General features: G+C 39.1%; 6 protein-coding genes and 3 long non-coding RNA genes across 28 annotated transcripts; 6 read left to right on the top strand and 3 right to left on the bottom strand.

Annotated features, from left to right (window-relative positions):
* The first annotated feature begins 13,999 nt into the window (after positions 1–13,999).
* LOC128084559 (uncharacterized) lies at positions 14,000–61,238 on the top strand. 5 transcript variants are annotated; one of them, XR_008208592.1, is made up of 9 exons: positions 14,000–14,134; positions 16,572–16,652; positions 20,732–20,970; positions 21,317–21,581; positions 22,797–22,944; positions 25,971–26,129; positions 31,365–31,496; positions 49,273–52,715; positions 57,289–58,298. It is a non-coding gene; the product is annotated as an uncharacterized LOC128084559 (long non-coding RNA). The 5 variants fall into 5 exon arrangements; XR_008208593.1 differs by lacking the exons at positions 49,273–52,715; positions 57,289–58,298 and adding an exon at positions 58,308–61,238; XR_008208591.1 differs by lacking the exon at positions 57,289–58,298 and having other exon boundaries at positions 21,517–21,581; positions 49,273–55,536.
* A 6,237-nt stretch (positions 61,239–67,475) lies between these two features.
* Positions 67,476–72,222, top strand: LOC128084573 (uncharacterized). Its single transcript, XR_008208609.1, has 2 exons — positions 67,476–68,436; positions 70,409–72,222. It is a non-coding gene; the product is annotated as an uncharacterized LOC128084573 (long non-coding RNA).
* A 101,003-nt stretch (positions 72,223–173,225) lies between these two features.
* PDE3A (phosphodiesterase 3A) lies at positions 173,226–415,960 on the top strand. 2 transcript variants are annotated; one of them, XM_052690758.1, is made up of 16 exons: positions 173,226–173,357; positions 324,363–324,413; positions 374,045–374,305; positions 376,559–376,713; positions 379,379–379,494; positions 381,778–381,997; positions 384,443–384,528; positions 384,997–385,166; positions 386,378–386,515; positions 391,513–391,624; positions 395,409–395,522; positions 397,334–397,533; positions 399,688–399,891; positions 403,376–403,531; positions 404,869–405,109; positions 407,756–415,960. In XM_052690758.1, the coding sequence occupies exons 1-16, from the start codon at positions 173,277–173,279 to the stop codon at positions 408,001–408,003; spliced, it is 2,553 nt and encodes an 850-aa protein (XP_052546718.1). In that variant the 5' UTR covers positions 173,226–173,276; the 3' UTR covers positions 408,004–415,960. The 2 variants fall into 2 exon arrangements, with proteins under 2 accessions (XP_052546718.1, XP_052546719.1); XM_052690759.1 differs by lacking the exons at positions 173,226–173,357; positions 324,363–324,413 and adding an exon at positions 329,522–329,826.
* On the bottom strand, positions 302,074–315,392 carry LOC128084572 (uncharacterized). Its single transcript, XR_008208608.1, has 3 exons — positions 315,331–315,392; positions 308,237–308,293; positions 302,074–302,639 (listed from the first exon to the last, which is right to left on the bottom strand). It is a non-coding gene; the product is annotated as an uncharacterized LOC128084572 (long non-coding RNA).
* A 10,034-nt stretch (positions 415,961–425,994) lies between the features above and the next one.
* Positions 425,995–448,305, top strand: LOC128084571 (solute carrier organic anion transporter family member 1C1-like). 2 transcript variants are annotated; one of them, XM_052690765.1, is made up of 14 exons: positions 425,995–426,123; positions 428,715–428,856; positions 429,570–429,702; positions 430,340–430,461; positions 431,501–431,647; positions 432,741–432,839; positions 433,638–433,883; positions 434,714–434,878; positions 438,413–438,608; positions 440,116–440,281; positions 440,768–440,952; positions 444,966–445,030; positions 446,129–446,246; positions 447,266–448,305. In XM_052690765.1, the coding sequence occupies exons 1-14, from the start codon at positions 425,995–425,997 to the stop codon at positions 447,486–447,488; spliced, it is 2,136 nt and encodes a 711-aa protein (XP_052546725.1). In that variant the 3' UTR covers positions 447,489–448,305. The 2 variants fall into 2 exon arrangements, with proteins under 2 accessions (XP_052546725.1, XP_052546727.1); XM_052690767.1 differs by lacking the exon at positions 431,501–431,647.
* A 7,199-nt stretch (positions 448,306–455,504) lies between these two features.
* On the top strand, positions 455,505–475,576 carry LOC128084569 (solute carrier organic anion transporter family member 1C1-like). The gene is made up of 15 exons (XM_052690760.1): positions 455,505–455,643; positions 458,977–459,131; positions 461,349–461,490; positions 461,577–461,709; positions 464,497–464,612; positions 465,439–465,585; positions 465,702–465,800; positions 466,363–466,608; positions 467,417–467,581; positions 468,135–468,330; positions 469,268–469,430; positions 470,379–470,563; positions 471,708–471,772; positions 473,653–473,770; positions 474,327–475,576. Exons 2-15 carry the CDS (start codon positions 459,000–459,002, stop codon positions 474,541–474,543), a joined length of 2,124 nt encoding a protein of 707 aa, XP_052546720.1. The 5' UTR covers positions 455,505–455,643; positions 458,977–458,999; the 3' UTR covers positions 474,544–475,576.
* A 7,269-nt stretch (positions 475,577–482,845) lies between these two features.
* Positions 482,846–505,073, bottom strand: LOC128084570 (solute carrier organic anion transporter family member 1C1-like). Of its 4 annotated transcripts, XM_052690762.1 has the most exons (16): positions 504,917–505,072; positions 504,179–504,285; positions 501,553–501,698; positions 500,328–500,469; positions 500,083–500,215; positions 498,764–498,894; positions 498,345–498,491; positions 494,272–494,370; positions 493,233–493,472; positions 491,287–491,451; positions 490,684–490,879; positions 488,079–488,244; positions 486,987–487,168; positions 485,556–485,620; positions 484,502–484,619; positions 482,846–483,687 (listed from the first exon to the last, which is right to left on the bottom strand). In XM_052690762.1, exons 3-16 carry the CDS (start codon positions 501,661–501,663, stop codon positions 483,465–483,467), a joined length of 2,118 nt encoding a protein of 705 aa, XP_052546722.1. In that variant the 5' UTR covers positions 501,664–501,698; positions 504,179–504,285; positions 504,917–505,072; the 3' UTR covers positions 482,846–483,464. The 4 variants fall into 4 exon arrangements, with proteins under 4 accessions (XP_052546722.1, XP_052546721.1, XP_052546723.1 ...); XM_052690761.1 differs by lacking the exon at positions 504,179–504,285 and having other exon boundaries at positions 504,917–505,071; XM_052690763.1 differs by lacking the exons at positions 504,179–504,285; positions 504,917–505,072 and adding an exon at positions 502,958–503,086.
* Positions 505,074–518,163: 13,090 nt separating this feature from the next.
* Positions 518,164–569,995, bottom strand: SLCO1A2 (solute carrier organic anion transporter family member 1A2). 5 transcript variants are annotated; one of them, XM_052690786.1, is made up of 18 exons: positions 569,854–569,995; positions 554,539–554,597; positions 552,034–552,078; positions 546,216–546,336; positions 535,638–535,744; positions 534,359–534,500; positions 532,300–532,432; positions 530,806–530,912; positions 528,390–528,536; positions 528,005–528,103; positions 527,287–527,517; positions 524,944–525,108; positions 522,875–523,070; positions 522,019–522,184; positions 521,104–521,288; positions 520,518–520,582; positions 519,327–519,444; positions 518,164–518,448 (listed from the first exon to the last, which is right to left on the bottom strand). In XM_052690786.1, the coding sequence occupies exons 5-18, from the start codon at positions 535,695–535,697 to the stop codon at positions 518,301–518,303; spliced, it is 1,962 nt and encodes a 653-aa protein (XP_052546746.1). In that variant the 5' UTR covers positions 535,698–535,744; positions 546,216–546,336; positions 552,034–552,078; positions 554,539–554,597; positions 569,854–569,995; the 3' UTR covers positions 518,164–518,300. The 5 variants fall into 5 exon arrangements, with proteins under 5 accessions (XP_052546746.1, XP_052546745.1, XP_052546744.1 ...); XM_052690785.1 differs by lacking the exon at positions 554,539–554,597; XM_052690784.1 differs by lacking the exons at positions 546,216–546,336; positions 552,034–552,078; positions 554,539–554,597; positions 569,854–569,995 and adding an exon at positions 540,823–540,925.
* IAPP (islet amyloid polypeptide) lies at positions 541,578–557,234 on the top strand. 7 transcript variants are annotated; one of them, XM_052690796.1, is made up of 8 exons: positions 541,578–541,705; positions 542,011–542,122; positions 542,640–542,698; positions 543,972–544,050; positions 551,628–551,723; positions 553,917–554,013; positions 554,154–554,288; positions 556,746–557,234. In XM_052690796.1, the coding sequence occupies exons 6-8, from the start codon at positions 553,934–553,936 to the stop codon at positions 556,936–556,938; spliced, it is 408 nt and encodes a 135-aa protein (XP_052546756.1). In that variant the 5' UTR covers positions 541,578–541,705; positions 542,011–542,122; positions 542,640–542,698; positions 543,972–544,050; positions 551,628–551,723; positions 553,917–553,933; the 3' UTR covers positions 556,939–557,234. The 7 variants fall into 7 exon arrangements, 5 of the variants coding, with proteins under 5 accessions (XP_052546756.1, XP_052546755.1, XP_052546757.1 ...); XM_052690795.1 differs by having other exon boundaries at positions 542,540–542,698; XM_052690797.1 differs by having other exon boundaries at positions 542,540–542,698; positions 551,592–551,723.
* Positions 569,996–576,716: the final 6,721 nt, after the last annotated feature.

Here is a 576,716-nt window from a genome sequence, read left to right as displayed (position 1 = left end):
TAGGTGAACTGACTGTGATAAAAATACGCAGTAATTCCACCAATGACAAAGATTACCTTCACAACAGATATTTAAAATATTAAATGAGGATTTGATTGTTATTGAGCACAGAAGTTGTTAGGCACTGGGAACACTACAATCTTCTCTATGCGTGTGACCCAGAATGCATTTCAGTAAATACTGCTTTAGCTCTTCTAGTAGTTGTATCAGTTGGACTGCATGCCAAACATCAGAGAGCCATTAGGTGCAATAGAAGCAGAGAGCAAAGTGAAGCAGCTTATACTACTCTGCACTATCAGCATTAGCTGTGCTTTAAGAAAAGGATTGCTTTGGATCTGATTTATTTTGGTTCCCTGTAGTGAAAGTCCTCAGCAGCCACATGGGAAGAAGCTGTCTGAAGTACTTATCTGTTCCAGGCTATGTGTGTATGGTAGGAGCTGGAGTGCATTTGGTATGTATCTGGAGTGAAGTGTCCATCCCAGCTTCCTCCTAAAGGAATTCAGTCCATGTGAAGCAAAACTGTTCTGTGAATTGAGCTAATGCACAGTGGAGATGACTGGAGAATTTACTCCAGAACTGCACCCATGCTCTGAAACAAAGGTGTTGTGCTACCCTATCCTTTGACAGAGTTCCCATTGGTAACTCTGTAATGGAGAAGCTTTGTCTTCACAAACTGGATAGAAATAGGAATAAAAAAAAAAAAGGCATTTTTCTTTGTTGCTATTTTAATTCCAGGTAACATTGCAAAGCATTTGAAAAACATTTAGTTTTGTTGACCCAAATGCCTGATAGCTGAGTCCTATCTAACAGTGACCACAAATAAGTCAAGTTTTCCCAGAGAAATCCTATAATTGAGATGCACTAGAAAGAAAATCTTATGCAATTAACCTCAATTGTACATTCATATGCAAATACCATCACAAGAGAAGCTGTCTAATTGTGAAGACTGTGTATGTATTCAAATGTTTGCTATATTTTTTTTGAACACAAATGGCCATAAATGCAAATAACTCTTTTAATTGACATAAGTGCTACAATTTCTTTTGTCTGTTTAACATTATATCCCTATTTCATTTCACGTTCAAATAATTAGGACTTATTTTTCTTGATGAGAGTAAAACCCAGCTTTTCAGAAATATCATACTCCTACTACGTCATTGAGTGTTGTAGTTTACAGAAGGTTTTGCTACTACCCAATGGTGAGGGGAAGAAAAATTAAAAGAGACTCACGGAGTGTTTCTAACATTTTTACACCTAAGAATGGACTGGCATGTATCAGTTCTGAGACCTAACCTGGAGGAGAAAAAAAAAAAAAAAATCATTAAAACAGATGTATACTTTTTGTTTACTGACTTTTCAATTGTTTTCCCAAACCCTAGATATACCTGTAATACTTAACCCCCACAAATATGCATTTCAGACAGATCGTAAAATATTTTTATGTATATAAATTTTTAAACTCACTTCAGTCATGATTCACTGCTTTACAAAGAAAAATCTGAAATGCTTTGGTTTTAAATTTTACAGAAGCACCTTTTTGGTGTTCACTGAACAGTTTTAAATACTGAGCACACTACTGCACAATACTGCAGAAAATTAAACAGTAAACTAGTTTATGTCTCTTTTGGAACTTCAAGCAACATAAAATGTAACCGTTTGTATATCTTTAGATCTAAGCTCTGCTCTGTGCTTCCAAAAGATACTTTTAACAGACTTCCTCATATGTGCTAAATATGTATGTAGGCAATATGTAGTATAAAGGTTCATAAAGAACAGACGGGATAAGTGTGGTGTGATGTGGGATAGGAAAACATCTAGGCTCCTATCTGCCCCACTGAGTCTGACAGTGCAGCTCCAAGTGTTCTGGCAGCGAGTGTTTAGAAGGAAGATGGCAGGGAATGTTGACTTGCTGAATGGAAACCTTGACAAAATGTCTGGTCTCCTCATTTCCCTGATAGTCGCAGAGATTGCATGAAGAAAACTAGACAGGAGCAAAGGCATTCTTTTCCCTGCCTTTCGAGGGCCCTGAGAAATAGAAAAGATGTCATCCCAAGCTAATTCTATAAACATTGCTATCAGAAAAGACGTTTTAAACTATCATAAAAAGACCCATTGTGCAACTGGAGTCTTGGAACAGGACTGGGTTATAGCTCAACCGTTGTTAAAGGTTAATGTTCCTATCATTGCATTCCTTTTTCTAGTTCCCATAACCAGGCTGTAATGATAGATAAATATATGAGCTATTTCTTTGTGTTGGCAAAATCACAATTCAGAAAGACATAGTTTCCTAAGTTATTTTTAAACTAATATGCTGGTTTATAGCTAGATGAACAAAACCATCTTTTTTTTGTTTTGTTTTAAGAGAAAGGGAGAAAGATTTTCTATGTTATGCTGTTCTTGCAGAGGCATTTTTGTTTATCAAAACAGAGTAACAGCTTTCTGAAGTCAATGCATGAACTGAAAAGAAAGCTAATTAAAACAATAACATTAATTTGATGTTACCAAATGCTAACCAATCTGGTACTTTCCATAATTATTTTTACTATTGTAACATAATTCAAATGTCTTTGTCATTGTTTAGCATTATGTTCCTGCAAGTGTTGAGTGCTGATTCCAGGGCAGGAATTCTATTTACTATTTGCTGACTGGGCAACAAAGTCTGTGTGTCCCTCTTCCTAGCTCTGTCAATTTTTATGCAAAGAGCAAAGTAATGCCTCCTACACTTTCATGAGATTCTGTGCTGCTTGCTTAATGTGTTGAGAGCATTTTTATGAAAGAAATGCTCTAATGACATTACAACTGTTAGGCAACTCGGCATATGGAGTCCTAAAAGTTTTCTTGTGATACATTAGCAGAGGAGTACCTACTTAGCTCAGTCTGTTTTTCAAAGGAAAAAATAAAAACAAAAAAAAAAAAGAAAAAAAAAAGGCAAAAAAAAAAAAAAAAAGGCTTCACCATCTCATCAGGTTTAGAGAAGCTCCTGTGTTTTCAGACTGTTCACCTGACACAGCACACACAGCATTACTAGTCTGCTCAGACACCTGTAAGATTGCCACAGTGCTTCTGGGCTGGCATGTACTAGTGATGTAGCTTGTATGTTGTTTACTTTGCATTTTGTGGGTGATTTTTCTGGTGAGTCCTAAACACAGCATAGCCATGCTGTGCTCAGTGCTTTTTATTTTCACATGTCATATTGTTGTTACTGCTACAGGTTTACCGGTTCAATCTGAGAAGAGGCAGGCCAGCTGCAGCTGCCTCCTATCTGTGGAATCCAGTCTACTGGAACTATATGTTTCTGAACTCAAGTTTACTCCAAATAAGTTTTTTCCTTATTTCCTTAAAGCAAAGCATTCCATTAACTCTTTTTCTGTCTTGTGGTAGAATTGAAGAGAGGAAAATAATTTCATCTTTAATAATCTCCAGGAAGATTCCTGTGCGTAAGGTAAGACAGATGAGTCTCTCTGGTAGCATGGCTCTGTGGCAGTGGTGTAGTTAACAGTAACGAACAAAGCCACTGGGTAGATGGCTCTTGTTCACTGCAGAGATTCAGTGTATCAGTTTCTTCTTTAGTCTGTGTATTAAGTTATTCTTAAGCAAGAGATAGAAGTGATCCATGCTGAGGAAATTTTTATTGAAAGATTATGCCAAAACCCCTTATTTCAGTTTTCTACAGGAGAAGAAATAACAGAAGTCCCTCTGTAGTTTTCATATCTGAATGGTTTAGCTGTCCATCCTGTTCAGCTAACTTCCATAGCTTGTTTCAAAAATTAGGACTCTCTTTCGAAAAAATCAACCATAAACACTCTTTGCCTCTATTCAACCTCCCCTTTCCCCAGCAAAACAAAACAAAACAAAAAACAAAAAACAAAAACAAACAAACAAACAAACAAAAAAAAAACAGGAAGAACAAATAGCCACAAAAATAAAAAACCCACAACAAAACAATCCCTTCAAAAGAAATAGAAGAGAGAAACAAATGTGTGTCTTAACACTTCAGCTGAGAACAAATACTCTCGATGCATCTCTGTGATCTGTTCTTCAGTCATTTTTCTAAAGTTATTAACTTTGGGATCTAATAATCACTCTAAAATTATGGACATTGACTACCTGGTTCCTCTTAAAGTCATATTGAATGCAAAGAACCAATTGATAATACTGCATGTTCACTATTTATGCAGAGGAGCACATAGTGCTGTCTGCAAGCTCAATGTGGGTACAAATGAAATCTGTTAACTGTGAAGTAGCAACTTCAGTATGTTTTTCAAGTTATGTTCTTTTCTCTACAGAATGCTCATAAACTTTCACACAATTCTTTATTTAATGCCTACGAGAAATACCATAGCAAAAATCTATGGTATTTAAGGAGGAGGTTATGTGAGAGAGAAAGTGGTGGTGGTAACTTCAGTAAATATGTTTTGACAGATATAGAGACACACAACTGTAGTATTATTTCCATATATTTTGTTTTTCTCTCAGTGATTTGTTAGGAATTAGACTTTCACATTTTATACCCAATTGCAAGATTTACATTATCAAAATAAATATCTGGTAGTATTCTTTCATCTTCTAATGAACCAGATATCACTAAAGGCTAAAAAAAAGCATATATCATATCTGCTCAAGTGGAAAAACATAGGGTGAGGAAACCTCCACTTTTAAAGTACTTCAGTTGCTAGCTCTTACGTGGAAAAATCATATTAGTTCTGTTTTTCTCATCAGACATCATTGACTTAGCTCTTTCCAAAGCCTAGAAAAAAAAACATCACACCTTAGTGTCTGGTTTGCCTTCAGCATGATGCTGAAATTAATATGGTTTCAGATGTTCGTTTGAATAGAATTTCTTCAAAACTTAAGCAACAAAGCAAATTTTTAAGCTGTCAAATAGGTTTATAGATTTGTGTTATGGTAAAAGGCAGACTATAATTCAGCTACTTACATGAATGTTATACATGTACGTAATACATATATATATATATATAATGTATATATATTATATATACATATTATTACATACATATTAAATACAATATAATTTAATATTTTAATTACATGTAATTTATATTGCATCATGTTACCTTGAAATCATTTTAAATTATCTGAATTATCTTAACTGTTTGCTTATGTAAGTCTGTCTCCAGAAGAGCACAGCTGTGATGTTCTGTGGTAGGACAAGTAATACAGATACAAGAAAATATATGTTCACCTGTAAAGATTAGATTCAGAAACATTGAAAAAGTGATAATCCACTGTCATATGAGTCTTTAATTTCTTGGCCAGGCTTTTATGGCAATGCCTAAAATTTTTCTTTCTTGTACTTTTCTAAAAATCTCTACTTTAAGGCATGCCGTGCTCTTATTTGACATCTGTGTACTGGAAAACTGTGACAGCTCAGTCATGTCTAGGTCATTCTGACTTTTGGTTTTTGCCTGGCTGCTCAGACAAGAAAAATGGCCAGTGTGGGTAAAAAGAAAAGACTGTCACATGCAGGCAGCTCTGTGACACATGGAATTCTACAGATTTGAGTATGTGCTCAGAGCTCTATCTTTATAGAATTAGAAGAATCTGGAAACTCAGTGGAGCCTGAAAAAGAGCAAGATTAGAGTTGACCCTCATTGGAAAGAGGTTGCAGCACTACAGAAGGGGTAAATAGTTTTTCCTGGGTCTTAACTGGGAGTTTCAGTTTGATGCTGCAATGCAGTTATTAAGAATGTTGCTCTGCAAGCTGAAAGAGAAAGGCAGTGCACAGAAAAAGGATGATACCCTTTCTTTTCTCTCCACTCTCTCCCGTTTCAACCTTTCCAGTCAAATAACCTCCTATGGAAAGATGAAAATATTACTTAGAACTTGTCTCATATTTTAAGAAGGATTGCTGAATTTCCCTTCTGCTTTTCTCTGGCTTCCTATTTAACCTTTAATGTCATTGTTTGTCTCTTTGACAGAAGGAGAGAGAGCTAGAGATGAAGATAGACTGCTTTACATCACAATACATAGGCAAGCAACTATCTTGGTTAGTAGGTGAAGAAATTTGTAGAGCCATTAGGAGAAAGACCAGGATGAACTACTTGGTCAATAAAAGGTGTCTCTGTAGATGGTGCAGGTCTCAGTTGTGTCATGAGTGCTTTTTGTTACAAAAGTTCTGTCAGGCAGGTAACAGTACTTTTTTAGAAATGGGCCACACAGATGACTGATTTAAAAAAAAAAAAAAAAAAAAGCCTAAAGAAACTGTCTCTTCTGCCTAAAATTGGTTCACTCAACAAGAAATGACAGTTCCAAAGTGCATGGGCTTAGTATCATGCTAGCAGTCTTTAGGTGTTCGCACTACAGTGCATCACTTTCATCCCTGTATGATGCCAATGAATGTCAGGTCCCATGGTCTTGTAAATTGCAGTGACTCATGTTGAGGCATACATAATTATTTATGGTTGTGCTTTTTTGGTGCTGGTATTGCTTTGGCTTTTCAACTTTAAGAAATGAGAATGAAGGCTAGAAGTAGAATGTTGTCCTCTTGCTACTTCAGAAAGTATTTGTAGCTTTCAAAATAAATTACTGTTTTTTTCTTTTTCTTTTTCTTTTTTTTTTTTTTTTTTTTTTTTTTAAGGAGGGAGACAGTCCTCCTGAGATGCAATCTTAAGCAAAGTACAAGAAGTTCCCAAAGGATACTGAACATGAACAAAAACATTTCCAGCATTCTTATAATAATGCAGTGTTTACTTTGTCAATTAATGATTCATTACCCAAAACAGCTTGTGCATTACAAATGACTCTGTACTGTATTTATGAAGCTGCAAACTGTTAAAGGCAAAGATGGTTTCACTTTTCTTGCTATTATTTGTTTGTCTGAACACCAGAAAAGGAAGTTGTAGAGAGTGTGTAGTGTGCTGTATACTTATTTACTTAGTTTTCTAGTGCTTTGGCTCTTGAAAAAGATTCTTGTCCTGTAAAGTTTATCATCTTAGGAACTATCAGATCAAAATTACCAGTATTTTCCTTTACAAAGTGCTAATAAGAATGTAGGCAAGTCATTTGCTCTGATGTACCCGTGGTCTGTAATGCTCAGCATGGAGTTGGTCATCTGAGTTCAGGGGTATCAGACAGAGGCTAAGATGTGACTACTAGTCCTTTTTCTTCAGTTCTAGAGATCCCTAAACCTGTCTCTGCTGCCATGGGTGAGCAGATCTTTCTGATGGGTCTGAGCAAGGAGACCTGGGCCACAAATACTATCCGTTTCTCTTTCACGCTTTTAAGAAGGCATCTTGCCCCATTATGTGCTGAGAATAAAAAGATAATGTGATCCCTTTATTACTGTGTGCCTAGAAACTAAAGGTACAAAGGCAATTGGTTTCCAAGACCCATTATAAGTCGGTTGTATAATTATTACAAGACAGGAAAGAGACTGGACCAAGTGCTTATTTGGTGTAAATCAGTCCAACTTGTCACTGACTTTAATGGAATTGGTTGATTTATATCTGTTGAGAATCTGACCTATCTCACACAGAGATGGAAAATGTAATGCAGTTAGCTTTAGTGGGAGTTGTACTCCCCTGTCCAAGGCACAGTGTAATCACATGTATAATATAACTGAGTTCCTGCAGCTGTGGGAGATCCATCTCAGATTTCCTCTATAATTTTAATAGAAGAAATTTTCAATCACAGAGCATTTTTATTTCATTTTATTTTATTGCCATTAAGACATCTGATCTTGGTTAAACATATGGTTGTAACATTATTTGACTTTTTGTAAAATTAATTATACTCCTTATACCCCTGATGGCTTCCACATCAATAAATTACACTATAAATGCATATAGGTGAAAGCTGGAATCTTCTAACGTTAGTCTAAAATATCAAGTTTAATGGCTTTATTTTGCACGTAGTGGTTATAGAATTTGATCAAAGCCCAAAACGGAGATGGTCTCTCTTCTTCAAAAGGCCATTCTAAACAGGCATTGCTATTGCTAGTGCCAACAGGTTCAAGTTTTTACTTGCTATTTTATTTTTAGGACAGCTTGTTTGGTATTCAGGCTCAATTCCACAGAATGATTTATTCAAAAAGCTTTGCATGTCCACCTCTTCCAAAAGACTCAAAGTTGCATAGACTCTCAAAGGTGCAGAAGAACTTCTTTATGGTAAAGGTGATGGGGCACTGGAAGAGGTTACTCAGAGAGGTTGTGGAGTCTCCTTCTATGGAGGTACTCAAGACCTGCCTGGATGCCTACCGGTGACCTATTGTAGGAAACCCACTTTAGCAAAGGGATTAAAGGGATTAGACTCGATGATTGCTTGTGGGCCTTTCTAATCCCTGTGATTCTGTGACTCCATCTCTAATATCCAAAAGGTGAGTCAGGTCTTGTGGGTGAAATGTAGAGCAGCCAGTGCATTCATACCAACAGGTAAGAAAGATGTAGGGCAGCAAGTATCTCACACCTAAAGAGGAGAGGTAGATGCTGTGATTTTAACCCATCAAGCAGCTGAACACCGCACAGCCTTTTGTTTTCTCCCCTGTAACAAAGGGGAGAGTGTGAGGAAAAGATAGAGCTCATTAGGTTTACTAAGACATGAAAGGAAGAGAAACAACAGTAATGATATTATGTATGTATACAGAGGAAGTGATACACAAAGTAACTGCTCAACACCTGCCAACTGATTGCGCGGCAATTTCCCAAACACCAGGAGCTGCTTCTGGCCAACTCTCCTCATTTTTCAGTTGTTTTTGTTTTGTTTCGTTTTCCATACGCTGTCATACAGTATGGAATATCCCTTTGATCAGGTTAGGTCAGCTACTCTACTTCTATTCTCTCCCAGCTCCTTGTCTGCCTAGAGCTCCCTTGCTGGAAGGACAGCTGAAAAATTGAAACCCTCTTGGCTCTGTACAGCACTGCTCAGCAACTAGAACATCAGTGTGTCATCAACATTGTTTTTCTCCCAAAGCCAAAACGTAGTGTCCTACCAGACACTGTAAAGAAAATCAACTCTTTCTGGGTTTAGACAGGACAGTAGAACTTAAACATTTTGTTCATGATCTCTACACTATACATTTCTCCACCTGGGATTCACGTAATGTGGCTTACATATGAGTTGTGAGAGGAAAGGGCATTGAATTCCCTTTTGGAAGTTAAGATTGCTGTAAGAATAAGCTTGCCATTTCTGTGCTGTGAAACACTTGTTAAGTAATGGTGTCACTAACATAGAGTCGAAGTAGTGACAATAGTTGTGTCCAATAGTGTCCACAAATAATCAACTTTTTTTCAGCATTGTATTTTGTTCTTGGTTTTTATCAGCTTTTTATGGGCCTTACATATCTTGTACGTTGCTAGCTAACTAGGGTGATATAAATCTTGAAGCTGTGAGAACCCAAAAGATCCTTGTAAGCAATTATGCAATAACTATACTAAAATAAAACAAACTGGGGCCAAAGTCTAGACATTTGCCTTTCAGTTATGTGATTCTTATCTCTGTTGTTCTCTTTCTACATGGAGATTGTAAAGCCTTCCTGTAGAAGTACTGGTTAAACACAGTACAGTTTAAACTGGTATCGTTTTTCCTCACCGAGTTAAATAAGAATGTAAAGCATTATTTCCTACGTTATTTTCTTTGACCCGTCTGTGTATTTCACTAGTATCTTCTCATAGCTCCAAAGAACCTGGGGATTGGATCCAATATCTTTTAGGAAATACTAAGATAATAGCATTTGTCAGCTAAATAAGTGATATTCAGCTGTACTATGAAAACAGAACAGTGATACTGTTTGGCTATTTAGGATGCAAGTGAAATTTCAGGGTAGTACAGGCAAGTCTATTTTCTCCTGTTGGTGCTGCATCTTTTGATAGGGATTGCTCTCAAGATTTCCAGTGACTTCCGGACCTTTCACCAGTGTTCAGCTTCTGAATGTAGAATTGCTGTTATCTTTCCAGAAAGGACATATGAAGAATTGGATGGAGAACACAGTACACAAAATTTAGAGCTGCTTCTGAAGTGCTTCTTCTGAGTATTGTGGGTGCCTTTGTAGCCAGTAACCTCTTTTTTTTCTTTGAACTCTTCCCTCAAACTATGACTCACTGATTTGAATTAAAGGCTCTGTCTAAATTAAGACATAATTTGATTAAATAAAGCACACCTACAACTACAAAAAACACTGCTTGAGATGTGGTCTTAACTAAAGTTAGAAGTATACTGTGGCCCTAGACCATGTTCTATTTGCTTATGTTAGCAGTCCCACAAAAGCCACTGGGTGTCCTCACATGAGTGAGGATAGCAGAATTTCAACTCTTCTTCAGATTCTGAAGAATTCAGATTCTCAAAAGGGATTCATTGTGAACGACTTTGAATGTTGTAGATGAGTGTCTATGCTCAGAGCATATAGTGGAGAAATACTCAAACATTTTGGAGAAAATAAAATCAAGAAGCCAAAAACAGTTGTATGAAGTTGGTACTGATTGCAAGTCTGATGGGATCCGGTTGTCTATTTTTCCAAAATATTTCTGTTAGTTTTCACAGTCTTTTGACTTACGAGGAACACTTGTGGAAGATTAATTTTCTGACAATGGGAACTAGGCAACTTCAGAATACAGTTGATCTACTTTCTCCTTAATATCAGACAAATAGAATAGTGGAAGAGCCCAATGCTCACATCTTTCTTTCCCAATTCCACTTGCCTTAGGATCTTAGGTAATAAGTTAAAGAGGTACTAATAAGAAAGGTTAAAGACATTAATGTCACAGTATTATAACCACATACTTTGATAACTTTCTTGTTTATTTTATTTTGAAAGTGTATTTATGAGGTACATTATTTTTATTTAATGGTTCCTCCTTTTGAAAGATTTGGGTAACATTTAATTTTCAGTATTGACTGCAAATTTTTTCCTGCTGAATAAGTATTTATGTTTTTAGTACTTGAGGTAGTTTTTTTTAAAGCTACTGCAGCTTTGTCTGCTTGAGCTGCAGACAATTTGCTTGATCTCTTCTGTTTTTAAAGGAGGATTGGGAAACAATTTTTAAAAGCAAATATTTTTATATGTAATAAGGTAAGAGAATGGCAGGAGAACTGCTCAGAACACCTAACGTGTTTGCTTAGAGAGGAATAATTAATAGGTGATGGGTAAAGTTAAACAATATTTTGAGGCAAAAGGAAATGCATAAAACATGATGGAGATATTAACTGTTTATATGTAAAATGGGATGCCGTGTTTCTCGTGAGTTCTTATGAACTGACAAGTTCAATAAAAGCATATTTTCACTCTTTCTAAAAATTCGACTGTTATGAGGACAGAAGAACTTTGAACGTCTAGAGCAAAATGCTGTATGTTTTTGTACAGTTGTGTTCAGTTTACTACTTTATCAGTTCCCTCTGACCATGACCACTTGTCACAAGCAGGTAGTCAAGGCTTAGGAATAAATGATTTGCTGTCATCTCAGATGTGGTTTTGAGGTTGTTTTCTACCTTGTCTCTGCATCAAAGTTTTACAGTCCTGTGTCTCTCTCCAGTCTCCAGTCCGTTGCTTTTCCTCATAATTGTTTCTTGAACTGCTTGAGATATTTGACAGAAGATCTCATTCTACCAACACAATTTATAAGAATCTCAGAGGGAAAAAGACAGACATACTGACTTTATTGGTTGAAATTTTTGAATAGTGTAGTGAAAATGTTATTTCTTCTTGAGTGATTCTTTTTTTATGCTTTAATTTAGGTAAGGAATGAGGTTATCACCTTCTTCTCCAGAATATTTCTCTTACCGCTGTGTCTCCTTCCTTGAAATCACTCAACTACTGTGTTTATAAGAACAATTAATCTCCCACAAGACTTTCTTTTGGATTTTGTGAAAAATACAATTATTGTTTATGGGGTTACTCTGACAAAACTATGAGAATGTGCTTTATTACAAGAGGGATGTGGTTCTGCTTCTCTTATAAGGTAATTCAAAATGTTAGAGCCAGTGAGAGTCTCTTCAGGGATTTTTATTCAGTGAAGTTTGAATGTAAGCTGAGTTCTCTCTCGTATCCACTTAGGTGTGTGGGTAAAGAAGAAAAATTGAGTGCCAGCCCAAATATTCAAAGCACCTTTTGATATAACCTCAAGAGAGAAAAATAATATTTGAAGCTTTTAACTATTGTAATTTAATAACCCACGACTGCTAAGATTGGCACTTGACTAAGATTGGCAGCTTGCATCCACACTGATTCTGGCGGATGAGGGACTTGGAAGATTAAACACTAAAAATTTTTCTTTGAAGTCCACAGTGTCAGTGCTATGCTTGGATACAAAATTTGTTTTAAATTTCATACCAGCCCTCCAGAATCTGGCCTTGTTAGCGTCTGAGGCTTTGGGTTCAGGCTTACTGCTAGCGAGTGCATGCTTTGCCTGTATGAACCCCAAAACGTTCTGCAATTAAATAACTTTGGCTATTCCTGTACTCTAACATCTTCCTCACTCCAATCCTGGTCTTAAAAGTGGAGAAGTAGCATATATTTCAGACTCGCTAGAAAATAACTTTTGACATATGATAGTTGAAGTTCAAGATCACCCATCTCATCCCACTGTATATTTATATCCCTCTTGAATTCCAGCACATTTTGTTTTGACATTTTTCTCAAGAGTTACCAGGACAAATATGAGTAGTTTTAATCTACTCCAAAACTCTGATGCAAAATGAAAGACACCAAAGATTTAAATGATATAAATAGCTATGCAGTTGTGCTTAACCCTATAATGACAGTAGAGCTCAGTTAGTTTTAAAACGAAGCTTTCCTCTTCCGTATCTGTTCAATCCGTGAATTCAAACTATGAAGCATAAAGTCTTGAATGTACAAGATACCCTTTCAAGGTGTTATTTTAGAACTTAAGAGGCATGTGACAAAGGATTTGGGGCCATTTATGCTAGGCTACTCTCATGTGGAAGCTCTGCTAGCAGAGTAAGTGCATTTGTGGAACAGTCCCTTCCCTCTCCTCCCTATGGCAGACTCTGCTGAGGATCCCACCTCACTCAGCTCTACTAAGACTTAAAACTGAAATCTGTTGCTTTCAGTTTAGACTGGGGAAGGCCAGCAGATATCTTCTCCCCAAGCTTCTTCATAAGTGAAAACAAAAATTTTCTTCATGCTACTGTCCAGTGCTCTTGACCTTCCTCTTGCGTGGTGATAGCGAAGATTAGAAAAAAAAATGTTTTTTTTTTTCTTCTCAGCATCTTTTTTGCTTAGTTGTTCTATTCCCCCCAAGTTGAATCAGGGAAGAGGAAATAGCTGAACAGCATTTCTCTTGACAGTACTTAGGGAATGCCTGCAGCCCTATTTCTTCAGGACATAGGCTGTGCTGGGGAAAGCAGCTGTCTCTTCACATTCATTCATTCAAACTCGTCTGAGCTTACTTTGCAATAGGGTAAACAATAAAATAACATGATTACTTAATCTTTTGGAGCAACCCACCTATGTTTCGTCTGTTTGTCAATGAACCTGTAAAAAAATTATCTCAGAAAGGAAAATCCCAAGGCTACCAGAATCTGCAGGAAGTGGTCAGAGTCTCAAAGTTTGCAGAACGGACAGTTAGGAATGGCTTTTCCTAGCACCTGATACTAGGGTGTTTCTGTTCAACTTCTCCATCAACTAGCTGCATGGTATGTCATTGTCTCAGCAACTTCTTGGATAGCACCATATGAAAGAGAGGCATAATACAAATTGGAAGGGAAGAATGCTGCTGTTCAGAAGGATGTAGATGAGCTGGAATTATGGGCCAGCACAGAACGCCTGAAACTCAACAAACAAAAATGCTGTGTGTTGAATAGTAAGAACACATGCAACAGCACAGGCTAGAAAGTGGCTGGAAAACACCCTTGCTGAAAAGCGTCTGGTTGTTCGCTTGGACACAAATATGAAACTCTTTTATAGTGGGTCTGGTCAAGCACTGGAACAGGCTGCCCGGGGAGGCTGCAGAATCTCTATCTTTGGATATATTTAAAACCTGACTCCAAATGAATAAACTACTACTCTACTACAAAATACTCTAGGTAGCCCTGTTTTAAGCTGAACCAGATGATGCCTGGAGACTCCAGAATCCGCTATTCTGTGATTTTGTGTCAGCAAGAAACCACTGCTGCAATGAAAACTAACTGAGCTGCATTTGTGAGATCTAACAGCAAGTCAAAGGTATGTGATTACACCACTCTGCTTAGATCTAGTGGCACAGCCTCTAAGGCATCATATTCAACGTAGGGATCCTCAAGTGTTAAATATGATTGCTTTTTTTTTTTTTTTTTAATCATCTTGCAATTAGAAGGGTTTGTGTGTGTGTGTATAGCTATTTTTTAAAGATGCTTGGATCTATTGTGATGTTTGCTGGTCAAGTTGTGCTTCATGCATAACTTTGTTCACTTATCTCTGTCTTCTGGTGTTACTGTTGTACACTCCATGAGAATTTGCAGCCAAACTAAAATTAAAAAGCCAATGATTTGTCAATATTATGCTTTTTTTCCCTGTTTCTACGGAGATGTAGGATAAAATATCATTCTAAATTGAAAAATCCCTTCATTTTAGGACAGATTACAGAAGGGAGAACTCTTCCAGAAGGCCTTGTTGTTGTTATTTCTAATTTCTACTTGAGTGAATGGGATCTCCAGTCAAAGTAATGTTCATATTATCCTAGGCATTAGTTTAATACTTTGAAGTAGTTATTGTCAAGTTCATTTATATTTAAAAGAGACAATGAAAATGGATGAAGGGGAAGAAATTTTTATCCACTCTTTTACAGGGAACTTGAACTTTGCTTTAGCTAAGATTGCTAACAAATGAAAATTTTAGTGAATTAAAGGAACTACAGTCCCAGTTATAGATGTAGTAGGTGTAGTGCTAGAGATGAGATGGATAACAATAAAATGAGCTGTCCAGAATATTACTGAGACCAAAATCACATGATATAAATGCACCATCCTTTCCATCTTCTCTACTATTCATTGCTAATACCTCAGCAAGGGATTTCAGTGCTGCTCATCAAGCCTTTTGTAGTAACTGAAGATGAATTCTGGTCTTTGGAAACCTAATTTGTTCAGTGTTTTTATGAAAATGGTCAGAAGGCGTTTTTAAGAAAAAATACAGTTAAGAGCATCAGTTAAGCTCTTATTCGCTTTGCCTGATTGATTATAACCACATCTCCATATACTAACTGTCTGCTTAATTGCTATCTCCAAAGCTGAATATTGATTCTGATTTCAGTTAAGAGAGGCTACCTTCCACAGAACACCCATGTTGAAAACATATAACAGATACTGTTTTGTTTCAAAACAAATTCATTATTCGTATTTCAATTTGATTATAGGTATTTATAATTTATTCTAATTCTGTTCTGATGATTTCAATGGGGTGCTCTTCACTGTTATCTCTGACCCATTTCCGATAGTGCATTAAGCTATGTGATTAACATCTGTCACATATTGTTTGTTCTCTCATCTTCTCCCTAGGGATATAAGTGTGTGCAGTGAAGTGTCCTGTTAATTTGTTATTTTAAATATGCATGTTGCTATGTATTTATTAGTGAAGAAAAAGCCAGGGAAATGGGCCTTACATTTGGACCATAAAATAAGCAGTCTTCTAATGCATCTTTTCCTCATCCCTTATGTAAAATAATATTGCAAGTAAAATTAATGTAGAGATTTCATTTTATGAGAGTGATGTAATATCATGTTATTTTACAAGTTCTGTGTTCTGTTTTACTACATTAGTTCTCACAGAAATGCATGCCTACTCACCAGTGAATTATCCTGAATCTAACATACCTTTTGGATTGTATGTTATAATTTATCTGCAGTAGCAATACTGAGGATACCAGAAGCACTTATATATACGGAAGTGTCTGACAGTATTTCAAACCCTAGAAGAATTAGGAATGCAAGTGAAAAACAGGCCTCTGTTACGAAGTGATGGGCAAAGTTTAGCAGCAATTTCAATTTTTATCTTGCTTTTTCTCATCTGGTAGTTTCTGAAGTTTTTCCTCTTTGCTTTGTCTTTTTTTTCCTTACTTATTTTCTGTCTGGTTTATTTCTGGTCAGCTTCGCCTATACAAAAAGCTAGGAGTTAAAAGTTATTAGATTTAAAAATGTAAAAGGTTGATTTTGTTTTTATTGGGCTGTTTCAGACTGAAGTGTTAGAAACAGCTGGAAGGCTAATCAGTAACTTTCTGAGAAATACTAATTAATGAAAATCCAGTGGTCTGGAATGCTTTCAGAAATAGAGGCTCATTCCTTGTCAGATTTCTGTATCTGTGGCATGTTTGCTTTGTTATCCAAAGATGGCTTTCTAAATGGAAAATTATGAAAGAGAATGCTCAATAATAGAAAATGAGAATATTATAAATATGAACACTGGCTTTTTTAAGCTGAGTGTCTGAACTTCAGTTAACTTTAATAGGGCCAATGTTTCATTCTAAAGATGTTTGTTAATGTTTTTTAAGCCAGAGTACAAGTGTAAAGCAATATTATGAAGTCCAGTGTAAAGCAATATTATTATCAGTGATTTTTAAAGTGGAGCATGATAATAATTCCTATGTATTTTATGAAACTGAAAAATTTTTCTCTTTTTGCACTCTCACCAGACTTCTGAAGTGGGTCTGATTTTCTCCGTCACATTGTCAACTCTGCGAAGCAGTGATGATTGTAAATGTTGCACATCAGATGTGAGTACTGCTCTTCTTCAATCTTCATTGAATGGCCTAATGTAATTTTTCATCTTGTTCAGTTTTTCTTTAAAATATCCCACAAACTACAAAAATATCAATTACTTGCAGAGTCAGTTAACTTTACAGTTCCCTTGTGTTTCATTTCCCAGTCTAAATAGGCCCTCTGACCCACTGTTGAGGGCAAGGACAAGCTAACAAGGACAGCTAAGATTATAACAAGACAGGAGAGACTATCTGTCCCTGAAAATCAATTGCATTGTTTACCAAGCTAGGCTGAGATGCTGTCATTCATTAAGCTCCTGTAATAAGGTAAGTTTGATTGACTGTATCCTAGGGGAGAGTGACAAAAAATTAGCCATTCTGTCAGAAATAAAGCCAAAACTGAGAAAAACTTTCAAGATTAAAAAGAAAAATCACCTTCTGATGCTAAACAGAAAATTTGTCAAAACTTCAAGAGCGTATCTGAATTAATCATAGAATCACAAATTGGCCTGGATTGAAAAGGATCCTAAAGATCATCCAGTTTCAACCCCCCTGCTATGTGCAGGGTCACCAACCACCAGACCAGGCTGCCCAGAGCCACATCCAGCCTGGCCTTGAATGCCTCCAGGGCTGGGGCATCCACAGCCTCCTTGGGCAACCTGTTCCACTGCGTCACCACCCTCTCTGTGAAAAACTTCCTCCTAATATCTAACCAAACCTCCCATCTTAGTGTAAAACCATTTTCCCTTGTCCTATCACCACCTACCCTCGTAAACAGCCATTCCCCTTCTTGTTCACATGCTCCCTTCAAGTATTGGAAGGCCACAATGAGATCTCCTTGGAGCCTTCTTTTCTCCAAGCTAAACAATCCCAGTTCCCTCAACCTTTCTTCATAGGAGAAGTGCTCCAGCGCCCTGATCATCTTAGTGGCCCTCCTCTGGACCCACTCCACGAGCTCCACATCCTTCCTGTACTGGGGGCCCCAGGCCTGGATGCAGTACTGCAGATGGGGCCTCACAAGAGTAGAGGGGGACAATCACCTTCCTATCCCTGCTGGCCACCCCTTTTTTAATGCAGCCCAGGATATAGTTATGCTGCCTCGTGTCCAGCTTCTTCTTGTAACCAGGACCCCCGTGTCCTTTTCAGCAGGGCTGCTCTCAAGGAGATCTTCCCCCAGTTTGTATAAATACCTGGGATTGCCCTGACCTGAATGTAGCACCTTGCACTTGGCCTTACTGAACCTCATTAGGTTCACTTTTCCAGCCAGTCTAGGTCCCTCTGGATGGCTTCCCTTCTCTCCAGTGTATTGACTGCACCACTCAGCTTGGTGTCATGTGCAAACTTGCTGAGGGTGCACTTGATTCCATTCTCTGTGTCATTAATAAAGATGCTGAAGAGCACTGGTCCTAAGACCAACCGCTGGGGGGACACCACTCTTGACTGGCCTCCACCCTGACTCAGAACACTTGATCACAACACTTCAGCTGCAACCAGCCAACCAATTCTTTAATCCATCGAACAGTCCATCTTTCAAATCTTTACCTCTCCAAATTAGAGAGAAGGATGTAGTGAGGGACCATGTCAAAGGCTTTGCAGAAGTCCAGGTAGATTATATTTGTTGCCCTTCCCCTGTCCACCAATACCGTCACCACATCACAGGGGGCCACCAAATTAGTCAGGCAACTTTTACCAGTGGTGAAACCATGCTGGCTGTCTTGAATCACTTCTCTGCCTTATATGTGCCTTAACATAACTTCTAAGAGGATCTGGTCCATGATCTTCCCAGGCATAGCAGTCTCTTCCATAATCTCTCTTCCATACCAGACATTGAGAGAAGAGACTAGAAACAAAGATCTATGTTGTGCCATTGGCTCTCTTCACTGTGTGCCTAAGACTTAGCCACATGTTCTGAATCGTCTCATACTCTCTAAGGGAGGAATATGTTAGGCAAAGAGTCTTTTGCTTGCAGGAACCTAATACCATAAAAACCTGGGATACCCCCCAAAAATCATGAGTGCTGAACCTTCAGCATTTGTGCTAGGTACTTAAACATAGGAATTTTGTGACTGCAGACAATACTGAGTACAAGATACTGAAGATGTCGTTACTTCCTATTGAACATTATCATAGGGGTAATTTCCTACGTTGTTAATTATGCCTACTGTCAAATTAGAATTTGACAGTGTTGATTATAATTGTTTGTGTTTTGCTGTATTTAGAAATTCTTAATTTTGTGTTGTTTAAATCATAGTTCTGGAGAAGCAGTTTACAAGGATTCTTCACGGTGAAGAACTGGCAGCTGTAATTGTATAATGAATTAATTGAAGCAGGTTAGGCAATTAAGGAATTCTATTTATAGCCAGGGCACATTTCTTCTTATATGTTTCTTTATGTGCAAGAGAAAGAAAAAACAGTCTGTGCTCTCACAGAAAATGAGTGGTTTGCATAAAGATAAGTTTGAAAGGCAGTGTTGAGATCTACATCAGACACAGGTCAGAATTTGAGTTTGGTGCACAAGTCAGGTACAGGACTCAGCTTCTGATTAATGAGATTCAAAGGATTTGATAAACTTCTTGATGAGAATTCACATCAAAATTGTAATGCTGTCCCTTCTGCTCATTTTCTTGGAACAGTCCTCACCTGTAGCAATACAGATCAGCTGCTGCTTTGTGAAAGTTTGATCTCTGATCTCCATCTTGGGAAAGTGACAAACTGTCCCATAAAGATTTTGGCTTAGCTGAACCTCTCTGGAAGAGGTGCCTCTACAATGTTTGCTTAGGATCCAGGGCCAAAACCATGAATGTGGTTTATGATTCAATGGCTGGAGTCTGAATAATGTGGAGGAATTTGTATCTGGAGTTCTGGTTTTGCCCTGTTAAAATGACTTTCTTAGTTTCATCTCTTTGTATGGATGGGGTGTCTGAGCAGTGTAATTTACAGTGAATCAAATATATATATATATATACATATATATAACCCAGCCTGGGGCAAATAATGTAGTATTTTTTTTGTCCTGAAACTGCTACCTACTTCTTGGCCCCTGTCTCGTTGTAGGAAAATAAGGTCCATGTTTCCTGGGAGGAGAGAATAATATCACTAACTAACCATTGCCATTTTTTTTTTTACCAGATGAAGATGAATGTGAACAAAAATAACGTTGTTATGTGTCATACCCAATTTCTTTTAATTATGGTTCTAAATGATACTAAGGATCTTCGCTTGGATTGCTCTTGATATTGGAGAATATGCTTCCTTGCTGAGTCATTTCTAAGTGTTGGTGCTTTCATTTAAAGGTGAAAATAACTTGTCCTGTTGTGGAAGCAAATTCTTTGTTTCGTAGTGAAAAAGAAGTTATTTCAATTTTGGAAGACTTTTTAAGAACTGAGATTCTAATAAGGCTTGAAAATTGTTCATTTCTAACTCAATTTTCCTTTAGTAATAAATTAGCATTAGTTAGCATAGGCTTATTTAAGTTCTCCAGTTTATTAAGTTAAGCATGGTGAGCATTATGTTTAATTGTCAGCATTTCAGATAAGATCTGTTTTTATCTTCTTCCTATTTCCAAAATGGCATGAAAATAATCGCTCCTATTCCTCTGAAAACTCTAATATTAATAACAACAACAGTAGTAGTAATATTATGGTAGCATTTCAGGACCAATCAAGGGCAGTTCTGCTGTGGTGTCTTCTGTCCTAAATATCTTATTGTTAAAGAGAATGGGAGGCAATCTGGGAAGTTATTTCCTCAATGTAATCTCCCATTTTGCTAAACTTTTATGAAGCAGGCTTGAATTTTGGTTCTAGACCTTCATCTACCAAGTGGCTTTGGTCTCTAGCCTGTGTGGCCTTGTGTCACCAATTTCTACATCAGCTGGGTTTCTGGTCTGTTTTTGGTGAGGAACCACAAACCCAGGGTCATTAACGTTTGACACAAAGTAGCGTTTTACTCTTCCAGAAATACTTTTTTTTTTTTTTTTTCCTTTTCTTTTTTTGTACTTTGTCTTTTTCTTTTTTTTTTCTTTTTTCTTTCTTTCTTTCTTTCTTTTTTTTCTTTTTCTCAGAGCAATTAACTGTTTTTATTGTTTTCCACTGCAGAACGATATGCATGAAATAGAATTACTGTTGTTCCTGCGAGACACTCAGCTAACTTGCAAACTTGATAAAGGAGTCAAAGGCTTAGGAAGACATCACTGAGAATAAGAGAGCACCATTGACCTGCAGTCTGGATGGGCTTCCTGGGAAGGCAGCATTATGCCCCACAAGAGATTCTGTACTCCATTTTACAAAGATCTCATCTGGAATTTTCCACCCCTTACAGCAGTCAAATTATAACAGTAAGACTCTCTACCTTGTGATTTCTGTCACGTTACTGCTAAGACAGGCTCATTTACTGTTGCCTGCTTGCACTCAGTGCTGGGTTTCCAGGTTATGCCAAGTGTGAATGAGCTCTAGAAATAGGAAGCCACTGCCATGACTATACCTGGTAGGTTTTCAGAGGCTAGATCAACTCTGGAGGTCCCCTCACGCTTATACAGTTTTAGAAAGGGCTATTGATGGTGCCTCTGAACCAAAATTCAAATAAAGATCTCAGATGTTTCCAGAGTTGCTCTAATTGCTACAACAACACCTTTGTTTTGTAGAAGTCACTAATCATTAAAATGTCTTACTGCCTGTTGGCAGGGGAGATGCTTAGAGAGCGATTGGCCTGCATATGAAGACCTTCAAATGTATCAGGCAATTGCAGTCCAGGTCTGCACTCATCCACTACAATGAACAGAGGATGCTGCTGACTATTAGCTATGCATTTTATTGAGATTGTGCTACTGTTCTCAGCCATTTGTTCAGAGATGGATTTGAAGCACCTTTTCCTTCCTGTTCAGGAATGATGACATCAACTGAACAAAATACAAACTGATTAAGTGACTTTTAAGGATGTATTTCAAAGGTAAGCCAACGATTCAATCGTACTGCTGTGTATGCAGTGACAGAGTTGCTTGTATACAGTAATTGAATGCTACACAAAGTGCTTATGATCACACATTTTTTTGAGCCAGAAAAATATATTATAAATGCCAATGTGTAGTGATGACTGCCATTGCATATGCCAGATTGTGCTTTTCCACCTGCAGCTGAATTTTCAGTGCTGGAATTCCTCCCGTGCCTTTTCAAGCCAACCATGTCATGAAAATGTCTGCCAAGGATCTATCTAGATGTTGGCATGAATCCTTGGCTGGGTGGGGAGGAAGAGGTTGGCCAACAGAGTAATTGGAGTTGAAATAATTTTAAATTCAGCAATGTGATTTGTTATGAAGAAAAGCTTCTTCTTGTAGATATGTTGGAATGTTCTTGTTCCTACAGGAAATCAACATCTTATTTGGATTTTTAGCTACATTATTTGAAGCAAATTCAGATTGCACTAAAAAATGTTGACAAGAAGTTGCATATGATGATATGAAATTACTATCACTATGGTCACAATTGAATGTGTCAGTCACCAATAACCATAGAGTTTCCATAGGATAAATTTAAGATTCAAATTCCTGGCCTCTTCTTCTGTAAAAAGAGAGTTTCTTGTCCTATACAAAATAGCATGAACTGATTTTTATTCTCATCACAAACATTCATTTAAACAGTCTCTGCTGGCTTTTTGCAGATCACAGTTACTGAATACATTTTATTTGACATCAGAATTGCCTGCAGTTATAGTAAGTTCAAGGACTTTCCCAAAAGCAACCTGATTTGAACTGTTATGATGTCACTGCCTATCTTTTCCAGGGAAACAGTCAGAACAAATGGATCACTTAGAGGTGAATCATAGAATCATCTAGTTTGGAAAAGATATTTAAGATTATCAAGTTCAAACGCCCACATAATGCATCAAGTCCTTCATTTTCCTAAGTGCCACGTCCACATGTCTCTTAAATACCTCCAGGATGGCAACTGCAACACCTGGGCAGCCTGTTCCAATGCCTAGCCACTCTTCCTATGAATGATTTCTTGCTGATATCCAATCTAAACCTCCTGTAGTGCAACCTGAGGTAACTGTCTCACATCCAACTTAAGACTAGTAAAGCAAACAGGCTTCTATGTGAAAATCATGAAACAGATAAAAACTAGCTGTGAATTCATCTCTGTCATTTTATGTCATTTGTATTTGCAGAGCAGAAAAGTCTGTAATTGCAAAAATCGGTGATGCTGGACCAAATTAAGTTCCTTTATTCCTTGACTTCCAAATTGTCAAGCAATATGTAGGAAAATCACACCAAAAAAAGAGGAAACATCGGTGGTTGATTAAATCATCTGTAGAGGTAAGTCATTTCACATATGGACAAAAGGAGATAATAAAACTAGTGTCACTTTTGATGTCCTTTTTGTGCACACCAGTGTTTTATTTTGATGCACAAAAAATTTGTGAACTATTTCAGTTTTGCCTCTCTCTACTGCTACAGCAGCAACCTGGGAGATACATGAGGGCATCTTCATGGTTGGTTTTTTTTTTTTTTTTTTTCATTTATCTCACGTTAGTGATATTCCAAAGGTCATTTTCTCTTGCTGTTGACTGCTTCAATTTGTGTCATTTTTCTCAAGCACAATAGGGAAAGAGAAAACTTACAAGAAACAGAGTTATGGTATGAAAACACTCTGATAACTCAGTTATAATATCAACTGAAAGAGAAATGTATGCATAAACAAATCTGGAACAAGAAAGATAAGGCAGGGCAGTCAGAAGGCAGGGTAGTCAGAATCTAGGTGACAAGGAGGTGTGAATAGCATGTAATGTAAGACTAAGATGGCAAGACTATTATTTCTTGCTGTTTAGGTCCCAACTGAAAAAAAAAATAGGTTACACTCGCCTTCTAGGATTTAATTGCTTATATAGGGATGTTATTTGCTGAGACTCCCATAAGGAATAGATGTGGTGGGATCACAGGTGTGATGGATGTGACTGTTTCCTCTCAGGGGCAGAATGTTTCTACTCAAAATTGCTGGAAACTCTTTACAGGTGCTTCTCCATTCACCTTCTTTTCTTTGTTTGCTCAACCTACTCAAGCCCCAAGGTTCTTTTGTCAGTGTTTGGGGGAGAGAAGGGAAGAACTGGATTACTTCGGTGGCCTAGGCTAATGACAAGAGAATTTGTTGTTTCTGAAACTTCTCTGTCTATTGTCAGTGACCCCATACTGACTTCTTACTAAGTGTTAGCTTCTGTTCCTAGCATGAACTAAACTTCCTCCTCTGATCTTAGCTTCGTAAATTAGTTTTGACATAGAATATTTAAAGTATAAACTTTCTATAAAATGTTAAAGCAAAATGGTCTCTTCTTTTTGACATATTAACAAAACCAGGCAAAACTATTGAATGCTGTGCAGCTGTATCTAAGCTGAAGAACATGAACTCTTACAACAAGCTTCACCATATAAATGTAATAAAAATTTCTGTAAGAGTTTATTGATGTTTCCCATTATGACATGGTGCATACGGTTTGGTTCATTTAATAAAGTTTTATATAAAAAGAAAATGACCTATAATTCTGCCATTAACTGCCAATAATTAATATTGGCTCTATACAAGGAAAGTCCTCTTAGTTTCACTCTTGATAATTCAAACCCAGGAATCAGCAATTTATCTTTATTGCATCAGTTCACCTTAATCAAAACCACAATGCAACTACTTAAAATTATTTCTAGTTAAATTATGTTCTTTTTAAGAGGGATATTTTATATTGGTAATTTCTTGTGATGGGGGGAAAAAAAATAGTAATTTTGGTCCTATGTAGGAAACAGCATGCAGACAACAAATCTCTTAATCCTTTTTTTTCATTTGACTAAACTCTAATTCTGAAATATTTTGAAAATTAATACATGATTTGTTCATCTTAGTAATGCCATGCTGGAAGTCTCTTTTATGTATCCTTGCCATAACAAGCCTGTGTGTCTTCAGAAAATACTAGAAAATCCCTGTTGACTTTGCAAACATGAGCCAAGTTGGTAACTTTTTTTTTTCCTTCTGGCTATAAGATACTTGTTCACTTATTTAAAGACTTTAGAATTTGGAGTAGATGAAAGCAAGAGAGGAAAAATAAAGCCAGAAAGTTCACCAAGAAAGAAGCCCCCTGAAATCTTTTAGACTTTATAGGAGCAAATGAAAATAGATTTAGCTTTTTACCATTTTTCCTTTCAAAATGCATGATGCAAAGTTTCCTTCAATGAAGGATATTTATAACACCTTCTTGTCTGCCTACAGTAACTCATGTATGTTACAAATAAAATCTTACCTATGGTGGGTAAGACATGAAAAATCATAAACCAAAGAAAAAAAATAAAAATTTCTAAATATTGGTAAGTCAATGTGTGCTACAAATGGGTTTTGTATTAAAAAGATTCAAAATATGTGTGTGCATTTTTGCCGCTGTCTCACTGGAGGTGATAAGAGGTGTATATGTTCAGAAACACCATTTGAATGCCAAGCCTGCCATCCATCTGATGTATTACTAAAGGTTGGCCATATATCCTTGCTGAAGCCCAGAAGTAGTTTTTGGCATGCCCTGAAGTCCTTATCCAGTGATCCGTCAGACTGACTGGAACATGCTATATATCCACTCTGGTCCTCTCTTCTTTTCCTAAGAATAAAGGTTTTGAGAAGTATTTGGTATGTGCCTGGATTTTATCACAATATGGAGCAATAAGTTTGAATTTATTTATTTTTTTAAAACACTCCTAGAAATGAAGAGGAGTTGCAGATTGACTTTGATAAGATAAATGAATTCTTCTACTGGTATTTAATATATTCCAGTACTGGAAAATAGCCCTAAACAATGAGCCCTAAGAGATTCAGTTTCATTCAGTCAGTCCAGTGCTGACAGCTACAAACCAGTGATTAAAGGAGGTTACATAAGAAAACAATTTTGTGGCACTGTCCTATTTTGTGAGTAGTATAAGAGGGAAAAATCTGGTGTCAACCTTATCTCACACACCTTCTCCTTATAGTTCAGATACTGCCTTTAGATATTAAGTTTTAAAAGCACAGGGTCTTAAAAAAAAAAAGAAAAAAAAAAAAGGAAAGAGATCTAAAATGTCTAATGACTCAAAGGATGCATCTTGCCTTCAGTTGTCTCTTTTCAATTTGTCTAAATAATTTTCTAAAACCTCCAAAACCTCCATAGATGGGAATTCTCTAAATATGCTACTTTATAATTTTTCCCTTTTTTTTTTTCCACCCGTTCAAATTCATCAGTCTTAACCATGAAGAAAAATGTTATTCTCCTCCTTTTCACAACTTTTTCTAAAACAGAAGATTTCTGTTGTGTGCTCTCTCTTTATTTTTTTTTATACTGTAGGTAAAACAGCCCGATTTTCTTCAGCCTACTCTCAAATGCTATAATTTCTTCATGTATATTTAAATTTGCTGCTCTGTCCAGATCCTTTTCACTTGGATGACCTCTTTCTTGAGCTGTGACCCCCAGCATTCACAGCTCCAGCTGGACCAGAATATCTTGGTAAGATTGTCTTTGTGCCTTTGCTCTGATTGCACATGCTGTCGTATTGCACGTCTTTCCCACAGCAGCTCCATGGTGTGCAACAGAGAAGCCAAGGACAGCTGCCTTTTTGTCTTCTCTTCAGAACCCAGCCAGTGTTTTCTCTCTATCTGGTTCATTTTTAAGCACAAGGTTAAAGACACACAGTTTTTCGTGTGAAACAGTCATGTTTTCCCAGCCCTTTATTTCTCCCTCACTATGTAGTTATGATGATGATGTACATCTTCTGTATCTTTGTTCAGCTGAGAATGGGAACTGTTTTTTTTTTTTAAATTCTCATGCGAATTTCTTTTAAAGCCTGCCACTGAATAATGCCTGTGCATTCTAGTAGTCAGATAGATGTTCAGCTGATTTGTCTGAGAGCTGGTATTGCAAAGCACTGTGTCTTGGCAAGAAATCTCTGCTGGAAGATGTTAATATACACCATGTTCTGGATTCTGATGATAGAGAGACTACTCTGAATGAAAGAGAGACCATATTGTCATAGTAGTGTAGGATATTACCTGAATTTAATCTACAAAATTACATCTTGTACCATCTTGTAACATCTACAAAATCAGAACTTAGTTTTCAGAGTTAGCACTGGAGGCTCCAGTGACTACCCTTAGATTAGGTGCCTAAAATTAAACATTGTGATGTTTTCCCACTGTGCTCCAACAGTTTTGTGTATGCAATTTATTCAGGTTTAGCTGCCGAGGAGCTAAAAGTGTCCAGTCTTTCAGAGATATGTAAGCTTTCAGAAGCTTGGTTTTGTTTGCGTGCACTGAATTCTGTCCTGCATTTTGTATGTCTAAAAGCACTTTGAGCTGTTTTTTTTTTTAACCTCATTTAACATCCTTTAAATCAATGACTTTCAGTGAGAATGGGAGGATAATGCAGCAGTAAGTTATTTATGGTCAGAGAAGTGAGAAGAAAGTGGGAAATGAAAAAAAGAAGTAGTAAGACTGTAATCATTTCTTCTGTTTTGGATCCTGGCACTGAAGTTCAGCATACAGACTAAGCTGTGCCATTTACGTGCTGTTGATAGAAAATTGAAAGAAAATGTTATTATTGTATTTTTTTTTTTTTTAGTTGAGAGCATATGAACAAAAAGAGAAGTTTGACTGTTGTTTTATGCTGGAAAAATGCTGTGGCATGCAAAGAGTGCTATGTAAGATCCTAAATAATTGCTTGTCTTATAACTGCAATTACTCCGTCAAATAGCAGTTGAATTTTGGTATTTATTATTTCCCTGGATAGTGGAATATAAAAAAAGAGTTCCTGGAACTGAAATAGGCTTCCATTTTCATCAGAAGCTTTAAAAAATACCGTGGGTTGTTGGTTTTTTTTTCTGAACGTACTAAAAGTAATAAAAACCTGCTTGTCTTGTGCTGAACAAGGTAGTCTGAGCAATCCCATCTCTATACACTATCCATGTTTTTAGAATTCTTTTTTTTTTTTTAAATGGAATTAATCCTAGCAGGTATTGGATTCCAAAAGACAAATCAAAATCTTAAATGAGCAGAAAAAAAAAATAGAAGAACACTGATATAATGAATGTTTAGGAAAATTCTGTTTAGAGAGATCTTTTGCTATGAAAATTATGTCTTGATTCAAATTTTCTAAAAATTTATACATGTTTCTCAAAGTATCCCTGAGGTAATAGTTGAATAGATCAGTTCTGAAGGTCTGCAGCCATTTTTCCACTCTCTTGTTAGTAGGCTTTGGATTTATGAGGTTTTATGTCTATATGAACAGTGTGAGGTGTGAAAGTTCAAAGATAGAAGCAGCCAAACATCCACTCATTCTTTCCAACCTGGAAAATTGACCTCTAATACAGAAGTCTTACAGGATTTAGTTTTGACTAGTTATTCCAAAGACCTGATTTTTTTTTTATTTTTTTTTTCCTCTGGAAATTCTGAAACAAATATTTGCCCTGTATTTCCAGTCTGTTACATCCCTCAAGACAGTCATTGGCTTTCATGCAATGAATCTAGGGTATTTCAGAAGAATAAACTAAGAGTAGGAATGCAACATCAACATAGTAGGTTGTAATCAACCACTGAGATTTGTGATACAGGTTTTTGATGTTTCTTAGCCCAGAAAAAAAGTACCATGCAATTTGTGTATTTATATTTCTACTTAAATGTCTTTTATGTACTGAATTTGTAATCTCCTAAGTTCCTTTCTCTCTTCCTTTCAAGAAAAAATGTTTGGCAGTTGGGATCGAAAAAGTTTCAGACACGCTGTGTGAACATCTGGGAAAACTGACAATAAAATGTTGAGTTCAGCAGTCAAGTAGTTGGCCGAGTCCTTTGTACTGCAGTTGCTGAGTTATCTCTGTCCTTGGAGACCAATATCAAGTGAGCCTTTTCCAAAGATAAGTGGTAGAAGTATCATCATGGAAGCATTTGTTAAATATTTCTGCCACTTTATGGAGTTCAGTGAGTGGTTGGAAGAGGTTCAGAACAAACACTGTAACCAGAGACTATCTGTTTTGTGTTATGGCCAGATACATTTCTGTCCCCAGACTTAATGTGGAGGTGGCACTGAGCACACACACTGTTGATCCTCAGCTGTTTTCCATGTGTTCCCTGATTTTTCTGTTTGGGATATACATTGCATGAATCTTTCCCTAGTTGCTTCAGAATTCTGCAGTTATGCTAGGCAACAAAATGATCAGATAATAAGGCCAAAGTCTTATTCCTTGCACTAAACGTATGCCAAACATGCCATTGTTAGATTATTGCATGCCCTGGCCTCATGCAGATGAGATGCCTGGTATGCTGTGCAATAGAACACCTTACAGGGAGTATCTCACTGTTCCTGCCATTTCGGACATGCTGTGCAGGCAGCCCTATGATTTTAGGAGTCCATGTCTGTTTCAGACTGTGTTTCATAGCCATACCGTATGTTCAGGCCTTAAACTACAGGATCCCAGGTCAACCTAGCCTTTCTTTTCTACTGACTGCACTATTGCACTTTTACTTTTTCATCAGCATCCAGGGCTTGATGAGGGCTTAAATCTTTCTTAGTTCTTCCCTCACTAAAAAAGGAGGATATTTTAGAAACTTCCATTGGGTATGCATTGAACAGTTGTCAAGCATAGCTTTTCAGACAGTAATACTTATCTCTGAAGACCTTGTCTACTTACGTGTCTGAAAGAAATATATCAATGGAAGCACTCTATGATTGATTATTTTAACCAATATTGAAATTTCATGAAAGTGTACTACATTAAAAAATGCAAAGAGTTTGTGCTGAAAGTACTGCCTTCTGTTTATTTCCATGGAAACTTCATCAGATACGAAGAGCACAATAACAGTATTTGATAGTGTTGGATAATCTATTTGATAGAGCAAATTCTCAGCTACAGACCAGCAGTTTGTAACATAGTCACCATGATTAGCTACACATTTTTACCAGCGTTTCTTTTTTTTTATGCCTCTCACTTAACCAGGTTATTTTACATTGATTTCAACAGGCAAATAGTTTAGAGCAGAATATATGAAAAGTTTTCCTTATTACAAGGAGCTAACCTGCTTTGTTATCATGACTTGATTGTTTTCCCCAATAGCTTATGGGGGTATTTCTTACAAGATCTTTTACAAGAGCTAAAGTCCGTTCAAACCTTCAGTCTGAATTCTGCTACTTTTAGTTTGTGTTTGGCTCTTACAGCTTTGTGAAATTAACCTCCACCAATATTGTTGGATACCATAAAAATTGCCAGTATTCTTTCTTACTTCAGAAATCAATCGAAATTTTCTTCCTTGCTGAAAATTATGGTCTCTGAGGGCTTGAGGCCTTCTTGACTTGCTTGTCTGAGTGTGTTGTACTACTAAAACCAAGTAAACAGACAAAAAGTGTGAAAGCGTATGCTGACATGTTACCTGCAAACACTTGACTCTTTCATGTGGTGTTGCTTCTGTTCTTCACTCATCACATGTAGAGACCTGAAACCCTTTAAATGTCCCCAGAAGGCTCCTTTAAAGAAAAAATACTTTTAATAGCATGCTTTTGCAATGCAGTTAGATAGTTACAAGCAAAGCTTGAAAATATTACCAAACTTAGCAATTAAATTATGTTTTTGTAAGGTCTTTGTAGTGGTTTCCATAAAATATGATAAAAGTAAAGGTACAAGGAGTAAAACTTCAACTTTTTATTTTTTTGCTAAATGTAGTTATGATAAACTGTATAGCTATTCTGAGGCAGACACCTGGAGTGCTGCAGGTACTGTGTTAAGCAGAGTGAAAATATAAAGAAAAAATTAAGTAAGGGCATGAAGGAACTCTAAATGTTCACACTGTGCTATTAGCTTGAACAGCTAAATCAGGATATTTCAGAGATATAGAAAACAACAGATATTTATTAATATATTTTATAAAAGTAGTAGTAGTCTCATTGACATGGAAATGAATCTTTACAGAGCTTAGTCATGAAGGGTACCATTCCAAGAACTGTATTTTGTATGATGAATAGAGCACCAGCTTGCACTGAGTACACACCTACTCCTTATTTCACAAGTACTGTTAATGATCCAGTATGTTTGGAATTGTATCACCTGTCGCAGCATCCATATATGCTTATTCTCAGAAAACTGTCAACTGCTTAGTAATTTGGATTTTAAAAATACAAAATCATCTACCAAAGCTTCCCAAAACCTGACCTGATTGATTTTTAAGTGCATGAACTCCTGTAAAACTTACAACTGGACTCATGCTTCACTGTTTCTCTGTCCCCTGTTAAGAAATGAGCTTTCCTGCCTCTCTTTATATGAATACCTGCTGCAAGCTTCTGCAAGTGTACCCAGAGGCCTGACAGATCCAGGTGCAATGAGGGAGAGAGACAGTTTATAGGTTGCTGTGCTAGAGAAAAAGCTTACACTTGTGTTTCTCTGTGCATAACAGCAAAGCTCCAGATCAGATGTGGCCGCACATACCTATGCATTTAAGTTAACAGCAGTGCTGAAGCCAACTGAGTCATTATATACCTCTGCTAGAAGACTGGGTACCATTTGAATATTTTGTTTGATAATTTTATTTCAAGTGTGTGGGTTTTTTTGCTTTTGAAAAAAATCCTCAATTTAGTCCTGTAGAGTACTCTTAGCAATATACTTGGCTCTCTGCAAGCAGAAAATCGAACCATCTTGCTAAAGCCTCTGTGCTTTAGAGCTTCTTGTTCGAGTTCTGTCTGAACTTTTTCTTTATAATTTTCCAGACTTCACACTAAGAAGTCCCCCAGCTGAGTTATGCCTCTTCGTCACGGAATTCACACCCCACCCCCTCCACTGACGCAAACTTCAGAGAGCAGCTCCATGGAGGATAACCTAAGTGCTGCCTGCAGAGCTAAGTATGCTGTCCTTGCTTGTTATTGTAGCATTGATATACATATCTTCTTTCCTCATTTGTTATATCCTAATGTCATTAGGACAAGCCTGCAGCAATTTTAAATGCTGGCTGCACAACCTCTTTGACGTCATTACAGAAAGGTCTCGACTGCAGACCCTGCATATACTGTCTGTGATATAGTGTATAAAAATCCATGTCAGTGCTGGCTCTCAGGGAGCACTGGAAATGATTCAACTGTCTGGAATGGGCAGATGGCTGCTATCAAAGTTTTATTATCACCATCATTATTATTACAGTGGTTTGTGACACATGCTGAACTTTAAGACTGGTGTAAAAGCTTAAGTATTTGAGCAACACTTTCTGAAATTCAAACCCTTCAAATCCTTTCCAATCTAACTCCAAAAAGCAGGAGTACATTTCAAGCTAATTAGACATATTGCTTGGTTCCACTTCCAAATTTCAGAGTAATTATCTCAAAATTCTTGTTCTCATGTAAACGCAAATGTTCACTATTTTTAATTGCCTTGATTTATTGCAGAACTTAAATTCAGTACATGTTGAATGTTCAGCAGGGTGGAAAGAAAATTTGAGTTTGTTTAAGGAAGCACATGGATAGGATTGTGTACCACGGCTTCTGTTTAGAAAAGCTTATCATTAACCTAGGCTAACAGGAATTGTTTGCTGGAAGCATCCCCTAAAACTAACCTTACTGAGGAGTATAGAATTAATTGATATGGATTTCTTCAACTTGCAACACGAATAGATTTAGTTGGATGCTGTAAGAATGACGTTTTGTTTTCAGTTCTGTATCTGCTATCTCTGCTGCTTTGTGTGTTTGAGTATTTCAGTTCTCACAGGGTTTTCTTCTGACATATCGGTAGACGGCTGAAGGTTTTTCTCGGTCATCCAGAGAATGGCTCAGACTGTGTTGTGTTGGCTGTCTGTCTCTGCTTTGTGCTTGTCTTTCATACAGCCTCCATGGCTCGCCAGCATGAGGTATAGATGAACTACCGCTGCCTATGGCATTGCCTTTTGTGATTCCTTTTTGTGGTTATATTTAGCCCTGAATGCTATGGTATTGACTTTGGATTCTCTGTTCTGGCCAAGTTTTTTGTTTAAGTTGTTGTCTTTTTAGTTTTACTGTAACTGGGCTGTCAGCAGGGGTCCTCTCAGCACAGTAATGACTCATGAACATATTTCCATTTCCAGGAGGGCGTATTGTGGTTGGCCAGCACTGCTAGGCAGACATCTTATCCTTCTTGTTCTGCCTTTACCATCAACATCCACGTTACAATTTCTCAGGCTGGGCATCACTTTGAGCTTTCATTTCTTCCCAAATCTTTGAAATCAGCTATCAGGTACTGTGGACTACTTTTTCAGTATGGCCTGTTAGATATGCAGCCAAAAAGTGTTTTTATTTTCTTAATCTCACTTCTTTTCTATATGTCCTGAAAGTGGGCTGGTAAATTCTTGTAATGACAGCACTTTGGGAAGTGAAAGCAAAGAATTGGACCTAATTCTTCTTCAAAAGTATTATTTTTCTGTGGCTGTAGCATTCTCCTGCTCTCAGACATCAAGACATTTGCCCAGCTTCTACTAGGTATTTAAAACAGGGCCAAGTTTTTTTTCACCAACTAAGACTGAATTTATTCTGATTTAAGTAACAAAATTTTGCATCCAGATAAGTTCACAGTAATTACAATAATTGCATGAATCACAGAATAGGTGAGGTTGGCTGAGGAGGCACCTCTGGAGGTCATTCGGGCCAACCGACTCAAGCAGGGTCACCCAGAGCTGGCTGCCCAGGAACACATCCAGATTGCAAAGACACAATGTACAGTTTTCGCTAACTTACAGATACTCCCCACAATCCAAGGAAATTACACTTGAGCAGCTTGTAGGATTTTTATTGAAAGTCAAAGATAACTTGAATTCAAAAGTAGCTGGTGAGAAGCATGACAGCAAATATTTGGAAAGGTCAGTAGATTTCTGGGATGACACAATCTTAGGCAGTGGAATAGGAGAAAAGGGATTGATAACACTAATGCTGTATGATAGTGCCAGAGCAAATAGTCCCTTTTTGCAGATCTTTTACTCAATTTTATTTTTTACTATTGGATGTGGAGAATATGTTTAGTTTTTTCAGTTGTTTTGTTTTCCACTGAGACCAGAGCCTGATGGTTTCTGTTGTTCCTTTAAAGTACATGCACAATATTTAATGGAGTGGCCTTCCAGCTTATCACATGCATCGTGTTTCTCAGTGACTTTTTTTGATTTAGAATGAAAATTCCTAAGAGAATCAGTTCCCCTATGCTATACTTGTGGAAAAAAAAACCCTGCAAATAAAAGTCTGCTTTTAAAATAGGGTGGAGGGAAAAAGAAGGTAACTGTATTACCTGACTGATCAGAGCTGCTTTAGTCTGCGTTCAGTAAATTCACTTAAGAATGATATTTTTCTTCCCTAAAGCAGTGTTTCCCAGCTATTGATTGCTGTCACTGACAGAAGCTGTGGTTGGTAATGGATCTAGAGGCCAGCCAGCTTCCAGTGACGCAGTTTCTAGGAACATGGACAGTACCAATCTGAGCTCCAAAAATCAATCACACAGAAATGGTTTATAGTTTGTAACTGTCAGAAATAGTAGCAGCAGTGCGGCATTACAGGACATTGCCCTGTGTCTGTAGACAAAGTGTGTTTTCTGGAAGAGCAGGATCTTTCTCTTTGCAGTTTTTTGGGTACCTCACCTGTTACCAGAGAGAGCAGTGCTGCTTAAGAATTCATGGGAGGAAGGACTAGTGATTGCCATGCATGTCTGTTTTCCCTCTATCATAAATGGCTGGGTAGTTATTTCTCTTCTTACCTGGCAAAACTGGCTGTGTAACGCTCAGTGGTGCCAGCACTCATCTCCTTCTGTTCCTCGGGGAAACCTACTGTATCTCAGCCTTGCTCTTTCCCTTTTTTTGTCTACAAAGCCTGATTTTTTATTGAAGGTCACAAGCACCACAAATCTCAAAACAGGAAGGAAAAAAATATGTTACTCACTTTTCCAGATGCTGTTGCTCTCATAGTATCATTAAATGTTGCTTATCACACTGCATTTAAGTGGAATGGAATCTCTTGAGAGATTTAAAATAACTTTATCACCAAATGAAGGCAAGCTTAGTGAGCCTGTCTGTGCTGTTTTCAGTTAGAATCTCTGGCAGCTGAGCAGTCTGTCCAGGGAGTTGTGTCTGTATCTCCTGAAGTTTGTCTTAAACTCTACACCCATTTAATAGCAGGTAATGAACAGGTTTTGCTGACATTCTTCATATACATTCTCTTATCTTTCTCCAATAATTAACATAACAGATAGAAGAACAGAGAGGTAGAATGGTACATGCAGACTAATTTACTCAGTGCTTGGATTTCATTGAATGGCTTATAAAAAGATGTGTACGCTCTCTTCCATCCCCTTACCTGAGATATTCAGTCCACCCTCCTCAGATCCCTACCATGACAGCTTGCTTTTATGGTTGTGAGAGCATAAGCTGTTTGCCCAGTCTCAGATGTGCATCTGACCCTGATTTCAGAGGTAAAAAGAAGCTGAAAGGAGATGTGCAGCCAAAATCAGTTAATGATGAGATGGAATTATGTAGGAAAAATTGACTTTAAAAGGATAAATGAAGTCATGTGAATTGTGTGATGTTGCAGTCAGTTTGCTACCCACATCCAAGCTAGTTCATTAAACCTGCCTATTTCTGGGACAATCAACTTTTGAATAATAGAGGGCTTTCAGTGCCCTCTGAGCTTGATCTTATGATCAAGACCACAGACATCTACTAATTGAGCAATAAGAAGGGTGATCTGGGGGTCCTTTCCATGCATATGATGTTACCTACTGGGAGATCACATCACTGCACTCTAGGGCTACATCTGGTATGCAGCTGAGTCCTGAAGCAGGCTGGCAATGTCCATCTTGGCAATTCCTTCTGCTATTTCCCTTGTAACTGGGATTTGGATTGCCAACATTGTGCTGCTTTTGGTCATGGCAAAGCCGTGCTTAGACTGCTCGTGGGCAGCATCTGGTTTGGCAGCAGATGCTACCCCTCACAGAATAAAGATGTCCCAGTAAGAGGTTGGAATGGAATCCTGGGCACGCCTGATCTGGTACGTGGCAAACCTGCCCACACAGCAGGGGAGTGTAAGCTTAATGATTTTTAATATCCCTTGCAACCTAAGCCATTCTATGATTCTAAGTGGAGAAAAGAATGAGGAGAGAATTTTTTTCTGCAGGGGTAATGTCTCACTCAGGCACATTAGTGTATCACCCAACCATATCCAACAAGTAGTACCGCTGTTCGAGGCTCCCGAATTCCAGCCCTCAGGCAGCAGCCTGCTTTGTGATCTCTCATTCATCTCCAAAGACAAGTGTAGTGGGCTGGAACCAGGACAGACATTTCAGATTAATCAGACTGTGAGCCTAGAGTTTACATGGTCTGGGGTGTGTTCTTGAAATAGGATTGGCCCAGACCAAGGAGAAGTAAAGCGCAGTTTGTATGTTTTGATGTAAGATTAGAGTCAGAGAAATGTGAACAAAAACAGACCAAGATTTTTAAATATGTTTGTACTTTCATTTTGTATAGAAATCTTGACGGAGTGTTTTTTTTCTGAGTGCCTTAAAATGCATTGGCAGTTGATCTACTTTCTTCTCAGGTTTACCTACCTATATTTTCTGTAGATCTGGAGAACATGTCAGCTGTAGACAAGAAACAATGCACTAGCTTCATAAAATTTACAATATGATCTCTTAGTTTGGCTAGTGGTTGCGTTCGAAAAGGTATCACAGCCAGGACACGGAGTCAGCTGCAAGAGATAAGAGGCCTGCTCGAAAAATAATGCCTCCTATTTTATTATGTTGGCTCTCAGTGACAGAATCAGGTGTTGGTAGTATGGCAGTAGAGATTGAATCTTCCCACCAGTGTTCCATTACATTTTGTTGCTGTTTGACAGATGGCAGCAGAGGTAGAATGATGTCTGATATGGAAGTGCGTATGAAGCAAAGGCAAGTCATTGAATTCCTCTGTGTGGAAAAAAAAGACACCCATTAACATTCATTGACACTTGCTGAACATTTCTGGATATCAAACAATGAATGTTGGCACAGTGAGGCTGTGGGTGGTACATTTCAGAAGTGGCAACAGTGGCTTAACTCTGCTAGTACAGATTTTTACAAGTGCAGAATGCAGGCTTTTGTTCATCACTGGTAAAAAGGTATAATTCCTGGTGGTGACTGCATGGAAAATTTTTTTTGTAGCTGAGAATTTGGTCTGTGGACTGGTATTGTTGTGCTCTTTGTAGCTGCTGTAGTTTCCATGGAAATAAATAGGAGGCATTATTTATGGAGTGATCTAGATAATATTCTCAGGTTTGCTCACATAAAGAAATCCATTCCTTTCTAAACTATGAAAGTGTCTGTGCACAGGTTTAGTAGAGCAGAATTAGCTATAGGGTAAGTGAGGTGGTGTTTTGAGAGAGGGAATAAGAAGGAAGGAAACAGTGAGGTGCTTTGGAAGACAGAAAATGCTGGTTTTGTTTAACAAAATTATAAATGTTTGAGTTGGAGTCAGTATGCATAAGTATCTAATTTCACAGATATTTAATGTCACATATATCAGGCATTCATAGATATTTAATAAACATCATTTTTGTACATGCTAATAACATGCCACAGTATACTTCTGAAAACCACAGAAAGAGAACATTAATGGGATTTTAACTTACTTGACTTTCTGGGACTTCACTGCAAGAACTCCAAAAGCTAAAAGATGACCTGGTGTTTGAAGAAGATAAATGGGACCTTGATTGTATGGATATTAATTTTCATTGAGATATTTGGCTGCAGCATCCACAGAGAACATTCTCATTAGCTATTGCTCAGTTAAATTTAATATTTTGGAAAAAAAAAGGCAAAGGTGACTGAAATACAGTGTTTAGATGCAGCTAGATTTTTGGCCATCTTGGGTTCCTGGTCCTCTGTATTCTTTGCACAATAATTTGGCCAGAACAAACTATTATATATGTGAGAAGAAAATGTGCTACATCATTGTGATCTAAAGCACATGTCTCAGCCACTTCATCTTTCCTCAGAATTTAGCCAGTGGCAACACTTGTGAGTCCATTCAGCACAGGGCTTTGTTACACATGTATGCTGGCCTATTCATTAAAATTTAGAAGTTATAAAGCATTAAATTTGCCCACTACAAGGATTTTTTTTGTATGGATTGTCCAGACAGGCTCATAAAAGTCCCCCAGTGCTTTATATTCTAGATTCAACTCTACAACAATAAAGCTCCTTGAAATTACGTATATATGGAACTAAGCTAAACACCACAATGTAAAGAAAACTGTCAAAGCACCACACAGTGTTCTTAAATGGCCAACTTAATCACTCTCTGTAAGCTTAGTATCTGTACACTGGCTGAATTGAGCAGTTCTTATATTTCACAGCCAGAGTTCCAGTAAAATTGGAGCATGATACACAAATACTTTCCTCTCCATTGAAGATTTTACTCATAGTCTCAAAATAAATCTTTTCTAGAAATACTTTTTGTGAAGAAAGCTAATATGAGTAAGTGTAGGTTGTACAATAGACTGCCACTAATCCTTTTAGCTAATCCATCTATTTATCATCCTTACCTGAGAAGAAGCGTTTTTTCTTCACCTTTCATGAAAGTTTCAGTTAGATTTGCACGTTCTACAAAATACTTATGTGTGTAACACAGCAAATATGTGCAATCCTGCTGATGCAATGACCAGTGTGAAGGAACTTTCAGACCCCATGGCAAAGCATCAGCTGTGACAGCCACAGAGTCAGTCTGCAGGTAGGTGCAGGCCAGGTAAACCATTGCTTTTCAGATTTTACGCTTTTAGAAATGATTCACAGAGTATTTACTGGAACAAAGCTAATGATCTTGTCTAAATAATTATGACAAGAACAGATGATATGATTTTCCTATCTGAAATGACAATAGTAAAAAGTAGGTATATGACTGAGTCCTGAATTATGGTTTGGGGGTTGTTTTCTTTTTGTTCATTTGTTTATTTGTTTTTTTAAATTGTTTCACTTAAATCCTCAACCATTATCTTATAGGTATATTTATAAATGCTTATAAACACACATGCATACACATTAGCTTCTACATGCACACTAAAATTGTACCTTCTAAAGAGGAATTCCTTTACTAACTTGAGATTTTGTAGCAATCCCTGTAAACTGAAAAATGCAGCAATGATGAGTAACCACTGGATTTCCATGTGATTTTCATTTTAACGTTTAAATGGAATTTATATTAAAAGTTCCTTACATTTTCACTTTTACATTTCCTGTGTCCCATTCAGCATCATCCTTGTTGAAACGATGGTGATCTCTGGCAGAGAAGCAAGTAGGAAGCTGGGAATCATGACTTCTGATGCTGTTCCAATGCCAAATGTAGCAGAATGTGTTGAAGTTACTTTGAGGGTGTCCATAGCTGCATTGACAAAAACACAACTCTGTAGTTATCTGCTTGCAAAAATAGGTAAAAATCTGTTGCTCTACTAAGGGGAGTCCTAAATGGGGCATTAGGTTGATTGTCAAGTGATACTATTCTATTTTAGTTAGGCATGTTGACGGAGAAAAGGCCCTTCATTTTTATTGCTACATGAAACTGGAGGTTAGACAAACTTAAAATTTCACCTAGCAGTATGCTTTTTTCTAAATGATTTGAACAAAACTGTAGACTATGTATGGAGATAAAGCAAAAAAAATCTTTTTTCTGTCCCTCTTCACCTCCTGATGAAGTTGCTGCATTTTGCAAACAGCAGGGCATTCTGCAGGCAAATAGATTGTGCTGCACAACTGGTTGTGCAAATATAAAATATTAGGAAAGCCTGGTCCCTGTATTTTCCTCCCACGCTGCAGCCAGAGAAGATGGCAAAGAAAAGGTTTCTCCCGGATTTTTCACCTTGTGAAAATCTGAAGCCTTTCCATTCTCATAAGTCTGATTTCTTGTAAGTCTGAATGTTCGTTCTTCCACACTGCCATTCTCTGTTCTCCTGTTTACCCTGCTTTATTGCTGCCAGCTTAGGCCTTTGATGTGACTGGATCTTTGACTGACCTTCTTCATACCTTTTCTTGCTGCATATAGCTCTGTCAGATCTGAAGTGGTTTATGGATTTTACCTGTTTACATAGCTGTGATGTGAAGATTACTCCATGATATTTCCCAAAGCATCTAGAGTGAATGCAGGAATTCAGTGCCTCTTTCACAACTCCTTATAATTGTTATAGTTTGGAAGAAAATAGGTGGCTTTTTTTTTTTTTTTTTTTCTTTTTTTTCTTTTTTTTCCCATGAAGGCTATCTGGGGAAGTCTTACTTTCCCACAGTAAATATTGAAGTTTCTTTCATTTTTGACCAGTCAGACAGCTTAGTGACAGGGCACTGGTTTCTGGTATGTGTAGTAAATTCAGTCTGAAACTCTTACTCAGTCCATCACATTGTTACTAGAGGCATAAACTTATACAATATATATCTGTTTCAAATAAGTTGCATGGTTATGCTCTTGCCTTGATTTTCTGCAGCATCTGGGATCCATCAAATTATTATACATCTGGTTAGATATAAAATACATTCCTGTGCTCACTGACTGTATTTTCTGTTTCTGTGAAATACTGGTGTTTTACTGTCTCTTTGTTTAAAACGAAGAATGAGCAAAATTTTAATACCTTCTATTTGGACTATATATATAGCTTAGTTTTGTAACTTACTTCACGATAACCAAATTCTCGTAACAGAGAAAATTAAGTGACATTTTACGCTCTGATTTGTTATGAGAAACATCAGATAGTGTAGCACCACATAGGTATAAGTAGATAAGCAAATACAAATTAATATTATTTTGTTTATTTGTTACTAGTAAGAAATTGCATTTATGCTCAGAGGTCCAGCATCACTACTTTTAATGATGTGGTTCAGTGGCAGTTTCTGTGAATGTTTATAAAATGGAAGGAGCTAATTGGAGAGAAGAGTTCATCTCAAAAGCTCTCTGAAACAGAGATGACAATCAGGCCATAGGAATATGTGCTTCCTAGCTGAGCCTGCCGTCAGACTGTAAGCAATACATCAACACTAGTACTGCCAGCTTCCATGACCTCAGTATTTAATGATGTTTTTCTTACAGTCCTGACATTATTTCAATCCCATAATTTTTTGAAGCCGTGCTCATAATTTTGGAATAGTTGAGGTTAGCAAAATGAATGTTCACCATGGGTACTGACTACAGAAGGTGTATGAAGTTCAAATTGTTTTGCAAATGCAAGAAAGGCTTTCTTGCTGTCTTCCTTGTATTGCAGTATGTACGGACAGTCTTACCTACAGCAATTCAGGTGTTTCAGTCAGAGGGATAAGAACATGTCTCTGACTACAATGTTAAATATTGTATGTGTCTTTGCAATTATGGCACAGTGTTGGCTCTTTCATTTCTGGTGAGAAAGTTAGGAATCTTCCAATGATTCTGAGCTTCATGAAACAATGCTGGCCTTCTGGAATCATGAACTATCAGGATAGTAACATTGTTTCAGACCAGCATGCTAAGAGAGCTTATGCAGCTTTGTGATAAGAGATTCATTGGCCACGTAAAGAATATGTGGTTTAGGAGAGTATTAGATGAGGATGGCAAGGAAAATCTCAACTCTTAAATGCAGTTTGCTGTGGAATCACGTGTCATTCGTGCAGTGAAGTGTTTGTTGACAAGTGTGACATAAAGAAATTTAGAAGGAAAAAGAAACCACATTTTCTTAAAGCATTTTAGATCACTTTGTGGTCTAACCACATGCTCAAAAACTTCCTGAGCTGGAAACAGTCTCCAGATGACCTACAAGCTATAATACTTACCAAAACAAAAAGTTCTCTACCACAAAAGCATTCCAACGGTTCTATTCTGGTAGAAGACATTTTCTCATCATACGCTTTATTATTGAAAAAGCTCTGTTTCCTTGTCATCTTTTCTCCTTCTGCATAAAACATAAATTTGTTGTAGCTTAAGCTATATTTTGGCTAATAGGATAACTTTGTATGCACAGCAATCTATTGGGGTGCACAGTAAAGCTTTTTGGTAACTTGCCAAATTATCTCCAACATCAGCCATGCACAACTGTTTTTCTTGGCATTTATTTCAATCACATTTAAACTGCATAATGCACACTTCTAATCTCTTTTGTAGAAATAGCAGTTTCACTGGAAAACTTTACTCCACTGGGTATTTGGGGAATAACTGACCGCCATGTCCAACGGTACAATTTGACAATTTAATTTATTGATGATTTCAGTAGGACTTTGAGCTGGAGAATTTATCATTCAATATAATGTAGTACTCTACTTTAGGATTGATAATCTAGATCTCTGCACAGCTGATCTGTCCTGCTGAAAAAATCTGGCTCTGCGCTGCCAAGACTGCGTTGTCAGTGATACTGGAAAGACCTGATTTAAGACAAGTTTGGAATTGTTCACACGAACTATTCACGTCCTTCATTACATGGTAATTGTGGTGATTTAACATCCCATGACCTGCTATGTACTACCATCATGCATTCACTCGCCCTCCAGAGAAAGGCAGAGGGAGAAACTACTATGAAAAAAAGCTTATGAGTTGAGAAAAAGGAGCATTTTAATGACAGAAGGAGAAGCAAAAGGAGTTAAATATAAACATTCTCTACTTCCTAAGTAATATTAATCTACTTCTTGGGAAGCAAGGCCTCAATACACACATTAGTTTCTCAGGAAGACCAGTGCTTCCCTAACAAGTCCCCCTCTCTTCCCTACCAGCTTTTATTGCAAAGCATGATGTCATATAATATGGGATCTCCATTGGGTCGGTTCAGGTCAGCTATCCTGGCTGTGTTTCCACCTCTTGCCCATCACCAGCCTACTGGCCTTGTTTAGGAGGACTCAGAGAACTCTTGCTGCTATGACAGCATTGCTTAGCAATACCTGAAACACTGATGTGGTATCACTTCTGTTCTAGCTACAAGTGCAAAGTACAGCACTGCTGTGCAGTAAGATTACTCCATCCCAACCAGATCCAGTACATTAATATATTCTTATTGAGTTAAATGATCATTGAAATCCAAGCTAATATTCTTCCTGTGGTTCTTTCCATCTTACCCTTAGGTTCAAAGGAACCTAAATGGAATACATGATATATTTGTATAGACCTGTATAATACTGAAGCAGGAGTTATAATACTAAGATCAGAGTTCAAGGCTTCTTAACTAAATATTTAAAAATTATTCCTTGTTTATAAGTACATTTGTGCAATCGTCTATAAGCTTGCATAGATACGTCTTCAAGAACTGTGGGCACAGTTGCTAAAGAACTATGAACACTTACTACTTCTTTACTGCTAAGCAGTTGATGTACTTGACTCTGCTTATCTGAGAAAATAAATCAAGGACATCCTTCAGTCCAGGTCCCCTCAATCGTGAGTTAGTAACTGTTTTGCTTTGTTTTTTCACCATCAGGAATCAGCCTTGTGTGTTCAGTCAGAAAGTATCTCCTCTAGACAGAGGTCTTTACTTACCTAAATTTCATATGTGGCTTCACTTCTGCTCCTTTTTGTTTGTTTTCAAAATCTGGAGGTAGATTTCATGAAGTGCATTTGGCACTTCAAAATCTTGCAATTCCGCAAGAGAAATTAGGCACTATAAATATAGGATTCTTTTAGTGTCTTTTTAGATTCTTAGCAGCAAAATGAGGATGCTTCTTAAAGTTTATTTCCTTTTCAAGCAACACATGCGTTTAAAATGTTACTTTACAAAAAATCTGACTATGGGAAATATAATAATCACAGTTCTATAACGTGTTTCAAGTTTCATTGATCTCTATAACACATCTGACCAGCTGTGCTGCTGCACCCACTAAAGCTGGTAACATCTCAGGAGAGAACATGCTTTCAGTACATGCTTACTATGCCTGTGATGTGAGATCCTGTCTTCCATTTCCAGCCTCCCTGTGTTTCAGTTCTGTTGCACGTAACAGTTCTGTGATTCTGCTGATGTCTTTTCTTGAACTTTGTGGTGTGTATTTTTAATACACTTTGTTATACCTAAATGCAGTAGAGGTCTCTCCGGGTTTAGAAGTGAGTATATGGCTAACTGTTCTCTCCAATGAACTAAGATGATTAACTACCACTTGATGTGTAAAGACAAATCACTGTAGCCAATTCCTGATACTTTATGTTGCATAATGCATCAGCCTAAATATTCAGTTCCACCAAACATAGTGAATGATCACATCCACTTTTTTTTTTTTTTTTTTTTTTTGGTCAATGAAAACATATTAAATGAATTAGAGGCTACATTTTAAAACTTGATCTTTTTGCAGTATTATTTCACCAGGCATTTTTTCTGCTATTTGTGAATGAACGAGACAAGTATATTGACAACACAGTTTGACAGAAAGGTGTTAGTAAGAATTTCTGCACTGATTATTCTGACTGATTCAGTCCTGCAAGTTCACATTTTCTACCCAGATATCTATAGAAAGCATTATGGTCTGTTGCTTTCTTCTCATCGCAGAACATTGATGAAATTGGAATGTGTATGTCACTCTATGTAGCTACTGTTCAGAATAGCAAAGTTGCTCAAAAATTCTGCATGTGATCCAGCACTTTGGGGTTGTTGATATTACCTAATTAATGATCTATTGCAGACAGGTATGACCTTTGAATAATGACTGGTTGCATTCCAAACGTTTTATATTGGGAAACTATTGTGCCCTTGTGTCAACTTTTTCTGGCTTTAACAAACCTGAACCCATGGTTCAGGTGTAGTATCTATTTCCTTTGTGAACTGGTGGGCAGTACATTTGGTTTTATATTGCCTTGTATAAATCAAATCAATGTAAAATGAATTACATCCCTGAATGGTGTTCCCTTCTCTCATTGTGACTCGTGTTTCCTGTGGCCTGAATTTTTATAGTATGTGAAGTGTAAAGCTGATATGCAACATACATACAGCTGGTTTCAGTATCATGAAAAAGAGAGCTTATGGAGCAATGGATACTGAGTTTGCACTCCTTAATCTAAGTGACTCAGTAACTTATTATGGACAGTTTCCTTTCATATGCTTGACTCTTTGACACATTGTTCATTTTCATACCAAGGAATTTCCAATTAAAATTTTGTCTTCTTTGCAAATTTTCTGCAGTGTGGTCAAGTGTGGTTTTTATTTATTTATTTATTTTTGGTTATGCATGTTATTTAACAGGAAAAGTATTCCTCTCCTTGCTTTGTCATCAATTTCAAAAGAGATAAGATTCCACCACAGACTTGGGACTTCTCAAATATAACACACCTTTGAGTTCACAGAAGGTCAAATACACTTCTGTGCAGGGGGTTAGCACAAATCTTATCATTGTGAAAGCACCTCATAAATCTTGAACGTAGGATTTTTCTTTTTATGGAGATCATTTTTGCCTAACTCAGGTGCATTTTGTAGTGAATGGGAATGTGAGTGTTTGGAGAGGCCTTTAAATGTCGACTGTGGTTAAGAAGCTGATTACAGTGCAGATATGGACATTGCAATGCGGTCTTTGTTATCAGTGATCACAGTGTTGATTTCTTCCTGAAATTAAAAACATGAAATTTGACCTACTGGATTAAATTCCAGATGATCCTGTGTCTCTATTCTGGTTTTGCCTAACCAGGGGTGAGTCACTTCAACTTTTTTAAGTAAGGAGAACGTAAAATATAGGATATTTCCTTTGTGCCTCGTATAGCAGCAGATGTTAATTAATGTGTCTGCAACTTCACAAAGTATATACAATACACAAAAGCATAGCTCCTCATGTAGCTTTTTTCCCCAGGGCACAGAAATTCGTGTCTACTTTAGACAAATTTTATTTTCTCCATGACAGATTTGTTGATATTTAATGACTGGAATTCAAGCTGTGTTTATGGATTACAACTGGTTGCAATCTGTAAGACTTGTTCATCCCTAACTATGCAAATTTAATTCTGATCCTATGTTTCAGAGAAACTGCTTGTTGAAGCAAGATTTGGAATTTGTTTTCCATTAATATTTAAGCTTGAGCTTAAAATTTTCACTAACAAAATTCAGATACATAATTATACCTTGAAGATTAATATGGAAAGATGAGTAAGCTGGTTGGAAAAATTTAAAAAACCTTGAAAACTCAAGCAAGTATTTACAGCGAGTATTTATGCACTTCTTACCTGGATCTAGCAGAAAATTTAGAAGATAAATGTATTGTCATGTATTTCACTCTTTCCTTTTATCTGTTTTGTTGTAGCTCTAAGTTTTTTATTTGCTTGTTCACTTTTTTGTTTGTTCATTTGTGATTTTCTTGGAGACTGGATTTATTTACTTTCAAGCTACTACTGAGTCACAATATTTTTAAGGTTGGAAAAAACCTCATGAGATCTCCTCCTGCCCAAGGATGGTTAGCTAGAGCTGGTTGCCCAGGACTATGCACAGGCAAGTTTTTAGTATTTCCAAACGCAGAGACTCCACAGACATTCTGGACAGCATAATCCAGTGTTTGATCACCTTCCCAGTAAAATGTGTATTTTTTATTAAGTTGGAATTTTATATATTTGAATTTGTGCCTTCTGTCTCTTGTCCTGACACTGGGCACTTCTGAGAAGTAGTCCGGCTTAATCTTCATTCCTTTCCATCATGTCGTTATATACATTGATTAAGATCCCACCAAACCTTTCTTTCCTCCAGGCTGAGTGATTTCAGCTTCTCCTTATATGAGAGGTATTCTAATTCCTTAGTCATCTTTATGGATCTTTGCTGAGCCATTAAGTCCCCGTGTCTCGTGTACCAGAGAGCCCAGCACTGGACATAGTATTCTAGATTGGTAGAGATGAAGAACTTTCTTCAACCTGCTGGCCTATGGCAGCCTAGGATGCTGTTGGCTTTCTCTTTTGCAAGGGCATATTGTTGCCTCATGGTCAACTTGTTGTCCACCAGGACCCTGAGGTCCTTCTCTGTAGTTATTTTGCAGTCAGCTCTGCATATAGTGTTCCCTGAAGGTTTTTCCTCCCCAGGTGCAGGACTTGACATTTCCCTTTGTTGAATGTAGTGAGATTCCTGTAGGCCTCTTTTCTAGACTTTCCAGGTCCATCTGAATGGCCACACAACCCTATCATACTCATATCAACACATATCAGCTACTTCTCCCTGTTTTATATAAACTGGATACTCACAGAAGGTATCCTCTGTCCCATTGTCTAGGTCATTCAAGAAGATGTTAAACAATACAGACACAATATTGACACCTGGAGTATGCTGCTAATGACATGCCTCCGACTGCAACTTTCTGTGGCTGTGTAACAGAGCTCTGGGCTTGGATGTTTAGCCAGTTTTCAATCCAACTCACTGTCATCAGTTTGTCTCTGGCTATGTTGTGTGGGAGAAAGCTTTACTAAATTCAAGGTAAAAGCTATTCATTGCTGTCCAGTTATCCATCAAGCTACTTACCTTATTGCAGTAGTCTATCAGGCTGGTGAGGGATGATTTCTCCTTTGCAAACGCTGGTAGCTTTCATGTACTTTAACTGTGGGTAAGCCTTTCTTGAACCAGAAATAAATCTGTTAGACTCAAAGTAGAGCAGCATGCAGCCATTATTACTGAGCCTTTTGATTTAATCTAATGCGACATTATTTATTTGTTTCCATTTGAGTGATACTGAAAGATACTGAGCATCCTAAATTCCTCCTGCAGTCTCTTGGCGTCAGTATTCTCACTGTCATTTTCCAGGATCAACCTCTTCAGTGTTGCTTATGTATAAACTTGAGAAATGAATCTTGAAGATATGACATACATTTTGTTTGTTATTTTAGGCCACTTTTACTTGATCTGATCTTCAAGGTCAGTGTTCTGTTCTATTTTTTAGGATAAACAAATCTGTATCCTTCTTTGACCAGGACATCACATCCTAAAAATATGTATGACAGAGCTGCAGTTTACATTATATTTCTGTAGTCAGTTGGTTTTTATAGCCAATAAGAAAGAAGCATAGCATTGTTCCCTGCCTGGATTTATGGCCATGCCTTCATTATTTCTATAATTCTTTATTGCAGCAACTCCTGGGAAAGTTTATATTTGACTAAGGTAGATGTGCTAAGCTGTGATAACATCAAATATGAAAAAGCTGTAATGTTAGGTTGCTCCAAAATTAGTGCCTCCTATTTATTTCCATGGATACTCCAACAGAGAGTACAGCAATTATACTAGTTGATAGATTAGCTACAAAACATGATTTTTCAATATAGTCATCACCATTAGCTATGCCTTTTTGCCAGCAATGAACAAAAGCCTGCATGCTGTGCTTGTAAAAATTTGCACCAGTGGAGAAGAGCCACTGTTACTGCTGTTACTGCTGAAATGCACCACCCATTTCTTCACTGTGCTCACATTCACTGTTTGGTCTCCACAGATATTTAGCAAGCACCAATGAATGTCAGTGGGTACCATTTTTTTCCGCTTGGAGGAATTCAGTGACACACCTTTGATTCATCCCTGCTTCCATATCAGATATTAATTTATCAGACTGCCCCTCTGCTGCCATCTGTCACATGGCAACAATATGCAACGGGATGTTGGTGGGAAGGTTCGGCTTCTTTTGCCATACCACCAACATCCATCTCTGACCTTGTGGACCAACACAATAAAATAGGAGGCATTACTTTTGGAGCATCCCTGGTACAATTAGAAGACTGTACAAGCTGTTTTTTTTTTTTTTTTTCTCCACAATATGTGTTTGCTGTTTACCAAGGCCCTTCACACTTAAGAATATTGCTAGGCCATTTTAAAATTTCTATGTAATGTTTTCTGAATGTATCTATGGCTAGTGACAACTCTTCTATGTAATCATGTGTCGTAAGTGTCTATAGGCAATTTACACGTTTCAATGCATTTATAGTCCAGTTTTTGTTTGTATTTTTGTTGTTGTTTCGTTCTTTTAATCTTCTCTCACTTCTCAGTTACTTTATTATGACTTCTTGTAGGTTTTCTTACTGTACTTCACATGGACTGATTTATTTAAATATTTTATTTTGTTGAAAATATATTAAAATTAGCACATTATTTTAATTTTTACTTATTTCTCTATTAGAAACTGATCCCTTTTGTTGTTATTATTTTATTAGCAGCAGCATTTTACCCAGACTTTTATGCGGGTTTGTGTGTATGTGTGTTCTGACTTCTGAGAAAGAAGAGATAGGAAAAAATCTCTGTATTTACAAAGAGTTTCATCCTGCGTCTGTAATCTGTTCTTCCTCACTTCTCTTGGATATTTAAAAGATATTCTGGATATGTTAACAGAAGGTCATTTCCATGGGAGACTGCTGGGAAGAGCTGGCAAACTAAATAAAAGGAGAAAGAGCGTAAGAAATGTTAATGTCACCATTTTACTGATGGGGTTATGATAAACACACTGAAGTCACAGATTAACCCTGACGCAGAGCCAGCAACTGAACCCTGCAGCACAGACTCTGGCTTTAGAAAAGTCATAGCATCTTTTTATAAGGAGTTTTGTCACGAGTGGCAGTGAGTCAGAGGTAGTAAAAACTAAACGACTTGCTGTTGATTTCTTTATAATGGCTTATATCTTACACCCATAGCAGCAATACTGGAAATACACTTATAACAACCGTATTGAGTAAAGTTGTCTCAGCCATCATCTATTTCATTATTAGGAATGCTGCGTGTTATAACACTCCTTTTTTCCCCACAGTATTCTTGGTAATGGTCTGACAAAGGTAATTAATGAAATGCTGTTTCCAACTTCAAATTGTAAGTAAGTTTACCCTTCTGCTTCTGAAAGCTATCCTTGTAGTGAAGCAATGAGGACTTCCGTCTATTATTTGTAAACTGTCGAAGGCTGAATAATCTATTGCATTATAAGCAGCACTCTCACACACAGATATTCACATACACTGCAAAAGAATTTGTGCTTTGTCTGGAGTAAAATGAAGTCCCAAAGGTAATTTCTGTACAGTGTGGGAAACCGTGTCTCCTGCAGGAAATTTATAGCTGTGATTGTTTCAGAGAAATGAAAACTGTAGCATCAAATGTTTTTAACAAAAATATTTGATTGTTTCATGTTTTACATCTGACTCATGCACTGCAAATTTAAAGAAGTTATAAATCCTGGACAAAGTTTTAGGTCACTTCGTAGGAACTAGTTTGACTAACTTCATTATATTGTTTCTGTCACATTATAAAGTGATTTACTGAATACACGTTTAATTTGCGCTCATTGTGGTCTACATTAAACATAACAGGGTTTATACTAAGGTTCATAAAAACCCATTTGGGAACAACATTAGAAGATAATTAAAAATAATCATTTATTTCAGTTTATAACTGAGAATAGTTGTGCAGAAATAACAGGTTATTGGTCTTAAGAAGGGCTCTTTTTCCACCTTATTTAAATGTAACTGAGTCCTGTAAGAGTGATGACCAATCAGATGAAAGCCTGTCCCTATGTATCCTGAGGCATTTGTTCAGGTCTTGCCCAGGAGTGATGTGGGCAGCCATTTCCAATGGCCCTGCTGTGGTTGGACAGGATGTATGGAGATGGTCAGTCATGGCAACCATTGAACAGTCCCTTACATGCTGTTTGCTATAGCAACTGACATCAGCGTGCTGATGAGTTTTCTCATCTGTTATGATTAATTTACTGTACAGCTAAGGATTTGTATGAAGGAGGGGGAAATGAAAATTTTTAGACTTTCTGCTCTTTTAATGCTTGGCTTTATAAAATAAATTTTGAAAATAAAAAAGTATATGTATCAAAACAGAATATGATAACTATTTTTTTGTTTGTTTTCATGAAAGAGCAGGAAGCTACTTTCCTAATCTGACACTACTCTGGAAAAAAATTACAAGTAAATTGTTTTGCTATGTCTTTTCCTCCATGCATCCCTCACACACTTTTTGGGAGCTGGGACAAAATCCACTCTCTCATACTTGCTGCCCTTCCTCTTTCCAGCTGCCCTGTTTCTCTGACAACGTATTTTTGAGTGCGCTGTTTCCCTTTTGTTTTAGCTTCTGTGTCGGTGGAATGAGCATAAAAACGGCTTGCCTTTTCCACAACAGCTGTCAGCCAAAGCTTATACATCAAATACACATTAAGTTCAGTACATGCTAATGTCGAATAAGGACAGGGCAGTAATTATTATTTATGTGGATTAGTTGATTATAGCAATAATCAAAGTGAAAGATGAAATTTGCCTCTTTGGACTTGAGCAGATTTGAGAGGCTGTGGTAGTCTTGTCCTCTGACTTTCTACTGAGATGAATTTTATCCCTAAATACAAAAGTATTCCGAAAGTAACACTGAATGTATCTTCTAATATATAAGAAAAGCACTACATTCCAACTTTCACTTAAATTATTCACCCGTTTTTCCTCAAGTTTTTTTAATGTGACTTAAATACAAAGAACTCAGACTTTTACCATCTTGGAACTGCCTTGTAAGGGATGCCAGGAGTCAGAGAGAAGCACCAAATTGTTGCTTCAAAGCTATCATTCGCTCTCTGGGTTTTGGACCAGGCAAAAGGCTAGTGAACTTATTTTAACTCCATACTTAAAGCAATTCCTTCCAGTATCCTTTTTTTTTTTTTCCCTCCTTAAATCTCTTAGCGTAATCTGAGTATTCTGCTAAGACGCAGAGCTGTTCTTGTTCGTTTTTTTTTAAGAATGTTGAGGAAAAATGGGAAGGATAGATGGATGATGCAGACACAGCTAGCTATATGCCTACAAAATATCTACCTACCAGCTATATCTCCTCTCTTGCCTAGTTACACTAATAATTTAAAGATAAACATCAGACATTTTTCAGCAACCCCCACACTGAAACAATTGCATGTTTCATAGTTTCCTAAAGCCTTCATGAAAGTCAGCAGATTTATGGTTTAAAGAAAAACACGCTATCACATTCAACAGCTTGCAAAAATAAACTTCCTCCCAAATTTGACGTTCCCTGATTGTGGTGCAATTTTTTTTTAAAGGGCAGTTACAGCTTAAGACTTCTGTAATTGTTTAGTTGAAAGTTGCTTGCTGTTTCTGTGAAGTGTTCACACTGCTTGTCCATGTACTTCTGTTTGCTCCTGCAGTCCACTAGCGCTATGCTTGCTCATAGCACTAAATGCAACTCATTGCTAGTACATCATACAAAAGCTGATCTTAATAAAGAAAACATAATCTTCAACCCCTGAAAACATATGTATTCGTGTAGAAATTACTTTTATTCTCTAGAAGCTCATCAGGTTTTTTGGGATGGACTACACTTCTGGAGCTCCGTTCTAACCTCAGAAGATCACAGTTCTTCTCACACCGCCTTCATGTTCATGAGCAGTTTTGGAAATGGGGGTGATTTTTTTTATCTTCAGGTTCTCAATCCAGTCTCCCAGGTGCGATTATCTCCAGAACACTCATTTTCCACCTGATACCTGAACGTGGCACAAGGAAAACAGTGGTAGATCTAACTCAATATCTGGTTAAAGATCATGCATAAAATGAAATGAGTCTTCAATGTTTTCTGACTCTTCCTGATTAAAGAGTTGTTTTCACTTCTTTGCATAATATATTTGCATAATATTTGTTTGTCTAATGCATCCATTTGCCAGTTATGGTCCCAATATTTCCTGTACCTACAGGAACTACCACTTCTATCAAAACGTGTTTGACCTTACTTTTATGGACTTGGATCAAAATGACAGTGTAAGGAACAATACATTCAGTCACTCAGCAAAGCCCATAGAATCCTGCATACTGCTTGGAAATGCAACCCCGGTAAAATCAGGGAATTAGGAGATGTCTCAGAAAATATATCTGGACTCCATTTCACTTATTTTCTGATGTACTATTAAAAACTTGGTTATGTCATAAATGTATTTGTTGAAATGATTTATACGTCTGGTGGAAAGTGGCACTTCATCAGGATTACAGTTCTTTTTTGTTTTGTGTTTTTTCTTTTTCCTGATATATTCTAGATTCACTAAAATATTCATCAAGAGAGATTCTATGACTCTGAGGCAGAACTTAATGGGACTAGGACTGGGGTTGATTGTTGAGGATACCTGTTCAGAGGCCAAAATGTTCGTATAAAGTGTTATTATTTGCAATCATATTCCTGGCCTGATCCAGCAGGAATTATATAAACACCAGTACGGTATGTGGCCACTAATTATACAAGATATGCTCCAGTAGTAATGCCTCCTATTTTCTGATATTGGCTGTGGTGTCAGGCAGATGTTGGTGGTATGGCAGTAGAGCTTGAACCTTCCTGCCAATGTTCCATTCCATTCTCTTGCTTTGTGATGTTTGGCAGCGGAGGAGCAGTCTGACAGAATGTTGTCTGACACAGAAGTGCATATGAAGTAAAGGTGTGTCACTGAATTCCTCCATGTGGAAACAATGGCACCCATTGACATTCATTGATGCTTGCTGAATGTTTTTGGAGACCAAACACTGAATGTGAGTACAGTGAGGTGGTGGGTGGTGTGACAGAAGAGGCAACAGTGACAGTGGTTCACCTCTGCTGGTACATATTTTTCCAAGTGCAGCATGCAAGCTCTTGTTCATGGCTGACAAAAATGCATATCTAACGGTGATGAATATATTGAAAAATTGGGTTTTGTAGCTGAGAGTTTGCTCTATCAAATAGTATTATATTATTGTAGTTTCCATGGAAATAAATATGAACCGTCACTTTTGGAGCAACCTGTGTAATTTAACTGGAAATTTAAAACCTGTGTGTAACAAAGAGAAGATTAATGTAACAGAAGAGCTTTCAAATAAGAGTAGCAAAATCCTAATTTGATAAAGCCCAAATCCTAATTTAGTTAAAACAGAATTTGATCTGCTTATGAAAGGGATTATGTATGTGGTTGCCTGTAATTACCAAAGGAAAATGGAATACCTCAGCAGGCCCATTCCATTCTCATATTTTTAAAATGCCTTCTATAATTTTGTATTCATTTTGATACCAAATGGGGATGGTTTTTGAGCTTAAGATATGATGAAAAAATTAAACTGTTCCTTTCTTAACTCTTTTGTATAAAAACAGCTGTAAATTCAATCTTTGTAAAAGTTTGAGTGATTGGTCAGGTTGCCCAAATGGCAATTAAGTTTTGTGCATTCTTCTTCATTTGTATTCTTAGTTATGCTTGTATTTCTCAAAGTTCATCTTCTCTACAGGGAAGAAGAAGTGACAAAGGGCTGATGTGAGAATCAGAAATTATCAACAAAGGAAAATGCTTACAATTTCCTAGTATATATTCCTACTATATTTCATTAGTATAAAATTTCTCCATCTTCTCTTATCTGCCTGCTCATTCCAAAACTGAAAGACCTGCAAAATATTTTTTTAAAAGGAATTCACTGTATTTTCAGCAGGAAAATTTGTGAAAACATGATTGTAAGATCTTACAGTAACTTTCTCTTCCTTTGAAATGACAGAGATAATTAAGAACGTATTTATGTACTGTGTAACTTTATAACTGAGTTCACTAACGGTTATCTGTGAAAAGACTATGGAACACTTGGTCCCAGTTACCATAATTGTCATAACCAGGATAGAACTGATTAAAATTAAATTGCAGGTCCATCGGCTGTAGGCTTCTAAGAAAACATCAATTCTTTTGAATTTAGAAGGAGTATTAGAAAGACAGATAGCTTGTTCTAAATTTTCAAAAATCAAAATTCTCCTGAGCAAAAAATGTGTAAGAGTGTAAGAACTAGGTAGCCTATAGTGATATATTATGTATTATATGGAGTCCTTGTTTTCAAACCAACACAGGAAAACACGAAGATTTATGATTAATTAATCTAAAACAGTTACAGGTACATCTTATCTGACAAGTGGTTTGTCATTCGTAGTCTGTAAAACTAAACAGTTTTAGCATCTGAAATGCTAGAAGAATGACACTGTTATCTGATAAGATGTACTAACAAACAATCATAAAAATAGGTATTGGATAAGGTGAATTGAGGTCTTTAACAAAATGAATTTACTATTAGTAGACTTTCATTCTTCCTGTCACCTTTGAAAATACAGTGACATTTTTCTCTCAGGATATAAAAGAGTCCATTCCTTTTTATGTGATTTATGGGAGGTGGAAGGTCAGTTTTAGTAGTGTGTCCCAGATGTATCACTTTTAGTTGACAAAAAAAAACAAAACACAAAAAAAACCAAGATTACACTAAGTCTTAATTTAACTTATTTATGCCCATAAAATATCTGACATCGTAAGTACAGCCCTGTTAATCAATCTTCCCTTCTTCACAATGCTTTTAGCTGGCTTAAATCCTGTAGCAAAGCCGTGATCTGGTTACTGCTAAACCTTGGAAATTTGAATTTGATTGTAATTTTTCTAAACCTTGTAATTTCTCTTCTGCAAGTCTAAAATTCAAAGGATAACAACTAAATTCACAGATTCTAATTTTGGCCATCCAAATGTTAGGCCTCGGTCTAAGATCATTCTGAATGCTTCCAACTTTGTTAAGATTCCAGAGAAAGAAACAAACTGTTAGAGGGTAATTTGCCCAAATTATTTTAAAGATGAATTCTAGGGATGGAATTAGTTTCTTCTTCTTTCTCTATTATTCACACAAGGAACTTCTGATTAGTTCATAGGGTCGTAGATACTCCTGCTCCTCCCAAATATGTGCTACTTCTAGTTGAATTCCATGTGAGACCTTCTAGTACTGCAGGGCTAGCACAGTAACAACAGTCTGGATGTCTGTCTGAAAAGTCTGGCTCTGGAAAACATGTGAGGAGACTGAGTACCTCTGAATGTTGCTTTTTTCTCATCATTTTTTTTTAAATTACAGCCTAGTTTTGGTTTCTCAGGTTATTTTTTTGTGTCTTTTAGGAGAAGCATAATCACTATACACAGAATTACAGGTGTCTCAGAAGACTTCTCTACTGTTTCTAACATCGAAAAGGACATTGGCAGAGCCTGTCTGTCATGGTTGTTGCTTTGTGTGTCCTGCTAAGATCTCTATGAAGTCCTAGACGTAAACTGGTGATTTTGAGAATGCTCATGTTTCCCTAAGGCACTAACCTTCATCAGACAATTTTAGGCTTTAATCAAATATGAGGTGCCTATTTTGATAGCACTTGAAACATATTTCATTTTTGATTTCCAATACTTTGATCTTCTGTAGAAAAGGTGGGAAGGGGTATGTGAATGGAGAGTTATCCCTAAATGGAAAAAGTTGTTTACATTATCAGTCACTTAAGTGGAAGTGGTAGTACTCAGCATGGGGAAATTAAAAAGACACTAAGACTACATGCTAACATGTTATACATGGTCATATTGGTTAGAAAAAAGACAGAAAGATTTCCCAAATTTTTTTTCTGTATCTGTTTGTTTTAACTTTTTTTGTTGTTAAATTTTGCAGAACCCTTAATTTGGATGTGAGGAAATGGATGTGTTTAAGAGAAAGGGCCACTAAGAGAGGCCCTTTATCAGGGCACCATGTCTGGGGTTTGAGGGCCTGAGCTCAATTTTCACTTCTGATAGTGCTTTCTTGACTCAGAGTGAACAGTTTACTTTTTCTTGGGCTGCTTCTGCAGTTAGAAAATTAGACTACTCCTGAACAGGATTGTAGGAAGACTACATTATTCTTTGTGGGGTGCTCATGCATGGCACTATGTGACTGCAAAATACAGGTTTATCAAGATCCGAATGACAAAAAGGAGCTTCAGTTTTTCGGTCTATTACTTTTCCTTGCATGGCAGAATGGATACTGGTTACATGAAGATTTGAACAATATAAAGCAAAATAGGAAGGAAAAGAAGAAAAATTCTGTTGAGAGAACTTTTCTGAGATCTGATTCCTCCTGCAAATAAAATTAATCATGGAATGTGGTAACATTAATTTCCTTGTAAAATAACTGAGCCAGTTTTTAATTGTCTGCTTACAAAGATTTGCATTGAACTAGAACTGATCTTAGTATCATTTTCCTTTCAAGGAAATATGCTGTACAAATTTTCTTGACTGAATGCCCGCTTCATTTTGTATTTTTGGTCATATGCTAGCATCTGGTATGTTCAGTTAAATAATCTGTAGATATTACTGTCCCCTGGAATAAAAGATCTGGACTTCAGAGCAAAACATATTCCTTCTTCTGATATAAACCCTGTACTTTTTAAAAAGCATACATTTAAAAAAAAAAAATAAAAAAAGCCTGCAAAACATATGTACTTTGAGTACATACCATTGCTATAGTGTAGGAAAACAGCCACCATTTTTGTGCTAAATTTTAACTGTAGCAATAGAGTAACTGTTAAACTGAGAGGCAGACAATGTAAATCCAGAAGCAAGTAATATGTATATTTCTACCATCTGGGCTTTTGCTCTTTCCAATATTTGTTTGCTAGTTCATTCCCCTATCTATAATCTAGAGGTTTATGGCAAAGTAAACCTATTAATCCTAACAACCATATTTTCATTTGGAAGCTGGACCAACTGTCAATAAACGTTGAAAGAGCTGCTCAGTCTTCAGAGGACATGTGTTAAAGGAGAGGATTCATGCATTACACAATTGCTGGAGAAAAAAATCTTTATTGAGCTTATTTGTGGCTGTTATTGCTCATGAACCTTGCCGGCCTTCCCTCATATTGAGAGGCTGAAGACTTAAAATGCCATCTCTGAGGATTTTTCTGTGTGTGTCTTACTTTAGACCTGTATTTCAGCATGGTCTTCATCTTTTATATTATTCAGAAGTTTTTTTAGGTTTAGGTCTATGACCCATCCAATGGTGAGGAGTCATTTCAAACTTGACAAAAGTTGGTTGATGTCAGTGAATATGCAAGTACTCAACTGCAGTCTTTCTACTGAATTCTGTGTATTTTGCCTTACTTCACTGGGGTGAAACTGCGTCTGTGAGTAACATAAACATATCTTTCCCCACAGTTTTTAGTTCAATTCCTGAGACTACTTATGTGACAACATAGTAATCAATATGTGAAAATCTGCAATGAATGTTGTCATTACCATCACATAGTCCACTATTTCAATTTATGCTTTCACTTTATGGTACTTTATGATCAGGAAGTAACAGAGTAGCAGTTTTATTTTGGGAGTATACTGCTTACTTGTGTTTGAACAGCCTACATTTTTACAATATTTATGCACAAATGGAATGTGTGATATGTAGCTGAAAATGAAAAGGCATATCTAAATTTTAAGCAGTGTTTGTGCAGAAAGAAGTCCTGTGATTTTGCAAAAAAATGTGTAAAATTTAAGGCATTAGAATTACTAAGGTAACTTTGAAATGCCACACTACGCTACATTAAGCTATGTTACATTGCGTTGTGTTGTGTTGTGTGATGTGATGTGATGTGATGTGATGTGATGTGATGTTATGTTATGTTATGTTATGTTATGTTATGTTATGTTATGTTATGTTATGTTATGTTATGTTAGTGGTCTGATTTTCAAAAATTCTCATTCCTTTGGATGCAATAAGATAATCGTAGAGTTTAAGTATCTTGGCAAATTAATGTTTTGGATTAGAAGGTCATGGATTTTATGTTCTATCGATGTGTAGGATTTCTAGGTGCCAGGCACTACTCTTACATGAAAGTTGATTCTCGGTGGTGGTAGTAATACAAGTACTCATCTACATCTAAACTTCTTTTTCAAAATGCATATTGGCTAATGTTTATAAACATGACAAAAAAAATTTAACATGGAACGTCACCCATAGTATTAATGTTATCTCACATGAGGCTTGCCTTGTATTTTCACAGGTGATTTCAGAATGATCTCCTGGACATATTATCCTGCTTCTCAGGCTCTCCAAGTCGTTGTCATTAAGCTGACTCCTGTGATTCTTTTATCCTGTATGCCAACTTTGTAGTCAAGGTAACTGCACTATGCAGCAGCATTCCCAAGCTTGCTTTCAAGTAGGTGTTTTACACAAGAATACTGTGTCATGCACACCAATGTCAGTGGCACAAATTTTCAGTAGCAGTTGGACAACTGCACTCTTCCCCAGCTCACTAGCACACAGACTGCACTGACACTTCATGGACGACATGTAGACCTGCCTGTCAGAGCCTGCCATCTGAGGAGTAAGAGAACAGCATCCAGTAATAATATTCTGTGATGTTCAACAGCACTTCCATCTGTGGTTATAAACAATTTACAGCAAAACAGAAAAGTACCTACTGTTCTCAACTTTTTTTTTTTTTTTCCTTGCAACCTCATGCTTCTTTAATCTTCTTAGGATTTTTCTCAGTTTGTTTTTCAGGAGTTTATTTGATTTATGGTTTTATTAATTTTCCAAGAACTTTTGCTAGTAGCATGATTTGCCTGTGTTTTTCCAACAGGAAATGAGATCAAGACTGGTGCGTGATGCCAATTTTCAAAATTTTATTAACAGCAGAGAAATGTTTCTTGGAGAAGAGTTGGGTTTTGCCACCTGTGTTCTCAGTCCTGAAGATAGTTTTCTCTGAGTACTTGAGCAAATCGCTTCACAACACTCCACCTCAGTTTCCTTCTTTTTATAAATGGGGATAATAATACTTGACCCAGCCTAGAAAAACAGTTGAAAACACAAATGGGAGTGATAGCTGTTATATCTGAGCCAAATCTTGGAGCCCTGTTGAGGTTTTCACAAAGTAGCTTTTGATGTCCTATTCATCATTCTCCAAATTTTAGGGAAAAAAAAGCAAACATCTAATTGAATTTGATGGAATCCTTCACTTCTTCACTTGGATAGCATCTAAATTGTCAGCCAGAGTTTGCTTATGTGTATGCTGAACAAAAACTCTAACGCCTTTATTGCTGAAGTCTCTAAAAGAGTAAGTCACTTTTCACTACAATCTGAGAGAATGTCCCCTCTGTCATCTACTGGATTCAATGTGTTGGATTGGGTGTTCAAGAAGAAAAAAGGCAACCAAAACCCAAACTGAAATACCGCATTACTCAATGGAAATTTACTTCCAACTGTTTTCAGTGTTTTTAGGGTTACCCTTGTTACAGAACAGCAGTTGCTTCTTCCAGTTGGCTCTAACACAGTACAAAATGTCTCCTTGCACAAGCCTAATGCTAGCAAAAATCATATTTCTTTACTAAAACATTCTAGCTCTAATGTGATTCATTTTTTACTCATAGCATATGATTACCTCTTTTAGAATGAATATCAGTCTCTTGATAGAGGTAAAATACTGGAGTCATGTCCTGTTTCCTGGAATTTTTGTCTGATAGCTGTTCGAAGTTCTGGCCCTAAGCCATCCAAGTAGTGAATTTAGAGCAGATGCTGAGAGTGTTCTAACTCTCAGTCTTTTAGAAGTAATGTTTAAGAAAATTGAACAGTCTAATTAATCTTAAAAAGAGTATTCAACTCATACTTTTTCTTCCTAACACCACTAGCAAAAGGAAAAATAACAATTCCACTTCTAGTCTTTCCTTCAACCACTTCAGGGTGATCAGAGAGCTTTTCTTGTCTCTGAAGAATTGACTCACTATGATACTTTTTAGAATGGGTTATTTTGATTGCACTTTCTGCAGATAAAACTTTCTTCTCTAACGTGTATATTTGAATTCTCAGTTTATTATGTTCCTGTTGCTGTTCTTAGTGGACCTCTAATGTTTACAGAGTGAAAAGAAGAGGGAACTTGTTTTTAGTCCCATATTTGTGTCATATGACGCTGTAACAAGGAAGACTGATCTGGGTGTGAAAGCTGTGCATGGAAGGTCTAGATAACATGCTGATACTGTATCCACTGGGAGGATACAGTGAGAAAATCCTTGGAACTCAATATAGACAAGGTCACTGTTTTAATGGCAGTATGTGGAAATTCACGTTTAGCTCCAGAGAGAGCTCTTCTATAAGTTTTGGAGAAAACCCTGCAGGTAGTAATATTTTCCTATATACCAATAGATCCCAAAATACCTTATAAAAGCATCCATCTATAGGAAAACAAATAAGCCTCTGTTTGGTAGCAATATAATCCCCGTAGATAACCAGTGCAGAGAAAACAGATAAAATAATTTTTTGTTTCTCCACTTTTTTTTATTCTTAGTAAAACAAACTGCATTACCAGTGTGACACAGACATGATCATGGTTGTCAAAATTTCTTCAGTAGTTCTATTAAAACAACCGAAGCTAAGCAGGCAACATCAGGTTTGTCAGTCTGGATTGTACACAACCAAGTAACCATGGAGTTGAACAGTGTAACAGAGAAATTACTTGAGTCCTTTTTTTACGTAACTGATTTTTAGGGAGCTACACCATCATAAAATTGAATAGCATATGTAAATTATGAGGTATGGAATTAAAAATTTTGGATCTAAGTAGCTTGTATTTTAAGGGCTACCTTAACCATTAAGTTGGAAAGAACGTTCTTAAAGAAAAAAAATTAAAGTTAAGTCTGACTAATGTTTCATAGGAAGCGGAGACTGTGCCATTGGTTTTTTAATATGGAACAAAACCTATTAAGCACCTCATGATGTGAAGGCAATTCCAAATTCTATGAACAGAATTTTCTTGATTTACTGGCAATACATTCTTTAATGTTACAACAAGTGGCCACCAGGATGGTTTGGAGCCAAAACAATGTTCAAGTAGTCCCACCCTTGTAATTTTCTAGCCTGGTTTTGGATTCAGTCACTTAGAATTCCACGTCTAGTGAAAAAAAAAAAAAAAAAAAAAAAAAAAAAAAAAGGACAATAACCATTTCTTCTTCATAGTTCAACAGTGTTGTCTTTCTGAAAAACAAGCTCATGTCATACAGTGATACTTTAAAGAGAAATGGCCAACATAATCATTATCATCTTTTTAATCTGAATCATATCTCTTTTTAATAATCCACTAAAAAACAGTTCGTGCATATTCATTTTGATCTCCATGACGCACGCAAGACAGGGCAGAGTTGACCAGCTGCAGTTAACCTACTGCTAACCTCAGCCTACAGATTGTTCCATGCTCCGAGCAGATGTTTCTCCTTTATGTTAATGGAACTCTTGTAGACCGTATCCCTTTCCAAGAGAAAACACCAGCACAGTTGGAAGCTGGGAGGACTCATCTCAATACCAGAAACAAGGTGCCAGCAGCATCAGCAGCAGTTTATTAATAAAAATTCATGAAAAGAAGGGCATTTTCATTTTGTTTAAAACAAAACAAAACATTTTTTCTTAGCTCTTTTTTTTTTTTTTTTTTTTTTTTTCTGTGCAAGGCTTTATTAGAAGTAGCATTGCTTTTTCCTGTAGCAATTTACATCTGGGTGAGAAGAGAGGTAGGGAATCTCTAGCAGTTATTTGTATGGTTTCTGTATGCTGATCACAGAATGGGAGAGTAATCTGCATATATGTAAATATTTGCTATTAAGATTCATGTATCATATATGATAATTGATATGCGTTAGCTATGTTCTAGTCTAAAATAAGGTAAATTATGTTATACATCAAGAGTATAGATTAAATGTGATTTGAATCTTATATCAGACACAGCTCTATTAATGTGTATATATTTATATTTGTTTATGTCACTGTTAGAAAAGAATAGTGCTTATTAAATCTTCTCTAGAGGATAAATGACAGTGAACAGACATAGGACTCTTCAGTAGACTTTGAGCATTGTTTCTAGTTCCTGGAAATATTGTCTCTTTTCTTGGGATTTGTACACCTGCTTTTGCCCGGTCAATGGTACAGAAAGTTATTTATAAAATGGTAATTAACACCACTGTTTTTGCGTCTCATGTAAATGTGACCTGAACCCCATAGAGACAAGTTTCACATAAAGGATATAAGAGAGAGAAAATTGGGGAACAGCTTGACTGCCCACATTGCTGTTTTCTAGAAGCAGTGGCAGAGAATTGAAGCTTGCTATAGCTATTGGATAAAATGTTATAAAATAATGCAAAGCCTTTGGAACAGAAATCTCTTTCTTTCTCTCTGTCACTCCCTCTCCTAGTTTAGTCCAAAGAACAACCTTACTCTTACAGTTTGTATATTTCTCTCTGGAAAATAATTAAGTAAGTAAGTAAGTAAATAGACAAATAGATAGATAGATAGATAGATAGATAGATAGATAGATAGATAGATAGATAGATAGATAAATAAATGGAGATACTAAGAATTTCCTCTAATGTCAGGAAGACAAGAGTGAGGACAAGTAAGATGTCAGTATCAGAATACTGCTTGCTGAAGTATCTAGGGAAGGTAAAGCACCTATGAAAAGCAAAGAACAAAATGGGAGCCACTGTTCCTTTCAGCCATGTAGAGTAGAAATACTTGTTGCTCATTTTCTCTTGCCATGCTTTCTTTCATGTTGGATTATGGGGATGGAAGAGGCTGTCAGCTTTCCTCACCTCTCAGATGTTGAGTTATTCTTAGCAATGAGGGCTAACCTGTGATTACCAGCATCATTTGTAAGCTGCTTTTCCTCGGTGATACCTCTGCTATTTATGCTGAGGGGAGGAGTAAGAAAATAAGTAGCTTCCATTATAGTCCAATTGAAAGAGAATGGCAAACAACACTGTCTCTCACATTTCATGGGCTGTGCAAAAGCACTGGCTTTTAATAACATCTTCTAAAGATTATTTTTGTAGTCTATTTGCCATTATCCATATCAGTTCATGCTCTTTGTGAATTTTAGATAACATTGCTGTGTTTCCTTTTACTGTAAAGTTGCCAATAGTAAGAGTCAATCTGGGCTCCCTGTGCAGATACCTTCATAAGCTGTTTATTAAACAGTTACTCATTATTATAGATTGTACATTCAACTTTTACACTGGAGGTCTCTGTAGCTACACTAACAGGTTGTCTTTCCTTGTGTTTCTTCAAGGTAAATTCAGAACTGGTATTTACATCCTGAGAAATCTGTGCAGAAGTGAAAGGGAAGAGCTCAGGCAAAGATCAGCATACTTTCAGACTGATTCTAGGAGTCTGTGCAAAGGCAAAATCTGAAACTCCCTAAACCTTAAGCTTGCTTTGTTTTGGGACTTAACATTGTCTTTCCTTTCCAAGTAGGCAGCCCATGTGAGTTGTAATCAGATACAAAAGTCTTGTGTTTGGTGTATGAGCCTCCAGCCAATTTCCTCATAGAATCCATAAAGATCCGTTGAATGTTCTACTATTCAGAGCAGCACTGTATGCATCAGTAATACTGCTGAAGAATATGATAGGTCATGAGGCACAATCTGAATTAAAAAAAAAAAAAAAAAGCTAATAAAAAACGCTCAAGAAACTCTCTATTCCCATCTAAATACTTGACTGAAATGAATATAAATGTGTCTGGATTACTAATGACTAGTAATTAAAAATGTAGGGAGAAGAAATAAAGAGCTTTCAAGCTCTACACAGTTTAAGTGCTTTCTGTACCTGCATAAAGTGGTTCCTGATTATGCAGGATGTAAACTATCACAGTTTCTCTCGCATGCCTAATAGTAAATGCAAGAAGTGTATGCAGCAAAGACAGAAAACACCTGTTCTCAGAAGGCAGGCTTCTATGAACCATCTTGATGGTTCGTCCTTTCACTAAAGACTTCCCAGTAATGTGGATCCAGGTCTTGGTATTGGATAAGTACAGCCTTCTAGAATTTCAGGGGATTAAGAAATGTATCATTATGTATTTTTTTTAATATAGACTTAATACTCAATATGAATATGATGTCCAAATCATAGTCATGAAATGCCAGGCATGTTGACAACAAATCATATGGCAATTTGTTTTTAATTTCTAATATGTCTTAAAAATATTTAGGGTGCTGTAGTATAGACTTTGATTTGCTTTACAAGACATCCTGTCTTTACCAAAAGAAAAACAATTGTTGGTACAGAAATTTTTCCTAAGAAAGGCTTCCAAGAAATGAAACAAAGAAGGAAAAAACAACTTGTTCCAGAATCTGTGCTGAGAAAGGCTCACAGGGAGTTGCTTCAGAGAGAATACCCAAGAAGCTACTTATCTCTTTTTAGGACTGTGGAAGTCCGATAGCATACTTCTGTTTAATAAAATAGACAGGAGAACCATTTGAAGCATTCTAGGTCATGGCTTCCTAATCAGGACACTGTGAAGGCAGAGGAAGGGCCTATGGTGGGCAGTCTCCTGCTGCAGGTCTGGGCAGCCCTGATTAGGCAGCACTGTATTTATAAGCATTAATAAGATTCTCCCCCCCCCTTCCCCCCCCCTTGTCTTCTCTGTGCTGAAGAGTCCCAGGTCTCTTATCCTTTCCTCATATGAGCAATGCTTCATGTGCAGACATAAGGGAGATGCTCGACCCTGTGCTGCCATGGCTGCGCCAGGAGCTGCGAGCCGTCTTTGGGGCACAGTGGTGGGAGGCAATGGCGGCGGAGAGCCTCATCCTGAACGCCCTGTGTCACATCGGGCTGGACGGCGAGGCCCTGATCCAGCTGCTGCGGCCTGCCCTGGGGGACCGAGCGCAGACGCTCATCCGGGGCCTTGTGGACGCCATTGTGAGCCGGTGGGGCGAGGAGGCCCACAGGCAGCGGGGCCTCCAGGGCTTCCACGTGTCCGGAGGGCAGGAGGAGGGCCCTGCGGCCAGGGGGCAGGAGGACAGCGCCATGGCCGCCTCTGGCCCCGCAGCCTCCCCACCTGGGATCCTGACATCAAGGCCTAGACCCATCTGCAGCAATGAAAATGCCAACAGAGAGGAGCAGCCCAGCACACCTGAGGCTGTCCTCTGTGGGGATCCCAGTCACAGCCCTGCTGCGCACATCCGCACAGAATGGGAGGAGCCCCGTGAGGAGACGGCGCAGGCGGCAGCATCAGGCCCTTCTGCCCAGGGCAGCAGCCCCTCCACTCCTGGCCACTCGCCTGCGAGGGCCCAGCAGCCCCATAAGAGGAGGGCTGGCAGTGACCTGGACCCACAGCAGCCCTGCAAGAAGCCGGCCCCAGGCAAGCACTAGCAGGGATTGCACTTATCTTCAGTAGATAGATAGATGGATAAATAAAGAAATACTACACAGTATTTCAAAATTGTATGTCTTTGAATGGACCTCTGGAGATCATCTATTCCTATTCCCCTCCTCAAACAGGTCTCCTCAAATAGGTTGCACAGGAAAGTAGCCAGTAAGGTTTTGTGTATGTCCAGAGAAGGAGACTCCACAACATACCTGGGCAGCCTGTTCCAGTGTTAATGTAACCCTCAAAGTGAAGAAATTTTTGCTCATGTTCAGATGGAATTTCCTATGTTTCTCTCTGTTTCCATTGTTCCTTGTTTTATCATGGGCATCACTGAAAAGAATCTGACCCCATCGCTTGACCTGTGCTGTTTAGATTCTTAGAAGGCTTGATCCCCTTTCAGTCTTCTCTTTAGGCTGAACAGTCCCATGTCTCTCTGCTTTTCCTCATAAGTGAGGCCCCTAATAATCAGCTTTGTGACCTTCTGCTGGACTCTCTCCAGAAGTTCTCTTTTTTTATTGAACTGAAGAGCCCAGAAATGAACACAGTACACCAGATGTACTGATGCCTCACTTATGCGGAGTAGAAGGGGAGGATCACTTCTCTCGACCTGCTGGCCACATGTTTTTTAATGTACCCCAGGATGCAATTGGCCTTCTTGGCCATATGGGCACACTGCTGGCTCATGGCCAACCTCTTGTCCCCCAGGACACCCAGATGCTTCTCTGCTGAGCTCCTTTCCACCAAGTCAGCTCCTAACCTGCTCTAATGTGTGTGGTCATTCTTTCCCTTGTGCAGGACCAATGTGAATTACCAGTGGCATTTTCAGTCAACAGTATTAATAAATTTTAAATAACACAAAGACCTAGGATAAAATATGTTGCCATGTTGCATGATTGTGATTTAATTGAACTTCTCTGAATGTGAATACTTTAAAAAGCAGAAGGAGTTGAGATATGCTCTAATTTTTTTATTTTATTTTATTTTATTTTATTTATTTATTTTATTTTTTTTTGTGATAATGGAAATATGGAAGGGTATTCAATATATGTGGATTTCAGGACAGAGTTCACATTTACTCACTTAGGAACCACTCCTGTTTCCTTCATCTCTTCAGCAGATAAAGCTGCTATCTAAATCAATAGCTGCTAAGTTTAAGATATTTCCTATCATAGTTCTGGAACAAAAACAATCATTTGTTTCAAATTGGAGCCATTCCCAGTTCTTAGCTGTAAAACAAATATATATGTACACATGGCACAAAGGTACATGCTAAGAGTCAATAATGCAGTCTAGAGGTATAACATGAAAGCCCTGGAATGTTTAACCTATATTTAACCTATCTATTATGAATGAATTTTAACATCCACAAAAATTAATAATTTCTCTAGAAAATAGTGTTTGTTCACTGGGCAATTAAAAAATGAATTTGTAACAAATGTAACAAAGAAAAGCTTGACTTCTAAGGCATTTGGAAGGTTTATACTTTCATGAATACTTATACTACTTTATGTTCTTATTTTCACAGTAATTGAATTCAGTGCTACAGCTGGGATTTTAAAAGAGGCAGTCAGGTGCAGTTTCAGTCGAGTCTGCATCAGTAACCTCTGCTTCTATTTTGCTCTTTATTTGAGTTGTCCTGGGTCTGAGTTAGATTTCACTTTCTTATTTTTTTTTCCTAAAAAAACTCCCAGAAAAGTTTTGAAGATGTTGCAAGCTGCATTATATCATCAGAAATTATTATCATAGTTTTCCTCCTACTTTGCCTTTATGCTTTAATTCTGGAGGACCACTAGCTCTACAACCACCATGGCCTGTTATGGAAGTCCGAACTTTAACTTGTCAGAGTACCACCTTAGAAGATCTTCGATCTCTGCTTGCCACAGTCCATTCTTCAGAGGCTGTGAGCTTCCACCTTGCTCTTCACTGATTCCTATAGTCATTCTCTGGATCCATAAAGTAAATATACTTTTTCAAACAGGGGTCGATAGCATGTAACTGCCATGCTAGATGAAATCAATAACTCCACCTCTACCTTTTCCCTTTTTTATTCCTGCATATTCACAGAGGTCTTTTTTTTTTTTTTTTTTTTTTTTTACAAATTGTTGTGCCTTGCAGAGATGTCCAGTTATCAAAGCTTCAAGTACGTTTTGCTTTTTTTTTATCCTATCTATTCCACTTTGAAAGGCTGTTTCAAATTCTTTTCAACATTTAATACTGAATAATTTATAGCTTACATTTACTTTTAGTGAGTATATACTCACATTTCAAATTGTCCTATAGCTTATGTAGTCCTTAATAGCAAAGTACTTACATATGTATCCCTTAAAATCATTTTTGCTAACCTGAACAATTTTCTAATTTTCTTTTAAATAGACTGTTTCCTTGCTCCTTCTGCAGGACTAGATCCAAACTTGCTACAGTTTCAATTAATATTTACTAAAAATGAATAACTATAGTTGGGAATTTATCTACTAAATTCCAGCTTTCCTTCATTCAGTCTTTCCCCAGTATTGTTCCCAGCCATATATGTGTCAAGGACAGTCTTTTTACTGACCTATTCTTGATCTGATTAGCTTTCAAATTTACATCCTAATGTCCAGCATATGAGGGTTTGTTTTTTTTTTTTTGGTTGGTTGACTAGTTGTTATTTTTGTTGTTGTTGTTTTGTTTTTTTCCCCTCTCTTCAGTTTCAGACTTTGACTTCAGCCTTTTGCCTTTTTTTTTTTCCTCTCTACTTAAACCAAGCTTAATTCAGCAACAGAATGAGGACCAGAAAAGCAGTTGCAAAAAATCCAGAGCATACAGGTGAGGTGAATAAAGCTTGGTCTATCAACAGCATTTCATTGGTGTGCCCCCAGATGGAAAACATGTACTGGAGTCCTTAGGAAGCTGCTTTGCAAAAAACTTAAAGGCTTGTGTGGATTGCAAATTTTTGGTGAATGAATGAAAGAGCTACGTAAAGAGCTATTGTCTTCAAGCATAAGAATATTTTTTTTCTTGGAAAAATGTAAGCTTCTAAAAAGGGTAGGTAATCTCTTTTTTTTTTTTTTTTAATTGAAGTGTATTGGATGAAATCTTACATTTTCATTTAGCTACAGCAACAACAAAAATCAATCTGAGGGGAAAAAAAAAAGGCAAAAACCTGGAAGCTTTTAGCTGAACCAGTTAGTTTGGAAATGTTGTATGTAATGGTAAATATTGTTCACTAGACTTTACCAATGTAGATATTACCTGTCTCATTTATAATAAGAGTTTTGGTGTAGAGTGTGGTTATATATCTTATTTAAGAGGAATTCCTTAAAATTTTAATATGTAATTTTCTTATATTTGTATGCTGAAGGAATACAGTGAAACTTGTTGGTAGCTATGAAAATATGCAAGATCTCAACATGTCTTTATAACAAACTATTTCTATAGGTCCTATCAGATACCAGATTTTGATACAGCTGTTAAAGTATAATGGAGCAGGAGGGATGAATCATGTTGAAACAAAAGTAATAATGAAAAATAATGTTAGCTTTCATTCTTAGGTCCATCATAGTCTTCCTCTAAATAAGGAGAGTAATTTAGCCTTCTGCTTCCACTGACTTTATCTTTAAAAACTTTTCTGTGTATAATCCTTTCTCCCCAACTCCTGCCCTACAGGCTAGACTGTACTTTAAATGGGGCTGTAGTAACTTGTATGCTTGCTGGTCCTACTGTTTTTCTCTGAAGTCTTGGTAAATTTTTTTTATATACTACTGACAGCTGTTTTTTTGATGTTTCTTTCAGTTCTGTATGAAAGGGCTTGGCTTCAATTCCTTTTGATTTAATCTGCTGGTTTTTGGGTGTGTTTTGTTTTTTGGTTTTTTTTTTTGTTTTTTTTTTTTTGTTTTTTTGTTTTTTTGTTTTTTTTTATATATATATATAAACAAGAATTATTGTTGGGAAACCACAAGAGTGATACCATATTGATCCTGGACTCCTTCACTAGCCAAACTGTAGTAGAGTATGGTTTGTGTTTGCAGAGTGACAGTGACTGGTATTAGTTTGTTCTTTGCACAAAGACAATAGGCAGATATTTTGGTAGTTCTCTATAGCTTCTGTGAAACTTCAAGCTGAGTTGACATAATAGTGTTTATTAATGTGACTCTGTGGCATACGTTCCTGGAATACTGTGTATTGCTGTTCCCATAAATACATGTGTGTTACTCATTGTGAGGTGTGCTTTTCTGTTTAATGTGCCAGGAACTAATTTAATTAGTGTCAGGAACTAATAGGAGGGCTTTGTCCTGCTATTTCATCAGTCTTTAAAATAAGGGTTGTTCAATATATATTAAATCATTTAGCCCAATAGATTCAAACAGATCCCACAAGTATCAGCAATCACAAGAAACATTGTTCTGTGCTTCTTGTTTAAGGATATGTAAGTTAATGTAGCTCAACCAGAATGTTGTTAATCTGTAAGTATTTAGTGAAATATCTCTGATAAACAATTCCTTCAAAGTAATCTATAGAAAAATACCTCCAGAGATCTGGAGTAAATTTATAAACCAGAAATAAGAAGGAAGGATGCTGGATGACTTTTTTTTTCATTTTCATTTTGGCTTGTTAAGTCTGTACACTTGAACATTTTCTATTCTATTTGAGCACTTCCTTTATTGATGAAGCTTCCTTTGGGCAGCAATGGCATATCAGGGATACAGAATTCATAGCTTGTCGAAACAGAGCTATTTTTACTGAGCCACCGCATCATAGAACTAGAGTGGGTTTAAAAAAAAAAAAAAAAGCATTCTCATACAGATGCTATGCAATTATCATCCCTACTGCCTAAGTAATTTAGACTTCTCCACCTTGAAAGTGTTTTGGAGGGGATAGCCATGATGTCAGTGTTGGTATTAAATGAGGTCTTGGGTAGTTTACCATCTTTTTCAACCGAGTGGACCTAGTTGGAGACAAGCTCAGAAGAATATGGGATGATTTTTTTTTTTTTTTCTCAGAAAATTGAGAGCAGACTTGTGGAATTTCTTCAGAAAGGATGTGGCTCTGGGAAATTTGTGCACCAAGGGGAGCCTGCATATGTATTCAGAACACTTCAATCACATCAGGTTCAGAAAATAAGTTGAGCTGCAGCTGTCAGATGGAAGGATACTTAGTAGTAGTAGTACTGTATAAACTTTTCTTCCTCACCCCCTCTTTATAACTGCTGTGGATTGTGGATTGTTTTTTGGTCTTTTTTTTTAATTATTATTATTAAATTTGCTGTTCATTGGGAAACATATTTTGTCTTGGATTAATATTTGCACTAGTTGAATGGTCTCTTCCTGGGCATATGCCTAAAACTTCTATGTAAAGATGTTCTGTACTAGCGTGTGGAAGAACTGCTTTACAGTAAGGATGATGGAGCTCTGAAACAGATTGTCCAAGGAGACTGTGGAGTCTTCTTCTATGGAAATATTCAAGACCTGTCTGAACACCTACACATGCAACCTATTGTAGGGAACCTGCTTTAGCGGGGAAGTTGGACTTGATCTCTTGAGGTCTCTCCCTACCCTTGTGATTCTGTGTGATTATGGCATCCAATTACTCAGTTAAGATGAACCAAAGAAGTATAGTATTTCTTATGGATATTCAATTTTTGCTTTCAACATCTTTGCTTTCCCTGTATGCATGTTATGATTGGTATCTACTTTAATAGTTCATCTTATGGTACTGAAACACATTTTTTTCCATCTACTAATTTGTGCATAGTGAAATATCTGAACCTTATATGAATAAGTGTCTTTAACAATGACTGCTATAAGTCTGCTATAATCACATCAGTAGGCTTTCTATTGTCTTCAGATGCTTCATAAGCTCTTTGGCTAAGAGTAGTTTATTGAATGTATTTTGGATATGCTCTTCTTTTAATACAGAGTATCTGATGTACGCTTCTATTCCATGGATAATACTCCATAGTGTTTTTTGGTATTGGGTGGTGTTGATTTTTGTTTATTTCATCCTTCCTTTAATTTCCTACTCAAATTCTTGTTCAAGGCACTATGTTTGTGACCAAACTGAAGAGCTGCTTGTTCTTTATCTTATTCCTTCCAGAAGTGATAATCTTTTGAGAAGATGCAATCTTAAAAACAAACAAAAAAACCCAAACCTGTTGAACTCACATAGCAAAATCCTCAAAGCAATGTGCAATTAGCAGTTACATTAATGTAATCTTAAATTACATAGGTGAATGTTGATAAGACATTTATTTTCCGTACTGTTTACTTCTATTTAAAATACTCCTAATGAAAGATACTGCCTAATTTCCAGCCTTCATTAATCACTCTTAGTTCTAGGGCAGCAGAAATAAGTTTTTTGCCCATTTCTAGTGCAGCAGTGAAAGCAAACAAGGTTACCATTTTACCATACCATTCATTTCAGGACTATGCCCATAGGAAATCCAAATACTCTCTAACTTAGATTTTTGGGCATCATTCACTCGAAATAACAGAGCTAGGTTTAAAATGTGGGTCAGTGCTTGCACAACGTAGGAATGCGCTGCTAGCACCTGTAGTATCCAGTGCCAGACTATAGTCCTGAGATGGCATTTATTTCCATGTGGTTATGATCTTTTAGTATTGTTCTTCCTCCTTTTTGTCATAAATGGGAGTGAAAAAGATAAATCTGCTGTCTACATATGTTTAGAAACACTTATGGATGCCTCAGCAAACTAAATACTGTAGGAATTCAAGTTATTATACTATCAGTGAATATAATAATACACTATAACATGCTCCTTTTGAAAGATTATGGTCCAGACTAGTGGGAAGAATAATTCAAAAATCTCTTTTTTCTTTTATCCAAGCACATTTTGAATTTTATGATGAAATTTATGCATGAATGACTGCACTCTATAGAAGGGTAAATGCTACCATTTCTTAGCATTAATGTGGTATAAGCTTATATGGCTCTCTTTAGTTCTTCCACAATCTGGAAGCAAATAGTCACAATTTTTATGTCATTTTACAACTTCTACTGCTTAAGTATATCAAGAAACATGAATTTACAAATTAATTAATCAATTTAGCCAAAATAATTCTCGTAATTGAGGCTATTTCTATAGTTCTAGCCACTTCACTTATGAATACTTCTGCAGCAAGAAATTTGGGCCAGAATTACCACAAACTGAGTTTCCAGAATTCATATGAAACATTAAAGATAATTATCCTTGTTAAAATAAAATCTTTTCTAAAATATGTTGTATAATGTATTCAGAAGAGGAAATATTGTTTGTGCCTCACCTAGTCAGTTAATATTAATGTGCTCCATCTAACACAGTGTTCTGTACAATGGTGTATGAAGGATTTTTCACACTTGCTTTCCAAATAATTATGTTTCAAGAATCGGTTTCTATTTGCACTGGTGACAAAATAAAATCATAGTTTTTTTCAGCTGCTGTATAGTTTTTCTTTTCTCCCCTTTATTACTGCCTACCAGAAGTTGGCTCCCACTATATAAAAGGAGAACTTTAGACCATTCATAGCTTATCTTACTTGCAATAAGCCAGCAGATGAGGTTCCTCCTTGACCCTGCAGCTGATCGTGAAACTGTCAGGAGAGAGTTATGCACTTTAAGAAGGCATAAATCACATAGTTAATCATAATTAAACCTGCGGAAGCTAAGAATCAGTTAAAGGCACAAAACCTTTCTAGCAGGCATTGCAGCTGCTTTTTTTTTTTTTTTTTTTAAATCCATCATTTGGAACAAGATAAGCACCCAGGGAAAAACAAATACCTTTTGCTTAAATGCACAAGACTTCCAAGATAGAGGTGGTTACCTGAAATTCCAGCTCCAAATAATTCAATTTGCTTTATTCAAAACATAAATGATAGATGAGGATAGGTGAGGCATTGAGTATTTATTTATTTGCTGTTGAAATCATAATTGTAATGTTGCCTGTCTTACAAGTATTTTCTGTACTTGTAAAAATCACTGAGAATGAATGTGCTAATGGAAACCAGCACAGACCTGGACTTAGAGGGAATGGACTTAGAGTGCAAGATTCAAACCTGAGCCTTCATTTTGCAACTGAAAGTGTAAAATTTCCTGCACTCAGATATTTGAGTACAATATTAAAATATTGGTTAAGAGATTTTCCTGTGCCTTTTACCTCAGGGACTTGGAGCAAGTGGAGCAAGTGCAGTATTGCTCTATTCAAACAAAACTGCTGAAAGTAGGACTTGGCATAAAAACAATATACTTCTTTATTGAAGGGGAAGAGGGGAAAATGTTCCATACTGGGATAAAACCAAGCCCGTTACCTTTATGGTTCTTAAAAAGTGGCAGTAAAGAGAAAGGAGGGAAGAGGAAAATCAAGATATCAAGAATAAAGACTTGAATCTGAATCTTCCTTGTTCAGGATGAGTGTCAAGGTCCACTGTATTATTGGCTTCTCTGGCATATTTTTTTCTATAAACTTTTTGAAGTAATTTCATTTTCTTTAAAGAAACATTCACTGAAGAAGGTGGTTTAATATCTCATTGAACCCAGTGTCCGTAGTAAATGGACATTCTGTGACAACAGGACTGTGGGACCATTTCACATCAAGGCCCAGTGGGTTTTAGCTGCTTCCAAGGATGGAAATGCTGCACAAAAGAGAACAGCCCCAGAGTACCCAACAATAAGGCCAGGAAACTGATATGGAAGTCACCTTAATGCCAGTGTAAGTACTGATAAGGGACAAGGGGAAGGGAAACGTGAAACTCCCTTGTGTTATGGAAGTAGTATGAAGGGACATGGTTTAGTGGGGAAATATTGATGGTAGGTGGATGGTTGAACTGGATGACCATGGAGGTCTGTTTCAACCTTGGTGATTCTATAAGTGCCCTAAGTACTGAATTTTTCTGTTACTTTGCTTCTCTATGTCTGATATTCTGTCTCTATGGTTTTAACTGGAAATTACACTTTTCCTCATGAAATTTGCTTTATGCCTGGTACTGTTTCATGAAAAGTTTTGCTCTTTTATGAGTCAACAGTTTCCGACAAAAGTAAACCCAGTCATTAGCAACCCCTCAACCAAACTGCTTTTGGCGTACTGCATCGCAGAGCTTCTGTACAAAAAGGGAATGCATACTGCTGTGCGCTACTCAAGCATTTAATACTAGACCAGGCTGCCCAGGGCCCCATCCAATCTGGCCTTGAACACCTCCAGGGATGGGGCATCCACAGCCTCTCTGGGCAGCCTGTTCCAGCACCTCACCACTCTCTTTGTAAAGAACTTACAGATCAGAGTCAGATTAGATGAACACATTGCTGCTTTCTGTAGGCTCTATTTAATAGTTTCTTTGACTCCTTTCAAAATATGGAACATGGCACTGTTTAAGGACTCTGTCTGGAACACCTCCTTGTCTTTTCCCTTTTTCTTTTGTGTATATTTTCAGCTAACTCTTTCTAGAAACAATCTGGGATAAGAACGTGTGTAGCAAAGATCTACTATGCCAGGAGAGTATCCTCATCTACAAGAGGAGTGAATTCATTGTATATTTAACTCCTCTGAGAAAAAGATGTAGACAAGTGTTGGGAATTGAAAAGTTGTTAGTTAGATATTGCTAAAGTGCTGTGCATTTGAACAAACAAAAACTACCACCAACAAACCCCTCCGACTGACATTTAATAAGAACTTTATCTTTCCATAGAGATTTTGCTTGGGGAAAAATAAACTCTTTCATTTTAGAGGATGATTTAAAAAACTTACAGAAAAGTGGGTCTTCTTACTGATGGCCTCCAGCATCTGCTGATGTCCAGCAGATGGTGCTGAGGAAAGCTGATTTGCTTATGTACAGAAGCAATAATGGATGTTGTTATTGGATATACTTCTCCCCATTGTTCAATGCACTTTACAGTGCCACTGCTGCATGTGTGCTGAGTGACATGAAGGAGTGTTACTCAGCAGTCACTTGAGATGGAAAAAATGATAGTTCTATTCTCGAACGAGGTATTGTAACCCTCCTCAGGATGTGTTATGTTGCACTTCTCATTTAGCACACAGCCATAGAGTACTTAGTCTATTGTAAAACTGCAAAGCCAGCAGTATAGCAATAGACAGTTTGTGAAATGCCTCCTGTGCCCTGATAAACTGTGGCTGAACTTGAGTAGTGCACTGCTATCCCAAACCTCATGGTTTTGCCTTCTAGAAATTTACCAAAAATCTTTGATTTCACTGAGAATCATTTTGTTAGCTAGCTGGTAGAGCTGACTAAATTAAAGAATCTGAAAGCACTTGTGACAGCAAAAGATAGTTGAAATCACCAAGACAACTGAATTGTATTTGCAGTGGAATATAAACATTATGAAATGATTAAATTCACAGGCTATTTTGATTCTCTTGTTTGTGTCGTACCGTTTAAAATACTGAGGGCAACAATTCTGGAAGCCTCTTTAGCTTAAAATGTTGTCTAGAGCTATCAAGTCTTCTGTAGATGTAAATTGTATGAAGACTTTGACATGAACCAAAGCAGAGACAAAGTAGCTGCAGGCCTAGTTCTGTAGGTGCTGATACAATGTACTTGGTGGAAAGGTTCTAAATGACATCCATATATTAGAATAGTAGCTCTGATATTTGTACCATAGACATTATTGGTCTAATACTTAAGTTTTCTAGATATCTGAGCAGAGTGACTACGTAAGTCCTTTTACATTTTGAGAAAAGACAAACTAGAGCAGAATTGGAGCTATGGAGGAAGGAACAGAGGTTGCAGAAACAAAGTGAGAGGCACATAGTATGGGTCTCATGGGAAAAGCAGTGAGTGAGTGAGATCTTGGACTTCAGGAAGCAAGATGCTGCTATGAAGCAACCCAAGGAGAAAGTATAATAGGAGGTGGCTCCTGCAGCTAGCATGAACATTTGTTTTTTTTTCTCCCCATTTGGAGACCATTCAGCAGGACTTACCTGCCTGTTCTTTGCTTAGATGGGAAAAGTAAAGGGTGGGTGTCCTGTGATCAGCATCTAAGGGAAAGGCTGTCTGATGATTTGTAGTTAAGACTTGTAAATCTGTGTTAATTTCCCTGTTTTATGTAAACTTCCTGTGAAAACAAGGAAAACAGCCTCCTTGATCCTTGTTCCTTATCAAACTTACTAAATGCTCTTCATTATTTCAGCAAAGACTTAAGTTGAAGAGGAGAGGTTCTCTTCCATCAGTTGTGAGGTATATGTAAACTCGAAAGAGAATATGTTTTTCACAGTGGAGAACAGATACTGCTGGAGATAGAAGAAATATCTTTTAAAATGTAAATGAAATTAGGAAAGTCTGCAAAAAAAAAAAAATCTGATTTTTAAAGACAACAGATTTTTATTTTTTTTTAAATCCAAGTGAAGTCAAATCAATCAAAGTCGTTTCTTTATGTATTGTTTTTTTTACTGGCTTGATATTAATTACTTACTGCAGACTCAGCAGCCATTATATTTATTTGTTTTGTTATGACTCTAAATTATAACATCACATCTTGCATTGTTTTGACTTTGGAAAAAGAAATATTGGACAGCTGTATTCTGTAACTTGCAGAATGAAATGCGGCACCTATATCCTTATTTGAATAATTAGAATGTTTAGTACCCTTATTATGGGCTCAGTAAACTCAAATATCAATGCACACTATGCAGTGAAATTCAGTGAGAAGATTCTGGACTAGTGCTGTCTACAAGTCTTTTGCTGTACCACATGGGAAACCAGACTGGTGTCCTGCAAGTATGGCCAAAGTAGTGCAGTGGATATCTGTAATAGCAAGTTCTACCTTATAAGTAACCACATGCCTGCATGTTTGATCTGGTTTGGGTGTGTGTGTGTCTTTCTGCAGGAATAAATACACGCACACAAGGAAACATCACAAAGGAAGATTAATACTGTGATCAGATTTGCTGCAGACTGGGAAGTAGAGGGTGTAGAGGGAGAGGGCCCCACCTGTAATGTGCGCTGTAGGATAGGATCCTGCACACTGCCATTGGAAATGCATTGCCCAGAGCCCTGCCTTGCCTGGAGAGATGTAGCAGGCATTTCTCCCACAGTGCAAACTTACTATTTTATCTGGAAAGAATCCATGGCTGAACTAGAAAGCCCTCATCCTAACTCCATGGTCAGACCCGTTCTTTGTACCCACTGCTCACTTTTGGTTAAGTGACTGGCAATCAAAGAGCATATGTTCTTACCCATTAACTGCCTTTTCTAAAACACTGTATTCAGCAGTGTTTAACTGTATGTGCACCTAGTTTCTTGTATGGCCAAAAAGTGACTTCGGTATTTAGAGAAATGGAAGAAGAGCCCTCTGAATATTTCAAACCAAAACGATAAAATAACTTGATATATTTTTCTAGCACAGTCACGTGGTATCAAAAATGTTCTGTGGAGAAATTATTTTAGGCTATAAAATATTCTGTTTGTTTTTTCTGTCTACTGAGATAACAGCAGAATGTTTTGTCTACGCATATCCAGTCTTCATTAGCTGCTGGAAGATGTAAAACTGATTCAAACTTCTTGGAACTTCAGCCCAAAACAGGAATAATTTATAATGGTTTAGATTAGAAGTTTCTGAGAAAGGAACTTACTTTAATAACTGTTTTAGTTCATTGTTAGCTTAAAAATTTTTTAAGGGTTTAGGGTTTTTAAAATAGACTTCATATTAGTTGTTGTGAGTGATTGTGTTTCTTTGTTTTGTTTTTGTTTCCATCTATGTCTCTAGACCTTCCTTCATGGATGAACCATTGTTACAGTAAATTAATCCTGTTGCTCATCCTTGTTTTGATAAGATCTCGGTGCCAAGAGTATGATCTTTTTTGAAGAGGCCCTATAAGCAGAATAAAATAGTCAATGGCTGAAGATTTCAGTTTCAAGTGTGCTATGAGCAGTGAATTATAGCAAACAAACAAAATAAGTATTGCATAGACACAGCAGGTTTTTGTTTGGTTTATTTAAATAGATTAAATTTGAAGTAGATGTTGCTCAATAAAAGTGGAAGGAGGTTATTTGATTAGGAAAACAATGAGAAGACTCGAGAAGCACTGAAGTGAGCCCTGCAGGGAAGAAGAGAAAGAGAATTAAAGGAATAGTACATGTAGTTTGCTAAAGGAAAGTAGTTTGGAAAAGGAAAGCCCTGGAAACTTCCTATCTGATTGCTGAAGAATAGGTGTTTTCCATAGTGTTTGATACTTGGTTCCCATGCCTCTTTAATTCCTTTTTTTCATATTAAAATTAAATGTATCTTTTCATACTGATAATGTTTCAGTTAGTCACAGTTAGTGCCTATATTACTACACACATGAGTATCTGGAGAAGATGACTGTTTCCATATACTGTTTTTAGAGAGATTGTCAAGTGAAAATTTTAACCTAGAGTCTGGTCTCCCACATTGCTGCTTTTTAATGAAGTTGAGCCTGTACCATCTGCTAGCCATACAAATCGCTTGGAGAACTTTCATGTTGCTATTCATGTAATAGCTGATGTGTACTTTATGAATTGTGTTTCTTCATTGATTCCAATGAAGACAAGAGTTTTGTTGTTTTTCTGCAGTCACGGCATCATCACTATTAAAAAAAAAAAAAAAAAAGATGAAAAATAATTCAGTGCATTTCCTGTCATAAAACTGAAAGTCTGCACCTTAAAATGTAACAAAAAGACGTTAAAAACTGCCCACAAACAAGTAACAACTGCACTGTTTCCGAAAGTGGTTTATCAGATTAAGACAGCTGACTGGCCTTCCTAATGTTTATGCTTCAAACTTTTTCTGGTCTGTGGTTTGTTTAGTGGGATGCTTTTGTGTCACTGGCTGAAGCACTGGACCTGTAACTATGAGAAACATGGGGTGTTTTATGTTTTATTTTTTATTTTAATTTTCTTTTATTCTGAACAGAGAGCAAAGAAAATATAGCTTCATTTTTACTCTACTTTTAACATAAAAACTCCATGAGAGCTGAGAACATCAGATTCATACAGTTCACAGCAGTGTTATTGAATCCTCCCTTACCTCTGAAAGACATTGAATATCTTCCTGATCTATAGAACAGAGGGTCCATTTCCACTGCAGGGATCTGGTGTCTTCAGCTATTGTTTAGCTACTCCTACAATGCTGTAAAAATGAATTTGTGTTTGTAGAAGGCTCTGAGATGATCAAGAGAAAAGCACTTAATAAGTACAAGGTATAATTATTAGCCAATGTTTAACAAGGTTTTATGATTAGCCTATGCCGCCTCTGTAAATAGTGTGTAACTTAGAGTTAACATAGAGTGGAGAACCACGCTCCCTGCTTCACTGTGTGTTACTCTTTACACTGAAACTCATCTTTTTTATCTTCAGACTGTGGCTGCTCAGACTAGAATTCACAAATGAGGCTGCTTTGTTGATAAAAACATTGTTTATTTAAATCTTAAAAATAGGCAGGAAAGAGCCACTTGATTTCAACAGCTGCTTTTACAAGGGTGTCTTGGCAAGCAGTAGTTGCTTATTCAACCATCACTGCAGAATTAACTCATTGAGGTAAAATTCAAAAATTTATTTAAGGTACTGTGAAGAAAATGTGTATTTAAAAGCAAATCATGGAATCATAAAATTTAAGGGGGGTGAAGGGACCTTGAGAGATAATTGAGTTCCCTACAATGGCTTATGCAAAAAAGGCATCCAGATGGGTCTTGAATATCTCCAGAGAAGGAGATTCTCTAGGCAGCCTGCTCCAGTGCTCTGTCAACCTTACCATAAATAAGTTCTTCTGCATGTTTGTCTGGAACTTCCTATGTTCAAGTTTTAGGCCATTGTCCTGTAACCACACGCCACTGAGAAAAGCCTGACTACACCCATTTGCCTCCACCTCCGTTAGGTATTTATAAATATTTATCAGAACTCCCCTCAGCTTTCTTTTCCCCAGGTTGAACAGATGGAGATTACTCAGCCTTTCCTCATAAGGGAATTCTCTAAGTTTGACATATTCCTACAGTATGTTCTAGAAAAATCTCATTCCATCTTCAACTAGCAATTCTCTGATTTCTGAGCAGTTCTGTGGTTTTGCAGTATTGAAGTGCCCAATTGTTTTGATTGCCATTGGTATTTTCACCATCTCAGCAACAGACTAGAAGGTGTACAAAAAAAATTTCAGACCTGACAGTGATCACATTAGAAATATGCTAATTGATGAATTCTTGTCCAAATTACCATGCCAGTATTCCTCAGTGCCCCAGGTATCACTGTGGATGCAATTCATACACTTTGCTGTTTAATGGAGGCATTTAAGGTAGCAAATTTGAACAAGTAGAGTTACACTTGGCAAGGGGGCAAGTGTCATGATCACACATGTGCATCTATCTCTCCACTCCATCTCATGTTGTGAGTTGTTGGTCACTATTTATTCAAGATCTGTGCAATAGTTTTGATAGGAATAAAAAATCTTTTGTACCCTATTGCTCCCTGTCAGCATCAGCACTCAGCAGCTTTTGGGTTCCAGCTCGTTTGGAGTTTCTCTTTAGGTTATTTAAGCTGTTTTGTACCCTAGTATTTGAGGAGGAAAAAACATTTCTCTTTTAATTCAGGTGGGCAGTAATTAATGATAACAAAAAAATGTTTACGAATATATATATAGTAACACCTTATAGTATCCAAGAGAACTTTTTAGGTTTCAGTGTTTCATAGTACTTTCCATCTCTAGCATGCATCTTCATTTTTTTACCTGAAACCTGTCCAGATTTCCATTGAGAAGATATAGCAGCTTCTAATGCCTTTTTTTCTTTAATACATTTAAGTAATCCCAATGTACTAAAGAGAAGGGATGGGGTAAGGGGAGCAAACTAACAAAACTTAAGACCTTGTCACAGCTTATTGAAAAGTAGAAGGTGTATTCCAATGACGGTCATCTCAGGGACTGTCAAAGAAGCAGGATGTCCACCAGCATGTTCTGCCCAGGGCAGCTATAAACAGAGCCAATCCCCTCCCTAGTGCCAGCTAGATGCTAGATTTGCAAGCATGGCATTTACAGACCAGCTCGGTTCAAACAGATTCTGAGCAAGGCAGTAGGTGAGAAAAACAAACAAGTGATCTTTAGATCACAGGGGATGAAGAAAATCACAATGAACTCAATATAGGAACAGAGTCTTTGTGGCTTAAATAAATATGACTCCTGTGTCTGGTCCCATCTTCCCTAAAAAGTGAGCAATCTTCAGTGAATATTTCTCAAAGGCTCTATTTCAATTTCTGTTTAGTTGGTCATGGATAAAGGAAAATTTTTCATTCAGTCAAGGACCCATTAACGTATATGTTGAGCTCTGAGAAGCCACTTCTAATACACTGATTATTAAGAAGCATGTTCAGTGTGCTTCCTTTCCCCAGTTTCCCTTAAAATGTACAGCTAGCTTGGTGCTTTGTCTTTCTCCAAGAGTGAAATCAACATTAGCAGGTAATACTCACTAAAAAGCATTTGCAGCACTTGGCAAAGACTTGTGAGTCCCCAGTCACATGTATATTTTTGAGCTTCTAGTTGTTGGGATTATTTGTATCAAATCAAACTTCCAGCACTGTATGCTCTAAAATAACATTTCTCATTTCTTTTTTCTTTCTTTTTTCTCTCTTTTTGTTTCTCCATTTCTCATTTTCATTTCTGTCTTAATTTCTCTCTCCTCTTTTCTCTCCCTTTCCCTTTCTTTCTTCTTTTCTCTCTTCTTTTCTCTCTTTTTTTTTTTTTGTGTGTGTGTGTGTGTGTGTGTGTGTGTGTGTGTGTGTGTATACACAGATTTCAGTGGCCACTGTAAATACTTATTTGCAAGAAGACTGTACCCACTGTTACGAGGTCACAGTCCAAAGGAGAGAAAATTGAGAGCGGGAAATATGGCAAATATATGGGAAGCTCAAAGTAAGATCAGAACAGCAGAGATTCAATAAACAGCACTTCCAGAACAGCAAACACATGCCTATTACTGCACCTCTCCACAGCATCTTCAGAAGAGAAAGCTTAAGGCAGTCTTGAAATCTATCAGCTGTGTTGGAACACCCTTTAAAGCATTAAAAACATTTCACTATAGAAAACAATATTATCTTTTTCTTCTCAGGCTGGTAGGTTGTGATGTTCTGTCATGTGTTTATTGGTTATGATACCTCACTCTTGCTCATATATTTGCTTTTGGTGAAACCAGTACTGCTTTACGGCCTTTAGATGGGCATCATTTGATTGACATTATGCAGATTAAATATATTATATATATTAAAGAGTCAAAACTTAGCTTGCTTTTACTTAGGTTTGTCTTTGTTGGACTGCTATAAGTTGTTATCCGCAGATAATATAGAGAGATACACAGATAGACATCTGCTAAATAAATTAAAATTGTCTTGTACGAAGCTTAAGGTTAGCTTCTGCATTAGACCTAAGTACCATCAGTAGAGGTCTATTAACATCTCAAAAACAGCAATAGCCTGTGTGCCATGGAAATGGGAGAGACGCACTTGTGGATGCTGTACTGCTGGGAGGGTCAGGGAGCTGTCAACAGGTAGACTTTTACTAAGATTTTATCACATATTAGAAATTAACCTGAATTTTTGTGAGGGCATTAATCTATGTCTGTGAACAAATACATGAATGGATTTCATATCATAAACCACAGAGCTGCAATTTTTTGCTTCTGTTGTAGTAACTTCAAAATCATTTAGACTTCAGGAAACCATTCTGACTTTGCACGTCAGCACCAGTATCTATGAGCTGTTGCCATTTAGGGGTCTGTTACCATCGCCTGTTGTTTGGTTGTGTTTGTGAGGATGCTTTAGTTACTTTCTCTTCTGAGCTGTAAGAAATTCTTCGGTTTCCCATTAGAAAGCTGAATCTGTTAAGTGACTAGGAGCTTTTGCTTTCATTGTACTGAAGTTGCCCCTGCAACCACAGTCACTTAATGTAATAGAGGAGTTGTCGTGGAATTACCTGGTGCACAGTTTGTGCAGTCTGTGTACAACATGTTCGTGCAGTCTCCAGCAGAAGCTAATAATTCATGGTCCCAAGGCATGCAACATACTTTGGTGAATTTATTGGCTTTAGCATCTTCTAAAATTTTCTTGTGATACCAGAAAACTAAGTCTCATCTCTTCTCTGTTAGGAACAAGAGCTAGTTGGGTCTTTCCATATTTTTCTGTGTAAATTCCTCTGTGCCTTTAGAGATTTGGAGTGGCTGCTTATATCCATGATGAGCAGCATATTGGTGAGTAGTCTGTGATTAAAACCTGCTGCATGTTTTAAGAAGCACAAAGACAATATTGATAAAGGACCTTGAATGCAATTTTAATTGCAAAACAAGGCCAGTTACTGTAGATTGCCTTTGATCTGCCAGGAGGTTTTGTTTTAGGGATGTGTGTGTTCATAGGAATGGAAATACAAGCAGGCCAGCAGATGAGGAGCTGTGCTTGAGTATTTCCTTGAGGTTTTTTTGTAGTAGTTCATTTTCATTTTTTTCCCCTTCAGTTAAGGAACCTTATTTTCTCTATTTCAGGTCTCTTCTCAAGTTTAGATGTGTGCACAGGGATTAAAAAATTTATCACTGATCCAGGTCTTCTTCGAGAAATGTGTTAAGAAAGTTTGTGAGTGGCTGTTGTCCGAATGATTATTAGAACCACTTATACCAAGGGGCAGGAAAGTGTGGAATTGATCAATAGTTACGTGTCTTCCCAAGAAGTCATTTATTAAGTGATAGGGATTGTTAGGCTAAGCAAAAGAAAGTTCTTGTACAGGTTCTTTATAAAGATAATGGTAATGTAAATCTTGAGAATGTCTGTTGACGTCCAACAGTGACAGCACAATGTATTTCATATAGCCCTATATTCAGTTTACAGTAGCAGACGCCTTTGGGCAAACAGTCTCTCTTAAATTGTTTAAATATAAAAATTAAATTGTTAAATATAAGATGTTGGATTAACCAAGCTACCTTTTGTTAATTAAGCAAAGGCTTGCTATGTAGTCATGTAGTGTTAACTAGTACAAAAGCTTGTGGAAAAAAATAAACACAGTAACTAAGCTATTGCTCAGATTGTCAGAGCTCCCACCTAGACAAATCCTCAAAAAAATAATAGAAAATCATGCCAATAGTACGATCCTTAGTTTTGTTATTTGCTTCAAAACCCTACACAGTGGGTGCAAACTTTTTAGTATGTGTCAAAGTAGTTTGTTAAAATAACTATCACTGTTCACAGGCTTAGTTGAAGGATGTGATATGACTTTACTAATATGAGCATGTGACAAATAAAATAGCAACATCTGCCATTTATGTTCAGCATATTCAAACTAGGCTTCCCACCCTGTTGACATGTGCCACCTCATCCAGTGCCACAAATGGTATCAGTGCCTGCTGTCTTTTCTCACTCTAGCCCTTTGTACAATTGTCAGTCTAAGTAGCTTGCAGACACAGGCTGGTTTATGGGATTTGAGAAGAGGCTAGGGACTGGCTTTTCATTTTCTTAGGAACAAAAATCTCCCTTGTGGAAAGGCCCGCCTGCCAAGGCTTAGGTTCTGCAGTGCAAACTCCTGCTGCTTGGCTCCGGGTACGCATGCTTACAGACCTCTGAGCAGCCAAGACCTAAATGCTCCGTTGTAAAGAGTATGTTTACTTTCTACAAACTGAAGACAAGGCTCTTGAAAACCTGATTTTAATAAAAGTTAAAGGTTAGCTAGATATTTAAAGGGGTGCGAGAATGGTTTACTTTATCCTACCTTTAAATGTTAAAGTTAGTTGGTAGAGCAAAGACAGTGCAGAAATTAATGGAGTGTATACATAAAATGGCAATACTGTCAGAGCCATTTTTTTCCAAGCATTGTGAATACTGCTGACGTAAAATGAAAGTTGTTTTTTTTTTTAATTGCTGTACTCTTATGAGTACAAACGTTTTGGAAAGTCAAAGTAGTAGTTCAGGACTCTCTTTGGAGAACCTATAAAAAGAAAAGATACAGATTATGTCATTTTCATATTTGTAAATTATTTTGATTGTTTTAACTCAGAGTTGAAGGTTATTGAATCAGGTGCTTTCATGCAAAACTGTGTGCCTGTACTCTACTTTTGAGGATCTATTTTTTCTTGCTGTATTTTGTCGAACTGTATTCTTACCTAATAAGTGGTTTGAGAGAAATTTTAAAAATAAATCAAATTGACATTTGGATTTAATTACAAATTTCAAAGATAGGAACACAGTTCATATAACATTTCTGAATGAGGTCCATCTAACTAGTACACAATGAAAACAAAATTTATGAAATTTACATTCTCTGAGGAGCTCAGGTATGTTTTTGAGAATTTACATATTGATGTTGAGGGATGCCAAAACATTGATTTTTTTTGAAATCAACAGGAAATTCCTATTTCTCTGCAGAAATAAACCTGTGGCATCCAAACAAATCACTTGGTTTGGGGAGTAAATGCAAATAAGCCTTCCTATACCATTTAATGGAGGATTTTGTGAAAGAAGGAGAATTAGTTATAGCAGTTGAATTTTAAGTCATTACGGCTATACAACTTGTCTCTTGCCAGAGGGACTTTACCATGTCATTTGAAACTGACTCTGATAATGAAATTATATAGATTAGTTATCACATGACAGTGTAACATTTTTAACATCCATGCACTTTAGGTTTTTGACAGGTGTATTTCTCATTCAATACATAGAGCTAGTCCTATGGTTATCAAGCCTTTGCCCAGGATGTGTCTCATAAACACTCTGTAATAGAGCATGTTCTTAATGCACAAAATTCTTAATTCATGAAGTACATAGTTCTTGCAAGCCAGTCAGTTAAAGCATTATTTTGCCTTACTGCAGATGTTTCTGCCAGTCTATAAGGTATCTTTGTACCTTCAGTTTTATTCTTCTCTGTGAAGACCTGCCACTTCCTTTATATGAAGTTGTAGGTTCTAGGCACTCTCTTTTACATTAAACATTGTGCTAGACTCAATAAGCCTTCTCTTCAAGAATATCAGGGTGGTTTATAGAAAAGATTGGAGAGATACATGTGCCATACCTACAGAAATGTAGTGAGAAATGGGAGCCTTCAAATATTATAGTCTCCAGAGTGCCTCTAATGGCATATTGAATGTAATCCAGTGTTTTGCAGAACTCTGAAGCATGCTTTGTCTTCCTACTGTCACTATTTTCCATATTTATTTATTGGATTGTATTCACTACCATTCAAATGTCAGTCTACAACTGACATAATGTTTTATCTAGAAAATAATATTTTGGTCTTCTTCTGCCTTCCATGCATGAAGTTCATTCGTCATAAAGATTTAAAAACTAATATTCATTAGATTTTCCGCTATACTAGATCAAAAAAATGAATGGTTGTTAGAGTCTTCAGAAAATATTATCCCACAGTCTATAAGTCATTTTAAATACAGAGATTCAGCAAGATCTTGGTTTATACTGGGTTATAAGATGTATACAGAGATTCATAAGCATTTTCTTCATATTATTAATTTTTCATGTGCAGAATTTATTCATTACTAATACTGAATGACTGTTACATAATTCCTGCTTTGTGCAGGAATTCAGGACCATTGCAGAGCAATTAAGTTGCTTTAAATTTCAGCAGAGCAGTAACAGGAAGTTAATTCAGTAAATTGAGAGAAGCTGTTGAATCCCTTGAGGGAAAAAAAGGCCTTGAAAAGAGATCTTGACAGAGGAGAGGGCCGGGAAATCACCAACCACAATGAAGTTTAACAAGAGAGAGTGCCAGATCCTATACCTGAGATGGACCAACCCTAGACATACGTATGAAGGGGATGAGAAGCAGGAGAGCAGACCCATGGAAAGAGATCTGAGTGTTCTGTCTGACAGCAAGTTGAATTTTAGTCAGAACTGCACCCTGACAGCCAAAAAGACCAATCACGCCCTGGGGTGCAACAGGCCAAGAGCTGCCACTGGGCAAGGGAAGGGGTTGTCTTGCTCTGCTCTGAACTGTGTCACCTTGAGCACCCTATGCATGTTTGGGACCATAATATAAGAAGGGCATAAAGCTGTAAGAGATTGTCCAGGTGAAGTCTATGAAGATAGTGTCTAGAGGGGAAGATGTGTGAAAAGTGGCTGAGGTCCCTTGGTTTGCTCAGCTCATACAAGCGAAGGCTGTGGCGATGCTTCATGGCATTCTACAGCTCCTCACAGGGGAGCAGAGGAGTAGGCACTGACAGCCAAAGGAACCTGAGGGAACAGCATGGAGCTACGTCAGGGGAGTGTCATCTTGGTTTTAGGAAAAGGTTCCACACCAGAGGGCAGTGGGCATGGCACCAAGTGCCAGAGTTCAAGGAGTGTTTGGACAATACTCTCAGACATGAGGTTTGAATTTTGGGTGATCCTGTGTGGAGTGAGAAATTGGATTCTGTTATCCTTGCGTGTCCCTTTCCAAATCAGTATCTGTTATGATTCTGTATGCGTGCATGCCTTCTAGCTGATATGTTAAAGATACCTTTCAATGATTCTACAGTTTGCCATCTTTACAACTTAAAAAAGTTAGTGCTTTCTTTATATTACTTTGATTCTACTTTTGCCAGTATACTACTTCAGTACATAAGGAATTCAATTGCTAGATTTAAAAGAAGAGATTTCTTGTTAGCTTTATAAAATTTAAGCTCACAACTCCAGGCATTCATGGATTTTTCTGCCTTCCAGCAGAGGAATTGCACTGATTCTAGGGGAGTTTTTATAGACTTACACTGGTATGAGTGAGGGAAAACAAACCAAAAAAAAAAAAAAACCCCCAAAAAACAGCTTGGGAGTTCTACCAATAAGAATTGAAAATTCCCTATTATTTGAAATCAAAATTCTATGTACTTGTCTGCTATGTGGAAATAGTTATCAATGTTAAGAGAAGATAAGGAAGCAGGAGAGTGCAGCCAAATACCAGTGTACTTTGTACACTAGTGATAAAGGAAATAGCCTCTTGACCAAACCAAAAGCATGATAGTTGCCTGCCTTTGTGCTCTAAGAGTGCTACACCCATCAACATCTCTGGCAAGAAGCAGTAAGTCTAAAACAAATAAACTTTAGGGGCAGTTTCCTACCTTGGCTGTTATAATATAAAAATCACAAGTATATAGTTAAAGTACTTGCAAGTTAACAAAGTAAAATAGGAACAGTGACATAATGGGTCCGATCTTGTGTTAAGACATATTTAAATAGGCTTTGTCTTCAATAGAGGTACAGAATCTGGTCTATATTTGGAGAATCACATTGAGAAAATACACTCAGTTGCTAGATGGTGATACATAGAAGGCAGTGTGGCCAATAGACCTGCTGAATCAGTACCTCTACATCAGTGTACACAGTAGAGGAAACAAAAAGGAGGAGATGAAAACTGTGGTGCAATGAGGAAACTATGATCTAATTGCTATCACAGAAACGTGACGGGAGAATTACACAACTGGAATACTAAGACTGGGGGCTACAAGCTTTTAGAAAGGGTAGGCAAGGCAGGAGGGGTGGAGCAGTTGCCTTCTATGCTAAGAAGTGGTTATAATGTGAAGAGCTCTCTCTGAGAAACAGTCATGAACAGATTGAAAACTTGTGGGTTATAATTAGGGACCAGACCAGTGAAGGACATCTGGTGGTCAAGATCTACTACAGGCTGCCTGATTGAGGGAAAGCTGTTGATGAGATCTTTTGCTCTTGCTTCAAGAGGTGTTGTGCTTGCAGGCTCTCCTCCTGGAATCAGGGATTTGAAATCGGGCATTTCAACCACTCAGATAACTCCCAGGAAAAGACACAGCAAGCTGCAAGGAGACTCCTGGAGCCCATTGAGGATAACTTCCTGATCCAGATACTGAGTAAATCAACCAGAAGTGAAGCAGTACTGGACCTGGTGCTCTCCAATTCAGAGGATCATTAAAGAGATTGAGATTGGAGGCAGTCTGGAATGTATGTCATAGCTGAGTTCACGATCATAAGGAATATGAGCATGGCCAAGAGCAGAGTCAGGACTCTGACAGTCAGGAGAGTGGACTAGAGGCTGTTTAAAGAATTATTGAATGGGATCCCCTGGAAAACTGTCCTTAGGGATCAGAACAAAGCTGGCAGCTCTTTCAGGATGCCTTCCTGAGAGCACACTCCTGAGAGCACACTCCATTCCCCAGCATAAGAAATCAAGTAGAGGAGGCAGGAAACAGGCATGGTTGAGCATAGACCATCTGAGGGAGAAGAAAATGTACAGGCAGTAGAACCAGGGGTGTGTGCTCTGGGAAAGATACAGGGATGCCACCTAGAAATGCAGAGGTGGAATCAAGATAGAAAGCTTGGAACTGAATTTGGTGAGGGATGTGAAAAATAACAAGAAGGGATTCTGCAGGTAAGTTGTTCAGAAGAAACACAGAAAGAAGAGAGTAACAACTCTGATAAATGAGGAGAGAACAGGCTGTAATAGAGATAGAGTAGGCTGAACTGACTTCACTGGTAGATGAGCTACTCCTACCTCTCATGTCTGTGAACATTTAGGCGGGGGTCAGAGGAATGAATTCCCTCCCACTGTAAGAAAAGAGAAAATATGAGGCCATCTCATGAGACTGAATGTGTACAAGTCTATGGCACCACATGATATGCATCCCAGGGTCCTGAACAAACTGACTGATGCAGTTGCTGAGCTGCTTTCTGCCATATTTGAAAAGTTGTGACTGTCAGCTGAAATCCCGGTGACTGGATAAAGGGAAGCATCACTCCCATTTTTAAAAGAAGGACCAAGGAAGGCAGGGGAATTACAAACCAGTGAGCCTCAAAACTCAAAACTTTATGTCCAAGTGAAGGCTGGTCACAAGTGGTGTCCCCTGGAGCCCCTAACACAAGAAAGACATGGAACTGTCGGAGAGGCCACATGGATACTTAGAGGTCTAGAGAACCTTTCTTATGAAGAAAGATTGAGGGTGCTGGACTTGTTTAACTGGGAGGAGAGAAGGCTCTAGGGAGACTTCATTGTGGCCTTGCATTACTTAGAAGTAATATATTTATTTAATATATTAATATATTATATTATATAATTAATATATATTAAATTATATATTTAATAGGCTTTATAATTATAAAGCTTATAAACAGAGAGAGACCGACTTTTTACAGTTCACTTTTTAGAGTTACTTTTTACAGTTTTTCCCACTGTTTTGTTTCACTCAGCATTATTCTAAGGACTTCATATGCAAAGACAGGAGTTGATTGTTAGCTGAATCAAATACACATTATTAGTCATGTTGAGATGATACTAATATTTATAATTGAAATTATATGCAGTTCATATACAAAGAAACTCTGCAGCTCTTCTTTTTTTGGTGTTTTTTTGTGATCTGCCTATTGCCCCCACCATCCTAAGTTTAAAAGCTTCAGACTCGTAAGGACAGGGGCTTGATATATGATCAGTATGCTGTGTCTTTGTGCTGGGGTCTTTGATACATCATTACAATAACAAGCATTATGTCACACAAATGTACAGTGCTAAATAGATGGATGATGCAAGAAAGCAGGTTAATAGTCACAAGGTTATTAGATAATTTCTATTGCAACCAACAAGAAAAGATTTAGGCAAACTAAGTCCAGACAAAGTCAAAGCCTGAGGTGCCCTGGGGTCTGGACTGTTTGTGTGATGCCAAGTCTGCTGCGTGTAACAGCCAAGACCAACACCTTGTATCTATGGGTGTACAAGGCTTTGGGTGTTTTAAGTAGCTCAGCTGCCACAACTTTCCAAGTGTTTCTCTTTGTGGTTCTTGAGTCCAGCCTAGCTGTCAACAGCGGTGGTACCTACGATGCGTTCTAGGACATGGGGCCTTGAACTCAATGGAAGAATCTGTCACCAATGTGCCCAGGCTCTGTTCTTCTCCTTGCTCCAGTAAACATTTGTAACTTTTCCTTCCACTTGAGGGTATGCTGCCTGCTGGAACTGATTTAAGACCAAAGGATCAAAAACCCTTTTCTTTGTATTTTCATGCAGGACGTCTGACACTCTGATAGGAGATCATTTTAGAGTAACAAAATAAGACCATACCAGTATAGTGCAGTAGGCTCTGTGCATTCAGGCATAGTTGCAGGGAGAGATGAAGATAAAAAGGATAACCGGTGAAATAAAATATCATCTTTCCTTCCTAAAAAATGTGAAAGTACTTATTTTTCTTCCTTTTTCACCCTCCTCCTGGTGTTATTATTTCTTAAGCCTTAGGTGTTACTTTACTGTACTGCTTTATTAGCTATTACTTGCTTCCTCCTATGACAGCAGACTTCACTATTGCAGCTATCAAAGTTGCCACTACTTTGTGGTTTAAGCCTCTTAAGGAAAAACCCTATATAAGAAGGTACCCATTTAAAATTAGTCCATGTTTTCAGCATCTGAAATAATGGATCAATCTGATTTCCATTTGGATACAGCTAGTTTTTCTCTCTAAGGAAGTGGTTATTATTTAATAAATCATAAGCCTACCAAAAGAAAGGTCCCTCAGAAAAGACAGGGTATGTTAATAGAAATGTGTATGTGGTGCTATGTTCACTTAGCTCATCTGCTGCACTCATGTGCATGTTCTGATCCAGAAATAAGGCAGTAGTATTAGAGTGTTGCTATGCTTAGTTTGCCAGACAAATTGTGCCTTCTGTAGTAAAAGCTATTTTTTGCCGTGCTGCAATGGTTGTTTTTTTTTTGTTTGTTTGTTTTTTGTTTTTGTTTTAAATATTTTATTTTATTTTTATGTTATTTATTTTAATGTATTAAAATAGACTTCAGTTATCGTAATGTTTAAAGCCCAGACAGAAGAAGTATACCAACTTGGTTTATTCCAACTGTTTTTCCCAGCCTGCTGCAGAATTACGCAGCCACTTTTGACATGGGTTATAAGTACTATAAATATAAATGAAATAAGTCTCTTTATGAAATAATTTTTATCAGGCAACTGAGAAAGGTACTGTTTTGAGGTAACAGGCAACTAGCGCAGAGACAGTTATGTCAGGGAGTGGAGAATAAATATCTGGTGCTATGATTCAACTGAAAAAGATGGCTATGCTGAGATATTTCACTGTAAAACACCATGTAAGTGACTGACATGGTAACTTATGTTTTGATAATACAGCTTGAAGATAAAACATTCAATTCATACATTGGTATTACACACTCTTCACCTCAGTTCTTTAGAATTTTTCTGTAGCTTAAGGTGATGGCATGTGGCAGGTGATGAGGAACTAAGCTGCATTAGAAAGACTTTTTGAATAGGAACAGTCATTTGCTTTTCAGACTACCTTGGTGTGTTATAAATAGTAAGAATAGATTGTTAGATACACTCAGTAGGAAAGAGTGGAGGCAGGACAGGGAAGTAATAACTTATATGAGATATCAATCATATTTCCATCAGCAGAAAATAACTCATGATTCATAAAAGCCTTCTTTATACTAGAATACATTGTTTAGAATTTTGTTTAAAAATTAAACAGAATATCTAACTTCTCAGCAGCTGCAACTTCCTGGCCTGATTTCCAATGGACATTCCATAAATAAAACATATACTTCAGAGCACAAATTCTCTTCAGAAGAACCTATAGGCAGCTTTAGAAAAATATTGTTTTTCAGCACAGTCTTATTAATTTGCCAGCTGAACTATGCTTTTGCAGGGAAAGTGATGAGTAGGAAGTGTGTTTTGAGCTGACAAGTCAGAGTGAAGCACCTTGCAAAAACAAATGAGCAAAAGAATCCCTGCAAAATCCAAAGCAGAATTTATGCCAAGATTACTGTTCTGAACAGCAGTGTATGGCAGCACAGTGCGATTTCATTCAATCCACTGTCAGTTAGTAATCCTTCAAATAAAGGTATGCATTTCACAGTAAACCCTTCTGCATAGCTTTCAAAGCCTTGCATGTTAGCAAGAAAATATGTTGTGCACAATTCAATATTATCTGTGGAAAAAAAAAAGAAAAAAAATGCTAGATGATAATCCCCCCATAATTTTTTTTGCATACAAGGCTATTTGCACATACTTCTACCAGTCTCTTTTCTACTGCCTCTTCTGAGATGCCATACAACTCCATATTGCAGAGAGTATCACAGATGGCTGTAGGCAGCAGCCCTTGGGTAGACACAGGGGAAGGGGAAAGTACTCTGAGAAAAGGTTTTCCCACCTTGTGTCAGGAGAGAGGGTTCACAGTATCTGAAAAGCTGCCTTGGAGCCAACAGAGACAGAAGGTGGACACACCACGCATTGCTTGCTGGCACCCTGTTTTAATCAACTGTACCTGTAAATATGTATTCTATCATTGGCGTGTTTTAATTTCATGTACTTTGCTAGGTGTACCTCCTAACTTTTAGAACAGATGTATCTGCACTATTTAACAGGCCAGGTGTGATTCTGTGGCCAAGTGGTACAACACAATGTCTTGTGTCTGTGAGCTTAAACTCATGTCCTTCCTCATGCTTTTGGCTCTTTCAAGTGAGGTGGCTGCATCCAGGCTTCAAACCATGGGCGGTGCCTCATATAAGCTATCCCCTGAGCCAGGACCAAGCACTGACTGGGGAGAGCATGCCTTCAGATGCATGCCAGGGAACATGCTAAGAGCAAGATGGTACAGATGACTGTGGCCCAGCACTCAGTCTGTGTCCTGGCTTGGTTGTTTTTACTGGAATAGGCAGAGCACATAGCCAAAGAGGTCAGGATGAGAACACAGTGCTTGAATGTTTTAGCACACCAGGGACATTTGCCCTGCTGGCCTTGGCAATGTTTTCTCATGCACTGCTTCTGTGCATGTGCTCATTCTATTCCCCTTCTCTCTCTGCCCTGCCTGCTCCCTACCTTTTCATGCATGTCTAAGAGAGATGAGCTGTGCACAAAGTCTGTGAGTTTACTTGGTCCTCATCCTGTCCTCTAATGATTGGAAACATTTATTGAATTTAAATCTGTGCAGCCATGTGAAGGCCAGGCACATCTGGTTTGGGAGTTCCAGTCACAGACTTGGAATGAGGGACTGCGACTCTACCATCTTTTAAAAAATAACGTTCCCAAGAATGTACAGGACTACTCCCTGCTGCCCTGCCAAGGAGCCTGCAATAGTGTGTGTACTCCTCTGAACTTCTGAAGAAATCACAGTTTAATTTTGACTTGGTTTGCTTCCAAGGTAATGGAGTTTTAACTCAGGCCACCCTGTGTTACACACAAGTGACTTTCTTTTGATGGATAGTATATGCTGGTGGGATACAAATACAAGCTATAGGCAAAAGTAGAAAACCTTCTTAAAGTGGAATTATAATTATTACGAGTAATAATATCAAAATGAACTATTTTCTCTTGTGGCAGCAGTGTGGGCAGTAATAACCATCATAGAAAAGACAGTGGTAGAAATTGTGATTTTACTGTATGTTGACAAAGGTGGAAGTTGATTTCTCTCTTAATAGAAGTTTCTTGGTTTTATGTAGGTGAGTTCATAACTGAATAACATTCCTCCAGTGATCTATGAGTTTGCACCCTTCGTCCAACAAGGTGAGAGCTCCTGATGTCTGAAATGTTTTCCCAAGTTCTACAAAGGATCTTAAATTACTGAACAGTTTGAAAACTTTCCCAACACTGTATTTATCTGTCTGTGCCTGGAAACCTGATGGAGTGGTAAAAATATTGTCATGATGTCTTAGGCCAGACTTTGAAGGCTGATAATGTAGATTGATTTAAGCCAGAAATCCTTTTGGCACAGGCATTCAAATCAGGAGTGTCATTTTGAGGAAATGTCATTAATGGGTGCGTGCCATTGGGAGTTATTTAGTCTCTTTTATACTATGTAGAGAAATTAGACAAAAAGAGATTGCCTTCTTAAAGGAACACCGCTAATGAGTTGACTTCAGAAATAAAAATCCAAAACAGTGGTCTGAGAAGCTAGAGAACATAGGCAGTTGTAAAACTGTGCAAGGGGAAGCCATGCAGCTTCAGAAACTCCAGTGTCAGAGAACTAATTCTACTCAAGTTGAAATCAATGACAAACTCTCAAATCACTTTGAACCAAGAACAGGTTCAAAATCAGGATATCAGAAAAATCTTTTTATTTGCATTTTTAAGCCTTCTTATGTATGTTTTTGTTATTTATTACTTATTTATTACATTTATTATTTTACTCATTCAAAAGCCTATTGCCTCCATTTTAAGAGGGATTTTTTTTTCCAGAATCAGAGTTGCATTACATTCCTCAATTGCAATTCATTTCCAATAAGTCACTATATGTTCCGCATTAATCATTAACAATTCCAGATTGTAAACCAGATAATAGATTTATTCTCATTTTCTATTAGTGTGAAACTAAGATTGTAAGGTCAACATTTGGTGGTGGACACACTTTGTGTCTTTGACTTTGTTCTGTGGTGAAATTAGCTGTCAGTATAACCCAGAAAAGGCAACTCTTTCCTGAAGGCACTTATGTTTGAACAATTGTAGTTCAAACATTCAGTACAACAAAATATAGAATCTATTCATCACCAAAAAGGAAAAAAAAAAAAAAAAAAAAAGTGAAAATTTAGTAAGGAAATATTCCCTGACTAGAAATTCACCAGAAAGCAAGTGACCACAAAAAATAAAGGTACATAAGAAAAACTTTTTTAAAAAATTGCAAATTGTCATTAATTCCTTCATGATGAGTTATGATGCCAGAATCAGGACTTAACTGTGGACATGCATGAGCATCTACAGTCTTGAGAAGTATTGGAGGCTGGAACCTTGAGTGACAAGCTCACAGGTTCTCTACCTTAGTCATGGGCAGATTTGCAGGACCTGCTGTTTCCTGGTATTGCAGCGGAGAGATGCAAGTCTCTCACCACTTTGTTACTGTAATATCAGGTCAGCAGGATATTATTGAGACTACTGCCTTATTCACATACAGAAGTGGTGAAGAGTTTATGTATAGGAAAGCTGGAACAGAAGGGCTACAAGTGACAAATGGAGTCCTTTTTACTTGCTTTGTCATTATCTATGAGAATGCTACCAAAGACTACCTTCAATATACAAACACAGAAAAGCTCTGTTATTCTAATCCTAGTTAATGACTGAAGCTTTATTTTAAGTGTTTACAGTAAGCTTTGTTTGGATTCTCAATGTATAAACAAGCTATATTTTTTATATAAGGCTTATGCACATAAGACAACACAGAACCTGACTCACTGTCTCTGTGTAGGAGAAATGCAGCTTATTCTATTATGAAAATTACTTTATTGTTTTGTTTGCTTGCTTTAAGTGGAATAAAATAGAGTCCACAACCAGAAATGCGTTTGTAGATTCATTAATAGGAAGAGCAACATGGAGCATAGCTTTTGATCCAGGGTACGAGTACAGCATGTCTAGCTATCAGGTTCTAGATGTCTTAACAACTTGGAGCAATTGGCTGCCTATGTGGGTAATGTAACACATTTCCTACCTAATTCCTCCATCACTTAAATGTTTGTTGATAATGAGGAAAACTTTAAGTCATTTTGAAAACAGATTTTAGTGCAGCTTGACTCACACAGCTCTTACTTCAAGTTCTCTACAATGCTCAATATGTAAAAGATTGATTGTCAAATACTGGGAACATGTAACAGAGCTTTTTAAAGAAGTAAGAACTAGATGTTAGCTTAAAATTAATTCAGTACACTTAATTCCATCTCCCAAGGCATAACTAGAGAGATGGAAAAGGAATGGTAACATGAAAAGTAATTAAAATTTCTTTGCCAGAAAAATTTATTGCCAAAGAAAGTGACCTTTTCTTTGATGGAAATCATTTGGTAGGGAGGTTGAAAGTAGCAAGGTGGATCCACATGGTCTCACATTTGTATCCTACAGCTGTAGTTTAGATCTGCATCTAAACTTGGAGCCAGCAAGCATGTACTGCACTCAGAAGGCTTCAGCAGAAGGACAGACTTGAACATACAGCAGTTATGACTTATGTCCATATTTGCATCAATAAAAATATGTGTCTTTCTTACTGACTATTGATTAATCTAGATAAGAAAAAGTGCAACAATATATCTGAGTAGGAACAAATAACTGTTTTCTTCTAAAAGAAAAAAAGCATGCCTGTAAGTAAAACTTTTTTTTTTTCTTTTTTCCAGAAAGCAGATATTTTTATTTTGTATATATCTCAGCAGAGTATGTTCAGTTGGGTTCAGCTCTTTCATATGTTGGCAGTGCAGATTTCTGGCCTGCAGTCTGTTCATGTCTACTTGGTTGTATTTAAGGACCCTTGTAAGCCTTATAAATTAGGCTGCAAAGGCACTCTCCAAACCAATATATTTGGGTTTTTTTTGTGGAATAAGTAAGCTGGCACTTTAGGTGATTAGGAATACTTGACGTGTTGAATAGATCAGTTCATGGAATGTCAGCTAAAACCTCCCCAAAGTGATTCACTATCTCTTCACCTTCTATTAAGCCAGGCTAAAAAAGAACAAACAAAACCAGCCACAATATTCTGACAACTACCGTCTTTTATTTAGGGAAGGTTGTTGTTAATTTATAGTTCACTGTCCTTTCAGTTTCCACTGTGATTTTCTCATATTCATAGTTTTCAAATATGCGAGTAGTTTTACTATTTTGGTGGTAAGTTGTGGATAATCTATCATACATACTATTTTTAGTGTGATTTGTATATAAAGATAGGTTTATGGCAACATATGGACATGCATGAGAATTATGGTTATCTTTGAAGTCCAAGAGGAGTGCTTTTCTCATGACCCATTAAGGATTTCGGATTTCAGATAACTTCACCTTTTGTGTACAAAAATTTCAATATTCAGGGTTTTTGGCATTTGGAGGTAATTGTGTGGTGACTAAAAGGCTGCTTCCACTATTTGCATTAGGCATTAGCTGGTAAGTTTGAGATTGAGATTTGAGATACAAGATTCATTTCAACCCTGGCAGCTGTCATCAGCTTACCTTCTTTATAAAAGTGATTGAAGTGTTTTTGAATTCATATGAAAAATAATGAATATGTATGTATTAAAAAGATAATATAATTCTGTAGTCTTACATATTCATTAACTACAAAAGATACATGTTAAGGGTCTCAAAAAATTATAGTATTGTAAGGAACATTTATGCAGAGCAGGAACAGAGGGTTAAAATTTCCAATTTTACATGTGTTGTAAAACTCAACAAGACAATTTCTGTTGTGAGACCTAAATACAAATTTATCATTGAGTATTAAAAACATGATGGTGGTTCTTTGGTTAGCCACCAATTTCCTTTCTCATGCTCTCAGTCTCAGATTACTTAACTATCATCTGGCATTCTCAGACATGCTAACTAATTGCCCTGTAGTAGACAAATAAAGAGCACATTTTACAAGTAAAGTGTGGGATGTACTAACAAATGTCAATTTATTCGTTGCCTGGATACAGCTTTTATTTGTGATTAGGGTTATTTAATTAACTTCTTAATTGTTAGTACAGAGAATTGAAGCATACAGTCCAAAGTCTAGTCAATGGAAAAACTCAATAGACTGCAATTGACTGGCTCAGACATCTACTGCTACAGTCATCAATAGTACTGTAGTTGCAACATAAAAAGCGAAAGTTAAAAAGGGCTTAGGTGATGTTGGACCAGCCCATATGGTGAAGGAGAACATCACAGGGCATACTGGATTAATGGAAATCCATTTAAAGAGGGTACTGTTCTATGTGTTTAGATAAAAGGAAAAAGTGTAGAACAGCCACTCAAGTGAACACTGGTAAGCTGCCTAATGAGCAAAGTGCGAAGTACAAAGGAAAAGAGAACTGTATGTTGTAGCAAGTAGTGATTGATCTCTGCCTGCTTTATAACGGTCCTACTCATCTGTTTTGGGGATGGAAGTTGCAGGAAAATCACAGTTTAGTATTGGCATACACTGCTCAACATTCAGCTAACAGAAGAAAGTATAAAGTATGTGTAGGTAACATTGAAAAGTGATTCATTGCTCCCTCTTTATGCACTTGTAGAAACACAGAGTAGCCATACCTTCATGTGTGCATTGCCAGGCAAATTTACTTAATTTACCCAGGGAAGATGGGTGGAAATTAGATGAAAGGATCCAACCTTCATTGACAACCTGGAGCTGAGTGTGATCCAACGAGTTATGATACTCAGAACTGCTAGATGGTAAATTTCCCACTGTGTTACTCTAACCGTGTGGAAAGGGGAGAGATGGCAATGAGCATTTGACTGATGGCATGATGCCTGCTTTGTAGGTGTGTGTGCTCAACCCTGTGGGAGTAGAAACTTTCTTCGCATTTTGTTGGGAAAGTTTTACAGATAGGTGTGCACAAACCAATTAAACAAGAATAACCAACCCACACCTTTTCCAGCTATTAGATTAGCTATTGATGCACCTCTATACATAGGCCAAACACAATCTTTTTCTCTTTATTTTCACACTAAATCCTTTCTGATTTGTTGCAAAAGTGGAGGTTGACTCCTCTGCATGCTGCTGTGATGGACTTGATTCACATACTAACAGAATTAAGGTGTTTCTTGTACCGTAGCTTAATAACAAAAAATCTTCAGGATGTTTATTTGAGTGTTATTTACCAGACTTTGTTTATAAGAATACTCAAACCATCTAATCCTTGTATTTTTTGAGATTACGTGCAGCTGAAATATGAAAGAACGGTCTTTCAGACAGATTTTCTTATGTTCAGCATGATTTGCCCTAAATAAACTTTTACAGACTTATGGTAGCTACATAACAGTCCATCAGTCCTTCAGAAAAGTTGATACAAGTTTTATAATCTTTTTCTTCTTTCCACAAATGATTTCTCGGAAGCCAGGAGTTTCTCAATAGAATCTCTTGCCTCATTATTTCCTTGCTGGTTCTTTGTTTTCTATTCCAAGGGTCTGGAATGCTGCAATATTCTTCATTTACTTTTTGAGGAAGAAATGGCTGGCTGTCACATAAAAGATTCAGTATCTTGTTCCAAAAATTCATTGTATTTAATATTTTAACACACCACTATTTCACCTAAACCAATATAGCTAGTGTTTTTATAACAGTGATGGTATGAAGATTGAAGGGAAAGTAAGGTGTGTAGGGATATATTGCCTCCATTCTACAGCTTGCTTCTCTTAAAAAGAAATATGTAAAGAAAAGAAAATTGCTTCACAGTGCTGCTTTGTGCAGTCTTCCCAGAGTGACTGGAAGAATATAGTTTTAATAAAATATTCTAGGAGAATGCCCAACAATTCCTGAAAGCCAATTCCTGTCAAAAGCTTGTTTCCTTACCTTTGCCCTTCTGAGCTTATTGGAATAATGAGTAACTTTTCAATTGTGTGAGTGGCAACTAGCACGTTCTAAACAGCAACATCAGAATGAAGGGTGCAGTACCCAAACCCAGAGGCCAGCATGTCCGAAAAACAGGTTGGCATGGGAAAGGCCTAAACCCCCTTTCTGTCATCCAGCACCTCAAATACAGCACTCAGATTGCTAGCCTGTAACAGGCATCTTGTTCTAACACCTACAGACATGCAGACATGATACTCGGTAACATGCTCTAAAATACCAAGACAAGACCAGAACAACTAACGTTCATCATCATAACATAAAGTAAAACATAAAGTACCTAAATCCAGTGTGGTTTTAGAGCCACTATATCCATAGCTCTTTGCTGCAGAAATGCTCACTTCCTTTGTCACAGACTGACATTAAGGAAGAGGTGCTAAGATCTTCCTCCAGCACTAGGAAGAAAGTTTATAATATGAAAGTGCCCCACAAAAGTAGCTTTCCACACCGCTTTTCCTCTTTGTACTCAGAATTCCAAATTTAGTATTTTAAGCAGAATAATGCTGTAACTCAAAAAAAAAAAAAACCCAAAACTCTAATATTAAATATATAAATATAAATAAATAAATAAATATTTTTTCACCCCCTTCGCCTTCACAAAAAAGATCTCTGGAAATATCAGACAGAAAATACTGTGCTCATTTCAAGCTGCAAACTAGACAAACTCTTTGCTTTTTATTTTGGTTAGCAGCTTGGACTCCCTTTCTCCATAACTAACCTGAACAAATATTATGCCTTAGATGACTTCAGGGAAACAAATTCCAAAACAAGCAAAGGAGCAATAGACAACAAATAGTTTTATCATGGAAAATGTAAGTAGTTAATTATTCTTCTAAGAAAGATAGATCATCATTTGCAGGCTTTTTCTTTTTTTCTTCCAGTATACAGAAGTAAAGTTTATACAGATTTTTAAGTTGGGAAGAAAAAAAAGCATACACAGTAGTTTTGAACTAGCTTCAGCCCTACTGTGCTGTGTACATAGTGTAATAATATCCTTAGCAAAACAAGGAATCGTTTATACAACCCCATGCTGCATAGGAACCCTGTAAATACTGAAATTTTACATAATGTAAAAGTGTCACGCTTTATAGAGGGTATTACATACTTTTGCTACCAGGAATGAAGTTTTGTGGTTAGTAAAAATATTAATCTATAGACCTGTTGCTGGTGTTGAGCAATACCGAATTTTAGAATACTTGTTCAAGTTCAGCCTCTTGTGTATCTGCTGCTTAGCAAAAAACAGAGTCAGGTCAGCACTTCCATGTGTGCTGACCCTTTCCAGTCCTTTGTGAGGATCCCCCAGTATAGACAAAGCAAGCACCTGCTGATTTCTTGCTTCCTTTAAAAGGGAAAGAAAGGAAGATAAAAGACCTCATCATCTCTCCATAAAAGCTCTTAAAATCTGATTTAAATCTGTATGATGTGAACAGCTTCCCTGGCAACCTCAAGGCACAGCTCATGCAGTCTCTGAGGGAGGTTTGAGAAGTGTCTCTCCTGGATTCCTGGGAGAACTGCAGTTCACCTACACTAACTGCAACTTTTACACAGTGATCCAGCCTGGCACTGGATAAGATTAAGAGGTTTTTTTTGAATGATGACTGCTTACAAGTCTTTGTGTTACTTACAATGTTTTGAGCACTTCCCTAGGGAACACCAGTCTTGTTGAGGGCAGCAGTGGGGGCCGGGGGGGGGGAAGAGCTCTGTGAGGACAAAAACGTGGTGTGCCAATTAGACCTGGTGATCACGGCAAGGCTGAGCTATCCAGGTACAAGAAGGCTCAGAGGTCATTTAGTTAAGCTGGTGTGTTGCTGTATAGGCCAGAATACATGTTAGTCCCCAGGATTGCATTAACATTGCTGCCACTCTTCGGTACAGTGACTGGACACCAGCAGGTGTAAATGGTGGAGCAAATGTATAACTGACACTGGCAAGGGCAATCAACTTGTAGGAGAGGGAAATTTAAATTTAATAACTGTTAAGTTAATGAATAGTAGAGAGAGACACAGACGTTCAGCACCTCTGAAAATCCTAGTACTTATGTATTTTACTATGGATCTAGATGCTTCATTCTAGCCTTCCTGCCCTGCTTATGAAACCTCTGTTTCTCACCTGGATATCTCCAGTGTTTTTCCTGAGAATATCTTTCTGTTTATCTTCTGTGATAACTGTTTGCCTGATATTTATCCCAAAACAACTCTGTTACTGCAGTGGAAGAAGAGAACATCGCTGCTCCCAGGGGAGAGTTCTCTTCCCACGATTACCACAAGATGCTTCTGCTCAAAATAAGTCTCTTTTAATTTGACACAGCCTTGCACTGCATTTTCTTACCTAACATCTTGGCTAATACTGTTCTGTGTTCCCCTTCCTGTACTGATCTGCATCCTGTAAATTTTTGTGATTTTGAAATCTTTTTCATTCTGATCCCGGGTGAATTCACATAGAGTGTGAACACGAAAAAACATTGTACAGCCTCAATATAACCTGTTGCAAAGTGAGCATGGTCTGTTTGTTCCATTGTGTTTTATATTCACATATTTATATTTGTGTGTAAAAATCCAGAGTTTTAACACAAAACCAAACAAGACCAGCCTGATTCAACTTGCTTTTTTTTGAGCTATTTTTTGGAGGATTTTTTTTGCCCCTCCCTCAGGAAGAAAATGTTTGACGAACCCAGCCTGTAAGAAACATAGGGCACTTTCATGCAGTGTATTAGGAATAGAATACAGAAATAATAATGTTTTTTTCCCCATCCATTAAATGTTTGGAACTCAGAGAGGCAGCTAGCTGCTTTTCCCACGCTGCTGCCTTAGTAAACATAAATAAGGAGAAGTTCTGGGCTTTAGGTTTGATCCTAAAGTGTGCTGCTATCTTCTTAGATACATCAAGTACCATCCCATTCCCACTAAGCCAGATAGGGAGATCTTCATCATTTGGTGGTATCTCATTTCAAGACACTGAGTGCTTACACCCATGTTTGATAACCCATATCTATGAGGAAATTTCTTGTGGTTGATGTGACCTTTGTTTCTACTCTTATTCACAGTGCTGATGTGTTCCTTTAAGATGACTGTAATCCACGACAGAAGGCTCTTTTCCCTTGGTACGTTTCTGTGCCATGGAGCTACTAAGCCTGCTTACAGACATGGCTACATGGGGCTGATCAGGGAGGTACCAGAAGGGGAAAGGAGCCCGAGGATCATTTAGAGACACTACATGATGTCCAAGCATTGCAGGTGTTGGAAGAGAACTTCCTGAAAATTGCAGCAAACTGCACTGTATTTGCTGAAAATCAAGGACGCAAAAATAAATAAATAAATAAATAAATAAATAAATAAATAAATAAATAAATAAATCTGGAAGAATTCTGTCTGCTAGGAAACAGGATTTTATCTCCCCTTACTTAGCAACCCCATGTTTAGAAGTTGCCTATAATAGCTTTCATCTTTGGAAAATACGACTTTCTCTTTTTCTTTTCTTTTTCCTTTTTCTTTTTCTTTTTCTTTTTCTTTTTCTTTTTCTTTTTCTTTTTCTTTTTCTTTTTCTTTTTCTTTTCCTTTTTCTTTTTCTTCTTCTTCTTCTTTTTCTTTTTCTTCTTCTTTTTCTTTTTCTTTTCCTTTTTCTTCTTCTTTTTCTTTTTCTTTTTCTTCTTCTTTTTCTTTGCTGTTTGCATCCAGTATCTATGTTATAGGTAAGCACAAGGTGGATATAATTGTAATTTGTTTTTTGATAATTTCTCTATTTAAAATGATCCTGAAAAAGCTGTCTGCTCATACAACAGAGAACCACTTAAAGCCATGCTAAGTTGTTGAAGTGACAGATATTTTGAAGTGCAATGTCCTGCACATGCACCAAATTATATCCTTTATCAGTGCTGATTTGTATTCTTCCACACAGAAAACTGTACATTTTTCCTTTGCATACCTAAGATACCAAAGACAATATGATACTGAAAAAAAATTGATTTTTTTTGTATTGTTCTTTTTGTTTTTCTTTAAATGGTACCTCCTTTATGTGAATGTTTTTAGAATTACATCAGGACAAGCTCCAAAGCAATTGCAACTCCATTGTGTTTCCTAACTCTTAAGTGTTTGACTTTGCACTCTCAATGTTATTTAATGTCAATTCTGAATGTAATACACATCCCGCTGAAAGTCTGAGTGCTTGTTGAGTAGCTGCCACACACAGGTTCCAGTCCAGCAAGTGAACGAGGACTTTTTTTCAGTGCTTCAAACTCCTTTATTTGTTCCCAAGGTGATGTGGCTGGCTCACAAGCTGATTGCCTTTGTCTCTGCATTCTTGCCAGGTGAGGTTAGAAGCAAGCTGTAGCTTGCATTTTGTCCAAAGGAGAGAGACCATTTTTTTGTTGTGAATCATGAAATACTTTGGCTTTTGTTACCTGTGGAGCCAGGTTAAAAACCCAAATGGTGCTGCATTTTGCCCTAGTAAGCAGCTGACTCAATTTGAGGGTTTTCTATCATCTCTCTTGTACCAGTACTGTGGCTTTAGCATCCTCAGAGCTGGAAATATTGATTTCTACACACTGATTAGTCTGCACTTGTTCACTTCTAGTTTCTTGTACTGCTCATATGCATTTTCTGTTTTTGAAAGCTGAGACATTTGTACATGAGTCATCCAAGGCCAGGCTGGGTGGAACTCCAAGCAAGATGGCCAAGCTGTAGATTCCCCTGTTCGTTGCAGGGGAGTTGGACTAGATGACCTTTAAGGGTCCCTTCCAACCCATATAATTATGTGATTCTGTGACTCCTCAATTATTTGAGGAAGTTTGGTGTGATAGATGGAGTCAGTCCTAGCCAAAGAGAAGGCCTCCATGAGATGCCCCTGTTGTGATGGAGCTTTTAGGGGGACTGCACCGTCCCCTTGGGAAGAGGAGGAGAAAAATGCCCCAACAGATTGCAATGTTATATGAAGGGTGTGAAGGGGAAAAGACTCGACACTTTAGAGTTCAGTTGGGGTTTGGAAGGACAGATGTGCCTGGGCTCTGTGATACATTCCCCAGACTAATGAGTGACAAACTGATGATTCCTTGCTTCCCACAAACTACTGGCAGTGCCTGCTTGATGCAACCAGAAGACTGTTGGCCATCTCTGTTACAATGCCCTACTGTCCATGCTCAGCTGAACAGAGCTCAATGGCCTTTAAGGTCACTTTCAACCTTAAGATGTGCTGTGATTATATGATTGCCCACCACTGCCCCAGAACCATTCCTCAGAACTACTGCCCAGGCAGGCCAGTCCCTGTCTGGGTGCAGGCAGGGGCTCTGCCTTCCCTGAACAGGTCATTGTGTTTAACCCTGCAGGATGGCACAGACTTTTTATCGGCCCTTTCTGTCAGCATGTGTGGGTTGTCCTTGATGGCAGCTGCTGTCCTCAAATAAAAGCTCTGCTTGTCTAGATAAATGACATCCAATGCAATCTCCTCAGCCACAAATCCTTCCATTTTATTATCGAAAGCCAAATACATTGGCCAGCTGTCATTTACTCTTGGTAAATCTATACTGATGGTTTACAGTTACTTTCTTTCATCTCTCCAGAAGTGAATTCTGCTTAAAGGGCTTACTCCAAGGTTTTTCTAGGGACTGAAGTGAAGCTGGCCAGGCTGAAGTTCCTCCAATTGTTCTTTTGGGCATTTTTTTTAGATGGACATAAAGTCTGCTTTCCACTAGGCATCAGGTCCTCCCCTGATCTTCATGACTTTTCAAAGATAATAAAGAGTAGCCTCACTATAACATTGGCCAGCTTCCCTCAGCATGCTTAGATGCAGCCCCTCTGGTCTCACAGGCCAGTATGATCTGAGTTCTCACAGTCCCTGACTCAGTTTGCACCCACTGCTTGTATTTCCTTTCTGTCTCATACTGCACTCTAGAGACCAGGAAGACCTCGTTGGTATAGACTGGATCAAAGAAGGTACACCTTACCTGCCCACTGTCACTGAGTCACCTACTACTTTCAGCAATAACCCACGTGCCTTTGATTTTGGCAACTACATTCCCCAGAGTTTTCACAAAGAAAGCCCAGGCTTTCTGACCTAGACCATCCCTACAAATGCAGCTGTTGATGTCTCAAGATCTTTATATTCAGAATATTTTTCAGTACTTTATTTTGGAACCTCAACAATTCTTTTAACTTTTGTTCATGTGTGCAATCACACAGTAATGTTCTTAAGTGATTTAAAGTGATTTCAGAGACTTGGATGTAAAAGTAATGGAAATGTTTATAATGAAAATATGTTCTTACAGTGCATCTATTTCAGAGCCACAATCCGAATTTTTCCCATGCAAAAACTATTTGTTGCTTTCTAGAAAGAAGTTAGCACTATTTGTTTTAGTGTCTGCATTCAAATGATACAAAATATAGAATTTTTTAAAAAATATGTATTTTTAGAATTATTTTTAAGAAAAGATGTAGAGTTCTCCTTTATGCACTTCCTGCAACACGTGTTATGTCCTGTCTCCCCATCCAGTCATACAATACTTAGACTGATAAAACATTATTCCATTTAATGTCTTTGCTCCTCCTATGTACCCAGTATTATCTTATTACTATGTATGTGGGCACCTGATCCAAATTTTTCCCAACTAATTTGGTTTATTTAAAATTTTAAATTATTGCTCTTCTACCTTTATTTAATGGTCAAAGAATGCAGCCAAAATGAACAGACCACTTCACTTATAGAAAAACTGGTACACTTTGATATAAGCTGTAGAAACTTTTATCACCTAATTTTCTTAAAATTAGTTTCAGATTTTGATTTTCTTTAAAGCTGTTAGGCTGAAAATCATCCTGACTTTTCATAGATTGTCATGTTTTTGAGCGAGCACATCTTCCAAAACATATAAATTCACATTTAGTGACAGAAAAGAGCCATATTTTAGTATTGGTCACTCTCTTGACCTGACCTCTTCTTTTGGCATGCAGCTCTCTTCTTAGAGTTGAGAGCAAATTTGCAATGGGAATCCACGAGTTCAAGTTCTGATCATCCATTCAACTGAAAGGAGAGCTTGCTGTCTGTGAGCCATGCTGCACACTGTGGGAACTCAGCTTTCAGCACTTTGAAGGCTAGAGAACTGCTGTGGCAGCAAAGGGCAGATCAGCGCTGACAGGGCTGTATGGTCCTTCCTTTCCTCTTTATGTTCTTCTGGTTACCTCCCTCTGTTCCCTTTGGTGAAGGAAGAATCACAAAATCACAGAACCATATGGGTTGGAAGGGACCTCTGGAGATCATCGACTCCAACCCCTTGCTAGAGATGACCTGAAGCCCAACTCAGAGGGTCATTCAAGCATATGGAATGTTGCCTGCAAAATTCAGCATAGTGTAAGCTACCAAGATAAATTCTTTAATCTGTATACTTTCAGCCAGCATCATCTTATTCTCTGTATCTGTAGTGGGCAACTTGACTCAGACCTATTCATTAATGGAGAACGGAGGTGGCACCACAGAACTTACCGAAAGTTCTAAAAACAAAGTTATATGGTACCCATCTTTATTACAGTGCTGTAAATGAGCATATGAGGCTGAAGACAAATGAATCAAGCTTCCTGTGTAAGCAAAACTTTCTGACAGAGTCAGCAGTAGTCTTATCTCCTCCCTAATTAAAGAGACATTATCTTAGTAAACGTTTCTTGTCAGATAGGTTCAGTTTATAACGTTAGTCCACTAGTATCAAAGTGCTTCAATGTTCACTTGAGCTCATTGATGAGGAAGAATATTAGGGAATGAAACATGCAGCCAAACTTGTATGTGCTGAAGGTACCTTAATCTTAGTTTTATTTGATTATCAGCAATCAACAGTCAATAATGTGTTATGTGTATTTCAAATCCAAATGTCTGAATTGGTATGTTTTTCATTCTCATGGTCTCTGATTTTATTTCGTTTAACAGACATGATTCTCAGACTCCAACAGTACAACTTGCAACCATTTATTTTGGGGATGGGGAATCAGACTAACTATTCCTAACAGTGTGAGAAAGTTACTACTAAGAAATTTGCTTGGGGATTAGAAATACACTGTGGTTTCATACAGAGACCTGCTGCTGGATATGGTCAGCATTAACTTGGAGGCAGCATTAATCCCCAGTGAAGTACAGAGTATTGTTACCTTAAGGTTAGCCTTCTGGTTTTATAATTAATTTAAAAATGAATCCCTGCATATTTGCTTTCCAAGGAAGAACAGTGTTTGTCAGAAGGCTCTGTTTGTTTCATAGAAGATTTTGCTGCACTTCACTTATCTCTCTTTCCCTCATTTGAGTCAAGGAGGACACTGAATCAGCCTTTGGAGCAAGCTAACAGCCTGTGGTGATTTAATTCTGTATTCAAGGATTTGTATGTATTTTCTCCCATCTGATACCTGTAGGGCACTGTTTTCATTCAGTGTATTAATGAAAAAGGTCTCTCCATTTTAGTGTAACAATTTTTGTGTCCTTCTGTTGTTTTGGTCTTAAACAAATGTACTTTTACAAGCCTGAATTTTAAAACCAAGGTGCTTATATCTTTACATCAAAGAGAATTCTTTAAACAAATGCTTCCTGCATTTATTATGACTTAGAAGTTAAAAACAAAACAAAACAAAACAAACAAACAAACAGAAAAAAACTAGGTAAAATTACTGCCAGCAAAATAATCCAGCTTTAACAAAAGTTTTCTCTAATGGTTGTAGTGATTACAGCCAGGTATATGCCTGGACTTGCAATTTTCAGACATACGTTTCAGCTACACTGTCACTTGAGATCTCTAGGTTTCAGATTTTTGTTTAGGATGATACAGCTCACCATGTATTTTTTTCATGGTGATTGGACCAAATAAATATGAGGTCAAAGCATTTTGTTACCATCTCAAGATGCTGGTAAATAGCAACAGAAAATGATATAGAACAGATGGATGTTCTCATTTGTTTGGCAGGTGAGTAATTTTCTGCAAAGGGAAGGCTTCCAGCTCTGCTCTGTGGCAGGGCCTCATAGCATAATGTAAAGTGTAGAATATTGATATCTTTATCTGCTATCTACTTAGCTTACTGGGAAACAAACCACAGCAAAAAGAAAAAAAAATAAAATAGGAGGGAATCATCAGTTCACACTCAAGATAAGGAGGGGATCACCTACAGAGGGAAAGAAGACAGACAAATATCAGAAGATATCAGACTTTCTGAGCTGCTTTGTGATAGACTGTTACTAGTAGTATTTCCAATGAGAGATTTGATTATAGTTAGTTGAATTATTAATTTGTTAAATTAGTACTATTTTAAGACAATAACGTCTCAAAGAAAAACACATCTTGATTGAGGGTGGAGGTAAGAATTCTTATAAGTCTGCTCTTTTTTTCGAACTGCATTTTTATAGTAAGTTCTCTCTGGCTTTACGTTCTCATTTCAAATCTCATGGAGTAAAAACAACTCTGCCTGTGGGCTTTTTACACGGGACTTGTTACCAAAGTGATTAAACACAGGGCACTGCAGTTCAGTTCCTGCCTGTTAAAGTTTAATCCTCAGCCACTTTGTTGTTCTCTTACGTGCTTTGGACTACCGATGCCATAAAGCTACATGGCATCTGTTAAAATTAAATTGTAACAGACTGATATAATATGTCTGAAACACCATGCAGAGTTAAGACCTATAGCTCGTTAACGTGGATAATTACTACCTTGGAGAAGTCAAAATGTCTGTGTGCACAGCACCAGCCCTGGCTCAGTCACAGGCCTGCAGAGACCGTGGACAGGCTGAGCTGCTCCACAGGACACACTTGGAAACTGCTGTACTCTTGTGACAGCTTCAGCATTCTTGCGTATTCTGCCTGTTGTTAGAACAAACAAGATAACCCAAACTCTGCAAATCTGGGACTAATCTGAAATATGAAAGATCTGTGGGGTCCAAAACCTCAAAAATAGAATTCAGGTTCAGAACCGAGCTCTTAAATCAAGATGTATTACAAAGATCTCTGGATGGGTAGATGTGTACTTATATACAAAAAGATATGCTGAAAATAAATATCCAATGAAGATTACGTTAGTAGATACTGGACTACATTGGTAGTCAGAACATTAAAATGTCATTCCAGAAAATACTAAATCAAGCAAAATACGATGGCATCTTTGCTGTTTTAACAGAAGTAAGGATATTGAACAAGGTATACAAGGTACTGGACAGTATTAACCACAGTGAACTAAATGCTCAGAATGCAGGAGGTTCTGCTTAGAAAAATATTGCTTCCTCTTGTGCTGAAAGGCCTGTTTGTTTCAGGACTTGAGAATACCACTTAGTTTCCTGTTTTTAGAGCCTGAACATATTGGAAAGAAAGCCCTGCCTTTCAGAATGCTCCAAGAAAAAAATCGAATGCTAATGATTTTTGTTTTTCCTGCTTAGCAGGATTTAACATGAAAACCTAATTTACTGAGACTTTACTGATCTTCATCTCAAAATGTCAACTCCCAGGACTGTGTCACACAGTGATGTGCCCAGTGGCAATGATGCCAGCAGTGAACAAATATCATGTCCAGGCAGCATGAATGTTTGCTTTGCTTTGATTTCCAAAACTTGGTCAAGAATAGCCCATCTATATACATGTGCCAAATCTACTGGAGAGTGACAGGATCCCTGATCTGACTAGTTTTGTAGTCCAGTAATTTTGTAAGGTTATTTTTATTTTTTTACTTTTATTTTGCTCCAGCAAACTACAACAGCACTAACAAAATCATACCATTTGAGCGGCAAAGAAATTACCAAGAGCTTGATACTTAAAAGAAGTACCACTGTGAGTTGTTTGTTTGCTAATGTTTGTAACACTGTAAACAGTTCCTTTTGAAGGTATATCCAAGTATCCAAGTCCTTTGGAGAATGAAACAGCACACATTGCTGAAAACGTGTGTAGGGTCTCCTGTTTCCCTTTTTGGTCTTAAAAAGAGCTTTGAATTTCAGTCTTGCCTCAAAGGATTAAAAAAGAACAGTGTTGTAACTCTTAGAAAGAGATAAAAGATGAGTGGTATTAATCTTACAAAAAAATTTTTGGAATAAGGTCTAGATCGAAATGCGTTGAGATTTTTTCTAGAGCTGACCCTTCCAAACCAAAATGAAAGACTTCAAAGAAAATTGGAGGTGAGGACTGCCCATTGGGATGGATTTTTATATTCTGTTGTTTGTTTCATGCAATAAAGCATGATTACTTAAGTTAGAATCGATTTTATAGAGTTATTAGGTATACTGGGAAGAAAGTAATGATGTGAACGCCAAGACAGTGGGACTGAATATGGGAAACGGCACAGTTTGAAGTTCAGACATAGAAGAAAGTGAAATGATGCACCCCAATATGCCATGCAGAACTATCCTAAGGACATCAGGCTTTTAAAAACAACAACAAGCTCTGTAAGTGGTGTGACTTTATAAAAAGTCTGTTTTTTTGAGGTAGTTTAGTGGAGAAAAAAGGAGTACTACAAGTTTGGTACAACTACCAATCATGTTGATTTTCTTTGCACAGCCTATTGGTGTTATCATCTACACACCAAAAAAAAAAAAAAAATTATATATATATATATATATATACTAAACTAAGCAGCTTAAAAAATTGAAAATGAGGTGGCAAGACTGCCTTGAAAGGGCACACACAATAATTCTGCTATGCCCTATCACTTTTATGAGCCTTGTGCATATTAAGAAATCCAAATAAAACACAGGCATTTACATAGTAGAACAGTTAAGAATAAGGAAGAGCTGCTGATTTAATCTAGTATTTTGGGTACAGGCTCAAGATACTACCATCCTAACAATACACACATATGACCTAGAAAATACAATTTTTGTTTTCAGCCAGCTTTGGGAAAAATAAAGTAGAATTCCTAAAGCAAAGGACAGAAACTGGTGCTGCCAGAAGTAATGAAGAATATTAACAGTGAGTTTTTAATGCTTCAGCTCACTTTGAGAGAGGATCTTGCTGTGCTTTTTTTTTTTTTCTTTGAGAGCACACCCCAATATTGTTATTAGCAGAAAGGTAGAGCTTCATTTCTAAGAGAAGTAGAGACTCTACTAGTCTTAGTAATCTTTAATCTTTATTACTTGCATAGTCTGAGAAATACAAATCAGATTGCAAACAAACTGACTTGTTTCTGCTTAAGGAAAGATGCCTTTCATACAGCATTTATTAGGAACTATGGATTTTTGAAGGCTTTTTTAGGAAAATTTACAATAGCCTATTGCTCTTGATAAAAATGTGTTTATGTAAAATGTGTTTAGGTAGAATCTAATTTTAAAGACATTAGCTTTACACATTAACTGTATGTATCGTGCAACTATATAAATTACATGGCCAGCATTTGCAATATATTCAAGTGCAGACTGGGGAAAATAAATACTATCTGAAATAACCCCAAAATCCCTAAGTGTCTTTTGCTTATAGATAAGTCTCCCTATCCCTTCCTACAGTAGAGATACTGCTGTAAAACTTACATAATTATAATCCAAATTCTAACTGGAAGAAGCCAAAAAAGGGTTAACATTAGATGAGACCTTGAGCCATGAAGTAAACAGGAATGAATATGCCTGTGTTGTAGGGAACATCTTAGTTGTATTTGTGAAACCCAAATAGGAACCTGCTGAAGACAGTAACTCATTTCCAGCAACTCTCTTACACTTTTCATCAAAGCATGTGGCTAAAGCCTAGTTGCAAGCTGCATCATGAGAGTAATTTATAATCTCTATGCAGTGTTCATCAGAATATAAATAATATAAATATATGAGAGATAAAACATGCAAACAGAAATATAATACGCATAGACAACTAAGGAGCCTGTTCTGCTTGAAAGTTAAGCATCTTTACATAGAGATATTATAAATCAAGAAATTTCAGACAGCAAGAAATTATAATGAAATATATGAAATGATTATAAACGTTAGCATTTCTTTCACAAATCTAAGGAGCAGCTAATTTTTTTTATGCAGATGTAACTTCAGCATTTAATTGTAACAGATGAAGAAATTGGGCCAGCTGATTATTCCAGCTGTTTGGGCTGAGAAGTGCTATATGGAAAGGAATTACATTGATTAGAAGAGATGAAAATAAGATACTTATTATTTGATGTGTTTTCTGGGGCAAAGTGATTTTGCCTTCTCTTTCACTTACAATTCTTTAATGCCTTATTCTTTTCAGAAAGATACCAGAAGTCATTTGGATATTTTTTTAAAGTTAATTTTGAGTACTCAGCAGTGCTTAGTACAAGATTGACTAAGATGGCTGCAATTAAATTGTGATCTGATTCAAGCAAGAGCTTGAAGCTGTGGGTCCACAGGTGCTCACCGTCTGATATCAACAGAAAAGGAAAAACTTATTATATCGATCAATGGCTGTTTCTTCATTCTTCTCTTGGGCAACAACTCTTTTTTTTTCCTTTTTTTTTTTTTTTTTTTTCCCTTTTATTTATTTATTTATTTATTTATTTATTTTTAATTTTTATTTTACTTTATTTTATTTTCCTCCCTTCTCCTTCCCGGGAGCCACAGGTACAGCTGCTGCTCATGAAATGGTTGTGGGAGATTGACATTAAAGTCAGATATTACTGTTTAAGCTCATGAGCAAGTTTCAGTTGAGTTACTTGGACTTTTAAGCTCAGATAGTCTGGATGGCAGTCCAGGTGCCACACAGATGGTGAGTTTGATCTTTTAATATATCCTCTTAAAATCCTGATGGTATTAGTAGAGCTATTTGTGTTATCTTTTAGCCCAAGAGTGCTAATGATTTCTCTTTCAGGACTGGAATAAAGTAGCTAGCTTGAAGCTTTTTTATGTGTACATCTTTCATATCTATATCTTCAAGATATATTTTCAAGAAGGTTTTATTAATTATTATTATTTTTTTTTTAAATCAAGATGTGTGCTATAATCAGGTTCTTTGAAGAAGGTTCATTTTGTCTTCCCTTGCATTTATGTGCTAGGATATCCAAAAAGCTGGTCAGAATGCTAGTGAACAGTAAATAGTTGATGAATTCACTCATACATGAAAGATATCTAACTTTCTTTCTCACAGTTGTTTACATTCTAGTCTCTTGCGGGCACTGAAAATCAGAGCAAAATTCATTTTTGCTTCTCTGATCAGGAGCACTTTCAGGCATGCTTGGGAGTTCTGTAGCTTGGGAATTCAACTTTTGCAGCTCTCTTTGTGTGACAATGATTGAACAGTAGCCAGGGCATCTTTATTTTGTTTGAATTTGGCTGTAGTTGATATGAGGTCTTTACTTTTGGCTGCCAGATCCCCACTCCTAAATCATATCTCTCTCTGAGAATCTAGCTATTCCAGGCTTTTTATTTTATTGGGATGATATCTTAAATATATTTGGAAGCAGATGGATAGTTATTAGCTGAAGTCTTTCCTGATCTTTATACCATTAGATTTGCAAACTTAGATTTTTGGTTGTCTCTGAGATGTTGATTTTATTCTGAAAGTTCCCATGTAATTTGACAGTTGCCTAACCTTCTGCATACCAGTTTAGGATAGAAATACTAAAGCTGGAATTTCTTTGATGTAAGGGAGCCTATGAGCATCTGTGAACTTCGGAAAATTCCTTCTCGTGTTTTTTTCACTCAAGATTTTGTCAGCAATATTTGAGGGGGATATTTGTTGCTGAGGGTTTAAGGGAATATCAAATGTGCCCATATATCAGAATAAATGCGTGTTTCTATTTTCTTGAATCTGGTGAACAGAAATTGGTAACGGTGAATGAAAATGCACTAGTGATACTATGCTTTCAAGTACTTTTTGGAGCACAGCTTTAAAACTGGAACTCTGCTTAACACTCAGCTATGCAGCTATTTCTTCTGCATTACTAGGCATAGTAAATATATCTATCAGAAAGTATAGGAATAGGTGCCTGTGATTTTAGTAGTACAATATGCAGGATCCCATGGGTTGGCTTCGCTTTTCAAAGAGCAGCACTGCCACTTTCCACATAAGGTCTTCACATTACAAAGTGCTGGTTGGAAAAGTCTGACTGGAACAGTTTTTGAAGCACACAGCTCTAGCTTGGGTGCTTTTTTTTTTTTTTTTTTTTTTGCTTTTTTTTTTTTTCATCCCTTTTTTTGTTTCTTTTTTTATTATTTCTGTTTCCTACTTCAAAAACACAATTCTAAATGATGCCAGAATTTCCTTTTCTGTTATTTAAAAAATAGTAATGAACTTTTTGCTGTTAATTAAAATGAGTGAGCAGATATGATCTAAGATGGAAACCCTTGAACTTCTGAGTCAAGAACTGCGTCTGATTTAAAGTTTCCCGTTGGTCTCCACCTAGGAAATGAGATGATAAAGATCCCTAAATGTAACTATTACACCCAGGCTTTGTAGATGACTGGATCTGACTCTGACTTACACAGAAATGTACATACAAAGCCTATTAAATATGAAGACCTACAACTGGATCTCCATGAAATCAGTTGCATGCTGAAAACCCTTATGTCAATGGGGTTTAACTGTCAGCTTTGATGGTGAAATGGAGGTCAACATTTTTTCTTAAAGTCTTATGTAAATGCACTTTCAGAAACCTCACTGTGTTTTGGAGCGGGGTCCTATTTTACTTTGCAACTGGAGTGGAATTATTTCAGGAGGACATCTATTCTGGTTTTTGGCTTAACTCAAGAGGCCACAGGCTCATCTCAATGGCATTTCTCTGTACGTCTGTAAAACAGTAACTCCCAAATATCAAACCTGCTTGCTTTCAGAACTTTAAGGGAAAGTCTTTGATAGCCAGAACCTCATTGATTTTGCAGAAAAGCAGTAATAGAAAATGGGAGACACATGGAGCTTCTGCTCTTTCTCAAATACAGACACAATTTTGGTCTCATTAAATCAAAGACTTGGTTAATGGCCCCAGCATAACAGAATAGAAGTGCTGCTTCTTGTAGCAGTTAATCAGAATAATGTTTTAAACTAGCTTCTAGGAAAGTGTCAATGATGACAGATGGTGGAGAAAATGGGGGATGCTGCTAAGCACATAGATAGTCTGGTGAGAGTTAGAATGTCCTTCCTAAAAATGAGAGCCAACAACTCAAATGCCCGAAGTGAAAGAAGGAGTGGATAGGAATGTACAGACCCAAGAGAAGAGATTGACGTTAGATAGAGTAAAAATGGGCAGTGCAAAAGGTAGTTTCTTGTCATTTTGAAACAGAATAGTTTGGGTATTCAGCTTCCAGGCAGGAAGTAATGTTGGGACAAGTTCAAGGCAGTAAGGAAGCTGTAATGTGTGGAGCATGTCAGAGATCTGCAGCAAGAGGAGGTTCTGTAAGGTACACTTGAACCCTGCTGTGCCAGTGTGGGGGGGGAGGGGGGGAAACTCGCTTCTTTAGAATGGGTCAATGCAAGGAAATGGGGAGAAATTCTTTATCTTCACTGAAGCAGTAGAAGAGACAGTGATGTGAAAGAGAGAACGGCTGGGAGTGACGAAGGAGGATTTGTAGCAAAACTGATTAGGACTGTGAAGGAGAGACTCGGAAGGAAAGCAAGAAACTTCTATGGCATGCTTTGAGCTCATCTTACAGAAGCTGCAGAGTTTGTGACCCTCGCGTTAACTTCATTTCACAATGTTCCCTGCATGCTTTGTGTGACTTCCAAGTAACACATGACATCAGCAGTCTTAATAAAAACCACCTGCTTGGTACATTTTATATTAAACTCTGCTAAAATCTACAGTGCTATCAGGAACAGAGTACAATTAGTTTTCTCTAAATTTGCTGAGTATTGTTAAATGGGTTCTTTCCTTAAGGAGAAGAATGTAAACTTATATGCTTTACATCTAGATATTTGAAAATCATCACTTGGCTGTACAATCTTTTACACTGATAAATATTTCTGTTCACATTAACTCCTGATCCTCCTCTTGAACCTAGTCTCCTTCTAGCCATCTACAGTATAGGGTGGGTGTCAATGGACATCGATCTAGGGGGAGAGATCCAGTTCAACATATTCCAGAAGGCCTTTTTAAACTTCAGGTTGCCTGGAATCTTTCAAATCAGACACAAAGCTATGTTTATACATCCCTCAACGCGAGGAAGAAGCTGCTGTGGGCCAGAGGTAATTAAAATCAGCAGTTAAACTAACTGCTTCAAGAAAAGTTTGAGAAATTATTGCTTAGCTCTCTGCTAAGCAGATCCAAGGCATCTGAAGTTGTGATTTTACTGTTAAATACCTGTTAAATATTAGCTTAGTAATATAAGAAGTATCACTCTTTTCCCTGCTTTATTTTGACAAGCTTGTTCTTAATTTTCTTTAGTTGTCACAAAGTTCTGAGGAGAAAATAGGTGAACTCTTTCGCAGAAGCCCGTATTTTTTGAGGAGTCGGAGTTTCCTTTAAGAGCCACAGACATAAGTCAGAGCTCCTTTTAGTGTCTCCCCTGCTCTCCATTTTAATCTATTATTAACAAGCGAAGAGAGCTTCCCTCAAGGTAGTTTCAGTGTTTTCAGTTGAGCTGTTTGCAGGAAGTTTCTTAACTACTTCTTGCTTTATCACAAAAGATTCATGCACAAGGCTGGCTTCTGAAAACTTATTTTAGGACAGGGAAGGGAGTCATGACCCTGAGGTTTTACTGTTTATATCAGCAGAATGTCGTTGGCGTCTAGCTAGGAAACGAAAGGCCACTGGGCTCTGCTGGTTCTATTGCTAATTTTCCAGAGCGCATTTTTCCAAACTTAGTAGAAAAAGATTTGCCTGAAGGGACGCATAAATATGGGGATGTGAAAAACTTCTTAACATAAAAGTTCTGACTTTCAAGAGACAAACATGAAAGAAGTGTCTTCCTCAAAGACCGGTGGTGCATAGATGGCCTGAGGCTGGCCTCTGTGCTCTTCCCAGCAAGGAAGCCTTGAAGACTGTGCTAGAACTCAAGGCTTCGAGGAATGAATGCCCTATGCCATCCAGTGCTGCCAGCAAAAGCTGAAGACATGTCACACTGCCTTTGTGGTCATTGTAGGAGCCAAGCTTAAAACGTGGGGCTCAGTCTGGAAGTAAAAATGGTTGAGGTGCTGCTTCCACAGACTCCCTTGAATATTACCTGCAGTGAGGAAACAGGGAGCATGTCTTTCTCCTTGAGTGGGGATTTCTGCTTCAAGTGTTTTGGAAAGAAAAGGAATAAACAAATGTCATTTGCACTTGTTAGGTTGTAATCACTACTATCCTTCTTTGCTGCCATCTTACAAGTTTGAGTGTTTCTCAGGCTCTTTTGAGGCAGACCACGAAGGCGATTCCTCTAACCTAAAAGCTGTTAAAGTAGTTAAATCTGGGTGAAAAATGAAAATATATTAGTCAAAGGAAAAAAACCTGCAGATTTGCTGACAGCAATCACAGTTTCTAATGCTTCCTGAACTTCAAACTTCATATAAGCATAAGTAAAAATTATTAGTAACCAAATAAAATGTGTAATTTTGCCCATCTAAGTCCAAATTCATAAAGAGAAGTTATCTAGAAGTTTCATAAACTATTTGAACATTCAGGTCTAGACTTATACATATGCAATTCATATGTGTAGCACAGAAATATCTTCACTTCTCCAATTTCCAGTAGTTCTGGAGGAAAGGTTTTTATCCAGTTGAAAACAGCATCTTCCTCTGCAAAAAGTTTGCTCATGGTAAGAGCAGCTGTGTCTCTTCTGATGAGTAAAAGGAATGTTACTTGCCCGTGTATTAAGAAATCTCTCAAGTTGAAGCCTGACTTTCCTCCCTTCCTGTTCAAATAGTGGCTTTTTTCCTTTTTATTTCTTCCGTGTTTCCAAGTCATTCTGGTGTGCATCCTTCTTTTTGAGATTTCTAAGTTATGACTGAGAGTAATGGATCCTCCTTGGGGGGGTGGGGGGGAACCAAATGTGAAACCTTCAATCAAAACAAATGTCATGTATATCACAGCAAATCCTGAAAACTAGTAACAGTGGGGGAGGGAAGGGGAAAGAGATCAGAAGTTATGCAAAAATGCATGGATGGAAAAGTTAGCTTGAGGGCTATTAAAAGTTTTCTGACTTCTGTTGTGTGTGATATCTACTAGCATAGGGTTAAGAGAGAAGAAGGGGCAGCATATGCATATCATAGCAGTTGGGGCTGTGCTGTTAATGGACCCCTCTGGTTTTCTGCTTTTAGAACTCCAAAGGTGAGGTGGGGAAGCAAATTAATTAGCATAATGACATATACTATATGTAAAATAGTCACTTAAGCATGCTTTTTTTTAAAGAAAGGGATAGTAGCTACTGAAATTACTCATAAATCTTGTAGTGATGGTATGTGTTCTGGAAATAAATCTGCTAGGGAAAGAGGTCTTCTATTTCCAGTGTACTTTAGTCAATACAACTATTTGTGCTGTTTTCCCTGCACTTTTTCGTAACAGGTTTTTGCATAAAGACATTAAAAAAAAACAAAACAAAAAAAAAAAGAGAGAGAGAGGAAAGACAACTGTCCACATAAAATCTTGCCCAAGACAATAGACTCTGAGTTTGTAAACACATGCTTACGTGCTTGTGAAATTATTAAGACAGAGTTTTTTGGGTTGAGAAGAAGTCTGCAATCAAGTAAAAACAATCACAGTAGTAACAAGAGAAAACAGAAAAATATTGTCAGCATAATTATTTTGGAATTCTCACTTCTCTGCCCAGTGCTGCTTCTATGTAACACCCATTATCACAGGATAGGTATGCATGGTTCAACATAACTCAAATACACAAGTATTGTAAGTCTGGAAAACATTTAATATTTTTACTTAGTATACTATTCAAATGAACTCAACCACACACAGTGAATTTTGCAATCCAGAATCACTAAAAAATGGATATCAATAAAATCACTTCCTGGCATTATCAAAATGGCTGTTCCTAAAGGGATCACAGATGTGATTATATATTTAACTTAGTTCCATCGCCCTAGAAAGGCACATAAAATATGTTGCATTTTCAGTGACTTAGCATTGTTCCTTTCATTAATTAATCTTGTAAGCAGCATCATAAAACTGGTGATGAAGATAGCATGTGTAAATAAATCTGAGAGGAGCTGGCACTTTGGACAGCTTTTATATGTTAGTGTTCATTTAAGTTGTTAAACCTGCTGGTTCTTCATTGCCATTCCATATTCTCCCCTCTTCTCACCTTGGAGCACAATTCCCAATTCCTGACCGCCCATGGGAAGGAGGCGGTTGATGTCGTTCCTGTGGCCAGATGGTCTGACTGCAAACTCCACTACCTCAGCCTTAGCAGTCTTGGAGGAAAAGCCCAGTCCCAAGAAGCCTCAGGGCTGTCCCTGTGCGGCCAGGGAGGACACACAGTGCTCTAGACTTTTTCACATTAGAGACCTGAGGCTTCACAGAATGCATTTGAGTTTTAGTGAAACGGTGGCTTCTCCTCTATTGCTGATATATTAGCATAAAGGAATTAACTCCAGTGACATGCATGCTAAATGCAAGGCCAGAACACCATGATGCCCCCTAACACTCACACAAGATTATATCGCTAAGCTGAATTTTGAGTACATCTCCTGTTTTGGACTGTCATGGCATCACAGACTGAGATTCTGGCTTAGGCAGGTTTTGTTTTGCCATTGTCCTTAATGTTCCTTGTGTATGTATGGCAAGAAACAAAAGGAAGCATGGGAACTTCTTTTAATTGAATTAGAAACATTGGTGGAAAAAGAGAAGTAGAAGCAGACCACAGAACAGCAGTGGGGAAACTTACTATTCTTGTCCGTGCCATTTGATCTTGTTTTCCTTATCTGTACTGAATTATACCTTTAGCTTGTGTACTTCATCTCTCTTTCACTGTCATCAGCTTTGCTCTGTTGCTGTTAGTTTGCAGAGAGTTAAGGTCTGACTCGCTTTTTTTCTCATCTCTGAATTTAGAAAAGGATTTTCCTTATTTAAACTTCACTTAAGAGTGTTGGTATGAAGATGTTTTGGAAACAGTGGCTTCTGACAAACCTTGTTTAGCCTACTGCAGAATTAATTATGTTTATAAAGGAACTTTGCAAATTTTAATTATGGTATTTCTACAAAATTGTTGAAATAAAGTGCTAATTGTGTGCATTTATGTACTTTTCATAAAGGAAAGAATTCTTACGGCCTAACTACAAAACTTAACATTTGTTTAGAGTGTACGTATATATATATGTATTTATATATATATATATATATGCACCATAAAATTTCTGCAATCCAAATCTATATTTGACGAATGTACAGTATGTGTTTTCTAGGCTGTTCACATTGATGGCAGTGTGTGACAGAAGCACAGATTCACTTAAGTTGTAAATGAAATCCATCCTTAAAAATATAGGTGAAAAAGTAGTGTTAGATTTTAATTCCTGTTGCATGACTCACTTCATTTTCACTTGTCTCTTTACCCTTGATTGAACAAACTGATATTTTTAAATGCAAATTTAATCAGAGGCATCAAATACAATACACAATGTTAAAATTACATCCAGGAAAACATCTGGGACTATAGAATGGAAATTATTCCTGCAGAAAAATTAGTTTCTATACTTTACTAGACTAATTGCATAAACAAAGTAATATTGAAGTTCCTCTGAAGTTTATATAACAGGTCAACTCCTGACATTTCCCAGATTGCAAAACAATGCATTGATCTTGAATAGACTTGTGAGCTTGAATAAGTTCAGGGCTGACTCCACCAGACTTTTTCCTCTGTAGTTTGTTGAGAGTGTTCAGATGAGATCAGAACAACTACTTCCATGTGCAAAATCATCCGGTATTAGGTTTCGGGGCTAAAGCTTTAGCCTTGTGAATTTTATTTTTGTGGATAGATCTATTATTTAAAACAACAACAACAACAACAAAAAACTATAGCTTAGAAAGGAACAATCTCTTGAAATGAGTTTAATATTATTATTTCTTTAACAAAGAATATAATACCCTGATGTATCTGAAGCAGTGTTATCTTCCTATAAAATATATAAATGGCATAAGGTTTATAAAATATATATATTTTCTTGAAACCAAACTCCAAGACATTGTTTTCTTTTCAAGTCTCCTCCATATGGAAGATATGCCACAGATGATGATGGTGCAAAAAATCAGGATCAGTTCAAAATTCTGTTCAGTTGACTAGCTAATTTCAAATATTCAAAAATTGCCTTTTTCACAATCTTTTTCTATATCGTAGTTGTTTTCTATTTGTTTTTCAAATGCTTAATAAATAGATACTGGATAACTTTCAATCAATCAGTGGCATAATGAATATAATATAATATAATTTTCTTTCTTACTATGCTTGGAATTTGATCAGTTACATTTATATGCGAGAACTGAAACAATGTGTAAACAGAAAGCATCAGAAATCTCCTATTTCCCACTAAACCATGTCCCGCAGTACAACAGCAAAACATTTATTGAACACCTCCAGGGATGGTGACTCCACCACCTCCCTGGGCAGCTTATTCTGGTACTTGACTACAGTCTTGTAGAATTGTTTCCTAGCATTCAATCTGAATCTTTCCTGCTGCAACTTGAGATCATTTCCTCTAGTCCTATTACACTGGAGAAGTGGCCAATGCTCACCTCATCACAACCTCCGTTCAAGTAGATATACAGAGTGATGAAGTCACCCCTGCACCTCCTTCTCCAGGCTGAATATTATCCTAGCTCCCTCAGTCATTATTTATAAGGCCCATGTTCCAGACCCCTCACCAGCTCTGTTGCCCTTTGAACATGCTCTGGGGCCTCAATGTCCTTCTTGCAGAGAGGGGCCCAAAAGAAGGGCAGTGCTAATTACAGAGGGATGATCTGTTCCCTGCTACTGCTGGCAGCACTATTTCTGTTACAAACCAGGATACCATTGGCCTTCTTGGCCACCTGGGCTCACAGCTGGTTTGTGTTCAGCTGAACATTGAGCAATATCCCCCATTTCCTTTACACAGTCTTCCAGCCACTCTGCCCCAAGCCTGTAGCCTTGCCTGGGGTTGTTGTGGCCAAAGTGCAGAACCCAGCACTTTTGGTCTTGTCAAACTTCATCGTTAGCCTCAGCACAGCTATTCAGCCTGTCCAGATCCCTCTGTAGGGCCTTTCTACTCTCAGGCAGATCAACACTTTCTGCCAGCTTGGTTTAATCTGCAAACTTGCTGAGGGTACACTCAGTGCCCTCATCCAGGTCATCAATAAAGATACTGAATAGGGCCAGCCCCAGTACCAGCCCCTGGGGAACACTACTCATGACCGGTCATCAGCAGGATTTAACTCCATTCACTACCACTCTCTGGGCCCAGCTATCCAGCCAGTTCTTCACCCAGCAACGAGTGTACCTGTCCAAGACATGGGCTGCAGCCTTTCCAGGCGAATACGCAGAAGACAGTGTTGAAGGCTTTGCTGTAGTCTAGGCATCACCTTTTACACTGCATTCTCTGAGACGTCTTGCTCTGTCTTGAGTTGGAAGATGTATTTTGAAACAGATTAGTCCTTCATTTAATTTGATATAGCCATATTCAAACCTACTGCGTTCAGCTCTGATCGAACAGAGAGTAGCATCTTAGAAGTTACTTGCTACTTTAGCCCAATTTGTTTTGTGCTGAAGAACAGACAGAAAAATCCAAGGTTTTGTCTTCCACCAGGTGTGGCATACTCTAGCCCTTTTTTTCTTTTTTCTTAAATTCAGACATGAATGAAAGTCTTCTGTGAGTATTTCAGTGTCCAAAAGCTAAAAAGCATTTGAAATCCAGAGGTTTGAAAAACTTGTAAACAAATTCCTTCTGCTGTTGCTCTTATCTGCCACAAAGACTGAGGGCTGATATTTTGCCTGCCTTCCCTTTTTGAAAACTACATTCTTCATGTATAAGGATGGAAGAAAATGAGCCTGCATGAATAAATCGAGCAGATGTGTCACTTTCTATTGTGCAGATAGAATAAGTAGCTAAGTTTTATGCAAGTACTATCGAATTACGAACAGCACAATGCCAAAATACTCTTGCAGGAGCTGGCGGGCTCCCTTTGTAAGCTCAGCAGCTGTAAACCTGACTTTCTTTATGTGCTGACTACATGCTGAACAGTTTGAGCTCTGTCTTTAGGTTATGAATGTCTTTTGACTTTTGAGGTATTTATTTAGGTTGAGAGAAGCTGTTGTTTTCACTGTAAGAAGAGAGTATCATCAGATTTTTTTTTTTTTAATCATTATTTTTGTATCAGTTTGCATTTATTCTTCTGTTTTGTAGAGGATTTTTTCGTAGTGGAGGTTTGCTTTTAAAATAAGAATTCAGAAACCATCTACATGTCTAGTTCAGAGAGAGATGAACAATGAAAACTGGATTCATTCGTGTCTGGTTAAGGACCTGGTTAAAATTCTGGCTTTCTCTAGTAGTAGAGAATGTATTCTATTACTCACTTTCTTGGATTAGATATAACAAATCTGTCAAAGCAAAAATACAAGTTATTTCCTTCTTGCATTTGTAACAGAGCCTGTTCTGAAGGTTATACTGAATTTGTGCCTTGTAAAACTTTCTTGATGGAATTACAGCATTTAAGGCAATAGAAAAGCCTAAAGTCCAATCTGTTTCTGGAAATGTAAGTACCTTATTGCATTTTCTTTTTGTGGTAGTTTAGGTGTAACAATTTTAGGGTACAGGGGAAAAAAAAAATGTGCATTGGCTAATTCTATTCTGTCTTTCCAATAGCCTGCAGTTAAACACAGTCATTTCCTTTTATTCAAGCCTAATTTCTCGCTCTAAAATTTGTATGAAACATTACACAGCTGCTTTTGTAAGATCCAGAGGTGGATATATTCACAACACAGGTGAAGCAGTTCCTGTGAACACTCTGTGCTCTAGAAGTGTTTTTGTGATGAAACTGAACATCCTTTGGGGGAAGATGCAAACATCCTTCAGTCAGTTGTGCCTTCCCTGTCTAAAAAATGAGCTTCAAAACAAGTAGAAAGGCTCATCTTAAAATACCGGTAATTACTTTGAGAATTTTATTACCAGAACTATACAAGTTCAGAGCTTTACTGCTGTATGCTGTGCACTACTAAAATGGGAGGAGCTGACTGTGGGCCTCGTTAAAAGTATCAGTGTAGACTCAGATATTTTGGAGTCATCTATAATAAATGTAAGTAGGTTGTGTACAATTGGGAATATGCATTCTCTGCAAGTCTGTGCCTGTTATTATTGTGTGACCTAGCTTTAGCTCTGCATAGTCAATTAAAAGAACAGCTAAGTCAAGTGAAAGAGGCTATATGTATGCATGTAGAAATTGCCCATTCCTTCATTGTAGCTTTCAAAATAGTAGTGGTGACTGAGGTTTTAAAAAAACACTTTATTAATCCTGAAAATGAGCCTTCATAAAGCAATTCCCTGACTGTATGCTCCTGTCTACAGTTTTAATTCAGCATCTTTGCTGTATATATTAGAAAACTATTTTTAACAATGTTCCTATATTGACAGGATCCCTGCTTCATTTGGTGTACAAGATGGATAGTGCTTGTTTAGTAATCCTGTGTTAACCACCACTAGTAAAACATTATCTGAAGAGAGAATTTATTTTTATTCTTGCTTTTTGGTAGTGCCCAGCAATGACTGTTTCAGTGATGCTTAGGCTTTCTTTTATTTTCACCCCAGGCCTGTGATGTAAGGGGTCGATATTATTACCTTTTTATATAACAAAAAAATGAAGTCCAGTCAGAATCAATTTGAAACTACACAATATTTTTTAATGCCTAATATGGGAAGCCAATACTTTCCCAACATAAGTTACAACCAGGATTTCTGTGGAATTGTAAGTTCAGCATTTGTAAAATCAAGGCACAGTATTAATAGCTACTGCTAAAATCATATATTTTTAATGTTTACTCAGTCTTTCACAGGAGCAGAATCAAAATTCAGTTATCTGGTCAGCTTTCATCTGTTGCAAGATCTTGCTTTTCCTTCCTCTATAACTCTTAATTTTAATACCAAACCAAGAAACAATGCTCCGAATTTATGAATATTTTCATAAGCTCCAGGGATTCTTATTTTCAAATCCAAGCTGACACATCTCCCCTCCACCTTTTCTTCTAGCACCCAACAACTGCATTTTTTGCCCATCCAAAACTCAGCAATATTTCATTTCATTAAGCAGGGACTGTTTCCACAGCACAAACAGTTCAGTGCTTCGGAAGCAAGTTATATTCTGCTCATTCTGTGGCACTCTGTCTGACAAATAAAGCAAAACTGAGGGATTATTGAAACACCAGGAATTCTTTCTCCTTCATGGTCTCCCCAGCTAGTCCCACTGTCTTTCCTCTCCTTTGTCTGTCCTTGTCCAATCCTCTAGTTATCTGCATCAAACTCTCTTCTCTGTGTTGCATTTGGTAAGATTGCTTGCAGAGCTGGAAGGTGGGGGAACAAAGAGCATAGAGGACATGCAGATGCCTGCCCTTCACTAGCTGGTAATACTGGTCACATGTTCAATACTGACATCTCTGGGGTATTTTCACTACCTAATTGAAGAAAATTCCACTGAATACCACGTGTGCAATGTGGTTTTTCAAGTGATTGTAACATGTTTGAGTTGGACCATGATTCAAGGGGATGAAATGTTGTGCCTTCTGGCATCGGACCACCAAGTTAAGTTCAATTATTCAAAATTTGATTAATGCTTTGAAGTATTTAAATGATCTGAGGAATGAGAACTTAATTCTTTTAACAGAACAGGAGGAGATAGGGCTCAAGTGACAACAGATATTTCCCTGACTTTGTGCTTAGGATTGACCAAACCATTTTGGCTGAAAATTTCCACATGAAATCGGCCTAAGGCATACACTCAACATGGGTAATATAAGTACCAGAGGCTTCACTGCATTACAGCTTTCTTGGACTTCAAACAAACTCATATAAATTGAAAGTATTATGCAATCTTATTAGCAGACTGTTACCAGCCTGTTCACAACAAACCAGGTAGCATAACTGAAATTCCTAGATATGCTCTGATTGAGTTTCCTGTGATTTACTGCTGGCCTCCTTGTATTTCATTAAAAGAAGGGAGAAAGAAGGCCAGGCTTTCTTTTTTTAAGCTTAATCTGATTTTCTGTGATTTTTCCCCAAAACACAATGAATCACGTATTGCAAAAAACAATTTTTTTGTTGTACTTGGTTTTTTCTTCCACCTCTATACACCGTCCCTTTCTTTTAAATGATGATCTCTATAAACTTGACATTGGCAAATACGAAAGAATCAGAGACAGATTTCTCCTAAAACAACTTCATTTTGATTGTCTGGGAAAATGGCCCTGGTGGCTGCTGCAAATAATTCTGTAAAATAATCTACAGATTTAATAATCTGCAACCATCCATGTCTACTGCTTCTGTCAACAGGTATAGATAGAATTCCCAAATAAAGCATCCGTTAAATAATATCTGTCTTCTAAAACAAATTTATGACTTAAACAAAATAGGCCACATCCACAGATAATAAAAACAAAGTGAAAAACTGAAGTCATGGTCTAGCCAGCAGTAATGGGAACTGTTTTCATCTTGATATTACCAGCATATTGTTCCAAACGGCACTGACTTGATCTCTTGGATGTGTATGTAGCATGGTACTCATAGAGTATTCACTTTATATCAGCTGTGTACTTGTCCTACAGATTAATGAAGATATAGTTTATCTGAACTAAAACAATAAAATGAAAACTTGGTGCAAATTCTCCTTCAGACAAACTTAATTAAACAGCATAGAACTCTTCATATTAAAATTTGGGGTATCCAGCCTGGGTTAAACACTCACAAAGATAGGTTTCCCTCCAGCAAAAGCAAATTATGAAGCAAATCCCATAGCATATGGAGATAAAAAAGGCTGCCATGACTCCCATTCTACTCTGAAGCTATCAGAAAGTATAGCTTCAATCCTGAACGTAGTAGGCTGTTGATCTGTCTCAGCTGCTGCATTTTGTTTTCTTGTTTTCTAATGTTCCCACGAGATATCACAGTATTTCCTTTTTCTTCATTCTATGTTTATTATAGATACTATGGAATTTTCCTTGAACACACCTGCTGTAAGAAAAGCATTCAAGGCAACTTTGTGAAACTTGGATGTAGCCATTTTTCAATTAATTACTTATGTTAATAGGCACTGAGCTTTCTAAGTTCATTTTCGGGAACCTGTCCTGTTTTTTCATTAAGCCATCTCTGAAAATTAAGAGATATGAACCAAGTTTCAAGCCCTGTCACCGATCTGATGTGAGACTTTGAGCCAAGCATCTTTCATCTCAGTTCCCTCACTTGTAAATTGTGGATAACAGCTTTTTTTTATACAGCTGTATTAAAGCACCTGGAAGTCTAGTTGCAAAGCAATATATTTGTGATAAAATGTTCCTTACATCCCTTAAAGAAGCACATGTTCCAAAGATTAATGGCTTATAAACATTTCTGAAATCTCTGCAAGGTACTGTTTGGAATACTGAGAATCTATTATTAATAGATACTTATTCTGGGCTTTTTTAATACAAGCCATATTTTGCTGTGAGCTTTGCTGATGTCTCCCATGTGTTAGAACAGTTGGGGCATGTCTGCTTTTCACAGTTATGTCCTGAAGTCCCTTTCTTATGAAAAACTACTGTCAAAAAAAGAATTACGTTTACAACACATATTGATAACATTTTGTAAAATCACTTCCTCCTAGGTCACGAATGATTTCAGGGATTCATTTAAATACAAGATGTATAATTCCATCTCCAGTGTTGCAACTGTCATCCAAAATCTGAGAGGAAAACTCTCTAGCTCCAATGCAGTGTTAGAAAGCAGCATTTCTTTATTCCTCACAATACATACCAGGTGACTTGACAAAACAAGCGAGCTTTCTGAGCTCAGGTTCTACATTTAAACAGTTAGAACATACATATGCAGTATGCTGGCATACATATTCGTTCTTATCCAATAACTCATTAATATATGCTAATATCCCTCTGTGCATGTGCTGTTTCATCTAGGGTGGTGGTATGATCACTTACTATATCCCCATTTTCCCATCATCAACTTCATCATAGAGACTTTTGGCTGACCTCTAGTTGTTTTTCTCCAATTTGGCAAACTTCCATTGCTTGTTAGGCCATAATGAACAATTTCCAAAACAATATATGTGAAATCTGAGGAAAACGTCCTTGCACCTGGTGGATGCGAAAGATAAAAGTAGTCTATTATGACTCCAGTGCTACTTCTGAAACAGAATCTTTGAGGAAAACAATGCTGTTCACACACCAAACAAAGTTGAAATGGAAAGTTTTAGAACTAGTACTCTATTCTTTTTGCTAAACCAATATATTGGTCCTTAAACTAATATACTGATCCCTACTGCTGAACAAACCAGACTAAATCACAACTCCTCCCATAATAATTGACTCATTATTCTTTTTAAGCTTCTTGGTCTACTTCTAGGGTGCCAACCACCCACTATTTCCAAGAAAAGCAGGTGGGGCTGTGCATGCTTGCTACCCCTCTGAGCTTAGCATAAAAGTTTGCCATGGATTAATTAGAAATAGCCATGGATTAATTAGAAATTGCAATAGCAAATATGCTGAGTTGATCTATGTGTTTTGTTCTATTTTAATTGTGTATTGAACCATTTTATGACAGTCCATTTAATGTAGACTTTTATTTGAAATAGCTGCACCACCAATTATTGTCTGTACAATAGAATAGAATATCAGTGATTACATTTTATTCTGTTCCCGAGTTTTCTGAATTGACATAATCGGATGCGATCTAATATATTAGGAGTGAATTGAGTCCTTCCTCATTTTTGGCTTTTTATGGGTAAATTCCTGAAGAAGGGAAGAAATTCTTTATGTTAAGATGTTTCCTTACATCCCACCCTGTGTGGAGTATCGCGAGAGACAAGCTGCAAATTAGTGCTCATATTAGGTTCCGTCGTAATGCGTAGCAAGCTGTTTTCCTGCCAGACAATTTGGTTTACCAAGACTTAGTACTATTTCACATCCAGAGAAGCTTCTGACTTGATCCCCTCCAGAACTGGAGCCTGCATTGCGAAGTTGAGCTCCAGAGTTGAAATTTTACTTTCCATGGAATCCAAGCATATACTATGCTTTGTGTGTAGGTGTTAATCTATGAATATAGCTGTAAATCTTGGTTCTTAGGTCAAGACAGTATGACCCAGGAGGTGGTGGAGTCACCATCCCTGGAAGCATTCAAGAAGGATGGAGATGTGAGGGACGTGGTTAGTAGTGATGGTGGTGATGGATTGATGGTTGGACTAGATAATCTTAGTGGTCTTTTCCAACCTTAATTCTATGACTCTATGCAATACCTTCTTATTTTGTTTGAACCTAGTCTGAGTTTTTCAGCTTTCTAGCAGCAGATTAAATCAGCCCTGTTCTGCATAGATTTATTTTTCATACCTCTGATACATACTCTGCATATATGACTGTTGCTGAGCTATATTGCCATAAAAGCTTGAGAAACCATGAGATGAGTTAGTTGAACTCATCACTGTTTCTTTCTAGGTAACAGTGACACACATGGTGGTTCAAAGATTTTTACTGCCTATATTAGAAATTAAAACATTTTCCAGTTTGTATATAATTAGATGTAATCCTATTTGCAGTCACAATTTGAGAGTGAAGTTAAAATAATGGAAAATGAATTATGTGAGGGGAGATAAGACACTCTATTCTTTCAAAAGAAACAGTAGGAAATATATAGAAATTTCAGTACTAAAGGGTCAGTGGTTATTTGATGATAGAGCTAGCAAAAATATTGTTAAAAGTTGTGGGCTTTTATTTTTAGTTGCTTAATAGACTTTGATACTTCTAATATTTTTCCCATAATTTCTGTGCAGAGAGTATTACGATCTCAAAGGTAGAATTACTGGGAACTCACATGGAGCCATCCACAAACTGAATCTGAGAGACAGCAAAAAGTTTATGAAAATGATAATCTCAAGTTTCTCAATCTTCTGCTATTTAGCGCTAGTCATATTGAACAGTCTGGTGTCCTTGCAACTGAACTGTAGGGTCATATCTCGGATCTGTGTCCAATCTCATGGATTCATGTAACTCTGTAACCAAGGAACAAACCTGCTGTTCACTTGTAATTTTAGCAGATCCACTCACGTTAACAGACGGAGATCTTGACTCTGCACTCTGGTTCTGTTCCTCCATTGATTTTAGGGAACTCACGGAAGGTTATTTGAAAAATTAGAATCAGTTGAAAGAAGTGTTAAAACTCCTGAATTCCCACTCTTTCTCAACATTGGCCTAATTCATTTCCAAAGTGCAGAGCATCACCATTCCTTGTGACAAGGAGTGGTGTCACTATTACTTTTAAGGCTTTGTAGGTTTTTTAGCAGAGTTGCACTCCTGGATGGTATGTGTTAACGAAGGAGCCTCCCTTTATCTGAGTCTGTGGGAGCTTCACTAGCATCTTGTCTGCTGAAGATGCTGCTGTTTACTCCTGCCAACTCTTCCCATAGGTATTGTTTGATTGCATTTCTGTGTCAGGGTGATGAGTACCTGTGAACTGTGCTCTGGCTGATGTCAGGTGGTTTTATGTGCCTTTCAGGAGAAAGACATATTTTGGTGCTGGTGGTAAATGTTAGCAGTTTACTACTAAATTTGTTTTTTTCTTGTTATTATATTCTACAGTGTTGGTTAGATGAAGGGTTAAATTTAGCAGTCCCTTCCCATAAACTAGGACAAACCATTTTGATATCAATGTGTTTCAATGTCATTAGTGCAAGATTTGGATCCTGTACTCTCGCTCAACAGTCAAAAGGCTGAAGTCCACCTGAAGACTCATGTTATCACCAGAAATGCAAATAAAAGAGATGGGAGTTGAGAGGCTGAAAGAAGGATGACAGGTCAGCATCTTGGGCACTCCCAACTGATGGCATGAGGAAATCATGGAGGGCACTTTCAGGCACTGAATCTAGCTGTATCATCGTTAATGCAGTAAACTAGTGAGTTAAACTAGTCACTCTCCACAGCGTGTGAGATCAGAGCAGTGTGAAGTCTTCCCAGGTGACTTCATGTGGCCCATGCTGGTGAGGACAGATAAGGCATCCTATATTTGAACCCAAGAAACTTTCTTGTAAGTCCTACACCTTTTTCCCATGGAGTAGTTACACTGACTGCAGCCCCAAAACCTGTGAGTTGAGCATCAATGAGCATTCAGTATCATTGTTCCACTGTACTTCATTTTGAAGAGTGCTAAAAGTACTAAAAATAAAATACTGTAGGTGCAAGTAATTAATTAATGAAACTTCATCTTCATAATAGGCATCATATAGTTCTTTATTGTTTGAATTCTCAAAGAAGTGGCTTTGAAACCAGTAGACCTGAATTTTACTGAACATGCACAGATGTATTTGGAAAAAATCCATTTAAATGACAAGACACTACAACTCTACACTTACTTAGAACAGCTTGATTGTTACAGGAAAGCACAGAGCTGTGCAATAAAATTAACACTAATAGAAGTCAGTTCCTCAGAAAGTGTTATGAAATCTGAAAGGAAGTTTTAAAGTGATTTTTTTTTTTTTAAAGGAAGTGTTGAACTTCTCATTCCTGTGCCTTTTTATTTGTACATTTCACCTCAGTGAGAGTAGCAGCTGAGAAAGTGCAGCTGAAGCCCAAAGGATTAATGAAAGGGAGGAAGAGGCAATTCTCTCTTCTGTTTGAGTACATTGGTGTCTTTCTTTAGAGCTAGTGATGAATGTGAAAGCTATAAAGACTAAGTGAGAAACTAAGAAGCTGGGACTTGAGAGAAAGAGCTACTTCCCAAAAGGACAGTAAAATGAGGAATGCTCTGTCAGTGAAGCTGCTGTGAGCAAAGTAGAAGTGAGTTTTAAAAAATCATCTTTTTAAGAAGACAGAAAAAGCAGGGCCCAGTTTGTAAAAGCAGGACAGTGGACTTAAAATTGGGAAAAAGAAAAGAAATAAAAGTAAACCAGGGGCTACATCCTGCCCATAAATTTCATATGTCCTTTCATCCATTTTTGAAGTGCTTTTAGCTCCAGTAAAACAATGGTCCAAAGGACTGAAGACTTTTCCATGTTAGTGGAAACTTCACTGACTTTAAAAGAAATTCAGTATGAAATTCTAACTAAGTGACTCATAGTATTTGGTCATTTCATTCGACCCCAAGAGGAAGGAAAACCTCCAAGTCTTCTCATCATCTTCTTTTTAGACCCTTAAAATCGATAGGAATTTTGCTACTTACCTAGCTCTACAAAAAATAGTATCATGCTTCAATGTGCAATCTGAAACTCAGTTTATACATTCACTCATATGAAGAAAATGCCCTGGCAGCAGTGCTGCTCTTCTAGTTCCCAGATGCTTGTTGCTTTCCTACTAGCTGCAAAAAAATGGAGCTGAGTGAAAAACTTGGTTAGCAGAGACTGTCAGATAGCTGAAGAAACCACAGTGACAAAAAGAGGGTTGCAGACCCAGTCAGGCCTAAGACATGCAGCAATGGTTCTCCCTCAGCTTAAGAACATGGGAGAATTTTTCCTCCTATCAGCACTCCTCCCCTGAGCGAGGACTGCAACCAGCCCCATGAGTGGTAGTGCTCACTCCTGGTTAACAGATATGCATGAATTTTAATGGCAGGGTGCCCCCAATGCCCTCAGTATGTTGGTCCACATAAGCGACAACTGATGAGACTTCTCTACAGCCCTGCATGGCAGGAGTCCGAGGCAGTGGCCTAGGTAATGGTTTACGGTGGAATCTGTTGGTGTTCTGTTTTGTTTTGTTGGGTTTTTTTTGCTTTTTTTTTTTAACCTAAAACACTACATGAGGAGAAGATAAAAAGAAAAGAAATAGGAGAACCAAATTAGGTTAATTCCCAACCTTTTTCAGCAACAGTTTCAATGAGACTAGTAGTGTTAACTAGCCTCTTCGTGCATACAGGCATGTTACTTTTCCCATTTACTCTTTAAGAATGAGAATTTAAGTTGATTTTGCTGAGATATGGACTCCCAGTTCCAGGAAAGAGTCTTAATGTTCTCCTAGCCCAAAGGTTAAGGCTTTAATCCTTTCCCTGGAGCTAAAACAAGCCAACGATAAAACTTTCCCACTACTTACAGAACGTAATTGTTTTCAGAATATTTTGAAAAGAATAAAAGCTACAGTTAAAAGTTTCCATTCAGTTCTCTTCCCTATTGGCTTGGGTGCTGCCATTGTTCTGATTTTTGCAAGTACGAAAAAGATTCTGTAAAAGCATCTTATGTCATGGCAGTAAAGGATTCCTTTTACACACAGCTGGGGGGAAACACTGCCCTTCTCCTTTTCTCTGGCATGATGATAGTACTTATTGCATCTGGAGTCACTGCCAATTCTTCATCAAGATCCATACAGGGCAGATAAGTGCCCTATCTACCTACAAAGGACAAAGAGTACATGAATGTGTATACATCAAAGCTTCTCTTGGGTTTCATTTGTCAGTTACTGAAAACGAGATTTATAAGGACAACTTAAGTTATAAAAGAAATGACTCTCTGCTTAGATGGTGTCTAAATATTGTTCCAAGTGTCTCTGGATTACAGTTTTATGTAATAATTTTTCTTTCTTGTTGCTCTGCTCAGATTTTGCTGTTTGTTCTTTTTTCTTTGTTTGTTTGTATTTTTATATCTCAGTGCTAAGGATACCAAGCAAGTTCTTGATTTGCTTAGCTGAATCAAAATCAAGGATGGCTTGGCCATATTCCTTTTAGGACCCCATTATGATAATGTCTCTGGCCTTCTTACACAGCTAAATTACTTTGTGGTTTGAGTGGTGAAGAAAGAGTCCTGATGTGCTTGCACTGTCAAACTTTTCAACACTATACTGTACATTTCTCCTAAGACCAGTTTTGGAAAGAAAAATCCCTGTTGCCATGTGGCTAGACTTTAGGCAACTCTTCACAAGAGCAGGCTTCGTAAAAGAGCTGGAACTGCCTTTTCTGTCTTCAAGAAGAGTTGAACAGAGTCTTACAGTGTGATTTTAGTGAAATGTTTAATGTAACTATACAGCTGTTAGTTGTTTATGCAAGGAGATAGAACAATGTACTGCAATTGAACTTAGCATGAGCAAAACTGAGCTGAAATACATCCACAAAATGCAAAAGAAAGGCCTCTTCTCTCAATGCCATAAGAGTATGAGCCATAAGTTCAAACTTTAGAATTTTTATTCATAATTTAGCTTGTGGATTATCTGGTTTTAGTACTGAAATCAATGTACTTGTAAAAATCTTACAGCCTAATTTATCTGCTGGTTACATTAACAAACTTTTAAGTAGCGGACCTGAACTTCAAAAGCCATTGTAATAGCTTCAAGTAAAAGAAAAACTGTGAGGCTACACCATTTAGTCAAGTCTTCAGTGTGTGGGATTTCTAATTCATCTTTGAACCCATGTGCTCCTGGGCCTGAGAGGAAGTAACTCTACTGTGAAGATGCAGAGTATCAAGGCTCTCACATTCTCAGATATAGGCTTGGTCATTTAGAAGGTAATAGCAGTAGATGCATGTTTAATTAAGAGTTTCCAAATTCCAAAGCTTCATGTATCAAAGCCCAAAGTGTGTTTTAGCAAAAGGTGCTCTCATTGAGAGCCAAAATTTTAATTGCATTTACTCCATGTATCCATCTTAGCTTTTTCTGAACTTATTGATCAATCAAGATAGAGTTTAATTATAAACAGAAAAGAAAAAAAAAAAGAAGGGAAAAAAAACTTAGAGAATGGGTTGGGTAGTATTCTGCAGATCTAACAGAAAATTTAGACCTTAATTTCTCTCAGATTTCAGTGAGCAGCTTTGCTGGCTGTGAAACTGACTTAGAAACAGCCCTGAATCTTTATGTAAAAGTGTCTTTTGGGAATACTTAACTGTTTTTTCAAAGAAGTGCTTAAATACTGTGCGGTTTACACACAATAATGGAAAATAGGAGTATCTGACAGTATAAAAAAATATCTGTAGCTGTGTCGGTCCAAGAGTGTGAACTGCCAACTTCAGACAGTACACGATAACACGATATCTTTTATTGAACCAAGAATTATTCATGTAATCTTTATATAATAATGCATTCAGCAGATGAACTTCTGAGTCCTCAAGCTCAAATGTTCTAAAATATTCATATTACTTTAAGGACTACCACAAAGTCTACCTTGTCTTCTTGTCTACACATGTTCAAAATGATGGATTAGTGGCTATTTTGGGTGCATTTTTACTGCAGTGCTATTTTAATTCTCATTTAAGTTGCGCAACTGTTTTTAACATTATAAATATGTAGCCATTATGTGCCAAACGGAACTACGATGCACTTTCTCTTTGCTCTAGTCACACTTCTGAAGGCTGTGTTATTTAGACAGAGAGTGCTGTACAAATGTATTCTTGGTTTACTTTTGTTTAATGAATTATATTTTGGTCAACCAGATAAAAGAATTTCAAGAAAAGAACACAGGTATTTTTTTTCCAACACTAGAAAATAGCGTAAGCCTCTACAATGTGATTGTTATTGAAAGTGTCATATCTGCAGAGACATACTTCAGTTAACTTTGTGTAGAAGAAAGGTTGTGTAAGCAATCTCTGCAATTTTATCAATCAGTACATGATTGATAACATTTGCAAATGCCTAACCTTTAATTGCAAGCTTTATATTTCTTGTATCAGCAGTTGTTATCACAGAATCACAGAATGGCCAGGGTTGGACGGGACTTCAAGGATCATGAATCTCCAGCCCCTCTGCCGCATGCAGGGCCACCAACCTCCCTATTTAATACTAGACCAGGCTGCCCAGGGCCCCATCCAACCTGGTCTTGAACACCTCCAGGGACGGGGCATCCACAGCCTCTCTGGGCAGCCTGTTCCAGCACCTCACCACTCTTTCTGTAAAGAACTTCCCCCTGACATCCAACCTAAACCTTCTCTCCCTCAACTTAAAACTACTTATACATATACATCATATAGTATTATACATCTATAGAGATGTATAATAATAGATCTAGCCTGCAAAGCTTACTGTGACTGTACATGACCTGCAAGTCTGTTCCACATGGAGTAGAAACTTGGGGCATGAGAAAATGAAAAGGGCAGGAGTAAAGTAACTATGGCAGAAGGGAATTCTCAGTTAGTACCATGATGCTTTTACATGACAGTATTCCCAGAGACCAGACCTTTAAGGGCAGCCAGATGTTTATACGCAGCTACAGACCTGGTCTTTCATCCTTGAGTAGTCTCAGTGAAGTAAGAGGGCAGTATTGCCTTCTGAATACAAATGGAGTAAAAATAGCAGTTCTCTCTCTGAGAAAATACTGAAGTTATCTCCCTGAGGACCAGCAGATGTGTGTGACATGCAGATCAGTGCTTAATGTGGAAAGTAGAGAGTTTTCACAAAGGATGCAAACTGATCTCCACTGTGCTAATGGAATTATCAGGAGCAGAAGTACCACTTCAGTTTTTCTTAAGGTTTCACGGGGGGAAAAGTTTAGAACTGCTGCCAGGCCTTCCTTGGAGCCCTCTTAGATGGGGTCTGTCCAAGAGAGGAACTGCACCAGAGCATCTCCCCCACCAAGCCTGATCACTTTGTGGGCTGTGGTATATGGCTCTGGGCCTTCTTGGAAGAGTGAGTCTTGCAAGGAACTTTTGTCACTTCATGATCACAAAAGACATAACAGTTCTGCTAAGTGGATGATACAAGGCTGCAAGAATCACAGAGATCTTTATAAGGTACTTTGCTTTTTCATCTGAGATTCTCAGAGTACTCATAAATCTGAAGTTTATAGTGATAGTTCTTAAAAACTGTTTTCCTGCTGAAGGAGAAGACAAAATTATGCAGTTTGAGTATTTATTATCTTTGCTACCAAAAGGAGGTTAGGGAGAGTCAGGCAATCTGCAGTTATATCTTTTTTTTTTTTTTTTTACTCTGATTTCAGTGCGAACTCTGCTCCCAGTATCCTTGTGCATCTAGGACTCAAACACACTGTATGCTGCTTTGCTCTTTGATAATGGGTTTAGAGTCACAGAATCATTTGAGTTGAGAGGGACCATTAAAGGTCGTCTTGTCTAATTCCCCTGCAATGAGCAGGGACACCTACAGATCCATCAGGTTGCTCAGAGCCCTGCCCAGCCTGACTTCAAATACCTCCAGGGACAGAGATCCACTGCTTCTCTGGGCAATCTGTGCCAGTGCCTTACCATCCTTGTTGTAAAAACATTTTTCTTATATTCAATCTAAATCTCCCCTTTTAGTTTGAAACCGTTTCCTCTTGTCCTATCAAAACCGATCCTGCGAAGGAGAGTGTCCCCTTCTTTCTTAAAGCCCCCCTTTAGATGGGGGAAGGAAACTTCTGAATTATTTCTTCTGTTGTAAAATTGAACAGCAGTGATACGTACCTCTATAGCGATGTTTTCTGGTAAATTCTGCAAGTAGTGATTAACCTTTGGCACTCTTGGGATGTGCTTCAAAAAATTATCGTGATCAGTTACAGGCGCTGCCACCTATGATGTGGGCTTGTTAATGACTGCAGGAGAACTAGAAGTTAAAACTCTGCCAAACTCCAAATGAAGCTGAGATAAAGCATGGTGTAAGGAGTAAGTGGGATATCAGCTATCAGATTCAGCGTTCCTGCTCGTCACAGGGAAGTAAGAGCTTAACTGTTGAGCAAGAAGCCAAATTTGGGAGGTACAAGGAAAAACAACAGCTGCCACAAAGCTGCTGGTTTTGTGGTTGTGATCTATACTGCTCACTTCTGGGCTTTGGATGAAGAACCCATGGTGCACCCCTATGTCTGTGCGAAGGGAGCAGACATTGCAGCTAGATATCAGTTTGGCAGCCTGGATGCGTGCAGCTTCTGTGAGACTGGAGAAGGGAGTTTGCCTGGAAAAGCAGCTACTTCTACCTACATTTATTCTGGCTCCTCTCAGTTATCCATTCCTAGACAAATTCTTTTAAACACGGTGCCAAAATGGCAAGGTGCTGGTCAGTTTTTGCAAGCTGCCTGAATGACTCACCACATTTCTTAGATTACTGACTAAATATTACAAAAAAAAAAAAAAAAAAAAAAAAAAAGAAAGAAAAAAGCCTAGTGAGATTGAAAGCATTTGGCATGTCTCTGTTGTCACTTTTGTGAATCATAATAGCTCATTTATGGCATCCTTCTGCCTGTGGAAGAATTCTTTGGTAGTAGCTGTCAAGATAGATGTATGGCTAAATACAAGAAGGTGTCACAGCAGTTAGGCTGACTGTGCTGAGGAGACTGTGCTGCTGCACACGCTTTCCAGGTGATGGTGTTGTGGTAAATGGGGCAGAAAAGGAAGAAAGTACAGGAGCTGAGGTGTGCAGCAATGCTGGAGTTTGCAGCTAGGGCTGTGGGGGCTCCCCTCACATAGGAGAATCCCAGAAGATACAAGTGTGTGGCGGATCCACTCCAGGAGGAAGCTTCAATGGAAGGAGTTGAGGGCAATAGCATCTGTTGACGCACTTGACACTGGAGCACCCAGTGTACCACACCGTGGTTCCAGAGCAACAACCACTCGTGAACATGAGGAATTCAGTTTCTAGTCTTTGTGGGAAAACCCCATTGTTTCAGTGGAACCCAAGTAGCACTGTGAAGGAGTTTGTGAGGCCTGTCCTCAGGCTGATCAGCAGAAAAGCTGGGTAACACTCTTGCTTAAATGCAAGACCTTTAGGAGAAGAATATTTTTAGGGTGAAAGGCATCCCAGCGTTCGCCTACTACAGATCTGGTCCAGCATGTCTTTGCTGTGGATGTTATAACATTTTGATGAGTTAGGCCTTTGAAACATGAGGCGGAACTCATAATAGAGGTGGCTTAGGTTAAATTGGAGGGATTTGGGTTGGTGAACAAAGTTCTGTGAATACAGAAATGAAAAGGCTGGCCTTGAGCCCTTTCATGTATATATGTGCAGCAGAGGGCACTAGTATGTTGGTTTGTATCTGGTCACACACTGTCTAAAATGGGATTCACCAATAATATAGTGAGGGCTAAAAGCTAATTAATAGTAACAGCATACTATTAGAATATATATTGTTCTTCAGGGAAGCACATATTACTGGTAAGTGAATAATTGGTTGTCATCTCAGGTGTGCAACATTCTTTTGAACTTTGGTCTGAATTTTTAAATTAAGCTCCACTGAGAAATTGAGATTTCAGTGAACAGGTATGAACACTTCAGTTAGCTTCCATACTGAAATGGCTGGTTAGCTCTCAGCAGAGCAGTTGTTGTGAGTACAATTTAATTACAACAGCTGAGGGAAAAATTCTACTAGGAATAATATGATTTTAGTATAGGCCTAGAGAGCAGATCTAAAGGGCAAAAGGCTATTCAATTCTTCCAGTATGTATGCAAAATTTGGTAGTTATCAGGGATAAAGGATACAACTCATGGATGTGAAGTCATACCTTACTTGAAACACTTGTAATAAGGCATCTTGATAGGAGTTTCCTAAGCAGTCAGGTTGTTTGGAAAGCATGTCAAGGTGTTGGCTGGCTAAGAGAATTGTAAATATGAGACAAAGCCATGAAGAATCTGATAATGGTTAGGAGTTTTCATTCAGCAGTCCTTTGGTAGCTGGACTTACCACTGTTTCATGATGGCTCTGTGTCTGTGAAATAGGTTTGCTAACCTGTTCTGCTGCAAATAAACCCAGGTTTCAACAATTCTTTAATAAAAAAACACTCCTACAAAGAAACCAGAGAGCAAATAAGCTAATCAAAGACCAGTTCATTATAAGCGTCTGCAAAGTCAGCATTCAGAAAGAATTCAAGCAGCATTCTCATAAACAGATCTTTTTTTATCCAGAACTGCAGTATAGCTTGCTGATCTAGAATGGGAAATCTCTGTCCCTGGCTATTGGCTATTACTATGAAAAGGACAATAAACTATTTGGAGGGGGGAAAAACAGCAACAAAAACAAACAACAACAACAAAAAAAACCGTGCCAAGCTGGCATCTTTCTCATGAATTAAAGGTAGCTTAGTAAAACTGGGAAATGAAGAAGTTTAGAAATTGGTAAATTAATATGTAAAGAAATTAGAAAGTGGACATCCCCAAGTGTGGATTTTTCCCAGCTCTCATTGTTTTTCTGCTCTTATGTTTATTGAAAATTCCAGTACCTTAATTCATCCTCTTAAATCTGTTCAAGACATTTAAGACAATTTAATGCCCACAGAACTGTGTTTTTGGCAGAAGTTGGTGGTGGAATCCAGTATTATTGAATTTACATAATGTTATAACATCTTAGAGTCCTTTCTTCTCCCACTTGTGACAACTTTTTGTGATGTGCATGGATACTAGCTTAAATTCTGTGAGGAGAAGTCATTGTTTCAATGAGCAATGATTAAGTCCTTAGTTTCAACATTCACAACTCTACACATCAAAGTGATAGATTTGAATTCCCTGTATCATACATGTGTCCTCACATGTATGTTCTCTTTCTCCTCATAGTGGTCATCAAAATGAACTCTCGTAATTTAGAGAGAAAGATGAATGATGAAAACTTCTTAGACGAGAAATCAGAAAAAGTTCATGTTACAAGCAAGGCCAAACTGATCCTTAGCTTTGGTCAAATCCTTGGAATTCAGTAGATCACACAACTGATATAATTTCAGAAAAAAAGCTCACTGTAAACATGGGTAAAAAAGAATATAGTTTTGCCATACATTATATCAAATTCAACATAACAGCTTTGTCCTATGTCTGCATGGAAAGTGTCATCACAAATAGCAGTTCAGACACTTTACAGCTGAATAGCATTGAGATACTAGTCTGTTTCTCAGGCAGGTGTGGGAGAAGAGACTTAGACATTTCCTGGTGTGAGGGAGTGGAAAGGAGGAATGTGTTTGTGTAAAAACAGACGGAATGATGACAGGTCTGCATTACCCAGCTGAAAGGTCATTTGGGGCCACTCTTTCTGGGCATTCTTAAAAAAAAAAAAAAAAAAAAGATTTTAAAATCCACTTTGTTAATATGTTTTAAAAAAGGTTATTTTTTTTAAAGAAAGCTGAGCTTTAGGAGTCCAGAATTAAAGGAATAGAGAATGGAGTACTGAGGAGAAGTTATAGAAATGTTCAGTCCTGTTTTTAAGTTCATGCTGGCTTTGTCAGCACTTCTCTTTTTTTTGTAGCAGTTACTGGTAATTTCAGTCATTTATTTAATTAGTCTTTGATACGTGCATAGTTTGGAATAGAAAAACACTCGTGATTGTTTAATTATGTTTGTAGTTAAACTGTGATCAGCCAATAATTTTTTTTCCTATCTAGGCCCTGCTCACTTGTCTTTACTATGTTAGTTACAAAAGTTTCCCCGTCATAAATATGAACAAAACTCCAATAGACACTGTAGTAAATGTTGCACTGTGTCAGTCAAGGTCTTGGTACATAAACTTGTGAGGCAGAGGTGGTTTGAGAAAGGAAGCAGTGCAGTAATTCTGGCACACTCTTTGTTTCTATGACTGACTAGAATGACCACAAGGAAGTTATTTATCCTTTCCTGCACCAGTAAAAGCCAAGTTTACATGTATTTATGCTTTTACCTGTCCTCAGCTTAATTAAGCTTCACAAATTTCACTCAACAGCTTTGATCGGTTTATTCAAACGCAAGGCATGACTGAAGAAAAATCCACTCTTAGTATTTACAAGAGCTGAGATGAATGCTGAGAGATCAAAAAAGGAGAAGTAGAGAAGGAACACTACCCAACATCCTGGAAAATAATGTTCTGCACGTGCACATTCTCTGTCTGCTTTATCATTCCTACTTTCCCCCAAGGAAAGAAAACTAAGATGTAATGTCAAAAAGTAGGATATTTGGCCAATTTTAGAGAAAGAAAGCAAAATGCTGAAAAGTAGGACAATTCTACGAAAGTAGGACATCTTGTTGCACATTAAGTACCTTTGGCTTATGCATATTGTATCACACTTACTTTGCACACACAGTTACTTCCAGTGACATCAAAGTGGAGCTTCCCACATGAGCTGAAGAAGGTTTATCCCACACAATAAAACTGTAGTACCATGTGAAAATCAAACAGGATCAGAATACATACTCATCCTGAAAGGAATCTGCATAATAGCTCTTAATGGTTGAGCTAATGTGAAAAAGAAAAATTTGACTGACACTTAGTTTAGAGATGAAATTAGAGGAGAAAAACAAAGTAGTTCAGTGAAGCTGAAGCAGATTATACAGATCAACACTCTAGATCTGAGCAGCTAAATATATGATCAGAATATCATATATTTAGCTGTGCAAAACCTATGAATTTTATGTGCACTTAAGTTTAGCATAAAAGTGAGATCATTCCAGTGTGAAAGGGTGAAAAAGATAGAGGATGATGGAAAAAAAAGAGCAAAAGAATTTCACCCTTCTCATTACTTCTTCATCATTATTGCATTAACATAGCCATGTCCAATGTGCAGCCCAGCCCAGCTCATACCGCAGCTGCCCCCTGCCCTGTTGCCATCATGGTGGCTCTGCCCCACTGATCGGCCCAGCCCCTCAGCACCAACTAAACATTGGTGCTCTATTAACCCTGGGCTGAGATCAGGGTACAGGGTGCAGTGCGGTGACAGCTCGAGTGATTGCAAAGAAGTTTATGGATTTTTGTATGTTGACTAAACACAATCCTGTGAACAGCAAAAAATATGCAGCTGCACTTTCCATTTTGATACAGGAACTTGAGAATAAATTTTAAGATTGCCAAAAAAAAAATCATACCATTTTTGGTTCATTTGCAACTTCATTTTCTATTAGCATAAATACATTACTTGCAAATTCTCAAATGGACTGTTTGGAGTTGCAATCAAAAATCTGATCATGTCTTTTTATAGACCAGACTTTTATAAGCCCTGTCTTACCAGAGAGAAATAGCCCTCACTTCACAGCCATGCCTTATTCATGTCACTGCTTTTTGACAATACGTTCATCTATGAACGACTATTTTGAAGGGTGAAGAGTAAAAGTTCATTAGAAATCTCTGACAAGCATCCTGAGAGCTCACTAAGAATTGCAATCATTGCCATTGATTGAGGGCGATGTGTTAGTTTCACAAAAACATGGTCATGTATCCCACTAGTTTTATGGTTCTTTTTCTGCAGGCAACATGCATTTGGGTTGGATGCCAGACTTCTGATAGATATTTCTAACTCCAAGACCTGACTCATTACATTGCCTTGCCTTGGTTGTGACTGTTAATGTGGACCTGCCTTTGTTGTCACCCTTGCTTGTGGGACTTCATGCGCTGAGAGGGGTACTGATAGCTCTTGGCTCCCTTTTCATCATTACCTGAGATAGCCCCACTCATGCAGCTTTGTGGTGCGTAGGATTTTATACAAGGATCACCTCATCTACGCTGTCAAAAAATATCCAAGAAATACCTAAAAAAAATACCCACAACAGGTTGCACAGCGAAGTGCTCAGTTTTGTTTGAGTACAGCCAAAATAATTTTTTCAAATGGCAGGAAGAAAGAACCAGTTCTCCTCTACAAGATTATCTATAGATACAGTTTTAAAGAGGAAATCTACCTTATTCTGTGTCCAAAACAAATAAAAGCATTCAAGGCACAAGAACTATGCCCTTTCTTAATTTGAAGTTTAGAAATTTAACAAAATATCCAAACGAGTCAAGAAAAGTGGTGGCTGGGAACAAAGGTCAGAGGAAGGAAGTGGAAGAGAGTATCTTCTAAAATGCCATTTACACTGATGAAGCCAGAAATTAGGTACCCCTTAAAGCATTTAATAGATGGGAAGAAAAATGTGAGCGCTCAAATGAAACTATGTCTGATCCGCAAAGGATCTAGTTTTACTTCAAGTTAAAAAGACAATGCCTCAAACTTCAGAACTAGCAAGGCTCTAGGCTAATGAAAGGGTTTGCCTCAGGGAAAGGTGATATCAGTTGAATGACAAAAACTGAAATCTTTAATATCACCTTATCCTGTCAAGGAATGAAGGTTGATCTCTGTTGACAAGGAGACATGAATAATATTGCTCGCTAGCTGAAAATGCCAGTGTACAAATGCTTCCTAAGACACTGAAAGGTGAAATAATGCCTTTTTACAATCTCTGTTATGGTAAGTGAAACTAACAGGAAAATGGGGACAGACCATGACAATTGATGCTGATTACTAAGAGATGCCATATCAAATTCAGGATTTCCAGGTACTGCATTCAAGCTATCTTCATCTGTTCCCCTTCCCGTCTCCTCAGTCCAAAAATAAATGAATAAAAATTGAGTAATGATTTAACTTAAGCCCACTTATATTATCTTCCAGGTATGTAAACTATTAGTAACTGAGACATGTATGAAACTCAGTATAACTGTTACTGTAGGGATCTGTTGAATACATGGGTAACACTTTTCTGGGATGAAATGTTGTACTTTCAACGAATAGTGAATGCAAACCCAAATATTTTCCAAGTCTAATCGTTCATTATAGCTCTTCATTGACTCAATTTTTAATGACCATTTTAAAATAAGCTTAACAGTAGAAGATTGATCTTAATAAATGCCATCATTAATATAATGCTGCTGAACCCTCAAAACATCTATTTTGCATACTTTTTACTATGTATCACTGCAATAATGCAGCTGTTTTAGTAGCCTGTTAAATCAGCAATAAATGAAGGGAAATAGACTGCCTACATGCTGAACTGCTGCATTAAAGAGGGAAGTCGTTGAGGACCCAAAGAGAACTGCAGTTTGTATTAAAGCCAGTTAATGGGCAAAGTACGTTTACAAGCTCAACTGGAGGTATGACCAAAAACTCCTAATGTAACAAAAAGTGATGGGTAGATGAATTTGCTGCCATTAGCCTGCATGTAGGTCACATCAGAGCTTTATGGACCACCCCACTGCAGCAGAGGCTAACTGCCTCCTGCTAACTCTGCCTGCTGAAAGCAGAGAAGTAAGAAAAACAGTTGGTAGCATTTTGCCAAGTGTATAATGCTCAGTTTCTCCCTGTTATATGAAGAATCTCTGAGTTTTTACTAATCTCAAGCCAGAGAGACTATTTTCTTTGTGCTTTTTCTTCCTAAGGTTTGTAGTAGAATATGTGAACTCTCAACTGACTTGGATGAAATTTGAGGAGCAAAATTTCTTTTCTTTTGGCTTGTTATTTTATTTTGGCTTTTTTGTTTGTCTGAGATCTTCATCTTGCAATGTTAATATTGCACTGCTGTTCAATACAACTAGAACGGTAAAGGCAGCTGTAGAGATGCTACTTGGAAAACAGGCACAGTGCTTTGTAACATGGGACTGAGTAGCCCCCTAGAACTTCTAGCTGAGTAGATCAAATTTTACTCTTAGAAAAGGATTGGGAGAGCTTAGGAAAGGTGATATTTTTTTATGTAAACTACTATCTAGTTTTTCTCTTTTTAAATGTTATCACAGGCTTCTGAGTGTAAGTGGGAGTGTGGGAGACTCTATGGTAAAGAGGAAAACATCTGTAAACTGTAGGATTAATCTTCAAATTTTTGAGGAAATAGGATCAACCCTTTATTCTCCTTCTTACCAGTTCTGTCTGGGAAGGCTAATGGAATCTAATGGGGAGGCCTCAAGGGATTATCCAACTCAATGAGAAAGATTTGCAGGTCCAAATACTGTAATGTCCTCCAAAAATCAAAGTTAGCATAAATGTAATGTTTATCCAAATGTTATGGTTTCTGAGACACAGGAACTGCTTCACTTAAAGATAAGGCTTCCAACAGCTCAGATAATGTGCTTTTGTAATTTTCGAAGGGCCACAGAAACTGAAAGTTCTTTTAGTACTTTTCTCAGAATAAAATTACAGTAGAGGAAATAGCTGGGGTTTCTTATAGGCACATGACTGTTACTTGTAAGTCCTGTAAAAGGGTTTTAATTCTGAAACTTCTCATTTAAAATAGAACTAAAATTAAAAAAAACCAAAAACAATCACATTGAATATGCCAATACAAATTCTTCTGCAAATGAAAGATGATTCACTGTTTTTTTTTTTTATTTAAACAAATTCATTCTAATCCTTATCCTGTTACATTTAAGTTGATCTACTCACAGTATCTTTTGCAAATTAATTTTTCTTCTTTTCCAACATGAATGTATTCATTATGACTTCGTTAATTAATCATTAATTCAATTATCCAGCTACAAGTATTTAGCAAGAAATAATAAGACTCATTTCTTAATCTGTGCAACTACATCAGTGCTCTGTGAGTACACAAATACATTGAAATGGTCTTTGATTTGTAAATAAATGTTTACCTAAAGTAAGGCATGCTCTTTCTTACCAGTGAAAATCTCTTAGTCTCCAAATTATGCACAATATAAAATTAATATAAATACAACATCTGAACAGCTGAACCTGATGTAGCATGTTACTAATGATACACACCTCCAAGTGACTTCATAGATATGAGCAGTAGATTTACTGGAGTGAGCAGAAATACACACTTACAGTGGTTAATGGAGTGAAGAAATTAAAGAACCATGGATTAGAGCTCTTGTGAAATTTTGGGCTGCAGTTACCAAAATGCTCATAGAAGTGGGTACATTTCTGCTAGCTGAAGAGAAGTTCAGGTAATCTAAATAAAGAAATTTTTAGGCTGACATTTCAGACTTTGAATTAAAAAAAATCCTCCACCCGAGGACTTTTTTTAGTTTTAAAGTCTACAGAACTTATTTTAATTTCTCCTCGTTTGTTTTCCCTTCTTACCTTTGTATGATAAAGATTTAGGGGTAATATATATATTATATACATATATATATATATGTTTTATATATTATTATACATATATATATGTATGTATAATTCAAACTGGTGAATAAACAACTTTTAGCTGTGATTTCAGCAATTCCATTATCTTAACAGAGTCTTAACAGACTTTTTTTTTTATTAGATAATTCAGCCATACTTTCTCTAAACATTAACCCTAATGACTGTGTTTGAAACCATCATCTGCACCCTGACTGAGAAGTCACTCAAGCCCTAAAGGGATGCAATCATTTATCAGTAACCTCAGGAAATCCTTTTCAGCAAGTGTTTCCCACAGCTATTATCTTTGTCCAGAGATTGTGCAACGTACATATCAAATTTACTGCAACTTTGCTTTCCCTGTTACGATGCACAGTCCCTCTGTAAGCTGTCAGCTTTTTCATAGTTTTAAGTATGTCCATCTACCTTGCAGTTTCCCTCTTCTCTGATTTGGGTCTTACAGGGACTCCTTTCTGCAGATCATAGGAAAGGTCTAAAAAATGCATATGTCTAAAAAAAAAAAAGCCAACTGCCAAATATGCAGCTTGTAAACAAGTGACAAAACATATTGAATTTTCCCAGCATAAGGGAGAGGTACCCAGTGCAGCAAAGGAAGTTCATTTTACAGAAAAAGGTGGGATCTGTTGATAGAAAGTACGCTGTAAGTGCCATCAAACATTCCTTGTTCCTTTTTCCTCCCGGTTTTCTTTTTGCATATGAACTGCCTATTCAGGATTTTACATTCAAAAAAAATATGTTTGCACTTGTACCCAGGAAGACAAGCAAATAAGCAGAGAAAATTTTGCCTTAATAAGTGAATGTTCCTATTCAAAATTCCATGGCTTAGATGAATGGATAAGTGACAGCAGTGATGAGTAAACAGTGCCTCGAACTGCCAAAATGCAGCATTAGAAAGTATAAACAAAGCCGTACTGAAAACAGATGGATTCATTTTAGGGTTTATCCCTTTTCAGTCAAGAGATGCTAATGAGGCAACTTCCCTCTGTACCCTGACCCTGACACACTGTGCGCTAACACCAGTGAGGAGCTGGACTGGTGTTGGCTCTGAGTGCCAGCACACAGCTGCCTTTCCACAGGAGTAACTAGCTACTAGAAAAATGACAGAAAACACAGGTTTTTTCCTGCTGAAAAATGATAGGAGTGAATTGCAACAGGCAACAGAGATATGTAGTTCCAGTAATTAGTTATTTGTGAGTATTCATACTGGATTCATTGCCAAAAGCTAAAACATGGGGATTTGTTTGCTGGGAGTAAAAGGAGGAGGGTTTCTGACATGAAGAGAAAGCTGGTGGGATCTCACAGGCATTGAAACTCTCTATCAAGTCATTGCCTCTTTACGTTGCTGATAGCCAAAACTCCATGAATATGTAGGGCAGGTGCTGCCTCTACAGCAATTGGCAGAGAGATGATATTATGACATTTTCTTAAGGAAATGATCCTTTCAGCTGCTTGTCTTAGAATCCAAGTAGTAAAGTTTGTTTGAAAAATGCAGGTTGTAGAAGTCTTGGTCTCCAACTCATTAAACCAAATCTTAAATATGATAAAGCCATGCTTGAAGTAGAACTCCAGATTTGACAGTGATGTGAATTTGGAAAGCTCTAGTCCAAATACTCTAAGTATAATTAATTACCTGTGTGGACAAAAAGACACTTTTCAACCATATTTTTCTTCCATACACTGCAAAAATCTCTTGTTGCCTTTGATCCTTCTCTGGGAGACTTGTGTGTGAGCTGGGTATAATTACAGCCTTCACAGCCAGCAGTGGTGGGATCTGTGCCGGGACACACCTGCAAGCTGGAATGTGTCTCACCTGTTGAAATAAGTGTTTTATAGCTATGTGAAGGTAAAATAAATATATAACTGTAGAAAGTAGTGTCATTTTAAAGAGAAACCAAGAGAACTTCCGTGAAGTACAGGCAGCAGGTAAATCAAAATGTAAACCAGAAGTATTTGCACAAGCAAAGCATGATGCTCCCTTCTCTCTCTTCCACTTTTCGTATGCAACAGCTCACCTTCAATACAGTTATCTTACAAGGGTAATGGTAATGCAAAACATCTGTATATACATACATATACTTGCAGTACATTTTCTGATGCTTTTCATGTTATTGCTAAATGCAGAATTGACCCCAGTTTGTTGAATGCACTGGAACAAGCATCATAAAAACTTTTTCTATGACTAGATACATTTGCTGAAAGGAATTGAATTACATAATAATGTTGCTGCCTTATGCTGTCATTTCTTAGGTTGTCGTAATCTAGTTTATTGGACCAAGTTCCTGGATGTTTTCTCCTACTATTCTAGATCATTCCTTATCCAAACATGATCATGTTACTAATGTAATTTTCCTTGTCCTACTGAAGGGGAAAAGATGTTTCTGTTTGTTCAATTCATGGAGATTTTGAAACCAGAATCATATCACAATCCTATTTCCTATCTTTCCCTAACCTTAATTCACTTTTATGTAATCATTTGGAGAATGCCATCATGCTTGCACTTTCTTACCAAGGAGACTCTGTGTTTAGATATATTTTGTTTGTTGACCAAAGTAGGGGCTTCATGAAACTGCAGTAGAGCTATGTACCATATTCATCATCACATCTAGGAAGCTTACCTGATTGTTGTTGTAATTTTGTAGAAGTACATGGCACAGTGGGTTTTCATCAGGAAGAATATGCTAATAGTGATATAAAGCAAGCAATTACTAAGTTTCTTGGGGATAGTCCAACCACAGGGAATATTCCTAATTTGAAAAAGCTTTAACTGCCAGTATATTTTTTCTTCTTAAACCTTTCTAACTTTGGATATGAAGTGCAATAATACATTCTATTCCCTGTCGTTCTCGTTCAGGGAACATGCCTAATCTTGGAATTACTGGTATTTGTACATCATTTCAGTGGTAAATTACAGTTGGGATATGCTAACCCCAAAGTGTGAGTAAAAAATCTTTCTGAATTATTGGAAGCTGCTTGGCACTTCACAATTGATTTAGAGCAATTAGCTTAGTTCTCTTGCTCTTTTGATAGCTTGTGTAAAATTAGTGTTGATTTCTCAGCACTAGATTGATAGACAGCTCTTCTGTTGAGAAAACATTTTGGTGAAAATTACATTTCAACTAACCCTTATTTTATGTTAATCACCTTCCCTTTTTGACAACTTCCTCACGTTCTTCTCCCCACCCCTCTCACTCCCTGCAGTATAAGCAGAGAAATGATGGAAACATTAAACTTTCCCATGCAGAAGATGTTAATGTCTTACCAGCTCAAAAATAATTTAAATTTCAAAACTATTTCAACTGTTTTGATAAAAGATGATAAATGATATAAATATATTTATGACTAGAATTTATGGTCTCGTTTTAGATATCTTCTGCTCTGTTCTCTATTTCATTCTGCAACTACTGAAACAGGGACTTACCACAAAAAAAAAAAAAAAGGTGTAACTCCAAATCAAAGTTTATCTCTGTCGCTGGAAAAGTCAGATCTTTAGCTAGAGAAGGACTAACCTTTTAGACAGTATTCTAATGTTTTAATATTTACATACAGCAGGAATTTGACCTTTGACTGACACATTTCATATTGTTTTATTTGTCTAATGACAAGTATTGAAGACATGATTTCATATCTCTATGCTTCTCACTCAGTCCAGGCTGAAACAGCTGAACTGTGGTGTAAATAAATGAAACTTTCATTGGGTTCATTAAGAATATCACATGCTTAACTGAGACACCCTAATGAAATTCTGGAAAGCTTTTCCAAACTGCCTTCCTCCTTATCTTGATTTTGGAAGTTTGGAAGGCTTGTAAAACTTAGCAACAAATGATGTTTTCTAAATGCAATCTGCTATCTGGAGGATAACGTCCTGGAGAGAGAAAAACTAGGAGCTATTTTTAGTAGAATATCCTTATTCTGTCTTTATTCGTAAAGAAATATCAAAGCCATACATCAACAAAAAGATCTCTCTGGAATCCATAGGATATATACCTATAATGTGTTAGGAAAATCCCTTACTGCCTTGTGGAGTTCTTATGAATGCTAAGCATGGGAAAAAAAAATAATTAAAATGTTCTTTCTTAATCTGAATAATGAGCCTCAGAACGATCTTTTAGAACCTCACACTAATTAAGATTCAACTTACATTTTGCCTTAGAAACACTAAAGGAACTAGTGAAAGAACTTAGAATGCAATTGAAGTGGCAGAACTTGATAACTTAGCAGAATAGTTCTGCCTCAGTATAGAAAAAAAAAAGCAAGTGTCCTAATGTCTTCAGCTTCTTGAAGCAGTGATAAAATTCAAAGTCTATTCATATCCTTCAAATACTAGGAAACTTCCAAGAAATTTATGCTTATCAGTAAATCAAACAAATGGCACCAGCCTGTGTCCTTAACAATAAATGATAGAGCCAAACCTGCTCATACTGGAGTCATAAATTCATTACCTAATTCAACTTAACAAAGCTATTTTTCTAAATAAGAAATATGGGTAATGCAAGCCATCTGCATTTTGTTTGTTTGTTTGTTTTTTAAATCTAAATCCTTGCCACTCCATTTTTACTGAGGGCTCAGTTTATGTTTAATAAAACCGTAGCTGCAATGAGCATCCATATACCATCTAAAATGGCATATGCATATACATGTACGTATGTATATACATATATGTGTGTATAGGTATGTAATTTTTTTTCTGCTAAATACTGCCACATTTGCAGTTTAGTAAGCAGGAAATCCAGAAAGATCACCACTTTCTGATGTCAAAAGAAGGTAGACATCACTTTACATGCCGAGGGCTATGTCTTGAACTTTTTTTAATGGAGAATTCCCATGTCACCACTACAAGAACTGCAGGTTTGATGCTGGCTTGTAGTGATGACATTAAATCTCAACAGTGGTAATGATGCAATTCAGAAGACTGCCACCTTCAGCCTTATATTTGTTCAATAGGTCCTGATATACTTGCATACAGTGTTCTTTCTGTTCCTGTCTGAGCATTTGTGGGACCCACACGGCACAAACTGCAATATTCTAACTTTGCCAACATCATTTTCTAACACACTGAAGCCAATACGCAGCTTTGTGTAGAGTCCCCTGGTCATAATCCCCAGATTAATGTGGAAGAGCTGATCTAGACACTCTTTATTTTGAGGTGTGATAGTTGTGCATGGCAATCCAGAATGGGATTTGTCTTTCACGTCACTGTCATCACTGCTGAAGTGCACCACCCACCACCTCACTGTGCTCATATCCACTCTTTGCTCTTCATAAATGTTCAGTAAGTGTTGGTAAATATTAATGAGTGCCATTTTTTCCACATGGAGGAATGCAGTGACATGCCTTTGCTCACATGCACTTGCATATCAGACTGCATTCTGTCTCACTGCCCCTCTGCTGCCATCTGTCACTTGGCAACACAATGTAACAGAATATTGATGGGAAAGTTCAACCTGTACTCTCATCCCACCAACATCTACCTCTGACATCAGGGGCCAATGTAATAAAATGGGAGGCATTACTTCAAGAGCAGCCCTTATATTTCTGATGTTATTGCCCAGTGAATATAATAGGAAGTAGAAATAATAGAAAGATAATAGGAAGGAATGATTGTAAATATAGTTAGGTTATACATGATCTTGTGCTGCAATCTGATGAACTGCCTGATGAAAGCATGATGTAGAACTTTTTGTGTTTAGTAACTCTTATCCTAATGGATACATCTGCTTTGAATAAGACAATTTTTCCTCCATGTCGAACATTTTCAGAATCATAATTCTTTGCTTAGGGAAAAAAAAAAAAACAAAAAAAAAAAAACCTTTGAACAACAGATGAATATTCTTTTTCTTTCTTTAGTAAGATAAAAATTATAAGTAAACTGATGATGAAATTATCTTTTGGGGATTTATGCTCCAAATTTTATGCTTAGGAACCTTTTTATGACAAGTACAGGGGAAACTGATGCTTTTATTGTGGTATAATTATATTATCTAAACATTGGTCTGTAAGAGAGCAAACAATTTCATATCTTCAGCAATGTTGAATGCTCCTCTGCAGACATAGCCAAAATTAACTGCAACCGCATATGTAGGACGCAGCAACATCTTATTTTCCTTTCATATTATCACTCTCTAGCATCATAAGGAGACTCAAAAACATTTCCTAATTTCCTGTGATGAGAGACTTGTTTTTATATCCTGAATGGATTTTCATATCTTTGGAAGAAAATCTTTCTTGTGTACATACACATTCTTCATGTGATCAAAGTGAGGTAAGAAGATATTTTCAGATCCTTCCGAGTATTTAATGAAGATGTTACAAGTCAAAAAACAGAAGGGGTCTATTCCATCACCCTTCTCCATCTTGATCCGTATTTCAGTTTACAAGTGGACTCATTTTCTAAACTCTTTTGGATAGTCTCTCTCGTTTTGAAGTGGTTAAGCACAACTGTGTTAATGTTGGCATTAAACACATGACTGCATCAATTATTTTTTTTTAATTTTGAAAAGCAACTTTCACTCTGACAGTAAGTTCCAGTTCGGTGGCTTATTCAGGATCAAGTCTTCTGCCAGACAAGACAGGGCTTGTAACTTTAAGGTTTCTATTAATGTGTTTTTTCTGTGTGTGTGTTGTGTTGCTAGTTTTATTTTCTTTTCTCTCTCTCCCTTTAAAAAAAGAAAAAAAATACTCTTCCTATTTCATAGAGACAATTCAATATTTTATGAAAAGAATGCTGCTTCAGAACTCCATTCCACCATCTTCATTTTCACAGTGTTTTCTCTTCTGTTGTAGCATCTGGAAGAAAATAAAGACAGCTACTATAAAGCCACTATAATAGCTTTAAGTGTTTAATTCTCTAAACTAGGACACATCAGAAGCATATCCCCATCATTCTACTGCACCACAAGAATACTAAGATTTTCTTCATTTTTTTCCTACTTTTTCACTTCCCATGACTTCACGTTAAAATGAAAACTGTTGTTAATCCCAGACAAGACAACGAAATAATTTTAACTAGGAGAATCAAGCCTTTCAGAAAAAGAAACAAAGTTACAGAAGGGAAGACAAAGGAACCCTGAGAAGTCCTGTACTTTCTGTCCCAGTATTGACATCAGCTGTGGAGGTAATGTTAGGTCTCCATCAAGCACTCACTGAGGTAGGACCCATTCTGTCTCTTGTAATTAGAAGCATTTGAAATATATATTTTTTTCCTTTTATAATAGCAATTATAATCCATTACCTTTATTTTTCCAAAGTTATTGCTCTGAAGAAATGAGTGAAGGCATTAGCCTATTTTCTGTGGAAGAAGAAAGCCTTGGTAACCAGGATGGAAGGAATCTGTCTTTGAAAATACTTAATCTCTATGAATGCTTAAAATTGCATGTAGGAGTTCATCGCAAATGGAGGCAACGGAATCTTTCTCATGAAAGATAATGAGGCTTAGTCACCAACATGGCAAAATGCATCTTAGACATCTGCACATATTCTTGGCTGAATCCTGTGCTGTAAGTTAGTAGTGACATGGTCTGTTACTGCCCCTAGAGCCCCTCTTGACGTTGGCATAAAATCTAGCCTTGATTTTGGGCTCTGTATGGTGAGAGCAGCTTGCCATAACTCCCAAGTTCACTGTCATTACAGTTTTATCTGATATCATCTATTAGCTAAAATGTCATCTTCAGGTCGGGAGAAAAGAGGGAAATATTGATCTGACTTCCAAAATTGATCCTAGCCTTTTGATAACTTCTGTTAACTGAGCCAAATGCAGCATTCTGGGCTTTTTCCATGGTTAATAGGGAGAGAGAGATTCCCCAGAGGGAAATTCAAAGTAAGAGTCCAATTTAGTCACTAAACTGCTGGACAAGGAACACATCTCCCCTCCCTGAGATTGTTGAAGGGATCACAGGAGGTTAACCTCACTGGGATAAAGTTGTCTTTTGTGAATATCTCATCACATGGCATCACTGAGATGCAATCTCACTATTTGTGACATACAAAACATCAAAGCCACATAAAGCTCAACACACCATCATCTTTGGTTCCTTTCTCTGACTGCATTTGTGTAACAACAGGCATGTACATTAACATGCTGTGTCTGTGTTTTATGAATGTCCCAAATCTGGGTTTAACAATATTTTCTCAGGCACTGAGAAAGTCTGGGAATTTCAACTTGGCACACATTTGGAGCCAAAAATATAGAGCAGCAAATGGGCATATGAAGGACCTGGCCAAAATTCATTGTCGTTATCCCAAATGTCATTCTGAATGTTCTCAGAGACTTTCAGGCTCCTGATAGACTTGATCATGCCAGTATATCTGAACCTAATGTGCTGGACCTGTCAGAAGCAAGTCCCAGTCAGCATATTAATTCATAAGCTTTATAAATATGATTATTTAAAAGACTTTTGTCTTTGTGTTGTGGATTTTTGTAATCTAAACTTAGAACTAACATCTACAGCAGTATCAGTCCTAGCCTGTGTTCCATTACAAACACCTGTGAGTAAGCATAGGAATGCCAATAACTACTAGTGTTACTGGAGAGATATTATAATTACCATCATGTTTACTAACTGGGAAGCAGCACGTTATTTCTCAGTGCTCTATCAAAGTCTCTTTCATTGTCCTACAAGGTAATACAACGATATCCAGAGTGTGACAGCATGCTAACATTTTGTTTACTCAAATCCTACGTTGCACTAACTGGCCTCCTGTCCACAATAATTTTTTCAAAGTTTTCCTTTTTCCATCACACAAAATAGAGGTAATGGTCACATGATAATAGATATCTAATTCAGCTTGCTAAACCGTATCTACCGTGACTTACTATTAACTACCATATAGTGATCAATCATTGCTGGATGTTTCCTGTTTTGCAGGTAACTGTTCTCTCACTTTAGAAACTGAAATGCCTTTTTTTTCCCCCCCTTTTTTCAGTTGTGTTTACATCAGCGTCAGCTGTGGAATGAAACTTATGTGGTTTAAGATTTCATGATGAAATTGAAATGACTTGAATGATTCGACAGTTTGTCTTAAAACATCTCAGATAGACTTGGGCAATTTCTTCATTATGATCAGACCCAGTTGCTAGCTAAAGTACAGTATGAAGAACACCTCAATTCACAGTTTTGTTTGGCTTTAGGCTTAAATCCAGTGCACAGTGAGGAAGGGCTGAAGTCTCCACTCCAGAGATTCACTCACTTCTTTTTTTTACCTGAAGAATATTGGAGTATAGTAATATTTAGCAAAACCACTGAAAATGCTCCTTTCTTTCTACGTGAGATCCCATTCTAAGTAATAAGTTATCTCATCATTATTGTGGTATTGCATTGTTAAAATATTCAGTTCAAATATGAATGGCATTGCAATAAGTCCTCTACAAAGAATGCGTGATAAACACCTCAGTTGAATGCACCTGAATACAGAGAAAAAAGGGAAAGGGGGGAAGTAAAATGTTTAAGTCCAGTTCTAATATAGTCCTATATATTCCTTATGGAATCAGACTCTGTTGAGCAAAGAGCAATTTAAATCTGTTTGATTCAATGTGTAAATTAGACTTCATTTCAAAATAAATTGTGTCTAACTTTTTCTTTTACTCAAACAAAAGCGATATGATTTCTTTTCTTCTTAAATAATAGATAAAACATGACTTTTTCCATAATATATTTCATTTTTCAATTTATAAAGAGATGCACTGGATGAAAAATTCCACAGACTCTTGCAATGACGATATTCTTGTGCCATGCATGACCAGCAATCTAAAAAGAATGAAAGCATAAGAAGTTCTTTGTTTTCTTTCCAGAATCTGTTTATTTTTTCAGACTGAACTTTTATTCGTAAAATCTGTCAGACAAAAGAAAAATCTCTGTTTGAGGTTTTTAGATGTAAAGGTTCTTGACAAATTTTATTCTTATATTTTAGCTAATAAAAAGATTCATTATAAGGTAGGGGAAAATAAATGCCTAGCTGAAAGCTTGAGCTCAAAGTATGTTATTAAATGCATTGCGGGTGAACTTTTCCTGCCTAAGTAAAAACAAAGAAACAAACAAAACCAACATTTTCTGGTCGGCATTTCAGATCCCTGGAATAGATCAATAGACAGTACTTGGGTACTTGGGCTTGGTGCTGAAGCTTAAGAGCTAAGAAAATGCCTCTTGACTGGCATATCTTCATCCACTTGCATTATGGTTGTGAAAAAGAGAGAAAATTCATGGAGAAATGGGCCCTGTGGTCCCAGTGTGGATCTTATGTTTCACTTTTGCTCAGCGTTGTCTCATTGTTTGAAATATACATGCCTAAATTTTCTTTCTATTGTGGCATGGTTTTGAAAGTGTGCATAAACAGTGGAACAGACTGCATTTCACCCAGAATTCACTTACAGTAGCTACTTTGAATGGGATTTATACAGCAGTGATAACTTAACCTTACAGTGCCCTTCATCTTCCACGTGATGGCTACTGAACATTGGTGAGCAAAACAATGTCTTACGTGGTGATTTTTATTCTGAGCTGTATTTATGAAAAAGGAATTGTTCTTTGACTTTAATTCTTTCATTTCAGTCTCCTGTTACTGTACCTTTTCCTTGGGAGAATGACATATTTCAAATTCATCTCTTTTGTCTTTCTGCAACTTGAATTACCTGATATGGTAATCGATTTCTGTTTTCTCTAGTTCTTCTCTGCACAGTTCCAAAATCCATTCAAGCTCCCCCCTTCCAGTTATCAAGAATCTCATAAGAGGAGATGTCACAGAAATTTTAGACATGTTTGAAATAGTCAAAGTTGATTAAAACATTTTGTGAAACTTGGAAAATCTGATAAGGTTCTGAGTTTGTAACAGTCCAGGTTCTGGTTCACTTTCCCCAGTGTATTACATTCAGAAGCTTCCACATAGAATAGCAATATTTTGAGCAGTGTAAGAAACTCCTACAGTTGCTCCTGGCATTTTTCATTCAGTTTGGTTACCTATCTGCAGTCTACAAAGAAAAACTTCTTGCAGTGCATTAGATGTAAGCACCAGTCCAGCAGCTCAGCGCCTCTCCTGCTGGCTGAGGAAAGACTGCTGCTGCCTGACTGTTGTCCCTGTGATTGGTTGTGCCTCAACAAGCTGCTGCACATGGACTGCAGTCACAGCTTAAATCCAACTCCTGTGCTCAGTCACCATACATGAACTTCATCTAGACAACTAAGCTGCTCCAAGCACAGGCACCAGGCAAGAGCTAAAATGTGTTTCATCTTCTAATAAACTGTTCACAATATTTGTCACTTAGAAAAGGAAAATTGTTCAAATTCTCCAAAATTAACTTGGAACATGAATGTTCATTTAGCCAGCAATGAGCTGAAAGGTGGAAGGAACTTCTAGACTATGTGTGTCACTGGAAAAATGATCAAACTAAATTGTGGCAGTTAATTATGGCTTACTGAAATCTTCTATAGAGGTGACAAAGTTAAGCTAATCTATGCATTTTTCAACTGTTAAAGAAAGGACAGACTGTCCCTCAAATTTGCTGCAAAAATGGTTCCTCAAGCACTGCTAATTAAATGTGATTCTGAGGGAAAAGACTTTTGTCCATGGTGCACATCTCTGTTGTTCCCTTCTTTTAAAGAAGCATTATCTTAATTTACCCTTCAGTCTTTTTTTCACCCTTAATCTTGAAGCAAATAAATGCCCTTTGCTGATGTTTTCCATTTTCCTGAAACTTAATTTTGCTCTTCTTGCATTTAAAAACAAGAACAACAACAACAAATACTAAACAGACTTCTCCAAAAAGTCTAGCCCACCACAGTTGCTAACAATAGTATTGATAGATACCCAGTAGCAGTTTTGGTTAAAACAAGCCTGTAAACCATATAATCAGTGTGTTTTATGGATTGCATTTATCACTGACATTTTCCCCTTCCTTCAGTTGCAGGGTCCTGTCCCCTTCAGCTGCCTTCTGGACATCGCTGCCTCTCTGGTAGAACAGCAGAACAGATGTTAACTACTGCTGCTGCTCTCTGTAAATAGCTCACTTTCTGTAGTGGCTCATCCACCTTCTGGCTGACCAGAAAAGCAATCTGATAACGGTTATAATGCCATCCTCAAAGCCATCCTTCAAATGTGTGGAGTGGGAGAAGTGAAGGGTATGCAACAGACAGGTGGTGTGGAGACCCTGGATGCAGCTGCTGCAGCAAGTGTCCCACAGGCAAGGACCAGAGGTTGCCTGTCATTGGGATGTGGGGGTCTTCCTTCATCCCAAGGATATAGAATTACATGTCACAGGACTTGCACTGTGATTGCTTGGTAACAGTAGATCAGAAAATATTGTGTGCCTTTCACATTGAAGTGAAAACATGTGAGTCCTGTCACAAAGCATTCTGACCACATGCCAGCATCATAGAAGCCTCATTCTGGTGCCTGTCATTGCTGCATCATCTGGGCATTTTCATTCATTCTAAGCATTTGTTATTTTAATCTTAAAATGCCCCTTTGCAATTCAGTTGAGATATTTCTGTTTTCAATAATACATTTTCCATAATGCTTTCCTTCCTCCTTCAGACCTCTCTGAAATCAAGCACTGCAGTCCACTGACATGTTGACAGTTTTACATGAATTAATGAAAAAGGAGTTGGAAGTGACTGACAAAGATTTGTTTATTATTATTAAACTGACTGTGAATCTCAGTTGCTCTACTGAAAAGAAAATTAAGAAAAGGAGGAATTGAAAAAAAGTATCAATCCACAACGTATGATTAAGAATATATTCTATTCTTCAATTTATAATGAATAATTTTTAGAATTAAGGCTGCTGCCTGGAGGCAGAAATCCTTGTTCTGAATTGTACTCATAACTGCTTAATGGTATGGCTAATATGCTGAGAGGAAGTGAAAATGGATATTTCAACACTGAGAAAAATACTAGCTCAAAGTTGGGCCTTTAATGGAGAAAGGAAAATATGAATCATCTTGGTAACAAACAAGAAGATACAAGATGAAAAGGTACTTGCTGGATAATTTCTTATCTACTTTTATTCAGGTAAAAAGCTGAAATACAGAAGTCTAAGAATCACATTAGTGACACCTCATCTTTTTGGAGCAACGCTCTGTGGAATGTGTTAGCTTCTTACCGTATCCCATCAGGCTTATGCTCTCATCATCTGCACACACTCCTGTTTCACACCCATGTTTCCTTTAACACTTCAGCCTTCCCCATCCCCTCAGTGTTTGGCTTTGCCTGATCTGTAGTAACAGCAAAGCCTGGTACTCACCAGGACTGGACTCATGGCGCAGGCCAGCTCAAACAAGGCTGCTTCCTCTTTCTGTTTTCCTGCCCAGAGAGGCCAGCCAACCAAAGATGAAATTCCTCCATTCCTGGAACATCTGGCTGAGCCTCTCAATGCTCATAATTATCCTCCCACTCCCAGCTCTCTGCAGGTGCAGGGAAGTGTAGTGAAGGTTCTTTGGGAGCACAGCTTTACAGTGGGTAAGTTCACCTATAAATCTCAAGTAAATGCATGCCATATGATTTAATATACATTTTTGGTTTTATAATTTTTGCTGACAGAGGATCTCACTGATAAAATGCCAGGTGGAATAATATCAGTTAAGAAACTTAAGGCAAAACTTCCAAACTTTCAGTGAGTGCAGAACTGTGTATTGCCATCAAAATCCACATCTCAACATCATATGCTGCCTTATCACTAATGCCTTTACCATCTGCCTACCCTCATTCACTTCTTATCCCTTCTCTCAACACAGGCTCTCATTTCTCAGCTGCTTTTTAGTCTTCACTCACTGCTCCTCCATCAGTCAGCCACTTGCTGCACTCATCTCACACAGAAACCCCAGGAAAACCTTCCCGTGCATTCCCTAGCAGGGGATGCTCTTGTAGTCCAAATGTGAATGTTGCCAGAGCCACAATCTGTTCCTTGTTTAGCTCAGCACAGTGCACCTAAGCAGATGGTGAGTAATGGCATGCAATGCCTACTTATCTTTTGTGCTTTCCTCCATATGGTTCCTGTATTAGGGCTGGAAACAAACTGAAGGAGGTAGTATGAATAGGAAATGAATTCCATTAAGCTCCACAAAGTTGCTGTTAAAAATTGCTGTGTTTTTCTACTGACACAAGAGTGGCTGAGTCATTTCAGACCTGAGATGTGAATATGCAGCTCCCCTGATGTTCATAGGTTTGCAACTACCTGTATCACATAAAAATGTTACGGTATGGTGCATCAGCTTGCAAGCCACTTGAGCACACTCTTCAGTTTCTCATTTTCTCATTAAAATAATCTCAAAGTAAGCATAAGATCTTGCTGCATTAATATATATTTAAATGTTCTGACATGATGCAGGACTACACAGTCCTAGAAATGGATAATGTTGCTTGCTCCTTTTGGTGATGGTGGTAGATAATATTTAAAGACATGAAACAACCTGATATTAAAAGAGAATGTGTTTAGATCATCTTAGATTTAGCTATATATTAGGGGGCTGCTTAAAAATGTCAAAATTTTAGGATTTAGAATAGCATTCTCAAAAGAAGCCTGTAAAGGTTTATGAGTATAGCTGTCACTACAAGCTGCAGCATTCAGTGAAACAACTTCCTAAATACCTAAAGGCCAGAATTACTTTACAGCTATTCTTGGTGTATTAATTTCTCAGTCACTTGGTGCCAAATCCCCAAGAGAGAGCTACAACACGAGAGATGCACAACATACAGCAAGAACGTACCATCCAGCAGCAGCCCTGCAAATAGAGACAAGGGAGAAGCAAATCTTGGGCTCTTGTCCCATCTCCAGGGTTCATGGTTTTTGCACTCAAAAATGGTTCATGGATTTTGCACTGAAAAATGATAGGATAAATGACAAAGAAGAGGAGAGGAGAGGAGAGGAGAGGAGAGGAGAGGAGAGGAGAGGAGAGGAGAGGAGAGGAGAGGAGAGGAGAGGAGAGGAGAGGAGAGGAGAGGAGAGGAGAGGAGAGGAGAGGAGAGGAGAGGAGAGGAGAGGAGAGGAGAGGAGAGGAGAGGAGAGGAGAGGAGAGGAGAGGAGAGGAGAGGAGAGGAGAGGAGAGGAGAGGAGAGGAGAGGAGAGGAGAGGAAAGGAGAGGAGAGGAGAGGAGAGGTAATCAAATCTGGGAGTGGAAACAAGATGCTCTCCTTCCAGGAAGAAGGAAGAGAGGGCCTGGGTTTACTTTGCTTTCCTGATCCCAGGTGTCTCATGTACCTTCACATACTCCACTGTAACCACCAGCCTGTAGGAAAACATGTGAAGCAGCCCAAACCTGAAATAAGGCCAATTTATAAGAAATAAATAAGGATTCTTCAGTTCCAAAAGGCAGCATGGCTCACCTATGTAACACTGGCATGTATACTACAAGGACTGCTCCAAAAGTAATGCCTCCCTTTTTATTTTGTTTTCAAACAATCACAGAAACAGACATCAGTAGTACGGTAGTAGAGATTGAACCTTTCCACAAATATTCCATTACATTTTGTTGCTTTACAAAGGGTGGCAGCAGAGGGGCAGTTTGACAAAATGACATCTGCCATGGAACTGTGTACGAAGTAAGGCTGTGTCACTGAATTCCTCTGTGTGGAAAAGTCATACTCACTGACATTCATTGATGCTTGCTGAATGTTTCTGGAGATCAAACAGTGGATGTGAGCACAGTGAGGCAATGGGTGGTGTGTTTTAGCAGTAGTGTCAGCAACGTGAAAGTCATGTTCCTATGGCCATGCCCAGCTGTCACACTGTGAAGCAAAGAGTGTCTCTATCAGCTCATCCACACGGGAATCAGCTAACCGTGGTGATTATGCAGAAAAATAAGTTTTGTAGCTAAGAAACTGCTTTATCAAACACTGTTACTGTGCTCTTTGTATCTGTTGCAGTTTCCGTAGAAATAAATAGGAGGCATTACTTTCAGAGCAGCCGATGTACATATCATTGGAAAATTTCATTGCCTCAAACTTTGATGTGTTGCTAGAAGTTGTTTTCCAAATCCAGAGAAAACAAAACAAGAGTAATTCTCCTCAATGGCTCCACGCTGCCCTGCAACACATACAGTTCCTGAGCAGCAGATGGTTCCTAGGGGCATCTTGGTTGCATGATAAGTGCTGGTGCTATGAATTGTTGCAGTGGGTTATGAAATAATCTCAACTCCTGTTTGGGGCATCTGGCAACCCATGCTTTTCAGGGTGATATTATTTCCTTGATGATAGAACCGCATGGCTAATCCAATCTGACCTTGTAATGGACCGGTGGGATTCCTAATGAACCATCATCAGCTCCTCCTGAGAGCTTCCACTTCCCTCAGCCTACCTGCATTAGTAGCATTTGTGTGTGTAAGTGCCCTCCAGCCATATGAAGATTTCAGTGAGCAGCTCACAGAAGCAAAGAAGGTAGCATCCACAAAAAGTGGAGATACTAGGAATATAGACACTTGGCTGCCTGTCCTTGCTTTGCTGGTTGGCTTATGTATTTAAAATACATTTTTTTCTTATATTTAACATCTACATTAGAAATCTTATAAAAACCAGCCACTGGAGCAGGGGCTGAAATCTAGGTGTCTCTGGCCCTCGATGAATGTTCCTGCCATGAGGGATGCAGCTCCTCAGGTGATACAGGCAGAGGAACATGATTGTGGAGCCTGTCAGACTCAAATTAGACTTGGGGAATTCAGCTCTGCTGTCACTGAAAGACTCCTAGACGTACCCAGAAACATCAGGCACTTGGTTTAATGCTGAAAGCAGAGGACTTATTGGTAGCTGAAAAATATTTGAATGCAGACACCTTAAGATCAACAACGTATTTTTAAAATCTTACTAAATACTTATTTGCACCTTTAGGTATCTAAGTAACTTCAACAGTTTGATATCAGGTCAATTTAAATACTTGTGCTTCTTGCATGTTATTTTAAGATTTTTCCCTTAACAATTTTTTTTTTCCACTCTATAAGTGGTTTCCTAATGTGACTCGGAGGGAGACTGTCATTAGAAAGTCATTAATGAGCCTGTAACTTTGATTGTGTTCATTACATGTCAAGTAAGAATTATTTCAATGAAATAAATTACTTTTTTTTTTTTTTCCTAATCAGTAGGACAGGAATTCATGCTCAGCATCCCTTTACTCTGAGAATTTTGATCCTTTTGTTTGAAATATGTTAGCAGGAATTGTTACTTTCAGCCTATAATTCTGTTTCTCAGCTATTAAAACAGAAATGCATTTTGTTTGTCTTACCAGGAAAAGGCACTTTGAAAATATCTGTCCTATTTCCTAGGCTGCCTCACTAAGGGGTTGCGTGCACACTTATAAATTACAAAAAAAGAAGAAAAAAGAAGAAAACATAGAACTCTAGTGTACATAAATGATTATTTAAAAAGAATCATTTTCTGCTAGCATTTTTGGCAGCATGCGCTCTGAGACACGCGATAGTATGGAAGTAGCCCAAAGACACTGTTGCATGTTAGTAAATACCACATGAGTTTTCAGGGTCATCACCCAGGACTGTCACAAAACAGGTTATGTCAGAGGCAAGCAGAGCATCAGCTTTGAAATTCCTGTTTGATTAACTGGTGACCTTCTTGAGCCTTCTGCAGAATATTTTTAAGCATTAGAAAGAAAATAGATGATGAGAAAGTCCAAGAAAATACTCTGTCTTTATAGGTGCAGTAGCTGGATCCTACAGTGAAATGAAAACCTATGGGAAGTAGGGCCCCATCCTGCAAATATTCCTATATTCACTGAATTTTGTTTCTTCCAACCCCCAGGGGACAGGGACAGCACTCCAGCCCCTTCACACTGAGGCAGAGCTTTTCTGATGGACTCGAGTCTGCATTTGCATGCCTCGCTTTCTCATAGTTCAGCTTTGTTTCATGACTTGTTTGTACAACAAAGGTAAGCATAACATAGGCCTTGCTCTAGAGAAGGGTGTTTCTATAGTATTGCTTATATATGTATGAATAAGCAGAGTATATTAATTTTCTGTAGACTAGCTTCATGTTCAGTATTGCAGTAAAAACTTATGTAGAATGTGAACTCTCAGATGTGACAAAATAGTATCACCCTTTGAAGACTAGTTTCACTTCATGGGAAACATAGAACACACTGTATTTTTAAAAGCTGTTAAATTATGTGTCAGTTGTACACATCCTTTGACTATCCTGCAGCTAAAACTAGATGGAAGGTTGCACTTAAAATAAGGAAAAATAAAATTTCACCGTCAACCTTGTAAACAGCTCCATGGTGTCAGGACGCACTACCTTCACCTGGAATCCACCTGAGCACAGTAATCCATATATCATGGAATCATAGAACAGTTTGGGTTGTTAGGGACTTTTAGTGTCACCTGGTTCCAATCCCCTGCTATAGGCAGGGACACCTCCCTCTAGACCAGGCTGCTCAAAGCCCCATCCAGCCTGGCCTTCCAGGGAAGGGGCATTCACAGCCTCTCTGGACAACTTGCTCCAGTGTATCACCACATTCACAGTAAGGAATATCATCCCAATATCTAGTCTAAATCTAACTTCTTCCAATTTAAAACTATTTCCCTTCATCCTGTCACTACACGCCCTTATAAAAAGTCCCTCCCCAGTGCATATATGTGTATTGATAAAAGATATACCCACAAAAAAGATGCTATTTTAAAGTTATAAAAGCAGGATTCAGCAACACCCTTTCTTTCTCAAATCAGAATATTACTCTTTTATTGTAACAAGACCACTGTAGTATGCCAGTGGAAATTTTCATGAATTACTATATTTGATGAAGGTCCTCTTCATCAAATGGATCCTCAATGTAGGACTTCAATTTTGTTCAATGCATACCGCAATCATCCCATTATGAATAAAAGATTCTTGAAAATGTGAATGCAATGAAGCTAATGCAGTGCTGGTGTTGTAAGTATGCCTGCACTTAACCTCAAAATAGCATTATTTACTGCTTTCCTGCTGAAAAGTTGGATAAAAGTCGATGTAACTCATACATCAACTACATTTCAGTGTCACTTTGACTATAAAATCACTGAGTCAGTGAGACAACTCACATAAAAAAAATCTCTTTCTAGGTGGTTAGGGTTACATGACAAATCTATCATTTTCAAAACTTTAAATTGGATTTCATGTGATATTTGTTGTAAACTGCCAGTGAAGTCAGAAAAACATCTGTTTTAAAAAAAAACAAACATCCTTTTATGTTCTCCAATAGACAGGCAACCACAAATGTCATGCAATCTACTGGTCTTCATGTAACCTCTCCAGAATTTAGATGACCTAGAGGTGATGTGAATCCTTTGGTAAAGTTTTAAAATGTTTTGGAAAATATTTGTATAATTATTTGAGTTCCTAAGAGAGAAAAGTGTCACTACTGTCCAAACTGTTACTGATATTAATTGAAGTGCATTTCACAAGTAAGGGAAATTCAACTACATTTGTTAAAGTAATATTCACAAAGAAGAGATATAAAAATGTAGATAGAACCATCCACATACGCTGTGCAAAGTCAAAAGAATGTAAGAAAAAATTAATTATAATGAAAAAAGAAGTGATAAAAATGATGAAAATGTATGAATACGAATATTGAAGTACAGACCAAGAGTGACACACACAAAGCTGGGTGAATAAGACACGGAGACAGTCTCTATTTCTCTTTCCTCACATAGTACTCTCCAAGATGATGCAGTGTGGATTTGTTTCTCTCCACAGTTCCCCCGGTAGTGTCTCCCATCACCTCAGCTTAAACACAGCACTTCTGCATGATCTGGGACTTTCCTTTTGTTTTATTTCCTTTGGGAGGACAGCCTGTGCAACCTGCTAAGGGATATGTATGTGCTTATTGTGGTTTCCCAGACCAGCTGCAGGCCACTGACTATAACCGCAAACCAGCAGTGGTATGAGATGAGACCCTAGGGAAGTGTAGACAAACCAAACAAGTGGTGGCTACCCAATCCTGGACAGACAGGAGGGGCATGTAGCTGTGGGCTAAGCAGTCCTGTTATGAAATCTTTCCTGCCTTCCTTAAGAACTGGCCAGGGAAGACATTTCCCTAATTTAGATAGAGAACTGTGTTCTGCACAGACATTTCATGAAAAAGTCCCTTGGGTAGGTTAGATAAGAGTACAACCTGCTGGACATGGTAATGAATGAAAGGCATTTCAACTTCTCCACTCATCTGATATTTAACTTGGCAAAAAAGATGGGTTGCTTTGTCAAGAAATGACAACAGAGCCCATGACTATTAAGGAAGGAGTGATGCTGAGATGGACAATTACGACTTGGGGAAGCGTTGGCTGCCCCAAACCCGCTGAGATCTCTTTGTTGTCCAGCTGGAATTGCTTTTGTTTTGTTTTGTTTTTCATCAAGTTAATGTATTTTGACTTTCTTATGTAATTGGGCATTTGCCTTTCTTCTCCTCCAGACCTTCCAGTGATAGTAACCACGAAGCTTCACGGTTTCATCTTGTTTAAAGTCTAAGGGAAACCTCTACCATTATTAAGAGAGATGGTTCTTCGGGTAGAAAATGGAAATGTTTTGCCAGGTTTGTACCATAAAATAATATAATGCAAGTGGCAGTTTCTCTAGTGGATGGTGATATTGCTCCAGCACACTTACACAATGGGGTATCACTAATGCCTCCATTTGGTGGATTAATTGCTTTGATTCTTAACTCTGTGATGTCTTCTGTTAGGTTGCTGACTGTTTTTTTGTTTATTTTATGCCAGAATAGACGCTTCCAAGAAAACCTTCCTGAATATACTTTATTTATGGCAGTAAATTCTATCAGTGGTACCTCTTCACTATCTGGGAAATACTTGCACAAAGCTGAGGGGTGTGAGACAGATGGATCATTGCATCTTCTGAACAGAATCATAACCAAGGGACATAATATTTATTTCTATTTACTTTTTAATATACCAGAGCTTCACCTCTGGACTCTCATTCTTTTTAATACAACAGGAAAATGACATCTAAATACATTGCTCTGATAACCTAATGATATGAAAACATTTCTGTTTTCTTCGGGTTATTGTAAGATTTCTTTTCATTATAAGGAGCCTGACTTCACAAGTGCTGAAAAGCCCACATCCCCAGGACTTCAGTGAAGTCTTGAGCTGTTCACTTTCTTCAGGGGCACAGACAGCCTTCCCAGAAGGTCTCTTCACCAGAGAAGGAAGATAGGATTTTCAGTTGCCTGTAACTATTTGTTCAAGGTATTGCTTGAGATGTTCTTACCCGTCAATAGCCACCTGGTAGAATAATATCATGAATAATGAACTACAACCAACAACTTTTGCGTTTTTTGGTCAGTGCATGAGAAGTCTCCAAAACAGGAAGTGTTACTTGTCTTCTGTGGAACCCGGCTTCTGCTTGGCTCATCACCTACAGCCTTAAATGACTGCTGCCTTTTTGTTGAAGACCTTTAGAAACAGTATGTGCAAAACACCTGTAGATAGTCAGGAGATGAATAAGAGACAATTACTTCATTTAATTCAGGAAAGTCAAAAAGCATTTGCAGTCATTACTCACATGGTACAGAGCTCAATATTCAGCATCTTGGTACTGTGGACAAGTGAACTGATACAAGTTTGAGTGTGCTTTGAGGAAATCTAGAGGTTATTATTTTTAAGTAATAATAATAGTAATAATAAAAATCTCCCTGATGTGGAAATTGAGACATCAAGAAAAAAACAATCCACATATTTGAGATCAGTAAGCCTCAGCAAATGCCTTGAGGCTGTTTGGTGCCTATCATACGAGGCTGGAAAGGTGCTGTCGATGGCAAAGTTTGCCAGCTTCAGGCAAACTCAGCTGGTGGTGGTCCTGATCCTCAGTGAAGCCCACCACTCCACACAGTTTGCCAACATCAGGGATCCAGACAGCAAAGCTCAGCTAGATATTTCAGTCACAACAACTGGGATTGCAGCAAGGGTTTTTCTCTTGCTGGTAGGGTCCACCACTATATGTGCTATTCCAAAGCTGTTCCATTAAATTAACCTAGAATGTGTCCAGCTAAAAAAAAAAAAAAATAAAAAAAAAAATGGTGCAAAAGTAACAAAGGGGAGGTAAATTAAGATTTCAGTGAATGACAAAGGTTTGATCTATTTGAACTGCAGCTGTTGGCATGTGTTGTCATCCACTGGTGAGGCTGCACCTCCTGTACTATGTTCAGTTTTGGGCCTCTCACTACAAGAAAGACATTGAAGCCTTGGAGTGTGTCCAGAGAAGGGCAATGAAGCTGTGAAGGGTCTGCAGCACAAGCCTTTTGGGGAGAAGCTGAGGGAGCAGCGTGGAGAAGGGGAGCTCAGGGGTGACATTATTGCTTTCTACAGCTCCTGGAAAGGAGGTCGTAGTGAGGTGGTGGTGTTCATCTACTCCTCTCAGGTAATGGTGATAAGAAGAGAGGTAATGGCTTTACGTTGTTCCAGGGGAAGTTCAGGTTAGATGTTAGGAAAAATTTCTTCTCAGAAGTAGTAAAGCCTGGGAACAGGCTGTGCAGAGAGGTGATGGAGTCACTGTCCCTGAAGGTGTTCAAGAAATGTGGTGATGCAGTGCTGAGGGCCATGGTTTTGTGGGCAGTACTGGTGGTAAGTGGACGACTGGACTTGATGATTTTAAAGGTCTTTTACAACCTTAGCAGTTCAATGATTCTATCCAGTACTGCAATACGTTTGTGCTGTTTCGATGCACCCAGACTTAAAAGGCATCTGTTGGGCACCAAATATTGGGAAGCCATTAGGAGTCACATGCTCACTGCTCTAGGGACCCTGCTTCTGCCTCTGTGAAGTTGGCGTATTGTGCAGACGGAAACCAGCCCTGTTTCTCGAGGTGTATCTGGCAAGCTGCTGATTGCTCTCTCACCCGCGCAAGCTGTGACCCTTTCCAGCTGTTCTTAATCTGGTCCCTTAACCTTTAATAAAAAAACACCCCACAAACATAACACACCAGCTTTCCGTTCCTCAGAGCCAAACTTTGCTAACAACATCTAGGTTGTTTTCAAACCTGGCTTCAAACATAAAAGTGACTAATAAATCTATATCCCATAATAGGCTGGAAGGCCATTATTTAAAAACATGCTCGGTTTTTACGACCCATTTCTAGTGAAAATCCCAACTGCACCTCTCTGATGCTCCCCTTCTGCTGCTTACATCCCAGATGATGGGCACGATAGCCAGAGAGACGCACCGGTAAATAAGTGAAGGCTATAAACCTGTCTCAGTTTAGTGATTTGTGTACGTATGAGGGGGAAGAGAGCAAGGAAATTCAGTTTTCTAATCTGCTCATTTCCTGGCTCTTAGTGCTCTGTAACTTCCCAGCTGCCGGTTCCGTTCTTCCGCGGTTGATGTCAGTGCATGCTGCTCCGTGCCCTGCAGTGGGACCGTGCCGCTGGGGGGCTGCGGGTTGCCCCTGCCCTACGGCAGCACGCTGGGGCACCCGGGGGCGGGCACAGCGCGGAGCCGGAGAGCCCGGGGCGCTGGAAGGAGCGTCGCCCGCTGGGATCCAGCTTCGGGCTTCCCATTAGAACAGCACCACAAATAGCAATCAATCATCATTCAAGAGCATCCATCTTCCTGACTTTTTTACGGCCTTGTAATTGCCCCCTCCCTGACAGGAGGATTTATGCCCGGCCCGGTACGGGGAGCTCCGCTGCCCGCCTGGTACCGCCGGCTCCTGCGGGGGAACGTGGAGCGGCCGCAGCCGCAACCCCCCTCTTCCTCCCCCCCGCCGCCTTCTGCCGAACTGTCGTCTCCAGCAGCTCCCCGCGCTGTTCTCTCTGTTGCTCCAATAGGGCTGGGGCTTGCTGCCGGGCTCTCAGCTGCCTCCGGTCCCGGGACGAGGAGCGGGCCTAACTCCCATCACCTGAATTTTCCGTGTAAAAGTCACGGACCGTCCCCGTTCGAAAGGGAAACGCTTTCCCTCTCTCTTCCTCTTTCCCTTTCCCCGCTTCCTAAGCAGGCTGCCTCCCGGTCCGTCCCGCGGCTCCCGCTCCCCCAGCAGCATTCCCCGAGCCCCGGCCCCGTGCCCTTTTCTGGCCGAAGTTCGGCTGTTTGTCCCCCCCCGCGGGGCACGGCCGGGCCCCTCCGGCGGGCAGCGCCCGGGGGGAGGTGATGGCCTAGAAACCGCGCGGCGCTCAGCGGCGGTGCGGCTGTGCCGCTCCCCTCTCTCGCTGCCCGCGGCTCTCCCTCTCCTCCCGCGGCGGTCGCGGAGCAGCGGGGGAGCCCCGTGCCCCCCATGCGCGGCGCGGGGGCTCTCAGGCGGCCGGAGGGCGTCCAGCGAGGAACGCCGGCGCTGGGGGCGGCCCCGACCCGCCGCATCCCCTGCTCTCGGCGCTGACCGGGCCGGAGAAGCCCCTCCGGCGACGGGTCCGTCGGGGCCGCGGCCATCGGCGGCGGCGAGGCATCCTCCGGCGGTCGCCGCCGGACGGCACCGGGGCGTTGGGGCGGCCCCGGGCTCGCTCCGGCCGCCGCCGGCGCTGGCGGCGCGGCCGGCGCGGGGGGAGCTGGCGGCCGAGGGCGGCGCGGGACCGCGGGGCCGGGGCTGGGGCTGGCTGACCCCCGGCGCCGTGCCCCTGGGGCTGGCGGGCGCCTTCCTGGGCGCGGGCCGCTACCTGCTGCGAGGCGGCGCGCGGCCGCGGACGGCGGCGCTGCTGCTGGCCGCCTGCTGCGGGGGGGAGGCGGTGGCGCGGACGGCGCTGGCGGCGGGGGAGGACCGGCGGCGCTCCCTGGCCGCCGCGGGGGTGGTGCTGAGCTGCCTGGCCGCCGCGACATGGCTGGTGCTGAGGCTGCGGCAGGGCGTCCTCATGCTCGCCGTCACTAGCGCGGCCAGGACCACGTCCCTCGTCGCCTTGGAGAGGGTCCCGGCGTCCTGGCGGCCCTACCTGGCCTACCTGCTGGGGCTGCTGGGCGTCCTGCTGGCCGGCTACGCCGAGCGGCTCTGGCCCCCGCGGCGGGCCGCCCCGCTGGCGGAGCCTCCCGCCGCCCCCCCGGCCGCGGACGAAGCCCCGGCGCTCAGGCGGCGGCGGCGGTCCAGCTCCATGATCTCCGCCGAGATGTCGGGCGGCGGCGGCGGCAAGAGCCACCGGCGGACCTCGCTGCCTTGCATCCCCCGCGAGCAGGTAAGGCGCGGCGAGCGGCGGTGGGGAGGGCGGCGGGGAGTGGAGCGCGGCTGCTGCCCCGAGGGGACGGGCGCGCGGCGACGGGAGCCGCGGGACGGAGCTGCGGGCGGACCCCGGCCGCTCTGCCCCGGGCGCCGGGGACGGAACTCGAAGCCGTTCTCGTCTCACAGCCCGGAGCGGGGTTTACTCCTCGGGAGAGCGGTGGAAAGTTGAGGCGGATGTTACGGTACCGCACCGCCATGCCCCCCGGAGTCTCGGCCGTCCCGCTGAACCGGCCCGGAGCCGGCGGGGTGCATGCGGGGCGCGGTGAGAGCGGCCCCTGATCGGGGCACGGATCGCCTCCCCTGCGAGCGGCCCGCCGTGCTTCGCTGCACTTTGCCTCCTCGGGGCTGTGCCTGACGCCGTCCTTCGGCTCGGCGTGCGAACCGACATGGGGTACTGCCGTTCATCTCAACTTTGCTGCCTTTAAGTGGCCGTGATTCGCACGGAGCGGGAAAAACTTTCTCGCCGGTCACAAAGCCTTATAAATGCGCACCTGAAAAAACGGGAGAAGAAACACACGGACATCTTTACCGCACGGCTGCAGAGAGCCCTGCACGCGGGCAGAATTGCCCGCCCGTAGCGCGTCCTTTTTTCTGTACGGCTGTACAGAACCCCTTTTCTGTACGAACCCCAACAGAGCCGTCCCTGGCCGGGCGTGCAGCCCTGCGTGGTGGTGCTGGGGGAAACCCGGGTAAAACTTTCTTTTCCAGTCGGTTTTGCAAAGGACTCTGTGAGCAGCGCTCACCTGGAGCTATTGCCCCACACCGAAGGTTTCACTCGGTCATTTAGCGGATGATCACCGCGGTGTTTTCTCCATAATGTCACCGAACCAAACGGTGCGGATGGGTGGTTTGTTTCTGGACGTGGTTTGGTTGCATCCCTCTGTGGTCGGTTCTGACATTTGCTAGCAGAGGGCCTGACAGCCTGATACACCTGAGGCTTATTTTACAACCAATGCTCTTATTGATTTAGTGTTTCTGTTTAGATGAACCAAATATTGACCACGGCGTCCCAGCAAATATGGTGTGAAAAAATAGAAGTTGGACTTAGTTCTTACTCTGTTTTCATACAAACCAGGAGAGAAAGGGATGGGAATGATTGGTAAATGCAATATGTAAGGCAAGGAATTAAAACTGCTTCTCCTCGATGAAGCTCAGCTTTTCTGGTGGCTTTTTACAGCAAGCACTTGTAATGTTTTAAACACATTTCCATCCACTCTCACACTTTTCCAGCTCATCTGTTTAAGTGTAACCATTTGGAGATGGGGCTCCCTGGTTGTGGCCGCATCATTCTCTCCCTGACAGAGGCACTGACGCCATGGAGGGCTGCCGTGGACCTGAGGTGGTATCATGCCCTTCTTGTGTCTCCCTGTAGGGCAGTGCCAGGTGTGACCCCATGCCAAACTGGGCTGCTGGGTGCTGGTGCTGGTCCTGCCCACTGCAGGATTTTGGCAAATTTCGCTTTCTTTTGTTCTCGCTCAGTATTAATCAATAGCGAGATCTGGTGTCGCCTGCGTCACTGCATGGTTTGAAATGGATCACTACTTCCACATCGAGGGCAAGTTTTTCTCTTGCCTTTAAGCATGTTGTGGCTGTACATGAATGGACTTCCTCAATAAGTGTGGCAGCACGGAGGAACAGAGACCCCGGATCCTGGGGAAGTGCTGCAGGCAGTGGGGCTCTCCCACCTCCCAGCAAACAGAGCCTGTGTTTGTAGCCAAACATCATCTCCCTGTGGACTTACAGAAACCATAGGTAAATGTTTCTTTTTTGGACAGCTTTTAAATATAACTTGTTAAAAATAGAGAGGAGGGCTTTACAAGCAGGAGCAGGCTTGCTCTCACCCCTGGCATTAGAAACCTGGGCCCAAAGGCACTTGGTGGTGTGTCCAAAAGCCACCACCCATCTCTATCAGGAAATGGATCTGTGTCATTGCACTGAAATGTCTCCTCACAGCTGCTGGGTAACAGTAGGAGAGGTTTTAGACGTGCTTCCCATCGCCTCCCATGTATGCTTTCCCATTGCTGAGCACTTAAACTTTTATTTTCCTTCCCTCCCTGTTTGCTTCTGTGAATAGAAGAGTCTGCAAAAGTTGGAGCTTTCTCCAACTGAATTGAGTTTTGTTTGGTCACACATATCCCAGTGAAATTCTGTTTTTTTCCCCACTAGAACAAAAATTTGGATTTCTTTGGCCTTGTGACACAAAGGGCCATACCAGGAGTTACAAAGTGACATCACGAAGAGGTGCATTAATATGGTTAAAATTAAGAGCACATAAGCTGTGTTTAAGCCACTCATAGGAATAGCTGCAAATGCATGTGTCACTGTATATTACCCAGTCTGCTGAAACCTCTCATCTGAATCGCTTGTCAGTTCCAAAAGGAGCTTAGAAAGTTTAGTTAAGGAAATCACCACCGCTACCGACGTGCACGCACACACTCAGATAGAACCTTCTTTAAGCTCTTAGCAAGCTCTGATGTAATTCTGGTTGGAGTCTCATTTTGATGCCTTCTTTCCCTCCACTTCATCCCATTCCCTGGATGAAAGGTTCCGTGCTGCCATGTGTATGTTTCCCATTTCCAGCCCACTCCTGCCCGCAGCTGAGCACTGCTCCGGTGGTTCTGCCAGCACGGCTGAGGATGTGCAGCTCCTGCAGAGCTCAACTGAGCTCACCCAGCTCAGAGCAGGGAGAAAGTGTGAATGGGTGAGAATGAGACAGACAATGAATGAATGAATGAATGAGCAATTATTTTTTTTCCCCCCCTGCAAATGCATAAGCAGCTTTCGGTGTTTCTTCTTCAGGTTTCTGCAGATGTTTTTACAGAGTGGTCTGCGTTTTGATGTTTTCAACCTTGTATGTCCACTGTATTCTGGAGTGCTGGTGCCACCTGCCCTGCTTTCAACCAGCAGCAGTGGGAGCCTGGCGTTGTCCCTCTTGGTGACAGTGGAGGTGGCCCTGCCTGTCCTCATGGAAAGGCTCCATGAGCCGTGAGCTCCCTATCACGTGTCTGGGGGACGGTGCTGTGACAGAGATAGTCAGAAATGGTGCTCCAGCAATAAGATCAGAGGAGTGGATGAGAAATAGATTTGTTGTATTTATTTTATTTTATTTTATCTTGAAGGAGAAATTCAGCCTTTATCTGTTTTTCCCATTGTTTGGCAGTGAGAGCTCGGTCAGTGCAAGGAACGCAACACTTTCCCCCTCCCCTCTTTCCCGGCTCTTTGATATACCCTTCTTTTATAACCAATGGTTAGTGCTGCATATCTTGCCTGTTGACATGGGGGTAGGTAGGTCTGCATGCACACAGAGATTTTAAGCACCGAAGAATTAAAAACAGATAAATGTAGACACTTCCTAATGCACATCTCCTATTAGACACGGGGTGCATTAACCTCCTTCTTCTAATACGTGTTACTGAGCTGTAATTCCTCTGATAAGATTTACCAGTGGTACCATTGGGGCCACCAGAAGCTGCCTAACACTGCATAGCTGTCACCTGGTGACTGCTGCAACCCATCTGGGTGTGAGCTCTATGAATCACGCTGTGATTCCAGATGTTTCATACATATATATACTATATATATATATATATTTTTTTTTTTTTTGCATGATTTCATTTAGGGAAACCCATCTATGTGTTTTTTGTTTGTTTGTTTGTTTTTTTCACTCTTTCAGCCTCACAAAAAAATTAAAAAACCTGCTGAATGAACTCTGACGGTAGACAAAAATAGAGTCTGACCTGATCGGATAAATCCAGAAATGGATTGGCCAAAAAAAAGTGAAGTCCAGCAGTGACTTTCAGCTCTTTCTGTACGGTGTGAAAACGCGGAGCTGTGGGACTGACTGAAAGCCATTCTGTGTGCGCCGGCTGTCGTGTTAATTAAATAAACAGCCCAACAGTGACCTGTGTGTGCATGAGAGGTGCTCTGCGGAGCTTCCCAGGGCTGGAGGGGAAAGCAGTACTTTTTGAGAAAGGAGAGTGCTGCTGCAATGAAAGCGTTGGGTGAAGGGCTGTGATTTGTATAGGTAATGTTGGTAGAGATGTGCGACTTATAGTGGATGAGGGAATAAAGGTGAAGGCCCAGAGAACAAAGTGAGAGTTGTTCTTTGGGTACTTTTTCCTTCTTCGTTGGTTCTGCAGAAGCTCCTGGACAGATCCTTTCCTCAGAGTCCCTTCTCAGCAGTGAGCACTTCAGCTTTGGATCCGTTTTCAGATTTTGGGTTGTTTGTGTTTTTGTGAGTCCTGCTTTGAGTGCAGCAGGAGCATCGGCATCGGGATCGGCAGGGATCTGTGACAGAGAGGGGAAAAGGTACAGCAAGCGGGAGGAGAAAAACTCCGCATCTGCCCGAATGGGGGGACATGTCGGTGTTCTCTTCTCTGAGCTGAATCCGGGAGACGAAATGACACGGGTCGAAGATGGGCCTCTCTCTCCAGCTGCCCTCCCATCGCACGGCTCAGCGCGGGCCGGGCCGTAGCCGCACCGCTCCCCTAGGGGGCACGCGAGGCCCTGCGCGGCGCAGGCAGCGCCAAAATCTGTCCGTGGTACTTAACGGGATGGCTTGTCCTTCTTTCCCCCCCCCCTCCTTTTGTTTTTTCTTCCCTCCATCCCCCCATCTTTTCCCCCCACGTATCCACGTGATTATAACTGCTTTTCGATTTATTTTTCTTTTTCTTTTTTTTTTTTTTTTTTTTTTAATTTTCTTTCTCCTTTTTTTGGAAGTCTTTGAAACTTTTAGGCTTTTGGAAGTTGTCTTACAAGCCATGTGAGTAACTGGAAACCCCGGTGCAGAAAGGCTGCGAAGAATCTGCAAAAAACAGAAATCACCACTGCTTTATGCATCTCTCTATTCTTTGTCTGTACAGATATTTATTAACAAATAAAATGGAAAACACTGTGCTAAGAGATGCTGATGGAACAGCGTTATCACTCCGGTCTTTTCTCACTGCTGCATGCCCCGTGGTCCTGGTGCCACCCTACAGTGCTGCCAAACAGATGGGGAAATAGAGCCTGCAGGAAGGATATTGGTTGTGTGAGTTTGGCTGTGAAACTGCATTGTTGCTTCTGAAACCCACCTGGAAAAAGACTTTGTGTCAGATGGCAGCACTGAGCACTGGGAAACTGTGTGTGTGTCTTAACAACCTATCTATTTATAGTTATCTATATACACATAGACAAATACATTTATGTATATATATATATATATATAAAAGTCTCTATATTTAAGTGCAGTAACTAAATAAAATGGTTAACCTTTGGTTAACTATTAGATGGTTAAGAATTTGTTCTTTTCTGAGGATCAATTCACTTACAGCTGTTGGATTTCTGTTGTTTTCTTCTTTTGGTTTAACTAAACCTGTGTATTGGAATAACCTCCAGTTTCCCTCGTGTAAAAGTGTCAAAATTGTAGGAAAATGATGTAACAATTTTAAAACTGAATGTCATTTATTCTGGGTGGCATCCTTCTAGCTGCTGTTTGTTCACAAGCTTGCTTGTGAAATGAAATCCATATGGAAAGGTGTGAGTGTTTGAATGCCAAAGGTTAACCATGTTTTGAGTTCCTGCACTTACGGGTTCCAGCAGGACAGCTGCACCTGTGGCACCAGCAAGAACCAGAACTTACTTCACCCCGAAGAACAGACACTTCTGCTTGTCTCTTGCACTTGCTTTTGGTATAGTTTTAAATAAACCAAGGGATGTTTGTGATCCATGTTGTGGAGAACAGGAAGAACATTGGTGTATATTGTAACCTATGTTATATGCAAGTAGAGATTTTCAGCAAAAATACAAATCTCAAATTGACCTTAAAATGCAGCAGCAGTGATCTCTCTGGGATGGCAGTCTGCAGAGAGACCCTCAGGAGCATTGTGTTTGTGTATCTGACCAGCAGGGAAAGAAGGAACATGTGAAGGGTGAGGTAGCAGCTGAGAAGCTGCATCTGAGCATTGTTTTTTCTACTTCTAATCCAGATAGACTGGCCCAAGCTTTGCATAGCCTGAAGAATAAAACAATATCTCATCTGTTTTTGTCTATTAAATGTCACTTCAGATATCAGCTAGAAAGGTGTAAATCTCTGCAGAAGGGCAGATCCAAAAGGGCTGCACAATCACATCTTTTATGTTATCCCTCCGTTACTGCAGAGCTTCTAGAACTTTTAGTAGGAGAATTTTGTTTTTTCTTATCATAGCCTGGTAGAGCCATTTCTGTGTTGGGGATACTGAAATCCTTGCCCTGACACTCATCAGGTGAGCAGCAGAAAGTGGTAGATGTTGGTGAAGTTCTAAGATGCATTTCTCTTTAGTTTTACTGGCAATGTTAACAACAGGTGGCTATTGAAAATGCATGATTGTTGTATTTTGCACTGATAAGAAATTTCATTGTGTTTAGGTGGATTTATAATTGTAAGATGACAAATTGGATGTTTCAATCTGCAAATGTGGTTGCAACAATGTGGAGCTGTAGCTCTGTGTCTCTCTCATGTGAGACAGTGAGCACTTTTAACTCCTAATGGAGACTTGGAGACTTCAGGAATATTTTAAATTTTGGATTATGGAAGGTACGTTTTGCTAAAAATGCTTTATATTTATTTTCCCTTTGTAGTATCTACTGGTAATACCCTCCCTGCCTCCACTAACTTCAGTGGAAATTGAGGGGTGCCCTGTCCTAGCAGAATAGCAGGTTATCCTTTCAGTTGCATCATCAGTGAGGGTGATGATGTGTTTCCAAACAGAGAGCTGCAGATAGGTTTTTGTTTTTTGGTTTTTGTTTTTTTTTTGTAAATATCTACTCATTTTGTCTTCTTAAATAGTGAAATTCAAAGTGACTGTTGGTTGTGCTTCTTGGATTGTCACCTGAGATCTTGTGGTCTGTTTTTGTAAGTGTGTGCACGGCCATGCGTATTTATAAATCATACCTTTATATGTACATATTCATGTGCAGGTGTGTGTATATATATGGAATCACAGAAACATAGAATCATTAAGGTTGGAAAAGACCTCTAAGATTATCTAGTCTCACCAACAACCTACCAATACCATGCCCACTAGTCTAGTTTCTCAGTGCCACATCCACGCTTGTTGTGGATAAACCTTCAGGGGCAGTGACTGCACCACCTGCTTCAGCAGCCAGTTCTAATGTATCACCACTCTTTCTGAGAAGAAATCCTTTCCTAAAATCCAGCCTGAATGTCCCCTGGCACAACATGAGGCCATTCTGTCTCATGCTATTGCTGTTACCTGGGAGAAGAGGCTGATCCCCAGCTCACTGCAACCTTCTTTCAGGTAGTTGTAGAGAGCAATTAAATCTCCCCTGAGTCTCCTCCTCTTCTCCAGACTGAACAATTCCAGTTCCTTCAGCCTCTCCTCGTAAGACTTGTGCTGCAGACCCTTCCCCCACTTCTCAGAATAGTACATATTCAAATTAGAAATGGGATGGTCATGGGGTCATTTTGGTCATTTTTTCTCCTGGTGTTTCCCAAGAGCAGTTGTTATGGTATCATAGAGGGATGGGACCGTTTGTTTGTCTTTGAGAGTACAATCTTGTAGATTGAGTTACATATGACACCATTCTTCAGAGATATTTAACAGTGAGTTCTGATTTCATAGGCAGGCATGTTTTTCAATACCTCACCCTGTGTAATCACTGCCTGACTTTCGATAGTTTTAATGTTGGTCTTTTTTTTCCCCCAACTTGCTAAATTTTTCCTTTTTTGCTGTTAAGCACTTTAGTGGTGCACTTCGATAAGTGCATGTATACTTACGTGCTCTAAGTGCATACATTCCAATATGACAGCTGAACTTGGTGCTGCAGCTCAGTTGTAGAGGCGCCTGGCACTAGGTGCTTGCTTTATATGGTGCCTTTGGTACCTAGCCTGGCGTACCGCTAATTTTGGCCGTGACGTGGGACTGAGAGCTGGCTAGACGTGAGCAGCTGATAAGCTGTGTGTGCTGCCAGAGCCAGCGATGTTCTCATGGGCATAAATGGGAGCTTGTTCAGCATGGAGCTCTGCCTGGTCAGAAGTGCGATAAGAGCAGTTGAAATAAATAGGAGACTTAAATTTTTGCAGATAAGAATGATGATCTTCAGCTGGCAAAACTTGTTCTGTTCTGTATAATGAATATATTACTGCTGCAGCATAACTAGTTTAAAACAGCTGTCAACCGATTAGCATTCGTTATTTATTAAGACAACTCTGAAAAATGAGTGGCAGAAATGCCACCTCTGTAGACTTTATTCCCAGAGATTCACTGTGTTTCTGTCGACTTGTAAATTCTTTAGGAGGTGAAACGTGGCAATGTAATTCTTACTCCATTACTGGCTTTTATTTTAAGCTTAATTCATATGCATGGTTCATTCTTAAATGCAGTCCTAATTGTCTACTGATTTCATAAAAAGCTCAAATGAACAAACAATTTTTTATTGGAGGATTTGTTGCTGTGTTTCCCATGTGTCTGTGAGGAGCTGAGTGGTGAAGAGGACTCAGCTCAGGAATTAGATAGGGGATGAGGGTGGAAGAGGAACCTTACTCTTCCCAGTGAAAATTCTCTGCTGTGATATGCAGAGCTTTCTTGTTTGCATAACACCCAGGAGTAGGCAGGTGTAGAACTAGGGCTATGCAGCTAGATTGCTTTGTTTTGGATAGTGCTGGCTGTGTCCAGGCCTTGCTGCAGACTGCCCTGAGAAACCGCTCAGTGGCAAATTGAAATATTGTCTGTGTCGCACTGATATTGAAAACTGCCTCCTGGGTTGCAGAAAACAACATGGTCATTCTTACTGAGCTTGCAGTCTTTGTGTCGAGCAGTGTAATAAAGGAGCATGTGATAATAGTGCAACAATTTGATGGGTCGGGGTGCCAGCACTTCAGCACATAGTCAAGCTTAAATTCCACTTGAGGATCCAAGCCTGTTGTTTCCTCTTGGCAAGGCACCTTTGGAGTCAGAGCCAGCTAATAGGAAATACTCAGCACTGGGGCTTAGCTGAAATTTAGGACATCCGAACCGAGCTTTCTGAGTACGTGTGATGTGGTGAGAGAGAGATGGCAAAAACAAAGTTTTTCAAGTGAAGTGGTAAAGAAAGATTGTTAATCTCCTTCCCTTAAATCTATCCAATATTTATTTCACATTTCTTTTCTCATGTGCCTGCTGAATCAATCTAGTCCCAAAACGTGGGATGTTCTTCTTATGGTTAGATGGAAGGGACAGATTTGGGGACAGAACTGACCATGAGGCAGATTCATTGTTTTTTTGTTCCAGTGTTTTAGCTCTCATCATCCTTGAATCTAGATTTTTCTTTTCCTTTAGTATTTTTTTTTTAATAGAAAAGAGAGAATATCCCTAAGATTAACCTTAAAATGTCCTGACTTGAGGCTGTGATCTGCGGTTTGAGCAGGCTTTCAGGAAAGTCAGAATTTGAAATTCTATATTCGTGCCTGGATGAGCTGTCTTGTTTAGATCTTTAGAATTTATTATTCTTTTGGGGATCGCAGTAAAACTCTGATCAGAAGTGATAAAATTCTTGGACGTGAATTAGTGCTGCTCCTTAACGGAAAGGAGCCTGCAACTTCAAATGTGCATATTTGTTTCATGTTCTGATTTGTTTCTATATATTGTCTGTTCGTAATATAATTATGAGGAACACTGATTTTAAAAAAAATAAAACAAACACTGAAGTCAGTGTATTATAAAATTTACTGATATGCACTTAAAACAGAAGTGGAAAAAAAAAAAAACAAAACCCAACACCCTGAATCCTCAGCTATTGGGAACTGTGTCAAGCCAGCTTCCTGTATAACCATGCCATTTACTTCTCAGAATTTGACTTAGGGGCTTATAAGTCTTTTATTTGGGTAGGAGTTTTAGAACTGAGATAAAATAATTAATCAGATCATTTCAAACATTCACAATAGCAGGGTAAGGAGGAGAGAACTTCAGTCAGAAACTTAATAGTGCAGAAATTTTATTTCTTGTGGTCTGAGTGTACTGTAATCTGAAATGGTGCATCAGGGTTTGTAAGCGTAATTGTGTCGTATGCTGTCCTTGGAATGAATTTGCAGTTTCAGATGTCTTTAAACAAAATTTGGCATATCCAAACTCTTAGGTGTATGAATTTTTTCAAGTGGTTGTTTAGTAAAAAATAACTGTAGGAGAAATCCCACGGCATCGATACCCACATGCTCTGAGTTAACAGCTTGCTTAGTGCCACTCTTCTGAGATGGTGATGAGTGTTGCGTTTTAAGCTAGGAATAGTTGCCATTGATGGGCTGAGTGCTCCTTCCTTATTCTCTGTCTTCTAGTCCAGGAAATCTGAATCCTATTCCCCTACATCAAAGACAGGACAAAGAAGTGAAGGGTGGGTTTTGGACACTCAGTTCTCCTTCTGTGTGTAATGAAGCTTAGTTAGACTTGCTTCAGAGTGTGACTGCTGCCCACAAAACATTACCATCTTGCCTGGTGATAGCTTTTCCTTAGCTCATCTCACTGCTTTCCTTTCAACAAGATTCTAGAGCGTCTAATTTTTTTTTATTTGTTTGTTTGCTGAGCCAGAGAAATCCGTCTTTGAGTCTGAATGTAAGGAGGTGATTATCTCTGATTTCAAGGGGCAAGTTATCTTGCTGTAAGAAATGCAAAGGCTTGAATGCAAGCATTCTTTGGTGCCTTGTAGGAAACTTTCATACAATGATGACAGATATGCTCTGGTTATAATATTTGATGTGAGTGTGAAGAGTTTATAAATACATAGAAGAAAAAAAAAAAAAAGCACTTTCAGAAAGCCACAGGTATAATTTCCAAGTACTATGGGATGTCTGACTTAATGTATATTCATTTGAGAAAGATGTTTGAAAGTTTCCCATTTGCTAGCACCAAATCAAGAAATGTATTCAGTTGATTACCACTCTTATTTCACCTCTCCTCATCTTTAAGGAATCTCTTGATTTTAACACTGCACTTTTTTAGTCCTTTCCATACACAGTAGTGGCCTTTCACCTTTTTGGGACTGTTTGTTCTGAGTGATGGCTGAAGCGATAGCACGGCTCCTGTGACATCAGAAACATTTTTGTTGGCAGTTGTTCCTGATGAAAGACTCTATAATCTGACAGTGGTGAAGATGACTAAGTAGAGACAGATTTATGTGGAAATCTTATTAATACCCATAAAAGACAGAATGAAGGCATAAGAAATTTGGCTCCAAAAGACCAACCAAAAAACGCTCTGTTCTTAGAAGCATTTGGCACAGCTCCATCATGCCTTTTGTGGGAACTGGTTCTTTGTCTGGCCTAATCTTGATGCATTTTTTTCCTCCTTTTAAAGATTACTGAAAACTTCCACTTTTCCCTAACTTTCTCACAGTAGAATAAAATTAATTTTCACTTTGGTAACGCACAAATCAGTTAAATATTTCAAAGACAATGAAAAACAGATGTATTTTTTTGTTTCTCAGCAAAGATTTAACGGTAGCCTTGCTGTGAGATCTTCCACCAAATGTCCCAAGATGTTGTATGTTGCTCTCATAATTAAGGCAATTTACAAGGGAGTAATATTGTTCAGCTACAGAATGTGATGGCTGGCAAGAAACTGCATCGTGGATGGGAAATCATAATTCATTTCTTTGGTGTTTGGATCTGAGCTTACGCTGACTCTTCAAGAGCTGAGAACAGAATCTGAATTTCATAGTGGAGGTTCATCTGTTCATAGTGGGTCTTGTGGTTACAAACCTTAGAGTAGGTAGTTCCAGTTTTGTCACTTTGGGACTCAGCTGAGCATTGTGTGTTTATTCCATCCTGTGTATGTACTCATTTTAACCAGTCTATAGCTCTGGGACCCTCACCGCCTCCCCTGCCACTGGTACCAAGATTTCCAAGAAAAGTGGCACACAGCACGCTTATTTCACGTTTGCTCTTGACAGTGCAAGTCCCTCTATGCCCTGCTGGAAAGAAATTCTCATTCAGCCTTTAATTCATTCAGCCTGCTGTGTGGTGAATGTTGAAATGCGTGTGCAGTAAAAGGAGAGCCAACCCAATGCCTGCAGTCAGCTGAAAGTTTCCTCCCAGTGGTTTTGATACTGGCCTGTGAATGCCTGTGATGCTTGGTGCATGCTGAGCTACGTGGGCTTGTCCTATGTAGCTGCAGTGGGGTTTCTACTTAAAATATTAATCTCAATTTTTACTATAATACATAGTACATTCAGGCAAAAATCTGTTATAAACAAAATAGCTGAATGTGTTCTTTGCATGTGGGTAGAGATTTTCATTGTGGAAATGGTTTCTAAATTCTGAACAATATTTCTTCCCAATTCTTGTTCCATATGTAATTGAAACAATTCCTGGTTTCCTTTAAATTATTTCTTTAATGAGCTAGGCCTATAATTAGTCAAGACATTTTGTTTTAGATCTTTAAGTGATCCATGTGCCAGTGAGCATCTTGTGCTTCTTCCATATGTGTATTGTTTTTCCCAGTGAGAACAGTATGCCAAACTCTCTCCTGATGTGAGGACATACTGATTTGAAATAGGAAGCAAAAAAGTATCTTTCAGGGCTGGCTTATGAGCAAGATCTTACTCTGTCTTTACTATTACATCTTAAATGCATATAGATTTTAGTTCTCTTAGCATTTACCATGATGTTATAACCCTTTCAGAGGAAAAAAAGCAATAGCAAAAGTAATAAGAAAACAGGAAGGAATCCCTGTCTGGATGAGAAAATAATTTGTATTTTATAAAAATCTTCTCCATGAGTTGTTGCTTATGGACCTGGAGAGACAGCTCCCATGGACTATTATTTGGCCTTTTTCCCTCATCTGCTGACAGTATGAGGTGTACATCTTTGCCCCACCATAGGTGAGACTGATATCTGCAGATGTCGGAGGTTCGTATCCAAAGTCCCAGGGCTGTGCTCCCATGATGGCAGCACTTCAGGATCCTAAGAGGGCATAGTTCTTCTTCATTAACTGCTGGTAAAAATTCCGAAATGTCATCACCACCTGTCTTCTACTTCTGTTTTTGCTTTTTTTGTGTCACGTTGGAGAGGAGCAATGCTACAGGAAAACACATTTTGTCAGGCCAGGTTTTAAGTTGTTTTGTCAGATGCTCCCAAATAAAGCTGCCAGTATTGAAATCTGTTACTCCTTTGATGTTTAATATCAAATGTTGAATTGATGCTCCCCTCTGCCGATTTTATGTAGCATTTTTACTGTTCTCCTCATCTTTAGGAATCCCTACATACTTATGGCCTTATCTTGTGTTCAACTGCTGAACTTGTTGAGCAGTAAGAATGAACCTGTGGATAGACACATCTCATGTGAGATTTCATATTAAACATGGCTGTGGAAAAGCTATAGAAGTTAGAGTTCTTGTTGGCCCAGATGCAGGGGTGAGAGGTGTGGCACTGAAGTTGTGAGCTCTGTTTTAATATTGAGCTGCTCCAAGTTGAAGGGTTGCATTGCTTTTCTTTAGGTTTCAGGGAAGCTGAACTCTTCTTGATTGAGCTGTATCTTGTTAGCCATCGTTGAGGCAATCAAAATACCACAGTAAGTGAGCTGAAGAATCAGTGCCATATTCTTCATTTGTCACATCTAACCTTACATCCTTCAAATGCATGACTTGCTTGAGACTGGTTAGCTTCATGCTCAGCAAAATGAGCCAGTAGAGGAATTTGAATCAAACTTATTTTGAAGGGAAACATGTTTCTCTCTCTCCCCTTGCCTGCCACAGAGGCCAAACACATCACATTCAGTGTCCGCTGGAAGTCCAGAGTTCCCCCTGAATTCTTCTCGTACTTGACAGCTCCTCCCTAGTTTGTATATACAAACAACATTCTTTGAGGGGACTGGAAAGGGAGGACGTGGCTATAAACAAAACCCAGATCTTTTCTCATATGTCAGAAGATACCAGAAAAGAATAGTGTGCTCTGCATCTGCTGGTAGCTGACTTCTTTTTCATCCTGCTTATTTTGTAACAAAGGAGGATTGATTTGGATGTTGGGAAAGCCTTTCTAGCAGTAATGGTAGTGAAGTACTTCAACAAGGGAAATTTCATATGCATACATGAGAGGCACTTTTAAAATAGACTTTTGGATATTCTTCCACGCGGATCTGTATGCTTGTTTTTTCTTGGGCCAATGTTCCCAGAAAATAAACAGAGAATTTCTTGCCTCTGCTGCTTTACCCTTCCTTGATTCGGGAGCTGCTATGCTATTTGGTTTGCATTATCAAGTTGTGATTGGTGGCAGAGTTTTGTTTACTTTTCTTTTTTCTTTCCTTTCAATGGGAGCTTTGGGTCCCAGGTAGGCTTCTCACTGCTCTTTGTTTTGGCCGAGCTACAGGTTGATTTATGAAGCTTGCTTGTTAGCTCAGTGCCTCTGTGGCTGGCAGCAGAGCGCTGTGCGGTGTGAGTGAGATGGAGTGGCTGGGAGCTGGGTAAGAGACGGAAATCTGAAGGACGTGACAAAGCAACAAGGGCCAGGCCTTTCTGTCCCCGCTTACGTCAGCTAGGAGAGCTGTAGTTTGGGGAGAGCTTTCATGCGAGGAAAGGCCTGGGGATGTGTTCAGATCAAGTACGGCATGTTCGAGGTGTGACACCCCTCCACCGCACCCAGCAGTTCTTGCATGGTTGCTTTTTTATATGCTTGTCACTCTATATTGATTTGTTTCTTTTTTCTCTCTCTTTTATCTTTTTTTCTTTTTTCTTTCTCCCTCTCTATCTTTGTTTCTCCTCTCCTCTCCTCTCCTCTCCTCTCCTCTCCTCTCCTCTCCTCTCCTCTCCTCTCCTCTCCTCTCCTCTCCTCTCCTCTCCTCTCCTCTCCTCTCCTCTCCTCTCCTCTCCTCTCCTCTCCTCTCCTCTCCTCTCCTCTCCTCTCCTCTCCTCTCCTCTCCTCTCCTCTCCTCTCCTCTCCTCTCCTCTCCTCTCCTCTCCTCTTCCCCTCCCTCTCTCTCTTCCTTCCTTTTTTCCTGATATAATAATTCCCAGAGGATACCTCTGAATCCTTTGACAGTCATTAGGAATACGTCAGGTGCCCTCAGGTATCTTTCTGAACAAGGAGTCACGTTTTCAAAACTTACCTGCCTTGTTAAGAACTAAGTACATGTACTATGACCTGTAGTAAAAGCCCTTTATAAAATTTGTGTTAAATCCTCTTAAAGAACTCTCTAGTGAACACTGCTTCTCACAGAAATAAAGCAGCTGCTTTGACTGTGAGAAGGTTTTTTTAAAAAATGTCTCAGATGAAGAAGAGTTTCTCAGCTGGATGAATGTCAGTAGGCTGGGGCGGTATAGTGCAGAGCTGGAGCATTCCACCTTCCATAGAAGTCTGGGAAGCACAATAAATTAGGATCTGAGGACTGAGCTGTGTATTCAGTGGGGAGGTGACAGCCTTGGGGAAGATAAGATGTGACAAGAACTAAGATTTTCATGATTCTCCTTTAAATCAAAGGAAGAAAAGAGTGTGGTGTGTTTTGAACTGGAAAGATAAACCTCTTCCTTCCTTCTCATGCTAGGTTCCAGAATTGAAGAATGGCATTTGGAAAGCGATGCTGACCACACTGGTGGCTTAAAATACCTGATTAAAATTATTTCTAGAGACTTCTGTAGCTTTGAAAATGCAAAACTATATAGCTCTACATTATATTTAAGTTCCTTCATATGTCTTACCCTCCTTTCCCTTTACTGGGAAAGAAGAATTAATTAAAAAAAGTGAAACAACCTCCCTTGCAAAAAACAAACCACCAATAAAATAAACAGGGAATATTGCATAGGATGATGCTTCTGTCATTCTGGTGCTTCCAGAGACTGCAGTGGTTAGACGGCTGTTAATTGAATTTCGCCCTTGATATTTGTGTCTCTCTCCCTGTGCATGGCGTTCTGTGGACTCGGGCATCCTGGGCTCAGAACAGGAATGGGAGGGTTGTGCTGTGGTCTCAGCAGTACAAGTGCAAATGATACAGTTCAGGACCAGGGCTATGTTACGTAGAGAACATGTTTGCAAAGTGGAAGTGTTTATATATAGAATAAGTATATATACCTATTTTTAATTGATGCGTGGGTACCTGCAGACCTATTAATAGATGAAAATAAGGAGAAGGGAGAGAGGAAATAAAGCACCACAGCTGTGATTTATAAAGATTGATGTGAAAGCAAATTTACTCTGGTAATCAGAGGAAATTCTTTGTAAAGCATGTACAAGAAAGGTATTTTAACCCACCTCAATGATTTCCTGCCTGGCTGCATCCAAAGAAAATCAGACAGACTTCCCTCCCGCCCTCCTCAAGGTTCACTTCCAAGTAACTATTTCTCTTGTGCCCCCATTTCTGTTGAGATGGGGTTTTATTGTTTTTTTGTTTGCTTTTGACATTTTTCCTTTTCTTTTGTCGGATTTTTCTTACCTGGTCTTTTAACACAGTGTGTCAAACTGCAAAATATTCATTGTTTTGGTTCAGCATTTAACTGTGAAATGTTCCAGGCACCATATATAACTGGAGAAATGGAGGGAGGAGACTTGAGCAAGTTCACCTGGAAAACACAGGGTGCAACGAGGGTTTGAAGCTAGCTTGTGGGGCATCCCAGGCCCATGTAATACAAGGTCAGCTGCCTGAGGGCTGCACTCTGGTTAACACCCTGCTATTCCCTAAATTTCTCTTGTGTTTAATTATCTTTGTATTTGCTATTAAAGAGGATGTTTCTAACTTCAGTTAAGAAGATTCCTGTTTCAATTGTCTGTCAAAAATGAGGATTAAGAAAATACACATCAGGGACTTTATTAGGTAAAAAATGGGGAAAAAAGTGAAAGAAAAAAAAAGGAATAAAAAGAAAGGAAAAAAAGGGGGAAAGTATTTCAGAAGTGGATGCTCTATTTTCTACTGCCCAGAGAAGTTTCCCTATTTTTTTTTTGTAATCTTGTTTTGTTTGTTTATTTTTTTTTGGCAACAAGGCTTTGTATACCTTATCCTAATAAACTTTTGTCAGTGTGCATTGCAAGCCACAAATATTTCCATCTATTTGCGGGGAATAATATTAATAATTTGAAGAGTAACTGGAAATGAAAATGAATCTTGTTAATATAATCCATGACCTGACTTGATTTAACAAACAAGCAAACAAGAAAACCCCACAGTTGCCCTTAAAAACCTATTGAGATGCTGTTTCTGCATGGAGCTGTAGGTATTGTAGCGGGACAATGCAAGATGGGAAAGCATTTGCAAGAAACATAACCTGGAGGTTCTCTATCCTGTAACTGAACACAAACATTTGAAAGGAATGATAGATGAGCACTAAGCCAAAGATGTCATGCTGGGGCTTTTCATATTTTTCTCCAGTGATCATCTTAACATTTAATGAGGAGACTGATGTTTTCAAATGCCAGCTCATATTGTAAATGTAGCGTAAAAGACTGACTTGGGGGGAGAGGGGAAAGAATGAGGGCCATTGCTTGTGCAGTATTGAAGTGGCTCCAGCATTTAAAGGAATCAGAGGTCTTTGAGGGGGTCTGTGGTTAAGGGGCATTTTCTGCTGCATCACAGCTGAGATGGCCTCATGGGGAGTTCTCTGGGTTCTTCCCTGGTGATTAAAACCACACTGCTAGGGGGCGTGGTGATGTTGGGCCCCCAACCCTTTTTACCCTGGATAGAGCAGACCCTGTATATGCTGCATGTTGTGTGGCTGTTGGTCTGTCTGTCTTGCTGTGTGGGCAGAATCTAGCAAAAATACTATGAAAGCAGTCTTTTTGGAGCACACTGGTTACTGAGACTGCGTGAAAGGAGGACAGGGAGGGAAAAGAACTCAGTCATTTGCCTGTGTAGGAGCGGGAGTCAGCATGAAGGTAACGGAAATTCCTCTTGATGTGGGAACAGGTCAGGAAATTACAGTCAGAGATGGAATAGCTTTGGAGAACGGCATCAGTAGGGCGCTTTTATCCAGCATTCTGCATGGTTTGGGGATTAAACTTCAGCTTGGGAATCAGATTTGACATCAGTTCTTGTCTGTTGCTCAACTGCTTTGGGCAGCTTATGTTGTCACAGTCAAGTATCTGTGACTTCCTTTATAAATGGAATTACTGTGTCATTTTCCACATCCTTTGCTTTATTAATTTAGATCTTAAGTCAAAGCCCTGGTGCAAGAGTCTTTCTGGGGAGGGGCTGACAAGGGATGTGCATATAATGATAACTGACACACACGGGTCCCTGGTGTCGGAAGGAATTTGTAATTGCTGGAAATTACGTAGGAGAATACCTCAGGAGAGGGGCCATTGCTTTGCAGAACTTTAATGAGATAAAAAGGGGGAAGGGATTCAGTCCAGACACTGTGCAGTCTTAAGAGCTCCCTGGGTCTTCCCAGCCTGAATCGTTATCATTGTATGAGGCAGCAAAGTGTTAGCCGGTGGGCCAGCTTCTGCAGGACAAAGCACAGGGATGTCTAACAGAGCTGCTGCCCTGCATGGTGCCCTGGGGAAACTTGGAAAGCCTAGCTTGTGCCAGCATCGCCTGGTAGAATTAAATCCATTCCTGATGATGTACTGGGTGCTGGAGTGAAGCAATCAACCCCAAACTACTTATGCTTCTGAAATAAATAGGGAAACTTCTACAAAGCCACCAGCTCGAGTCCTGACTCTTCTGTCCTCTCGCACTCAAATATGAGTAACCATGAGGCAAAGCAACTTCTGACAGACATGCTTGCTGGGTGGCAGGGAGCTTACCTCACTGCAGGCAGCAGCCTTCCTGAAGGCTCTGTGGTGAGATACCCCTCTCGTTTTTGTTGTTTCTGTCACATTGTGGCTCAGACTTTCTCTGCATGTTGTTCAGTAGCAGCAAAACCACCATTTCCAGACTTCATTATCCTAGGGAGGTGTGTTAGAACAGTTTGGAGGGTCTGAAAGCCTGGCAGCAACCTTGCAGTTGACAGCCTTGAAGTGCCCTATCACTTATCACATCTCATCAGATCAGGTACATAATTTTGTTCTCTGATCAGTGGCTGAGGCTGATGCTGCTGATGTGCCTGCATTCTCCTTCCTAAAGGAAATGCTTGTGAGATTGCTTAGTTTGCTGGTGCTGCTGTTGTTCTTGGGGCTCTTCTGTGCAGCTTATATCCTTGTTTCCTGAGCCAATGGTGGTGTGATTGCTCTCAAGGGCTGCTGGCTGCTGTATGGCGATAGCAGGGCTCCGCACACAAGCACTGAACTGTTGCTCAGCTGCTCAGAGGTAACACCTAGTTCAGTCACCTCAGTTAACTTTGAAGCATAAGGTAAATTTCATGAAATTAATGGCCTCGTACTCAAAACATTGCATACAAAGAAGTATTTTATATTCCAGGTGTTTTAAATTGCCTCCTTATTTATAAAAAGGGATTCCTAATCAAAGTAACTATGAATAGCTTTTTGACCAAAAACTGAAATTCATCTGGAATGTTTGTTTTGGGGAAAATGCTAGTAAAACTTTATTCTGCTTGATACAAATGTTTTATTTCATGAACACTTTGTAAGAACATTACTTAATTTACAAAGTTGAAGTGTAGGAAAAAGACAAGGAGATACCTAGGAGGGGCTATGGCGGGGAAAGCAGCTTGTCTGCATAGAGGGGAGTAGTTCCAGCTAGCAGGAGAGCTGTGCCATTAGTACAGGTGGGAGATGTGTACCTAACAAGCATGCAAACGGCCTCACTTGGCAACTGTGTGGCCATGCTGAGGCCCATGGTGACTTTCGTTCAAGATAAAAGTTCATGCCATCAAGCTACAATAAAATCCTATCTTAGTGAAGATAAAAGGAAGGCTGTATGTTTTTCTCATGACATCAGCAATGAAAAGAGGGTGATGAGTTTGGTGAATGGAAGCGTTTTTTAAGTGCTCTAGGTCTGCGTTTTAAACTTGCGACAGCTAGATACCAACTACCTCCAAAGAGCCTCAGCTTGGCTGGCATCCTTCACAGTGAGAAGCAGTGGAGGAGGGAGATCAGCATCCTCAACCACCTCACCTAAAAGTGGGAAGGGATGAGTAGCAGTAGGAGTAGAAGAGGGGTTTTATTTTCCAAGGAAGGCTGTTCTATCTGTCAGCCTTACAATTCTGTAAGTTGCTAATGAATGTATCGTTTGACCTGTCATTAAATCTGCTGTCTCTCATAGTGAAGTGCAGGGTGCCATGGGCAGTATCCCCCATGATGGGCTTGTTGCAGAAATATTAAGTCATGGCCTGAACCTGTGATTGAACATCTGTTGGGAAGGCAGGGCCAACCCAAAGGAGCTCAGATGAATGCAATGTACCCGAGTGACCAGAATGGGTGGAGTCGGGATCCACCCCTTCACAGACCTCATTTAAGGGTTGGCAGTGGAGACAAGAGTATCTTATTGGGGATTCTTGTATATTTGAAGCCTTCCAAAGGTAAGTAGTTTTTTTTCCTTTGTTTCTATATCCACATCTGCTGCATTTGGGCTTGTCCTTATTTGCTGTAGCCAAAGACTTATCTACCCTGCTTTACTACTATATTTTCCATTGCGTTATAGCTTTACAGGCTGGAGCCCCATCGTCTCCAGAGCTGGAGAGAGAAGGTCTGGATAGGTTGTAGTAAAGCCATTGATGTAATAACGATCAAATGTCTATTTTTATTTATTTATTTATTTATTTTTTCACCTTACTGATAAACACTGTTAGCTTAAGTGTTTTAGCAGGTGTGATGTGCTGTATGTCTTCCTCTCATATTAAATGTCAGCTTTTGGTTTATTTTTTCTGTGCACTCAGCCACCAAAAGGATAATACACGCAGAGATGAAGCTTTCTCAGTTCTTCACTATAATATGATTTATGTGGTTTTATGTTTTTTACTTTGTGCAGTGGTATGGAATTGGAGTGCAAGGAACCAACAAAATGATTGCAATAACTTATGTAGGAATTTGCTCTGAAATGAAGCACACCTCTGTTGTCTCTTAAGGTTTATTCAGCCTGCTCCTCTTCAAACCTTATTTTTGCTATTCTTTCAGTTTATGCTAGGTGCTGTGCTTCCTTTCCAAGCAGTCAAACAGAAGCATTTTGGAACCTTTAACATTCACATGTAGACTAAAATTTTCATGAATTCTTGAAGCCCAAGCAATTTGCTGCACTTCTTAACCTCCCTGCCTATTAGCAGCTCTTTTGTATGATGAATTTCTAAGGTTTTGTAGTAATTGGCTGGAATCACTTTGCTCAAAGAGCAAGTGATAGGTAGTGCATTGGTACAGCAAATTGGGCAGTACTTAACTCAGTTGGTTTGAGATGCAAAAATTGAACAGCTCCCTTTTTTTATCTGCTGGAGAAGGCAAGACACTGCCAACTGCTCCTTTAACTCCCATCACAGATTCATTATCGTTGCACTCTCTATCTTATACTTAAATTTTAAACAGAAGAAATGACTTACTAATTTAAAAGGGGACTTGTGTAATTTCAGTGTCTGCAACTTCTAAAAGACAGTCTCAACTACTAACGTGCCAAATACGTCAAACTGTAATCACACTGGACCAATTGCTACAACAAAATGGGAAGAGCCTTGAGAAATGAAAGTAATTACTGGCACGCTTGCTGACAATGAGAGAGCATTTGAATTTTTAAAATTGAAAGTGGAAAAAAAGGAAGAAAAGAAAAAGAGATAATTTTAAGACTAGGCATTGCAGGATGGCCAGACAGAGGGCATAGTGCGCATTTGAAAAGGAGCAGCAGACGTGACTGCTGACAAATGAAGCAGCATCAGAAGGGTTCTCAGGGCAGCAGGTTGTTTCTAGGAACTAAGATACAATGGTTACGCATATAAAAAAATCTCCAAGTAGCTCACACACCCAGTTGTATATTTGTTTCATCTCTTTAGCATGGTTGGAATAAAAGTGCAGATACGTATATTGCTTCCTTGAACAATGCAAACTCTTAACTTCTGCTGCTTGATGTTGTAATCTGGGTGTTCTGTTTGGGGTGTGTGTGTGTACCTGGGGGTGTTTCTTTAAACGTGGTGTTGTAAAAGGAATACCACATACTTGGAATCTGTTAGCAGGGAGTGTTACTGTGCATGACAGTGATTTATTGTATAATTAGGTTGTTGTTTCACTAGAAGGAAAAAAGAACTGGCCTTGATCAAATTAACTGTTTTGTCAAACTTCTGTAGGGACTGGGGTGCATTGAAAGGAGTGTGATCAGCTGGTCAAGGAAGGTGAGCCTCCCGTTCTACTCTGCCCATTGAGGCCACATGTGGAGTACTGTGTCCAGGTCTGGGCTCTCCTGTTCAAAAAAGACAGGGATCTCCTAGAGAGAGTCCAACTGAGGATGACAAAGGTGATTGAGGGCCTGGAGCATCTCCACTCTGAGGAAAGGCTGAGAGACCTGGAACAGTTCAGCCTGGAGAAAAGAAGGCTGAGAGAAGATTTCATCGCTGCTTATAAATATCTGAAACGTGAGAGTCATGTCAGTGAGTGGGCAACAGCAGAACAAGGGGCACAGGAACAGGTTGCCTAGAGAGGTTGTGGGATCCCCTTCTCTGGATATGTTAAAGACCTGCCTGGATGCCTTCCTGTGCAACCTTCTGTAGGGATCTGCTTTAGCAGGGAGTTGGATTCCATGATCTTTAGGAGTCCCTTTCAACCCCTACAATTCTGCAAATGCAGATTCCACCTCTCTGTCTGAGAATTGATTTTCCTAATGGCAGTCTGGGTGGCTGAGCCCTGCGTGATCTGGTAGCATTCACACCTTGTGTCTATGATTCTACTCAGACTGGAGGGACTGGGCTGGTCCACTGCACCCAGCATGCGTCTCAGCCATGCACAGTAGCTCAGGAGTTTGTGGTGTACACAGTATTACTCAGCATTGCTTTCTCCTTTGTGTGTTTGAAGAACAAGAGGAAAGATGATTCAGTTGTCAAGGTCTCCATCCCAAGGAAACACTGGCAGGGGTCCTGTCAGAATTTAGATTGCTAATACAGAAAAAAATGTTTTGGCAATGTGTTTTTTTTTTTGTTGTTGTTTGTTTGTTTGTTTTTTTCTTCCAGTCTCAAAAACTTCTACAATAAAATCTGTCGTTTCCTTTTTTTCAACATGAAAAAAAATGATGTTTCCTTGGTTGGCCATTGTTCATCCCTCCCTTCATGCTCATCTTTGCTTTTTTTCCTCCAGGTGCAGAGGCTTCTGCAAAACGGAAAGAACTGGAGGGGGGGAAAAAAATAAAGAAAAACATTTGTAAAATCAAGAACTTTGTGGGATTGGGTTAATACCAACTCCCTTTTGTGCCCTGCAGAAGGCTTAGTGTTGCTTTGTTGTCATCCCTCATATGACAGCCTGGAGGTCTGTAGTGTGGTTGTGTGTGATAAGATAAGATGGCAGGCACAGTGGCATAATTAACACTGTAGGAAAGTGTTGGATTTGTTTCATGTACTAGTGTTGTATTTCCGGCATATTGTATGCATTTTCCTCTTATTGTGGTCTGACAGTGCACCCTGAGCTCAAAACAATTTTTTTCATCCTGAAAACCCTCTCAAGTCTAATCTGACTGTGGGACTTCTAGGCCTCTACAAGTTTAGGGTTGCTTCACAGCTGGAAAAAGTTACTTTTTCCATTAAAACAGGCATTAACTGGCTTTAAGGGGCTTAAGATTTCTTTATTTTAAGAAACCTCCTCAGTAATAAGAAAAGCTTAAATTGTGAGGATCTGCTAATCAAAACTAAGATGCCTTGTTTTATGATGTTTCTGTAGCGTTGTGTGTAATGAAAAATTGTCTTTGTTAACAGAAGTAGGATGTGTGTCTTGATTCATGATTCTCAATGAAAAAAGTTCTGAATTAAATGTATATGTGTAAGTTTGTTGAATCATTTGAGTTTCATTTATTGATTGCATGTTTAAAGTTTGATTGCAACATCAAATTGCTTGAAGGGATTATGTGTGCAGGATTTTTTTCTGCCTTCCCTGTCTAAGCTTTCTGGAAGCTATGCAGACACTGGTGCAAAATTCATCCTCTAGTCTTCAGGTTCATTCTTTCTTACAAGATTTGCTGTGCACAACTCCTTCATATGGTGTCTCAAACATCTATTACACAGTGGTGTCTGGACTGCAAGCTGATTTTGATCTTTGGGGAAACACAGTTGGGGTGCTTTGACTTTGTGCATGAAGCAGAAGGTACATGTGCTGCTCTGATTACTGGATGTTAATTGTTCATTTATTGAAGAGTTTTTCTCCTTATGAGAAAACTTGCTCAGATTCTTGCAGCATGTACATCTATATTTTATACTTATGTGTAGTGATATTCTACTGCATATATGTGCATCCTGATGTAAGACTCTTGCTTACTTGGGAGCTTTGGTACTTGGGTGCTGTCTTGTTCTCTTGTGCTTTGGTTTGATTACAAATTCCACCATTAATTCTTTGTATGTTGACAGTTGATCAAGGACTTTGAGGGACTCAATGCACTGGATCCTTAGCATGAACAATATTATAGTAAGAGGATGATTTGTCTGATGGGAAATGCAGAATAGTGAGCCCTGAACAACTTGAGCTACTTTAGGTTGTTCTATTGGGTTGTTATCCCTGTAGAAATTTCTTGACTGTTAAGAATTTGATGAAAGCATTGACTGGGAATCGTATGTATTCATTTCTTGTTACTTCCTGAAAGGAAGTTTGCAGATCCTTACACTGATGCATTCAGCTGGTTGGATTTTGAAACAGGTTGGTGGTTTGTCTGTTTTAACAAGAGGCAAATTTCATTATGTCGCTGGAAGATGTTAGTATGTAGGCGTACTCAAGTGAGAGGAGGATATGTGGGTTCCTTTTAGTTTTGAATCTTAGAGGTGTGTGCCTATAATTAAGAATAGGATAATTTTGTATTTTATTTCACTTATTTCTTTCTTCTGATGAAGAACTATTCAGATCAAGAGTCGGCATACCTCTTTGTTGTTCATGATGTTACAGTGATATTTCACCTTGTACCTGGCAGTGTGTACATGTGTGTTTAGGAGATGTACCTTAATCTGATTTTTTTGGTTTTTTTTTTTTTTTTTTTTTTATAGTATAAATAAACAGAGATGTAACAGGCCAAAGTTGAACTTCCTAATGTGATCATTACCTCTGGTCTCTAACCTACAGATATGTGCACTTCTGGTACAGGTAGCTGCTGGAACCATGGCTCATTGATTGGTGGGAGGTGATTTTACCCCTTTCTTGCCCATGGTAATGTCAATGGTGGTGACCTGGGGGGCTGCAGTGACTGCTGGTGACAGCCTCTGCTGGTGATATCCTTGCTGGTATGATTCTTTCCCTTTTTGATAAAAGCAGTGTAAGCCTTCCTGCTTGACAGAAGCTTTAGATCATTAAGTTCGTTTAGTTTTAACTTCATTGGCGTGTTCAACTTCTTCCTTCTCCAAGGTCAGATGAGTTGTTTTCCATATGATTTTTCTCATAAACCCTCCCTGTTTGCGATACTGCTCATTTTCATTGTCTTGAGGTGACATAGACTTTGATATCTTGTTTCATGTAGTATAGAGTATGTTTTCAGTAAAAAACTTGAAGCATTTATTTCTAGTTCTAACTTTGTAACGTGGGGCTCTCACTTTCTGCAAGATGTTTCTTGAGAAAGATTAAAAAGCCAGTGAAAATAGAAACTTTGTTCTTGGTCCTGAGAACTGAGTTGATTACAGCTGCTAGAGCTGCATGTGTTGGGCCAGCTCCTTTAGAGAGACAAATGTATTGTAAATGTTAACGATGTTTATGTCCCCAGTGAACTTGTATTTGCAATTCTTTTTTCTTTTTTTCAGGTTGCTTTTAAATGTGCTTTTCACAGAGGCTTGGCTTACTGGAGATTAGTGTTGGCTATGGCCATGGTGATAGTTAGATACTTTGAGGAACTGTCTCAGAAGTTTGTAAGCAGAAGGAAAAGAATCTCTACTTTCAGTGCAAGAAGTTTTCAAAGATCTCTGCTTGTAAATTGACACGTGATTGTTGTCTTTGACATCTGTGAGCTCTCAGACTTAGTTCCAGGCATCTCGAGTCCTTTGGGGTCAACCTGCTTTATGAGGTGTGTGTGTGTGGTTTTTTTTTTTTTTTTTTTTTTTTTTTTTTATGAGTGTCTCTCACCTTTGTGCTTCTACAGATTGCCCCATGTGGAGAAAAGTTCTTGGTGAGAGTCAGACCTGCTGTAGTGGTCTTGTTTCTTTGATGTCAGCAGTGCTGTAGGTCCTTACCTCAGCTCTGAGTTGCTGTTGTTTAGTAGTACACTTCTAAAACACTTAGTCCTACTGTTTATGTATATCTATTAGCTTTGCTCTGTGAAAGATCTTGCTCTCTCTGTTGTAGTCAGAGTTGTTGAATGTACTTTGAATCTTTTGACAAATATGAAGAATAACAGTAGAACAGCTTTTTGGTACTGAGATCTGCTGCTTATTGTATCTTTTTTATCTAGCTGAAAGGCTTACTGCAAGCTCCTAGAGAGGTGATACAATGTGCTATTGATTGTCTAGGTGGCTTACTAAAGATTTATATTGCTGCTACCAGTACTATTTAGAAACTTGCTTCTACTGGCTTAGTATTTAGTATTAAACTTCCTCGTGGAGCTTACATATTTCTGTTCAGCAAATGTACTAGCTGGGCACTTTTACAGCCTTACCCAAATTACTGTCTTTAGAACAGTTTCCCCTGTGCATATGGTAGCTGATCTGATGTGAATTGCTGTGCTAGGGAGGAATAGCATCCCTAAAACTAAAAGTAATAAGTTCATGTCTTTTTCCTTTTCCATCTCTTTTTTTAATGTCCCGCTTGTATATGATGAGTCACAATTTCATTGAGAACGAGACCACTGTGGTACTGAAATGGTAGTGACAGAAAGACTTCAATAGCAAAAAAAAAAACAAACAAAAAAACAAAAAAAAACCAAAAAAACAACAAAAAAAAAACAACAAAAAAAAAAAAACAAGCAGGTCTCCAGTTATATTTCTGCTAGCGTTCTGCTAGCATTTATTTTTTCACTATCTTATGTACTTTACTGGAAGTCACCAACTCTCTATGTGGGTTTGTTTCGTTTTTTTTTTTTTCCTGAAAACTTCTAAATACATTAGATAAGAAATTTAAATATATCTCCTAAATGCAGGAATGTGGCCACAGGGTTAGCCATAGTAGCTAGTGCCAACTCATCAAAGGAAAAGTTTTAGAATGCTTAATAGGCAAGAGTTTAGATGAATTGACCCATAGAAATCCTCTTGAGTTTATTATTTTGGATGTTACTAAGCATTACGTTTTATAGAATGTATCTGTGACTAACTTTTGATTTGGGCAAGATTTGCTAAGTCAACCAGAAAGAACTAAATTCAGTTCAGAATAATAACTTATCTTTAACAAGGCTGCAATGGAATGACAAAATAGGATGGATGTTACCATAGGGAGACTTGGTAACTGTTTGCCTTTGAAAGTACGTAGTTTCAATGGAAGCTGGTATTATGGTGGGAATGGGAAAATAATGCATCCTAACATCTTTTGAAGGCTTATATGTTGGGTAAATAAGTGGGTCTCGTTGAAAAATGGCTGTTATGCTAGGTTGAATGAGGTCTTCAGCTTTCAAAAATGAAGAGGAATTTCAAAATATTGAGCTTTTAGGTATCTGTGCAGCAGTCCTGAAATTTATCTCTGCCCATACGTGAGAACTGAGCACATGAAACTTACAACACATTATTGCTGGACCTAGTGTACTTGCCACATGTAGCATGGATTGCAGAAGTTCCTAGAAACCTACTGGAAACTTATTTGTCTCATCCTCCTTATTGATGTCTTCCGTGTTCCATCTTCTCTGAGAGCTGTCTTGGCTGATCAGCCATGCCCATGACCTGCTGTTGATGAATTGATATTTTAAATGAGCTTCCTACAGGAAGGAAGGGCAGACAGTTGCTTCTGCAAGAATATTCCAGACTTGCTGTTCAACTTCACACCTCACATTTCATGCAGCAGTGCATCCCAGCTGACTTCTTTGTCAGCTATGGTATTTTGTTTTCCCTGCAGTGGTATAGGAGCTTCTGGTAAAGATGAAAAGTTACATGACTGAAGAGAAAAGGCACTCAGGTTTCCCGCATCTCCTGTATCTGATTTCTTTGCCAGTAGCTGTCATGTGAGACATCAATACACTGCACCCAGTCCTGCCCAGTTGCACCTGTGCTGGATGTACTCCATCTTGCTGAAGGAAATAATATATATTTTTTTATCCCTTCCCTGAGGGCAGAAGTCCTTTTGTGGTCCATTTAATTACTGCAGGTTACTGTGATTAAAATTTCCACTATAACAACAGGTGCCAGGAGTTGCAGAGTACTTTCTTCTGAAGCTTGACTCTGTGCTTACAGATCTCACTGGCACATTTGGGTTGGTCAGGAAGTGGTGTTTGTGGGTTGGTTTTTTTTTTTTTTTTTTTTTTTTTTTTTTTTTCCCCCCCCCACTCCATTCTAACCAGCATAATTCTGTCAACAGAAGCCCAGGTGCACTTATTCCAAATGTGGAAGTCCTTTTAGTGCTGTTGCTAATCCTCCCGCAGAATCTTCTGCCAAAGTAAGCTCCACCTTGGCTAGACAATGCCATTTACTGGTATAGCAAAAGTAATCCATCTGGTCTTTTCCATGATCCCGAAGTAGTCATGACAGCACTTTGCTAGTCTGCAGATGAGAGCTCTGACCTGCACCAGGGAGACTTTGTAAGCTGGAGCCATAACTTGAACAATCTTTCCCCTTTGCAACTGGGTGAAATGTCATTAAAAGGGCTGTAAAATTCCCCATAACTGACCTCAGGGAGATTGTGCAAACTGTGTCACAGCTTCTTAAAATTTACTTTGCATTTCCCTCACCCAGAGAAAGTCAAGAATAGGAGACCAGTCTGCTAAGATGATTATATGCAAGAGAAGTTTTGTCCCACAGAGCTATGCCAGTTCCACGGTGTTGGCAGGATATATTAGCTTCTGTTGAACTTATTGTTGGGGGCTTGCTCTTATCGGTTCCTGAGCTAGCTAGTCACGTCTAGACGGTGGTGTAACAATATACTGTAAATCAAGCTTGAGATCATTTCAGCCTTGCACAGGAAACCTTCTCCCCAGTGTTCTGCACAGTGCAAACATCCATTGGTGTAACTAGAACCAGGCTGCGCTCCAGCAGGCTGCAATAAGCCATGGCTTCAGCATCTGCAGTGTTTCAGTGTACCGCTGACTGGAAGGAAGTTAAATGTTTTTATTTTCACATCAACTAGATACAATATTCTTTATTCTTCTTTACTGCAACTCTGCATTTTACAGATCTGCTTTTAAAAGAGGAAGGGATTGAAGGGACTTCAGAACTTCTATCCTCTTCTGAAGTATTGGCATCACTCCATTCTCCAGTATAATGTCGCAGCATGCCCCTAGCTTGCAGAGGGATTGGATCTGCAGCAGGCAACCTGAGCCTGCACTGGCACTGCCATTTCTTGGTCATAACTTTATGCACAATGTGGGGCACAGGGCCCCTCTCCCTTCTGTGCTGCATCTCTTCCCAATCTGGCATTCAAGACCAAGCTGCTGATTACTGCCAAGAGTCTTGAAAATATTTGGCAACAGAATTCAGTTTTCTTACATTTATCTGTAAACTGCTGCTTCTTTAGTATCAAATTAAAAAATAGCCCGAAGTTCTGTAGTTCTGTGAACTGTAGTTGATCCTTAAAGCAGGCTTTTTTTTTTTTTTTTTTTTTTTGGTTTTGTTTTTCTCCTTAATTTGAACTTCATTATTGCAGGCTCTAGGAGTACATTGTGGGTTGAAAGAGGAGAAAGCTTTAAACGCTCGTTATCTAGTTAATGAAATAATCAGTGATTGGGATCATATACAAAGCAATTTCATAATTATTACAAAGCCCCAGTGTTTTTCCTTTCTATTTGAGTTGAAAATGCAAACGTATAATCCTTCTCTATGGGGAAAAAAATGAAAAAAAAATGGAGAGTTCTCTATTCCAATGCATCCTTTTTCACATGTTTTGAAATCTGATAAGGATCAGGCTCTGTATAGTAGCAATAAACAACTGCAGATCATACAGCCATATGTATGTGTGTGTTGACTTTGTTTACTCTTCCATTCTCTCTTTGATCTTATCGTGGCTTCTGGTGAGAAAAGTCATCAGCTCATATAGAAGCATGGTACTTGTTGGTGCCCCACTGTGTGCTACTCTGGCAAGAGATCTGCAGTGTCCTTGTGGGCAACCGGTTTCCAGAAACCAGATTTCCAGAAATCAAAATAGTGATGGCCAACTAAGCCATTTTCAACTCCCAACCAGCTCTTGTCCAGTACAGCTCTTCCTTACACAGTATTCTTGTTCTGCTGGTTTTATCTGGCTTTTGGTTGTTGTTTTTTTTTTTTTTGGTCTTTTTAAAAGTCTGAAAGATTGAGGAAGACGAACTTTTTTCTGAACAGAGCAAGGGTTTTGATTAGGTGTAGGACCCCTTCTTCCCTCTGATGGAAATCCCAGGTGGAATTTTCAAATTTCCTGTAACCTTGTTCTCAGGAAACTCTTCAGATACCGAACCACAAGCTCCTACACACACGCCTTCCTTTTCTTATGTCTCCATCATACCAGCATGCTATTTCCTGTGCTACTTTAACACTGCCATTGGTTCCCCTCTTTCCTTCCTCTTTTTAGGGTTCTCTGTGCCGCATGGGTTCCTGGATGGAACCTTGCAGGGATAATAACATGTCAGCTTTAGTCTGTCTTGTGGCAAGTGCTGACAATCACATCAAAATCCAGCAACTTGGCCATGTTCCAGTATTTGTACATGTGCTTGCAAAGTGCAACTCTGTGTGTGTGTGTGTGCATTCTAAATTTTTATTCCATTTTCCTGGAAATAAATTATAATCAACTTTCCAAGTAAAAATGTGTACATTTTTATAATTTCCCCCCTCTTTTCTATGCCAAGTGTATCTTGGCTCTACCCAGAGACCTGATTAAAAATGTTAAAACACACTTAACCAGCATGCAATGGCTACATTTATAGCATCTGACTTGAATGTTTGTTTCATAGTCTGGGTTGTAACAATCTGATTCTCAGACTGCCATTGACGTCAGTTTAATAGGAAAATTCAAATACAACCTTTATTAGATTTTCACTATTAAGTTAACAATAAAAACTTTCTACAGATGCCTTACATAGACGAGGCTGTTAACAGAAATATTACATTAATGAAAATCAGGCCTCCAGAAAGCAGGAGACTGGCTTATTTTTTAAAAAAAATAATTTTACTTGCCATATTTTAGTTGACTAAAGTATTTTCTTTTTAATAATGCTAGTGGTTTAGATGTTAAGTATTGTTGAAGAGGCAATTTGTGGCCATTTACGGTCCTGTTGTAAATCTCCCAGCTTTTCCAGAGCAGGAGAACCCTTCCAAAAATTCTTCATTTAATTGATGTAATTGTTTGCAACCTAAGATTTTTTTCCCTCTCGGTTTCAGTCATGTGCCTGTTTTTATCAGTTGTTTCTTAACCTACTCAGCCATACTGTTCACTGTTAAAAGTAAAGCGCTGATACAATCTGAAAAGCTCTCTCTGGAGGTAACAGCTCAGGTCAAGACATCGTGTGTCAGGCTTTGCACTACTTGCAAGTAAAGTAGTCTCTGCCTTGAGGGCTGTGCAATGTATTGCAAGCAGATGGTGAGGAAGAGAAAATTACCTTACGTTCTGTCCTCTTAGAGGTAGATATGATGGGGATATGTAGATATGATGGAGAGATGTAGTTGACTTGTTTGTACTTAAATCAGAAAATCCAGGCATGGACTTATCAGAAGAGTCAAAGAGTATTTTGGCTCCTATGTTAGTGTTAATTAGTGCTTCTGTGACACATGATGTGATAAACCTTTTCTTGCAGTCTAATAACGTATTTTGCTCATCATTAAAAAAAATAAAAATAAAAAATAGCCATGGAAACGTCTAGGAGGCTATTCAGTTTATTATCTTCCATTGTGGCAGGACTAATTTTACCTAAAACACTGAGAACTGATGGTTGGAGTGACACTCAGGGAAGCTGAGGAACCTAGCCTAGGGCTTCAGTATTCCTTCTCCACCAAGGCTCTATTAATGGCCAGCTGTAATCTTTCTGCATGTAAAGTTCCAGTGGGCATGCAGGGCTGCTTGCTTTATCTTTTTAATGTTTAAGAAGCTTCTTGCCATGTCTCTTCACGGTCTTGTCATTCTTTAATAGGTACTTAAGACTTTCAGTTTTCTAGACTTATGCAATCAGTTCCTAGTCTGCAAACTCTCTTCTATGTTGCTTGCTGGACAGTTCTGTGTAAGCGTAGGTAATTTTCATGCTTTTTGGCATGAAATACTGATGTACTGATGATGCCTTGACTGCATTTCACAGCAGCAAAGAATGATAAGTGAGCAGGGTTTCTGTGATCTATAGTTATGTGGATAGTCTGCACCATCTGACTTTTGTACCGCAATTAGGGTGTGGGGAGGAAAACAGCTTTCTCATTATTTATGTGGTCTCTGACAATGTGGTAAATCTTACTCAAAGATTAATCCTCATAGAAGGCCTGAAGGGTTTGGCTTAGACTTGAGGAATTTGACTAGAAATTCCCAAGCCATATTTTAATAGCTTTGCAGTTCTGTTGATGCTCAAAGAAAATCAGTTATACCATTTTACTAAGTTGCACTTTTTTGACGGAGAGTACCTAGTTAAAATCAGATGACTTTGTTTTGATAATAAAGGGTGCATGCAATGCTTAACATTTGTGTGTAGTCTGAAGAGGTATTGCTTAAATGGGCACCTGCTCTTTGAAAAAATGAATCTGCCCAGACTTTCAGTTACCTCAGTTTTTGTTGAATCTTGCATGTGGATGGAAGCACAAGCAATGACTAGGTCTGGACACGTCATGCAAAAGAGACAAGGAGCTATTTCTGTCTTTTCTCTTAAATCTTTCAAAGAAAAATGGGGAGGGAGAATGGAGAAAGAAGTAGAGATGAACAAAGAAAGGTGGGAAAAAAAAAAATGAACAGGGAAGAAGCATGGAAGAAGAGAAGGAGCTTAGCTAGTGGCTATGCATATGTTGTCACTTTAGTTCTCCCTTTATAGATAAATAATGACAACTTTCCTCTTACAAATGTATTTGCCCACTGTGGAAGAAATAATGTCAGTGTGGATTGAGCTGTTCTTGTGAAATGGAGGTGTATTTGTAGGAAGCATTTTTTACACATACTGCATCTATATGAAGTTTGTTATGATTTGGTTGTTTGAATAGAAGAATTTTACCTCTAAGAGTAGTGTAAAAGGTCCACGTATTTTTTTCTCTTATCCTTATACGTGTATCCTTATGCATGGTCCTAATCCTACGTATCAACCTGCTACCAGAATGGATGGAATATGAGCATTAACATCATGTATTGAGTTGCAATGGCTGGTGTCGCATGTTGAAATCTGAGTTGCTTCTTTCTCTGTATCCCAGTGAAAGAATTAACTGATGTCTCTTCCTCTTGTGGAGAACAGCACACGTTCATCAGACATCCACTCACAATGGATCCCCGGGACTCATTTTCCTACAGCTTCAAGTGGAGTTAATGAGGCCTTCATGCACGTGCTCTTCTCCATGGTGAGGTGCTGTACTGTGTGCAGTTTTACATCCTTGGGGCACCCTAAACTATTAGAGAGCACTTGAAGGAAGGCTATGAAGATGGGGGAGGATCCAGAGGCAAGGTGTGTGAGGAGCAGGTGAATTGCCTTGGTTTGCTCTGGCCAGAGCAGAGGAGCTGAGGGCAGGCCTGATGGTGGCTGCAGCTCCTCATAGGGAGCGGAGGGGCAGCGCTGAGCTCTGCTGTGTGACAGCGACAGGGCCGAGGGAACGGCATGGAGCTGTCAGGGAGGGCAGCTGGGGGTCAGGGACAGGGGCTGCAGCACAGGGCGCTGGGCATGGCGTTGAAGTTCCAGAGTTGCACTACTGTGCTTGAGGGCTTTGTAGTAATTTAGTAGTTAATGCTATGCAAATAGGTATGAAAGGTGCCATTAAGGGCTTTGTCGTGAACTTCTGACACGTGATAAGAACAAATGAAGGGTGCCTTCTATCTGTCCTCCCACCACCCATCTGAGAGCTTGGGATTTCATGAGGTGTTCTGGATGACTGTAGACTTGAATAAACACAGTTATTTTGCTCATCTGCCACTAATATGACAATGTTCCATTGAAATGTTTGACAGTCTCAAGTAACTGACAGTTAATTCACATATGCAGTGTTTATCTCCATGGTATGCTGTGTGACAGCTTGGAAGTGACACCGATGTGCAGCGTGAATCTCTCTGTTTCCTCAGCGAGCTGCCGGGGAAGCCTGCAACATTTTGAAAACACTCCCCAGTTCTTGAATGTGAACAGAGGCTCTCTATTCTCAGCCATGTTATGCAGCTTTGTGTTTTATTACTCTTTTTAATCCTCATTGAGGGCAGCATGTGAAAAAGCATCAGGATGGGGAGGACAAGGGTTTTATATATTTGGATAAGTTGAAACAAATGCTTTTAATTTTGGTCATGTTAGTTTAGTGGTTGTCTTGCAAAAGTTCACAAGTTCACGCTTTTTTTTTCTTTTTAATTTGAAAGGTGTAACAGCACTGGTTAATGTGTCTTGTGGGTAAATACCATAGGTTTTTCTATGTAACGCTGTCAGCGCATGTGAGTAGTCATTATCTTGTTCATTTGTATCCCGTTGGCAGGTTGCTGTGTAACTGCAAGGATCACTCTGAACCCAGAACACCATAGAACCTGATTTTAAGCCTTTATTAAGAATGTAAAATCATGTAGGCTGAATTTTCTGTTCACCTCTTTTGCTTATGTAGCTAAGTAGTCAAATTTTCGTTTGTGCTTTATTTGACTAGGGATGAGCTTTTATCTCAGGCAGGTAACGCATGTGTTGCACAGGCATCTCAAGGATAAACTGGCTAAAAAATTTCTGGAGAGGCTCTGAATACTTGTTTTGAAAGTGATTAATTTGCTGTACAACGCACAAATATCAAAAGGCAGATAGTCGTTGATAGTAGGTGGGAAAAATTACAATCATCTGTTTATTATAGTATACTTAAAAATCATCAAGAAGAAACCTTTCACTTGTTTACTACTTACAGTAAATTGTAGACTGATCTATTTTCAAGTCAGAGTGGCTGTCTAATTTTCAGAGGTAAGCATGGTGTTTTGCATTATAAAGTTAGTGACAGGCTGTAATACATCAGAATCTCTTTCCTTTTACAAAGTTCTTCAAATTTTTGGCAAATTGACTGTTCATTTGTCAGTGTCACTTTCATCTTCAAAACAGATAGTGAACAACTCCATCTACTTTTAGTGAACAACTCCATCTACTTTTACTCACTTTTGCTTAGAGAAATAGAAGAAAAAGTATGGTTTTCATCTCTATTATAGTTTTCTGCATCTACAAGGTGTGAATTTTTTACAGTCAAAGGAACTTGTTAAAGCTGATGCCATAGCCATGGTAAGATTTTCTTCTATAGTGACATTTAGGTAGGCTGAAGAATGTAGTCTTCTTAGCAAGCTAGATGTCTAAATTGAGTGTGGTTTTGGATTTAACTTTGTGTTTGGCATAATAGGACTCTTGACTCTTTAATATCTGAGTTATTCCAGCCTTAACAACAAGCACAAAAAAAGAACAATCCTAAGAAATGTTGCAGCTACTTAAACTGAAAATTCACTTCTCTCCTATTAGCAACTGAGATTTATTTTTATGCTTAACTAGTTGGATCCTTTGTTTGTGAGAATTGGCATCCTGCTGCGGTGTGGTATGTGTCCAGTAGTGAATGTGAACCTACATTGTAATGTCACAGCAGAGACGGCAGCGTGATTTATGACAGCACTGGGCGACTGTTGAGCTTTGAGAAGCTCAGGCAACCCACAGAGGTTGAGGGACAACTGACCTTGGGTTTCTACAGAAGTGAAACTTGGGTTCAGCCCCACGGTGTGGGATTGTGTCACAGTCTGGTTCTGTGCTGAGCCACCCCTGTGGTCCTGTGCTGTGCTGCTCCTCCCACATATCGAGGATTGGATAATTCAGCTGTGAAGGTTCCCTGGCTGCAGAGCACTGGTGACACAAGCCACCTCCAAGCAGTCTGTAAGGGCAGCTGCCATGGCATGCCCCTGAGCAATGATGGGCTGCTGAGCTGAGACTGGGCATGAGGATGTGCATGAGGATGTTCCTGTGCAGGAGAAAATTCTCATCTGCCCTCAGACACTGCAGCAGAGCCTTGGATGGTGCAAGGACCTATGCTGTCTACTCAGATAGGGGAGCAAGGCCAGGCACATAGACAAAAGCTAATAGGTGTGAACTGACGCTATTTGGAAAGTCTAAGTAACAAAACCTATAGCGCTCAGAATATCTGGAAAAACAGAGGCTCTTTGCCTGGGTAATCACAGTTGGATGGTAAAACAACACCTACGTAGCATGTCAGAGATTATTCTGCTTCATACCCTGATTTTCAGGACTGTAAAATACTGGTGGTAATTCCTAGGTGGTCTCTCGTGTGTGGTGATGTCAGCCACTTGGAGAATTAGTTTTGCTAAGCTTGCAGCTGCTGACTCATCTGTTTAAAGAAGTTGATTCTTAATTTTCAGTGATAATAATATTTTTCCCCTAGTACAATGGTTGAGGAGAAAGAACTGGTTACGAGGTTTAGCAGAGGCTACCACAGTACAGGCTTTCCTTGAAGTCATTTAGCATACTGCATATTTTAGTGGCTGTAATATACAGAAGGCTTTAGTTTCGTGGTTCTTGGCACTGGTCCAGTGAAAGTGCTGTGAAAGTACAATTCAGCAGAAGCCCTTCTTGAATATTTATTTATTTTTAGTATACAGCAGTTCTGCATGTGGTACCCTGCATCCTCATGAGAAGAGTCCTAGCAGTGGTGCCTTGGCACTAACAAATGCCTTGATGTCACTGCTTGTTTTTTTTTTCTTTTCACTTTTTTTTTTTTTTTTTTTTTTAATTAAATTGAGTAACAAAATAAAGGCACCCTCTGCTTTCCTGCTCTTAAAATCCAGTTTGCTCCTCTTCTCTGCTCCTCCCAACACCCCCTTGGGAACAAGAAGAAATGGTGTCTCTGGCAAAGAAGTAGGTAGGATTTGGTTGGTAAGTGGAACTGATTTAATTAAATCTCCTTTTCAGCTTCATAATGGATTCATTCAAGAACGCAAAGGAGTAGGAATGTGGCTTCTGATTCTTTTTTTCCCTTCTCTTTCCCTTCTCTCTCCCTCTGGTCAATTGGAGTAAAATGTCTTTCTAAATGAAATGCTTTTTTGGTGCAATTTTTTCTTGACATTTTGAAGAATGGACTGTGTTAAATTTTTTACTTTTTGTCTAATTTTGATTTATCTGCTTTTGCCCCTTTCCCTGAGAATATTAAAGAGACATTATTGTGTGCATAACAGTTACTCTAAGTGCATGCCAGTAAAACAGCACAGAATACAGATCTATTTAACACCACCTGAAATCGCACAAGAATTGAGCAACACGAACTTATTACCACAGAAATCTGTTTCCCATCCTAATTACCTCATGGTCTCGTATTGTTAGATTTACTCTGCCAGTGCACTTTGGTTTTGTTATCTTGGCAATTGTTGATGATACTAGCGTTACTCAGAAAACTTGGATTTGAAGTTTTGTTGAAATGCTTTTTCTTTTTGGAGCCAAAGTCTTTTGCAAGACTCATCAGTTTTGATACTGTCTTCTGGGGGGAAGTGTGTTTGAGAGAGTTTTGAAAAAAAATCTAGAGAGAACGTATGTGCTCATGGGTGTGCAGACGTGTAAAGTGTGGTAGGCAGCTAAGGGACTGGCTTGAGATGTGGAAGACTTGGTTCAGCTTCCTGGTCTGTGTGGTACAGAGGGATGTGGGATGGAAAACTACTCTCTGACCTTTGAATTGGGTGGAGTGAAAACTCAATCAGCGGTTTCTTACCGCCAGGAGATTGCTCTGACTAATGGCTTGCTTTCTTGAACTGGAAAGCATGGGTTTTTCATTTTCAGAATGAAATTGTTACACCACAATCATCTGTAAATGTTGGGCAGAAAACCTGGTTTTGCAAGATGGAATGACTTGGAGCAACAAATCTGAAGGTAGTAAACACAGGAGTAAGAATTACCTGTGTCTTAGTGTGTGTGTATGCAGGCGTATATCTTTAGCACTGTATAAATTCTATAAGCAACCATCTATCTGCTTTCCATATCAGAAGGAATATAACTTCACTCTGACTGAGCTGATGAACCCTGGCTCAAAAGTTCACCTCTGCTGTTATGGCTATTTGAACTAACTGTAACTGAACTAACATTGCATCAAGATCAAGTCTTTGATATTAAAAGGCCGTGCTTGTGTACATACATCCATCTTCAGAGATCGAAAGTGTGTTCCAGTATGCTTCCATGCTTGCCAAAAAAAGATAATTTCCCACTTAATTTGCTGCTATTTTGCTTGTTTATTGTTGCCTTGAGAGAGAGCTTTGCTGCCTATGAATTGTTCTGAGTTCAGTGGAAAATTCTACTCTCTAATTTAATGTAGTTTGAACTGAGCAACCCTATGGTTCATCAATGCACTGTACCTCATCGGTTTTTTATGTATTTGATCTGTTGAACATCTTTTACTTGCCTTCATGTCTCCATGCAGGAATGGATAGGTCAGCAGATTATACACATACATGAAGTCCAATATATGTACTAAAAAGGGATGAGAAGTCCAGAACAAAGTAGAACAACCTGTTCTCTCTTCTAGAATTGAGCAATGATTTACTCCGTGTATGCCACTTATATAATAGTCTGTTCTCTAATTCACATAACTGCTTCCAAGAGGTAAATTTGTTGCATGTAAGTAGATGTCTGATGCGGGAAGTTGAATGTTGACGTTGCAAGAATCCTGCCTCCTGTATCATCATTCTTGTGTAAACCCAGTGACAGCATCAGGTTGTTTAGTTTTCTTAGAACTGCTGTAGATTGCTGATCTTTTTTTTCCTCCTGCTAGTAAGTCAACGTATGTCCCTTTTGTACAATACAGGGCCTTTCTTTCCTTGGGAAATAGCTCTCTCAATGTAACCAGAGTCTTCATAAATGCTGTAGAACAGCTATGCTCAACACAACACAACAAAGACTTTGTTTACTTTGACATTATTTATTCATTATTGATTTGTTTCCTATTTTTTTCCCAGTCTCCCAAAGTAATGGTGGCATGTTTTTGTTTTCTTTTTTTTCTTTCTGAAACTCCTTTGATGGGTATTTCAGTCTTCTCTGTGCAGCCTGGCATTCAGGAGATTCATGATTCCTTTAAAGCTGAAATACCTATGGGGGTAGCATGAGGGGCTTGGGTGCCATAAAATGCATCACCAGGAAAAGGTCTATGTAAAAGCTGTTTAATAAATGTTCTGATACAAGAGATTGCCAGATGAAACAATTCCTTCCTTCCATAGTTGATCTGAAAAATCACTGCCCTGAAGTGGATGCTCAGTCCATTCTGGATCACTGTTCCAGCTGTGGTCAGCTGGAAAGCTGATGATGCCCCAGAGAAAGGACAGGAATACTGTATGCACATGTAAATATGGCTAGATCTGCTTGGAAGCAGCTATAGCAACTGGGTCAGTCCACTTCAGCCAATTAGACTGCCTGAGGTTGCAACATAATGGTGAGATTGCAGTGAACCAGTCCACTCTCTTTTATAATATTTAACCTATTTAACTGCCACAGTGATTTAACTGAATTTTAGTAAACGTTCCCATTGCCATTCCGTAGCTGTAGTGTACTTTACTCAGCAAGCATCATTAAAAGGTATTTTTTAATTAACTGTACGTAATCTATGTTCCAGTAATGGGAGTTTAACTGATAAATTAATTTGTCCAAGCTGTGCTTATGCATAGCTTAATACAATATTGTGCACATAAACACATGCTCTCTTCCTTGTGCTCTCATTGTTTTCTCTTTCTCTCTATCATCTCTATTAGCAGTCAGCTTGTTATGCTTACTGGACTTAAATTCTCTAACTTGAGTCTCCTGAAGCTGGAAATTTTTTAGAAAATATGTTGATTGTATTTTCACAATGAAAATGTAAACGTGCTAGAGCTGTGCAAAGTACGTGTTAATTCTCTCATAACAACGAGGAAGAAAATGAGATCTGTTTTACTCTTCTAGTGCAGGCGCTGCTACTAACTGTATTGCTAGCATGCTGCATATTGCATGTAATGTCACCTTGTGCTATGAAGTAAAGAGTGTTGCATAATTAAGCTGCTATTGCAGTTTGAGAATGCACATTCAAAACCAAAAAAACCCCCATGAATTAAGCAATGAAACTTAAACGTGGTCGGGAAATAGCTTGAAATCCCATTAAAAAGTAATGAAGCAACTTTTAAAGCAATATTTTTTTTTTCTTGAAGTTAATGGTGTTGGTATTGCAGGTAAGGCATTCTAGTGAATTCCAGTTGAGATGCCTGTAAAGAGTGAAGTAGCTTAATTCAGGCATTTGTTTGTCATTGGCATTGATTGGATGGTAGCTACAGATCAGCTTTGGCCCCATTCCATTGTTTTAAGGCTGTGTAGACATTTTGTTACCCTTTTAATATTTTATCTAAAAAATCTTGTGATAGATCCATATGTCTGTCCACCTTGCCTCCTGTACTGTGGACTAAATTAACTCCTGAAAAAGCTTTGCATCTCCTTATATGCACAGAAGAGAAATTACTTTGGACACACTGAATGGATAATCATCTTCAGTAAAGCTACGGAAGTCATGACCCATCATCCATTGCTTTTACTAAGAATAATTTGATTATAAATTCTGAAATAAATTCTGTTGGAGATAAAGCATTGAAAAAACAAACACCCCATCCCCCAAAAGAGGAGTTAACAGCTAGGAGATGAGCATAAAATAATTTTTTAAATGGAAAGTTTTAATCTTCTCTTCTGGTTCCTGAGCCTTTAAAGGGACTTTCAAACCATGTTTTCAAGCTTTAAAAAAATATTTATTTCTTTCCCCACAGGCATGAGAACTTGAGATATCTTAAAATAAACAAAGCAAAAATCCTGCAACTGAGACCCTTGGATTTTCATTGAGTCTCATGATTCCAGCAGCTGGAGCTTTAGGAAAAAATACAAAGCTTTTATTAAAAGTCACCCCACCCAAATGGGTTAAATGTCTGGGCTTCTGTGAGATTACACATTGAAATTAAATGCAAGATACAGTAATGGGAGCAAGGCCATGAGCTGAGTTCCCATTACACATGTTTATTCAGACGGACAAAAAATTGAATTAAGGGAGTGCAAAGGAAGTGGGCAACATGAGGATGTGTGAAGTTTGGGGAATTTCTTCCTCTGGTTGTTAGCATTCCCTTCTTTATCCTTCAAGTCTATGCTTTTGCCTTGACATTGTGCCTCTGATTTATAATGTTGCATTTGTCCTTCCTTGTGTTTGTTGCAATTGAAAAGTGCAAGGATTCCCAAAGCTTCTAAGCATGTAGGATCCTTGTTATCTACAGCTATTCTGTCTTCTGCAAACAAAGCTTTATCTTAAGATCTTCTGGGGATTTGAGGAAAGGGCCATGATATGATGGCAGGTATGCCAAAGGGTTTGAAGAAGTTGCTGTGTGCTGTGTGGTTGATGCAGCAAAAGAACTGCTGCTTGCTTCAGTGATACTGGTTCCCTTGTTTGCTTTCTGAGGCAAGTATTTGGTTTGTGTTGTCTTCTTTAAGTTTTGGGATATATCAGAAGCAGCTGGAGAACTGGTTCCAAAATGCCTTGTGAGGAGCTGTCCTATAGGCACACTGCAGCTGTATTTCTATTCATCTCAAAACCCACAACTCTCTTCCCTTCTCCAAGTTCCCAGGATGGACACAAGCCACTCTGCAGCACAAATTCCTGGTTTCAGATCTGCTGGCCAATGTTCAGGCTGCCCTGGGACAGCTCAGCTCTCCCGAACATGGTCTGGAATAGGTGTAAGCACCTTATACATAGTACGCCTTTCAATAAGAAGTAGTTGTTAGGCTTGTTACCATAGGCAAAAAAAAGAGAAAAAAAAAAAAAAGTCCTGTTTAACTGCAGAAGATTTAATTGCCAAGACACAGAACAAACCTGTTTTCATACACAGTGTAGCATTTCTCCCTCTTTTGCTGGAGTGAATGATTGCTGTGCAGTCAGATTCTGCACCTGGACTGTGCGAGATTGATCTGTGTCAACAAACTCAGTTACTGGAGCTGTATGATGCAGTTGGTATGGCTGATAGCCATGTAGCTTGTCAGAGCAGATGCCAACTAACTCCATGGTCCTTCTTTTCCTTTCAGTCAGGAATTCAATAAAGGACCTGTTTTGTATACTGGATGTGAGTTGCTTGCTTTTCAAAGATCTTCCTAAAATCTGGGAGGATTTGCAATGAATGCTTAGCACATCAAAAAATCCAACCCTACCAAGAAGTGCTTTGTTGTTCCTATGTTGATGCTGTTGCTCTGGGAAGAAAAATGCTGTAATTTGCTAATTAGGCAGTTTGTTCTTCTGCGTGTTCCTTGCAGTTTTGCTTTTTGCTGATGTGTGTGACAGATACCTCCCAGGTCTTTCCATCCTCCTGTAAGCAGACCAACTTCTTAGTCTGTGGAAGGTAACCTTATACATTAAGATTTATTTTTGTGGGAGAAGAATGTTGCATTGCTTTCAGTGTTTTTTTTTTTTTTTTTTTTTTTTTTTTAGAAGTATTGGTTTAGCATGGAAAAAGGAAAAGATTTAGTGTTTTGTAGTTCTAGAATTGCTCCATGTTAAGCTTCTCTAAAGGGATATCTCTTTAAATGGGTATTTCTGCCTATTCATGACTTTTGTACTTTTTAATTAAATAACTAAGAAGAGACTATATGTTGCTATTTGAAAATATGACATGACTAAACTTGCTGTCAGTTTCCCACAGTTTGCAACATGTGCGAGAACTGCAAGTGAATCAGAGTGCAGGCTGATAAGCACACTATGTTAACCCTTTCTGATGCTCTGGGATTGGGAAATAAAGTACTTAGGTCACAGCAATGCTTAGGCGTTGAACTGGTTGTCAACCCAGTTAGTCCAGAAGCAGATGGCTGAAGTGGAAACTGCAGCCAGTGTATGTAGTAGAGTGCTGTGTGATGTGGGTAGTTCATTAGCACCTGCACTCCAGACTGTAGTTCATGGGGCCCTTAATGCACTTGTTAAGAATAACTGAAAGCTTATTAGCCATTTATATAGGAGAGAAGAATAAGGGAACAGCAAAGAGGCTGACTTGGGAAAGTGAACTCTGGGCTTAAGTAGAATGTGCTTGAGATTGGGCTTAGTGGTGGGAGAGGGCAGGCAGCCTGTGATTAAAACCTGGCCCGACAGCCCTGCAGCTCCTTCCCCCACTCCTGGGGCTGGTCCTGTTGCTCTGCCTGTCTTGCTGGCCCTCTCACTTCCCGTGTTTCAAAGTCCTGCCAGGAATAGTGCATTTTATATGATGCCAAATGTATAAATTCCTCAGACCACTTGGTCTGGGAGGAATGTACTAATGGTGTGGCTGACTGAGTTTTAATCTGGGATGTTTTTAATTTTCAGACCATGTTAACTTATTTTAATCTGAAAATTACAAGATTTGTTTCAGTTCTCCAATTTATTGCTTCTTTTAATACTACTTACTTGCTTTTTCTTTGCTTTTTTTGAAAACAATTAACTCTTTCCAGTCCTCAGACTTCTGTTCTCTGCCCTTGATAACTGGTAAAGGAGCTGCATAATGCAGTAGACTAAGTCTTCCTTGGAGATGTCAAAATCAGTGTATGTATTCTGGTTGTTTTCGGTCATGTATGATGTTTATTCCAGCAGTTGTTTATTGAAAATCCAACTAGGGCTCCAGATTGTTAGCACCTATTCAGAAATGTTTAGTTTTGTGTAGAACTCATGTTGTTTAATGTTTTACAGCCATTCTTACTAGAAAGAGGTAAACTGCAAGCTGAGGGAGTGCCTGAGCACCCTGTGGTATTTTTGTTCTTCATTGACATAAGATCTAGTTTTGGAAATTTCCTGTCTGTTCAAGAATTTTTTTTACAATAGTGTCAGACATCACCTATTGTTGTGGCAGTATCTGCTTTTAGCATGAAGCAAGTGACTTTACTGACTGACACCAGTGTCTCCAGGCAAGAAACTAGGACTGAAGTCATTGGAGGTAATCTGTGGGCCTACCCTCTAAGCCCTCAGCAAAGAATTTTTATTTCTGGAAAAGATATTGAACACATGGAAGTTCTGTTCCCTCATCTTATGTAGTTCTTTGCCCGAGTTAACTCATTTCTTATAAACATATTTGCTTTTTTAATTATGGTTTATTCCCCGTAGCAGGACTGTGACTGAACTGTGATGCTGTTAGCAGATCTGTGACGCGATTATACCAGTCAAGAAGGAACAGTCAATTAGATAGCACATTTATTAAAATGCTGCAAATCTGGACCCCTGGACTGTGTCACTCAAAAGCACGCTGAGTGTCCCTGCTGTTCCAGAAGCTGCAGAAGTATTGTCCTGAACTTAGAACTGCTCACTGAACCTCAGGGTAGTCTATGGCAATACAGGTAGAAATTAGCTTAGAAAAAGGAGCATTGGTAAACTTATTGCTTTTTCAGGAGGTGGTGCCAGCACACCCAGTCAGTAACTGGAATGTGGACACACATCTAAAGTGGTATGAATCAAGGAGCTTCACAGTAGTGGGAAGAATAAATCTTTGGTTCCTGTGTGTCATTTTGATTTTTGTTCTGTCTCATTTCTATTACAGATGTATTTGATGAGGTCTTTTTTCTTTTTCTTTCTTTTCTAATTTTTTTTTTTTTTTTTGAGTAGGATTTTTTTCCAGCTCTTGCTGTAGTCTTAACTCTGTTTAAATTCTTTCTTAGAAACTAGAAGATCTTTTGCTGTTTTTAGCCCTCACAGACTGCTGACTAGTTGTTGATGTAGAGACTGCCTGCTGGGTGCCAGTACAGGCTTCATATTGGCTGTTGGGGAGAGACAAGCTCTGCTTTGTTCTGTGCTTTTTCAAACTTTACCACCAATATGGTGGGCAGATGGCAGAAACACGAGCGCTGTGTAAATGAAACCCCAGGGCTGGGAGCAGGCTGAGAGGCGATGGACTGAGAGGACTGGCTTGCTAGCAGGCACAGAATGCAAGTCATCCCTGGGTGTACAGAAAAGGACTGTGTGTGTCATTTTTTTTTCCTAAAAGTTTCTGGGAGTGAGTGATTGTGACAGAAACTGACCAAATCAGTCACAGATCTGTTGAATGTAATGAGAAGCAGGATTACCACTGTGCCTCCAGTTGTGCTGGACAAGGTGGAGGAGGAAAGATGACATTTAAATTGCTTTGTTCTCTGCTCATGTATTCTGTTCTTGTAATGATGGTTTTGGTGAGGCGCTGCAATAGGTAAGCAAAACAATGTTGCTTGTGCTTTTGTCCTGCAGAAATTGCATGTTTACAATACATGAAGGAGTCTGTACAGCACATTGTGACCTGCGTGCTAGGTAATTATGGAAATGCTTCCATGGCACCTGTTTAATTGCACTTCTGTGCTGACAGTGTTCTGTGGATGGGCGAATTCGTGCTAGTCTTGGTCAGGTGGCAGTTCAACAGGAGATACACAATACTGGCAGTAGGGCAGGACAGCCATGACCTTTAGGAAAAAAGCCCTTCAGCTCTATCATCAGCTAGCTTACGGTTGTCCTTCCAAATTGTATGGGGGCAGGGATAGGCTTTCTTGACATTTTCTGCACTGAGGAAGTCTAAGATGAGTAGTCCATCTCCATTATACATAAACATTGGAATAATGGTGGCTTGAAGGAGTATGTGAGTTACTGCTTTTTTTTTTTTTTTTTTTTTTTTTTTCCCCCCCAAAGGCATCAGCCCACCCCTTTGCCTCTGGAGACTGGAAGCATTTGTGTCTCAATAACTAGCTCAAGTAAAGCTGAGAATAAACTTACTGCGTTCTCACTATCGCTCATGAAAATCAGCACTGCTCAACTGGTAATAAAGTCTGAGAGCAATACCAGTCTTAGACACTTGCATGCTGGTAAGGCTTCATATGGCAGAGCTGCTTGGTGAACCCCTTACAAACTGACCTCCACCCTTCTAAAACTGTAGGTGAGAGTAAAAGGGTTTTAGACCAGGACCCTAAATTGCTGATGGTCAACTTGCAATATGCTGTCCTCAAATAAATTCCCCATCATCCAGAAGCTGGATAATTTGATTGAAAATTTACTGATCGGTGCTGTATAGATTGACTAGGAAGTGTTTTTTCTGGCTCTTCGGTTTTAGCTGTCTAAACAAAAAAGCTGCAACTGGAACAAGGTCATGGGATTAACAGAGCCTGAGTCCATTACTTTCTTTTTTGCACAGTTGTCTTAGTTCTTTATTTTTCTCCCTACCTGCATTAGATCAAGGTGAAATCCAAGTGGAAAAGGTATTATTGTAATTTATTATCTACTTGAAGACAAACATGGAATAATCCTATCCCACCTTTTCCTCTGGCTCATAAAAAATTAAAAAAAAAAAAATTGAAAAAAGAAAAACATTGGGTCAAGTTAGCAGGATTGTTTTACCTCTCCTATTGTGTGTGCTCCTGTGCATGGAACTTCATGTTGTATTACAGTAATTAACACTGCAAAAGAAAGTGTTCAGAAGCCTTGTTTTGAGTAAATGTTTAACTTTTGATAAATGCTGTATTGTTCTTGTGAGACAGCAGTACAAACATGTCACCATTTGGTGCCTTTCCAGCATGCACACCTTGTTCCTATGTGATGCTTTTGCTAAACTTGAATGAAATCAAGGTACATTAAGTACTTATCTGAAAGACAGAAATGGAATCCAGCCAATGCTCTTCAGAGTTGGGTTCATCTTGGTGTGAGACTTCTGTTGCCTGCAGCGGAATGAACTTGTCCTGCTACAGATCTCTGGCTGGTTGTCCCATTCATCTGGATGTGGTCCCAATGGTCTGTCTCTCGTCCATAATCCAATGATGAGCAGAAATAGCATTGCACTGTTTTCTCTGCTGGCCAGATAAGACTAATAAGTGGAGTGTCTAGGTGGTGCTACTTGTTGAAGTATTGCTTTAGTAGACAAATGCCAAGATGGGCTGTTTTGAATTGTGAGCCTGCCTTGAAGGTGTGGGGAAGGATGTCTGATCGAAGAGATCAGTAGAACTCAGTTTTGGAGAGTAGGCACGGAAAGTCAGGATTCTGGTATTTCAGAAAATAGAAGAGTGGCTCCTCTAAAACTGATTTAAATATCATCCAAGTGAAAAACAAAAGACAGGCTATATGCATGTTTACCAGGAGGAGAAAAATTAACCGCCAAACATCTTGACTTTTGGAAAGTTACAGTGCTATCTTCCATGTCAGTCAAAATTTCCCATGACAAATTTAATTAGAAGAAGCTAGCAACCATGAATTCAAAAGTACGTTCTAGACCTGGCAGCAGATGTGTGAGAATTGCTCTGATACAGATGTTTCTGCCACTGTCTTTCCCTCTCCTTTCCCTTTCTGCTGTCTGACTCTTTCTTCCTAATTTCTGGAAGGAGATTTGGAAACAAAGTATGTTCATGGGCACAAGTCATAGAAACCACTCGGAGCAAATAACTTGACCATGAGGCACAAAAATGAGTACTCAGAAAAATGTACAGTTCTCTGCTTTAAGCCCATGTTTGTTAAAAACAAAATGGAAAAAGCGGTATTTCTGCCTGACCATTAAGCAGTAACATGTGCCATGGCAGAATTCAGTCCTCTCCAAAGGAGGGCTGGACTTGCTGACATTAAAGATGAAAGCCCTCAGCATATTCACCTATACAGAATAAGTAATGTGGAAGAATTAGTTTTGAAAATCCTAGCAACTTACCTTAGCAACTTGTTTTCGTGTTTCTTTAAGTCAGTGAAATAAGGCTTCAGAGGTGACTTTTGGAAAGGTAATGCATGCGGTTGTTCGTTTTTTTTTTTTTTTTTTTTTTTTTTTTTTTTTTTTGTGAAATGCAAATTTCATCTGCATTGGAACATGTTTAAACAGGGCTACAGAATTGTCTAGAAGGGATTTATCTTTCTTGAAGAGATTGAATCAGGCAAAATCTTTCATACTTAACATTTTTTTCTGGGAATCTGATGAATAACCTGTGTTCGTAACACAAACCTTACACTTTTATAGAACCCTAAAAGCAACTAGAACAGAGTGCTTTTTAAGGATATTCTTATTTTAGCCTTTTTGTGTTTGCTTTTATTTCCATGTGAAAGCAAGACAGTGTAAGCTTTTTTAACATGTATATGATCACAGATCACAGTGTAATGAAAAATTTCTCATGCTCTATGTTGTTATTGAGTCAGTTGGTAGAGGTTGGATGGGGGAGTGGATTTATCTAGCTGTTGCATCACCAGCACGTGGCTTCTGCAGATGTATCTCACCCTTCAGTACAGTCTGAATGTGTTTTGCATCTGAGTTTGCCTAGTGATAGTGATTTGTTGATGGCTTGAGTTACTGCAGGCTTTCTTCCTAATAAATCAGTGCTGTTTCTGATCCAAAATGATAGTCCTCTCTTTTTTACTGTGTTACTCAGTTTGTTATTCTGTATGAAAACATACTTTTTATAACTGTTTTGATTAAATGAGAATCCTGCAGAGCTTAAAGAAAAAGCCTTCACTCAGCCTTATCCACACTCTCTTTTTCTCTGATATTAGTATATTTCAGAATCACGAGATGCCTAAAGCTGGAAGGGACCTCTGTTCATCTGCTCCAAGCCCTGCTGTAGTAGGAACACTCAGAGCAAGGTGCCCAAGACCACATCCTGGCAGCTTTTGAAGATCTCCACAGAGGAGATTCCACAGCCCCTCTGGGCAAACTATATAAGTGTTCTGTCACCTGCACAGCACAGATGTGCTGCCTGATGTTCTGAGGGAACCTCTTTTCCTCACTAAAAATAGCTTGGCTCCATCTTCTTTTCAACCTCCTTTATTAGTTGCTTCATCCATTCCAGAGGAGAGAGATGGAGAAGAAGCAATGATATTTATGCTGTCTTTTGGGGAATGTGCAAGTGATGAATCTCATATAGATAATTCTATTTCTCAAAATTGCCTTTACTCTGTTTTGAAAATGTTGTTTTTCTTTTTTTACTGTACTTCACTGTCACTGAAGTTATATACTGTTCTCATGTATAGCTGGTATATGGTTTGGGGCAAGCAGGACTGGGCCTTTAATAATTTTTCTATCTGAAAGAACAGCAGTGAAACAGAGCTACAGCTTTGCATACGTGGTTTCTGCAATTAAGGGCTGCAGCTGTTCTACTTTTTTTTTGTTTCTGTGACGCAAATCAAAGTGCAGCAATGGTATTGCCTGAAGGGAGAGAGAAAGCTACTTGCTTGCTTCCTCGTGCTGATAGCTAAGCAGTGATGACAAGAAACTGGGGCAAAGGAAAGTTTAAAAGCAGAATTTGAATATTATAAATGACTGAAGATACACAGGTGCCTCTTCTTCAGTGCAAAGGGAAATAAAGCTGTGTGAATGTCGAAAGAAATAATGAGTTACCAAAAGAAAAATATGTAGGACTGTAAATCTTCTCTTGCTTAGAGGAATTTTGACACGTACAGTAGTTGGATTCTATGTATTTTCAAATAGGTTACAGTTAACCCCATTTAAAATATGATTAATTTTTACATACACACTTTTTTTACACACCTTAAGAAACTAATTTTTTAACTCTCTTATTTGAATCCTTTTTTTTCCATGTGTGTTCAGTATTATCCTTAATTATTTAACCCTGATGAGTAACCCCATCTTTTTATTTCTTGCATAGGTCTTAAAATGCTCACCACAGAAGGAAATTGTAAAGAAACAGAGGCAAGTGCTGTGTGAAAAAGCAGAGCTCTGGAGGCAGGGGAGTAACTTGTCTCAGGTCATACAACAATCAGAGGGTAGAGTTGAGATGACCTGAATTGCAATCAATTTACTGCTTTCTCTGCAAGCTTCTAGGGTGATTTGTGTGGTCATTTCGAGTTCTTCCATATTTGCTTGAGCTGTCTAAACCAAATTTCCTATATGTTTTTTTTAAAGATAAATTTGGCAGCTGTTATATGGGACTCACTAGGAAGAAGCTAGAAATTCATTGGGGCATGAAAGATGCCTGAACAGTGAGTGGGAAGTTCTTCCAGGTTAGCTAATGAAGCTAGCAAAGTGAACTTTTATTATCTTATTTTGTGGTCAGTTTGAGGGAGCTTGTTAAAGGGATAACAAACAACATGTATCAGATACCATATCTCATTACAAACTCTCAGATTTATAATCTAAACCAAGACTCCATGAGCAAACAAAGTGTTTCTCTGTTGTGAATCACAATGAACATTCAGCCATACATATACATAATCTCAGGTCAATAAAAGAAGAATCAGTTGTTGCAGATGTAATTTAAAATGAACCATATCATGGGAAGTGTTGGGCAAGCTGATGGCTTGTAGCCTGCTTGTGAATCTACTCTACTCCACTACATTTGCCTGAGAGGGAAGTACTGAGTTAAGTCAAGATTTCTTTCAGCGGTGCTTGCATCAACAAACCCACACACTGTAATAGGAAACAAATCCACATGTATTCCAAGACTGAGATTGAAGACTATTTTATTTTAGATCCAGCTTTATTTTGTTAGTCAAGGCAAAACTAGATTGTAGGATTGAACAATTATCATCAATTTAACTAGTTTACAGGACATGACTTAAAATAAGGAAATTGTTTTAATATGTGTTTATACGCTTGCTACTAACGGTGTCATTGATAATAAAGAAGTTTGTTGACTCCTTTGTTGGGAGCTGGATTTTTGTTATCTTGACTGGAGTCCAGGAGAGTAAGGGTGCTTTGTAATGGTACTTTTAGAGCAAGATCCAAGAAGTCCTTGGGAGCTTTTCAGGCATCTGCATCTTATTGGGTAGCCCACAAATGACCTAGATATATTTATGCTTAATTCCTAAAGCATCTTTTATCTATGGGATCAATAGGATTCTCTGTCTGTAAATGTGTTTAAGTTATGGCTCAATTGTATGTGCCTTTAACATATTTTCACAGATCTTGCCTTTTAACGTAATTTTCATGTTCAGATGTAGTTCAGAGTGAGAACATTTCTTTATACTAGATCCAGTTGTACCTAAAGTAGCAAGCAAAATTAGGATTAGGGTTGAAATATTTTTAGGATTTCTCCCTTATCATAGAAACACAGAATGCCAGGGTTGAAAGGGACCTCAAGGATCACGAATCTCCAACCCCCCTGCCACATGCAGGGCCACCAACCTCCATGTTTAATACTAGACCAGGCTGCCCAGGGCCCCATTCAACCTGCCCTTGAACACCTCCAGGGACAGGGCATCCACAACCTCTCTGGGCAGCCTGTTCCAGCACCTCACCACTCTCTTGGTAAAGAATTTCCCCCTGACATCCAAGCTAAATCTTCCCTCCCTTAATTTAAAACCATTTCCCCTTGTCCTGCAGTTATCAACCCTTTCAAAGAGTTGATTCTCCTCCTCTTTGTAGGCTCCCTTTAGGCACCAAAAGTCTTCAATTATGTCACCCTGCAGCCTTTTTTTCTCCAGGCTAAACAAGCCCAGCTCCTTCAGCCTGTCTTTGTGGAGAGGTGCTCCAGCCCCTGATGATCTTCGTGGCTCTCCTCTGGATCCTCTCCAACATCTGTCTTTCTTGTACTGGGGGCTCCACACTTGGACGCAGTATTCCAGCTGGGGCCTCACAAGAGCAGAGTAGAGGGGGACAATCACTTCCCTGTCCCTGCTGGTCACCCCTCTTTTGATGGAGCCCTGGATACCATTTGCTTTCAAAGCTGCAAGAGCACACTGCTGGCTCATGTTAAGTTTTTCATCCATTAAGACCGCAGGTCCTTCTCTGCAGGGCTGCTCTCAAGGGCCGTTCTTTCCAGTCTGTATAGATGCCTGTGATTCCTCCAGTCCAAGTGCAAAACCTTGCAAACTGTGTTGAACCTCATTAGGTTCACCCAGGCCCACCTTTCAAGCCTGTTGAGGTCCCTTTTGTGAAAGGAAGTTGGAGCTCTACGATATGTTTGCTGTTTATTAACTCTATTTTCTAATCTTTGTTTCCTATAAAATCTGCTTATAGGCAGTAAGGTAATGAGGACTCATTAATCTTCTATTGGCAAATCAATAGCAAGCCCGATAATTCTTGCTGTTAATAGCAACTTCAATATTAAAACTTAATTAAAAATTTAAGCTAATCAGTATGGCAGTGCTTCATCAAAAAATCAAACAAACAAACAAAAAAAACCAACTAAACAACATGGGGATACATGCATCGTTAACCTGATTTCAATAAAATTTAAAACTTTTCCTGCTGTTTATAGTTATAGTAATGGAGTGCTAAAGACTTTCTACTGAGTCTAACCTGATTCTCCTTCTTTATTTCTGCTTCTAATCACCCTTGAACTGGATTCATCTCAGCCACAACTTAGCATTTAGCACCAAAAGACCTTGCTGCTATTTGTAGGATTTTACAAGGCTTTGATACTCATTTATCAGAGGGCAAACTTACTGCTTGTGGTTGTTTTTTTTTTTTCTGCAGTCGTCATTGTTAAGTGCAACTGAAGGTGGTAATCTGAAAGGACATGTGCTTTCCTTTTTTCTTTCTTTTTTTTTTTTTTTTTTTTTTTTGTGAAGATTGAGTTGTTGCTGTGTCATTCACAATCCTGCTTTCCTCTGGTAGTAATGTCCATGTGCAGCTTTTAACTTATCTCCGTGGTACTCTGGACTACATCTACACAAAGAATAGACTGCTATCAGAATCTGTAACACCTCGTCTTGTGGGAGATGTCCTTATCTACGTAATTATTTATTTACAACTGATTTCAGTGTGTGTGGAGTGCTGCTGAAGTGCAGGGTAGTGGTTTCTAGCTGTGCAGGCACCATGACCAACAGCTCTTGGCTAGGCTGTGGCACGTTCACCCTCTGGTAAGGCGATCTATTGCAAATTAGCAGGACTTGGTAAAGCTATTGAGTCCAGCTCAGTAAAATTAGTGGATTAAAGTCATTCAAAACCTTGAGTAATAATTAGTTAAGGGATGAAATCAGGTCTGCTAAAGTAGAAAATGTAAGCAACTTCATTAGTTGTCTCGCCAAAGGCATTTCAAGTCCTCCCACTTCATATTCAACTTTCTGTGCTAAATAAAACCATCTCTTTTTTTTTTTTAATGTTCAAAGAATCAATACTTTTTTTTTTTTTTCCCCATAGCCAGTTTTGTAACAATATTTAGGGTAGATGTCCTAATTCTGCAATCTTACATAAATACATTCTGATCTTGTCAGCAATTTAGCCCCTTTGTAGAGAAAAGACCTTGTTTCTAAATAACTTAGTTTCAAATACTTCTCCAAAGCCTCTTTCTGTGCATGAGGAAAGCCTTGAACACATCAAAATTTGTTCACTGGTTGTGAAAATGTCTGATCTACATTCAGGATATAACAGTAGTTTGGTCCGCTGGGTCACTTACTAGGGAAGGTGAGGTATTAGATTTGCAGAGGAAATGCTCTCACACTTGCAGTTCACACTTGCTCTAAACAGATATGAAAATGCATTTTAATTTTATTTTCTGAGACTCTGTGATTTTAAATGCATAATGAAATCTGTGCTAATTTTATGTGGTTTAAAATAAATTCTAGTAGCCTACTGAAGTGAAAAGTTTCATTACTGTTTTCCCCCTTTGTCTTACTTTCTCCTCCTCTCACAGGTTCTGTACTCTGAAGAAAGGATGCTTGTAGAAAACAAGTAGAGTGAACAAGTACAATAAAGTTTTTTGTAACTTCCAAAGCAGAGAAAGTTGCTGGCCTGCAACATCTCTGAAATTTGTATTAATTAGACTGTCAAATGTAGGAATGATTATCATTAATGTTGCGTTTTGGCGGTGGAATTGTGGTCAGATACAGCTTTATGATATGGCAATTAGGCAACTGTGTTGAGCGCAGTTGAATAACATAAGCTGCTTTTAGGATCCCCTCCTCTAGCAAAGATGACAATTGGAAAGAAAACACTACACAAAATGTTTTGGCAGCCTTTCAGTTAACTAGTAGGTATTTCCTTCCAGTCTTATTTCAGCTCTGCCAGTAGTCTCTGAGGAGACCTTGCTTAAGGCATCCCAGTTATCCATGTTTGTGCCCCTGTAATCTTGCATTCAGAAAAAAAGGTACTGATGACCGGATTCAACTTTTATGGAATGCCATGAGAATCACTTTCAGGTTTATAGATTTGATACTGAAATAAAAGCTCGATGGGGGAGAGAAGGTGAATGCCTCTCAGATCCAGCTTCTCATACAGAGATCTGGGAAAGAACAGGAAAGAATAGCTGAGTCCTCTTCTAAGTTGTTCAAAAACGCCAGTGTTTCTATTCTCTTCATCTGCTGTAGTCTGGCATGGTGAGCAGGGAAGTACTGGCCATAACCACATCCATACTTCAGTCTGCAAGAACCTTTTATTTAGGTGTTTTTTTTTCCCTTGAGGTTTGTGATAACTGAGCATAGTGTACATCCTACATACTCTGAAAAGTGTTACTTATGTTGTGCTGGTATATTTTCCACATCAGGGGTGGCTGTGCCTGCTAATTGTAATAGGGATGGAGACAGTCTTTGCACCTTGCAGCAAAAGCATTTTTAGTCCTGGCTGTGATCTCCTCTGTTTGGAAACTCAGCAGTTGTATTAGTCAGTACAAGTGATTTTTTGTGTGCTTGGATTTTGGGCATTTGCATATTTTTTTTTTTCCAAATTCAAGCCTTCAAATACTAAGAATTTTATCAGGATCGGACTAATAGCAATGTGAAGGATGTGAATGCTGAAATGTTCTGTTTTCTAAATCTGTTTGTGTATCTTTTCAAAATAACTTTGCTTTGCATTTCTCTGTTTTTATATGAACTGCAGTTAAACTTGTTTTTCCATTACTTTCAGTGTTTGGTATTTAACTTTCCAATTTTTTTTTTTTTTGTCTGTTTGCCTGCTTCTTCCTCTTGGATACACTCATGGGCAGGAACTTAGGGTTCAACTGCATTCTTTTTACCTAACTTACAATGTTAAAATGCTGTCACGGGAGCAATCAGGTTTCTTTTCCTTTTTTGCTCTTTGACAATTTAAAATGTTGGCTGAAATGCTGAGAATCCTATCAATCACAGTGACTTCGTAGATTTGTGATGGAGTAGTCTGTGCATACTTACCTGACTAAATGAGACCAATTTTCAGAGTGACTGGAAAGGAAAGGTTAAAAACAGGCAGGAATCAGAGTTATTTGCAATTATAAATATATTACATCTACCATAAATGCTAGGCATGTGAGAGAAGGTGTTTCAATTGAATTTTTTCTTTTCCTACTAACGACAGCCATCAATAATCAATCATCAAATTCCTAATAACGACAGACAATCAATAAAGATTGATCTAAGGGGATTTTTGAAATATTTTGATTCTGTTCTCTGTTCATGTTAGTGTAGTTCTTTCTCATTTTCACAAACAAATATGAAAAATATCTGCCTGTATTCAGAAGGTTCTCTATTTGCTTTGCTTTGTCTCTGGTAACTTTAGAAGACCTTCACCAATGGTTCCAGAGACGCAGGCACACAACTGTCACATGCACAAGGGGCCTTAGCTAGGACCATGTTTAACTTCTGTTGCCTTTGGTGAAAGATATTTTGAAGAACAGATGCAGAGAGCTTCTGATAAGGTTCCACATCTCTGTAGATGGAAAGGTTATTTGCATGTTTTGGTGAGCATAACATCTTCAGCTTTCACCATCTGATCTTCTTTTCTTTCTCTGTTGTTTGATTTCTCTTTTCTCCTGTCAGTCATTATCAGTAGCATGGGAAACTTTTAGGTTTAGGGGCAATGCCAAAGGCATGTTTTATGTTGTTTTGCACTGGACATGCACCATCTTCCTGTGCCAGCCGTGGCACTGCTATGTATGTGTCTGAAAGGAAATTAATCTTGTAAAGGTGTAGTTTAAGGTAAACAAGAAATAGAAGAACGGTCATTTGAGTGGCCGTCTTATGAGGCATCCTAGGATATTAGTGCAAGATTTTCATGCCTCTTAAGTGCAACAGCCAGAACACTTATCTTTGATTGCGTTATTCATGTACACAAAACAAGAAAGGCAGGGAAAGGGAGAATGATGCACAAGGTGTGATCTAAAGTATATCATTTTTGCCACATGTGTTGATTTTAAATTTATGCATAGAGCAGCATGTGGCTTACTTGGAGTTCCGTGTAATTATCAAATGAGCCTTGCACGGGAGCAGACAACAGTAATCAGAGAGTCAATTACTTACTAGTTCCTCTGCTTGCATTTGCATCTCTTTTTCTGTGCCATGTTACAAGAAGTTTCTGAGAGGATTCTCGGAATATAAGAAATAAAATGAGGAGTGAGAACTTTGGCTTTCATTGTCATTGCATCCAATGAAGTTCTTTTAAATGTTTGGTCTCAAAGTTAAGTTTGTGGGCAGGAAGAGGAGGTGAGCATGAAGAATTGCTGGTGATTCCCACCTCAGGAGAAAATTGGCATGCAACAAAGCACTTGGGATGGAAAGAGCTCAGGAGTACTTGGCAGTTATTGACTCGCCTTTTTGTTGTGACATACTGCCCTCCTCTCCCCCCCCCCCCCCCCCCCCCCCCCCCCCCCCCCCGATAGTTAGCAGGAGTGACAGTACACATGGCTTTTGTAACACGGTGATAAATTGGTGGACAGTTGGACCATGATGGCTTCAAGAGTTACATGTTCGCCATCAGTGCCCCAAGGCCATTTATGTTCTGTGTCAGTGGGGTGCATCTGAATACCATATGTCACGAAGACTGATGTCCTCGCTCTTCCTTCTAATGGGTACGGCAGGCACTGCACGCTTGGAAATTTCCATGCCTGCCTCCGAGATAAACAGGGCCAGCTAATTGTGTGTGTTATTAAACACCAGAGCTCCTCACTTGTAAGGTGGATGCTGGCAATTAAAGAGAACCATCAAAGGGCTGCACAACAAAAATCTATTTTTCTGAGAAGGGGTTTGGGGCTAACAAGTGAGGAGGCTCTTATCCAGACTGCTTGCTGCTTCACTATTAGACTGAAGAATAGGTGAAGGACAGGAGTTGAAATGCCTTAATTTTAAGAACTTTACTTACTCAGTTACAGAGGTCAGCCCAAGAAAGCAGTGAAAAGAATGGAATTTTTCTCCCAACTGGAACTGAAAAACTCAGGTTTTAAAAGCGTACAGTCAGCTAATACAGTGTGCAAAGTCCTTTCTTGGCAAGAAGTCAGACTGCAGTGTGTATACTTTAATGACCAGGGAATCCTGGTGCAGTATGTGTATGAGTAAGCAAAGTATTACAGAGCAAGGCTGTTGGGTGAACACTTTGTAGCACACATTGGGTGGAGTCAATTACAGGGGTATGCTCCCGATGTAACGAATTTTTGGAATGAATTTATCTCTGAGCTGACAAAGTCAAGTGCTGCTACCTGCGTTTTTGCAGGCTTTCCCCCTCTTCCACTCATTTTTATTGTGGTGGATTTAATGGAGTTCAAGGTAAACAGAGCAGTTTGTTGCTTTATTTCAGGAGCTGATTGCCTGTGGCTGTTGGTGGAATGGCTAGTGTTGTAAAGCAAAAGAAAAAGGCAGCAATGCAAAGAATAAAACATACAGATTACAGACACATTTATTCTATCTTTTTGTGAGATTCAGGGAAAGGCTGACCATATGGTAACTGCTATGACTATGGCTCTGTTCCTCGATATGTTCAGAAGTGCCAAAATGACTGCAGCATAGATGAGAGTTTCATCCATTGACATTCATCCTTTCATTGAAATGTATTGCTTAAAAAAGGATGGGGGATGGTTGAATTTATGGAGCAGAGAATGATTGGTATTTGTTCTTTAAACAGAAAAGCTAAAATCTGGGAGGGCAGGACAGTGTCCGTGCAAATGGAAAGAACAGAAACCAGCTGGAAAAAGAGGTGGTCGTTTCCAAACCAGGTCAAATGTACAAAGGCTCATATTACATGGTCTTACGTATTTGCTTGTCTGTGCTAAATGATTCAGGATTTTTAGGGTATACTTAGCATGTGAGACAAAGTTTCCCATGTTGTGTACCTGTACTTGTCAAATGCTTGAGCAAATAGCAAAGAATGAGTAGAGAAGACCAAAAACGCATATGCACTGGAGAAGGTAGAATCAAAACCTTAACAGGTCAGGAATCTCTGAATGCTGTTATAAATTTGTTAGAAAGCTGTTTTTCTATAACAGTGCTCTCCCGGAGATGTAAATTCACTGTTTAGAAAACTTAACTTTCGGAACATCCCACCAGTATACTATGGTATGGTAGAATTTGAGTTAATTTCTTCCACTGCCCCTTATGTTGTTTTAAAAGAGAAATATTTTATTACATAGTGACTGTTTCACTACCACCCATTTATGATTTGTATTGTTTCTCTTATTTTCTTATTCTTCAAAGCTCTTTCTAGCTTTAAAGGAGCTTCTTCAGACCAAGCATTATAGGTCTTTATCTCACATTATGGCTGCTGAATAAAAAAAATTAGGGTTGATCTGGTCTGTAAATCAGTGCTGTAATTGAGAGTTGGACAAAAGTTCATTTTCTATACATTTGTTTTAAACATTAGGATGCTGCAGCTGAGCTATGGAACAAGATGCTACAATCTACAGCATATTCCTGGTGTTTTGGTTTTGTTTTGTTTTGTTTTCTCCCATGTAGTGATGGGTGATTTTGCATTTCTAGTCTGTATTTATTAGTCTCCAGATCGATTTTTGGGAGCTGAAGACAAGCTGTCCTTCCTGGTTTGGCAAGTAGAAGTGGATAGGAAAGGTAAGAATGTGGCAACAAAAGGCTAACCAGCTTCTGGAAGCTTAATGGTATAGGCCCAAAGTGGGGCATTTACAGCTTTAGGTGAAACAAAAATCTATTTTAATGGTAGGTTATAGTTGTGCTTTCCCTCTCATGCATGATCTTGCAGTTTAGTCACTAGTCCTCTGGGGCTGAGTGGTATGTTCTGGAGTGAAGAATTTACAGTCTATTGGCAGGCTTATGGCCACCATTTTATTCTCTAGAGCCTGTGGTAAGATTTCAGTCCTGTTCAGTTTTGCTCTTGGGTGTGTATGGAAACGTGTGGCTGGCCAAGCTCAGTCAGCCCTCAGCCCAGTGACCTTCCCTGGAGAGATGTGAGGAGCAGAGGGTGTGACGTGCCAGGGCTGATGGCAGATCAAAGAATCGTTGAATCACAGAATGGCTGGGGTAGTAAGGTATCCTAAAGACCATGCACTTCCAACCTCCTGCAATGGACAGGGTTGCCATCCACTAGGTCAGGCTGCCCAGGGCTCCATAAGACCTGGCCTGATTGCTGAGGAACCACATTTCTACAGTGTGTAATGGATTTGTGTGTTTATGCTGGAGCATTGATGTGGGATGCTGATGCTGAACGTGGAATGAAGCCCACTAGCACACTAAGTTCCCTTCTAGGGAGTGTGTCAGCTTCCATCAAATTTATAAAATTTCTCCCAGTTTAAGCCAGAAGGCTGGGGATCATATGTTTCCAGACTGTAATCTTCCAGTTCATCTAAACACTTCATACCTGGTAGTGCTTCAGGTTGAAAATATTATTGTCTGAAATAATGTGATGCCTGATTTGAATTATTTTTGAGTGAGCGTTGGTTTTGTTTCCTTGATTCATTCTAATCTTGCTTCCTGAGATAAATGGATTTTTGTGTAATAGGTGCACTGATTAATCCATGGTACACATCTGCTAACAGATGCCTTTGCAAGTCAGGCTAATTTGTTGAGTAAGTAGCAAATTTCTGATTACAATCTCCTTTCTCTGGCACAGGGTAGTGATTGTATTTGAATGATATGGATAAAGGTGGGTTAAGTGGATCTCCTTGTTTCTTTTTAACAGAGCTATAGATGGAGGAAAAAACTTGACTTTCTTGTTAAACCCTGCTTATTCTCTATGACATCTAGCAGTCCTACTGAAGGAGAGCTTATTACAAGATACAGTCAGTCAGGTACTTGTATTTTCTCATTCTCAACCTGAAAAAGTTGAAAGATCTATAATATTCTTTGTACTTTCTTATGGGCTTATTTGGAAATTTTTCCATTGTACTTCTATTTTTTTCTCCTTTTTCCCATAATAAAATTTGAATTTGGAAATGCATGTAAACTTGAAGAAGCAGACTTAATGATCGTCTCATCTGGCTTTCTAAAATAGTGCAAGGCACTGAGTCAGTTCTTGCCACTAATAAGTTGCGTCATTTTGCCAGGATCACAGTGTTCCAGTCTTAAAGCAAATAGTTCTAGCAGTGAAAAACCAGTTGTTACCATATATATGCATACACGTGGAGATACATGCACACAATACAATGTCTTCCTATGCAAAGATGATGGTTAATCTTGTTATTTGGGAGTAATGAATTAAAAAGCACCAGCTCGTTCCACTTTACTCCGGTCTTCACTTTCAGTGAGGGAGGAGATCTAAAACAAAGAAATTTTGAACATGGTGTTCTTAAAGATGATTTTAAGCATAAATGAGGAAAAATGTAGAGCCATTCTATGAAAAAAAGCACAGGACTCACCAGAGTAATTTCTTATTGTGATTTTATTTCCAGCATGTTAATATATCATCTTTTAGATCCAATTTTGAAGTGATTTTTGTCCTACTTCTGAGTTCTGTTGCAATACTGTAAGGTAAATTCTGCAGCAAGCCACATGTGTTCCCCCTCCTGGTTCTGCGCAGATGTTCACTGTGCTGAACATTTGATATGTTGATTTTGCAGACTTTATCAAATGGGAATGAAAAGCACCATTTTAACCCTGATTATTTTATGTCTGTTTGTCTTCTTATGCTTTGCCAGCAAACCTGGTCGGTTTTGCCATCAAGATTTCGTCAGGCTAAGTAAATAGCCATGTTTTAATGGCCCCACTGGTAGAAGCCTCCCTTCAGATGGGAAAAGCAGGCTGCAAGGAGAAGCCAGCAGCATGTGACATGGACAGCCAGTACAGCTGTGCAGGGACTCACGGCCGGAGGGGTTCGGTTGCTGAGAGAAGCCTGGAGGGGCTGGGGAGCTGGGGCTGAGGCAGGGGCAGGCCTTGGCTCTCATTTACTCCTGATAAGTGTGCTGAGCACCTGGCAGGGCAGTGCGAGTGCTGGCACTCTGAATTCCCCCTGTGAAGAGTCAGGTTCAGGGCTTCAGGAGCCTGGATCTTCTTTCACTGAGGTAGCCAGATCCCAGGGCTTCTGTGGCTTTGTTTCCCAAGTCTTTGGCAATGCTGACCTCCCCGCCTTATGTTTCTGCTTTTTGCCCCAGGCTTAACAGAGAAGTCTGCACAGAAGGGACCGCCAAATGAATCTTGAGATAATTGCTAAAAGCAAATGAAGGGTTGTTTTTTTGTTTGCTGTTTCAAATCATCTTAACAACTGCTGGGCTGTTGTTATTAATAAATTAGCAGGAAAATCTCCAATAGCTGTTCTCATTGTAACGGTGTTGAGAGGCAAATGTTAAGAAATTAAAGGAGAGGTTGTAGAGGGGCATTGGTGGTGGCTCTGGAGTGCAGGAGCTGCGCTGGAAGGCAGGGGCTGGCATTTGTCTGGTTACTGTAACCCTGTACAGTTGAGAGTTCTAGCCTTCATGCTTAGAAGTTCTGTAGCTGCCTTTGGTTGTACTTTACACATATGAAGGCTTTTTAAAAAATAAATAAATAAATAAGGAGAAGAAAGATAAAAAGGCAGCTGACCTGTATAGCAAGAGCACTGCAGGGAGGTCAGTGACCTGCTTCTTTCAGCAATTAGCTTAACTATCAGAGTTCAAAGGAGGGTAAGGAGGTAATCAATAGGAACATTCAGTATCAAAGAAAAGAGAACCTTCAAAGGCGGCTCCGAAAGTAATGCCTCCTATTTTATTATGTTGGCCATGACATTGGATACATATGTTGGCAGTAGAGGTTGAACTTTCCCACCAATACTCCATTATATTTTGTTGCAGAGGGGCAATGTGACAAAAGGCCATCTGACACAGAAGTGTGTATGAAGCAAACGTGTGTCATTGATGAATTCCTCCATGCAGAAAAAGTGGCTCCCATTGACATTCATTTGCACTCGCTGAATGTTTATGAAGACCAAACAGTGGATGTGAGCAAAGTGAAAGTTGGATTGCATGGGCAACATTTTTCTAGCAATGACATTGTCGTAGCAGCTATAAAACAGTGAGTCACCTTCATTAGTGCAGATTTTACAAGTGCAGCATGCATGCTCGCTGGCAAAAATGCACAGATAATGGTGATGACTGCTGCAAAATAGTGTTTTGTAGGTGAGAATTTGCTCTATCAAATAGTGTTATTGTGCTCTTTGTATCTGTCATGGTTTTCATGGAAATAAATAGGAGGCATTATTTTTGGAGCAACCTACATAAAGATCTTTCTACCTCCTTAGTAATAAAAAAATACTGAGGAATGGACATAAAAACATCTTGATTTGGAGAGAGATTTGCTGTGAGGTAGATCTCCATGGCCACTCAGTTGGTTGACAGCTGGTAAAGGATCAGTATGGGCACCAGGGTAGCAGTGATTTTCTTACTGAGGTGTCACAGTGGCAGAAGGACAGCAGTGGCTGTGCCACCAAGGTTTCCCTGTGGCTGGCAGGCAGCTATGGCAGCGTCACATACATGTCAGTGTGACCAGGTCAACAATGTTTGTGTCACTTTAGTTTCACAGTAGGGAAAAGTGTGTCACATATCGGATTAGAGAGCAGTAGGTCCTGTGTCACCATGATGGTCACCTTAGCCCATATGCTTATGCAATTTGCACCAAAAAAAATCCGTATTTTTTCTAGCCTGACACGGATTATCTTCACTTATTATCTGTGCATGGAAAAACAATTTAATGGTACATTTCTCCACTGTGATGTCTTGAACAGCTGAGCTGCCTGGATCAACAACTAATTGCCCTGCTTTTGCATCAAGGTAAGAAGTCCAAAGACAGTGACCTCTGAGAAATGGGGCTTGCACAGTTACTTGGGGTCAGTGGAGGCCAAGGCCATACAGACATGATTGCTCCTATGGGTGGCAGGATGATGCTCTTCCAGAAGATATTTGATCTGCTGCAGCGTGACTGGTCTTGTGCTCTGATGCTCTGTGTAAAAGCCTTATAAAAGCCTTCAATGGTAACAGGATTTTAAGGAGAGTAAGAAAATCTGTCATAGTTAAGACTACTGAAATAGCAAAGCCTTGACAAGATAGATTCAGGTTAGAAATGAAATTTTGCATGGTTGTTTGATCAGACTCATTTTTCAGCTTCCTTAGTTGGCAAAATTGGACAGCATAACTCAGTACAAACAGGAGAAGTTTTGATAGAAAAGAAACACAGCTCCACTTTCCCAAGCAGGTATGTTATGGATTATTGTGATATTTACTTCAGGTGATGGCATTCCATAGTTACAAAGAAACAGTCTTTGTGTAGATTGTATATATTTGTTAATATATACTTGTTATGCTTGGGTACATTTGTTTAACTTTTCCTAAGCTATTTTCTTTTTAAACTTCCTTTTAAACTGAAGATATTTTGTCACTATAACTTTCCAGTAGGCATTGAGAGTTTTGGGCAAAATAGCAAACATATATAGCAAATTTCAAACAGATTTTTGTAGTAGGAGAGTGACAGTGATTCCACAAAGAAAATAGAGCTTAAAGAATCCTGCTTTCCATGATGGAATAAAATGGAAAGTTATAGTATTTATGCTGAATTATTTATATGGATTTGTATGGTTCAGAAAGAGATACAACTTCTGGGTAATTTCTGTGATATCTTGCTAGTGATTATTGATGGTTGCCTTCTTTGTATGGAAAATAAATTAACTCATGATAAAAGATCATGAAGTAATTTTATAGCTCTTTTTTTTTTTACAGTTGGGCAAGAGTGTTTGTATAAATCATGGTTTCTGCTGTATGTGCTAAGTGCTTTTGAGCCTATCGATCAGTTTGAGCCAAACTGATCAGGCAATAGAAGTGAATGGAATTCATTTGCTACCAGTTCTGTGGGGAAAATGGTGTCCGGGCAAAGGAGAGAGAAAAAGACACATTCCCTCCCTCTCACAATTGAAGGGAGAAGCAGAAAATGACCTCAGCTTGAGTATTACATGAGATCATCCGTGCAGGGCAGAGATGTTTAAGTCTCTTGTCACTGGGCTTTGCAGCATGTGCACCAACAGATACGAGAAATTGCAGACAGATTTCCATAGCAAAGGACACTCAGCATTAGGGAAAACTACTTGCTCACAGTGCAAGGGTATGGTGGGAGGTCATGATTCTGAGGCAGAACAGTGTTCAGAAGTAGCAGTGTTGTGCAGAAACCCATCTGGCTGTTGCTGAGTTAGCAGGAAGTACTCATGGTGTTATCGTTAGAGTGGATTTACACACTTGACCCAAAATTATCTGTTTTCAAAGAGCAGCCTTTCAGTGTGGCAGAGTACAGGAAGTTATTTATTGTACAGCTGTTTTAAATTGAAACTTTGAGGATAATAGGACAATTCTCCATCTCCTCCCATCCCCCTCAAGTTGTCATGCAAGAGCACATTTTCCGTGACTCCATTCTTGTTTGAACATCAGGATATTGCATAAGCCTCTCTTGGGGAAAAGAGAATATGTAGAAGCAGAAAATGACCCACCAGGGCTATGAAGTGCAGCTTCATATATAGTGTCAATAATGAAGAACACTGGGGGGTGGGGGGTAAATAGTGTGGTCATTTGAATGTTTTAATTAGTGGAGGCGGCAGCATTCAGTTCCAGGTTCTCACGCTGCTTTCTGCATAACCGTGGGTATATCTCCTAGCCTCTCTGCTCTTTGCTCCTGCTTTTAAATAGAGCTTTCCTTTTCCCTCATGGTTAAATGTCATGGGCTGGGGGAAGACAAGACAAGAAAGTGCAGTGCAAGTTTGTTTGCTGTTGTTTTCATTTTATTTCTCTTTACCTGTAAAAATTTAGGTGAAGAAGTTGGTAAGGAAAAGAAAAAATCAATAGACAGGCTGAGCTGTTAGACAACTTGTGCAAATTACACAGTGTACTTCAGAGAAGTAGCTTTGGTGACAATATCATATGACAAGTTTCATCCTAGACAAGAGAAGTTTAATACTCAGTACATTTTACATAACTGATGCTGAGGGCAAGCATTCCTCGGTCACCCTGCATCCCTGTCAAAATAATCTGGAGTTCTCAGTGTAGCACAGTCTCAGGTAATGCTGTTCTTTGCTGTGTGATCTTTGGTTCAGTGCTGCAGTTGAAGTCAGTGGCTTTGCTCATTTCACTGACAAGTAAAATAAATGTCTTTGGGCTCTTGTGAATCAGAAATTATACTTTTGAATTATTTTACCAACTGCTTATGCATAATTTCCCCTTCTCTGCCTGAAATGTCATCATCTCTGAATTGGATGAAGCAATTCTTCAGTAGCCTGTAGTAGTGAAGGTGCATGGGGAAGGAAGAGCAGGCTCTGGTCTCTCATCATAGTGTCACCAGACTAGTGCAGAAGGTGTGCAAACGATCGTATGCTTTTCATGCAGGTGTGAACATTTGCTGTATCCTTAAGAAAGAAAATGGCACCTCTGCTACATGCTCTCAAAAGCAGAACTGGCCACTCACACATCTTGCCTGTTTGTAGATCTTTGGGAGGGAGCTGCAGCAATATCCTCCTATTGGAAGCAGAAAGGTGGTGGTGAAGGTGAACTGAGTGACGTTTAGTTTGGTCTTTTCTGGCAGAAACCAAATTATTTGGGTAACACGAAGTCTCGGTTTTCTCTCCTATCCTTTGTCTCTTTTATTCTGGAGTGCACTATAGAAGCCTGGTCCGTGGAGCAAAAGAAGAGAGCACATTGCATCCTTTATAACCCTCAAAATAGAAAAGTGTGAGGAGAAGTGACAAACAGGGAAACGATTACACTCAAAGGGCTCATTTCTTTTCAAGTGCAAATGAATGGGATCTGTTACCCAATAAGCCCTGGCCACCTGCACAGCGCTTAAAAGGCATATTTGCACCATTGTGAAGATCAGCACAGATAGTGAAGTATCAACAGACCCTTCATTGATTTTGTGTCTAGTTTCAGGAGGGAAAACAGACCTTTTAAAAGATGATGTCTGTTTGAGATATTATCATATTGTTGAAGAATGTCAACTGTCAAATTGAGGGAAGATTGTCTCTTCTTTTGAAAGGTATCTCTCCTTAAGAACCAGGAGCTATAGCTCGACTACATGGTGCAGAAAAGGGAGCAGCCTGAGAGAATCTAGTATTTATAAATCATTTACCTGAGATAAAACGTTGATAAGCATTGTGGAGAAATCACCTCATTGTTTTATTATTCTAGTTAATGTGAGCTGGCACTCTGTGTTTATTGCCCCTGCAATCAGAGTTTATGGAAGTTCCTCAAAGGGATGCCCTTGAATCTGATACTTAGTGATTGCTCCCTCTGCTGGTATAACAGCCTTTAACTGGAGCAATTTAGTTTCTTGCATAAATATTTGTATACAACCAACATGTATCAGGCTTCAAATTGCTGCAAAACAACAGTTTTAAAAGACGAAATAGGCTAATGTAACATCTTTGTACTCAGGAGAGGAATTTGAAAAACACAGGATAGGAACTATTCTGAGGGTATTTTAAATAAATATGCTTATTAACATGCACAATGCCTGCAGAAGTTTGTTTTTTAAAATCTTTAAGTACAAGACTTGGGTTAATGCTTTTTTTTTTTTTTTTTCTAAAGTGAAAGGGAAGATCTTGTCTTGTAGTTGAGATTCCAGCAGATGAGTATTTTTCAGAGAACCTCAGCTACCATGAGACTTTCTGTAGAATTGAGATCAGCGAACATTGAAGAAAATAAGGAATTTGCAGCCTGATTTCAGATTGTCTTTTGGGATTACCAAGGATTTGCAAACCTCCATTTTGTTGGAATGGTGATTTTTGAGAGGAGTGCATCAGATCTTCATGACAGCTAACAGTACTAAATGGAAGGTGCCTGAAATCAGACAGCAGCAGATTAGGAAACTGGGGGTTTTGAAACAAATTGCTTCCTGTTTTCATAAATGAAACCTAAAAATCTGATGTAAGTTAAAGGTCTTCTGATGTGAAACAACCACAAAATAAGTGTAAGCGCTTGCCTCTCTGTCTTTTGGCAGTGTCAGTTTTTGCAGGTGTTGAGCCTATGGCATACCCAGAGGAGGGCACACTATAGCATGTGCATGATGTGCTTCTGGAAAGTATGGCATGTTGCTCTGGAAGAGTTTCTATCACTGTCTACTTCAACGATGCTTATTTTGGTATACTGTAGTTCCATCCATGCTTGCAGGACATACATTTTGTTCTGAATTTTCATATTGCCAATAGAGAATTATAGCAGCTTCTTTGCCTACTTCTTATATACTTGCTGAAGTCTTAAAGCTTTGTATTAAGGCAAGGATCAAAATTCTTCTGCTCAAGAAGTGTGGGTTTTGGGTCTGACTTCAAACCTGTCAGACAGCATGAGACTAGCCACAGAGTCTTAAGCTTTTATGTATTGTCGCACTTGGTTCTTCTTTTCTCCCATCCTCCTGCTATTATTTTTTTTTCCTAACTATTTTAAGAAGCAAAATGTGCTTAAAGCTATTTTGTTTAAATTTAGATCTTTTTGAGGCAAAGTAATGTGAAAGCAACATTCTTTTTGTCTGTTTTGATCGTAAGTTTTTATGGGGTACAACGCTTCATGTGTTCCAAGCACGTGGTGTACACCTTGTACGCTAATGAGAATCATTAACTTGAAATCACTGTAAAAAAGGTTATCTTCAACAGAGATAGGTGAGGAGTCAGAAGGATGGAAACACTGCAAAGGAACATTGTAAGTAGATCATTGATAATCTTTTTTATGGGCACGATTGAGTAAAAACTGAATACTTTGGCCTTGAACCAGAAGAGCTCTGTAACTATGAGTGTAAAGCTCAAAAGTATAGAAATGAAGACTGCAGTGATTTCGGTAAGGTTTTCTTTCCTTGCTTAAATTTGAGCAACTCCTTAAGTGTTTTGTGGACTGTGTGGCCCTCTTGGGTAGATCTTGGGGAAGGAAAGCATGGGAAACTGCAAACCTTCTTAGCTCTGTTTGCCTGACATTTGGTTGTCCTCTGTTTGGCATATCCTAAATGGACTTCTTGCTTTGTCCCCATGTCCCCACTTGAATAAATCTGTCCTAAAAGTGGTGAAACAGTTTGGTTTTTGCAGACAGAAATTCATTCCTGGTCATGCTTCACTGGAGTTCCACAAAGGGTGAAGTCGTGCCAGATGTTTTCTAGCATGTCCTTCTCATAGGTCAGATGATCTTCCTGTGTGCTCAGTTAGTACCAAAGTTATTCATTCCCAGATGCTTTCCTAATAGCAACCTTGTCATTTGTGACCTCATACCTACCTATATTTGTGTTCTCAGCCTAAAACATGAAAGACTGAAAATTTAGATTTTACTTATAATTCTTCCTTGGAAAAAAAAAATGCCATAAAATGTACAGGCTGGCTCATTGAAAAGAAATAACTTAGATTTCCAAGGTTAACTTTTCCGTTGGTTGTTATAATAGCGTATTTTTTGTATTATTGTGCATGTAAATAAATAAAAATTAACATTTTTAAATGTTAAACATTCTAGGAATAAATGGACTCAAAAGTATCCGGAGGATGTAAAATGTAATAGAAGACAAAGAAACAAATACAGCAGTCTACAGTGTAAAACTTCATTTCTTTTTTCATAATTTTATTATTTGTTCAGTAATGGAAATATGATGTGGGTTAGTTTCCCAGAAAAATCTCCAATTTCCTCATAGACATTCTGTGATGTAACTCAGATTTGTCACAAACTGACCCATTTTCATGATGCTGTTTAAGTGTAGCCCTAAGTTTCTTCTTTGTTAAAGAAGTTATTGCAAAACTGCAAAAGATTAAAAAAATGAAAACAAAAATGTCCTTAGCTTGTATAGTTGTTGGTGGCTTAGTGACAGCATCCTAACTCCAAGCTGTAGTTTTTTAAGAGGAGAGGCACTCAGTGAAGAAGGGGGGAGAAGACTGAATCACTTAGGGAATAACTAGTAATTTTTCTGAGACTCCTCTTCAGTAACCATTGATGTTTTCCATGGCCATGAGTTGGCATTCCTAGGTCTGACTGTACCAAGCATTTTTCAGCAGAACACAACACGGTGTGGCGCAGTGCTGGCAGCCTCTAGCCTAGGTTCTGCTGGCATCTGAGGCAAACTGACTTTCCACTGAAAAATGTGGGCAAACCAAAGGTATGATAAAATACATGAAGAACAGATTTTGTAGGTTTTGGAATCTTACGAAATTGGGCGTGTAACTCTTTTGATCAGTCTTGTCTTGGATTGTAGGGAATCAGTGTTGGTTTATAACTGGACTTAAGGTTACAGTCAAGACGTGTTAAGATGTTGGACTTAATTTCTTCCTGAGGTTCCATCCCACTAGCATCTTGCTCTTATCCTATAAGCTATTAACTATTTGTATTTGAAACTACAGAAATTTTGTAATCACTAAGGTCTTTTGGAGGCTATTGAAAAAGGCAAATAGTGGTATTTACTGGCATTTCCATTGAGGTGAAACATTTAAAAGTTGCGTGTATTCTCTCTTAGTACCCTGATTCTGCAAGAAATACTGGTCTGTGTGATTGGTTAGTTTTGTTTCAGTAGGCTTGTGGAGGATTTCTGAAGAGTTTAGACCTACTCACTAGTTGGTGGCAACTTCAGCTGTACACCAATGGAACGTGTTCCTCATACTTAAAGGATAATACAGAGGAAATGTGTTTCAGGCCTACGTCAGAAAACTTGCCTGTGAAAACCAGTGCAGCTTCTCATTGTATTGCAAGTTGGGAATCCTCTAGAAAAGATATTTTGAGAGTTTATCTTCTAGACATCTTGCTGATCTGGTGAACGTGAGGAAGGAAATGTAGACTAAAAGCAGATAGTTTCAGTCTGTTCTGAAAACAACTGAAATGGAAATCACGGTTTTGTTTTTTCCATGACTAAAATACGTACTCTCAGGGCTGTCGTATAAGCATGTGATATGAGACAGCCTGTAAGCTATATCCGCTGGTTCCAGAGGCTCAAGAAGTCAGAACTGGTAATTAATTTTGCATGTGCTTTCTTTTTTTTTTTTTTTTTTTTTTTTTTGGATAACAGCACTGTAATGGCTCCCTTAGCTCTTTGTACATTGGTTAAATGTGTTTGAGTAGATCCCTCACATCTTTTGTACTTGCCAGTGATCTTGCAGAACATTATGAAAATGGGAGAGGCTATTGAGTGAATTAAGGCTTAAATGAATAGCAGAATTAGGAGGGAAATTCTTGTCATGACAGTTACTTCTTACAGATGGACACAGTGATATCAAGCAATAAAATTTGGAGGTTTTTCCTCTACTCAGTGCTGATGCTGTTTGTTAAGTAGAGAGTGTAAGGAAAGGTAACACGAAAAGCGCCTAGTGGGTTACACTGGGATCTGAGGACACTGAAGCTATCTTTCTTTGTGATTTCCTGTCAGTGATGAATTTTCCTCATATCATCCTGCCTTTCCTCCTTGCACTTTACTAATCTGTATCAAAATAAAATCAGAGGCATGAAATCTGCTCTGTTTCCTGTAAACTCTGAAAGCCATTCCACAATCTGTCCAGGCATTTCTTTGGTCTGACACATCTCACCTGTTCTAGTGTTTCTGGCTCACGTGCACATCTCAGTATGCAGCCAAAGGAGAGGAAAGAAAATGCAAGTTCACTGAAGAAAAACTGGGAAAAGAAGAACTGTATTTCAAAATATCTGATGAGATTACTAGAAACAGTTGAGTTAAAGTTTTAAATGGGCTTGATAGCAGTGTTGTAAACCACAGACTGGAGGTATCGCAGAATCACAGAATGGCCAGGGTTGGAAGGGTCATGAATCTTCAACCCCCCTGCCACATGCAGGGCCACCAACCTCCCCATTAAATACTAGACCAGGCTGCCCAGGGCCCCATCCAACCTGGCCTTGAACACCTCCAGGGACGGGGCATCCACAGCCTCTCTGGGCAGCCTGTTCCAGCACCTCACCACTCTCTTGGTAAAGAATTTCTCCCTGACATCCAAGCTAAATCTCCCCTCCCTCAACTTAAAACCATTTCCCCTTGTCCTGCAGTTATCAACCCTTTCAAAGAGTTGATTCCTCTCCTCTTTGTAGGCTTCCTTTAGATACTGAAAGGCTGCAATGAGATCACCCCGCAGCCGCCTTTTCTCCAGGCTAAACAAGCCCAGCTCCCTCAGCCTGTCTTTGTAGAAGAGGTGCTCCAGTCCCCTGATCATCCTAGTGGCCCTCCTCTGGACCCTCTTAAAAATCTGTCTTTTTTGTACTGGGGGCTCCACACTTGGACACAGTACTCCAGCTGGGGCCTCACAAGAGCAGAGTAGAGGGGGACAATCACCTCCCTGTCCCTGCTGGCCACCCCTCTTTTGATGGTACTGTTGCTTCATGTGAGACAGATGGTGACTGGCAAACTGAATGCCTAAGAGAACAAACTGGCCAATACTATGCAATTTGATCAATATTTGGTCATTTATTTTTTGCATCATAAGGATGCTTCATGATTTATTTTTGAATTTTTTTATGTAAACAAAAAATCTTACAGTGTATAAAGTAAAGCATCATTACACTGGGCTCATTCTTTCTCTGCCTGTAGGTATAAATAGAATGATGACGTCTTACTCTCTGAGTTCTGTGCATCATTCAAGCAGTACGTCTGCTTTCCAAGTCATAAAGTTTCCCCCACACGTGCTTTTTTGTTGAGCACTGTGACTGCTCAAGAACACAGAATTCTTTGCAGCTGAAAGTAGTACCTTACTGCGGGATGGCAGCAGGGTACAAAATAATGAAAATAGTAATTTGATTCAGAATTGTAAGATTCCTCACTTCAGCTTCCTTTTAGAGGTGACTCACAGATGATGTTGGATTTGAGGGGATGTGTAATTTTATTTTTCCTGTGGTTGTTCTTATAAGTTTTACTGAAGGGTGTGGTAGCTATTACACAGGAGCAAACACTATGTCCTGGTGGTGGTTTCACTCTGATGGGCAACTGAATTCCACCAGCACACTTTCTTATTTGTCCTCCTCAAAGGGAAAGGGGGAGAAAATACATTAGAGAAGGTCTGAGTAGTTAGATAAGAATAGGGAGATCAATCGCCAGTTACCGTCACAGGCAAAACAGACTCAGTGCAGGGAAAGTAATTTACTGCCTATTACTAACAGACTACAGTAGTGAGAAAGTCAAAAGTAAACTAAAAGCACCTTCCTTGAAATAAACCCTATCCTACCACTTCCTCCCCAAGAGGAGTAAGGGAATGAAGAATGGGAGCAGCGGTCACTTCACAACGCTTCATCTCTGCTGCTCCTTCATGGTCTCTGCCCCGCCATGGGCCCTTCCCACAGGTAGGAGCTCTGGCCCAGGGCTGTTCCTGCTGGGGTACCCATGGGCTGTGGCTCCTTCAGGCCCCATTCTCTGCTGCATGGCAGTCTCCTCCGTGGCTCTGCGTGCTGCCCATGGGCTGCAGGGGCACAGCCTGTTGTGCTGCCCTGGGCTGCAGGGAGCTGCTGCTCAGCGCCTCGAGCACCTCCTGCCCTCCTTGGTCCTTGAAAGGCTGCTTCTTTCAGTTTCTTACTCCCCTCTCCCAGCTGCTGTTGCACAGTTGTTCCTTAGCTCTGCTCTTCCAGAGCATGCCTGGTGAGGCTCGTGGCTTGGCTACGGCAGTGCCAAGTCTTTGTTGGAGCAGCTGAAGCTGGCTGTGGTCTGATATGGGGCAGTGCTGGGTGCTGCTCACAGAGTCCTCCCTTGCAGTCTCCTGCTACCAAAACATTGCCTCAGAAACCATATAGAACGATAAAGTTGTCTTCGAAATGAATTTTCTTGAGGAAATCATAGTACTAACTGTCATACGGTCTGAAGAGAGATGTTCTTCTAGAATTCCAGTCCAGTTGATGAGATTTTGGAGGCTGAGAACTAGGCCTGCTGATGAGTAAGAGTTGAATCATGCTGGGTTTCCCCTTAGATCAAAGAAACAGGTCTGTGGCTTCCTGGCCCTTCCAGTGCTCTGTACCCAGCAGAAATGATTGAATTTCTAGTAAAGTCTCTTGACATTTCTCTGAGATGTTAAATCACTCTGAGAAACCTTTTTTTTTGAGTACTTTGTAATAAGGTTGTTTCAGTATGAATGCTTTTTGTTTTATCTCACACTGAGATCTGTTTCTTCATAGGGCAAGGGTTTGGACTGGATGACCTCTGGAGGTCTTTTCTGAACAAAATTATTCAGTGACGTTTTTGAATAGACAAACTGCTGATGTCCAAACAAGTGGGAGCTCTGTTTACCATAAGTACGTGCAGGGCATATCGATGCAAAAGCCTGTGCTCCAAGACTAAAAGCTGAAAATCTTATTTAATCATGCAATTCACATCTTTAATGAAGGCAAATGAGTTCATTTTAATGAGTGAGACAGAGCCAGCTGGAGGCTGGGCTGTTCTGCTGCATCTGCCGAAAGGAGATTGAGGTAGTGGTGGGATTTCAAAGACATCAGTTTTAAATAGCAAGTGTTGCATTGGATATGTGTGGTGCCACTTTAACATGTGATCTAGACAATACTTTTCAGCACAGAATATTTTCCTTTGCCACAGCATACTTGAAAGGTCATTTACAATTTAGTAAGTACTTTCAGACTTGAAATTGAAAAAGGAGGTTACTAGATTCCTTTACTTTCCTGAAGAAGTCATTTTTACTTACTAGCTATCAGCATTTTTTATAGCTGAACTTCTTTCCCATGCTAGCTGGGAGGGAAAGTAATTTAATTGTTGTTTCTAAACATATACTTGAGAAAAATGTAGCCAGAGAGATCAAAAATCAATTGATGTTTTGTTATGTGCTTATTAGGCAGTATCATCTTCCCGCTCTCCCCTTCATTTGTCAGTTGAAAACTTCTTTTGGTGAACTGAAAAAGTTGTGTGTGTCTCATTTCCTTTTTAGCACAAAATCAATGTGACAATACATTAGCCTAAATAAGTGGGCAGCTGTTCTAAAGCAAGGTCTTGGCACACAAATATTGTAATGACGTACAAAGACTAATATATGTACACCTAGAGAAATGTCTGTGTAATTCTTTTCCCCAGGGCTTAGAGGAAAAAAAATCTAATTGTTATCATGGTCGCTGTTTGTAATGATAGTGTTTACCAAAATTTTCCATACAGCACTTCCTGTAGCTTGTTTCTATAACATCCTCTCTACCTTTTCACTTCTGTGAAGGTTTTGCCCCTAAAGAGATCCAATACAAAGAATTTAGTATCTGCTTTTTTTTGCTAATAACTGTCAAATCAATAACAGGTTGTCTGTTTTAGTGACATAGGATCATAATATGAGTGCACGCTTTATTCTTAAGAGGAAACCATTGTGGTAATTTACTGGCAAATACTTAACTCTAAGGCAATCGGCAAAGTACTCTTAGGATTTCTGCTAACCCAAAGGAAACCACAACCCAGTCTGTCTTGTGTAGTTCCTGTGATTTTTCTCATACCAACAGCTGATGCTTTTTTTTTTCCCCCTTCCTGTGACGTTACAGATAATTTACTTGGACAGCTTCCTGCTTGCAAATCAAGCATTCTTATTGGTTTCTGTCAGAAGCTACTTTCTGCAGATACTTTTTGTATTGGCACATCTGATGCTTGGATTTTTTCATCTTCCTCAATAAGTATACAGATGTAATTGTTCCTTTTTTACTGTATTTTTTACAGTAAACTTGAATGCTAGTGGCATTTTCAGCAGTTTAGAAGCTGCAGCTTCCATTTTTTATAGATCTCATCTCTGCAGGTTGTTTTTTTTTTTTTCTTTTAAATATATACCAACACAAGCTTTTTAATACAAAGCTTCTGAGGCTTTGTGCTACAGTGGTATGATGCTGTCATGTTTAAACCAGACATCCTATTACAGAGCCAATGTGGATGACTGAACCTTATTACCTAATATGAGAAGTTTTCCAGATGGTTTTGATGGACTGGGCAATTTGCACATTAAGTGAGAATTTGAACTGCGTTTTAGAGAGTTTGTGTCTGCAGCCAATTCTAGCTCTGGGTAACAGATGAGCCATGCATTTTCTTGATGGAGTTCCTCTATGTCAGCTGGAGTTGAAACACCAGGGAGATTCAATCACTTCTATGAAAATAAAAGCAAAACAAACAAACAACAAGAACAAAAAAAACCAAGCCAACTAACCATACGAACAGAAACAAAAAAATTAGAAATGCTTGTGGTGTTTTGTTCTTCCTCTTGAGTGCCAACAAAAGGGTAGCAGTGTTCAGTTTGGGAACTTAGTATATGTCCTGGGCTATCCACAGAAATCTCCATCTAGAAAAACCCTTGTCAGGAATACACAAGTGCTTTGGCTTTAGTTGAGTGGCAGTCCCACTTCTGGGCCTTACTGTTTTTCTTTTTAAGTGTACAGGAAGGATGGATTATCTAACTGTTTTTATTCACCCATGCTGAATTTCAGTGCAGGCAAAAATCCCATCTCTGCCTCCTTTGGAAGTGCTTTGGCTGTCCATTTTCTTTTCTCTCCCAGAAGAGGGATTTTTCTGCTTACAAACTGGATTTCACAATCACAGAATCCATTTTCCAGATGTTTTGAGTGTAGTCTTTCCTAATGTGTTGAATGCACTAACAAAAAAAGTGATGCAGTTTGAAGAGCACATTATAAAGAAAGTCACCTGAACCAATCTATAAATTATTAAGTCTGCATTGTTTGTCTTGTGAAAAGAACTTTATTTATTACTTAATCACAATTTTAATTTTTCAATGAGTGGAAAAGTTGCATGACTTCCTCTTGTTTTGGAGAGTGAAAATAATTTTAAAGCTGCATGGATTATTAGATAAAATGTCGCAATGGAGGGAAGCAGAGTTTGCTTTGTAGCTGATACTGTGTTTATCTAGAAATGTGAGGCTTTGTTCAGAGCAAAACAGAGAAATTTTGTTGTTTTTTTTTTTTTTTTTTGCAGATGAAGATTATTATTACATGCTGCCTTATTCCCTCACTATTTTATAGTGTCTTTTTGTCATTGTTATTTATTCATTGCCCAATCACAGTAGTCTTCTTAAACTCAAGTGGCTCCATTTTATATGAACACTGCTGTTAAATCATGGAATCTAGATCCTTAAAGATTATCTAGTCCAACTCCCCACAGATCAGTTGCATAGTAAGCTATTAGGACTGATCCTGATGAAAACTGATATTTTGATTTTTTTTTTTCTTCAAGTGGTTTAATCTTTGTCACCAACTTAAAAATAATAGTATTTGTATAGTCACAAGACAGCACATGTATTAATTTGGGTGCATTTTATCATTACAGTGGGTTCACCAAACTCTGTTCATACACAGACAACATAAAGGTGCTCACTGATTTTTCATTACACCTCTTCACTTTTATGGCTTGCTCCTCCCTTGTTTTTTATGCAACTCCTTGAAGTTGATATGAATTAAACTTTCTTTCAAGGAGGTATTTTAACCTATAACATCTTCACAGTTGAGTTTTCATTGTGTCCCTACAAAGAGTTTTGCATGGGCAGATTGTAAGGGAGTGCTGCTAGTTTGCAGTGACGGGACGAGAAAGAGGGCTGTGAGTCCCTTAAATTTTGTTTGTTTGTTTGTTTGTTTGTTTGTTTAATTGTTGGTTTTTTTTTTTCTTCCAAGAGACAAACAGAGAATCAGGTACAGCTAGTGTGGCTTCATGAGGGGCAGGCCCTGCTTGACCAAAGTCATCCCCTTCTATGACCACTTAGTGAATAAGGGAAAGGCAGTGGATGTAGTCTACTTAGACTTAAACCCTTAAACTCTGTCTCCCACATTACTCTCCTGGAGAAGCTGGCAGCCCGGGGCTTGGGCAAGTATACTCTTTGCTGAATAAAGAACTGGCTGGAAGGCTGGGCCCAGAGAGTGGTGGTGAATGGAATGAAACCCACTGATGATTGGTCAATAGTGGGCCTGAGGGATAGCTACTAGGGCTGGATCTATTTAACGTCTTTCTTGATGAGCTATGTGAGGGAATTGAGTCTATCCTCAGTAAGTTTACAGATGACACCAAGTTGGGAGGATGGGTTGATCTGCCTGAGAGTAGGAAGATTCTAGAGAAGGATCTGGATAGGCTGGATTAATGGGCTGAGGCCAACAGGATGAGTTTCCAGAAGACCAAGTGCTGGGTCCTGTGGTTCTTCCAGGTAACTAGTCATGAGAGGTAATGGCCTTAAGTTGCACCATGTGTGTTTCAGGCTTGATATTAGGAAAAACTTGTCAGAAGGAGTGATAAGGCATTGGAACAGGCTGCCCAGAGAGGAGTTAAAGTTACCATCCTTGGAGGTTTTCATCAAAGGAGTAGATGTGGCACTTAGTGACATGGTTTTGTGGGCATGGTGACAGTGGGTTGACATGCTCTCTGTTTCTCTAACTGAAGGCCATGAGCATTTGGAGGACTTTTATAAACAGAAGTTTTATTGCCTGTAGCTTTCATGTTTTAAATTTAGGGAGTTCCATTTTTATTTCTGCCTATTATTTTCTATTTCTTTTGGCTGAAATCCTCTTTCGGTGACTGAAATGGGGAAAAAAAAAAAGAAAAACTTCATACTACTGGTACTGTCTATTGAAATAGTATCCCATAAAGGCTTATGTTTAGATTTTCATGCCTACTGCTTCTTCCCATCATACTCAGTAAGTATGATTCTTTTAATTTTTCATGAACCTGAAATTTCAGGCTGTTAGGGGTAAAAGTGTTGTTCTATGGAGAGCTTGAGATCAAAGTAACAACACTAGGAGGACACCACGAACAGTATGAGAATGCAAGTTTAGAACCTCTGGTCTTGTATCCTGCTGAATAAAACCTAATACCCCTTTTTTCCATTTCACTATTTTATATATCCCTTGTAATCATGGTATTTTATAGGGGATTTGCAAAGGCTTAGTCTTGGAAACTTCTGAAGTAATCTAGGCAGTCAAGAAATACAGTAAGTGCATGTGAGTGTGATTTAATTTATGCAAGAATGATGCATTTTGTCCCCCTATTTACTGTCCTAATGAGAGAACTTGAGCGCTGATGTATTTGAGACTGATTTGTTATGTCATCAGTCATTTATTGCAGTGGCTCAGTGGTTGCAAGAAACTGCTTTGTTTCTTTCTATTTTGGCAAGACCTAACGAGCCATCTGGATGTCACTACTGTATTTAGAAGTGGTTGGCCAATGGAAGATGAACTTTACTGGTCCAGTTTGCTCATAATACAAAGAATTTATAGTTTAGTATAAGAGGTGGGAAAGTAGTCCTGCTGCAGCCAATGTGACCCTTCCCAGAGAGCACTGACTTCAGCAGGGCTCCTGGGGACAGCTATGCTCTCCCAGGCAGCAATCTGATGAGAAGGAGACCTTTGCCAAACCAAAAGGGTAAGTGGAAGCAGCTGTGGAGCCTTGTCTTATCAGCCACTTCTGCCAGTCTCTCAACTCTTGGGAGGCTTCCACTACAGCATCAGAATAGTAGGACTATATTTCTCCAGGAATATAAACCCATATTTGTTTCTTTAGGTGGTTCTTCTCCTGAAAAAGCCATCTTACTGGAAGGAAATGGTTTTTAAAATAGGGTAGGGCTCAGAATCTTTGCCTCTCAACTTGTGCTGTGTGCTCTTCCCTTTCCAGCTGGGCAGATTCTGTCTGCTTTTCCAGATAGGATCTACTAATGATGATGCCTTCATCTGAAATCTCTCTCACTACTGAGATACTGAAATATATACCAGATGAAGTTGTATTTTGGGGGGAGGGGAAAGGCAGATACAAAACAGTGTAGTTCCGAGGCTCTCTTTTTCATGGAATCACAGAATAGCTTGAATTGAAAGGGACCTAAAGGGTCATCAGGTTTCAACCCTGCTGATGCAGTCAGGGTTGCCAGCTCCTAGATCAGGCTTGTCCAGGGCCCCATCCAACCTGGCCTTGAATCCTTCCAGGGATTCCTCAGCATCTTTGGGCAACCTGTAACAGCACCTCACTGCCCTATCCATGAAAAACATACGCCAACATGTAATGTAAATATTCCCTCCTTTAGGTTAAAGCCATTCCCCCTTGTCCTATCACTATCTGCCCATGTAAAGGGTTGATTTCCTTCGTGTTTATAATCTCCCTTTAAATATTGGAAGGCTGCAATGAGATCTCCCTGCAGCCTTCTCTTCTTCAGAACAAGCCCAGCTCCTTTAGCCTGTTCTCATAGTGCTCCAGCCCTCTGATCATCTTTGTGATCCTCTCCAAAACCTCAACATCTTTCTTGTGTTGGGGACCTGAGACCTGAACACAGTACGTTGGAACCCTACTGGCCACACCTCTTCTGATGCAGTCCAGGACACCATTGGCCTTCAGGGCTGCAAGTGCATGCTGCTGGCCTACATTAAGTTTTTCATCCTAAGTACTTCTCAGTATGGGTACTCTCAAGAAGTTGTTCTTCCAGTCTGTATACATAAATGGATTTACTCCCAAACCAAAAGCAAAATCTTGCACTGCTTTGTTGTACCTCATTAGGTTCACAAGGGCCCACTTTTCAAGTTTATTAGGATTCCTTTGGATGGCATCCCTTACTTCTGCTGTATCAATTGCACCACTCAGTTTTGTATCATCAGCAAAGTTGCTGAACATGCACTCAATCCCATCACCTGTATCACTGATAAAGATGCTAAAGAGTACCAATACCAAGACAGATCTCTGCCATCAGTCCGTCATAGAAAGCCACTAGATTGGTTAGGCATGAACTTCCCTGAAGCCATGCTAGTAGTCTTGGATCACCTGCTTGTCCGTTGCATGCCTTAACATATCTTCCAGGAGGATCTGTTCTATGATCTTCCCAGGCACAGAGCTGAGACTCACTGGCCTATAGTTCCCTTGTTCCTTCTTCCTCCCTTTCTTCTGAGTGGGAATGATTCCCTTTTTCCAGTCCCCGGGGACTTCACCTAACAGCCATGACTTTTCAAGTATGATGGAGAGCAGCTCAGCAATCACCTCAGCCAGCAACTTTAGGCCCCTTAGATTTAGGCCCTCAGACTTAGGCCTAATAGACTTGTTCACACTCAGTCTCGTGAGACAGTCTCGAATTTGCTCTGCCCTTGCATGGGGGCAGACCTCCTGCAGTTCCCTAGTTCCAAGGGGTTCAGAGATGTGAGAAATCCTGGTTGCCAGTGAAAACTGAGGCATTGTGTACCTCAACCTTCTCCATATCTGCTGTAGCCAGTTCTCCCTTCTCATTTATCAGAGGAGGTATTCTTTCTGTGGCCTGTCTCTTCTGACTCATGTACCTATAGAACCCGTTTTTGTTTTTAACATCCCTTGCCAAGTTCAGTTCCATCTGTGCCTTGGCTTTTCTAATCCCATCTCTGCATGTCTGAACTGCATCCCTATATTCTTCCCAGGTGACAATGCCTGTACATTTCCTTCTTTTTCCTCATTTTGACCAGCATATCCTTGCCAAGCCATGTTGGTTTCCTGCCTTCTCTGCTTGCTTTCTTATCATAAGGGGTGGAGAGCTCTTGGCGCTCTCAGAAAGGCATCCTTACAGAGTAGCCAGCTTTGCTCTACTCCTTTAAGTCTAAGGACAGCTTCCAAGGAGATCCTGTCTATCAATTCCTTAAAGAGCCTGAAGTTAGCTCTCCTGAAGTTCAGAGCCCTGACTCCACTTTTGCATTCCTTAGTGGAGCAACTCTGTTTTCTGCATTTGGAAAAAGCTTTAACTGTGATGCGGTCACCTAGTTTGATTCTAGTTGCTTTGACTAACTTAATGGAAGTGAAATAAGAGGTATTTTTGTTATTGATGAAGGAAGAAAAAGACTTTCTTCTACCCTTATCCATATTATCTAGCTTTTTTTCCAACATTTTGCTCCAGTGAGTAACATGGAAACGTCAAAGTTTGAAGTCCATTAATGAGGTGTTCATTGCATGTCAGTATTGCATGCTGTCTTCAAGATATTACATTTTCAAGTGTGTAATCTTTATCTGACTTCTGTTCTAACATAAACTTGATGAGAGGATATTGTATTAAGGAAAAACAATAAAAAGATATCAGTAAATGTTTATAAAGTTAGCGAATGCAATGTATGGCATTTTTAGCTCAAAAATAAAAGGAATAGTTTGTCTTCAGCAACTTGGGCCAAATATGGAGAAAGTTCCTGCTTCTTAATTTCAATATTTTAATAATTTAAAACCAGATCCATACATTCAGATTCGTTACTAAATTTTCTTAGTTGCAAGGAGATTTGCTTTCTACTATGCTCTGCAGCATGCAGCTAAAAGAAAAATAAAACCTCCTCCCTTTTTACAGCAGCTAAATGTTCACATCTGCTTGGACAGTAGCTTATGGCAGAGACATCTGAGGAAACTGTCTGCCTGCAAGACCCTCAGGAAAGTAATGGCCAGTCAGTATTACACAGAGAAAAATGTCTGGAGTTCTTTTCTTCCAGACAAGTGGCGAAGCAAGAATTGGTAACTTCATGGTAAGAAAGAAAGAGATAATAGATTCTAGAATGAATATTCTTCAGAGTATTAATGTTATCACCTTTTCAAAGCTACTAATTGCGTGATGCCGTGTTAGTGTTACGTACAGCAGGAGACCTAGCAAGTGTGGCTAGAAACTGCTACAGACATTTACAGTAGGCTGTTGGGAGATGCTGTCAGCTGCATTAACAGGTGCTAAATAGACCCTACCTGTAACTTCATGGATTTCTGAAATTATATTAATTCTGTTCTCTTTCTTTATATACAAAAATAAAGGTAGAATTTTATTTAGTCATGGGAAGTAAAATTGAATGTTTGAAGTAAGTTCTGGTTTGCTTGGAAGAGGGAGCTACCATAATCTGACTCCTTGCCTGCATTTGTATTTTACTCAGGATATTTAGTGTAGTAGCAACAATAAAACCAACAGAAGTGCACAGTAAAACAAATCTAAGCTTATTTTGGCTTGGAGTTGACTAGACATTTAGTGCAATGAATTTTTTATCTGACTCTGTCAGCTTTAAGTTTACCAGTGAACAAGAGTCTGTAATTGTTTTAAGCTGAGACTCGATGGGTGTGTTTGTTTAAAAGAAATACTCAAAATTCTGATATGCTAAGTAGAGTTTTGTTCTTTGTGATTATTATAACAAAAAGGACAAGAAATGCAGGTTTATGCTTGAACCTGTTCTCTCTCACTATATATATAGTGGGCTCTGCATTACTAAATATTCTGTGCTCACTTTGTATATTCTGCTTTTTTTTTTTCTGCTCTAAGGAATGGAACATTCATCCCACACGGCATCAAAAAGTGATTTATGCTCTAGTACATTATTGTGTGGAAATCAAATTAGGAAAATATTTGGATAAGTTGTGGGGTTTTCAGACAGATCCAGATCTGTATGCAGTAAGTGGCACGCTCATGTCTGTAGGTCATGTGTCCTAAAATCAGTGTTATTGAGAAAACAATGTCACTAGTATACTCTTACATTCTTTTGGGCATGTAAGAGCATTTTTAAAGAATTATCTAATAGAGTAGATTCCAAAAATACGCTTTTGATGAAAGTAAGAGTTGACATGTTGTTTCATCTTGTGGCCTACAAGTTTGGTTAAAATATAGCTTCTTGAGGGTCTAAAATGCTGTACTTTATGTCTGTACTATAAGCAATAGGACTTCTGAACCAGTACCTGATAGCTGAATAAACCTGTAATATTTCACCATAGGGAAAATGTGTATTTAAAAATCTGTCATTGTATATGAGTAGAAGAGTCCTTGGAGAAATTAACTCAACAAGATTTTTTTGAAAATAGTATTCTAAAGTTGTTCCTGTTTGTTCACATTTTGGCAGCAGTTTTAGTCTTAGGGCAAGCATTTAAAAGAAATAATTTTCATTCTAGTAAGCAATAAATGAGTTATTTCATGTGAGCTTTATCACTGGGTTCTTCAATAAAGTAAGTATAGTGGCTCTTTCAGTGCAGATTCTTGAATGCTCTGTTAATATATGCATATGTGTACAATATAGGTGGAATATCTGTGCCACTTCTGTAAAATACAGGCATATGTAACTGTCACTGTATTTCTTGTAGTTAAAGCCCCTTAAGAGACATAAACCATGAATTGGTATACATAAAGACAAAGCTAAGAGTTAAATTGAAAGAAGGATATATACAAGTTTAGATTATCTATTTAATGTTTTCTTCTATAATGACAGTCAGGGTTTGGTAACAGCACTGTGTTACAAATCTCTTCTTTTGTTTTTGACATTATCGTCCTTGTTACCCTGTTACCATTACTGACTGTTTAATTTGTTCATGTATATGTGTTTTTGTAATATGTGGTTCCTCAGAACAATACATAAACCTCATTGACCTCGAGGAGAATAGTTTTCCGAGGCATCATAGGTGGTGCTTGCTGTGTGATCTTTTTCTGTTTTTTGTGCTCTTGCTCACTGGGATTGCAGGAAGGCTGCACAGAGCCGTTTGATATCATAATGCTGCTGCTTGCACACTACAACTTTCTCACAGAAAAAAGTAGTTGAAGCAATGCTCTGTCTTCAAATGTTAAATGCTGCACTTTTCTGACAGTTTGTCTTCTCAGGCTATAGGCTCTGAATGAGAAGTGCAAGTGCAGTTTGATGAATGCTTTTCTTAGCTTGAATGAAGAGAATCCAGCACATCCCCAATGGCATATGTTGTCAAGGCAGTTTCTGTGACATCTGTGCTTTGCAAATTACGCTGGGGCCAACTGAGGTAACATCTTTTATATGACCCAGCATACAAGGCTGAGTCTTCAGCAATCCCGGCTTACCCATCCATTTTCCTGATACAGCAAATTGAAGATTTACAATCTTAAAGCCCACCAGTTGTTGGGCTCCACTTGTCTGCACCTGATGAGTCGTACCATCTTTCCAGTTCCAAGAGTTACATTCATTTCTAAACTTAATTTTTCATGCCTGTCTAATTGCTGACTACTCAGCCTTCTGTAATCTGTAGAAAACAGCTTTTCCTCAGCGCTGACCCTTTCTGTTCTTCCTGACAGTGCTTATTTTTGCAGTGGTTCCTTGGCATCAGGCTTTTGGTTGTGGCCTTAAAGCCAGAAACTGGCACTGCGGTGCAGAGCTGTGCAAAAGGAGCCGGGGTAGTTTCCTTGGGGCTGGGAAGTCGTGGGAGGGAATGGCTGTACCTCCACAGATCTGCCTTCCTCTCTCTCTGACAACCACATCAGACTATCTCTTTTTTTTTCTTTTTTTTTTTTTTTAATAAAGAAAAAGCTTTAGCATCCTCCTAGTTGCAAGAGACCTTTGGCACAGGAGACTGATTTTAATTTGTGGTTTTATGCTGGTTCTGACTGGGGTGCTCTTTGTGGCTATGTGGTTATAGCAGTCAAGTTTCAATTTGTTCTGTTGGCAAATGCTTCAGGCATAGCATAAATTTTGTGTGTCTGTGAATAGAAGCATTTTATTTTCCTCTAATTCTTAAACCTTTGGGAAGATATTTCATATCTCTAAACTTCAGTGTTTCCAGTGTGCACTCTGTGTATTGATTCCTTTTATCTTTTTGATTGCCCTAAATAATATTTTTGCATGCTTAGCACCACTTAGCAATGATAAACATTTTTGAGTTTTGTTTTAGTCTCCATTTGTTCTTAAAGAAGTCACAAAGTCTTTCAAACCCTGAGGTGGGAAAGGGTGATTATCAAACAAAATATGAAATTATAAAGATATCCATGAGGTAAAATCTGTTCATGTTAATTAGGAAAGCATTTCAGCATATACTACTTATTCCATTCCTTTTGTATCCACACTGTAAATCGGAAGAGGTAGTTTAGACAGTATCTACCATAATGTTTTCCTTTGTTCTTAAGTAAAAAACAAAACAAAACAAAAAAACCCAGGAATTTGCCGCGTCTCCGTTTGTTAGAAAGTAATGAATGTTTTCAACCTTCGTGACTTGGACACTCCCAGGTTCCCATTCTGTAAATTCTTCTACTCTCATATGCTGTGTGTTGCTCCTCTGAGTTAGGATTTAATTGCACTATTTGGGGGTATGTGTGTGCTGGCTGCTGCAGGAACAGAAAAAGGACATCCCTGTGTGCATCTCTGCAAGTTCACCGCAGCTATGTTCAGTATAGAGAATCACAAAAGGATTTTTTGTCTGCTAAATGTTGTAATGCTGTGTGCTATCGTGCTACTGGATAACCCCACCTCTAGCAAAATGGCTGGAGCAAGTGGTGGCATTTAAAAAATATCTATAGGCTGTGGATTTATTTGAGGATTTATCAGAGTTGATATTGTGTAGCTTTTTGCAGATTTTGCAAACCATATTTTGCAGGATTGGGGGAAGATTGTGAAATTGTCCAGAAAGGATATGCTTTAAATAAACAGTGCAATAGACTTGAGTTATATGCATTAATTGAAATACATAACTGATGGAAAAGACCTCAGCATTGTGTAATAGCAATGATAAGTTGCATTCCAAGATCCCAAGGCGTGTTATGGTCATTAATTAACTAGGAACAATAACTTCCTTTGATGACAAGTATTTTTTCCCCCTAATGAGGCACAAAGGATTAGATGCCTATCTAAAAGCAAAACATACTGTTCTTAAAAGATATTTTCAAAAGTGCCTGTTTTTTTTTACTCTATCCTTATTCATTTTCATTTACAGGTGTACTTCATTTTCTTGTTTCCACATTTACTTAAATGTATCCTTTCTTAAGTGTAGTTTTTCACTGCATTGTTGATAGGAGAAGAGTAAACAAGGCAGAAAAATTTTCTTTTAATAAAATAATATAAATATAATATAATGCATAATAAATATAATATATAATAAAACAAAAATTCAGTGAAATGTTTCAATGAAGAATTGGGAGCAGACACTTGCAAGTAGTGAATTTTCATTAGAATCTTATTTTTCTCTTCCCATAAAAATAGTTGCAAATATTTTTTTTATCCTTACTAGAGTTTAGCTTCTTTTAGTCTAAAGGAAGGATATCAACTGAAGTGGAAGAAGATGGTGTAATGTAAAACAAACAAACAAAACCCCACCAACCAACTACGTTTTTCTTGGTAAGGGAAGAAACAGATAACATTCTTTCTCACTGTATGACCGTTATACTCACTTTTGTCCCCTGGGGGCCTCAGGCTTATGCGTTCTTTCTATGCAACTTAAAGTTGAGCTAAGCAGACAAAATGTTGTCTATCGGCTGTAGGTGTTCAGCCATCAGGATAATGCAGATTGGTCTCACAAACAGGAAGAGGTCAGCAAAATGCCACAAGAAGGAAACCCACTGAAGTTTCTCATTCCCCCCTCTCTAAAGAGGACAGATGGTTCTTGTGATTTACATATTTTTAATAGCCCTTCATGGGATGTTAAAGGAATGCTGCAGCTGAAGAAAGCCACTGACTGCAGTAACGCCATGAATCAATATGCCAGACTGGTTCCTTCTCTTTGCAGGAAAGAAAAAATAATGCAATCAGTAAGTTGTTCTGGTTTAGGCTGGATAAAACAACGGCTGCTCTTGGGGCTTGTAAAGTTTGGAAGCCTCTTTAATATGGCCTGCTTAAAAATCTGTTTTCTCAAATCATGTCCAAATACTCTCTGTGAGCTCTCGGTCCCACCCTTTAGTCCAGTGCTGAGCCCTGCACCGTTATGCAATGCTTCTTGTGAAAACTGCCCACATGCCGTTCCTAGCAGACATCAACCTGTATGTCAGAAGGCCAGGGCAATGTTGCTTTTTACGTCATTGCGGCTGTTTGTGAACTAAACCCTCTGAAAATTGCCTATTCTGTGGGGGATTCCTATGAAGGGGTCTTTTCACTGCTTTTGGCTAGTTTTTGTTTTCCGTCAGAACTTGACTGATTGAGAATTGGACTTATGAAAACTGGCAATTGTAATGTGTTGGCCTTAAAAAGGGACTTCTTTGCTGATGCCAACTGACTTGTTCCTCAGAGCCTGTCCCCACCTTCTCTGCTTGTAGCAACAGAAGGGGAAGGTTGTTCCTGGTAATTAATCGATGGAGTGGACTGATGACTGACCTTACAAAGCTGAGTGGGTGGAAATGCTGTTCACACAAAAGCAGCCAGCCAAGATAGATGCTACAGCAATGTTGCTGTGCTATTTTGGATACCTGAACTGTATTTTTAAGAGCAGTCACTCATATCTCTTGAGACAGACTCATCTGTGAGCAACATCTACTTTACGTTAGCAATAAATCTTAGGAAACACTTCTCAATGTGTTTTTCCATCTCTACCTTTGCTTTCCACATCTCAGATCTTTCCTGTTTCTTGTGCTGGGTGGCTACTCTATTTGCTGATTATAAATGGCCCTCCTTTGTATCTCTACTTACAGAGGAAAAACAAGTGACGTACTAAACTCATTGAGTGATCCATCTCATGTCATATTGCTGTTAAACTAACAGAGAAACTGAATTTGGAACGTCTAGTTACTAACTATTGATGTAGATAGTTAACATAACAAAAACAAAGACCAAAATACTCCTACTCCATAAAAGCAAACAAGATTCAGCTGTTTTCTGTCAACCAGAAATATACAAGGGCTGCTCTGAAAGTAATACCTCTGGTTTTATTCTTTTGGTCCTTGACATCAAAGGCAGATGTTGGTGGTATGGCATTAGAGGTTGAACCTTCCTGCCACTATTCAATTACATTTTGTTGCCATGAAACCGATGGCAGCAGAGGGGCAGTCTGACAAAATGGAGTCTGACATGGAAGTACATTTGAAGCAAAGGTTTGTCATTAGTTCCTCCCAGTGGAATAAATGGTATCCACTGGCATTTATCAATGCTTGCGGAACATTTCTGGAGAGCAAACAGTGGATGTGAGCAGAGTGAGACGTTGGGTGGTACATTTCAGTATGATGGCATTGTGAAAGACAAACCATGTTCTGGATGGCCACACAGATTTTTATGAGCACAGCATGCAGACTTTTTATCATCGCTGGAAAAAATGCGTAGCTTATGATGGTGACTGTCCTGAAAAGTAGTGTTTTGTAGCTGAGAATCTGTCAAACAGTATTATTGTGCTCTTTGTATACATTGTAGTTTCCATGGAAACAAATAGGGGATGTTACTTTCAGAATCTCCTACATACTTGACTGCAACTTTGAGAGGAAGCCTAGTCTGGGCCAGAGCCGAGGTGAAGGAGGTGGTGATCTTATAAGCTTTTATAGGAATCATATTGTGTGGTCAGCCCCTTTGAAAGCTGTCTGTAGTGAAGCAGGTAATTTATCTAGGTCTTAGACATCCCTGTTCAACAGGGAACTGACTTGGTAAATGATCCCTTCCGCAGAGAAGTAATACTGTCTCCTCAGTGAATTTGGTAAATCAAATTTAAAAGATAGACTCCTCGTTTTTAGACTCTTCAGCATCTTTAAGTAGAAATATACTGTAAGGTAGTTGAGAAAGTTATGTTTATTGCTGTATATCAAAGTCAATTTGCTTTATGAACTTGAGAAGCTTTTTAATTAAAATTATTTTCTGTATCTTCTGGTCTAATGCTGCTTTCAACAGTATTTGTATGTTATTTTTCAAGACACTAGATTGTCCAGATTAAAGTATTTAAATTATGTTTGTGGAGAAATCAGTAACAGTACAGTTCTATTAACAATTTAGACATTTTTGCTGTGAGTACCTCTCCTTTCCTCACAGCATGTTGCCAATTGCACTTCAGTGATTATTCTGACGCATAGCATAGTATCACAGAATGATTTGGGCTGTAAGAGGTCTCAGGGGTCCCTGATCCAAGCTGTACAAAGCAGGGCCAGCTCTGAGCTCAGACCACGCTGCTCAAGGCCTTATCCTGTTGGGTCCTGTGAGTTGGTAAAGACAGAGACTGCACAGCCTTTCTGGGCTGCCTTCCCCACCTCCTGACTGCCCCACATTAAGAAATTATTTTTCACATACAATTTGAACCTCTCTGTTTTCCATTTGTGTCTGTTGTCTCTTGACAACCATGAAGAGGCTGGCTTCATTTCTTGGATGCCCTCCTTGGATGCAGCCTAAAGCCACGTTATCCCCAGCCTGGACCACAGCCTGCTGTGGCCCTCTGCTGAGCTTGTGATGATTTGTCCACAACATTCTTGTACCTGGGGCCAAAAAATGGACGTGGCATTCCAGGTATAGTCTAAGAAGTTCTGAGCAGAGGTGACAATCCCTCGCTTTCCGCAGTTTACTGGCCATGCCCCTGTTGATGCAGCCAGGAGGCTGTTGGCCATCTATCTCTGTTGCAGGGCCATGCTGACCGTGCCCAGCTGCCCACAGAGCAGGGTAAAGGGTGGTAATTATAGAGAAACAAGACAAGTCATCTAACCAAAAGGCAAAAGCCATCATGAAGGCAATGTATATAAGACGTGTGTGAGAAGATTTAAAATAGGCTTTCTCTTCCATTTTTCCCAGCATTATTTTAGTTAAACATGCGGACTTTGATTTTTAAAGTAATGCTAATTTTAGGCTTTTAAATATTTACTAGGAATGGAAGTGATACAGTCTTTAATTTCAAATATTAAAGGATTATCGCTTGGACTTCTCACTTTAAATTGTTCTTGTAAATTCACGGAGTTTTAATAATTATCTTCCTGTTTGATTTTTTTTGAGTTCTTGACAACGGGGATCACAAGACCTTAGAAAAAAAGAGTAGGTGAACTTAAATGAAGGGCCATTGTGTCATGAGAGTCAGAATCCCAGAGGCTGAACATTTGGCTGTTCTTGCTGGTGGGAACTTCAGATCACAGACTCAGGAAAAACTGTTCGGAATCAGCATGTGTCTCCTCTGTTGCTGGGGTTCCCTCTCCTCTACTTGCCCCTTGCTTCCCCATCGCCTAAGTCCTGTGCCTAAACTAAAATTCAAGTTCAGCGAGTTTGGGTCTCAATTCTTGACTCCTGCATTGTAGGTGTAAATATGAAATAAATCTATAAATCACTATTCTTCATTTTTTCAGATGAATATTGTAATTGATTGGGCTTCTTTGAATGCTACAGAAGTGATTGTTTTGATGTTTTCCAATAATTGCAGTGAAATCTCTATAGAACTGTGGCATTTAAATTGATCTATATGTAACTTGTATTTTCTTACAATTTTTTTTTTTTTAATTGACTAGTGAAAATATTTGATTTTTTTTTAAGACTTCAGATATTTGTATGATTGGTGATAAGGTAAAGACAGCTGTAAGACAATACTATTCTGGTTACGTGTTGTGTGCATTGGTTGCAGCTCAAATTATTATGCTGATGTAGGAAATCAGACATATGTTGAAGAAGTAAGAAGTGAAATTGAAGAAGAAGTCCATAACAATTTTGTGATGCAGTGGAGCAGTGGTGCAAAAGTGTCTTTACTAGTCTGAAAGAGTAAGAGTTGTTCTATCAAATAATGGATGAACTTTTTTACTCTTTATTCTCTTGTCTTTTGCACAAGTTGATTTATCATGTGTATTTGTATATACGCTTTTAGGGCAGCAAAGTTTTTCCTTTCTTCTGCACTCAGAGGAATGAAAACATTTTGAAGGATACTTTAAACAGTATTTTTGTTCCTAGACTTATTCCATCATATCCTTATTCAATCATTTAAGGGCATCATTCCACTCTGAAATGACCATAATCTTACTGCAGTGTCTTTGTACCTTCATCACTTTGCTCATGTTTCAGAACGCCTGTTAATTTGTTTTTCCATTACATGGAAAAATAGTTGTTATAAGATGCACCTACCCTCCTCCCACAGCCACACACACACAGACACACACACACTTCTGTAATGTGTGGCATTTTGCTCAAGACTCAAAGTGCCATAACAGGTTACAACTAATGATGTGTTATTCCTGTTGTGCTTGCTAAAGAATCACAGAACGACTTAAATTGGAAGGGACCTTAGTGATCATCTAGTTCCAATCCCTTGCTGTGGACAGGGTTGGCACCCACTGGATCAGACTGCCCCAAGCCCGATCCACCCTGGCCTTGAATTCTTCCAGGGATGGGGCATCCACAGCTTCTCTGGGATCCTGTGCCAGTGCCCTACCACTGATAAACCGTTTCTCTTAGAAAAGTTAACAGAAATAATGATTTCAAAGTCAGCAAATTCATGTAGAAAATCAAAAGCACTTAAAAGAAAGACTTGAGCAATCAAGGACTTTTGTGTTTGCTTGATTACCTTTGGCAAAATTTTAAGTACTTATAAAGCAGAAGTGTAATTGAAGATGATGTCCAAGAAGCCCAACTGTTAGTTTCATCTCAGAAACAGATATTTCTCCTCTGCCCCATTATTAATCAAGCAACCCACAATCCAGAGGCTGCAGGGGCGCACGTGTCTTGAGTTTTAATGTCAGACTTTTACCAGTGCTGAAACCTATACTGTTCAAACTGTTTGTTGTTTAGTCAAGAGCATGGGGAAGATCTGAACTTCAGAGTGGTCTTGTTGCTTCCTCACCTCCTATGTAGGCAAACTGCTAGAGCCATTTTATTGCTATCTGAGCTTTGCATTGTGTACCCATGTGTAATTCGGGTGCTGAATGTATTCTGTGACAGATGCTGAGCAAGCAAATTAGCTTTCTATTGAAAGCTTGATTATACATGTTCAGAGGCACGCTAAAATTTGTGGGTGTGCAGTTCCATGTCACAGTTCAGACTGGTCACCATCTTGTAACACCAGTGGAAAAAAGCACTGTAAGCAGACTTTAGATAGTGTGATGTTAACCCTTTGTTTTGATCAGTAGTTGGTAATGCTGTTTGAATGCTTGAAACATGTACTACTGAATGCTGTGCCTCACTAACAATTAATTTACTTTTGAGTAGTAGTGATGCTAGTGATATATCTATTCGTCAACATGCTGAAAATATTAATTTTTTAAGTAAGTAGCAAAATACTTTAACAAGCTTCTCTGTGGCTTATTTTTCTAGTATATTTTTCCTCTTGTTCCTGATTTCAAGGGGGGAAGGGAAGACTTCAAGGCTGTACTTGACTTCAGGAACAAAAGTGCATCTTGTACAGTTGTGTGCTACTCCCAGATTGCAATATATGTGTTCATCTGATCTCTGTCTACTTGACTTAATTGAAACAGTGGAATGTTTGTTCAGTAGATAAGAACATTTCAGGGAGTTATTTAAATTAGTAAGTACTCTGTTTACTGTCGTTAGATGTCCTTCCCCTATTCATTCTCCTCTATTCCTTGCAATGTGTAGTAGTGAGTGATATATAACTGTAAAATAATGACAGTTAGGTCACAGGTGGTGGAAGGCAAAAGCCTTAAATGAATGCTGAACCTCCTCGCCATTCATTTGGAAGCTTCAGTGTGCGGGTTTTTGTTTTGTTTTAAAGAAAGTGCTTTCTAATTAAAAATACTGTTTGTTTTACTTTTTTTGTTGTTTTATTTTACATGCAGTTTTCATTCTGTTCCCATTTTCAATCAGAGGAGGTGGTTGTATATCCTGCTGCCTATTTTTCCTCGTTCCCTTGCGGCAGTGCTGCAGATGTCTAGACCAGCAGGTGGTGGTCATGCTGAGGTGCCATAGCAAATGCCAAGCGTAGGGCAGCTGTGCCAAGGATTCTTCTAGTCACCTGGTTTGCCAGGCACAGTTCTGCTTCTCATCGATTTTGGGATAACATTCATGTCTTTAAATACCAGCACTAAGAGAAATTTTCAATCTTTTTTTTTTTCTCTGAGAATAGAACTTCTTTGCATGCCACTCCCTTGTACAGTTTTCCAGTGATTTAGATTGTATTTAAACCTAAAGCATAATTAGGCTACTTGGTGCTCTCGTTCCCATTGAACTGGTGTTATTTGCCTGTCCTTCTGAATTGTTATTCTCCTTCAAAGAGTTTAAAGACTTTGGCTTTAGGAAGGTTCTGGCTCCTCTTTCTTTCGTCAGTAATTTTGGATCCTGTGACAAACAAAACAATTTCTTCAGAAAGGAAATTCATGTAAGCCGGAATGATACAAGCAGTTCCCCTCTCACCAGCTGTGTATCTGCTTTATTGAGTTAGCTTCAGTTCTCCAGGCTATCATGAGAATCTTTGCTTAAGCTTTTGGCTTCAGGATGTTTGTAGGCTCTTGTAAGATCAAGGTCTCTGCGGCATGCTTGTGCTGCAGGGCACAAATGGTTTGTTGAGGTGTCTGTTGTGGCACTGACTGAGAGAATTCGTTTCACTTTATTTCAGCCATCATGAAGTTGTAGCTTGTCTAAAAACACCTTTCAGTTTACTGGGAGCAATTGGGGCAGACTCAGTAATGCAAAAATATTTAATCAGGTCATTCACTTTTCAGAGTATATCTGACTTTCAGTATGTTTTTTCCATCCTGTTTGTATGAAGAGTTCAGTAAAGGTTTGTATTTTTCCATTTCTCAGATTTAACACCACAGCTATGAAATTTGTGGGTTTTTTTGAAGATGAGTGGCTTGATTTTTTTATTTTTTATTTTTTTTTACCTGTCCCTATAAGGGATCCAACTGTTCAACTTCAGTGAAAGCAAAGCATCATTTAATGTCTCCTGATCACTACCTGAATATCAAGTGCAAAGGCAAAAATGATGCATCACTTTATTTCATGCTTTTAGTTGTTCTTTTAATTTTATTAATTAATTTTGATAAGAAGAAAGCTCAGACCAGGAGGGCTTTCTGCATGCCCTAAGTAATCTTTTGTGGCAAAATGTTAATAAGCTTCTGGAAATCTCTGCTGCTTACATAACATGGAGAACCTGGTGATCAAATATGTAAGACTTCTAACATTCATTTCACACCTAGTGTCTTGAAATGAAATGGAGAACACAATTCATTGGCAGGAGTTGTATGAATTCAAAGTTAATTCATGACAGTCCGCCATTCTCGCTAAGGTAGCTTGCCTAAAACAGTTCATAATTGGAAGATTTCTGGAAGGCTCATTTTTGTTAGTCTGTACCTTGCTGCCTATTGAAAAGCATCTTTGTCCCTTAAGATTTAAGAGGATCTGGATGAAGGGTGTTCTGTTTTATTTTTTTTTTTCTTCTGTTTTTGTAAACAAATGGAGCCAAGTGGTTGAAAATGGTTAATAAGCTGTCCATGTAGAACTATCTCCCCAAAATTTCACTGTGCTTTGTTGTATATATGAAAAACTGGGTGCAAATAGTGTTCATCATATGCTTCCCTATGGATGTTATCCATAAAAATCCCTGTGGGATTTCTTCATTTAGCAACACATAGGGCAACAAGAAGGTACATTGGGGAAAATGCACGGTGGTGTATTTTTGGAGGAATGGTATGTGCTATTTACACAAACCTGATTATGAAGAGTATAATTCAGGCTATTACCTTCTGATTTGCTTAACTGAACAACTTCAGCATTATTTCTACATCTCAGCATATTTAACTAAAAGATACCTTACTCTGTTTCCATTATGCATTTCCTGAAAGTGCAAAGAATTATCATTGCTTTTTAGAAAATATGTGGTCTGGGTCTGGCTTTGCTGTGCAGTGCTAAAATCAAAGAGTGATAGAATCCGTAGAGTTGGAAGAGACCTTTAGAGGCCATCTAGTCCAACTCTCCTGCAGTGAAAAGGGACACCTACAGCTAGATCCGGTTGTTCAGAGCCCAGTCCAGCCTGACTTTGAATGTCTCCAGGGATGGGGTATCCACTATGTCTCTGGGTGACCTGTTGCAATGCTTCACCACCCTCAGTGTAAAAGAATTCTTACTAATATCCAACCTAAATCTACCCTCTTTAAGTTTAAAAACATTTCCCCTTGTCCTGACACCACAGACCCTGCTAATGGGTTTGTCTCCTCCTTTCCTGTAGCTCCCCTTCAGATACTGAAAGAATGAATTGCTGTACTTCTCATGAAATTGATATCAGTGAAAGGTGATACCAGGTAAATCTGTATATGAATGGGAGGGGTGCAAAACTTTCTCCTTTGCTTCAGACTTGATTTCAAAATAGCAGCTGACTGTTGCTTGAAGGTAGGTGCTCTTCACTGCACATTTAGTCTTCAAAAATCTGTCTCCATTTGAATGGCCAACCAGGTTTGGTGAATGAGCTATAAATATGGATGGCACATGTTTATGGTGGCAGCCATATTGTTTGCTAATCTGAGCAAGAAGCAGGATGGCCTTGTATCAGATTATTCTGTGACCATCAAAAAAGTCTTCTGTACTAAGTACACAAAGGAGATTGCTCATATTTAAACAATGCCTTCATCTAGGGAAGATTTCTAAGGGTATGTTTGGGGAATTATATGCAGGGCCCAAGTGGATAACAAGCACTGAACGGTGAAGATCAATGCAAAAGATTTTGTGTCTGGTAAGTGCTTTCAGCTGGCTCATTTTTCAGCTTTTCCTTATTCTGAATGTTGCATGCACTCATGCTTTCATCCCTGTATTTCTCCTGCTCAGTCATTTCTGTCATTTCTGTGTACAGCTGTATATGCTGGATAATACCACATTGTTTCCAGTGGCTTTATTTTCATTGAGGTTTTTCTTTTTTCTTGGTATGAATTGTGTTTCAAAACTACTTGACAAGGCTGTATAATACCCTTCATGAAGCTGAATAATCGGAGAGGGAGAGTACGGGGGAGGAGAGCTATACAGGTGTAGGTATACAGCAAAATTATTTCAGATAGCAGGAGCTGCAGAGGAGTTGGCTTATGTAGCAGAAGCACTGAGGTTATCCGGAGAGCAGGGAAAGAGAGCCAGCTTGAGATGAGTGCAAATTTGTAGCAGGGGGAATAGGAAGAGAGCAGATCTACGAAGTATGTTGGATGAAGTCCATAGGGAGCTTTACAAACCAAGAACGATATTACTTATGCCGGGTCAGATTTCTTTCCACGCAGATGTTGTGTTAGCTCTTGCATTGTCATTATCTTGGATCTCTTTAGTGTGACTAATATTGCACAAATTTCAGATCTTATTTTCGTCTCTGTGCATGCTCAAATGCAAGGAGTAAAACTTGAAAAGCTTCCTTTATTGCTTGTCCTTCCACTACTCCAAAGTAAAACCCTGAAACATGAAACCTACTTTCTCTACTAGATTTTAAAAGAACAAGTAGGGGTAAACATACTCTTGTTTACAAAATAGAACTAACTTGTGGGCTTTGCAGTGCAGAATACAGATCTGTAAATGAATTGCTCCTTATGTTCTGCTGTATGATCAGAATAAGAAAAGTCATTTTTGAGCTTCCTTACTGCTTATCTGTGATAGCTGCCTTAGCTCCGCTGTGACTTAAAGGAAGTCTAGCTGGAAGAAGCTGAGAACCTGAGTAGATAAGTTCTTTAGTAATGCCTCAGAAATGCTTTCTCTGTAAAGAAACTCTATTCGTTTCAGTTTCCTTTAAAAAACTCACTCTGGTTCATTTTGTTTTATGTTCCCATTCCTGTGTTTTTGTGACGTCCTTTTTTCTCCTAGCAACAGCTTATTTGAGAAGCAGTTTTTGATGCTGTATAGTATTCAGACAATGTGTATCCAGTGCCATGATCAAATCTGGCTTAGTGTAACTAGCTGGAGTTGCAGGCATATGTTAATGACCATAAGGAATTGAACTAAAGCCTTGAGCTCTGGGCGTAGAGTCTTTCCAGAAGAGCAAGGATCTGTCAACAGAATTGTAGCCCATATGTAATTCCTACATATCTGTGAGCGGGGAAATGCCAATACTTATTAGACCATGCATTAAATATCATCGACCAGATGTTCTGAGAGCTTTTCATTCATAGTGCTGTTAGCAATGAATGAGATTTTATGCTCCCATTCTACGTTTTTAAGTGAAGTGTAATGACATGTTTGAAAAGGAGAAATAGTGTAAGGTATGTCTTGCTGCCATTCATGTTCCAAGACAGGTTTTGTTCTGTGGTATCTAAAGTTAATTATGCTCAAAATAAATATTGAACGATACAGTCTCAATCTGCATGGAATATGAAATTGCACAGTTAAGTATATTTGGTTCTTAATAAAATATATATCTCTCATTGCAGAGAGAATTTTTCAGAAAAAAAACAAACAAACAGCTGCTGTGATCTAGCCTTATCATTTCCTTGGGTGTTATATTTGTTCTTAGCTTTCCTTCATATGTATGTGTTTAAATCCATGTTGCTTTTAAAGACTTCAGAAGGCTTCAGGGAAAATCAGATGTGATAATCTGTATCCTATTTTGAAAACTTCTATTAGCCTACTCCTGTTCTCAATATTCTTCTTGTTTTACACTAAGGTGAATTACATGCTGGAGTTTCTTATGTGTCTCTACTACTTGTATGAGAGTTCTATTTGTCTAGTTTAATGCATATGCACAGTGCACATTCAGCAACTTGTATAAAGTAATCCCAACTGAGATTCCTGTTTAAGGTCATATAGGAGGACTTTGTTTTTCCATCAGGTCATGTGCAGATTACACAAGTGCACTGACAAAAGCCCAGGTGCATGCATCTAAGACTTCAGTCTGTTTGTACCTTTGAACTCAATGGTATACAAATAAATTAATCACATGATGTGTGAGCTTCCTGGTCTCTCTCAACTATGGTGGTCTGAGCCTAATGTAACAATGTTTAGGTGGTGTGTTTGTTTGTTTGTTTTCTTTCTTCAAGTGCAAACCTTTGAATTGGAAAGGAATGCAGAACAGCATTCTTGAGAATGACATCCAAACTTCCAGTCTTGTTGGAGGTCTGTAGCTAGTGCTGTTCCCCTTTCATCGGTACTTTGCTCCGATGAAGGGATAGAGTGCACCCTCAGCAAATTTGCTGGTAATACAAGCTGGGAGGAATGGCTGACGCACTAGAAGGGGAGCTGAGCAGAGAGAACCTGATGAGATTCAGCAAGGGTAAAGGTACTGTTCTGTACCTGGGGAGGAATAACCACGTGCATCAGTGCAGGTTAGGGACTGATATGATGGAAAGGAGCTCTGAAGAGAAGGACCTGGGTGTTCTGCTGGATAATAGGTTGGCCGTGAGCCAGAAGTGTGCCCTTGTGGCCAAGAAGGCCAGTGGTATCCTGGGGTGCCTTAAAAAGAGCATGGCCAGGAGGAGAGGTGATCCTTCACTTCTGCTCTGCCGATGAGGCCATCTCGTATACTGTGTTCAGTTCTGGGCTGATTAAATAATGAAAGGACAATACAAGGAAATATAGAAATATCGAAGTTAAAAAACTTATAGAACCTTACTTATTAAAATAATTTGCCACTTGTGTTATGTTAAATTACCAGAGATTAATAAAAAAGATGCTAACCAAAATGATGTAAAGAGCTTGGTTTTCAGGACAAGCTGCTCTTGGGGTTAATTTGAAATGTTGTTGTTTTTTGGCCTAAGGTGATTTCTGCTCCTCTGTCTTTTTTTTTTTAATTTTAACTCAGTCACCAAGCCAGAGAATTTGATTACTCATTTTGCTTTGCTTTCAGGCTCTTAACATGCTTATGCTAACCATATAACTGGGCACTTCAGAATGCTAAGCAGATTAATTGATCATTAAAAATATCCCGTTCCACTAATAAATTACATATAACCTAGAACTCTGCAGTAATGTACTGTTTCCTGAGACCATGTTTCATGTGAAGTTGAATGAACAATAGGAGGTGAGAGAAAATACACTAAATGCAGAAAGAAGGGAGGAATCATGAGGACAGGATTGCAGACTGTCAAATAACCATCTGGATTGTTTTGCTTTCACTACCCAGTCATCTTAAAATCTTAGTTCTGGGAAGGACATATGGTGTGATTTGTTCCAATTCTTCCCTATCATGGTCAAGCATGTTATGCATTCCTCTTCATAAAACAAACAAGTTTCTAATTCTTGACTTACTGCAAAAGTGTGGAACTCTGTAGGAATTGTAAGTGTTCTTAGTTGGTTGAAGCTTTCCTTTAAAATTCAAATTTACTTAATAATAATTTTGATCTGATTAATCCTTTTCATCTGTATATAGTTATTTCTTCAGTGGGAGGCTGTGTGTTAAATTTCACTAATTTGTTCTATGACAAAGGAAATTACTATAGCTTTGTCTGTTTGTTATTATTTCAGAATAATTGCCCTTTTTCTTTTGTTCTTTTCTTTTTTTAAAACTGTTTTATGTTCGTTCCTTTGCAAATTCAATGGAAAGAATTTCTCAAGGCAAGGGGAAAACATGTCAAATATCAGGAGTAATGGAGTATGCATTCTCAGATTATGGCACTGATGGTCCCGAAAGTGACTAACAGCCTTTTGCTTTTATTTTGGTAAAACCATTCAAAAGTCAGCCCTGCTGTAAAATCACACCAAAAAATGGAAGTTGACCAGGTTGTCCTTGAAATGCAAGAACGTGCTGGTCTGGATTTCGACAGCTTGCCTCTCCCTCTTGACTCTCCAGCTGAGCCCCTGGCAGCCTCTTGCAGGAGGAGTGACCCGGTGCCAGACTTAGGAGTCCCCAGAGTGTCAAAGCCTTGAAGATTGAATTTAAACAACAACAAACCAAGTAAATGTACCAAATAGAGATTGAAAATCTTCCCTGAGAGTTTTCAAATGGCTCACATACTGGTCCACGGGAGCCGTTGGTGCAATTTAGTTGAAACTGGAGATTTTGAACTTTAGAGGATTGCTACCACTGCCTGTAAAGCGTGTGTGTTGGATAAAGTGGGCTGATGATAATGCTGCATGGCCTTTGTATGCTGCCAAAGACAACTAAACTTGATGTGGAGATGTGGGGCTGTAGTTCAGAAACAGATTTATTGTTAAATATGGCCTGTTAATAAGGAAGAATGTTTTCCTACAGTCCACAGACAAAGATGACAAAATATCACATATAGCATGCCAACGATTATAGTGGTTTATGTCTGTTCTCTGGCTCAGAGTTAAATGACACTGAATGTAACATGCATTTTGCTGATTACTTGTTAGGAACTTTACTCTGCTAATTTTTAGGTTCCTCCTAGATCCCTCTTCAAGGCAAAGATTGATTTGTAGTACTTGTCTTCAGAAGGAATTTCATTTTTGTTCAACAATGCTGAACTGTAGTTCATTCCTCAAAACCCTATTGAAGTTCACTTTTTTTTTTTTTTTTTCCCCAGTAAAATTGCTAGTTAATCTAATGTAAAATTGCTATGTTGCGTGCTAGCTTTTGTGCTAGGACAAATCACAGCCCTTTATATAGATTGAAGTTAGTGATTAAATAAGCAGTTGTTCTGCTATCCGTCTATCTCCATTCTCAATATTTTGGTTTTCAATTATGGGGTTTTGTTTTGGCTGAACTGGGAATTTGCAAAAGGTAGCAAATGCATTCGATCTTGATCTGTGTGTTTGAAGGTGGTCTCTAAGGGAATAGAGAAGTAGATCATCCATGATCCAAGGATGAAAAACTTGACAGTCCTAGAGATAGCTCAATTTATAGGCTTACCTTTCTCTCCATCTCTCTCTGTCTCTCATATTTAGTTATTTTTTTAAATTGCCTGCTCTGCATCAGATCTTTCAATTTAAGATGTGTGTATCACCTGTGATATCTGTTTCTCTAGCAGTGTGGATAAGATCACCTCTGAAAGTTGGTAACAATGTTTTGGTAGAAACTCAGTGTTCAATACCTCTTGTGATACCTTAGCTTCTTGTGTGAAGAATCCTTCTATAAGTCAACCAGCTCCTGTGGTCGCATGTCTGACTTAGAGCCACATGTTTTCAAAAATGAGGGAAAGAAAAAAGAGGAGACCCATTTTTGAGGTCTGTGGCCTGAACTTTGGAAATATTTGAACTGAGCCCAATAATGTGAGCCTCAAGCCTGCAGCCAGTGCTTTCTTCCATGAATTTAATGCAGGAAAATATATAACCATTATTTTATGTGCTGCCTGTGCAGTTTTGATATAGCTGTTTATAATGGAAAGTAAGTTGTTCGCTTCACCCGAGTCCAGGAGGGGCTGTATGTAATGTTGAATTTGCGTGCATCTTCTGGCTTATTTATTAGTGGATCTTCCCAAGTTAGCAACTGCTGCTCTGGTGTGTAAACGCAGTAGTCCATTTCACAAAGTAATGATGTGTGCCTACATACTAGAGAACAGAACTGAGCTCAGACTTGGCATCAAGCCCTGATTTTTGTCACTTGTGTTGTGTTTTTTTCCCCTTCATCTCCGTTCTGTCTTCCAGACACTTCATCCAGTGGTGCTTCTGGGTTCCCCTGTTTTGGAACTACTGGATCACCTGGTTTTTGTTGGCTTAAGCGCAATCTTTTCGTAGTTCCAAGTAAACACTGAGACAATTTCTGCTCTGGCTTTTGTTGTTCCTGAGAGGTGTGTGGGGGGGAGGATTGTAAAACAGAAAATGGATTGTTTTTACTGATGTTCTCTAGAACTCTTAATAATTTCTAGGCTTTAATTTGGGTCCAAATGTGAGCACATCTTGTATTTATTTTTTGGCTAGCGGGGCAAAGTGTGTGTTTGGAAAAGGACTCAGATTACACAGAGGCTGCTTGGACCGCTGGCTTCAGCAGATGGAATTACTTAGCAGATACTCACCCCTCCTCTGTGTTCCTCCTTAAAAGGTTTTTGCATACTAATGGCCAGCATTTAGATAGCGATGTTTTAAATCTCCTGTGTACAGCTGAGAAATAATACAGCAGATATGATAATCTGTGTAGTCTTTCTCCACCCTTCTACAGTGATGTTGATTATAAAACCAAAACGCTATTCATTGATAAAATCTTTTGCGAGCAGGGGTCAGTTGTCCATTTCCTGAGCCGTGCATAAATCTACTGAGAATACTGTTTTTCTCAGGAACAATTCTTCCTTTCTGTAATCTCTGTTCTATTTTCCATATGCTGTCCCTGGATTATGTCCAGGAAAAAAAATGGGGGAGAGGGAAAAACCCCAAACACTAGAAAAGCCCCCAATCAAACCAAACCCACCCAAACTTACCCCAGATTCAGTTCTTTCTAGCATTGGTTCTCAAGCTCCTATATATCTTTATATGGGGTGACTGCCAAGCACTTTTCAAACACTCTGTTCCAGTTTCTTCTTGATGTAAGCAGTCTCAGACTTGAAGCTGCTTTGGAGTCCATTTACTTGATCAAGGATAACTGAGTTTGGACTTCACTATTTTATTTATTTATTTATTTATTTTGTGATCTACAACTCAGCATGGAAATACGTATTTTAGCTATTTAGTGAAGTTTTGCAAATAAATGCAAATTTACTTATTCACTTCTATCGCTTACAAGGTTTATTTGAATTAAATTTCATTACAAGAAAATAAATAGTACTTCTGTCTGATACTTCATCGTCTTACGATAGCAAAACACTCAAAAACTCTCAGATTCCCAAGCTTTTGTTAGAATTGCTGTACTTGAAAGTGACTTGCTGGGAAATGGTGGAGCGTGGCTGGAATCTTAGTCTAATTATATGCAAAGCTGGCATTCTGATTGCTCCACTGCCAGCAGGATAGTCAGCCCGGAATCTGAGAAAGAGAAGTGCTAGGGAGATAAGTCATGTTTAGAGGAATGGGAGGACTTGAGAAACAGGATATGACACAGAGGCCATGGGAAAAAGTAAAAACTCCCCACTTGCCACAATCCCAGATGCTGATGCTGAAGTTTCTCTTTCAGACCAAAGGGATGTGGGTCTTGGTGGGGTGGGTGCAGTGAGGAGGCTGTGTGGATAGGCGTGGGGTGGCTACGAGGAGCAGCTGGCATTTGGGATCCTTCAATGATGCATCACATGTATGCTGTCAGTATATGGTCTGTACTTAGTATGTGAGAAATGGTATTGGAATACAAATCTGTATTCTTGTTTGGCAAAAGCAGCTGCTTGTAGATGCTGGGACAGTCACAAAAATGAGTAATTTTATGCTCAGGGAAGATTTGGGCCTGGAACAAAACGCTGGGGATCTAAGGAGGAGCCCTTACTGTTGCTAATAAATATCCACTTAGGCAGATTTGTCACTCAAGTTTCTGAAAGTTTTGTGGCTCGATGAAAAGAACATTCTTTTATTTCTTGAGCAGCTGTTCTCCTAAATGGGTGCAGCTGTACCAGAGGGTCCATTGACACCAATTGCTTACTGATTTGTGTGTGCTGGTTGCAGGGGGTAAGTGCAGTCGATCCAAGCAGAGCATTTTTTACTGGGAATAGAGAGAAATCTTAGAAAATCGAGGGCTGAGGTTTGTTACATTGGAGCAGGGACAACTGCAGTGGATCTGGGACATTACTGTGAAAGCTTTTGAGGGATATGGAAGTTGGTTACAATTTGCAGTTAACTGAAACACAGATTTGCTGGAGCTATCTCTGTTTATTCCAGTGAGGGCACGACCTGCTACATGCAACATGCAAGTAATTTGAAAGATTTCCTATGGCAAGAACAACATCGTACATACGTAATGATGGTGTTTGTTTTTTTTTTGTTAGAAGTATGTGAAAACAGGAGCTGCTAATTTTCAGGCAATTCAGAGCTGATTTTTTTCCTTATTCTCACTCCAAAGGGTTTTTGGGAAAGTGGAATGGAATGCTTTGGTATTGTTAAATGGAAGTCAGCGTGCATGTCTGTTTTGGAGACTCTTTTTTTCCCCTCCCTAACAATCCCATTCTAAACAGTGAACTTCCTAAATTCACACCATTGGGAAAAAGAAGGTTTTAATCTTGGCTCTGCTGATGATTTGCTGAATAACCTTGGAAAATGCATTCTATCCTTCTTTTGAAGGGATAAATAATTTAATTGCCCACAAAATATATTATAATCTTAAGGAAAGTATTTCAGTGCGTTGTTGTTGTTCCCCTAGACCTCTTTTGGAAAGTTGTGCTATTGGTATTAGTATTGCTATTTTGATGTTTATTTTTTAGTAGGTGTGCCATTCACCTTTAGATTTAACCTACTTAATTCCTGTTTGTTGTAAAATACATGAAATGTCTTTGTGCTGCACTAGAACTTTGCAAGCCAGTTGATTAATATAAGTTATAAATTCAGTCCCAGTGTAACCTACTGAAATCAACTGGAACTGCCTTTACGTCTCAGAGGACATAGTTCATACCACTGTGGTTCTACACTGTGGGTAGAATCCAGATGAGTCTGTTTTCCTTTCAACGGTTAGCGCTTCACTTATCTAAAATTCCCAGGAATTACGTGTTTGTTGATTTAAATTCTGCCAAGGCTTATAAATTGCTGGGAATTTTGAGGTGTGCACAAAGAGAATCCACATCAAAGAAAGGTGAACGTCACTGCAAATTCACAACACTTCTTTGATAAATTTTGATAAACATTTGATGCTTTTGTGACCAACAGTGTGTTCATGGACATGCCTAACAAGCAGTACTGTTTTGTGGTATCTCATGCTTTAAAGAGTGAAGTGCAACATTTATTTGGAAGGCAGAGTTTTTCAATTAATATGCTATGCCTATTGAGAGAATAATGTGCTCTTTTAAGAACACTTTCATGAACATCCCAGTATGTTTTGGGTTGTTGCTGTTTACATTGGTTCCAGTTTTCTAACATGTAAACTGGGATGATACCTACTTTTGAATAACATATAGTGAGTGTATGCTAAAGAAAATGAGTAATACTTAGTGGCATTGATAAATATGAATGAATACAACATATTCTTCCAAAGGTACTGCAATGTTGAGATCCATACCAAAATCTATAGACAATTCATATAAATACTTCAGTAGTGAATTGAGATGATACTTTCTGCTTTTGGAAAATTGTTGTAGAAAACACAGTGCTGTACACTATTATTTTGTTGTTTCTGTATTTTATTGTTTGGATACTTGTTGGATACTTGTTTGGATACTTGTTTGGATACTAGGGACCATTTGAATTCAGTGTGTATCTAATTATTTTGGGCAGGGAGGAAGTTTGATAGACATGCAATTTTTCCATAAATTCATGGAATGGTGTGTAACTTAATAAATGCCCATTTTAAGGGAAATGTGTTTGTTTCATCATTGTAAAATCAATAGATTATTCCTGTTAAATTGAATCCTATGACTCTTATCAACCTTCTAGTTCATTTCCTATATACATTAGCCATAACTACCACAGTTTTGGGTCTCACCATATGCAAGAGCTTTTGCACTTAACCCTTTTTGCTGTCCTAAGAAATAATTGGAACGGATGTCCTCCTTCAGCTGCTTTCCTTATCTACTTACTCCTTTTTTCCTTTCTGTTATTATAAATCATCTATTACAATATTTACAGTTTTTCTGTTTGGCCCTGCGTCTGTTCTTCTGGATATTTATCCTTGTGCCAGAATTTCACCCCAAACTTTGAATAATTATTTTGAGTCCCAATAGGTGTTATTTAGAGATGACTCTGTCTGAAGCCAATGTAAGCAGTTTTAAATGTTTTTTTCTTTTTTTTTCCTTCTCTTTGCTTTGTGTTGAACAAGTGGGCCTGGTGCCTTGGCAATCCTATACAGTATATATACTTATATATATATATATTTAAGTAACTGTCAGTGGATCTAAAATATATATATATATATATATAAAAAATATAATAATATATATGACAGTGGATCTATATCTATATCTATAATACATATATGAGAGTGGATCTATATATATATATATATAAAAATATATAATATATATACAATATATATAATATATATATATTTTAAATCCACTGACAGTTACTTATTTGTGGGTGATAGCCTCCTCATTTTAGTTGGGCAGCAGCTTCCGCACTCAAACTTCATGTATGGCTGTGTTACACAGGTAAATCCACGTAAAAGCAGAACAAGTTCAGTTTATTGCATGAGTCTGCCTTTCTGTATAAGCACAGCAGTGTCTGGCATTTAGGTGCTGCATTCATTCCTGCTCTTTATTGTAGGAATGGGTGTCACATGGTTGCTTTTGTTCTTGGCTCTGTTTCAATGAAGTAGTGCCCAGGAGGGTTTGTTGTCGCAGAAGGAAGCAAGGAAGGCTCCAGGCTCTGGGGTAGGCTGCCCCCATGCTTGCTGTCCCGTCTGCAGCTGGGATAGTGTAGTAAATGTCAAATACATTACATAACAAAAACAAAAAAAAAACAACAACAAAAAAAGACCCCTAAGACTGCTAAGAAAAGAAAATGACTTATAACTCAATTCTGTAAACCCGTAATAACTTCAGTGCCTCACAACTGTTTTAATTCACCCATCTTGACTATAAATCATTTTAGCCACTGGTCAACTTGAAGTTTGTAGAAACTAACTGAATTGTGGGTTAGGGAATAGCTGTGATGTGAGGAGGTTTTCAGCATCCTGCTTTTTGAAATGTGGAATATTCATAAATTTTCAGTTGTTAGATCACCAAGCAGACTTGTGTCATAAACGCTGCTATCATTTTAGCAATATTTGAGGCAGAAAGCTAAATTGAAAGCTTTTAATTTAGAGGAGAAAAGAACAGGATCCTATGGGCAGCACCACTGTGCTAGCTATACGTGGGCTTAAAAAACCCTACAATAGCGCAGCCCTCACTCAACCTCTTCAATAGCTTCTATCATCATATATCTGTTTATTTCTAATGGCTCTTTAAAATGACAGCTTCATAAACTGGAGTATCCAAAACAAAGGCCATGAAGTTTACTTTGGCCACCTCAAGTAAATTTTCCAAATCTAAACATCAGCAGTGCTTTTCATAAATCAGTCCAATGACGTCATCTTTCCAATTAGTGAGCTCTTATTTGTGTTCTGGCCTAAAAAGCTATTTTACCAGTTAATGTTTTAAGGTTTTGTAGTAGTCCAGACTTCTCACCAGTTCCAAGTAATGTGCTTGAAGTGGGAACACATTTATCAATAATTGCCACTTTTAAAGTGCAGATAGCAGACAGTGATTAATTTTCATCCCTCTTTATTGCCTACTAGGAACAACAAGCATTGTCTGCAGACTTTGAAATTGTTCATAATATGTTTTTCACTTTTTGTTGTTTAGGATGCAGGCGTCTATAATTGAATAAGTATTAGCTGTTCTTCTGGGAGAATGAAAAGAACAAAAATATACTGAGGAGGCTGTGTTTCTGGGAAAGGTAAAATGAGGTGGAGGTAGAGCTGGAAGTGAACTACCTGCCAGCCTAGGTGTGCTTGTGTTTTATTTCCCACAACATGATGAACTCTGGAAAAGGGCTGCTTCAAATCATTCCACCTCTGCCTCCCTTTCCTACGTGTGAGATGTGGGGATCAAAAATCCCTGCTGACAGGGAAGCTACCTGTAGTGCTGGGAAAAATGGCTCATTTACAGTCTGTCTTTTTCTGTAGGTGAAAATACTTCCTCTGCATGACATGGAAGCAAGAAATGGGTTTACTCTGATAAGGTTTTAGCAAAATCCACCAACTGCCAAGAAACAGTCAAGCCAAGCAACAGTGTTCTTTCTTTTAATCGCGTCTTCCTCTCCCTGTGTGGAAATAACAATAAGGGCTGACATGAGTTGAAAAAAGCCAGGAAATTTAGAGCTGAAGCTTAACTCCTATCCTTAGCTCACCCTAACAACACATCTAGGCATTGCAACACAGATGCTATGTAAGGTCACACACTGGCAGTCCTGAAGTGTCAACTGTGAATGAATTCCTCTCAAGAGGAACCAAGAATTATTTTAAACACACAAACTATTCCATACGTGTATGTATGATGTACAGTTTTGTTTATGCTAATGAAGGGACTTGCACCAGTGAGTGCTTACATGCTTGGCTTGAAATACACAGATGCTCAAAATCCAGATCTTTGAGTCACTTTCCATCACTGTTCTTTGAAAGAACCAGTGCTTGGGTTCCATGATACTATTTCTATTCTTAAGCTTTCTACATGCAGTGGTCTTTCACTGGACTTTTCACTTCACATAGGGAAGACATGCTACTTCTCATTGTTGTGAGAATTGTGAGCTAGACAGTCCTTTTTCCATTACTTTTTTTCCCTCAACTTTTTTCTGAGACAAGTTAGAAGTCACACAGCCATTGGCTTGCAGCAGAGGCTAAAGATGCAGCATCAGAGGATGTTGAAGTCTGAATGTAATTCTAAGGTAGGCAATGCCGTAAAATACCTGCACAAAAACACGGTCAGCTATACAAGTGAGATACTTTCTTTATTCTCTGCCTATTCTAATGGTATGCTTTTTGTTTCCTGCTTGCCATTAACATGTGGACTTTGCTATAAAGGCTGAGCTATGAATTAATGGCAGAGTTGTTTGAAAATAGGGAAACTTTCTCTTAATGCTCTGTAAGAAATCTTCGGAGTCCTAGGGAACACGCTTAGCAAACTGATGAACTGGCCATCTTCTCCTTGGTATACATTCAACCAAGTGAGCAGGTAATTGGAGGCGGGGCTGGGCATTATATCCAATACTGAAACTGTTGAGTAGAGTGGGGTGAAACCTTCTTCCAGTGTAAACCAAAACAAATTCTGATAGACTTGAGACAGAAAGAGGGCCATACTTGAGCTGGAGATGTGTAGTCAGTGACTAGAATTCAAGTTCTTGTTGAGATAGCCATGCAGTGTCTCTCTGCAATAAGATTTTTTGCCTTACCTTGTAAATCATAGAATCATGGAATCATAGAATGGTTTGGGCTGGAAGGGGCCTCAAGGATCATCAAGCTCCAACCCCCTTGCTGTAGGCAGGGCCGCTGACCTCCATATCTGTTACTAAAATAGGCTGCTCAGGGCCCCATCCAACCTGGCCTTGAACACCTCCAGGCATCCACAACCTCTTTGGGCAGCCTGTTCCATAGGCAGATAGTGTTGTGTTTTCATTTATGACTAAATGGGCTTAGTGAGGTTTGATGTTTTTTTGTTTGTTGTTGTTTTTACTGTGGGCCAAAACGTTGGGTTTTTTTTTCATAACTTTTGCAGTCAGTTGGATGAGTTCCTTTTTCTGGAGCATAAGATAGGTGGATATCAGTGGGAGTTCCAGGATCGTTTTAAGGGGGCTGTTTTGGCTAGTTTGTCAACATTCCTTGTAGAGATACTGGAGAATACAAAATGAACCTTATTTGGATGCATTTCCAAATAATGGGTGTCCAGATGATGTGAAATGTTCCTGAGATGTCTCACAGACTTGGTGCGCTGAACATGAATTCACTGAATGTGGTTTTCATTGGAGGACTATGCTGCGTCTCTCCTGTGAACAGTGTTTTAGTTAGGTGTTGCATGAGACAATTTCCAATTTGCTAAAATAAAAGATTCTGTCACTTATTCATGTTTCATTTCAGGGATCTTTTCTGTTTGCTACTTTATGGGATGGTTTTTCCTGAGATATGCTGTTTTGGAAATATTAGTTTGGTGATTTTCATCATTAAAGAGGATCTCAATTTCTTGCACCTTACCTAAGATTACTAGGCTGCAGAGGTGTTACAGTCATCTTGAGAGAAGATCAGATGAGTGGAGCACTTGCTGACAGCCTAGTAGGAGCCAATCATTGTCCGGAGCACAAGACTAAGTAATTTCTGAAGTGTGTTAAATCCAGAAAGCTGAATCTGCATGTTTCTTTGAGTGGCTGAAACACTGGATTCATGCATTATCTGGTAGCTATAGTAGATAGCAGGTTTATCAACTACACTGTTGAGGATTCTGTCTGACGATGCCCTTATCTCCTACTGTTGCAGGGCAAGTGCATTTTTTCACCCCTTAAGCAGTGGCTTCTCACATGTCTAAAGCAGAAACCTTCTCCTCTCACTGTGATCACTTGAGCATGCCAAGATCAGCACGTGGTGGGAGCAGAATTTGGATATTTCAGGTTTGCAGTGTGCAAGTAGAAAGAGGGAGCAAATGGAAGCTGTAGCTCTGGGACTAGCATTAAACATGTTCTAAGGGGTATTTTTACAAGTTACATCAAAACCCTGAAAAGAATACAAAAAGTAATTTGAGCTCGGAAAGGTGATAAGATAGAACTTGTGTGGAGTCTGCTACCAGAGTCCAGGATGAAAGTGAGTAAATTGGCCTACATATAGGTGAGACAAGATAGCCTGGAATAACTGCTTTCCAGCAAAATGGGACAAAGATTGCTTTTCAGCGTTGAAAAGCAGAAGTAGTGACAAATGCATGAACATGTAGAATTTTTGTTGTTGCTGAGGGGATATTACTGACATGGCCAGTGCTGATTTCCCAGCCTCATTGAGAATGCAGTGGTGGTAGATATATCTGCATGTGCCACCTTCTGTAGGATTTCCTTGAGCTGTAGATCATGAAGGGAGTCACTTCTGGCACCCCTAACAGTTGTGTGTGGGTGAAACCTTGAAGAAGGGGAGTTTATTACAAACTATGGGACTGATACTAAACCCAGAACGCACATGACCGCAGCACAGAAAGGTGCTCTGATGTCTGAATCATGAATCCAGGAGCAGGAATCTGCAACTGCACATGTCCTGGAAGTAGCAAAAGAATTGACTTATAGAGATAGAAATTGATGACTAGCACTATGTTGTAATAAGTTGATATTCAGCAACCACCACAGAGAGGGGAAGATAAATTAAGTAGAATGAAATAATGTATGGTTAACTCCTAGCTAAAAGTTTATAGCATAGCTCTCAGTAGCAGGCTGTATGTTCAGGGAACAGATTATGTCACCAATCTGTTTTATACATTTAATTAAACACAGTTATGAGGTTTTTGGTTTTGGTTTTTTTGTTTGTTTGTTTGTTTGTTTTTTGCAAGAAAGTAATCTGAGTGAATCTAATCATACAGTTTTTGATAAAACTATAATTTCTGGAATGTGCTTTGAGGTGAGCTTTCTGGAAATGTATTTTGTTTCCAAAAGCTAAGACATTTTTTAAAAAATGTTTTCCAGAAGCTGAAAGACTTAAACCTTATTGTCAATTCCAAGCACAGTAATCTGCCTTGAGCTACATATAATGGGTTGAGCAGTTCCTAGAGACTGTAATTCTGATTAATTCAGAATAATTGCATAAATCTGACTTCAAGAATGCAACTTTTTGACAGTTACAAAAGAAACTGCATTTCTGAGCATTCTGTGGTATCATGAGCAGATTTGCTCTATGTCAGCACTGCATTCTTGCTTCTCTGCAGCATAACTGGGAGAATTGTGGGTAGCAGTACATGTGACCATGTGGGTAAGAGTAGCCAGTAGGTCTGAGGGAGCTTAATATTCCTACCAGCTTTCTTGGGAGCCTGTGACCAGTGGTAAATTAGAGTGTCTTCTTAGTGCAGAGTTTTCTTGTTGAAGATCAGCATCTGGAAAAAAAAGTCTGAAAGCAGAAGGTTTTATCTAGACATATATCCTATTTGAAGCTCATTCTTCTTCTGTGAGTTTATGTGAAAACTTTGCCAGAAGAGAGTTCATGCATCCAGTGAGATAAAAGGCAGCTTGCCAGCAACCGCTTTCCCCCCTCCATCTTTTAGCTTTGTACTTCCTCTGAAATCCTTTTCAGGTGCACTTTCCCTCACCTGTGCTGCTTAAAGCTATTTGGACCATGCATGGAGAATTTAGGCACTTCATAGAGGTGCGCTGTGACAGGGCAGGAAGGAACTGGGCTGTCTTATCTGGGGTTTTGTCTTACCACAGTGCATGCGGATGTGAAAGGACTGAGTGTGAGGAAAGTTTTAAGGAGGTGATTAACTCCTGAACTGCTAATGTTTGATATAAATTAAAAAATATATATTATAAAACAACAACAAAAGAATACAGGAAAGAAATCTGCAAGGGCTTAAGGGGATAGGATTGTTCTCCTGCAAATGAAAACATGTTCTATTTATGGTTTGTACTCTGGGCAGGCTTTAGTAAAGTTTGCGTTAGAAAATGTCTAAGTTCACTGGAGTGCAGGAAAAAAGCTGCTTCTCCGACTGCTGAGAAACCAAAGTGGCAGTCTGTTATTTCAGGGTATGTTCTGTTGTGAAGGGGAAGTACTGAGAGTGTGAATAGCTAATAATGTCAGAACACTATGTGATTGTCTAAAGTGTTTGCACTCTTTTTGATAAAGTTGCTATGTCAGTGTCCTTTATAATATATAACGTACTGCACCGTTGCTGTTAATTTTTCTGTTCTTTGGATTAGGTTGTTTAACCTTTTTAATTTGCCTGCTGCTGATGGCAAGAATCATCAGTATGGTACTCTGTGTAACTGGGAAGCTCGCAGAGCTCAGGGAATGCTTTGCTCAGCTCTTGAAAGGAATGGATTGCAGTTGTTGAGCTTTTGGACCCAGGAGTTCTCAAATGAGTTCCCAGTGGCAAATCTGTCAAATACTAAGGAAATAGAAAATAGGTCTGAGCAGGTGCAGAAGCAAAGTGTGAGAGAAAATGAAAAAGAAATAGAACCATTTCTGTGAGTAAAAACCAGGAAATATGCTATACTCTGTGAATTGCCATTGAGAAAGTAGAAAGCTGAAGAATGAATGATTTTTAATGTATAATGAAAGTTTAGTTGAATTTTGAGCTGTAGCACAGCAGTATTGTCTTGGCCAAGCTTTTGTCACATAGACATGCAAGTGAAAGAAAAGATGATTAAAGCTCTTAGGAACTCAAAACTGATCTATAACTTTTTTTGTCTTGTGGACATCAACCACGGAAGCACAAAACCTCCTTATGTCTTCATTTTACACTTTGGAGTAATTTTATTCTTTCTGTTCAACTTTTTGAGATCACAGTGTGTGGTAATGTGATTTCTAACTTAAATAACAGTTTCTGCTGAACTATGAAATTTGCAGGTGTTCTATTTATTCTCAGCAGTTGTCCAGATAATACCCTCCAATTTCTGCTTCTTAAAGTAATGCTGAGTAAGAGAATCTGCCTCTCCCTTTCCTACACTTCCCTTGCAGCAACCATTTGTGAAAGTGGTCATTAGCACCAAAGAACAGCCACTGCTGGCTCCTGTATTTAATTGTAGTAGTAGTACTGATAAGCTTGAAGTGCAGTTGGTCCTGCTTGTCAGAAATTTATTCTGTTAGATGACCATCAGCTGTTGGTGACAAAGACTGAAGATTTTGTCTCCTCCTTCCCGTAATGATAAAAGTCAGTATTTTTTTTAATTGCAGAGTTACTATTTTATTCTCTAGAAGCTTTGTTTTGTTTCATACTATTTGTTTATTTTTTCTGTTAGTGACCTTTCTCCATTCAGGAAAGCTGCATGTGTCTTTGGACAGCTAATGATTTATTTAGGCTGGAAGCTATAGGGAACTTTATTAAATGCAGTGATGGGGATTTCTGAAATTGCTCTGATGAAGGATTCATGTATGTGGTAGGGCTTCATCTTGCTCTTTAGGTAGTTTTAAGTTTGTATTTCTAAAGCATTCACAGTAATCTATTTACACACAATTTGGAAGTCTATCAGATCTCTAAAATTATCCTGCTAAATTATTGCAGCTAACTTTTAATGCAGGTCATAATTAGCTACTTGTTCCAGTGGGGAATTAAAATCAAGCTGTTAGGCTGTACATCTTTGTCAAAGAACAAAAAGCTGTGGCTAATTATTCTGGCGGTGTGGGACTGCTGTCTGACTCATGATGCAGGAAGGAGACCATTTGAAATACAATCTCTTAGGAACGTAGCTGTGTATTGCATCCATGTTGTGAGCTTAACAGGAAATGATGATGCCTTCCTGGCATGGAGTTACTGGCTAAGTGTCTTTGAGATCACAGACACTGCTTTGATACCTGTGTGGTAATTTAAATTTGCATTCAGTTTCTTGAAAGCTGTGATGTCATACAGTGTAGTACACACTAGACCATATGGGAAGAACAGCCATTAATGATATACTGGGAACAGTGTGAACATGGATAATTCAGAAGCTTCAATCTTCCCAACTTAAATTTGCCTTATCAGACGCAGAACATTGCAGCGAAATCTCAGAGGCATTGTATCAGCCAATTCCAAACTACTGCAGTTATCAAATTATGTGTTTGGCTTGTAATCCTATTGACTATATAGGCAGTACTCATCATTGCTGTAGAGAGTACAACAAGAGCATCAGCATTACAATGAGCTTAGCCTGTGTGCCTGAATTATCTTCTGGCATGTCCTTCTCTCATTGCCTTACTCATTTATAGCCTCTTGATTTCATTTCTCCACTGCACAGTCTGTAGCACTTACTTAGCAATTCATTTGTAACTTCAAAATAATTGTTATAATAGGTAAATGGCACACACTGATCTTGCTAAAGCATCATTTTTTCTCATGAAGAGAAGGAAAGGAAATCAACCAAAATTCTCAGATGAACTCTGACTTGGTGGATCAAATATAAGTGCATCTTTTAGCATTAAAGGAGGAAGAAAAGAGAAAATGAGGGGGAAAAAAGAGCCTCCTTACATATGAGCTTATTAATATAATGAGAAGAGGTTCTATAGAAGAAATCCTGGATGACTATAAGCAATATTGCCCTGGGCAGGCATCTGACCTACTAAGTAATTTGATCAGAACATAAATATTGAAGTTCTAATTTGGCTCAATGAGAACAAGCGGACCATAGGGTTACATCCTTGTACGTCAGTTACATACTTGTTTTAAGATCCTGTGTATAGGAGAAACTTTGCCCAAAGTCTTTATGGGATAGCTAAAGAAGAAAAGAACACAGAATCTACAATGGTGAATGTATGCTGTCAGAAGGGTCTAATGTCAGACCCATTCACAACACAGCTCTGTTTACCTAGGTGCACGAGGAGGCACCGAGTAGTGGAAGCGGCTTTTATTTTAGGAGTTGGAGGGCACAGCGAAAACTTCATCAAATATGGATGCAATCAATAGGAGTGAAAGGTTGAGTATATCCAGAATATGATATGAATGAAAATGACAGACAGCAAAGGAAAAAAATGGAGTTTTTATGTGTGCATTTATATATGCACGTGTACAGTACATGGAAGCTAAGTCAAGCATATGCAGGGAAATGTACAAAACTAGAACAGCTAAGCCAAAAAGTAAGATAAATCTAGTCAGATACAGCCAAAATAACAAGGAGTGATGATAAGGAGTGTTCAGAGGGAGACTAAAGAGTCAATCCAGTTCTTCATGGAATAGCAGAGCTCTTGATAGACCATCAAGATTTACAAAATTTACTCTAGCTCTCTAGTGACTGTCTTTATGGAAAAGGTCAGTTGTATGGAAGATAGTTGATACAATTCATGTGATGAGTGCAGAGATGACAGCACTATGTGAGGAAGGCTAGAGAGCATTCAGATGTTTTGGGGTAAACTGGTATGCAGGATCCTGGCATGCCAGGATATGCTGGTGGCCATTTTTGTGAACACAGAAGATACAGACTGGTCGATTAGTTTTAGAATCTGTATTTGAAGTAGATGAGTAGGAAGTTTTAGATACAGTTTGTAAAAATACAGTGAAACAAAGTAGTCCAATGACATTACAGCACCTAGGATGGGGAAAAAAATCACCTGATGCTGGTGTTCAGAATTTTCAGTTTATATTATATGCTTCAAGGAATGTTCGTTAACTTTGAAGAGTGCATGCAGCTAAGGGAGGCTGTCACTGCCTTGCAGACCAGATTTCAAAATTTATCTGGGCAGGTTGCACTTGCAACTGTGGCAAATGCAGTACAATCCAGTTTGATAAGTGCAGATTACTGTAGCTAGGCAATAGTAATGAGGACAGGGAACAATTTGCTCAGAGCAGCTATTTAGAAAAAAATCTGATTTTGTTGTGGATCACAGCCCATACTTGGAAAAATAATGTTATGTGGTTGTGAAAAAGGTTAGTGCTATAATGAATACCTAAGCCAAACTGTTGTGTCAGCAAGACAAATCACATAACCTTTCTGCTTTGCTCTGAACTTATTTGGCTTCAGAGGGCCCATGTCTAATTTTGGGCCTCACGCTCCAGGAAAGATATAAACCCAAGTCCAGAGGCGAGTACTTAAAATGACTGGAGATAAAGAAAACATGAGCTCTGAAGAAAGATTGACAGAATTTGAGCTGAGTCAAAAAAAGCTGGAGGAGTAACATGAGTCTTTAAAAGGTTCCCACAAAGAGGAAACATTCATTTATTGCATAAATTAAGAGAATAGGATTACTTGCACTAGCAGTGTTACCAGTGCTGTCAAACAAAGAGAACTGAGTGTCTGTCAGGAATGTCACCACCATAAGTGATCCTGATTCAAGGTGGGATGTATGACCTCAGGTAACTTAGAGGCTCCTGCCATTCGTCATTAGATTCAGCGATGACCATGCGCTGACCCCAGCACAGTAGCATGACTTTTGACAATCAAGACCACCGAATGTGATTCCAGATGATAGTTTGTAACTGACTCTTGCACTTTTCAAATCATAAACCGATGTTAAATTTTGTTAGAGAAACACACGGAGCAGAAAAGGATGGTTGAGAGAAGAGTGATGTCAGCCTTGTGCTCGAAATGAACCTCTACTTCTGCAAGGGCTGGCAGTTTATCACTTACTTCAGTCCCTTTCAATAATTATGCGCATATATGTGTTGATGACCAATCTCTAAAATTCTTTATACTCTGAATTTTTTTTCTCTAGATCAAAGCTAATTTGAGAAGAATACACTTATACATATGCAACTTATCAAATTCATAAGAGTTCTTTATTTTGTCTTTGATTGCATCCATGTGAATGATTTGTAGTTTAACTCTTTTGAAGTTTCCTTTTGGATGAAGTCTGCCCATAATTTTTCCTTTAAGAATTATCCAGATGAATGTTCTCCCTCTTAATTAGAGCTTGATGTAGGAAACTGTTTCTGCAGTGAAGTTAAAAATTGTAAAGAGATATGCAAGCTGTTAACAAAAAAAAAAAAACAAACAAACACAACAATAATAACAAAGCAACACAGGTTTTAGAAGGAGCGGTTCGGTTTGAGGTAGAAATGGAGAAATATAATGTAGAAATTTACTGGGAAGTAAAGCTGTAACTAAAATTTCTGCTAAAACATTACTACTTCCCAAAGTTCTATTTGTTTATTTATGTATTGGGGCAGCTTATTTACTACTTCATGTTATCTCAGTGACCATTAGCTCGAATGCACATTCATTTAACTAAAATTCTGAAACTGATGCAAAAGTGAATAATTTTATTGAGTCTAGGAGCTATAGATATATGCTTAAAATGATTGCTTATTGTCTTACATTTAAAGATGTGAATTATTTATGATTTGTTATTAAATTTCTCATAGAAAGCAATTATTAAACTGTTGCTACAATACATATTGATATATATATATATATATATATAGCTTTAATTTTAAATGTCTTTCTGTTATTAGGGTAGAAGACATAATTACTGTCCTGCTGTACTTATCATTTGAAATGATGGGTTTGGATTTTTTTGTTTGCTTGCTTTTTTAAACTGTTTTTAAAGAGCATCAGATGTGAGATTTTTAGTGGCATATATGTGTGCCATGAGTGTCGTCTTCGTCCTTGTTAAGGAAAGTACCACAAGACACTGAGGCATAAGGTTGTCATCTGCTTTACTTCCAAGCTCAGCAGAGCAAGCAAGCAAATGTTTCTGCATTTCTGCTGCTTTTAGGGCTTGTTAGTTGAGATGTTTAATACTGTATTCATTACCACATTCGCTTTACCAACAGATAGCAGAAAGGAAATGGCTCTTTGCTTTGAAATCCAACATGTAATAAATTGGCTGGAGCAAATGATGACCAGCACTCCGCTACCAGTTAGAAACCACACTGTTCAGTTTCTTAACAATTCTGTCAACTGCTAAATTAGTATTTTTCTCATGAGGATATCACGATGCATAGGTTAATTGGAACTGCGTGAGGCACTCCTGTGTGCTCACAGCATCACCTGCTACTTCTGTCTTTTATAATGTGAAGCGGAACAATAGTGTTCTTTAACATTTCCAGCAGAAAATTACCAGTCTCCTGCAGCTGTTCCATATCATGCCTAACCATCGTGTGCCTCCTTACTGTGAAAATGTGGATGTTGGAGCAGGTTTGTACAGCTGTGTGCCCTATCATGTGCCTGTTTAATAGAGAGCAACTTTAGGAAGTGTCATAGATTGGGCTCATGTCTGCTCTGTCCTCTGCACATTTGCTTGAGTCAGGACTTTGAGCAGAGCCAGGGCAAGTGCACAATGGGTGTTAGTGGTCTGGAGACTTCCTTGCCTGGAGAACTAGGTTTGAATGAGCCGGTGTGTACAGACAGTGAAGTGCCGTGCAGGAATACAGCTGTGGTCTTGGAAAGCAGCATGGTTGTGCCCTGAGCAGCCGCTAATTAGGTTGGACAGTGTGCCACAATGACGTGGCCAGGCGGCTTCCTGCACCTGGGCTGGCTGCTGGAGCCTTGCACAATGTTGTAATTATGCAGTGCAGACTTACCTAACTTGTTTTGCAGGAGCCCCGAAAAGTTACTGGTCTGGTAATGATTCTGGCTTCTAGTGATGTGGAAGAGATTTGACCTGATACCTGTGATCTGGCAAGTCCTACATCCTATTTCCAGAGATTTTGCATTCTTTAATGTATAGCATAATAGTTATTATGGATTGCTGTGATTACTAAAGACAGCGTCTGAGCCTTTTATTGAAAGGAACAAACCTTTGGAGACTTGCAGGATTTAATGTTCTCGACCAGCTTGGTGTCTCAGGGTAGCTGTTTCTTCTGCATTTGTAATAACTGGCAGATCTTCTTATTAAATTCAATATGAAAAAAAACATATTTCCATTGAAATGAATACCTCAGGAATGAATTCCATTTTGGTGGGAAACGCTCCAATCTGTCTCTGCTGTTATTTTGTTCGGCATAGGAATCCTTCCATATATTTTACTGTACTTGTTTTTGCACTTATTTGCAGTTCTCTCTTACAGAGCCATATATAGGTATGTGTGCTTTTCTGTTCCCAAGCCTCTGCTAGTCAGTATGTGCTTGTCGGTGAACATGCACACACAAACTGAGCTCTTTAAAGTGCATTAAAATCAGTAAAATTTGGATTGACTATTCTATTTAAGCTCTTCATTTTCTTTGTGATGTAATACAGCTTATTCATCCAACTAATCTTCGATACCCCCAGTTCATTGGCACCACAGGCAAGTTGTTAAAACATCACCCAGTCACATTAAAAAAAAAAAACCACTCATTTTTCCAGCTTATCTTTTTCCTTTAAAGGCTAGATTTCTAGAAAAGTTGGTTTCTTTATTGGCCTTATTTCATTTAGAAAAAATTTTCTACTGGCAAAAATTTCATTACTGGAAATGAATGGTACTGCAAGTCTTAATCACTACCTGTCAGACGCATCTATTTGTCATTGCATTGCTAAATATCTACAGCAGCCCCAGCAGTTATGGGACAATCCTTACCTTGTCATGTACAAGCCATATGCTGTTCAAAACAACAGATTTAACAACCAGTATATACAGTAACTACATAGTTCATGCTTTCAGAAACTATCAGAAGGAAAGAATAGCAGTGGTCTATGTAACATCCTATAAAAAGTCTCACTGCTATCAACTTCCTTTCTTCGAGTCTTTGGCATCTATGTTTAGCTGGCTGGTAAAGTTAGCCTGGCAAAGTGAATTCTCATCTATAGGTACTGAAGAAGACATGCATGTACCTGGTATGCTCTGCTTACTGTTTGTAGCAAAGAAATACTAGAAACTTGGCCCAATCTTGAGATGAGTGTAAGGGTAAAAGTGTAGCTGGTTGGTGTTAAAGGTGAACATAGCTCTGGTTGTGTTTAAATGGAGAAGGAGGCTTGAAAAGGGTCTTATAGTTTTTTTTATTTTTACAAAAGACATATGCTCCTTTGGTTGCCAGCACATGTCCATAATTATTCAGCTCCAGCTATGCTTAGATACCGTGTTGTGATTATAAAGACTAGAGTTACAGGTAAAAAAAGATTAATTCTTCCCTAAGTTATTGATTGGAAGTATGCCTAAACAACGTGTCGTCTCCTAGTAACTGGAAGATCTGACTCCCTCTTCTCAGATCCTAATCTGGCTTCAGTTATTCACTGCTCTGACCTTTCAGTTGCTCTGAAACTGAACCTTCAGTAGTTCACATGATTAGAGTACATCTCAACACTATGCAATGGATAGAAGTGTGAGATTTTTTATCCTCCTTACCTTGGCTTTCAAAAGAGCACTGAATCGTAGTTTTGCTCATAATATCCAATATGGTAATTGATTTGGGTTTGAAGTACTTAAAATGCTTTAATCTGACCTGGAGGTGACTGCTGGCCTGTTGAATTTGTGAAAAAGGTACTGCGGATCTGTGCTGAGAGCAAATTCCTCTTGTCAGTTAGACTGACATTACAATAAATTTCCTAGTGACCGTGTCAGTGATCATCTCTCTGCTTTGCTTGAAGTGGGATCAGTAATGCATTGAGATATATATTGGAATACATGTGATACATTTGAAAGGCGAAAGTCTGTAACAGAATGGTGTGAGTACCACTGTAGTGTCACACACTGTATTTAAAAGCTACAGTGGCATCACTGTCTTTCATCCTTCCTCAGACAGAGGCATTCTCTATTATTATCAAAAGTAAAAAAAATAAGGACCTTATCTTCTTCTCTTTAACCTTATTAGTTCATGGGGTGGTTTATATATTAAAGGGCATATATTAATGTATTCATATACATATATATATATATATTCATACATAAAAAGGCAGTTAAAAAAATTTTAACTGCCTTTCTAAGGGAATACATTTAAGTATTCTTGGCAGAACCTCAAAAGATTTTTGGCATTCTGGCAGGAAGGACTCAGACAATCAAGATAGTGTTGTACTGTACCTGTTGTAAGACAGGCATTCTTTGGGAGGATGTTGAAGCCTTGCACTCATATTCTCTGTGCATTACAAAAAATTACTTGCTTTAGTGCTATGAAGGTGAAATGGCTCTATATAGGAAGAAACAGCTGGGAGGAAGGTAAATGTAGCAGTGATGCCGGTAGGTTGAACACTTGCTTGCTTTCTTGATTATAATTACATTTACCTTTCAAATATTTCCTCCAGGTTCATTCTATGACAAGACCAAAACTGTGATTGACTGCAGAGCTGGGGGTTGTGTGCTGGGAATCAGACATTCTGTTTGATGAAAAGTTGCTGTGTCTTTCTAGTTTTGTTGCATACTGGGCATAGGAGGGAAAGAGAAGTGTTTCAGGGTGCTAGTTGTCTTCTGTTTTGTAGCACTAAGAACTCTTTAATTTAAAAGGATAGATTTTCATAGGACTCTGGCATTAATCCAGTATCTGTTGAACAGCTGTCAGCCTTATGGCTACATGTTTTTTCACAGTTTTTGTTGTTGCATAGATGACATTGTTACACCTAATGCTGACACTTTGTTGTTGTTGTTGTTGTTGTTGTTGCTGTCATTTTGTATTTTAGAAAATCCTGTGACAGTTGTCACAAATACGGTATCAGTCATTTCTGATGCACTCAGTCAAAGTGCTCTGCTATTGGCGGTAGGCAGAATAGCGTTAATTATAGGACATTAATAAGGACAAAAGTAGCAACTTACCCTTTTCAGCAGTCCATTAGCACTCTTGACTGATTAGCTCAAAAAGCACCAAGGGCTCCAGAGAAATCAGTCAGCAGTGAGTCAAGCCAAACCTTGAGTCAGCAGCGCACCACCCAGCTGTGGAAGCTCACCAGGAATCCATTGCCCTTACAAGAGCATAGCTGGCCGGCTGATGGAAGGGATCCTTCCCTCTGGGGCTCCTAAGGCTGCCCTCAGTGTGCTGCAAGAGATCTCATTAAGCAGGAGCAGGTCACCACTAAGACTGTGAGGAAATGTTTAGGAGATGGCTGAGTTCTTTTTGCTCTCTTCAGGTTTCCTAAAAGGGGATTATGGGGAAGGTGGAACCAGGTTTTTCTCAGAGATGTATATTACAATTTATAGAGTTAGCTGTTAGAGCAAGAGAAAATAAGATAGGTAGAGTTTTTCTCATTGTGGGTAGTTCTTTCCTTCCAGAACAAGTGCCACATTTACCTTGGAGATGGAAAGTTTACCTGGACCAACAATCTGAGTAATCTGACATTGATAATCTAGTGCTTTGAGCTGGCACATGGAATAGAAAACCTCCAGAGGACTGTTTCAAGCTATATTTCTCATTATTTGATAAATTACATATTTAAGTGGGTTCTCTGTCAATGATTAATAACTTTGTAGTTAATCCAAACTGAGATTTAACCATAATGTTTTAATTATACTTCTTTCTTCAACAACTCTGAGATTTCTAAGCTTTATGGCTTCATCTCTGGATTAGTAGAGCAAGGTTTCTCTTAGCATTCATAGGACTACTTGCTGCACTTGCTGGAAATGAGATTACGCAGGGTTAAATTGTGTGGGTTTGTGCTTTGGACTGTAGGCTGTGACCATATGTTGCACTGTTTGCTACTTTGGGAGTGCATGTCCTCACCAGGAGCTGTGGCAGTGATGTACCAGCTTCTTTTCGGCGTAGAATCCCCAAATTTGTGCCTAGCATTGTGGGCCTTCATGACCACATGGTTTTTGCAGTGGTGGTAGTGGAAGTTCTGGAAGTCCAGTACAGCAATTAAATGAGCTCTGTGTTTTTGTTTTTGCAGTAATGAAGGTGATAAAACACTTGAGACAAATGTATTGAATTTTGTAGGTTCTGTGATACCAGAAAGACTCGCTCACTTTTTTCCTAACTCTTTGTATTTCAGGTGCCATTCACCCAAGCTCTTTTCTATCTCATGGATCCCTCATGTTCCTTCTGACAAAAAAAAAAAAAAAAGGTTATTTAAAAAAAAAAAAAAGTACTAGAATTACTAATTTGCTGGGTATTTTTCCTTGTTACTTGTTTCCAACTTGTTTCCCTAGCAAGTAGGATTCAAAAGTAATGTGTGAGTGACCTAGTAAAAGCAAAGAGATTTTCTTGCTTGAAAGAAAGACAACATTGTCATGAATTTATTCTCTTTTAGGAGATTGGGAGCCTTACCACTCCCAAGTTTTCCTTTTCACGTTTCTCTCAGGGATTTCAGGTTTTTTTTTACCCCTGACATTTCTTGAAGTGAATGTTGAGTTTTTGTTTTTACTGTCATTAGGCTGACCTACCTAAAGGAAAAGTTCAGACCCTTCCAAGGAGAAGATCAAAGAGGTCAATTATAAATGAAAGGTAGGGGAAGGAGGGATATTTTCCTGCCTTGCTTCATCGTTTTCACTGATGGAGTCTGCAGAAGCAGAACAGTCTGGTGTTTGTAATGTTTGCGGATGGCTCTGTGTTTTCTGAGCTCATTATGGAAAAGAGCCAAATAGAGAGCTGGAGAAGTTAACAGGCTGCCCACGTGTTTAGAATGGGCTGGGGAAACTGCTCCAGGTTCCTATTTCCCTATCCCTGCCCACAAAAAAAAAAAAAAAAAAAAAAAAAAAAAAAAAAAAAAGGAATGGAGGAGATTTCTTTTATGAAAGTGGAAAAAAAAAAAAAAAGAAATAAAAAATTGACAATTTTAAGAAAGAGAGATGGGAAGAATCTATTTTTCTCCCTCCTCTTTGGGGGACTGATTCTAGAACCAGAAAGAGTATTTGAATAAGAAAATGCCATGTTTGGGTTTTCAAACACTTGAATTTCAACTGTGCTGTTGGCCTCAGAAACTTGTAAGGAAGTCCAAAAGAAACAGTCTTCCTCTCCAAAGAGGTTTAGCTTGCATCATGTGTGCTCCTTTGCTTGTAGAGTCATGTTTAGTGATGTAATGAATAAAAATGTGGAAGTGGTATTTTTCAAATCTCACTCTCTTCCAACTTCAGCCATGGACAAACAAAATGAAGGACTGTTTATAGCCCATATTTGTCACTGTATAGATGAAAGCTAAAAACACTTGGCCTTATCTTGGTTTGTTTCATAAACTCTTGATAGATTCTTCCCTTCCACCCTCCCCTGAAACCAGAGGGAAGAAAAATGTTGACTTTGGAAAGTATGATCTTTCCTGACAGGAGAGGCACTGATGTGTGGTTGACTTCTTTGGATTCCTTTCTGTTTTTCCTTTTTTTTTTAAATTTTGTTTTATCCCTCCAGCAGAAAGCAATTAATTGGGAAAAATCTAAAACAATCTTTAGAAAGTGACTGCAATGGCTGCTCTGTAGTACATACCTACTGACTGAAGGCTGTGCGTCGGTTCGTGATGCAGGAAAGCAAAATGCTATATATCTTCAGCTTGAAAAGGTTTTGCTACCCTTAAATTTTTGTGTTTCTCCAGAGAATTAATAATTATTTGAAGTCAAGACCTTTTGTGTCTTTTACACAGTCTTGTCAAAGAAATAATTCTGGGTGGCCTCTGTTGAGCAAGTTAGCAGATTTTTCACATAATAGAATTTACTTATGTTAAAGTGTGCAAGCTGACCTTGGCAAACCAGATGTAGCTTGTGATACCACTATGCTCATGGCAGTAATCAAAAGATATTGCTTAAATACTTTCTTCTATTTCAAGCTTTCCAAAGCGTAGTAGAAAGCTTAAGCTTTAAATAATGCTGTAGCAAAACATGATGTATTTTTTTCTTGTTCCACTTCTTTGCTTCTTGCTAGAATTTTGCCCTGTCCATGTGGTTGTATGCAGAAGAGGGAGAGACAGGTGCAATTTCTGCCCTATCTCTTCACTGCCTTTTCTCATCTTTTAGGAAGAGACATGGGGCCATCTACCCTCACTTCAGCCATGAGAAGGGAGCTTGGAGGCAACAGCATTTCAGCTTTGCCAATCATTCCTCAGCTCCTTGTCTCAGAAGTGAACATTCCTCCCCCTGAACAGGTTCACTTTTCTGTACGGGAGCCTTTATGCGTATGAAAGGGGAAAGCAATGACGTTTTAGCCTTTATAAGCCCCCCTTAATTGGACATTTCTGATGACATGGTGACCATACAGGTGATTGTTACTGTAACAGCTGTGTTCAAGAGGGATGCCACCATGCTGTCACTGCACATGATGGGCTCATACTAGCAACAGCGGTGTAGCTGGGTCTCTTTGCTGAGGAAGAGATTTGGTCCAAGGTACTCATGATTCTATATTTACCGCCAGGTGTGAGACAGTAAAATTATTTGGCATTTAATTTAAATATTTTGTTTGGAAGAGAGAAGTATTAGGGATTATTTATTTATTTATTTATTTATTTAAAGGGAAAAAAGCTTAGATTTGTGGATAGAATTTAAATTTTCAGGCAGAAGTAAGACTTAAGTAAGTAAGAAGTAATACAGACTTATTTGCTGTAAAAAAATAGTAATTACCTCAATTCTGTGAGTGAGGGGGAGAAAGTCACTTCTCTGAAGGCATGAAAAGCAAATTGAATTTTAAACCTTCCTTGTTTTTACAGTCTACATGTATTCAGCTAATTAATGTAATGCAACCTGGACAAAGAAATATTCATTTCCTCTGTGTTTCTCCTGATCTGAGCGCAAACATCAACATCCTCCATTAAATCAGAGATCTGATAAAGAAGTAGTCTAAAATGCAACTGCCCATTCACTCATAGCCAGGCTCTGTTATAACATGGTTTCTCACTTTTCTTTCCTCTAAAGAAATAAATTATGTAGAAGTACCTATAACTGAACAACAGTCCTCTGAGAGAGCATTCTTGAAAGCTCGAGTTAACAAGCTATTAGGCTAAAGGACAAGGTTCTGGAAAAATAGACTGTTAAGAAAACAAATTAATGAAGACATACATTTAGAAACTATGAGAAGTGTTTAACTTTTTTTCTTTTTTTTTTCTTAAAGACAGCATAAAGTTTCATAAGCTTATGAATGGGTGGTTTCTTCCTTCAGTTGGACACTGATGTTTCCACTGAATCAGGTGGAATCGTAGAATCACCAAATCACCAAAGTTGGAAAAGACCTCTAAGATCATCCAATCCAACCATCCACCTATCACCAATATTTCCCACTAAATCACGTCCCTCAGTACAACATCTAACATTTCTTGAAAATGTCCATGGTTGGTGACTCCACCAGCTCCCTGGGAAGCCCATTCCAAACACAACAAAACACAAACCTGAGGCTAAAATCTTTTTTTACTGTATTATACCAAGCTACCACTTCTGGGCCTGTTCACGTTGAATAATTTCACTTGTTCCTGCTTTTAAATATTTGCAAAAGTTGAAGCAGAAGCAGAAAGGTGTCACTTTTCTGACTGTATACCTCATAAAATTCATCTGAAAAACATTTTAAAAGAATTTATTGAGCTTTCAGAAATAAGGAGAAGGTTAGAATTGTGACAGCTTGTATGCACTTAACTAACCCACACTGCACTACCCCTACATTTTCACCTTATGTCCAGAGCCTTTAAACAATATGTGTCTCCTATATATACCTGCATATTTATTTTGCTACAGCTTTCTTGATCCAGTCATTGCACAGAAACCTGTGTTGGGTGTAAATTTGTGTTCTCTACTGAGGGAAGCAGCGTTTCCTTGGATCGTATTTTTGAGACTGTCAGTATGTGTTTAGAGAATGAGTCAAGAGATTGCAGAAGGAAAAATTCAGGGTTAAGATAGGTGAATGATGCCCTAGAGTGCTGACTTTTTGTGCCGTACTAAGCAATTTGTTTAAAATCCAGATTCTTACAAGTGAGTTCCTGTTTTTATGACTGCCTGACTCCTTATTTTATTTACTGAATGCTTCCAGAGATCAATGGGAACTGTTTTGAATGTGGAAAGTGTTATATAACACCAGAAATTCTCAGAAATAAGCGTCAGATTTTTCATACTGTACCTTTCAAATCAGTAGATGTATTTGACCTGACACTCTTTGTCTTAGCCTTCTTCCTTAAGGAAGTCTTATTCAAACAAATATTGCCAAAGCTCACAGATACTGTGGTTATGAATACTGAAAAAGAAAATAGGAGAATTTCCATAGCTTGGAATTAAGACACCTTAGTGCTGTACACACTAAGAAAATAGAACTGCTCATTCAGAAGCATTTGATCATTTGTAGGCAGCACACAGAATGGTGCTGAATGAGAAATGACTGTAGTGAGGTGCTTTGTGGTCACCTAATTAACCTGTATGCCATACAGTAGAAGAAAGAGTGACGTAGAATTACACTTTTCTGTTAGAAATGTCCCTGTGGATTTTCTTTTTTTTTTTTTTTTTTTTTTTTCAGATTTTTTTTTTTCATTCCTGAATTTTCCATGATTCACGCCATAGGAGCTGGAAATGAGCATGCACTCTGTCATGTGGATGCTCCTCCCAGTTCTCACAGCTCATGACAATTCCTACTTGTCTCTTCTCTGGGTCAGATTTCTACTATTGGTTCATTATCCTGGCCTGTTCTCAGTGTTAAGTAGTTCACCAGTGGCAGATGTTGTTGAAGACCTTGGTCTACACGTCCCTTACTCCATCCTGTTATCCACATTATGCTGACTCCATATTTGTTTCACTCCATTGGTTCCTATCATGACCTGGCTAAATCTGCCCCTCTCTAAGTACCATCATGTTTCCCCAAACTTGTACATGCCCCAAACCTTTGATACTGAACATTTCTTTCCAGGACCGCTTCCTCACTCGTCTAGATCCCCATATCTGTTTTGTTTTGCAGTGGGTACAACCTGACTCTAGATTTGGGATACTCAGGCTTTTATTCTGGCAGTGACGCTCAGTTTTCCCAGAAGAAGATGGGAAATGAAAGACTCTTTGCCCTGCACTTCCTTATTTTATCAGGGAGAAATTGCTGTTTAGTCATCTTCTCAAAAGTACTTAAAAATCCACGAAGGAGAAATTCAGCAGTCTGTAAGCACTAAGCACCACTGTTAATGAAAAAAAGGAAATAAAACCAAAGTGAAGTTAGTGGTTGTAGTCCATAGCAAATGCTCAGGTAGTTTTCCACAAAGGCACAGGGAGGCTTTCAAGCCATTCTAGTGCTGGGCATTACTGCAGAAATCTAGCAGCATTTTTCTTCGAAGCATTGGCCCTGAAGAACAAACATCACTGGCTTCGGGGAAGTCAAGTCAGCTTCAACGTGATGTCTCCTAACATTTGTTTTCCTTGCTGGATAATTAAGTACTGCGTGTTCTGAGCTGCCCGAACCTGTGTACGCGGCCATCTGCGCCTGCTGCCATATGCTTCCCTCAGCTTGCCGCAGCCAGAAACTGTAAGTGCCTTTTCCAATGGGTGAGACGTAGCAAGGGATTATCTATCCTAACACCAAGACAGTATTTCTCTGGAGGAGCAGCAGGGGTGAAGGAAGAGGTCTGTTGGTTTTCATGCTTGCCACTTACTGCATTTGAGGGTAATCCTTCTGCAGAGTGGCTGCCTCAGATACTGCATGCAAAAGACCTTGTCGCACAGTGCTGCATATGCAGGGAGATGGGTTGTGTTGTTGTTTTTTTTTCTCCTTACTGATGTATCTTCTATTTTAAATTTAACAATTTCCTTTCTGCAGAGTAGCAGCAATGTTCTTTGACACCCAGCTCTGTAGCTTTGCTTGATAGCATAACAGCAGTTCTTCAGAAAACTGGTTTTTTTGGGTTTTTTTTTTTTCCCCCTAATCCTGTGCCTGTGAGCAGAAGTTGAGAGTTACAAGAGGTCATACTCAGGTTTCCCTGCATCTTTATTTTTAGCTTCATAGATCATTTATGAGCAAACTTTGAAGATGTGTGCAACCAGTCAGTAGCATGCATCCAGAATTTCTCGTGGTTATCATTATCCCTGTATACGTATGTGTGCTTAGATACATAAATATATTATGCAGACTCCATGAAGAATCCCTTCAAAAGCATTGCTAGGCAATTTTTACCGTAAGAGTTAAAGATTTGAAGATTAGAGTCCCATGCACAGTTCCCATGGGCCTATTTTTAGTTTCTCTTATGGGAAGAATGGCAAAAAATAGACCACAACTGTGACTTCAGATTTAGTGCGCACAATGTTTATAGGTTAGCTGACAGGAGCGTATGCATGTGTATATGCCACAGGACTTTAGTACTGCATTTCCTGTACATTCATTAACTGGACTCTGAGTAGAGCTACTGTACTTTGAGTGCTCACAACAGTAATTTTAACATGCTGCTGTACAATATATCACAGCTCTGAAATGATATTTGCAGCCTTGGTTACTGACCTGAAAGATTCATGTTTCTCCACCAAGAGGTTTCTTGAGTTCAGCAGTGTATTTCTGGATTTGTCCACAATGCTTTGCTCCTCTACTGTTCTCCCTTTTTACAGAAGGTGGGGATGGGGAGAGGATGCACATGGGTTTGTTGCATTTATAGCCTTCAAGTGCTCTACTATGCTACTGGTGCTGCATAAATTTAAGCATAGGAGGTGATACGAAATGCCTTTTCATTCTCTCTCGCTTCTATGGTTGCAGTTTTCACCTTCAGCTGCCTATGCTGATTTTCTAAATTTTGTTTGTTCCAATGGGTCATGCTCAGGCTGGAAGGCAATCATTATTCCAAAGTGTTAACTGCAGTGCTTATGTGGCTGTATGACTCTAAGAGTTCATGCACTGTGTTCTGATGCTCTTTTTCAAGCCATGGCTGCAGGGATCACACGAGAGGCAGGGACGTAGAAACTGCTGTCTCTTCTCTGGAAAAAAAAAAAAAAAAATTATTTAAGCATTAAGAGTTTTATCAGACCAACTTCTGCAGTAATTAACCTTTCCATGGAAATACTTGCCTAGTGTTTTTCAACTAACTTTCAATTGTAGTTGTTTCTCTACAAAATAAAATTATTTGCCTGTTGACTTAGCATCTGAGAAGAAAAAAAAATGAAAAAAGGTGAGCATCTGTGCAAGGTTCCCCATCCTGTGGACTTCATGCTTTTGTGTGATTTTATAACTTACGAAAAGAAGTGATAATGCTGAAGTTAAAAATATTACTATCCTGTAAGTTGGAAAGAGAAAGCAAAAGCCACAGCTTAAAAAATTGGAGCAAGTACTGAAAATATTTCATGAATGCTCCATGCCCTTTCAATTTTACACCTACAGAGTATTTGCACTTAAAAACAGAAGCTTGAAGAGTTCCCATCTGGAAATAAACAATTAAAAGATCCAACCCTTTGTTGTTCATCACTCAGAATCATAGAATTGCTCAGGTAGGAGAAGACCTTATAGATAATCAAGCCCAACCACAACCTAACCATACTATCCTAACTCTAACAATCCTCCACTAAATCATGTCCCTGAGTACCACATCCAAACCATTTTTAAACACACCCAGGAATGGTGACTCAACCACCTCCCTGGGAAGCCTATTCCAGAGCTTAACAACCCTTTCTGTAAAGAAGCTTTTTCTGATATTCAACCTAAACCTCCCTTGGTGCAACTGAGGCCATTTCCCCTTGTCCAGTCGCCAGTGAGAAGAGACCAACCCCACTCTCACTGTAAGCACCTCTCAGATGTTAGAAGAGAGCAATAAGATCTCCCCTCAGCCTCCTTTTCCCCATACTGAACAGCCTGAGTTCCTTTATTCTCTCCTTGTAGTGCACATTCTTCAAGCCCTTCACAAGCCCTTGTTGCCCTCCTTTGGAAAGGGCAACTTACTGGGAGACCAAACTAAACACTTCACTGCCTACAGTATGCAAGTTCATTGGCATGGCTTTTCATCCATTGTGCTGGAAATGATCGTTCAAACCTCGATTCACTGGCCATAAAGGAGCAAACTATTCGAACAACTCAAAAAGCAAATTTCTGCCTTGCCCTCATTTTTCTGCTCCTCTTTGTCATTCTCTATTTATGGAAGAGGGTTGAAGGAGGAAAGGCAAATACATCTCTACTTCTGAAACTTTACTTGGATGGAAGAGATGTTGGATACTGTGGCCGCAGATCCTGCACCTATTTAAAATTTAAATTTAAAATTTTATTTCTCTTCTCTGTGACTGCAGTACCCCAACAGCACTGAAAACTGACACAGTGCCTACACATGTAAAAGTAAAACAAATACACGAGGTAGAGCAAGTTTGCAGTGATAGATCATGAGGGTGGGATGGCTGTATTCCTTTAAAAAAAAAAAAAAAAAAAAGGATGTCATCTGATGTGTTTGCCTTCCATTCCTATCTGAGAGCAGAAGGCCCAGCAGGGAGGCCTGTCGTCTCAGCCCCACTCCCTGTGGTCTCCCTCACCGCTTCTCCTCAGCCACCACTTCCCAGCCTCCAGCCTCCTGTTGGGGTGGTGACGTCAGGCCTCGTAGCAGCAACCCTGTGGCGAAGCTGTAAAGCATTATGCAGGGCGAATAAGAACTCTCTTATGAGGTTCTGCAGCTGGCCGGTTGCAGGCGCATAGCAGCGGGAATGTTTTGAAAGAAAGGCACTGCCTGACAAAGAACCCAGTCTCCTGATAAAGGTTTATACTGGCACTTCCCCGTGTTTATAATACCATATGCCAGGGGCATGGCCTCTTTTTTCATCATATTGTTGTTTAACCTAATGAGCTTGTAGGTCACGGAGTCTGAGAAGCAGAAACTTGATATCGATATTATTTTTTCCTTACATTTCTCAGGCTGGAGTTATGCTATTATAGCTGTGTTTCATATATAAAGTGAAGACAGTTTGTCAGGACCAATCAATTCTGTAAAGAAAGAAAATTTTACTTTTGAGAACTTTCTCAAAATTGACTAAATATCCCCTGCTTTTTTTTCTTCTTCTTTTTTTTTTTTTGGTGTAGATATTCAAGATTGTTGCTTGCTTTTTCCTATGTTAGTTTATCATTACAGGATAGTATAAGCATAGTTGTTTTCAAGGAGGATTTGGATGTTTTTAAAACCTCTTTCCCTTGCAACCTAACCTTAATAAGTTTTTCCTAGATCTAGGTATTAAGCCTTGCATGATTGCGCTGTTCTTCTGTCAGTTACTTTGATAACTGGCACTTCAAATGCCCATATTTGAACTTTGTAGTCATTTAGAGTGATTGCTCAGTGAAATCTACAGTTCTGTCGATAGCTAGAAAGGCTTTGGGTCTGATGTGACCCAAATTTTCAGGACAGTAGCCCCTGAGTTCTCCAAACTGGGATACTGGCCCTCAGAAGCTGCATAAAACCAGGACACTTCCTTCATCCCGGAAGAACTTGCAGTTAAACTGAGTTTGGGCTTGAGGAAAGATTTATTGTGAACTGTTTCAACACTACCCTCAGCCCCAAATAATATGCATGGCATGAGGGTGCATCCCTCCATTCGCTTATTCTGAAAGTTGCATTTATGGCTTTTTGCAACCGTTGGTGTTAGAGCATCTCTTCGATTGCTGGAGGCTGAACTGTGGGTACAGCGCAGGCTGTGTCCTCCTAGGGCTGTACAAATTCTCCAGCAGTACCTAGTAGTCAACCTGGCATGACTTTTTAGCAGTCATGAGTTTGTTGGACAATGCACTGGCAAGAAAAAAAAAACCAAAGCACTCCTAGCTAGGACATAGGCTATACAAAACAAACAAAACCAAAAATAAGCAGAAGCAAAAGCTAGAAAGAAGCTTGGACTCTTATTTTTGCTTTCCTTACTGGCTCTTCAAGGTACAGTTTATCTCTTGTCCTATACCACCTCCGTGTCTCAAGACTCTGCAGTTATTTCTACAGCTGACTGTAAAGTACACACAAAATACTTGTGTTCTGAAAAACCTTGGCAGTAAAATATTTGTTTTAATCATTGTATTTTTGTTTCCTTTGCTTTATCTGCTGTGTGGTAAAAACAACCTGCACAGTGAGAGTAGACTTTGCAGTTTTCAGTTTGCATTAAAAAGGTATCTTTGTTTCCTTGTGCTTGCAAATGAAATTGCTGAGCTATTGTGGACTATTATTTCAAATCCTTCTGCATTGCAAGTGACTTGCAGATTGCTTTTCATCTCCTTTCTCTTGGAAGGGGTGGGTGGGATCCCTTACATGAGCAATGGAGAGCCCAGAGCAAAAGGCAGAACAGCAGGGTGTTTGAGCATTGGCTGTTCTCACACCCCATCAGGCAGGCAACTGTGCACCGCTGAATCACTCTGTAATTGTTTTGTAGAGTTTTTCTCAACAGAGCCATTTTTATCTATTTGAGTGAGCTTTCAAGCCTCTTTCTGTCACATGGGTGGGACAGGCTTTTTTTACCAGTCTCAGCCAAGATCTGACAAAAAATCAGAGATTAACTGCAACCTGATACAGGTGGGTCTTTGCTCGCAAGTGAAGCTGCTGCTTGCTCTTCTTCCCACTGAGACCTGGGGACAACCGTAAGAGATTGGTGAAGAAGAATGAAGCACCTAAAACTGCCCATTTAATCTCTATCTCTTGCTAGCTTGCTTAAGTATGTATCCCATGGTAGTAGGGTAGCCTTTAAAGAACAAAATAAAAACGAGAAAGCACTTTTTTATTAATTTGAGCAGTTAGGTGTATGAGGCAGGCAAATTATGAACTCTGAGCCCTCTCCATTCTCATCCTTCCTTTGTTTCTTCGGGGTAGATTTGAAGGGATGGTCATGGCCCTTTCTGGTTACTGAGGCTTAGACGATCTGATATTCAGTGAATGTTTTATTCTGCAGATGTTCCTTCCTTTATGTAAGATATATATTAATTAATAATGGAAGAGTTGGAAGATTCTCTGCTCTCTTACTATGGGTTGGAGAGGAAAATGCGTTCTCTCCTCAGTAAGCCAACCTCCCAGTCCTCGTGCATAACCCTCTGCAAAGGGTGGGCTGGTACTGAGTGACACAGCCAGCATATCAGATGTGTGTGATGTACACAGGAGATGTTTGGCTCAAGTCAGCATGTAAGCAGCATTAGAAAGGCCTTCTGTTGATATCTGTACAAGTGAAATTCCTCCCTGCTATGAAATTCTAGACCTATGACTCCCCCACATGCAGCAAAATAAAAACAGCCATCTGCTTGCCATGTTCTTAGTACATTCCTGTTTGGGGTTTGTTGTTTTTTCTCCCTTCTTTCTTCCAAGAAAGTTGACATCCTACTTCCAGCCTCCTACTACTAGGATATTAACATAGATGGTAATCGAAACTAAAGACTGCTCCAGGAATAACTGCAGCCATTTTCTGTGCCGCAAAGTTTAAGGAACCTGTTCTAGATGCAGGTCCCCAGGTAGAGGTGAGTCTGTAGCCAGGAGGGTCTCTGCAGGAAATGGCTATCAAGGTGCATCACAGGCAAAAAGACATGCAGACTTAGTTTCCCATCGTTTTGCACCTTGTTGCTATGTGACAGGCAGTGCCAGCTAGCTGAAGCATTTGTGCTGAGGCTGAGAGTCCTCTAAGTTTGTGCCCCAGCTCAAGCCTGCTTTTAAGTGCATATTACTTGATTCTTGTATGAGCTCCAAGGATATTCCCTCTCCTCCTCTGCCTCCCATTAAGTAACAAGATTACAGCAAACTGTTGGCCTAGATATAGCTTGCCATGCTCCATGGGTTGTAGATCAGACTCTGACCTCATTCTGTCTTTGCTCCCTGATGTCTGCATTCTGTGAAATCTGCTGGGTCCTTTCTCCCTAGGGCTGTCTCTCAATGCCATCCTATTATGCTGAGCTGCAGCATCCCCAGCCTCTAACACAGGGCTGAGCTGGCTGCTGGGTGCATGCCTGGTACCCCTTGGCCTTGGGAAGGTTGACTGGTCTGGGAGGTCGGGAGTTTGGCTGCTCTCACAGCGTGGAGAGATACCCAATGGCTGGATTTTGCAGGGATTTCAGGAAAGGTTTCCAAATGCAATTTGTTGTCCAAAGGAAGTAGCTTGAATATTTTGAAATACTCTGTGAGTAAAGTTTAATTACCACCAAAGCAGAAAAACCGATTTGGGTCAGTGAACCCTTTTAAGCCTGAAACTATAGTGTGGGTTTTTCCTCTTTTCAGATTTTTAATTCCAATTCTATGTAGTAAAACAAAAAATGAAACGCTGTTATTCCTAGATATGAAATGGGAGGTTCTGGTGTCCTGGAAGTGTCCTTCTGCTTCCTTCCAGTATTTGCATTCAAAATGAAATATTTTGTAAATTCATTATGGTTTCAGTTACCTCAAACTGAAACCATAATGAATTTGTGAGGATATTAGAGCTATGGTATCCGTGTAGCACATTTTCAACTGTCTCTCAAGTCTCTAGCTCTTGAAATCAAAACTGAGCGTCTATTTGCGCAGCAAGTCGGTAGGAATTTCTTGATAGTCTGTCCTTTTGCAACAGCAGATAGTTAGGCAGTGGATAAGCTACTGGGTAAATTTTCACATGCTTTCTGACCTTTCTGATGCTGGCATTGGCTTGTCTTCTCAAGTAGCAACCAAGATAATCTGGCCCCTGAGATAAAGAAGAAGAGATAAAGTTATTCTTAGCAATCTCTTGCTTTGGTTTTGGCATTTTGTTCTGTCCTGTCCATCCTCCTCGCAGGGTGGAAGGATGCAGCTTGTTTGTTATGGTTGACCATATCTACAGTCCTAGCTTTCGATATTGAGCAGAGCTGAGCTTTGCCCTTCGGGGTTTTCCCACCAGCACAAGGACAACCCGCTGTGTTCTGGAGCTGCTACAAACCTTCAGGTTTCAATCCTTGTGTTTGTTTGTTTCTCCCTTCACAGTCCTGGTAGTTGGAAGGCTCCTTTCTGACAAAGAGGAAATTCAGATTCCAGGAACTGGAATTTCTAAGAAAACATGAAATGCTTTGAGAATTATTGTCCCTTCAGACATAATCTGTACAACTGCAGAAAATCAGCATATGCATCTTCTGTAACTTGTAATGGGAGTGTTTAGTAATACCACAGGAAGAGGTTCCAAGTATTTTGAGTGTTATCTCTCTATATTTTTATCTCCTTATTTCTTGCACCTCTGTGTTTAACACTGTAGAAAATGTTGATAGCATCATATGTAGAGAGAGTGAATCCTACTTTTTAGTCATAGGACCGACAAAGCATGCCATTATATACTTTAAGCAAACTGTTGCCTGGCAGCCCTCCTGCTTTTTTATGGCCATATCTTCCTCATCTTCACGCTGCAGGTTGCCACAGAGGAGGGCATTTTCTCTTCACTGCAAATATTCACTTCTTTGCATCTTCTTGGTACAAAATCCATTTCCTCCCACCAGACTGGCTGTCACTGCCAGTCCAGCCTGAGCTTTCTGGATTTCTCCCTAACCAGCGCTGGTGTTCAACATGACTGCCTTTCACTGAGGATGACTGTAAGCCCTGGTCCCAGGACCACACCACGTGTGTTAGAGAAGAGGGGACGGATGTGGGGGAATAAAAGTATTAGGTTAGGAAAAATATTTAGTATGTATGCATTCTTGTTTATGTTCTATATTTAGGTATGAGAAGGGAAGTGATTTTTTTTCCTCTTCTGCAGCTTTCTTAAACTTATAAAGCATCTGTTCCTCAGCTCTTGTCACTGCTGCTTGAAGCAAGGTTGCTGGTGGCCCTGGTTCTCCTTTAAGGAGGCTTTATTCTGATCAGAGAATCACTGAGCCTACCAGAGGTGCACAGGCACCCTGCCTTCAACCCTCTGTTTTCCTCCTGTTTTATGGAACAGGGGGTTTGGTGCTAATAAAGTGGATAAACTGCAGTTTATCTACCACTTTTCCTTTTGAAAAAGGAATTACATGGAAAAATGGAAAGGGGAAGAGAGAAAATAGTCTCCAATTCATGAAGCTCTTGTAGGGAATGCTTTTGTGCCAGAGATGCTTCGTATACCACAATCACTTGATCGCTATGAGTAAATTGGAAAGCCTCATGAGGATGCTTTATTCTCCTGGCACTTCATCTCTGCAGCCCTTCCTTCCACTGTTAATCTCTGTGTCCCAGTGTGCAGCTGAAGTGGTTTTGCCATCTTTAAAACTTGGGAAGGTTTAGGTCAGGTTTGGAGCACAGCTGTTGATTTCCTTCTTCATTCAAGTGGTTTTATCTAAGGCCCTCGATGAGTAGAGGATTGCAGGCTGTTCTGCTACAAGCGCAGGGGAGAAAGTTGCACTATTTTTGATCATTTGAGGTTTCCTAGCTTTCCCGTTTTACTTTACTTTAAAAAAGGAAGGCTGTTGATATTTGAAGCCTGTCCTCTCTCTGATATTTAGAGGACTGAACAGTACATTTTCCAAAAGAGTGATAAGATCTGGCAGCTGAACATGAGAATAATTCAGTTCCCTGGTGTATTGCCTTGACTCCCCCAAAAAAGAACTTGGACATAAATAGTTGGTCAAAAAGAAGCCTATGGTCTTGTCTCGTGAGCTGGAGGTATTTAGTTTCTGTTCTCAGTTTTACAGAACTGTAAATGCTGGGTAAATGCCTCAGTTATCCATCTGTGAAAGGGAGATGAATCAAATGTTTTCCACAAGTTTGTATGGTGATCTGGAAATAAGTGCTTTAGAAGTGGTTGATGCTAAAATTTATCTGATTTGCAGCTGATCCTTAATAACAGTGAGAGACTCAAAGCTATCTTACAGAGTCAGGATAATTGCATTTAACCTAATCTCCTGGACAAGCCTGGTTCCCAGGCATAGGAGCAAAAACAAAGGACAACATCAGGCCATACCGCGTTGATGGAAATACTGTTATTAGCATTAGTGCATCTGTCATCAATACAGATCTAGAGATCTTCAGATAGTCACAGGACCAGATCTCTTCTGCTCTTTAGCACTTAGCAGTGCTATGTTTTCTTCTTCTCTTCCTTCTTTCCGTTTCCCCTTCCTCTTCCCCTTTTCTTTTCCTTTTCCTGTTCCCTTTCCTTTTCTTTTTCCTTCTAGCTAGAAATACAAGTACCTTTCCATCTGGACTCTCAGGATTAGGGTAAAGTGATGTATTACTGTTTACAGAAATGACACTTGCTGAAGAAAAATATATATTTTACAGAAGTTGAACATACAAAGATGAAAAAAATATTTGAGACATAGGAAGAAGTAGTTTAAATTACTTTTTCATCAAAGATGATAGGAGCTAAAGCCTTTGTAATGAGGTTGAATGGAAAAGAAAGCTCTGTTTTTGAAGGACTGCAGAACATCTTGTCATTAGAAAAGGAAGTTCTTTTGTTGTTTTTTTTAATCAAGTTTGTTACAGGATTTTATGTCAGCAACACACATAATCAGATTATGTGAGAAATAAATGTCTAGAAAAGAAGGAGCGAGCAGTGAAGGGGCAGGTAGCTGTTCATATGAGAGAAAGCAAATTTCAGAACTTTTCATTTGAAATAGATGAAGCTTCCTGATATGCAGCCACAGAAGTGCTTCTTAATTTTGTCAAGCGTATCTGATAAACGTAGTTTAGGCAGAAATGTTTTTTTCAATAGCAGTCACCCAAAAAATGAATGTTTCAACAACTTTCCAGCCATCCAGTTTAGCAGAACCAAAAATGCGGTCCTGAAACAGAGAACAGGGGCAGCCATACATCTCAAGCCCACTCTTATCTTCCTACATCAAAATCCTTCTTTTTATGAGGATCCCTTTCTTGCCATGTTCTCAGTCACTCCAGAAGTCCACCCACTGTGTTCATTTGCACAGTGATATCCCCAAATGGCATATGCTCTATACATCCCTTACACATGCACTACGATAGAGATTGCCACTCTTGTGGACTCTGGTTTTGCTGTTAGCAGTGTGACGCTATGGAAACACTGCCTGGGTGACCACGTGGAATTAAGTGCTGGCAGACAGCGTTGCAGGGGAATGTATTTTATGATATCCCTGTAGGACAATGTGCACTGTTTTATTGCTTTAAAAATAAAATCTTAGAAATAAAGCCTTTGAAGAGATGTACTGGTTTGAAAGGCAGGATTTAAAATCATGGAAAAAAAACTGCAGCCATTGTGAAAATGTACTTTGACTTCCAGAAACCTCCACTGAAGCTGCTCCCGTTGGAGGGGGAGAAGCAGAGTGGTGTTTCCCCTCGTACAGCACAAGCCCAGCATTCCTGTGCCTGACTTTTGTCTGTTTATATCCAGTATCTCTGCAATCCAGATGGGGAAGAGAACGTGTGACAGCGTGTGTGTGATTTGGAGCAGCAGATGGGTGCGAGTGACAAACTGTTGCGTGTGTAGGCACCTACCTAGAGATTACTCAGTCCTGCCTCTCTGTGTTGTTGTTTTGTTCCCATGCACCGTTATCAGGGAGGGTTCTGGCATGCAAGGCCTCACCTAACCTGACAAGGATCCTGAGCAGTCATCCCCATTCTGCTGTCTCTCAGTACGGCTGTCAATCAGTGATGTACTTGCCATGTGAAGGAGCACTGATTGTGTTAAAAAATGGAGAGACAGAATAACAAGGTGGGATTGACTCTGCACTGCATCTCCTCAGTAAAGATATCCTGCATTGGTGCTTTGTTGTTCCCTGTGTGGGCCTGTCATCCTGCGTTTCTTGCCCTGCTTGAGCTGCCTTTCCCTATCCTGCTCTTGCTCTGTATGCATGCTGCATAAAGAGAAAAGCAGTGGGAAGTTTGCTGAGAGAAGAGGTGGGTGTTTCTGCTGCTGTTGTACACTATGAGCTTTGATGTCCTTGCTGCATGGGCATGCCCTTATCAGCCAGTACAGGGCTTCACATTTTGTCCAAAGGCATGAAAACGATGCCACTTGCAGCAGCAGTGAAATTTACAGCCCAAATGTATTTTTATGTGCACTGGCACTCTGCATCTTTGGACAGAGAGGTCTAAAACCTGCACGTAATTCGCTCACCTGAGCCAGTCTGGTGAACGTCAGCAGGGTGAGCAGCGCTGTGGTCACACATGTGGATGTGCTCACTGTGCTAGCAATGCAGACAATGCAGGGTTCAGAGTCTGTTCTTTCACTTCTCTGTGTGTTTGCTCTGCCAGCTCTGGTGTCAGGCTGCATTGGAGTGCCAAGGCGGAACCTCACTCTGAGACAGGGTGTCAAGCACCACCATTGGGTGTCTTGGAGCCCCTAAGTCAGAGGTGGGTAATCCAATCCTTGTGCTTTTGGTCCAAAACATACTCTGTAGCCAGGAATCTTCATGTGAATCCCTGCGTGAAATGATCATGATGACTGGGAAAAACCCCCAGTTACTGCTGGGCAGGGCTTTGATCCCACACGAGTGCCCTGCCTAGGACAGCTGGAGGAGAAGCAGGAGCTGGGCTGCTGGGGAAGGGGGTGGGTGAAACATGTCGTGCTGGGAGAAGATCACTGAGCTGATTTAATTAGTTCTGTTTCACAGGATTCATTTTTGCTCGGGTCACTGCTACATTCATCTATTTGCTTTTTTCCCCCCTCTTAGCAATAGACAAATGCAGGGTGATAATTAATTTGGCAGGTTGATTGAGATTGGGCGGCGGAGAGGGAAGTTTTCCTGGGTGAGTGATGAGGCACTGCTGGTCGAGCTTAAAGTGAATAGTCTGAAATAGAAAGTAGTTAGTATAAAATCCCCCCAAGGGTGTGTTTAAGCTGGATGTACTTTGAGTTTTGACATTGAGGTTTTTTTGCAAGCTACCAGGCTGTGTGCTGCGATTCTGGGACATTTGTTAGCTGGGATCTGGCTGTTGGAATGTCAGTGCTGTTCTTCTGTGTTGGGAAACCTCATAGCTAGGAAAACATGGTATTAATGATAGAAGTCTGTGTGGGTATTAGGCTTGGAATTAGGGTTGGCAGGATGATGTTCTCTGTTTTCCAGGCAGCCCTGGGAGCCAAGGCTTCACCTGGGCAGGCACAGTGCTGCTCCCATGCTGGTGGAAGGACTGCTGGGCTGTCCTTCTAATATACTCGAGAGAGGCCTCATTCCTGATGTCTTGACATTTTTACTAATAAAGCCCTGCTCTCCCTTACTGTGCTTCTATTTATCTTAATGGGCACCAGGAAAATTATCTCCTGAAACTTAAAAAAAACCAACACCACCTTTTTATGCCTCTCTGCTTCACCTATTTTAGCCTCACCAAGGGCTGATTATCGTGACTGTTGGGCTTTGTGCTTCATACCAGTCAGACGTTCAGACATCACATTACCACAATAAAAAGATTGGTTTTCTCTTTTCAGTAAGTGCATGCAGTAGCAGCAGAGACCTGATTTGTTCTGCTACTTACTGGATTTCCATTTCTGTGGGGGAACAGCAGTGCAGTGCTCGTTCAGCTTCTCAGACCAAAGCGTTTGGTCCCCTTCATGCCCTTCCTTTTTGTAAGCAGCTGTCTGTTCTGGTGAGAGGTTCCAAGTTGGCAGCCATGCCAAAACACCCTCTAGTGTGCACAAAGAAAATGCAGTGGAGACGCAAGCGAGTCATGCTTCATCCATCCCACATCAGTGTGGCTAGGTTCCGTCACAGAAGAACCACTTCTGAAGGGTAAATGTCTGCTCAAGCTTCCATACTTACTCAGTTCTAAGATTTTTGTTGTTTCTTTTTCCCCCCGCTGAGATTGCCAGTAAGAATATTGATTTGACAAGGTTTTGTCTTTTCCTTTTTTTCTTCTTTTCCTATGAGGTAAATAGTTATCCACTGGGAATTGCGTTGGGAAATTCCTGTTTATATATTGTGTGCCAGAAAGTACTCAACTGTTAGCTTAGTGCACTGATTGAACTAATTGAGACTCAGCTGCCTTCAAAATGACCTTTTATGTTTTGAGTTAGCTTTGTAATTCACCTAATATACTGAGAGCTTGACTGAAAAACACTTAAACATCTTTCTGTTCCTTCAATTTTACTGTGCAAATTTGATTGCTATGCAAAAAAGAATCCTCTGTATCTTCAAGGAACTGATTTTTCAGGAAGCAGGTACTCACAGAATCATAGAATCACAATCACAGAACAGTTTATGTTGTAGGGGACCTTAAAAATAATCCAGTTCCACACTCCTGTCGTGGGCAGGGCTGCCACCCACTGGATCAGGCTGCCCAGGGCCCAATCCAACTTGGCCTTGCAGGGATGGAGCATCCACAACTTCTCTGTGCAGTCTGTGCCACTGCCTTACTACACTCTGAGTAAAAAAATTCCTTCTAATATCTGATCTAAATCGCTCCTCTTTTAGTTTAAAGCCATTCTTCCTTGTTCTGTTAGTATCAGACCGTGTAACAAGTTGGCTCCTCTCCGGCTTATAAGCCCAAGGCTGCAGTTATCTTTTCCAAGCTCAACAAGCCAAACTCCCTCAGCTTTCTTCATAGGTGAGGTGAGCCATCTCTCTGATAATCTTTGTGGCCCCTCGGAACTCACACTGTGTGTAGGTTGGCAGCAAAGAATATTTTGCCTTCAAAGTTTTTGTCGAGTAACAACAGAAAGTGCAGAAAAACTGTATAGTAAACTGGAATTTCTGAAAAGATTGAGAGGAAAAACTAAAGCAGAAACAGTATGAGTAACATATATTGCGCGGTAGATTTCTGGTAGAAGTGTTCAGATTTCTTGAAAAAAGAAAAAAGAAAAAAATCAGGATTACATACCTAAAATGTGCTTTCAGGCTGTATGCTGGCTTTGCTGCAGCTGCTAGCAAGCTTTATCAAGCCTGTGCCAGGTTTGGTATTGTGACTGGGGTTCTTAATGCGTAGTTAATGATTCCCAATGGAAAAAAGTAAATAAGCTTTCTGACTTTTTTGAGGAACTTAATTACACTAGAATGGACTTGACTGTGTAGCTTTGAAATCCAGTCATTTACTGTGTCTACTCTGAATAGAAAGCAAGGTTTAAATAGTAATTTTTTTCATCTTTTTAATTTTCAATTCTTGCTCTTTTGCCAGCTTGCTGGTAGACTTAGGAGTCTTGGTAGTGCTGCGTTTTCCTGACACTCCCATACCAAGGAATCTTCTTCCATGTGTTACTGTCAGTGAATTATGGCCATGGCTAAGGCAGGAAAATGTCAGAGGCTCATTTTTTATTTCACTAGAACAGATATTTTTTCTAGAGCTTTAGTTTTCATCACAGTGCTCAGAATGGGAAAGTGAGTAAATGGAAAATTTGGTGAATGGTTTGGCTTGTTGAATACTTATCCACCAGGTCAACATGCCGATTATTCATCCACTGGATCAGTTTAAGTGGATAAGAAATCTGCTTATGGTCATTTAAGTTGTTTTGTTCATTCATTACGGAAATCTTTTAAATATCCAGATAAGACTATTAACTTAGGAAGCCTTTGCTAGAAGAAATCTGTTCCACATCTGCATTCATAACAGATCCACATCTGTTCCGTACTTAGAGGGTCACTGAATTAAAACAGTTGCTTTTCTTTAAAAATAACAAAAAAAAAAAAGAAATCCAGATCTTTTCTGTAGTTTTTTACAGCTTTGCCTTCAAAACCCGTTGTTTAAAATCCCTTTTGATGTATGAAAGATTAATAGGTACCTGAGAAATTCAATGGTAGGACTGAAAATAAGAAAAACCTGTAGGGATTTGTTTTACTACTCTCATCTGTTTAAGTAGTTGTGACAAAAATTTATATAAATCCAGAGACGGGGTGTGGAGGTGGATATTCCCCTGCCTTTTCTTTTTCCCACCTACATTTTTTATCTCACTTCATGCTACTGAAAGCTAAACCTGCTCATTTCAAAAGATGGCAGGGAGCAATGGGCACAGGAGTTCCCTGCTGGGCCACTTTGCTTTGCCATACATCTCCCTGCTTCCATGCAATGAAGCCAGCATCCCTGAAGAAGTCAGATGCAGTTTATTGTCTGGAAATACTCTAAAAGGTCATACGCTGCCATGAGAAAAGTTCTCAAAAATGTAGTCTTTCTTGCTGTCTCGCCCAGCGCCAGATATGATCTCATGGCTTTTATTCCTTTGGAGCAGAGTCCCTTGGTAAGCACTCAGAATGGTTTCTTCTCATGCCTTTCTGGTTGTCCTCCTCTGCCACAGCATCCACCCAGCTTGCACACTGCCCTGCTTTCTCCCTTCCATTCTGCCACCGTGGCTCTGTGTCATGTTCTCTTCCTGCTGCATGTGTCTTTCCCTGGCACTCCAGATTCACCCCCTGCCTACAGGGGATGCTCCTGTGAGGAAACTCCCCGGGCCTGTTCTTCCACCTCCCCTGTCCCTGCCTGCAGTTCCAAGCAGCACCAAGATCCAAAGCAAAGCATTTTTTCTGGCTGCGCCTTGATTTAAAAATTGTATCTCTCTTCCAGCTGTTGTCCAGGAGCCCACAAACATTTGAAATGACTTATTTGATGAGGAGGCAGCTGAAAGTCTGTTTTTTTTCTACATAATTTATTCATTTAATTAGCTAGTTGGCTTTTTCGTTTTGACTCGTATGTTTACTTTCTTTAACCAGCCTCAGAACAGGGGCTGACCTTGATGGTTCACAGGGCTGTGAAGCATTGGGAGCATTTGTGTGGAGAGTTTTCTTTCCACCGATAGCACAGCCAGAGCGATCAATGGGGCAAGCATGTGGCTCCCAGCTCTGGCTCTGACAGCTCATGCATGTAGCTGACCCTGGGAGCTGGTGAGCAGCGGAGGGAAAGGGATTGTTTCCCAAGTATTGGAGCATTCTGCTCTCTGTGTGTCATGCCCTTATGTGTCCGTGTACATACATGCTCATCATGCAGCAAGGATGGTGTCCACACCAAAGCGATGCTCCCCAAGTCGGCGAGGTCAGTAGATGACATTGTTTAGTACCAGCAGAGCACAGGGATCAGCCTGTTGAATAGAAGGAGTTCCATTCAAAGTAGCATGTACAAAAAAATATGTACTTGACTCCTCTAAGAAATGTTTCTTCTAATATGCAATCAAGGATATAATTTATAATTTGTGCTTTTCTTTTTTTTTTTTTTTTTTGTCACTGGAGAAGAAATGTATTGGGAACATTTTGTGCCTACATGCTGTTAACAAATAGTTTCTTTTTACCGGTGGAAATATGATCCAGACCGAAGCGTAGCTAATATCCATTCAGTCAGAGAATATGCATCAGACTGTGCAGCATTCAGCGCGAGCTGTAAGGAGGCAGTGTCAAAGAACTCAACAGTGAGACACTGTTTTACATCCTCAACATGCTCATTCAACAAAATCTCTTCCAAAGAGGGAAGATGTTATGCTCATGTTTATATACAGGCTCTGCTCTTTGGCAAAGGTTGAGGCCAGGTGCCAGCCTGTAAAATGGTTGGATGCTCCTATCTAGCGCTGCTGGACACTGGTTCCCAAAGTATAAGCAACTCCTAAAATTGCTGGCTGACACCCAGCCAGGACTTCTCAGAAGTTCATCAGCAATTAATTTTACTGCTGCTACATGTCCTGAATACTAATAGGAGTGATAAAAAGGCAGTTTTTTCCAGGTCCTCAGCTGTTCTGAGGAGCTTGGGTTATCCTATTTGTGTATTGCAGACAGTTCACCAGAGAATATTGGATGCCGACTGGTTGGCTTGCAGTCAGATGGGGCAGAGGACCTGTTTCTCTAGCATTCCTGTGCTCTGCTTTGTACTCACCTTTCATAGTCATCACTATTTAATTATCTTTATAGCTGTAAAAATACTGTGTATTTGTGAATGTGTGCCAAATACAATTCCAGAGCAATAGACTCTGTAATCTGAATAGAATTAGAGTAGGCTCTGAATTGGTTTAAAGTCCTCTATTAAGTATTTCTGCTTCACTGGTTCTCAGAAATACTTAACATGAAAAGATTCGCTCATTCCCTCTAATAAAATTCTGTTCAGTATTATATTTACTTAAATTAAAAAAAAACAACAACTGTGGTTTCCAAACGCTGTTGCATTCTGCTACTGGTTTCCTAACTCTTCTTAATAATGTATATGAAACTGCTTATATTTTAAATGCTTTATTCCCCCCACCTGCTATTTATACCTAATTATACAAGCTATGTTACTAAGAATATGCCTTTTCTATCTTTTTTTTTTTATAAGTCATAGCGTAGTTAGTAGTATTCCCAGTTCAAAGGTGCCAAAATTAAAACCAAGGCCAGAAAAGACAATGAAGAGAAAAACAAGACCTAAAAAAAGGTTTATGAAGATTTGATTCGTCATTCTCCACTTTCTCTTTTGATTTATTCAGATCTTTTGCAGTATGCCTAGTTCACATTTGCCTGCAGTTCTTTAGTACTGAAGAGGGTTAGAAATATGGTTTATGAATTTTAATGAAAGTTGAGATTTTTATGTAATCATATGCTGGGAGTTTCACTAAATCTCCAAATAGAAGTGCACTTAAAGAGGTGAGAGCTGAGCCAAAGATGCTAATTTTTCTACTTTAGCATAGGTATCTCAGCCCCTCATACTGTTCCTTATTCCTTTGCAGGTATAATTGCACTAGTGTACATCTGGTTTGCATACAAATTTTAGTTTTACAGCCACGAAGTCTGGAGACTTCATAGTGTTTATAGGAAAAAAACCAAAAACCTTCACTTTACTGCACAGGATTCCACCTTAAATATAGAGTGAACTAGCTCTGTTTCACACCTCTTTCTCTCTGTGACTATGATTTTGATGTTAGGGTCTCTCCATTCTTGTCCTCCTCCATTCCTGACCCTCATGTCTCATGATCCAGGAGAGAGAGAGAGGCTGTTTTCCCTATGGACCTGTTAGCTAATTTGTAGGGTAGAGCAAGCCAGTTGGCTTCCATGGAACCCATCTTTTTAAGCATTCTTGAACATGCAGGAGTTGTTCTTGCTATTGAAAGTTGCCTTTCTCTTTGAGTTAAAACTGTCAGATCTAGGCTTCCAGGACAGTTTTGGATGAAATTCAAAGTAGGTGCTTGCCTTCTGAGCAAGATAAACTTCATGTCCGCATATTTGAGCTTGATTTTGGCTTTATCCTACCTTTTCTGCTGCTGGTACTCTTAACTCCAGCATGGTCAGTAATTGAGGAATCTGAAGTCATTTACCATGACTCTGGACCAAATCAATTCCTAGTAGTTTGGGGAGGAAATTGGAGGGTCTGGAACAAACCCTTCTGTTAGTGATAAAAATATATCCTTCTACTTCCAAATGTGCTTTTATGTCTGCCTCTCTGTTTACTTGCACACAACAATTAAATACTTTTTTTCCGCTCATATTCTGGTTTCAGAAGATTGACTCTGACTCAGGTAGTTTATGTGTGTTCTCTCTGTTTCTGGCTGTTGTCATTATGGCTAACAGACTAGAAGGCTGTGCTGCCATTCAGCAAGACCTGGACAGGCTGTAGAGTTGGGCGGAGACCTGATGAAATTCAGCAAGGTAAATAGGGTCTGAACCTGGGGAGGAATAACTGCATGCATAAGTGCAGATTTAGGAAAGGAGCTGGAAAAGAGCTTTGCAGAGAAGAACCTGGACATTCTGGTTGATAACAGGTTGGCCATGAGCTGACAGTGTGCTCTTGTGGCCAAGAAGGCCAGTGGTATCCTGTGATGTGTTAAAAAGAGCATTGAGGGAGTTGATACTTCACCACTCTGTCTTGGGAAGGCCACATCTGGAGTTCTGTGTCCAGTTCTGGGTTCCTTTCTTCAGGAAAGACAAGGAACTTCTGGAGAGGGGCCAAAGGGCAACAACGATGATGAGGGACCTGGAGTATCTCCCTTCTGAGGAAGGACTGAGAAACCTGGGACTGTTCAGACTGGAGAAGAGAAGGCTGAGAGGGGGTCTTATCAATGCTTATAAATATCTAATGAGGGGGAGTTAAGTGGATGATGCCAGGCTCTTTTCAGTGGTGCCCAGAAGAAAAAACAGGGGCAATGGGCAGAAACTGGAGCATAGGAATTTTTATCTGAACGTGAGGGTATTTTGAAGGTAACAGAGCACTGAAACAGAGTGGCCAGAGAGATCATGGAGCCCCTTTCTCTGGAGATACTGAAAACCTGTCTGGATGCATTCCTTTGTCATCCACTCAAGGGAACCTGCTTTAGCAGCAGAGATGAACTGCCTTTCCAGAGGTCCCTTCCAACCCATACAGTTCTTTGATTCATTTAGCGCAGTGTGGCGTACTGAGCTAAAGGGTGTTATACCTATGCAATTGTACCTCTGTAGGTTGTTGTAGGTTGACTTGACAGAGATTTTGTTGCAATAGTTTTATGTTTGTTTTCTGTCTAAAAAATTGAAGCCATTCTGTTAAGTGTAATGTTCTCTATATTTTTTTTTTCTTCCTTCACTCCTTGGTTACTGTGAACCATTGCAAATATGCCAAGAACATTCTAGCATGACTTGAAAACTGTTTTCTAGAGTGTGAGGAAGAAATGTATTTTAAAGCCAAGCAAATTTTGGTAGATTACAAAAATCAGAGGAAAAATGTTGACTTTATAGAGTCGTATATTTTATTACTATGCTTAAGAACTGTTTAGAGTTGACAAGAGCTCATAGTAGGCCAGAACTCCTCTTTTCCTTCTTTATGTTCCTTATTTTAGCTGGTAACAACCAGAGGATAATTCAGTAGAAGTTACTGGCTTAGTACGTGACATTTAAAGAGAGAATGACGATGTAGCAATTCTTTTACACTAGGGGCAATTGATCTATCAGCAAAAAATACAAATACATCTGATTCCAAGAAGACACTTTTGTGGAGAAATTAAATGAAATATGGATTCATGGATGTAGCAGTTTACTAATAAAACAGTACCAGATTCATTGCCAAAATAAGCAAGGGGTTGCTCTACTGGTCCCAATACATTTATCACAGGTCACCCCGTTGGTGACTTTGTCCTCTCTTCAGTAAGTGATTTTGGTAGCTAAATGCTGAAAAGTAGAGAAAGGAATAGTTGTTAGAGGCAATGGACTATCATCTTAGCTGCCTTATTTGACCTGACCAAAAGGCCCTTGAAAGACACAGAAGAAGCATCAAGGCACAACAGGGGTGTAGTGAGGCCAAGGAATTGCAAGAGATTGCTCCAGGAGCTGTCCGAGATGTGAAGCATCAGACTGTGACTGAGGAACAGGGTGAACGAGTTGTGCTTGAAGTCACTGCATGTTGCAGAGGTCTGGATGTGAGCTTGAGGATTGGTGGTAGTCACAGGTAACCACCTCTGCCGCACATTAGCCTGGTTCCCTGGGCCTTACCGGACCAGCAGCCAACTTACCAGCTCCTCCAATGGAAATCATAACTGAGCTTGACACTTAACTGTGTTTCTTAATCTTCATGGTGTTAAGTTAGACCATCATTTGCTCTTCAATAGACTGTGGACTTGGTGAGGATAGGAGCATAAAAACCCTTGCAGTGGGATCTCATGCTGAGTTGTTTTTTGAGGGTGTGATACGTGCTTCCAAGTGTCTATAAGAGAACCACAACAACCACAGTCAGACCTGTAGCATTATGCCTTTTTTCTTAACTGTGAAATGGCATCTACTTTGTGTTAAGTTCATTGTTAACATTATTGGTAAAGATATCCTTTATCATACTGGAAGTAGCAGGTGGTCGGCTTCGTGCCAAATTACTTTTTCTTCAGCCAAGCAAATGAAAAAGGCGGATACCACTTCCCCTGAAGGTGTGGGGGCTGAGGAACTGAAACGGAAGAGATGTTGGTACGGATGTGCAGGAGACAGAGAGGCAGCATAGGTATGAGGGTCTGAGCAGAAATTCTGTGAGGCACATAGCCTTTATTGAATGCATCTCTTGTATCTTTTCCATACTGATCATTTACCAAGAGGCCAGCTTTCATAAACATCAAAGCTCTGTTTAATACAGAGATGAGCAATCACTATAGTATGGAGAAACTGTCAGGAAACCTGACACAGCCAGTATTTTCACCAACAGAATATGAGAAAGGAAAACAATTGCATTAAAACAAGGTTAGTCATAAGGCTGTATTAGTTTGGGTTTTTTTACAGCATGAAACTTCTGATCTTTGATACTTATCTATGTGTCTAGTTTATCTCAAATTATGGGAGTGGGCAGTTATATGTAGTAAGTTACAGAAAAGAAGGTGGCTAAAAACAGTTGATGGAGAAGATAGAGATTTCATATGAGATGTCTCTGCCTTTCGTCTTTTTTCAAAAGTATTTTTAGTCTCTTTTGTCTTAGGATGAATGTTTTGCAATAGGCATAGGTTGTAAATCTCTTTGCTTACCTCTAATGTGGAAGAAGGCATTTCCTTTACGAAGGAATTCTGGGGGAGGGGAAAGGAATAAGAAAATGCTTACAACTGTAAGTCACTGAGTGTCATATTAACCCTCCTGTTGTCATCACTGTAGTTTAATATTTGCATTAGTCTGTGCTTTTCTGGGTAAAGCAAAGCTTACCCAGAAGATATCCCTAGGCAACTGAGGAACAGTGAGCTCCTGGGCTGGCATGTGTGTTGGCAGAACACGGAGAAGTACGACCTTTGTGCTGGACAGCTTGGGCAGCACCACACTGTGCCTGGTCACTCGCTGGGGCCTTCCTAGGTTTTTTGTCAGGCTTGAGAATAGCTTTGGTGTCAGTAGTTCACGTTTGCATGTAACTTGCAGGTACATATAGAAGTAATGAAGCCTACTGCATATCTTCTCTTTTCTGTTCCTTCATCATTCCTGTGGAAAGAACAAATGTATACAAACTGTATGCTGATTAGAGAAAGAGAGTGAGTGTCTGTATTATTTTACTGTTATCGTAAGATCATAGAATGGTTTGGATTGGAAGGAACCTCAAGGATCATCGAGTCCCAACCCCCTGCCACGGGCATGGCTGCCAGGTGGTAGTGCTAGATCAGATTGCCCAGGGCCCCATCCAACCTAGCCTTGAACACCTGCAGGGACGGAGCATCTACAGCCTCACCCGGCAACCTGTTCCAGCACCTCACTTCTCAGTAAAAAATTTCCCCTTACATCATTATGAATTGTATAAAGGTGTATGAAGTATATTATGAAGTGTAATAGAAAAAGATGAAGACTCTTTTCTGCTGGGGTCCATCTTACACAGTTCAACACCTGAATACTTTTCACAACACAGCCTGCTGAAGTACTTTGCAGAGGATTTGAGAGCTTAAGTTGGGCTGTAATTAATGCTTCTCTTCTCTTTAACTCAAGAGCCACGTACTACCATCACATGTCTTCATAATTTCCACAAGAATCATCATCTCTATACCCTGTCTTTACTTTCCTGTTATGCAGTGACTCCCAACTTTCCTTTTGAGGATGTACCTCTACTCATTTATTACCTTGAGAAGTTCTAGAATAATTCAGTGGTGAAACAAAATTAAAGCTGTCACTGATTTTCATGCCTGGTATAATAAAAAATACACTGCGACTTAACAAAGAGTCCACTGGATTTGGTGATCTCATTGAAATGTCAGCTCTCCTTTTGCCAGTTCTACTGCAAACATTTGGCAAACACTGAATCTGACAGTGGAAATTTTATTGGCACGAGCAGTGTCGTGCTCATGGTGATGCTCCATGTGATTTGACCGTACAGGTACAAACTTACAGTGACACCTCTGAAGACTTCTCACTCTCATCATGAAGCTAAAAGCAGTGTGAATTAAATCATAAAAGATTTTTTTTTTCCTCTCAAAGGAAATTTTTGATGAACATCAAAGCGTGAATGTTTCAAAGCAAATTGGTGCAATTTATCACTTACCTGTGCTTTTCTTTGTGATTTATTTTTAGCTCATGGGACATTCTGAATGGGATCACAAACGAGGACCCAGAGGATCACAGGTCAGTTACTTGATATTGTGTATTTCTTTTTGTAAGTCTGAGGTATTCAAGCAGGTTTTCTAAGATTGATAGAATTGTTCATATTATTAATATGTGAAAGATTGAATCAGTAGAAAAAAAGTATAAAACTGTCATAGCTTTCTCTACTGTAATTTCTGAGCTCTAATCCAAGCAGTTGAATCAAGCAGAGCTGAGTATTACAGCAGAAAGTTTATTTTAGTATCAGAAAGATGTATCACATGTGCTGAAAAAGCATTTCTTACCTTACTACATTCATCAAAATAGCAACACAAAGGAATGCAATTTCAAATAAAGTGTGTTCTTTCAAAAAATCCTGACAAACTTGTAAAACTTGGATGGCTTTCTCATCTTCTTCAATAATAAAGGGATTAGTGGTGTTAGAACTGTACAGGGTGGTGGGGGGAAACTATGCGTAGCTGCTGGTTTGCTGTTGACTCATCGCTGAAAGGAAGTTATGCTATTACGGTTAATAGCATCACGCTGAAACTCTTTACAATTATCTGTAGAATTAGAATTACTGCAAGGGAGATACTGCTACTAATACGATGCTCATGAATTTTCATGCTTGGGAAAAGCAATATCTCCCGTCTGGTACTGAAATTATATACATACGCTATTAGGGCTTCTGTATTTTAGATCTGCTTTTCAGATGAAAGATTTGTGAACATCTAAGTCTAAATAGATAATAAACAAGCCCTGCTGCTATGAAGCTACCTGGCTATTTGCAGCCTTAATTTCAATAGGGTAGTTCTTGGAGTATCCTTCATCTTCTCCCTTGCAAAAATCACTGGAGAAGCAGCCTTTTTATTGACAAAATATTGTATAAGAATCTGAAAGCTGCTACATGTTTTGTTAATATACACGGTTTGCTGTTTCCAGTGCAGAGCTCTTTTACTAAACCATCCTTTTACTTGCCCTTGTGATTGTAGAATTCTACATTTTTTTCCCTAAGATTTTTAGTCTTCTGCCTCACATCTTACTTCAAATCCATCTTGAAATTTGCAGGATGTTTAGCATTTCATTATACAGTATAAGGTGGACTAAGAGCTGATTTTTCCTGTAACAGCAAGCTAGTTTGTGATGGAAAGATAGAAATTTCAGTAAATTCTATCCAGTTGTTTGAGAACTTTTCAAAACTGTTATGTCATGGTAACCCCTGAAAGTGTGTTCCTTCAAAACTGAAGAAAACTGGAGGAGGAAAATAAACTTTTTACACAGGTAAATAGTGGTAGGACGGTTTAAACTCAAAGAGGGGAGATTTAGATTAGGGAGTGAATTTTTCACTGAAAGGGTGGTGAGGTGTTGGAACAGGTTGTTCAGAGAGGTTGTGATTGCCCTGTCCCAGGAGGTGTTCAAGCCCAGGTTGGATGGGGCCATGGGCAATCTGATCTAATGCCTGATTTAGTGGTTGACAGCTCTGTTTTTGGCATGGAGATTGAAACTATATGATCTTTGAGGTAGGTCCTTTCCTATCCAAGCCATTCTATGATTCTATGGTGCTCTGAAAATCTGTGTAGGTATTCATCTTTAAGTACATAGTTTTGATCAAGTTATTTCTCAGTACTCTTTTATTTCATTTTTTCCATGTGTGGGTGCTTTCCAAAGTTCTACAAAGTATTATAAATCTTGGAAGAATGTTGTAAATCTGTCAATCAGTATATGCCACAGAAATGTTACGGGATCTTGAAAAAGATGAGGGGAAAAAAAAAAGGAATCCAAGCTCTCTAAGCAGCATGTGGTGTCATAATACTCTGTCACAGGAAATAACGAGAAGATTTTCAGTAGTGGAGCAAAAAGAGGCTTATTTCATTGTACTATAGCTTCAGACTTACTTATATGACTATGAAAACTGTCTTATGATAGCAAATGTTATACATAATTTCTTTGAAGGTGAGAAAAAGTTGAGGACAATTTTTACGTACAATATAAAAGATAGGAGGTTTAATCCTTTTGTGATTCAGTTGCATAGTTTCCAATTTCTATCCTTAGTAAACTTATCCTTTGTTTAACAAGGTCCTGTTTAAAAAATAAGGTGAGTAATTTTCTTTCGAGATGGACTGGAAATTGCGTGTGGGAACTGTCCTGTCACTGCTTGTGGGGTTTCCCTAGGTCTGAGGATCTTTCCTCCAGCAGAAAAATGGGACTTGGAAACTGAGAGGTGTTTATTGGCCAGTGACTGGGCAAGTAACAACAGGAGAAGAAAGGGGGTGTGGATTCTCTTGGTCTTCAGTGATCCTTTAAATCTTATCAGGAAAGTGGAAAGACACATCTTAGGGAGCCACCTGTGTGTGTGTTAGCAACGTCACTTGAAAGCAAGTGGAACTACTGCGTTACCATAATGTAAAATTAAAATTCACATATAAACTCATCAGATTATTCTACCTAGACTCATTAAGTAGAACTCTAATCCTGTCATGATTTGTTTTAGAACTAGTAGATTTTCTATGGTTTATGTTTGAAATATAAAAGGAAAATATTCTAGTGCATGTCATAGTTCTTAATGAACCATTTCAAAAATATGTTTATTTTTCTGCTTATAGCAAACTGAAAGAGTTACAGGTAGCACTGGATGTCAGTCTTAATCCTTTAGGAATTTCTATTTGCAGGAATTTGTCTCCTCATAAGCATCTGTAATTCAGTACAATGTATGGAACAAGTAAAAAAGTAACTTGCTCCTGACTTCCACACCAGTGCCTCGCTGAGTCCATTAGAGATTGCACACATAAGTACAGAGATCACTCTGAAAATAATGCGTCGTATTTATTTCCATGGAAACAGTTAGAAAGAGCACAATAGCACTGTTTGGTAGACCAAGTTCTCAGTTACAAAATGCAATTTTCCAACATAGTCACCACCATTAGCTATGCATTTTTTGCCAGTGATGAACAAGAGCCTTCGTGTCACGCTCATAAAAATCTGCACCAGCAGAAGTGATCCACTGTTTCACAGCTTCTGTGACAGTATCATTGCTAGGAAAATGTGGCTCACACAGTCCATTTTTCACTAGCCCCAACAGACAGAAGTCAGGAGGCACCAAATTCAGACTGTTCAGTGGGTGTGGTAGGACAGTACAGCCAAGATTGGCAGTGTGCTTCATGGTCTTCAAACTGGTGCGGGGCCTGGTGTTATCATGTTGCCAGAGAAAGATTGTCTTCTTCTTTCCTGACTGAAAGTTTGAGCCTTGGGTTTAGTCAGTGTCAGAGCTGATGATTTGGTAAGGTTTCCAGGAAATCCAGAATGATCAACCCTTTCCTAACCTAGAAGACAGTGAACATCACTTTACCCACCAAGGACTATGTCTTGAACTTTTTCTTTGATGGGGAATTCCCATGTTGCCTCTCCATGGACTGCCCTTTTGACTCCAGCTAGTAGTGGTTACTGATTAATACTCTGATCTAGGAAATTGTCATCTTCAGCCTCGTATTGGTTCAAAACACATCACCTACCACCTCACTGTGCTCACATCCACTGTTTGGTCTCCATGAACATGAACATTGACATAGAGATTTTGGAAAGGGTCCAGAGGAGGGCGACTAAGATGATCAGGGGGCTGGAGCATCTGCCCTATGAGGACAGGCTGAGGGAGTTGGGCTTGTTCAGCCTGGAGAAGAGAAGGCTGCTGGGCGACCTCATTGCAGCCTATCAATACCTGAAGGGAACCTACACCCAGGAGGGGAGTAAACTCTTCAAAAGGGCTGACAATAGCAGGACTAGGGGAAATGGATCCAAGTTGAAGGAGGGAAGATTGAGGTTGGATGTTAGGGGGAAGTTCTTCACAAGGAGAGAAGTTAGGCCCTGGAACGGGCTGCCCAGGGAGGTTGTGGATGCCCCGTCCTTGGACGTGTTCAAGGCCAGGTTGGACGGGGTCCTGGGCAACCTGATCTGAATGTGTACGTTTGGTGGCCCTGCTAGGCAGGGGGGTTGGAACTACATGATCCTTGAGGTCCCTTCCAACCTGGGTGATTCTGTGATTCTGTGAACATTCAGGAGGTGTTGATGAATGTCACTGGCTTGCATTTTTCCTGTATGGTAGAATTCAGTGTCACACCTTTGCTTCACACGCATTTCCATTTCAGACAGTATTTTGTCAGACTGCCTCTCTGCTGTCATCTGTCACACAGCAACAAGGTGTCACAGGATATTGGTTGGAAGGTTCAACCTCTACTACATCCGCCTCTGACATTATGAGCCAATATGGTAAAATAGGAGGCGTTACTTTCAGAGCAGCCCTTGTATAGTTGTAAGCACATGTTTTCAGTTAAAATAACTTTTCTTTAAAACTACTAGTGTGAATTGCATGTTGATTTAAAAAGAGTAAATGGCAGTACATATCTCTTCATTTATTCCTTCATTTTTTAATCTCTAGAAATAAGACTTCCTGCTGTTAATTCTTCCTGTGAAAAACTTATTCTCTAGATGTGATATCATGCAGAAAGTGCAAAGTGGATTTTATTATGTTGCATGCTTGAATTTTAAGATTAAGACTGATTGAGATCCACAACTAAAACTTCAGAACTAGAATTTCAAATTTGAAAAATTCCTAAATGCTTAGGAATTTTTACCTCACCTAAGGAAGTCTCTCTGTATATAAAACACATCATCTAACTTGTGCAAGGGGAAAATATCCATGTTTATTTCTAATGTCAGTACATGTAAAAAGAAAATGTGACTACTAGAATCAATTCTTGGCAATTAGGCAAACTGTATTTTAATTATTCAACGGTACTTCAAGTGGCATCCACAATACACTTTCTGCAGCCATTTTCAAGGACCTTGAATGCATGGGAGTTGTTTGCTGCTCTGTCATCAAGCCTTGTTTGGCTTGCTGAAGATGTAGGCGTAGCCCCAGGATTCAGTGGAATCGAGTGATCGTTCTTCTAGCATCATAAAGGGATGGTGATCAGGAGAGAAACAGTAAGGTCCAGTGTTTTTAATTCTCTTTAAATATAAAAAGCTCTCAATTATATATCTGAGGTGCTGCGTTTTACCCCTCCAGTTCCTAAGCAACAGCTATTTTCAGATTGAGTGCGTCTGGTGTTGTCTACCTACTTCATGCTTCTGCGAGGTAATTCGTCAGTGAAAGCTAGGCTTTTCACTATCTCGCCTGATTCCCTTTGTCATGGCACTATAAGGAGACAGATGCTTTAAAGAAACGGAGGAAGCTTGGGAAAAACCGGTCTGAACCCTGCAGCTTTCAAAACTTCTGTACGTCGGGGAGCTCTGCTGTCTACAGCCATGAAGCAGAGGAGTCAGAAATAAGGTTCTCAGCACTGTTTCGGAAGAAGCCTTTTTCTTGAGTGTGAAAAGCCTCTAGAGCAGATTCAGAACCATGAGCCGGAAATCTCTGTACTTGCTGAAGCGTAGATGGGAGTCGATTCCCGCTACTGACCAGGTACTGTGTTCTGGTGAATCTATTGTGTCACTGTGCTCCCTTGCAATGCCACTGCAAACAGACCTGCAGTGATTTAGTTATGGTGCTTAGGGTTGTCCAAATACAGTGAGATCCAGCTGATTTTTGCCTGTTGATTCCATGATGAATAGCACAAAAATGCAGGCAAAGCCAATTTTACGAGAGCATGTGCTTGTGAATGTGGAGGTGCCATTGCAGCTCATTAATGCAGGCTTAAGTAACCAACAGAATGTCCTGTTCCCAAATTAAATGTTTGTTTAAGGTTTAATTAAAAGGAAGGTGTGAATTGCAAGTATTTTAAACAAATCAGCTAAGGAATTGTGTAATCTACTCCTGGTGGTTTCTTGGTGCATATCTTTGTTGCATTTCTAATCTCACATATATGTCTGTATGTGTGTGTGAAATCCTTGGTTACAAGCGGATGTCATGCACTAGCAGAACCTCAGCTTTTCCAGCATCATCTTGGTTGATGCATCATTTCAAGTATGTTAACAAGGATTGGAATACAACAAATGTAAATGACGCAGACCAGATGTAATGTAAAAACTGTGGGATGCTGTTTGGAGCAGGCATCATCACCATAGGTAAGCTTAATATATCATAAATGGGAGTAGGATTAGTACTTAACCTGCTCTTGCATCAAGTACTGTGGAGTTCTGTGGGTTGGTTTTTCTTTTTTTTTCCTTTTTTCTTCTTTTTTTTTTTTTTTTTCATTAATTGGCATGTAAAGTCACTAAAAGAAATAATTCTAGGAATAACATATAAAGGACAATGGAGGAAGTGGCTTATTACATGCCCCAAGCCAGCTTTTCTCTTCATAGAGCGGTTGACTATGAAGTGTGTCTTTGGATGCTGTTACTGATGGGAAAGCAGCAATTTGGGAGAATTTTTTTCATTGGAAACAAAGATGGAAAGCAAAAACACTTCTCAGTTTTTCAGAAGGATTCTGTTATGCTTATTTTGTTGAGAGAGGGCAAGGAGGGGAGGTTCCATGCCGTGTTTTATAGGGCTGTAGATTTTGAAACAAAATTGGACTGCTGTGAACATCTGAAGATCTCTGGCATAGTAATAGTCAAAAAAATATCATGCTGTCACCTCCTTCCTATGTTTTCTGTTTAAATAAGAATATGCTTTTTCTTATTTTAAAGGCTTCAGATGAATAATAATTTACCATATTCTCTCATAGGTTTTCCCATTTTGTTTAATATATACATAAGTATTTCACGTGTGACTTCGCCTAATTTAAATCTGTAACCATATCAATTTGCTACAGCTTTGAATGATAAAAATAAAAAAAGCTCTGTTTCAGAAACTATTTATTTATTTATTTTTGCTGAACAGATACCTAGGTTACTCTTCTGATTCCTAGCAATCATTTAACCTAGCTGAAATACTAAGTTTCAAAGGAATCAGATTTTCTGCTAACTGAAAATATTGATCCAGCTCAGTCAGGCATTCATAAATGTCCTGGTAAAAGAAGAGAAAATAAATGCAGTATTATGAATGTCTCATTTGTCATTTCTGTTAGGAAGACATAGGGTTATAGTGTACTTTCAGAGGAAAGCTGCCTCTTGACTTCCTTCTTCCTCTGACATCAATGCAGATCCTTGGTTTATGATCAAATACTTTGCTATCAAGGGATGCCTGTTGTATTTTGATTGTTAATCACTTCATTTTTCCAGTGTTTCCTTTAAATTACTCCAATTCTGATAGGTATGAAGTATCTGGAAGAAATAGATGATCCTTATGTAGGTGTGAGGTGTGTACTTGACCTTGCTGAGCTGTGTATCCTTTTCATCACAAGCCCCTGAATGACTCTGAATTTAAAAGAGAAGAGAAAATTTTCCTGGCCCATCTATCACTTGGGGAAAAGCAAGATTCAGTAAGTGAAACATGTAGATGGAGCTGACCTCTACTCTGACCTGGTGAGGCCACATTTAGTGTAGCACGTCCAGTTCTGGGCTCCCCAGTTCAAAAAGACAGGGATCTCCTGGTAGGAGTCCAGCAGAACGTGACAACGGGGATTAAGGCCTGGAGCATCTTCTGTATAGGAAAGGCTGAGTAACCTGGGTCTGTTCTACCTCAGGAAAAGAAGACTGAGAGGATATCTGATAAATGTTTATAAATATCTTCAGTAAAGTGGAAGGCAAATAGATGCAACCAGGTTCTTCTTAGTGGTGTGTAGTGGTAGGGCAAGGAGCAGTGGCCTAAAATGTGAACATGGGAAGTTCCATACAAGCATGCAGAAGCACATCTTTATGGTAAGGGTAATGGAGCACTGAAACAGGGCACACAGAGAGGTTGTGGAGTCTTCTCCTATGGAGATACTCAGTACCCATCTGGACACCTAACTGAGCAACCCTTTGCAGGGTATCTGCTTTAGCAGGGGTGTTGGACTTTGGTGATCTCTTGAGGTCCTTTCTGACCCCTGTGATTCTGTGATTCTTTGTGACTGGGAACTGAACTTACAAGGATTTTTTTGAGGTACACTAAGGGAGAAAAATGGTGTTCAGCTTCAGTCCCGTAGAGATTTTTGGCTGCTGAACCGCTGTGCTGAGCAGCACAGGTGGATTGAGACTTCTGCATATCAGGAGCGTTTCCTTGTTCAACCACACCTTGCAGGAAGATGCACTCGCTATGTAAGATCACCACCACAAGGAAACAGGCAAATCCTTCAGCTGGCTGATGGTGCTAAATAGTTATTATGCAAAATAATAGTGCTACCTTCTGGTGCCATTTTGTTACTCAGCTCTTAAAAGGATGTGCTAGCTTACTATGGTCCACAATAACCTTGAGTAAATAACATTATAGTTTGTTAGGTAAGCAGTCAGTAACATTGTAGGTTATTTCTCTATTCACAGAATATGAAATATATTTATGTTAGTGAATGGCAAAAACGCGCCAAACTGATTTACCTTTATTTTCATTCTTTTTATTATTATTACAAAATTATAACAATGTTAACATACACACAGAAAAATAAACAAAGAAATAAATAACCTCCCCAGCATCCTAAGGAAAGGAAATAAAGCCATAACTTCGCATTGAAGCTTGGTACTCTATTTCAACATATCATATAACCTAAAAACGCAATCCAGAGATTTTTATTCCTCATCATACAAACTGTCCATCAAATTGAATGACACTCATTTAGGAAAGACAAAAGTGAGCAGGTTGCAAATGGGGGTAGAGAGAAAACATGAGTAGTTATAATGGATATAAACAGTACTTTTTTGGAGTGGCATGGCAGTGTTACATAATTTCATTTTTAATTTGAGGTTCATCATGAAAGCTCACAGACTCATAACAGAAGTCTCCATGGTTTCCAGGGGCTGCATACTAACCAATTTCTTTCTAGACATTTGTTTACTTTTTATGTATATGAGAGAGTGAGGAAGGTGGGTTTGAGTTTGAACCCTGAATTAAAGTTTTATGATTTCAGTTGATGAGGAAAGTCTTACCTAGTTAAATATTTTTATGTGTGGGAGAGCCTGATCCAGTGGGCGTTTTGCATGGGTGGATGTAAGCAATAAGGTGATGAATTATATACTAATGTTTTAAAAAAACTCTAGTATCTCACAGTGCTTGAATCTTGATTATCTGTATATCTCTCAATAATTTCAGAAGGAGCTGGGTTTTCTTAGATTTGAGGGAAGAATATAGTAATCTCTTTGTTTTTTTTTTCCTTGCACATCCAACAGTTAGGATTGCCTGACCATCTCTGCATTGGAAAATAGTTTATAAGGCTGCTAAGATTCAAGGTTTAGTATGGTTTTGAGGGGAAGATCTTTCAGTGTTGTTTTTATTTAGTGTATATGTCTGAAGATCTTGTTTTTTGGACTGATTGTATTTTTTTCTCCCTGCAGCTACAGCTGAGAATGAGTTCACTGAACAGATATGCATTTCAAATGCTGTGGTAACCAAATGAGCCAAAGGTGATGAGGTGTTAAATACTTACTGTAAGGATGTTGAGTATTTCCTCCTGCCTAAAATTCCCCATAGACTTCATGAACCATACTGTTTGAGTATAAGTTAGTTTTGCTACATATCCTAAGACAGAAAAAATCTTCACACATTAGCCTATGATATAACATTTAAATGAGATTGTCTGTATTTATTTGAATTTAAAAATAGGAACAGGATTTAGAAGCCCAATAATTTATACACAGGTGTGTAGAGACTGAGTTCAAAGGGATGTATAGTGCAGGTAAACAAATATATATGTAGTATTTCTTCAGCTAGAAATGCATGCTCATAAAAGTATAAACAATGGTAACGCTTTCAGTACCTTTAAGTCATCAAATTATATTTTTATGGATGTGTGTAAATCCAGGGAAGTGATGCCACTTACCTGCCAGTGGTTTACAGGATAGCTATGCCTAGGGTAGTTTACATTTAACTTCTGCATCCTTCTCCTTACCGCTAGTCCAACAGACAGAAGAAAATCCCATAGCCTGTAACCCATGCAAAGTGCTAAACAGCAAATAAATGGGTCCCAGTTTGACTTGAGTAATAGTGGAAATTACAAATGCAGGGATTTTTTAGGGTTTGATATGAGGTTGCATCATATTTTCACTCTGTTTATGTATGATTTTATTCTGCTGGATTAAAGCTCTCTTGAAGAAATGGAAGAATTTTACATTGTCAGGATTGAGACCTTCTTTCCAGGATTAATGGCCTTTCTTGCTTGTTGTATCTTGCCTTTTTGCTCTGAACAATCCTCACTCATAACCTTTACACATCCCTGAGGATGAATGCATCCTTTTCTGATATCTTTGTGAGAATGCTGGAACTCCTTTATTTTACTCTAAAAAGTTTTCTGTACTTGCTCCCAGCTGTACCCACAGGTTTGGTAGCAATGTGGCACTGCCAGATGTCTTTATTCTGAGCATTTTTCACTGGGAACTTTTGCCCCCTGTGCTTCTTAACCTTGATAAGGATGTTTCTGCAGGGGACAGCAGTGGCTGAGGTTGTCTCACAAACAGGCCCAGGACAGATCACTGTCCCTGTCTGTTGAAAGGTGCACCATCCTGTCATCTTTTGGACCAGGATTAAAACCTCAGTGCAGCAGGGATTCTTGGAACCTGCCTCCTTTCCATGCAGAAGTCATTAACTTCTTTGTAGAAAAAGAGGTAAGCAGCTGATATGGGCAAGAAGGACATGGAGCTGTTGATGTGTGCTTTTGTAGGATTCCTTAGCTGAATATTTGCCTAAGGATGAACAGTAGAGCTGCAGTCAGCTGAAGTCAATAATCTCTTTCTCCTTTCAAATACCTGTGGTCAGCAGGTTATGCTCAGTTATTCCTTTCCCACAAAATGTCTCCCAGAAGGGAAGGGCTGCATCAAATGCTTGGAGCCACTCTTACCATGGCAGCACCATCACAACATCATGCAGTCCTTGTAGAAGGTTTTAGTGACAACAGAACAGGTACATCCATCTGTATGCAGTGCAAGTCAGAATGGAGGTATCACTACATCATTCTATCATTGCATGTACTTAGAAGTTCACATCAGCAGTCAGTTTGATGGAGCAGCAGCATGAATGACCAAGATCCAAGCTCCCATTGTATCTCCATCTTATTTGAATCCGTGCTCCTAGATTTTGTGGCTTTTTCGTTTATAGTTCATCCCTTCCCCATCTCCACATCAGAGAATACATTTTTCAAGCAGAGTTTCTATGGGTATACATCACAACAGCGATTCTTATATCTAACCCTACCTGAAAACAGGTCAAAATTTACTTACTCTTAAGAAAATTTTTGCAGTTTTCTGTTATTCATTGTTTACAAAACCTTAAATTATCCTTTCATTCAGTAGATTTCCCAGTTCTAATGGCAGAGAAGAAATTTGTGGACTTCAGACTGTTATGAGAAAGAGGTCTTATGAGAGGGTTGTGAGTTGGTGGGAATGGAGCTGAGGCTGGGAAAGGATAATCACTTTTGCACAGAAGGCAAGGTGCTAAAAGCTGAGGCCGTGATGAGAAATAATCTATAAAATACTACCTTGCTTTCCAATGCAGTAAATAAACAATATAATACAAAAGGCAACCTCAGAGAAATAAACTGCCTCAAATTGCACATCGCTTCACTCAGAATTGAGGATTTGAGCCACAGGCACTAGTTATGGCTGTGGGACCATTTCTATTTGGCCCCAGGCTTTCTACTCTGTTGCTGTATTTAATGTACAGAAGGTGAATGGGGTGGAAATGAACTTGGCACCCAAGAGAGTGCCCATGTATGCCCGCCACTGCTCAGCAGATGACTGGTGGTGATCGCAGATGTTCTGGAGGCAATCAGGCTTGCCAGAATGTACTTTAGGACTAGGAGCCAATGTTTCCGAAGTGCAACAGAGATGCTGTTCCTTTCAGTAGGATCAGCTCCAGAAATACGCTAGTCATCTTGCATGCCTTTGGCCAAGCAAGAGCTGTGGGGAAGTCCTGGCACTGACCATCCTTCCATGCTGGCAAGTGGCAGTGAAAGGTCCAAAATGATTCAAAAGAACCTGAAGTGTGATGAAGTAATAGCATATTCTGTTGATGTAGAGCTGAAAGAGGCTGGGAAAACAAAAAATAAGCTGAGACACAGATGAAGCAAGGGAACCTCCTATAACCTTCCATATCCATCATTTGTAGAATGAAGAAAAAACCTTTGAAATGGCATCAACCACTCTCTGAATTATCTTCCCCAACAACTTCTCCATTCCAGTATGATTGGCAATGGCATAGCAGGAGTGGATTAGTAGCTTGATAATGACAACCTTCTTCTTAAAACTCAGTCACTTTGTCATGTCAATATTCTATATAGCTAAGCAGTATCTAAATACAGATTTCTGCAAATACTGTCTATCTTTTTGAAAACCTTCCTCTGCTGTTAATACTCTCAGGTTGCAGAGCAAGTCCTATTGCTGGTTTGTCGGTACCGTTGTGTGGAAAAGAAACTTTCTGATGATACTCAATTTCAATTGAATATTTTATTTATTGGGTAAGCAAGAAAGGATGTTCCCAGTCTAGGAAGGCTGCAATTCGAAGGATCGTAGCCATGCTGCATTTTGCAAAATAAATCAAAATTGAGATGCAAATGACAGTCTGAAATGACATTCAAGTGAAATGATTCCTTGAAGCTTCATGTGAAGACAATAAACAATTGGGAGGCATGACATTTTATGTAGTATTTTTAAAAGCAGAGATAGTGGGAGGAGTTGATACGCTTCCTTCTTTTTCCCAAGCATTACCTTAGACTGGAGAGTGCTTATCTACTTCTGTGATGCAGATATAAGTTGATTTTGACAGTTGGATCTGGAGGATGAGATTGTGAACTGTCATCATTTGGAACAAAGGAACAATATGTTTTCTCTTTGGGGTGATCGTATTCCTGAAATACTCATTTATCACCCTTCATTTCTCTCATAATCACAGTGTATCTTTCCAGTCCAACAGTTTTCACTGCTTTATCTTTGTTTGTTTTCAGATACCTATTTTTTAAGTTATATAAGTTTTCTGACAACAGATTATATTTCTTAGACTTCTGGCTTACAATTTTCAGCTCAAAAAAGAACAGTTAGGAAAGTCTGTCCCTGTATATTTTTCCTTTTTCACTTGCAAACTTATTCACTTGTAAACCGTAATAACAACAACAAAAAACAATCTGATGCGTCAGTTCAGATGCTGAAATATACTGGCATCTGATAGTGGCTACATTAAGAGCCCATACAGAATCTGGGAGTCTTTCAGAGAGTTTAGCTGAAGTTAAAATTCTGAGCTTTAACACAAACTAAAGTCATCTTCAGGCTTTCAATTTGCATATTCTTCAAATTGCCAAAATTTGGGCGTGCTAATGCCAATCTCTGCAACAAAAAAATACACTGAGAAAGTTCTGAGCCCACACCGGTGCATCATTGCTAAAAAGATTAGCAATTAATAGTGAGCAAAAAAATTGTCCCTTCGCCTTCTGGAAATAGCTGTGCTGGATGAAATTTTCCAAACACAGGTTAAGTCTTGGCAAACATGGAAGTCTTCAGTGCAAATGCTGAAAGGTTGTTTGAAAAGTATAGAAAACTGATGACAGGATCTTAAGAAAGAAATTGATGACCAATGTAATAATGGGCAATAACAGTTAGCTTTATTGTAATAATGTTATTGAAAAAGTAAAATTTTGTAGCACTTTGTCTTCTGAAATGATGAATAAACTGATTTTCACCTCCTTTCAGCTATTAAAAGCTGAGAGTTGTGACACCAGGTGTCCTGTTTAGTTACAGTAGCATCTTAAATTTCACTTACTGTTGATGTTTGTCACCTTCTGAAGTGCTGAACACAGTCATAATTTTTTTGCTTTGCTGTTTTCAGAGATGAACCCAATTATGGAATGAGCATGGTTAATTTACTCAGTTTTTTCTGAGCATTAATTGAAGTCTAGTCTTCAGCCAGGCTACTTCCACTGGTATGTTAACAGTAACATTACTAGAGGATGTGGGTGGCTCTGACCTTCCTTGCAGTTTCACAGTGTAGCAGTCCTTTCTTGTTGGAAGATGTCTTCAATACTGAGAACAAAATGGACTCATTTTCCACTGCAAAATTGGTTTACAAGCATTTTTACATTATTCTTTTATTATTATTATTATTCTGTGCTTTGTTTTGGTACTGGGGAAGATATGTCTGCTTAACTGCTGCTCTTTGGGAAAGTTACAAGGAATAAATAAGGGAAAGCATTTCCTATTGTTCCATCCTTACAGAAACACATCCTGACTCTCTAGTAGCTCATTTTATGAGTTTCCCAGTAGAAAAGCTCACAGCTGATCAGCTCTGTCCTCAACACCAGATGTTCTTTTTCTGCTTGACTTTAGTAAAGAGCTGTAATTTTGTTCTGTGTCTGATGGATCAGCATTCAGAATTTCAAAATGAATTATTGGAGCAGCCTCCTGAGATTTTTGAATAAGCCAGAGCTGTAGTAAATCTTAAAGTCAAGTCATAAAAAAGAAAATTTCATGTTGGGTTGGATTTTACAGATCAAAGGTTCATTGTGTAATAGGTCTGCATTGCTCAATTTTCAATTCCTGAATAACCTTGAATGTTATAAGAGCAGTATGAATTCCTGCAGTCCATAAAGGAAGTCTGGAGATTATCAGACCTGAATCTAGAGTTCATAAATTTTGATTTATTGGACTTTATGCAGGACTAAAAAAGCTACTTGTTATGGTGAGTAGGCAGTCCTCTAAAGAAAAGGTAGAGGCATCGGTTATTGTACTGTAAAAAAAAAAGAAATATATAAAAAAAAAAGGTAAAAAAATAATCTGTTTGGAAAGATATCTTCATTAATGACCTGGGCGATGGACAAAGTGCAACTTATCAAGCTTGCAGATGATACAGATCTGGGAGGGAGAAGTGTCTGATACACCAGTGTTGCACTGCCCATCAGGAGGAACTCAGCACACTGGAGAAATGGGCTGGTAGGAATTGATGAAGTTCAAAAGAGGGAAATGCAAAATTCTCCCACATGCAGGGATAGGACTTACTGGTGGGGAGCAACTTGGCAAGGAAGGATCTTGGGATTCTGGAGGACACCATGGGGTGAGTAAAGGAAATGGAGCCAGTCTACTTTTCAGTAGAGCCAAAGAGAAGAAAAAAGGTTGTGGACATAAACAGGAATTCCCATTTAAAAATAAGAAAGATCTCGTTTACTGCCAAGGGAGTTGGACTCTCCAAGAAGTAGCTCAGAGTAGTTGTGGAGTCTCCGTCCTTGGAGATATTAAAAACTCACCTATCAGAAGAACCTGCTCTAACTGTCGCAACTTTGATCAAGGCAGTTGAACAGATGATCTTCAGAGGTCCTTTCCCACCCTGAGCCCATCTGCTATTCTTTGTTCTGTGTAGCTGTGAAGATAGGTTTCACTTTATTTTGCCCCTAAATTGCAAGGGCTTTTTTTTTCAGTAACTTAGACAGTTCAAGGCTACGATGAGAAGCATTATTACTATCTGATGCTTGTCTCTGATAATATTCACATACTTACTGAATGCAGAACTGCCAAGAAGGTCTTACTGAAAGTAATGCTGCAGTGTATCATTCTGTGACCTTTGCAGTTCTTAATTCATCAACTGATGTCCTTCCCATTTCTGGATAATCCTGGTAAAAGGGACAGAAGACTCTAAAGAGAGAGGATATGCTGTTAATAATCTTATCCTGCTTGTTGAATTGTGGAAATAGAAGGTGAACTGCAGACTTGTAATGACTTTTCCTCTCTACATCTCAGCCCCTGGAAGTAGCTGGAAGACACGTGGCAGTAGCAGATGTTTCCCTTTTCATTTTCCCTACATCTCCCCTCACACACACCGCACCACAAGAAAGCTGTAGATGGAGAAGCCAGAAAAATATCTTTCCAAGCAGTGCTGGGACTTTATTAAAAACTGGCTACCAAGGTAGTGATTTAAAGCATGTAATCCCTTCTCAGACTACATAGATAGTATTTTGGTAGAAACCCAGGTAAACTTTCTGTTTCCAGTAAATTTGCTGCTGAAGCACAAGAATCCAGTTCTCAAAAAGTGAGCTCTAAAAATGAGGAAAAAAAATGTTAATACCATCTATTATTCTACTGGTATCTGGCAGACAATTTGAAGTTTTCTTTCACGTGTAGTTTTGAAAGTCCTTATGCTTTTCTCACATACATGCCCTCAGCTTCTGAGTAAACCCCACACATGTGGCATTTTCAGTTTTCACATGCAGGATAGAAAGACTTAAATCTTCAAAGTTAGGTGGCAGATGTGACAGGGATGTGGAATGAAAATGGGCTTTTTGCATGTCATATAATCACAAACCAGTTTTTATAGGTGTCTAAAAATAATAACTGTCTGTACATAGGGATTGTGTTTTAGGACTCCTGTGGGGTTTTATGTACTTGCTTCTTTTAAATTAACAGTTGGAGTTCAGAGAACAATCTGCAGATAATTATTTCGTATTAAGCTATTCATTAAGATGTAGTGAATAGAAGGGGGAAGTAGCTGACAAATGAAATTTTGGCAGTATTTTCTATTGCTTACAACTCTGTGGGAAGTGAAAGTGATCAATATCAGAAGCCCATGATTAGCATCTCAAGGGATCGAGGTTTTCCTTGAGAAAGGGCTCTATCAGAATGTGGGTTGTTATTGGGATTTTGATGTGGTTGCATTCTCATCACAGAAACAGGTTCTGGACAAAACTACACTGTAGATTTTGACTCCTGTCCAGATAGGAGTTGTTAGAAAATATGATTGTCCAAGTGGTTTCTCTGTGTAGCTCCTGCCTCCTGTCTTATAAAGAGACCAGCTTTCTTGTTTGTGCTGGTATTAATGTCAGCATGAGTGCAGCTTGATGTTGGTGGAGGAGCAGCACAAGGCACAGGTTCTCCTTCATCAAAGCTTGTGGTGCAGTCAGTTGTGATGACCCCCCCCCCTGCCCCCCCCAGCATGCTTAGGGTATAGTAGGGCCTGCTTTACAGTGCAGTATTTTTATTTATTTATTTATTTATTTATTTATTACTGAAGAGCAAACAGAGCATGCAAGAGAAGGAAAAGTGGAAACTGAAATGGAAATGCCTTAAGAGAGTTTGTGAATCAGTGAGGTGCATTATGTGGTCCTGTACCAGACGCATTTTTCAGAGTAAGTCTCATAATCTCTTGGCATAGGGTATCCCATTGGCTTTGGGACTGCAAAGGCAGCACCTTTCTTTCAGGACTTTGATGCTCCTTCCCCACTCGCCCAGTACTGAGTCTTAGAGGTGGGAAGGAGAAACTGGAAAAGTTGTGCAACTGGTTGATGGATTCCTGAGATGCTCAAGGTCCTAAGGATGTGCTATTTTTGTTCCTGCAGGCATTTTAAAAAATGTGCTTCCAACATTTTGTTTTGGAATTATTGCTGGAGTTCTGAAGTCCAGGAATTTTTAGCAAGTCCTCACCATGGGAGCAGAAAGAAACAAATCCAAGATATTTTAATATGGCACACATAGTTCTGCTGTTGCCAAAGGGAAGTGCTCTACTTAAATGTCAAGACAATGTTAGCAACAACTGACTTGAGAGAAATAATTTGGTGATTCCAGTTCAGTTAGTAATGGTCAGCTGTCTTTCACAGAAAACTCTTCCACAGTCTTTCAGTGCTTGCAAGGTCTTCCATTGCTGTGTAATGGTTACGTAAACTGCACTCTGCATGTTCCCTCAAGCTGGGTTTTTCAGAGTCCTTATAGTAGGGTAGGTGAACCTTCCTTTTGAACCTTCCTTTCCTAGCATCTCTCTTGTGTGTTTCAGAGAGAACCACTGGACGTAACAATCACATAAAGGCACAGCACAGTTTTGGGATCAGAAGGTTCACTTTCTGTTCTCTTTAATTAGACCTTGAGTTACTTGATCTCAGTTGCCTTTGCAAGGGAAATAGATAGGCTGTATTATTTTAATTGGCATAGTTCTTCCCACTGTGGTACTTCTCATGTGGAGTACTTTTCTCTTTTTCCTCTCACTTGCCTGATTCGGCATTCAGTTTTGGGCACCTGAATATGGAAAGGACACTGTGGTGCTGGAGCAGGTCCAGAGAAGGACAACAAGGCTTGTGAAGGGCTTGGAGAATATGCCCAGAGACTGAAGGAACTGGGGAAGAGAAGGCTGAGAGGAGATCTTATTGCTCTCTCCAAATACTCGAAAGGTGATTGCAGTGAGAGTGGGATTGGTCCCTTTTCACTGGTGACAGGACGAGGGGAAATGGCCTCAAGTTGCATCAGGGGAGGTTTAGGTCGAATATCAGGAAAAACTCCACAGAAAGGGTTGTGAAGCACTGGAATGGGCTCCCCAGGGAGGTGGTTGAGTCACCATCCCTGTGTGTGTTTAAAAACTGTTTGGATGTGGTGCTCAGGGACATGATTTAGCAGAGGGTTGTTAGGGTAGTATGGTTAGGTTGTGGTTGGACTTGATGATCTTGAATGTCTTTTCCAACCTGAGCAATTATAGGATTCTATGATTCCCTTCTGGTATGACCTTAACTAATTAGAATCTATTCTACTCATGTCCCTTGTCACATTTCAGTAACACTGTTGATTTTGTAAAGTCTTTTTTGCTATTATAATGCGATTAGAATTTAACATAGTCTTTTCTGTAAATTTCTCACAGTACCGTGAAATTTCATATACATATTGTTCCCAAGTCCGTCTTAGAAGTGTTTAGTTCAGTAATACACAACTGTCATTTTTCCAGATGCTACTTACTGGACCCTAGCCTGTTTTCCCATTCATCTGTAATGCCTACTCAGTTCTCTATGAAAATTACGTTATTGGCATCCTAGACAGATGTTTTCATCTGACTGTTGTATATGTCAGCACTTCGAAGCTTTTCTTCAGCTCCACGTTTCGTGGTCTTCTTCAATGCTTACTGTATTACAGTCTCTAACTCTTTTTTTCCTTCTTTCTTCAAAAAAGCTCTAAAACCTCTTAATGTTACTTTCGTTTTGCCAGAAACCAATTATTATTAGGAGACCAGACAGAGATGCTTCCTACTAGTACCCTTCCAAATTTATCACTGATCTCCTTTATATCGTCTTTGGTTCCGCATAGGCCTTTGAATCCAAGCGGGGTTGTGTTATCTTTGCCAACCTTTCTTTCCTTATGTAACATTTCTAATGTGGAGCTTTTCTCACCCACAAAATGAAGTCTAGGTTCTCAGCATTTAAACCTTAATGCCTGAAAGATCCACTGCTTTGATATTTAAACGTGCCCTTTTCAGCTAAGGATAAATCTTCAAATGATTCTTGTAACTCCTGTCTATCAGCAACTGCTTTTAATAGTTTGATTTGCTTTCACCAGAACTTTTCAGCTTTCATCCTGTGTCTAGACTTCATTCTTTCACTATGGCAAATGACTATATCATAACCCAGTGAGTCTGTCTAAAACAGGAAAACAAAAGGTGACTCAAATTTCTTTATAACTTCATTTTGTTTCTGCAGACCTTTAGTTTGTTTTTCTTTTTCCTATTCAGAATGTTTTTTTCATTTCATTTTTTCATTTTTCATTTGTTACTATTCCATTTCATAAACCAAATGCTATGGCATTTGTTGAACTACAACGCTGGTTACCTTATATGAGAATATTGATAGTTTACAGACTAAAAATTATCCATCACAGGATTGCTGAATTTACTTAGATGACAAAATGCCCTTCTCTGTAACAGTTCTTTCACAAAAAAACATCGTAACAGATGATGTGACCTCGTTTTCACAGTTTTCTGCAATTTTTTTTGGCTTACCACTGAGAGAACAAAGTGAATTTGGCATTGCTCTTTCAGTTTATAAAAATACAGTCTTTGTCTTTTAAGTATTTTAACTTTATTTTATTTACCTTCTTTCTGTTAAAAAGTCAGCACTCAGCGAATGTTTTTAATTTAATTTAATTTTATTACAATTCATTAACAAGGATGAATAATTTGGCATTATAGGGGAATAAACAGGATTAGGTGATGAAATCTCTGGAATTCCAAGGTAGGGTTGCCACTGTGTTTAGGGGGATGGAATAGGCTGCCGTGTGTATAGTGAGCTCTGGATGCTTTAGCAGGGTGTAACCTGGTTTCTAAATTCCTGGCAGCCGGAAATATTGCTCAGTGAGAATTGCCATCCAGGTGATGCCTTAATTTGTTATGTCTGTGTGAGGATATTATATTAACGTCAAAGAAGATTTTTGCATAAGTGCAAGAAAATGACTCACTCCCTTCTCTCTTTTTTTGGCCAGCATCTGGAATATGGTCAGTATCATTGCATCCAAATTTCTTGTGTGCACTGAGTATGCCACAGGGTGAGGCTGTTGTGGGGACAGCGACCCAATTTGTGAATTTCTGCTGCCATTAGGATGCCAAAGCACTTACTGTGTATTCAAGTTCCGAAACAAAACTTGGCAGAAATCTCTCCTATGCTGTGTCAGTGAATCCATCTCTTCAGCAGCTATTGCTTTCTGAGCTCAGTCATTGTCAGAAGACTTCTCAATTATTCAAGACCAGTATAGATGTGAGTGGGTGTATTGCGAGAACTTGACATCACCATTTGCATCATGTTGTCCACTTCATGACTCTGTGGTTTAAATTTTGAGGCCGCATGCAAAACTCTGCCTGTTTTCTCCTGTGCTAGCTTTCCTGCTGCAAGAGATTTTTCCCATGCTCCATGTCTGATACAGTATAAAAGGAAGAAATAGGAAGCAATTGGCAGTATTTACTTTTGAGTTAGTGAGCAAGGGGAATTCTTCTGGTGCTGCCTCCTGCTAGCAGGAGTGCTACATAATCCTTTCATACCCGTAATCCAAGCTCTGTCTTACTGTTGCTTCATTTTTTCACCCTCCACAGTCTTCATTTCCTACCGACATTTGTGTGCATCCCATTTGTTATAGTCCAACATTACCCTGTAGCATAAACAAGCCCCCTCTCTGTAGTACTTTAAAGAGCAATCATGTCCCCCTCTCAGCCATCACTCTGCCACTTTCAGTAGAGTTTGCTTTTTCTAATCTACCCACAGGATATTTTTTTCCTTCTTCCAAAGGTTCTTTTCTTCATTTGTTGCAGTTAGATGGAATTCAATTTTCTTCATAAATCAGATATAAATTATAGTCCATGTAGGTATGTTTTTAGGGGAAAGAACGTAAGTCAAGTATAAATCTATATTTTTACCTTCTTGTTCAACTTCAGAGAATAATGCTTTTCCTCTATGCAGTATTCTGAAAGTATTTTGGTCTTTGTACAATGGCTTGAAACTTCCCTGTGCGTAGTGAAAATACCTTTTCTGAATTATCTGAATATTATGTTCTGTAGTTGCAACTCCTTTACATCAGTGATGTCTGATGTAGCTAACAGAAGCAGCAGAACTGTGAAGAACAGCTGTGTGTGGTAGCAGAGGGGTACCTTGCCAGGGGACTCAGACACTGAGTCTATCTGCTATCAACAGGTCTGTAGTGATAGAAGAGGATGTCATTCAACTGCATACAGATCAAGTTCTTCAGGGATGAATAATAGAAATTCATGGTCTAATCTAGCAGGTTAATATGCCATATGAGTTCTCTATGGTGTGTAAAAAGCAAGTCAGTTTTGCAAAGTGCAATTGATGGGCATAAGTGATACAATTCTTGGAAACTCAGAAAACTGGACCTCTTAAATTATGCCTCACGTATGTATATATGGCTGCTAATTAGCAAACAGAAAAGGGGTATAAAGTTGGCAAAACTCCAAAAGTCAGAAGTATTGTGCTTGCTACATTCACATTTTGTAATTTGATTCAGGAGAAAAAGGGAGTAAGTTGCCAGTCATCTGTCTTTGTTCCCCTGGTTAGCTTTGCCATCCCTGTACGTGATGCTTGGGAACAGTTAAAGAAGAGTCTAGTCCTTACTTAAACATAATTAAGAATTGCATTTTATTGTTATATTTTTCTTACTACAACTTCACTGCCAGATCTGTAATAAGGAATTTATCTTGTTGCATTGCTAAGGTGTAATTTTTTTTTTTTCTGTCTAGTGCTCAACACTGAATGCCAATAACTGAGAAATTGGAAACTTTTAATTTTCAGTTGTTGAATGGCACAAATCATGACTGCAGACAAATAATTGTGGTGTAACCCAAAACAAGTTTGGGAACCTTTCTCAGTGTTTCCAACAAGGTGCATGAGCTGTTTGGAGAGATAGTGTTGACAATGCAAAGTTCTCCTGGCAGGCATTACCAAAGAAAGGCATTCCTGGCAGTAGCTCAGAAAGAAAGCGACAGCACTCAATACTTGTGATGTTGGATGACTTTATACTGTGCAACCCATAGCATATTTTTAATGTACCTAAGAAAGAGTGTTTGATGCCATCCCTTTTTCATACCTTGGGTTACCAGATACTGTGACAAATATGGCAGTTCAGTGCTCTTTTTTTTTTTTTTTTTGGCCTTCTCTGTCAAATTGGAGTTTCTTCAGATTTGCAGTTTTTGTGAATAATGTTTAAATAATAAGCTTTCCATAGGTATATAGATAGATCATATATGTAGCATGTAGGAGGACTGTGAATGTGCCCTGCATTTAAAAAGTTATTTTATATAATGCAAAAAAATATTTTGAAATATGAGTAAATGTGTCTTGTATTTTCTACAGAAACGTTATTTCTGTTGTTTATTATTTGGATCTGATATACCAGACAGATCTGCTCTGGAGAATCAATTACAGCTTTGGTGAATGTTCTGCTGGGCTGTTTGGTTCCAGGCCTGGGCAGAGAGAAAGCAGAAGCAGTGCCTCTGCAGACCCTGTACTTTCAGATCTGGAAATTACTTCCTGGCCATGAAATCTGCAGTGCACACATGTCCGCAGCAGGAGGGTTGGAGCTTGATGAACTAGATGATCTTTAGGGCCCCTTCCAACCCAAGCCATTCTGTGATTCCATTCTGTGATTCTGTGATTTTAAGACACGTTCTTACTTGCTGTTTGCTCCCTGATTATAATACCATTGAGAAGTGTTACAGAAGTTAAGTGAGTTTTCAAAACTAATTTTGGCTACAACAGCTTTGAAATGGGTCTGCAGCTCCAGGTCTTCTGGCTCTCCAGCTGGTCACATGAAAGTCATTTCTTATTGTTGGAAGTTTTCTGAGAAGTAGTGATTTTTATTTTTTTTTAACAGTGTTTCAATTTCTGTTGATTGAACTCAGCAGTAACTATCATTTTATTACCTGTTAGAAAGAAAGGCAGAAAGTACTAATCCTAGGAAAAAATGGCTTGTTTCCTTTTGGAGCATGGAGTGAGTACAGATGAAGAGTAGCTAGGCAGTGCTCCTAGTGTAAATGTAATCATTTAGGATTAGATGACTTGCAAATACAGCTTAACCTAAATGGGCTGCTCTACAGGTACAAAATCTAATTAAGCCTAATTAGTCAGTAATTTATGTTTCCCATGCCATATACACCCCAGTTCCCTGATGCCTGACATTACTGTAACCACTGGGAACCAGCTGGATAGCAGAGGGTTGAAGCAGCTGGCCAGGCTAGTCCTTGTGGCAAGTCCTTTTCTCTCTGCTTTGGTAGTCCCACCAAGGCATTACCTCATCAAAGCTCATGGCCACGCAAAGGACTCTTGAAAGAATTGGAATATCTTTGACTTTGTTGTGCTTTTAGACTGAGTTGAAAGCAACCAAAAGGTTTCAGCTGTTTCAGGAGAGAGCTGTTGAGGGACAGTCAGGAAGACATCCACATTGCCTTTACTTTGATCAAATACTACCCTTGAATAAAAAGTGAGGGTATTTTGTATCCGTTAGATAAATAAATGATGAGATTTCCAGCAAAGAATATTTTGTTGTGACTACAGCTTTTCTTAAACTCCGTAGGTAATTTTTTTTGCAGTGTGTTGGAGTTTGTTGACATACAGAGGAGCATATAATACTTCCAGAAATGCTCATTAATCATGGATTAGCACGTATCTGTAATTGTTGTCCTGATTACTTCCCTGATTGAGTGTAAAGTGAATAATATTCTTGGTAGCATCTGTGTAAAATGCATATATTAGAGAATGGGGTCGTAGGTCTTTCAGAACAAGTTTTACAGTTGCCAGCAGAACAGTTGAAAGAACACATTTTTTCTTTGATACAGACACATCATTAATTGGTGCCACAGCAGATACAAATTTCCTTTGACTGTCCCACTGAAATTAGATCACCTTCCCTCCCTATGTCATCTGATAAAATTAATGCAATTACATTAACATTAAAAGAACAAAAAGAACATGTGACCACAGCAAGGGGGCACACTGACAAAACAGATTTCAAAGCAGATACCATCTTTTGTGCAGCCTACATGGTGCTGGCCTCCTTGTGAGCCCAGACTTACTATTCATTCGTAAGACAAAGTATAAATTTTCATAATTAAACTGGAAATAGGAGTGAATTTTTTTGATGTTTTCCAGGAGAGATTTTGGTCCGACAGAATTTTTGTTGCTTAAACTGATGTCCTCATTCTGGGATGGGTTGTTTTTGAGGGGGCAATAAAGAGCATTGGAAGGGTTACCTACATGGAATTGATGCAGAATAGAAGACTGTTCTTCTATCTCAGTTTTTATCTCTCTCATATCTAATTTGCTTAGGCTACCTTGAAATAGCAGTGCCCATTCACTACTTGAATTTTTGTTTGTGTGTTTTTGTTTGTTTGTTTGTTTAAAAAGCTTTTGAACAGTATAAAACTTCATGGTAAAATGCACTAAAGGGTATAGGGAAGAAGATGAAACAGAAAGTCTTTGATTGAAGGCTGACCCACAAGCAATTGTAAGAAGAAGGTGTTATATTCTAGTCTGGTGTGTTTTCTTCCCTACCTCATTGAAGTCAATGTTTTGGCTGCACAGTGATGTGTGGATAGAAGGAAAATTATCTTTGGTATTGGGAATTTCTTGAACAGTGTTCCTGTATGAGCCCCTGAGGAGCTGGGCTGGCAGGGAATTGAGAGAAGGGGGCCATGTGTCATGTGAACCTCCCTCAGGGTCTGGTTCGGAACATTATAGGGACTACATCCTCATGCTGATTGACATCAACACCTTTGTTCCCATTTCAGATCAAAATGCCTTGCATTTATATGCTAAGGAGAGGATCTGATACTCCACATACCTGGTGTAGGAAGTAACAGTGGATGGGTTGTTGTTCTTGGTCTCCTGCACTGTCACCTACTGCCCCAGCAGTAACCATGCAACTCATGTTGGAGGAGATGGCTCCTTGAGAAGTGCCCCCTATCCTACTGGTCTGCTCCCTCCTTCTGCACTCTCCTGCAGACACAAAGAAGTGAGCTCAGCAGGGGAACCAGCTTTAAACTTGCCCATAAGCTATTACCAGTGCTGTCTTCAGAGCTGGCTGCTGTTTATCACCAATAAAGCTGTGTGGGCCAAGAAGAAAGCTGCCATTACATTCTCAATCTTAGATGATGTAGCAAAGATGTCAGGAAAATCGTTCAAGGATCAGCTAACTGACTGGAGGTACTGAGGGTGTAGCAACTAGAAATGGTATGAGATTGTGTTGTAACACTTTTTGGAAAGTGTCTGTTTTGTATGTCACTTTGCTAATCAAGTTTTAGGTTAATGAGACTCTAAAGACTTAATCATTTCTTCAGCAATCACAGATGCTTCCCTTGTATTTAAGTCTTTGCTGTAACGTATCTTCCATGGCACAAAGTAATTTTTCTGATATTGTTTGAATGTATTTTCCTTTGCATTATTTCAGAGAGGGAGATATCCCAAAAAGCACGTGTGTGTTTGCCTGCGTGTGAGTCAGTGAATGAATGCATGTTTTATTCGCCTAGCTGTTTTCAACCAGGCACTGCTGCGACACTCAGCAGGCATGACTCAGGTGGATCTGCGCAACTGCTGAAGCGCTCTGGTTTTTAGCACGGAACCGCTGGCCCCATCTGACTACCCTCCTGTTTGAAGTTACTGTGTAGCCTGTTCTTAAAAGTATTTACGGTATTTGTGGAGATCTTCCCCCCCCCCCCCCCCCCCCACACACACACACACCACTCTCCCAAAAACGGATGAAGAGAGAGTTACTAAGGAAGAGGTAATGCTGAAACAGGGAGCACTGTGTTGCAGGGGAGCCTACATAGGAATGGAAGTGAAAAAAGAATGACAATGTCTCCTCAGCTCATCTTCCTGCCAACTCGAAATTCATCTGCATGGGATAATCCATGCCACTCTCCGGTGAATCAGCAGCAGAAGTGAAAATTCTAGCTTGGGAGATGTCATCCACCCCCTTATTCTCTTAGCTTGAATTTAAATATTTTGAAAGTTAATTCACTTACACTCACACGCTGACTTTTAACAGGAAAACTGAGTCTGTGGGCTTCAGTGTAAATTATTAGAATGCCAAATAACTGAGGTTAAATTTTTGAATGGTTGTTTATGCCAACAGTTTATAAGAGTGGAGGAAATAAACCTTTTTTGAACAGCTTTCCTAACAGAAAGTGTGACTTAAGCCAACAGAAATGTGCAAATACATAGCTCGGTGCCAAAACTGCCATACATGAACTAGATTTATTATACACCAAGCAGAAAGAAATTCAAACATTCACTCCAACCGTCATTCTGTGCTGAGATTTGAGGATGGGGGGTGTCTAGAAGATAAACTCGTGGGGAACTTAAATTTTGGAAGAACTCCCCCCACACATGACATTTTTTGCCATCAGGCTCATGTGATCTGCTGTCATTACAGTGTGGATGAACTTCCCAAAGGTCAACGTCGCAACTCTGTACAGTGTCACAACTACAGTGTGTCGAGTTCATAACAAAATAAACCTCCCACCGGAAATAACTTCTCTTTGAAGCTCCAAAACTTGCTCTAGTCTCAACTTTATAAAAAGCAGTGTCATATATCAAATACACTGGAAAGTTATTTCAAGCTACTTTTCTATGATAAAGCACTATGTTTTGGCCAGTGCTGCAAGTGCAGATGTATTCTTTGCACTCCAGGCTTTGCCAGTGCATTATTTTATTTATGGCTTGCTCCCTTCCGTTTTAATTTTTAGTAAGTGTTGGTAAAATTTGTCACATTGCTCCATGCTAAAGACTTTAACACACTGGTAAGTAAATTTAAAGCTCTTTGACATGAAATATATCCTGGATTGACTCACATGGCAGAGAACACAGGGGTTAGCAAAAAAGGCAAGCTCACAAATGTGATTTAGCTACCCGTTTTCAGAAATAATTTTGTCTTATTAATGGGAAAGTTAAAAAAGCAGTGGTGACAGAGCTCAGCTACAAATATAACATTGCTGTTGCAGCCTAAGCTCACAGACTTCCAGCTCACGCTTGTAGTAGCTCTGGTTTGGTGAGATCCTTGAATGTAAGCACAGTTATAGCTTGAAATCTGCACATGACCCTCTCTGTGATGTCTCACTGACCTTGAAATCCTTTCTTTGTGATGATAGTGAAAATGGAACAGATATATATATATCTGTGAACGTACCTGTGCTTAGGTTTCTGAAGGCTGACAAGGAGTTGTCAAAGGACTTTAAGCATGAGAACCAAGTTTGGTAATATCATTATGAATAAATTTAGTAATTACAGTAAACACCTCCTTTAAAGAAACAAGTGGGCATTATGTCAGTAATGTAACTAAATTATTTCCACTGTTTTACTGTTATTTATCCTAATGTAGAGATTTCATCTGGAGGCTTTGTCATTTTTTTCTTCCTAGGATAGTAAGATTTTGACACATTTGGTCTGCTGGAAAATCTGGTGAACTTGTTTGCTAATGGCCTTTAAAAACGCAAGCGTAGCACTTGAACTGTATATCATTGTCCCTGTCTGTGATTTATAGTGGTGAGTTGTGTCACAGACCTCTGTGAAGTTTGCTCAGGTGAGAGCTGCGTGGACACATGGTAACAGTGGTGTGCTCCACCAACAATGCAATAATAGGTGGCCTTGCAAGCATTTCACCCTTTAGTGCATGAGGCCAGGATTTCTGTATCACCTTCCACTGCTGGCTTTGTGGTGGCTGCCCACATTGTGTCAAGGTCGCATTCCTCCCAGGCTACCAGCTGTGAGCTGGGAAATGCAGAGGTCTCGGCAGGGAGACTCAGAGAGGAGGCATCCTAAATGACACAACCACATGGCTATCTTGGTTTTATATTAACTTTTTAACGAATGCCTCAGTATTAAATTCAGGAGGTTAAAAACATTCTTAGAAGGTTTGTTTTTTGGTAATGCAGGGTTGAAGTCTGTAGCCTCCTTGTGGCTTTGAGGCATCACGAGGGTCTCATGAGGACATGCTGGGACCTGACATCAGGAGAGGGGATGGCACAGCTCCCTGAGGGGAACAAGCTCTGTGCTGCTTCCCACTTTTGGGGACCTGAAATGAGGAGTGAGGATCTTTACAAGAACAACGTAAGGAAAGAAATTAACGTAAAGCTGGATCTGTCTATGAGGTTATTGGAAGGTCAAATGAGTGAATACCCACCAGGCCTTCTAGCCTAGAGAAATGCTTTAGGATCAACGGTCACCCTGCTGTAAGGAATTTATGGCTTTAATGGCCAGTGGAAATGTCCTGGCTCACATGGTGCCCCCAAGGGTTTTGGCTTGCTCAACTCTATTCTCAGTACTGAAAAGGCAAAAAGAGAAACTGCTTCTATCAAAATCCATAATAGATCACTGACAACCTGAAAATGTTCCCTTTGGGGTTGAGAACAAAATGAGTATTCATTTCTGACCTTCAAATCCAGCCTATTATATAATAATATTGATGAAAAATTGTCATGCCAAGCATGAAATAGTCTATTACAAGTTGTTCCAGTTATCATCAGGCATGAGGAAAAGCCCAAAATGCTGCTGCAGTGTGCGACTGTTGTGTGACAACATCTAAACATTCTTTAGGATTATATATATGTGTTTTCTCTTCATCTTTCCAGCATTGTACAATCTCTCTGTCCACCTCTTTCCCCTCTCTCTCATCCCCAGCCTCCTAAAAATAAAGTTCTCAGTGGCTGAGTTGGTGCCATACGGTCTAGTACTCTGCATGGCAGCTAACTGGTTAAAGAACAGCTGAGAATGTTTTCAGCTATTACCAGGGTCAGCCAGAATCCCCTAAAATTGTCTGTGAGTATGGCATATGCAAGACTCTTGGGCTGATGGCCTCTGAAAACTGGCTGTAAAGGTCCCCTCTGTAGCTGGTAGTTTGGTTGCATGGGTGCTACCTCCAGCCCAAAGGGCCAAATGAAGTCCTTATTGTACAGAAACTACTATGCTTATCCTGTTTGCCTTGTTTTTTGGGGGGGTTTGTTTGTTGTTAGTTTTGTTTCAATGCAAAACCTCAATACCTGATTTTCAAATGTCTGAGCATCCTTAGGTGGCGGTGAAATTGTAGGGGAGGGAGTGTAAGATCAGGAGGAGACATCCAGGTGCCTATCACAGTATTAAACAATAGAATTATCTGTTGAGTGAAAACTTGAACTATTAAAATGCCCCAAATGCTATCTGTACAAGGATAAACAAATGTTTGTGGGAAAGAATCTGCACATTATACTGATTTCCTTTAGTAAATGAGGACATCACTTTGAATAAGTTACACTTAGTTTATGCAGTTTATGTCTGAATACTCCTCGCAAAGCTTGGAGCAAGAATCACTTGAGAATCTAGCATGTTGTCTGTCTGTCTGGACTTTGTGATAATTAGGAGTTGAAAGCTCATGTGATAATCAGGAACTGAAAGCTCGTTAGAGTGGAGCTTCTAAGTGTTTTCTTGGGACATGTGGCTGGGGAGCACCAGGATCTGCAAGAGCTTCAGGAGGGGAAACTCGCACATTTGTCACATTGCCACTTAGAAGCTGTGGTTTTTTTTTTGAGTGAAGGACTGGAATGAAAGGAGAGGTATCTTGCTCTTTCTTGCAGTTGTGTGGACAAACATCTAGGCTGTGCTTCTCATGGGTTCCTTGAAGTGTTATTCTAGAACAAGTGAAAGAAGGCATGGTAATTTCTTATTTATTGCTGAATGTAAGCGCTGCTGCAGATTGCTGCAGGCAGAATCACTCAGTGGAAATTAGTTGCATCATTTGTAGAGTTTATCTTTAAACTGATGCTGACCTGAGTGATAGGAGGAAAATTCAGAAAATCTGTGTGCAGTCTGTCACCTTTGTAACTGGAAGCTTATTTTCTTATAGCTTCAACTCAATACCCACAAATTATAGATTGATGGTTTTATTATTTATGTATTTTATGAAATCATTAAAGAATTATTACTTATAAGCATTTATACCTGAAATGGTAGCAGGAAATAGCTGTATCTCCCCTTCATTCTCTGATTTACTCCTGTAAATCTGATGATTTACAGCTAACTCAATTAAACACACACTTCCCTTGTAACTGCCCATAAGCTGGCAGACAGTAGTCAGTTGTTGAGAGTTTTGTTCATTTCTGGGCTGGCTGAACTGAACTGAGCATAAACTTTCGAGCTTAAGATGTGAGCAAGGAAAACTTTACGATTTCCAGGCAGAGCTGTCTCACTGCAGTAATTTACACAGTGCTGCTTTGACTTGCTCTTAAAAAAATTGCACTAAGGCAGAGATTAGGAATTCAAAGAGTGGTTTTGTAAGCAAAAATGCTTTGGTTTCATTCAGTAAAAGGACACGTAGAGGAGGGAGAAAGGGGGAGTGAGCAGGGGGAAAAAAGGATTATTGCTTCAGGCAGGTTTCATATATGTAGTCAGGAAGATGTGGTCCTTCAGAGCCTTGGGAATACGCATTATGTGACAGGGCTTCAGCAAGACAACTTGTGTGTGGCCTCTTCCCTTCATCTCTCCCTCCTCATCATCACCCTGTTGGTGTGGGTCTGGGTCTCCTTTTGAGAAACTGTTGTGGAGATTCAGTTTCTTTCTCAAAGCTTTCATAACATTCTACATCCCTCACTAAAAGTGACATAGAAGCTTCTCACTTCAGGATTTAAATGTAGCATATGGAGGACACATCCATCCTCTTGATGTTTGGATTCTGATGCTGCGCTATTGCCCCTTCCTGCATTTTAATTGGATTGTTTGTGGAAGTGAGAAATAACTGGAGGAGCCTTCGCTAACAGCAAAAGGTCCTTTAATACAAATAGTTGGCTTAGTTTACAAGCAGATATGATAGTATATCACTATTTTAGCTCATCACAGGGAATGTACCTTTAATAAGGACTTAAAATGTAGGCACTGTGTGTTAATATTTTGTATGTGTGGTGATGTTTTTGTTCTGTGCTCATTGGCATGTAATTCTTAGGAGCAATACTATGCCTTCTATTAAATATAATGTAAAATCAGTAACCGCAGCTTACAATATTATCCCTGCAGGATTTGAAAATCTTTTATACAGTGTCTTGGGTCATTTCTTGCTTGTCATCATGAGAAATTTGTATGAGATTTTACATACATTGTACAGAACTTCCTTCCTTGTGTTCCAGATGAGTTTGCAAGAAACCTAGGCAAAAGTAGGTAACACTACTGGTGTTTTTTCCATACTTTGCAAATGTACCAGAGCGTTGCTGAAAACTTCTGTCTTTCCCTGTAGTCTACAGTGAGGGGTTTGTTTCCTGTATATAAACTTGCAGCATCCTTACAGTGGCAAGACAGAGTAAAAGAGAGGGTATAGTGCTTAAGGGCTTAATGTTTTGTGTCTTCAGCTGGTGGTGGGGAACTCCTGGCTGCTCAGTGATACAGAACTCTTTGATGAGACTTAATCACATACTCTGAAAACCTCCAGCAGGTTAAGGAGAACAGAAAAAAACTCCTTTTTTTATTTTCTTTTTTTTCTTTTTTGTCCCAAGATCTGCAGATGCAAGAGCAGGAGAGAACAGTGTGCTTGCCTGCACTGCCTGCCCCCGAGTTACAGGGCTGCTGCTACTGCAGGTTTTTGGGAACAGCAGCCTGAAGTGCACACACACGGAGGAAATCTGCATTCCTCCCCCTCCTGCCCATGGCTTTTGCTTTTTTGGAGGAGGCGGTTGTTGTTTTTCAGCGCTTGCTGACGTCAACTAAATTGCCAGATGGCATTTCAATGCTTTGCAAAGAGACAGGAGCCTTTTATTACTGAGGTCACGTGGATCTCATTCATTTGCATTCCCAGAAGTGGTCTGAAGCTTTTGCTAACTGTACAGGCAATGAATGCTCTGCACCTTCTAGAGACCCAGAGGGCCTTTTGTGGGATATTGTTACCTTAAGCAGACCTGATATGGAGCATGCATAGACGAAAGTTTTGCTTCGCATTCATTTGGCTACCAAATATTGAAAGCTTCCAGATGGTTGTACTTTGCAGAGTATTTTGTTGTTGTTGTTTGCTTACTTTTTGTTTGCTTGCTTGCTAATGACAGAAGAGTACTTCTGAGAATTTAGGGCAATAAAAGACTTATAGCTTAGCTCAGAGGTTACTTATAGACTCTTGTGTACAGGTGCTTCGTAACTTGCAGAACAAATATGCAAGCCTTGCACTGTGACAAATATTAGCGTAGAAAAGCAGCTATTTGGATTTAGATTTTGAAGATTTTGGGCACTACCACTGGAGCTTGGATTGCAATGTGACCTATGCATTGAGATGAGACTTGGTCCTTTACACTTTTGAATACTTGACTGAGAACACTGTAGCAGATGCACAAGATTAAAACAGTTTACTTTGCTGTGCCTGAGCCATTCCCACAGCAGCTGGGCAGGGGCTATGGCAGTGTTTGAAGGGCAGATCAGTCCCCTACTGACGTGGTACCTCTGGCAGCAGCCCTTGTTTGAAAGCTAAACCAGAAGAGGAGGAGCATGTGATTAGATTTCTAGTGGACTGAGACCTTGAAGAAGTGATCCTGGATGAACTTGCAAAGCCTACAGGGGAACACATGGATATTTGGGAAGTGTGTGGCAGCGGAAGCATTCTGTCTATTGCACATGACCAAGATGGGACTTGAACTGGTTTCTCAGGTCAAACAAACGTCTCCAACATTCTCACTTTTGTCTGAAAATGAAAGGTTGGAGTGCTTTTTATTTTTCCCTGAAGCAAGTGTGAAAATCTTGGCTGGATCCCATGGGCTCTGCGGTGATGCAGAAAGGAGGCTAAGAAGTCTGGTTTGAATTCAGACATCACGGTTTAAAACTTCCCTGAACTGACGTGAGATTACCATAGGCTCCAGAATGAGCAATAACCTTTGCTCTCAAATCAGCTTTTCATACATTATGTTTTGTTTTCTACCAGTTCCAGATTCTAAGCGTGCCCCCGTGGTGTTTCCTTGCTCAGAGAACACTGCGGTGACTAAGATGCATTTAAGTTACCGAGGGCCATCTGTCTGAAAAGAACATGTAACCCCATGATCTCTGCAAGTGTGAATATTTTCTAGCTTAACAAAGTGCTATTGAAAGGCATGAAACAGCAACACCACATCTACCCCCTGTTCCTGCTCAATAAGCCATGTGTTGATATTGCTTACCCTTGTCTTACCGATTTTCCAGCTGTATGACATGCCCTAAGTTCTGGTGATTTATCATGGTATTCTGTGTATGTTAAGCATTGCTGTAATTCACATGGTGTTAAGTGGTTACAGAAGAACACGCGAATAAATATAGTGAATTATTGGACTCTTTAAATTTGGTACCATTATACTCATGACAAGGAAGTGGAGAAATTATTTTAAGCTGACTCAGAGCAGACTGGTTGAGGTTGCGGACTATAAAGAGTAACAACTAACTTGACCCCACTTTCATAACTCCATTCTTCAGCTAGGGGAAGAGAGAGTACAGTTTCTTTAGGTCTGGTGTCTTAGGGAAACTGCTCACACTGTGCTCTGATACCTAATTTAATTTCACAGGGGAATAGCGATTGGCATTCGCATTGTGATTCAAAGATCACGGAGCAGGAAGCAGCCTGTCAACTTCGAGGATCTGGAAGTGGGGGTGCTTACAGAAAAACAAAAATACAGTTTGAGAAGGAAATCAGCTCTTGAGCACAGCAGGCAAACTTCAGTTCTGCTGTGACTCTGGCTGAAGTTAGAGGTAAATTTGCCCCCAATGTTATCAATGTGCAGAGTCTTGAGTGTAAATGAGTGCATTACTAGATCGGGGGAAAAAGGAGAGAGAGAAAGGGAGAAAGAGAGAGAGAGAGAAAGAGAGAGAGAGAGAAAGAAAGAAAGAGAGAAAGAAGAGAAAAGAAAGAAAAGAAAGAAAGAAAGAAAGAAAGAAAGAAAGAAAGAAAGAAAGAAAGAAAGAAAGAAAGAAAGAAAGAAAGAAAGAAAGAAAGAAAGAAAGAAAGAAAGAGAGAAAGAGAGAAAGAGAGAAAGAGAGAAAGAAAGAGAGAAAGAGAGAGAGAAAGAGAAAGAAAAGAAAGAAAGAAAGAAAGAAAGAAAGAAAGAAAGAAAGAAAGAAAGAAAGAAAGAAAGAAAGAAAGAAAGAAAGAAGAAAGAAAGAAAGAAAGAAAGAAAGAAAGAAAGAAAGAAAGGAAGGAAGAAAGAAAAAGAAAGAAAGAAAGAAAGAAAAAGAAAGAAAGAAAGAAAAAGAAAGAAAGAAAGAAAAAGGCCCTTTCCTGTATAACATCAGAGGATTTTGACACTTCAGTTTTAATGTGCCTCTTCTGTACTTCCATGCCAAATCAGCTGCATTCTTGCTGTAATTCTACAGCCACTGAAGCCTGTATCTTACAGCACATGTGTTGCTAAATGCTTTGCATCCTCTTGAAAATTGCATTAGTGAAACTGAAATAAAGCATGCTTACATCAGCATGCACAGGCAGTCTTTTTTTTTTTTTTTTTTTTTTTTTTTTTGCTTTGATATTTCATTATTAGCATTTTTGCAGTATTGTTTCATTTTCTCTCTTTCACAATTTTTTTATGTAGTTACCCACAAAAAAAAAAAAAAATAGGGTAAAAATAATATTCAACCAAATTTAGGAAATGCTTTTGTACTAAATGCTGCATAATTGTGGATGGAATTTAGCTCTTTTACCAGTCTGGTAGAAAACTAGAAATGGAAGGTGGAAGGATATATATGTGCTATCCTTATACCTTTGACTCAGTTGTCTGAAGGAGGTTCTTTCGTAATACAGTTGTCAAGCACAGCATATATAGCCAGGGAGTTTTGTGTTCCTACAGAAATGTGTGTAATCCTGCTACAGAACAATTTTGCGTGAGAGTTGGTTCAAAATGTTATGAGATTCCCTCCATCTCCCCCAGATACAGTGATTTCTTTGTTGTTTATACAGGGTTTTTAAGATCACTGGAAAGAATGCAAACAGCGAGAGACTACTGGGCTAATATATTAAAAAAAAAAAAAAAAAAAAAAAGGATGAAGAGCTTTTTCCTCCTATACTGATGGTAGCATTTTGTGTGCATGGCAGAGGCACAGTTGCAATTTGAAGGAAGAATAGTGCCATCTGGTGATCCTTGGGAAAGGTTTTTCCACCCCTAAAGCTGCACAATCCTACAGGGCTGTATTAAAAGTTCTACTCTGCTACACTACTTTTGTTGTGCTACAGTCTTTTCTGAAACACTGACTCACTTGAAGCTAGCATGAGGTGTCCAGATAGTATGCTTATATGTGGAAGTATTTGTTTGAACTGTATTTGAGTCAGCTGTTTTGCACTGCTCTCCCTGTCTTCCCTGAGATGCAGATCCTTTTTCAGCTGTGCTTTTCATGCCAGCAGTTGGATGTGCTCACACTCGTGCCTCATAGCCCTGACTCTCGCCCTCTCCCCTGTCTTTGTGCTGCTGACCCTATGGGACACAGGCAGGCCATCAGGGAGAGACGACCAACAGGATTCTCTGTTCCATCCCACTGGGGCTCCCATCACTGCTGCTGTCAGCACAAAGGAATCATCGTGCTGTGGTGAAGGTGAATTCATAAATAGTTTATGCAGAGTGAAATGAACATCATTTTACAAGCAAAAATAGTCACTGTGTGTGAAATAGAAGTATGTCAGTGGATGGGCTTTGTTTGAAATAATTTATTCTGTGCACTCAGCAAAACAGCTTTTAATTGGTTTTCATTTAAGCTGACCACACAAGCAAGAAGTTAAAGCGGAGCTGAAACCCCTAAATCATACATCGAGTCAGATTGTGATTCTTATCTTTTTTGCCTGGTTACTAAGTACACCTAAATCCACACAAATCACGCTTCGGAGTTAAACATAAAGTCCTGATTGTAACTTGTCTGTTTGTTTTTAACTGGCACAGGCTCATCTGGCTCTCTTTATACACAAAGGATTAGCTAGTCTTTAAAGATGGCTTTTGATTTGCAATTTCTTCTCTGCTTAAAAAAGGCCAACTAAATGTTAATTCCTTTCTTTGCAATTAGTTCCCCTCTCCCTCATATACACTGAGCTATTAACATGTTTAAGTTCGAGGTATCTTACTTTATATGGAATTGGATCATTAAGCAATTAGTTATGGCTTATAGGCATATTTCTATCATGTCAGAGAAATATTAATTGAAAGCATCTTTCCTAAAAAGCAAAATGGAGTCTCATCGTGTTCCCTTTGTGTGCCACCTTGATTTTACTGATAGAAATCCAACCTGTTTCTTTGATCTGTCAAAGAAGATAGAATGGGCAAGTGGACAAAGTTTTATGCATATTTATTTTGTGAGCCAAATTTCATTTAACCATAATACCAGAATTCAGCTTTGTTCTCTACAGCCATTTACTTGCAATTAAATAAAAAAAAAAAAAAAAAGATGAAATGGATACAGATAAATCTGTACTCAGTTTGTGGGCAGGCTTCACATTACCGGCAACCTACTGGTGTGTTGCTGACTATGAGCATCACCAATAGATGTTTTCTGGTCTGTGTGAGCATATTGCTGGGAATTACAGGAATTCACATTTTGCTGGGAATTTGTCCTTTAAAAAAAAAAAAAAAGCTAATTAACTGAATTCTTTTTTTCTGGAGAACGTTATGTTCTTATGTTATTGCCAAAAATCTTTCCATATGCATTAGAAGTAGGAGAGGAGTGTATTCAGAGAGAGTTGTTCAGTAATTATATATATATATATATTTCTGCTGTAATAGGATAAACAGGGTGCCTGGGGCAAGTGGAAACACCGGATTGAAGCAGTCGGGGAGATAATGTAGATGAAGGAGGGCTGAACCCATGTACTTCATCAGCTTTGTCAGAGTACCGTATGGCAAACAGTTTTGCTTGTGGTCTGTTTCAATATGTTAACAAAGATGTTGACATAAAGCACTGCAGTGAGAGATGTACATGACTCTTCCACAAGGTCAGTGGTATGAACTCAAGTGTTCCCTTGTGATTAAAGTGGTCTTACGTGTTTGTTGTTCTGAGTCACCTCCGTTGTCAACTGATTGTGGAGGAAGACTTAACTGAAATACCTCACACTAGGTCACTACTGTTAGCAAACCTGAATACCAAAGTCATCTTCAAGGTCTAATCCATCATGAGTGAGTCCCACTTCAGTCAACAAAGAGCCTCTGACTACGAGAGACATACTGAGGCTCTGAAGAAATCTGATGTCGAAAAAAAAAGGAAGAAAGAAAAAAAAGAAAAAAAGTTTGTTTTCAGCATTGTTTCATCATCTTCTCATTTCTTACATTTTGCAAAGTTGAAGTGGCATCTCATTCCTAAACTTAAATCAAAATGCTTTAAAATTACTGAAACAAAGCCAAGACAAGTCATTTCAAGTTGCTGGAAATTCCCAAAGCAACAACTTTCTGTTATGGTACATAATATTGGCAATGAAGTTGTCAATAAAGTGAGGCTCTCAACTGCCTTTTTTGAAGCCAGGTTTCTTGTTTGTGAGGACATCATTGTTCTTAGTGAAAGACACCCCTGGCAAATTTATTTTATTGAAAATGAAGTGCTGTCATTTAACGACGAATCTGCTGGATTCCTCTTGAGTTGTACCAGGGCTTGCTACTGATGTTTCTTTTCAAGGTGTTGATTTTCGATGTTCAAGGAGAGATTTCTGTGTTGATACTGCTTTCCTGTACCTCCCTTTCAGAGCAATCTATTAACCTGTCTGCCAGGAGACAAGAACTTCTGTGTGATTTTAAGGCACTATTTCCAGCTGTTTTGAAAGTGGCCCTCTTTGTGTCCTCCTCTTTGATTTCAACTTAGCAATAAATCATCCTCTCCTCCCAAAACCCTGGCCTTCCCTTCATGAGTTCTCCCTGCTTCTCAGTCCTCTTCTACTTTTCTGTACATTTCTTTACTTGCCTTATTTTTCCTGCCTTCAGCTTGTAGCTTGTGCTTGGTGGTGGCAGAGTTTGCAAACTCTAAATTATGTAGTTCTGTATGCATGTGCATGCACGCAGGCAAGGATACCTTACTAGTTGCCTGAAAAGTAGTAGATGTCAGTGCTGCGGGTGACTTACCCATCACAGTAACCCTGCTATTTCTTTTGAGTTATTACCCCACAGTAACCCTGCTATTTCTTTTGAGTTGACTCTGTGGTCATGTAGGACTTGACAGCTATCTTCTAGCTTCACTGTAGCTGCTCTTGTTTCTTAACCGTCTGCAGTAGGAGCACTTTGAACCTGTAACTTTAAGCAGTGTGTCTGTCAGTTGTACTAAGAGAAAAGCAATGGCTTAAGCAGACACTCACTTGTTTTCTTTCAATGTAATTTCAGTATTTCTCTTGTGACTGCTCAGTAGGAGTGGGTTGTCTTGTCCCACCAAATTCAGTCTACCTAATTTGTTCAGTAATCATAAGGGCTTCTTTTGCACTCACTGACATATCTTTATTCATTTCATTCTGTGTATTTAGATGAACCACTGAAATTCAGCTTCACAGGTGTATTTAGTGTTTTAAATAAACTTGCATAACCCAGAGTTGTTTTTTTTCTCTTAATACCTACAGCTAAGCTGAAAACATAAGTCACTGTAGAAATAGAAATCATTGTTTAGATACACTGCCAGCATAAGCACCAGTGCTTCGTGATCTGTCTGTTTTTTGGTCTCTATAGCTCTGATGTCCTTTATAAATGAGAAGCCAAGCTGCTAAATTTAGACTTGAATTTGAATCCAAGCTTTCCAAAAGCACAGAGGTGTTTTGGCCCTCATCAAAGAGCACAGATCTCCAGCCAGGTGGCCAGAGATTGGTATGGTGAGATGCTCATGATGCAGAAGTGCAGATTGGATTAGTCTCTAGTTAGAACTGGGATGCAATCAGCACATCATAGCTGGGATTATTATCTGCATTTTCTTCTTTTTCTTGTCAAGAGCTGATCACAACCTGAGAGCCATAAGCTGAAAAAGAGGGCTTTCCTTAGGCAGAAACTGTGCAGTTACTCAGTACTAATCAGTCACCAGATTCAAGAAAGAAATTATTGATGTCTGAGGTTTCTTAGAAAGTCATAGAGCCTTTAGTGTCTGATTCACACATTGTACAGTAGTTGTAGACTGAAAATGGTCATCTTATGCAGCCAATGGCTTCTCAATGTGATCAACTGTACACCTTATATCTCAACAGGGAAATAGTTTTTTCTCGTGTGACAAAAGCAAAGTAAGCCTACAATATAAGCTAACCAAATGTGTCTTTACATAGATTCTTGCAGGCCAAGACTGAAGTAGGTTGGAAGCAGTCCTCAGGGCTTGCTGGTCTGTCATCTTAGATCAGTGCTAAGCAAAGAAAATCATTTCAAACATCACAGAAGACATGTAGAAGATAGCGTCTTGTTTTTCTTGTACATGAATTACTGTTTCTCTCTACTCTGTTCTTCATTGAAGTATTTGCCCATATATCACCTTGGAGAGGTAGGGGATTTTCACACATAGTGCGTGCTTAGTGTGCCACTCAAAGTTCCTGGCTTCAGACATGGAAGTAGCTTATAAATTAGAGAAATCATAGCTCTGCAGTGCTGATGATGAAGGATTTGGAGGCTGGAAGTCCCTAAGGCTAAACTTGCTTTTCTTGAATGAGTCATAGTGTAAGAATTTCAAGCCAAGTCTTAAAGAAAAATGATTAATTCTTTTCACAGAGGAATTCATTAGTGACATAAAGTCATGAGAGAGGGGAGGAGGCATCTGTAATATGAGATGGTTATTAAATGGTATTAGTGTGATCACTCTAAATCAGGAGAATAAAGTAATGCAAACTGCAAGGTTTCATAGCGAAGAAAATAAGAAAATAGTGTAAAACTTGACCATTTTAATTGCAGTGAGACAATCACTTGATTTTTATAACATCGAGATTTGTCTTTTTTAGCCTCCTTTGGTTAAAGTGAAAGCATATTCCAGAAAATCAGCCATTAATTATCCTGAGTGTTCTGGCCACATGAAAAGGTTCGTGAGATCTTCTGCCCACGTTCCTTCAGCACATGGCCTGTTTCCTTCAAAACACGGCCCAGGATATGCATCTGGCTCTTGCTGTAATTTTCAAATCCCTACCCTCGTTTCAGTAAGAGCAGTCTGAAGTTTAAGGACACTTTATTTGTAACTTCAGTGATAATTATATTCTAGATTCTAATTTCTGTCTTACTCTGATTTTCAGCACTTAGTGAACAGTTCTTTAAACATCAGAGCTTGATTATTCCCCAAATTATTCCCCTTATGGTGATTCACCTCTGGTTTTCATACACACATTTGATGCTCTCAGCAGCAATTCTTTCTCTTTTTTTTTTTTTCTTTTTAATTTGGAAGCTGTGTTTATTTGCATTATGGTTAGAGTAATATTTAATAATGCTGTTCCTTTAAATCCCATGAAACAGTTCATTGTGAGGGACTGAGATGGGTGTGATTTTTTAGGCGGCGTAGTCTTCACTTCTACAACTTGCTACTAGTTGCAGTGTCACTTCCCAAGCTGTATCCTGAGAGTCTGAAATATTTTGAAAGGGAGAAAATACAGGAGGATACGGTTCCTTTGGCTTTCTTTTAGTGTAGCTGAGACTGTCAAGTTGGAAATGTGGGAGGATTAGTTAGTTCGCAGGAGGCAGAATGGTGATTATTGCTTTCAATGGATCTTTTTTAAACTCATGCTGGGTAGTTGGCTGCTATGTTTCAGTTCACCATAGAATCAAAATAGCTTCCTGTGCTAGGCGGGCAATTGGTTTGTTGGAGCTGTGAACTCAAATGGGTACAATCACCAGGTATTAATAGGTGGCATATCCTCTGCAATGTGTGCACCTAGCATGCTGCTCCTGCTGGGCCCCAGCTGCTATTGCTGCATCTCAAGTTGAGACTCGAGACAGTTGTCACCGTTTTCTTCGCATGAATGCAAACTATCAGCTTCAAGCTACCAATTTGTGACCATCTCATGTACAAATTGAAGAACAATAATGTAAGACAATTGAGGACAGTCTCTGCAGTACAGAACTGTATTCCTCAGTCTGTGTTATTCAAAGCAGATTTGAGCCCCATTTAGCATTTAATTTTTTCCATCTGCTGTGTCTTAAAGAAAGTACTAATTTTTAAAATCCTGTGTTAAGCTAGAGTGTTGTCTTCTTTTCAGGCTGGGATAGTCATGATATCTGAAGGTTTTTAAGGCAGCCAAATCATATGGAAAGTCCCTGGGAATTGGGTGACTGAGTTCCCATGCCTCTGCTGGGAACACCAAGCACCAGTCTCAGTGTTTCCACAAGATTTCTGAGCTGCAACCAGCAATCTTAGCCAGAAGTTTGCTCCGTGCTGTCACCTCCAACCAGGAGCTGCTCTCCCTGAATCCTTCTTGCATGATGACATATGCAGAAAGTCGGCAAAACTCCAACTATGTTCATTTGAACTGGGTCTTCCCATGGACCTCAAGGCCTAGCTGTTTCCAGCTCATCCCACACCATTCTGGTGTCCTCCAGTGCCTCCACTGCCACGCACTCTGGGTGACAACCCCCAGTCCCTTTTTCCTATGATTTCCTGGGGAAGATATGGCAGAAGGGAACTTGGAAAACTCCATCAGTACTGGTGGAGTTAATAAACTGGAGTTGTCTTCCATTAAATGTAAATGGTGGGGAATTCTTCACTTCATTAGGTTATGGCCAGCACTTGAATCCACTTAGGTGCAGACTTCCCTACTCTTAAGCCATGAATCTTACCAAAACTTAACACCTCGCTCCTTGAGATGATTTTTTGTTTGGACTTTGTTTGGTTCCAACTACTGCAATGAGGTACTAAAACGTATTCTCTTTTTCTATCTTATTTTTTGTTTTTAAGTTCTCCTGAGTATTCATAATCTCAAGTTGCCTATTATGTACCATACACAAAAAGCTCTCCTACTTATTGCTCCTTTAATGCTGATGTCTCTGCTAAAGCCCTGAGATAGACTTCCCTCTGAGCAGCTGTAACCCATCAAGGCAGATGATCACCCAAGCCTGAGCTCTGAAGAGAGGAGCAATCACTGCAATGCTAATGATTACCATGACCACATCCCTTAGCAAAAGGGGAAAATATTTTGTCCAGAGGAGGCCACCAGGATGATCAGAGGGCTGGAGCACCTATGAAGAAAGGCTGAGGGAGCTGAGCTTGTTCAGCTTGGTAAACAAAAGTCTCAGAGGAGACCACACTGAGGCTTTCTGGTAATTAAAGGGAGCTTATAAAGAGGAAGGAAACTGATTTTTTACACAGTCTGATAATGATTGAACAATGGGTATCAGATCAGATATTACAAGGAAAATTTTTCACTCAGAGAGCAATGAGGCACTGGCACAGGCTGCCTCATCCCTGTGGATGCCCCATCCCTGGAAGCATTCAAGGCCAGGTTGGATGGGGCTCTGGGCAGCCTGAGCTGCTGGGTGGCAGCCCTGCCTACAGCTGGGGGTTGGAGCTAGATGATTTTTCAAGCCCTTTCCAACCCAAGCCATTTGATGATTCTGTGAATAACTGAGGTGTAAATCTGAGCTGTGGACTGACAGTGCAATTTTGGGTTGTATTCCTTTACCACTTGGTGTGTTGTGCACAGTGTGTGGAGGTGTGCATGCATAAGACATGCTTTGGTTTCTGGCACACCACAGACTTCATTCGAGACCAGCTCTGGTTTTGGTTTTTCCCAGGGAAAGTGAAGGGTCGTACTGCACACACCATGCCTGCCGTGGATTAAATGGTATCAGTTTACTAAGCATTCTTAGCATGAATAAAGCACTCCGACAGCATTCTCGTAAATGTCTGAACAATTTTTCTAAAATGCTGAAATAATCCACCCCAGGCAAATACCTGACATGGGCCAATTCAGTCTGAGCTTTTTGGCTGACAAAGTTATCACAAACTGTAAGGTCCTGTAATGGAAGAAGTTTAGTCAGCTGTAGCCATGAGTTTTTTGAGTGGTGTCACTTAAGGTAGGGGTGCAGGATGTGAAGACGGTGCTTGCAGCCCAACGAGATTAGCTGTAAATGGTGAGATGCATTCCACAGTTCTTGTAAGAAAACAAAGCATTTCCTCCCTAAGCCGCGTCTTTTTCTGAAAGATTCCAAATATTTGCGATGTTGTGATTAATCTGAATAGTTTAAATATTAGAAACATTAAAAATGGTGTTGCTCTCACCCTGATTTTTCTGAAGAAAGTAGGATTATAACATAGGTGTCCAACCTTTCGGCTTGCCTGAGCCATACTGAGTGAAGAGGAGATGTTCTTGGCCACATATATGTAAAATATGTAGTAGAGTTAATGTATATTAAAAAAAAAATAATTGTTTTTTAATTTGAACATAGAAAACGGTGCAACAAAAACATAAAGCTAGCAGACTGAACAGATAAGGCTTATGTGATAGTGCTTCTGATGGCTTAAAGTGCATTTGATAGATGGGGAGAGGCATCAGAGATGATGGGATGTAGAACCGGACACTGGAGGAAGATCCAAACTAGTGGCCTTTGTAATAGATGACAGGCAGCTTCATGCACAGAGAGATTACTGGGGAGAAAAACTAGAAACCTGCTCACTGCAGTGCCATAGCCCCCAGCCTGCTGGCTGTGTGGCTATAGGGCTGTTGTCAAGAAATGGTATGTTGGTACTGCAGCAAGTGCTTAGGGGGCCAAAGCGACAGCTCTGCTGTGAGAGCCATTTCATTAGACCTTCTCTTTGCAGAACTACTCCTGGTTTTGTAGTTACATGCTTCTGGATGCTTTCAAGCATCAACAGCATAACCAGTGGTGATTAGGAAAGCTTTTTTCTCTGATCAGTGTGCTGAGACAAAAGGAGGGTGCAATATTTAGTCCGACCAAAGAATATGATGAAGCCTGTGGCAATTCTACCTCCAGAGAGAAGTGGAAATGCTGTACTTCATTAAGGTGGAGTAAAAGTCTTCAGAAATTTCCTACTTCTGAAGAGAAAACCCCAAATCTTGCATTTGGACAAGATAAGAGTGAAATAAGTTTTAAAAGTCTGGGTAAGACTCAGTTCTACAGCTTTAAATTCAGAAGTGTGGAATGTCACAGAATTGTCCGCACGCTTTTCTTTTCTCCTTAGTCATCCACTGAAAGGTGGAGTAGTTAAGTTTGTGGCGCCTTTAAAATGATTCATTATTTCCATAGAAGCCAATTCATGTTTACTCTTCAAATCGTTCTGTGGACATTAAAATAATGGAGAATTATATTTGCTTTTAATTTTGTTTCCAGACAGCTTGGCTTGAGTGCTTATGATGTGACTTGGAAACTATATCGCATTGTGATTTACTGTTGCTCGTAATTGTGTGAAGATTGAAGATATGCTGGATGCTGCTCTTTCCCTTTTTCTACTCCTGCCTCCCCCATTCTTTCACTTACAGAGTGTTCTCGAGTGCAGTGTGGTGAAAGGCCAGCACCTCCGCCTTCACAAGGCTTTTCCTTCTACAAGCCACAGCAAATTAATATTTTATTTTTTTAATGTGAGACTATGTGAAATGATTTCTGGTTTCTGATTGATAACTTATTTTACTTTACCCTCGTTTTTCATGATATTATTATGTTTTGATTGTTTTGTGTAGTCATGTTTGTGTAGTCCTGAGGCGGAGAGAGAGCCGTGTTGATCTGAATAAGTCCGATCATAGGTAGAGTCAACTGCTTCATAACCAGTATCATTTCATAAACTAAGTTTATTCATCGACTATTATGGATAAAAAAATTTATTATTCTTATTTTCCTGAATTTATTTTTCATAATTTTTTTTATCTGCCTTTTTTCCTAGTGGATAAAAAGCTATTCTCAGATTTTTATGCATAATACAATGTAGTAGAAGAAAACAAATTGGATTTTGTAAAATGTAAAACAAACAAGCAAACAAAGCCCACAGAAGGTTGAAAGTTTTTGTTCCAGCCATATTGCAGAATCCAAAATACATTATTCAAGTCTAAAAATTTGAAGTGATAATTACAGTTTATCAGAACATTGTTTTCAAATTATATTTAAGACTGCTCCTAGAAGATCAAAATGCCCTGCTCTGGGAAAAATTGCCTGTGTTACAGTGGGCTGTGTTGCCTGTGATTTGGTCCTACAGTTGCAGCAAAATGGGCGTTTCTTCATATGTGAGTTTTCTTGCACATTCCCAGTTAGCTCCCAGCCATGCAAACCTGGATGATTTCAGTGGGTGCTCGGAACTGTGCAGATCTGTCCTTATTGCATAATACTTCCTACTATGATATCTGCCCATGTTTTGTTTTCATTTGAATTTAGAGAAAGAAACCCTTTATTTTATGCGTGAAAAGAAGACCCCAAAAAGTCAAGAAGTGGATTTGGTCCTGGTTAGGAATTGCAAGTGGTATCACAGCCTCAAACTCCCACCTGACCGCCAATTTAAAAACAGGGAAAATAAAGAGAGAGGGAGAGTAGGGAAGAGGAGAGGAAGCACAAAGCCAACTGTTCTACAGCATCACAAGGAACTCATTTTTTTCATTGCGCATGTTTAGTTTATATGGTTTGGGTTTTATTTCATAGAATCATTGAATCATAGAATGGTTTGGGTTGGAAGGGTCCTTAAAGCCCCCTCAGCCCCAACCCCACTGTTGTTGGCAGGGCTGCACCCCAGCAGCCCAGTGCCACATCCAAGCTGACCTTGAGCACCTCCGGGAATGAGGAGCTTCTCTGGGCAGCTGGGCCAGTGCCTCATTGCCCTCTAGGTAAAGAATTCCTGCCTAACATCTAATCTGACTCCCGGCTTTTAATTTAAAACCATTCTCCCTTGTCTTATCAATATCTGCTTCTGTAAAAAGTCAGTCTACCTCCTTTATAGTCTGTTCAGTTTCTTGTTCTCATGCCCTAATAGGCTTTGGTTTTAGCCGCCACGTGACATTGCTTAAATCAGCAATAGGTGTAAGTCACAAATGAGCAGTAAGCCAGGCTTGTTCAAAACTCATGGGAGGAAACTGCATTCACAATTGTTAGTATAGACAGGTATATGAATATGGACCGGTGCAAAATCAAAATTCACCTTAGATTAGCTGATTTTTGCTGTCCTTTTGGTTTGATGTGTTTCTTGGTTGTGGTTGTTTGTTGGTTTTTTTTTGTTTTTTTTTTTGCTTGTCTTGTTTATTTATTATTATCAAGTTAGAGAGTTGTTTGTTTATGTTGATTGCAAACATGTTATTCATGCCTCTGTTCCCAAGTATCCAGCCTTCGGGTTTAGATGAGTAAAGTGGTTTGGGCAGAATCCAGATCAGTTCATGCAGAGGCTATGCAGAAAGTAGAAAAGTACATAATAGATCTAAGCATGAATTTTGTAAGCACTTTTACTCTAAAAAAAGAGTGTGTATATATATGTGCATGTGTGTATGCATATATCCTATGACACCAATCTAAAATTTTCATCAGTTTATTGTCTTACCTAAAACATATGTCACTATGTATATTTTGTAAAAAAAATTCAAGGTTTCCCTGTCCTTTAAGGAAACTCAGTTTACGTTCTGAGTAAGGGTTTAAAAATCACTTGCAGTCCTCTATTTACTGTTTTATTTTAAATCCAGCATGTTAAAATGTTTCATGCATTCATTCAAACTGCTTTGAGAAAATAATAGTTCAAGTATCTGTAATTTATCAAGTCAGAGTATTTGATAATAAGAATTCATTCTGAAATTGAGAGCAGGGTGGAAAGCCACGTAACCTTCATGTGAGGTACCAATTGAAAGCGTCTAATCTGCAGGTGCCAAAAATACAAGAAGGTACTATCACAATGCTGTGGGAAGAGCTCAGAGGTTTCCACGTGAGGTGGTATTACCCATACTGTATCTAGTGGTGTCAAGTGCAAACTTGCAAAGAGGAAATCACTTAAATTTCCCATTCTCCTCCTGGTGGGGATGTAGGCTGTGGAGATGTGGGCCAGACATGACCTGTGAGGTGCTGGCACAGTTGAGGGGCAGGATGAGATCCAGAGTGATGCATTTGAGGGACCAGACTCTCAAAGAACTCAGTGAAGTCCTGCCCTACAGTCGGGCAGGAATATGATAGACCCCAGACTGACAGCCTCCATGCGTATCAGAGGCCGTATGGTAGACATACACCATTGAGAAGAGCTCTCCCTCACTCCGCTTGGTGCTAATCACGGAGAACAATGCTGGCTGCTTTGCAAAATATTAGTACTGCTGTACAAAATCTGGGCGCCTGCTTATGGCCTGCTGAGTCAGACTTGTTTATTTTGTTGAAGTATTAATCTCTGTCTCTAATCGGCAGTCAACAACTCTAGGCTCCAGGCTTAATAGAATTTCAAACTGTAGATTATGCAGTTTTGCTGAAAGTATGAGGCTTCTATCGTGCTTTGAATTAAATATTCTCCCTCACTCCCCTTTGGTCTGTTTTCCATGGCAGAGGCAAAGATAGATAATTAATTCCTCCCATCCAAAGCCTTGTTTTTTAATTTAAGAATTTTTTTTAGCATTGGCCCAAATCTTCAGTTTGGAACACCGAGAGGTTAAGCAATGAAGACAGCCACTAAATAAACTTCAGCAATTTTTTTTATTTTTTTTTTTTTCCAGTAAGATGAAATAGCACGTAGTGTATCAAATACTTTCTTTGTCGTGATACCAGATGAAATAAACCAGAAGTATGGGGAAAAGAGGCTGATCATGACAGTGTGATGAGCATGGACTGCCATCTTCTGATCCTGTGGCTTGGCTTTGCATGAGCAAGTCGTAGGATGTGAGGAGAGGAGCAGTGGAGGGAAACAGCTATTGCTGGGACTTGATGCCCACACTGTGCCATTGGGAAAGCGGAAAGGAGATGCTGAGCTCTACTAAGCAAAAATAGCACTTTCTTGAGGTACTTGTAAAGCCCTTTGTGAGAGTGAAGCAGCGTCAAGCTCTGTTTTGCTGTTCTTTGGTGTATTTTGAAGTTTAAATGATGTCACTGGTGAGTCATTCCTGGCTCTCCTGCTAAGCAGTCTGCCCAGTTCTCCATGCTGCGTACCTGACGCTCCAGGAAACCCATATGCTCTTTTCACAGACATTACTTCCTCTTTTGGAATTTAGATTTCACTAAAATATACACACACACAAAAAAAAAAAAAAAGTACAGAATCTTCTGGAGTTATGTCTCAGGCAAACTGCTTATACACCTACTGAAAGTCCAAAGCAGTAGGATTGAGTTTATATTTCAGAAGAATGGCAAAGGAAGAAATGTTCAGTCTTGGAGTGTCTTGAATCAGCAATTCCACTTAGAATTTATGATGACAGTGCACCAATAATTGTGGCTGAAATGTCACTGCTGTATTCAAAGTTCAGAACTGACAAAAGATGTGCCTGCTGCATTTCTGTTCTGCTTCTGCACACATTCAGTCTCTCTCCCAGCACACTCAAAAGAACCTCAGTCTTTTGCAATTGTATCATATAGTTGTCATTTCACAGATATGAGACATATTGTGCTTTTGGTAGTAGATTGTTTCTTTTAGCAGCAATATATTGCTCTCTTGGGTTTCAGGACAGATGGTAATCAGAGCCACTGAATGTTGGGAAATCCTGAGGAAGTTCAAGAACGCATTCACAGATCAATCCTCTTGTGCATACACTGGAAGCCCAGTGCTCCAGCTGTGTTAGATTCCCTGTGCACCTGACTGTGTACAAAGGGAATTTGCCTAGGCCACAGTTATTCTGAAATGCACAATATACAGAACAGTATCTACATATACTGAGAAAGGTGTACAGGATTTGCCAGTGATACAGACTGCTTTTTGGTGTTATTTCTGCTTATGCATCACTTCAGTTAACAATTCTTTTTAAAGAGTTGTAAATTGTAAAACAGAGATACATTTCAAGCCTAAGGGAAAGAAAGGACTGCTTGAACTGGTCATGCAAAACTGTAATCATTCTCATCGCATCTTTTTGAATAAAATAAGCATTGAGAAAGCCACTTTTTTTCTCTTTTTTTTTGTTTTTGTTTGTTTGTTTAGCTGTAGAGTTACTTGAAATTGGAAGTTTTTACCACTGCACCAGAATGCTGTATTTTAACATCATGGTGATATTTTTTAAATTTCAGTATATACTTGGGATTTGATCCTTTCATCTAAGCATAAGTACTGAACATAAATTAGTTGTCCTAGATCCCTCTGTGGACAGAAGAAAGGCAGAAGAAATGCAATGAAATTTATTTGTGCAAATAACCCTTAGCCATTGATTGTGTCTCTGTAGGGAAGGCTGAACAATTCATTCAAATGGATTAAGTAAATTGCAGATGCCAAAAGCCAGGAAATTAGATATAATGAAGTTCTGAACTCTTTGCATACTCTGAGCATTATGCCTGATGCTCAATCTACTCAGCATGATTCTCCTTACTTAAATAATTATTTCATGTTACTATTTTTCCATTCTGTTGATAACTGCTTTAACAGAAGTTGCTGAGAAAGTTCATCATTGGAGATACTGCTCCAGGTGGTTGCAAACTTCTGTTCTCTTACCTGTGCTATTTTTGTCTTCTTCAGTCTTCTGGTACCAGTATCACAGTGGATATTGCAGTCATGGGAGAAGCGCATGGGCTCATTACAGATCTTCTGGCAGATCCTTCACTGCCTCCCAACGTGTGTACTTCGCTGAGAACAGTGAGCAACCTGCTTAATACACAGTTAACCTTCCAGGCCATCCACAAGCCAAGGGTGAACCCTTTGGTATCCTTCAGTGAGAATTACACATGCTCTGACTCGGAGGAATGTCCAGAGAAAGGAGAAAAACTAGCAATTCCCAAGGTGAGTATTGGACAGTAACTCCATCTGTCATCTTATGACTTGGCTCTCCTTTAAGGAACAGCGCTGTGCTAGTGGCAGATCTCTTTGGGCTTTTCCTTGTTCAATTCAGATTACCATTTTATGTATTAATCATAGTTTTCCATAAGAAGAAAATTAAATAGACTACTTATTTCATAGTAAAACAACCCCTGCATATCCTACAATTCATGGCCAGCTAAAATTTTGTTCAGGCACCTTTAAAAGATGATATTGGACACAAAAAATTCACACAGATGATGTTCATGTTTCCTTGTGGGTGCTCGTTGGAGCTTAAGAGAGAAGAAATGATCAGGAACAGGGCAAGCAAAAGCCTTTCAGCATCCAGACTCACAAGTCTGACTCATTAGTTCTCACAAAGAGTTCACCCTCCCACTCCAAAGATTTTTGACACTGCATGTGGGGTGACCAGAAGAATATATTACTACCTTGACAGATGGCTTTATGAATGCTTGGGAATTCAACAGGGATATAATCATTGTTAACTGTCGATGTTTAGGAAGTTAGCAGCTAGAAAGAACAGATCAGCTTTGAAAAAGTATGAATTGTATGCTCATTGCTGATGAGCTGTCCTGCAAGGTCTGCATTTCACTTTCAAAGCCAAACCAAAATACTTTTGCCATGCAATCTCACTTGTAAAATTAAATATAGACAGCGTATATTGCCTAGTGAATGCTTTTAACTTTCAACAGTTGAAATGACACAGCCAGCATTCATTCTAGAATTTTCTGGCATCTGAACTGCAACACTTGTGATTCTTTTTAATTTATTTTAGTATTATGATAATTATTACCCTGCTTGCCAGTGTAACAGCTACATATATGGAATGGGTGTTTGCAGGTCTTGAAACACAAGTTCTAGTTAAGTTTAGTGCATATGTGTGCAGTGACTGTACTCTGGAGGAAAGATTATGTGGAAGAACACTGCCATCACATGAGCAGACACAATGAACTGATTACAGTTCATAGTTGCATAGCACCTAGTGAGGAGCAGAGAAAGGAAGGATGAAGAAATAAGTTAATATTACAGAGGAGTAATTTGATTGAAGAAATCACTGACCTGAATGCATTATGGTTCATATAATTAATAGTTTGCAGTCATTTATTTATGTGTCTAAGTATGGATTTAGAGTCGTTACCTTAAGCATCTGACACAGAGTATTTGGGGTAAGAAATTAACTTGCTAACATATTTATCTGTGTGCTTGAGCTTCATACCTAAGAGTATCTTTCATCTTAACTTTCTCAACCCTCTCACAGAGACATTTTTATTTTAGTTCTCAATTATAAAAACTACAATATAATTACAAGAGAAACATTTTACAAAACCATGGTACAAAGGCTCTCTGTCATCATTTCTTATTATCAGTGACTGCATTCCAAAACTTTGGAAAAATAAGCCATATCGTATTAGAGAAAAGGAAGAGTCAGGTGAAAGACAAATGCAGGGTGGTCAAGAAAAATCTTATGTAAAGGATGATGCTCTCTCTAAGCTTTTCAGAAGCTTTTTCAGAAGCTTGAATTTGAGTCTTGAAGATCTCCATAGTTGTAGACTCCACAACTTCTCTGGGAACCATTTTCAGTATTTGATCACCCTCACTGTATTTATTTGTTTGTTTGTTTATTTTACATTTGAATGGAATTTCCTGTATTTCCATTAGTGCCCACTGTCTCTTGTCACTGCATCAAAAAGCAGATCCATCATCCTCCCTCTTCTTGCATTCACACATTTATTCACATTGGTAGGATCTCCCTTTGAGACTTCTCCAGACTGAACAATCATGGTTCTCTCAGCCTGTTGTTTTATGGCAAGTATACTCCAATCCCTCAATCATTTTTGTAGCCCTGATGACTTGTTTAAGTGCTTTTGGCCGCATCATATAAGATTAACGTTTCCAAAGAACACCATTAATGTTCTCTGTCTTCATTGAACTCCAAGTATTGGACACTAATGGCGATGGAGCTGTGAATATATAGCTTTCCTTGAACTTAAAATAGGGAGGAAATCCTGTACCTTCCAAGCACTTAGAGCACCAGCCTTCGCTGAATTCAATAGAAGACAGGCACCATATTATTTGGATGAATCCAGAACAAAGGTACCTTACCAGATACTGCCAGGTATATTAATCAAATGCTATAAAATGTTTTTCTTCTGCATGTTTAAAGTTTTCAGAAGCTTATAAACCTATATAGACTCTAAGCAAGTGATTTTTCTCTAGCGCTTACGAAGAAGTTTGCCTCCAGGACTGCTGAGACGAGTGTCCTCCACTTGGACCACAACAACATCTGCCACAGGTTTACCCACACTGGAGCCAGCCCCAGTGAGAAGAGATCGCAGTGCCAGCATCAAACCTCACGAATCATCTTCATCCAGGTTACATACTACTTCATCTCTCTTTTATGCCCATCTTTGACAACATTTCTTTGGTTCTGTGTGGTGATGTGCATCATTTAAAACTTATAACTCCAAACTATGTTTGAACAATTTCTACACATCTCATTAAGTCAGGTTACCAAGGAAGTGTCATTCCCAATTTTAGTCAGATCATGCTGTAACTATTACTATTACCAGAAAGCAAAATGAAAACAACAACAGCAACAAAAAACAAACCGTTTATTCTAGCAAAGTAAAGGTTTCAGAAAAGTTGAGTTTTTCTTCTGCATTTAAAAATCCGTTGGTAATAGTGGAGAAGAAGATAGGACCTGAGAAGGCCCAGCATCCACAGATGGATAATTTGGTTTAATATAACCCCAGAGCACTACTTTCATCAGCCTCTCTATCATACAGGGAGCCTAGGTGCTCAAGGCAGCTTGCAGAGTACACTGAATGTCTTGTGCAAGAAAAATACATGACTAGCCAAACTTCCCTTTATAAGGAGTCCCATGTATCTCAGTAAAAGTAAATACAAAGAAGCTATAATCAAATGGAAATATTATTCCAGTCATCAGTCTGTGGTTTGCAGGGTGCATTTGATTTATACTGTTGATCCCAAATTCTCACGCGCTATTTAAGCATCCTAAGATGGGAATACAAGGGAGAAGGAAAGAAATTAAATATTATTGTTGGTCCTTTTCTACAGTTGTTATATAACTGTGCTTGATGAGCCAACTGTGCAGGCTATCAATTCTTTTTGCATTTAATGTCGCCAATTGTGTAATTATAGCTCTGTCAAGCCTTCCAGCCTACTGTTTGCAGTTCTTTTACAGTAGGAGAAAGAATGCATATTCCAGAAAGGGGAAAAATAAAGCCCATAAGTAAGTCCAGCTTTAAAAATGTTGGCAGAGCAATACAGATTTACTCTCAAGGAAAATAATGTTGAACTGAAGGGGAAAAAAAATCCTGATTATCTGCTACTTCCCCTGTACCAAAATCAACCACACTACAGGTCATAAAAAAGGGATTGTTTCATGAATTGGAGAAGAGAAAGTGTGACAATGGAGTTGGTCTGTGGTAGTTTCTGCAATAAGAAACTGTTCATCTTGTTCCCTATACACTAGATTTCCATAGTCACAGATTTGCAAAAATCCCCCTTAAATCTCTGTTTAAGATTAGGAGTCTTATGTGTCTTTGTCACAAAAATAGTAAGTCATAGTCATCTTTTAGCTTTAAATGACTTGGGAAAAAAAACTTCCCTATTCCTGCTTTCAGTCACATCTCTGTCCGGTGAATCTTCCTTAAGAAGTCAAATAATACAGTTGTGCTGGTTTATTTCTTTGCCTGTTTTGTTGGTTTTGTTTTTCTTTATGGTGAACCAGTGCTTTATATTCTTTCTGCCAACTGACAACCCTCCACTACTCCAAACCAAACCAACCAAGCAAACAAAAAAAAACAACAACAAAAAAACAACCAACCAACCACTAAAGATGATGACAACAATAACAAAAAAGAGCTTGTTTCTATCTTTCTACATCATTACGTATTATAGAAATTTGAGGCAACGAAGACAACCAGCAGATGTTGACAAGGCAGTGCTTGCTTATTCATCACAGTAAAGTATTAGTGGAATTAAGACACGTTTTTGCTTCTTTCCCCCCCGCACCCACCCAAGTTTGGCTAAGACTAGGCTGCTTTAAAAGGCTGTCTTCTGCCTTGTATGTCCTCTCATCAATTGGCGTGGGAAGAAGGATGTGGACATGAGGCTTTGAGGAGGAATGTGGAGCTTGAGAGACCTAGTGGATCAGTTCAGAGAAGTCTTTGTCCTCATAATAAAAACCGAGTGCTGCCTCACTGCAAGAAGCTGACTTTTGATGACTGGCCTTCAGGAGAAAAAGTGATAAATATAGTATTGCTACTTTATAAAACTATTTGGCGTCTTCTGGTAAATGAACTAATAATGACTGAAAGCATGTCTCCTTTCTCATGTGAGAGACAAACATTTGATCATTGTCACTTTGCCACTCCCACAAAATACACATCCTTTTTTCCTTTAGAGAATTTAACATGGATCAGTAAGCAATGTTCTCAGGATCTGTCAGTAGGATTTATATCTGAGATGTAGCACTAGATATCCAGAGCACAAAGTGCTCCACCCAGGGAAGAGGCACACCACCACCAGCAGCAATGCAGTGCTCTTCTAAGCCTCTTCTGGTCTCCTGAAGTCTCTTCTATTGCCCAAAAGATAGATATCTGTCTTCATGGTTGCATCAGAATCAAGGAGATATCAAGGAGACTGATTTTTCACTTACACTGTGAATTTCTGGCACTTCTGGTTGTTGTAAAGTGGTATTAAAAGATCACATAAATTTAACGTATTTCAAGCCAATTTTGAAGTGTCTTTTTAGCTGATCTTTGTGTAAGTGAAGTGAATAGGCATGAGGACAGACGGAATTCCAGTACTGCCTACATCGTAAATATTTTCTCTGAATATAATACTCCTCACAAATAGTAATCCAGCTAGCAGATAGATGCTATTTTCCTCATCAGAGATTTTGTGCCTTCTCAGTACCAGAAAGTTCTTGCTCTCTCTTCTGATATGTTCAGATTTTCCATGTAGGTTTTACTGTGTTGAAAAAGGCTTGTTTGCCTTCTCATTTCACAGCACTGACTCTTGGAACAGTTCCCTTCTGATGACAATCACAAAGAGCAGGTCCTTCTCTACGTCTTATGCCATGTCTCCTACCAACCACCTGAATGCCAAAAGGCAGAGCCGCCAAGGTGAGTGGTCGCCCATGGTCGTGTTGGATTAGCTCAACTTCTTGGGAACTCGGTGACTAGAACATGCAGCTGCTTTTATTCTCTGCCCAATCTGTATATTTTGTTATTTTTCCATGAGTATGAATATATCCATTTACTTTATTTAAAAAATAATCAGTGGTTTAAGATGGTTCCATTGGTAATACGTAACAATTCTTGCTGGGAGTTGCTCTAGATAAATTTGTAAACCTATTAATTAACAAAATGTGTCTTAATTTATGCTTGGAAGCATAGCATTTTAAAGTACTGCTAGCTATATGTGTTTTGGCAAAATTCTCAAGTATAATTTCACGTTGTATCAAAGTTACTGTTTTATTTCTTCAACTCTGAATGTTAAAAATTTCTGCAGATGGATATATGTCATTCATCATCTTCTCTTACTTTGATTGTTCAAGGTTACTTCTGATAGCAAGACATGTTTTCTCTCACTTTTGGCAAGAAATTCTTAAATATCAGATTATTCTAAATAGTTTATTTTTATTTCTTTGTTTTACTTACCCTGGTAGGAAAATGTTCAAATGACAGGAGTCCAGACTAGCAAAAGAGAGCTGGCTGTGATTAGAAATATTGTTGTGAAAGTCAGTCTATGAATTCTGAAACTTGCATTAAGTTGTTGAAAGATACATATATTGCATTCTGTGGCAGTCATAAAAGTTACCTGATAGCTTATACATCAAATATAGTTAAAATTCCAATTTAATCTCTTGTTCGACTAGAAGGCTTAGAAGTGTTTTTAAAACATATTTTTGTCAGATTGAAAGCAGATCTCAGTAGCTGTAAAACAGAGCTGTATTTACAGATTATTATTACAGAACTTTATCTATACAGAAATAAAATTTCTGTAATTTAATTGAATTTCCATGTCATGACCATTGGATAACTTTTTAACTGCTCCATAGGCTGTAGCTTTCTGATCTCAAAACTAGTATATTTTCTTCGTGGAAATCACTGAATTAAGACAGCAACATGAATCTTGTTTTCCGAGGAAATTCTGTAATCAAAAACTTAGATGATGTTGAATATCTCAAAATTACAGTTTAGCAACTGTCAAAGATTACTTATTACTCATCGATGGGCAACAGAAATCATATTTTAACCTCACGTCTCATTAAGCTATCAGGAGAAAGCATTGGAACTATAGACATATATCCTGCCAACTTAAGCCAATATATGGCCTCATTCTAAGTTAATTGTGCCTGGAATGCATTTAGATAGCAGGCACAGTTCAAGCATGAAACCAGTTAAAGCTCCCAGTTTACATTATTCCACGCTGGAGATGAACATGGTAGATGAGCTGAGGTTGAGTTCCTACAGACTTTAGAACTGAGTTCATGAGGTATGCCTACTTAAAAGCATTTCCATTAAAGAGAGATCCTTTTTGCACCCCTGTGCTTTATTGTAACAGAAACATTTTGTCTGAGACTAGAAAATGTAAGTTGGATTTGAAGAAACAGCAGCAATTTATATCACACACTGGGTTCACTGATGCATTTCATTTTGGAGTGGTGCTGAGATAGAATTGAAGACAGGAAGAACAATGCTAATGTTTGCACATGTGAATATTACTAGATTCTAGATCAGCAGTACAATACCATGTGTTACAGGTAAAGGTTATGAGTTTTCCATTGTGAGGAAGACATAATTGAAAATAAGTTCAAAGTGCATCAAAAGAGGCCAGAATCAGGAAGGAATGCAGAAATGGCACCATAAGTATAATATTTTGCATTAACATAATGTATAATTACTAAGAATTGCTTTTTTAATTATTATTCTTTATATATTGCTAATAATCTCACATGTAGAAATCCAAATTTGCTGAGAATGTGGGTTAGCCATTCTTGTCCCTTCTGTACAGATGAAGACAGTAAAGCAAGGAGAATCTGTAGATAAGTCTGGGGACTGGCTTGTTGGAGTTTGGTGCTTCTGTTACTGGAACATACTGATAGCAGTAGTGATGTTCCCAATGCATGCTTTTCATTTCATGCCTTCTACTTTATTTATCCTACCCAGTAGGGAGAATGCTTGGAGCACAATCTTCTGCAGGTGGAAGCAGCTGATAGTAATGGAGCTTCATCATTCTGTGACAGCCATCAGCTTGGCTGAGAATAGAGGAGCGTTTTTTCTCTATTTTTCATTTTGGAAGCTATGCTTCTGCTTATGTATTAAAAGAGCACCATTTGTGCACTCAGTGAACTTGACCATCTACTGCTACTGTTAATTAAGACAAGACTCTTCTCTTGCCAGGTATCCCACCAAATATTTCACCACTCACCTCTCCATGCCATTCACCTCTTCAAGGGACGCCTGCTACAAGTCCTACTGGAAAGACATCTTCTGTGTCATTTCCAGACTCTACAGATACTGACACCAAGCAAGGTTTAAAACCACACAAAGTCTTAACTGCTACTCAGAGTGCACCTAGCCTGTCAGAACCTAACATCAGCCCCTCTGTCATCTGCAGCAGGTAAGATGGTAGTTTGACATATGTTGGATCATTTGACATCGTCTCACAAACTTTAGACGCATGTACAAGTTCTTGTAATCTGCTACAGTATTGATATTTTAAGCATATTTAAGCAGTTCTCAGTGTGTAATTGTGTAGGTTGCTGCTACAAAGTGATTTTATAGTGAAAGACTGTTAGCTACATACAGCTTTTACATGTCTGCTTCATGAACAAATGCTTCATCAGTAGCTTTCAGAGCTGAAAGCTGGATTTCATGCTAATAGCTTGAGTTTCTCATGCCATGCTGCCAACATGAGCAACCGCTTTGAGGTCAGAGGCCAAGTCTTTCAAAACATGCACCTGAGGTTAGATACAAAAATATAACTGCTAGAGTTTAAAATCTGCTGGCCTATAACCCTCTGCCTATTGTCTGATAGAAGTGTTCCAGCAGTGCCTGAAGAATAAGGAATTTGGAGGACTAGCTCAGGAGTGGAACTTGTCTTCCCTAAGTAGAGTCAGATTATGTGGCATTGGGATTTTTTTCAGAACTCACCTGCTGCTGAGTTCCTCTTACTTCCATGAGTTACAGTAATGGTTTAATTTCACATTTTAAGGCATCTCATTATTAGATTTGTCAAATTAGGCTACTGGAGCTTTCAATATATGTCCAGCTCAGAATAGCTGTAAACACTGGTATTTAGAAGCTGGCTCCAGTACAGTTTCAAATTGATCTTACCTTTTAGTTGTTACTTTTAATTTAGTAGTAAGTTGTTTGTGAGTATTGGCTAGCCAGCAGGCACCATGTTTGAGCTTTCACAGTGTAGACTGCTGTATTCGTGGTACGTGGTGTTCTATATTTATTGCAAAAAACCTGCCTTGCCGCAAAGTAATACCAACTCAGCAAGCCTTTGCAACCAACAAATCAACTCCCTCCCTCAACAACAACCACAGAGGTAATAAACTCTCAGTGGATTCTGTGCTTTGAATCAGATCCATTCAGGTGATGGATCTGATTCCATCAGCAGATACGCTTTCACACAAAGTGACATATGATAAGACAACCGAGTGTGAAGGTGTTATTAAACATGAGCATGTACTAGGCAATGCTGTTAAAATAATGTCTCTTAAAATAAGTCATGTCTCTTAATTTTGTTTAGTGGGTGAGGCAGGTATCTAGTGAAATAATGTTCAAAAATGCTGTGATTAAGAACTATATTATAATCCCTACATGTAAAGGGGATTGGTTTAAAGTGTTTTGTTTGGGCCACACATACTAAATAAGTATGAATTTCTATATGATCTGAAAGCAAAAAGGTGCATTCATAATAACACTAAAGCCTTGTGACATAACCAGTCAGAGGCTCTGTTCTTATTTACATTTTGGCTTGTTATCACTGACCTTATGGAAATTGTGCCATGCATATCATAACATGGATTTGTAGTTTTATTTTAAATTCTTTCAGATCTTCATGATTGCAGGATGTACCAAATTCCAGAATATGTTTTTGATGACCCTGACAAATAGGATTTCAGCCATTTTTGTATGGTGCTCTTACAATGATGTAAAGTTTCTAGTCTGAAGATTTACCAACTTAAATACTTTTTTTAATTTTCTCTTTGCAAAGACTATTTGTACCACAAAATATGAAGTAAAGCTAGAGAAACATGTTAAAATGTTAACATGGGAAAATTTGTTATAATGCTTCTAAACATTCTTCCATCAGGAAGAATGGAACATCGTTACCTGAGATGTTCCAGCTAGCACTGTACTCCTGCTTAAAGGGGATCACACAAAAAGAATAAAGCATTTTAGTGGAAATAAAGAGCCAGGCATTTGGAAAAGCCTTACTATTACAGTCCTTCCCACAGAGTCTGTTCTGGCAGCGATTAAGCAAATTCTTTTGTGTTGTTTTTTTTTTTTGCTAAATGTCTGGATGCCAAATCAGTCACCTTGTATTCTATCCCACACTCCCACTTTGTTCTGCTATAGTTGGTTTGTTGTCACTGCAGTAATGGCAAAATAACTTTCTGCATTATTACAGAGAAACAACATGATGATGTTGAAATGCAATTATATAGCATTGTATGGCAGTCTGGCAAATTTTCACTCTTTTCTTTAATCCATGCTCATAGTGCAGCTGTAGTACAAATAGTACAAATTTTTGTTTGTTTGTGTGTTTTGTACTGGTAAACTTATAAATTTAAAAGGTGTCGTATAGTTTAACTGTAGGCAACACAAATTAATTGCATTGGTCGGATAATATAAGGTATAAACCTGTCTTTTTCCATTTCTGTCTTCCAGTAAAACTTCAGCTCACTCTTATAATTTTGTCTTTAGAATACAGTCGATGCCATAGCTTGCAATATATGACTTAATCATTTATTGCCAGCAGGAATTCTTTTTCCATGAGACTATCCAATGCACGTGGTCTTTATATTGTGTATGTTCCTTGATGTTGTTTCAGCTGCGGCAGACCCTACAACCAAATAGAAGCTGGTGATGGTACACTAGATAGGAGCGATGGTACCACCCACACCCTAAATAGAACAGGTAATTCTTTGTTGAACAAAAGCTTCTCATCCTTTGAAATGTAATAGTTGTTCACTGAAAGGGCAGATATGCCTCAGTCTCACAGAAAGAAAACATATGAAGGTGAGACCATACAAACTGCCTTTGAGGCTTCTTTCCTTTCTTGCTTGTTCAACCCCTGGAAAAGTCTCATGAAGAATATAGATACATTGCAAAAATAAATATGGTTTCCCATACGGTTTAATCTAAGCTAGCCAGCACAAATAATGGCCATCAAAATTTTTCCCGGTTTTCAGTCTCTGTTCCAATTTTTTACACTCTGCAGGATATATGCTTTAATACCTTTGGACAGCTTGTTCAACCTTAGACCCAGCCAAGCAGCACAGATGTATTATGAGTCAGAGATCCTGTTAATATTCAGAAGGTCACGGGATGACATTCCTGCAGTCCTTGCTGTTCATACAACCAGCTTTGTTGCTTGTTTTCTAGATGATCCTGCGCAAGCCACTTCTGACTATGAGACCAACAACAGTGACAGCAGTGATATTGTACAAAATGATGATGAGGCAGATTGCTCCAAAGAAAAGGCACGGAAGGGATCTGTCTGTAGGACGTATGCACCTGAGACCATCATTCTGCATCCTTTGATACCACCTGAGGTAGCTTGTTTAAATTCTGTTGTCAATACTGGCTGAATGTATGCAGAATCTCACAAAAAGAAGAAAGAAGAAAAAATAAATAACCCTCTAGGGCAGCAAAAGATTTAGACCATGATTTAAAGCAAAAAAAAAATCATTAGGCTCATATCTTTTAGTAGCTTCTAAGCACTGACCACCTGTGAGGCGCTAACCATATATTTTGATGAATTAGTATAAGCTTATGGATCTGGCATTTGGCACTTGTGAAGCATTTGGCTTCTGTGTTAGTGTTGACTTTAAAGGGAATACATTGAAAGGAAAAGAAATGACCATCTCAGACTACCAGCATGATGTACTGTCTTCCAGCTCAGCCACTTCAGCTTCTCAATGGCCTTGCAATCTTGATAATATATAGTGAGCCTTCGTTTAAAATAAGTAAACACTTTCTTGAGGTTCCCGCATGATATCATCATCATCAGATGTCTTGAACGTAAGAACACTGACAAGTGTTGATCTTCTCACAACTGCTGTATTCAGCTGTGAATTTGATTCAGAGGTTCAGTTATTTTTTTTTACAATCTGCTGTACAACTGGATTAACAAATTTAACTTGGCTTGACCTCTTGAAAAAATCATTCTAATCTGTTGAATCGGAGTTGGACATGCTGAAAGCAGGCATTTTTCCTGAGATATTTACTCATTTACAGTTTCATAGAAATAAAGAAATACAAGGAAGTGTTCAGGAGAAATGTGATAGTAGGGGAGTACCCCATCTTTTGTTTGCAGGCCTGGAAAGTGGTGGTCTCGATTTGATAAGTCTTCCCTAACAACATGCTCCATTAACCAGGATAGACTGTAATGGATGTGTCCTGATGCAGAAGGAGAAACTGAACATTTTCCCCTCTGCACTGCAGCAAATTTTACAATGAAGAAAACTCAGTTGGAAATGAATGAATGGTTCCCATGAATGAATGAATGAATGAATGTCTGTCATGGATAAGTTCAGAGACTGATGTTTCATAATACAGAATTTCCTATCCATGTGAGCGAAACAAATTATAAAAGAGTGTCTAGCTGCAGGGCTGGTAGAAATGAGGACAGCTCTGCTGAGCTGAATAAAACACCATTGGCTTAGAAATGATTCTAACATGACCTTAGTTTTTCAGAACATAAATTTTTTGCATGAGTTGCTTCACAGAACTGAAATTTATTTTATTCTATTTTCTGGCATAGGACAAGCCTGTACTCGCTCCTGAGCCTCTGGTTATGGACAACTTGGATCCTCTAATGGAGCAGCTTAACAGCTGGAACTTCCCAATCTTCGATTTGGTAGAAAAAATTGGAAAGAAATGTGGTCGGATTCTCAGTCAGGTAAGAATGACATCTCATCTGTGATGACTCGCTAGATTATTGAGATTTATTTGACATAGTGCTAAGACCCATAAGCTGATTATCCTATAAATGATGATCTCTGATACGTAAACTAGAGCTGACAATATGAATTCCTTGTCAATAAATTTCTTACTTCTAAATTCTCGTCACTTTTAGTTTAATAATGTGAAAGAAAAAAAAAAGCTAGATACCTATTCTCTCTGCTTCTGTTCACAAACAAGTTCACATAAACCCTTTTGAACATCCTTACCTATCTGCAGGATCTGCTTTCATCCCTTACCAAGTATTTTGTGAAAGGATTTCTTATGGGGTCCACTGTGGGAGAGCTAAACAGTAAAAATACTCAGTTTAATGCAGGAAATCCTTTTCTATATTGGAGACTTCAGTCAGGCAGTGCAAGAAAGTAAGGTTTCAAGAAGTGGGGAAAAAAATAGTCTTTGCTATATTTCCTCACCTTTAAAGAGTGAATATTTTGGTAGTAAATTAAGATCATTATTCTGTAAAACTAATTCTCTATGAATGGAGATGTGAGAGCCTTCTGCTCTTTCTTTTCAGATGTTGATTTTTCATTCCCTTCTCTATGTTGAATGCAGATACTGACACAGCCCTTCTGTATTCAGCACAGTTGGTATCAATTCCATAATCAGTTTCTTGGCTGAACTCTGCTCTGTGGTTTCTCTTTTCCTAGCATATTGACATTTTTTTCTCTAATTGAGGTATTAAAGTTTATTAAATGGAAAATCAAGTAATTATATTTAGGATGGTGAGGAGAAAAAAAAAAAAAACAACACAGGAGACTGATATCGTATTACTTTACAAGGTATTATGTAGCAATGAGCACTGGAAAGAAGTATTTGTTTATTGGTATGTGGGAAAATTAACACCCACACACAAGCAGAGCGGCCAGTCAGTCAGATCTGAGAGCATGGGCTGCCTTTTATCATTCTGTATTTTTCAAGTACCATATATACCTACCCAGCCTACCAACTCTCTAGGTTAGTTTTGGAGAAACAGGCAAACTGTGGCTGGATATGGGCATTGGTATATATTCACCATTGATTGAGACAGCCGTGCGATATGCAGGAGGCACGTGATTAACATTCTCTTCTACATGTTCTTTGTCATGATTTTGTTTAGCAGCAGAGCATCTTACAGACTCAGGAATGAAACATAAAGAAAAATAGAAACATTTCTAGTGTCATAACTAGCAGTTTGAATGATCAAGTTTGAATGAACAGAAGTTTATTCTAGCTTTGGCTACTTGTGTAGGTCTTAGACACTTTACCAAGTTGCATGGAATTCTGTACGTCTCAAGACAATTTCCTTCTGCTGCCCAGGCTTTTCATTAAGACTCCACACTCTGTTTATGAACATTTTCTTCTTGAACATATTGTTCTGTGTACATTCTCACTGTTGCAGTGTCACAAAACGAGGCCTATGAAATGTAATAGAGAAGCACAAATAAATAATATTTGTGAAAATTTACCATCTTCTGTAGCAGCTGTTCACAACAACTCCCACTGTCTTAGAGCAAAATGTAGCAAGTTCAACCTTGTTCTTAAAATAAAGATAATTTCTATTGTTCTTTCCTCCACCTACTAAGATGTTCCTAACAAAATTATTTTCAGAAGTAAGAGATCCAAAATAAGCAATTTGTTTTCTGCAGATAAATTGTCTTTTTCTTGTATCATTTCAAAATGCTGGATAATATCAACAAAGGAAAACAAAAGCTCTAATGATTTATTCTCTGCTTTTTGCCATTAAGTGGACTCATCCATTAAAAAATAAGTAAATTAACAAGCTGAATTAACTATGTTTGTCTTGCTAGGTTAAATTTATGAGATGGAACAAAGTGGAGTTGACATGTGCCTCTAGGGAGGCATTCAGTTTAGAAAGCAAATGCTGGCATAGTGACTTTAAAGCTGCTTGGGATGTCTGTTTCTTCTTTTAGTAATGTTAAATTTATTTAGATATATAAAAAGACCCTGAATCAGTTGGTGGCCATAGAGGCATCTATGCAAAATACAGTGGAAAGCACCCTAAACATGGCACTAACCAATATGCATAATAGGGGTTAGGGAGGAATTTGCATACCAATCTAATTTCAGAAAGGAACAGCAAAGCTTCCAACTGAGATGGTGCTTCACAACAGGCCATAAAGTTAGATAATGCTTTCAGTCACAGTTCTTACAACTCCTACATAAATAAAGACCTGCAGAAGAGAAACTCATGTTCTTTGGAAAGCAAATAAAGGATGTGTTAAAGGATAGGCTAAAGTCAAGGTCTCTCTCCGGCTTTTATTGCAAAGCCCTGAGAAATACAAAACATTGGTGGTACTCCTGCAATTTTAGTACATCAGCAGCATTGAGATAGAGTGCTATCATTGCAGTGATTGGATGGTGCAAAGAGGAATATTCGGACATCTCATAATCATGCATGACTTCTGAAGAGAAAAACTGCAGCAAGGATAGGGGGGAGTAGGGAAATGCTAACCTAAACCTTGCACAAGTTCTCTGAGACTTGAATGTATGCCCCTTATACACCCAGGAGAGGAGGTATGCATGAATGACAATCCCCACTTCTAAAAAAGCTTCCATTAGAAATCATAAGGGAGAAGCACTTGTTCCTGTTTAGGCAGCAGCATGAAGGGTAGCTGTGTTATAAATGATTCACCCAAGCATTAGCAGCTGTAGCAGAGACAAGCAGAAGATGGAGGCAGAAGGGAGGAGGCTGTGAGAGCAGACAATATGAAGTGGCTGGACATTGTAACAGCTTCTTCAAGGCTTGTGTCCCATAGGCTGTGGGGGCTGCACCACAGCTGTGGGTCTACACGATTAGGTGTCTGAATGACTTGCTTGGCTGTTTCTCTGATGACCAGAGAAAATAATGCCATTTCACTCATAGGTCACAGGAAAGAGCTACCATTCATATCCATCACAACCTGCTTATTTTCTCACTAGCTGCAGAGTTCTCCCCAGAAAATCCAAGGGGAGGGGAAAAAACCATGCTTTTATTACATGTTTTACTTAAGGTCCCTGTTCAGTGTTGGTGGAGTAGCACTGTAAAGTTTGGTCTTGCAGGTTAATATTTCTTTATCCTTCCCCTCTGAGGACAGAGACATTTAGCACAAAACATGGAGCTCATCATTCAGTGATCTAAGACTGGTGTGTGAAATACTTCTATGTATGAGAAAGGTTGAATCAGGACTAATTCACTTCAACCACCATTCCAGATAGACTAGCAGGATTCTATGCACCTTCTAATCCAAATTACACATAAAGACAGCCTCTTTGTTCTGTCTCAGTAGAGCAAGATCCCAGTTTTGCCTTTTACAGCCTCACATTTTCTTTTCCTTCTGTGAAATGACACTACTGGTTTTCACCTGGGATGCCTCCCTCCTTTGTAGACTGCATCTATTTAAATACAGAACATTGGAAATCACAGAATCGTATGGGTTGGAAGGGACCTGTAGACATCATCAAGTCCAACCCCCTGGTAAAGCATGTTCCCTACTGCAGGTGACACAGAACGGTGTGTTGATGGGTGTTGAATATCTCTAGAGAGGGTGACATCACAGCCTCTATGGGCAGCCTGTCCCAGTGCTGTCCCCCTCAAAATAAAGGAGTTCTTCCTTGTGTTTGTATGGAACTTCCTGTGTTCCAGTGTGTGCCCATTGCCCCTTGTCCCATTGTTGCTCACCTCCAGAATGTCTGCCCCCACTTGACTCTTGCACTTTAGGTATGTATAAACAGTGATGAGATTCTCTCTCAGCCCTTCTCCAGATTGAAGCATCCCAGGTCTCTTAGCCTTTCCTCATCTGGGAGATGCTGCAGGTCCCTAATCATCTTTGTGGCCCTTTGCAGGATTTTTTCTAGGAGATTCCTCTTTTCTGAACTGAGGAGCCCAGAACTGGGCACAGTATTCCAGATGTGGCCTCACCAGCACAGAGTAGAGGGGGAAGATCCATTCCTTAAACTTGCGGAAGGAACTTCTCACAGGTCACAGTTTATATATGTGGTGTACAGTAGAAAATAGCTGTGGATAGCCATTTGGTTTACATTAGGGTGTGAAACTCAGAGCAGAATTTGTAATAATTTCTTATCAGTATAGCACTCATCCTTTCAAATGTGTCTTAAGTTGTTTAGCTCTAGACAGACCATTACCTGATAAATGGCATGAAAGGGACAATATTTAGCTAACAGCAGTAGATAAATAAAGAAGCTGAAAGACTTCACGGTCTGATTTGTGAAAGAAGTGAAGAAGTGATACAGTAATTTTAAAATGTAGCATTATTTTCTAAGTTCAAGTGTATTGTGCATTTTGTCCATTTTGCAGTTGCTCCTGTCTGCATTTCTGAACTTGCATCTCTCCTGAACACCCCCTCACTCAGTCATCACACCCTCCTTTTTGATGTATCTTCTCTTGGATGTCTACAGCAACTCTAAGCTGCTTGCTGCCACTGAAATCATAAAGTCATTTTTCCCATTTTATTGACAAAATGGGAAGTAAAGGAAGGAGATGATGCTGAGAATCCAAATCATTATGTCCTGTTTTTCATTCTTTCACTTACTCCCTCTTTTTCTGGGAAATGAATTGACTCACGAATGCTTCTTGAAGAAGTTTGTGGGGAAATTTTCCCAAGACACTAAGGAGCTCTGGCTATCTGCCTGTGTGTATGCTTCTGAAGTGCTTGAAGACTGCGGGAGATCTCTGTGCCTGAAAGGAAGAGAAGATCATCTGGAAGGATGTATTGAAGGAACAAGAACAGTTTGGTAGTGATAAGTTGTCTGTTTGTCTGTGCTACAGAAATGCAAATAGCTGCTGCTATAGATGGATCAGATTACATGCTTGATAAAATACTACCAAGAAAGCAGAATTTTGTGGGATGATTGGGCAGAATGGTTTTTATATGTAATTTTTAGATTCTTTCTGGGCAACTTAACAGAATGCCGTTTCTTTTTTTTTTTTTTCCCCAGGTATCATACCGGCTTTTTGAAGACATGGGGTTGTTTGAAACCTTTAAAATTCCAGTGAGGGAATTTATGAACTACTTCCATGCCTTGGAATGTGGATACCGAGAGATACCTTGTAAGTAAACATTCCCAGCAGATAATAGGGTTCCTTAAAGCTTTGGGTATTTTCCATACACTTAATTATTGAAGCATTTTTTCTTCTTATTGCAACAGGTACTTCTTTTTTTTAAAGAAGATGTCCTTTTTTATTAACCTTCTTATATGATGAAGGAGATCACATACTCTCCATGTACATTGTTTCAGAAAACAGTTGTGCAGTGTCTATATACAATCAATGAACGTACAGATGATACAGTATATTGAGAGCTTGGCTTATATAATTACTATACTAGAGCAGAAAAGGACATTCACCCTATCCTGGGCTTGCATAGGAAACTCCAGTGGAGTAGATCTCCAGAAGAGTTCCTTCCCCACTGGTAGCCAGCTCTTAAATGGGTCTAGGAGAGGTGGAGCCAGGCTCCACCCCTTCCTGCAGCACAGGTGAATTGCCTTCACCTGCACTCCCATGGCTGACTCATTGCTTGCCTCAGGTGATTAATCAGAGATTCAGGCCATGATTCAGCAGCCCCATACAGTCTAACATAAATAAATAATAGAAAAGGGTGTTTGAAAAGCTAAATAGCAATAGCTGACCGTACTGTATGCATGAAATCATTCATGTTTTCTTGATTACTAAGAGAGGAATATTTTTCCTGACTTCTGCTCCATCACTGACAAATAGATGGCTATTTAGTCAGAGGCTAGTTTTATTCCATAACCTCACTCATCCTCTTTCATTGCATTTACTGTTTCATGTTGTTTAAAAATAATTTATGGGAAATATTTTTGCAAGCTTGCAACCACATGGAACTACCATATATACAAAGAACAGTTTTCTGATGACATGCTTTCTGATGATGCAAGCGTACCCCTGTCCTAGCTGGAGTTCACTGAAACATTCCCTCCGTGGGAGATATGGATTTTTTACTATTTACAGAAATAGTGCAATGTTATCAAAATAGACATGCTTTGTAAAGCAGAAAAGGTAGACGAAGTAGTTGGGTGCGTCCTGCTCTTCTTTGACTACACCTAGGCTAGTATTTTTCAGTGTGAATCATTTATTCACTGAAAAACCTGCTTTCAGTCATCCCCAAAGTATTTGCTAATTCAAATCTAACTTAAAGAACACTTCAACCATGAAAGACTATTTTTCTCTCTGGAGAAGAGAGGGAGTTACCGCCCTGTTAACTGGCAAATAAACCCTGTGCTGAGAAATATAGGACACCCTATTTACTCCCACCTCCCAAAAAATTGTCTGAAAAATTGGTGTAACTTATGTAGTCTCACACTTAAAATATTAAATATAAATTGGAACAGCTAAACAGTGAGGAACTGAAAGCAAGTTGTGTCAGAATGCCCTCCATCCAGCTGGTTTGGACTCTCTGTTGGGAAAGTGGGACAACAAATTTCAAATCTTTCCTTGTGTTTGAATCTGAGAGGGATTATAAACAGCAGCTTATAGCCTGAGGCCTTGTATATGAATGTCCGGCAATCTTTCCTCTTTGTTTTCAACAACTTTCAACACTTCTCTACTCACAGGGGCTCAGGAATTTTTGTGAATCTAGCCTTCCATTTATGTGGCTTTTCTTATGTGTATTTCATGTTACAGCCAAATATTTTTTCTAATACATAACTAATTTACCTTCCAACTTTTCATTTCTGTGAAGGAGTAGAAAACAAAACAACTTGCTTTGATTAAACAAGTCTTTTTGTCTGGTTTCTGAACTGAAAAATGACTGTTCCAGTTGGATTAAATTAGTACAGGTTTCACAAGATGTTCATCCAGCCTTTATCCTATAGAAAAGCTTTAGAACCCTGTGCAGAACTCAATTTTGCATGAGGATATTAGTTCTTCAAGAAAGACAGGAAGGAGATCTCTTCCTTATTTTCTTTTTTTATTTCCAAAATATATCCATTCCTATGCTGCTTACTGTTTTGTTGTTACAAAAATAATTAAAGAATTGTAGCTCATATCACTAACAAATATTTAAAGGGAAGGATCACAGGAGAGCAAGAGATGAAAGTTAGGGGTAAATACTACAGTCAAGTGGCATGACATTATGCCCACATTTAGTGAGCAAAATGACTGCAAACTGTAAATATAATAAACGTTAGTGTATTACATCCATCTGCCCTTGGCAGGTAGAATTCTAGGCTGACTTTATAGAGTGATAGAATTTCAAGGTTGGAAACGACCTGCAAGATCATCTAGTCCTCCCATTGCCATTCTACCACAAGCCTCTAACCCATATCTCGTAGTTCCTCATCCAGATGCCTCTTGAACACTGCCAGAGATGGCAGTTCTACCACCTCCCTGGCAGCCATTCCAGTGCCTGACCACTCTCTGAGAGAAAAAGCTCTTCCTCATGTCTAATCTAACCTTCCTCTGGTACAACTTGTAACTATTTCCTCAGGTTCTGTTCATTGCCTGGCAGAAGAGACCAAATCCCTCCTCATCACAGCCTCCCTTCAGGAAGTTGAAGAGTGCAATGAGGTCTCCTCTGAGCCTCCTCTTCTCCAGACTTAACAATCCCAGCTCCCTCAGCTGTTCCTCTTAAGACTTGTGCTCCAGATCCCTCACCAGTTTCATTGCTCTTCTCTGGACACATTCCAGGGCCTCAATATCTTTTTGTAAAGAAGGACACAAAACTGAACACAGTACTCGAGGTGTGGCCTCACCAGTGCTGAGTAGAGGGGGATGATCATCTCCCTCTCCTGCTGGCCACACTATTTCTAATGCAGGCCAGGATGCCGTTGGCCCTTTTGGCCACCTGGGCACGCTGTCAGCTGATGTTCAGCTGAGCATCAACCAACATCTCTTTCCTCTTCAACACCCTTTCCAACCTTCACAACCAACACCCTTTCCTCTTCACAGTCATCCAGCCACTCGTCCCCAAGCCTATAGAGCTGCATGGGATTGTTGTGGCCAAAGTGCAGATCAAAATTCGGAAAAGCAGATTTCTAAGAGTATTATCTAATAATTATACTGCCTCAAATTAGCCTAAATTGCAAGTTGAAATACTTGTCTTTCAGTGATTCTACCCCAGATGTAAGCTATAGTTGTGGTGCAGCAGTATTACTCCTCTTCAAGCATCATGTTTGCTCTTGTCAGTGTATATTTTCATGATGCTCTATGGTGACCTAGCATGCAATTCTTTTTTCAGTTACTTGTGTTGATAATAGGATTGTTTATCTGGTCTTGAAGGATTTGTAGGAAAAGCTTTGTAGTGAATTATCTCTCATTTCTTCAAAGAGAACTTGTAGCAAGCCAGAGGAGCTGGGGCCTGAGCTCTTAATCTCTGGTCAGCAAAACACAGAAAGAACCTGGTTTAACTGTGCAACATGCATATATCCTGAGCTTGATTTTGTGGAGATACCATTTGCAAGTAGGTTGAAATCTGGCTTCTGAAGAGGATGAGCTTTCAACTGATTTCATTGGAATCAGAGGTTAACAGTGAATATTCAACTCAGTGGCATTTAACTAGCAAGAGGCAGCCACTGGGGTGAGGAATAGAGCTAGAAGGCTCATTGTTTAATACTTTCTTTGCAGTTTCTGCAAACTGCTCTGCTGCTATTTTTCTCTTTCTGGACTGATACGAAGACTCAGAATTAAATTTGCTTCATCTATGGTAAAAGAAAAGCTGAGCATTTACAAAATACAGCTGTTTTTCATGGTTGTGATAACATTGGATTTGTCTCTGGCTCAACTGACTGCCATGCAGTACCCACTAGATGGTGCTGATTTCCCTCCGTCAGAAATATTCATGTTTAATAGTGAGGTCATTTGCTTTGTATCACAGATCACAATCGAATCCACGCAACTGACGTTCTGCATGCCGTGTGGTACCTTACTACTCAGCCCATTCCAGGACTCCCAACTGTGATTAATGATCACGGGTCAGCGAGTGATTCAGGTATATTTAAATATACAAGTATTTATGTTGTATTTTTAAAAATTTTGACAAAATTTGCTGGACGAAAGCCAACAGCTGAGGAGTGAGTGCAGTGCTTGTTATAAAGAGTAGCACACTGGATGCTGAATGTATGTTTGTGTAACTTAGGAGAGAATGGAATTGGTCTTCCAAAACCTAATATTTCATATTCAGTGTGTGAATGCAAACCTGAGTGGTTGCCCTTAATAACAGGCGTTTATTACCATTTGAATTTTACAATAGGTTTTCTTCAAAGAAACTGTATTAGCAGTGCTTTCTATTGCTCTTACAAGAGGTATAGACCTTTGAGTCTTCAAACCCTGCATTATTTTGCTATTATGAAGGCACAGGAAAACATAAGTGAAGGCATGCACTGTTGCTTCTTGGTGGTTGTGAAGTGTCCCTTTGCCATTCCTCACTGTCCCCAAAGAAAAAGACTTGCAACTACCTTGCAAGACCATTCATCTGCTTGCTTATGATTGCTACTTACAAGCATATTTTCTTATTGCACCTTTGTATTAACTTCTCCAGCCTGAGGTATAGCAACTAGGGGGCCTGTCTGTATTTTGTGGGCCTTCTGAGGGATTTGCTGTTAAAGCAGGAGTTTGTTCCACAGGGAACATTTCTACTTCAATGTTTTTGCTGGTGTTTTTGTGGCACACACATACCATTTGTGAATTTCTTCAGGATGTTTTGGTGGTGGAAAGGGTTGCTATTCCTGGAAAATTTTGTTAGTTATCATACCAGCAGGGGGGTATCATAACAGCTTCCATCATCCAGATCAGGGGAAATGGGTCGAATGAAAGGGATTGAAGTTTGGGGATTTTGGTGTTTGTTATTTGAAATATAATCACAGAATCATAGAATGCCTTGGGTTGGAAGGGACATCAAGGATCATCAAGCTCCAACACCCCCCCCCCTCTGCAGGCAGGGTCACCAACCTGCATGTCTAATACTAGACCAGGCTGCCCAGGGTCCCATCCAATCTGGCCTTGAACACCTCCAGGGACAGGACACCCACAGCCTCTCTGGGCAGCCTGTTCCAGCACCTCACCACTCTCTCTGTAAAGAACTTCCCCCTGGCACCCAGCCTGAATCTTCCCTCCTTCGACTTAAAACCATTTCCCCTTGTCCTGCTGTTACTTACCCTTTCAAAGATTTGACTCTCCTCCTGTTTGTAGCCTCCCTTTAGGTACTGGAAGGTTGCAGTGAGGTCACCCTGCAGTTCTGTGCTTTTCAGCTGTATAGGAATTCATTCAATGCATCTCACTCAAAATCTGCCACTGACAGGGACACATTCAAGCTGTTTCTAAAAGAGGCTGGTAAGAGGATTAGCAGCAAAGAAATAGAAGTCTAGACCTTGGATTGGAAAACATGCATCTACACCTACTGAATTCATAAAGGCTATTCTACTACTTTAAGAACAGACAGTATTTCATAGACTAATCTTTATGGTGAAGCAATTAGGTAAAGGTGTTGCAAAGATTGAGTTACCCACAAAGCTCCAGCATGTCTGTACTACTGTCTGTACTTTTTGTAGTTTGAGAGCAGCCTCTGCTGGAGGAACATCCCTGGGGGGATCTGAAATTGTACCTTTTCAATTGCTTGCCTTGTAGCACCAGGTCAGGTACACATCAGAAAGCATTCAGGTCAGAACACGTTTATTCTTCAGTTAGCTACTGTGAATTCTCCACTCCTTCTGCTTTGCTGTTCCCATATGTTTCAGTAAGTCTCTGAAGAAAAAAAAAATGGTCAGGAGTTTTCTAAATGTATTTATTTCTGTATATATTCAGATTCTGACAGTGGAATCACTCACGGCCATATGGGTTATGTGTTTTCGAAGACATACACACCTACAGATGACAGCTACGGATGCCTAGCTGGCAACATCCCAGCTCTTGAGTTGATGGCTCTTTACGTAGCCGCAGCCATGCATGATTACGATCATCCAGGAAGGACTAATGCCTTTTTGGTGGCAACAAGTGCTCCTCAGGTAATTCAGACATCACTGTTCAGTTCAGAATGTGACAGATTTCAGTTGTCACTGGTGCCTGCAGCTTGCATTAAGCACAATTCTACCAAATATCGAAGTAGCTTATCAAAGTGACAAAAATAAACACTTACCTTGGGGATTGCCAGTAAGTCGCTTTACACACCCTCACCACATTCTACTACTGGTACTGTTAAGAAAGGTGAAGATAAGATGTCATGGTGAAGGAGAAGACTGACACAATTTGTAACTAGGAAATAAAGGAAATATTATTCTGCACAATGAGGCACAGAAAGATAAAAAGAAACAAACAAACAAGAAAAGCCAGTAAAACAAAACAAACAGAAATAAACCACCACCTGCGTAGTTACCATGTGCACCAGACAAGTAAGTTTCTGCACAATCATAACAAATATTTTCTATTGCTCCTGCAGTATATGAACAGCTGCGATCTTTTATGAATGTATCTTTACTCTCTGCCTCTATCAGGGAAAAAGATCATCTCAGTTTTACAGATTAGTAATTGAGACTTACCTAAGGTTATATGGAAATTGCTGCCAGTGCTGGCAGTGAAATTCAGCAATTCTGAGTCGCTCGCTGTTTATTGGCTTAATTATGAGATCATCTTTATTTACTTTACATAGCTGACCTGCTTGGCTTCAGCATACTGTGCTGAAAGATAATTCTGTGCAGAAACAAAGAAAGGTGGTGTGATGGTGCAAAGTTGGGTAGGCATGCAGAAGTTCTGTATCTACTCACTAACTTGGATCCAGACTTCTTTTTCACCAGGGGCAAATCATCTAGCCATGCTTTGTGCCAGTTTCTGTCTATAAACTTATAGTAATGCTCCTCATCTTTGCAACATGTATTTGTCATCAATAACTCTGGATAAAGCTCTTGCTGGATAAATAGCCTGATGGGAAACACACTATTACTGAACTCATTTTTAAAAGTCAAAAAAGTTAGATAATTAGCTTTGATGTATTGCCTATAGTTTGAGAAGAAATTAATGGACAAAGTTCAGAACCTTCTTGGGTTTTGTGTTCTTTTGTTGTTTTGTTGTTTTATTTTGTTTGGTTTTAATCTAGTATCACATGAAATTTTGGGCACTTGTATTCAGAATCTGTTTCTTACATATATATGTACATATAGTTTATAAATATTATCTGTATTTCACCACAACCTGTATGAGCTTTCAGTAAAGCTGAAGTGCTGCTGGACAAAAAATATGCCTTGAGGAGTGGGGTCTTGGCAGCAAAATATATGTACATTAAATTATTACTGTGTAGTTAGGCAACTGTAGACCTACATTGCTTCAGCAAACCAATCTCTGTGAGAAATAATAGATTCTATTCTTCAGGATAAGGTAGAATATTTTACTTCTAGATAGCAAAATATAATTTAAGTGAAAAGTAATGAAGAAAGCTTTAACACTGGAAGTTTTTATATTTCTGTAAAGTAGAAAACTTTACACAGAAACATATTTCCATAAAGGAAATAGTCAAGAGACTGAATGCTGCTGAAGTGAAGAGACTTCCTAGATTGTTGTTGTCCTATGAAGTCTGCTTTCTACATCCTTTTTTAATTTCATTTCTGAGTGAAATTGCTATCAGAATGGGATATATGCATCTTGGCTTTTAAATATTTAACCAGTTTTGGAGTGTTGTGCAATGTTGAGTTTCAAATTGAAGTTTCTTCCTTTTTTTTTTTTCTTCAGAATTTGAAGTAAGTAGTATTGACAAAACTGTCAGATACGAACACAGGAGACAGTAATCTCTGCTAGTAGACTGACTCTGGCTAGTAGACTGGCTCTGGAAAACAGGGAAGTGCAATGTGATAATACTGATAAAGCTTATATGTGTTAAAAAAGAATGAAAAAGCATATTAGATATTCACTGTCAGGTGATGTGGGTTAGTATGGAACTAAAGACTCTTAAGCATGAAAAATCCAGATTTTAAAATAGATTTTAGCTATCACAGCAGATAAGCTGTCTGCTTCTAATTCTGCAAAAATCGTATTATGAAAACCCGGGATATTCTTTACAAAATTAAGATCAACCAAACCTGAACATCCCTCATTCGTTACACCCACATCATACTGATTTCTGGAATCACAATGGTTTTTTTGCTGAGCTGTTTCCCATATTGCTTTCACAGGCAGTGCTGTACAATGACCGCTCCGTCCTGGAGAACCATCATGCTGCTGCTGCTTGGAACCTTTTCATGTCGAGGCCAGAATACAACTTCTTGGTCAACCTCGACCATGTGGAGTTCAAGCATTTCCGCTTCCTTGTCATCGAGGCAATTTTGGCTACTGACCTGAAGAAACACTTTGATTTTGTTGCCAAATTCAATGCCAAGGTAAAAAGATCCATTTGGATTTCTGGTGGGTGGTCAGAAAAGTTTCTGGGGCTTGTTAGCATCACAGTGAAATGACTCAAAAGCTTTCTGCGTTGCTTTTTCTTCTGAATTTCCTTTCAGTGTTGTCACTGTTATCAGCTACTGTAAAGCATTCTGATGAATATTAATCTAGCACTTCTGTTGTCATTTTTAAATTATTTCAATTTAGTCCCATAGCTTCCTTCTTATGGTTGGTTGGTTGGTATTTTGTTGCTGTTGTTGTTTTGTTTAGTTTGTTTTTGTTTTTCCCAAAGTTGGTTTAAGGTAGGCTCTGTTGATAACATACAGAAGGACATTATGAAAGGCTAGTTTACCCTGTTGAGGATATTATGCAATATGGGACAATTTCATGAAAATCCCACTTACATCCCACTTTCCAGCATTGTTCGCCTGTTCACTAACATTTTAAGTGTTATTAGCACTCAGGGAAAATAATCAGAGGTATTACCAAGTTTCCATAGTATCTGAATACTTAATGTGACTTTTTATCTATTTAATCATACTGTTCTGTTAGCAAAACACAGAAATCATAGTGATTTTGAAATTCTAATTTGAATGCAATGAAAAGATGATCCTTCTCTCTTACTTTATTCCTAACAGGTATACCCTTGAGATCACTGAGATCTTTCCTTTACACTCTGTTCAGGGAATATAAAATCACAACTCTGGGAATATATCTTAAAAATTGTTGTATAGTTTCAATCTAGTTTCAGTTTATTGGAAATAGTCACTTGTCAGGTTACTTTAATAAACTCCCTTGCTCATGCAAACTGTAAGTACATTACCTAAATAATATTTGCTTGGGAACTGGTATTGCCTTCTCATTCCTTGAATAAAACCAAGCACAGTGTGTTTCCTGTTCCCATTTAGGAGCTCCTAGCTGATTTAGTGACATACCTATAATGTTTTCTTGCGGTATTGCTTAGGCTGGACCTGTACCCTAAAAGTTAGAAGCCTGCAAATGTGTGACTGGTTTTGTTTTTCATTATCCTCTAATATTTCTCTTTGTTAGGCTCCAAGAAGGTGTAAAAAAGGCCTTAAACTGTGGTTCAGGGTAGAGAGAGAACTTATTTGGAGATCCATAAACATCTTAACTCCCTCTGCACTTCTGTTCCTCATATTCCAGATGCCCCTGGTGGTATTAGAGGGGATTCTCTTTGTCTTTTAAATCCCTTGGCCATTTTCACCTGACTAATTTTGTCTTTAAGTATTGAGCTTTCCAGCAGATTCTCATCTGTCAGGGCTACAATGACAATAAAGCACAGAGAATTTAGGCTGTCTGGATTTTTGGTTTTGACAGTTTGGACAAAATAATTCATTTCTATGAACATAAGCAAAGAATGAAAACAAACCAAACAAAAACCAACAACAGCAAAGAAAATACAACAAATAAGCTAAACCGTGACAGAGATATAAACTGTCTTAACTGTAGAAGAGGACAAGCTTGACCAGCAGTAAATGCAGAGCAATAAGCATTAATTATGACTGTTGAAAACTATATTGTGTTAAATCTATCAGGACAACAGTAGATGTGATCACTGTGTAACCAAGCATGGTGATAACCTGAGACACTAAAGGTAAATAAGAGAACAGTTTGATGTATGACGTTGTGCTAACTCACTATAGATTTGTAAGGACAGATATTTACTTCCTTCTTTGTCCTGATTGTTTGAATATCCAAATGGCCATGCTTGGAATAAAAAGTGGAGGAGAAGGTTAAAATACTAACCAGTGTTTGTGGCCGACTATAGCTTTCCCTGAGTAATCACTGCCTTAAAAGAGATTATTTGTGGTTTGTTAGAAAAGGCTCTTCTGGACCAGAGTGTTCTCAGACAGCAGACCTCACACGTTTCTTTGTGTGGAGGTGTTGCTACTCTGATAAACTGAGCTCTAAATGATTGTGTTATTGATTGAGTAGCTGAACTGCAGTTCATTGTACTGGGAGCACAGCCAGAGAGAATGTAGAAGTCAGTGTAAATGTATGTAACATAAGCATCCTCCTACCATAAAAGCTTGCAATCTGGAAAATAGCAATAAGAAATAATGAAGGAAGTTCGCTTTCTGTCACTTCGTGATATTAATGTATTGGAGAGGTTACTCTCTGACACTAGTTTTGTTAGATCATCTGTATTAATGGCAAAACCCTCACCACTGAGAACCCATTGTTGTATGGGACAGGGGACCCGGTGACTGGAAACAAGTTTCATTTAGTCATAGGACAACTTTCTGTCCATTTTCAACTATTGCAAGCTTGAAATTTAAAGCTATGTTACAAGGAGGGATTTGAGTTTAAAAAATTGATAGTAAAATAAATCCCTCCCCACTAGGAGATAAACTAGATGAAAAACTAAGGTGGAAAAATGTGACTAACAATAGCAAAGGTTGATATCACTGACTGTTCAGAGATGGAAAAGGATGATGTCTTCACTTTTTTTTTTTTTTTTTTTTTTTTTTGACTCAGTCTTTTCAGGTAAAATGTAGCTTCAGGAATCCCATATCCCTGAGATCTGCCAGAAAGTCTGGAGCAATGAACGCTTATCCTCAGTGAATGGGATCAGGTTAAATAAACTGACATACACAAGTCGATGGGAGTTGATAAGATGCAGCCATGTGTATAACTGCTTGGTGGAGAGAGTGAAGTAGATGGAGCCAGACTCTGCTTGTTGTTATCTTGTGATGGGACAAGTGACAACGACCCAAAGTGAAATGCAGGAAATCCCATTTAAGAACAGGAATGGATTTGCTTCCTGTGAGAGGGATCATATACTGGTAAAAAGTTACTCAGAGAGATTGTTGGAGATACTCAAAACTCAGCTAGACACAGTCCTGAGCAGCCTGCTCTGACTGGCCCAGATGTGAGCAAAAGGAGTGGATAAGATGCATTCGAGAGGCGCTTTCCAACCTCAACGTTTCTGAGACTCTTTGGCTTTAGAGAAGTTGATAGTACATAGCATATTTTATTGTGGGGAGGTATAGGAAAAAGTAAAAAGGATAAAAAAGTGAATCTATTCCAAAAAAACATATATCAAATAGGGAAGTGGGTTTGTTACACCCATCTTCATGCTGTAAGAAAATCACTATGTCATTTGATGGTAATTTATTTTTGTACACTAACTGGCTAATAACTTTTTGGAAAATGTTAGGGAAAGGTTGTATTTGTCTATTTTCCTAGTAATGCTTTCAGACTGAGACATTATTTGCTAAATATTAGTTGGTCATAATATATCTCAACATTCATCATTTTTCACTTATTTTTCTCTTTACAGATTCATCTATAAAATCAGTGTACAGATCATTGTAAATTCCAGCCTCAGCTTAGCTTATCTGCTTGCAATCATGGTTTTGTTAAGTAACTGAACAGCAAGATATCCCAGGGCAGAATTTTATCTGTGAATGCATTCTTACCCAGGATTACTGTCATACTTTTCCTTTCTCTATCTGCTAGGTGAATGATGATGTTGGGATTGACTGGACTAACGAGAATGACCGCTTACTGGTTTGCCAAATGTGTATCAAACTGGCTGACATAAATGGTCCTGCAAAATGCAAAGACTTGCATCTACAGTGGACAGAGGGCATTGTCAATGAGTTTTATGAACAGGTAAATAAATGCATGTCCAAGATAGTATCTTCTGGTTGCATGTTGTGTGCTGAACAGTCCTGCAGTATGCTAGTGTTGGTGCTTAGTGAAACTGCAGAGAACAGGTCTGATGGAATTGCCTAGAGTTCAACTGGCCAACCCTTTTGCTAGACCAGGGACTTTCAGTGCCATTTGGCACTGAAGCTTCTGATGTGTCCACAAAGTATAACATTTTGGTGAAGATTGTTATATAAGTCAATAAAACAAAAACAACACAATTGAAGTGAAATATCTTTTGTCTGTGCTTCAAAATTAAACTTTCATTTGTTGACCTTTCAAGATACCAACAAGTTTTTGACCAGGTAACATTGTCTGTCTTTGGCTTTTGGAATATTGAGTTGCCAGGAGGTAAACTCAGGCATACATATCTTCGTGAAAACTGAAACTGTCTGTCCAGATTCTAATCTATGCTCTCAAATATAGATACCTGTGTTGCATTAATGCATTAATTTGCATAACAAGATTGGTTAAGGGGATTTTTTTTAACTGAGATTACTTTTAATCTTGACATTTCTGCTCAGCTGAACAGTTGCTGAGATTACCAGAGGCATTTATGTTATAGGGGTGACTTGCAGACTTTGTACTGCAAGAAAGTTCAGTTTTCTTTTCTGTCATAGGAGAATGGAGATAAAAGTCTTCCTATACCTACCCTCCCCTGTGCCCTCTCTTCCCAAGAAAAGCTAGCAAAAAGCTTTCTGGGAAAGATTTACTGCTTCTGAGTAATGCCTGCTTTGGTGGAGATCATTCTGGTATTCCCAGGAAACAATTATGAGCAAAAACCAAAAGGAATTCTTTGTTTAAAGATATGTGTAATAAAGACAAAATCCACAAGAAAACTAGGTCAGTGAGGTGGCTGGGGCTGGGGTAGATTGTTCAATCTTGTCCCCTGCAAACAGATGACTGACTACAAGGAGAATGAGCTAACAATCAAAATTAGAAAACATTCCAGAAAATAATGTGAAGAAAGACAGTAAACATTGGTTTTCCAACTTTCACACTCAGTGTAAAGTGCAGGTCAGTAGTAGTGGACATTGTTTTGTGTAGTTATCAACTAACATTCTTGTTAAATTCAAGCTGTTGGTAGTGAGTCCTCTTGCAAGAGTAGAGCTGTCATTCAATTAAGCATTTGATGTAATGGTACTGTCATAATGTCAGGCTGGCATGCTATGGAAGTGGCATTCCAGTAGGACTATTTTTCTTTCATCATTTTTAATTGGCTTGGTGTGCAGCGCTCCTTTTTGTGTCACGTTTTTTCTTCCATTCACTTCAGAGAAATTACTGCTATTTTTCATCTCCAGGGTGATGAAGAGGCTAGCCTGGGCCTGCCTATCAGCCCTTTCATGGATCGCTCTGCTCCTCAGCTGGCACACCTCCAGGAATCCTTCATCACTCACATTGTGGGACCACTATGTAACTCCTATGACTCTGCGGGGTTGATGCCAGGAAAATGGATAGAAGATAGTGATGAATCAGGAGACACCGATGAGCATGAAGAGGAAGAAACAGCAGAAATGGAAACTTGTGAAAATGCTGAATCCAGTAAGTTGCTCACACTTTTTCTTTTCTTTTTTTTTTTTTCCAACAGAAGTTCCATACAGTGATATAAAACTAAACAAATTGTAGAAGCACAGATCAGGTTCAAGGTGAACCTCTCCAAAGTTAGAGAGATTCAGTGCTGTCCTTGCTGAAATCATCACAAAATTAGTCACATTGGCACTCCCTTATATCTCATTTCATGCCTAGAAAATATCAGCCTTCATTGCCCTATTGCAACACTGATATGCAGCCTTTTCTCTAACAATCTCACGTTTTCTCTTCTTCCCTACACCCTTCCCTGGCCTACTGAATCTCATCTCCATTTTCTGTTGGGAAAGCTGAGAAGTGAAAAAAAATTGGTAATTGCTATAAGCCATATTAGGACCAAGAATTAAAATATTGGTCTCCTGATGTGACCTTTGTTCTCTAGTAAGATTCAGATGTTGTTCTTGTTAGCACACACACACACACACATGCATATATTTTAAGTTTAGCAGGATAGTATGCACAAAAATGAACAGCAAATATTAAATAAGCATGCACTGGTTTATTTTAATGCCTTGTGATCTATCAGATCTTCAGGATCATCTCGGTAATAGAAGGCAGAACTACACATTTCTATGGCAGATTCAGGCTTATGGAATTGATTATTGGGGGAAAGCTGTGAGATTGATAACCAACAGAGACCCCAAAGCACTGGAACTAATCTTACCATATTAAAAAGGAAGACTGAGGATGTTCTCCTCACTTATCCATTCAAAGGTCTCGCCTTACTTTTAAATCCTTAGTCACCATTTGCCTCACTGCTGTATTCTCTTTCACATGTCTACAAGTTAAACAATGCTGCTTTTAAGTTAAAAGCACAGAACATTGACACTTATCACTTTGAAAATAGACCATTTTTTAGTCATCTTCTGTTTTCTTTTCCATGTTCTACCCTGTGATAATATTTATTATTCATGCTGTTGCTTTTAGGCTCTGTATCTTTTTCAAAACCCTAAAAATAAATATATCAAAAGGTTTGAAATATCCAAACAAATTCTTTCTCCTTCCTTCTTACTGAATGTGATCATACATACATGTTAAAATCTGCTTTCCTCTCATTCCCTGCATTTTCTGTGACTGCATGCATGTTAATTACATATCTACAGTATCTTTTGTGTGAGTATAGTTACTAAAAATTTTTTCCCATGATCAACACAGTTTTGGATGTTATAAATTTTTCTCTGTGAAACAAAATAAAAGGATGAGATGTAAGGTGTATAGATATTAAGCGTTGTGTTGTGTTAAGCATATTCTTCTTGATGCAGGTGTCATTTAGGCAGACAGAAATACAGTTTTTGCGTAGGTCCTGATAATTCCCTGAAGAAGTTCAGTTAAATTTAGAGTTATAAAACTTAAGGTAGGGGTTATTTTAAAATGGCTTTTACAACTATACACGAACATGTAATTTTCCCAAATTTTTATTGCAAGGATGCAAATTAAACAGACTCATTCTTTGGTTATTCAGGCAAATTTTAGCACCACACGCAAGTTCTCACAATCTCTGAGGGAGCAGCAAGATGCATGCGGGGTCACCCGGGAAACGAAGGAGAGAATGTCCTGCTGAGGCATTGGCAGAGCAGGGGCTTCTTATTAGTGCTAAACCTGAAGGTTTCCTACAGGGAACCAAGGGCTTTCTAATGAAGGATTGAGTTGGATTTGGTCTGTGCTCCGTGAAAAGCTCTTTGTTTCCAGTTCAAAAGCTTCAAGGGCTAAACGTTTTGGACCCTGACACAGGCATACTTCAGGCAACCTGCAAGTACTAATCCACGCAAATTTATTTGGTACAAAACATTCCTCTACGTCACTTTCTTTAAAAAAAGAAATCAGCAGTTGTCTTTGGAGAGGTTATTATTTCAGTTCTATGACCACCCTTGCCAATGTTAATGATCAGGAAAACTTTTCAAGCTTTGTAGTTTGAGCTAAGAATCTTCTCTTTCATTTTTGAGGTGTGTTGTGTTGGACAATCTATAGAGACACTGAAAAAAAAGACACTTCTCTTTTTGTGGTGAGGTACATTGTGTTGGGCAGGCTATGAAAACACTTCAGACAGCAGAACACTTGTGGTGCAGTTGTGTCAGGGTTCTTGAGAACTAACTGGCAAAAGCATTCTGTAGATTAACAAGAGGAGACTGTTTCAAAACCAGTGATAAGTAAGCTCCTTACTAGTATTTTGCTGTATGACCACTTCATCAGTGGTCAAACTTTGCCACTGTAGCAGTGTTGTGCAAAAGCTTTAAGGTAATCTCTATTGCAGTGATGCTGCAGTAAATCTCCTTTGTCTTTGAAAAGACAACACAGGAACATGTTCCATCCCATTGATTACTAATGCTCAGGCACTAGATGTCTCTGTGAGCTGAATGCTCAGGGATGGCATGCAGACTATGGCAGGAGAAGGCTGGGGTTCAATTAGTGTGGGAAATCAGCATTCTTTGCCAGAGCTCTGGGGAGACATAGGTGTCTGAGTTTTTAGGAGTGTTTAAGTTGACAGTTTTACAAATCTATTAGTCCCTGTTTGTCATCATGCACCGTCTACTTCCTACACCTTCAATCCATTCTTCTTCCCTCACAGAAATCAGTACACTAATATCACATGGTATTTTACAGGAAAGAAGAAGTTCAAGAGGAGGAAAATCTACTGTCAGATCACTCAGCACCTGCTTCAGAACCATAAAATGTGGAAGAAAGTAATTGAGGATGAGGAGAGGTTAGCTGGGACAGAGAAGCAAGGCGCGGAGCAATCCACACTGCACCCATCTTCAGAACAAATTCAGGCCATCAGGGAAGAGGAGGAGGAGAAGGGGAAGCCCAAGAGAGATGAAGAAGAAAACACAACTGTAGAACCGAACCAATGACAATATTTACAGCAGTATTTTAAGACAGATTGACTCGTGCACAGACTCTTTCTCAAGCCAGCACAGCATTTAGACACCACACTGTAGAAGTATGGGATTATGCGCCTACAGCTGTTCAGTTTGTTTCTCTTTCCTTTTTATGGTGAGGTACATTGTTTAAACTCCTGTGCTCAAGGAAGTTTTCACACTGCTACACCGGCTTTTACAGACTTTCTTTAAAGAGATTTGGGGTGGGGGTGGGGAGTGGATTTATATAAATATATATATATATATATATAGCCAGTGTTTTTGGCTGTGCACTTCAGCAAAATACATTTAATGATATATTATGGTCACTGTGATATTTACAGAAGGAAGTTTTCTAAAGAAATGCTGTTTCTAAAGTACATTTGCAGTTAACAGTGAGGTAAAGTAGCTTTTGCTCTTAATACTGAGGGATAAAAGTTCCAAAGCTTTACATGTATCCTGCCAACATATACATGTATGAGGGGAGTGCTCATGTATGTGGGTGGATATAATGTCATATAGCAGAGTTTGAGACTAGCTGTAGCACATCTGAATACACGACAATGAACAGGAGGCCTAAATTTTAAGAATCTGTGCCCATGAGGAGCCCTTTGTGAGAAGCTCTGCATTCCCATCCTCCTCTGAGGACCGGGCTGCATGCTGGCTATGTGACTTCAGCTCATTTTCCTTCTCCTCCTCCTCTTCCAGCACCTCCCAAACTGCTGGCAAAGGGATGTGCCAGGGCACTTAATCCAGAAGGGTTACGAGGGATTATGCAGCACGCTGCCTGTGAAAGGCCCCAACCCTCTGTCCGCCTCTGAGTGCAAGAATGGCATGTATGTTTGAGCAGGAAGCAGAAAAGAGCAAACGTGTGCATATGCAGAAACTAGAGGCAACACTGCCATTTTTCCACCCAGACCTTATGCCTCCACACATCAGTGGCCAAATATACCATATAAGAGTGAAGCTAAGCACCATCTCTTGAGAGCAAAGGAAGGGGAGCGTGGAGATCATGCCCCTTCTCAGAATAAAATGTAAACAATGCATTAGGAGAAGGGTTGGAGTATGGTGCCAGTCCTGCGGATGTCTCAGCAACCACTCACAGGACCTTTGGAGAGCTTGGATTTCAGTGCAAGGTGCTGGCTGGGAGCAGTTTGTTGCTGGTGTTCTGCCTAGAAGCAGCGTGTTTGATCCCACCAGTATACTTAATGGTTTTTTTCTTTTTACTTTTCTTTTTCAAGTGAGAGGATAAGATCAGTCCTGTAGAAGAGCAGATCTTTCTGTTTTGTTCTGTTTGTTTTTTCTCTGTTGTTTATGCTGTGAGCCAAATGTCTATTTAAAAGGTTGAATATTCACTTTCAATATTTTATTTCACGATATTGTATTTGTCAATGATTAGCTATCTAGATGTAAATATGGAAAAATTTTTATGGGTTCCTGTAGATAATGATATCTTTAAGAAAAGAAAAAAAAAAGAAAAAAAGGGAAAAGTGTTGTTTTTTGTTTTTGTTTTTGTTTTTTTGTAAAGCTAATTTTTTAAAAATAAATACAAAGGCATTTTTATATAGTGTAGCCATTTTCAAACCCAACAAAAAGGTCTTAATATGTACAGACCCTTCTGGGAAGCCACTGGTCTGCAGGGTCATGGCTTTTATGTATTAATGCTCTTTGGGACTGGCAACACCATCCAGTACCACAACATTTAGAGCATTTTGTTTTGTTTTGTTTTTTTTCCCCACAAGAAGAGATAGAGAGAGAGAGAGAGAGAGAGAGAGAGAGAGAGAGAGAGAGAAAGAGAGATACTAAACTTTATATATGTACATATATAAGGCTCAGTATCTCTCAAAAATGATTAGACTATGTATTCTCTTTTATCCTAATCCTGTAGCCCCTTGCCAAGAAGAGGATTGCTTGTGGGAATAAGAAGGCTTGTGAAAGGAAGAGTTTGTAGGAGAAGTCCTTTCTGTGTTAAATAGCTGACACTGCATCCATCACTTTTCACCATTGTTATGCATTCACTGTACTTCATGGTCCTACTGATACCTTCCCCAAAACATTCTCTGCCAAAGCCAAAGTATGTTGTCACTTCAGAGCATCTCTCTGCTTTGCATTTCTGATAGAGTGAGATTTGCTGGAAGAGAGGAGTTTGGTTTCTCACCAGTAGAGATGTTTGCATTTGGACAGAATGACTCTAGAGCGTGGCCCTGGATGTTCTAATCAGCAAAAAGATTTAGACAGTGGTTTTCAATGAAATCCAAAAAACAAAATTTCAAACTGAACTATTATTTTAAATTGAAAGGATAGAATTCATTCAAAAGAAAGAGACGTCTCACGTATGCTCCAAGATGCCAGCAAATCTCTCCCAGTTCCAGCTTCCACCATTTCACAGTGCAGTTTTATTAACTCAGGTCTTTTACAGTGAAGGATTGCTGACAGGCCTAAAATCAGATGATCTTTGATTTTATCCCAACTGGAAGCAGTGCCTGCAAGGAATCAGAAGTAGCTGGGACTGGTTAACTCAGTAAGAGGTAACATTTTTTTGCACTCCATATTGTTATTGGTAGAATCCAATTTCTGCAGTGTTCATTCTTTATCAGTCTGCATTTCTGGCAGGAAAAGATCAGGGAATTCCCAAGGTTGATTTACATAGAACACAAAGAAATGCCAGAGAGATTTTGTATCAAATGTGTGAATACAGCTTTTTACTTTTTTTTTTTTTTTTTTTTTTTAGTAGCTAGTGAAGCAGGTTATTTTTCAGTGGTTGGAGTTCTTGGGTTTTTTGATGTACTAGTTTCTAGCCCAAAGGAGGCAAAATTTTTGAGCTGCAGTTGCAGCAATGTTTCTGAGGCTAGACGTTGATGGTTTCCCACTTTGTGCAGTCCTTTGGTAGCACAAACCCCAAATAAACCACAACCTGTGCAATATTTTCAGAAAAGAAAATTGTATTCTTTTATCAAAGCTTTCAGATTTCAGGTAGGCTATTTTAAATGTTAATATGAGCTTCTGTAATGTATGTTTTGCAAAGAGGTTGGTTAAATGCTAGAGAAAGCCCTGTCTAGTTTTTGCAGGTTAAAAAATAACGTGAGCCATACATGAGAAATAAGTTGTGGGAATTTACTATGACAAAACAATTCTCCAGTCTCCCTGGAGCATTTTGATTTTGCTTATTCTGTGAACAAAGTCCCTTACAGAAAGCTGGAGAATTGGCTGTGCATCACCAATGCCTGCAAACTCGTGCTGGCTCTCAGAGTAAATGCCTGCCACGTTCAGGGTGTGGGTGGCTCCCAGGCAGTTGGGATCACAGAGTGCATTTTTCACCAATGCAGGTATAGTTAGTCATCAGTTTTTACCTTGATATCATGTGTGAGCATCTATACAACATCAAGTTATAATCCCAGATCACAGTAGAATTTGCTCAGAACCTTTTGACTGGTGGTTTGGGGGCTTATACTCTTAATGTTCTACTGTCAGAAGTTCTGAACATTCTGACTGTCTGAATGAGGAAGGAAGAGAAGTCTATAATGTTTCAGATAGGTACTACTAAAAGTATCATCTGAAATCTAATCAAATTCCATTCCCAAATCCTTTTTCATGCTTTCCCTTTTGGACTTTAAGATCATTTGCTTTCTTTAGAAAGTTCTCAAGTCCTGTCTGCCATTTTAGAAACAGCCTGCCTTCCCTTCCTCTCTTCCTCTCTTCCTCTCTTCCTCTCTTCCTCTCTTCCTCCCTCCCTTACATCCATCCTTCCTTCCATCCATCCATCCATGCTGAGCCATGAACTGAGTAGGTGTGGGGTGGCTATCAGTTTCCAAAATGAACTTGGTTATAAATGAGCCACTTGGCTGCAACCCAGAGAAAGCATCAGGTGCTTGATCAGCCATCGCCCCAGTGGGATGCACCCAATGGTCCACGTGTGGGAGAAGCAGTACAGGTGTGCTCCAGCTCATGCTGGAGAGGAACCATGTAAGAGAAATAGTGCTCAGTAGGTTGGGATGGCAGCAATGAGTTTGTGGGTTTTCTTTCTCAGAAAGCAAAGGCTTTTGCCTGCTGGAAAATCTATGATTCATAAAAGATATATAGTTTCAATTGCTTTTTCAAGTACTGTTATGGTTGAGATGTTCCTATGTCACTGTTTGAAGCAGAAAAGGTTCAATATAAGCATGAGCAAGAGAGTCTCAAGCATCCCTCTGCCATATGGGCAGATAAAATCAGCTGCCTGCATCTCCTATCTGCTGCAGCTGACAGGCAGTGCAAGGCTCAGACCTGGATATTGGTTGGAGGTTATGGGTGTTCCTCAGCTCAGCAGTGCTGTAATTAGTCCTTGAGTTGTGACAAACAGGGAGAGAGGCAGAGTGGCTGTTTGTGGGAAAGAGAAAAAAGAAATATAATACAGTATGAAACAAACTTTGTGCAACACGCTAACTTTTCTTTCAAAATCAAATGCAGCCCCATTGGAGTGAAGTAAGTCTAGGTTTTCTGGGTTTTTAATCAGTTTGATGTTGCAGTGTTACTCAAAATGGTGGCAGCATTAAAGGGAACTGTTTCCAGCAATTAGGGCGGATGAATCTTTTTTTTAATTTTTTTTTTAAGTAGCTCAACAAATAAACCATCCTTTGACATCTGAATGGCTTTTATTTATTTTAGTATTTTCTAATGTTAGTGGAGATAAAGCCTGGAAATTTGAAAGGAAGGAGGAAATGCATCTTTGACGCGTTCTCATTTTCCAGGCCTCCTGAGCAAACTGCACCTGTTTATGTGTTACTGAATGTATGGGGAATAATTGAAATCAAGCTGACAGCTATCTTAAGCAGTCACCAGCAGGAAGAGTTAGCAAAAATATTGATTATTGAAGGCAAACCTTGAATTAAAGCAAAACAGCACCAATGCATTTGAGAACAAATGAATGTGATAAATCTTTCTTTGAATTTCGTCGCTTTCATTCAGCAAAACAACATTCCTCTGGAGGTAAATCAAAGCAGGGCTTTAGCCCATGCTGTGGTGGTTATTGAATCCCAGCATCAGAGGCAGCAGTGTGAGAGTTACTCTCCATTTACTTCCCAATTATGATTTATTCAGAGGCTTTTAGTGTGATTTGCCTGGCAGGCAGGTGATTTTTGATGAAAAACACATCACGCCTCCTCAGCAGGGTGCAGATGTCAGCCCCGTGCAGCCCTGCCTGAAGCCTTGGGGCTATGGGAGCCCCTCGGAGCCAGCAGGCAGCAGTGCTGGCACAACTCTGGAGAGCCCTTTCCCACAGTGACAACAGAGCAAAAGCTTGAGCCAGTTCACAGTACTTCTTTGATAAATCTGAAGCAACAGTAAGCACAGTGCAGCTTGAAAGCCTGCCAGCAGCACGTGAGATGTGTGCAGCAAGTCCTGAGTGCGTGCACATGTGAAAGGATCCTTTCATCAAGGTGATGGGGTTGGGTGTAACCAGTGGGCTGTGTTGACGGGCTGTTGAGCTGAAGTATGAAGTAAGCCAAGGAGGGTTTTAGTTTTTCAGTGTTCTGTCATCTAAAAAAAACCTTTTCTTGGTGCTAGGGGAGGAAAACAATTATAGCATTTATTTCAATTGAGATTTTCAGGTGGCTAGAGTGTGCAAGTCCAGTATGTCAACTGGACAAGCGGTGAGACTGTGGCTAGTTAGGGTGGTGTGTGAGATCTGGGTGCTGAGGAGCACATTGGAATTTGCAGGCATGGGAAGTGCTGTTCCCAGCAGTGAACTGGATGGGAAAGTGCAAGCAGTTCTGCTTTCCAGCTGTGTGGAAGCACAGAGCAAAGAAGAAAGACTTTGTCACAGCCATGAGCTGTGTATCCTTTATGCCTGAAATCTCCAGTGCTGGTTGAAGAGCTACAGAAATCAGCTCAAACAAGCAAGGGGCAGCACGAGTCATGCCAGCAAGGCAGGTGTGAGGCTGCCATCGCATCCTCTCTCTCATGGAGGCTGAGCAGCATGGTATGAAGCATGGGGAGGAGCAAATATTGGGTGTCATCTGTCAGAGCAGCTAGAGAAATGCCTGCAGTAATGCAATCTCATCCCTTGCCCACCTGGCTGTGGCTGGCTCAGCACCGTGGGTTTAGAGGCTTTGCTTTCCAACTGTCTTTCTTCACCACAGCAAATACTTAGAAAGAGACTATGCTCATTGCTTTAAGATATTTATTTAAAAGAGATTTGGTTGTTTTGTTTTTTTTTTTCCATTGACCCCAATAATTTTGCCCCCGTGCTTTTATACAGAAAAAAAAAAATAGTTCCGTGACGTGAACAGAGAGAAAACAGCAAGGGATCACCATGCCTGTCCATACTTCTCTAGATAGAAGCCTGTTGTCTGTTGAAGCTGCCTTTCCTTTCTGAACTTCCCTCCTGATTCTGACATGCAATGAAAAGCTGTATTTGAATGCAAGGTTTTCATTTTAGGTATTTATAAACCCGAGTACAGTACTGCAGATGGTATCTAAAAGATCAAAGGCGGCATTTAGAGCTGCTCTGTGGCATTGATGGTGTTTTTAATATTTCAGCCATGTCAGCGTACGTTTGGTCGTTACTCTTCTGACGTTAAATGCTCTTTTCTTGAGTAATCGATGTAAGATGTCTGCACGACAGAAAGTAATTTAAGTTCACTTTTTTAAAAGATGTGATTCGTGCTGTAGGCTACGTTTGTTCAACAGATAACACTTTCACGGGGGGGTGGCAGCTTATTTTTTGTTAATGCTTTCAATAGAACATCGAGGGCATTTTCCATCAGAATCACATTCTGAAACCTTTGCCTCCGCAACTCCAGCAGGAGTGGGACCTTTCAAAAATGTCAACTTTCCAACACAATTTTGCCATCTGGGTAAAAACTGCAAGTGTGTACATCACATACAAGCTATACTTCCAAAAAAAAAAAAAAAAAAAAAAAAAAGAAGAAAGAAAGAAAGAAAGAAAGAGAGAGAGAAAGAAAAGAAATCAAAGTAATTAAGAAATCAGTTCATCAAGGTCAAGACACTTTCTGAAAGGAAATGTGAAGTGTGTGGATGTGTATGAAGTACTCAGTGGCCCACTAAACACTGGGGCCAGACATTCAGGTCTTGTATTTCCAAATTCCTCAGAGGCGTATCAGGGCCTTTGAGTTGAGAAAGCCCCAAGGGATTTGGCCCTCTCCTGTCCCAACCCACAGGCTTTGGCTCCTGCACTGCTGCTCTGGGTGCCGGGGCTCAGGCAGGCTTTGTGATGCTCGCTCAGATCCAGCATAGTTCCAAATGAATCCTTCCCAGAATCGTTCGCTTCGGAAGGTGAGAGAAAGGGGGGAAATATATCTATTTACGTGTACAGCTTTGATATACGGCTGTATTTGAGAAGGCTTTGGGTATCTTTGTAATTCCTTTGCAGCAATATTTTGAAAAAGAACTGCCGACCAAAGTGGCAATGCGGAGAAGTGCCATCTTGTTCAGGATTTGTACACGCCAGTTTTTAACACAGTGTTCCTTTCACTAAGTACTGCATACGTTAATTTATATTTATATCTTGTCAATATTGTTGTAACCGAGCTTCTCCTTTTTAAACACTTCAGGAACAAGGCCTTGTATTTTTAGGTGATTTTCATAAATGGAATAATTCTTTTCCTTTCACTAGTATCTTGCACTCAATACATGTAGCAATACTTAATATATTCTCTTCACAAGTATTTGTTAAGTGATTTAGTTAATGGCTGATCAATGTTTTGTACAAAATAGATTCTGTACAGGAAAAAAAATCTTTTAGATAAACATTATTTATTTTTACTGTTTTGTAAGTTAGACACTATAATGAAGCTCCTTTTTGCCAGAATTACTGGAAGTGCCTCTTGGTAAAATGTATTATACAGTAAATATGTATTCAAAATTATTAGAAATACTTGTCACAAAATGAACAATGTGGATGTTGCAATGTGAAGACAAATGTACAACATAAATATAATTCTGTGGTATCCTGTTTGCTGTGTTTCTTCTTCCTTTATTGAACAAACTCACTCTCAGTGCTCAGCTTTTTGCTGGCAGGCCTGGCAGGGGTGACCCATCACCTCTCCAGACTCTCAGCCGCTCAGGCTGTGGGAGGACTTGAGCACGGTTTGAAACAGGTCCCACCAGCTGGCCAGCACCTGCTGGGAAATGCAGCCACTGTGTGACCTGCCAATGTGGAAGAGGTATTTTACCCTTTCTCCATCTCATTTTTTTTTCTCCAGTTTGGGTATTGGCAGGGCTATGCGGGTGCACAGGTATCATACAGTGCTTCTTCTGAAGTGTTTGTATGATAAAGCAGGTATATGTTTAATCACCATTTAACCTGCCAGCTTTCTTTCATGTGTGTTTGTGCCCCATGCTCACGTTCACTGATACATGATTATCTGTAGCTTCACTAGCAGAATTTTGTGCTATATTTCACTAATATTACATGTTAACTGCTGTGTGACTAAACTAATCTGTGGAAGGCCTCATTAAAAACATCCTTCTTTGATGAAGACCAGTATTTCAAATCTGTCATCTGTCTGCTTTTCAGTCCAATATGGACCTATTGATTGACAATTTTTCAATTGTATTGACAAATATAATGTCATTATTCAGTGAAAAATTTTGGTAGTCCATGGCACATACTACTATTCATATCTAGCTGGTTTCTTGGATCACTGTTTATATTTTTCAAAATGTCCTATCTTACAGCTATCTAAAACTTTTCCTATTTTTTTCTTAAGTTTTATCACCTACTTTCATCAAAGATCTGCAGAGCTTTTTAGCCAAGTTGTCTGAAATGGCTGTGTACACATTTTCTGGATCAGCTATGTAGTCAAAGCCTCTTTTCCTATAACTTAAAAATTCCAATTTTCAAAATATGGAAAAAACATCAGCCACAAACCTGGCTGCCAGTTTTTAAGTCCCACCAGCTTATTTGTCCTCTGGCTTAAATTTGGAACAGCAAAATGTAAGGTAATATGCATCAGGCAATGATTAGGAAGGTATTAGTTGGGAACGGTCCTGATATGAAAGAAAAATACAGTTATCTGTATTTTAACTGAAGTGCTCATAAGGCTGCAGCTGGTCTGTCTCAGGCATTTAATAACTTCATGGTATGGGATTATTTAATCCAGAGATTCACAGCTGCTGACCAAAAAGCACACTGCTGGAGTGACAGAGAAAAGCTCTTTTCATTCAGTGCTTCTCATCACAAAGACAGCCCTACCAAGGTAAGAATGCACTTGTCTTTAGAAATCACAGAACTCTCTCTGGAGCTCTTCAAACAGCAAGAGGTTCCCATGGGAAGGGATGAGCAACAAAACACAAAGCAGAAGCAGTCAATCTGCTAATGAGACCACACATGAGCATGGCTCTCCCACTGCTCTGATAAAACATAAAGGAGACTGTGACACACAGTCAGTAGAAGCTCAATTAAATGCTGCATTTTCCAGGTGTTCAAATTACTCTCAATTGCTCAAGCAAATCCACTTTTCTAAAACCCACTTAAAGTGTTTCACTAAAAATAGAAAGCTCGGGGAACTGCTGGCACTCTGCTTAACAGTGCTTTCTTTATTTTTTTCCTCCCTTCAAATCTCTCACCCAAATCCTGTGGCAATAGGCATTATCCCTCGTGCCACCCTGGGCTCTCTGGATTTCATCTGACTCTTCATAAAGAGGTACAGCAGCAAAGGACACTAATAGTCAGCTGCCAAACTTCTGGGTGCTGCCATGGCTGATGGAGTGAGTAGCTCTGGGACAGCCATCTCACACCATCTCAAGGAAGATTTTAAACACTCTGCACTGGGATCTCAAAAAGAGGCACGTTCAGGAAAAAAAACATTAAAGTCAGCTGCTTTGTTGGTCAACTTCACAGTCAGAAGCTGATACCAAAACTGCCTTTGTTCATGAGCCACGAGAGAAAACATGCAAGTTTAAAGTTGCACCTAAGGCTTTGATGATTTGTGTTGCACTCAGGCCAGCCTGCTGGTTGTCATCACCAAATAACACGGGACAGACACAGCTGTAGTGATTTGGAAGTCTGACGTGGATAAAAGGTTGCTGCAACATCTGCTTATCCGCAGCCAGAAAGAACAAAGTCCTGTTTGATCTGCATGATGACTTCACTTACAATGATTTCTGTTGTTGTTGCTGGTAAATTACTTCCCTTCACAAGGTTTTGCACATGGCAGTTGTTTATTATTGTGCTTGCCAAAGGCACTGAATTCAACAAACTCAACACCTTCAGTGTAATAAACTCTTCTGTTAAATTCTTTACACTTTTTCTTCCCACATTTTTAGCCCAAATCTTTGTGTTTAAATCTAGTTCAAAGAACTTGCATAACAGAAAGTGCTCTCGGATTTTATTAAGATTGATGGTGTTAATCTTTAGTGGTTGGCCAAATTCCAGTTTCTCTTATTCTGTTCTTCTAAACTAAAATTCTTCCCAGAGCTCCAGTGGGCAAAAATGCTTCCTGCCTTGACAGCTGTGTCATGTTGCTGGATCTTTCTTTCAGTCTGTGTCAGAGCTGGTATCTTTGCAAAACTTGCTTCTACATAGGTATATATAATAATTGATAACGCTTCATTTTACTCATCATTCAAGAAGGACAACCTCCTACCTCTTTTACCTGATCTTTTACAAGGTTACCTTCTGCAGCTGTTTTCAAGATAATCCAGAGCCATTGAGCATACACTTCTGTATGTTATCCTAGGCACCAACACAGAGAACATATGTGGTAAAGGGGGTATCACTCCATGGTAAGGCTGCTATTGCTTCTAACAACCAATGTGTGTTATTTGTCTCTAGTTCTCTAATGTGAAAGGGACTTGTAAGGTTTCTTCTGAGAGTTGGTTTTACTCTTTTATGCACCTAACAAGAATGTTCTTTTGACTGCAATGAAAGGGAAAGTTGATACTGAGAAAAAGTGAATCCATAGCAATAGGTGAGCATGGCTAAAGCAACAGAAATTATGCAGGCAGTGAAATTGTATTGCTTTATTTGTTAACTGTAAACGTCTTGGTTGTATCTGCTTGTTGCTGACTCCAGGCTGTTTTCCTAAGTATCACAGAAGGAGAAAATATTATTTAATAATGTTAAATTATACTAAAATTCAAGTACTTAGAGACATTCGTTGGAAACAAATAGCTGCTTCCAGGCTCTCATCATGCTGTTACTTTTATTCTGGCAGCTGTTTTTCCAGACTCAACAATGGCAGGATGCCTTGAGCTCACTGCTCTCTGGACAAGGATTTAAGAGAGATGGATCTTTCTGAGTTTTTTTTCCTGAGCTCTGTACAGGCTTCCTGCATGGCCTTCAGTAAACATGAATGATTTTAAATCCTCTCCTTCAAAAGCAATTATTACTTTTTAGCCAGTTTTCTGGGTCTTGCCCACTGCATTTTCTCTTCAGCACTGCCCTCGCTGAAGATTTAGGAGATCACTGCAGTACGAGGACTCTGGGCCATACCTGTTTCTCCATCTGCATGAGTTGTTCCAGGCATAGCAAGGCACCTCAGAGTCAGGGAATTTACATTTTAGCAGAAATACAATAATAACTGGCCAGTTGTCAAGCTAAGCAGTTAAGGATTCATTCTACTGAAAGTCTGTACACAGCTTTACTTTCCAGTGAAATAGTAAGACTTGGGAATATGTTTTCTGTCAGATCATAGAAAAAAAAAAAAAGAAAATGTGGTCTATTTAAATCCTTTTATATATATATATTTATTTTTTGTTTTGTTTTCTTTAAAAAAAATCAAAACTTTCCTTCTGTCAGTAAAAACTGAAAGTTTCTTTGCAGTGTTCTTGTTCGTCTTCAGGCTGCAGTGTAAAGTTTATACTTGCAGGCAAGATCTTGTGATTTAAATGGCTATTAGAATATGCTTTAACAAAAAGTCTTACAAGAAAAAAGCTTAATGCTTCACAACATTGTTTCTTTGAGACTTTACAAGGTTAGTGTTTGTTCATGACGTGCACTGAAGAAGCAGCTCCCTGGAGCTGCACCTGAGAGACCTGCTGTTGTCAGATGATTTAAAGACTGACCCACAAACCCACTGTGTGATGGGTTTATTGATATGGCTATGAATTAACATTGCTCTTGTCCCAGCTATTCACCATTCGGCTAGACTAGGCTTTGGAATGTAATTAATTTAACCCTGTTCTTTAGAAATGAAGGTGGTCAGGCTTCTAATTTCCTGTAACTAATACAAGGTAAGAATGCAAAGAAAATGGAAATGAACCTCAAGGAACAGCCTTCAGTCTGGTCCTTTGTCCTGTATCTGCTTCCAAGGCTTTGCTTCTATTATAGAATAAGTATATATAAGTAAGCAATTTCTTTTAGGACTATGGGAAAGCAAAACCTTTCTTTGATAGACTGCCTAGAGAGCTTCCAGCCGGTTTTGTGTCACTGCACTTAGGCAGCGCTCTGCTGTGGGAGGCAATGAAAAAAGAAAACAGGGTGGTCATTGCCACAGGAGGTGGCATGTCCTGCTCCATGACTAGTAGTGGTTTGCCTCCCATGCCCCAGTTCTTGTAGGTAAATTGAAGTAGGCAATCTACTGCACTGCCTTCCTATGCAATATCCACAGTATGGAAGGCCCATTAGACTGGTATGTTCCTGCCTAAACAAGAGTTTCCTCTCTGCAAGATGAACTCACTGAGTTAGTTTTAGCGAGGATCTTTTGTTCATTTTTTCCAAGCATCTCCAAGTCCTCCAAGTACAGAACATAAATATGACTGTTTCTGAGGAACTGCTATAATTAGCTCGTAGTGGAATGGTGATACTCATTTGGAAGATGTAAGAAAACTTTCCATAATGGAAAATATCTCCCTCAGGATTGTTTGGGTAAAGTTCCAGTTAAGATGTTATCTATACCTATAAGGAAGTCAGAGCAAGATCTGTAATGAAATTCCAGTAAAAACATACCTGTGATAAAAAGTTGGTGCTGAAGATTTACAGTGAACCAAAATCCGGAAACAGTAAGAATATTGCAATAACCTTGGCAGACCTCATTCTTCAAAGCATAACTTCATCTTAAACCTTTCTTCAGATATTTTTGCCTTAGAGGACTATGCCTCAGTGTTCATCAATACAATCTGTAGCACAATGAAGTCTTGGATGATTTACGTGAAAGAGATTTCTATAACAAATCTGGGATTCCGAATAGGAGCCTCACCTATCTCAAATGACAGTGTGGTGAAGGCTACCAGTGGCAGAAAAGCTGGAGTTTGTCAGAAATCATCGGAGGAGACAAGGCCAGCAAGAAAGATTTAAGATCAGGCACAACTAATACAGATCCTGTATTGTGTAAACTCAGCTTTCCTAATAATTGAAGGAAACAGGCTGTAAGCTGCTCTAAGAAAGAGGCTGAAAGAACTCTTAATTCTCCTAATCATTAATTCCTGCAGACTACTAGGCACCCTGATATCTTGTAGAAAAGGGGAAAAGAGATTTCCAAGTTTCCAAACCAGCCAAATAAGGATGTAAGGCATATTAAAGTACAAAATGTGAATTACGTGCCATATAATAAATTTCCAGCCGTGTTAAGAACCCAAAATGGAGATATAATGAAGGAATGGATAATCATTCGTAGTAAACCTAGGAAAACAGGAATTTGCTCCAATTGTTGGTGTTTAGCACCTCCCTCTTTGGAGTACCAAGGGGGTTTTAGCTGCCATGGCAACAGACCCTATGCAGAGGGTGGGGGAGAGCAGGTAGGGGGAAGTAAGAAGAATTTGTATTAATGCCTTCTCTGTCTATGTAATGAAATCACATAGGTTAGCAGAACAGGTTAGCAGGCTCTATAACCTTCCTCAGTTCAAGCAAGTGCACTGAGAATTAGCTGCGTCCCTCGCCATTACACAAATTTCAAAATTAAAGTTGCCATCTCAACAGCCATAGACCTTGCACAGGAGAAACACATGGAATGAAGTTTGCATGATTTTCCTTTGATTCTGGCAAAAAAAACTTGAGTGATTCTCCCATGCAGCTTTGTTCTCTCCTTTAATACTTCCTCTCCTGCTGGTTTACCATCACTTCATCAGGGACTTTGCTTCGGGGCTTTGGGAGAACAGGGAGACTGGGCATATTGGAAAGGTTTGGAAACCTCAGTGCAGAATCTCTTCACCCCACATCCTATCTTCTCCCACTCACTCTCTTTTCTTTTTCTGGTCCATTTCCCCTTTAAGTCTCTTGTTTTCTGAGAATGAGCAATTAAGATGATCAGGATTATTTTTTCTCTCAAAAAAACCTTTGTCATGTGCCCCATCAAATGTGCAGCATATTGCAAAGAAAAATACACCTGGGAGGGCTTAGGTGCTCTTCAAACTTTGTACCTAGCATACCAGCACTGTTGCATGCCCATATACCTGGAGTTGATAGGAGGGGAGAAAGGAAGAAAAAAGTGAGGAGGTGTGGGAGGAGGATGGGGGAGACGAATACCAAGTGCTCAGGCAGAACAAGGGACAGCAGTTCCTCCACCCCTATGTTTATTCCTTTCTCTACCTCCAATATAAGATGGACCATCCCTAGGCTGGGTAGCTTCTAAGAGGTGGTCTTCCCCTCCAACTTTTCCCACTTCTATGTTAGGACCACAGACCGTGCTTGCATGTATGGGTAAGCATAAACGATAGAGGGAGCTTACCAACAGGTAGGCATCATCTGAGGGTTTCAGCTGCCAGGTAAGAGTTGGGTTTTCTTCTCCTTGTTGAGCTGCCTTTTCAAGACAACGCTTCTGTCCTGGTCTGCCGTTTCCTCTTAGTCTAGCAAGTGCAGCTTCCACGCCTGTGGGCTGCCACACAACAAAGGCATGTCTAAGGAGGCTTATCGCAGAGCAGACGTGTTTCCAGTGGGGGAAGGACTTTTTCATTGCCTGGGCTTTGAACGAGCACAGAGGCACTCCGGGAGCTGCCTGGTGGAGCCTCAGCCCACCGCATGCATGTTCGGAGACGGGCCCTTTCCCGGACCTGACTGTCTGGCTGGTCCCACATGCCAGCCCTGGGGAGGGCACGCGCTGCTGCTGCCCCCGCAGTGCCACAGGTGAGCAGGGGACCCATTCACAATGGGATGGAGACAATCCTGTTAGCAGGGGCTGGCACCTGGCTGAGGGCTCCGGCTGTAGGCAGGGAGATGTTGTGACCGTGGCCAGTAGCTGTCCTCAGGCAGTGTCACCAGCCCAGATGTGCATAGGTGGAGTGGATTTGGTAGTTTTTGTATTCTGCTCATTTTATTTATTTCAGTACTCCCTCAAAAGGCAATGTTAAAGTAGGATTGGGTTTGATTTTATTTTTCCTAAGTGTAAAACACCACATTTTTCCCTCCTTGATCCTCAAAGTGACGAGAATGTCCCTGGTTTTGATGGCTCCTGCTTAGCTATGTTCAAGAGAACTTCTGCTATTTCACAATTAGTATTACAGAATGCATTGGCAGAATTAGGCAATCCTCTCACTTATGCATCTACTCTTCCTTGACTATTATGGAGAAGAGCAGCTTTAAATATGGAAAGAATTTTTTTAAGACAGAAAACAGCCTTACACAGTGCATTCTTAATTTCTAATAAAAGTTACAAAATGGATTTAGAAGGACTAACCCATGGAAGATGTCTAATATCTTCTGAGTGCAATGTAAGCTTCCGAGGATACTATGTGTAAGTAGGAAATTCTGCTTAGATGCCATTTGATTGAAGGAAGAGAAAATGTTTTGTCTGTGTGTACACATTTAACTGTTTATACTTTGGTATACTTGCTTTTTTCTCACCATATGGTTACTTGCTTACGTAAGAGCTGAATATCTTTACTGCCAGAAAACCTGCTAAGTATACAGGCTTAGCAATAAGGACTGCTAAAATCAAGAAATACGTTTTTATCATTGCAAATATTACATGGTAAAGATATGTCTTAAAACAACAAGCAAATCTAAATCTTGTGTCAAAGTAATTGTTAGTGCAGTTAGGAGTTTGTTGTCTAAAAGACACAACTGTAAGAAATTTTTGTGTACATGTGTATGCATCCATGCCTAAGCCCATGTGCAGTCACATAGATGTTGATAAAACTCTAGTCCTTTGTTACAGTTATCAGCCTATCTGGTCCAGTAACCTGGCCTCAAGGAAATGTTGTGCCACTGCTTTGGATTATTCTTTTCCAACATTCCTGCCATGTCTGGGATGGAAGAGCCAGTACAGGCTATCTGTCCTCATGTTTCATGATGAACTGGAGAAAAGTGGTGCCCAGGATGACAGGGCAAAAAGCTAAGGTTGTTGCTACACCCAGGTCCCCAGCCAACCGGGTCAGACTGCATGGGTAACTCCTTGGTCTGATATCTCTGACCCACAGCGCAGCTGGAATTGCATTACAAATTCTCCCTGTATAAAACCAATGGAACCAAAAAGACCTTTGAGTGACAGTAGTTTGTGGTATATAAACCCATATTTATACTTGTTGCACAAAAGAGGAAAGGCTAGAGCTAACAGTGCAGTGGTCTATGGGGGCACAGTGTTCTATTCCCTGTCTTAACAGCTTCCTTCAGAGACACTGCCTGCACATCTGAAGAGATGTGCTTGTACTGACAAGTATAAGAGTTGTTCGAGCACTGCTATTGATCCTCCGTCCTTTCACAAGTTGTTCTCAGTGTGGCATGATGCATTCAAGCACCAGACATTAACTTGTACAATGCAGTTAAGTGTGTCTTATTCCATCTCAGCAACTCCACGGCACATTTTTCATCAGCCCTGTATACGGGGTGCAGTGGAGATCATTCATGTCCCTGCTGCCCTGCTAGACCTTCCCAAATTGGACGCTGCTTTGCTCAAAAATAAGGAAAAATATCTTCATCCATGTTTCAGATGTTATCCTTTCTGTTTCTGTAAAACAATTGCTTATTTCATGTGCTTACGTGGCAGCACACTATTAATCACACCCATACTCCTAAGATTGAATGAATTTACCCCCATGTGAGTGGTGTGAGGTACATGCAGTCATTCCCCACTGTACAAGTTCGAGAGTGTGGAATGCAGTGTGATGTTTCCCAACACCACAGCAGAGGGAGAAGGCTGTAAGTTTTCTGCAAGCACAAGATCCTTGAAATTCACAAATACGAGTGGATATACATATGAACATAGATATTTTTAAAACCTTCTATGTCTTTCATTTGTGTAACATCTCTGTTTTAGACAAACGTAAAAGAATTTCTATTTTCAGCCAGCAGTTCTATAAAACAGTGCTGCTCAAATGTGAACACAGAAGCTGATTTCATAAATATTTACAGATCTGATTTAGAGAGATTGAAACTAAGAACCAAGTACTGTACTATGTAAGTAGAGATTTAAGAATTACTGATACCTTCTGTTCCCAAAGTGCAGCATTTAGGTTTTCTTTACTTCTTTGTATTTACCTGCAAAGAAGCAAATTCACATTTTTCCTGTAACAATTGACAAAACCACTGAGCCCTAAGGCCCTATCTGAAATGGTAAAGGGAGCTAAACCTCTTTATTCTTGTGTAACTCATTAGCTAACATCAGGCGATTAGAGCTAATGTTTCAATCTAAAACAATTCAAGTCCCTCATTAACAAGACTAGATTTCCTTTGATCTAATTACTCAATGTCCCACATATGTGGGAAATTCAGAGATCAGCTCTGAGAAATCTCCGCAGACATGGTCACATCCAGAAATGTGAACTTACATATAGGTTCCAGAAATGTGATTTAAAATGTTAACTAGCCTTAGTCTGCTGATGATGCTGGGCAAATGTTCAATGAAATCACATTGATGATAGCACGAGAATGAAGATGAAGATTGTTTACTGAGTACGATTTAATCTTCATTATGATAGGCAAGTGGATTGCAAATTTCCTTAATTAAACATCCAGTGCACTGGTCAGATTCTGTTGTAAAGTTTGATAATTGCTGTTGTAGCGAAAACAGTACAAGAGGGTGTTGCTGTCACATGACAAACTTTGAGGCTGAGCTGAAAGGATGCCCTTTAAAAATGTTCTTCGTGTTTTCTGGTTTAGAGGCAGGGGATATCATGGAGATTTCTTCAAAAGAAAATGCTCAGTTATTCTCAAACAACACAATCCTGCCTGTTGACCGATCTTCATTCAAATCTGAATCTTCTACTTCCAAGGAAAAGCAATCATGTTGTGGAGGTATAAAGGTAGAGTAAGAGCTTTCGAATATTCTGGTTGGGGCTTAGAAAAAAAATTTTTTTTTTTTGTAAACTAACCCTTTGTAAGTTGTGATTATATGTTGGTGAGTCAGTATAAAATTATTAAAGACACTTCAAAGCCACAGTAGTATCTGCCTCTGATCTGTATTTGCCTAACTTTTGGCAATATTCAAATATAACATGTTGACTGAGGCTTGCATATTATGAGATCTTCATCCTGAAGGGTCAGTTATACCCTCCTTATTGTACCATGCTATTTTCGTGAAGTTAAGAACAAAGTATGAGAAGCCAGATACTACAGTCAGACAGACAGATGTTAGTACAGATGGCATTTTTAAGACTGTAGCCTTCCAAGTGCTGGGAAATATTATTTATATTATGATCTGTGTGTTCTGAGTCCAGTGTTGCTGTAACATTCTTGATTCGAGAAAGCTTTGTATGAAAGCACTTTGAATTGAAGTATCTCTGCTTTATTAGCATTCCTGGTACCCACAGTACTACACTGATGCAATGGAAGCCCCCTGCCTTACAACAAGGCTATACCTCAGACCACTGCCCCTTGGAGGAGGATTCCCCACCTTCTGGGACACCTGGGGTACAGAAGACAATATGATGATTTGCACGTCATCTCTACCCACTTTTCAAAGCCAAGTTGTGAAAAGCTGAGATTCCTGGGTGGGGTCTCAATAAATCACCATATAACAGTGAGAAAGATGATTTGAGTTATATGGAAAATGATTCATCAGCCTTGCCTAGCTCTTTACAGATAGCATTTTTTTATTTATTTATTTTTGTTGTTCTTCTAAATGAACAAAGACACTGGCAATTTATTCATAGATCCCGATTCAGCTTCCAATTAAGTCACCAAGACCAATGCCTATTCAACTGAAGTCTACATATTAAGCAAAGCAGTTAAGATATAGTCACGTTAATGAGTCTAATAACTGCTATCAACATTTTATTTCCTCAATATTCTTCCTGATTTTCTCTGCTCCTGTAAAGGCCCGGAATTGGGATCCTGCCTTGAAACAGAAGATGAGTTGTATTAATTAAATTTGTAGCACAATAGTAATTTAACATTGTTCTTCCATTTGCTCTAAAATAATCCAATCCTTTCACTGAATAAAACTCCAATCATAGATTAGCCAGTTAGGAATCAGCTTATTAGATCCAAAAATAGAAAAGAAATAATATTTCAGCTCAGATTTTTTCTGGGCCAGATTTTTTTTTTTTTGCTTCTGGGAACCACAATGTTGTGATTAACCTTTGGACTAAAAAAAACACCAACAAAATAATGTGTTGTGTTGTTATTGATGGTGATTTGTTTCTTTTTGTTTTGTTTTGAACTAATTACCAGCATTCCTGTGTTTCAAAATTACCTTCATAAACAGAAAAGATAGGATTAGACATTTTACTTACAGTCATTCACAGACCACTGAACAAAGTGAAATCCTGTGCACCTTTCTGTCCCAGATCTAAATCAGGAGCATTTTTCCACTGTTGCACATGTTCTCCATTTCTCTGCAGGAACAGCTCCAAACCCACTAGAAAAATGTGTACCAGAGGGACAGAGAAATTAGACAGTTCTAATTTCACCTGTATGATTTTCTTGTGGAAAAACCACAGTTGCTTTCACATTGCTATTCAAAATCCAAGAGCATAAACACACAGAAAATGTGAAAGATTAAGGCAATATTTTTAATAGAGAGATTTTTGAGAGCCTTCACCATGGGAAATAAGAGCGAGATGCTGTTTGTTTACACAGAAATGCTTCTGAAAGAGAAATAACCAGCTCTGTATAAAGAAAAAATGCATTGAATGTGACACACAGAGCTATTTTTGAACCTTGACATGAGAACTGGCATCCAACAGTGACGTCAATATTACTACTAATGTGCCTTGTCAAAAGTGATGTCGTAAGGAGTGTTGCACTGGCAAGGTTCCAGCATGATGGAAAAGCTTCCAGCCTGATTTCCCACAAGTCAGACCTAAGGAGTAGGACAAGAGTCTTAGTCTTGCTGTATATCATACAAAACTGTGTATTTTAATTTTTTGTTCATAGTTTTTGACACTTTTTGCAAACAGCAGCCATATATATTCAATTAATCCTGCCTGTATTTGAAGGTAGAAGGCAAATTTGTGGTTTCCAACATCAACCTCATGGTGTGTGAATATCCCTGGAACTAGTAAATTTAGTAAAGCTATGTTTACATTAGGCAATAGCACTGTAGGAGTGGAACAGCTGGTTCTGAGGACCTTGTGTTCATCCTACATTTCAGTGTGGGGAGTTATGTCAGGCTTGATATTTATTGTTATTTCAGGCTGGGAATCCTGTCCCAAACACTGAAGAGCCCTTAGTTGTTATAGTGCCTTTCTGGAGTGCATCTTCCACTTTAACTATTTTGGCAGGAATTTATTCTGCTTGTTTGTAGCGTGAACCACTGGGGTCAAAAAATTTCATTTGCAAAGCCCAATCCTGAGTCAGACTAGAACATTAATGCAGATGTGAAGCAGCTTAGAAATAACTAATAAAGTAAAGCAATCTTCCTGATTTTAATCACTGTCAATTTCTTTCACAGATATTTCTTGGTGCATTATCTTTTGTTTATTTTGCTAAAGCACTGTCAGGAAGTTATCTAAAAAGCACTATCACGCAAATAGAAAGAAGATTTGATATCCCTTCCTCCTTGGTTGGTGTTATTGATGGCAGTTTTGAAATTGGTACGTGCTGTATAAATTCATTTTTGCTTTCAGAAAAAAATACGATGCAATTTGTTATGAAAAAATGTTTGTCTTCTCTCTGTCAGTCTTCTCTGACTGTTAAAACTGAGCAAGGTTTACTTAGTAGTAATCATTATGACTATCAATATGACTACACTGGATAGGATATGGTTGCTAACACATGCAAATCAGCATAGTCCTAAATATTTTGTGATTTTATATGCTTATCTGCTAGTTAATTAATACTAATAGACATGCTAACTGAAAAATGAGAATTCAACAACTTTCAAAAATTTCAGCCTTCTCTCTCCTTCAGTAGCGATACAAAACTCTAACTGTGTAATCTGTGTTCATTGTCCAGCCTTGCACTAAGATTAGGAGTATGACATCACTTCTTGCTATTTCAAATTACTGGCTTTGTCTCTTGGCTGTTCAGTGAGTTGTGGTATTCATGGAAATGAAATCTTAGTTGGTATATAAAGCGCTGTTGCTCTACCATCTGACACAGTTATCTTATCAAGTTGTTTTTCCAAATGTTTTCTTATCATGAAAGGTACTGGGCTCCTGTAAAGATACCCGGAAAGAGGTTGAAGTACCAACCACATGCAGTCAACCCTCTCCCTTGAAATAGCTGCATACATTGTGAATAATTTTACTAGGGGGTGTTTTATCAACAAGCCATTAAACTTAGTTTTCCTTTTGTACTCTCTAAGGGAACCTCCTAATCATAGTTTTTGTAAGCTACTTTGGAGCGAAGCTTCACAGGCCAAGAATAATTGGAGCAGGCTGCTTAATTATGTCAGCTGGAACATTCCTAATTGCAATGCCCCAGTTCTTCATGGGACGGTAAGCGCAAAATGATTGGTATTTTCCAACTGGGCGATGCATGCTGGATACTAGTTCACTGAGATATGTAAGCACTGACTGTGAAAAGGTCCACAAAAATAGTTGCATACAAATGTGGATGTTGAATCTAATATTTGTTACAAAGACTTATTTTATTACAGCAGAGCTAATATTTTAACACATATGCCATCCCAAGTTTTAATCAACTTAAGTTTTATTAGCCTTCGAGCTCAAATATCAGCTGTGTTTTGACATGGTTTAAGAATTATTGAAGATTTGGTGAAGAGATGACAAATCATGAAGACAATATGAGTATCAAACAAGAGTCAGAGTGAGCACCCACTGTCTGATTCTCTTTAGTACAGATTAATTTATCACAGTACAGTAGATTTCCTGTTAAACTGAAATGCATCACTGTGACAGAGAGAACCAAATGGGGAATATTCATACGTTACTACAATATAAGCCAAGTGACATTTATCCATTACAAACAGATCATTTGTAATTCTAGATGCAGATAAAATCTGCATTCAAGTGCTGTATTTAAGTGCTTTCCTCCATGGTAGCAAGAGATTTGTTTGTTTCTTTTTTCTTCTAAGTTGGGAGAGTAAAAAAAACAACTTTGGTTTGTAAACAGATATCAGTATGAAAGATTTCCTTCCACCGTCAATTCAACTGTTAGCATCTCTCCATGTCTGCAGGAGAAAAGCCAAACTCCACTCTTGGCCCTGGAAAAATCTCAAGCCAAAATAAACGCAGGTGAGAGCAATCTATTTTACATACTGTGGTGAGCACCGTAGAACATACCTGAAGGCTCTCAAACACTGGCTTTATTAGAATGAAAAAAATTGGAATCAGAAGGACCTATCCCATGGAAAAGCCAGATCTTCCTAGTGAAACAAGTTTTTTAAAAGCAAACGAACATCTGCCTCTACTCATAGTCTTTCTAGGATGCCTTCTCAGATGCCTTTTCAGGCTGCCACCTCTTCTCCAGCAACTTTCTGCAGCATCATTGCTTGCAGAAACCCCAAACTTACATAGGACTCACACAGGAAAGCTTTGGCCTTCTCTCTTTCAGGAAATGAGCCTTTGGGTCCTTGTCGTGATGGAAATAGCAGATTAGGTCTTCCAGACTGCAGACCCACTTCCTCATTTCTCTTCCTGCCCACTGCCCTCTGTTTTGCAGAGCCGGAAGCTGTCTCCCCACTGAGATGTGCTCCGCGCACAGTAGAGGAGCTGAGGGCAGGCCTGATGGCGGCTGCAGCGAGCAGAGGGGCAGCGCTGAGCTCTGCTGTGTGACAGCGACAGGGCCCGAGGGAACGGCATGGAGCTGTCAGGGGAGGGCAGCTGGGGGTCAGGGGCTGGGTCTGCAGCACAGGGAGGTGGGCATGGAACAGGCTGCACAGGGCTGTGGGTACTGCGCTGAGTGCCAGAGTTCATGGAGCATCTGAACAGCACTCTCAGACACAGGGTTTGAATTTTGGCTGGTCCTACATGCAGCCAGGAGGTGGGCTGGAAGATCCTTGGGGTCCAACTTTGGATGTTCTGTGGTGCTAAGATATTTATAAAACTGGCCAACTTTTAATGCGTCTTACTAATTACCTGGAGTAGTTCTTGCTGGACGTGTATCCACCTCAGTCTCATGGGGTTAAAACTGCTACCACCACTGTTGGCCCCAAAACTTTTTTCAGCTTTCCCACTGCTTGTCCCATGTTAAAAGCATTTTAGAAGTCCTGTGCATTCACTGTGAAAATGTAATGATAAAAACACATGGTTGTCTCTCTTGTGATATACCCAGGATGTGAAAAAGAAGCAGGCTCTTCCATGTGGATCTATGTTTTACTGGGAAATCTTTTGCGTGGAATAGGTGAAACTCCAATCCAGCCTCTAGGAATTACATACATTGATGATTATGCCATTGAAGAGAATGCTGCCTTATACATTGGTAAAGTAAATACTTCATATTTTTTTTCCTAATGGGTTTTTCCTTAGAGAAAATGTAGTCATTTTTACTAATGGAGTGACTGTTGTTAAATTGACTTGCCCTGATTGTTTTACTTGCATTATTTCCAATATTAAAGTTTATTTAACAATCGTATACATTAAGGGTTCCAACTTCCCCTTTAATTACACTAGCACAGTTCCATTATCTTAATTTGAGGAAAGAATTTGATCTAGGGTTCCTGCTGTTACTCTAATCTTCCTAATTCTTCTGAATAGAGACTGCTGAGCCTCTGTGCACATTCAGTTCTCTGGAAAGTGATAAAAACATGTGTTATTTTAAGCACTTAAAATAGAATTTCAGTGGGCACTCATGACTTCCCCTTCAGACTGAAGCAGGATTACAACCAATAGTAATTGAGGCTTGAAAAAGTAGATATCACCTTTTTCTTCTTGTATTCATTGTGTGAAGAGATCTGTATATTCACCTAAAATATTACCGAAAGGTCTTTCTCCATCAACATCTCCTCTCACAGTTTCCAGCTTGGAAAAACCTCAGGATCTCTGTTTAAAAGATTCAGTCTTTCCAGATTTCCAGATCAGTTTTGAACATTCAAAATATGGAATGTTTAGCTTAAGGAGTTTTGAAATATAGTAAGATTGGATACCAAACCAAAGTGATTTTTCTGCTTGCTCATTGTCTAACACTATTTAAAATTTATTTTGGTAAATGATATTTGTTTTCCAATTACTTGAATCTAGCCAGCTTTTTATAGTTTATAGTAATTATAGGTTGGTGCCATTATTAAGTTTAGGCTATCTAATTCCGTGATTTATTATGTTGGACTGAATTTTGGTTTTTAATTGTTCTTTAACAACAAAATATCAAAGTGACATTGAAGTGCATGAAATTTTATTGTTTTTTCCTTCTTGCAAAAGTGCTAATTTGAGTAACTGATGTGCAAGAGAGCAAAAGTGGATTAGTCTTTTAAGACTGTCTCACTTGTTACCTACCTATCATGTTGTATTGTGTTCTTTTGTGCAGCAGGAGCTGATGTTCATTCAGAAGAGTAACAATTCCATGGTTTCCATTACAGGCTGCGTACAGACACTTGCAATTATAGGTCCAATATTTGGCTTTCTTCTTGGATCTCTGTGTGCCAAACTTTATGTTGACATTGGCTTTGTAGACCTTGGTAAGTCAGAAAACTCAAGTTTAAAAAAATCAGTTAAGTTCTAGTATGCCTGTTTTAGGCGTGTGTTCCAGTTAAAGAACTATTAAGTTAGCTTTTATAGATAAAAGGCTAATGAGGGCAGAGCAGCTACTCTCTGAGATAAAATGGATGACTGCAGTGCAGTGCCTCACGCAGTAAAATCTATCCACAAGGCCAAATATGGAAGAAATAGGAGGCCCAATGCTCCCTCTGACCCAGCTCAGCCTCAGCTGCGGCCCTCAGGTGTTGGTGAGTAGCTACGGGGAGACAGTAAGTACCTGGAAGAGACAGGACTGAGGCTCCTGCCAAGAGAATTCCTTTTTCATTTTCCAATAGACCATCACTGCAGAGAAAGCAGGTCTTGCAATGCATGCAAGAGCTCTTAACTAACTTCCTCCTGATACGACACCTTTCTCCTAGCTGGGCTTGTGACTCTTAAGCAGAACAGCATAGTTGGTGCAGCAGTGTTAACTGCACCACTGTGTGGCCCGATCCTCATAGCCTCTTTAGGAACATCTGAGCAGAGTTTTGGGACACCCTGATGTCAGGAACAGGACACCAGTGTGACACACGAATCAGCAAACCTTGTCACCTCCCTGAAATTGCTAAATTGCTCTTATATTATCCGTAGAGACACATGGCACAGCTAAATCTGGTGGTGGGAGAGCGGACTTCTCTGGAGAAAATTTTCCCACAAAATCATCTTCATTGCTATCAGCAAAGATTCCTTAAACAACTTTTTTTTTTTTTTTTTTTTTCTTCTTTCTTGACTTTCTCCAGACAGCATAACAATAACTCACAAGGATGTGCAATGGGTGGGAGCCTGGTGGCTGGGTTACCTAATAGCAGGTGTTATCAGTGTTCTGGCTGGTATTCCCTTCTGGTTCCTGCCCAAGCACCTCCCAAAACCAGAGAGCAGAAAGGACTCCAGCACCTCTTCTGAGCAGTCCAAATTCATCACTCAGGATAACAAAGAGCAACAAAAATCTTACCAACAGCAAATGAAGTTTGCTGAGATGGCAAAAGGCAAGTCATCGGAGCTTCTGTCCTGACTGCTGAGTCTTTCTACACTAGCTTTCAAACTTTTTAACAACCTCAGAATTATTTTTTTTCCCTCAGATGTCAGTTTCCACATAATTTGTATGTACAAAAAGGGTCTCTTAGTTGTTCAGTAGACCTGCTCTTGCGTGTAGAATTTATCCAGCTGAGAGTTTCAAAATAATGCTAGTGATACAGCAAATATAACAAAACTGTAAAAGTTTGTCATTCACAGAATTTGGCTGTTGTAGATGTGGGGTGTCAAAACTGACAATCTCAGTTTCTAGTAAACCTTCTTTTCTTTTATAGTCATCCATAAAATGCATATAATGGCTGATCAGAATAAGAATAGGAACATACCAGGTACAGAACTTCAGGAGACTAACTCGATTTTAACAGAAGTGTATTTTTTTTGTACAACTGCATTTCCTTGGCTGTACATTGCCAAAAGTATTTTCTCTCAATACTTCAGTCTGTAACTCAATGACTGTGCTTGCTGTCAGCTGTGCATAGCACCATCTGCTCCTAATTGCAGCTGAAAGATGTTGTGGCTGTTGAGGACACAAAGTAACAGCTCAGCCCTGTTTTCTGATCAAAAGAAAGTACCTAAATCAAGGTGACTGTTCTGGAAAGCTGATTCTTAGTACTTTAGTCCACCATTCCAAGCATCCAGGAGTGCATCTCTTACAAACATAGTGGGACTCTATTCCCCAAAACATATCATGCATTTCTCCTCTGGAAGACGCAGATTACAAAGCATTATTCACGGCAGTTACTCTCTCTGGTCTGTTTGTCATTTCTCCTGTTTTGTCTTACAGATTTCTTGCCATCACTGAAGAACCTCTTTGGAAATCCAGTTTATAGTCTGTATTTGTGTGCAAGTATCCTTCACTTCAATTCTTTAATTGGCATGGTGACATATAAGCCAAAATATATTGAACAACAGTATGGGCAAACATCTTCAAAAACTAATTTTGTTATAGGTAATGCTATATCTGCTTTTTGATTCCTTAAAAAATGGACATTTTAGTATTCGTGTATGAATACATAAAGGGAAAATTGCTCTTGAAGCTATGTTTTTTTTTTCTCCCTTCTTTCCTAACTGGCTTTTAAGTAGTTGCTCATAGAAGGTAAGTTACTTTATTTCTGCTTTAGCACTTGTTAGCTCATAGTTTATCTGTACAAGATTGAACAATCTGTAAAAGATTCCACAATTTGATACTTCATTTCCAATTCTTCTAGAAAAATTGAAAAATAATTTATTTTAAAATACTTGACATAAATTTATCATCAGATAGATCTGTTTCCTTGCTGGCTTCTCACTTATTTCAACAAAATGAAGATCAACTCAGAGCATGCTAAAAGACTGACCACATAGTAGCTGTGATATTGCTTTCTTACTTTCCAAAGAGGTTGGCGTTAAGTAAAAGGAAATTAAAGTCATATAAATGATCGTATAACATATGAATTAAAATTAACATTATCTCAGTGCAATGCAGGTGAAGGGAAATCAAGTATTTTTGCCCTAACTCTAAGAGTTAGTTACCCCAGACTGTATGGACAGGTTGAGAGTGGACAGTGTTGGTTCTGCTGGCACCACTGAGCTTCTGCTCTGCCAGACTCACAGGAAGAAGATACCTTTCTCATCCAGCTGCAAGGGCAGCATTGAGTATTGAGATGGCTGCTTTTTGAGGATATCTTCAGGATGGTGAACTTCACTGTCCACTTTGTTGAACCTACAGGCTCAGCCTCAGTTTCTGAGGTACAGTGACTCAACAGCATTAGACAGCAAAGAGGTTTATGTCTGTTCAATACAGAGGGATCTGCCGTATTTGAGAGAAGCTTTAGTTGCACAGCAACGAAGTATATATATGCAGAAAAGCTGTAGTGATCCATTATGCTATGTTAATTCCTTAAAGATAGAGGCTGGAATTTCCTGGCACTGCACCCCTACAAGCAAGGAGAAATCTTCAGGCATAGGCAATAGCCAGAGAAAGTCCTGAAAACAATCCCTACATTCAGCACAGTACTTCTCATTGTATTTACAGATTCTCTGGAGCTAAGCTTTCAGGTATGTGCAAACTGAGTGAGGATTAAGATCCATCTGATTTCACAAAGCATACAGATTACATCCACCAGGCAAAATGTGACAGCTTAGCTAGGGAAGGGTCTTAGCCAAGTGATCATCACTACAACAAAGTGTTTTCCCTTTTTCTCCCTTTTCTTCTTTCAATCTGCTCTTGCTGAGAAAGCTTGCTTGTACTAACAGTGCCTGTTTCTCTTGCCCTTCCTCTTCAAACTTTTTTTGCTATTTTTACTATTTCTTTTTTGGTTTTCTATTTCTATTGCCATATATTTCTATTGCCATATATTTGAAGGACATCTGAATTGTCAGAGCAATTTGAAGCACTGTAACATCAATAACAAAGCATGCTGGAGGCTAGAAGAGGATATTTTTCAATAGTCACAAACTAAGGAACATGTTAGAAAGAAAAAGGGTGTGTTTGTATTATTTTCCATAAATAGATGCACAATATTGTTTTCCATGATGCCAATGTCAAGCAATAGATTGATCGATAAGGCCATAAAACGTATGTATGAATAAAAGAGGTGCATAGGAATGGGCAAGCATGGTGTGTGTGCTTTCTGGTACATCATGCAGCTCCCACGCTCAGTCCCAATCTCCCCATACAAGAAAAAGAGAACAGGAAAAGCTGCAGCTTCAAAGTGTTTGGACAGGGCACCCACAAGAGATTGTTGTGACTCTACATTTACGTATGCTGCACTTTGGATGCTACTTCTGAAATCCCCTGAAATATAATTTTCACATGAATGCAGATGAAAAATGCCACCCAGTGAAGTCTCTTGAAATTCAGCAGTAACTGAATGGGGCTATCATACTTGCCAAAGTACTGACTTATGCTTTTGCCAGATGGAATAATTCTCTTTATAATGTCATGCATACTTCTAGCATCAATGCTCAGCACTGCTTTTTCCATGCATGCAGATGGATTTAACACTTACTCAGCCAGCAGTTCAAGAGATTCCCAGTGCACTTCCTAGTAGGGAGATCAGATGCCAACGTGAATATGTATTTTTCATCAAGTCGTTTGAAATCTGAATAAACTTCAGAAACTTCATCATATGTTCCAAGGCATGGATGCTTTTGTATTTGCTTTTGTTTTGTACACTCACTCAGCTCAGCACCGCTAGATGTCAGCATGAAATAAAAGCTGCAAAACAAATACAGAACTCTGCAAACCAGAATTTAATGTTCCAAAGCTAGCTGGTAAAGCTAGGAAAATCAGTTTCAGTAACTATGAAATCCAGAAAAGTGTACCTTGCTTGATGGTTCTTTTATGGTAGTCTCTATTTACATCTTTTTGATGTAAATAGATCTGTACTGAGCAGAATTTTTTTTATCTTGTCCGTATCTACCAGTATGGACACGGCTTTGAGCAGAACTATTCCAGTAAGAGTCAGTGGTCACACAATGTTACATATTTCCTTCACTGCTCTTCCACCTGTTTGCATGAAGCCTATTACAAGAAGGGTGCTCATGGGTTATATGTATGTTTTAGGGATACAAAACTCAGCTAGGGGAGCATTTCCAACAACCAAAACAGGAGAAATTGCATATATCTCCTGTGTGTGAATGTGATTGCATATCGCTTGCACTCTCCCTGGCTGAGGCTTCTTTGGGGAATCGTTAGTTTTATGGCTCAGGAAAGACAGAAGGAGCAGGTCTTTCTCCAGGCTTTGTAACGCTGGGTAAAACTGAATATGCCCCTGAGAATTGCAGTTTGGGCTCTTGTTGCCCGTGCAAAAGGAAAGGAGAGAAGCTGCCCCTCCCTGGAGGGATGTTCAAGGCCAGACTGTTGCCCTTTGCAGTCTGATCTAGAGGGTGGCAACCCTCCCCATGGTAGGGAGTTGGAACTGGATGACCATTAAGGTCCCTTCCAACCCAAGCCATTTTGTGATTCTGATTCCTCAGGCAGCACAGCCCTGGAGTATGGCCTCTGCTGGTCCTTCTCTGCTGTTGCTCTGTGGTGAGGGACATGAATAGAGACACAAGGAGGGTCTGTGCCAGAACCCCACAGGACCTTGGCTGTCCCTAGCAGCCCAGTGTCCCAGGCAACTTCTCTAAGCCTAGAGCACTATTCATGAGGAACAGCACTAGGAATATTTGAATCAGCACTACAGTGGTCCCTTCTCTGACAAACTTATACCTCAGAAAACCACCTAGGTTGAGAAATTAGAATGTTGTTATCTAGACCTTAAATAAGGTATTGCTGATACTAAGCTTTGTATCAATGCCAATGAAACATTTCCCTAAGAGCAAGTTAAAAGCAAGTAAAAGCACATTTACAGAAACAAATTTGGACCAATAAAATGCCCAACTTGAAGGAGATTCTTATTTTACTGCTTCGTGTTATCAGTGCTGCTGCTTTAGTTGCTGAGGAGGATAGTTCACTGAGCTAGTTTTCAATAATACCAGTTTTTCTGTTTGATTTCAGGTCTCATCAACATTCCTGCTGTGGCCTTTGGCATATTCTCCGGGGGACTGATCATGAAGAAATTCAGAATCAATGTTTTAGGGGCTGCAAAAATCTCCCTAGGATCATCTTTTTTTGGTTACCTTCTGTTGCTCTCATTGTTTGCCATGGGCTGTGAGAACTCAGATGTAGCCGGACTGACCGTATCTTACCATGGGTATGCCGGGAAGGGCAAACTTCAGCATAAAGTGCTATTGTGAAGAAAACTCCTTGATCGTTGTATTCCACAAAGTATATGTTGTTGAAAAAGTGAATGACCTAAATATTGTTCTGAGAAGTGTATTCAAAGCAGTGAAAACCATTCTGTCTGTTCCAGTGGGCAGTGTCAGAACCTGTTTGTGACTGCTGCCTTCAGCTCTTTGGGTTTTGTGCCACAAGTGCAGATTATTTTTCTGATTATTTTTTAATTATTATTGCCATAGGACCCATCCTTTGAACACGGAGATTCCAGGAAATGTGAAGAGTTCAGTCGGGGAGTGAGATTCCACTAGTTGTTCCTTGTCTCTATGTGCTACTGAGCAACTCATGGTGTTTAACAGCCTCCGAGCACAAAACTGAATGTTTAATGAATTAACCATGAGTTAACCATGGTGTTTGCTATGAGGTATACTTGGTCCAAGCCCTGCTATTACAGCCCCTGGAGCTGCATGGTGGTTGTGTTCATCAGCAGCTAGATGAAGGTGCAGGTAGAGTTGTCTTGCAAGGTAGTTTCCTCAGTTTGGATAAATGCACTTGGGTCAGGGCAATCCCAGGTTATTTTTACAAAATGGGAGAGGAACTCCTTGAGAGCAGCCCTGCTGAGAACGATTTGGGGGTCCTGGTGGATGAGAAGCTGGACATGAGCCAGCAGTGTGCGCTTGCAGCCTGGAAGGCCAACTATATGTCCTGGGCTGCATTAGGAGTGGCCAGCAGGGAGAGGGAGGTGATTGTCCCCCTCTACTCAGCTCTTGCGAGGCCCCATCTGCAGTACTGCATCCAGACCTGGGGCACCCAGTACAGGAAGGACATGGAGCTCTTGGAGTGAGTCCAGAGGAGGGCCACTAAGATGATCAGAGGGCTGGAGCACCTGTCCTGTGAGGAAAGGTTGAAGGAACTGGGATTGTTTAGCTTGGAAAAGAGAAGGCTCCGGGGAGACCTCATTATGGCCTTCCAGTACTTGAAGGGAGCGTATAAACAGGATGAGAAACGGCTATTTACAAGGGTGGATGGTGACAGGACAAGGGGGAATGGTTTTAAACAAAGATAGGAGAGGTTTGAGTTGGATACTAGGAGGAAGTTTTTCACAGAGAGGGTGGTGATGCGGTGGAACGGGTTGCCCAAGGAGCCTATGGATGCCCCATCCTTGGAAGCATTCAAGGCCAGGCTGGATGTGGCTCTGGGCAGCCTGGTCTGCTGGTTGGCGACCCTGCACATAGCAGGGGGGTTGAAACCAGATGAATATTGTGTTTTTTTCAACCCAGGCCATTCTATGATTGTGTGATTTTATGAAATCCCTTTCTAATATTGTGAAATCTTCATGACAACAGAGAAATAAGAATCTATCCTGCTGTACTGATAGGAAGAGACTATGCCTTAATGGCCTAAAGACACAAACCCAATGAACCGATAACAATTTTCTCCACACATGTCAGAAAACATCACTGCAGTTCCTCTTTTTCCTGCAGGATCAAGCAGAAGGTTGATTATGAGCAAGGCCTGTTCTCAGAGTGCAACTTGGGCTGCATGTGCTCCCAGAATGACTGGGATCCTATCTGTGGAGAAAATGGCATCACCTACATTTCTGCATGTCTCGCCGGCTGCCAGGCATCCAACGGCAGTGGGAAAAACACTGTGAGAGCCTTTCATTTCCATACATTATGTGGTAGCTTTCCTAATAGCCCAGTTCTGTGCAAGTGAGTGAATTAAAAATGACTAAGGCATGTTCTCTCCAACCAGAAACTTCTGATGTTTTTAGCTATCTGCCACCCACATTTAAAACTCTCTCAACTGGTGTTTCCATTAGAAATTCCAAGAAGAGAATGTAGGAGTTATTTTAGCTGCTGGCTACAAAACTACAAAACTACTAAAAATAATAATAATAATTAAAAAAAGGAAATGCATTCATCAAAAGTAGGTATTTTCTTCATAAAATTTTCCTCAACTAACAAGCCTTTTCCTGTGGAAAACCCTTTTCCAGTTAGGATTTAAAATTTTGGCTAACCAGATGTCACGGAGTTGATCAGATCAATCTATGACACCAGAAAAGAAAGATGTGCAATTCCTGAGGTACTTTCTTGCTGCTCTGGTTATCACACACTTTCACCTGCTGTCTTACAGGTATTCTTTAACTGCAGCTGTGTAGGGATTCTGGAATCTCCATCAAGAAGCTCCTCAGCTGTGATGGGACCATGTCAAAAAGGAAATGAGTGTCCGAAAATGTTCCTATACTTTCTGGTAATATCAGTTATCACTTCATATACTTTGTCAGTAGGTGGCACACCAGGATACATACTTCTTCTAAGGTAAGCAATCATTATTTCTGCTAACGTTGGCAAAAGTTTTCAAGATGTTTTGATGTAGGAAACTGGGTCTCTTTCCATTCCCTAATACTGTAAAGTGTTTTCAGCTGTGAGGTAGCTTTCAAATTATGCTTTTCATTCATTAACAGGCATTTTACCATTCACACAACAGTGTGTTTATAGTTATAGACACATGCTACATGTTTCTGATTTTAAACATAGTATAGGAGGCCTAGCTATCATTTATGTCAAGTTCCACTTCACTTAATACCTTTTACTCCACCAGAACAGTGTTAAACAGCCATGGCATGAATGGAAATGAGCTTTACACATAGAAATGTGTGCATGTATATGCTTATAGGTAGTCAGCTTTTCCTGCTTCCTATGTATACCAGCATACACATGCACAGAGATGACCTAACCCAAACCATCTACATACACTCAGCTCTTCTCCTCAAGTCTGTTGTATTGTTCCATATCATTGTTATATCCTACATTTCCCTCTTCAAATATTAATAATAAAAAAAAAGGATTTTACATGAGCTGTTTTTTTGTTTTGGAGTTTTTTCTGTTGTAACAATCATGAGTTTATTAAAAGTTAGTCCCAAAGGATTGTTCCACTATGTACTTAACTGCTGGGACTGTTTGTCCATCACCGAGTATAAGCTTCTAAACTAATTTTAGAAAGTGCAAAAGGAACATAATACTTCCAGTGATTAATCTGGGTTTTTGTCAGCTTCTTGCAATTTTTGGATTCTAAGTAAGCAGTGCTCCACTCTGCCTTGGAAGGCTTTCTTTCTCAGTTCCTTTTTCTAAATTATTTCCAGATGCGTATGTTCTACTTCTCAAACAAAACAACACTAAATACTCTCTAACTAAGATTTATTATTTTTGCTTTTTCTTACACCCAAATTTTCTTTGCTTCTGAATGAAATTTTCTGGAACGGGACAGTGTCTTTATGCCACATGGAAAAAGTCAGTGTTAGAACTGGCTATATAGACTATAGGGAAAAATCTAAATAAGGAAATGTAACTTCAGCTGTGATTCTAGCACAACCCCTGAGCCAAAAGTAATGCTCGTACAGAGGCTTACAGAAATGGTTGAGGTGAGGATACTTCTCCACTGATTTCCACAGGTAGTGACAGTAAGGTCTGCACCTTGACCCATGCACATAGCTTTCCCCACTCACTGTGAAGGGTGTTACACTGAGCACTGCAATAACATATGGTGTCTGTCCAAGGAGTAACTGCAGGAAGAAAAATCATATTTAATTTATTTTTTTTTCTACTGAAGTTTATGCCCTGTTGGAACAGTCTACAAGTCTATGCACCAAGAGGAGGATAACAAATTCAGATGTTGTGTTGCCCCTAGTAAAGCAGGATTTCCTGTTGAATAAAAAGTGGTGAGGATGCAGTTTCCTTCCCATATCCCTCCACATACTTTTTACCTTCTATCCGTGAAGAATGTGAGTGAAAATGTACAGCTGTGGTATCACACAGGGCCTTTGCACAATCACTGTCATGCTTAGCCTCCGGTTCTCCATCTTGTTTCCACCACACGAAGCTGAAACTGAGCTTAAATTGCACAGAGATGCTTGCACCTTGCAGCCCCAACCACTTGTTCCCAGGGGACTTACAGCTTAGTGGATGTATTTAGAAAATCTTGGAGTGCTTTTTCAATAACAATTCTAAAACGTTTTATATAAAAGTAGAAAAAAATGGCTTTATTGGTTCTGCTCCAGTAGCTTTTGTTCCTGTTGAAAATTATTTTACTTTGAGATACACTTAATTGAAACTGAGGAGATAAGTGTTTTTCTGCTGAACTGAAGCGTCAGAATCCAATGCACGGCTAAATAAAACAGAATTCATTAAGTTCAATCCCTTTCTTTTGTTCCCGGTAAGTGACCTGCGGGCACAATTCCACTTTAAGCTCGTGCTTGTTTTTCTGAAATCCATCACTGACTGCTTTCCCTGGAAATCTGTCTGAACCAAAAGTATGCTTCTGTTCCCAGAAAAAAACCCAACCAAACAAACAAAAAAACAAAACCAGCAACAAATACTCTTTGTAAGCAATCCCAAGGTAAAGCTGCAGACTTCATTTAAGTTTGGTTTTTGGGTGTGCGTTTTTTTTAACAAGTTACCTGTTTGTGAGATTATTCAGTATTGTCATCTCTGATAAGATTCCAGCGCTTAAGCAATTTCATGGTTTTAGATGAGCAGCCATTGTTGCAGCCGCCATGGAGCACAAATACTGCTAAATCCCTAAAAGCCTGTAAGATATAGTGACATTTATTTCAGAGGTTTACTAAGACTGAAATCACTGAAATACACTTGCAGCTGGTAACAGTCATTTGCTGAAATGTCTTTTTTAGAGGTATTAAGCTAATTACAATTGCCAGGGAACTTGGGAAAGCCCTGAAGTTATGGAGGAAATAAACCCCATTCTTCAGATAGCTGTTGTTTAAGCACAAGCTATTAATAGAATGTGATTAGGCAATGAAAAAGAAGTCTCAGGTCTCCTGAAAGATTTGGCTTTCACAATCTCAGACAACTGCAGTTTCTCTGGAAAAGGTGTTAAAATGCTCAAACAATTATTTTTTTTCCATCTGAAAGAGAAGGATATAAATCCAACAGAACGAATAATAAATATTGAATTTTTATCTTCCATCCTTGGCTTTCCACGTCCTTATACTTGATTAAAAGGACTTCTAGACTGTAGCCTTAGTGTAGCATATATAATGGAGGACAAAACAAAGATTACTATCTGCATTCAGTTTTGCATAGGTGACAATGCCTGTATAAACCATGAGTAACAGACAGTATGATGAGAAACCATGATCAGGTCATCAGAGAACAAAACAATTGAATCACAAGAGAAGCATACAATGTTGTTTTTTTTAGCTGTCTATACTTCGATTTTGTCTTCCATACATAATCTTCATGCCATTTTGCAATTTCCCAAAATTATGAGAGGATGACCTAAGTACAATCTATAATATGGGTTCTTACTACTGTCCGGGCAACTACATTGGGAAAAAACAAAACTAAACAGAACTGATGGAGAGCAAAAGAGCTAGTTCTGCGATGTCTTGAGGGATGTTCCTGACTTCATGAATTTCATGGAAGCTGAGCCTATCCCCTTTCAGAGAACATTGGCCTTACCTCCTAAGTGGTGTTTAAATTCATAGTAACAACTGAATTTCAGCCTATTTTTCATAGTGAAAGAAATGACTGAAACAGTAGGGAATTTTATCGGGTAGCACAATGAGGCACCTCTGTTAGTCACCACACATATTAAGCACGTCTCATTTCAGCCAGGTGACTGGGACCATCAGTGTACACGGATTCTAGCTGGATTAGGTCTTGTAATAGGCAAACTGGGTGAAACAGCACACTTAGATTGGTTCCATATGCACCTTACTGATAGCATGAACAAGAAGAGTAGCTGTTCTCAGTCCTACCACTCCCACTTTTCTGGGTGAGCCACCTGCCCAAGGCTGGAGCAGGGCTGTTCTCAAGACAAAAAGACTGGTATCTGTTCTGGGACCCTGTACAAACTCAGAAATGTCCAGCTGTAAATGGCCTGTTCTGTCAGACAGTGGTTTTAATGATTTACAGGAAGTGTGATCTTGCTACTAGACACATGGTGAGGGCAATATTGTGTCTATATACCTTTTGCTAATTCAGGTTATTAGCCATGATAGCAGATATTTTTAATTGAAAGGGATTATTATGATGCATGATTTTACACAGTGTTCCTGTCTTGTATTAGTAACTCCAAAGTGCTGGTCTTATCTGAAAGGGTCCCACCTTGAAATGTGATATTGAATATAGAAGTTTAGAATCCCTTGCTGCTGTTATGATTTTATCATGTTATTTATATATTTCTGTGATTCTATTGAAGTCAATACCATCAAGGAAAGAAAAGTAACATTAATTTCCTCCCTCATGATTTCTAGTTTGATTCAAATAATGTACAATCAATTCTATATTTCTACTTAACATTCTGTTTTTAGATGCATTAAACCACACTTGAAATCATTTGCACTTGGTATCTACACACTGGCAATAAGAGTACTTGGTAAGTCCAGACATATTCTTGGATGTATTTTAATGTATTCTTCACTAATCGCTTATCCTAGAATTAAACTTGGATTGTTTGAAAGAGCAACTTCTAATTGACAAGTTAACATTATATGACTTTAAAAAATATAGGAAGCAGATTGGAAAGAGGGTGCACATTTATATTTGTAAAACTGGAGCACCTCTCCTATGAGGAGAGGCTGAGAGAGCTGAAACTGTTCCATTCAGAGGTGTTCAGGAGAGATCTCACTGATGTGTATTAATACCTGAAGGGAGCTTGCAAAAAAGATGGAGCCAGACTCTTTTCAGTGGTGCCCATTGCCCAGACCAGGGCACAGGGCAGAAACTGGAAGAAACTGGGCAGAAACAGGAGGGTCTCTCAGAACATCACAGAGAACTTCTGTGCTGTGTGGATGATAGAGCACTGGCACGGGTTGCCCAGAGAGGCTATGGAGTGTCTTTTTTGGAGATCTCCAAAAGCCACCAGGATGTGGTCTCAACCCTGCTCGGGGTGTCTCTGAATGAGCAGAAGTTGGAGCAGATGGACACTGAGGTCCCTACCAGCCTTAAAAATGTTGTGATTCTGTGACTTTGTAAATTCTATCACTGTGACATATAGTAAAAATGTACCCTGCTAACACATATAGAGGTGGCAAGTGATCCTTTGTACTACGAAGCCAACACAAAAACTGCTTCCTGTCTCTCTTTATTCAACATCAAGCATGACAGAACAGATAAGGCTGAGAATTCATAATAATTTTTCAGGTATATTTTTATGAGTCACATTTTTATGAGGGAATAAATCTAAGTAGAGGTGTACTGGAGGTCAGAGTTCACTATCTTTGGTAAAGATGCTTGCTGACTTCAGCAGGCTTTCTGATGACCAGCTTCATGTTCGACCCAATCCTGATTTTTCATAAGGAAGAAAGTGTTCATTTGGCAACACAAATTGTGACTTCTTAAATTAGCAAAAAGTGTGAAAGTGTCATTGCTATTTGAATGTATAACTTAATGTTCTATGTTAGTGCCTGTCTAGATCAGAACTGGTCATCCTGAAAAGTAATCTTGCCCCTGTTTTTTTGTTAAATACACCCAGCTGGGATTCCAGCCCCAGTATATTTTGGAGTGGCAATAGACACCACTTGCCTGAAATGGGGAAGCAAAAGATGTGGGGGAAGAGGAGCATGCAGACTCTACGACTCCAGTGCACTCAGGTAACAGCTCTTCTCCATTCATTCTTTAATTTGCTTTCTTTAAGTACATGTACAGCCAGCACTGATAGAATTTCTATCCGAAAATTTTGGTTAAAAAAAAAAAAATTATCTTGAATGAAAGAATTTGGCCAGCAGAAATAGCAAGAATGCTTAGTTTTTAACATTTTTTTTTTCTGGTTTAGGCTTTTTTTAGTCCATGCTATCTCAATACTAGTGGAAGTCACTAAATATTCAGAAAAAAAATTCAGTTAAAATCTCAGTTTTCTACTGAGCCTTCCCCAGATTTTCTTAGCAAGTCTTCTGTGTGTATATGTGCAAGGGCTACTAAACCTCATCACTGCTCCATTCTGGAGATGGACCACAAAAAGTAAGAGAAGGGTGCCTCACATCATGCCTAGATTATCAAAAGTCCTAAAATGCACTGCTAACTGTTAATTTATTGCTAGAGAAAAGCAATTGTCTCAACTGTTTCTGAAAGACATTAGCAGAAATTGAAAATGGAATAACGATAAAAGGGAAAAGAGAGAATAAGTCAGCTGCTGAGGTTCCAATGCCAGGAAAACAAACAAATAAAAAAAAAAAAAAAATTGAGGGGCACATCATGTTTTGGAAATTTGAAGAAAAGAACAAAAGCTCATTTAGGACTCATTCCTAACACAGAATAATGATACTCTTATTGCTGTTGATATTGCAACTGTCATTACGTTTGTAAAGCAAAACACCACCGAATGCTTTTGGTGTAACTGGTACTGTTTATGAGACAAGTGAAAAATGAAGTGCCCTGGAAACGTTAGCTTTCTTCTCACTGATGTACATTGAAAAGGAAGAAGTCAGACAATGCCTGAGACCCTTTTTGGCCACAGCCTATGCAGTGAGCTGGGTGAGCTCCAACATCATCTCTTTGCCACTTTTCTAGAACACATTCCTAGCTTATCATGTGGAAATATAAATGTATCCTTACTGCCTTTTAGTTGTGCCTTGCTTTTGAGATAGGCTCTGACAGGTTGTTTTTCTCTCAGATACACGTACCTGGGGCTGACACTGGTGTTGGGCACTGTGTCCATTTTCTTCAGTATTGCTGTCCTGTGGGTTCTCCGAAAGAGGTCTGCTCCACCAGATGAAACCCTCTCAGCCAATGGGGAAAGAGACACCTGTGGGACAAAGAGCAGGAAAGATAATTTTGTCAATAATGATCATTTAATTCAAACAACTTACTGGCCAGAAAAGGAGACTAGGCTTTAGGAAGGCAGATCTTCACTGTGATGTTATCCAGTGAGTGGTGTTTCAGGCAAAAACTTGTCATCAGTGAAGCAGAATGTTAGTATTCACACTGAATAATGTTGACCTTCCTGTAATTTTCACCATAAATATGAAAAGCAAAGAATACAGGTATTTTAGCACATGTCCAACTCTGAAAATGCCGCTCACCATTTGTCCTGCTGAGTCAACAGCGCTCAAGTGAGGGGACTTGTTATGGCTGGGGAGATGCAGATTTCTACAAGCAAGTTTCGTGGCTGCTGAGAGTTCCATCCCTCCTTGCCAAGCTGCAGCAGCTGCTGCTGCCCCTTTTCTAGCTTCTGTGTACAAGGGGTGGCTGAAATGTAGCTTTCAGCCATACTAATAGCCTGACCTGGCAGCCTGCAAAATACAGGGGTATTCTGCATCGGTTCTTCATCACATAGCTTGCCCTTGCAGGGTCTCCAGTGTGGAGCAGGAGGACAGGGGTTTGCTGGAAGGACAAATCAGCTACAGACTCTGGGCATCACCTGCATTCAATCCACAGCATTTAGGCCATCAGATGTTGTGGTTAGGAATTTCTTTTCAAGTATAATCTGCTATAGCACAGCAATAACAGCAAGAAACATTGTCATTTCAGTTGACAGTTCCGCAGGAGTATTATCCGAAGGAAATTGCAAAATCAAGCTTCTTTAGTCTCCAGCAGTTTTTTTCTAGCTAGTACTCAGTGGACTGAATAATTCCATGCATTCTGTGCAATGTAATAACACCCTGATATGAGATACAAATGATTAATTTTTTAAAAAGCTATGACCAGACAGCTTCAGAAGAATAAAATGAATTTAAAGACAAAGTGATCTGGGACTTTCCTTTCTAATTTATTGCTATCTGAATTTTCTGAATTTGCTAGCTGAAGCTGTGTCATACTACTCTTTTGTACATACATTTTGCAGTTTGATAACGTTTGGTATTAAATGAATTTAAGGTGGGGAGTACAATGAAGGGTTCCTTGGTATGGAACAAAACCTCAAGAATGGTTGCACTGAACAAGACGATGACAGCACCACTGCAGATTACATCTGTTAAAGCAATTAATACTTTAGTGCGTGTGATGAAAGAGAGGTTTTACCCTTCATCATAATATTGGCAAAACAATCTTGCAGTGCATTACTTGCATCTCAGCAGTGACTGCAAGTACCACGCTGCCTTGCTGAGTTTGCAGACCAGAGGTAAATGCTGAGTGTCTTCTATGTGATGCATGAGAGGGGGCAGAGGCAGAAGAATAGGACTTACTGAGCTTTATTAATGATACAGGTTTACAGTGTGCCATTAGGGAACTATCTGATCTTTTCACAGATAGGTATACTTAAAAGAGGAGTGTTGCTTAAGCACCTGTCTCAGCAGCTGGTAAGGATTTAAACCCATCACTTCATATGATGTGGTTGATAGAGGAAGGACTGATGCAGCCTGCTGTTTGCCATGTGAGTGAGTCTTTCAGGCAGTGAGTCTGAATACTGAAGAGTTGAGACAGGAACTCTCAGGTGTCCAGCCAGATGAGCATCAGTGGCTGCAGGCAACGAGGCACTGGAGGACCGTGTCTGGTCACTTAGACTTGCATGGCTGGGTACTGAACCAAATAAGCAAAATAATGAGAAAGCTTTTAGAGTTTGGGGCTATCTGAAGTATTCTGGCTAAGGTGAATCACTACGATTGGCATCCTACTCTCAGATCTTATTCATAACATACTTTTATAAAAACAACAAAAATACCCAGCTGCATCAGTATCCAGGATTAAAAGAGATACTTCATACCATCAGGCCTCAAGGTAACTAAAACTTAATCTTGGTTTATTCCCAGTCTCAGACAATGCAAACTTCAGCAGATGTCCAAGACTTATGAAACCTAGAGCCAAACAGAAATCAGTACATTTCCAGAAATTTAAAGAAAATCGAGGGGAAGGGGAGACACCATATGAGCAGATATGAAAAGAAAAGAAAAGAAACTAAGGGAAATTAAGAAAGAAATGGGAAAAAAAACAAAACATTTTGAGTTATGATTATGTATGTGAGTATATGATTATGTATGTATTAAGTTTATGTATGTAACCCTGTATTTGGTGGATGATGATTCTGAAGGATGGGTTTCACTTGTGTGAGTCACTTTCTTTACACATAAAAGGAAGAAGAGTACTATAAAGTAATTTACTTCAGCAACTCTTATTTTTTTTATGGTTTAAAAATGAGCACTCTTTTTCTCTCACTCTTCAGTAACAATCATACCGTAAGTTACCAAGCAAATATACTCCATTTTCACTTTGAAATATTTCCAAGTCTGCTACTTTACTTCAGTATTTCAGGTATTTAAGTGAAAACACGGATGACTGTCTGATCAGAGATTCGGGTTCTGGATTGTTTATCATTGATGAACAAATAGTTTCATTACTAATTTCAGCCTGACAGATTCTTCCTACCTAATTCCTTGCCTTAAACTAAATCTACAACTGATAATGTATCACAAAGGTCAACAAATTTAGGGATTTTGTTATTATTACTTTTTACAATTAGCACTATTAAACATGCTGGAAAGACTGCAAGAAAGCAAATACCTTTCATTTCCAAGGGTGAGACTGTTAAAATAATTTCCTTAGATTTCCTAACCACTGCTGTCAATCTCCGAGGACAGAGTGCAACTCATTGCCTTGTTAAGAAGCACTTATGGGCTATGTGTCATGTAAAAACATTATTAATACATCTTCCTCTCATAAGAAGCACTGGTCCTGAGCCATCTCAGATGTGTACCTGTATTCTGCCCTCCTATTTGCTCTTCCTGAGTTATTGTCTGGTTTTCCAGGAATTTCCTAGGGCTGACTTCTCACCTTGCCTTGAGTTGATTGTCACTGAACTGAGGCTGTGACCAGTGACTTGCAGCTCACCCTAATCAGGTGCTGAGAGTACAGCTGATGAGGGACTTACCCTCAGCTCCTAGCTCTTGCCCTCTCATGAAGCAGCCCCAGTAAGCATGAGCCTTTAGGCTAGAGGAGTTAGGCCTGACTCAGGTTGATCCCTTCTTCTGATAACATAGAGTCATTTCTAACCAAGCGTTGCAGAAGAAATTCTTCCTCATTGGTGCTAATAAATCTCTGGAACAAATAAAATCCACAGTTGCCATTAAAAAGAAAATGATAAAAGTAGTTCAGTGGTGGGGTCTTTCAACGGTGATTAAGACTGCTCATTAAACAACTTGTGGTTAATATCACCAGGAGGTGTGTTAACCTATGGCACATCACAGATTAAGACACTTCACTGAATTTTGAAGAGTGAAGAGGATTTAGAGTAAACGGAGCACATCAGCACAGCTTGATGGTAACCAGGTCAGTAAACTTCTCATGGCTGTTGAGCAAGGTGAATTTGAATGAAATGATATCATAATCAGGTGGTAAAAAGACCCCTCTTCTTGATCCCGTGAATTTGAAACTTGTGAAAGGAGCAGCTGAGAAATAGGGACTGGTACAGAAAAAAGCTGTGAAGGTGCTGGGCAGTCAGGAAGAATCTGACATAGAAGAAGAGATTAATAGCCTGTTGAGAAAATGCATTTTGTGTCCAAATTACCTTTACATGTGTGAAGATTTCTAATAAGAAGGGTTATTTAATTTAGCAGAAAATGGTAGACTATGTTCCAGTGTCTGAAAATTAAATAGTAGAGAACTAGATTAGAAATGAGATACTTTTTCTTTTTTTTCACTAGAACAACTGTCTTCAGGATTTTCTGTTATCTGCAGTTATTAGATCAATAACTGACTATTCTGAAACAACTGCTCTACAGTAGCAAGCCAGATGAACAGCTTAGTGAAAAGATTTTATATATTATGCCAGATTTTAAATTTATTGAGCCATAAAATCTTTCTAATCCTTGTATCACAGATAATATGCTAGACTATATGAAAGTTATGGGGGTCTTACCTCACCTACAAATTCATGCTTCCATTGCTGCCATGCTGTAGTGCAACACATACATGAACTAGCTCCCAAAAAAGCCTAGGTTCTCTCACTTGCCAATGACTTGTACACTTTCAATTCTGTGTTTATGGTAACAACTCCCAAACAAGATACTGGTGAAGACTGACTGCAGAGAGAAGATATACAATCAACATGACTGACTATTCTATTTCTTTCAAGTGGAAAAACTATCAATACTGTTAAAATAGATCTACCAGTTCTACTTTTCACCAGAAAGGTATATGATATGAATCAATGACAAAATTATCTGTGAGTCCTTATGAAAGCAAAAGCTCCACAGAATAGCAGAAGGAACGAGTCCCAGACAACAGCTGAAATGGAGATGGATTTCGATAACACCAAATCAGTTTGATAGTATGTTTTTATTTTTTGGTAGCTTTACAACAACGAGCTGCAACTAGATGCACTGGAACAGGAACTCCAGAAACTCTTTTTGCTATTATAAAGGTTTTCACATTCTCAGGAATTCTGTAGCAGCTTAGTATTTGCTGAGCTACACTCTCTCCTAGTTGGCTAAGTAAGAGTTAAAATTTAAAATCCAGTGATTTTCTTTATTAAGTGATTAGTGCCCCAAGATTAAAAAGCCCTCTAATAGAGTTGCCTGCTGCAGTTGGCCTCTGCTTGGCTGACTGCTCCCAGCTACTGTCAGCTCACGCCTTTGCAAATGGGTGGCTTAGCAGCTACTTCTGCTGGGAGTCTGCTGCCATCCTCTGCCTGGAGGAGACTGCAACCAGCTCCTGCTGTAAAGGTGATGTTTAGCATGGCTTCTGTATGGATTGCTTCTATTCTGGAGAGTAATCAGTGATTACTGATATCTTGGTGTGTTCTTATTAAGGGTTTTTCGCTGTCACAATCCAATTATTACACGTGAGCATAAGTTATAGTTGTATGGGAGGGCTTGGATGAAAAAAAAAAAGAAAGGGGATGAGATGCTTTTTTCAGGTGTGAGGCCATAGTCTTGGATCCAAATTCAATACTTTACCATTTCCAATTCTGGTATTTTAATCAACAATGCATTTAACTCAGTGTTTTCTTTTTAATATTTTTTGAATGAAAAGGAAAAACAAAAACAAAAACAAAACAAAAAAAAACAAAACAAAAAAAAAAAAAAACAAAAAAAAAACACTTGAGTGGATCTGTTAATACATTTGAAGGCAGTCTGAAAATAAAACCATGGGAACAGAAGACTCCATTGAAAAATACCATGAAACAAGAGCGAGTAGTTATCTTGACACGGTCAGAGCATAACAACAGAGCTTGTGACACAGTATCAAGGAAAGATGAGGAAACAGCTGTTTGTTTTTATGTGCCATACAGCAGTTGCCATAGGTCTTTTAATGAAAATCAATAGACCAGGGCCAAGATGCCTGCATTGTGAATAGAAAAAGTCAATCCTGCTATACATAAATGGAGTTAAATATGATTAGTGGCTGGTCAGAAGCGGTGTTCTCCATGCTGATTGGTGGATCAAGTGCACTTTCAGTAAGTTTGCAGATGACACCAAGTCAGGCGAGAATGCTGATCTGCTTGAAGGTTGGAAGACTGGATCAAAGGGCTGGGTTCAATCACACAGCATTCAATGAGGCTAAATGTTGGGTGCTGCACTCTGGTCATAACAACTCCATGCAGCAGTGTAGAGTTGGACAAGAGAGGCTAGAAAGTTGCCTGTCAGACAAGGATCTGGGAATGCTGGATGACAGCACAGAGCATGATCCAGCAGCATAACCAAGAAGACCAAAGGCTTCCTTGACTGCATCAGAAATGGTGTGGCCAGCAGGACAATGGCAGTATGTGTACTGGGCAGTGGTGAGACTACACCTCAAGTACTGGCCTCCATTTTGTGTCACTTACTAATAGAAAGATTCTGAGTCAAGGAAACTGACAGAAGGACTGGGAAAAGACGTGATGAGTGACTGAGGGAACTGGAGTTGTTCAATCTGGAGAATAGTAGCTGAGGGAAGACCTCATCTCTCTATACAACTACTTGAAAGGAGGCTGCAGTGTGGAGGGTGTCAATCTTTTCACTTAGGTGAGAAGTGGTAGGACATAGGAAATGACCTCAGGTTGTGCCAGGGAAAGTTTAGACTGGATATCAGGAAGAATTTCTTCATGGAGAAGAGGGAGGCATTACATCAGGTTGCACAAGGGAAGTGGTGGAGTTGCCATCCCTAGTGGTATTTAAGAGATGTATGGATGTGGCATTTGGCTACAATTAAAAGAAATCCATAAAATACCAAGGGAGATTTATGGAAGATTATGGACCAAGTTATCCTTGAAGCCACTGATAGGCAAACAGTGGAGTGGCAACAGAACAGCGATTGGATAGGAAAAAGATACATAAGGGAGTATACTGGGAATATACAGGTCAACTAGACAAAAAGAAGCTTTGCAGAAAAGAACCTTTGTGTCCTAGTGGATAGTGAGTTAAAAATGAGACAGCAGTGCACCTTTGAGCCTACAGGACTAACTGCGTATTAGGTTGTGGCTACAAAAGATACAAAATACTGAAAAAGTGATTATTTCTGCCTGTTCATCATTTGTTGAACTGCATTTGGAATATTGTATTTTATTTGAGTCTATCCAAAACAAGAAAGACATTGGCAAACTGAGCCAAGGGTTTGGATGATGCATTTGATTACTTTCTTTAGCTACCCAATAGGAGCTCATGCAGAAAACATGCAGAAAATTCCAAAGTCTCTCTTGCACAATAAGGTGAGAGGCAATAGACACAAGTTGCAACAAAGGAGATTTTGATTATGTATACATATACATACATATATACAGATGAGAGAGGTCAAACATTGAACCAGGTGCCAAGGCATGCTATGGAACATCCATCCAAATCTTGACTTGACAAGACCTGACCAATCTTACAAAGCTTTGAAGTTATTCCTACTTTTAGCCCAGAGAATTGAAGCAGGTGAGCTCCAGAGATTCGTTCCAATCTAAATCGTACTTTAAGACATTTTTCTAAGATGAAATTTTTTTTTGAAAGCATCCCAAACTTTGATAAAGATGACAATTAAGGCTCATTAATTTTAGTGTTCTTAGTTAAGTGCAAGTCTGCCTTTTGAGTTTTCTAAATATATAATGTATGACATTCCAGCTTAGACTACCATTTCCTTAATATTGTTGTCTCCTATACTAGAAATGGAAAGGAAACTGTAACCAAGTGTCAGAAATAAAAGCAAAGAGCAGTGCAGTATAACTCTGATAACAGTACTGAAGGCTATCCAAAGGTCAGCATTATTAAGTAGTCTACAGTTGTCCGTGGCGAGTAAAAGAACGGGCAAGATCATGGCAGTGCAGAGTACAAAAGCTGCAAGGAATGGCACGTTTTGGTGTAACGTCTAGGCAGATAGTAGTCATTGTTCACATGCTGTGAAGTGGACTTCTCTTTTAAATATAATTACTCTTAGGGATAAATTGCAATCCACAAATAACAGCATGATCAAATAAAATACTTTCAGGAACCCGGTACGGGATTCCTTGAACTAGAGCTGTAAGCAGGCAAAGGGCTGATCCAAAGTACACACAGCTCCAGTACACTTTCAGGTTGGCTTTGCATGTGTTGTCAGTAGCACTGAAGATGTAAATCTGAACATTCTTCAAAGCACTACTGTTTCTTGAATACCTAGTTTGTTCAATACACCTAATTCATGATATTTTCTCCTTCTGTACGTCCTTGGCCGGCTCTATCAGTCTGAAATGAGTGGACATCAGCCACAGACTAGGGAAATAAAACATCTTATTCAAATACATTTTAGCTATTAGTAATCAGGAACACCTCTGAAGTCAGGATGCCCCATTTTTAAACATCAGGGAGGCATGAATGACTTGAATTTATGAACTGAATAAGCTTGGGAAACCATATATTTCATAAAAGGGTGCACAAATAGAACACACTTGCACGTTTTCTTCCCAATTAATTTTTGACCACTGTAGATAAACATGTATTTTGGGACTTTTAACAGAGGGCAGAACTGGGAGGAGACAAGATTAAAACTGCTTAGACCATAGTTTGTGTTAGAAGTTAATGATTCCTCTACCAAGTACCAACACAGCCCTGCTTAAGGAGAGAATATTCTTGCTTTTGAGCATTTGTGTGGTAGTATAACTTCTCTTGTTGTGGATACAGCACCTAGGTAGGAACCGCTTTAATATTCTTTTTGTTTGTTTTAACCTCAAAATGTCCTTTAGTGTTTGTAGCTAATGAACATTACCTGTGTGATTTTGTCTCTGTTTCCTTTGAACAACTACACTGCTAACATTCATGTTGTAAATATTAACATTTTTAGTGATGATGTTAGAGTTTCTATGTGTCTTTCTGAAAAGTAAACCTCATATATCATGAACAATGCAAGCAGCTTTAGGCCTGCATGCCACTATGATGTTCATTTGTCGTATTACCTTGACTTGGAAGGTATTATTATGAAACCGTAATGTTTTATGAATCAACAAGGTGATTGGATTAGCACTGCAACTAGTGTAAATCAATACACTTCCATAAGTTATTTGATGAAATCTTGATTGTATTATTTTTAATATTGTTTGACTGATCTTTCCCTTCTGCAAATGCAAAGTCTCAGGCTAGTACTACAGCAGAATGGCTTATGCAAGTGAAGTTTAATAGTTTTAGAGAAGTCGTGTAACTGAATGAATATATTTGATGCTGAAGGCTTCATACTTATCCTCTGCTTGTAACCAGCTCCTTTATTAATTAAAGATGAGGGGAAAAAAAGAGCACTAGGTAAATCTAGAACACGAACTTCATCAATACTTGAAACTGTTAGGCTCAACAGCTAATTTATGTTGATATCAATGACAAATTAATCTTTTACGTATGTTTTTTTTCTTATCTTCTTGTGGCATGGCATTTTTCCAGCCCTACTCTTTGCATGTAGGTCAAGGTCAGCTGAGGACAGCAGGAGATGTTGCCAGCATCTCCAACTGCTGATTTTTGCACACAGCTCACTCTGACATTTCTCCAGCACAAACTGTACCATCTTTTTACTTCCTTCCCATGCTCCCGCTCTTCTCCAACAAAAGCAGCACCTTTTCCAGTAGTATCTTTGCAAAGTAGTGATGAGCCATTCTCCACTGATGGGAGCTGGTCATCCTTCTTCTTGCCTGAGAGACCCTCCCTGGATCTCTAGAGGAACTAGCAACCATCACCGAGCTGTCTTCGTATTTTTCTGTGTGCATCAGGCAGCTTTTGCAACCAGAAGCTGAATTTTACTTTATTTTTCTTTTCTTTATCATACTTGATATTGCCTAATACTCTAACATTTACATGTGGTTGCCTTTTTTAAAACTATTTACCTCTACCTTTTTAACCCTCCCTTTGAGATTTACTGCTTTTACTTCAGTCTGTCCTCCATTCCCATTCCTTCATAACCTCTCACTGAAACATGTACCAGAATGGGCTGATAATGTCTGGATATACTCAGTTACATTTCCAGATATCTAGTTGCCTTTGTCTTTTCTCTATTTTATCTCATATTTCTACCCTCATGTTTCTCCATCTTCAGTCCTTCTCTCTTCATATACAGATTCTAAATTATGTTGAACCTTCAATCTCTCTAAAAAATCCTACTTCCATAGCCTGATACCATCAATGATTTTTTCCAGCATCTTACTGTAGTCCTTTGCCTGCCTTTATGAGAGAGAGAAGCTAATATCTTCACATTACACAGAAACAGCTACATTTCAGAGGACAAGGTGCTCATAAGTATTTGCCTACACCTCAAGCACTAAGAATTTTATTTCACAGTCATTTCTGCTGGTAGCTGTGCAGGCATGAGGAGACCCTTTCCTCTGCTTCTTGATCCTGTCTTTCTGAGGAGCCAAGGAGCAGCGTAAGTTTTGAGGTTTATTGGTGGACCTGTGTTCTGACCCAGACTTACAGCACAGCCACAGAAGCAGAGGTATTTGCACGAGACAAGAGTGTGGGATGCAGTGGGAAAGGAAAGGTATTGTTTATGTCAGCGTTAGTACCTAAGGATATGCTCATAAACTTAAGCGAAGAAAACTCTTTGTGTGTACTTGTTTTAAATTTCCTTACATCTTAACCCTGCTCCATTTAAATGGAAGGAAATATTCTTCATCATCAAACATTAGAAAAACACTTACCCTTTAAAAGCTCTGGAAAGTTTTGCTCTGCTGTGCAGACTGTAGCAGAGCAATTTGCATATGCAGATGGACATTTTCCAGCACTGAAAAAGTTCATCCAACTTTTTTTCAGCTCCATTCAACCATAGAAAACCTCTCTTTGTATGAGTTTCCTTCCCTCTCTATCATTCTCACTCTTTTCTGAAATGAGGAGAGTACTGTGAAAGGTGAAATAAATCAGATCCAGTCAGCTATGATTTGGAGTCATTATTGCCAATACTCTTATCTCCTCTGAGTGTCAAAATCTGCAGATCTGAAGAAGGCTCCATTTCAAGCATTTCCTTTTTTCCCACAAGGCTCTTCAGTGTCATCTGGATCTTTCTTCAGAAATCTTTTCTGTTTGTGGTTGGAGATGCACAAACGGGCAAGTGCTTTCCTTCTTTAAATAATTTTGCAAATAGATATGTAGAGCTCCCTTATAGCATTTCACTGAAGCATTCTCTATTTGCTTACATCTCTCAAATATTAAAAAAAAAAAAAAAAAAAAAAAAAAAGAGGAGAGAGAATGGTGAAGTATGTAGTATTCATTGCAATAAAACAAAATTCAACTTAATTGTGCAACAGATCTTTCAACATTAAACAAAACATAATAATTCACAGGAGAAAATAATTTGTCCTCTTTGAGTATAAGGTGTGCTCTTCCCAGTGGAACTGGTGCAGTTCTCCTGAATTCCTGATTTGCAAAGGATTTGAAGCATCAGTGAATATAGCTAGAACCCTGCAGAAAGAAGGGGACTAAGGACACCCTGTATAGTGTTGCAAGAAGTGAAAACATACAAACTCCCTAAACGAGGTCAGATGGATAAAGTAACCAATTCTTTGTTGCCAGAAATTGTTGCCAGCAAATTGGTGCAAAGGGGCTGGTTGAATGTCAGAGTGTTACTACACAAGACTTCCCAAAATACTGATTAAGTCTTAAGCATCGTGGCCCACAGTGCAGAGCTTCCCTGGTACTCCCTGTGTTTTGGTACTGATGTCATACTGACCCCTCTAGTTTACTTTTTCTCTTACTCCTTTGCAGAAATAGTCATTTTAGTGTTAAAAGTCACTTTAGACATAGAAAACCCCCATGTTGGTGAGGGCTGTGTGAAGAAATATTTCATCTAAAAAAAAATATATAAGATACCCAAACAAAATAATTCAGAATTCAAATACCTAAGCGATTAAACCAAAATATTTCCAATGGAAAATTCAGTTTCATCATCTCAGTGCTTTCCCATGACTACTGTTTCATTGGAGATATTCTCAGACAACTCTATTTTGACATGTGTATCTTTATATCTGTTATCATTTTCTCTTGGGTTCAGATCACTCAGCAGAGAAGTCAACCATGACAGCAGAAACTGAATCCAGCAATGTCAATGACTCAAGCCAGGAAGCAGAACCTTCCCAGCTTTTGGACAATGAAACAAGTGAAAATCTAGCAGTCAAAAAGAAGGCCTCCTGTTGCACAGGCTTGAAGGTTTGGTGCTTACTAATATCACTACGAATTACCGCTGTTGTATGTTAAGGAATGCTGTTCAAGGTCTGACATTATGGAGTACCTCCTTTTTCCCAGTATCACGTCTGGATCTTAATACACACCAGGAGCACAGGGGAGTGCTGGATCTTATCTCTATCCTAACAAAAATAAGTGCAGACCTAACATATTTACTCTCAAGTTATTCACAGTTAGGTCCTCATTTTTGTTACTGAACAGAGGTAGCAGTCTCAAATGGAGGACATGAGGCATCCTAAAATTGGTGGTTATTATACACTGATGTCTGGAGCTTGCTGTTAACACTCATTTTTAGGGCCGAAATGGAGTGCACAGGAAGAATAGATTGAACAGAGCTAGTGAACCAAAGAGAATTTTGCTTTCATGTTAAAGCCTTTAGTATTTTTGCTTCTGGCTGAGGTGTGAATATTACCTGGGCAAGTTTTCTTGTGATACCAATGTGTTTAGATGTATACTTTGACTAGTTCTTCAGCCAGCTTTATCTCAGATTAAATTCTGCAGACTCTGTGGAGCTATAACACATTCATCTCTATAAAAAGTTCTGTAAAATGAAAGATTAATGAAAAAAAATAGGCAGTTGCAAGCTTTTTATACATCTGGAGTGATTTGGATGGATTATCAGGTGAAGTTTCTTATATTTTTTATTTTATCTGACTCAGAGATACCACTCATATACACCACTGATATAGAATCTGAGCTCTCTGGAAGACTCACAGGACAGACTTCACTATTATATGCACAGGCAATGCTTGCAAGCCTGTGGATCTACATCTGTATGTTCCTGTGAATGACTTTATGGCAATTAGCCTTCAGTGAACACAACCTTTTGGTGGTACAAGACAAACTGTTCTTCAACCTCTTCTTCTTGTCAAATATTTTATGCTTACATGGGGACTGCACTTTCAAACTTTTAATATCTAGGTCATTGTTTGTGTGTTCATGCTTATCAGCAGTTCATGATTTTAGCCAAAACATCCAGGAGAGCACTGCTTTCAGTGCAAGGCAAAAAAGGTGATTCTTGCAGACTTTTTTCTTTTGCCAGTTGAGCTCAGGAGATCTAAAATACCAGGACAAAGTCTGTGCTTGTGAGATTTTATCTTCATTCCTAGACCAAAAGACAATAAATACACCTATTTTCAAACATGCCATTGACTGCATTTCTTACATTGGATAGAACTGCAAAGTCTAAGCCTATATTTACTTTTGTTTACTTTACTTGTGTTGTATTGGAACTTTTACCCACTGAGCAGTAAGTCTATTTGTTTTTAGATTATGTTGAAATAGTTGGACAATCTTTAAACAAACTTAGTTTAACTTCTTATCAAATACATTTTAATTTGCAAAAGTCAAATTGTGTGTTAGTGGAAGCAACTATAAAAATTAAAAAGAATGTCAAGCTTTTTGTTGTCAGATATTTGATTACAAGTGACACAGACAAAATGCACACATCTCAATACATTTTAGACAGTGATGAACAAATCAGCCTGTGCTATTTCCAGAGACGTCACAGAATCTTGTGCAAAGACTTTATTTTGGTTTCATGGCTACCTATATGTTTGAGTTAGAAACAGTTATGAACTGGCATAAAATAAGTGTCATGAGACCCAAACAGAAAACAATTGGAGCTGAGATTAATTGTAGGTGAGACTAGTTTCATTAAATCAGTCTTGATGATGTGCATATGCGACAAAATCTACATTTCCGCAACATCCCGAAATCTCACTATTTTTACTGCCCAACATGGGCCTCAGCTGTAACCACAGGATGTCAGCAAGGCAAGAAGTCCCCAGTTTTTTGACTGCCAAATTTAAACTCTACAGCCCTCAGGATTTCTGCTTTGAGCCATCTCTGGCTTACAACATAGGTCAGATCAGGCTTTCTGGTCACTAAGATGGCTGTTGCAACCCTGAATTTACATTCAGTGTAAAGCAAGTGGGAGCTTTCAGTGCAACACCTAGCACCAGCCCTTTCCAGCAGGGAAAAGCTGAGTGGTGAGCAAAAATCAATGGCACCACTCTCATAACCAGAGTACAGAAAATTCAAACGCAGTGTTGTCAGTGTAATTTGAGTAACATGCATACACCATGATGATTGCTCCACATAGTTTCAAAAATATTTTGATTTCTATGTGACATCTTCCCTTGCCTCTACCTCCAATTTTCTATCTCAATCTTCCCTCAGGTGTTTCTTGCTGCTTTATCATTCAGCTACTTCAGTAAAGCTTTGTCTGGTACAATTATGAAAAGTTCCATCACACAAATTGAACGAAGATTTGACCTTCCATCCTCTACTGTTGGTTTCATCGATGGAAGCTTCGAGATGGGTAATATTATTCCATAATATGCAGAAAACTGTTCAGAGAAATATGAGACAAGGCATCTAGTATTAATTTTGTTCATTATTTTCCAGGTAATTTGCTGGTGATTGCATTTGTAAGCTACTTTGGAGCTAAACTTCATAGGCCCAAAGTAATTGCTGTTGGATGCTTTATCATGGCTTTGGGAAGTGTTTTAACAGCAATGCCTCATTTCTTCATGGGATAGTAAGTACAGATCAAGACTGATTAGAGTAACATAGCATTGGACTTGAGGGAACTAGAGACTTGTGTAAGATGGTGTATTTGTGAAACAGATTGCGCTCTACAGAAGCAGCTTTCAGCTTCAGAGCCAGCAGATGTCCTGGTGCTCATAGAAATGGTCCTGGCTCATTTTCTGTTCCAAATCACAGAATCACAGAGTCATAGGTCTTGCAATGGACCTCTTGCAAGGGAGATCATTTAGTCCAATCTCCTGCTGAAGCAGATCCTTTTGAGTAGGTTGCACAGGAAGGTGTCTGGGCTGGTTCTGAATATCTCCAGAGAAAGAGACTCCACAGCCTCTCTGGACAGCCTGTTTCAGTGCTCTGTCGCCTTAAAGTTAAGAAGTTTTTCCTCTTGTTCAGATTGAACCTTCTGTCTTCTGGCTTGTGCCTTTTTCTGCCAGTCAGCACCAACAAAACGAGCGTGGTCCCATCCTCTTCACACTCACCATTTAGTGTTGACAAGATCCCCCCTTAGTCTTCTCCAGTCTGAACAGTCTCAGGTTTCTCAGCCTTTCCTCAGAAGGAAGAAGCTCCAGGCCCCTCATCATTTTTGTAGCCCTCCACTGGACTCTCTCTAAAGATTCCCTATCTTTTTTGAAATGAGTTTCCCAGAACTGGACACAGTTCTCCACACCTGGCCTCACCAAGGCAGAGTATAGGTGGAAAATTACCTGCCTTGACGCTCTTTTTAATGCATCCCAGGATACCACTGGTCTTCTTGACCACAAAGGTGCAGTGCTGGCTCATGATTAACCTATTGTCGTGCAGGACACACTTTCTTCTCAGAGCTCTTCTCCAGCAGGTCAGCCCCTAACCTGTACTGATGCATATGTTATTCCTTCCAAGGTGTAGGACCCTCCACTTGTCCTCGTTGAACCTAACCAGGTTCCTCTTCACTCAGCTCTCCAGCCTGTCCAGATCTTCCTGAATGGCAACACAGCCTTCAGGTGTGTCAGCCATTCTTCCCCGCTCCATATCATCAGCAAACTTGCTGAGGGTGGGCTCTGTATCTTCATCTAGGTCACTGATGAAGATAATGAACAGGGCCATACCCAGTACCAACTCCTATGTAACATCACTAATTACAGGCCTCCAACTAGATGCTGCACCACTGATCACAACTCTCTGAGCCCTGACTGTTGGCCAGTCCTCAGGCTACCTCACTGTCTACTCTTCTTAAGCTTCATTACAAGGAAGCTGAGGGTGACAAAAGCTTTTCTGAAGTCATTGTAGACAACATATACTGCCCAACCACTCATGGCTACCTGATCAATCATGCATGCTGTCTCCTTTTGATAATTTCCTTTTCTTCCATGTGCTCAAAGATGAATTTCAGAATAAGCTTTTATGTCACTTCCTCAGGGACAGAGATTGACTGGCCAGTGGTTTCCTTGCTCCTCCTTCTTGACCTTTCTGAAGACTGGAGTGACACTAGATTTCCTCCAGTGCTCAAGCACCTCTCCCATTCTCCGTGACATTTCATAGATGATAGAGAGCAGTTTGGCAGTCACATCTGTCAGCTCCCTCAGTACTCATAGGTACACCATTGGGTCCCATGGATTTGTGTGCATTAAGTTTACTAGAGGATCTCTGACCAGATCCTCCTTGAGCAAGGGGAAGTCTTCCTTTCACCAGACTCTCCTAATTCCAAAGTCTGGGATTTCTGAGGGGCAGCCTTACCAGTAAAGACTGATGCAAAAAAGGCAAGGCATTCAGTAACTCCATCTTCTCAGTGTCTCCCATTATCAGTGCACCCATCTCATTTAGCAGTGGGCCCACATTTTCCCTAGTCTTCCTTTTGCTTGTGATACAATTAAAGAAGTCCTTCCTGTATTCCTTGACCTCCCTCACCAGATTTAATTCCTAGCGGGCTTTTCTTGTTGCATCCTTGCATGTCCATGTTCATGTCTGCTAAAACTAATGTCTCTTCATCTTCTCTATGTTCAGAGGAACTTAAATAATATATATTTTTATGATGGTAGATCTTGCACTAGCATCAGACTTGTATTTTCCACTGCTTAAGTGAAGCTGAGCAATTAGCTTATCTGCACTGGGAAACTCATAAAGTGTCTCATGGATCACAGCCTGAACTTTTGTGAGGAAACTATTCTGCACTTTTTCCTATGATGAATACTCTTTGTTTCAACATGAAAAATAAGCCTTCCTAATCAAATAGAGCCAGCCTAGTTCCTAGAAGCAGACTATGTGCTTTACTGTGTTGTTCTGCAGAAGCTCATTGCACATGCTCCTCAGCAAGGCTGATATCTGCCTTCCTTGCTTCTTCCCTATCCTCACAGAAATTTTTATCCAAGATAGAAAGGGAGATTTGGACTCCAGAGATTGTTCTTTTTCTCCCTGATAATATGGTCAGCATAGGGATCTAACTTGGACCAGACCCTAAATGTTGACAGCACATATTCAGTCCTGCCTGAATTACTTTCAGAAGTAATTTCCAGCTTAAAATGTTAAATCTTCCAGATGAGTATTTCTAACTTTTATTTGCTGTTCCCTTCTGATATTACATATTTTTATTACAACAATTTATTACAAAAATATAATGTAATTGTATTTATTACATATTTTTAAAATATACTTAAGTAAGCTTTCTTCTTACTCCTTCAGTAGCATTTTGGATTGATACACAAACAAAAATACCTTTAAGGAAATAGCATTCAAGCGATTCCTTGCCTACTATACTAGCATTTCTATACTAAGCCTTGCTTCTAAAGCTACTGTTAAATGTTTTCAGTTATAAGTATGAAACAGCATCAGACACAAGATCTTCAGCCAACTCAACCTCAAGCATAAACCCCTGCTCTCCACATCAAGATTTGAATAAAACGTTTTTGGACACCTCCCAGTCTGGTAAGGAACTGTACGTGTAAATATAAATATAGGAGTTAGTTTTTCCTTTGGTTAAATGTGGAATTAATAATTGTCCAGTGCAAGATGCGCAGTTAGGTTTCTAACTTCAATCTCTACCTTCCTGAGAACATTACAAATACTTCAGTGCACTTTGTGCATTTTGTCTGGAGAAGAAAGATCCAGAAAATTCTGGGACCCAGATCAGAGTTTTCCTATGTTCACATTCCAATTTTCTATAAAATGACCCTAACTCTGAAAGAGATGCTGAAAATCTGTTTGCAAAGAGATTTCTGAAGGGTTTCAGTTACTCAGGTTTGGAGGAAGAGATGGCAAGAGAGAAAGAGAAGTTGTACAGTCAACTGGAAGTAAGTTGAGATTTCTCTGATCTTACTTACAACATGGAATGCAGATGTTGTATGAGTTGCTTTGCATGGGAAATGGGTAAAGAGAGAGTTAAACTGTACACACCAACCATCTCAAACTTTTTATTTTATCTTCCAGATAACATACTAATACCTAATACCTAACAGACTAATACCTAATATCAGTCTGCCTTTTTTTTTTCCACATGGACTTTTTTTTTCTGACGGGTGATACTTACCTGTACCTTTAGGAATCAAATACTGTGAAGGTGGAGGAATGTGATTTATAAAGATTATTCAAAGATGTAAGGAGGTTGACAGCCTCTCATTGATCTTCTTTAAGGAGTATGCTGTTCAAATCTTAAATACTAACGTATAACCATGTGCTGAACTTCCTGTGATTTGTCACTATATTTCCCCTTAAACTATTCTATAATGAAAATCTAACATCTCATTATCTACAGCCTGTGAGAAAGAACCATCATCATATATGTGGATATATATCTTACTGGGAAACATGTTACGTGGAATTGGTGAGACTCCAATAACACCACTGGGCATCTCTTATCTTGACGATTTTGCTAAAGAAGAGAATGTTCCTGTATATGTAGGTAAAGTCAACATAAAATAAATGGGGAGATTCTTGATATAAGAGGTTGATTATCCTCTGCAGGAGAAAACATTCACCCATTAAAATGTACTATCATCTGCTTCATTATATTTTCAGCATGTTTGCACACAATAGGCATGTTCGGCCCAATGTTCGGTTTCCTGCTGGGCTCCTTATGTGCCAGACTCTACGTGGATGTTGGATTTGTGGATTTAGGTAAGCAAAATAGGCAAAGTGAAAGTTAAATACTAATTGTATAAACTTAATTCAATTTAATTTACCTTAATTATATCATTTTTATTAATTGTATTTTGTACTTTGTTATAATTTTATTAAATTATTGGAAGCTTTTGGAGGTGAAGGCTGAATTAGACAAGGAACATTTTAGAACCTTCTAGGTTTTAAGGATTAAAATACGTGTTTAATCTTAGAATTTAGTAACAAGAATGCTGAGAGACTAAAGAATTTTTTCTAAGTTAAGTTGCAATCTTAATGAGAAGATTCTGCTAGCACATTAATTTTGCAGTTTTTGTTGATCATAAAATCATAGACTGACTTGGATTGGAAGGGACCTTAAAATCACATATTTCCAACTAGATGATCCCTCCCACAGCAGAGGATATGAGTTTTGATGCCTTCATTGCATAAAAGTTCTCTTATTTGGTGTTCATCGTTACTGCTGAAATTCAACCACTGTACAAATATAGGTATTTTAGCAAATTAAGTGTGGAAAGTTTCATCTTCTCAATTAACTCGGTTCTGTTTCATTTGATTATAGGAAAAATTGCTATCACTCCGCAAGACTCTCGCTGGGTGGGTGCATGGTGGCTTGGTTTTTTAATAGGTGGAGTGATCAGTTTCCTAGCTGCTATTCCATTTTGCTTCCTGCCAAAGAGTCTGGAAAAGCCTGTGAAAGCCAATAAAGATAAAACTTCACCTGGTCTCCTGGAAAATACGGAAGCCACGAGGAAGATAATTCCTCCTCCAAAATCTAAGCCAATGAAGTGGTCAACAATGCTGAAAGGCAAGTGTTTTGTGTGTCAGGTAATTATGGAAAGCAAATTACAGTAAAAATGTGATACTTCTGCAGAATATTTTACCTCCCCTACACTTACATGAGTAAACGTACACTTACGTACAATTAAATGAGTAAATGAGTTAGCTATCCCCAGGAAAGGAGTTATCCAATAAGTATTATGAGAAGTCAAAGAGCTTATTCAAGACTGTGGGGCATTTATGATTACCTGTATGGCACCTACTTCAGAAATTCTGCAATAGGAATTGGAGTAGAGGAAACATCATTTCTGAATCAAGACCTAAAGAAAATATTAGAAGTTTCTGGTCATCATAGAGCTTGTGAAGATTCTGAAGCTCATTGCTGCCTGAGGAAAACACAGTAGGCTTGAATTCTGATTGTGCAGACGTTATACTTGGAAAGGTGAAAGGAAGAGATGCTTTCTGTCACCAAAAATTCCTCCTAAGTTCAGATCCCAATGGAAGATGTGCTTCCTTACAAAAGCACCAGTCACTTAGCCTTGCAACTTGTAAGCTGAAAGTAGCCTTTGCTGCATGGAGCCCTTTTGTCTTCACATGCACAGAACTCAGGCTTTAACCTGCAATTCACTCTTCTGTTAAAGTTGTCTCCTCCCACCTTAACATCTAGAGTTTTCCAATAGCCTGGTTTTGCTTTCAGGTACTCACTAGCAAATGAAGATCAGTATAATTTGCCCTTGGACAGTTAAAAGAAGGATTTTGCCCTAAATTTCATGGATTACTCACCTGTAATAATTTTACATAGCTTTAAAGCCAACTCATTTATCTCTTTCTTTCAGATTTCTATACCTCTCTGAAAAAATTATTGACTAATCGAATGTATGTTACATTTTTGTGTTGCTCACTGCTACAATTCACTAGCTTTATCGGCTTCTTGACTTACAAGCCAAAGTACATGGAACAGCAGTATGGACAGTCTGCATCTAAATCTAACTTTCTAATAGGTGAGTTACACTGCAATGACAGTTTATTTTATAATGGTTGAACTGGGAGAAGTTCTGGCATCTTTTTCTGGGACTGATCTTTCCTGAACTTCTTTATATGAAAGCAGCATATAAGCTAGTTTTAGTGTCTATGGGGACAGAATAAATAATTATATTCTATTATTTATGTTTAATTATGATTACAATACTACATTATGATATTTATATCATATAGTATTAATAGCATTATATTCTAGCAAGGATACTCAAAATATGCAATTAATGGGGTCAGGGGAGTTTTAAATTCTCTAACATCTGATAGAGGGATACCTTGCTTGAAGAGAGGACAAATCACTGTCAGCTTGCTAGCCAGACATACAGTCTGTTTTGAGAACAGACTTCAAAATAGTATATGCAATCCAAAAATTAGGTTGGGTGGAAAGCCATCTGCAGTCATACAACATACCACTGCCAGGGACATCAACTAAAGAATGGAGTTTGACTCTTAAACCCAGTGTGACTAACTTATTTTAACCTCTTTTTTATTTTATTCCTCTTCAATAATCTCTTTCAGGATTGACAACTTTACCACCTGTTGGAATTGGAATTTTCCTGGGAGGATTAATAATGAAAAAGTATAAAATGAGCATCATTGGAGCAACCAAGTTTGCATTTACCATGTCTTTTATTGCCTATTCCTTCACTCTCTTGCACTTTTTTGTTGGCTGTGAGAACCATGTGGTAGCAGGAATTACAGCATCATATGATGGGTGAGTATAAAATGAAGAGAAGGTTTTTCTTTACGGCAGCAACAGTTCAAATACTGTACAAGGACATGAGATCTAAAAGACAAGCATGCTTTTGCAATGCTTAGAGGGAGCATAAAATACCAAGCGTCATTGTCATAGTTCTGCTGATCACCAGCAGCACTGATAAAAGTTCAATCAGAATCACATTATCAAAATCACATCATTACTAACGCAGGAATTTTGGCTGCTGTGGGGGTGATACTTGTGTTTCACGCTGTGCCATCTCTACATCAGAAATAATTTTCTTGCAAAGTTTATTCAGACCCAGTAAAAAGATGAAGAATGTGTACATTGTACGTTGGTAGCACATCCTGCATGGATTTAGAAAGGCTGCAGCACATCAGACTCTCAGCCTGCTCTTAAACAAAATGAAGCTTCAATCCCTATCGGAGACGTTCTCTCCTGTCAAGACAGAACAAATATTCAAAAGTTAAAAGCTATTGTTAGTTCCCTGAGCAAACAAAGATACCAGAACAGGAGCTGTGCATTAGGAGGTGGCTTTCCAAGGCACCCAGAAAAACACTTGCATTTGGATTGGCATATGCTCCCAGAAGTCTAGTTTCTATGGGTGCATTTTTGCCAACAGCTGAAGAAGTACCTGATAAGTCTCTAGATACAGCCGACCTCTCAAACAGTTTCAGTTTTTTCTTTTCTTTATATGCCTGGGAGTTAAAATCAGTAGTAGCAAATTTTGTCCTAGCATTATTAATAATCTAGTGATCATTTTAATATCAGCATGAGTGAAATGAAATGTGAAGCAGAAAGATCAATATTTTAGACGTTCAAATATTGAAATGTAAGCCCTGGTCATATGAGAACAAAGACACTGTCACACAGAAGGGACCACACTGATCTCAGTGCTGAATTAAAAGTTCTTACTCTTGTCTCAACTCCTAAGCAAACCCATTCCATATCATGAAAATGCCATATTTTCTGACTGCAATTCTGGCTGCAAATGTGCCACCAATGTGTGGGATCCCGTGTGTGGAAGCAATGGGCTGACATATGTTTCAGCATGTACAGCTGGATGCACGATTTCAGAGGGACATGGGAAGAACATGGTAAGAGCATGCTCAAGTTTCTGTAGCTTTTTAATAGCTTGCTTTCCATTTGCATTGGGGGTTTCAGTAATATAATGTGTTTAATGGAAAACAAAGTTACTGGGGAACTGCCACTAAGGTATTTATGCCATCTGGCTACAGAATTTTGTGGATTGAATGTAAGAGGGGGAAAATAACAGTTCAAAATGTTTACCTGCTTTCTGAAGTTTATTTGTGGTCTGCCTTTTATAAACCACGATTTGGTTGCTCTGAAGTTTTTAGTCAATAGTTGAAGGGTGCTGACATATCATAGCATCCTCCGTGATGCACATCCTTAAAGTGATAGCAGTTTAGTAGGCATGTCTGAGGGTCTATGAGACTGAGACTGTGGTCCAGCATAAAAGTCTTTCTCTGTAGAGGTTGAGGTTCATGGCCTGCAGTTCCCCTTATATTAGTAGATCCTCTTGTCTTCAAGTCCTATAAAAGATATTGCTTTTATGCTATCTGTACACCTTCTGCTGCTCTAAGGCAGTCTGCATAAGCTGCATCTTGACAAGCTGCTGCTTTTAGGTAACTCTGGTGGATCAGCTTGTGGATCAGCTTTACAAGAGGGGGATCTGGGATCCAGGTGCCTTCCACAGAAAATGCCATTAACAGGCAAAGACAACTAGCAACAAAAGGCACACCCCCTGAATCTCGCTTTTCCCCTCTAGCAGCCCTCCAGAGACATAAAGACAGGTTCAGAAGTTCTGCAGATATTCCATACATCTTCCAAAACTTGATGTTGTGTGCAATGCTAGGAGCATACTTGAATATCCCTTCCTAATCTGAGCGCAGTTTGTAGTAAAGAAGCTGCTGCCCACTGCCTCAAGGATAGGCAAACAAGAAAATAGGCTTCAGACTCTGTCTGAAGGCAGGATTCTTCATTGCCTGAAAAATGTCCTACCTAATCTGTTTTGTGTCTTCCAGGTCTTCCATAACTGCAGCTGTCTTGAAACCAGCAGTTCATGGTCGGGAAATAGCTCTGTCACCTTGGGGCAATGTCCAAAAAGTGATAGTTGTTCAAAGATGTTTATTTATTATACAGTAATACAAGTCATAAGTGGCTTTTGCTTTGCACTGGGAGGCACTCCAGCATATTTGATTATGTACAGGTAAGTTAAACTGTGTAATGGTGGCTCAGGCTTTACAGTGAGGTGATCAAAGTCATATCTATTTTTTTTCTCTTTTCTTTGAGAGAAGGCAACTCTCTTGCAGTATAACATGATTTATCTAATGTGTTTTGTCATTCTGCTTATATCTGCAGCTGTTAATATCAAACCTTGCTTGGCCACTGCCAATAAGTTGGTTCTAGTGTGTTGCTTCCAAATACTACATAATGTTTTTTTCTTATTACTAGCTTTCCAGAGCACATCCTATTTCCCTGCTTGGATATTTTGTCCATGTGGATTTAAAATAGCATGCATTTGTCAAGATTTCTGGATGTGGAGTCATCTGACATATTGGGCTCTTCAGATGTTAGAGCATTCAGAACCTCTGATGGTTCAGTTTGAGGCTCAGGTGCTCATGTCTGTTGAAGTATACCAGGTGCAGGCACACCAGGGTGTGTTTCAGAACAAAGTATACAAATTAGAATATACTTTTCAGTACCTAAAAAGAATTTTCAATCAGTGGCAAATTTAGTGGAAGTCCTAAGGCCATTATGTCATCCTTAATGAACATGGAAAACAGAAAGTAAATTCACCTCTGTGAAACATTTTTCTGAGGGCTGACCATATTAATATTTGTAAGGAGATATTAGAGACTGGATATATAATAAGTGAACAGTCTGGGTGTTTGAAATGTGGTTTGCCATGAGACAGATGGGCATTGCGTAGTTCAGGATGTGCTGTCATTTGTGTATAAAAAGGTGCTGCCTTAATGCTGCTGCTTGCAAAATTTTTGTCCTAGGACAATATGATATCTCCCATCAGGTAAAGAACATGTATGCCAGGGAACCAAGGCAGTTTAGAAATCTATTTCATTAACACTTGTTTAGACCATGACTATTCCTTTAAAAATTCTTACTTAACTATACTTAGTGAATGGACTTTCCAGGAGATATGTGATGGAAAACAAGAGATTAATTCCCCATTTTCATGTTACTTTGTACCTTTTCAGCAGACATAGGAAGCACTCTCCTTCCAAAGCTTAGTTTTATGTCATTTTCTGAGTGTTTAGCTGGGTGAAATTAACAGCAATAGATATGTCTAAACGCTCGATAGGCAAATCCTTCTTACTCATTCATCTCTCTTTCAGATGTGTTCAGCCGGAGTTGAAATCTCTTGCAGTTGGTCTGCACACTCTTGTAATGAGAATGCTAGGTAAGAGACATGCTTCTGACTAACAAAGGTACCTGCTTGCTTGGCTTTAAATGACAAGAATGTAACAACCATCCGTAAAACAGATGTATACTTGAAATACCTGAAAATCCTGGGTTGTTTCTGGAGGCCCAAAATACAGTGTAGAGTTCACTGAGAAGTCAGCTAATGCAATTTTGAAAAGCTCTGACTTGTTGATTAAATGATGCTGCACTTTGGGAGCCTGGCATTTCAAAACAGGCAGAGTTACTGAGCAAAATTAAAATACTGTCTTGGATTTCTAAATAATTCTGTAAAGTCTCGAACTTATCGTTTGCCCAATGGCTGAGACACAGTGATGCAAGATCGAAAAGAAATGCTCTTCATTCAACACTAATACAACTCTGCTCATAGCAGATTGTTTTCTCCACATTGAAACTTTGCTTTCCTGAGATGATTAAATTTCATTTCCCTATAAGCACAAGGCAACGCTCTTCTCTTTTTCGTTTTTTACTTGAGGTTGTTAATGAGAATGTTGATTAAGGTGCCTAGATGTGCAAGAAAGCATCTCTGTGTTTTCTTTCATTCTCTTTATCGACACAATAGGAAGAGTTTTTCGTAAGTATAGAAAAATGTGTTGTGAAGAATCAAACTACATGGATTTACTTTGATGCCTAAAAAATTGACAGCAACTTACAGATTTGGGCTGTAGTCTCTAGTCCTGATTGTGATGAGATCTTGGAGACAGCAAGGTGTACATACATTCTGTCCTTTTTTATTTTCCTTGTCAAACTGTTTGGGAAGAATTTCTCCATCACTCAGGACTAGCAAAGCCAATGGGATTCTGGAAGCTTTTCTGGCCATGAGGAAAGAAAAACATCACCAGAAAAGGACCTCCCCCTTTCTATAAAGCTTTTTTTTTTTTTTTCACCCGTTTGAGAGAGTGTGCTCCTTCTACTCTATGAAGGTGAAGAGCTGTAGTCACTGATTCATGAAAGCCAACATTTCTCTTCAGTGACTTGGAGATCAAATCTGGCATACTCACCTCTTCATTCTCTAAGGAACATCCCCAGAACAGCATTTCTCCAGTCATACCTTGACCACAGCTTAATGATCATAATTTACAGGCCTTTATAGGCAACGTATTGAGTTCACAGTGTCACAAGAAACCTAGGGTACAACAGGCTGAGAACATATCTGTTCCTACAAAATAATTTCCTATGTAAGAATGCAAGAAACCCACGTAGAAGCAAAAGTAATGTGAAACATGGTCCTGTCTACACTGAAACCTGCATTTATCTGAACACCCACCTTTGATTTAGAAAGGGTAAGATTCTGTCTTGTGTCTGCCATCTTTTCCAATAAAGCATAAGCTCTTATCTGTCCAAGTCATGCCAGGATTTTGGTTGTTCTACACTCATAAACATTTTTGAAAAGCATATTCAGTACCTCTAGTCATGTATACCTGGTGCTGCCCCTTCAGATGGAAGGCACTATCAGCTGCTATCTGACAGAGATGAAAAGCCAGCACAGTTAATTTAAGCTGTATGTGGAAATGTGACCTCTTCATCTGTTCAGTGCTGCAGTCCAGCTCTCTTCTGCATCATCTTAGTATGCAGTGGATGCCATGCTCAAGAAACCATTATGATGGAAGAAGCAGCATGCATGCTAGAAGCCCAGCCAAATCTCCACCATCAGACCACATTCCCTAGGCTGACAAACCCTATGGCACAAAGAGGGTGTCCCAGCTTACAGTTATTCTGATATAGGGAAGGTCCTCGAAGTCCAATTCACATACTGCTGCTATTGCAGCAAATGATTTGCTTCTAAGAAAATATAATGCTAACTTTAAAAAATGTCTTTTCCTATGGTATCTTGAGACATTTTTGCTTATTCCCTTGCAGCTGGGATCCCTGCACCAGTTTATTTTGGGGCACTGATTGACAAAACATGCTTGAAATGGGCAAGCACGAGATGTGGGCAGCGAGGGGCTTGCAGGCTATACGACTCCAATGCATTCAGGTAAGGCAAAGTATAGCACCAGAAGTCCCAAGCATTTTGTCTATACAGACCCTCCTTGATTTGTCATATTGTAATATGTGAGGCCACTGATCAAACATAATGGTCTCAACTCAGATTTTGGTCATCCCAGAATTCCTGAAATTGAGAAATTTTAAGATAAAAAATCAAATTCTTGGCTCTTCACTCAGTTTTTATATTGTGCAAAAACCCTTCAGTGTAAATGACAGGAACTTTTTAGAATGGAATATCAGTTCTAATATCCTTTGAGTCAAATTAAAAAAACCAAGGGTTGCATGATTTACCAGTGAAAGGGAAGGTAAACAAATTACCTCTGTAACAACGTTCATAAGCAAATAAAAATCTTTAAATTCTTTAACAGACGATTATAGTTGTCAAAATGTCTACCCTGTGATACCATTCACAAAGAGTGAGTTTTAGAATTGCCTTCCCCTGAGCTTCTATCTGATTTTTATACCTCTGTGAGCCTTGAAAGTCTTTAAAAGTGATTTTCTTTGACTTGAAGAAAAGAGACTGACTTTTATTCTCTATCTGACAGATATTTGTACCTTGGTTTGTCAGCGGTGTTGAGAGCTTCTTCCTACTTGTTTGCGATCCTTTTCTTTATATTGATAAAGAGAAATTTTCAAAATAAGAATGCCAAGCTTGCAGAAAATGGAGGAAGAGAAGATGTTCCTATGAATAAAGAAGATAACTGCAAAAACAGTGAACATTTGGCAAGTTCTTCTGAGGCAGAAAAGGAATCGCATACTTAGAACGCCATCTGGAACAGCGTAACATAAATCAGGACAGCTTCTTTTAAAACAACTTTAATTATGTCATGAATAACTAACTAATACCTTAGAAAGTTCAGAAAGGCAAAGGAATAGTAAACCTACGGTCAACAAAAAGGAAATCTTACAGTGAGGTATGACCTCAAGTATACTTGGCTACAAGTAACAGACCAAATAAATTACTTGAACCAAACCAAGTTCTCAAAAGGTAATGAAAAGTCTCCCGTGGTGTTCTCAGCAGAGTTAGTCAACAGTTTTTGAGTGGGGTCAAAGATGAGTGCTGACAGAACAGCCACATCCCAGAGTCCCACCAAACGTAGGATTGATTCCACGTGCAGATGCGTGGAGTGGTGCTGGAATGGCAAGCAGCAGTCTACAACAGCATTCTGATTTCATCAAGTTCAATTGGAATTCAAAAGAAAAACAAGGCCCTTGAGCAAAATTCTTCCTTATCTAAGTGAGTCATTGCAACCCTTTGCCACTGCAAAACTGACAACAGCAGTATTTTTCCATTAAGCATTTTTCTCTTAGTTCAGCAGAAAAAAAATTATGCCATAGAGTAAATAATTATTTTTTTTAAATCTCAGAAGTTGTGGCATTTTATTAAGAGCTTTTCTTTTTGTTTTGTTTTTTAGTTGAGTATGAAACATAGGAACTATTTTGAATTTTTGTAGTTCTGTTGTTTTCTAAGCAAAACTTAACACGTGTTCGTGGCTTTATTGCTATGCAGCAATATGTCCAGCAGAGGACACTCAAACAATAACAGAACACCTCTGACTACTGCACACGTTGTCTCTGCCATGTTCAGGCTTTATCATTTTGGGAGACGTTCATCAACTGGTAGGCAAAACATTCAGCGGTATTTCTCATGCACCTTAAAGCTTTTTTCAGACCAAGACTTTAGCTCCTCTTTTCAAAATCACTTTTGTATGTCTCTTGGTTTGAGTTCATTATATTTGCATCCCTCAGAGCTCGGCAATTGTTACTACTTCAAATAAAAAGATGCATGCTTGTGTACTGTGTCACAGCAGTGATTCAGTTCTCTGGATGATACGTTAAAACAGACTCTTAATGTTCAGTGGGTGATGGTTAATATACATGTTAGCTAAAAAAGGCATATTGAGTGAAATGCTGAGCTGTTCTATGTTGTCTGTCATGTAGCAGCTAAAGGGAAAAGAAAGGGACTTTTGTTTATAAATTTCAGTGATACTTCATGGAGGCAATGATTCGCTTTCTAGCAGAACTGATGTGACTCTTCACTTAGTCAAATTGCATTTGCAGATGTTTAATGCATCCAGGTCACAAGAATGACTCACACCAAGTCACAAGAATGACTTGTGGTACCCAGATGAGCAAACCACCTTATGCAGCTGTTGAAATTGGAAGTGAGTTTTGGCAAGGTAAATTAATGCAACTGCATAGTTTTGCTTTTCTTTCAGGTCCTTTGTCCAGATAATATTTTATTCACGTCTTGGTGCATACATATTTTCCTGTGGTGACTATGGCCAAAGTTTTGGGTGAGACACTTTTAACCCCAAATCTGAAATCTTTGAAAACATATTCTATGTGAAAATTCATACAGTATAAATTGGGAACAAGAGCTAATTTCAGATGGCAGATTATGAGAATTATGCATGAGTAATCAACAATGCCAGAATAAAGGGTTAGGACCCGTAGGGATTTAGAAAGCTGTTACTGCAGATTGGTAGAGCGAAGAGGGTGTCGATTGACTCACTTCTTTGGATGCATGAATAAAGGCTCGCACAAGATGATAACGACCTGTTTATTGTAGGGGTTTTCTTTCCCTTTCCAGGGGAAAAAATAGTACCAGAAAGAGATAAACTGCTATTCCCCTCTGCCTTTAGGTCTTACATCGGCTTAGCACCTGCAAGTGAATAAGAGCCAGGGACAGTAACACTGTTTTAGTGCTAGCCTTGGTGTTCTTTCCTCCATCACCAGAAAAAAAATTAAAAAATAAAAAGCAGAAGTAGGTCCTGGACCGAATCAAAGCAAATCAGACACTTCATTTCTCCTTATGATAAAACTCTGTACTTTCTGTGCTCTATATCTTTTGTGTCCTGAGAGCCCTTGGTGCTTGAAAAGCATTTAATGTATCAGTGTAAATATCCTTGAGTACTGTGAAAACACAAAGGATGCTATACAGGGCAATGCATGCATGCAGTGAGTGACCAGTTGGACTGGGATCACAAGCAGTGGACAATTGGTGTGTTCTACTCACTCGAAGGACAAATGTCTCATACGCAGTTGGATCTCTCAAGACATTCAAAAAGTGAAAGTCAAATTCTTTATTACATTTGTCTGATATCTTACCTTTTTTCAAATGTACATGCCAGTGGTCAGTAACAGCACTAACTGATTTTCTTAGTGCACTCTCTCTTTTACACTTTCTGGAATTCCATACTTCCATTCACTAAATAGCTCCAAGAATTTACTTGCAAAATCTCCTTAATTTCCAATTATTCATACTATTTTTTTCTTATTGAAAACAGATTTTGAATGAGTGTTCAATAGCTGATTCATTTGTGAGTCACCATTAATTTCAGCCCACTAGTCTTTTTTTAATCCTCATTTGAATACAGGGGATTTAAATTGTTGTTTTCATTGACTTTAGGAATGCACTGAAATGGTTAAGAAGAAGCATTATGGAGAGTAAGAAATGCTTTTGCCCTCCAGGTCTCATAACTGCCTTTATGCCAACTTTAGACTCCTCTTTAAATTCCACTTCTGGTCTAGAATGGATGCTACAACGATGGCATTAATCACTTTTCAGCAAGTTTTTTGGGCGGTCCAAATATTAGCAGGGCAGGAGAGTTGCCATTGGGTGAGCTGCCAATAGTAGGGTCTCTCAGGTATTTCAGGTAACTTCACCACTATTAAAATAATAACCTATTAGTAGCACTAGAGTAATATTTCAGGTTTCCTTGGTCTAGCCGTGTGAGGTCTGGACTCGAGCACAAACTGTATGACAATACATCATTAATATGCAATGCCCTTATTCTAGTCTGAGAGCACAACATCCTACCTCTTCTGGGAAGGGCATTCCAGCAGTGGTGGAGCTGGCTCATCGTGAGGCCCTGCTCTGAAAAGCCATACAGATACAATCAGCTCAAGCCATGGCTCACAGCAATGGCAGGGAGTCCATAGGATGTGGGAAAGAAGAGCAACCACCTCAGCAGAAGGGCAAGCAGAGCCACATTTCTTGGTGCGAGTCAGCAGACAACATAGTGGTTGGTGAGCATTCTAGTAGTTGGTGACCTTGCCCATTGCATGGGGGTTGAAACTAGACAGTCTTTGAAGTCTTTTTCAACCCAGGCCATTCTACGATTCTATGATTCTATGACAGGGTCACCTCACACTGTAATACCAGAGAGCAATGACCCCGTGTAAGCGAGTTAAAGCAACAACCCAATTCTTCTATCAGGGGCACTTACTGTGGGTCTCAGCCAATTGGGCCACAAGGAAAAAGCTCCGTCCCAAAGAGCTACATATGATCCCTCCATAGGGTAGCTCAATAACCATGCCAGAGGATCTGCTGAGGCACCTGGAAGGGTACCCCTGGAGCATGCCTTCTGGCCTTGTCTGAGGCTGCATTAATCTCTCCCCTCTGGAAATACATTCTGAACTATGGGAGTGGCAGAATTTGCTAACGTGAAATGCAAGCATGAGACAAAGTGTAATGCAAATTTAGTAGATACAAACATACAACATCAGCATCCCCTCGATGATAACATAATAAATACGCATTCAAATGAGACAAACTCGTTTACTGTTTTTGCACATAAGAAAGAGCACTTTTTCATTTCAGCAACAATGTCCAACTGAGAAACAGTTTCACTCTTTTGATGATTCCTTGTTGATTTTAGAGAAGAAAATGTTTCATTTTTATTTAAATGCCCTTATATTGCAATGCAGCTGAAGAGATAAATTATTTAGATACGTGACATTATTTAGACAATGACTCAGAATGTCTCTGGTTTAAGATGCATATCTGTTACAATAGTTCTAGAAATACTTCTCAGATTGCACTATGTAAGTTGTTTTGGTTTTTTTCGGACAAATTTCTGGGTTTCCTCTTCAATATATTTTGACCATCTGTATTTTTTCGTAACCATTTCTATAAGGGCTCACAACTTTATTTCACTGATCTTCTGAAATCTGTTGAATCCTGGTAATCTTTATCACTCGAGACCTATCACCTCATTTTTCACTATATGTGATAATCACATTATGGCATGTTTAGAAGACCTAGGTTAAAAAAAATGTACTTCAATCCCATCGGGCTATGTGATAGGGACACTCATAAAGCATGTCTGGCCTAAGCCTAAGCCAGGGCTTTGCTTGGACCAGCATTCTGGTGTCCAGCTGCTTCCCATGCAGGCCTGTGCAGGCATCCCAGCTGAGAGGCCACAGCTGATGACTGGGATAGGCTGCCTGAGTTCCATGAAATGACTGGGTCAGGGCAAGTGCTTGTTTTCCCTCTACTCTGTGATGACTGAAGCTGCTGTGTACAACAGGTCGGTTGGGCAGGAACACTCCCAGCACCAAGCATGGGTGGGTGGCTGTGTAGGAAGCTCTTAACCATCAACTTCAACCTCATGGGCTTTCCAGTATTACCCGTCTTTCTTTGTTCCACCTGTGATAGTAGAAATCCCCACAAGCAAGCAGCTTCTCCCAAGAAGGAGGAACAAGTCCCAGGAATTGACTACGCAGGAGCGTAAGTGCAATGACATCACGGTGGTCTCAGAGGAGATCAAATCCACTGCACATGAATTTGAACCCACACAACAACACCATTGTGCTGCTCCTGGTCATGCCATGGATGCAAAGCCTGGATTTTGCTTGTTCCTTAAAAGAGTTCTGCACACACAAGAGAGAAACGATGCTCTTATTTTCTAAACCAGACAAACTGACACAGGGATTTTAGACCTAAGATGAGGATCACAGCCTCCTGTGGGGCTCTGCCAATGCATTGGACAAGACCCAGTCTCAAAGATCTAGCCAGACCACAGTCTGGTCAAAGAGATGTACAAACACCTTAGATTATACACAGCTTACCTGTATATTTTCACTGTCTTTCATTTCTCCTGTATCCACCCACTCCCCACCTCATCCATGGCTATAAATAAAATAATCAATATTTTCTTCAAAAAACAACCTCTCTGGCCTTACAGACCAATCTCATACCGAGGCAGAGGGGTCTCCTGGAGGAGCCTGATCAGCCTCAAAATTCAGGTGTATCTGTAGCAAGAAGTTTTTTGGGTTTTTTTGGCTGACTTGAACTGTGAATTGTACTTTAGTAGCATGGAATAAAGCTATGAATTAATTAAAGAGTAAGATATATATGCATCACTGGAGAAAATAATGTGTGATTCAGACCTGTATTAACAGTTTCAGCTAGAAATAATTTTGACCATATTGCAAGCAAGAAGTTGGCAAAATGACAGTATATTCCACAGTGAAAAACTTGTAGACTAAACCTAACATCACTGCTGTTTTTTTGTTAAAACATTTGAAATGCTTTAAATTTATTTTGACAGTTTGAAGTATTTTCTGTTTGTTTTGTGACAACTAGTACTCTAGTCCCAATTTATTTTTGTGCCATGGTAGACGAGCCTTCTTGAAAATGAGGACACAAAAGCTATAGGAGGGTTTGCTCTTTGTAGAGTACGTGATCCTAATGCATACAGAAAAGTGTGAGTTTAGGGCTGCTGGTTTGTTGTGGCTCTGGTGCTCTTATTTTTTTGATGAACAACTTAAAAATATCATTACAAAAGGAGCCATAGGTCATTATGTCTGCTTGATTATGTACCTAAAAGTAAGGAAATGCCAAATAGCAAATGCATTGGCTTCTTGGATAAGGCTCTATCTTCTGTAACTATTCTGACAGAAGGACTTTGATAATGCCAGTAAAGGGCTTCATGATAAACAAGAGTTGAGTAAACTCCAGGCTCATGCCCTTAAACCTTCCACAGTCTGATAAAAATCCACCTGTTCAGTCACCTCCTCATTGATTTCAGTAGAACTACTGTAATTGGCAGCCCACCTAGCCGCCTGTGATGGTCTCTTATCTACCTGATTTGTACTCAAAACCATGCCTGTAGCTGCAAATTTAAATGCCTCCAGCACAGTTTTCCTGTTAAATACTTTATCTTACTACATATAATGTTTTCTCTTTCTCTTTGGAGAACACTAGGGATATTTTGTCAGCAAGGAAGCTAACTTGTTCTGTCATCAATTAGTCTTTGACAAAGCGATTTTCTGAGAAGAGGCACACATGGCATGAAAGCATATCTGATCACACCTGAGAGCACTCAGCCACGAGAGGTGAGTGTACAAGGCCATGGACAGAGCTGCCAAACACTAGACAGGCTGCCCAGGATCCAGCTTGGCCTTGAATGCCTCCACAGATGGAGGTGCCTCACTTTTGGGCCAGCTTGGTATTACCTTTTTGAAGGGGCCATTTGAGGATAAGGTCAATGACATGAAACCCTGAGACCCAGGGCTCAGCAGTTTTGCTGCAGCACGGCTGTGTGACATCGTGAAGAAAAAAAGAAAAAAAAAACACAAAACAACAATAACAAAAAAGCCACCTTTATCGAGCTTTGAAGAAGAACATGAGATTAACCTGTCTGGAAAACAAATGGGAAAACACGATGAGCACTGTAACTGCTGACCCACCTGTAACTAGAAGATCAGGAGTTTAAGAAATGAGAAATAGTGATATGAATAGGAATAAAAACCTAAGAACAATGGTGAAAATCAAAAGGTGGCAATTTACAAAAATGAAGGACCGGTCCATTCCTTAGCATCACTACGTGATGGACAACCAACAGCAATTTGGCAGGCAGACTCTAGCATCAGTAACAGAGCTTTTCACTCAAGTTTCTCAATAGAGTCCCAAGGACTTCTTCAGTTCTCCAATTCAATGCATTCTTCACAGTGCTCTATTCCTTGCCTTTGGAGCAGGGAGACTTAAAATGGAGAATGTCCATATTTTTCCCCAAATGTGAGAAGCAAGTGGAAGAAATGCTCGTAGAAAATGCCACACAGTTGAGCTCCTACATAATTTTTACATGTTCTATGCTAGTTGCATACTGAAGAACAAATTCTTTCTCTGAAGAAACTTCTGCCTGCTCTTCACAGTAGAGTGCTTAGAGTAGCACTTAAAAATCAGTGCATATCAGAAAGTAGGCAAGTGATACAGCCTTGGAGTTGGGAGCATACTAAGCCAGAAACTCATTTAATACTACCAGTGGTAGCATTTATGCCATTATTGATGGTAGAGATTGTTATGGAGAATGATGTTAAGTCTCATTTATCTAAAAAAGTCACAGCATCAGGTTGTAGCTGGGGTAAATATCTGTATATGAATCATTGAATCTGACCAGAATCTCATTTCTAGTCTGACATCGATTGTCAATGCGTGCTTTCCAAGACATTTCTTCCTGGCAAAATCAAACAATAGGTGCAAAAAAGCTTTCTTTTTTTTTTTTTTTCTTTTTTTTAAAAGGCTGTATATATATAAAAAAAACAAACAGTGTACAAAAATAAATATCCAAACAACAAAAGTACAAAGAAGATGATGTTAGTATGAGTCACCTGACTGAGTCTATTTGCCTAGTGCAGATCAGGAGTATTTCTGGAACTGCCAATATGTTTGTTCAATGTTAAAACATTGTTTGTAGAAAGAGAGAGGCACACAGTTATTTTCTGTCTGAAAAATTCCTGAGGTTCCTGGAACTTAGATTTTTCTTTAATTATTTCCAAACCTAGACAGAGTGTCTGTATCATCTATACCAGAGAAGTTTTCATTCCCCTTTTCTTAAAATGCACAGTACTTCTCCATTTTTGTTGTCAGTTTGCAATCAGAGTTCTGATTACATAAGACACAAGATCAAAATGTGCTGGTCATTGCCTTTTAGCAAAAAAATGCATGCAACTTCATCTCCAGGGACAAGATGAAGAACCTGCTTTCAGCAAGTACTAAATCAGGCCTTCCCCAATTTCTGTGCTTGCACTTATACAGGGCTGATGGTTCATGAAAGATGAAATAGCCATGTCATGTGAAGAATCCCTGAAGTAATCTACCTATTGAATTCTGTGAAACTGCAAGCTTTCAGCACTACATTTCAAGGCTTGCTGGTAGTTCTTTGAACAAGGAAGGAAATCTACATACCTGTGGTATAAGTGCAGTGGCTAATGGGATAAAAATGCCCTTAGAAACACACATGAAAACAAACAAACAAAAAACAATAAAGCAATGTAATTTTAATACCTATCAATTTATTGCATCAGTTCACAGTAAGTTTACTCAAACTTAGGACTGAGATGTGCTGCAAAATTAATACACTACTTTCTTCTGTTTGCAATCCATTTTGATTGTAAACGTGTTCAAGCCAAACCCTGGAGTCTCTGTGCAGTTCTTGTTCATATGACCACTGGCAGCCATAGGGTTCTCACCTGAGCAAGGACTGTAGGACCGAGTCTGTAACAAGGAACCACACTATAGAAGCCACCAGAGACTTTGGACTAGGAACAGAGATGGTAAAAATGGAAGTAAGCTTATTGTAGATTTCATCTTTTTAATTTTTCAATTATAATCAAAATGACGACATTGAAAAAACCTGATCAGTCCTACAGGCAAACTAGAAAAGGACTGGGAATACAAGCATGGAAGAGACTCCCTAAATTTTGAAAACCTTTTCCCTCTATTTTTTTCAGATAAGGAGAAGAAGAGAATAGGGTGAAACAACTTAAAAGTCAACATTTCAAAGGTATTTTTTGAACCTCCAAATGTAGCCCAGTTGTTGAAGTCAGGTAGACCCCTGTTGTGCTTAGAAAAATTGAAAACTAGGCAGTTTAGAAAAAGCCTTGTTTCCTTTTCACATACAAGTTTCTTCACTTTCTTCTGAGGTTTTTGCACCTGGAAGAGCTTCTTTTTTGTTCACCGTAGCTGGTTCTTTGTTGATTGTTTCTTCTGCATTTTTAGTATCTGTCATCTCTTTGTCATCTGTTTTGAAGCGTCTCATGATTAAAACACAGAGCACCATGTATAAGACACAGCACCCTGCCCGCAGTCCTGCAATGAGGCCAAGATAGACATTTCTAGAAAAAAAAGAGTTGACAAAATACATTTATATTAATATTTGCCACTTCTGAGTGGGGAAAAAAAACAAAACAAAATAAAACAACAAAAAAAAACCACGATACCCAAACCATTTATTCCCAGCCAGGTATCTTTCCATTTTTGGGGAAGTGACAAGCACAAAGCAAACAATCCCATAATTTTCAGTCTCAGACAGGCCCTAATCTGGTCCTACACTCCTCAAGGAAATATCTCCTCTCTGAAGAGTTGAGCAGATGATGAGTTTTGCCTGCTCGCCCAACCTTTCCCCATCCCCAGGTAAATTTGGTGAAGTGTCTTACACATTAGGAATAAGAGAAATGACTGTTGAGGAAAAGTAGGGAAGTGTCCTTGGCGCTGTAACTACTGTACTGTTCCTTAGTCTCTCACAAACTCAAAGCACTGCAGAATTACTCAGTGCACTAGGACTCCATTGAAGGAACTACTTCTGGTGATGAGAGCTCACAGCAATGTCATATATTAGACTTGCAAGGCTGGATATAGATCTGGGCAGCCTAGTCTAGTGGTTGGCGATTCTGCACATGGGAGGGGAGTTGAAACTAGATGATCGTTATGGTCTTTTTCAACCCAGGCTGAAATATTATTCTATTGGTTTTTAAATGTATATGGCTTATTTGATCTATTAGTGATTATTTAAAATACATGATTTTGGTGCTTCGGTATCCTAATCTGCTTATTAAAAAATTATTGTGTGCAGAATGTATTTCAGTTCTTCCTGGTCAAAGTTGCCTCAGAAGCCAATTTCCTAATCACTCACTGAAGACTTTAGCTTACCTGAATGCTTTTGTGTCATATATTCGGCAAGACCCAGATCCACCACAGCTTTTTGTCCCCCATTTCAAGCAGGTCTCATCTATCAAGGCACCAAAATAAATAGGGGCTGGGAGTCCACCTGCAAAGAAAATGTTTATGACATGGTCTCAGATTTTCAGCTCTCATTAACATTACAGTAGAGAAAGGAAAAAAATAATCGCAGAGTTTCTGAATTATAGCTACCTAGAATGGGATAAAAAATCCTGCCCTGGCTTTGAGAGCAGAAGACTTCTGAAAACTTTTAAACAAGTATCTAAAGAAGATTATATACAGCAGTGAGGGGGAGAGAGGGAGAATGTTGCTAATCCCACTTCAATGGTATTTTATTAGAATTATGTAAATAAATAATATAAATAAATTTTCAGTCCCTGGTATGGAAATTACATGTCATCATACATTAATATCTGTGTACACTCATGTATCTATTCAGTCAGTTTGCAAATGAAAAAATGGCTGGCACAGTGTCAAGAGCTGCATTCATACTCTCGATCAAAACCAATCATGCAGTGTGTGTTACTTATGCAGCACTGAAAGATTCTCTATTAGATAGCTATGATGCTTAAATACAATCAGTAAGATTCTAGTTATAATGTGATTTTGTTCTGAAAACTTTTTCATGAAAGCACAAAGTTGATTCCCTGCAGCATTCAGCTGAAAGACCCAAATGACTACTTGGGTGTTTCTTCACTGGGAAGATTTCAAAATTCAGAACATCCAGACTAATCATGCTTAGATAGATGCGTCCAAAAAACAAATAAATAAGAGTTCAATACACTTTCTTTTCTTTGACTAATTCCTTCACTGCACAAAAAAAGATCTGGTGAGATAATTGTAATACATAATCGCATACCAGGAAACATATAGCTAGCTCTTCCAAACATTCTGAAATGTATTTTCTGCTTACGATTAAAGTTCTTCAAAAATTCACTCTTTCAGAGCAAGGAGTTTGCACTGCCTAGTTTTGATCTATCTCTTCGATTGCCTACTTGAATGACACAAAGAAATGAAGTTTTACCTAGTATTCTACCACCTAAAGTTTCGATCCCGACAGCAAAGGATTTCAGGTCTGGTGAAACAGATCTACAAAGGAAACAAAAATAACACACTGTTTTCACATTTTGAGGAGCAACAGAGTAATACAGCTAAACTGATGGCTATGCTGTGATCACCTGCATGTGCACCACTGCAAGAGTAATGTGGCTAACTTTGCAGAGCTCACTCAACACCAATTGAAAATGTTCACCAAAGTTATGAATCAGATGTTAAGCCTCCTTCTGTTGATTTCAGTGGATAAACTCCCATCAAAATAGTTGGGAATATTTACAGAAACTACTCTTAAGCCAAAGGAGAGAAAATTACACTGATCTTCGGGAGAGGATGCACAGGAAAACTGAAAAGAAACAACTAGAAGTAGTCAGTTTGTTCCATAAGTTCAGCTGCAAGAAGCTGCCTTTTCTTTTGAAGGGGCTGTACCAAGTAGTGGCAAACAGACAGCAATAATGAAGTTGTGCAATCCCTCCTAGTTATCTGCTTTTGTAAGTGGAAGTGAGTTACCTGGCTATAAAAGCATGTCATTGCTACCAGTGGAAATACAGACTGTGTCCATAAGAGGAATTAGAAGAATTCACAAAAAGCAGCAGAGAGTACTGATCTGGCACAGGAGCAGGCAGGGGGCTTGCCACAGCCAGGCTGAACAGGAATTTAAACTACACCAGTTCATCATCTTTTCATCAGTAACATTAATTGCTTCTCATTATGCACATTAGTATTCTGGAAACTTTGCCCAGCCTTGTCCATAAAACAGGCAAGCAGCAAGAACGTCTGCACCCAGAAGTACTGCAAAAGAATCAGCAGCTTAGGAAAGACGGTTAACTAGCCATGTGCACAGACTGCTGATGATTGCAATTCACCCATAAGCATAACTGAAAGAAATTATCATGCAAAAGGTACAGAACATTGTCTTTTCTTCTGAGAATAAAACAACTGTTACAACTGAAGAAATAAAAATAAAAAATTATTGCTGCTGACATTGTTCTGTTTGTAATCTGTTCATGTCTGTCTTGATATAAGAGGGAGTACTGGGTTTCTCACAACACATAAAACATTCTGAGCAAATAAGGCTTTACAAAGGTGAATGCCTTTATCTGGGGTAATGTGAACAGCATAGTCACCTTGGACATGACTTAACACCATACTCATTTTGGGTTCATTGCTCTGTTAAACACATCTCTGTCATCAGAAGTGAAATGTCAGCATGAGGCTTGCCCACTCCATTACCAAAGTATCAACTCAGCCTTAAACTGGAATTAGGGAAAGATACAGAGCCCCAGTGTGGTCAACATGACAGTCCTCACAAGAGGAAACAAATGGTATTTTCCTTATCAAATGGTATATTCCTTTTCTCTTTCCCCAAGCTTTATGGTCAAGGTAAGGTAAAGTATTTCACCTAAACATAATCATGTATGTAGGAGTGCCTCCTAAGGCTAAAATAAATGCACATGCAGTCTGTAATGCTAAAAAATAGGGAAATGCTTTGGTACAGCTCTCTCTTTGGCACTGTCCCAAAACTGCAGATGCATTGCCATGTCCATCCTCTTGTCCTTCCACACAGCTGCAATTGTGAAACACCTGAAAGAAGAAGATGAGAAGTCATTTAATCAGGATTCAGTGACTCAAGATGATTTTAGTAGCTAGATTTTTCACTCTCCGTAAAAGGCAGTCTGTTATTTATAGTGAGAGGACCTTCCTAGTAATCTCTGCAGACTGATGTCCAAGTTCATTAGTATGCTCAAGTCACTTTGCACTGCTCCAGAGACACAAAGCAACTGTGATTCTAGTTTCAGCCATTCCATTGCTAGGAATGAAAGCACTCTGTAAAGCGAAGATGAGTAAAAGCTGTGAAATCCAGATGTGAACTGTTATCCATCCATTCTGCTCGGGGATCCTAGGAAGTGCATAAGTAAGAATAAAAAATGTCGATATGAACACAATAATGAACACTAAAAATCAGGGTATCTATGTATCCAAAAGAGCATTTGATGCTGAATTGAGTGCGAGCTGTTTCATAGCTTCTGAAGTTAGCAAGAGACATGAGTTTGAAAGTCAAGTCCCCTGAAGTGAATGAAGCAAGAGAATACGGCTATAAATGCAACAGTATGTTGTTTGAAAATACTGCCTGCCTTTTCAGTGTTGTTATATGAAGACAATTCTGCTTCTGCCAGAAGACATGGACATAGTAAAAGATCTAGTGAGAAACGTAAAGCCAAATTCACAGTTTTATTGCTGAGAAGAAAATTAGTTTTTAAAAAGATCAAGAAATGTAAGGCAAAAGCCTCATGTTTCATGTCTTGCCTGAGTAGCTCACTTATCTCACTAAAAGTCTTTTAAAAACTTTCAACAATTCAATCATTCAATTTCTACTACAAAACTAAACAGTAAAACATGGACATGTGTCTACAGGATTTCTTAATCACAAGGCCAAAAAACCAATGTATTGAGAAATTCAATTGCCTGTACAATCATTTATCTTTACATTTACCATATTCTTTCCCATCCCAGTTGACGATTTACATCCCGCAAAGCAGGCTGTCATGTAAGTGATGCCATTGTCCCCACATACAGGATCCCACTGATCCACCTTGCAGCTGCAGTCAGCATTGCAACTGGCCGTGAAACTGTTTTTAGGGGAGGAAAGTTGTTTAAACCTGGAGAAAAAGAGCAAGAAATAAAATAATTAAATATTAAAATTAAATATTTAAACTAAATACAAGAGAGTAGGCAGGGGAAATGATGGGAACGTTAAACAATCAGTATGGACAGATATCTGCTATCATCTAGAAGAGTGAATTTACTGTATGGAGACACAGCTAATTTTGACTAAACCAAACTGCTCTTGATATTTTTCATCATCTGTTAATATTTTTACAGATTGTTGCTGAAAAGGTGTGGAATTTATACACCAGGTATTTTTGGCTAGAAGAAATTACTAGATGTTATTTTTTCATTTGAAACCTCATCTGAAATTGTACAATTACAATGATTTCAGACAAAATCATTGTACTTAAAATCTCTTATCACATGTAGACTATGCTTGCCCCTAGCAATAGGGAAGATCATACTGTATCCAAGTACTGGAAATGGTAATAAAAATACAGCAGCAAGATACTCTTGATAGTCATTCACTGAATCAGAGATGGCTAGTGGCAATGAAAGTTACACTAGTCTGAAAGGGAATAGCTGCCTCCATCTCAGCTCTGACTTCGTTTAGCAGCTGGAACAACCCAAACTAACTGGAAGACTAGAATCAAGAATGTATAAAGTGAAATACTGAGAACATGGTGGAAGAGCTCAATTTTCAGAAAGCATTGGGAGCTCGCTACCAACAAATCACCTCTGCTTTGAAGAGTTTTCCCATTTAAAGAAAAAGTTTCAACACTTTTTCTTTGCCTTTTGCCTTTTCTTTCTACCTATCCCTCTATCCAAAACACTTCTCAAGTGAGTAACATTTATCCTACATATTTTGGAAGGTAAAATAAGAGTATTGGATTATGTGTTCAACCATAGGTATCTCTGCTGGACAAACATCTGATATCCTTTATGTAACTAGCCTCAGAGCTGAACTGGGTTTTAGGTTTTGCAAAACATCTAGATATTCTTCTGAACATAGACTCCATTTCAAAAAACAAAACAAAACAAAACAAAACACAGGCCTGAGTTTCTGTCTGAACTGAAAAACTAGCAAGCTCTGCTGGATTCAGTTTAATCCTTTAAAATCCCTTGAAATTTGTTGGACCTGACTGAAATAACTTTAAACAGTAGGCAATTGTGGTAGGCTGCTAGAGTCAGAAAAATGCAGGATGCACAGCCATGGTCCTGGTAAGGGAGGGAAAATATTTGTGTGCTCACCATATCATCCTGGCAGAGTCACTTTCCACCTCCCAGCTGAAAAGATGAACTCAGGCAGGTCAGTAGCTCCAAGTACCAAGAAAGGCTGGCAACTAACTACCCATGCAGGTTGGCAACTGCTTATCTAGAGGATGGTGCATTCTAGAGGCAAAGCTACTAGAGGGGCCACTTTCCACAATCTTTTTATCTCCTATTCCCTATGTGGAAGCAAGGACAAGCTTTAAATTAAAGCTTTTAAATAGAGTAAATAGAGTAAAAAATTTCAACTGTCTATGATGAATTTAATTAGTCATCTGTTAGCATACAAGAGTATATTGAGTCTAAGACACTCCAGCAGAGGGCCACAAAGACAATAAAAGGAGATACCTAGAGTATCTCCCCTATGAAGAAAGGCTAGGTGACCTGGGTCTGTTCAGCCTTAAGAAGACTGAGAGGTGATCTTATTAATGTTTACAAAAATCTTAAGTGTGGGAGTCAAAGGGACATGGCCAACCTCTTTTCAGTGGTTCATGGGGAAACAGCCATAAACTGGAGCACAGGAAGTTCTGCTCCAATATGTGAAGGAACTTCTTCACAGTAAGGATGACAGAGCACTGGAACAGACTGCCTAGGGAGGTTGTGGATTCTCCTTCTCTGGAGATATTCAAGACCTGCCTGGATGCCTATTTGTGCAACCTGCTGTAGGGAGCCTGCTTTGCAGGGAGGTTGAACCTGACGATCTCTACAGGTCCCTTCCAACTCCAACAATCCTGTGTCTCTGTGTCTGTGTCTTCTATATTGCCAACATCTGGCAATAAACAATTTTGAAAAGGAACTGTTCAACTCAAATTAAATTTGAAAAACAAAATCAGAGCATTCTGCACAGCCCTAGGTACTAGGTACTAGGCATCCTTCCATCTTGACAAGTCTATTTCACTATCTAGGATTTTCTCATATCACCTGCAAAGGAACAAGACTGGTATAATTACAGTAGCTCCACTGTAGCGGAAAACACAGTGATTGACACAAGTGGAAGACCTTCAGTTAGAATGAAAATTCATTCTCTTAAACAGACATATACATACACAGGTAATATTTTCGAACTCATCCAAATTCAAATTTTCCTTAGATTTGAAGGTTTATAGTCCAGATGAGACTACAAACTCAGATTAATTTATGAGAGTAGAGGAAGACAAGTACATGCCCCATGCTCTGCATGACACAGGGAGCAACAAACAGAAATCCAGGGGAATACAAACCCAGAGTAAGGCACTGTGAGACCAGCCAGCTGAAGCACCTCACAATTGCACATAAAGTACAAGAGGTTTAACAGATATGCTACTATAAAGGAGATGCATGCAAACTTTGCCATTCCAGTTACGTGAAGTTTGAATTTCTTGATCAGATAGCCTCCCAGAAACATCCCCAGGATTGTAATGGGTAAAAGTATCACACCTGCAAATAAAAGGTAACAGAAAGGTATTAACTGCTGCTGCTTGAACAGACCATTCTTTTTAGAAGAAATATCTTTCCGTTCGTATGTTGTAGTAGTTTGTGTGGGATTTTTTGTTCACAGAAACAGACATAATCCCAATCTAAGTCTTTTTAAAAAGCATCAGCCAAAAAGATCCATTCAGTGATAATAATCCTCTAGTTGTCTAAATTAGGTAGACCAGGAAAATGAGCAATATGATGGTAATAATGGCAATTTCATCAGTTTCAAAAAATAGTGGAAAAATAATACATCTCTACATACTTTTTTTTACCAAAAACTTCACAGAAGATCATCATAGAAACCTATACAAAACACAAAGAAAACTTCCTTTCCAAAATTAGAATTTAAAATAAGGCCATGTACCTACCAACTAGAAAGATGGCTTTTGCCACTGATACATTAAATTGCTGCTCCATAAACTTTGTCTCATATGTTATCAATCCAACAAGAGAATTATACTGCAGAATGGTGAGGAACACATACACCAGGAAAACTGGATTTCCAAACAATTTCTTCAAAGTTGGTAGGAAATCTGCAATGGAGAGGTACATGCTGTACACCCTGCTAAACACAGAGAAGAGTTGTTTTGGCATCCTTTGGACTATAAAACTAAGCTTGATTTAATTAATGTCTGTACTGTAAACTGTAATTCTTTGGCAATCAAAACCTGTTCAAGTGAGAGTTTCCCCTTGCCAGCATTTGACCTATAATGCTATTACTGCATGACACATCAAGACTGAATGGTATGGTGGAGGCTGGATTGGGCAAGAGAAATCCTAGATTATAGAATCATAGAACCCTTAGATTTGGAAGGGACCTTTAAAGGTCATCAGTCCAACTTCCTGCAAGCAGTTGATACTCAGAAAAAGGGAGTCGCCCAAGCAAAGGCTAGAACATTTCCTGAGATCCTTGATTGGAGCATTAACATCAATAAAATTAAGACAGTGAAGACAAAAACCTGCGCTGAGTTTATAGTCTATCATCTATAAATCACACTTGAAGGCACTTTAACAGAAAATGTCCTGCCCCTCTCTTACACATGCATGCATCCAATTAAAGCAACAGGGGACTGAGTACAGCCATGAGCAGTTGCACCTGATCTGGCGTGTACTAAATTAACTCGGCATCACTGAGGTCATACACAGAAACCAGGAATTCAGTGAAATTCCTCCAACTGTAGTACTTACAGACCCTTAGAATCACAGAATATTTAAGGATTATCTCTAAGATTATCTATTCTAACCACCCACCTACCATCAATATTGTCTGCTAAACCATGTCTCTAAGTACTGTATCTACCCTTTCCTCAAACACCTACAGAGATGGTGACTCCACCATTTCCCTGGACACTCTGTTTTGAATGCCTAACCACTCTTTTTTTGAAGATTTTTTTCCTAATATATAATCTTGAACTTCCCCTGGCACAACTCAAGACTACTACTTCCCATTTTATCACTGACACCTGGGTGAGGAGACCAACCACTACCTCACCATAAAATCATTTAGAGGAGTTGTAGAGAGCAATAAGGCCACCCTTGAGCCTCTTCTTCCCTAGACTGGACAATCCCAGTTTCTTCAAGCACTCCCTGTAAGACTTGCATTCCAGACCCTTCATCAACTTTGTTGCCTTTCTCTGAGGCCCTTCTCAGGGCCTCAGCACCTTTCTTGTAGTGAGGGGCCCAAAATTGAGCACAGTACTCAAGGTATGGCTGCACCAGGGCTGGCTGAGTGCAGGGGGATGAGCTCCTCCCTGGTCCTGCTGGCTACACTATTTCTGATTCAAGCCAGGATGGTGTTGGCGTTCTTCTCACCTCCACCAAACCGCTGGCTCACATTCAGCAGAGTCAACCAACACTCCTCAATCTTCTTCCTCCATGCAACTTTCCAGTCACTCTGCCCCGGGTTTGCAGTGTTGCATGGGGTTGTTGTGACCAATTGCAGGACCCAACACTTGGTCTTGTTGAAGCTCATCCCACTGGCCTCCATTCATTGATCCAACCTGTCCAAGTCCCTCTATATGGCCCTCCATACTAAGGCAGATCAGACTGAGAATATGCCTAAAGCAACAGTATGAGCTTTGTCTAGTTGTCTGACATAAGAGCAGATTTCATCTGTGACTGAAACACATCCTTAGTAATTAATAATACTAATAATTAATAGTGCAATAACATAACAATTGAGAGAAGTCATTTCTGTTCACCATTTGCATTACAAAAAATTGCATTTTGCTGAAGTTTTACAAACTTATGCTTAGTCCAAAATGAACCCCTGAGAGAGTATTCACATGCAGACTTTTGGGCAATAATCTTTCACCTTTTACTGCCTCAGAGAACTTTAACTCTGGCTGAGCTGGGGGGTCTGTTTTACAGTGATCTCCTTGAACAGGCAGATGACCGATCTTCTTTGGATTCTCATCCTCTCCTTCTTTTGTTAAGGAGTAAGGCAGAAAAAAAAAAGGTAAGGAAGCAATGAAGTTCACTGCTCCACAGATGAGCAATCCAAGCCACCAGGCACCAACCCATCGAGTATCCTTGGGATTTATGTTAATAGCATCTGTAAAGTGTGGGAAGATAGGAAAAAGAGATTGAATATCATGCAGAATAATTAAACTGTTTATGCACATCCTTTTATACGCTATTTAGAAATAAAGGCATTTGCATTTCACATGAAGAACATGAGGAACTAAAATGCAGCTTGTATCAAATCTATTCCAGACAGTCATAAGACATGCCAATATCTTAATCTATACACATGATGGCATTTCTTTGCTCCACTCTATGCACTTGTGCAAGTACAGATGTTTTGAGCACTTTCTGTGGGACAAGTGACAGCAACAGAGCCCTTCACAACCAAAAGAAAACCTCCTTTTCTCAATCTCCTTCTGTTCCCTCCTTCTTCCATCCCCAAGCTTAAGAGCTTTCCTTGAAGTTCCTCAAATTTTCACTAGGATTAGGGATCATGAAAGTAATTTAGACAAAGAAATGAGGTTTCTTACCCTCACATTTTTACTGTGTGTTTTTTAGAAGATACTTTTTTGCCATCAAAAATGTAAGTACAGAGAAAATTTGCCCGTTTGTTCTCGGTTGTGCAGCAAGGGTGCTGCAAGGGCTTTTACGAGAGTATGAAGAGGCTCATAATGTTACTACAGTGGGGGTAAGGGGCTTAAAGTAAGGGCTATTCCAGTCACACTGCAGTGCTGTACATATTAAAATGGAAATAACATGAGTTTTTTAGTAGAAAAACTCTCCCTTTATGAGAGAGAGCTCCCCTTTATGGAGCAGTAAACTGGGAACGTGCTTCCTAGCAAGCAGGTTCCTGCATATATCTAATGCACCACCTCACCATTTCTTACCGATATCCACAACACCAATATCTACCCAGAGGCTGGCACAGAAAGATCCAAGCAGGAAACCCAAAGTCGGCCCAAACATTCCTGAGGACCTCACCAGACCTGCAACGGAAGGGAGCAGTGCAGGAGAGTGAGGAGAATGCGTGGTGGATACACACACTTGAAGAGAGGAGAAGAGAGGCAAAAAAGGCAGGTATAGGTTGTGAGGGGACAACTCACCGTAAAATGCTAAGTGGCAGGTAGGAAAATGAACCATAAGTGGCCAAACTCATAAGCTGCAGTGAAGAAGAAGGCAAGACAAGGATTGTAGAAGAAACAGGAAGAAAGAGAACACCACTCTTATCCCTATTCCTCTCTAATTTCAGATTTTCACTGTGGCATCGTTCAGTGTATGACCATTAATTAATGAACATGCAACTCCAGGCCTGCTGGAGGTATCATAAGCATATTTGCAACTATATTGGCAACCTGCATGATGCTATTTCATTTAAGAATTCAAGGCTTTTTCCTGTTCTCTTTGTTCTGTCCTTGGTTTAATTTTAAATAACAGTATTTGCCCTGATTATGTGTGTATAAGGCACATATTTTTACAGCTGGGAGTCACATTCACATGGGAGGAACACTAAGAGTGCGTGAGCATGAGATTAGACACAAGATCCTGAGAAAATTTTCATCAGGCAACACAACAAGGAAATATCAGTAGACTTGTGTTTCAACAAAGACCATTAGGCAGCATCTTTGTTGATTCATGAAGCACCAGAATGAACAAATCAGCTAACAGTTGTGCTAATAGGTGCTTAGACAGCTCTAAAAATATCAATAAATCTAGTGATCAGGTCATGACCTCTTTAAAATCAGCTTTCAGCGTCGCTGCTGGCCTCACTGGGACTCCTGTTTCCCTTTCGGCTTCTGCTTAGAGAGGGGATATCACAGGGTCAGGAGAAAAAGATAGTTGCACCTGGAAGCAACTGAATTAGCTGAAAGGTTAGTACACACCTATAAAGCTAGGGTTGCATTTTGAAGATAGGTATGCAAATACCCTGGCACATGGCCACCAAGGCAATCAGGAGAAAACAAAAACATCCTCAAAATAATTTTAGCATAGGTCTCCTCACTGCTTATGTTGATCAGTTGAAGATTGGCTATGAGGTGGTAATGCTTTCAAAAAACACTCAGTTATTCAGATTTTTGAATTCTAGAGTAGCATTGCCACTTGGGAGATATCAGAAGTTTCAGAAGGCTTGATATTGTTCTGAAAAAAAAGGAACTCTTGATCTGCTTGTTAGCTCTTGCCCATGGTTGGCAACATGCCTTGTAAATCCTACTGTGTTTGCTACTGCAGAGATTTTTCTCCTGTTTTGCAAACTTTCTTCTGAATGCAGTGATTGCTCAGCTTGCGATGAAGGATTTGGATAATAAATTTTTAGTATATAATTTAACTGTACAATATTTCCTCTTTGCTTCATTGCTCCAATTGCAAATTGATTTCATTTACATCTCTCATTTAATTTCATTGGAAGATCTGGCCTTTTAGATTAAATTCTGGTACAACCAAAGTTACTGACCTCAGTAGAAAAAGGGAGTATGACACCAGAAGCCTGGAGTTAGCTCTTTATGTTTATCTTTTAGTCTAAGGAAGATCTTACTATTCAGAAGTATTTAAGCTATCTCCAAAATTCAAATACTCAGTGACAAATTACTAAAATAAACAGATTAAAAAAAGGCACATCCATACCAATGGCCTGGCCAAATGTTGTGCAGTGTTTTTCTTTAAGATACTGTAAGATAACAGATAAACTAAGAGGTGTATATGCAATAACTTTGCATATGTCTGAAGCTTTTAGATTAATTACACTCACGTAATCTTTAAATTCAAGAATAACTTCACGAAGTTAATATGCTTGTACTATGATAACACAAAGCCAGATTAGTTCACTGAGATATTTTCTTATCACATTTTTGTGTTTACCCTTTGTAATTAATAAACAGACTAAACAAACAGTAAATCACTCACACATATCAGTTAGTCATTCACCGTATATTTACATAGCTTAGTCAACTCCTTTTATTGATGAATAATACAATCAGTTTTAAAATTTGTAGCATATGTTTGGCCTCATATATATTTTTACTGAAATAATAGGCTCAACAGGTGCAGGTTTATCTACTAGTTCTCAAGTCACTGATGAAACTCCCTTCATTCAAACCTTCTTTGTCAGTGAGAAATCAATGAAGGTGAATTACATAACTTGACTACATTTTCATCTTGAACTCTGCTACTGCCCTTAATTAATCATATTAACATTGAGTTTCAAATAAACTCAAAAATTCATTTATAAAAATGGCTAATGAAACGTTATTGGTATAGGCCAGATCTTCATACATATATATTGGCAATTCTCTAGGTACCTAAACAGAAGTGAAATATTCAAAAATCTTAAAATACTTGAATAAGTTAAGTGCTTAGTGTGTGGGAGTATTTATGAAGCCACTCCATCAGAGCAGTCAGCTTAAAAGATCACTCCACCAAAAGTGACACTCTGAACAAAGTAATCTAATATTACTGCCTCCTGTTGAAAGCCAGTAGCACATAGGCAAGGATAATTGTACCTCATAGTATACTGAGCAGTGACCCTGTGCAAAATAGCTTTTCAGGACTCTATGAGATACGGAATATATTGTACCACCTCAGGACTATGTTGGCAACCTGGTAGAACTACGTACATTCAAAGAGCTCAGTAAAATTCAATCTAAAAATCATAGGATTTCCTGGGTGTTGCTCAGCCTCAAACTCTGCCTTGCTGGTCTGTTCAACTTCCGCAACACTGGGGAAAAAAAAAAATCGATTTCCTGTCTCAGACACTTCTACAGCCAAGCTATAATCTCTGCTAAATTCTGTAAGATAACTTTAAAAAACATAATCTTTACTTTTCTTTGCCCTTCTATAGCAAGTCTGGTTATATTACTGTCAATTGTCAATTTCAGCTGAAGTTTTAAAAATACATTTAATCAGAAGCACAGAGGCAATTAGAAGTATTTTTGATAACTATTGAGTGGAACTTCTGGTTTGTCAATTTCCTTTACAGTGTTTCCATTTTCATAGAATCACAGAATCATAGAATGGCCTGGGTTGAAAAGGACCTCAGAGATCATCTAGTTTCAACTCCCTCCCCGCCATGGGCAGGGTCACCAACCACTAGAACAGACTGCCCAGAGCCATACCCAGTCTGGACTTGATTGTATCCAGGGACGGGGCATCCACAACCTCCTTGGGCAACCTCTATATCCTCTCCCTCTAAAAACATCTGCAGTGACCTAACCCAGTAGTACTTCTCACTGAGCTCTTTCTGAAACTGTCTTTTTATCTCTATGACTGGTCCAGCTTCACCAAGCTTATTTCTGGCAGCAGTTTTGTGCTCCCTCAGTCACACGCAAATACCAAGAAATCAATTTGGCAATAAATAAATTAGCTTGGGTGTAAGTATTTCTGTCTTGAGCAATAAATTATCTTTCATCAAAACAACAACAAAATGTTCATTAGAAGGAATTTGTTACAACACCCTCTCTAAGGTTTTATTTTTTTCCTCAGGTAACCAGTGACTATAAAAGGCTTTCATTAGGAAATTTATTCCTTGTAAATTTCAAAAAGTCAGATCAAAACTTCTGAAACACATGCTTTCATTACTGTGATGAAAGATAATTCTCTCACCACTAGGAAGAATTTATTCTCTGAAGCTGTGGTACTGAAAATGAGGTGCCAGCTAAGGAAGGTAAGATTTCGCTTTGGAGAACTTAGTATTTGACTATGTTTCTTTCCATCACAGATAAAATTAGCACATTTAGTAGCAGTCACTCAAGGAAAGCAAAAGGAGAGTTTGATAAACATTCTTCAAAGACAAAGATGAGATCTGTTTTTATTGCTTTTTTTGTCCCTATTCAACACAAATTATCTAGGACACATCAGAGAGAGAGGTTTTTTTTACGAGCATGAGCAAATGGATTTTTTTTTTTTTTTTTGGCTAAAAAATGTTAGATAAAAGAATGCTGAACATAAAAATCATTCATACACATATTACCTATGTAAAATGCTGAGTTTTCTTCTTTAGAAAAATCATCAATGTATGAAACCCCCAGTGGCATAACTGGTGCTTCCCCAATTCCACGTAAAAGGTTCCCCATCAACACAAAGAGCCAAAGATAGGAATTAGATGTTTTTTCACATCCTGCAGGCCATAAATATTTACATTTCTGTGAGCATAATTCTGAAAGTACATTATTGCAACAGAAAAATAACATAAAAATATTTTTCATATTCACATACGTTCATAATTGTGTGGGTTTGTATATGTCATGATCTCTAGCAAGGGCTTTGCTATTACATTTTTCAATTAAAAAAAAAAAAAAGAATTGTATCGAGTGGGGACAAGTAGAGGAAGGGAATTCAAAAAAAGAGGGGGCATAAAATGAGGGATTCAACATCAGAGCTTTAGCTTACCTGAATTTTTCATTGTGCTGGGTGTTTCTGTAGCATCTGAGACTGAATGGTCCACAGAGGATGCTGGGGAGCAAGCTGATACACTTGTAGATGAGTTGTCCACAGTAACTGCTATCCTTTCATAATTATAACTGGAAAACAACTGTGTAAAATACTACTGACATATCAAAGACTATGTTTTGCAGAAAGCATGTATAAGCCTTGCATTCATGGGTTTCCTGCCACACAGAGGCAGAGTGGAGACTGCTCACTTCTAGCACTTTCACTGAAAAAAAGGTATCTTCACAGCTTTTTGAAAAGTGACCAGTATTTTCTCAAGTTATTGAGAAACAGAGCTTATTCCTTGGCTTAAGAGATCATTCTTTATACTGAAGGACACATTCAGAGTCTGTCCACATCAGTCTACATACAATAGTGTTGACCTTTCCATACTAGCACCTGGGTTTCTTACCTATGTGACAGATGGGTAACATAGAGGTATCTGTGTTAGTTTAAAACTAGCAGGTTCAGAATGCAATACTAATCAGTCTTTGCCTATAAAGAGATTAATGCAGGCCACAAAACCTATGTGCTAGTTTGTATTTAAGTAGCCCCTACTGGAGGAAATTAAATTGAAACCAGCTCGAGTATATTCATTCTGCATTGGGATAAATGGGGAGTTGATATTCTATCTGGCTCTGTAATCAAATTCTAAGCTTTAATATTTTGATGGATGATAGCTAGCTGTCCATGACCACCGTGTTTTGCTCAGTGTTGTAGAGAGTGGGCAATCTTCAGAATTTGATTACAGGTTTGGGCTAAGTCAGAAATTTCCTTTGATCTCCTTCTGGACTAAGCTATCCCTAGCAGTACAGTTTTGCTGCTACTTCACAGAGTAGTGACCATGGCTGCTTTCTGAACAGTGCTCCAAAGATATAATTCTTTTCATGATCTCCTCATAACAGATACAGGTCTTGGAGCTAAAGAACAGATAAATTAAAAGCACAGGGAAATTATTTTATTTTTTGAGGGACAGAGGAGCTATATTTTCAACCACTATTCACAGAGGATGTTGAAGAATTAGAGATATGAACTGATTTTGATAGCTATGTAAGTACAGCAGCTTAGATCTGAAAGGGTATTTAGATATTTAATCTTCCTGAATTCAGTGGAAAATAATAGACACTGTGTGATGAAGAAACCTCTTCCACCAAGATCTCACCGCAATTCACTGACACGTCCAGAAGAAACCATGATTCTCAAGTCAGATGTGTGATTAAGCAAACCCTTTATATGGTTGAGGTGAATTCACGGACAATATGAAAACTCTCCATATTTACCGTCCCATTAGGAACTGAGGCATCACTGACAAAAATGCTCCTAATGACATGATGAGACATCCAACAGCAATTACTTTCGGTCGATGAACTCTTGGACCAAGATAGCTCACCAGTACCATTACCATTAAGTTACCTGCATCATCAGGAGAGATCATCAGTAATATTATGAGGGAAAAAAAAAGATTTTAAGGAGTAAAAGATGTTAAGAAGTATTCTTTTTACATTTTCAAAAACAGTACACATACCTAACTCAAAACTGCCATCAATAATGCCAAATATTGATGATGAGATTTCAAATCTCCTTTCAATTTGACTGGACATGCTCTTCATGTAGCTTCCAGAAAATCCTTTTGCAAAAAAGGAAAAAGCTAAAGCTCCAAGAAATATCTGAAGAGAGAAAATAACTGAGTTTAGAAAACAGTACATTTATCTTTACGACTAATTCCTCAGCAGCAGAAAAATGAAGTGCATTGTTTTTTAATTTTGTAATGAAAAAGTCCTTGCCATTTTTAAATTAAAACAGAAGATTTTACCTTCACTTTCAGGACTGCTTGCAAAGCCTCTTCAACTACAATGGAAATGAAAGTTGGCATGCACCTGCTATGTTTTTACCACATACTGTTTTACTGTTTTAGATATTTCCTTCCTCAGGGAAAATTTGCAGCAAAAAGCTGTTTATTACTGGTATTATGATTGTGGAATGTTTTAATTAGTTCTACTTCTCCTATTCTGAAAAATACGTACAAAAAGATGCTTAAGCAGCTATTGTTTTGCTTATAGCACATATTTAATTAATTTGCTAGTAAAACATGACCTTATCTTTTAACTGTTGAAAACATTTATTGATTTCTGTGTGCCTGGAATCATAGAATTCTTAGGGTTGGAAGAGACCTTTAGAGGTCATCTAGTCTGCCTCCCATGCCATAAAGAAGGACATGCACCGCTAGATCAGGTTGCCCAGAGCTTTATCCAGCCTCGCCTTGAAAGTCTCCAGGGACAGGGCATCAACCACATCTCTAGGCAACATGTTCCAGTGCCTCACCAGCCTCACTGTAAAAAACTTTTTTCTTATATGCAACCTAAATCTACCCTCTTTAAGGTTGAAGCCATTTTCCCTTGTTCAATCACCACAGACCCTGTTAAAGAGTCTGTCCCCTTCTTTCCTGTAGCTCTCCTTTAGATAATGAAAGGCTGCTATCAAGTCACCTCGCAGCCTTCTATTCTCTATCCTGAACAGCCCTAGTACTTTCAGCTTGTCCTTGTAGCACAGGTGTTCTATTCCTGGGATAATTTTTGTGGCCCTCCTCTGGATGTGCTCCGACAGGTTTATGTCTCTCCTGTACTGAGGAAACATATCCTACAGCATTGTTTCCAAATCATGTAGTATAAAACATTACCATACTTAATTTATTGAACTTTGGCAATTTCAGTATTTTAAAGAAAATATATGGTGAGGGTTCCTTTCCATACCTTTAGCTTTGAACAGTTATGGCACATAACCTTGGCAGGAGCCACAGCGCTATTGCTGTCCCGGAAAGGTGGCTTGTCCTTAAGTTTGCCAGTGGTGATTATCTTGTCCATGGTTTCCCTCCTGTAGATCTGATCTCTTGATCTTCCTGTTTGGAAGAATATCACTGTGATATCTTGGACACTGACACCTTATATAGTCCAGTCTGTTTAATTCCTCTAGGAACTTATCAAAGGTCTCCTCTTGAAGGTCCTGGAGGCCAGCTGAGCCCTGAATGGAAGCCATTGGGTGCCCTGTCCTGAGGGCTTTTAGACTGTGTGGGCTGCAGGACCATGGCAGTTTTCCTGGAGCTGACCTATAGAAATGTCTCAACTGGCCTGTGCAATTTTCCCAGATGAGACATCCAGAGTAGTTTGGATTCCATGAGAAAGTCCACAGATGTGCAGAACAGTAAAAATTCTCTTAGCCACCCAATGTCCCCCCCAAAATTCTCCCACTGATAGCAAATAGGCACTATTGTGTAATACAGAGATATAAAGTGTCAGGAACATTCTCGTTCCAATTTTGTAGCTTTCAATTCTAAATCCTAATCCAGGAGGAACCACCAAAAATGACTGTAGAAATCAAACACATAAATTTCAGAATGATCCATGCTATATGAAAGGGATCATTTATATGAAAGTTGATCTTAGATCATCTTTACCAGCTTGCAAATCAAAAAGCATTGAAAAAGAAGTTTTAGATAATTTATGTGTGATGAATACAGGCTTAATTCAGTTGTTAGAGGGCAGTAGCTGAAAGACAAGTTTCTCTATACCAAACATATTCTTTATTGACTTATATTTTGCTGATGATTAACTTTGCGAAAGACCTGTCTCCATTAAATAAACAATATTTAAATCAGTCACGTGGTTTTATTTTCACAATATTTAATGTTATACTTGCAGCTAATAATCTACTTTAAGCAAATCTTAAACTGCATAAACACATCTTCTCTTATGCCTAATGAAAAAACAGTTTCTATGCCCACTTGATAAAAATCTGAACTTTGACAAAAGAGTGAATCATTAACACTAGCATTGTTTAAAATTAAATGAGGCCAGAAGAATTATAGAAGTGTTTAAAATAATAATTAATTGTAATTAAGAATTTTATTACAAAGAGATAAAGCAACACACAGTCCACCGTGCTTATCCTTTTAAAAACTCTAACTTGCAGAGTTCGCTTGTTGCACTTTATGTAATCTCTTTCAAGCCTAGTGACTCCAAGATGTACACAAATCCTAGTTTGTCTGCAGTGCAATGGTGCTTAGCAATTAAGCAAGCAAACAAACAGAAGAAGGAAATGAGAGAGAGGAGACACACAGCGAGAGAGACAGAGGGAGGGAGAGGCAGAGAGAGAACTTACTGTGTGTCACTTCTGCGTCAGGCTGTTTCTTTCCTGCGCCCTAGGGCTCTCAGGCTGGAAGCCAGTGCAACGTCACAGCAAAAGCACTGCCTACTCGGAGGAATGGAGCACTCCAAAACATTTTTTTAAACCTTGGATTTCCTTCTTAAGGTGATTGCAAAAGTTTCCCACAGCTTTGCAAAAGAAGGCGGGTTTCTTGTGCTATCATTCCTTTGGCAGCCTACCCGCCTGCATGCTACTTGTGCCAGCCTCTACCAGGAGGAACAACTTGTTTCCTCCCTTTTTTTTTTCTTTAAGAGCCTAAACACTAACGCTGCTTAAGCACTTCTCCAAAGGTGACTGTCTACCACCTAACCATGGAATGGCTCAGCTCATGTAGAAGAGCTCTGAGAGGGAGGCTGTATCTTGCAACCTCAGTGATGTGCAGCTACTGGTGATTTTGATGAGGGTCAGCAGAGATACTAAAAGATGAATTAGCTCTTCAAGAGGACATGAATTGCACATTTACATCAGACAGCTTTTGGTATGGGCTCCTGATTGTCATGACCCTGATGCAGAAGTGCAAGAGCGCTGCCCTCATAGTGTCCAAATGAGAGGTGAATTCCCTCAGGAAATCACAGCTTCCCATTGTAGACTGCCTGCCTACTAGAAATTAAGACTACCTGACGTAGCTATAGGCAATTCCTGCAGGTGCCAACAAGAAATATAGGATGACAAACTGGCTGCAGACTGACCACACAGAAAAAATGCACTAGCCCAATTCTCACCTGTTAACCAAGCACACACACAAAATCCTTTCTCATGTCTAGTGGAGCTCAAAGCGCAAAACTGTCACGTGATTTTCTTCATTAAAGCAGAACTGTACAGCACAAAGGAAAAAATCTGATCTAGGAAGTCTTTCCAGGCTTTAGCAGCACATTCTCAAAAGCTCATAAATGCACAAGGTTTTGTTTTCCCTTGAAGCTTAGTAGTTAAATGCAATTATCTTAACTATATATTCACACTTGCTATTGAGTTAGTATCATTTTCTGGCATTTATGGTGATGATTATATATTTATTGATTTATCATGGGTCTTGGTTTTATTCTTTTGAAATTTTGACTTTCCCATTTTGTCAGTGGGACTCTACCCTTTAGCATGTCACAGATAATCAACAGATTAAAACTCAGCCCACTTCTACTTTTGAATTACAAGATACGCAACACCAAAAATGTTACTTACACTAGTTTCAATTGCAGTGTTTCCTCAATAGACTCTTAGCAATAAATTTCTGACTTAATTAACAGTTTTAACATGAGGAAAGAATGTATGAATTGAAATTTCTTCTCCTAAAAGAGATTAGAATACAGGAAGTGCAATTAAACCTAGACTACAAATAAACATATCATACTTCTATTTAGATTAAGAGTTATCTTTTCCTTGTGCTTTGTTCTTTAACATTATTGAAAAAATAATAATTTCTTAGAATCATTCATCAGAATAAATCAGAATTGGCTTCATCTGATAATTTGAAGCTGCACATATTGCAATCTACATTTAGACAGCTTTTAACTATCAGCACATTGCAAAGTTTGAGGAAAGCCATATATAAACATTAGCAGTAGTCCCCTATTTTCACTACCATCAGCTTGCAACCAGGTAGAAGAACAGAAGTCTGTTGGAAATATAATGGCAAGCCCTTTGTATATGTGGAGAGAAAGCAGAGCACATTTCTTAAAGTGAGACACTCCGAAATTTCCCATCATTGCTTCTGTAAGTGTATTTCAAAATTGAATATGAAGAGTTTTATCTATAAAGGGTATGTCATTTCTTGTGATTGTCACACACAAATTATAGGATTCACAGGAGTGGCAGCACAGCATGAATTCAGTGCAGACCCCTTGGGATGAGCCAGTTAGTCACAGGAGGAAAAAGAAGTATTTCCAAAGCTGAATTCTTTGCTCTATTTTAGATACTTACTTCAGAGTGAGATGAAATGAACTCCAGATGTGGCTGTGAAGCAAGGCAGCAAGATCAGATTTTGACAGCAGAAAGTCAGGAGATGAATCCCACCATAGAAAATTTCAGCACTGCTCTGGAAATTATCTTCTTTGGCTTTTGCAAACTGAACTTTGTCACCTGAGCCAGCGTTTGCCATCATGCCTATCAGCACAGCTCCATCCTGAGGTGGTGGCTGCAAAGGGACAGGGGAGGAAGTGGGCCCTTGTTACAGGCAGTTCAGTAAGGTGAGCCACAGCCACTGCAAGTGCTGGCAGAGTGCATCAGCAGTACACACCTGCCCTAATTTGGGCTGTTAAGCCAGACACCAGTCTGACAGCTGGCTGCACCTCAGTCCAGCCCTGGGAACCTGTTTGTCAAGGCCCACAGGGACACAGGAACTCAACAACAGCTGCTGACTGCCTGACCAAGTAACAGCCAGCTGCAGCCATATGAGTGGTGGGCATCAGAGGGAGATGGAGGAGTCCCCAGCACCCAGTTCAAGGTGTGGCTTCAGCAGTGGGAGCTGCTTGCTTAGCCCCAGGGTGCTGCACTGCCTAAGGCCACCTGCCATAGTCCCAGAGTAGGACATGGTATTCCTGGCGTGATGTGCCTGGCTGAACGTAGCTGCACATTGACACCCTTGGTGTGTTGTGAACTGTGACTATGGGAGCAAGATATTCTAGGGCTAAGCACAAGAAAGGACATTGAGATCAGGTGTTTGTACATTCCCAGGTTCAGCTGGCAGGTTTCCCTAGGAGGCTGGTTTGTGGGCAGTCATGCACAAACCTGCAGAAGTGTAGGGTTGGCCTCTTGCCATGCAGAGCTGAACTAGGTGGCAGCCCCACTCAGGAGGCTCTAAGTTCAAAGCTGTAATTTGCCCATCAGTAAGAAATAATTGTGTGAGCAGATGTTGCTCGTTACCATTTAAATGCACTCAGCAACACCAAATGAGATGGACTGCCAGAACAGCTTTGGATTGAAGTGGCATGAGCCAGGAGCCAGGCTAGCAGCTGAGAGATGGTATGGTGATGGCATCTCTGGGTTGACATGGCTGCAAGGCCCAGGCTTAGAGAACTCATCCCACAAGCCAGATGGGATGAGGTCTTTTCAGTGGTACTTAGCAACAAGTCAATGGGCAGTCATAGTATCATAGATCACCTGAGTTGGAAGGGACCAATAAGGATCATCATCTCCAACTCCTGGCTCCACGCAGGACCACCTAAAAATCAGACCACAGTTCTGAGAGCATTGTCCAAATGCTGCTTGAACTCTGGCAGCCTGGGGCCATGATCACTGCCCTGGGCAGCCTGTTCCATGCCCACCACACTCTGTTGAAGAACCTTTTCCTAACATCCACCTGACTCTCCTCTGACAGAGCTCCATCCTATTCCCAGTGTCAGTGCTGGGCCTGATGCACCCCTGGGTACAGTCAGACTTCCTAGCTATTATACAAGGTTGAAATGAAAAAAATCATCCATTTCATGACCCTATGAAAAACACTTGGCATAAAAAACAAAATAAAGAAGAAAAAAAGAAAGAAGAAAAAAATGTCCTAAAAGCAGAATATCTAGACAGTTAAAATAAAGAACTAAAATGAAGTAATTCTGACTTTGCTTTTTAAAGCAGCATGATTCATTTTACAAACCCCAAGCCAATGAGATCTAAAATTATAACTTAGAAAACAGTTCATTTTAAAATATCAGTACTTTCAAGTCATCATCAAGGTATTAAAAGACATGAGTGCAGCACATAGCATGGGGAAAAGAGCAGAACACAGTAATTAAGTATCCATCTAACGTAATAATTTACAGCAATGAATCTAGAGGGTCTGGTTTAAGCATTCACATAAAGGTTTAAAATGTACTTCATTCACAATCACCGAAGAACATGCCAAACATTCACATACCAGAGAGGATGTCTGCCAAAACTTTGCCCTTGAAAATGTCCAAATCTGCTCTAAAAGACCACACTGTACTGTCTTGGCTCTTCAGATTGTTCTCTTCAGGTCTCCATGTGCGGAACCAACTGCACTACGTGACACCTGCAGGACTTGATGAGACCAGTCAGGTGAGAAGAAAAAAAAAAAAAAAGCTAGATGAAAAAGACAGAGATAAGTTTAGGTCCACACTGAAGCCCCTGCACAGGCACAAACTGCAATATAGGAAGTTCCATCCAAACATAAAGAATTTTACTGTGAAGGTGACAGAGCACTGGAACAGGCTGCCCAGAGAGGTCGTGGAGTCTCCTTCTTTGGAGATATTCCAAAGAATATCCGACACACCCGAACACTTTCCTATGCAATCTACTGTAGGGAATCTGCTTTAGTAAGGAGTTGTACTAGATGATCTCCAACCTCTACAGTTCTCTGATTTTGTGTACGATGTTCAGTCTTCCTGTTGATGCCAATTTTTCATCTCCAGAAATGAATACAAAGTATTTGAGCTTGCTATGCTAAGCTACTGTGTGATATTATTTTAGTAATTCTAGCTCCTTCAGGTCTGGAGAGAATTAATAAAAGACAAAGATTCAAGCAGTAAAATCACTTCAGAGTGCTCTTCTATGAGAATATTCTCCTGTAAAACATTATTAGGTAACTGTTCTCAGGCCACCTGCAAAATTAGTGCAACCTAATAATGCAATCCAAGAATTTTCTCCCTAGCCTTCATATAAAACCTTGCTCTGATGTTGTGTGCCAGCATCACAATATGAGACACTATTTTCAGAGCAGTCCTCACAATAGCAGTGGAAGGGTAGTGTTACCAATTGCTTCAAATTATAAGATATTATGTCTGTGATCATGCTGGAAACAACAGTATTAATTTTGGAGGAACAGACACACAAAAATCACATACAATTTGTAGTATTATGTGCTGTGTGTGCCTTTGAATTTAGATCTAACTTGTGCCATTAGCTGTGCTTGAATTGTTTTGTCTTCTGAAAAATAAGAGGTTATCTCAAAAAAATCAGGTTTTTGACAGTGTTTTGTCAGACTAGGCAGTGTTAACGAGTGACTTCTAGCCCAAGTCTCTAGCAGCTACTGGATCAATGCTTTCATCTCAGTAATGGAATCACTGATCAGCTGTATTCCACGCTTACCAAAAAACATCATTGCTTTTGGCCAACCCAAAAAAATGTACTGGGGATGTTTTCAAAATTTCTGAAGCCAAATACAACCACTGACAGCCTTCAAAAGGATGCACATCTTCATTGTATGCCACTGAAAATCAGATTTTACAAGTATTTTTTTATATTAAAAATAAGCCTAATAAACTAACCTCCCTTTTTGGTTGCAGTAGGAAGTCTGTACTATAAAGAAAGTAAAGTAACTCTATGGAAGACAGTATCGGAATTACTATAAATATGAAAAAAAGGAATTCGCAACAATGTCTAAAATAAAAATTAGGAAAAAAATGGGGGGAGAAAATATGTACTGCTAACTGACACAGTAAAGACACTTTTAGACTAGGTCAGATGGAAATTTAGACATCACAAAAACAAAACAAATGACAAACGAAAAGCCGCCAGGATGGTGCAGGTCAGTCATTAGAGTATCGCGGAAAAAGCTGTAACAAAAGGGGTACAAAAAAAGAAAAGAAAAGAAAGGAAAAGACTAAAGGAGAACAGCTGACAGGGAGAGTGCTGCGATGGCACAAGGACGAGGCACTGACATCACTGAGCAGCAGGCTGTGACGCCACCGAGCTTTGGGCGCTGGCAGGGCCTGGCCCAGTCACTCTCGTGCCTGGACTCCTGCCGAGCGAGTGTGTGCGGCTTGGAGGCGCAGCGAGGATTTGGTTTGTGTGTACGGCTGTGCTTTGGGGACTGCTGGCAGCTGCTCTCAGTGCCCATCCGTACAGCCTTCACCTGTAGTCCCCTGGCCTGCCTGGCTCAGGCAGCCGGGGCCCCACGGGGTGCACGTGCAGCAGCACAGGTGAGCTGCGTGGGGACACGTCCCCCAGGGTGGCCATGGGGCGAGCTCTGGGATGGGGGAACTGCCAGGGCCGGGGCTGCAGTCTGACCCTGTGAGGGCGTGGGGCACAGGGCAGCACAGGCGTGGGGTCTGGAGGGTTTCCTGCTGAGGGAGCAGGACGTTTCTTCTGTCTGTCTCTGGGACAGGGAATGACTGTGGCTCTCTCCCTCTTGCAGTGCTCATCTTCCACTGCTGAGGCGCTGGTGAGGGAGAGCGACTCATCTTCACTCCCCATCAGGCCACGGCGCGAAGACCATGGCAGCAGAGGAGGCGTGGACATGTCCCATCTGCCGTGACGTGCGAAAGGACATTGCCTACGCAGTACCGTGCCGTCACGAGTTCTGCCTCGGCTGCATCCTGCGATGGGCCAAGCAGAAAGAGACCTGCCCGCTCTGCAGGAGAGTCATGGCGGTCGTTAAGCTTGCTGAGCTGGACGACGACGACGACCTGGACTTCGTCATCTGTCCCCCAGCACCACCAGTTCCTGCCTGCTTCCAGGCAGGCGTCACCCACATCTACAGCCCCCAGCACGATGCGCCATCCCCTCCAGCCTTTCTGCTGCTGCCAGAGGAGCAGGAGGCTGTGGAGGCAGAGGAGAGGCCTATGGTGGGCGGTCTCCTGCTGGAGGTCTGGGCAGCCCTGTTCAGGCAGCACCGGGAGATGCTCGACCCTGTGCTGCCATGGCTGCGCCAGGAGCTGCGAGCCGTCTTTGGGGCACAGTGGTGGGAGGCAATGGCGGCGGAGAGCCTCATCCTGAACGCCCTGTGTCACATCGGGCTGGACGGCGAGGCCCTGATCCAGCTGCTGCGGCCTGCCCTGGGGGACCGAGCGGAGACGCTCATCCGGGGCCTTGTGGACGCCCTCGTGAGCCGGTGGGGCGAGGAGGCCCACAGGCAGCGGGGCCTCCAGGGCTTCCACGTGTCCGGAGGGCAGGAGGAGGGCCCTGCGGCCAGGGGGCAGGAGGACAGCGCCATGGCCGCCCCTGGCCCCGCAGCCTTCCCAGCAGGGACCGTTACATCAAGGCCTGCACCCAACGGACCCAACGGCAGCACCGAACGTCCCGACGGAGTGGAGCAGCCCAGCGCGCCACAGGCTGTCGTTCCTGGGGATCTCAGTCACACCCCAGCTGCGCGCATCCCCAGGGAACTCGAGGAGCCCCACGAGGAGACGGCGCAGGCGGCAGCATCAGGCCCCTCTGCCCAGGGCAGCAGCCCCTCCGCTCCTGGCCACTCGCCTGCCAGGGCCCGGCGGCCCCGTAAGAGGAGGGCTGGCAGTGACCAAGACCCACAGCAGCCCTGCAAGAAGCCGGCCCCTGGCAAGCACTAGCAGGGATTGCACTTCCCTTTAATCAAAACAATAAAGTGAAAACAAAAACACACATGACACAGAGCCTCGGGATTTTTCGGCTTGGAAGGGAAATCTACAGAGATCATCACGTTCAATCCCACCCTCGTCCTAAAGCAGGTTTCCCACCTTAGGTTGCCCTGAAAGATGTCCCGGCAAGTTCTGAATATCTGCAGGGAAGGAGACATCACTCCCCACAGCCCCTCTGGACGGCCTCTTCCATTCTTCTGTAATGCACACATTACAAAGTTTTCCCTCGTGTTCAGATGGAACTTCCCGCGTTCCATTTTGTGCCCATTGCCCCTTGTTCTCTCCCTGGGAACCACTGAATGAAGGCTGCCCACACCCACTTGACTCTCTTCCACTGCGTATTTATAAGCAGTAATAAGATTCCCCCCCCTCCGGCTCCTCAGTGCTGAGGAGTCCCGGGTCTCATCTCCTTCCCTCGTGTGAGCGATGCTCCATGTGCAGGCATACAAATGCACAGTGCAGCTCCCCGTGTGCAGACACATGAATGCAGTGCTGCCGGGGGGAGTGCTGCGATGGCACAAGGACGGGGCACTGACATCACTGAGCAGCAGGCTGTGACGCCACCGAGCTTTGGGCGCTGGCAGGGCCTGGCCCAGTCACTCTCGTGCCTGGACTCCTGCCGAGCGAGTGTGTGCGGCTTGGAGGCGCAGCGAGGATTTGGTTTGTGTGTACGGCTGTGCTTTGGGGACTGCTGGCAGCTGCTCTCAGTGCCCATCCGTACAGCCTTCACCTGTAGTCCCCTGGCCTGCCTGGCTCAGGCAGCCGGGGCCCCACGGGGTGCACGTGCAGCAGCACAGGTGAGCTGCGTGGGGACACGTCCCCCAGGGTGGCCATGGGGCGAGCTCTGGGATGGGGGAACTGCCAGGGCCGGGGCTGCAGTCTGACCCTGTGAGGGCGTGGGGCACAGGGCAGCACAGGCGTGGGGTCTGGAGGGTTTCCTGCTGAGGGAGCAGGACGTTTCTTCTGTCTGTCTCTGGGACAGGGAATGACTGTGGCTCTCTCCCTCTTGCAGTGCTCATCTTCCACTGCTGAGGCGCTGGTGAGGGAGAGCGACTCATCTTCACTCCCCATCAGGCCACGGCGCGAAGACCATGGCAGCAGAGGAGGCGTGGACATGTCCCATCTGCCGTGACGTGCGAAAGGACATTGCCTACGCAGCACCGTGCCGTCACGAGTTCTGCCTCGGCTGCATCCTGCGATGGGCCAAGCAGAAAGAGACCTGCCCGCTCTGCAGGAGAGTCATGGCGGTCGTTAAGCTTGCTGAGCTGGACGACGACGACGACCTGGACTTCGTCATCTGTCCCCCAGCACCACCAGTTCCTGCCTGCTTCCAGGCAGGCGTCACCCACATCTACAGCCCCCAGCACGATGCGCCATCCCCTCCAGCCTTTCTGCTGCTGCCAGCCCCGTAAGAGGAGGGCTGGCAGTGACCAAGACCCACAGCAGCCCTGCAAGAAGCCGGCCCCTGGCAAGCACTAGCAGGGATTGCACTTCCCTTTAATCAAAACAATAAAGTGAAAACAAAAACACACATGACACAGAGCCTCGGGATTTTTCGGCTTGGAAGGGAAATCTACAGAGATCATCACGTTCAATCCCACCCTCGTCCTAAAGCAGGTTTCCCACTTTGCACTTCTGTTTAATCAAAAAAATAAAGTGATAAAAAGATGTGAGTCCTACATTCTCTTTGCTGCTTTCTTCCCCTATCCCAATCTATCATCAAGAACATATCATCATGTTTAAGGAAAGTATTTTGTCTTTAAGAATTTTGGGGTTTTGTGATTTTTTGTTTTCAGTATTCTACATAAACATAATGTGGACTGGTTGGAGGTTATTTTCATTTCTCCTTTCCTGGAGACCTTTCCTTTTCCTGCTCTTATGGGCTTTGTGAGTATCCTGATGTGAGGGGACGTTCGGCATCTCTGTGAGACCCAGGCCTCTGTCTTTCATCACTGTCTCAGCTCTCTCAGCCACGTCAGCTCATCTGAGAGAAAAGCACATGCTTCTGTTGCACTTTTGGGTTTTGACTTGCATTTTGGATTCTCTTGTGTTTCTCGTTTTGTTTGATTTGGTAAATTTAGTAAAGTAGCTCCTGAACTCTTTGCCACTGTGTTTCCCCTTTGTTCAAACTATCTGTTAGCTCTCTGCCCTTCCCCCTTTCCTGGAGCATAAGCAGCCTGGGGCCGGCCAGGTCTCCTGACAAACTCTTAGTATCGCTTTTTTTTTTTTTTTTTCCCCCCTTTTTCCCGAGGCTTGTGCCCCCCATTCACGAACTTACATCTAGTTATAATCCCTTGACAAAGGATTACAGAGGGCATAAATGGCACTGGCTTACCACACAATGCAGAAACATTAACTCTTCCACACAAGCACTTCCCCCAACCATCCAGCTCTCTGGATGGATGAAACAATTCAGAAATAGAGCACAGTGACTGTGGGAAACTAACTACCTGATCCTGCAGGCACAAACATAAATTGAATATGGTGCATTCACCACTTGGAGATCTGGACATTAAATATTAATGTTTCTCCTTAACAGTCATATCCAGTGTAATGCTCCATAGGAAGCCAAAGCACTGGGCCTGATCCTGCAATGCAAATCCAGTATTCCTTTCTCCCCTATTCCCCCTCACCACTTTTTTTTTTTTTTTTTTAATGAAACTATTTGTGTGAATAAACACGCCGAGGCTGTGCACCCCCTGCACTTTCTTTTCTACCATCCAGTGATTCAAATCCACCAGGAGGAATGATGAGAGTTACAACACAGTACTAGGTTGAAAACTAAAGCAAATAGATAAATAAATGAATCAACAGCAGGGATCATGCCTGCTTAGCAATCTTTTGAAATTCCAGAGGTTTCAGCTGAAACTTAAGATTTTTAAGAATCTTCTGCTGCCTTCATTCCAGAAAGTTTTCTTGAGATCAGTTTACTACCTGCAGAAGAAATAAAAAATGTGTGCCAGACAGCAAGCAGCTGCCTGCACTCGGCCCTTCCAGAAAGCTGCCTCGAAACAATAGTAACAGCAAAGGTACAGAATGAACTGGACCATTTTGTTTTCCATTCATCTTAAATAAATTTGTTTTTTTCAAACCCATCTCAGAGCTGTTTAAATAATAACATTATAAAGGCAGGCAGCCTTTGTGAAATACCACTCACAAAAATAAGCCTTTGTAATCAACTTTTTCTTTTGCACGACCATACAGGGTTTTCTGCCCCTTTGGTGAGGACCCTCCCCTCACACTGTCGAGGCTGTAAGGATTCAGCAAGACGCCATCTGTAGCACATGCAGACATGCCTCCCTGTCTCCTACCATCTGCTGTTTGTATTCTCTAAGCACTTCTCTTGGAAATGAGCAATCATTTATCACACTTCCAGCACAGGCTTATCCTCAGGAGATATTAGACATTGCAGTGCCTAATATTTCACCTTTGAGTGGTATCTACTTATTTTTTCCCCTGTTCTTTAAATCCCTTCTAACCAATCTTATGGCACTGCTTCCCTGAACAAAGCAAGAGAGAAACAATTACCTGGTAATTTTTCACATTCTCAAACAAAGTCCTAAACACAATGAAAGTTCAAAATCCTAGCCAGCATTAACTGGGAACACTTTATACCTAATTAAGAATGGAATAAACTAACACTAAGTCTGTAGAAATGAAAAAGCAAGGGTAACCAAGAACCTGCTGCTGGATATATCCAGTTTTTATCATGTGACAAAATTTAAATAAAATAACAAGTAATTTAGAGTTTTTGTGTTCCAAATCACACCTCAAGTGTGATCAGAGTGTTCCTCTCTCCACCTCCACAGACTGAATTAGCTCTGAGTTCTGTGAGGTTTACCTGTATTAGAAGAATCTGTAGGGAGGAGCTATCTGCTAACACTCACCTGAGATAGAAAGAATAAAGAAGCAACCTACCATTTGCTGTAGATTAAATGTCTGAAAAAAGAAAGTGAACTTGAACTGCCAGCAAGATTTATCCAAAACTGTAATGCTCATATATTCAGAAGCAATGCATGTTAACATAGTATGTTTGCATCACAAACACAAAAGCTAACATTCATATCATACATTGGAAGGCCACGTCCTCAACAAAGTTATTGTGCAAGGATGCAGCTTTGGTCACCACACCTCCCTTACTCTCATCATTTGAAACCAAATTGCCAGGTAACATTTTTACCTTCTAAATGAGAAACTTTTTCTCAAAAAAAAACCCATAAAAAAATAGCTTCAACAAAATACATCAATAGCAATTTTAAATTGTGTATAAATAAGAGGTTTCAATTTTCACAAGACAGAAATAACAGGGAGACAACAAAATTTACACAGACAAATTTTTCCAAAATACATATAAAACTTAATAACGCCTTGTAAAATGCTGACACTTGGAGATAAAACAGCTGACAAAATTACAAGCTGATGTAGAAGTAATAATATCAATATGAAAAAAGCAAGTTAAAAACCCAATAGCATACCCTGCACAAGCATACAGGTGTGCTGTGGCTGATGTTTTTCAGTGACACTGGCAACTTTGTGGTTTCGTCTTTAGAAATGTCAGCTGAGCACCCAGTCATGATCCGAAAGATAAAAGCAGTGGAACGTCAGGAATTACCAAAGGCAATGAGTGCAAAATGCTAGACAAACAGATGATATGCATACAGTTTCTGTACTGTTGTCTTTAAAATATCTCCAAGTTGCATTGGTCATAGTGCCAGAAAAACATCAAATGTATGTTTTTCAGAGTCTAGTAGCATCCATAGCCAGCACCTCATCTTTCACCTGATGGGTTTAAGGACAAAATTCACCTCATAGGCACTCTTCACTGAGCTGAAACATTGTTGGTTGTGAAATCCATTTTCCCAGTTCCCAGACACTTGGAAAAGAAACATACTGCCTATTTTCATTAATTTGATATGGGACTTAATCAACTCAAACTTTCATATGCTACTATTTTATAAAAAAACAAGGCAAAACAAAATCCCAAACAAAAAAAAAAATTAACTTCACACAGCTTCTCATTGGCATTATTGTCATTCATGGCTTGTGTTATCCACAGTGCCCAAACTTACAAGCACGAGGTATATATACCATCTGAGTTCCTATTGCAGCCCACAGAGTAAGTAGCTTCTGTTCAGAGGTGCATCACAACAACGACAGCTGGGGGTCAGTCTTTAAATCCCCAACATCACCTACTTAAACAATAAATCTTAATGAGGCCATTCATTTTTATATCAAACACACACAGATAAGCTTCCTGAACTGAGGTCAGCATGCTCAGAACTTGGAAGGATCAAGCCTAAGTTTTGGATTTACATTTGAAGGAATAGCTTCAGGAATATTCTTCTGACCTCCTGATCTAATCCTAGGAATATTTGTTATACCAGACAGTATATAATAAAGGTTTTCTTACAATTACTTTGGAATGTCCTGTACTCTCCATTTCCTGGTTTTGCCCTGCAGAAGTGATGCTCCCACCTTCCGCTTATTCCAAGAAAACTCTCTGCCATGCCATCACTCAAGGAGCACCTGCTGAGCTGATAAACAGATCGAATAGCAGGCTAATGATTTCAAAGCACCCGGGGAGGGTGGCCTGTAACACTGCCACATTCTCAGGCAAATGAACTGGAACAATTAAAAGGAAAATAAATGCATGTATTGAAAGATTAAATTGGAGACTTTCTTATCTGCTTCCTTCCATTTCAAAGCACAGTGAGTTAACTAGGCCTGACTCTTTGACAGCAGTCCATTTCAGTGGCACAGGTTTGTCTACCTAACAAGAACCTTTTGTTTGCTACAGCTGTGAAACCTCAGTGCACTGTATTTTTCCAGTTTCCCAGGTTACCTTGGCACTAAACCATGCTAGTGACTGCAAAATACTTTTAACTGCAGATTTGAGGGAATATAATACCCAATACAAGTTGAATTATGGCTTTCAGTGAATTCCCCAGAGCAGCAATGCTTAAAATCAGCTGTGCTCAAGAAGCCTCTGAAAGTCCTGGGCATAACCGAGGTCTGCACTCTTTGCTCTGTCACAAACTGCATCACATTTTTCTTTTTCATTCCCTTCCCCTTTCTCATGTTACTCTGTTGGGGTTGTCCAGTTCAGAGGACTGAGAGAAATCTCATTGCTCTCTGCAGTTCCCTGAGGAGGGGAAGTAGAGGGAGGTTCCAGGCTCTGTTCCTAGTACTGATGACAGGAGGGGAACAGCACATAGCTGCCCTGCAACACGGTCAGACTGCACACAGGGGAAAATGTTCTTTACTGTGAGGGCAGTCAAACACTGGAACAGGCTCCCCAGAGAGGTGGTTGATACTCAATGCTTAAGAGGTATTTGAATAATACTAGCTTTTGGCTAGTGCTGAAGTGCAATTGGACTTGATGATGTGTTAAAGTCCCTTCCCTTCTCTTTTTCTTTTTCTCATCCATTCCATTCCTTTTCAGCTCCATTAGTTGATGCAGATAGGGGCTGTGACCAATCCTTCCAAAGTAATTAAATGTAAGAAAGTAGTACATTTGAAGAAACTTTAAACTCTGGAGATAAACTCCTGCTCTATGGAAATAAATTATCTTCTGTCTTTGATTCTGTGAGGGACAGATGAAATTCCAAGCACATACACAGATAGTGTTAATAAGGTACCCCAAGGCACAACAGAATATAAGCTAACATAAATACTTTGAGAAAATGTAATTCCTGCTATTCTATGGCTTAAGAAGGTCCCAGATAGATGAAATGGCAGTGAATCCTTCTCACATGGGCTAAATGGGCAGGAAACTACCAGAGTTTTAGTGTATGGTATAGACCAATTGGTCTATAGCATGGAATACATATCAAGAAACTCCCTTCATGCCCTATGCAGTAGGGAATTATAATCAGGGCTGGGTTTTGGGTTTTTTTGCTTTTTTGTTTGGTTTGGTCGGTTGATTTGTTTTTTGGGCTTCCAGCAGCTATAATCAAATGGCTTAAGAAGCTCTTTCTTGGTCGTCTGCAGACAGACCTAAGGTCCTCTGCACTGGACCAAATATTCAGCTAAACTGTATGCATTGTACTCAACTAAATATACACATTGTGTGACATATGCCCTGCAGCAAGGTCTTCCGAATGGGTTTACTCTTGAGATATTTAAGATAACTCAGGGCAATGGCTCACTGATGCTAAACACCAAATGGATACTACATTCCTTATACCATCTGATCTGACAGAAATAAAAGTTGAACAAAGACAACTACTGCTTAGTGTCGTTCAAGTAATAATTTGACTACACATGAGAAGGTATGAGATTTAGCGGACATCAGTGTGGTGGGCAAAATACTTTCAAGTATCGCTTTTTACTCTCTATGTACAACTTACCTACTAGGGTGAATGCAACATAAGTGACAAATCCTGGTAATTTTTCCTTGTCCATGCTCTATGCAAAACTTAAAATATCACGATAGTACAGCATTTTTTTAATTAAGTTTTTTATTTGTATTTGTTGGTATTACTGCAGCACATGACATAAACTAAGTTTCCAGTATATTGACTACCTACACTGTGTAGAATACCATACAGTCCTTACTTGAAAAGACTGACAACTTAAGTTCATGAAAAACTCAGGCCCAATAAAGCTTCACATCTTGTCTACAGTCAACAAGAGAGATTGTGGCAGAAGCCATTGAAGAATTCGAGGGCAAAATCTGGCATCACTGGAGTCAGTTGCAAAACTCTTACTACCTTCAGCAAAACCAGGATTGAAACTGTATGCTTCTGCTTTGTACTCCTTTGCTCAGATGAATCAAATCTGGCATTTTGTCATATTTCTACTCTTTGTACCTTTGCACCAAACACGTTTTTCCTGTAACTCCTGTTTATGAACTGATAATAATATGAGAATATAATTAGGATGTAACTTTGTGAAAATCTATTAATCTCTGTCCAGAAGCTCACTAATTAAAATAAGAAATCTTTTACAAAGATATGTCCAAAATTTACATTGTGATGTTTTTTCACAATATATCCTGCTTTGAAATGCTACTTCAACGCTTATTGTCCTTTATCCTGCAATTCTACTGGTGCATTTAATGAGACATTTCTTTCAGATGTAAGTTGCTTCTTTAAAATAAAGAGAGTTAATAAACCTGGAATAAAGGACAGTCCACGTAACAATGCTGGCAGGCCAAGGTAGATCCACCTGAAATAAAAGATGTGCATTGTGAAATATGAGTATTCATGAAAAAATAGCTAAATTTGTCACCTACATCTTATTATGATAATTGCCCAGGTGCTCTAAAGCTGGTGCCCTGATCCTGGATCTCAAGGAAGATGAAACAATACTAGAAAAAGGAATATATCAGTGGCAGTGAAGTGGCTATTTACATCACTCAGTTTCAGGCAACTAATTTAACTAGATAAGTCAGCCACTGTTATCTAGCCACAGTCTCCTTGCAGCTTTCTCTGTAGGGAAAAAGAGAAAGAGACCTGAAAAGGGCAGCTTAGACAAGAGTAAAACTTCTGGATATTCATGTGTTAGCCTTCTTTCAAAACCAACCTCTTTACATAGTATTATACAGAACCAGTCTGAGACGAACGATTCCTGCAGTGCTTCCTGAAGGACTAAAAAAGGTATGAAATGTAGTCGTTTAGATCAAATTCCAACTTGTGTAACTATATAACATCTAAATTTCCCCTAGAAGTTCAATTCAAGTACTATTTCAACAGGTTGGTATTTTCAGATATACAGTATAAAGAGACAAAAAAATGCCTGACATTTTTTCCACAAGAGTTTACTGATTTTAGATCTTTTCATCAGAATTTAAAGGTGTGTTCTCCTGAAAGATTGTGAGTGAATGTAATTATGTTTCCCGAGAATTCCTGGCTAAAGGATATTCCAGCATCTGTGACAAAGGCTGCACTCAACAAATGAAGCCAATACCAAAGAAATGTGGTGTGTCAAATTTATAACATAGGAACAGTTTGTCTACTAGAAGAATAAGGAGAGCACACAGTTGCACCTATGTGCATTTAATAATACAGCAAGAAGGAGAAAATAGTATGAAGTAGGAAATATACCTGTATTTGACTATGTCGTATATCCTACATGCTCCTTCTCCGCCACAGGACTTAGTACCCCATTTCATGCATGTGGTATCTATCAAAGCTCCAAAAAAAATGGGAGATGGAATTCCAGCTAGAAAGGATATTAGCAATGTTTTAGTGAATAGCATTTTTTTTTTCTGATTAGCAAATGCACCAAAGATTCTACACTGTTTCTTATCTACTCCATCTGCCCTGTCATCTTCCAGTAAGACCCATGTTTTCTTATTCACCTATCTTGAACAAAAGATTGTATTTCCTGTTGCATGTTATCGAATATATTCATTAAAATATGGACTGTGACTAAGAACAAAACTCAGTATTTACTCTCATCAGTGACCATACTGCTGTGTTCAGTGAACACTTGGTAAGAGCAAAAAAATGTAGATGACTTTCAGATGAGTGCCAGATCTAGACAGCCTATTCTACAGTATATGAAGGCTGCTCTGAAAATAATGCCTCCTGTTTTATTCGGTTGGCCCACAAGGCTAGAGCTGGATGCTGGTGGTATGGCAGTAGAGGCTGAACCTTCCTACCAGTATCCCCTTAGATTTTATTGCTATGTGACAGATGGCGGCAGAGGGGCAATCTGACAAAATGGTGTCTGACATGGAATTGCATGAAACAACGGTGTGTCACTGAATTCTACCAAGGAAAAAAATGACACCCACTGACATCCACTGACTCCTGCTGAACATTCTTAGAGAGCAGAGTGGATGTGAGCACAGTGAGGTGGTGATCAGTACGTTTCAGCAATGGTGACAGATGTGAAATGCGAAAGACAAGTCATGTTCCAAATGGCCACGCAGATGTTTACAAGTGTGGTGTGCAAGGGTCTCGTTCATCGCTGGTGAAAACGCATAGTTAACAGTGATGACTGTGTTGAAAAACAGTGCTCTGTATTCGAGAATTTGCTCTATCAGTGTTGCTGTATTGTTTGGATCTGTTGTAGTTTCATGGAAATACATAGGAGGCATTACTTTTGGAACTATCCAAGTAAATAAATGACTGCTCTCATTTCCAGTGTTGCCTAGATCCATAAAAAAGGAAAAAACATTTTCTGTTCAAAGGCACTACTCCTGTGTCATGCTCTTATGGGTCCTGGTGTGATCCATATAGCTGCTGTAGACTAACTATGCTTCTGAAGTGTGTTAGAGCTTTTCTTACCAAATACTCTTGCAGCTAGTTCATGGACACCCACTCCAAATGACTTTTCTTCAGGCTTTAGAGACCTGTATTGTGATTATATTGTAAATAGATTAACAGAGGTGACCTAAAAAATAAAAATACTTTTCCATTTTTTTTCTTTTCTCTTCAATCAAAATCTTTATCACATTAGGTCCAAACCATTCCTATTAGACGAGAGTTTGAAAGAGTTCATTATCTTCATTAGATGACATTCCTTAACTAGGACTGCTAAATCACAAAAAGAAAAACCATTTTCCCAGTGTTATTCACTTGGACAGAAGCCAGCATGAAGTCCAAGAATGTACAGTGGCTTTATCAACATCATGTTGACGTAATCAATAAAGAAATTGGTATTACACAGCCCTACATTCATTCAGGGTAAAGCTGATAGCAAAAGCAACCAAATTTAGCACAACATCAAACCTTAATAAAGCACAGAAATGACATAATAGTTTTTCTTTTCTTCCTCCCTCAGTGCACAAACCAAAAACTTTTATTTCCTGGGGTATCTGACTAAGAGTAAAAAGTCGTGTAGTTTTTCTAAGGTATGGACATTATACTGTACCTTATTAAGACCATGAACCCAGGCATTGCTGCTAAGGAAAAAATGAAGCTGCCAACTAATTGCAGTATTAAAAAATATTGAAGCATCTTGTCACAGTTTTTTCCTTTGTCACATTGGCCCAGAACTGCAGAGGCATTTTGAAATGGAAATTCTGGGGCTGCAACACAGGTGCAATTTTCAAATACCTGCCAAAAGAGTATTTTAATCACACAGACTTGTCAAAACTCACACACTGAGAATGACATTCATGCATTTGGCACCTAGCTCACTCTTCCTGCTCCTGAGTATTTTGCACACATGCAGCACTGTGCTGTGGCCTCTTAACCAGTCTGCCAGGCACAGGTCCAACTTGTGGTGTGTGGGGTTAGAGGCAGGGAGGGAGCTGTGTTGTTTTTACATGGCTGGCACTACACTTCCTCAAGAATGCCATGATCAAATGAGCTGTTACATTGCCAGCACTGCCTGCTTACATGGTTCTTCCAGCACCATTAGATTTGATTCTCTTTTTCACAACCAATATTTGTGTTTTTTGTTTTTTGTTTTTTAATTTATAGGAGAAAAATAGAATTAAATCCATGCTATAGACTTTCATTTTGAACAAAATGTTCTTGTGCACTCAAGATTCCAATTTGCCATACTTTGAAAACAATTTCTCACACTATTTTAAGATCCTTTTAGTTGTAAAAAAAAAAAAAAAAAGAGAGAAAAAAAAAAAAACCTCTTCTTCACTATATTCTTTAATTTACATTTAATATAATTTTCATATTCTATTTGGAATTTCTGATTCTATCCAATGAATTTGTCCAACTCTACTTATTACCTTAATCCAAGTAAAAGTACATCCCCTTATAATGATACGGCGATTTCTCACCTACTGTGTTTCATAGCTACACCATAATAGAACTGATGCTTTACCACACTTTTTCCAGTTCCTGTTGAGGCCTTACACCCAGCCAGACAAGATGACACATAAGTGATTCCATTGTTCGCACAAACTGGGTCCCACACTTTAAGTGTGCAATTACAATCTCTGTTGCAGTCAGCAAGTAGAGTATTTTCTGCATATGACAATTGATCTATTCTGAAATACATTTAGAAGATGAGGAAATATTTTAGTAATGACATAACTATAGTAACTCTTTGAAGTTTTATTCTATTCTATTATTATTCTATTCTAGCTTGAAGGTTGAACCAACACACACAATCCTACATGCTTCTGTCCTGGACTCGGAATGCAGAATTATGCCTTTCTGTCTTTCTACTGGCTGTTATTTCATATTATATTAGTCACAGTACATCATATTACATTATGTTATGCTATCTATTAATAGGTGGGTATGCATAAGCTATAGATTTTTTCTCATCTGTGACATGTATGTTCTTGATTGTCTCTAAATATTAAATAAAAGTGCATGTTCATTTTCCAGACACATGACTACCCATAATGATTAATAGCAGGCTTCAAATCAAGAAACTGCAGGTAAGATACCCTCTTACAATTCCTTAGAAATAAAAGTTCTATTGAATTAAAGGAAGATATTGTTTCCCTCTGTAATTCTGAAACTGCATTGATGTATATTTGATTTGACACATATATTTAACCTGCTGTTACTTTGCTTGAATGTATAATTAAATTAGTCAAAGAATTAATTTGAATGTGCTGCTGTATGAGAGTGGCAACTAAAATGTACCTGGCTCTGTTTCTCAAAACTGTGGAGTTCCTGGTTAATTCCTGGCAAGAAAAATCCAGGTTGCACCTTAAAGAACGTACCCTTCATAGGAGACCGTTAGGCCAGCAACTGGTGAAGTGTCACAGATAGTCCAAAAGGCAGTAAAGTACAGAAGGTAATCCAGAAAAGTTACCCAACATGCTATATGTGCAGCCTGGTAGGTATTTATCTTGAATTTCTTCATAAATAAGCCTCCAAAAAAGTACCCAAGGCATATAATTGGTATGTTGTAAACACCTATTTTAAAAATTAAAATGTCCATGTTAAAATAAAGAAGGAGAACATCAAAGCTACTTGTAAAGGGTGACTGTTTTGCAATGACTCGTATAGCTCCTGTGACTGAGTAGTTTAACTAAAGTTGGAAATGATGCTCTACTAGTTCTCTTGCACACCCAAAACGTCTGTGGAAGTCAACAGCAGCTGTGAACTGCTAGGAGAGCTGGAGGATAGAACTAAAATGATTCAGTGGAAAATTGCTGTCTGCAGTTGCAATTTAATTCCAACACACATACAAAACAGGGTTTTGGTACAGCTTTCCTAATTGTGAGAGAAACCCAGTGGGAGCAGGTCTTGAAGCACACTGAGCATAATGGATAGAAGGAACAGACATTAAATTTCGGTACGGGTTTGTTGAATGTGCTCTCATTCTTCTCAGCTGTTAGATACCTTAACGAGGAAAATAGTGACTGAAGGACATTTAGGAACTAGTTTAACATCACCACCATATGGTTTTGTTGGCACTGCTCAAGGCAATGCTGGTTCTCTAACAATCCTTGACTGTCAGTGAGCATGGAGGATGCAAGGAAAGGGGAAGACTATTGAATGTGACAAAGGATTCTCTCAAAGTACTGTATACGTAGGTACAGAAAGCAGCTTGTCTTTAAAAAAAATCCAACAATGTAAAGTCAGCGCAAAAAAGAAAGGATGATGTTTACATGCCTTTGAATGAACAATTTCAAAACACTGGCAACAGAGAATTATAGTAATACTTATACAGTCTGGGACATTGTGTTTTCTTGGGATTAAAGAAATTATGTGGCTGCTGTGGAGATAAGCACTGAGTTAAGGAACAGAAGTATGGCTAGATGTATTTTAAGATTTTCCTTCTGTGGTGATTCAATAAATTCTAATCTAATTAAGCCAGAGCAGTTAAACAAGAGAACACTGAGAATTTAAGAATTGAAAAAGAGGAGCTATAAGAAGGCTCTGACACTTTCAGGGTATTTGCTTTGTGCCACAACTACTTGTCATTACTGTTTCCAAATGTACACAGCCTTCTTGTCCCTGCTCATAGAAAAAAGACATGCTCATAAAGAGACATAAAAAAACATTTGGTCAGTGCTTTCTTCCCACGGAGTTCTGCATGTGAAAGAGGATCTGTTGGTTTCAGAAGACTCAAGAACATTTGAAGAGTAGAGATGATGGAAAGTATTGAATTGGCAATTTTAACTACACGTACACTCAACCCATCTGTGTCTTAAGAGTGTTAAGAGCATTGTATCCATGAACATGAAATATACCCTCTACTTTAAAGAACTACTTTTAAACAAAGATGATATAAGCATTGGTCTCCCACACATTCTTAATGTGAACTAAAATAACCTCTCTGAAATCAGTCGTTTAAGTTTTACATCAGCTGAACTTTTGTAGAATCATAGAATCACAAGGTTGGAAAGGACCCACAAGATCATCTAGTCCAGCCATCCTCCTATCACCATTACTACCACTAAGCTACTAAACTATATCTCGTAGCTCCTCATCCAGCCTGAGGAACAACATAATCCAGCCTTCTTGATCAACAGAATCATAGAATCACAAGGTTGGAAAAGACCTACAAGATCATCTTTCTGACACAATTCAACTGATGAAAAGGGGATTATTAAATTTTTGACAGAAAAACAGAAGATTCTTAACAGAAAATGCATGGCTATTTAGAAATGTTTTTTAGTGTGGAATTTGTCATTTATAGAAGCATTTTCCCTTATGTATATGTGTGCATACGCACATTAATATACATACACGTGTGTATATATATGTATATATACATATATATATATATATATAGGGAGTTTTAACAGAGATATGGTATAACAGAATGAAGCAACTTTACCAATTAAAAAGATGGCATCTGATGCAGATTTCCCAAATTGCTGTTCCAGATATTTAGGCATGAAGGATATCATGCCAAGGAAGGCGCTGAACTGTAGCACACTTATAAGTATAAATAACATATAAACTGGGTTGCGAAGTAAAGCCTTGAGGAACGGGAAGAAATCTGAAATGAAATAATGCAATGAGTTAGCATGATCCTTTATGAAATGAACCATACGTTGTTCAGTGTTGCTAAGAGGAAAAAGAGAGGATGGTGGTTCTTAAATGGATCAGGATAATTCTTGTGCTTTGCCAGACACCATATTTCAAAGATTTATTGGTTATTTCAGGCTACCCTGACACGTTTCTTCTACACAGAGACAGCCTCTCACCCACTTATCCTCGGTAAGGCTACTGCTTATGAAAATCATAGTGATAATTTGATCATGAAAATTTCAGGAGACTTTTAGCTTTTCAGTGTCTGAACTTTGCACTTGCGGATTGACAGCAGCAGCTACTCCACTATCTTTCCTACTACTTACCTTAGCCCATGCCCTAAAGTGTTCACAAAAATCCTTTTTCTGCACCTGCCAGGCAAAGGGAGTACAAAGAGAGAGGGGTGCAAACACACTGGGCACCTATGATTACATGCACCAGACATGCGATTACAGAATCACAGAATGGCCAAGGTTGGAAGGGACCTCAAGGATCATGAATCTCCAACCCCCTGCCACATGCAGGGCCACCAACCTCCCCATTTAATACCAGACCAGGCTGCCCAGGGCCCCATCCAACCTGGCCTTGAGCACCTCCAAGGACGAGGCATCCACAGCCTCTCTGGGCAGCCTGTTCCAGCACCTCACCACTCTCTCGGTAAAGAACTTCCCCCTGACACACAACCTAAATCTTCCCTCCCTCAACTTAAAACCATTTCCCCTTGTCCTGCCATTATCAACCCTTTCAAAGAGTTGATTCCCCTCCTGGTTGTAGGTTCCCTTTAGGTATTGAAGGGCTGCAATGAAGTCACGCCGCAGCCTTCTTTTCTCCAGGCTGAACAAGCCCAGCTCCCTTCATAGGGTCTTCATAGGGGAAGTGCTCCAGTCCCCTGATCATCTTTGTGGCTCTCCTCTGGACCCTCTCCAACAGCTCTCTGTCTTTCTTGTACTGGGGGCTCCAGACCTGGACACAGTACTCCAGCTGGGGCCTCACAAGAGCAGAGTAGAGGGGGACAATCACCTCCCTGTCCCTGCTGGCCACCCCTCTTTTGATGGAGCCCAGGACGCCATTTGCCTTCCGAGCCGCAAGGGCACACTGCTGGCTCATGTTAAGTTTTTCATCCATCATGACCCCCAGGTTCTTCTCCGCAGTGCTGCTCTCAAGGATCGCTCGGTTATTACAACTATTAGCAGTGTGGCAGAAAAGGCCTGAAAAGGGAAGTGCCTGCAGTCATTCCCATCAAATGCTCAAAGTCTGCATTTTCCAGTCTTCAGCTAAGTAAAACAATGAGAAACTAATTTGTACTTGTAATGTCTTTTCTATGTGCAATGTTTATTAATTATTGAAACAATAAAAGAAATTTAAAAAAAAAGAAATAAAAACAATAAAAGAAATAAAGAAAATACAAAAAAAACAATAAAAGTCATCATTTTATAATGTTCTCTATTATCTAACGTGCTGAGCTGACATCAGGAAACTACAGGAAAACGTGAACTTGTGTACAACAATGATAGTTCATCTATGCACTTATATTTTCAACTAACACAAAAATACAAGATTTTTAAAAGCAGCTTCCTGCAGGTATATAGTTTCCCAGGCTTGCAGATCTGAAAAACCACAGATGTGAACACTGCTAACAGTAACATGAATAAATGTAAATGAAATAGATTTTTGCTTAACAGTCTCATAACATTCAATGTTCATGAGACTTTTAAGCATCTGTCTATTCCCTTTGTGGCATTAAGTTGGACATTGCACCAGCCTTGTGCTGCTTTCCAGCTTTTCTACCCAGTGAATGTGAGGTACAAGCATCTAACATCTGCAACTTGTCCAAAGTTGCACTCACCGAGGTGTAGTATTCTTAACTAGATTTCAGTGCATTAATCCCAGCAGGAAGAAAAGCTACAAATCCATATACATCTGAAGTGTCGCAGGGAGAAAGGGGTGAATTCTGATCCTGAATCTATGAAACCTTCTGCCTCTGTGAAGAGACATTCTAAATTCTAGCTCAAATTCTTTGTACTACAAAGAGTAGAAAATCATAGTATGCATTTCGTACCTTGGACATATTTGTTTTTTTGAAAATACATATTGTTCACATCTTAAGGACAAAACTAAGACAAAAATAAAAGATGGTATAACTTGCCTTTAGCAATTTCATACATGGTCTGTTTGGTTTCCTTTTGCTCATTTTCTTCCAATAGTACTCCTTCTTTTTTATGTGTCTCAGACTCATTTGTTTCCCCTTCCTTCACAAGTGACCTGGGCAAAAACCAAAAAGGCAGTCCTGCAAGAAGATTCACTAATCCACAAATCAAAATGCCCAGCCACCACGCTCCAACCCAGCGGACATCAGTAGGTGTTATAGTTAGCTCCCCTAAAAAGGAAACAAACAAACAAAGCAATGGCATCTCAATTAGTTTATAAATAATTTTTCTTTCATTCTTTGTTTTTCTGATCACCTCTGATGTATTTTATTAAAAGCACTTTAAACATTTAAACTGAAACTGACAAAAGAGAACAATTCTCCAATCTTCTACTTATTCATCTAGCAAATTTCATCATTTCAACCGTTTGTGCTAAATTAATTTTAGCCTTTTCCTATCTTAACCCAGATGATGCAATCATTCATCAAATAATTTATATTCAGATTCATTCATGTGTGTGTGAACTCAAGGCTTTTATTGGATTGAATATCACATTGGCTTTTTCCATTCTAAAATACCAGCAAATTAAAATGAATATACTTCATATTTGAAGTTAATTCAGAACTTCATATTGCTGGTTGATAGACCATTATGCCTACTGATTTACATAAAAGATTTTATATATTCAGTGTAAGATTTTACATATTAATCCATCACCTGCATCTACAGATTCCAGATCAACAAACAGTTTTGCACAGAATGATGCCAACAAGAAACCAAGAAAGGGGCCAATTACTGTTGCAGTATGTAGACAACCTAGAATATGAAAAGAGAAAACATGCAAAATCAAAACACAGACATAAATACTTTCCTGAAGTAATTCTAGATGCTTAGGATAGCTGTACTGGATAAACCTTTAGAGCAAAAAATGACATTATTTCAACAAATAGTTAAATTACAAGTTCTACAGTACTACTGCTTCAATTCGATTTAATTCAAACTGCACTGTGTAAATGCGGTAATGTCTTTCTTCTCTCTTCTTCACTTTTGTTTACTTTCATGCTTTACTTTCATTTTACTTAGCATGATAGGAAAGTTTTACCCTGGTAGAAAGGTGAATTCTCTGTTTTGGCAAAATCTTCCAAATACGAAATGCCTAAAGGCATGATGGGAGTTTCACCCATTCCTCGTATTAAGTTTCCAACCATCACAAATATCCACAGCAATGACCCAGACTCCTTCTCACACTCTGTGAATAGAAAAGAAACCAGAATTAATGCTTTGATTCTACCAGTTACGTTCTAGAGATGCAGACAACAGCTAACTGACAGTTTAAACTGTGATTAGTAGATCAGTCCTCTAAGACATGGATATAAATAGTTGCTATACTCAAAAGGCTCCAGAACAAAAAGAAGCTATTGCACTTCCTGGAGTAGAATTCAAATCCCTTCTGTCTCCATGCCACATCTTGTCTAAACACCTGTCAGTCCAATCACTGCATAAACTAGGACTCTTCCTGTACTCGTTTCCCTCATCAAAGCTACCATTTCTCTGACAGATGTAAGAAAAATACCCCTGAACAACAGTGATATAGGGATAAATTTATCTTGTCTTACAGATGAAGGTTTTTCCAACATCCTTTTCTGTTTCAAGATTAGTGCTAACTTGCCTTAAAGTGAGGCAGGTCTCCAAAAATTTAATGCAATGCAAGCAAATCTTGGAATGGCAAAAATAATTTACATTTACTAGGTACAACTGCTATTTTCATCTTACACTAATATTATGCCATATGTTTCATATCAAATTAAACAGCAACATGGACACTTATACCTACATTTTTCATTTAGAAAAAGGCTATTTTTAAAAGGTTTTCTTGCCAGTTCATAGCATGTCTCTGCAGTTTGATCATCTCAGCAGTTTGACCATCGATTTACTATGGTCAAACTGCTGAGATCTCATATGGGACATGTTTAGGATACTGGAAATAAAACACTTTGTTTCAAACTTTCTTAATTAAAAAAAAATAAATTGCTAGAATTGATTTCTTAAATGAGAACAGTTTACTTTAAAAAAAAAAAAGAAAGAAAAGAACAATAAGAATGTATGCCTTTTCATATTCTTCTACAATATTCCAAAGAAAGGTTTTTCAACTTTCTTCAAGTTTATGCCATAATTAGTGATGTAGTAAAGACCAAGCTTTCAGTGGTCTCCCTTAGAATAGAATTATATTCTGTGAGAGGTCTCCCTCTCGTAGAATTAAGGCTGGAAATGACCTCTAAGCTCATCTAGTCCAACCATCCTCTTACCACCAATATTAGCTACTATGCCACGTCCCTCATTGTGACATCTACCCATTTCTTGAACACCTCCAGGAACAGCGACTCCACCACCTCCCCAGACAGCCTATTCCAGAGCCTGACTTATCTGTTTGAAAATAGGCTATTCCTAATATCCAAACAGAGCCTCCCCTGATGCAACTTAAGGCCATTACCTTTCATCATATCAGCAATCACATGGGAGAAGAAGCCAAACCCTACCTCGCTACAACCTCCTTTCTGGTTGTACACTTGGCCATCTGGGCACACTCCTGTCTCATGTTCAGCTGAGCACTGACTAGCACCCCCAGATTCTTCTCCTCCAAGAAGGTGAGAGCAGTGCAGAAGTAGTGTTGTTCTACGCTTGCATTAAACAAAATTCCTGAAATTTCTAGCTTCTTTGTCTTCTTTCATACTGATAGCTGGATTCAGATTGATCACTTCTAATTTTCTGAAGTTGATAAGCCTCCAGAAAAGCATATAGAGAATAAATTCTCTATAAATTCTCTATAAATTCTCTCTGAGAATTTAGCAAAGCCTTTGTAGCCTCCCAAGACAAGCTACCAAGGAAGCCCAGGCAGTTCAGACTAAATGCTTCCCTCTGAGGTAGTTGAATACCAGAGAGATTAATCTCATCCTCAGTGTGAGGATTTCATGTTGTCTCTGTCGCTTTTGACTTCACAGTAGTTACTTTTATGCATATACTATTGCCAGTGAACATGCATGTTTCAGTCACCCAGGTAAGTGTCAGCCTAGTTTATGTTATTTCATCTTTTCTTTAAAAAGATTTGGGAGCTTCTTTTTGTGTTCTATCTCTGTTTTTCATTACTTTATATCTTGTGTGGTACAGTAGAAAAAAAAAAAAAAAAAAAAAAAGAACTTAGTTCCTTCCACCCATTGTCCAATTAATAATTTCTCACCTCCTTACAGTGTCATAGTATTTCGAGTTTTAAAAAAGGAACGTTTCTAAGAAAAATCTCATGTTATATGTCTCTGAAGTGGAATGATAAGGATATTAACCAAGCTGTTTGGATGCTGTGGAAAATGCATGAAATGGAGCTACAGCTGTGGAGTCACAGGCTAAGAGAGAACAAGGCAAAAACTAAAAAATATAAATAAAAGTGAGCTAATAAAAAAATACTATTTACTTAAACACTGTAAAAACTGAGTGAGAAGTAGTTGTAGACACAGGAAAAGTCATACCCTTTGATGGTTCCTCTGTAGGTAAAGAGAACAAGCTTTGGTTAAGATGGCACAGAGGCACAACTGAAGAATTCTCCTGTGGTGAAACGCTGCTTTCAATATGATACCTGTTTGAGTCAAAGTAAAACATGTACAGATAGAGAACAAATATATGAGTGAGGAGCCTCATAAATCTGTTTCATGAAGCTACCTGAAAGAGGGACATGCAGCTATAGCAAGAAGGAAATCCACTTCAAAAGTTAACTCAGAATTTATAACAAATCAGACTAGGAACAAAAGAAACCAATGCAGTGTTTGATCTGGACAGTCTCTGACATAATTTTGTAACAGATGTTTCAGAGAAGATGATGAAATACCTTTATGAAGTCCCTCATATCGTCTTTTCCCCTCTTCTCCCTTCATTCTAATCCAATTTACACCTTAAGCAGAGGGTGCCACTGGGGCTGTCAGCCATACCACATTGGGTGTAACTAGAGGGCCTTCTTTTCTCCAAAATTAATCTCACTGATTAGAAATTAGACAAGCCTAAATGACTATTTTGTTAAATCAAGAGGAAAAAAAAAAAAGTGAGAAAGGGGCTAAAAAGTCATTATGGTCCATAAAGGCCTTGCCAATGCAGCGTTCAAGTTTGATGTCTCAGCCAGGGTCCAGACCAAAGGCATTTGAAAATCATCTTGGATTGTATGTTCAAGTAGATAAGATGTAGTAGTGCAGTGTGACTGCATTGTATTTTCAGAAATTCCATGCAAGTGGTAGTACAAGAAGTAAGACAAGGAATAGCAAGGCAAGACAAGGCAAGATGCCCAGCAGAGTGGTGACAGTCCTCAGAAATGATGGCTGACTTTTGAAGCCATCTCATAAGCAAAACAATCAAAGTTGCTCTGCAACTGTTTCATCACCCTCATGCTCAGCAATTCCTCACTCATTAAGTAATCACATTCCAGTAGGAGGAGTTGCATATTAAAGCATGTAAGGATCACAAGAAACTGTTGTGATTTAACCAAATATGGCAGCTCCAGCCCAGGGCTGCTCCCTAAGGGTTCTTTAAGGTCTGAAGCTCCTTCAGACCTCATCCTCTGCTTCACCACAGTCTGCTCCATGTTTGCATGGGCAAACCTGCTCCCTGGTGCCCATAGGCTGCAGGGAGACTGCCTACTCCACTGTGGGCCTCTACAGGGCTGTAGGGAGTTTCTGCTCCTCACCTCGAACACCTCTCACCTTCCTTGATGCCTGTAGGGCTGCTTCTCTCCCATTTCTCACTCCTCTTTCCCAGCTGCTGTTGCGCAGCAGTTTTCCCTGTCCTTAACTCTGCTCCCTCAGGGACACAACTAGAGTAATTCCTGGCTCAGCTCTGGCAGTGGCAGGTCCCTTTTGCAGCAACTGGAGCTGTATGAGATGGGGCAGCTCCTGTTATATTCTCACAGAGGCCACCCTGCAGCCCTCCCTCTGCTAACAAAGCCTTGGCCCGCAAGCCCAGTATACCGAAATACTCACCTTCCAAATAGGAAATGAGGAAATGATGTCAAAAAACAGCCAAATGCAAAAACTGTGCAGCCCAAAGCAATTACTTTGGGTCTGTGAAACTTTCCTCCAAAGTAACTGACAAATGCTATCAGCAGCAGGTTACCTGCAAAAAGAACCTGGTTTGTATTTACAAACAAAGGCATTCTTTTACCTTTTAAATCCAAGAGCAATTCTCATTATATGTTGTTAGCTCAACATCCATTACTTCTCCTATAAACCTATAAAGACTGTAACTAGACAGGGAACTGGTTAAGTGGTGCAGTAATACCCTTCTATCTGTGATATTCTTCTGAAAGACTTAACACCACATGAGAAGAACTTGAAAATAGGAGGCAGAATAGAAAAGCGATTATGGTGAAAGAGGAGGTTTTTGAACACACCTGTGTAGAGAAGAAATTTCTCACAACTTTATGTAGAGATTAGGCCCAGGACTACAAAATAAGAGCTGCTTTGGAAAGTTACTCTCTTGGGATACTCTATTTAGCAATGTGTAGGAAAGTATGTATTCAGAGATATATATTCAAGTGTTTCTGTACTGAAAATATTAAACATGAGATGACATTCCAAGAAAAGAGGAATAATAAATTGATATTAATTTTAGTAATAATTTAAGAGGAATAAAGAGATTTTGTAACTAGTGCCATTTCAAAATTCAAATGAGATCAAAAAAACTGGAATGTCTCCTCCTCTACTTTCACAGTGCAACTAAGAGATATCTGAAGTCTTATACCATAAATTAAGTCCTGCAACAGTAAAAATTTGCTAACTGTTCAACTTCTAATTTTGTGATCGTTTTATCGAAACAGTGAAACCTTATCAATGACTGGTGAGCATAATGTTCTGAAAGAAAACAGCATCTTTTTTTATGTACTATTGCTAAACTGACTGCATTGAACCAGTAGCTTGAATGAAAGTTGAATAGATGTATTTGTACAGTCCTAATAAGATCTTATGCCTACGCTTGCACAGTCTTAATAAATACTTCATGCCTGGCACATACACTGATCTTTAATCATTTTAAATGTTAATATGATGATTCGTAGTTACTTTACATTCCTGGAAATATGAACACCACAACTTGCTATAGAAAAATGTATACGAAAAGATGATCTATTTAAAATAACAAGGTTTTTACTTAATCATATTTTTATATAATTAATCTCAGCGATTTAATATTTCTTAAACTCTCCCTTTTCAAAAGCAAGAATATATTTCTGGGTATTCAGTCTCTGTCATAACACCGAGTTGCCTGATAAGACTGCTTTGCAGGCAGCAGCATGGTGTCACAAACAGTTTCTCCTACTTGAATATGCTGAAAAGGGCCTTGTGTCTCCTACTCACCTGTGTGGACTAGCCTCTGCAGGTCATTTCCTCAGTCGAGCCAGAGATTGTAAAGATCCAGACTCCAATTTTAAGAGTGTAAAACATGCTTCGACGATCTCCTCTGAATTGGGTCTGAAGCTCTTAAGTCTTTTGTGTAGCTTTTGTGGCAATGGCAAGACTTAAGCCTGTCACTGTGCAGTGAAGCTCACTGATAGATTTGAGGGGCACTAACAGTAGAAACCTTATTTACAGTTACATGGGTGTAAAAACTTAAAATACTATTGAGTTTGAGTAAGGAGACAATCCACTTCAACCAACTTTGAGGTCACTGATTAAAAAGAACTGTAAAAATACTGACGTGAACTTACATTCAAACTGGGTCTATGCAATCATTCTGTTTTTGTTATTTATTTATTTAGTATAAAGCTTATTAAATAGTTCTGGTTTGTTAGTTGCTCTGTCATAGTGTGAGAGTGTACAAGTTAGCTAAACCAACCTCTAATCCTAAACATCCTCATATAAGTTGTCGTGTTATTTTCCAAGATACTCATATGTAAGTACTAACACAGGCAGTAGAAGAAAGTTGGTCACTATGCTGTTGCAAACACCCACTGACAGATTGCTGATGGGCATGAGAGTCACTAATACATAGTCAGCCAACATTTTACATATTCAAAGAAAAAGAAATATTAAAATGAGTAATTACCAATTTCAAAGCTTCCATTAATGATCCCCACTAAAGATGCAGGAATATTGAATTGCTTCTCTATCTGTGTGAACATGCTGTTCAAGTAAGCACCAGTCATCGTTTTACCAATAAATGCAAGTGACAGCGCCAGCAGAAATAACTAGGAAGGGAAGAGTAGATTGGATGAATTCAAAATTATGTATTTAGGAATTTACATGGTTGTTTTCCCACCAGAGATGTGCTTCTAAGTAAAACAATTCAATACTTTCTGATCTACTTATAGAGGAATACAATGTGAACTCAAATCCCATTAATTAGCTTTGTCCACAGAGTTACGGCTTCACTGAAACAAAAAGGAAAATGAGGACATAATTTGTTCTTCACCTGCTCCCAGTTACCAAGACTCCAAAAAGCTTAATCCCCACTTGCCCAGGCGCAGTGCAGCCTCACCCAACGGGACCCTGCTGCAAGATTTCCCTCTGCAGGACTGTGGAAAACCTGCAGCCTGAGGACATAAAGTTTCCTGCGCTGGGTGCAAAGCTCTTGGCACTACACTTATCGCAGCAATTGGTAGGATTCTTGCAGAATTAAGATCGTTGCCTTTGATAGAATTACTCGATTAAGCAGCTGTTCTGTCTCATCAGTAGAGGTTATGAGCCAATTTCAAACATAGACAGTAAAAAGTGTGTCTTTTCTGACAAGAATCTGGTAGTAAGTGACCATGAGAAAAAAAAAAAAAGAGAGAAAGTAAAATTATATATATATACACTGCAGCATTCAAATGCTTTAAATTTTAGGGTTATTAATAAACATTACTTGTGAAATGAAATCAATAATATTTTTAAATACATCTACTATGATAGCTAAAAAGCATGGGTAATGTATTTGGGCTTTGAATCCCTTTTACATCAAGCTATTTTTTATCTCTTTATAGTGCTTCTTGACAAGCTGAATAGTCTGAGGTTACAACCACAGCCATTTTTTACTTCCATGTCACTACTGGCTCATTTCACAAGTCTATAAACAAATGGTAATCGTGCCAGACTAGAGGGATCACACAAGTTCAGAGGTGGAAATTCAAAGGAGCAATCAGGCATATCTCTAACACATCACAGAGTTCAGGGACGTAAAAAGCAACGTATTTGGTTTCAAGTTTGCTTGAACTCAGTGTTCAAAGCATTAACGATAAGAAACAGACTGTTCATTCATTTATTCTAGATTTTAACTCCTACTGAATGACTGTGAGTGCAAGTAACTGTGGCTCTGCTCATACAAAATTGTGAAAATATTTCTGTACCGTAAGCCTGGAAATGCCGCAGAATTTGTCGTCTGCACGTGGTTTCCGAGTTTCTTTCATGTTGCCTTTTTGAGTCAGTCCTGATGTCTGAATCTGCCTACTGATCCCTTTATAGTGTTAAAAAGACAAAAGAAAAAAAAAATTGGCCTATGTTTGCAAAAAGTAAAAAATAAAAACAGCATTTCTCCTGAGATACCTCATATTTGATCATCTTCTTTAAATAATTGTAAACCAGTCTAACAGTAGTGGATTCCAACAGAACCTATAAGCATATGCATGTACATTTTCTGATTGAGAAAACTTGACCAAAAAAAACATTGACATAACAGCGAACTATTTCACATCAGATGCTCAATGCTATCAGCACTATACAATCAATGCTTTCAGCATTGTCTCACAGCATGTAATGATGAACTCAAAGTATGGTGAGATGACACCTGAAGGAAGATAAAAGTATGAGAAGATCAATGAGACAGATGCATGAAACTGTATAAAAATGGTGAAAAATGGCCACAGGCCAACCAGAAGGTAAAGAATGGAGAAAAGAATCTTAGGAAGGCAAAGTAGTTTGTAACTGTTCTCAATACTGCTTCTCAATCTTCTTCACAAGCATTTGGATTGAACACTGTGGGAGGTAACACTCTGAACATTTGTATGCCTGGCTGACACATGTCTTCTGTGGTCTTTCCCACCATCCCTGTCCCTGCTAGCCATACAAAAGACACTTCGTTCTGCTCTGCACGTTCTGTTGAGTTATCAGCTCTTCCACTTGAACCAATGTAAGTTCATTAATTTTAGTAAAAATTGGACTGAGGCCTAGTTTCTTGGCATTAAAAGCATTACAACAACAGAAGTAGAAGTAGAACAACAGAAAACCACACACACACACACAAAGAAAAAAACAACAACCACACCATAATAATTTATCTCAAGTTATGAAAAAAAAATTCCTCCCTGCCTACATTTAGTCATTTCCACCTTAGGTTCACGGTTAGTGCTTCTCATACTGCTAAGCCACGTGCTTTCTTACACATTTTACCAATTTCCCAAAACTTTATTTAAAGAAGGAGCAATATATTCCAGGGACTTGGAATATAGTGACCTCTAAAAGCCACTCCACAGAGTGGCTGCATTCCACAGAGAGTGCTGCATTCCACAGAGAGTTAAACATAAAGAACATCAGTCAAAGGATCCTAAGGACTACCAGAAGGAATGCATTAAATCCAGTTATTCACTACAGTTCCCTACTGCCTGATGATGTAAGCTGAAGAAAACCAGAGCAAGTCAGAGCCCTACCTTACAGCCGGAACAGATAGAGGCTCATTTCCCCTTTTTCCTCTTAGATGCGCTTTCAAAGTTCTACCTTGCAACAATTGCTCTTCTTAATATGTTCCACTTCATGGCTAGGAAGCAAGCTGCCCTTGACAAGTCTGCCAATAGAACTCAATTGCCCTTTTACATTCTTCAGCCCAACACCCTCTCAGCCAATCTTTTCACACACTAATTTCTACAACAATGTTAATCCTCTCAAATGTATTTCTTCATTAACTTGATTCTTGGCAAATTCACGGGCATGAACTCCTTCCATAGCCCGCCGTACACTTCCAGTCTTCAAAAGAGTAACACATTATTGTACTGTTCCTGGAAATAATTTAAAATTAAGTGTAGTTGATCAGCAACTGAGACAATTGATTCTGTTTTATAGTTTGTACTTCTGCTTTGTTCACGGGTGTTTACTTGTGCTGTGTTTTGTCATTAGTATTAAAATGTTTGTGGAACAAGCAGGGAATAAGGCCTAGCACATACAAATCCACGAAAGACTGGTCCTGCTTGACCAACCTCATTTCCTTCTATGATCAGGTGACTGCCTTATGGGTAAGGGAAAGGCTGTGGATATAGTCTACCAAGACTTCAGCAAAGCCTTTGTACCCTGTCTTCCACAGTATTCTCCTGGAGAAGCTGGCAGCCTGTAGCTTGTACTGGTACAGTCTTTGCTGGGTAAAGAACTGGCTGGATGGCTGGGCCTAGAAAATAGTGTTGAATAGAGTTAAATTCAGCTGGCGACCAGTCACAAGTGATGCTCCCCAGGGGTCAGTACTGGGGCTGGCTCTGTTTAAGATCTTTATTGATGACCTGGATAAGGGAATTGGGTGCACCCTCAGTAAGTTTGCAAATGACACCAAGCTGGGAGGAAGTGTTGATCTTCCATGGAGTAGGAAAGCCCTACAGAAGGATCTGGACATTTGATCAATGGGCTGAGGCCAATGGGATGAGCTTCAACAAGACCAACTGTCGGGTCCCACACTTTGGTTCCATGCAGCGCTACAGGTTTCAGGCAGACTGCCTGGGGTATTAGTCAACAGCCAGCTGAACAAGAGCCATTAATGTGCCCAAGTGGCCAAGAAGGCCAATGGCATCCTGGCTGGAATGTATGTATCATGTGCTGCCAGCAGGACCAAGGAGGTGATAGTTCCTCTGTACTCAGCCCTGGTGAGGCCACACCTTGAGTACTGTGTTCACTTTTGGGCCCCATCACTGCAAGAAAGACACTGAGGCCCTGGAGCATGTCCAGAGAACAATAAAAATGGCGAAGGGTCTGGAGTGCAAGTCTTGTGAACCAGGATTGTTTAGTCTGGAGAAGAGGAGGCTCGGGGGAGACCTGTCTACAACTGTCTAAAAGGGGGTTATAGTGAGGTGGGGGTTCTCGTAGGTAACTGGTGATAGGAAGAGAGGTAATGGCCTTAAGTTGCACGAGAGGAGGCTCTGTTCAGATATTTTAAAGTTATTCTTAGAAAGAGAAGTTGAGCACTGGAACGGGCAGTCCAGGGAAGTGGTGGAATCACTATTCCTGAAAGTGTTCAAGAAAAGGATAGATGTGGAATCAAGGGGCTTGGTTTAGTGGGCATGGTGGCTGCAGGTTGACTAAATGATCTTAGAGGTCTTTTCCAACCTTAATGATTTGATGATTTCACAGCAAAATATGCTTATACAGCTTTGCATCTTCTCAGAAATTTTGCATTAGACTTTGGATCACAATGAATCTTTTATGCCTTTTCTTAATATTAATGTGCTTTATTCAGACTGTAGTACACATGACATGTTAAAAGATGAGCAAAAGATGTCAAAAGACTGCAGTCCCTATATCTGTCTTCTTCTGCTCCTCAGAGTTGGCAATAAGATTCTGTTGCTTATTGTACCAGTCCCTGCATTTCACTAGTGCTTATGGGACACATCATCTGGCTTTACAGGTTTTTCTTCTGGTGCTAAAGTTACTGGTCCTGAGTTATTTCCTTCACTTGGGGCATCCAAAACATCACACTGCCTATCATTTGATTAGTGAAGATAATGTTTGCTTTCACTTATTATTACCTCCCTTCAAAGCATGAATTATTGCAGAAAAAAAAATCATTTTGACTTCTGTTTGACTGGGAAGATTATTAAGTGTGTGAACTGATTAACAAAATAGACAGAATGATGAACACCAGTTGTGTTCCTGAGGTTGCTTTCCTCAGCTTTAAATTATTTTTTGTCACATTTGGTCAAGCAGAGCTGAAGGCAATATAATCCAAGATTCTACATCAAGGAGATATAAATGTATAAATCATTTAGTTTAGGTGTATTTATATTACAGTTTAAAACCACTTTACAACTCACACTGCAGTTTCTACGACTAAAGATGAGCCAATAGTGTTCTCTATCCTGTCTCCCATCTCTCTGCAGTGCACTTCCATTGCTTATTTTTTACTTCCTGGATCTTCTGCAAACCTCTAGCTCATTAAATAGGCAGAAAAAAAACCAACTGGTTTCCAGGTAGTGAACTGATTTGGTCCACTGAGTGGTTCAGCAAGTGTCAAGAAAAAGTAGGAATGTGGAACAAAGAACTTGAGAAGAGAGGAGAAAGTGAGGATGAAAGCAAAGTAGGAAAGGGTGAAGAGTGCCTATCTGAGCACCAGTGATGCATTGGGTCACCTCAAATATTTGTAGAGGAATGATCACAAGCCCTAACCTTAGCTGCCCAGGCCAGCCCTGAACACAACCCTAGAATCAGCACAGTTGTAAGGAAATTATCTCCTTCAGTGAGCATCTGTCAGCATTTCTTTAGCCAACAGCAAGATGAGAGACAGCTTATGCTGCAAGGATATTCACACAGGGGCTAAATTTTGGAACAAATTGCTTGGGAAGTTTGTGTGGGCCAGGTGAGACTGTATTTATCCAAAAGTTTGCCCTCAGGTTCCAATTCACCTACCAGCTATAATGTAAAAACCTGCCCCTGAATTCTACTCCTAAGTCTGCAATATCCACTGAACTTTCAGGGAAGAGGTCAATAAAATCCCTTTTACAAGAACTTACTCCTTCCACTTCTGCACTGAGTTTGGAATACATTTATGAAGGCTAAGAATAAGTTAGAGGTAACATCACAACTTTTCCAGCCACCTCCACTACAGAACAGAATTTCCTTTCTCTCATCACAAGCAGGTCAAGAAAGACCAACAGAAATCAGCCCATCTGCAGAAGGCAGCCACTTTGCATGAAAAGCTAAAGAGCACAATGCAGATGGTTCCGCTACAGGCTGCATTTATAAATAAAATGTGTGAAGGATAGTGGATATAATTCAGCCTAAAATATAAAAGCATACATCTTGTGTGGATCAGAGTAGGCATAGGCTGTGTGGCTGACAGCAGACAGGCTACAGTTGAGAGGTGGGAATTTAGGCCTGTTTGTACTGTTTGTACACTAAATCCATAATCATGTTGCAGTTTTAAACAACATTTCACCTTAATGAACAAACAAAAAGGAGGGGATAAAAAAAGGATACATGTGGATTTCAAAGTCTTGGAAGCAATATTCTGCCAATTGCCCTCCCTGAGTCCCAGTGGACCAACTTATTTTCAGTGTAAAAACACATCCTTCATTTAACTCAGCTTAGTCATTTGGGTAAACAGATAAGTTCACATCTTGTTTACAAGTTGGACTAAAAAATAATGAAGTAACTAATTATTAGCAGAGGGCAAATAAAGTATCTGTCGGGACTTTTAAGTAATTTATCGTGGCAGTTGCAAAAAGCACTTTAAAATGTTGTTTCACTAAGCACAGTTCAAACTGTTACCCAAATGTAAATACACTAATGCTGGATTGAAGCAAAGGAAAGGAAAAGATTCTCAGGGCAAAACAATCAGGTACTTACAGTTTTGAGAAGATTTTCAGAAGAAATGACTGATACTGTACACTTAAACTTTGGCTTTTATTCTGAACAGTTAAAAATTAACCCAAGTACAATTTACTGCAGAATTTTTCCTTTTGGCAGTTACAGATGTACACTTCAGAGAACCCACACAGATACAAAAGACACAGGCTTAAAGAGTGTACAGAACTATGTACACTTACAGGATGAGGCAATGTCTGAGCAAAGGATAACGGGAGGACAGACTGAAAGACAGGAGTGAGTCTGAGTTTCTCACATTTAGGGAGGTTGTTTAAGATGAGTTACTAGATGGAAAGCAGAACAAGCATAATCACTGGCTATGTTTTGCTTTCTTGGAATTATTTGGAAGAGAGTGTAGCTCTTTCCAGGTGACATAAAGCACTTGCCTCTGAAGCACAGTGGCATAATACTACTCTCCCTAACATCTCCAGCTGCAAGTCTTTTGTGTTTCTTCTTAGTATAACATCTTCCTGGATCAATTTTTGAAGCATTTAATTTTAACTACGTATTGAATAACGTAGGTGTTGTCAGTTCTAAAAAGGGGCAAAGATCCTAACAACTAGGCACTGCAATATTCACTAGGGTCACCCTCACTTTTAGGACAGTACTTGGGTGACGTCAGTGCACTGTGCAGAAGAGAGGTACAAAAGCTGCCCGTGGTCACACACCGCTGGGGCAGTGCTGCACACTGGGTGCTGCTAGTTATTGATTAGCGGATGTTACAAAACCAAAGAGTGGAAAGTCATTGTGACTGTGATCAAAGCAGGCAGACATCAGACATGGGACTCAGGAGAGAGACCCTCAACTACTGGTGCTGAAGCATGCTTCACCTGTGACCCTAAGTGTCTTGATGGCATACATTCATGTATGTTTCTCACACAGGAAAGCACATGAAAAAGCCTAAATGCAAGGTCTACAAAGTTTGGTGAGGGTGGGATTGGGATGAATGAGCACCTGGCTCTGAGCACAACATCCTTGGACAAGGCTTCTCAGATTTATTCTAGCTGAAGGAGCACCCAGCTTTGCACCCTGAACTACAATATGCCCCTTAAGGTTTGTCAGCTTGACGTGGGGAAACAGCAGACCAGCAAAGTCTCATGTACTTAGAAGTATACTGCTGTACTGTAAAACATTTTAATTCAAGTTACTAATAACAGTCTCTGCCTTTAGGCCATCTAGGCCTTAGGCACCATACAGCCATTTTTTAGAAGTTCTGCTGATGATCTAGAGACCACCAGTGACTGAGAACCCCAGTCTGCTCAGTGCTGCACCACAGCAAGAGGTGAGGCAGTGTTTTCCATTGTTTCTTAGAATAAAAACTGACAAAGGTAAATGACTGAGGGCATACCTTCTCAGATGTCACACACTACAAAATATCTCAAGAAAAAATCTTTTAACATTCCTCCAGTGTGAGAAAACCTTCATTCTTCCTCAGAAGACATACATTTCACAAGAGTTACAGCCCTGCTTTCTGTTCTTTCTTCATGATGGCCTCTAAATTATACCTGATGACTACCTGTACTGAAATTTTGCTTATATAACTAAAATTCAAAATTCTGTTTCTATCATTCATTTCCTTAAAACAAAATCTGAGGTAAAATATTATTTCCCATTTCCCATTAATTTGAAGGTTTTCTTGCATTTTGTTTTCCTCACATACCTATTGTTTCCAATGGAAAATACTGCTTTTTGTTTGCAGAACAAAGTACAATGAAAAAGCAAGACTGAACAGAGATAGAAAATGGCTTAGTATAAATCTGCCTTAACTCAGTATGATCATCCTTGCTTCCCTAATACAGCATCTAAAGATGATGAAGGATGAGGACACTGCTCATCCAAAGAAAAGTTCTTCAACAGAGTAAGTCGGTGGCTTTGTAGTATTCGTTCAGCTGCAAAGTGAGTTCTCTCTTGTATCATCACTGGGTGCAGAAGCCCTCTGCTCATTACTATGCCTTGTTTTATGTAAAACAGAAGTCCTAGCGTCATTAAAGCTCCTGCTTTTACATTACTCCTGCTTTTACATTAAAAATACCAAAACCTCAGTAGTCTAATTGGAATAATTAGCTATGAAAATCTGACTGCAAGTAATCAAGAGAATTGGTTAGGAAAGTGCACTTAGAACTTGATACCTATTTATTGTAACCGATCAGAAAGCAGAACATTAGATCCCAGTTTAGCTGATCTTTTCCCCATGCTTACAAAGGTTAGTATTCCTTTCTTCCATCTCTGATTCCATCCATTTTTAAATATTTCATCTCACATATATTGGTAGGATATATTCTACATAAGTTTCATATTTTAAGCAACATTGTTTGCAGAGAGTAAAGTGGCCATGATTTTGACTATAGAGATCCCTATTTTCAAATAATGTTATCCGTCATACCTATTTAAAAGTATCTAGGTGACAACAAGTGCTCTCTTTCCTTTAGAAATAATAATAATAAAAAAAGATAAAGCAGAAGAAAAAGAAAATACTATCTTGTCAAAAGCTGAAGTACTCCTCATGATGGTAGCTTTAATTATTGCATACTTTATCTCAATTGACTTTTGTAGTTTAACGATTCACATTTTCAAATATTCATATTGCCCATTCCAGAAGATTTCTTTTTGTATGTACTACCCAATTCGATCAAATAACCATACCTGCAAAGAGCTTAAGGACCTATGTGCTGAACCATCTAAAAAGTCAAAGAAATTTAACTTACTGATGGAATTGGGTATGAATTGAGTTTATATTTATATGAAAAATTAAGAGAGAGATGTTTCAAGGGCATAATCCTCTGGATATGTACATGAGCACATAAGCACATACACTAATGAATCTTAACAAGAACAGTTTGCATTCATGAAAGATTAATACAGACTTTCTCTTCGGTAGTGTTCTGTTTTTCTGTGGCACCATGAGAAGGGAAGTACTGAATTATATGAATCCTGGCTTCATAGACCAAGGATCTTAGAGACTGCTGCTTACAAATCAACAAATGCTATATATCCATATTATTAGCTCTACAACCCTAGAGGAAGGCAAGTGCCTTTTACTCAGAAAACCACATAGATTATTCCACTGCAAATAGTGTTTTCCCAGAAAAGAAAAATAGACTAAAAATATATTTATTTATTTGATTTTTTAGCTACCTGTGAGTGCTACAGAGCTTTTGCATTTTCTCAAGCATTTTGAAAGCTGAAGGATATCAAGGGAACATTTTTATGGTAAGTGCACGTTCTCAGTTTTAAAGAAGATAATTATAGCCTACTTTATATGGTCTGTGTGTATAAAAACGAGCCTGAAGTAACAAATCTCTAGGGACCATACTTGAGCACTTTGGTGGATGGACTCCTTCAGTTTCTGAACATTTTCAGTGGGTGGATGTGCTTAGGTGCCACTGAGAGGCACTCACTGTGCATATCTTGACCTTTATAACTTGCTTTTATTTCACCTCAGAGGATTCAGCAGGGGGACTGAGACGTTGTCTGAAGGTGAGAAGTCACTCCCAGTTCTTTCCCAGGTGTCAGCAACATGCACACATAAAATTCCACTCCAAAAAAGATCAGAGCAGAGATTTGAAATTCACATGAGTTCATAAATGTACACTGTTTAATATTCACTGAGTTCATGTAAAATTCAGTAAGCATGGAATTAAGTATTTTTCTCTACTGTGACTAATTTACAGATAATACAGTATTACAGAGCATCTCTGATGTCCTGGAGTATTGAATTTTCATCTATCCCTATCTCATTTGCACCGAGTTCACTCCTTCCTGCATTATTAGTCTACCACTTGAGAAATTGAGAATTTACATATTTTCTTGTATCTGTGGACAGATTTTGAGGGACGCTCGTCATTCCAGTCCTCCAATAAAAGGAAAATACCTTGAAAGAGTAAAATATTTGTATAGAATCAGGTATACTCTATTCTTAGCAAGTAGTTTCATTGAAGATCCTCATATAGACTCTCTCAATAAGTACTAAAGACAGATATTTCCAGAGAGCAATTTATCTTATCTTGAGACAGCTGTCTAAAATGAGTGGGACAAAATGGTCTCTGGAGGTGCTTCCTTTCAATTTGAAAGCCTGAAGAACTAGCTTAGCTTAGGTAACTAAGTTTTAGACAAGTAAAAATAGGTCAAATGACACCTATTCTTGATCTCTCTGCTCCTTATGTCATTCTAGACCTACTTGTCTTGGCCGAGGAACAAAAAAGGCTGCCAGCAAGTAACTCCCTAAGATCAGAACCTCTTTATAATTGCTTGTGGAGCTCAATTGAAAATGCAGATTTGCTCTAAATTTTCAATTAAAAAGCAAGAACAACTATTGGTCTTAAACAAATGTTATAAATAATGATTATTTATCTATTCAAGATACACAGGTGACTTTTGGCCTCAGTCTAAATATGACACATCGTTTTGGAAACACTGAGGACTAAACCGCTCTTTTCTAGCAGTGTGGTAGCATCCAGCCACAGTTGAATCTTATTTGGGAAAAACTAGACATATGAGCTATGTCTCCACAGAACTAAACACTACAGCAATCCTGGGTTTCACATCCTACAGGACGTAGTATAACAAGCCGGGTAACGATGTTGTGACACAGATTATTTTCCCGGTCATCTCCCCCACCAGCTCTGAGCTGGACTAAATCCAAACAATGCCTTTCTGAGTTGTGTCTCCTGAGATCTTCTTCCCTATTGCAAGCTTATCAGGAGACACAGTAGAGCTTAAAATGTTAGTCCTCACTTGTACTGACTGGGACACTGGCCATCTAGCACTGTTCTAGTTGCACAGCCATTTTCAGTCGGATGGAGGCTAACAGAGACAACTTCTAACAGGGACAATGTGGGATTTTCTTTGTTGTCCTCTGGTCTTGGTGCACACTCCAAAAGCTTCACTGCAAAATTAAACTTTTGAACAGAACAGCCAAACTGAATCTGAAAACCTCAAAATGTTGTTTTTGCTTTCAGCTGCTCAAATGGGCCACAACATCTGCTCAGACCAAATGGACCTTCTCCCAGTATTTTGGAAACCTACTTCCTCAGAAGATAGAGATGAAGAATGCAAAAAATAAAGAAAGATATAATAATTTAACAGTGCATTCTTTAATCAACAATGTATGTATTCTAGTAGTGGTTATACTAGACTGGGGTGTACTGTGGGGAGCCAAAGGATCTCACTGCACTGGCCAATGAAAAGATCTACAAATGAGAGCTTGATTTACCCAAACTAGGCAGAAAAGAACCCAGCTGTATTTAAAAAGTGGAGTGTTGTTGGTTTTTTTCACTGCAAATGCACAAATACAGAAACATACAAGTCCTTCTGTTCATTTTGTACCTAAGTTCAGAATTAGTTTGAACATAATATGCCACTTTCTTTTCTCTCACCTCATCAGAGCACATTTGTCAGCTAGAGACTAGGTGAAGATTCAGATCTGCCTTTCGTCCTTGACTCTAACATCAACTCCGTGCATTCCTCTTAAAACCAACATCATCTCAGTTTTTTCTCCTGTAATACAAGAAAAACAGAAAGAAGTCATTTATAGCATGCACTGATACCTACATGGAGATAATCCTATCTATGTGCAAAACACTAATGGTTGTTTGTTTTCATAATGAACTACATTTATTTAAACTAAATACTATCATAACACTGTTTCTTTCCTAAGAAAGCAGTTTACCACATTGATTTCTACACATATGAATGCATTGTTTCTTGGTTTTGGTTTTGCAAAACGGGCTCAGGTCTTTCAGGCTTGCGGCAAACTTTAAAAGGACATAAAATTCTTCATTCTCCAGAAAATCTGCCACAAGGCTGGAAGACATTCTGTTATACAAACTTCTATTTTTAAATGTTAGAAAACATTAATGTTCCAACTGTCAAAACAGCTTTTCAGAATAAATTAACTACTTAAAACAAAATGTTGAATAGCTAATGATATCCTTTTGGGCAGTACCTCCTCTTAAAAGTACAGATGGATTTGTTTTGTGTTCAGCTTGTCAGCTTTCCACTAACAAGGCATATTGGCTCATGAACATGCTTTAAGAGAAGTTAAAGGAACAAATGTACTGTAGGTTGACTGGCAGTTCAAAGGCTTCAAAGTCTCTCTGGAGCCTTTTCCTCCAAAAAAAAAAAAGAAAAGACATTAACCATGATTCATCAATCAGTGGTTTATGTAACCTGAAAGCATTTCACTTTTGCTATTCATCAAGTCCCCAAGTTTCTTGGTGTGCGATAATACTCTTTGTGTGCAGAGATGCCATCACACAACTGGTTAGATACCGGTTACTAGAAAATGCTTACAGGTGATACACCTGGCCTTTCTAAGAGAACTCTGAATGTGGACTTCAGTCTTAAAAGGTGAGAAATATCCTCATGTAAGAGAGGAATATGAGTGACATTTCTGTGAATTAGGCACATAGCTTTGCCCCTACATTTGAGCACAACTTTCTAACTACAGACATCTCATTTCTTTTACATGGGTGATTTTCATAGGATCTCCCTTTCTTGCTCAGAAAGGTTTAAGTTGCATCAGTTATACCTCCTCTTTTGACAAGGGAAATTAACTGACTTCAGAAAACTGTATTTTTCAGATTTCATCATTAAAAAAATACTTCACCTCCATGGTAGCCACTTATTTATGGTTCTTTTAACAGTTGTTTAATCAACCAGTGCAAACTATTGCAAGCATTATAAAAGGCAACAGGACAATACATAACCTAGAGTAGTAGTCCGTAAAGATTCATTACACCATGGAAAATACTATGAGAGTTTATAACTACTGCTTATAAAATACTTTAAGAATGTCTTGAACTTTTGTTGACGTGAAATTATATGAACTTACGGTATGTTGATATGGAATTACATATAAAGCTGCCAAAGCTGCTCATTTTTTCACACAATATCAATAAGCATGAACAGTGTGGCAATTTGAAAGTTTCTGGAGATGAAATTAGCAATTTCCAGCCTGGAGAAATGCATTCGGAAGGGCTGTAGTGCTTCTGAAAAGGGTAAAAAAAGGAAGCCCACAGTCACTAGGATCATAGCCATAGCCAGAAGTTTATCACTGGCTATGAAGACCATCAATCTAGGCAACAGCTTACACAATACAAAAGGCTTGAACCCAGAAGAATAGTTCATGCTATCCATGTTTAGTAAGTACTCGACACTCATAGATTTAAAAGATTTAAAATCTTTAAGTGTGTGCTTCTCTGCTGTTCTGCACAGGGTTCTTTTTTGTATCAAATGCTATGAAAATGTATTTTCATCTTAGTCCCGTGAAAACTGTAGCATTTGTTGGCACAAAACGCATTAATATGAAATTATTTTAATGTGTTGACAATATAAAATTACCAGAGCCTAATTTTCTTGCAGTAATATAGTGTGTTCAGTTCTGCACTGGGTATTTGATTCAGTGACAGTTTCTTGCAGAAGGCATTACCTTTTGAATCAGCCACATCACTTGTGGTATGTCTTCTGTTGTCAGGGAAGATCTCAGCCAAAAATGGAGTGGTGGGTAATCAGATGGAAACAAGCAATATTTGTTGTAAGAGACACGACTGTAAAAGAGCCAAAATGCACTAATCCTGGTACATATGCTGAATTCCTAATGAATTTTTAATGACTTCTTTTGGTAGAGAGACAATTTAATGTACTGATTCATGTTCCCTGTGCATATCAAAATCTTTTCTCATCTCCAAGTAGAATGAAAAGGTCAGGTCTTCTGCTCACATATACAACAATGCAGGAATACAGTAAATGTAGCCCTATTGCACTTCTCTTTGAAGGAGGGCTATCTTCTTTTACAGCTACATGTGTTGACGTACCATAAATAAGTTAATTTATGTTTCATACTGTTGTCAACGAAAATCCTCCTACGTAAACTAGTACACTGCACTTGCCCCTACAAAAAAATTATTACTTACGTGACTGATTCCCAATTCAGCACAACTCTCTCTTTAAAACAGGAGAAAAAATGCCACTATTAATGGCAGAGCTGTCAAGACAGCATCATCTGAAAGACTCAGAGTGTTTAAAGACAAAGCCAAATTGTCAATCTCTACTGCAGCTTGCAGAGGGAGGAAAAAAAGAGTCTGATTGTTGAAAGTGAAATAATGTAAAAGAAAACTTAGTTCAAACTTATGCACTGTATCAGGTAAGAAGGGCTGATGTGATTCTGTGTAGATTTACTTTGAAAACCATCGGTTTCTCTTACTGATGAATGACTCCATTTGCTCCGTACTTTTTAGGTATGGAGAGTAGCTCCTGGTCTTACAGAATCTTCTGTAGTTGCCTATACTCTTTATAAGTTGTTGGGGTGCGGAAGAGGGATAGGGATTTCTCACAGTAACACTTGGTAAATCAGAAACAGTACTTCTTCACACACGTAATTCCTTAATCTTTTTTGAGGTGCACATGCAAGTTTGCCTATTAATAAGAATCCATATAGTACTGTACTGTGGTATGTACCATATTACAGCAATATATCTGAAAGCTGAATAGCTTTCTATTGATGAATTCTTATAGATAGCTACGTTAGTTAATGGCTGTAGCAGATAGCAGTGGATAGCTTAGGTTACAAGAAAGGAAGAAGGGCAGTAATATTTCATGTTACCTAGTCACCTTTAGCACTGTCTAGAGCCCTAGTAGGTGACATCGATAACCAAAGGAGAACTCAGCTTTTTCTTCTATTCCTGGAAATGAGTTGAAGGACAGGGAAAAAAATGTCAAGAACTTAAACTAATTGTTGTATTCAGAGGTGAATTGTTAGATGCAAGCCAGTAGGAGCTCTGCAACTAACACTCTATAAAATGTAAGCAGGACTGGCATTAGGAAATATAACTCACCAATTGTGCTGTCAATTCTGACTTTTATGATCTAAACACAGGATTTATTCTGCTTGCTTGGGAAATTCCCAGCTATAGGAACTGATTCAGCACAACTCTCTTGAACTTACGCTCTGAGCAATCATTTGCAACAGCCTTTGTAGCTACATCATTGTTCTGTCCATGATGTGAGCTGAGTAGCATAACACAACATAAAGGCCAGATTTAAGGTTCTGTTACGTATCCAAATTACTTCATTCCATTTGCTAGTTGGTTCCATGAATGGCCACCATTTCTGAATTACCTCAGGTGGGCAGTTGGACTTGATGATTTTAGAGTTTTTTCCAACCTTGGTGATTCTGTGATTCTATGATTCTACAATTAACTTTGTCTCCATTAGCTCTGCTGCTGCTGCTGCTTCCAGTACTCTTCAACAGAGTTAACTCCAGTTTAGGGACCAACAAGAAGAGCTGTTTGAGTTTCTGTCACTGCTTAAATGGTCCATACCAAGTAGGAGTAACGAATGTTAACATCAGATTAATGCCTAAAGCTTTTCATTTTCTGTTTTAATACAGTAGACAAACTTAACTGTGAGTTATTCATTCATGTCTAGTTCCTGGCAACTGAACAACAGTGTAATTTACTGAAGACAGCCAACTTATACAACAGAACGGCATCTGGAAAAGTGCACGTTAACAGCTAATAAGGTTTTTTTCTGACTCTCACAAATAGAAAGAGTGTGCTGTTAACCTTAGTAAGCAAATATGAAATGCAGAAATTAAAAAGCAGTCATTAAAAGTGGAAAATGGCTGTCCGGGAGGGGATCAAGAATGGCCAAAGAAAAGCAGTAAATGAGAAAGAGAGGCAGACAACCTTAAATGTCAGGTTATTGAGGACTTAGGAAGTTAAAGCACCCATGATGGAACTCCTTTCACATACCTTTAGACACCATCTACAAAGGAGCAAGCTTATAGTCAACAAGGAGAAACAGGCACAAATCTGAGCTGTTTTAGACTCCCACATTAGAAACACACACCAGCTGACTCCCTGTTCCTCTGCTGCCAGTGCACTACATCGCAGAGCAGGTTCGTCCTCTTTCAAGTCAAGATGTTTACCCAGGGAGTTTCCAGAAAGGACTGGAGTATTGACATATCATATCCTCTGGGTTCTCTGTAAACCTCAGATCTGGTGTCCTCTTACCCTCATATAGGCCCAATATTTTAGACAATTATTTTTATGCGGTCTTAAATGCCAGTACAAATACATACAATTATCATGTAACTACCCAGGATAGAGTCTGTCCTGTGTTTCTTTCCTAAGAATACTCAATACTTTCCTTAGCAAGATAACATTTGTTATGCATAGTAATTAAGGTGGTGTTTTGTTTTGAGATCAGGGTTATTGAACTTCATCAGTGTTAAAGATAGTTTTGAAACCACTTCAGTTAAATGGTACTAACTGCACGGTACTTTGGGCCAGGTTCTTGACATTTCAGTCATGAATATTTCTGCTGTAAGAGATATTCTATGATTTCAGATTTCATTCTTGTTTGTATGCAAAAGCACTACTTTTGCTTCAAAGAACGTGCAACAGAAGAAGTAATGTCTTTGATTTGTTAACATTATACCTGAACAAAAAGCCAGAGAGACTTGTCACTAATTCTGGCAAAATGAAATCCAACCCAGGAGAAAATGTAAGGGTCCTGGGGCATCATGAGCACAGTTTCATTTCTACAATACAATCAAGAATACCTCCTTTCCACACAACATTAGGTGCTCCCCATGACAGCTGGAATTGGGATCTGAGATTTAATGCTTCTTTGAAAATCTTGTTTAACTTTTCTTATGTCCCATAGCTTGATTCAGTCTTGGTACATCCCTTACATGCCTTAAAAAGTATCTGATTCTGAATAACGAAACCAACCTTCTCACATCTCAGATCAGAACTGCATCTGATATATCTACACTTTATCAGGAGCTGGAATAACCTGTGGCTGCTTTTTCACAAGCACTGAGCGTGCAAGCTGAGAACCAGTAGAATCCGGACCTCTTCCCGCTCCACTGCACTAAGGTATTCAAATTCAGTGTTTAAGCTGTGAATATGAGCTGCTGTTAATTATCAGCCAGATTATTGGCATAATTATTTTTTGGCACAATTCTATCTCTATAAAATGGGTCTAATCATGTTTTCAGTTCAGGGGAGTGAAATGACTGCAGTGATACAAAATGCCACAGCATTTTGAAAATGACAGCAGAATGTTTTTCATTCCAGTCAAATGCTATAGTGAAAACATCAATAAGAACTCCATGGAGAGATAAACTTGTCTCTGAGTTGCACAGTACACACTGTCATGGTGAAGACATAGCAGAACTATTCTTACTTCTTACACACTGGGACTGTCCATCCAGGATGGAAGGAGAGGAATCTAGGGGGAAAAAAAAAAAAAAAGTATGTGGTCATATCATTAAAAACAGACAGCAATATATTCAAAGGCAGAATCCCACTTTTTGTAACAACATTTTGTCACTTGCAAAAATCTTATTAACAAACTAGCTACTATATTCACTGCGAGAGGATTATATCCTAGCTAAAAATCCTTTCTGCATACAGCCCAAGTAGCACAGATGACCAAAGAGAGGCAACAGTGGAGCTTTGGTTATTTCAGTACAAAATCTGCTGCTGCAGACTAAACTGACAGAGGTGGCTTCCAGTTAAGACAATGCAGTTGGCACAGAGGCAGTTAGGAATTAACTTCTGTTGTCTGGCAGTACTGAAGATGCATGTGACAATTTCCTAGCACAGAAAACTTCAGCTGTGCTTCTTAGCCCCCATAAGTAACTGAAAGACCAGTTTTCCAAATGCATTTGGGCACCTAAAGGTACACCTGAGGACAATCATTGTCACCTGCCTAATTCCCACTGAAAAATATGCAGTCAGGTAATTAATTTTAATTTTCATTATCTAAAAGAAAAAAAAATAAACCTAGTCTCTTAAAAGCTGTGTATTTTTTCTCTGAACCACGCTCTATGGACACTAGAACTAAATGTACACAGGCAGCCTTTGTTTCGGCGTTTCCTAGCTTTTTAATATTAGTCTTTCCCTTCCTAAGAATACCATTTGAAACAATTTCCATGCATGAAACAATGAATCTACCAGTACTAACAAAAGATTTTACATTAATAACGAGAGAATTTTCATTCATATTCATAGTTAACCAAAAAATGAACATGATTTCTATGCTGCATCTCTCACACTATCTGTCAATTTAAATCATTTCCCCTCTTTTTGTATGCTTCACTTAGCTTTCATCCCCTTGAACATGTTTTTCTATTTTGATCATCGCATCCTTCTACAAGAAACCTCTTCAACGTTGTCTGTTTTCTAATAAGTCTGTTTTCTTATATTTCAGTGATCCGTTGCCTCATTTACTCCAGCTTTCCCTATAACTTATGTTACCTTATTTAGCCCTTGAAAACACCCACGGGGAATATTACCTCAGCATCTTATCACAACTGTAAAGCTGAAGCTACGATTCTGATGTGCAATATGCTATTATCTTCAGGAAGGCATCCTGCATATACTAGGCTAATATTTACCAATGTGCTAATGTAACGATGACCAAGCTGCCTCTGCTCCTCTCTGGGGCACCTTCTATCGATACGGATGGGAATTAATGACAGTCTCTCTCTCTGCTGCCTGATGTCAGAGCTGAGAAAGGTGTGAAGGGTATATAAGAGCTGTATTGTCAGCAAGGAAGTGGGGAAAAGGGATACTCCAGAGCCAGGTGCAAGCGTGGAACTGTGGCATGCAGCCTTCTCGCTAACGCAGGTGTGCTTCTCCAGTTAGCTCCCTGACCATTACAAGGTAAACACTTTCCTTTTTTCTTATTTAAGAGGCAATGCAATAGATGTGCTTTTAGGAAAACGTGTTCCAATGATTAATCAACAGCATTTTTTCAGGAAAAGGCTAAAATGACTTCAAGGTAAATCGCATCTGGGACCAAAATTTGAGATCAGGACATGCCAGGAAATGCAAACTCGAGATATGGGAAAGGATTGACACTATTAGATGAAAAATAAATGCTTACTGTTGAGAGATTTCTCTCTGAATTTGCCTGTCACTAAACTCGTGGGAATCATTTTTTCACTCTAGCCTATGAAAAAGACCAGCTACTGTTGATTTAGGACAGAATGGTCATCAGTCACAGGATATGCTGAGGAGTATTTGGCATTGCTCTCAATTCTCAATCATTTTTCTTTTCAGAAAGTTTGGAAGCAAAGATGTGCAACCTAAAGCTGTCAGTTTTCTTCATTGTACTTTCTGTCACCCTGAGCTGTTTGGAAGCTACATCTATTGAGAAGTGAGTAATAAGTAATCATATTTATTTCTGTATAGGGGTAGCTTTCCAATTATTGCATGAATTGTTTTTACTTTCATGTCTAAAATAACATGAGCAGAAATAGAGCTATTCAGTGTCACAGAGTATTTTATCGTTTAAAGATTATTATCTGTGAGTGACGATCTCTCTGATGGGACTTCCAAGAGGCAAGAGTGGATACTGCCCATAATGTCACAGAACACACTCTCAGGACTTAGTGAGAAAATGCCGGGACAGCCAGCAGCAAAGACAAAAAGGTATTGATTTCTCATGCTGCTTCTTGACGTGTCACAAGTAAAATGAAGTAAAATGAAGTAAAATTTAAACCGGTGATATTCTGTTGAGATTCTTCATGCCTGTTATTTCTCGTAAAATACTCTTCCTGTAAACAGAGCCACTCCATAAGCAGGATAAAAGTAAATCCAGAGAAAAAAAGTTGAACATCATTTGTTACTTCACAATTACAGCCCTTTCATAAATGAAAAAAGCTTGCAAATATTACATTACCTTGAGAAGTAAAGTCTATCGTAAGAGGTTTTTTTAATTTAAACATCAAATCTCCAAGCCTCAAGGAGAAATAAAAAGAAAACATATCCTGCTTAATAACACACGTGCTTTGACAGAATAGAATTCTTTTAAAATTTAACTACTTCCTGAAATTGAATAATATTTCATTAGTGTTACATGCCAGTTTAATCATGGGAAGAATGAAGAAAAGAAACTGGCTCTGATAGAGTTTAAGTAGTCTGAAATACATACATTCATGTTTATAGAGCCCTAAATCCAATTTCAGGTAATGTTTTGACTATAAAATAACATTTCAAAAAGTACTTGCAATGTCTGCTAAATGATAAACAGCACTGAATGCTCAATCTTGCCTTTTGAACAGTACTCTTTCAATGACAGTTCTGCTATAGATAGACTCAGTAAATATATGTAGAGTTATCTGTTTCTTTCAATTAAATAAATATTACCATATAACAATTTGGCTCCCTTCCAAAATAATAATGGAGACTACGTGCATTTATACAGTTCTTGCTTTTTAAAAATCAATATATATATATATACATATATATATGTATATTGTAGTAATCAAACACAGGGCATCACCTCTATGAGTGTGGTATGCCTTACCTGCTTTTTTGAGATGTTTGTATACAATATTACTGGGTGAAGTGTTTCAAAGCACATATTCAATTAAAGGCTATAGATCAGAAAGCTAAAAAGCTAATAGACATAATGGTTTCAGCCAGTCTTAACACTGGTTAGAAATCTGGTAACTTCCTGTAAGAACTGAGATTTTAAACTTGAAGTGGCAGGGTCTGATTTGATACTATTAAAGAAAAGGAGAATTCTGCCTCCACTAACAAATGAGGATTTTCATTATAAACAGTTGCTGTTTGAACCCCATATGTTAAGGGCTTCATTAAACTCTTTTTAAATAATAGAAATACCAAGAAAAATCTATGAAGAGCTACATCAAACCCTATGCAAACATTTAGTTAAAATATTGATTGCTTAAAAATTGCTGCCTATTTGCTGATCAAAACTGGTATAATACTACAGACATTTCTCTCATAATTGCTATTCCATTTGCATTCTTAGATTAGCACAACTAACCCTCAAAGAATAGATGACATTTGAGATAATGGATTTAGTCAATCAATAGGAAAAAGTATTCATTGGTAATTGCTCAGAGTTTGAAACTAAAATTGGAACTCTTCACAATTTCTACTGAAAACTGCAGTCTACTCCATGCCATGTTAATGTGAAGAAACCAAAGAAAATTAACAATAATTCTACAAGCAAGTGGCCATCAAATATTTATGTGTGGAGGGGAAGCAGAGTAGTTTCAGAAGTTGTAAAGCCTGTGCTCTTTCAAGCCAATCATTGTATTGTGTTTAAAACAAAGATCTAATGCTGCTTAAGTCCTACACAGCGTTTGTAAATGGTTGGTTCAGAGCATTAAATATTATTTTTAGGTAAGGACTCTTCCACGGGAACTCTTTAAAGCCTTATCCAGAAAATGATGACCTCCTACACGATTGCAGATCTTTTAACAAAGATGTGGCCCCTTTTCACTATTGAAGAAATCCCTATTAAGACAGAACTAAATCCTCAGTGGTACTGAAGCCAGCAGCGGTCGGCAATATCTGCCACCTCTCACAGTAGATGGCACAGCTGGGAGAGCCTTCTGGCTCAATCCATTTAACATGGACTGAAAGATCACTGTTTGGTGAGAGCAGGGTATGATTTGGAGGGAAGAAGAGAACTAAATACATGTTAGTGGTTGCCATTACATTAGTAATCCTCATGATATCAGCAAGAGCTCTGAATAGACTTAGAAGTTCAGCTTAAAGGTAAACATTTAGTCATTGTTTTCACTTACTGTCTTAACTATACTATCATTAGAGGTTTTCTAGATGTCATAAACTGCTATTCTGAACATCAATAAAAATGACATATGACTGTTAAGGTTAGCATTTAAATAACCCCCATCATTAAAACTGATAATAGCATACAGTGCAAAAAAGAAAAATTCAGGCACAAAGTAGGTGGAAGGAAGATTGTAATGTTCCTGTATTTGTGGCACATATTAAAAGAACTCTCACATTAGCACAGTTCAAAAGCCTTTTAGAAGCAGCACACCTGATTGCTCATCATTTGACTTCATGACCTCATCTTGGTTCTTCTTTTTTTTTTTTTTACATTAGTGGTCACCACCTGGAGAAGCGGAAGTGCAACACTGCTACATGTGTGACACAACGCTTGGCTGACTTCTTAGTTCGTTCCAGCAGCAACATCGGAGCAATTTATTCACCTACTAACGTGGGGTCCAATACATATGGAAAAAGGGACACAGCTGAGCTTTTAAGCAGAAAATCCCAAAACAATACAAATCTTTAGGGTGTTGTAATGACTATCAATACAGTTTTAGTTAGGAGCTCAGTTTCTAATGTAATCTTTTGGTCAATTATTACTTGTACAGTCTTAACAGTGCCTTGTTTTCTTTGTGTACGTGTATGTAATTTATGCATGTGTAACATCATGCATAGGCTATTTCAAATCCTTTAGAACTCCAGAAATCTGCTTGTCAAATTTCTTTGTAAAAAACAAGAAACAAAAAACTATAATAAATGGCAGAATAATTCCAACTTTTTATTATTTTATTATTATTATTATTATTAAAAGGCTAAAAAGATCAACATGATGTGTATGTCTTTATAGTCACAATTTGGTGAGAAGAAACCATTCATCTTAATTAAGACCAACAAAAAACAGAATGCTAAAAGAAGTTATTTCCTAATTTAGGTAGAACAGAAGAATCTGGAAATGGTTACAGAGCCTTTTTTTTCCCAGCTGAAAGAACAATTAGATGAGATACTATGGTTGTACAGTCTGATTATTAGACTACTTAACTGCCTTATCTCCCTCCATCATTAAGAGCCTGAAGATAGCAGAAGTAGCCTTGCAGTGTAGGTTTCCACACAGTGAGGATAGGACATTAAGAGTTTATTACTCTTACTATAAGATGGTATCAGCAAAAGTAAGCATCACGAGCGTATCTTCATTTCAAACTGGTAGAAATACTTCTCTTTGAGTATTCCTTTCCTTGAACTTAAGTAATAAAGAGAAAAAAAACAAATGGCAATTCAGGTATCAAAACATACCATAGATGTAAAGTAAATCTACCTTCTGGCATACGAATATTTCTACCAACATTCAAGAAAACTAGAGATGGGCAGATCATAATGGAATTCTGACAGTGTCATTTTGTCCTACCACAGTCCAGTATCAGCGCATGCTAAATAACCATATTTGTTCCTTTAAAATGCTAAGTGAACTTTCACAGAAATAACATCAGTGGTTGTTTAATGCAGTACTTTCTCAGTGGAGACTTCACTATCAGCTGGAAAATATGACTGTTCAATTAAGAAAAACATTCAGTAGAAGCTCAGCACTTGCTGGAGAAGCAAGTGAAATCTTAATTGTCATTGTTTCATTTGCCTCTGTCATAAAGAATGCCTCAAAATACAAAAGACACATTGCAGAGTTTAATATTACATGGTACTTTTTCTTCATTCCACAAATATCACATGGGAATAAAATTTACTGAACAATTTTTCTGCTGTAAAACTGTTACCGATTACTCTGTTGAGAAAAGTTTCACTCTTCAGCAATGTTCTAATGAATATTTATTCTTAAAGTTACTGAGAAAATCATTCAGATGGTATTAAACTTGTATCATATTTCTACCAGCTTGAAACGCTTTCCATTCAAGCTATTTTTGAGATATGTTAGGCAGTGGGTTTAAATTGTTTTTCAGCTAGAATATTCACTTTTCAGTAAGCAAACAAGAAAATGACAGGATAGCTTTCAAATGTCACCATGACATTGTTTGTACAGAGGAGTAACTAGGAATCCTCACTGCAAGTGGGTGCTGATTTCTAGGCTAATCCCAGCCTGAAATATGTACAATGCGTTATGCATCAACTTTTGCTCTTCAAGCTGCCATATGACAAAACAAAGCATAGACTATCTATGCTTAGTTGCAAGGGAATTGTATACACTACTTTCTGCCCTCTGCCCTTCCAAACCTGAAAGGTTCAACACTAAAATCTATTTATCGTGTTTGCCTCCATTTGACAAAATATTTAAAAACATTACTCATCTCCCAAACCAGTGAACCATCTCACATAACTTCAACTAGCCCGTCATCAGCTCACTCCTGCTACTTGCTGGAGAAAGGTAGCTACTTCCAATTTATCGCAGCTTAGACACCTATTTTAGGATGGGATGAATCATGCTCTTGAAGAGCCTCTGTTTCTTCACTGACAATATAAAGTGTCTAGACAATTAACTAAAATGGGTACTTTGACTGCAGTTAGATGGCATGAATCCAACTTTCAGTTGATATGAACAGTTCAACTTAAAAAAATGTTTGGTACAGCGAAACACACAAAAAAACTTTCAGGCTCCAAATCATCAGAGTGACCAAATTTCCCATTCTGAACTAAAGTAATAAATTCATCCATTCGGAGCACCTTGAGGAACTGCCTGCAGAGTTGTATCCTCATACATACCTTTGAGAATGCAACTCTGCTACCCTTCCTGCTCCTGCGTAGTTACCACCAGTTGCACCTAGACTAGTTAAAGAAGAAGGATCTAATCATGATAAGCCTGGATAAAATACTTAGCACAATAGTTAGAGATTAAGTCAGTATAAGAGATGGATTTAAAAAGAAAAAAAAATGCATGTAGTCATAAATCCCCTAAACAGCATAATTTCAGACACTGCAGAACATGAAGACTGTTGGGTGAAGCCTAAATAACAAAAGAAAAAAAAACAAAAACAAAACAAAACAAAAAATTCCTCTAAACACTTCTTAAAATCCCAATATGTATTCATCTGGGCCTCTGGGAAGATAAATATTTGCTGAGAATCAAGTCTCTGCTCTTTTTTCAGTTCATCTGGACACTCCACAGCTTTCAGAGAAGAGGAAAAAAAAGAAAAATCATAAAAGATGAAAATCAATAATGTAAATTATGTGACAAATAAGGCCATTTTCTGTTTAAAAAATAAAAGTATTAGATATATGCTTTCTAGTGGCTCCTGCTGAGTTCTCCTTAAAAGAAATAAAATAGGAAGATAGTATTTATTCTCATCAAATTAGAGGGGGAAGAATAAAAATAATCAAACAAGAAAAAGCAACGTTAAGAAAAAAAAGATTATATGAATATCAGAAAAGTATGAAATGGTGAAATGTCCCTTAGAGTCTAATATTTCTAAGGAAATATGGCAGTTTCATAAAAGGTAGGTTCATCGTTTTTGGTGATAAATTGAGTTGTGGTAAGAACTTGATTTGTCTCCAAAAATTAAGAAAGCACACGCTATTTGTGCAACATAAAATTCACTTCTATTGAATAATAACTTTTGGATGATTAGATTCTATTTGTGTTTAGAAAATATCAGTATTTTTCATATACATAATCTTGGAGATAGCTTCAAACACTGTGTTGGGAAAGCTTCCATGCACTTCCAATGGGACAGTGTGATTAGCAAGCCGTTTGGATTCTACTGAATGATTTTCTAAACCTATTTAGAGATTCACACATTGACGGTATGAGTAAAATCCACTTCCTGTAAGGAACTACTGAACATCTTCAGTAGCAGTTGTCTTCATTTTCTAGGCTTGTGCTGTGTTTAATTCAAGCAGCTCACACACCAATACAGCTTGATAGTTATGGTAGAATCCTTTTCTTTAGAGTAACAAGATAAAGAACTTTTGCTGTCTAGCTTCATTATCACATAGAGAAAGGACTGCTCTACATGTCTTTTATAATGCAACCAGCAAAAAGCTGTAGTTATGTATGACACATCTTGCTGTATGCTGAATATAAAAATAATGGCTGAAATAACTTGAAATAGAAGTTTCCTGAGGGAAATGACAACTTCTGTTTCAAACATCTTACAGTTACTTCTATTTTTCCAACCTGATAAGAAAAAAAAAAAAAGAAAAAAAAAACAGCTCTACAGAAAAATAAAATACATTTGAATTATTTTTGAGGTCTTTGTATGCTTCAATAACCAGATTCAAACACAGACCTGAAACCCACAGTTTAAACTAGGCTTCAGTTTAAGAACAAAGTCCATCAAATCTGGATTCTGAGAACTATATAAATTGGTTTCCAGCTTCAACTGCAACAAAAATAAAATATTTTTAATTTGGTCAATTAAAGAAGTGTTTCTCTAACTAAAAACTGTCTTTGAATAAAATTGTTAAAAATAATTCTCAAACTAGGAATTTACATTATGCATGCCATCAAAAGTTGAAACTCATGGCATCAGAAGCTGACCAAAGAATGAAATGATGGTGATGAGACAATAGTTAGAACTGCTCTTCATCATACCACAAATTTTCACTTTGAATGCTGAAAAAATTGAACTGAAAGAACACATTTACATGTATTTAGTTCCTAACGACAGGCTTGATCTGAATAACGACTATGCCATAAAGTAACCAATTTCTAGATATGATTTTATAAGTACAAAATCCATTTAATTATTCAAATTAAGGATCTTGGACCTAATTCTTCTTTAATAACATTTTTACCTCTATATTAAAATACTTGATTTGATCTAGCATTACAAACAGTGAAACTGTTTCTTACCATCTATTTTACAATATTCTTAGCATAAAAGATTACTGAACAGACAGCCTGAGACCAGTGTGGAACAACCGATGACACCAAGGTTGATAGAACCTGGTTACATTTGTTCATTCCCAAGTTTAGATTAGGGCATCATCTATGGACTGCACTGTATTTTTGTCACATTTTGTATTTTTGTCATTTTTTGTATTTTTGTTGCTGTTTTCAAAAGGAATTAAAATAACTGGAATGTATTAAAATAATTGCATTAAAATGTAAGTATCTACCCTAAAGCATCTGCAAGAATAGATTTTTATTTATGTGGATTGAAACAGCTGGAATAATATTGAAATTAAATGCTGCTCAATATAATTCATATAATAATTAAAGCCAGCAGAAGTTCCTTTATTTACACTGCCAACAGAAGCAGATCATGGTAGTCAAACAGGATAATTTCTCATTCAATAAGCAGCCCCTGCGGAAGAGGTCGAGGTGGGACCTGCCTTCATTTTGTAAGGGGAACTGTGTAAGAATTCAGTCTATAATTGTCAGTCCAGCACTGAAGAAGCTGAGGTACTCAACTGTCAGAATACAGGTCATTTTTAAAAACCGTTCGTGGATGAGCACGCTACTTAACGCTGCATATGGAACTAGCCACTGAGGATTTAGAAAAAGAAGAAAAAATCTTATAAATGTCAATTGGCAGATATTATCTAATGAGGTTCAACACAGCCAAGTGCAAGGTTTTGCACTTAGGCTGGAGGAATCCCAGGCTTATATACAGACTGGGAGGAGCAGTCCTTGAAAGCAGCCCTGCAGAGAAGGACCTGGAGGTCCTGGTTGATGAAAAACTTAACATGAGCCAGCAGTGTGCTCTTGCAGCTTGGGAAGCAAATGGTATCCTGGGCTCCATCAAAAGAGGGTTGGCCAGCAGGGACAGGGAGGTGATTGTCCCCCTCTACTCTGCTCTTGTGAGGCCTCAGCTGGAGTACTGTGTCCAGGTCAGGAGCCCCCAGTACAAGAAAGACAGGGAGCTGTTGGAGAGGGTTGAGAGGAGGGCCACAAAGATGATCAGAATGCTGGAGCACTTCCCCTACAAGGACTGGCTGAGGGAGCCAGGCTTGTTCAGCCTGGAGAAGGCTGCAGGGTGACTTCTTTGCAGCCTTTCAGTACCTAAAGGGAGCCTATAGGCAGGAGGGGAATCAACTCTTTACAGGGTAAATAAGGGTAGATAATGGCAGGACAAGGGGAAATGGCTTTAATTTGAGGGAGGGAAGATTTAGGTTGGATCTGAGGGGGAAGTTCTTTACCAAGAGAGTGGTGAGGTGCTGCCCTGCCCCTGGAGGTGTTCAAGGCCAGGTTGGATGGGACCTGGGCAGCCTGGTCTAGCATTTGATATGGAGGTTGGTGCCCTGCATGTGGCAGGGGGGTTGGAGCTTGATGATCCTTGAGGTCCCTTCTAACCTAAGCTATTCTGTGATTCTATGATGATAATTTTTATTTTTCATTTGCCTGCATTCTTACAATACAAGAAAGAGAAAAATGAAAGTGATGGGACATTATATTCTGTCTTTCATAGAAATAACAGATTCCAAGTAATGCATGAGAGTGGAAGATGCTCAAGTCGATCTTAGTTGGAAAGGCTGTTTCACTGATCCCAGCACAGATTCAGATTTCAGGATGAACACAAAATAGTGAAAAAGAGAACATAAGTGACTACCTCGACTGTAACAAAGATTTTCACATCTCCAGAGAAAGTTAGCAGGACCACCACATTCTGGACATGTTCTGGAACTGTACCTTTAAGGATGCTGTTGGAGCAGGTGGCCATCTATGTACTTCCTGATATCCACTGACTTCTTAACCTACCACATAAAATCAGGTTGCTCCCCAGAAACTAGCGCTTAAAGCGTCTGCATTTAGCACTTTCCCTCAGTCTATTTCTGTTAAACAGGCTCCAGGCACACTACAGGTTTGGTTTTCAGGAGGTACTGAGGCTGCTCACAACTGCAGGAGGAGGTAGAAGCATGCACAACAGCGCTAGCAGACCCTAAGGCCCGAGAAGACACAGTGCAAGTAATCTGTACTTCCCTTGGATCATTTTTGTGGCCACTCTCTGGACTCACTCCAACAGGTCCATGTCTATTCTGTACCGAAGACTCCACATATAGACACAGTACTCCAGGTGAGGCCTCACCTCACAGAGTAGAGGGGCAGGATCACCTCACTCGCCCTACTGGCCACACTTCTTTTGATGCAATTCAGGATACAGTTGGCTTTCTGGGCTGTGAGGGCACACTGCTAGCTCACACCCAGCTTGTCAGCCATCAGTATCCGCAGGTCCCCAGCTCCCCAGGCTGAGCTCTATCCCAGTTTTTGCTGATAGCAGAGCTTACCATGACCCAGGTGCAACACCTTACACTTGGATTTGTTAAATCTTGGATTTGTTAAATCTTGTGAGATTCACTTGGGTCTCTCTGGCTGGCATCTTGTCCCTCGGGAGTGTTGACCACACCACACAGCTTGGTGTCATCCACAAACTTGCTGAGAGTGCACTCAATCCCACTGTCAATGTCATTGATTAAGATGTTAAAAAGAACCAGTTTCAGTACAGATCCCTGAGGGGCACCACTCAACACCAATCAATAATTGGACACTGAGTCATTGACTACCACTTTCTGAGTATGATCTTGTAATGAGTTCCTCATCCTTCAAACAGTTCACTTGTCAAATTAATATCTTTCTAATTTGGAGAGAAGGATGTTATGTGTCAAAGGCCTTACTGAAGTCCAGACAGATGATGTAAGTGGCTCTTCCCTTGTCCACTGACTCATAAAAACCCACAGGGTTGCTCAGGCAGGACCTGACCTTGGTGAAGCCATGCCGCTTACCCCATATCACCTCCATGTGCCTTAACACAGTTTTCAGGAGGATGTACACCATGATCTTCCCTGGCACAGAAGTGAGGCTGACAGGTGAGTATTCCTTGGGTCATCCTTTCTACCCTTCTTAAAAAATGGGGGTGATATTGACTTTTTTCCAGTCACAAGGTACTCTACCTGACTGCCATGTCTTTTCAAATGTCATTGAGAGTGACTTGCTGACTACATCAGTTGATTCCCTCAGGATTCTGAGATGAATCTCATTGGAACCCATAGAATTACGGAAGTTCGGGTTTCTCAGGCAGTCAAGAACCTGATTTTGCTGGGGGCATCCCTCCCCCAGTTCCCACATTTCAAATCATCCACTTGAGGGATGTATGTAAAGCAGTTGCTAGTGAAGACTGAGGCCAAAAAAAAAAAAGTTGTTGAGTACCTCCACCTTCTCTTTGTCTGTTGTTACAAGACTGTCTGTATTGCTCACAAGGGGGATATTTCCTCCTGGATTTTTAATTTTCTGGTTGATGTACCTTTCTTATTCTTCATTGCACCCCCTGCCCAAGTCCAGTTCCAGTTGAGCCTTGGCTTTCCGGACTGCATCCCTACACAGCCTTGCAGCATCTCAACACTCCTCCTAGGGTACATGTCCCTGCTTCCACTGCCTGTGCATTTTCTTCTTGCTCTTCAGTTTGATCAGCAGGTCCCAGTTCAGCCATGCTGGGCTCTTGCTTTCCTTTCCAGTCTTCCTCCATCTAGAGATGGAGAGAACATGTGCCCTAAGGAATGCTACTCTAAGATCTGCCAGCTCTGCTCTACTGCCTTGTCCTTGAGAACAGATTCCCAGGGGGTGTGGAGCCAGGAGCTGGACTCACTGATACTTATGGATACCTTCCATCTCAGGATATTAAACGATTTTATGCTTATTGAGAAAAGACTTTCTAAAAACATTCTTCAGTCCACAGATACTTGTTGTTAACTCCCTTTTCTTTAGGAAGCCTTTTCCAAAAATCAAAAAAGCAGATGTTACCACTATTTTTCCTACTAATTCTTGTCTATCTTACAGTAAAGCTTGCCAAGAGGCTTTGTGTGCACTCCACCAGATAATGTACAGCTAACAGACCAGATATAAGTATTGGAAAAGACCTAATCACAGAATCACAGAATTGTAGGGGTTGGAAGGGACCTCCAGAGATGATCGAGTCCAACCCCCCTGCCAAAGCAGGTTCCCTACAGCAGGTCACACATGCAGGTGACCCAGCAGGTCTTGAATACCTCCAGAGAAGGAGACTCCACAGTCTCCCTGGGCAGCCTGTTCCAGTGCTCCGTCACCCTCACCATAAAGAAGTTCTTGCACACATTTGTGTGGAACTTCCTATGCTGCAGTTTCCGTCCGTTTCCCCTTGTCCTGTCTCCACACATTGTTGAAAATCAAAATATCATTTCATGAACCCAGAGAGTATAAACAGTAAATAAAGAGCATGGTCCCTCAACTTATTTCTGGAAAGGAAGAAGTTTTTCTCATTATTTATTCAGTGTTTTCCAAGCTCAAATTAAGGCAAATGAAACACAGCACTGACGACATTAATACAAGCTCACAACCAAGTATATACTGAGTGCTGTAATGTAAAGCCACTAGACCATGATATTTGGAATTAAATGACTGAAGAAATCTATTTCATCCTAATATTCATCCTCTTCATTCCACACCTTAGCAATATAACTTCTGTGAGTCACCACTCCAAGCAGCAAACTAATTTAAAAACAACTCTTTCCACACTTCCAATATTGAACAATTGGTACTGGAGACAGATGACTTCACAGATGATTACAGTCACCATCACCCTCAGTATCACTTTCAGCTGGGTCATTCTTAGTGTCTGAAAGGAAGCTAACATAACTAGCCACATAACTAGTCATTGTCCAACTCAACAGCAGTGGGTGAGATAGTGGTTTTCCAGAACAGCATACTGCAAAACTTGCTCCATAAAATCAAAAGAGAAATCACTCTATCTCTAGAAGTGTGTACTTGTGTTCAGGTCTCAGTCCAGAAGATGTAAAAATAATTTCATTCAATTTTTCCTTATAGAACACATAGGAATGAAAGAAAAAAGGAAGATCAGTAAATAACTAACTACGGCTTTAGAAGAGTACAGCACAGTCAGCAAAACCTTCTAGAGAAGAGATATTTGGATTTTTTTGAGGTTGTAGGCAGACACCACTTCAAACATACAATAACTTATCAGTCAGAAAACTGATTTGAATGTATGGCCCAAGTGGAGAAACAATGCAGATTGATTCAATGACCACACAAGGTAACAGGAGAAAGAAGCAGAGATTTCCAACATTAAGGTAAAACTGAAATCTTGAAACAAAATGGTGAATATATTATTGTTGCTTAAAATAATAACTTTTGCCCTGAATTCACAGAGAATTTCAGAGACTTCTCTTGAAGCCATCAACTTTAATGTATCTGTATTCTTCTTCAAAAATATTCCATCTCACATTCTGGTAACTAGCTATATAAAACATGAGCAAATTATGGGCACATCTCATTTCTGATGTGATTTTCCACAAAGCTATCATTCATGTTAAAACCACTTCCAGGTCTGGCAAGACAAAATTTGACCACAAGAAGAAATACTAATAAACTAGGAAATATCTCGAGTCAATTTCAGGCTCAAAAGAGAATAAGAAGAATGTCTGAATTTGCGATTTCACATCATTTCCTTTACTATAACAGCAAAGTGGTAATTCTGTGGAAGCTCTGCAGCAACGAGCCTTGGCACACAGATCATTTCATTGACACTATGCGCACACACACATACATATATGCAAATACAGCACAGAGAAAAATTCTGCAATTTCAGGTAAATAGGTTTTTTGCATTCTCAGTTGTGGGATAAAAAACTGAATTTCCCAATTTCTGCTTAGTTTTAGCATTTCATTATTTGAGGGCTGGAACATCTCCCCTGCAGGGACCAGCTGAGAGAGCTGGGGCTCTTCAATCTGGACAAGAGAAGGGGGGACCTTATAGAAGCCTTTAAGTACCTGAAGGAGACCTACAGGAAAATTGAGAGGGACTTTTTATAAGGGCAGGCAGTGACATGAGGGGAAATGGCTTTAAACTGGAAGAGCGTAGGTTAAGACTAGATATTAGGAAGAAATTATTCACTGTGAAGGTGAAGAGACACTGGAACATGTTGCCGAGAGAGGTTGTGAATGTCCTCTCCTTGGAAGCATTCAAGGCCAGCTAGATGAGGCTTTGAGAAACCTGGTCAAGAGGAAGGTGTCTCTGCCTATAGCAGGGGGTTGGAACCAGATGGTCTTAAACGTCCTTTCCAACCCAAATCATTCTATGATTCTGATTTATTATAGTAGTGCCAGAACTAATATCAATTTTTATCTTTCTGATCATTTATTTTGTCAAAATTCTTTATGACAAATGTAAAAAAGATACAAATATCAAGAGCTTGAAAACAACACACATTATTACATGGTCTGTGAAGTGGGGAAGAATTTAGAAAGCATAAATTAGTAGTATTGTGTTTGCTGGCTTTGTAGGTAAAGTCCAAAAAAAGGTAAGGATAGCATGCTGAAACTCAGGAGGTAAGTAATGAGCAGTCTAGAGAAAAAAGAAATGGAAATCTCGGAGAGGCAAGTATAAATAGAAAACAGTTATGGTGAAGGGAACCATGGAGGAGATAGAACTAACTTTTTGCATCTCCAGAGACCAAAATGCATTCCTACAGAATAACGTCAACACAGGAACCAAACAATTTTGTCTGACTCTCAGGGACTCAAAGAAAATGGAGAGCTCTTCCACACAAGAGCTAGTTTCATGCTAGAGCTGAAACCCATAGTTTCTTCATTTAATCATCATATTAAGCAACAGATTTTACTGCATAAAGACTCTGGGATTTAATCTACTGCAACTACATGCCTGTGAAAGTAACCAAGATTTGTATGTCTTAGGAAATTCTGCTCTGTACCCTCTGTGTAGAAATGCAAACAGGAGACACTTGCAAGATCAATCATAATCATAAATTTTACTGCTCTGTTATTATACTTTATTTATTCATATATCCTGAAAGGACTGGAGATTGGGTATCTGACTAATGTTAGGGTGATAAATTGCTCAGAGAAGAAATCTAAACCTAACTGTGAGCTTCTTCCTCATCTAAACACATCCATCACATTCTAATAATTTGAAGAACAGTTCTAATCAAAAGCGGTCTGGACTTTTTTTAATCCAGACAACAGCATTCAATGCAGATTCGTTGCCCAAAATAAGATTTAGTTTGTTGGTCTGCATTACCATTAGAATTACAGAACTAGAACAAATCACTGCAACAGAAGCTTTTCTATTTCCTACAAAATCTTTTTTTTTCCTCGAAGTTTGCATAATGATGTCTTATAACTGAAATCAAAATACTCACCAAATGAGCTGGCACAGAGTGTGCACTCATTTTACATGCTGGGTATGCATGATGCCCTGTGCCTTGAAACCTATTAAATATCTCTTCAAACAAATGCCTGTTATTTTGGACTGACAGAGGCACAAAGAAAGCATGTATTTGCCCTACCATTTTCCATTGTGGTTTGCTACGAAACATAAACACTGCTCACACATGAACACTGTTAACTATTTCACTGTAGCTAGAGGCTGGCAAGTGAGTAGACCTGAAAATCACACTAGTGATCTGCCAATCTGTTGATAAAACCATTTCATCTGGGAAAAAAATATGGTACCTTTAGCAATTTGGATTGTCAAGGTATTGTGGATTTCTCCTTTGCAAACAGTGTAAGTTTGATACTCATATCCATGCAAGTCTACAGAGGTTATTTAGCCTGACCAATTTTTCAAAGTAAAGCTAACTTAGAAGACCTTACAAACAAAACTCAGGTACATCACATACCAGGTGAAACTTCAGCACAAAATATGTCTCAATAAAACCCAAATGCACAACCATAAATAATGATTATATTTTCTACGGATATGTCACCCTTTGCCACCCAGTATCATTTTCTGTTCTTCTTGTTGTACCTGCTTGTGTTACTCACTTACAGATGCACTCTTTAAGCCCATGAATTTTTCTGTACATTCTGTGTAAAGCTTTTACTTTTCAGTGTATTAAAGAGTATTGTTGAAGCCACAGAACTCTCCCTGTGCAGTTATCTTTTCCCAGTTTGCAACTAATAGTATTAAATCATACGGTAAATTCTTCTAGACATGTCCCACATTCTGAGCTGGCATAGCTTCTACTCTCCTGTCCCTCTTGCCTCATAGCCCCCAGGTTGTTCTAGAGGCTTATGGCAGCTATCTTACTATGCTGTAACTGAGCACAGGTAAAGTACTTGAAAGATGGAAATCACTGCCACTGGGAATAGGATTCTGATGCAATCTGATACTACTACCTAAGAAATCAAAATAAAACAGAAGCAGCTGCCCACGTGAGCACAGTTAGGCAGCTGAAGCCATACAACAGAAAAGACTGTTATACCTTAACAAAACAAAACAAAAACAATTACCAGTGCTTCTAGTGAAGTACAGAATAGCAGCAAATTCCACAAATGAGACTAAGTTATAATCAAACAAGGAAAGACTGCTCCAAGTCTACACTATGATAAGAATATGAAAACCAGTTCTGATGGCAGTGCAAAAGGACCCAGTGCCCCCACTGTACCTCCTCTATGAGAATGGATCCCTTCCTCCCTTTTAACTCCATATCATTAGCACACAGACAGTTCCCTGTTGGCAAGCCATAGGGTATTGATTACCATTCCCGCTCACCTTTGGTCCAGGCTGTACGTGAAAGATGAGTGAGAGCTGTTGGCTCAAGACATGCAGCCCCACGCTGACTCCTAACAGCCCCAGAACTGCAGAGTTTGTCTCTGCTCCCCCACCCAAGTCTACCCTCTCCAGCAAAGCAGCAACATCCAAGTTCTGTGTTCAAGCTGCTCTCTCCTCTTTCAAAGAAAACTCACAAAAGCAGCTGCAAGCCCAGGAAGACAGCCAAGTTTGTTTGCCCTTGAAAGCAGGTGGTCATACGAGGCGAAAGACAAAAGGAACTGAAAACCCCTAAGGAAAAAAATATTCACTGCCCTCTAAGCATTATTTGGAAACTCCAGAAGCTGGGCAACAAAATGCTGTTTTCACAATCCCTATGTGAAGATTTGGTGGTTTGTTTTGTTTTTCTCCTTAGTTCACCACAAACATAGAAATTACTAATGCAAGAACACACATATTGTCAAGGAAAAAACACCATATTGATGAGTTGAGGTTCACTCTCGTTAACATAATGTGTTAAAGAGACAAGTAGTTCCTTTACACAGTGCCAGAAATCCCCTTAGAATTAGAGTTAGAGCCTCTATAAACCCAGGGTCAGCAAAGAAGGTAAAGGTCAGTATTTAAATAAGTTTCACAGAGGCAGACCTGAGACTGTGAATGAGCTCATACATACACACATATGTATATGTATACATCTGGCCCAATTGCAATAATGTCCACAGGTGACTCTTGCAAGTCAGCCAAAGGGCATTTCTACAGAATAAAACTTGTACGAAATAGAGGAGACAAGGACCAGCTACTTGGAGAGAAGGCCTTACTGAGATCTCCCCAAAAGTGGTGAAAAAGGAGACGGAGAAGCCTGCTTAGCCACCTCTTTCACATGAGAATTTCAGATGATGGCAGTATTGCAGCTGGCAGCATTTCATTGCGTGCTATGAAACCTCTGAAAACTACAACATAAATGACAACGCAGAGAGTAAAGTATGCTCTAGTTCACAGCATGCTGTTCAATGGCCAGAGTGCAATGAATCCTGCTCTCCCTTGCCTGCTTCCCTCTTCTTGGAGAGCACTTTGGCATCCACCAGTAACCTCAAGTTTCTTTCAGCAGGGCTGTACGTTGTCTTTACATCCCCTCATTTGTAATGATGGCAGAGGTAACCACGACCCAGGTGCAACACCTTGCACTTGGATTTGATGAAACTCATGAAGATCTCATGGGCCTACTGCTCAACCCTGTCTAGGTCTTTGGATGGCATCCCATCCCTTGGCATGTCAACTGCTTGGTGTTATCCACAAACATGAAGAGGGTGCACTCAATCCCCCTGTCCATGTCACTGATGATCTTAAAGGGCACTTTAACCTCTTGGTACTCACCCATGAGGGACAACACTCATCACTGATCTCCATCCAGTTATTGAGCCACTGACCATTAGTCGCTAAATGTGATCTTGTAACTAGTTCCTTGTCCATCAGACAGTCCACCCATCAAATCCGTACCTTTCCAATTTGGAGAGAAGGAGGTCTTCTTTAGGACTTGGCCAGGTCATAAATCTCTTCGAAGCTGATAATTTCAATGCTTAATGCATCTTATGCTCTTCAGCCACATATAAACTTCACGCATTCATAACACATGTTGAACTTCTGTTCTATCTAGATGTAGGAGGAAACTGTCCAAACAGAAAATGTTCTAAATCTTTTACAAAATACGGTAATGAACCGTGACTGATAATTTAAGATGAAATTTCTCCTGCCCCTAAATGCAGTTACCTGGACTCTACTTTTAATTACTTGGCAGTAATATTAACTGCCCGTATTTGAGGTGTCAGTGCTTATGACCGTTTTATTGGGGCATTAAATGAAAAAGTGAGCAGTGACAATGGTTTTGCTTTCTGCTCAAAGGAAAAACTAAGGTGAAAAATCCTGGATATTGCTAAATTCACAACTGAAATTCACAGGAGATGTGGATGCTAGGCACCTCCCAGAAAAATGTGCAATATGTTAAAAATTGCATATCACTTAAGAAATTAATAATTCACACTCTTTAACATAGGCGAATTACCCACCTGCTTAAAGTCAACTTGTGCTTCTGAGAAGTCAATTTTTTTCCCATATTCATTCTGCATTCAGTTCTTTTTCAGCTACAACCTTACTATCCCTGATGCTCCTGATGCTCCTCAATCTCAATGCCACTCCCTGTTGCACACTCTTTTCCCATACGTGTTGAAGTCTGCATGTGATTCCATCTTCAACTTTTACCTGGCTAAAAAGGAAAAGTACACAGAACAATAACAAAATAATAAAATTAAATAAAGATGTTATTTTCCACTCCTCTACACTGAAGCCTTTTTATAGGAATGTAGGAATAATGGTGCAATCCTTCAGTTTTGAGACAAGAGATGGGCAGTTTACAAGTACGAAAGGATTTCTTTTTGACAACCTAGAATTTACTTGTGGGCATGAATTTTCTTCCTATTCACAAGCTAGCTCCAGCCTTCAACAAACTTCTGTGTCACTTGGGGAAAAACAGAAGGCAAGAACTACTGCATCCCACTAACAATCTCATGAAGTGCTACTGAGTCAAAATTTTACTCAAACATCAAGTAAGATAGATAATATATGGCAGTAAAATTATAATTACATATTAACCAAAACAGTAACAATTTGTTTACTTTTTCTTTTTTCTTTTTTTAACAAAATGCCTTTAATTAAGGAAATTGAGAAATGAGAATACTACTAACATTATTTCTAGAGCTCACCAACTGGCTGAATTTGCTGGAAAAGATACAAAAATACTAGTCAGAACAAAGCAATGAAACTGAACAGCCATGCCTTCAGTGTTAAAACAACCTTTGAAGGAATCTTGCAGCGTTAGCTAACCCTAACACCAGATCAACTAGCTAAAACTCAACTCCTACTCACAGAAGAGAGAAACTCATTTCCCTCTGTAGTTGCAGAGGGTAGGCCAAACCTCTGAGCTTTCCACCTGTCATTCCTAGGGAATCCTCTCACTGTCAGCTTTATACTCTCATTTCTTCAATTTTCCTCCAGTTAAGCTGAACAGCCAATAGATATATAAGATTCACATAAATACATATCTGCTCCCTATTTAAGCATCGGCAGATGAGCTGAATTTGGGCCCTGCTATGTATTCCTTTATACACTTACTATCAGTATGAACTTCACAGATATTATTTGAAAATTGGAGTTGAGGGTTTTTCTGGTCCAGAAGAGCAAGACAGAAAGAAAAGTTAAAAGTAACAACAAATTAAAGGCATTCTTCTTCAACTCTTTTTGCCAATTACTAGGTGTCCTTGCCTCCTTTTTTATGTCCAAAATCTGAAAGAGCTACATGATGCATAAACAGTGCTGCAAACTTTGTAACACTGCAGTGTCGTTTACAGCTAGAAATACTCTTTGCTGCTTGAGATTTTGAGCAGGGTTCGTATAGCCATATACAAGCTGCAGGAGAGTAAGAGCTAAATTTTCATCAGTGAATTCATTACACAACTTGTTTGATCATAGTTACCTTTGAGTGAACTGTCATTACCAGACATACACGTGAAATTACAACCTTCAAGTCCGTATGGTTTGCAATAAACAGTCATTGGCTTTAATAATGTAATAATATAAATGTTTCATTTATTCATTTACTGGTATAATTATCTGTCTTTATTGCTTATTATCTCTGACACACTACTTAAAAAAAATTCTATGAATATATGCTTTGGTATATCTGAATTCTGAATTGATGTAGATTTAATAGATTATTGTAATATGAAAAATCTTTTACAGAATGTGATGAAATCCTGCTTGGAAAAATGTGTTTATTAGCAAGGGCTTTAGAGTGCCCATTAATGCAGACTAGAGACTCTTAAATCATTTAATGCAAAATATTATCTTACTGTTCTCTTTAGTTATGCTTTAACACTAAAAAGGACTTGATTGCTTTGTCAACTTACTAAATGTTCAACAAGAAATACTGGAGTGTATGAAAAGGCACTTTTGGTTTGTTGTTTTTTTTTTAAATACCTTAAGGAGAAAGACTTATTTATGAATGAACAGAAAAAAAGATTAGGGAACTTTGGGGAGTTGGATTTAATGACCTTTAAAGGTCCCTTCCAACTTCAACAATTCTATGATGACAGTTTTTCCCAGTTTTATTTGGTCAAATGTAAATGCTACTTAACATAGTTATGGTAAACAATGTCAGAATCTGGCCAGGAAATATGTGTTACATATTACAGAATTATATAATGCCTTGGGTTGTAACGGACCTTAAAGCCCGGTCTGGTGGTTGGCAACCCTGCACGTAGCAGGGGGATTGAAACTAGATGATTATTGTGGTCCTTTTCAACCCAGGCCATTCCATGATTCTATAATCCAGTTCCAACCCCGTGCTGTGGGCAGGGCTGCCACCCACCAGCTCAGGCTGCCCAGGGCCCCATCCAACCTGGCCCTGAGCACCTCCAGGGATGGGGCACCACAGCTTCTCTGGGCAGACTGTGCCGGTGCCTCACTGCCCTCTCAGTAAAAAATTTCTTCCTACCACCTAACCTAAATTTCTCTCTTATAGTTTGAAGCCAGCTCCCCTTGTCCTATCACTATTAAACTGCAAGAAATTAATTTCCCTCCTGCTTATAAGCTCTCTTCATGTACTGGAAGGTTGCAATGAGATGCCAGAGCCTTCTCTTTCTCCAAGCCAAACAAGTACAGCTCCCTCAACTTTTCTTACATATTGTAAAATAATACGTATATAAAAATAGAGATGTATTGTTATGGATCTTTTTAAACAAGAAATCTGCTCCTTGACTGTAAACTGAGATGGCTTAAAGTCAAAAGAACTGTGCTGATTCACACTCCTGGTTCAGTCACAAATGAATACACAGGAATTCTGTATTTACTTAAGAAAAAATCCAAAAGTATTAAAAAAGGAAAAGGGAAACAAAAACAAAAACAAAAACCAACAAACAGAATGTATCTTGAAAGATACTGGTCAGATGTGGATTTTTGAAGGCAATGTCCTTATTATCTTTACTTACTTAAGGCTCCGTTTTCTGGTCCCAGTAAAATGATTGTTAAGATCATGGTTATTCTATCAAAACAGGTTTTGATTTTAAACCTTGACCACTAAATTTAAAATTCTATAAATTCTACCCAGAAGATAGGACCATGCTGACCTTTTCGAAGAAATTATATGACAAAGGAGAAACCAATTCTGATAGCTTTCTGCTATTAGAAAAAAATTACATGTTGAGCCTCTGATGCACCAGCAGAGTTAAATGACAGCATCTGTGTTAAAATGAATCATCAAAAGGGACCAGTGTAAAAAACATTGCAGAAGAGTTTCTCCCTCTGCAAATGATTCATGTATCTAATCTTAGGGAGGGGAAAAAAAAGATAGGAAGTTAGAAAGCTCTGCAGTTGGAAAATGAGAGGCCAGAAGAAAGGAAGCAGGCTTATTGGCTTTTTTGATAGGCAATTGTATACTGACTATACCTGCACAGAAAATGAAATATTGCTTGTTATATGGATTATTGCCGAGTTGTACAAAAAGTGTTGCAACATTCACAATTATTTGTCTCAACTTAATACTATTCATAGTTTGAGGAGATTAGTTAGGTATAGGTTATCTAAGATGGCAGACTCGAAAAGTCTTCCCACAAGCACTAAAGATGCACTTGACATTTTCCTCTGCATCAGATGTGCAAGAAACATCATACAGCCAAATGGTCACCATTCCTCTGCTCTTATTCATACTGGAATTAATGTTACATAGTGGCACAATAAAATAACAAGATGAAAAGTTAAACCCTTAAGGCCTAGCATGGAATAAATCTCAGAGTTAACAGCAGAACTTTCAGAGCACAGGAAGGAAGATGCACTTGACTTGCTAAGGAAAATACACACTAGTCTAGACATTTATGCAATACAGAATTTTGAAGCTCAGCATTTCAAAAATAAGTTTTTTCTAAATATTTTATGAAGTTACTCAGCCTAATTTTCCTTGCAGCCTCAGTCTTGTGCTGCTGGAATCATGATCTGTAAGACTTTAATGGAACATTTTTAAAGTAATGGGATGTTTTGATTTTATCTGTGAGAGCATCCAATTTTTCTATTGGGATCTCTGTGCTAAAGACAAAGATGTTACAAGTAAGTTACGGCCCATCCAAATCCCTGCAATTAAAGCCTCCAGGTATTTCCTTATAGTTGAAGTGCTAGATTTTTCTAAGCCCATAGTTCCAAAGATGTAAGGGAGGTAAGTGGAATTTATTTCTAGCTGCAAAGATCACTCAACCAGTACATCTGATGACTAATCTCTTGGCCTGCATTTGTAAAAATAGTGATATATCTCCTACAATTTCATTTATTTCCACAAAGAGTTATTTCTGAGGTTACTCTATCCTCCCAGAAGAATGAGATTTGAGCTGCACATGATACTTGCAGAGGTTTCCTGCCTTAAAAACTTCTCAATTGCTCAGCATTTACACTGCCATTGCTGTCAGAAATCATGGTCAGAGAAGGAAGATCAGCCCTCAGAGAGGATGACCAAATGTCATTGAAGTTTTGGATATCAAAGGAAAACATACATATCTACTTAGGGATTAAGAGCAATTCTCTAAACGTGGCAACATTTATTCAATCTGCTTTGTATCCAACATCAGCCAGCACTGTTTTTTCAGGTGCAAGCTTCAAATTTATCCAGAGCTACATGTTGGCAAAACAAAGCATGCAAAAAGAAAAAATGAAAAAGAAACATCCCAAAACCAATTTTCTTTTCTGGAATTCAAGAGTTGAGCCCTTTAAATAAAGAATAATGTGTTCTGTAACTGTGAAAAACAAAAAAATTACAGCCACTAAAGAATACT

This window comes from Tympanuchus pallidicinctus, unplaced genomic scaffold, assembly GCF_026119805.1.
Source record: "Tympanuchus pallidicinctus isolate F22 unplaced genomic scaffold, pur_lepc_1.0 scaffold27, whole genome shotgun sequence".
NCBI lineage: Eukaryota > Metazoa > Chordata > Aves > Galliformes > Phasianidae > Tympanuchus > Tympanuchus pallidicinctus.
Note: the sequence above shows the minus strand (reverse complement) of the source record. Positions and strands in the feature narration are given on the sequence as shown.

Bases quoted from the DNA above. Each gene is read 5' to 3' on its own strand.
- LOC128084571 (XM_052690765.1), top strand. From the start codon at position 425,995: ATGGAGATTTCTTCAAAAGAAAATGCTCAGTTATTCTCAAACAACACA. The intron at 429,703-430,339 runs GTAAGCGCAAAA...GTTTGTAAACAG, and splicing joins CCCCAGTTCTTCATGGGACG to ATATCAGTATGAAAGATTTC. The intron at 431,648-432,740 runs GTAAAGTAAATA...TTTCCATTACAG, and splicing joins GAATGCTGCCTTATACATTG to GCTGCGTACAGACACTTGCA.
- IAPP (XM_052690796.1), top strand. From the start codon at position 553,934: ATGTGCAACCTAAAGCTGTCAGTTTTCTTCATTGTACTTTCTGTCACC. The intron at 554,014-554,153 runs GTGAGTAATAAG...TATCGTTTAAAG, and splicing joins GAAGCTACATCTATTGAGAA to ATTATTATCTGTGAGTGACG. The intron at 554,289-556,745 runs GTATTGATTTCT...TTTTTACATTAG, and splicing joins CCAGCAGCAAAGACAAAAAG to TGGTCACCACCTGGAGAAGC.
- LOC128084570 (XM_052690762.1), bottom strand. From the start codon at position 501,663: ATGGACAAGATAATCACCACTGGCAAACTTAAGGACAAGCCACCTTTC. The intron at 493,473-494,271 runs GTAAGAAATGGT...CACACTTTACAG, and splicing joins TATTGGTGTTGTGGATATCG to ATGCTATTAACATAAATCCC. The intron at 483,688-484,501 runs GTAAGCTAAAGT...TTTTTTTTCTAG, and splicing joins TATGACACAAAAGCATTCAG to AAATGTCTATCTTGGCCTCA.
- SLCO1A2 (XM_052690786.1), bottom strand. From the start codon at position 535,697: ATGAAAGAAACTCGGAAACCACGTGCAGACGACAAATTCTGCGGCATT. The intron at 521,289-522,018 runs GTAAAGCATCAG...CTCTTTTGGCAG, and splicing joins CAGGAACTGGAAAAAGTGTG to GTATTTGAAAATTGCACCTG. The intron at 520,583-521,103 runs GTACAGTATAAT...ATCACAATACAG, and splicing joins GGGTTCATGGTCTTAATAAG to GTCTCTAAAGCCTGAAGAAA.
- PDE3A (XM_052690758.1), top strand. From the start codon at position 173,277: ATGATCTCCGCCGAGATGTCGGGCGGCGGCGGCGGCAAGAGCCACCGG. The intron at 173,358-324,362 runs GTAAGGCGCGGC...ATTTATTTTTAG, and splicing joins CTTGCATCCCCCGCGAGCAG to CTCATGGGACATTCTGAATG. The intron at 403,532-404,868 runs GTAAATAAATGC...TTTCATCTCCAG, and splicing joins TCAATGAGTTTTATGAACAG to GGTGATGAAGAGGCTAGCCT.
- LOC128084569 (XM_052690760.1), top strand. From the start codon at position 459,000: ATGACAGCAGAAACTGAATCCAGCAATGTCAATGACTCAAGCCAGGAA. The intron at 459,132-461,348 runs GTTTGGTGCTTA...ATCTTCCCTCAG, and splicing joins CCTGTTGCACAGGCTTGAAG to GTGTTTCTTGCTGCTTTATC. The intron at 465,586-465,701 runs GTAAAGTCAACA...TTATATTTTCAG, and splicing joins GAATGTTCCTGTATATGTAG to CATGTTTGCACACAATAGGC.